The sequence below is a fragment of the Ambystoma mexicanum genome, chromosome 5p (assembly GCF_040938575.1).
Source record: "Ambystoma mexicanum isolate Mex_15411 chromosome 5p, UKY_AmexF1_1, whole genome shotgun sequence".
NCBI lineage: Eukaryota > Metazoa > Chordata > Amphibia > Caudata > Ambystomatidae > Ambystoma > Ambystoma mexicanum.
Window position 1 is genome coordinate 279,241,068 of NC_090930.1, and position 576,716 is coordinate 279,817,783.

General features: G+C 47.4%; 1 protein-coding gene across 1 annotated transcript; it reads right to left on the reverse strand.

The window, feature by feature from the left end:
• Window positions 1-34,557: 34,557 nt before the first annotated feature.
• Window positions 34,558-402,720, reverse strand: SLC25A43 (solute carrier family 25 member 43). Its single transcript, XM_069612712.1, has 5 exons — window positions 402,341-402,720; window positions 173,213-173,454; window positions 84,969-85,141; window positions 82,244-82,378; window positions 34,558-36,313 (listed from the first exon to the last, which is right to left on the reverse strand). Exons 1-5 carry the CDS (start codon window positions 402,610-402,612, stop codon window positions 36,107-36,109), a joined length of 1,029 nt encoding a protein of 342 aa, XP_069468813.1. The 5' UTR covers window positions 402,613-402,720; the 3' UTR covers window positions 34,558-36,106.
• Between the last annotated feature and the right edge of the window lie 173,996 nt (window positions 402,721-576,716).

Sequence of the window (576,716 nt, forward strand, 5' to 3'; positions counted from 1 at the left end):
TGTTTCTTTTTCTGAAGCCATGTTAATAATTTTTGTAATGTGGTAAAAATACTGAACACCCGAAAAATGTTCTTCTCCATTTCGGACTGACATTATTTGCTAAATCCAGCATAATTCACTTGGTTCTGTCCTTCCCCTTTTAACTGAATATTATTAAACTGGTTTTGTCAAAAGATGATTCTTTTCACCCAATTCTTTTATTTATTTTCTTAATATAGTTCATAATTCTCCAAATAGATTTGCTTCCATAGCCATGGATGCTATAAAAGCTTTTGATCATATAGAATGGGATTATCTTTTTGAATCTTTAGTTTGGCATGGGTTTTGCTACAATACTATTTCTCCAATAAAACCTATACTCTAATCCAAAAAACTCACATTTTATTAATGAGCAATGCACTACATATTTTCCACTTTCAAGCTTTAGTAAACCAGGCTGCGCTCAATCTCCTATTTTATTCATTTTTGTTATTGAGCCCTTTCTTGAATTAGATTAAAAGACAATATTCCCAGTGTCAAATGTTATAAAGTGCTAATAAAATGTGCTGTTTATGCAGACAACCTTCGTCTTTTTAGAAACACAGCTGCATATGACTATAATGCCCTTTTTACATCTGTTTCTAGTTATAAATGAAATAAGAATGATTCTGAATTTTTTTGCTTGAATGCAATATGTTACAAGCATGAATTGGATAGTTTGGGAATTAAATGGTATAGTAGTATTATAAATCTAGAAGTCCCCATTTCATCATCAATTCAAGGAACTGTTACCCATCTAAGTGTATATTCTTTAGACTGTGGGATTCTGCCAGCTCTTGGTCCACTTTGCATTGGATATTTCATGTTCTTTTGGAATCCATTACGATGCGGTCATCAATATTATATTTTGTACTTGGGCAATCTCATTGTATCTCTATCTTCATTTTAAAACAACAGACTCCATTTTATCCAAATTCTTTGTGGGAAGGAAAAAAGCATGAACATCTCTTAGTAAGCGGACGCTACTAAGACAATGGCAGGCTGAAATTTCCTGATTTTATATATTTATCATTCTGCATTTATTCTTTAGCAGACATTATTGGTTTGTGCCTGATGATATTCGGAGCCCTCCAACTTGGCTAATTCTTGAAAAGGCATTTGGGACCCCCTTTCATTAGCTGATGTGTTTTACATAATCAATCCCTCCAACATTCTTGGCCTTGAAACCAGCAAAGTTATGAATTAAGCATTTCCTGTATTTACACATACAGAACCCCGCTCAAGTCGATTCATACAACCTTTGGCATATCAAACATATTAAAATTAATGAAAACACTGTTATTGACAACATTGCTCAATAAGGGAATTTGATTTGTTTTCCAGTTTTTAATGATTAAGACATTTTGTGTTTTGATTAACTTAAAGGCTAAATTTGCTCTTCATGCTTTTGTACTGCCCAAACATGTTAACGTGGTTGATATTATTGATTCTGAATCACAGATTAGATTGTGTTGCATGGGCTCAGTTAAGGCATGTAGGGCTTCAAAACTGTATACTATAATAAATGGTAATTGAACCTGGGATATCAAGTGATGCTGTGAGCTCTTTTGGAATATAGATTGTAAAATAAATTGGGATGGAGACATATGCCCTCAATTAAAAACAAAATCAAAACATCTTCCTCAGCGAAGTTGACCCAATCCTTATTTCTTATTTCCTCCATAGAGCCTTTTTGACCCCTTAATTGTTTAATTCTAACCTATCGAATGATCATAAATGCGGGTCATATCTCCCAGAACAAGAGAACAAGTAACACTCATGCGCAGGTTTGCAAATCATTTTCAATGTCAATGTTCCACACACTTTAGGAAATATTTTGGGAAAGACCTTATGTTCAATCCTGATCAGGAGAACTATTCAAGACTCCTTTTTGACCTATTTGTGGGAGTTGTTCAAACTATCACTGCGAATCTTAAACATGTCCAGCAATTGCTGGCATGCATTCATCAATTTATTGTCATGTCCCAGACCTAAATGATGGATAGGTGCTTCATAGTACTAATGGATATTTGAATGCTGAGCTTCTGAACCCTCCTTTTACCTGGTTATGTTGTACACCCTTCTCATTCATAATTTTTCCCTTGTATTTTTCCACTGCAACAATTATACGGTTGCATTTTACAAGGCTATATGTGACCAACATAGTCATTGCTTTACATCATACTATCAATGCTGGATTTCTCCCCCAACCACCCCAACAGACCACTTTCATCATGCGTCTTTCCCTCCATCGTTCACAATTTATATTTATTTCATTTGTAGCAGTGCACTAAACCCGGAAGCATCAGGCGCTAAATCTTCATGTTTGTACTTTTAGATCTGCCCACTCTTTACGTTTTTACTACTCCAAATTTGTATGTATTACATGCTGAATTTCAATTCTCTTACAAACCTTTACTGACTAAATACATATCTGATACTTTACGGTTTTAATCATTTTTCTTTTGTTCTCCATTTTCTTTCTTGTGGCTTATTTAGGTAATTTATGGTTTTCTTTCTACAATTGGCTGTATGTGTCTTTAAACAAGGTAACTTTCCACGTTTGCACATTACTCAGGCCTTTTTCCCTGTGGTAATTTTTGCCGATTTCTTTTTAAAATGGGGGTTCTCACACCAACCCCCTCCATCTCACCATGTCACCCACCACCCTGTACCCTGAAACACACAACATATACATATATATAAAAATAGAACGTGGCGAAAAACGACCATGGGGAATAATGTGCAAAAGAGGAAAGTGACCACGCTCAAAACACAAAATATGTTACAATTGTCTGCCTGGGATGGTTTATTGTTGGTTGTATACATTCCTGTATCTATGAAAAATCTTAACATCCTAATTAGTTGTTAGAGGTATTGCTGATGCTAATCATATTTTAATTTAGATTTATTCTGTATCTGTATAATTTTGATCTTGTTGGTAAAAACTAAATGTATGAATGTAAAATAAAATCAATAGAAAAGGATGTGCCTGGGATCCGTTAAATAGGGAATGCCAATCCCGCAGAGTGTAAGCAATTTACCAGCCATGGCTCAGTGCAGTTCTAGTTCAGTAAGGAAAAGGTAAGGCGTCCCATTCTAGCATTGGAACACGTCGAATTGTAGGCATTTCCTTGATGGCAAGTTGTTTGGTTGAACTTGGGACGGAAGAATGAAGAGTATACTGAGAGGCAAAACCCTCCTACTATTCGTAATGGGGGATTTAAACAGCAAACTGTTCCCATTCCATCATTTAGAGCAGAGGGATTTAATTTACTTAATGCTTCTGATCAACCACGATTTAATTTGGGTATTTATTTTGAGACAGTTTGCCCTGTCCCTCTGGGGTTAAAGAGGTTCACCTGCATGTTGTAACATTAAACCCGGTTTTATAAAACGCAACCACACAGAGTTCCTGGAAATAGATTTGCATTTTATTGGGACAGATCTATAAAAAACATATTCATTAATTTATTTAATTTCCAAGTCGGTCAGGCATGTGTTGATTGTAAGACAGCGACACAGGCACAAGCGCTATTGTGCTTAATTCACACAGAACTATTTACATTGCTCTTCATAACACAACAACAAAAGTGGCATCATTCAATCAATCAAAACTTGTCTATCCACTGATAATACCACATTAAAACAGTACTCTTAATCTAACCTATCCACACCATTGACATGTATCAAGAATTGGTTTTGATATAACTAAACTTTAACACCTCATTCAAGATAGCACATTCATACTGAACATATGTCCCATCTGTTTCATTCAAAGAAACCCTCCCATGGTGTAAATGATGGCACTTGAAAATGATTTCCTTTTATGAGCTTAGCAGAACTTCACCTCTAAGTGTTTAATACTTTTAAGTATTAAGTGTATGAATGAACATTTGGATCTTAATGAGGAAGGGCTTTTGCTCATGTGCTCTTTGCTTCAAAGTTTGAAGTTCTCGTCTGGTACATCATTGTATTCAGGGCAGGGAGACTTTTTAGGTATGCAGTGGCCTTACTAGACCTTATGAATGCTGTAATAAACTTAGCACTTAGACAAGGTCTTGACTTATTATTTTTAGTTACATTATGTCTGTCTAGTTTTGAACTTGTTGGAGCCCCTGTGCGAGCATGCTGGCAAAGACCCATAATATTGAATTACTGTAGTCAGCCATGCCATGACTAGTGGTCAGGTGAGCTTTAGTTCTTAGCTAATTTGCAGGAGTAAGACAATCTTTTCAAGCATGGATTGCTTGGATTTGGAACCCTACAGCATCTGGATTATAATAGGGAAAAAGTCAGGTCAGAGTAATTGACTATGAAAGTTTACTTTCGTTTCCATCCCGGGTGGATTTGACAAGGCTGAGGGCCAGGTCAATGGCACAATGTTGCCCTCTGCCGCGCATGACCAGCCCCACTGTTTTAGACAAAATGTTGCAAATGGGCCGGCATGTTCCAGGCAGGCTGCAATTTTGGTCTTGTTCTAGGGTTATTCTTTGGTGGGGTGAAGTGAAGTTGGATGCAATCAGCAGTTTAGAATTGAAGAGTGCAGTTTCAACACGTGTACCAAAGGTGCACATATTGTGACAGACCTGGCCCTGTCATGGGGAGATGGAGATTCCTGGCGTAGGAGTCCTACCTGGGTGTTTGTCAGAGTCCGTCCTGCCCCAGAGATGGGATGATGGAGTTGGGAGGGCCCCCATATCCCGAGCCCACTCATGTGCCTAGTTGCAAGTGGTGAGTATCATTTGAATCACCCAAACCTAGTATTACACTCTGCTGGCCAGTGTTCGTTCTTTTCTTTTTCAGCATTACAGAACATTTCCATAGCCATAGACAACCAACGAGGGAGAGAGAGGGGGAGGGAGAGTGGGAGAGAGAGAAGGAGGGGGAGAGAGAGAAAGCAGAAGACCACAAGAGAGAAGACCAAAAGCCGGCCAACAGTAGAGGTAAAACTGGTTTCCAAGATGGCGACTCACAGTGGTAGGATGTGAGAGTGAGAGCGCTGTCTCCACACCCCCCCCCTAGTAACGTACAAGAATGGAGACCCAGGGCCGCCATTAGGTGCAAAACAGCCAGTAGCTATGGCGAATGTAGCACACCGGTCAGGGACAACAGAAAAGCCAGTGAGCCCTACTAGTAAAGCTCTGCAGGAGTAACTGGGGGTGGACTGCGTCACCCTCTCCAAGGCCCGGCAGGGGGCCGACAGCATCAACCGCCCCGGACCCCAGCTGCAGCAGAGTCCCTGAAGCAGAGAGGCAGCCCGCTCAGGAGGTGGAGCAAGGAACAGGAGCCCCTACGCACCCTGCACACCAGGTGCTTGATCAAGGGAGCCCGACCCAGAGTGGCATGCATGACTGTGTGCTGCCCGAGACCCCCAAGCACAACGTCCCTCAAGTACATGGCAGGGGCCTGCCGGGGGGGAGGGGAGTTCCACAGGCTGTCCAGAGGACTACCAAGGTAGAAGAACTCCAGCCGGCATTGCCGGATCCGGCAGGCAGGCCTCCCCCTCCTTCTCCCCATTCTGTGCTGAATGCGGACCCGGCAGCAAGATAAGCGGCCCAGAACGCCTACAGGGAGGCCCAACTGAGTGTCCATCATGTAAGAGACCCCGGGAGTGAATCCATGCAGAGCTCTTGCCAACAGCATAATGCTCAACTCCTTCACACAGGGGAGAAGAGAGCCATCTGTGTGCTCCTGCACACAGGAACAAAAAGTGCCAATAAGCCCAACAAGTGCATAGCTGTTGAGGAGGAGAGCAACCCCTGCAACAGCCTTCCACCAGCTCCCATGTGCTTGGCCATACCACCCGAGAACAGCAGTGGCGGGGACCGAGGGCTTGCCCCCTAACCCTTTTGCAGCAGCCCCGGCTTCTCCAGTCCCTATGGGCAGTCAGTGGATCTGGGAAGGGCACGTCCCAAGCTTGGAGAGTGTTGGCGATAGCGGGGCAACCTTTTTCCACAAGCCCGCCGGCAGGTCTGTGCCTCAGAAGCATTGCTCCCGACTCCCAAATGCCAGGGAATAAGGGGCAAAATACTCCCAACAAGCGCCAGCCGCAACCCACGTCGTGTGATGGCACGATTCGCCAGTGCTGGGCAAGGGAACCTGATGCTGCTCCCACCCCAGCGCCAGATCAGGCCACTGAAGACGAACACCCCCATAGCAGCACCAGCACCACGGTAATGTCCAAGGAGGTTCTGGAAGCTTGCTTCACTAACATCCAGAACAAACTCGCAGCCTCTTTCCAAACCCAGTTTGCCACATTCACCTCGGAAGTAAGGCAAGCGATCCAGGACTTGAAAAAATATGTTGGGGGCCTGGAGGAGAGACGGACACAACGGAGAGGGCGCTGCAGGAGATCGTGGAGGACAAATGAAAAACAGATGAAAACCTTGAAGACCTGGCCAGGATTTCCCATAACCTAGAGCTACAATGCGAAGACCTCTATAATCGGTCCCAGCGATCTAACATTCATATCCGTAATCTGCCAGAGAATGTGGGGGACAAAGACCTTGAGGGGGCGGATAAAGCAGATCTTTGCAGACCTCGTGGGGGACGGGACGGCAGTGCTTATAGACTGAATGCACAGGACCGGGCTAAGGCGCAGGGACCCAGGAGCACAGCAGAGACACGCCGGAGGCACTAACAAACTATCCCCAGAAGTAACTTCTCAGAGCAACCCGCCGGCCGAACATATTACATATAATGGAGCTGATATCCGCCTATACCAAGACTTACCCCAATTAATGTTGTAGAAGCGCAGAGAGATGGGTCTGGTTGTGAGGGCCTTACAGGCCAAACAAGTCAGCTACAAATGGACCTTACACTTTGGCCTTCTCTTCACCTTGCAAGGGCGACAGCACAGAATTGCCACCTGCAATGAGGGAGCCCATATTCTCCAGCTTAATGACGAGGATACACGGCCCAGATCCTCTGTCGGTGGGCAGGTGCCCATAAGGAGAAGGCCATGGGGGTGGATCCACGTGAGAAGACTGCGAAGAAGCAACCAGCGCCAAGCATAGGCCCCTGGGATATGCGCCCCACAAATGAACTGCAGCCTGCGTCGACAGAACGATGATCACTAGGGCAAGACAGTGGCTGCCCGTGTCACCGAGAGTCATCGCACAGGGACTGTGGAGGCAGACGTTCATCTAGACAGAACCCACTTGGAATTGCACGAAGGGTTATAATTCAATCCTGCTAGTTTATCCTGGAATCATTGACTAGCCAAATCTGAGGGTAACATGCCTGAATAATCCCTAGGAACCTTGGCCCGCTCCAGGGAGTTGGGGAGGGGGAGAGTTTGGGGGGATGAGGTCAGGTGGTGGGGAGGGTTTGGAAGGTTGGGGGGCAGGTGGGCATGGGGGGTACTACAGGCATGATGAGACAGTGGGTGGGGGGCATTAGCATACAGACACAAACCAGTCCACGTTCAAATGCCTGACATTACATGGTAGGGGTTTAAATTCCCCAACGAAAAGACAGAAAGTAGAACGGTTTCTACTGAGAGCGCAACCGGACATAGTGGCCTACCAAGAGACCCATATTAGGAAATGCGACAGGACACTACCCAAGCATCTACCAATCCAACGCCCAGGCCAATGTGGCCGGGCTTCTTATAGCTCTCTGCTCTCTGTTCGGACCCGGACACCTGGATCCTAGACTTGAGGGCAGATAGCCAGGGGAGGTTCCTGTTCCCTATTCTTCAGCAGGGTATAACAATGCATACGATAGCAACTATATGTGCCCCGAATACAGGGAAGGACGGCTTTCTTAGAACGGTCCTGACGAATCTAGAGGCCTTTGGGAAGTGGGAGATTCTGCTGATGGAGGATTTCTACTCGGCATCGGACCCGGGGAGGGATAGAAGTGCTCATACGTATCACGGCAGCCCCCTCCATCGAAAGACCTCTGTGCTAAAATGGACCACTTGGCCCAGATAAACTCTTGGACGGCCCTAAAGGGAATGGAGAAGGGGCACCTTCTACTTGCCTGTCCGTAAATCCTTTTCCCACATTGACTATATCTGGTCTTCAACTACCCTGCTGGGCTCCATGAGAGAGATCGATCTAGGGACTATCCACCTCTCAGATCACACTATGCCAACGGTCAGGTTGGATTTACAGAGGGCGAGGCGTGTCCTATTGAACTTGTCATTCCCCCAGGGTCTACTAGCGGACTAGGTGCTGAGGAGAGAAATAGAAGAACAAGTTACTTTCTTACCTGGTAACATTCTTTCGATGGGATGGTCCGACGACGTATTCCATATCTATGACATGTAATCACCACAGCTGTGCTGCTTCGGAAACTTTTTTCGGCGTCTGCGTCCTGCGTCGATGACGTTGATGCGCCGTCGTCGAGGACCTCCTCCGACGTCCGACGTCATCCGATGTGATAAGTAGGACGCACGACGCCCGTAGCCTCAGTTGTAGTTTTTCCCCCAGAATGTGTGACATTAGACAACTGCCAGTCAGACACAAAGCCCTGCGGAACGTAAGCTGCAATCGCAAAAGAAATTCTGCAGCGGGGAAGGCAGGGCGGGAGCGATATGGAATACGTCGTCGGACCATCCCATCGAAAGAACGTTACCAGGTAAGAAAGTAACTTGTTCTTCGAGGGGATTGGGTCCTCCGACGTATTCCATATCTATGACAGACTCCCAAAGCAGTACCAGAGCAAGGAGGAGGGAAAGAATTTAGAATCAAAATTTAGAATAGCCAATCAAATAGCAGAGCAAAGGACCGCCTTGCCAAAGGCCAGATCCTGTCCTCGAATGGAATCGAGGGAATAGTGACGTACCCAGGTGGCTGCATCACAGATGTTGCGAATAGGAACACCCCTCTGCAGGGCAGTAGATGCAGCCATACCCCTGGTAGAATGGGCCCGCAAGCCAGCCGGTGGGTCCTTACCCGCCAAGCGGTTACACTCCGAGATGGCCAAAATAATCCAGCGAGACAAAGTCTGTTTCGTCACAGCTTGCCCCAAACGCTTTCCAGCGTAACCAATAAAGAGTTGATCGTCCACTCTGACCCGGGACATGCGTGAAACATAAAAGCTTAAAGCTCTCCTAGGATCAAGCCTATGAAGCCTCTCCTCTTCCTTACCAGGATGCGGAGGAGGATAGAATGCCGGAAGAACAACCTTCTGGGCCAAATGAAATTCCGTCACTACCTTCGGAAGAAAAGAAGGACGAACTCCAAGGACAACCCTGTCCTTGTGAAATACAGTGAAGGGTGGCTTAACTGAAAGTGCCTGTAACTCACTCACTCTGCGAGCGGAAGTAACCGCAACTAAAAACACAGTTTTCAGAGTTAACAGCCTCAAAGGGCAAGAATGTAAAGGCTCAAACGGAGCACCCATAAGAAACTTAAGAACAAGGTTTAAATCCCAACCGGGCACCAGGAAATGTGACGGAGGGAACACATTAGTGAGCCCTTTCAGAAACTGTGAAATTAAAGGGATTTTAAAGTAAGAACACTCTTCAGTCGAGCGCTTAAAGATGGACAGCGCCGCCAGGTAACCTTTAATGGTACCCACTTGCAAGCCCCTGTGGGCCAAAGAAAGTAAAAAGGACAGAACCATGGGGATGTCACATGCAAAAGGATCCACATTCTGAACTCTGCACCAGTCGCAGAACTTACGCCAACAGCAACGGTACAGAGACTTTGTTGCTGGCCTTCGGGCCGAAAGCAACACCTCCATCACGTCTTCAGGGAGGTCCCAATCCTTATACCTCAACCTTTCAGAAGCCAAGCGTGAAGGTTAAGGGATCTGACCTCTGGATGGAGAACCTGACTCCCCTCCCGTGAGAGCAGATCGTCTCGGTAGGGAAGACGACGTGGAGGGCAGATGGACAAGTCGAGAAGGTCCGGGTACCACGTCCTCCGAGCCCACGCCGGGGCAATGAGGATCATCCGGGAACCGAACTTCCGTAACCTCCGCAGCACTTGCGGGATGACGGGGACTGGAGGAAACGCGTACAGCAGCGGGAATGACCACTCCACCACGAACGCGTCTCCTAAGGCTCCTTTTGGAGGAAATTCCCGCAAGCAAAACCTTTCGCACTTCCGGTTGACACTGGAGGCGAAGAGATCCACTTGAGGGGTCCCCCAAAGGGCGAAGATCTCCAGGAGAATCTCCTGAGCCAACTCCCACTCGTGAGAGATCGTGCTTTGCCTGCTCAGAGCGTCCGCCGTCACATTTTCGTCTCCGGCCAGATGAACTGCCGACACCGAAACTTCCTGCTGGATGGCCCAGAACTCGAGCTGCATCGCCTCCCTGCACAGAGGAAGTGACTCTTCCCCCCCACCCCCTTGTTGTTGAGGTAGTGCATGGCCACTGTGTTGTCCGTCAGGATCAGGACACTCTTCCTCGCACAGTCGGCAGAAAAGCCTTCAGGGCTAGCCTGACGGCCCTCAGCTCCAACAGATTGATATGGAGTCTGGACTCCGACGGAGACCAACGACCGCTGACTGTCAGCCCGTTGGCATGAGCTCCCCATCCCGTGATGGATGCATCCATCACGATCGTCACCTCCGGCCAGGGAAGCCAAAATGGAGCCCCCTTCATCAAGTTGCCTTCGACGGCCCACCACAGAAGTTCCCGGGCGACCGAGGGCAGCACCTGAACCGGGTCCGACATCCTGCCGGAGGACTGCGACCATTGCGTCTTGAGTGCCCACTGCAAAGATCTCATCCGCAGGCGAGCCTCTGGCACCAGAAGAATGCAGGATGCCATGAGGCCGAGCAACCTCAAGAACTCGAACGCTGGGAGCGTCTGGGCATGCTGAAACTTGTGCACCATCTGCTGAATGTGAAGAGCCCTCACCTGGGAAGGAAAACACTGCCCCAGGGAAGTGTCGAGCACTGCTCCGATGTACTGGTGCCGCTGTGTTGGCGTCAAATGGGACTTCTTTAAATTGAGGGAGAAGCCCAGCCTGTGAAGGGAGTGGCAGGTGACGGACAGATGATCCAGGACTTGCTCGGGAGAGCTCCCCCTGATCAACCAATCGTCCAGGTAGGGGTAGACGTGAATCCCCCCTTGCCCGACATGCGCTGCCACCACCACCATGAGCTTGGTGAAAACCCTCGGGCGGAGGTCAATCCGAACGGCAGGACCCGAAACTGAAAGTGCGAGTCGCCAACCGCAAACCTCAGGTACTTCTTGTGCTTGGGATGGATCGGCACATGGAAGTAAGCATCCTTGAGGTCGAGTGACACCAACCAGTCCTGAAGCTGAAGGGCCTGGAGGACTTGAGAGAGAGTAACCATCTTGAACTTGTCCTCCCTGAGGAGTTTGTTCAAACCGCGCAAGTCCATGATGGGTCTCAATCCCCCGTCTTTCTTCGAAATCAAAAAATAAGGGGAATACCATCCCTTGTTCCTCTCTGCTACAGGCACCAGTTCTATGGTGCCTTTCTCCAGCAGGGCTTGAATTTCCTGCGCAAGGAGCGGATCCGGACTCTGCAAAGAGAGGTTCCCCGGCGGATTGTCGCGAGGCCTGTGCCGAAAGGGACGACAGTAGCCGTGGCTTATGATCTCCAGAACCCACACATCTGAAGTAATGGCTTGCCACTCTATAAGATGCTGCGCCAGCCTTCCCTCAACCGGCGAACCATGGGACATGGCCTCATGACTGAGTGGGAGCGGCTGCGGCGTTACCTGAGGGCAAAGAGGCAACTACCCAGGGGGCCTTGGCCCCCTGGGTACCCTGTCGTCCACCTCTGGTACCCCTGCGTTGGACTCTTTGACTGCCAGCGCCTCTTGCTTTACTGAAGGACGAGTAATAGCGAAAGGAACCACCCCTCCACTGCTGTCCCCTAGGACGAAAAGGCGGAGGTTGGCGAACTGCAGCGCCCAACGACTTCGCTGCAGCTTTTGAGGTCTGCAACCTCTCAAGGCTCTCGTCAGCCTTGCTGCCAAAAAGGTGTTCACCGTCAAAGGGCATGTTGAGGAGCCGGGACTGCACATCAGGAGCAAACCCCGACTTCCGCAACCACGCAAACCTGCGTATCACGGTGCTCACCGCCATGGACCTACTGACGCATTCAGCTAAATCCAAACCCGACTGAACGGACTCACACATGGCATCCTTACCATCCTGGACCATAGCAAGGAAACCATCCCGTTCGTCCCCTTCGGGAATATGTTCAGCCGCTAACGCAACACAGTTCCACAGAGTGTGTGTGAAACGAGACAAGGCACAAATGGAGTTGGCCGCCTGAAGCGCCATACCACCAGAAGAAAACACTTTCTTCGCCCAGCCATCAAAACGTTTGTCGTCCCTATCAGGAGGGATGGTAGGGTACGACGCCTGCTTTGCCGGGGCCGTGGCCGCCTGCACCACCAAACTCTCCGGAGTGGGGTGCCTGGTCAAGTAGCAGGGGTCGCTACTGGCTGGACGGTATTTTCGCGACAAGGATCTGCCCACCGCCGGGAGACTCTATGTAGCAGTCCAAGCCGCCGCCACCCTTCTCTGTAAAGCCATATGGAACGGCAGTACCGGGTCAGTTGGGGGACCAACATCAAGGATGTCCGTTAGATCATCCTGCACAAACTCCTCTGGGGGAGCAGACCATCCCAAGTACTCAGAAACCCTAGCCATAAGGCGCCGGTACGAGGAATCGGCATGAGAGCCAGACTCAGGCCTACAAAACTCCACCTCCGGAGAGGTGTCCAGTCCACTGGCATCATGCAGTTACTGCCTCAAATCTTCAAACTGACTATGGCCTGAGACAATTTCATCTGGAACCTGACTAGGAACCAGGCCATCAGAATCCTCATCCGCCTCTGAAATATATTCCAGGTGGCGAAAAGAAGGCACCCGAGAGTGCTTGCTCTTAACCAGAGCCTTCCTAGGGGGTTCCCCCGTGCCACGGGGTACCTCTGACACGAAAGGCGTCGATGGCGTCGAGCGAATCGGCACCGGCGTCGAGAGAATAGGCATCGGCGCCGAGAGGATCAGCGTCGAGGAAATCGGCGTCGACGTCAGATGCAGCGCCTCCAGCATCGGCGGCGTCGACACAGCCCTCGAAGCCAGAGCCCCGAGCGTGTCCTTCGACGACCTGAGCATCGACGGCTTCGACGACCTCCTCGGAGCCGGAGCCTCGAGAAAGCCTGTGAACACCCTCGTCGCCTCAGACATCGATGTCTTCCTCGAAGACCTCACAGGTGCACACGGTCTCGAACGCATCGAGGACCGGGACCTGTAACGGGTACGTCGAGAACGAGTCTCCTTGTCAGAACGGGACCTCTCCCGTGACTCGTGCCGACCACTCTTGTGAGCGGTGTCTCTCGACCTCTCACGACCGACCCCACTCGGGGGCGCGGACGGCTTAGTACCCTGCGACTCAAGAATCGCCAGCATTTTCTTCGCGAAGGAAGCCCATTCCTCCGGCGTCGCACGGCTGGTGGGGTAAGCGACGTGCCGGGCAGAGTCCTCCGAAGAGGACCTGGAAGACGACCGGGGTCGGCGCTTCCGCGAATGCCTCGAAGCCCCGCAGACATCGACTTCCGGGGCTTGGACACCCGACCTACCACCAACTTCTTCTTACGTTCGCGTAAGGCTTTGGACGTGAGCGACTGGCAGTCGATACAGTCATCCGTGTCGTGGCCCTCCCCGAGGCACCAGAGGCAGGCGTCGTGCAAGTCCGTCACCGACATCTTGGACCCACACTCCCCGCACTTCTTGAAGCCCGGACGTGGGGTCGTAGACGAAGTAGAAGACATCTCCACACAAAGGATTTTCACAAAAACGAACAGGTTCGAAGAACCGAGAAGAACAGAACTCCAAAGAGTCGAGGCATTAACTGAGATTCACGAAGCAACACGTTTGTGGAAAAAACGGAACTGAGGCTACGGGCGTCGTGAGTCCTACTTATCACATCGGATGACGTCGGAGGAGGTCCTCGACGACGGCGCATCGACGTCATCGACGCAGAAAAAAGTTTCCGAAGCAGCACAGCTGTGGTGATTAATGTCATAGATATGGAATACGTCGGAGGACCCAATCCCCTCGAATCGAAGATTACAGAGTACTTTGACCTCAATACCTCAACGGAAATCACAGAGCGCTGCCTCGGGGACGACTTCAAGGCAACCCTGCGCGGCAACCTTCTAGCAATGCGTGCAGCAAGGGCGAAACAGGCATTTTCACTCGAATGTGAGATGAAACGGGAGCTTCAGGAAGTTATGCGTAAAATAGAGACGGATGTGGGCAAGCAACTCCGCAAAACATCTAGGGGCCTACGTGGTAAGCTTGAACTTCTCCAGACTAAACAGGCGGCAGGAATATGATGTGAAGGTGAACAAGGCCGAATTACCATAAGCGTGCCTACTGAAACAAAAGGCAGCATTGCAGACCATTCGAGAGATAAATGTTCCCGGGGGGCCTCAACCTACCAGCACACAGGACATTATTGAGCAATTTGCAACATTATAGACCTCCCTTTATGCTTCCGACTGCCCTGACCCTGCCCTGCAGGACGCTTACCTTCACTCGGTCCCCTTACGCAAGATAGCACTAGGAGAGTACCAACAACTAGAGAAATACATCTCTGTCGAGGAGGTACTCAAGGCAATTAGGGAACTCCTGCCCAACAAATCTTGTGGCCTGGATGGCTACCCTTCCATTTTTTAGATCTCTTTCCAGAAGCAACTCGCCCACAGGATGACTAGCCTCTTTAACTCATTCGGGAAACCATAAACCCGACAATGGAAGAAGCAAAGTTGGTCCGGTTTCCAAAAACTGACAAAGATCCTGCGCTGTGTGGGTCCAAGCGACCTATTGCCCTAATTAATATAGATGCCAAGCTCAATGCTAAAGTCCTGGTGAACCGAATGGCAGATCTCTTCCCCAAACTAATACATCCAGACCAGTCGGGTTTTATTAAGCAGCGGCAAACTTTTGACAATATAAGGAGGGTCTGCCACCTAATTGAGAAAGCCACAAGGAAGGCAACTCTATCAGTACTCCTCTCGCTTGACGTGGAAAACGCGTTTGATCGCGTGGAGTGGTTCTTCTTGTTCCCCACGATGGAGATGATAGGGTTTGGGGTGTCCTTTCAGCAAAAGTTGCGGGATGAGGAACAAGTTACTTACCTGTAACTGTTGTTCTCCAGCATGGGTCTGGCATGGATTCACATGCTCATGAATATTCCCCGTCGTCAGGCCGGGAATCCTCGGTATAGAAAAAAATCAGTATCAGTTTCGTTTCTGATCTGTCTTTCTTAGTAGTAACCAATCACTGGTCTCTGGGTCATACTGCCCCCAGCCAATGACTGCCCTCTCCCTAAGCCCCGCCTCCGGCAGCCATCCTCAGATTTGGTAGCACGTAAAGTGGCAGTATGACCAAGTGAAGAGCCGCAGAGGGGTAGGCGGGAGGGTTCGCATGTGAATCCATGCCAGACCCATGCTGGAGAACAACAGTTACAGGTAAGTAACTTGTTCCTTCTCCAGCATGGGGTCTGGCATGGATTCACATGCTCATGAATAAGAGAATACATAGCAGTACACACATGCACAACCACGGGAGGTGGCAACAGGCTCAACATTAAGCAATACAACAACTCAACATTAAGCAACTCTTACCTCCTCACCAGGCTCACCTTAGGCGAACAGGTTGTGCAGCACTGCTTGGCCGACCCTGGACTCCTCCCTGGAGTCCCGATCGACGCAGTAGAATCTTGTTAAGGTGTGCGTCGACCTCCACGTCGCAGCCCTGCAGATGTCCAGCAGGGGCACACCAGACAAGAACGCTGTGGTAGCATCGATCGCTCTGGTCGAATGGGCTCTCGGACGGCCGGGCAGCTGTCGGTTTGCCAACCGGTGACAGTGCATGATGCAGCCGGAGAGCCATCTGGAAATGGAAGTCTTCGAGAGGGCCTTCCATTGATTCACAGTCCCAAAGTTCACAAACAGCCGTGACGTCTTCCGAAAACTCTTCGTGCGGTCCACGTAGAACTTCAGCGCTCTAGCTACATCCAGCGAGTGCAAAGTCCTCTCGGCCGGCGATGAAGGCGACAGGAAGAAAACTGGCAACACCATGGGCTCGTTGAGGTGGAATTCCGACGGCACCTTGGGCATAAAGGATGGGTGTGTCCTCAGCACCACCCTCGTGTCATAAAAAGTCAAGTATGGAGGCCTGCAAGATAGGGCCTGGATCTCTCCCACTCGTCGTGCGGAGGTTATGGCCACGAGGAAAGCTGTCTTCCATGACAGGAACTTCAAAGGCGCCGAATGCATAGGCTCGAATGGGACCCCCATGAGCTTGGTCAGCACCACATTAAGCTCCCACGCCGGGGCGGGAGCCTTCACCGGCGGGAATGATCGGAATAGTCCCTTCATGAATTCTTTCACCAGGCGATGAGACCACAAGGACGCCCGTCCCGTCGTACTGGTATATCGGGAGATTGCAGCCAGATGTATTTTGATGGAGGCGGGAGCCAGTCCAGCTTTGGCCAGCGACAGTAGGTACGGCAGTACTTGAGGGGCCGTAATCCGCAGAGGGTTAATCTTCTGTGCACAGCACCAGACAGAGAACCTCTTCCATTTATGTCCGTAGCACTTGAGAGTTGAGGACGCCCTGGCCTTTGCAAGAACCTCTCTGCAGTCGGCTGGGATGTCGTACCCTCCAAACTCTACTGCTGCAGGAGCCAGGCCTGGTTGTGGTGAAGAATGGCACCTCCTTCTCTGGAGAGAAGGTCTGCGTCTGTCGGCAGCTTGACTTATGGGGACGTTGACAAGACCAGAAGGTCCGGGAACCAGATCTGTCTCGGCCACGCCGGTGCGACGAGGATCATCCTGCACCGGGACCTCTTGAGCTGGTTGATGAGCCGGAGCAGCAACGGCAGCGGAGGGAACGCATAAAGAAATAGGCCGTCCCAGGGGAACGAGAAAGCATCACCCATGCTCCTCGGCTGGGGGAACCTGCTGGCGAACCTCCGGCACTTGGAATTCGTTGCCATCGCGAAGAGATCGATTTGGGGTTTGCCCCATCGTCGGAAGAGTTGATCCACTTGATCCTGGCGTAGTTCCCACTCGTGGCACGAGCGCAGCTCCCTGCTGAGTGAGTCCGCGATCGTGTTTTTTATTCCTGCCAGATGAAGAGGCACCAGAAATATCCCTTGGGCTACGGCCCAATGGCACAGATCTTGGGCTTCCTTGTATAGGGCCGGGGACCTGGTTCCGCCCTGCTTCCGGATGTAGAACATCGTGGTGGTGTTGTCAGTGTAGATCCTCACCACCTTGCCCTTGAGGGACGGAAGAAAGGACCTGAGGGCCCAGAACACTGCGCGGAGCTCCAAGATGTTGATGTGGAGAGACTTCTCCTCCGGGAGCCAAAGGCCTCACGCGTGAAGATCTCCGGAGTGTGCTCCCCACCCTTCCAGGGAGGCGTCCGTTGTCACCGTCACCTGGTGAGCTGGGGTCTGAAAGTCCGTGCCCGCCGACAGATGGGAGCGGGTACCCCACCAACAGATCGCCTGACGGAACGTCTCGTTGAGAGGGATCCTGTCCTCGAAGCTGCCCGTCGACTGGATCCAGCGGGCATCGAGGAACTCCTGTAAGGGTCTCATCCGAAGCCTGCAAAGGCGCACCAGATAAATGCAGGAGGACATCATCGCGAGGAGGGACTTGATAGATCTTACCCTGGCCACGTCCGTGACCAGCAGACGCTGCACCTTGCCCAGAATGGTCCTGGTCCTTTCCTCCGACGGCGAGGCCAGCCGCGCCACTGTGTCGAGCTTGGCTCCCAGAAACAGGGCGACTTGCGACGGAACCAGGTGGGATTTTGGAAAGTTGATGGAGAATCCCAGGTCCGTGAGCAGCTGGACGGTCTTCGCAGTGTGCTCCACGGCGAGCTCCCTTGTCCTTGCCCGGATGAGCCAGTCGTCCAGGTAGGGGTAGACGTGGATCCCCTGCAGCCGCCGCGCCGCCACCGGTGCGAGGCACTTGGTGAACACCATGGGTGCCGACTTCAATCCGAATGGGAGGGCTTTGAACTGGTAGTGCCGCCCTTGGACCACGAACCTGAGGAACTTTCGGTGTCTTTTTAGAATGGGGATGTGGAAGTAGGCATCCTCCAAGTCCAACGACGACAGGAAATCACCCTCCTCCAGCTATCCCAGCACATGCTGGAGGGTGACCATGCAGAACTTCTGTGCCTTGATGTACTTGTTCAGCCGTCGTAGGTCCAGGATGGGGCGCCATCCTCCCGTCTTCTTTTTTACGAGGAAGTACCTTGAGTAAACTCCGGAGCCCCGAAGCCTCTTTGGGACAAGCTCGATGGCACCCTTCTTGATCATCGCCCTTACTTCCAACAGTAGTTGAGGGACGTGATTCTCCTTCCTGGCCACGTGTGGAACGCAAGGGCACTTCTTCTGAAACTCGAGGGCGTGCCCTTGGGCCAGGGCGTCCAGCACCCAACGGTCGGTGGAGATGGACTCCCACACGCTGACGAATATCGCTAGCCGGCCTCAAACCGGGGTGCTTTGGCGGGGGCCCGACCCCACGGTCGGTTCAATCTTGTTTGGAGGCCGCCTTGCCTCCTTGACCTCCTTGTCGACGACGACGGGCACCACCTGACTTGCCGCGTCCCCTGTAGGCTTCCTGGGACGAAGATCTTGCCGCTTGGCGGTAAGTGGAGGAGCCACTGCCGCATCCCTTGGAGGCACCTTGTCTGCCTCCGGAGCTCCGAAAGGACAGCCGTCGTTGTTGGAGCACTCCCAGTGCCCGGGCAGTCTCTGTGTCTGTCTTGATGGCCTGAAGGGACTCATTAACCGCCTTCCCAAACAGGTTGTTCCCGTCAAACGCCATGTCCAAAACCTTGGTTTGTACGTCCTGGCGGAAATCCATGGCCTTGAGCCATCCTCGTCGTCTCAAGCAAACGCTGTTGCCCAACTGACGGAAACCGGTGTCGGCGATGTCCGTTGCCACCGTGATGGCGTGGTCTGAAGCAATCTCCCCCTCCTGTAGGATTTCAAGGGCCTCAGCCCTTTTGGCATCCGGAAGGAAGTCTAACAGAGGGGCGATCTTGAACCACAACTCCCTGTCGTAGCGGGCTACGATAGCCAGGGTGTTGGCCGCCTTAATAGTCATCGCTGCGGATGATCCGTCGTCCCATCGTGTCCAACTTCCTGCCCTCGCTGTCCAGCGGGGAAGTTGATGTCGAGGCCGATGCCCCCCCAGCTTTCTTCTTTGCTGCCGCCGAGACGACCGAATCCGGGGTAGGTTGTGCCCGAAGGCACAAGGGGGCAGCGTTGGGGACTCGGTACTTCTTCTCGTACCGGTCCCTCTTTGCCGGCACCGTGGCAGGGTTCTTGAGGAGGGCGAGCCACTCATCCCAGATGTCATCAAGAAGCGGTACGGCGAGGACCGTCTTCCTTTTAGCCTCGCGCCGTTGGTAAAGGAACCCTTCTTTCTTCTATTCTTCTGGGCAGAGCTGAAAAAGCTTGGATGCCGTGGAAATCATGGCATGAAAGGATCCAATCTCGTCGGGCAGGGACGCCCGAGCAGGGGGTGACGGGGGACACGTCCCGTCGTCGCCTCCGTCGTCATCTGTACCTGACGTAGCGTGTCCGTGCCTGTATCATCCCCGTGGGTAGTAGACCGGGGGTGAGGCAGAGCGGGCAGCAGAGGTGGGAGAGGTGGCGTAGGATGCGTCCTCCTCCTCTTATGCGGTGGACTCTCCGAAGGTCCTGGCTCCGGTTCCCCCGTCGGGTCTGGCTCAGGTACCTCCGTCAGGGGAAGGGGCAACCTTGTCCTTATCTCCGCGCATAAGGACTGAATCGTTGACAAAATGGCCGCCGAGGTCTCCTGCGGCGCTGGAAACGACGGGCGCGATGGCTCTTGAGGAGCCTTGTCGGCGACACCGTCGCTCTCGTCGTCGCCCTCGTCGGGATCCCTCCCAATGGGCTGGGCCTCTTCCACGACTTCGATGAGCTCTTCTTCAGAGGTCTTGTCCGTATCCATGATGGCCATCAGCCCCTCCCCCACCTTTTCCAACAAGGACTTCGTGGGGGTCTTCTCAATGGGCCTGAAAGACGACTCCCTCTGCGGTGGCAGGGAGACTCTGGGTCCTGAGGGCGCCTCCACTGGTGTAGCCTCCACAGGCTGAGCCAGGGCCGCGGCGACATCCTCAATCGAGGTCTTAGCAGGGTGAATTAAGGCCATCGTCACCTTCTGGACGCCTGGGGCCTTCAACTTGGGGGGAGGGTCCGAGCCTCGCTCCCCCTCTGCCGGAATCTTCGAGATCGACCGGGGCCTCTCCAGAAGCTTTGCCGGGTTCTCGGACTTCCTCTTACCCGAGCCAGAGCGTTGGCTCGTGGTTAATGGCACCGGGGAGGATGCACCCTGCCTGGCAGCCAAGGAGCCCGACCGTTCGGCGCTCCCGGTGCCCGTGAACTCACGGTGCTTAGCCTTTTGTTGGGCCCCCGTCGCCGGGGCGCCCTCACAGGACTTAGAAGACCGCTCTGACTTCTTTTTCTTCTTCTCGCCTGACAGGCTCTTCCCTTCCAGCCAGTTGGCGAGACGGAGGTGGCGATCCCTCATGGTCCGCTCCGACATGTTCCCACAAAACGCACAGTCCTTCTCCTTGTGCGTCTTGTCCTCATGGAGACAGTAGAGGCATGACGAATGCTTGTCCTCCTTGAAAACATTCTGAAGCTGGCATCCAGGGCAGGTCCTGAACAGCTTCTTGGGCGTCGAGCTTCCTTTCTCCTGGGCCATGTCTGGGGTAGGCCTCGGAACTTCTGGAATCCTCCAAAAGCGTAACTCGACAAAATTTTCACCCTTGAGGGGCGTAGAAAACTCCGAAATGGATCCCCGTTGATCGGATGTAGAAACGGTGGAGCTTGAGGCTCTATTTGACCGAAAAATGAGAAAAATCTCCTGAAAAGGCGCAAAAACGCAGCAAAAGCTCGAGAGCTACAGCACGAGGACTCCCAACACTTGAACGTGCGGTAAAAATCTGAGGATGGCTGCCGGAGGCGGGGCTTAGGGAGAGGGCAGTCATTGGCTGGGGACAGTATGACCCAGAGACCAGTGATTGGTTACTACTAAGAAAGACAGATCAGAAACGAAACTGATACTGATTTTTTTCTATACCGAGGATTCCCGGCCTGACGACGGGGAATATTCATGAGCATGTGAATCCATGCCAAACCCCATGCTGGAGAACTATAACAACCCGACAGGTAGACTCTCAATCAATGGACAGTTTTCCAAGACTATCCCGCTAAGAGGAGGAACCAAGCACATGCCCTCCTTGACCTCCAGACACACATGTTAGAGGTTCTGGAAAAAAGGGGCCGATTGATGATCCTCTTGGATCTATAGTCTGCTTTTGATCTGTTGGATCACAGGTGACGCCTACAAGACACTTTAGCGACCATTGGCAACTGCTCCCAGGAAGCTATAACTTGCATTCAGTCCTTTGTAAGCAACAGGTCCTCAAGAGTATGCTGGGGAGAAGCTAGCTAGGCACCCGAGCTAATACGCTGTGGGGTTCCGCAGGGAGCTTGTCTGTCCCCGACTTTATTTAATCTGTACATCAGACCCTTGTGTGATCTCTAAACATCTACAGGAACTCTTTTTACGAACTACACAAATGACACTCAGCTAGTGGAGGTTACAGGATTGACTAGGCAAGACTCGAACACACCTATGCCACAATAAAGAACTGGATGTCTGATAGCTGGATGCATCTAAACAACAATAAGACCGAATTAATGATCTCTGGGTCCCGCCAAGCCAGAGCCAAACTAAGCCCAGAATATTAAGTGCATGAATAACAAAGGATATCGTATAGAAATCCTAAACAAGACCTTAGGTATACATCTGGAAGCATTGATGGGATCAGAAGCCCAGGTGGACGGGGTAATTGCAAACTCACATTACCATGTAAGAGTATTAAGACACAGCAAAACACTCTTGTCACCAAAAAAATTGAGAAACATTGGTAAGGGCCATTATAATGCCACGCCTTGACTATTGCAACGCCCTGCTGATTGGAGCAAATGAAGGCTGTCTGGATAGACTCCCAGTGCTGCAAAACGAGGCAGTTCGTATTGTCTGTGACCTTCCCAAAACAGAGCCTGTTTCAGCTGCAAGAAGGAAACTCCACTGTCTAACAGTGTCTGCCAGAGTAAGATTCAAGGCTCTTTCCTTGGCTCATAGATGTATGTATATATGCAAATATGCCCATCTACCTCAAAGAGCATTTGAAACCATACATAGCCTAGTGTGTACAGGATTCTGCAAGTGCCAAAGCATAAGAAAACACAAGGTTTTGGCCGCTCCTTCCCAGTTCTGACAGCCAAAGCATGGAACTCCCTCCCCACAGGATTGCGATTAGAAGAACGCTACCTCCAATTTCGGAAACTAAAAATGTTTTTATTTGAATAACACTACATTCTCTATGACATTTTCTTGACCCCCCGCCTTTTAGTTCTCTTTGTTGTCCCGTCTTTTGACGTCTCTTGTGTTGTTGTACACCCAGATGCCTGCGGGCTTTGGCGCTATATCAATATATAAATAAATAATTAAGCAGGGCTGCCCCCACTCCTCTCCACGATCCATATACAGCCATTCCTGAGTAAAATCAGATCTCTGGGGGAGATTAGAGGGATACCATTCGGGGGTGAGGACCACAAACTGATGGTATTCGCGGACGACATACGCCTTGACCTCTCCGAACAAGAAAGCTCCCTCCCGTCCATAGTACAGGAGACAGAAGCTTTCGGGGCTGTAGCAGGATTGAAAGTGAACATCGCAAAGTCGGAAATGCTGAACTTAGCGTTCAGAGGCGACTCACTCCAGTGCACAATTGACAGCACCTCTTTCTGATGGCCAACCCAGGGCATGTGGCTACTGGGGTTAACGATCACCAAGTCATTGACAGGGTTTTATGATGTAAACTCTAAGCCATTGCTGGAGGCAACCAGAATACAACTACGCCGCTGGGCTCCCTTCTCAGTCTCATCTCTTGGCTGGGGAAAATGAATACCATTAAGATGGTGATTCAGCCCAGACTGCTATACTACTTCCAGGCTCTTCCTATCCCTCTCCCCAAACACTTTTTCCGGGCATTAAATAAGTTGCTGGCAGCTTTTGTGTGGGACAGGGCGCTGCAGGTCGCCCTACACACAATGATGGCCCCGCTTCACAAGGGGGGGTTGGGTGTGCCGAACTTCTCTTTCTAGTACCAAGCAGCCCAGCTGAGGTACAATAAACATTGGATCACGGGAAACACCGATAAAATATGGCTGTGTATGGACAACGCAGTGACAGGTGCTCTAACCCCCCCCCCCCAGAGAGGAGAGACCACCAAATGTACACAAAAGTGCCATTACAGGTTTACTGGTGAACATTTGGGATCAGACGGCACACCAGTGCAGTACCACCATATTTCCATCTTCCATCACACCACTGTTTCAAAACCCTCAGTTTACCCCGGTGATAGAGCCGGGAGCGTTCGCCCAGTGGAAAGCCAAGGGGGGCACCGAGATGGGAGATATGTTTCAGGGCCATGAGGTCAAACCGTGTAAGGGGGAGTTGGACCTTAGGGAAAATTACAGGCTTCAATATATGCAGCTCAGGCATTGGTTGATATCCCCCTCTAACAAGGCAGCCATGACAAGGTCCCTTACACCATTTGAGGAAATCCTCACTACCAGCCCTGGAGAGAAGAAGCTAGTTTCTAACATATATAAACTCCTGACAGATGGAACCCCTAGACCACCTGATGCGTACATTACCAAATGGGAACAATCACTGAGGGGGCCCATAGATATAGAGGAGTGGGAGCAGCTATGGCGGGACATCCTGAAACTCACACAGGCAATCCGAAGGAGGGAGATATGGTATAAGGTTCTGACTCAATGGCACTACACGCTAGCGGTTCCATGTGATAATAGCCCTGCAAAAAGGCTGTGTGGCAAAAAAGTAGTTGCAAAAAGGTTGTGTTTTGCGGCAACATTTTCACTATGAACCTGATGGGGACACACCTGAAACCCATGTTTTAAATATTTCCCCTACGCCCCCAAGGCGAGCGGGGGACAACTAAATAGTTGCATGAAAATAATGAGCTTCTGGAAGCATCAAGCAGCACCAGTCAATATATCCAGGTTTAGGTGGGTGTTACGCTCACCTGATTCCCACGGGGGCGTCGATCTGGACTGGTCCGCTGTTGCTTCCACCAGAGTAACACGTAGAGCCGATATGACAGACTGGACAGACCCACTTAGCTTTGTTTGTTGGACTCGTACGAATATCTTTCTGCAATGGAGAAGGGGAATTAACCTCCCGTAATCTGAGCGTTAACCCGCCTTCCCACTCCCCTTGTCTGCCCACAGAACACTCCTGAAGTCCCCTCTTAATCTCACCTGATGATTTGGAAAGATGAGCTCTCCATCCTGCGTCGAGCGCAGGGGCGCGTAGGCGACCAGTTACTTCACTGGCGTGGAGGAATTGGCGAGTTCCAGTATTGACTCTAAAGTCCAATCGTTCGTAAGAGTTCAAAAGTCTGATCTTCACTGTGCCAGATTCCTTGCAGGTTGCAGATTTAAACCACTAGAAGAGTTCCAAGTGGCAATTGGTAAGATCCTGATAAGTCTATTGTGGTCCTCCCCTTTGGGGCCGGGGTACAGCGATGATGCAGAATTAACTGCGCCGACCCGAAATGAGGTGAGTACCCCCCTGTGGTAAATCAGGTAAGTCTTTGGGGTTAGGTTGTATTGTCCTTGTTTTTCCCCTTAGGGGCCGGGGTGTGGCGGTGATGCAGAATTAACTGCGCCGACCCGAGATGAGGTGAGTACCCCCCTGTGGTAATCAGGTAAGTCTTTGGGGGTAGGTTGTATTGTCCTTGTTTTCCCCTTAGGGGGCCGGGGTGCGGCGGTGATGCAGGATTGACTGCGCCGAACCGAGATGAGGTGAGTAACCCCCTGTGGTAATCAGGTAAGTCTTTGGAGGTAGGTTTCTATTGCCCTTGCTCACCTATTTGTTCTTGTCTCCCCCAGGTGTTGAAGAATGGCCTGGAGATGCTGGGTTCGCAATGGAGTAAAGGAATGCAGCCCCGGATGGTGAGTTCAGCGCGGCGCTGCGAGGTGCGCGGCAACGCACCTGTGAAGGCTTCTCTCTTCCAGATCGACGATGTGCTGGATCAAGGATTCAGGTAAGGGTTTTGTTCTGATATCTTCTCCTTCTCTTGTTCCAGGTGTTCCAGGGCTGAAGCGGGCGTGGCTGAAGACTGGAGCTGCTGAAGACACGGTGAGCGTTACGCTGCAGCACGCAGAATAACGTGAAGCACGTGTGGCTGTCCGGGTGTGGCTTAAATAGCCTTGGAAGAAGTCCCAGATAAGTATTCTTCCACAGCCCCACCCGAGAGGAAAGGAGTCCCTGAGGTAAAATAGTCCCTCTAAGCCTCATTTGGCTTGTGGCTTCGTGCAGCATGGTCTGCATCAGGTAGGTATGCAGCATGGTCTGCATCAGGTAAGTTTTCTGTAATGAGCCTGGCGCCCATGGCGCCAGGACTGACTTTATTCTTATGAGCCTGGCGCCATAGGCGCCAGGACTGTAGCCAAATAGCCCCCAACTGAGGTTTTTGGGCATGCTTCAAGTGGCATGATGCCTGCTTCCGGGGTTGCTGGGCCTGGTCTGGCTTTCCGGGGGCAGGCATCGCGACAGTGGGATTAACCATATGATTAGTGGAATGAAACCATTATGGCTTTCTCCTATAACAGTGAACTGGTGAATAATTTGTTCCCTGAAACGATTATAAAATACATCAAGACGGTATCAGTGAAGACACATTAGGGAGTCTATAAACATGAAGAAAACAAGGCCTGAGTAACAAAAGCCCATTTAAACCCCTCATTTGTATTGGGGATGCACGCTCAAAGGCGAACATTAATTCTTTAACCTGCAACTTCTCTGAGCGCTGTTGCATTTGTGGGTTGAAACATTACTTCTTTACCTATACCTATGATTGTAAAACATGCATGGGTGGCACTAATCAGTTATTGGGTAAGATAGCCTGGAACAGAGGACCAAAAAAGTTGAAGATTAGATTGTATGTCAGTTTGTTTAATATTAAACATCCTGTTTGCTTATAGAGAGTTGAAAGGTTAAAGTCACCTATATTGTTAAAAAGGTGTATTTATTAAAAACTAGAATGTTATTTCGAACAAAAATGAAATGCAGAGAATACTGTTATAGATGGCAGAGGCAGTCCTTAGGTAAGGTGCCTTTACAAGTTTAATTGGTAGAATGGATGATTTCGACCTGATGTTGAATGATTAAGACAGGAGCATAGAGACTGGACAAGAGTAAATAGCAAATAATCCAACAATTACGGCTGGTGACAGTACATACTGTAAGGGATCAAGAGTAAGACTCAGTAGCAGGTTTCAGATTGAAATAGAACTTTTATTGTCAAAATAATAAGAGGGGCTAGGGAAATCCAACCCGTCCCTAGGTCAATGAGGCGTTCCCCGGCCTCTACAAAACGAATGAACGTCTGTGTCAGGATGTTAAACCAGTAAAGCGCCCTATGTCCAAAACCCTAACTGACAGTTACATGCTAAACGCAATATCATGTGTAAACAGGGATTTCTGTAAGCTATACACTTGTAGCTTTCTTTCAAAGTTCCCAACAAAGTTCTACGGTGTAGAAAAGAAAAGGAAATAAAGTTCCACTAGAAAAAAGGTGTCTTCCAATTCCCCCGTTTTTTCTGGTTTTACACTGTCTCTCCAGTACTTCCAGAAAATTCACGAATGTTCCATCGTTTCACAGGGTGGACGACTCTACCCAGAGTTCCTCCTTTCATTTAACAGCTTCCAGGGGGACGGCTCCTCCCTCGAGTTTCTTCCAGTTTTCCACACTTAACGAAAATAACTCTTTCCCTTTGTTCCTTCAGTATTCACCATTCTATATTTTTACAACTCAACAAAAAAAGGCGGGTGGGGGGGGTTTAGCTCTCCACTGGTTTACTTTCAATTTCACTGTTTGGGATATTTAATTTCACACTCTGGATCACATTTATCCTTTCAAGGGGTATGGTTCTTCCCTTTCTACATTGATCGTTACTGTTCCATAACTTCAAGGAGTTTTTTTTTTTTTTTACCCCTGATCGTTCTCAATCCTTTTCTTACCCCTGGTTTACTCTCCTGCCAGGGTTTTGCAGTTTTTGTTGCTTCTGTTGTTCGATGAATCTCCTTTATCTGTCAAAGGGGTATGGTTCCTACCTTTCTGCACCAATTGTTACTGCTTCACAATTTTTGCAGAGCGGTTTTTAGCGGTGAGCTTTCTTAATCCTTTTCGTACCTGGTGTACTCTCCTGCCAGGGTATTGCCGCTTTATTTCTTATCCTGAAAAAGAGGTATGGTTCTTCCCTTTTTGTGTACTGGTTATCACTGTTCCACAATTTCAAGGTGGGGTTTTTATCCCCGTCTTTTCTCACTTCTCTTCTTCTCCCTGCTTTACTCTCCTGCCAAGACCTTTATTATATGGGTGCAGTTCCGCACACTGCCAGGCTTCCTTTCCTGCCAGGGCTTTTTGTCTTCTCATGGGTGTGTGTCATAGACTCTGTTTGCCTGGTTGACTATCCTGCTAGGGTTTTTTTTCGCTCTCTGTTCACTCTTTCTTGCATCCAGGAAATAATATTCTTCAAGTATTGGGCCACCAATCCTTTCTTAACAATGTTCATGTACGTATCAATTATCCCCACTTCCTTTAGTTGGGTTCCCTTGCGCTATGGACGGTATGCAGTATTCGCCCTGAAGCGCCCCGGTATACCACTCACCCTCCTTGGGTTTTCCAGTCTTCACTGGTGGCTTGGCATTCCTCGCTTCTCGCAGTCTTCTTTGCTCTGGCTCTGCTGATTGGGAATGCGTTCCGTTAGCTGCTTGGTTCCTGCTTTGCTGTCCTCCGCTTTTGGCGGCTCCAGCTACCCGTGGCAATACATTCTTTTCAGCCTCTGAATTGCGTCCTGCAGTCTGCTCGCCTCTGGTGTCCCATTCAGCGTCGGAAAAAGTGTTCTCATGTTCTTTCTCTCTCTCTGTCTCTCTACTCCATCCCACTTCCTCGTCTCAGTACTAGAAAAGGGGGGTGGGGAGGTAAATTTTGTTGGCTAGAAAAATCTGGGGACCTCAGTCTCCCTTACAATAAGCCATAAAGGAATGTTGCAAAGGCACATGGGTCTGACTAAGAGTTACAGTTGAAGGATTATTCTGACCAAGTATGTTTATGTCCCCCCTGGAGTTGGTCTTCCCTTATGTGGTCCTCCCACAGATAACCACCCCCAAAGTCCTAGTCAGGTAGCTTCTGCCTTTCCCTAGCCATGCAAGGGTCACTTCCCTCCAGAGAACCAGTGACGATATTGCTAGATTCGTCAAAATACATAATACAACATTACATTGCATATTCCTGTCAGAAGTAAGCAGGAGAGGTGCTTTGGGAGGTAATTTTAGAAAGGAGGGTACAGTGCATGGGGGTTCCCTCATTCACTAGCGGGTGGAGTTTCAGTTGATTCTGAACAGTTCCAGAGATGGAATGACTGATGCTCAAGGGTAGCACGTTCCAATGGAGTGGTGCAAGTAGAGAGGAGGAGCGGGAGTAGGCATAGGGGACAAAGGGGATGGGAAATATAGCGTCCGAGATATATAGACAGTACAGTGAGATGCAGTCAGCGAGATAGCAGGTAAAGGGTAGTGGGGTAAGTCCATGAATGGATATAAAGACAAGGAGTACGAACTTGGGGACAATTTGCAAGGAGAGCCATCCAGTGTGGTGACAATAGGTTTAAGCAGGGAATGATCTGGCCAAAACATTCACCATCTCCTGCACCGTCAGAAGCTACAACATCACCACATAGGAAAGAAAGAAGTGCAAGATGGAAAACTATGAAACAGACCTTTTACTCATCCTCTCCCTGTAACTGGTAACCAATGCAGATAACTTTGGCCCCCTCAATTCTACACTTTAGGAAGGATCTGTCTTCACAGAATATCTCACTGATCACTCAAGTTAACCCCAATTCTCCACTTGCGGAGGCTGCATAGCTTTCAGTACCCATTCTCTGCAAGCCCCACACATTACCTGTAGCCACAGGGTGTGTCCCCTAGGCACAGGGCTCTGATGCTTAGCAGCAATGTTATTTCTTTATAGATCCAATGTATGCATACATACATGAATGAAACATATATACATGAAACACTTGTGTATGGGCGCAATATAAATAAATTATATCATATCATATAGGGTGCGTGTAATAAAGTTGAAGACTATGTTGAGGAGAGCAAAGGAGTACAGAGGATGACCCAGATGTAGGCCCAAGCAGTCATTAAGTCGAATATGCATGCAGGTACAGAGGAGGTACAGGCGGATTTTCTTACCATGAGAAGATTGTGTTTTGCTGCTGTGGTTGTAATGAACTGGGAACGTTTCAGGTCACTATTAAAGAGGACCCCAAGTTTTTGAGCCATGGTTGAGAGGATGAAGAGGTCAGGAGGAGAAAATAGATGGAAGGGATAGAATTGGGGGCTTGGGGAAAGATCACTTCTGCCTAAAATGAGTTAAGCATCATGTAGCAGAGAGCCATCCAGTAGACAACGGCAGTGCAGCCATTGGTTAAAGGTTCAGCAATATGTGATTAATTGGACAATGTCATCACTCCTTTGCCGGAGGTAGCCTCTCCCCATGTGGCCAGGGGATGGCAGCCACTTCCTGATCAGGACCCTGAGGGAGGACCCACATGGGGGGAGGCGGGGTTGGGGCTGACACAGCATCATCCGATAGAAACACATATTCCCCCCTATTTCGCATTTTAGCAATATTCTCTCCATATCTCAAGCACTTTCCCCCCTACACTTGCACGATCTGAATGACAAGGCCTAATAAGAATGTTGTTTCGTCCCCCATCTGTCTCCTTACCTTGTCTTGATGCGCCTAGAAAGACTTGTGTACAGGCGCATTATAAATGATATATCATTTATGGCCGATAGGTCTGTTCCAATACCCACACACCTACTAAACATCATGCGAGTAAAACACCAAAAACGTCCTGTCCTTCCTATATGTATGGAAGCACTGGGACGAGAAGGCTGAATGGAGGCTGAATGGAGCAATGAAGATCTATGAATGTGAAAAGCACAAGACACGCTGTAGTCGTTATGAACATTTGATAAGTGCCAGGACATTTAAAAACCCCATCCATCAGGGCTGGGGGAGAGGCTGTCTGGAGGAGTCCCGTAACACTGAGAATGCTGAGAGGGAAGTAAAGCGAGAGGGAGATCCGAGGAGGAGGACCTCCTGGACACAGTGCCCGAAGCAAACCTCCGGCTAACCTCCGGCTTGTCTGTGGCCGGGGAACGGAATGCCGACTGAGAAAAGAGACAGCCGGGCCCGAGAATCCGGAGAGCCGAGCAAGAAGAAAGTGGCAGAGACAGCAGGGCCCGAGAACCCAGACGCGGGTGGAGAGACGAGCGAAAAGCTAGCGGCCCACAGCAGAAGGCACCCAAAGGCCACCAACCGGTCAGGAGGAAGCACCGAACCTCCTGAGTGAAGCACGCCAGAGAAACAGGTACGGGATGGAGAGATGGGCGCTGAAGGTCCGTGAGGTCACAGCAATCCCTGAGCGACTTCGAGTAATGGGTCGAGAGACCCCAGGGGAGAATCCGGAACGAATAAAACACACCAAGCCTTGGCAAAGAACATTGTATGAAGATGTCCTGGCAGGAGAGTATACCAGGCAAATTCAAGTTTGTGAATTAAGTGCATAAAGTTAACTATACAACAAAAGCCCTGGCAAGAGAGTACACCAGGCCAAGCCAAGTATTTGAATTAAGTGACAGTGAATGTGTAGAAGAACCTGGCAGGGGAATATGCTAGGTATATCATAAAGCTGGGACTTGCATCCAAGTCGTGTTATATTTAAAAATGTTTTGTTGACCAAAGAACCGCAAGGAAGGTTCATGTCCTTAAAAGTTTGTACGTTTCTTGAACAGACTTGGGGAAGGGAGAACATTACCCCAAACGTGAACTGCAACACCAAGAGGAGGGAGACATCCTCTAGCTCTATAAAGAACTTTTGTTTTGTTGAACTGTTGTGTTAGTCAAGAGACCTGGGGAAGGGAGCCTTCCCTGAACTGTGATCATTAACCATTAGGAACCTTTGTGTTGGAAATTACATCTTTCTTTGAACATTTGTGCACCTTTTAAGTCCAAGGACATTGCCCATTAAGACTTTAGAGTTACTTTAGAATGTGGGGGATAGAATATAATAGGATTTCGGACACAGGACGCTTATTTTTGTACATCTTGATGCTTAGTTTTGTTTGGGACAGTGAGGCATTTTCCAAACCCCCCGCCCCTTGTGTGTTAATAAAAGTTTATAACACAAAAATGACTCCTCTGTGCCTATATCTCATTCCTGGCGCCTCACATATAGCAGCGGTGAAGGAGTGAAGGAGAATGAGCTAGGTATCGGTAGCGAAGAGGTGAACATTGGAGCCAACAAAAAAAAATGAGTTTTCTCAGAGAGGAGGTGAAGAGAGCAAAGAGGGGGCGCAGGACAAATCCTTTGGCTTGCCCACAGGTAGGAGTGTGGGGAAGAGGAGTTGGCGTTTATGGAGTTGAAGGAGGGTGTGATGAAGTGGGGAAAGAAGAACAGGATCAGAGCACAAGCCAGTGCCAATTAGACAACTGTACACTCAGCCGTGAAGACTGAATGGCATTGTCATGTCATCATGATTCTAGGGGAGGTTTTATGAGGAAAAGACATGCCCCAGCTCCAATGAGAAATGAAAAAATGCCTTATGAGGTACTTCCCTCTAGTGATGGAATGCTCTCTGTTTTCTTTTCGTTTGGTTTCCTGTTGTGGTGTTGGGAGCAGCCGTTGGAGGACGAGGAAGAAGAGAGAATCTCCCAAGAAGACGAGCCCTTATACGAGTGGGCTTATTAGCAGAGGAAGTTCGCCTGCGACATGTTATGCTCCTGTTGAGCTTTGATGTTAAAAGTTAATTGACACCAGAGGCCTGAAAGACTTTAAGTTGAGGCGTATTCGGAACCAACGGATGAGGGTTCCGACCTGTGAGCGTGGCTGCCGCTGTTACGAACAATGAGGGAGCGGTACTAATGAGTAGCGAGGTGAACAGCTGATCGTGTTGTGTGGCTTCAGCAGACGAGCCGCGGAGGACTCTCTCACTGCACCGGCCCCACCGTTCTGGGGAAGGAGTCTGCCCGGTGATCGAAAGGGACCCCGTGAACAGCTGTCTAAGCGTGGCTCCCGCAGGAAAGGGAGAGACGCAGCAGACCCGACAATCGAGGTGTCAGTTGCCGGAACCAGACGCCGATTACATCTTCATCGGAGGCAGAGCGGATGTATAGGTAGACACGAAGGCGATCAAGGACTAGAAAGTGAGAGAGAGGGAGACGTTAGTTACACACTCGCATAGCCAGTAGGAATGAATAATACTGGTTAAACAAAACAACGTTTAACAGTTGAACAGCTATAGGCATGTTGGAACCCAGCTGAGGCCTATGAGCCAGGGACAATCGTTCTATTAAAAGGGACATAAAGAAAAGCAATGAGGTGAGACAATAATCCAGATGATAGGGGAAGACGGCCAGCTCCAGTCTCGCTATACATAAGTCTTGTGGACGTGTGTAACTCTGAGAAGGGTGTTCGACCAGGGAAGAGAAGAAACTCTTATCGGGAAGCTCGCCCTGCAAGTAAAGGTTACAGTGTTGCACAAGGCAAAGGACTTGAACAAAAAGAAAAGACTTGAGAGCCCACTTGGTGGATGGGGCCCTATGCACCTCCTATTTAAGCACTAATCCTCAGTTCCGGATCTATAAGTATAATAAAGTTGATTTCAGTTCCAAGTAACCTCCAGAGTAGTCATTTCCCGCCCGACTCGTTACAGAGGGGTCAAAGAGATCGTAGGCCACCCTGTCAAGTAAGTTGTCCTTAAAGCCAAAAAAAGAGGAAAGAGTTTGAGGTGGAAGGGATGTCCACAAAGTGGAAGGCTGTGGAAAGTTTGACTAGAACAAGGAGTGGTGAGAAGTGGTAAGAAAGGTGGAAACATGATTGAGTAGTCTCCGTGGAATGTCTGGATGTCTCAACCATAACACAGATTGGAGAGGGTTGCAACAGGAGTGTAGCTTAAGATAGTTGATAATGTGGTTAAGAGACTAGCATCTTCAATATTTTAGAGTGGTGGGGGTAGGAGAAAGGAAGGTCATTAAGTTGAAGGATATTAGGTGTAGGCAGTGTTTTTATTATGATATGACAGACTATTTTGTCACAGATTGGGAAGATGCCCACTGAGAGAGGTTAAAAAGGGCAGAATGGTGCAAGGAGGTGATGGGTGCAAGTTCCTAGATGGTTCTGGATGGAAATTGATCACAGGATGAAGGACAGAAGAAAGTGAGGTGGGAGGAGGAGGTAGAAGATGGCTGAGATAGGAGGGTGGCCATTGTTTCACACATATTGGTGATTTTAGAGAAGTAGAAGGCAAAGCCATCACCAGGTTAAAGGGACTATAGAGCATTTTTTAGGGGGGGGGAGAATGCAGGTTCATGGATAGTTAGCCTGGGTTCCAGCGGAGACAGATGATCTAAGATCAGTTTAATAAGAGCATTTTGTCAGAGTAAAGCTCAGTCATGGGTGCTCCACAGGAGGCACACGTCTTGCTCAGTATCTAGGAGAACACATGAAAGTTAGGATTCTAATGTTGGCAGTGCTCCCCGATTCATGCTGTTTTTCAGCTGGAGGTATACGAGACATCCCACCCGCCTCTAAACCCTTTCCTTTTTTGGCTTTAAGGCCAACTTACTGGACAGTGTGACCTCAACATATTCAAGGGCCAACCAAGTAATATTAAAAAAGGAGTTGCAGGCCAATGTATGCCAAATCAGGCAGCGTTGGGCAGTCACATGAATTAGACTTCATTTTATTTCCTGGACTCAATTTGTGGCTAGAATACATAAACTGAAAGGTTAAGGAGTTTGGAACTTCCTTGTCCCATTTATCAGGCACACAGAATATATCAACTGTATAACTCAATTGTTCAGTTTTTTCTTTGATCAGTTTCAATTTAACATCAAGTATACGAAGCTGGTATTCTTTATAGCACAATTTTGGAATAGATATGAGGCTTAACTAGTTCTCAGAACAAATGAACCTTTCCACTGTGCAGACAATGTGCTTCCAGGAACGGACACATTGTTAATATCACAGCTACTGGGTTACAGCAGGGTAGACACAACGGGTGTCCATAAAACGTGTGCAAATATCTGCCTTCTGAGAGCTGAAAAATACAAAACACTACAGACTTAAAGCAACCGTTCTTGATGCAAGATGTATGTAAAAATTAGCATCTGGATGTTGCCACATTTTGTGCAAAATTGATTTTCTACAAATGTTTCAATGGACAGTGTCTTTAAGACCAGCCATACAGCATTTTTTACAGTATAAAGATTGTAAGGCATATTACAATTTTGCATTCTTCAACCTATAATGATAAAGTAACTCTCTCTAGTTAGAACTTTGTTCACCTATTTGTTTTAATTGTATAATTCAGGAGAGATACAAAATTGACAAAAAGGCAGATAAAAACATTTTCGTCCAGTTGTAGACATTATTGTGTCTTAAGTAAAATCTCTGACTGTACATGGCTTCAAAATGTACATGTTACACCAATAAAAGGTATTTGTATAGGGCTTAATTCAAAAGTACAATATAACATGGTTTTTGTTACATCAATTTGCGAGACAGAGCTACATTAAAAACAAACCATCAAGAATTAACAGGACAATAGTTAAAACCTGTTAGTGATGAACAATTGGCATAATGGAATAAGTTTTAAAATGTTTCTCTTAATCCTGCTTTTTTGTCAACAAACTATATGAACAGGTTCTTTTTCAAGATGCTCTTTTTAAAAAAACTGATCCACGTTGGAAATTAACCTTAAATCAGACATACATATTTGGTGCATAATTATACACCCTTTCGGTTTTAACAGACAAAGTCAATAAGTTACAACCACATACGTAGAAATGATGCTGCGAAATACTGAACTTTGTTGAAAAACAGTTGGAGTGTTGAATAGATAAGCATATTCAACAACCCATATTCCGCAAACAGAGGCCATCCATGAGTTCCTTATAACAGGTGTCCCATGGCAGCTGGTGGAGCACAAAGTAAAGATCCACTGAATACTGTTAGGTTATGCCCATGGGATCACATACTAACCCTTTATCTGTTGAGGTGTTCCTGACCAAAGCATTCGCTTTTTATGGTTCTGTAGGTGCATACACTTTCCTCAAACTTATCCCACTCAGAATTGCCTGGTTTCTCACTTTCACAAAATGGCTACATACCACTAAAACTATAACATTAGCACTTCAGGTTTTGGAAGAAAGAACACACTTGGGAGCTTGTCATCCGCTAGTAATGGGCTAAATATGATATTGGAATAGAATAGCCATTCAGTCCCACGGATTCAAGACCACAAAAAAAATATTTCCAGTAGTTTAGTTTTTGAAATGTTACCTGCAAAACGGCTTTTTTGAGCATTTAACTAATAACAGTTCTTTTCATTGGAACAGCCCTGCTGGGAAGTATTGATTTCTTTTAAGAAATGAAACATTTCTTTAGGCTTACATTGCAGACCCTTCCCCCCCATTTTGTTTTACGATCCACAGATGCTTATTGAGTGCTCTCATGTCAAGGAGGCACCGAGACCTGAACCATATAAATTGTAGCTTGGCAGCAAATCCGACAATTTGGGATGTTGAACCAGATGTTGAACCATATTTAGGATGTGTCCTATATATTAAGCAGCTGAACCATAACCACAATGTTATAATTTAAGTGTCATGATGTTGCTGTTGTAAAACAATTGATCCTTTTATCTAAAAGGTTTCAGCAACGACAACTTATTTGACGAGCTAATACAAAATACTGTCACCTGCTCTGCAAAGTGCAGACATTGCTTTTTGTAGGAGTCGTCCAGGCGATTCTTTTTCCTTTAGGGCCCCTTGCCTGAAAAGGTGTCCCAGGCGTGAGCGTATGATGTGCTTACAGATCTCATCTTCAATTATTCAGAGTCGACTTCCTGGCTTCTACATTTTCTGTCCTGACAAATCTTCTTAATTCCCTTAGTTCCTGCGGTTGCAAACTCTGGTCTACACCTGGGGCCGGCTGGTAATTTAAAGGCGATACGATGTAACCATTTCTATAGAGACAGATCCGCTTACAAAATTCAAAGGTGCTGAACATTAGACCAAAGTAGGGAACAATCTGCAAAAGAGAAAAGTCAGATTATATATCAGAAAGATAAATGAGACATCTTTGCTAGCAAATAAAACATACATGCAGTTCTTGCTTTTAAAGGGTTCAATGACACATATATTTGTCACATGGAATTTAATGTTTGAGTCTTTACAGCATTGCATCATTGCTGTGTAACCAATTGTTTTTTAATTGTTATTTGGTTAACAAAGTAACCTTTAACAAAAGCATACAGATAAAAGCATAACATTATTACAGTACATTGCATTAATACCTTAATCCATTACATTACAAGAAGAACTGAAATAGATACCATAACCAAAAACTGAACTAAACAGCAATGTAAACATTTGAGTTACTCGTTCACCAAGTTCCAGAATTTCCTTTAAAAAGTGAATAGCTGCGACCATCCATTTATTATGACCATGAGAATTCATAATCAACTGCCACACTCTTTCCGTATTGAGCTAGGTATAATGATGGATAAGGTTGCCAAAATAAAACATACGCCTTTCCTCTAAGGTTCTACAATGCAGCAGCATGTGACACAGAGTTTCAACCTCTTCTGCCACTGTGCAAAAGCGACACAAGCTCGAGGATCTAGGGACTTTATTCCTGGCACCCAGAATTTCTTTTGTATAAATCAGATTTAACCGCAGCCTCATTGCCCTAGACTGACATAATCTGCTAGGTGACAATCCGATATTCTGGGCAAATTCCAAGTGGTCTGACAACCAGTAGGTCAGCATATAAACGATATGTTCTGACCTTACTGTTTGTGTCAATCCGGTCCCATTCACTGAGTCTCCTTTTTAGTCTAGTCAGATTCTGGCAAACTGTTTCTTTCGATATTCCATACCTTTCACAAATCAAGTAACACTCAATTACCCAGGCATTTAGAGCAGGCCAGAACTTCTTCTGCAGCAATTGCTTTAGCAGCCACCATACAGAGCCTTCTCTAGCACAGAGTATATTTCTCAATAGAGGCAGATTCTTCCAAACGAGATGCAATTCTATGGAAGAAAGGCCTAACTCATATCGTATGACTGCTGCAGAAACACCATTAGGGAGGCATAGTACCTTCCTCCAGAACATACCTTCCACAGCATCGCAATCCAGTAAAGTTGGAAGACCCCAATTCTCACCCCCATATGTAATGGATGGTAAAACCTTAGCTTTATAATATTTCAATACTGGGCTCTGGGAGAAATGACCAAACTTCTGGTTCATCGCACAAGCTTGAGTAGCCAGCATCAGCATTTTGGAACAATGGTATTTTCGAAACTCCATTTTGTTATGTAGCTCCTGTAATCTGCCACCCAGATAACAGAAGTTCGACACCTTTTCTAAGGGTGTACTGTTGATACTAAAGCAAAAATTGTTATATTTCTTCTTCATCCCTGGTCTGAATGTCAATATTTCAGATTTTCTTATATTGATACTTAGATGGTTCAGATCAGCACACTTAGCCAAGCTTGTTTTGCAACCCCATTGGGGTATAATCAAACAGAACTAGATCGTCTGCATAAAGTAAATAGTCCAAACTAGTATCTGCCAAGCTTGGCAAGAAGCTACGGATACCTTGAAAGATCTCATCCAGATCCGAGATAAAGTGGCTAAAGAATAGAAGGGCCAGTGCACAGCCTTGCTTCAGTCCACAATTAGTCATAATCAGTACTGACAATTTACACTGTGCGTTGAGGCGTACTTTAATAGTATTAGAGTGTAAAGCAATGAGAATCGCTAATAGATGGGTAAGACAACCCCATTTGACCATAAACAAGATCGATTTATGCTATCAAAAGCCATGGCAAAATAAACGCCATATAGTCGGGCCTCGACTTCAACCTCACTTCAGTTTTAAGCATCCCCAGGATAAAGATGTTGGCATTCCTGCCTGTCCCCTTCTGAAGCCTGTTTGAAGCGGGTCCAATCTACCTGCACCAGAGGCCCATGATAACTCGCTCAAAACTATGCTTGCATAGATTTTAGACGGGATATCTAAAAGTGCAATGGGCCTACAGTTAGCAGGGAGCCATGCTTGCCCCTTCTTAAAAATATCGGGACAATAATGGATTGAGTCCATGCTTCCGGCATGGTCGCTGCCAAGGTAATGGTTTGAAAAATTATACCCAGGTTTGTTTGACCCTTGGAGATTGAACGCCCTACTGCACTGAACTACGTGTTTGCTGCCGGCTGCCGGTTAAAGTAGTTGCTTCCACCATCCCCTGGACCATGCGCGGAGCACCTGCGTGGAGTCCGGCGTCGAATCCAGTCACTCGGCAGTCAACCATCTGTCATGAGTGGCAGTACCGACTGCCGGTCCTTTCTACGCTACTATGGCCAAAAAAACAGGAAGGAAGGATCTGCCAGAGGGCCTCACTCCAATGAATTGCGCAGCTAGTCTGCATAGTTTTCGCCTCACTGCCACCCGCTCCTCAACTGATTGCTGCACGTCTAAGGAAATGGTGGACCCACTGCAGCATAGCAGTTGATTGACGGCCATTGTAGGTAAGCATTTCTATCCCTCCGACTCCAGTGACGGCAGCCTGGAGGGATAACTGATCATACGACCCTGCTGGCAATGTTACATACCAAAATGATTTTTGTTGGAAGGGTACCTCATCACGAAGGAGGGAGCAGCTCAACAGGGAAGTATCAATCCCCCACAGGAGTTTTGTGGACCCCTGATCTAGATACATTTGCCAGAGGTTCACTGTAATGCAAATCATATGGCGGATTTATCAGGGGTTGTCCAAGCAAAATCACCTGTAAGATCGACTACCTCAGTCGTTCATCTAACAAAGGACACGGAACAGACGACCTTTAGAGAAGCCCAGGCTTCTGCCCTCAATCCTCTGCTTCCACTCACCCAGCATGAAGAGCGGATGACAGACCTGCAGGCGGGTGACCTGACGAGACCTTCCACGACTAGGAGTCTTAGTAAAAAAAAAAAATTGATTTATCCCCTTTTTAAATTGATTTATCCCCTTTTTGGAAAAAAACAAAAGCTGCAAACATTACTGATTGTGGAATCAACCCTACAGCGACCTGGGAATAACACCAGAAACTTCATTAAAAAACTGTTTTCCAATTAAAGAGGCTAAACGACAGGCCCCAAATAACAGGCACTACGTGTCTAATGCTATTCAAAGTGAGAAAGTCTTCCTAATGGGAAATGAAGAATTAACGCCATCACAACAAAGGGAGAACAATAGCCTCATGGAACTATCGACCTATTCATTTGAAGAGGCCGAAGAAGACATTCCTCCCCCAAGGGACGTGGATACATCAATGTGTATCTTAAGCGATGCCCGGCCTCATCAGCCGCCCTAGAAAAACCCTTGCAAAATCAGGAGGGTTCTAGTCAGCTAAACTCCCACAGGGCTTCCCAATTTCTAACCTTATCAGGAAAACGGAAACAGTTCATTAACACATTTCAAACGAAAAAGGGAACAATAAACAATGCCTCTCCTCCATCTAAGTGCTCTAAAAAACAGGTTAAATGTCCAACGCATTTTACCTCTGATCGAGTTCAAATTTTATGGAAAGAAGATAGAACATCTAAAACTAGGAAATCGTTTAGAATTGGAAGCCAAGAAAAGCCCAGATGGCACATTAACCCTCGGGCCAGCAAGCTATCGAGACAGCAAGATGGGTCGGAGAAGGATAATAAAAAATCTACCCTAATCAAATCGGAGGACATCCCCCGGAAAGAACATGCACAATGTGTAAGACTGGAAAGAGTGATTGACAAAGGGGATGGTCTTATTATAAACAGACAGAACGTGGTTATATTGTGTCACTGTATAACATCCCTTAAACACATCTCCACTGAAGAGATCACAATAAATGAATTCAGGAGAGAAGAAAGAGCTGATCTGATTCACATACATCTGAACTCACTGGCGGTTAAAAATCTGCTAATGTCAGCGGCTTCAAATTTTTTGGCTATGAGCTTTGACCTAACATAACTGTCAAAAAAGAAACCAATCGCACAGATTGTTAAGAGGAGAACGATCCAAGGTGTTGATCAGAAGACTAAGCAGTAGAGGGATTATGAGAAGCGCTGCGCTATCCTAAGCAGCGAAGCCTCGATGAGAAGAGACCATACTAAGGGACTAAGCAATTCATCAAGGAGAATTACTTTTGCAGATACATTATTTAAGAGGAACAAGCTCAACCTTACTTTTTTACGATTAACCGAGATACAGATTCTATTACGCGATAATTCGAGGCAAAATAAACATCTATGGTCGAGCTAAAAATGCCTGAAGATGACTGGACATGGCTACCAGGAGCCTTAGCCTGGAAGAAGAAGGATTAGCAAAGAACTACACCAAAGGCTGATGCAAAGGATCGCATTCTCGTTTCATGGAACACAAGGGGGTTTGCGCACCTAAGCCAGAAAGAAGCTTCACCGTGGAACGGGCTGGATTTCATATGTCTCCAGGAGACCTGGCTGAAAGAGGAACCAGTGCTTTATGGTTTCACAGCCGTGGTGAACCCAGCACTGAGAGGAGCCATAGGAAGACCAAGAGCAGGGCTTATCACTCTAACACACAAGCAGGTTACGACATGAGCCCCTATTTACAATACACCATACTCAGAAAGACGCATAAACGATCAACGAAAAGCCCCTTGTTTCAAAGGCACTTATCTCTCATTAATATATACTGGAGCGTAATGGAAGTGGATCCTAATATTATGAGAGACCAAATAGCAGAGGCCATCGATGTGGGCTATAGCTACGAAAATTCATCAATCTATGTGGCAATTTCAATATTCCCTATTCAGCTACCATCAAACAAAAGCAACCAACAAGAACGAAAGGCGATCTGGAGCACCTGAGGATACGCCTTTTTCACGACTTGATGCAGAGCCGTGATATGCACATGACAAATGGATACTTTGAGCATGATGTGATTTGCCATGCAACATGGAAGAGGATCGTATCTTCTTTTGTAATAGACTACATTTTCATTACCAGAGACCTGAACTCGAGCTTTAAGTGCCTGGAAGTTATTCCATTTGAGAAAAGCGGCCATAACTCGCTGAAACTAACTTGGGCTGACACCTGCTCTGACAGCCCATGGACATCTTTGGTTGCAGTAGAAGTGATTGGCACAGGAAACCGATTGAAAATGAATGCTGAGAGGATTGACCAAGTGGCCTGAACACTGATTAAAGCAAGTGAAAAACTGAATACTGATAGTGGTGCCACGGGGGCGGGTTATACAAATTTGCTGTCTATTTACTGAAGCAAGAGGAATCATAAGAATGTTAGCCAAAACCCAGAACATCTTCATTGACAACGAACTGTCACAAAAACGGAAAGAAACGAGACAAACTATAACGTTTCTGAGGAAATTCCCGACTACTTCACATGAGTTGACGTTAAACAAGCGAAATCACATTACAGATCCTGGTGTATCAATCAGAAACGCACTAGTACAAAAAGACACAGAAGTACTGCTGGCTTCCCTACAAGGGAAAAAGACGGCACATATGTGGTCCTTAATTAGATCGCTAAAGGATCGCCAACATCATCTCCAGTCATCGGGGGTGACTAAAGCATCATGGATAGCTTTCTATACCAAGCTCTTTGTAGAGCTTGAGCAGGAGCTACCGTCGGGGGAGAAGTTGGCTGAGTCGTGGCATTTAACGTATGATCAGGCAGACCGGATTCTTTTCATAAAAAGACTGAGCCCCTCAAGAGCACCAGGCCCAGGCAGGATATCGAATCAGGCACTGAAAGAAAACCCAGCTCAATGGGCTAATTTTGGATGCTATAATTCAAAACATCTTTAGTAAAAAACAGATCCCGGCACCTAGGTAGACCACTCATGTAATCCCCATATTAAAAAAACAGACATAGATCAGAGCCGGCGAACTATAGACCAATAGCCCTCCTTGATGTTATGGGTAAACTCTACGCCTCTCTGTTGCAAAAAGAATTGATCCTATGGCTGAACCTTACTGTCAAATACATAATTACACCTGGCGTTTGTCGACTTCTCGTAGGCCTTGGACAGCAATAACAGAAACCGATTATGGCAATAATTGGCAGAGAAAAAGTGCCCAGCTGATCTGCTAGATCAAATAAAAACTCTGTATTCTAATACTTCATCAGTGTGACTTAACACCGCTGGCCTATTTAGTGACAATTTATACACACAGAGGAGTGAAACAAGGTTGTGCCCTGTCCCCGGCCCTCTATAACTTCTACATCACCGATCTGGAAGAACATATGAACTCCATCCGTAGTTTTACACCTAAAGAGGGCTCAATGAAAGTAACCCATCTACTGTATGCCAATGACCTTGTTCTTTTAGACTACACTGAAATTTGTCCAGTAAAAGTTTTGAAACAATAGTTTAGAATGACAAATATTCTGAAACAAAAGTTTCGAAAAAAAAAGTTTCTAATGTATTTTTTTATATTAAAGGGTTTATTTTAAGTTTGTATGGTAAAATAAGTGTTTAAAAAAAAACAGAGGTTGGGGGGACCCCCCATGAAAAAAGAAAAGAAAAAAAGAAAACAAACTTTTTTTTTCGACACTTTTATGTTGGAACTTTTGTCATTCAAAACTATGACTGTCGAAACAGTCACTATGAACCCACTGAAATAGGTCTCCAAAGTCAACCTAAATGGTCTCCAGAGGTATGCAGAAATGAATAACCTAGAAATCAACACAAAAATAATGAAAATCCTTATCCTAAAAAAGGGCACTGAGGCGGAAAAAGAAGAAATTTAAATGGTACCTGAATGCCAACGAAATTGCAAAGATTTTGTTATTTAAATATTTGTGAATGACTATCTCCAGTAGCAGCACAGAAACCCATGCTGCCAAATCACTGGAACTCAAAGTAAAGACACTGGCGAGCCAAGCGCTGATCTTGAACAGGAAACATTGTAAATATTCATTGGTTCCCATATTAGAGTTTTACAAAGTGAAGGTAATTCTGACTCTAACCTACGGATCCGAAGTACTTCTTAACCTATTACCCAAATGGTGGGCCTTAACAGAAGGCTGTTTTTGTTAATGGCAGCTCAATGGAAGAAACTGAGCTAATACGCCAAATATCAGAGCAATTCGACAGTATCAATGTTGGAAGGGATTCAGCAGGGATTGCCGTAAGGCACGAACCCTACAATATTGACATGGGTAAAAGTGTGAAACATTACTTGTGGTTCTGGAAAGTCAACTGGGTGACTTACTCCTTGCTCCTTACTCCAGGCACAATAAAGAAAAAACATAGACAAAAGGACTGAATAAAGGTAACCACAATAGAGTAAATAGCTAAGTTTAAACACCAGGATTTTGCAGCAGAAACTAGAAAACTGGGATGGATTAAGCCATATCTAAAAAGATGCCCAAATCCAGGGCTACGTGCAACATTCATGAGAATTTGTTTCAATGTATGCAATACAGGGAAATTATCGCAGCCCGAGATCCCACTAAATCCAAAAGCTCCTCATGTAGTGCAACAAAGTGGACATGAAAGAAACACTCATGCATCTCTTCACCATTTGCCCTTTTTTCTCTGAGCAAAGGACACGTCGGTTTGGTCACTTTCTAACTGACTACAAGACAGTTACGGCAGAAGCTTGGTGGAAACATATATTAGGGGGCTCACAAACACCACTGATAATCACCACACCTGGTTTTTACAGGTCCGTTCTGGAACTAGCACTCGCTAAGAGCCCACGCGAAGATTTGGGAAAATTTAGGCTAGTCGATTATGCCATGAGGAGGTGGAAGAGTTTGTGAGTGAATTATAGGAGGAACTGTCACCTTGGCTAAAAGTTATACAGGGTAATTCATAGATTTCAGCGCAGAGGCAGCGCATGCGACCAGCGCAGAGAGGGATCGTGCGCCAGCGTGCACCAGCCGTGTGCGCTAAACAGCATTCTGGCGCACCGCATATTCATGGAATTCCAAAGGCAAAATGAGCCCTGGTGCAAAGAACATCCCACAGCGCCAGTTATGCCCCCAAGAACGCCCCTTGTGCAAGGAAAAGCCATCAAAATCCCCAATGCAGCGCAAAGGGCTGCGCTAACCCTGGACCAGCTCACTGGGCCGCTACCTTACAGGGCCGTTACACAGCAAACACCGAGCGGAGAATGTGTATTCCTGGGGTGCGCTGGAATTATCACACGCGATAGGCCTTGGCCGAGCGGGGTACGTGTATGACTGGGGTTCGCAGGGAGTTTCACACGCGGTAGGCCCTGTGCGAACAGGGTACGTGTATTTGGGGGTTACGCGGGGAGTTTCACACGCGATAGGCCTTGGCAGAGCGGGGTACGTGTATGACTGGGGTTCGCAGGGAGTTTCACATGCGATAGGCGTTGGCCGAGCGGGGTACGTGTATGACTGGGGTTAAGGGGGAGTTTCACACGCGATAGGCCCTGTGCAAGCAGGGTACGTGTATTTGGGGGATACACGGGGAGATTCACACGCGGTAGGCCCTGTGCGAGCGGGGTACGTGTATAACTGGGGTTCGCGGGGAGTTTCAAATGCAGTAGGCCCTTTGCGAGCAGGGTATGTGTATTTGGGGGGTACGCGGGGAGCTTCACACGGGATAGGCCTTGGCCAAGGGGGTACGTGTATGACTGGGGTTCGCGGGGAGTATCACATGCGATAGGGCTTGGCTGAGCAGGCTACGTGTATGACTGGGGTGCCCCAACGTGATTTGGCAGTGAGTGTCCTCCCAGGTGAGCCCTCACCACCCTCCCCAGGGCCTGCAGACAGCCCACACCACAGGGAACTACCGTGCACCCCTGGCCATGCCCCGCAGGCAGCCCATCCACCCTGGCCATGCCCCCCATCCAGGCCACAGTCACAATGCACAAGTGAGCACCGATTCATGTCCCCCTGCACCCCCCACCCAGCAGTGACCGGCACCTGCCAGCAGGCCCAGACTCATGTCCCCCTGCACCCCCCCCCCACCCAGCAGTGACAGGCACCTGCCAGCAGGCCCCGACACATGTCGCCCCCACCCACTCACTCACCCACCCACCAGTGATGGGCACCTGCCAGCAGGCCCAGACTCATGTCCCCCTGCACCCCCCCCCCACCCAGCAGTGACAGGCACCTGCCAGCAGGCCCTGACTCATGTCCCCCTGCACCCATCCACCCAGGCCCCGACTCATGTCCCCCTGCACACCCCCACCCAGCAGTGACGGGCACCTGCCAGCAGGCCCTGACACATGTCCCCCCCAAACCGTCATCATGATCCACAATCATGGCCCTTATGGCCACCCAAATTCCACGGCACCCCACCCCTGCCCAAAGAACCAAACAGTTATCACATCCACCCCACATTGAAATGGCCATTACATGATACAACCCAAATGGCAAGTATGTACATCAACACATGTCCGTCACACACACACAATGGGTGCCAGTGAATGTGAAAACCCACATCGTGACATGCCTGAAACCAATGAGAGAATGCCATACAAATGAAGTAAGAAACCAAAATGTATTACAAATAAAAGCAAGGAAATGGAAGAAACTCAAACAATCCAAAAATAAACAAAAGGCTACATGTCCAAAAAGAAAGAAAATACATGATTGCTGCATCAAAATAAATCCAAATGAACATTTCTCCAAAGGGCTCCTCCATCAAACAAGATCCAAAAGAAAAAAAAAATCCATTGCTCCATGGTAAGAAATGTAAAAAAAAATTAAATCCAAACCATTATTGAACTATATACAATTCCAAAATCCAGGGTCCATGAGCCCAACAACCCAAATGAAACCTACAAAAAAACCTACCTATTTAATAACTATATACAAACGGGTAGGGCATTGTCCAAGCACCCCAAAATAAATAAAAACAGAAATGAAACCTACCACTAACTAACTATATACAATGGCGGCGGGCAAGTCCTGTGGCTCACTCTGTGATCTTGCGGGCCAGGGCATCATCAAACTCCATGTCGATGTCCTGGAGGCGGGACTCTGTCCTGGCCCCGAGGTCTCGCAGGGATAACGCCATGTCCACCTCCAACTCCCTGCGAGTTGCCTCGAGGCATTCAGCCCGCCTCAACGCCCGACGCATTGAGAATTCCGCCCTGACCATGGTGAGCCGAGCCTCTTCCGCCTGCCGCCGCTCCGCAACTATACGCTGGCCCAACCGCCGCCACACGGAAGACACACCCATTCCAGGGCCCCCCTGCCCTCTGGCCGATGCCTGCCCCTCTGATGTTGATGGCCCCGAGCCATCATTGCTCCCACCTAGAGCCTGCTGCTGCTGTCCATGTGCCCTGTCCGATGATGCCTGCACATCCTCCATCTGCTGGTCTCCAGTTGTTGGGGTGTCCACCCCTGCTGGACCGCCGACTCACGACTGTGGCAGGGATGGGATCTCCATCAAGCTGACTGTTGGTCAGACCAGGTCCACAGGGGGCCCTGGTGGAATCCTGGCCGGAAGACGGCAGGGAGAACGACTGGCGCATAGTCTCCACAGAGGAGGAGAGGTCCGCCAGAGTGCGGGACACATGTATGAACCCACCGACCATGGCCCCTTGCTACAGTGTCACGTTGCCACGCAGCTCTTCGTGATGGCGTGTGTGCTCCCCCCAGGAAGCACGCACGTCATCACGAGTGTCACGTGTGCGCAACGCGACACCAATCAGGACGGAGTGCATACGGTCAGGGGTCCCCTCGTCCGCAGGTAGTGGAGAGCCAGATGACGTGGGCCTCCCCCCTACCTGCGGACGGGCCTGGGACGGGGCATCCCTGCTGGTGCATGGTGGTGTAGTCACAGGGTCAGGGACAGCGACATGCACAAGCCCCTCCGCGGTGACCTGTGCTGCCTCCTGACCCTGGACTGCACCACTTGCACCAGTGGTACTACCTCCACCAGGCCCCATGTGCGGCTCAGTAGCGGGCTCCTCCTCCTCTGTGGAGACCACCAACCTGGATGTCTCTGCACCGTCTTCCGCCATTGCAAGCCCCTGTGGGGGCTCACCCGGCCCTTCCGCTACAGCCGTAGTGGCAGACACAGCACCAGTCCCCTCGCTCCTGGATGATGCCAATTCCTGGGAGGGTGGCTGGGCCTTGCGTCGCCGCCCGGTGGAGGCATCCCCACCGCTTGGCTCCACAGCACCGTCTCTGCCCTCTTCTTCACTCGACGCTACATAGAGGGAGACATAGAACACAAGCATCAGGGCACTACCATGATGTCCCGGCGTACACACATCCATACATGGCCTATGTTACACATACATGCAAGTAGCTGACTACCAGCACACTGCAACATGTCCCGTTTCACACAGCAATGCATGGACACTTACTGCTCGACTCCAGATGGGTCTTCCTCCGAAGGATCTGGGCGTGGAGCGCTGGGCTTAGGCGTTCCAGGACCCTCATCTGGATGTTGCTCAGGTGGACCTGGTACCCCTTTGCATCCTCTCCCTTCACGAGGTGCCAGGCCTTGGTGAGGGTCCTGGATCTGAGGTCCTCCCAGCGCTTCTTGACGTGCTTGATGTCGCGGGTTACCACCCCCTCCCCGTTGATGGCAACCACGGCGTCCTCCCAGATCCTATCCCGTCCTTCCTTGTCGGGGCGCGGTGGTGTGAAGAGGGCATCATAATGCCCCAGGACATGCTCCACCAGGACACCAACTTCATCCTCACTGAAGCTGGTGGCCCTCTGCCTCTCTGGCTGGGGGCCGCCAGTGGTCTTGCATGGGGTTTGCCCCGACATGGCGACCCCGGAGGCAGGCGTGGGTGTGAGCAAGTGGGTCCTAGGGCTGGGCTCTGGAGCGATGGTATCCCAGTCGGGAGTCTTCTGTTCCAGCAGGGGTGGACACAGCAACTGGACCCCTGCAGATGGCTGATGTGCAGGCACCAAATAGCAGGGCACGTGGGCAGCAGGCAGGCAGCAGCAGATGGCAGGTGGGAGCGTGCTTTGGGCTCTTGAGGCAGGAAAATGGCCTTTTGGGCAGGAGCGTGGTCTTCCGTGTGTTTTCACGTGGCCAGCTTGATACGGAGTGATTTGGCACGTGAAAAAAGTGCACGTCAGCGTGTAATTCGAGGAAACGCCCTTAGCGCGTAAGCACGTCTGTGACGTTACGCGCGCGGGCGTTTCCCTCGTGACGGGTGCATAGTGATTCAGCACATGAAAAAACTGCACATCCGGGTGTGACTGCGTGTAATTGGAGGAAAGGGCCATAGCGCGTACGCGCGTAAGTGATGTCGCACGTGTGGGCTGGCTTAAAAGGTACGCGTAGGACGCAATTTTCTTGTACGTGCTTTTTGTGGAGAGCGAGTGGGTGAATTTTGTACTTCTTGTCGGTTCACATGCGATTACTTCACAACGTTTCCAGTTGGTACTCCCCGTTTCCTCAGACTGCGTTCTTTTCTTCTTTTGGCGCGTCTTTTTCAAGTTCTTTTTCAAGGCAGACGGTGAGTCGCGCATATACTTTTCAACTGTGGTTGCCCCCGTGTGTCGCGTACCCCTTCAGAGCTCATTGTAGGCTGCGTGTAACACGCGTACGCTTATTTTTGTGTTTCTGGGTGCCACAGCGTAGTGCGGGTTCATTTTTCCACGCACCTGGTCTACCGGGGGTTGCGTGCACGTGTACTTTTGTTTTAGGGGTGCCTGTGCGTTGCGTCACCCGTCATCTTCCCCCAGGGGTCACAGACAGCCTTGCTAGAGCACTAGGGTATGAATTCCATCTAGTACCCTACCCCTTTCACCCCAATTACCCCGGACAATTGTTTACTGCAACTCCCATACGCACAACAACATCAGTGCCATGGTTGGGAGGCGACCAAGCAGTAAGGGAGGCAAAGGTGGCCGATCTCAAAGAGGTGGGTGTGGTGGTCGGGGTAGGGGACGTGGCCAGGATTTGCAGGATGCCCCTAGAGCCCAGTGTGTGGAGGACCAATCAGGGCCACTTATGCGCCCCCCAAAATGGTTGTGGGAAACATAGCTGACACCATCCCAGCTCAGCCCTTGTTGGTCCGGCCAATTTTGTCAACAGAACCGGCACCGGATGACTCCCAGGCTGACTTCCAGGTCACCAAGTCTAAGCCACGTGTGGCGGTGAAAGTTGCTGTCACCAGGCCACGTGGATCTGGGGCAGCAATGTCATCTGCTGCCCCAAGTAGCCAGGGTGGGGAGGCTGCAAGGGCAGCTGCAGCTCAATCCACCCCAGCTCCGAGTCTCCCAGCCGGGACAGTGTCGGTCCAGGTCCATCACACCGATGTTGGCCCTGCCACCATCACCCTGCAGCCAATGCCTGCACCAGCACCTTTGGTCATTGTGCCTTTACAGGCTTCAAGTACCCAGTCCACCTGCTCTTCTGCCCCTACTGACCAGAGCGGCGTAAGCCACTCAGGATCCGCACCACCTTACAAGAAGAAGAAGAAGGGTGCTTTTGTACTACAGGCTGAGACCCCAGACACGGCTACACACTCTAGCTTCAATGACGCCGAACTTGATACACTTGTGGCCTATGAAATGGTGGTGACTGCAGGCTGCAAGACTACGCCTGCTCAACGTAGGGCCCACTGGCAGACCATCGCGGACCACATTAGTGCACTTGGATTTGTGTGGCGCACAGCTGATTATTGCTACAAGCGGTGGAATGACCTGCTACGCAGAGCAAAGAACAAGCAGGCTTCCAATCATGCCTCTACTCTGGTGACTGGCGGTGGGTCTCCACCAGAGGACGACCAACTCACTGAACATGAGTCTGTTGCTGGAACCTTCGTCACAGAGGAACAGATCCAAGGCGTGGGGGTTCCTACCAGATTATGAAGCATTGTCCGGTGAGTGCCCATGCATATGTGTGTAATCCATGTGTATGTTGCTTGGGTGTTATGATTGAGTGCCAGGTGAGGGTGTGTACTCATGAGTGGTATGGGTCACCCATGTGCTTCCTCCAAACCATACACCGGCCTTGCATTTGGGTATGACAGTATCCCTTCTGACCACAGTGGCCAATTAGCACAACATTACTGCAGTTGCCCTTGAAATGTCATCTTGCAACAACATTGTTCGGAATTTTCAGTGTTCATTCAGCCTGATTGTTTCAATCCTCCCATTTTTGCAACACATTTTTCTGCCCTAATGCCACATATGTGACATGCTTCTGTCCAATTTCCCACATTTATTACCATGTTATGGGAATGATTTGACCATTCAGGCTGATTGAGTAAGTGCCTGCTCAGATTCATTTTTGCGGCCTGTTTGAATGTGGAAAATGATTGTTGTTTCCTGTCATGTTGAAGTGACCAACCATTGATGTATCCATCTGCCTGCCATCACTGTATAATTGTACACTGGATGTGTTGCAGTGCGTGGCACATGCGTATTTTGTCACACTATTTTGCATTTTTCATCTCATCATGTCCATCTCATATGGGTGGGTAACAGTACTCATTCACTAACATATGGCTGTACTTGTCAAATGTACCATGGCTATGCTACATGCCATCTGTGTGCTGGCATGTGTCATGTATGTGTATTGGACATGCCACTCACAGGCTAATGTGTGATGCCAGTGCAATCCAGCATGCATCAAATGTGTTGCATTTCCATCTTGGAGTCCTCAGTGTCTGCTTTTTGCCTCCCCTTCAAACTCATTGACAGTGCATGCATGCCAGGATTATAGTCATGTGGGACATGTGTAATTCATGTACTGGATCTCTGGCTTGTCAGGCCTATGTGTGTGCTATGGTGCTCATGCCGGTTTCCATTTCTTGTCTTTCATGTCTTTGCAGGTGATGAGGCACTTGATGCTGTTGAGGTGGAGGAGATGGTGCAGACCCAGGAGGAATCTCAGCCACAACCGAGCACCAGTGGAGGACGTGGGGTGGTAGTGGGTGAAAACCCAATCCTCCTGCAGATCATACTGTCCACGGGTGTCTCTGGGTGCACCTCCCCAAACCTCTATAATTCAGGTGCTGAATCGGACAGTGAGACATATGTGGCATCGCAGGTGAGTGTTACTGGGAGGGATGCTGTTCTGTCCAACCCACCTGCACCAGGGGGAGACCCCTCTATGGGGATGTCAGTGTTGGTAACTCTGCCTTTGGCGGTTACGGATGCAGGGTCACGCCCCACAACATCTGATTCTGTCCCTGGGCCAGTAGATCAGAGGGGGAATGCAGTCCTGCAGCCTCAGGCAGTGCCAGCACAGCAAGGTGCAGATCGCCTTGCCCCAAACAGGTGTGGTGCCCGCCGACGCGGTGGCCGTACGCCACCAGGCAATACTGTATGGGAAAACTCCATTTACAGTATAGCAGCACAACAGGGAGCATCGGTTGAAATGACGGCTCAGGCAATGGATAGGGTGGCCACTTCCATTCTCCCCCCTGAAAGGCAGATGGAGCAACAACAGCAGGCAACAGACTCCATTTGCCAATCACACAGGGCAGACATGTTGGCGTCCAACAGGGACCGACGGGCGGCACACATGTTGGCGTCCAACAGGGACCGACGGGCGGCACTGGAGACTCTGCGCGAAGCCATATCTGTAGAGTCACAGGGCCACAGAGAAGGCCTGAGGTTAGAACTCCATTTCCTCAGGGAGACTCTGGGTGAACTTGAGGCTTCCCGAAATTTTAGGTCACAACAGCAGCTGGACCAGCTCACATGTTCACTCTCAGCAGAGCTCCAGGCAACCCGTGCGGAGATCCAGGCATCACGCGAGGCCATGCGGGTAGAAATGCAGGCTACCTGTGAGGTGCTGCATGGGGATCTCCGCACCATCATCCTCCATACCAGGGCGTTGCGTGGGCTGCCTCCCATAGCACAGCCACCTCCTGATGTAGCAGCAGAGGGTGAAGAGAGCGACAGCAGCTCTCCCACAATAGCGTAGCCGTGCAGGCCATGAGCCCATGGAGGCATTTTATTTTCCGCAACATCCCCGCATGTGGGTGTTGGTGTGCACCCTGTCCTCGAACCTCCTGGGTGCCCCCCCCCCGGTCCACACATGGCCATTTTTATTTTTTTAACAGTGTGTTGCCTTGTGTGGCTCCCGTGGGAATCCACTGTGTATTCCAGCTGGGCACATGCGGGTTTGTCCTGTCTTTGGCTTAGATGCTTGGGTTCCTGACACACACACCCCTCCTGCTTCCCCTTTCCATGGGCTTGCAAAGGGTGTGACCAAGTGACAGTAATTTACACAGTGACATTGGGCTCCCATGAGCTGTGTGGGCAGTCTGTAGTCAAAACTGTGTGTACATCCCTAGTGGGGATTGTTGTTGGATTGAACACTGCATGGTGTATTGATATGTGCTTGTGCATCCATGACTTTCTCCTTATTCACATGTACCTTCTTCATGTCTTCACAAGGCCGTCTCCTTTGCAGATGCAGTTCATGTTGTATGCAGGACACTGACACATTTGCCTGACAGCAACACACTGCAATTGGAAGGGGTCGATGCGCTGCCTTAGTCAGGTTGTGAGACTTGCACTACTTTGATTTTGTACTGTCGTATTTTGACACTGTTTCATCCTGTGTTGCTGTTCTGTGTTGCTGTTAAGTATTTGTTCATGTGTGCTGTTTCTTATTGATTACTGGGAGCATATTGTCTGTGGCCTGTTTACATTTGGAACAGTGCACTTTGTGACACTTGTGTCATGTGTTGTGCATTCATTTTGTTGCTTTCACATTGCATGACATGCCATGGTGTGTTGGGTAGCTGAGATGGGGAGGGGTTGGGCACTATTTTCATGTTGTATTTTTCAAGGGGGAAGTCATTCATGCAGCATGAATGTGTTTTTTGTCACACAGCATTGGTTGTCTTTAAGTAGGTAGGGATGCACACAATGTGACACTTCCAGGTGACCAATCTCAGGCTGGTATGGTTGTGACAGTTGACTGTCCCTTATGTCATCATCATTGATTGTCAGCTGGTATGTGCCAGGGCTGTGTGTAATCCACAGGGGTAGGATTTTAGGTGAAGTAATTAGCCACCAGCTGTGTACGGGCTGCCTCACCACGTGCCCTTTCACCTCCCATGCGCAGTGGCCGTGCATGTGGTTGGGGATGTGGGGGACCCCACCATGTCCACCGGCAGGCCCCGGCGGGTTGCAACGTTGTGCAGGCCACATGCTGCCACTATGATCCTGCACACTACTGGGGGCGCGTATAGCAGCTGCCCACCAGAGCGGTCAAGGGAGCGAAAGCGTGACTTCAGCACTCCGAATGTGCGCTCCACTATGCCCCGGGTTGCAATATGGGCTGTGTTGTATCTTACCTCAGGTGGTGTGGTGGGGTTCCAAATTGGCGTCATCATGTGGGTGCTCAGAGGGTAGGCACTGTCCCCTGGGGAGGTGATGATGGGTATCATTAGTGGGGTTGTGACATTACTCAGTATCTGACATGCATGCATGCATGTGCAGAGGCATTTATACTCACCAAGCAGCCATGTATCGCCATGCCGTCCAGCTTCTAGGTCCCGGTTTAGGGGTGACATTCTGAAAATGAAACTATCATGGGTGGACCCTGATAGTTGGCATATACTGAGGTGATGATTCCCTTGGCATCACATACTACCTGCACGTTGATGGAATGCCAGTGCTTGCAGTTTCTATAGATCTGCTCAGTTGCCCTGGGTGGACGTAGTGCCACATGGGTGCAATCAATGGCACCAAGCACTTTGGGGAAGTGTGCCACCCTGTAAAAGTCCTGGATGGCAGCCTGCCTTTCTGCAGGTGTTCTGGGCATGTATATGTGCCTGCGGACTGAGGAGCGTGCAGTCATGATGGCCAACACCTGGTGTAGGCAGCGTGACTGCGTGGCCTGTGACACCCCCCCAACTATGGCACTTGTCCGCTGAAATGAACTAGTGTCCAAGAAGTGCAGTACATTGAGCACCTTTTCCAAGGGGCTCAGTGCTGGGAGCAGAGGGTGGGTGATGTGAGGTCATCCTCCCACTCACTCACCAGGTCGAGTATTATGTGTGGTGGAAACCTGTACCTCCCATACACCTGGTCATCAGGCATCTCAAAAATGCTGGTCCTGGGTGTAAAAATTCAGGGCCTGGCTATCCTCCTCCTCCTGCGGTGTCCCACGACCACTGCTGCGAGGAATGGTATATTCATCATAGCGTCTGAGCTTGTTTGTTGTTTGCGCGCACTTTTATGCTGCGCGAGGCCACGTATGCCTGCTTCCTGCTGAAGTGCGTGTTTCCGGATTAGCGCGTCTTTTTTGGCGCACGCGTTTCCCCTGTTCGATTCCATGAATACGTGTTGTAGGCGCGTGTGTGGGCGTTGCAAGAATTTACCTCCTGTACTTCCCCCGTAACGCCCACATTTTCACGCGTTGTTCCCCATTCCGCGTGTTACGCCCTGTGTTCCGCCCACTTTTGTTGTGTGCGCTGCGCTATGTGCGCTTTCGCTGTGCACGCAGCGCACGCCGTTTGATGGCGTGTACTCCTGCGTGCACCACCCACGATTTCAGCGCACATCCCAGGATTTACACGCGCACGGACATGAATCGATGTGAGCGGCTTTGGCACGCTTGCGCTGCGATTTTCACGCTTGCGCTGCGATTTTCCGCGCACATTAATTCCATGAATCGGCCGGTTAATGTAAACTATGAAGCTATAATAAAAAAACTAAAAATAAAACAAATTACGCCCAGCATATGTGCCCCCAACTTGGGTTCAAGTTTCATAACTGCATTCGACAGGCCATCAGGCCCCGGTGCATGAGAATTCTTACTGCGCTTGATTAAAGCAACTAACTGATCAAGTGAACAAAACAGATGCCACAAGCCTGCTCCTGGTTCAGTGTAGCACCTTCCTCCCCCTTGTGCCCTTTATATATTTTTATGAAATGGTCAATACATCCTTTTCCCCCCAATAGGGTTAATCAGAGAGCTAGATCGTGGCGACACAAGGTTATTAATTGATCACCAAAAGCAGAACACATCTCTCGCACTAACCAGTTGCAGCATCTTTTGGGCATTGTTCAACAAAATTTCATATTTATAGAATCAGAGCCATTGCTTATAGTTCAACTTCAATATTTTTCTTTGTGCCTCTACTAGTGGCTGACAAAGTTGAAGGGCCCGTCTCAAATCCCTTTTTTCCAACAGTATGATCGGGTCAAGATCATGATTTCTTATGATTTTCCCCTCTAGTACTACGGGGAGGCATCACTTTGTAAACTTGCTCCAGGATGTCTTTATAGGGAATATCAGAGAGCGCCCGCTCCAACTTAGAAGGAGGAAAAAGACTCTATATAATGTCATGAAAATTCACCATATTGAACTTATTCCAACAGACCCTATTCTTACCCTGGGTAGCCACTAGTTCCTGATCGTAAAAGTGGCTAGGAAGTTCCTTTTTTGCCACCGTCAACCCCAGAACCAGGGGATGGTAGTCGCTAAGATCAGATTTTATTATCGTCATTGTGTCCACATTTTGCAGTATTTCAACTGAGACAAAGTAGTCCAGAATACTACTGGACGAACCTCGATGCCAAGTAGGATTACTGCCACCATGCCATTCAACATATTCAGATCCCAAGCACTAGCAAGCTCCAACCAGGAATTTCCCTGGTTCCTTGCCATAATATTACCACCTTACATACTCCGATCGCTAGACTCCAGACATATGGCATTAAGATCACCACATAACAAAATTGAGTTACTATTTTTAGCAGCTTGCCACTCATACAGTAAATCTTCAATCGTCCCAAGAAAACTTTCTTAAGTTATTGCATCGGAATTTCAATATAAATTTATTATCTGGGTTGAAGACATTTCATTATGCAGAGTATTTTCCCAAACCAGTTCCACTGCCTGAATAAAGACATTGGGGACAGCATAAGTAGTAGCAGTTATTCCAAAATAACTCAATGTCGACCAATAATACGGATGCTGGACTTCCTTTATCCCCTTTGTATGCCGGATTCAACAAGCAGTGACATCCATCCACACTCAGGGGTTCCAGGAGCCAGCACTCCTGTAGACAAAACATATCGGCTTCAAGAATCAGAGTAACACTTGCAGACAGGAAATTAACATAGCCCCTAGAGTTGCACGAGAGGCACTTGATCGTTGTAAAAGAAGCAGCCCTACTAGATTCGAGTTGCTAATGAGTATGCACATTCAAACAAGCCGCTACCCAATTCCAGTCCATACCATCCCTTGACTCCATATTGCCCATTAAATGGTTTATCGCGTGTTTACCAGCCCGACCATGCCCAGAACAATTAATAGAATTGGCTGAGGCTGGGGGGCTCTTATAACCTCCGATTGAAAATTGGGCTCAGAATTGACTGACAAAACAGGGGGATTAGAGCTTTGGACTGAACTTTGATGGGAAGTGATAGAAAAGCCCCAAGCCTCCAGTTGGGCCAAAGCAGTCAAAACAGAGTCCAAAACCAGCCGAGAAGCAAAGTGGAGAAATGACTATCGAGTCTCAGATTGTTCTAAAACTCCACCTGCTTAATATCAGCTGAACTCAGATGGGATGATGTAGGCACTTTGGTGAGCAATTTCAGTACTGCGGTCATATTCAGGATCAGTCGGACACAATCCTTCAACTCCCAAGATAAGAGAAGCTGCAAATTCGAGGAATCCTGTTTGGGGGGGGGACTGATAGCTCAATTGGATCCTTATTAACAAGTTTGGAACGACGTTCCTCCAATGTTAAAAAGGAGGGCGTTCTCCAATCACCCGCATGCTCACCAAAGGACTCCTGAGGACTCAACCTTCTTTCTTCCTGAGCAATGGGTGGATTCAAATTAACGTTCGTAGCTAGCGGGCAATGGGCAGTCACTGCATGAACTGGTGGGGCGGCCACAGACTGCAACGCCAGAGATCTAAAGACGCTTCCCACCAGGACAGGGGTGTTGGTTAAAGGGCTCCTTACGCCTCCTCCGGCCTCACTAATATTCAGTTGAAGAGCTTCAGTGGGGGACGGGGGGAAATAGCACCCCAAATTCATCACCAAACCAAATGGTAGGGTTTCTAGAAGGGTGATAAGTTGTACATCCAAAGCCACCAGAGAGGTCTGAGGTATTGCTTGACATGTTCTCGTGCCATGAGGGTCAAAGGGAAGGCAAGGCAACAACAGATTCTTGAGATATTTTCTTGAACCCCTACCAGCATTCCTATGAGCACCCTTACTGTTCTTGGATTTCTTTGTAGCCAGTAGCCTGCTTGAGGATGTCACTTGGTGTACCGACTGTTTTGCATCAAAGATTACAGGTACCTTCTTTGTCCTCCCTTTAGGGACTCCAAAGATTGCAAAAAGCATTTGAGATCCCTGGGGTGATGTGTCTATCTCCAACACCGAGGGGGCACTAACAGTCACATCCCCCCCTTCACAGAGGAGGGCCTCAGCTGTTTGCATAATGGTCGGATCAATATGTGCCGATGCCTCCACTATAACTCCCCTTGAGTCTTCAAAAAAGCTGTCCGCAGCCACATCCAAAGGCTGCAAACAGCATCCAGCTACCTCCTGGGCTTCAAGGGTACTGCTCACTTGAGGGATTAATGGCACCCCTATCAGGGCCTGCGTCCCCACTAGATCAGTGGGAAAGACTCTTCTCATAGCGTCAAACAGAGACCACTGCGGGTCTTTTAAAAAAAGATTCCACATAGGACGCTTTATCCATCAAGACAGACAGTAAATGAGTATTTGCTCGCACTGTGGTCGAGACCAGTTCCTGTTGGTCATATAATGCCTTTAAGTTCAATCATGAATTCTTATTCTGTCTCTCTCTCTCTCTCTCTCTCTCTCTCTCTCTCTCTCTCTCTCTCTCTCTCCCTCCGTGTCTCTCCCTCTCTCTCTGTCTCTCTCTCTGTCTCTCTCTCTCTCTGTCTCTCTGTCTCTCTGTGTCTCTCTCTCTCTCTCTCTCTCTCTCTCGCTCTGTGTCTCTCTCTCTCTTTCTCTCTCACATAACCCCACACTCTCCGGCAGCTGTTTCCTGTTGTTAAGACATTGACAGCTGATAGCTGGAAAGCGTTTACTGGGAGCTCAACCTCCTGGATCACTTGAGATGATGTTTCGGCGATCACCTAAGCAACGTTAGGACCGGAGTTCAAAGAGGCAGTTTTCCTTTGGTCAAGATCTGAGAGGTCGGAGAAGGAGGCGTTAACATTGTGAGCTATAAGATTTCCCGTTGCAGCAGGTCCGGGCACAGCAATCAGCGACAAAACAGCTCTGTCAAAGTAGGAATCAGGTTCTAGATCAATAATCAAGATTTCTTTATTTTTGGTAAGAAGAGCCAGAAGAAAGTCATTATCTGCCGGGATCACCTCTTAGATGGAACCCGGATCAATGAGAGGGCCAGCGGATGAGCATAACCCCCCCAATTATTTCATTCCGAAAGGAGAAAGATGGACAGTGAGATTTACCAAAGTGGAAAACCCTATCCCCTGCTGCATGCCTCGGAATCCCAGGCAGAGCTGACTTGGGGGGATTCCAAGGAGTGTATCACAGATGTTGGAGTTGAGATTGGAGGACGGGGTGGAAGCACACTTGCATCAAGGCCAGAGAGAAAAATAATGGAACTGCCTCAAATAACAAATTCCTCAATTGAGCCAGGGGTTACAACATTCCCTTATTCCTTCCACTCCTCGCCACAGTCATTCAGGCTAGGTTCCCAAAAGTTTGAGTTTTCAGGGATTCTCCAACCAAATCCAGGATGGACATGTTCATTGAAAGTCTGCCAATAACACTGGGTTTGCAGCATATGCCGACACCGGCTCAGGTAAGGGAGTGTAGAGCTCGCCCCCCATAAGGGGAGAGTTGCTTTCACTATTATATACAAAAGCCTGAGTTCTCGGCTCACAGAAGGAGCCTGGAGGAGGTAAAGTAATCAATGTCAGAGTGTCTGGGCCCGACTCGGGAAAGAGAGTGCCACTGAGCGTGTTCGTAAATCATAGGTAGCCATTTCAGGAGGAGCGGGGGGAGTTTCTCAAACAGATAGTGTTTTTCACTAAAACAACTTGCGGAGAATGGAGCTCTCACGTCCACACAGATGTACTCACGACAAGGACACAAGAAGAGCTTGGTCACATGCGACTCCCTGCTGCAAACTGCTGGTAACTGCAGACTTGCAGACTCCACGCCCTTCTCACGTTAGCATGTCAGAAATGGTAGACAGACTAACACAGGATCCTGCTTCACACTCGCACTGCACTACTCTGCCGGTAACTGCAGACTCGCAGACTCCAATTGTATTATATGCTCCACTACTGGCAAACTGCCTTAGTGAAACTGGACCCATTCTTTGTAACATTTTCTGCCCAATTGTACCCACCTTTTACTGTTCCTTGCCCTACCCACTTCCATCACTGTTTGCCTGCATATTGCTTGGGTTTCCTGTCATTTCTTTGTCCCCCGTGATCAAAAGCTGGCCCAGCTACCAAGCATTTTCCCACCAGATACCCGCCCTCACACCATCACAGTGTCCGTTACATCTTTCGCTCTCCTCCCAGCACAGAGTTCCGCTCATTCGCACGTCTGGCCTCACACTCTGATCAGACCCAGTCACAGATAGCAGAGCAACTTCCAGCATCCAGAAATGTAAGCACACTCTGCTTTCTAAATCGGATATGGTGCCAGAAGAGATGGTGCCAAAGCAAATTCACCTCAATGGACATCCGCTGTATCACCAAACAACCAGGCTATCGTGAATGCAGTTTTTAACTGCCAGTAAAATGTAAGATCCAGGAGGTATACATGATCAATTCTAGTACTTTATTATTGGATTTTCTTCAATTTTCTCAAATATCAGTTTTAGATTTCTCCCACCTCTACATGTAGCTGTGAATTTGATCCCATATAACTTTGGCAGGCACTTAATTGTATTACTACCTGCAAGAGACAGCATTAAACAAGGATTCCCACGCAGTAATGTACGCTTCTTACCACTAAACAAGGATTCCCAGGCAGTAATGTACGCTTCTTACAATGCTAAATCTCAACATATATTGCAGAGCATTAAGAAAAACAAGACCTATTGACTTTAAAAACCCCTCTACAGAGCGAGTATCGTGCAGAGTATCAGTCTGCATCAGAGTGAGAGGATGTGCTTCTGTGTTTCTCTGCTGCTTTTCCATCATGGAGTGCTCCTGTAAGAAAAACAAGACCTGCTATGCGTGAAGCACCATATCGGGAAAGCTTTCTAATATGGGGTGGTGACTTTAATTGTGTTAGAGATCTGGGTTTGGATAGGTCACTCCCACCCGTGAACAATATTGGGCCGTCACCCTTGGCACTTAATGCAGCATTGCACAATCTAGATCTTGTGGATGTATGGAGGGAACTACACCCTGGGGATAAATGGTACTCTTACTACTCTTCGCCTTATGATCTACACACCAGAATAGATGACCTCTTTGTGGGAAGGACCCAAATAGCAGACAGACTCAGCACAATATTTGGGCAGAGCAATCTCAGATCACTTCCCCGCTACTGCTGAAATGGACATTACTGGATCATAGGCCCCCCCATACCGTTGTGGCGTATGCCTATTGAGGCTTTGACGGATCAAGTTTTCAGAGAGGGGCTCAAGGTTAAGATAGAGGAGTGTCTGGAACGGAATGTGGGCAGTGTGAGTGAGTGGGGCACGGTTTGGGAGGCAATGAAAGTGGTGGTGAGGGGAGAGGCCATTGCCAGTGCGGGTGGTATCTGGAAAGCACTCAAAGTGAAACTGGAGAAGCTAGAGGAGGACATCCGACAAATGGAGACCTGAACGTCAGGTCTCCGGGCTGAGGAGCTGAAACTGGCCGAAGTCAGAAGTAGCTGCTAAAACGCCTACGGGAGACTGTCTAAATTTGACTATATGGCCAAAAGCACTAGGGCACACGCAGAGGGAGACAAGCCGAGCAAACTGTTGTCGTGGTTATGTAAGAGGGAACTTCTGAGACACTTGACCACAGAATTTAAAGATGAGGAGGGAAATATACACACGACACAGCAGGGGGTTAATGATACATTTGCCAAGTACTATTCCTAACTTAACTTTACATGCATGAAACTCTGCTTCCCTAAGATGAAATATTGGGTACTCTGAAAGAAATTTGGCTCCCTCAGATGGGTGCGGCACAACGCGAGGCTCTAGATCAAGACATATCAGCCGAGGAGATAGGTGAGGCCATCAAATCACTAGCTAATAGCAAAATGCCGGGCAGCAACAGACTCCCCCCGGAGTTCTATAAAACGTACGTGTCGGTCGTCACCCCAGTACTACACGAGGTGTTCAAGGAAGCTTATACAAATGGAAAGCTCCCAGCTAGCATGAGGGAAACCCTAGTGATTCCAGTCTCTAAACCTGGGAAAGCCATTGATAGCTGTGATTCTTATCGGCCATTGGCCATGCTAAACTACGACAAAGATATTAACAACAATATTGGCTCGGCGGTTACGCAGGGCGACTGGGGGCTTAATACATGGGGACCAAATGGGTTTATCCCAGGTCGCAGTACAACCATGAACTTGCGTCGACTGCAGCATGTAATAGCACAAACTGTTGACTCCCAAGAGCAGTATGCAATAATTTTGCTTGACGCAATAAAGGCTTTCGATTCAATGTATTGGGAGTGCTTACTTGCTGTATTACGGGAGTTTGGGTTCGGTGAGCAGTTTATTAAATGGGTACAGATTCTGTACGCTGCACCAGAGGCGAGGGTGAAATCTGGGAGGCTAGTGTCGTCGATTTGGGACATACAGAGCGGTACTAGACAGCGATGCCCGTTGTCGCCCATGCTGTATGTGCTGGAGTTGGAACCAATAGCGATCTATCTCCGTAAGCAGTTCCTGGAGGCGGGCATATGGGTGGGAGGAGTTGGGCACCTGATCTCTCTGTATGCAGATGATGTACTTCTGTACCTGAAAGATCCACAATACAACGCACCAGTGATACTGGAGGTACTGGACAACTATGCAAGGGTGTCTGGAATTTGTTTCAGTAAAGTGAAGTCCTGCATATTCCCCATGGGGGGGTCTGAGAGGGATGGCTGTAGGAGATTTACCAGAAGTGGGGCTCCCGTGGAGACTAGACTCCGTCTGGTATTTGGGGGTGAATATTAAACACACACCTAAGGAAATGCACAAGGCTAACACAGCGAATGTGGTGAAAGGTTTGACAAAGTCCATAACATTTTGGTCCAGGCTACTGTTGTCGCTGATGAGCAGGATTGCCATAACCATAATGATAATCTGGCTGAGATTTTTGTACTATTTTAACAATATCCAGTACTACATACAGGCCACCTTCATGGGCAACGGCCCGCCATAGGTGTGCACTTGCAACCATATGCCTGCCCCACAGAGAGAAGGAGGGGTGCAGTTATCAGACCTGGAAAGGTACTACCTGGCAGCACAACTCAGCCATGTGGCTAAGTGGCTCTCAGAAAAGACTACCTCTGAGTCAACATTGTTGCAGCGACTGGTTGCCCTGGCACAACTTAAAGAAATAGTGCCGTCAAAAATGTTATTGGCTCAAAAGATGGGCCAAGATAAAAAATATATATAAAAAATATTCATTAAGAAAGTTCCTATGTAAACTTTTGAGCAAATGAGGCTCAAAGTCACACATTTCAAGCACTAGGAGGCATCCATTTTGTGAAATGGATGAGCCTCCTGTGCTTGTGTTAATCTCTGCCCTTGCGGCACTAATGAAGCAAAAGCAAGCGAGCTGTAATAAACACAAGCTACCAGCAGGTGGCTTTTGCTGCATTATTGCCAGAGAGCAGAAATTTACACAAGCTGCTGCTGGTAAGTGCTTTAAATGTCATTATCTTCCATTTATGTTTGCTGTGGCTTCAGCTTTGAGTCTCCTGGGCTCCCCCAAGCCGGAGGAGGCCAGGAGACTCAAAGCGAAAGCCGCCGCAGTCAGAAGAACAAGTTACTTACCAACTGGTAATGTTCTTTCGACTGGATGTTCCTCCAATGTATTCCACATCTTTGACATATAATGTCCACAGCTGTGCTACTTCGGAAATTTTTCGGCAGAGGGCGTCCTGCGTCGATGGCGTTGGGTCAATGTCCCTCGAAGGCCTCAGTCGAGGGCGACCTCACCGGATGTTATAAATAGGACGTGCAGCGCCCGTAGCCTCAGTTTATGTTTTTTCCTCCATAACGTGTGACATGCTCGTACACAATGCCTGCTTGACTGCACATAGCCTTGAGGGAACGCAAGCTGCAATAGCATAGGAAATTCTCCAGAGGGGCAGGCTGGGAGGGCGATGTGGAATACGTTGGAGGAACATCCAGTTGAAAGTACGTTACCAGTTGGTAAGTAATTTGTTCTTCGAATGGATTGTGTCCTCCAACATATTCCACATCTTTGAGAGACTCCCAAAGCAGTACCAGAAAATGGAGGAGGGAAAAGAATTTAGAATACCCAATCAGATGACAGAATAAAGAATCACTTTACTAAAGGCCATATCTTGACCATGGAGCGTATCCAGGGAGTAATGCTTGACAAAGGTATGGATAGAAGCCCATGTCGCTGCGTCACAAATATTCCTAATAGGAACTCCCCGTTGTAGGGCTGTGGAAGTAGCCACGCCCCTAGTGGAGTGAGCTTGCAACCCCTCAGGAGGGTCCTTGCCCACCAATCTGTAACATTCAGTAATAGTGAGGATAATCCACCAGTACAAGGTCTGTTTGTTAACAGCCTGGCCCAATCGGTGTCCAGCATACCCCACAAAGAGTTGATTGTCCACTCTGACCCTGGACATCCTAGAAATATAAAAGCTTAGAGCTCTCCTAGGGTCCAACCTATGGAGTCGCTCCTCTTCCTTACCAGGATGAGGAGGAGGATAGAAAGCAGGAAGTACCACTTTGTGGCTTAAATGAAACTCAGACACTACCTTAGGTAGAAAGTAAGGCTGTACCCTCAGCACAACCCTATCCTTGTGGAACACAGTAAAGGGTGGCTTAGATGAAAGTTCTGCAATTCACTCACTCTGCGAGCAGATGTAACCGCAACCAGGAAAACCGTCTTGAAAGACAACGGTCTCAAAGGGCAAGAGTGCAAGGGTTCAAATGGAGCACCCATCAGGAATTTCAAGACCAAATTCAGATCCCATACCGGCACCTGAAACGGGGACAGCAGGAACACTATAGTGAGCCCTTTTAGAAATTGGGAAATCAAAGGATCTTAAAATAAGAACATTCTTCAGACGAGCGCTTGAAGATAGACAGTGCCACTAGGTAACCTTTAATGGTACCTACTTGAAGACCCCTGTGGGCCAAAGAAAGCAAGAAAGACAGAACCATGGAAATGGAACACTGAAAAAGGATCAACATTGTGTCCTCTGCACCAGTTGCAAAACCTACGCCAACGGTACAGGGATTTTGTTCCCGGCCGTCTGGCAGAAAGCAACACCTCCATCACGTCATCCGGGAGGTCCCAATCCTTATAGCTCAACCTTTCATATACCAAGCGAGAAGGTTGAAAGTCTTGACCTCTGGATGGAGAGCCCCCCTCGCGTGAGAAAATATCCTCTTGGTAGTGAAGAAGACGTGTAGGGCAGATGGACATTTCTAGAAGGTACCACACACTCCTGGCCCAATCTGGAGCAATGAGGGTCATGTGGGATCCAGAGGAATGACGGGACCAGAGGAAACGCGTACAGAAGTGGGAATTACCAATTCACCACTAATGCGTCTCCTAAGGCTCCTCTTGGAGGAAATTCCCTTGAGCAGAATCTCTCGCATTTCCGGTTGGCACTGGTCGCGAAGAGATCCACTTGTGGGGTTCCCCAAAGGGCTAAGATCTCCAGGACTTCATGAGCCTGCGCCCACTTGTGAGAGACCGTGCTCTGCCTGCTCAGAGCGTCCGCCGCTGCATTCTCCTCTCCAGCCAGATGTACTGCCGAGAGTGATATTCCTTGCTGTGTTACCCAGAACCAGAGCTGCAACACCTCTCTGCATAACAGGAGTGACCATACCCCCCTTTTTTGTTGAGGTAATGCATGGCCACTGTGTTGTCCGTCAGGATCAGGACACTTCTCCCGCACAGATGGCAGAAAAGCCTTCAGGGCCAGACTGACAGCCCTCAGCTCCAAAAGGTTTATGTGGAGTTTGGACTCGGACGGAGACCAACGACCGCTGGCGGTCAGATCATCGGCATGAGCTCCCCATCCTGTGAGCGAAGCGTCCGTCACTACCGTCACCTCCGGCCATGGTCGCCAAAACAGCTCCCCCTTCATCGGATTCCCTCGTTGGCCCACCACAGAAGATCCTGCGAGACCGAGAATGGAATCTGAACGAGATCCGACATCTTGCCTGAGAATTGTGACCACTGCATCCTGAGGATCCATTGCAGGGATCTCATTCTCAGTCTGGCCTCTGGCACCAGCAAAATGCACGATGCCATGAGGCCGAGCAACCAAAGGATTTGAAAGCCGGAAGACGCTGGGCATGTTGAAATTTGTCCACCATCTGCACAATGTGATGAGCCCTCACCTTGGGAGGCAAGCACTTTCCCAAGGACGTGTCCAACACAGCCCCGATGTACTGGAGCTGTTGAGAAGGTGTCAGATGCGACTTCTTCAATTGAGGGAGAAGCCCAGCTTGTGGAGGGACTGGCAGGTGGTCGATATGATCCAGAGCTTGCTCGGGAGAACGTGCTCAGATCAGCCAGTCGTCCAGGTACGGGTAGACGTGCATCCCCCCCCTCGCCTGATATACGCTGCCGCCACCACCATTAGCTTGCTGAAGACCCTTCGGGGCGGATGTCAAATCGAAGGTCAGGACCCGAAACTGAAAGTGCAAGCTGCCAACCGCAAAACTCAGGTACATTCTGTGCTTTGGATGAATCGGCACATGAAAGGAAGCCTCCTGTAGGTCCAGAGACACCAACCAATCTTGAAGTCGAAGGGCCTGAACGACCTGAGAAAGGGTGACCATCTTTAACTTGTCCTTCCTGAGGAACTTGTTCAACCAACTCAAGTCCAAGATGGGTTTCAGTCCCCCGTCTTTCTTTGGAATCAAAAAAATATGGGGAATACCATTCCTTGTTCCTCTCCGCTACAGGCACTAGTTCTATAGCACCTTTCTCCAGCAGGGTCAAGATTTCCTGCACAAGGAGCAGATCCGGAAGCTCAAAGAGAGACTCCTCGGTGGATTGTCGTAAGGCCGCTTTAGGAAAGGAAGGCAGTAGCCGTGGGCTATTGTATCCAGAAACCACGCATCCAAAGTAATAGCTCGCCATTCTTCGAGATGCTGATACAGTCTGCCCCCAAACAGGCTAACAATGGAACATGGCCTCATAGTTGTCTTGGATCGGCAGCGCCTGAAGGCAAAGAGGCAGCTGCCTGAGCGGCTTTGGCACCTCTATTTTCCCGACCACCACGGGTACTTTTACGTTGACCCCTTTGACTGGCGGCTCCTCGCATCCTACCAAAAGAGGAGTAGTAATGAAAGGAACCTCCCTTCCACTGTTGTCCCCTAGGATGAAAAGTTGGAGGTTGACGCACTGCTGCACTCAAAGATTTAGCAGCAGCTCTGGAGGTCTGCAACCTCTCAAGGTTCTCGTAGACCAGATGATACACGACTGGAGGGCTACCGACCGGGAGAAGAGGCATTGCGTCATTGAGAGTCTGCGTGATCCTGCACCGAGAGTCAATCAGGCGCTCCATGCCACGCATCCAGACCGCACAGCGATGGACATCACATACACGCTGGATGGAGTGTTTGGAGCCACTGATTCTGGTGCAGAGCTCATGGTGAAGTACTACGCCACCCGCCTCAAACAGGGTGAGCATCCCTATGAGTATCTGGTGAGGACTGAGCCGATTCTTCTGCTGGCTTTGCAAAAGAAGGGGATTGAGCCGAATAGCCTGAACCTGGTCAGGCTGCAACAGGTAATACGTGCAGCCAAATTTCTGCCGCTGTTACTTATGCAGCTACGACTCAGAACAGACCCAGAGACCACCACCCTTTGATGAACTGGTAACAGAGGTGCATACTCTGGAGGGCGAGATGGAGGACACAGTGTACAGTTTACCAAGTCGACTGGTGTCTCCATATGCTGCCCCAGAGTATGATCTGCGACATCAAGTAGAGGAGTTGTGCCAAACCACCCAGGCGATGCAGTTGCAGAGGATGCAGGCTAAGCCACCGCCTGTAATGACATCAGACCGCCATTCCGAGAGAGAATACTAGCTCTTCCGGTGCACTTAAGAGCCACGGCAGCCCCAGGTGAATCAAATGCACACTGAACCGCTCGAGCCTTGACAGTTCTGCCATAGCCACACCATCAGTATGTGCACCAATCCACCAGATTACAATGAAGTCGCGGCAAGGTTCCAGGCCTTGAATAGTCCAGCACATGCAATGGTGGGAAACGCCAGCGAGGACCAGGAAGCGGAGCACCTGAATCCTCAATACCACTACGCTCCAATCGAGTAGAGGCAAAAAGCAACAAGTCTGCTGCCACCAGACTGGCCCAAGGCTGCAGTGACACCACCCGTGAGCAAGTCCTCTGGGAACCAGCATCCTCCGAGACCGGCTAGTAAACCCGAGAGGAAGATCACTTGTAGTCAAACTACCAGCACGTGCAGCACCCGACCATCATGGGTGATAACTGATGGGCTTGTAGGACCACTAGCCACTGTGACAAAACTCTTCTGGATAGCGGCTCACAGATGACCATCGTTTGAGCCGTTCTACACAAAACACCTGGCACATATCCCATTGGATCCCTTGGCTGGGCTGAAACTTCTCGGCGTGGGAGACAACCCTTCAAATATATGGGATACATACGGGTCAGACTGAAGTTTCCACGTGATATAGCTGGATTCAGCGCTCCCATCAACACCCTGGCTCTGATCTGCAACAGTCTAAGTGAAGATCGCGAAACACCAGTGGTGATTGGAACTAATGCCTTGATGCTCGACGTACTGGCAGCATTATGTTGGAAGATGGCTGGACCACGATATGCCAGCACGTTGTCCATGGATCCCATGTGCCAACATGCGAACTTGCAGGGAGAGATTGGGTCCAAAGCTCCACCTGACAGACCCATTGGAGATGTTCGCACCACCCGGTTCGGACAGATTACAATCCCGGCACAAGCTACTGTGATGGTTCCTGGCAGAGTGTGGAGCAACAACCAAGACGTCTGATGATGGAGGCACTAGAACATGGAGAGCTATTACGCTCACCTGGTATCCACGGGGACGCCACCCAGCCCTGGTTGGATGATTTGCACTCTCGAACCCTCTCCCGGTCCCTTAGTAATGCCTCTGGTTAAAGATGGGTCTGCAATATAGGAGAGCTGGATTCAATACCAGATTGTCTTTATGTTTTTCCACCTCCCTTGGCCTCAACTCCCCCCCCCTCCTTGGGCTTTCCCCTCTCCTTAATATTGTAAAAGGTGGATTCTCCGTCCCCTGCTCCTCGTGGCAGGGGCACATAGATGTGGGAGCGAGCAGCGACCAAGTTCCTTCACTGGTGCAAACCCCCCTGTGGGAATCCAGGCCTGCTGCGAATCCGTAGGTTTGCTGCTTTACAGTCTTTATATGCAGTTCTTATGTTCCTCTTAGTTCGAATAATAATGTCTTGCTTCTTTCCTTTTAGGTATGGAAAGGTATTTTGGTGTTGTCATGCAGTTTGAAGATGAGCATGGGCCCGTAGGCGTAAGCGCGGTGTGCGCGATGCTGTCCGGGGAGTAATGCGCGATGCTATTTCGTCTTTTATATTGCTTACCTGTGTCTTTTCTCTCCTTGCAGGTTGCGATGTTCATCGCCGAGTGCCGTAATGTTCCAGCAATGATACTGACCAGGAGATGACTACCCAGGTAAGAATTGTGTGGCTTTCTTCAATTGGGAAGAAACATGAGTAAACCCTTACTAATGCTGTCTTTCTTTCTCCTCTTTCCAGGTTATGGTATTCCAGGATGCATGCAGTGCCGGATGATGGAGTTCGTACCTTCAGGTGAGTGGAACTGAAGTCGGTGATGGATCGAAGCGAGGATACTGTTCCAGGTAAGTTTCGTAGTGTTCTTTCTCTCTCTGCAGGTCCTTGGTTTCAGGTAAACTGGCATCAAAGAAGTGGACACAGTGAGCGTCACGCTGCTCACAGCAGAATAACGCAAAGCATGTTCTGCTGTTTGGGTGTGGTTTAAATAGTCTCAGGTAAAGTAGTCCAGGTAAAATAGTCCCAGGCTTGCCATACCCAAAGTAGTCCAGGTAAAGTAGCCCCAGGCTTGCCACACCCAAAAGACTAGACCGCATTGCTCAGTTCCTTGTAACTGAGCTATGTGTGTGCCTCCATGTTGGCTGGACCTCCACCCCCAAAAAGTTTAATAGTCCCAAGTGAATAGTCCCATTCTAATGTTGGTCTTCATGATGGTTATGAGCCTGGCGCCTGACTCCAAGTGAGTCTTGGATGAGGTTTTAAGGCCTTTGACCTGGCCCTAACTGGAAGGCTGACTTGCCAGTAAGGGCCAGTTGCAAGGGTCATGACAGAGCTTCCAGGTGATTTACTGGTACAGCGAACCGTGGTGACAGAGGATGGAAAGGAGCTGAAGACCATCAAGGGGCGGGTCATTAATGTGACCAATAAGACCATCCGTGTACCAGGATGCACCATCGTCGCACAGTTCCACCTGACTACATCTGTAGCCCCAGCGAGTGTTGCCACCAGCTCTAACGAGAAGGCGTTGGATCCAAAGACCTTGGACTGCGATCTCGGAGATGGACAAGGACCACCTGAAGGAGCAGCTCGCCCTGCGTGCTGAGGCATTCTCCACAAGCTCCTGGGATATTGGCAAGGCCCATGCAGAGGAACATCGCATCCTGTCTGATGATACTTGCTTTAGGGAGCGGTCCGGGCACCTGGCGCCAGGAGACTTGGAGGATGTGCGCCGCCATCTGGATGATTTTCCGTAGGCAGGGATTGTCGTTGCCCGGAAGAAAAATGGGGATGTCCTGATGTGCATCGACTACCGTTGACTCAAAACCCGCACTTATCCGGACCCGGGTGGACGAGGCACTGGACTGCCTGACTGCGAGTAAATGGTTTTCGGTCTGGACCTAGCTGAGTACTAGTCTAGGTTTATAGAAAGATTTGTGACCATGTGTGCCCCGTTGAGGGAACTTGAAGAAAAATGCCAAGTTTGTATGGCGCACAGTGTGGCAGGAGGCATTTTCCCATGTCAAGAGCAGCATTGCGAGTGCCCCCACCCTTAGCATGTTCAATCTATGTTTTAAGACCATTCTCATGACAGATGTTAGAGTGGTGGGTCTTGGGGCTGCCCGTATTCAGATTCGGGAGGGCAGGGAATGCATAATAGCATTTGCCTCCAGGGCCTTACAAGGGCCACAGATGAACTACCCTACTATAGAGAGGCAAGCGTTGGCTTGTTTTTGGGCGGCCAACTACTTTAGTTTTTTTTTGTGGGGTGTGCCATTAATTTTGAAAACTAATTACAAGTCTTTGGTCCATGCGTTGAATGGAAGGAATGTGGATGGCTCCCTGCTGATTAATTGTTGGGCTCTTGCCCTCCAAGTGTACAATTTTTCTGTAGTCCATGTTCCCGGCCACAAGAATGTTCTCGCCTTCCCCTTGAGGGGAGGGAGAGAGCAGATTGGTGAGAAGTGCTGGTCCATGATTGCAGCTATTGGTCAGAACCACGGGTTGGACCCAACAAGGTGGCACGTGGAGAGTTAGGCAGACAAAGAGATGGCTAGGGTCTGTCAATTATTAAAGGACGGTTGGCCAGAGCAGGTTGTCGAGTATGTGCACAGTTTGAGCAGGTTAAGGAAGAGCTGTGGATGGATAGTGAAGTTTTGTGCAGAGGCGAGACGTTGTTCCTCCAAAGGGCACGACGAGTCATTTTTGTGATTGCTCACAAAGGTCATCTAGGAAGAAATATGACTACAAAGAGTGAGAGAGGCTTATTGGTGGGCCAACATGGATGCTGAGGGAGTTTCTAGTTAAAATGGTATGCTATGTGCATCAAGTGATAAGTTGCATGTGGTGACGGAACCGCCATTGTGTCCCATGAAATTTCCGGCAAGGCGTTAGGAGAGAGAAGCGTATGATATAATTGGTCCTTTGCCTAAATGTTATCAAGGGAAGAGATTCATTTTTGTGCTTATAGACTACCGTTCCAAGTGGCCTTGTGTTTGGTGGTCAGACGACACCACAGCCAAGTCTGTGGTGGAGCTCGTAGATGTCATTTTCAGAGTAGAAGGGTTCCCATCAGTCTTGTTTACCTATAATGGTGTGCAGTTCAAGTCCAATGTATTGGTTGACTATTTGAAAGGGGCGACAGTTCGCCATGAAACTACAGCCTTGTACTGTCCACGCCGAAATGCACAGTGGAGCGTTTCAACAGAGTGGTGAAAGGGACGCTCCAACTGGCCTGACCAATTTGGATGTGGCGAGTTAATTTGTGATATGCTCTGGGCTTAGAAGACCACCCCCATTCCACTACAGGTGTTATATCCTTTGTGGTGTTGAGGGGCAAGAAACCGGTTGATTAGCGGTCCCCGGAATGGATGGGGACTTCTGGTCCAGTTAAGGTAAACAGAGCATAGCTTATCAGTAGGGCAGAGAAATACCAGGAGAGGTATAAGCGGTTTTACGATAGTAGGAAGAGACTGAATAGGACACCATCTGTGGTTGGTGACTTTGCCAGGGTGAGGAGCCAAAGGGTAAGAGATGCAGCATCCTGTATTTGTCTGCTCCTACGAGGATTTGTAGGGTTTTGGGTATGGTTGTTGTGTTGGAGGATAACACAACAGCTGGTTAAGTCAGTTGGTGATATGTCATGTAATGGAGGGTGATGCGCGCAAGTGTAGCTGTGGGGTGCACCCAGAGGTTCTACAAGAGTTGCCTGCTGATGATGGTGGGAGTGGTGCGAGCGGAGATGCTTCTGTGGGATCTCAGGAGGTTATGTGAGAGGACACCTGTTGCAGGCGTGAGTAGTGGTGACCCTTTGGTTGAGAATGGTGATGTTGTAGGTCAGAGTGTAAATGGCGCGTAGGGCGAAGTGAAGAGAGAATGCCTTGCAAAGGGAATTCCAGAGACGCAGGTTGAGGTCAGCCTGCAGAAGAGTGGTGAACTAAGGACCAGACAAGAAGATGGTGGTGGTGCACAGATTCGGGAGCCTCCTGTAAAGTTCAAAGACTGTGTGGAGTTTGTTTAATTAAGGGAGAAGGTGTGTACAGGGATCTCTAAGTTGGGTTTTCCAGCCGCGAGCCTGCCTCGTGAGGGGTTGTGGCTGCCTGCAGCGTTGCCCGTGTAGCGGGTCACGCAGAGGCATCCTTTCAATGCTTGTGTGCGACACGCAGCGTGAGCATCCAGCAGAGAGACAGTTTCTTCCACTGATTAGGCTGTGGCTCCCATGTCGGGAGCGGGCTTACGAATAAACCCCTTTTACATACCTTCTGGCCTCTGGCTCCTTTCTTCTCCCTCCCTTTTCCTATTCGCAACAAGTAGGTAATGGGTTGAATGGCAATAGTAATTTGCATGGCCAGTCAATGGGTAAATAAAACAAACACTGCTCACAAGCTGTGCGTGTCATGATGCCTACCCCCGGGCATCCGGATCAAGCTCATCAGCCCCGGGAGCAGGCATCCAGACATTTACAAAAACCCCTGCAGCCTCAGCTAGGGGCTGTCTGGGTTCGGTCCTGGCGCCGTAGGCACCAGGCTCATAATAAAAATCAGTCCTGGCGCAATAGGCGCCAGGCTCATAGACATTACTTACCTCATGCAGACCATGCTGCAAATAAATCCAAGCCAAAGTGAGGCCTGGATGGGACTATTTTACTACAGGGACTATTTTTTACTCGGGTGTGGTCTCCTTTCCTGGGACTACTTTGGAGGCTATTTAAACCACGCCCGAACAGCAGCACATGCTTCGTGTTATTCTGCATCCAGCAGCGTGACTCTCACCGTGCCTGCAGCCAGTATCCAGTCTTCTGCCACGCCCGCGTGCCTTCAGCCAGCATCCAGTCTTCTGCCACGCCCGCCTCGAATCCGGAGATCCTAGAATAAAGAGGAAGAAAAGGACAAGGTTAGAAAATGAGCTTATTTCAAATTACTCACCTGATTCCGGATCCATTTCATCTCCCGACCTGGAAAGTACATCAGTCCTGCACGCGTCGCTTCGCCAGCTCCAGCACAGCGCCATACTCACCAGTTCTCACAGCATCTTTCGATCCGGCACTGTCTCCATCATTTCTTCCCCGTACTCCGGCACCTAAGGGCACAAGAATAAGGTGAGCCAATGGAATCAACAAATACCTCTTACCACCATAGACTTACCTGATTTACCACCGGCAGTCTTATTCTCCATATCTTCATATGCCACATCTGTAAAGAGGGAGAAAAACAACACGTTAACGCATGCAATAGTTACCGGACAGCGTTGGGTAACACAGACTCTTACCTGAACGCCAGCAGCAGCTACGAGGCCTTCTTCTCACAAACTCAGTTGCAACTTAAGGAAGGAAGGGGACAAGAGTGAACATCGGGCACATTGAACTCTTTGAACTTGATACTTACCAATCCCGCCTGGGACTTCAGAGTCAATGCTTACCGGAACTCTCCCAAAGCCTTCAAACCAGTGAAGTAACTGGTATCTACACGCCCCTGCAAGACACGCACGATGGGGAGCTCATCTTTTACAAACATAAGGTGAGGTTACTAAGGGGATATCGGAGGTGATTAGTGGGGGAGAGCGAGAACAGTTGGGAGGCCATCACTAAAACCCACAGGTGGCTAATCCCGGTCTCCACTTGCAGGAAAATACTTCTTCGGGTCCAGCAGACAAGACTAGGCGGGCCAGTCCAGAGAGTCATCTCTGCACTACACATCACGTTGACGGAGAGCGCAGCTGTCCGGGTCCGATCGACACCCCTGTGGGGTCCAGATGATTGTAACAGTGCGCCCCTCCCTACATGTTAAGGGAAAAAGCTCAAGACTCACCTGTTCAACTAACCTCACTTTGTATACCCATTATGTATACTCCATCTGTTCAACTAACTTCTTTTTTTTGTATACTCTCTATCCCAACTGTGATCCTTGCAACCAGCACCTAGATGCCCATTGGCTTTGTGCGCTCCTACAAATGTATACATACATACATATATATATAAATACAAATCTAAATGTTTGTTTGTTCAAAATCTTATATCTCCGAAAGTTCTTCACTGATTGCTTTGAAATTTGGACACAACGTTGCATTCGAATAGGCACGTGTTTTTATATGCCTACTATACATAGATGTCACACCTGTGACAGGTAAAAACATGCTTTTTCTGAAAAACAGCGCCATCTGTTGGACGTAACAGCAACACACAATGCTCAAATACGTGCTGAGGAAGCAGCAGAGCGACGTGCAGCCAGACTTTAGGATGCATGGTTGACGAGCATGGCGATCGCGTTCTGCAGCTTCAGATCTGCTTCGTTCTCAACAGAATGAACGCAACATGCTGTTGTATAAATATATTTGTGACGTGGTTCACAGAACACCGAGACCGGGTTCGGATCTCTGAGAGACTACGTTCTCCGGGATTCTGTTGCTGTTGGTCCGACCTCCGGGGGCCTTACAATAAAGCTCCTAACTGCGGCTTCTGTGTCCTGTCTCATTTACTTCATTGGCGACGAGGCAGTGAACCCCGGCCTCCGGAGCACATCGGACTGTGCCGCCTGCCAACCAGCAGCCCGCAGCGGCGAGCAGCTTTCGCTGTGAGGCAGCATTACGTACGCTGCTGTCGCGCTTCTTCCCAACCCTGGGAGAGCAGCGCAGAGAGTTTGAAGCGGCCCCCCATCAGTGCTACCGGCCACAACACCGTGAGGTGCTACATTAAGGTACTCATTTTCTTTTTGCCGGAAAGTGCCAGAAGGCATTTTACGAATCGCCCACTAACGGCAGTTCAAGGAAAGGACCTTCGTGCGTAGGATTACGCGCATCCATCACAGTGCCTCCTTTCAGTTGCCATGACAACGTGCTACGGGACTCAATCAGCTGCTGAGTGGGGACTCTTCCTCACGCGAATAGCTCCCGTTTTCACTCCTACTCACTACGATTCCTGCAATTGAGCAAAGAAAAAAAAGCAAATGCAGTACCGACAATATAATTAAAGAAATAACAACAAAACCTGCTCAATCAAAAACTGTCTGGCCCAGTGCACGTTGCCTCCAACATTTATTCAGCACCCAATCCTCGCACCCTTCAACCACCTTCCAGGTGCATCAGAATTACCACAAACTTTCAGCAACTCATTACACCAACCTCTCAACAAAAAGAAAAAAAGAGCTCCTTGTCATCGCCACAGCACAGAGACTACTCCCACGACTCCAGATCTACCTAGACAGTCACCCCTCTCTCGCCACACGTAAAATCCCGCCATGCAGAACATTCCACACCCGGTTAGGTTCCTTGCTTGTCCTGGAACTCCAACATGCCCGTGGGAACAGTGGGTTGACGGGTTCCATGTTTACCTCAGAGCCATTGGGGGCAACAAGTTCAATGATGACCTTAAAGAAGCAACTCTCTTGAATTGTATAGGAGTGGAAGCTCTAAGGCTATTCAGAGCACTACGAGAACCAATTGATACTGGGGGTGATGGCAACCACAAGTTCGAGAGGTACATGTTCTTTTCCAGAAAACAACTGAAGGGCGAGTCGATCGATTCTTACATCGCATCCTTAAGAGTACTGATGTCAACTTGTGAATTCACTGGGGTCGTGACGAGTACTTGAGAGACCAACTTGTCCTGAACGTGGCCGATCCACGCATACAGCAGAAGTTGTGGCAGACAAGGAATCCCTCCCTAGACCAAAATACACCGAAATAGGGAGGAGCATGGAGTTTGGTGATCACTGCATGAAGGAGAGGCTGGCCCAAGGAGAGAGCACCGAAGTTAAGTCTGTTGAAACCAATCCCGAAATCGACCCCACCGGAAATTTGCTAGCGCTGGTAAGAAGAGCTCCGCCCTTGCGAGGCTCAAGATTTAACTCCAGAAGAGGGAGGATTTCCACTGGTGACAACAGAGACTCTGCTCACTGCCAAAGGTGTGGATGGTTTAAACACGATGATGCCGACAAGATATGTCCTGCAACCAATGCTGAGTGCTAGAAGTGTGGCCAGTTTGGACATTTTGCAAAAATCTGCAGAAACATGCGAGGAAGGGCTGGTAGGCTTAATAGGTTCAACAGACGACCTTTCAACAGATCAGGGTCTGTGAGACTCATAGAAAATGATCAAGGACACGATGATATGTTATTCGTTGACCAAGCTTGTCTACCAATACAGATACTCACCATCACCTCTCCACAAGAATCCAAAGGCCCTTGGGTCAACATGTACATAAATGACACGCCCTTGCAAGTAATGGTGGATACAGGCTCCCCCTCCACAATGGTGGACGTCCAAACATCTTTAGGGGCGCTATCTGGGAAGATGCAAGACCTACGACACACTCTGGTGAGTGCCACTGGCTATGGGAAGACCCCCATTGGAATAATTGGATACACATGGGTGAAACTCAAATTCCACGACAGAGAAACATATTGCAAGCTTTACTTGGCCAAGAATGGCTCTTCAGTTGTAGGGTGGGAAGAACAGGCCGCTTTGCAAATAAGAATCCACCCTGGAGAAGAAATCCATGTGTTGAGTGTGCTCAGTGACGGCACCGAGATAAAGTCCACCTTGGCCAAGACATTTCCCAAAGTCTTTAGTGGTAAGGTGGGACTCCTCCAAGGTTTTCAACACAGGATTGTCTTGAAGAAGGGTGCCATTCCTGTAGCCCATCGCATCCGAGGAATTCCTTTTGGAACTAAAGACGCACTGAGGAACGAGCTCACACGCCTGTTTGAAGAAAACATTATCCAGCCCATAGAAAGCTCTGAGTGGCTCGCCCCGATCGTCCTGGTAGGTAAACCCGACAACACCATAAGAATGTGCGTTGATTTGAGAGACTTAAATAAGAACATATGGGTCGATAGACACCCTCTTCTCTACATATCCGAGCTCCTATCAACCATGAAGCCAGCTAGGTATTTCAGTACCCTGGACCTCTCGTCAGCATACCACCAGATTGCCTTAGAGGAGACCTCAAAGAACCTCACGTTGTTTGTCACACCCTTGGGGGTGTTCATGTTCAACGGGATGCCTTTTGGCTTCGCCGCGGCGGCAGCGGTGTTCCAGAGGCTAATGTCACACCTGTTCAGAGGTCTTGATGGGGTACACTGCTTTCAAGACGACATCCTCATATCGGCCAGTACGGAAGATGAACACGACGCAAAACTCATGGATACCATTTTGAATATTGCTGAACCCAAAAACAAAGACCAGCTCAGGAGCTTCCTCGGCATGACGGAGTACTACTCCAAGTTTATAAACAACTATGACAACAAAACGAAACACATGAGGAACCTTATGAAGAAGGCTACCAAGTTTGTCTGGTCCGCAGAATGTAAGAGCGAGTTTGAGGAAGTCAAGTTCCAACATCAACCAAGCCCCTGCCCTGGCGATGTTTGACTGTAAAGCGAAAACCATCATTTCCGTGGACGCTAGCAAGATCGGACTTGGCAGCGTCCTTGAGCAACAACAGAAAGGGAACATTGTGACTATCGCCTTCGCTTCAAGGGTACTGAGGGGTGCAGAGTTAAATTACTCCACCATTGAGAGAGAAGCTTTGGGGGTGAAGTGGATCCTACAGCACTTCAGGAACTTGATATGGGGTTTACCCATCATACTCAAAATGGATCACAAACCTTTGGTAAATGTCCTTCAGTCCAAGACGCCTCACCTCATTTCACCAAGGATTAGGCGTTGGTTCCTCGACATCATGCAGTACAATCTCCAAGTGTGCTATACTCCTGGTCCTTCAAACCAAGTGGCTGATTGCCTCTCTAGGTTGTCCACCAACCAAGATGATGAGACCGAATGCTCTGATGGGGACATCGTAGCTGCTATCAATCCTGCCATTCCCAAAGCTGACTGGATAAACATCGCCAGCACCGATTTAGAGCAACAAGAAATCAGGAGAGCCATAGTCAATGACTGGACCGAACATGGTCGAGCCCTGGCAGATTTTGTACCTGTCAAAGATGAAAGAACTATGGACGAGGAGCATATCTTCAGAGGTGACAGACTCCACCTGTACCACTCAGAAAACAACTACTCGATTTGGCTCACGAATGTCATTTAGGGAGGAGTTTGACAAAAAGTGAGGAGCAAATACTGGTGGCCGAACATGTGGAAGAAAGCTGAAGAGGTAGTCAAAAACTGTTCCGCCTATGCCATGGGTGACAAATCAAAAATTCTAAGGAAGACCCCTCTGCAACCTATAGAGCCACCCAAAAATGTATGTTCTAAAATCTCTGTAGACGTTATGGGTCCCTTTGAAAACCTTGAAGCCGTGAAGATATATATCATAGTACTCGTAGACTACACCTCCAAGTGGAGCGAATGGGGAATAGCCGAAATGAGCGTTACCAACAGGAAAGTTACAGAGTTCTTGACAGAAATCTTCAACAGAGAAGGAGATCCCAAGGAAGTGGTCTCAGACAACGGGTCTCAGTTTATAGCTTCTGAATTTCAAGAATTTCTCAAAATCAGATCCATCAAACACATAACTACATCCTTGTACCACCCAATCTCCAACGGATTAGTCGAGAGAATAAATAGACTAGTAAAAAGCATAGTCCAATTAGCTATAGCTAATACTCTCCCATGGAGAGAAACCCTCAAGGAAGCCCTATGTGCGTACAGAACAACGCCACATACCACTACCAACATCGAGCCATTCACCATGATGCGAGGCAGAGTCGCAACCAACCGCCTAAGGCCAGCCTGGATTTTCATGGACACCGGAGAGGTGAAATTAGACATGGATCAAATTCAGCAAGCGGTGCACGAGAAGCAGGGAAAGTACAAAACATACTATGACTCAAAAAATGCTGTAAGAGGAATGTTAATTCGAGAAGGAGACTGGGTCTGTGTCAAGGAACCAAAAAAGACGCTTAAGGGTGAAACCAACTTCAGATCTCCACAAAGAGTTGTCCGTTGTCAAGGCAAATCTGCTACACTGGACAATGGGAAGAGGTGGTCGGGAGATGCTGTGGTGAAAATAGCAACAGATATTCACAGACCCAGTACATCTGAGCACAAGGCATACGAAAACTCCATTAGGGAAAATCCCCACTCCTGGAAGGAACACTTCATCACATTCAGCTGGAGGAAAATGAAATACATGGAGACATCGACGAAGCCTCTGTTGGAAGACTGTCGAGGAGAAATGGGAAAATCATCCGAAATTTCAACAGCGACTACATCTATTACTAACTTATCTACTGTTTGCCAATTGTTTTCTCATATAATAGTTTGCCAATGTGTTTTCCTTTCTCTTTCTGTCCCCCCTCTTTTTTTTCCTCCCCACCCCTTCCTTTCCCTTTCCCCGGTTCCCCCTCGCCTTTATTCCCTTTCCGTCTTCGCCATCCTTTTCCTCTGTTTGTTTTTCTCCCAGGAAGGGAGATGTTGCATAATTATATTTGTGACGTGGTTCACAGAACACTGAGACCGAGTTCGGATCCCTGAGAGACTACGTTCTCCGGGATTTCGTTGCTGTTGGTCCGACCTCCGGGGGCCCTACAATAAAGCTCCTAACTGCGGCTTCTGTGTCCTGCCTCATTTGCTTCACAGGCTGAGAGTGGCTGAAAGAAGTCAACGAGAAACAGCAGATCGGCGTCAAACTCGCCTTTCATTCCGGTACAACCCAGCTGATGATTATAGTTTGAGCCGGCATGTTCTCATCGGCACCATGACTGAAGTGTGTCCTTTTTGCAAGGCTCTGAAATGTAATGGAGAAACGAAAGGAATGTGTTGCACCGCCGGGAAAATTAAATTGCCTGAACTTGGAGAACTGCCAGAGCCATTAAAAACTACCCACAAGCATTGTCAAATTAAACATATTAGAAACGTGCGCTTTCTCTTTTCCATTTAACCAGACTGGGCCGCAGCAATGCGTGGCCGGGGACAGCTAGTCAATAATAAATGTCCTCGCCCTCCTACCTGGTCTTCAATGCAATCGTTTTGGCTTACAGGTGGTGCTTAAGCACCACCTAATAGACCAAACTAAAAAGTACATACCTTCGGATTGACTGCAAAGAGTTTGAATTCCTGATGAAGAGGAAGATCGAAAAAAGCATTCCAGGGGCGAATCCTAGAACAAAATGGCATGATGCAAAAGTGCGCCATAGTATGGTTGAACAACTAGAACAAACAAATGGTTTTGCCAAGCATTCAAGGCACAGATTGTGCAGGATGGCGTTGGGGAAGGGCAACTGGAATGTCAAGCACCATCTAAAGCTACTGCTTCTTGGCATAAACCGAAAAACGTGACACGCAACATAAAAAAAAGGAGTGCAGCTACTCAAGCCGTTCCCAGTCCATCCACCGCAGAGAACGAGGACTGATGGTTGATGATTCTTTGTGGGTGGTAGAGCTTGCGCACCACACCTTGCCGGTCTTTTTCCTTCTATAAATACTTCTCAGCATCCCACTCTGGTCCTGTAGGATGGACTAACCGCATACGTTTGGGGGAAAAAAGAAACAGAACGTAGGAGAAACTTATGGTTTTCAGTGCAAGCAGGCTATGATGGGCTTGTTTTTGTTTCGAACCTAAGAGGTTTGAAACTTCAGTCGTGCTTGAACCAGCAATGCGATCCAAGCCATCCAGGGCCCCGCCTGTCTCACCCACCTCCATTTCTGTTTCTGTTTCTGTCTCTCTCTCTCGCTCTCTCTCTCTCTCATGCTCTCCCACCACCTCTCTCCCACTTTCGCCTAGTTTCCGTTAGGAAACGGCATGTGGGTCCAAAGACTCAGACAACAGGATATCCCACACAGACCACCTTTAAATTACTAAAGTATTCTTCTAGTACACCTATAGATGTCAATAGTTTCATAGGTCCTGGTGAGAAAATTATAAAGTGATGGATCAAAAGGTTTTAGTTAAAGCATCTTAACCAGAGATGGATAAAGTGGATTGAACAAGATTCAAGGTTATGTAAACAATTGGAGGAAGGGGGTTCAAACGGACTCGAATGGTTCCAACAATCAAACTCAAAATGATTCTAAAGTTTTGAACACTGACTCAAGTGACTTGTACAGAACCTACTGCTTGACCGAGATCAAATGTTTGGCAACTTCGTCTGTTTTAGCACTACTTGATTTTATTACATTTTGTTTATTTTAGCTGCATTTAATTCTTCATAGTTTTGTTTGTTATTGCACCTTTATTTACAATTAAATTGTTTTAACACGATTTGAAACAATAAGTGCCTGTCGTTTGAACTGAATAACCTAGTTACAAAGCAAGTCGAGCATTTCTAATCTCTGCAAGAGAGTTCGGGGTTCATCCAATTCAAACCATTTTCTCAATGATTTCGGATTTCAGTCGTGGGTGTTGCTAATGAAAGCACCCAGTTTTGAGCATAGAAATTGCTTGGCACCATTCTATTTCATTGGCGTTCATCGTGTCTGTGCCATATTAAAAGGGGTCAACCATACACAAGTCAATCTTGGTCTAGCCCTCAAAAGGAAAAGTGCTGTTTAAATTGCTGGCCTATCCCCTTTGTCCAACCCAGATTGCCCAGAAGCACAATGCGGAGGAATATATCATTTTATGGGGTCGCCTGTTCACAACCATATTGAAAAAAGGGCTTGATGCAAAATCAGTTTGAAGGCTTGCTATTATTCAAAGATCTAATACTGCACATAGTGCCGATTTAACATTTGCAATGGTTGCCTTATTCTTTTCTGGTAGAAGGTAAAAGATAAAGCATTTCTATACATTGTTAACCTTTCATTTTTTCACACTATACAATGCAACAATTTTATTAGGTATTTAACTAGATACTACAGTGATGCAATTCACTGACATGATCACAAGTCAAGGCCACACATCATGAAAAGGGGAAGCAAAGGGGAGACAGTAACATGCTTGTTGGTTGCTGTAATCACCTTCAGAAGGTTGGCAGTTAATCCACTCCAAAGTGCCACCACACCCTTTGCCTTCACAATTTGCGTGAAACAATCAACCATCCCGGTGAAGTGTACATCTCCTCCTCCACAATGGGGCAGGATAGGGCTCTGAGCCTAAGGGAGGGAAAGCAATTAGGGTAAGCATATCACAGCAACCTACGACTCGGCATGCAGAGTTTACAGCCGGTAGACTTTAATTGATACACTTTCATGCACTTTTAAATACAGACAGGACCTACAAAAGGGTTTGTTAGCACAGGTATTGTGGTGTGAACATCAAATTGAATTGGAATGGAACTCAGCCTTGTCTAGTTAATCAAGGTAAAACACACTTGATTTACTCCACCCAAACGAGTTCTTCCTGTTTGAAGACAGCCTTCGGGATTAAACTTGTCTGAGTACTGACAAAATTACATTTGCTTCTACCATTTGTCTAAAGGACACCACGTTATTTTATAAAACGCAAAAGGGAAGACAACAAAAACCCAATAATACCTGCTATTAAACAATCAGTTTATTGTGGAGAGAATGGGAGGGGACGTTCCCAAGCGCAGTCTGTCCCTCGCAACAATGAAACACCACCAGATAGTAAGGCAGAAACAAAAACAATTGTACTTGTAGACAAAGAAAGCACTACAACTTGCCTTGGGTTTAGAAAAGGCTGAAAACAGCCTGTTTTCACCTGGTGCTAAGAAGGGGGCCACCTCAAAGGAACAAATACAATATCAATCCCCGGAATCGTCTCAAACGACTGTCCACACTGCATCAAAACCCCAGGCCTGCTTATGATTCTGGATCCATCTCTTTATATTCTCTTTGTAGGTCAAACAATAGTACCAGTTCCAGTTTGTAGGAGAGAGTGAAGATAAATTGGTCCCTGCTAACAGGAATGACTGAGAGCCCACCTGAAGCAGATTCAAAGAAGCCAATCCTCATAGTGTAGTGTACTGTGCTGTGTTAGCTCCACCTCCCGCAGTTGAAGCTTTACCATATCATTTTCTTGGGAGGCTTAACATCGCCCATAATTAAGCATTCCTTTAAACTGATCGACTCCAATGCCCTGTGGGAGAGGTGGGTTTCGGTTAACAATCTAGAGAAAGACTTTTCTGTCAAGGACTGGGGTTAAGTTGAGGGGGAGCATCAGATTCAGACAGTGAGAAAAAAAGAGAAAAGGTAAGAGAGGGCAACATTAGGAGAGACAGAGAGCGAGTTTACAATTGAGATTAGGGTGAGCGGAAGACAGGGGTCCAAAGGAAGGCAGATAGAAAAGCTGAATTAAAATATCAAGTGGGAAAGACTATGAAAGAAGAGAATGGAAAAGAAAAAGTTAATGAAAAAACAATGGGGAAAAATGAGGAAATATAATTGCCACTGTAAAGAGAGAACAGTAAATAAAAGAAAGGGAGATAAAACTATCACAACAGAAGGAGAAAGAGTAAGAAGAAAAATGCCATTAGAATGAAAGAGCAGGAGAAGGAGACCAAGAAAAATGAAACAGTAAGCAAAGTTGTAGAAAGATGGAGGAAAAAATACCTTTACAGCTTATGAAGACACTGAAAGAAGTGATCAGCCAAGAGATGGGGAAGCACTGGAAACCATAAGTGGGTGTTAAACTGGAAGTAATACAGAGATGGAGAAAGATGAGAAACTTATAGTCATACCTTTTGTTTAAGGTAGTCATATCACGCATTTAGCCTAATTGTATAAGTTAGCCCTACCTCGCTTTTAGCCCATTTGTGTTAGTTAGCCATACCTTGCCTTTAGCATAATTGTGTAAGGTTGCCTTACTTTGCTTTCAGCCGGTTTATATGTTCCCTTAACCAAGCCCTCCCTTAAAAAGGTTTTACCGTTTGCCACATAGATGACGCATATCGAGGTATAAAACCTTTGTATAATCAAATTTGGATGCGAGTGTGTAGACTACAGCTTGTTGTTTGCCAGATTGCTCTACTTTATTTAATGCTGATAATAAAGTAGTACTTTGCCATATTCTTTTAGTCTGTCTGGTTATTTGTATCCCGAGATCGTTAATGGTAATTCCATCCTGCACACAAGATGCTTCAAGGTGGTAGAGCACACCACTGATAATGCCAAGGGCCTGGGAACATTGTCGTCGATGGACAGGTTGGATACAGGCATCAATTGTCCACAATAGAGTTCCAAAGCCATTCTAACATAGTGAAGAGTTTACAAAAGAAGTGATCAATTTTTGCACCTTTGTGAAGGAGACTGCTGTATTTTCACCATCAGGAAAGCATGTGGGGATATAGCAAAACGAATGACAGAAGATGTCCTCTTTTTCATTAGCTGCTGGTTTAACACATGTATGGTGATGATGGCACCCTAAGTCTTGCTTCTTTATTCAGCATGTTGCCCAATAAAATAAAAATATTCGGTTGGGATTAAGCCATTTTCAGATCAAATTGCAAACCCCAAAATTATCATCTACTGCTCAAGTCATGGTTTATAGGATGAGCAACTGCAACTTTCGAGTTTAAACGTCGGCACCTAGATGCCAATCTACCACTGATATGATCAGTAATTCAGATTGAATTCTAGAGTGGGCATACACGGTCTTGTCTACCCATAATGCCTTAGTCCACTGTAAAAGCAGATATAATTGGGTGTGGTGTGGCACGCAACTTTTAATGGTCTGAGTTATAAAAAAGAAGCATGGTATGCCTGGACAGAATGTACACGTTACCTGCATTTTTCTCTTCACAGTTTCAAAAGGGAAGGACAGGGTCTGTGCCACACCTGCAGCCAGGCAGCCAGTGATAAAGTTCTGTAGAGGTGTAAAGCGTGCACTGGGATCCTTCCAGATTTTATCCAGATTGATGTAGATCACAAATGAGCCAGCCGAAAAAGGAACAGCTCCTGAGAAGATCAAAATGATGATATACACTAAAACAGACTGTACATGTTAAGCATGAGCATATTCTCAGGCTACAGTTGCTGATATTATAAACCAGATCCAATTATCAATTGCATAACAAGGTTAATGTTAAGGTTTGCACACATTTTTCTTAAGATCTTTAAACAACATGCATATATTGTAGAACGCAACATAGTTTATTATGGGTTTAATTCAACCAGTGTGCTCAGGTGGAAGCCTTTAGGTAAACAATTCACCCTCTATGCTGCCTCTCCAAAATAGATCCTCTCCACCATAGGGATCAGTTGTCACCATTATGCCACCCATACTCTTACATGCATTCTTATTTCCTTCTCCACTGAATTTGCTCTAAACATGAACCTTACGCCATTTTATGGTGCTGGATGGCCCACCCACTGTCTCATCCACAACACTACAAAGGCCATGCTCAAACTTTCCTTCATCGACTGACCTAAAATCAATCTCCTCTCACTCTATTTTCTCATCTCTGCAGACTTCCCATCATAGGCCCAAAACATCAGCTTCATTTTCAACAAGACTCTAGCTCTGCCGTTATCACCTCAATTGCATCATCAAAGCGTGCTACCACCCACTGAATAACCCAGATATACATTTTTTCACCTTCTTTGCTTGCAGCTAAAACACTAAAAGCTGTAGTGTTCAGTAAAATTGCCTATTGTAGCAGACTACTACTTGTTCTTCAAACATGTTGGGATTTACTCCCTTAGTAAAGGTCTCAACGTTACTCCTTTTACCCTTCTCAACGTTACTTCTTTTACCCTTCTCCACTGTGGTGAGTCAGGAGGAGAATCCGGACACTTCAAGGACATGGTTCACGATCCTTTCATTTAAAGTAAGATAAGGCCTCACTTTGTGTTATGTCTGGTCCTGGTCCGTAGATGCATGTCTAAGGTGAGTGGTGATGTCATTGTGGAATGTCAGCATGGAACCCTGTGTGTCTGAGAAGAATGTTGTGTGATTGGAGTTCTGACACAGGAGTTGATGAAGATGTAGCCTGGGTGGTGGGAGCCAGTGGGCTCTCCATTGATCTTCCTAGCTCCTTGATGTAACCTGATGAAACCGGATTACCTAATGAACAAATAAACTACATGTGAAGTACTCTACAGCGCAAGTGTATCCTTTCAAGCTGTTGCACAATACTTTCCCCTTCTCTATTGGTGGTCCCTGCCTATATTTCTAAATAAGGCGCACGTCCGCTATCCAAAACTACCCTATCTGACACTAACATAAGGAAAACGAACTTCTAGGTGGAGAGTGACTCTTCTCCTGAAGGTACATTTAGTATCAGTCTGTATAAATCTTCACCAATCAATGATTCTTAAATAGTCTTGTGATGCTTTGCATGAGTCTCTGTAACTCTCCAAGCACTGTTTGTAATCTTCCCTTCTCTTCAAAAGTCCCTTTTGGATACTTTGTGTCAGAACAGCCTCTTTCTCATTGGAAATTGTGACTTGGTTTACTTTGGTCTATTTGCCTCTAATTAACTTAGTGACCTTCTCCCAGAGTATTGTTATACACAATTAGTTTCTCTGAATATTAGTCTTTTCTCTTATATTATTCTTTCTATAATTTCTCCATAGTTTAAGTTAATTTCCTCACTGGGGAACTCTATCTCATGATTTCTACTGAGACGAGTTATATGTGTAACATACCGATCCTTTTTTCGCCGCCCGTTATACCCGTTCCTGCCGTTACCTTCTGTTGGGGGTGAGAACGCTTCCGGGAGATTTGATCCTTTGGGACTCCTTCTCAGGTCTGTGCAGTCTTAGTCTGCACTTCAGCTTTGTGTTTCTCCTTCGGTTCCCTCTCTTCACTTCGCTTGTCCGCTGACATGGCGTCAGACACCCTGTGTCCTTTGATACGCAAGGGTATCAACGACGTTGGACGGACCGACCGTCCACCACAGGGTTCCTGTGGTCTCGCCACCACCTCAGTTCGGACCTCTGACCCATGGATTTCTCGTGCTGCGCTGATGCCGTGGTTCTGGCATCCCACCGTCTCTCTCTGGGTTTCTCGTGCTGGGCTGATGCCATGGCTCCCTCTCTCTCTCGTCTCCTTCTCTAGGGGTTTCTCGGGCTGGGCTGACGCCGTAGCTCTGGTGTCCCAGCAAGTCTCTCTGGTTCCATTCTCTCAGGTGTTTCTCAAGGGCTGGGCTGATGCCGTAGATTTGGCATCCCAACATCTCTCTCCAGGTCTCTTCTCTGTGCCCCGTCTTCCGCGCTTCAAACTTGCAGGCTTGTCGGCTTATGCCGACTCTGCCTCCCTCGTTTTGATACATCGAGTGTCCATTATTTAACGTCCTCGTCCCAGTGTATGGTATAGTGGAATTTAAAAGGCACACTTGCTTTTCTCATAGGGTTTAGGCATCTCTTCAGTGTCTTCATCCCAGTTGTGAGATTTAGGAGTTTCTGTTGTTGGTAAACGTATCATGTAGCCCATTGATGTGGGCATCTTTAGAGAGTTCCTCATGGGAATGGAAGTCCTTGTCCCCAAATGGGGAGTCTTTCCCAGTGAGGTCTGTGAGAAACCAGAGGGTGTCTTGCCCGCTAGACCCCAGGGATCTCTCTCAGGTGGCCAGGGCACAGCCATCGCCTTTGGATCCAGACCCTGGGGGTGGACCAGTGCGGGAGGATCACCTGGGTGAGGGGTCTTCAGGTAGTGGGGGTGAGGCAGCCGGTTGTGAGACGCGGTATTCCCCCTTTTTTGTTCATCTAACCCATCCTATTTTTTGGATTCTCTGGGGTCCCAACTCCTCATTCACCCGCCATTTTTACACAAACACTGCTCCGAGGAAGAGGGTGACAGAGTAACAAGACTAACTCTCATACGTTGTACTGGACATGTCCCGTTAATCGGGTCAGGCAATGCACCTGATACCAATTACCTCACCTCACACGGATAAAAGGCAGAACTTAGAGACACTCTGAGCAAAGTGGAACACGAGTATCAGCAGAACCTCCGGGGCGAAGGCAAACCTACTGGAGCAGAGCGACGGACCAATGGACAAGAGCAGCCTGTCGAAAACCCCAAGAGTTCCCTACTTGAGGACGTTGCCTCCGACAGGCCGTGAAAAAACACGTGGAGAAGGCCAGATCCCACATCAGAAGGCGCATTGTGTTTCAAGGACGCCAGCGACCCTCCCGGGTGAACGGCAGAGTTGGGGAGGCGAGGCCTACCCTGTGGTACTAACCTGGACTCATGAATTGGATATTGCAAAACCAAGAAAGACGCACACAGCCGGTGAGTTGACAAGGGACCAGTGTGTGTTAAAGTTTGAAGTAGCAACATTATATCGCAAGTGAAGGCTGCACGCGTGTGGATGAGACGTGAGGAAAGATAGACCTGTGAATGAACTTTGAAGTAACCTTGCACATTTGTGTTGAACGTTGTTGTGAGAGGTCTGAACCTCACATACGGGAGCCTACATGAACTGCATGGTGAAAGGTCCGAGCCCGACAGAGCGGGACCTCTGTGAACCTTTTGGTTAAAACATTATTTTGGAAGTCAGGAAAAGAGACTGGAAGGCCAGGCAGTCCTCGATACACATTTTTTTAATGTTTTTTTATTGGAAACCGAGAGAGTATGTCATCCTGCCTACACGGACTGCTTTACTCCGTGAGGTCTAACGTGGGGAAGAGAGCTGGTTCAAACACATTTATTCATTTGAACACTGATTTTTCCTTTTGTATACATTTCTCCTTTTTATACTTTTTGTACAAGAGATAGGGCAGGCATTAGGTTTTGATTGCTTCCGCCATTTTGATTTGACTGACTCCATTAGGACTGCGTCATTTATTATTTGTTGGTCGAGCCTGCAACCAGCTTAGTTATAGGGCAAAGTAGGAGTTTCTCCAAACCCAACAAATTCAATAAAGGTTTTACAAATAGTACCCATTGGGCATCATTACAAGTTTGCTGGTCCAGAAACAAAGTTTGCTGGTGAGCTTACCAGCAGGTAAGCTCACCAGCACCCTTGTTTCCGGACTGGAAAACTACGAGTCTGCCTGCCGGAGCCGCTGTGCTTGACAGGTCTGACCCTGCCGGGCACAGTGGCCATGGTAGGCAGACCAGTCACGGAAGCTGTGCTGGTTCTCCCGTGTCACCACTACCATAGAGTCCCTTAGGACTTTATAGGAATGGGAATTAACAATTTACTGGTGCCTGACTTCCCGGCCGCCGGACTCGGTAGCAACGGCAGGGTTACCGCCGGACTCGGAATGGGTCCCATTGTGTCAGTGTCATACTTGTTATACCATGCCTCCTCTACAGGTAGTAACCTTGACCTGTGAATTGGAAATCGTAAAAACCAAGAGAAATAGAGAAACGCACACAGCCGCTGAGTTGGCAAGCAACCTTCGTTTGTTTGTTTGTTAAAGAAAGTTTGAAGTGGCAACATTGTATCTCAAGCGAAAGCTGCACGTGTGTGGATGAGACACGAAGGAAGGCAGACCTGTGAATGAACTTTGAAGTAAGGACAGCTGTGAAATCAGCAATACTAACGGAGTGGTCCCGCGAAAGAAGTAGCCCACTAGAAAGTCTCTGTGAAAGGTGCATTGTTTGTAACGATAAATCAAATGAACTGCAAAAAGCAAAGTACGCTAAATTAACTCCTAGAGAAGGGGAGAGTGTAAGTTGAACCTTGAACTTTTAGTCAAAGTGGTCCTGTGGAGGTCTGTATAGAAAGCTACGCACATTTGAAAGTGGTCCGTGCCCTACAGAAGGAGACCGAAGTATAATAAGCTTGGGGAAGGGAGCCCCCCCCCCTGCAAGTTTGTGTTGAACTTTGTTGTGAGAGGTCTGAGCCCGACGGAGCGGGACCTTTGTCAACTTTTTGGTTGAAACATTATTTTGGAAGTCAGGAAAATAGACTTTAACGTAGAAGGCCAGGCGGGTCTCGATCCATGTTTTTTTAAATGGTTTACTGTGTTGGAAACCAAGTGTCATCATGCCTACAGGGACTGCCTTACTCTGTGTCGTGGGGCGGAGAGCGGGTTTAGCCACATTTATTCTTTTGAACACTGATTTTTCTTTTACATACAGTTCCCCTTCATACACTTTTTGTGCAAGAAATAGGGCATTTGGTTTTGTTAGCATAGGCTATACTGATTGGACTGACTCCACTAGGACTGTTTTGTTTATCGTTTTATAGTCGAGACTACTCCAATCTTAGTTATAGGGCAAAGTAGGGCTTTACAAATTGTACCTATTGTGTCAGTGTCATACATGAGATACCATGCCTCCCCTACAGGTCCTACTTACCTCGACTCCTAGACAGGGTCTTGCTGAGCAGACTCACATCCTTAGCCTCACAGGGGGCGGGGGAAATCCTCCTTGGGGACAAGGTGTAAATTCCCTCTATTCATCACATCACCCTTCCACCATCTGCAGGGAACTGCCACTAGAGGCAATGGGCTACTTCGCTTACTGACTAGGAGTGATCCCTCTACACGTTATAGGCATTAGTATTAACACTCATTGAAAGCCTTGTTCTGTACCTTGAACAGTCAATCTTACGCTACACCCACTGTCGCCGCCACATGTTACAAAGCATGCACCTAATTACCATGCTTAAACCCCCCACTGCCAATTGTTTCCTGCACCTACCTGCCACATACCAATCCTTTTTTATCAGATTAACTACTGCTGAAGTGCTACCAAAGGTCACCAAAATATATTCCAAAAATGGCAGGACACAGATAGTCAATGTTTCCTATTGTGCCATTCACAGACAAGTGGTATGTCCCCATTACGTTCTGGCAAAAGGAACCAAGACTTTTATTAATCTATATTTAGTGTAAATAATTTCCCTCTCTTGCACTAGTGGCTGATATTCCCACTTACTGCATCATTCTTACATACATTGTATGTTGCAACCTATGTACAGTTATCCTATTTACAGCGTTTCTCCTCGAAGAATTTCTCAATGAAATAAAGAATACAATGTATCCTTTCATAAAAGTAAAGTAATGTACAATTATGAAATCCAATAAGTGATCTGTGGCGTCCAAAAGACAGCAAGTAGCACTCTACAAAAACTGATAAGTAAATAACCAACCTTTAGAGCAAAATGAGCAGCCAATTTACAAACTGTAACAAAATAACTTGAGAGCATCTTCGCAAGCATGTTTTCTTCCCGAATGGTGAAGGGCAATTGCAAAGATTTCCTCTACCCAGTGTGCTCTGGGTACCAACAGAATATAGAGTGCCCAGGACTTGACACCCAGCAAGCATTCCAGTAAATTAGTAATATCGTCAGAGAGGGTTTATACTCTCATCGTTCCCAACTGACTCACTCCTGACCCTCTGAGATTGGAAGCTGGATGCGCTCGGGGACATACCAATTCCAAACCTGCTATCACTACACTCAGACCCTTCAGAAGGTTGAATGGCATCCCGTTTCTAGTGCTGTTTCCAGAAACTGTCTGCAGCAATCAGTCAATGAAAGCCCCCATAACATTATAGAAGCAAAGTTTTTAAAGTGCTCTTAAATGCAGAGAATCCAGCATGTCAGTGTAAAACAAGTGCGGTACCCATTCAGGACACAGCCCAGAACAACCAAAACAGGCCACCACCACAATGATATCCACTTTGCTAAGTGGAAAGTAGGAAGCCAGGTATGGTGGCAGTTTTATACTGCACCTCCTAAACCTCAATGATTCCTCTATACAAGGTAAGTTCCATGTAAACAAAACAGACATAATATCATATCTCCAAACATTTCACCGGCTTTAATTTTAGGGCAATTCATCAAATGCATGAATTGAAGAGGGCAGACACAAACAGATATCTTGGTTCACTGTAGTTAACGTCTCTGATAGGTTATATATTCCAGTATGATTCATTATGAAGCTTCAAGGGAAGGACTCTGACTTTGGTGTAAATCGCCTACCTTAACAACAACAGTCCATATCAAGAACCCACTTCCCACCGATTTTTGTTCTTACAGGGTTATCTTGAACATTAGACAAAAAACATTTAGATTTTGTTCCTGGATGCCCTTAGCTTGTTTCAAAAACTAAATCCCTAGCTCAAACCCTGTTCAATTTATGAACTTAAATAGACACCTTTTAGATACTCCTCATTCTCACCCTCATTGGTACTATCCAATACCAAAGTGCCCTCGGGGTAACTGGAAGAAAAACTAGCAAATGCATGCTTAAATAGAGAATGGCTTACTGACTTATTCCACCAACAATGAGGTTTTTACAAATATTAATGGTATTAACAACTCTTGCATTAGGCAACCAAAACACATAATGAGGTTGCGCCTGCATATGGGACCATAAAATCAGAACATTCAGTACGGAGCCAAACTTTAATTGCAACTTTATGAAACACAGCTGGTTTATTTTGGTATCCACACATTTACTATATACTGGCTAAAGGGCCCGAAATACATACTAATAAACCCATTGCCAATCCTTACCTCTAAATACAAATGGTAGGGGAAACAATGTTACTAAAAAGAAAGAAGTGTTCACAAAATTATATGTCAGGATGGGCAGTTCAGCTGCCTTCTTCTCCTTCGTCCGCGGCCTCTCGGATTTCTCCAGCAGGTTAGCCCGGGTAGATGATGTGATCTTTGTGGAGGACCTTGATTGCCGGCTGGCAATGGAGGGTGACGTCTATCGCGTTCTCTCCACCTTGGGACCCGGTGCCGCAGCGACCCCGCTGGACTCAGACTTGCAGTTCGTAGCCTCGTCTTGGGCCCCCATGGATGAGGTGCCCTCAAAGGACTTACAAGACTGTTCCTCTGATCGGTCACTCCTGGGTGAGGCATGACCCTGCTCAAGGAATGGGGCAGAAGCCTTAGTGTTAAGCCACGCCGCCAGTCTACTGTGCCTGTCCTTCGTTATCTTCTTGGAGAACCCCAGGCATATCTCGCACCCCACCTCCTTATGGTCCAGGTCCAGGTGCAGGCAGGAGAGGCATTGTAGGTGCTTGTCTTCCACAAACACGTTCCGTAGCCTGCCCTTGGTGCAGGGTCTGAATAGGGAACTTCCCTCCTTCTCCTCAGTCATGGTCAGAGGGCGCGAAGTAGGCCCGATGGCCTTCTGGAAACTGACAATCTTCGCCCTTGAGGGGAGCTGAAATTACCCGACAACAGATCCCCGCTGTGGGAAGATGGAGAAAAGAGCACACAAACTCTTTTGGAACAAGTAGCTCGCAGAGCAAACTTGAAGACTCCCAACACTGAAGCGTGCAGTAAAAATCTGAAGACGCTGCCAGAGGCGGGGTTTACGGAGAGGCTGTCATTGGATGGGGGCAGTATGACCCAGAGGACAGTGATTGGTTTAAAGGAGAAATACAGTTTTAAAGTGAAAGTGATTCCCAGCCTGATGACGAGGAATATTTATGAGCACATGAATCCATCCCAGACCCCATGCTGGAGAAATTGCGTTTAATATTCTACCACCAAGATGGGGAACCTATTCTTTTATGACAGAGGTCGGATTATGGTCCTTTAATGGTAGACTTTTATCAGATTTTAAGGGGCAATTCACATTCAGTAACTGTGGCGATACTTCTACCATTGATTGTCTGACTCAAGCTCACAATTGCCATTACCTACTCAACCTCTGTGTGGTGCGCCAACCAGAAAGCAACCATAATCCACAAATTCTACCATTCGTAACCCTCAACGTATGTTAAGGAACAAGTTACTTACCTGTAACTGTTGTTCTCCAGCATGGGTCTGGCATAGATTCACATGCTCATGAATATTCCCCGTCGTCAGGCTGGCAATCCTCGGTACAGAAAAAAATCGGTATCAGTTTCGTTTCTGATCGGTCTTTCCTAGTATCCAATCACTGATCTCTGGGTCATACTGCCCACAACCAATGACTGCCCTCTCCCTAAGCCCCGCCTCCGGCAGCCATCCTCAGATTTGGTAGCACGTGAAGCGGCAGTATGACCAAGTGAAGAGCCGCAGAGGGGTAGGCGGGAGGGTTCGCATGTGAATCCATGCCAGACCCATGCTGGAGAACAACAGTTACAGGTAAGTAACTTGTTCCTTCTCCAGCATGGGGTCTGGCATGGATTCACATGCTCATGAATATAAGATTACATGGCAGTACACACATGCACAACCACGGGAGGTTTTAAAAGGCTCAACATTAAGCAATACATAAACTCAACATTAAGCAACTCTTACCTCCTCATCAGACCCTTCAGGCGAACAGGTTACGCAGCACTGCTTGGCCAACCATGGACTCCTCCCTGGAATCCCGATCGACACAGTAGAATTACGGTAAGGTGTGCGTCGACCTCCACGTAGCAGTCCTGCAGATGTCCAGCAGGTGCACACCAGACAAGAACGCCGTGGTAGCAGCGATCGCTCTGGTCGAATGGGCTCTCGGACGGCCGGTCAGCGGTCGGTTTGCCAACCGGTGACAGTGCATGATACAGCCAGAGAGCCATCTGGAAATGGAAGTCTTCAAGAGAGCCTTCCCTTGATTCACAGGTCCAAGTGCAAGGTCCTCTTGGCCGGCGACGAAGGCGATGGGAAGAAAACTGGTAACACCAAGGGCTTGTTGAGGTGGAAGTCCGACGGCACCTTGGGCATGAAGGAGGGATGCGTCCTAAGCACCACCCTCGTGTCGTGAAAAGTCAAGTATGGAGGCTTGCAAGATAGGGCCTGAATCTCTCCCACGCGCCGTGCGGAGGTGATGGCCACAAGAAAAGCTGTTTCCCACGATAGTAACTTCAACGGTGCCGTATGCATAGGCTCGAAAGGGGCCCCCATGAGCCTAGTCAGCACCACGTTGAGCTCCCACGCCGGGGCTGGGGCCTTCAGCGGCGGGAACGAGCGGAATAGTCCCTTCATAAATTCCTTCACCAGACAATGAGACCACAAGGCCACCCGTCCTGTTGTCCTGGTGTATCTGGAGATGGCAGCCAGATGTATCTTGATGGAGGCCTGAGCTAGTCCAGCCTTGGCCAACGACAGTAGGTACGGCAGTACTTGAGGGGCCGTAATCCGTAGAGGGTTAATCTTCTGTGCCCGGCACCAGACAGAGAACCTCTTCCCTTTGTGTCCGTAACACTTGAGAGTTGAGGACGCCCTGCCCTTTGCAAGAACCTCTCTGCAGTCGGCCGGTATATCGTATCCTCCAAACTCTAGTGCTGCAGGAGCCAGGCCTGCAAGTTCAGCGACTTCGGGTCGTGATGAAGAATGGCGCCTCCTTCTCTGGAGAGAAGATCCGCGTCCACGCGCAGTTTGACTGGTGGGGACGCCGATAAGTCCAGAAGGTCCGGGAACCAGATCTGTCTCGGCCACGACGGTGCGACGAGGATCATCCTGCACCGGGACCTCTTGAGCTGGTTGACGAGCTGGAGTAGCAGTGGCAATGGCGGGAAAGCATAGAGGAACAGGTTGTCCCAGGGGAACGAGAAAGCATCAGCCATGCTCCTTCTCGGTTGGGGGAACCTGCTGGCGAAACTCTGGCACTTGGCGTTCGTCGCCGTCGCAAAGAGATTGACCTGGGGTCTGCCCCACAGCCTGAAGAGTCGATCCACTTGATCCTGGCGTAGCTCCCACTCGTGGCACGAGCGCAGCTCCCTGCTGAGTGAGTCGGCAGTGGTGTTCTTTATCCCTGCCAGATGAAAAGGTACCAGAAACATCCCCTGGTCGACGGCCCAGTGCCACAGATCCTGGGCTTCCTTGGACAGGGCTGGGGATCTGGTTCCACCATGCTTCCTGATGTAGAACATTGTGGTGGTGTTGTCGGTGAAGATCCTCACCACCGTGCCCTTGAGGGACGGAAGAAAGGACCTGAGGGCCCAAAACACTGCGCGGAGCTCCAGAATGTTGATATGAAGCTGTTTTTCCTCCGGGAGCCAAAGGCCTCTCGCGTGGAGATCTCTGGTATGCGCTCCCCACCCTTCCAGGGAGGCATCCGTCGTCACTGTTACCTGGTGAGCTGGGGTCTGAAAGTCTGCGCCCGCCGTCAGATGAGTGCGGGTGCCCCACCACCGGATCGCTTGTCGGAAGGTCTCTTTGAGCGGTATCCTGTCCTCGAAGCTGCCCATCGCCTGGATCCAGCATGCGTCGAGGAACTCTTGCAGTGGACGCATTCGAAGTATGCACAGGCGTACCAGATAGATGCAGGAGGACATCATCCCGAGAAGGGATTTGATGGATCTTACCCTGGCTATGTCCGTGGCTAGCAGGCGTTGCACCTTGCCCAGGATGGCTTTCGTCCTTTCTTCGGATGGCGAGACCAGCCGTGCCACTGTGTCGAGCTTGGCTCCCAGAAACAGGGCGACTTGTGAAGGGACCAGGTGGGATTTGGGGAAGTTGATGGAGAACCCCAGGTCCATGAGTAGCTGGACGGTCTTCACTGTGTGTTCTACGGCGAGCTCCCTTGTCCTTGCTCGGATGAGCCAGTCGTCCAGGTAGGGATAGACGTGGATCCCTTGTAGGCGTAGCCACGCCGCCACCGGTGCTAGGCACTTGGTGAATACCCTGGATGCCGACTTTAATCCGAACGGGAGGGCCTTGAACTGGTAGTGCCGTCCTTGGACCACGAACGTGAGGAACTTCCGGTGTCCTTTTAGAATGGGGATGTGGAAGTAGGCATCCTCCAAGTCCAACAACGACAGGAAATCCTCCTCCTCCAGCTGTCCCAGCACGTGCTGGAGGGTGACCATCCGGAACTTCTGAGCCTTGATGTACTTGTTCAGTCGCCGCAGGTCCAGTATGGGACGCCAACCTCCTGTCTTCTTCTTTACGAGAAAGTAGAACCCGGAGCCCCGAAGTCTCTTTGGGACGAGCTCGATGGCACCTTTCTTGAGCATTGCCCTTACCTCCAGCAGCAGCTGGGGTACGTGGTTTTCCTTCCTGGCCACGGGTGGCACGTGAGGGCACTTCTTTAGAAACTCGAGGGCGTGCCCCTGGGCCAGGGTTTCCAGCACCCAACGGTCGGTGGAGATGGACTCCCACACGCTGATGAACTTCGCCAGCCGGCCTCCCACCGGGGTGCTTCGGTGGGGGCCCGAAGCCACTGTCGGTTCAGTCCTGTTTCGAGGCCGCCTTGCCGCCTTGACCTCCCTGGCGACGACGGCGGGAACCTCCAGACTTGCCCCGTCCTCTATAGGCCTCCTGCGACGAGGAACGTGCCACTTGACGGTAGGTAGAGGAGCCGCTGCTGGAACCTTTGGATGTCCCTTGCTTGCCTCCGGTGTTCCGAAAGGACGGCCGTCGTTGCTGGAGAACTCCCAGTGCCCAGGCTGTCTCCAGGTCCGTTTTGATGGCTTGTAGGGACTCATCGACTGTCTTCCCAAACAGGTTGTTCCCGTCGAAGGGCATGTCCAACACTTTGGCTTGTACGTCCTGGCTGAAATCCGTCGCCTTAAGCCATCCGCGCCGTCTGAGGCAAACACTGTTGCCCAACTGGCGGAAACCGGTGTCAGCGATGTCCGTCGCCACCGCTATGGCATGGTCCGACGCCACCTCGCCTTCTTGCAAGATTTCCAGGGCTTCTGCCCTCTTGTCGTCCGGCAGGAAGTCCAACAAGCGAGCGATTTTATACCAAAGTTCCCTGTCGTAACGGGCAACGATAGACAGGGCGTTGGCCGCCTTAATCGTCGTCGCCGCCGACGTGATGACTCGTCGTCCCATCGCGTCGAGCTTCTTTCCCTCGCCGTCCGACAGTGAAGTCGATGTCGATGCCCCCCGCCTTCTTCATGGGCGCCGCCGAGACGACTGAATCCGGGGTTGGCTGTGCTCTAAGGCATAGAGGGGCCGCGTCGGGGACCCGGTACTTCTTTTCGTATCAGTCCCTTTTTGCCGGCGTCGTGGATGGGTTCTTGAGGAGGGAGAGCCCCTCGTCCCAGATGTCGTCCAGTAGAGGTACCGCGAGGACCGTCTTCCTCTTGGTCTCTCGACGTTGATAGAGGAATCCCTCCTTCTTTTCTTCGGGGCAGAGCTGGAAAAGCTCGGATGCCCTAGAGATCATCGCATGGAAGGATCCAATCTCATCGGGCGGGGAAGCCCGGGGAGGGTGGGGAACGACGAGAGGTCCACCCCGTGTCATCCCCGCGGACGGGGAGGAGGGTTGAGCAGGCCTCGAGGGCTGGAAGGGTGTAGGAGGATGTGTTCTTCTCCTCTTGGGTGGTGGACTTTCCGACGGGCCTGCCCCTGGCTCCTCCGTCGGGCCTGGCTCCGGCTCCTCCGTCGGGGGTAAAAGCAATCTAGTCCTTATTTCAAAGCATAAGGATTGAATTGCCATCAAAATGGCCGCCGAGTTGTCCTGCGGCACCGGCTGCGATGGGTGTGATGGTTGGTCTGGGGTCCCGTTGGCGCCGCCGTCGCTTTCGTCGTCCCTCTCGTCGGGATGCCTCTCGACAGGCTAGTCCTCCTCCAAGCCCGCGTCGTGGCTCTCAGGGACTTCGACAAGTTCCTCCTCGGAGGCTGTGTCTGAATCCACGACGGCCACTGCCCCCCCCTTCTTTCTTCGCCGGGGGCTTCATGGGGGTTGTTTCGATGGGCTTGAAAGATGCCTCCCTCCGAGGTGGCAGGGAGACTCTGGGCCCCGAGGCCGCTACCACAGGTGTAACCTCCGCAGGCTGCGCCAGGGTTGCCGCAACCTTCTCGATAGAGGCCTTGGCTGGGTGAATCAAGGCCTTAGTCACCAACTGCGTGCTTGTGGCCTTCACCTTGGGGAGGGCTCCCCGCCTCGCTCCCCATCAGCCGAAATCTTCAAAATCGACCGGGGCCTCTCCAGAAGCTTGGCCGGGTTCTCGGATTTCCTCTTACCCAAGCCAGAGCGTTGGCTCGTGGTCGATGGCGCCGGGGAGGATGCGCCCTGCCTGGCAGCCGAGGAGCCCGACCGTTCGGCGCTCCCGGTGCCCACGGACCCGCAGTGCTTAGCCTTCTGTGGGCCCCCGTCGCAGCGGCACCCTCACAGGTCTTAGAAGACCGCTCGGATTTCTTCTTTTTCTTCTCACCTGAAGGGCTCTTTCCCTCCAGACAGTTGGCAAGACGAAGATGGCGGTCCCTCATGGTCTGCTCCGACATGTTCCTGCAAAACGCACAGTCCTCCTCCACATGCGTTTTGTCCTGGTGAAGACAGTTCAGGCATAAGGAATGCTCGCCTTCCTTGAACACGTTCTGCAGCTGGCATCCAGAGCAGGCCCTGAACATCTTCCCGGGCGCCGAGCTCCCTTTCTCCTGGGCCATGTCCAGGGTAGGCCTCAGGAACTTCTGGAATCCTCCAAAAGTGCTGTTCGATGGAATCTTCACCATTGAGGGGTGTAGAAACTTCCAAAACGGGTCCCCGTTGATCGGATGTAAAGACGGTGGAGCTTGAGGCTCAATTTAACCGAAAAATGAGAAATTATCTTTGAAAAAGCGCAAAAACGCAGCAAAAGCTCGAGAGCTATAGCACGAGGACTCCCAACACTTGAACGTGTAGTAAAAATCTGAGGATGGCTGCCGGAGGCGGGGCTTAGGGAGAGGGCAGTCATTGCCTGTGGGCAGTATGACCCAGAGATCAGTGATTGGTTACTACTAGGAAAGACAGATCAGAAACGAAACTGATACTGATTTTTTCTGTACCGAGGATTATTCATGAGCATGTGAATCCATGCCAGACCCCATGCTGGAGAAGTGAACCCGTCAATGTCGGCACAGGTAAACCTGGTGCCACACTAAGGCCAGTAAAATGAGGCAAGATGGATAAAAAGCTAAGTTTAAAACTGCCTTGCTGAATGAGACAGAAGAACAAGTTACTTACCAACTGGTAACGTTCTTTCGACTGGATGTTCCTCCAACGTATTGCACATCTTTGACATGTAATGTCCACAGCTGAGCAGTTTTGGACATTTTTCAGCAGAGGGTGTCCTGTGTCGATGGAGTCGGATCAATGTCCCTGAAAGGCCTCTGTCGAGGGTGACATCATCGGATGTTATAAGTAGGACGCACAGTGTCCGTAGCCTCAGTTCATGTTTTTTCCCTCCACAACGTGTGCACACAAATCCTCCATGACTGCAGATAGCCTTGTGGGAACGTAAGCTGCAATAGCATGGGAAATTCTTCAGAAGGCTGGGCTGGAAGGGCGATGTGGAACACGTTGCAGGAACATTCAGGGCAAATAACGTTACCACTTGGTAAGTAACTTGTTCTTCGAATGGATTGTGTCCTCCAACATATTCCACATCTTTGACAGATTCCCAAAGCAGTATCCAGTGAACTGAGGAGGGAGAAGAATTTGGATATACCCAATCAGATGGCAGAATAGAACACTGCTTTACCAAAGGCCATATCTTGACCATGGAAAGTATCCAGGGAGTAATGCTCGACAAAGGTGTGGATGGAAGACCACGTTGTAGGATCACAAATATTTTTAACAGGAACTCCCCGTTGTAGGATTGTGGAGGTAGCCACGCCCATGGTGGAGTGAGCTTGCAAACCCTATGGAGGGTCCTTGCCAACCAATCTGTAACATTCAGCAATGGTGAGGATAATCCACCTGGACAAGGTCTGTTTCGTAACAGCCTGGCCCAATCGGTGTCCAGTGTATCCCACAAAAAGTTTGTCGCCCAATCTGACCCTGGACATCCTACAAATATAAAAGCTCAAAGCTCTCCTAGGGTCCAACCTACGGAGTCTCTCCTCTTCCTTACTAGGATGAGGAGGAGGATAGAAAGTAGAAGCAGGAAGTACCACCTTCTGGCTCAAATGAAACTCAGACACTACCTTAGGCAGAAAGGAAGGACGTACCCTCAGCACAACCCGATACCTGTAGAACACAGTAAAGGGTGGCTTAAACGAAAAGTGTCTGCAACTTGCTCACTCTGCGAGCAGATGTAATTGCAATCGAGAAAACTGTCTTGAAGGTCAACAGTCTCAAATGACAAGAGTGGAAAGGATCAACCGGAGCACCCATCAAGAACCTCAAGACTAGATTCAGATCCCAAACCGGTACCTGAAAAGGGGATGGCGGGAACACATTCGAACACCCCTTTAGAAACTGGGTGATCAAAGGAATCTTATAATAAGAACATTCTTCAGACGAGCGATTGAAAATAGACAGCGCTGCCAGGTAACCTTTTATAGTACACACTTGAAGACCCTTGTGGGCCAAAGAAAGCAAGAAAGAACTATCGGAATAGAAAACTGAAAAGGATTGACATTGTGTCCTCTGCACCAGTCGCAAAACTTACGGCAACGGTACAGGGATTTGGTTGCCGGATGCCTGGCCAAAAGCAACACCTCCATCACGTCATCCGGGAGGTCCCAATCCTTATATCTCAACCTTTCAGAAACCAAGTGTGAAGGTTGAGAGTTTTGACCTCTGGAAGGAGAACCCGACACCCCCCCTCCTCGCGTGAGAGAAGATCCTCTCTGTGGGGAAGACTGCGTGGAGGACAGATGGACATTTCTAGAAGGTCCCGGTACCACACTCTCATAGTCCAATCCGGAGCAATTAGGATCATGTGGGACCTGAACCTCCGCAACCTCCTTAGAACTTGAGGTATGACGGGGACTGGAGGAAATGCGTACAGAAGTGGGAATGAACAATCCACGATGAATGCGTCCACTAAAGCTCCTCCTCGAGGAAATTCCCTTGAGCAATATGTCTCGCACTTTCGGCTGCCACCGGTCACAAACAGATCCACTTGAGGGGACCCCAAAGGGCAACGATCTCCTGAAGGACTTCCTGGGCCAACTCCCACTAGTGGGAGACCGCGCTCTGCCTGCTCAGAGTGTCTGCCACTGCATTCTCCTCTACGGCCAGATGAACTGCTGAGAGTGAGATGCCCTACTGTATTGCCCAGAACCAGAGCAGCATCGCCTCACTGCACAGCGGGAGCAACCCTACACCCCCGCCCCCTTTTTGTTGAGGTAATGCATTGCCACTGTGTTGTCCGTCATGATCAGGACACTCTTCCCACGCACAAACGGCAGAAAAGCCTTCAGGGCTAGCCTGATGGCTCTCAGCTCCAAAAGGTTTATGTGAAGTCTGGACTCCGACGTAGACCAATGACTGCTGGCAGTCGGCTCGTTGGCGTGAGCCCACCCCATCCTGTGAGGGAAGCATCTGTCACTACCGACACCTCCGGCCACGGTTGCCAAAAGGACTCTCTCTTCATCAGATTCCCTTCGCTGGCCCACCACAATAGATCTTGTGAGACCGTGAGCGGAATCTGAAGGATATCCGACATCTTGCCCGAGAACTGGGACCACTGCGTTCTGAGGGCCCATTGAACGGATCTCATCCGCAGTCTGGCCTCCAGCATCAGAAAAATGCAGGATGCCATGAGGCCGAGCAACCGTAAGAATTCGAAAGCCGGGAGACTCTGGGCATGTTGAAATTTGTTGACCATCTGGACAATGTGATGAGCCCTCACCTTGGGAGGCGAGCACTTCCCCAAGGATGTGTCCAACACAGCCTCGATGTACTGGAGCTGTTGGGAAGGTGTCATATGCGACTTCTTGAAATTGAGGGAGAAGCCCAGTTTGTGAAGGGAGTGGCAGATGAGGCGGAGATGCTCCAAGGCCTGTTCAGGAGAACGCGCTCGGATCAGCAGTTGCCCAGGCAGGGGTAGACGTGAACCCCCCCTCCCAGGATACGCTGCCACCACCACCATGAGCTTGGTGAAGACCCTCGGGGCGGAGGTCAACCCGAATGGCAGGACCAGAAACTGAAAGTGCGAGCTGCCAACAACGAACCTCAGGTATTTTCTGTGCTTCAGATGGGTCGGCACATGAAAATAAGCATTCTGTAGGTCCAATGACACCAACCAATCCTGAAGACGACGGGCCTGAAGGACCTGAGAAAGAGGGACCATCTTGAACTTGTCCCTCCTGAGGAACTTGTTCAAGCGACGCAAGTCAAAGATGGGTCTCAGTCCTCCGTCTTTCTTGGGAATCAAAATATATGGGTAATACCAGCCCTTGTTCCTCTCCGCCACAGGGCTTAGTTCTATAAGCACCTTTCTCCAGCAGGGTCAAGATTTCCTGCACAAGGAGCAGATCCAGAATCTTCAAAGAGGTTCCCCAGTGGATTGTCGTGAGGCCGATTTAGGAAGGGTAGGCAGTAGCCATGGGCTATTGTTTCCAGAACCCACAGATCTGAAGTAATGGCTCGCCACTCTTCGAGATGCTGAGACAGTCTGCCCTCAACCGGCGAACAAAGAAACCTGGCCTCATAGCTGTTTTGGAGCGGCTGTGGCAGCACATTAAGACAAAGATGCAGGTGCTTGAGCGGCTTTGGCACCTTGCCCCCATCCACCGCGAAGACCCTTACGGTGGCCCCTTTGACTGGCCGCTCCTCTCGCTCTACCAAAAGAGGAGTAGTAACGAAAGGAACTCCTCCAGTGCAGTCCCCTAGGACGAAAAGGCGGAAGTTGACACACAGCTGCGCCCAAAAATTTAGCAGCTGCTTTGGAGGTCTGCAACCTCTCAGGGCTCTCGTCAGTCTTGCTGCTAAACAAATGAGAGCCGTCAAAGGGCATGTTGAGAAGACGGGCCAGCACGTCTGGTGCAAATCCCGACTTCCGCAACCACGCAAACCTGCGTATCACAGTGCTCGCAGCCATGGACCGGCTGACACTGTCTGCCGTGTCCTACCCAGACTGAAAGGATTCACATATGGCATCCTTGCCATCCTGCACAATAGCAAGGAACCCATCCCTTTCTTCCCCTTCGGGAATATGGTCAGCCGCTACAGAGACAATTCCACAGAGTGTGCGAAACTTTGGCCAAGGCACAGGTGGAGTTGGCCGATTTAAGGGCCATACTCCCAGCCGAAAATACCTTTCATGCCCATCCATCGGAGCGCTTGTCGTCCCTTTCTGGAGGGATGGTAGGGTACGCTGCATGCCTCGAGGTGGCCATGGCCGCCTGAACCACCAAACTCTCAGGAGTGGGGTGAGTGGATAGGTAGCTGGGGTCACTACAGGATGGGTGGTATTTATTAGTCAATGACTTGTTGACCGCCAGAAGAGACTCCAGGGTGTTCCAAGCAGCAGTCACCCTTTTATGTAATGCCATGTGAAAAGGCAACACTGGGTCAGTGGACGGACCTTGATCTAAAATGTCAGTCAGGTCATCCTGATTGAATTCAACTGGAGGGCCGGACCACCCCAGGTACTCCATAACCCTCGACATCAACCTCCTATAGGAGGACTCAGCATGAGCCCCAGGCTCTGGCCTGCCAAACCCCATCCCAGGAGAGGTGTCCAGGCCACTGGCATCATGTAAAGACTGACACAGATCCTCCAATCGACTGTCCTCAGGGAAAACCATGTCAGGCACTTCAGGTGCGCCAGGAGCATCAAAAGGCTCCAACTCCACATCAGACCTCTCCTCATAAATATCTTGTAGAGAGTTAAAGAACTTCTTCCTATGAACGGGAGTAGACCTGGAGTCCACAGGTGGCCTCACAGTCTTAGCCAGAGCCTTTCTCGGAGGATCCACAGCTCTAGGGGCCTCCACCAGCAAATTTAGACCGGTAGGCCCCGATGGCGTTGAGGGCGCTGACGGCTTCGGCGTCGACAATGGCGCTGAGGGCTCAGAGGGCCTGGTTGAGGGCAAGGCCCCGACAGCCGCACTCGATGGGCACGCGCCAATGGGGTCACCACCTTCCCAGGCTTCGACGGTCTCGCCGGGGACGAGGACCTCTACCTGGATCTGGCAATTCTCTGTCAATCAACCAGGGCCTTGTCCGACAGGTTCCCGATGCTTATCGCGCCGACTGCCCGGGCCCGAAGGCGCGTGAACATCAGAGCGAGACCATTCCCCGCCGGCTTCAACCGAAGGCACGCCTTGGGCAGTGCCCCAGAGATTGAAAAATCTCCAACATTTTCTCCCCGAATGCCTCCCACGCCTCCAGAGTAGAGGATTTAGTGGGACAAGCCACTTTCCTCGTGGAGCCATCATCTGACGAGGACGGGGAAGGCGACCAGTGACAACGCTTCCAGGAGTGCCTCGACAAGGACGACGAGTGGCGAGAACCACTCTGGGACAGTAGATCTCCCTGGACTCCTTCCGACAGGCAGAGTCATCCCTCGAGTCGTAAAGGAAAGACCAGTAGACTTCTTGGATTTACGGGGTTTGGATACCCGACCTACCTGCAACTTCCCTTTACGCTCCTGCCAGGCCTTCGCAGTCAACAACTGGCACTTCGAGCAGTCGTTGGTGTCGTGGCCCTCACCCAGACACCACAAGCAGATACAGTGCGGGTCCGTTATGGACATCTTGGACTCACAGTGCCTGCACTTTTTAAAGCCTGATAGCGCGGTTGGAGGGGGTCGAAGAAGAAGACATTATCGAAGTTGATAACATGAGGCGCGCCGAGTTCTCGAAGCAAACACGTTTGCGGAAAAAACAGAACTGAGGCTACAGGCGCCGTGCGTCCTACTTTTAACATCCAATGATGTCACCCTCGACTGAGGACTTTGAGGGACATCGACCCGACGCCATTGACGCAGGACACCCTCTGCCGAAAGATTTGCAAAGCAACACATCTGTGGACATAACATGTCAAAGATGTGGAATACGTTGGAGGACACAATACATTTGAATATTATTTAAAAAGCTATTTCTCTTTTAACTGTATACGTGAACATTTTTGATGCAATTATGATTAAACCAGGAACATTTCTAGCTTATAAATGTAAAATTAGTGCTGGTATAAAACATACTCCACGTTGGTATACTAGAGATTGTATGAAAACTATATTTATTAAGACACTTAGGATTCCCTGAGAAGTAACGTGGGCATTGCAAGATCCAACTATAAACACGCCCTAAGTGAAGCAAGAAAAACCTGGATACTAGAATGAACTGTGTGTTGTAAAGACAAGTGTGCATTTTGAAACATAGCAGCACATGGACTTCGTAGTGTGCAAAAGCCTGACAACAATATGCTGTCCACTTCTGTTTGGGAAGATGATTTTAATCAGCTGTACAATCGTCAGACAACGCAAATATTCTTGACCCTCAGACTAGGAGCACTGCCAAGAGCGATTCTATAAATCAAGACCCGTGCCAGGGCCACATTTGATCTCACTGGATGGATTTAATAATACGATCTGGGCTCAAGTATTTAGAAACATTTATAACGCCTTTGCTGCTAATAGCTTTTTCCACACAGTTGGGGTAAATCCATGCTACCAACCAATTTCTCTGACCGAATCATCTGCAAAATTGTTCGGTAGGCTTAAATGTAACATAATAATTGACTTGATCAGCATGATAATAGTGAGGCGGAGAACAATATGGTCTTAGAGCTGGTGTTGGAGGTATCCAGTAATTTTACTGCAAACAAAACAGAGTGGTACATTTCCAAATTAACATTTTTCCAAATAAAGGTTAGTGGGATAAGGGGTTAAAATTGGTCGGGGTGGGGTGGCGTTAAAAGGTTTAAAAAAAAACAGGGGTTTGGTGGGGGGGCAAATAAAAAAAATGCAAAAAAGAAAATCAGTGTTTTGACCGTGATGAAATGTACCACTCTAATTGTTTGCGGTAAGATCACATATAACCGTTTGTAACAATTGAGCAGTCCCTGAATCTCAGATTAGTTTTAGATAAATATGTCCGGGGGTAGAGGACAGCACTCTGATCTATCTGGAGTTCATGGACTTGAGTTATGTCTTCGACTCTTAACCGTCAACAATTATGGTCGTTTACTGGTTAGGGTGGTCCAGGCCTTTGCTTAACATCCTGATCGCATTGCAAAATAATCTTACTGCTAAGGTACAACTTGATATGCAGCAAAAGACGTCTAAATCATTTAGCATAACTTGTGGCATCAGAGAGGGGTATGAGCGGGCCGCACTACTGTTTGATATTTACATTAATTCCCTGCCCCATGAGTTAAATAAACTGACAAAGGATACTCTTAGAATAGCAGATAGAAATATAAGTGCACCACTTTATGCAGATGGTGTGGTCTTACTGGCATACACTACCAACCCACTTCAAAAGCTTGTGTGTGGCTGTACTGATTCCATGGATGGCAACCTTCTCCACATTGCCACTCTAAACTCTCGCTCTGCCGTCAAACACGCCTCTGATATCTGCCGCCTTCTGGAAGAACTTGACCTTGATGTCCTCTATCTCACCGAGACATGGTTCAAGGCCAGCTCTGTCACTAGCTTTCACACTATCCTACCTAACGGCTACAAGATCCTCTCCGTACCTAGATCCAACCGCTCTGGTGGTGGTGTAGCCCTGATCTTCCCCGAGTGGATTCCTGCCACTGTCACTCCTACGCAGGCCTACTCCTCTTTTGTATGCCTCGTCTGCAGGCTCTCTCTCTCCCCTAGCCATTCCCTGACTGTGGCTACTATCTATCGGCCACCTGGTCAGACCTCTTTCCTCTCGAGTGGGCGGACCTCTCCTCCTCACTTCTGGCCTCTACCACTCAGCTCCTCCTTCTTGGAGACTTCAACATCCACCTGGATGCCTCCTGTACTCCCTCTGGACTCTTTCGCGACCTCTACGAGTCTCTCTCACTCACTATTCTCCCCTCTGGTCCAACTCACTCTGCAGGGCACACTCTGATGTTCTGATCTCCTCAGACCTTGCCCTCTCTGTTCCTCTCTCCACTCCTCTCTCCTGGAGTGATCACTGTCTCCTCTCCTCCCACCTCACCCTCCCTAACCCTCAGTCCAAGCCACTCCCATCACTGCCACCCACCTTCTCGGTCATCCGACCCATGAAGCGCGTGTCAGCTGAGGCTTTCACTGCCACCTTCTCACCCCCCCTTCCCCTTTGGCTGACTCTCACCCTGACACAGCCCTCTCCACGCTCCACTCTGCTATCTCTGATACTCTTAATATCCTTTCCCCTGTCATGAGAATCCGCCTGAAGCCCAAAGCCAAGTGCAACTCCTGGTACGACTCAGACCTCGTCACCCTAAAAGTAAAGTGCAGGGTGGCCGAGAGGAAACGGCGTGCTTCAGGTACATCCTCTGACAAACTGGCCTGCCGCCTGCTGCAAAGGCAATACCGGCTCTCTGTCCTAACCAAGAAGAGAGCCCATATCCAGGCCCACGTCTCTGCAGCATCTAACAACTCGGCTGAACTCTTAATCTGCAAGGAACTGGCCAATCCTGCCGCAGTCTCTACCGCCCTGTCCCTTCCCAGGCCCTCTGCACAGGACGGGCTTCTCACTATATCTCTAAAACTCAGTACATCTTGTCCACACACTCCTCCTATCCCTCCCTCCCCCTATTCCCTGCTCTTCCTCTGGCCCCTCTGCAGCCACCTCTCCTCCCCACCGTCTCTGCCTTTCCCCTGTTCTCTGCAGACAAGGTTTCTAGACAAGTCCGATCTATGAAAGGATCGTCGAAACAGGTTCACCCCTGTTACTCCAAAACTATCAAGGACCACATAGACTCCCTGGCTCCTGCCTTGTCCGATTTCTGCAATCACTCCTTCGCCACCAGAGTCTTCCCATCTGTAACGCTCACCTGATTCTCGCAGAGGCGCCGGTCTTGACTGGGCGACTACCGTATCTTCAAAAGTGATGTGTAGCACCCGGTTGGCTCTTTGGGCTGGACCTCTGTGCACTGTATGCCTGACTCGAAGAGTAAGATGTCTGCAGATAGAAAATATGGGATTAATGAACTGGGGTTATTGGGGTGTCCCTATCTCTTTCCTTTTCTCCTCTCCTGTAGAACCCCAAAGGTTAATGCTCTCACCTTAGGTAAGTGAACGCCGAGCTCTCCATCTGCCTCGGGGCAGGGTGCTGTAACCAGTTTCTTCACTGGATAGGTAGCGCAGGCCTCTTGACTTCAGAGGACTGCTGTCCGTCGTTTACTTCACGAACGGTGAGTTCCGAATATTTCAAATGTCTTTATAAGTCTTTTGTAATGCTGTCTCTTATTTTGCAGGGTTCCGGCGATGGCGGTTGACTGGCTGAAGTGAGTTGAGGATGGACCCGTATGCGGAATAGAAGCGCCTGGAAGCGCGTAAGTAAGCGCTTGTTGCTTGCTTCACGATGCGCACTAACTGTCCTTTTATTTTGCAGGTACCAGTTCGGAGCTGCTGAAGGATGCCGGAATGCCCACTGTGTTCGGCGTGGATGGAGTAATGGCACGTGAGTATTTAACGTTACCCAATGTCTTTAAACGCACCTTCTTTTGTCTTACAGATGCGGGATGCAGCGCCGAAGGCCTCCGGAGCGTGCGAAGAGTTGGTAAGCTTTTGTCTTTCAGATGCCGGAATGCAGTGCGATGACCTCCGGAGCGCGTGAAGAGTAGGTAAGCCTTTGTCTTTCAGATGCAGGAATGCTGCGCAAGGCGTTGATGACAGCCGATGGACCAGGTAAGAGATGCGCTGTCACTGAAGACCGTAGTGCTAACCTGTTCTTTCTTGTCTTTATAGATGTTGCTGAAGACTGGATTCAGGATGATAAGCCTTTTTCCTTTAGGCCCAGGATCAGATGCAGAAGACACGATGAGCGTTCTGCTGCAGAGGATGCAGAATAACGCAAAGCAAGATTCATCCATCGGGTGTGGTTTAAATAGCCTCCTGTAGTGCTTAGGTGTCTCCTTCCACAGCCACGCCTAGGTAAGAAAAGAGTTCCTGCTTTCCAGAAGAGTTCCAGTGATCTGAACCTAGGGAGTGGCTCCTGCCCCACCCAACAGGAAAAGTCGTCCCAAACAGAAGAGGATCAGGGGTTCAACTGGCAGGTAAGTAAGCAGCATGGTCTGCTGCAGGTAAGTCCACCCAAGCATTATGAGCCCGGCGCTTGCAGCGCTGGGACTGGGCATATTTATGAGCCTGGTGCCACTGGCGCCAGGACAGGGTCCAAAAGGTCCCAATTGGGACTGGCTGGCACTCGGAACCTGGGTTATGAGTCTGCTTCCAAGGGAGTTGGGTAAGTCCTGGCCTTTTGGAAGCAGAGATCATGACACCATCCCCCCTGAAGCACTCCCTTGTGCACCCCCTTCTTAAGAAACCCTCTTTGAATCCCTCTTGCCCGGCTAACTATCGCCCAATCTCCATCACTCCCTTCCTGGGGAGGCTCCTGGAGAAGCTGCCCATCTCCCAGCTTAATCTCCACTCTGAATCTGTTGGTAGTCTTCATGACCATCAGTCTGGCTTCAGAGCTGCCAGAGGCACGGAAACTGCTCTCCTGAACATCCGTGAAGACCTGCTCTCCAACCTTGACTCTAACACCCCTTGCGTCCTCATCCTGCTTGATCTCTCTTCTGCCTTTGACACTGTCAACCATGCCATCCTGCTCAACAGTCTCCGTGATAACCTGGGCATCACTGGTCAGGCTCTGGCGTGGCTGACTTCTTTCCTCTCTGACTGACCCTCCCAGGTCCAACTTGGGTCCTGCCTCTCCGCTATCTTTTTCTCTACCTGTGGTGTCCCCCAAGGGTCTAACCTCTCTCCCTGGCTTTTCAACCAATACCTGGCACTCCATTGCCGCTCTCTGCCCCAACTTTCAGCGCTATGCGGATGACACCCAGCTCATTTTCAGTCTACTCTCGGCCTCCTCCTCTCCTTCCCTCTTCTGACGGTCTGTCTGCTATCCAGGAGTGGTGTGCCGCCAACAACCTCTCCCTTAATGCCAGTAAAACAGATTCTCCTCATTGGCACACCCGTTCCCTCCTTTCCTGTAGCTCTCTGGCCGGCCTCTCTTGGTCCTCTTCCTGCTCCCACCTGCAAGGCTAAAAACATCGGGGTCATCTTTGACTCCACACTCTCCTTCTCTCCTCACATCTCCGACGTCTCTAAGAAGTCACACTACCAGCTGCACCTCCTCAGAGGTATTCTTCCTTTCCTCTCCTTCGTGCGAGACTTGTCCTTGGCCTCAAGCCCAGGGATTTTATCTCTCCAGGATTGAAATCTTTGCACTGGCTCCCAGTGGCAGCGAGGATTAAGTTCAAAACCCTCTGCATCCTCCACAAGGCCTTCTGGCCCGGGGCCTCAATACCTTCAACTCTCTCTTCCTAAATTTCTCCCTTCTCGAGCTCTTCACTCATCCGCCTTCAACTCACTCAGGGTCAGAAGCTTCTCCAAGCAACGAGTTAGTGGTAGATCTCTTTCGTCGGCTGGTGCCTCCCTCTGGAACAGCCTCCCTGCCTCCCTTAAACTGAAGGAGAACCATCTCCGGTTGCGGAAGCACCTCAAAACCTTTCTCTTTGCTTCTGCTTTCGCTCCTCAGCTGACCTCCTGGCTGTAACCGGAACTGCACTGGCTAGCTAGACACCCTCTGATCTTGGGCCCAGGTCCCTCCCCCGCCAGCGCCACTCACCCGCACTGCCCGCCTGGCAACCCCTGCACTTGGGGACTGTTTCTGTATCCATACAATCTCCCGAGCAGCTCTTGACACCTGATATTGCACTTACCCATGCACTTGCCACTTGCTGGCCGTCACTTACTTATTGTTTATCTATTCCCATGTAGTGCACTGTCCCCATGCCCTTCCCACGCACTTGCGCGATCTGAATGACACCTGTCCTAGTAGGATCGTTGTCCGTCCTCCCTTGTTCCCCTCCCTTGCCTTGTTGCGCCTTGAAACACTTGTGTATAGGCGCGTTATAAATGCCATATCATATATAATATATCATATCATATGGCTGCCACAGACCTTGTATTTAACACTACAAATATACACCTGGGTCCCTGTAACGTACAAAGATCAGGGAATACATATATAAAAGCAACAATATTCGCAATTGAGCCACGTGGCTCGCATACTGCATTTCAAATTTATGATATGTAAACTAATTCAATTATTGTGGGGGATATGACCTCCAATAATCTCTACTCATTGATTCACAAAATTCAATGCATTTTATTAACTAAACATATTAGAGCATTTTTATCTAAGCAATAAAATTAAGTTACTCACTCTGGTGACTAACGTAGTCCCATTGCCTCCATACTGCATGGGCGTCTCTTCAAAGGGACGAGAGATGGAATGTTTTTCACCAGAAAAAACCTTCCCCTTTAAATTTTGAGGCGTGCAGGGGTGCGGCCCTGGGAGCATGTGGAACCCTGACTCTGCCCACCGGCGCCACACTGCAGTCCCCATTAACACGTCGACAATATTTAACATTCTGGAATGACACCAGTATTATTAGGGAGGGAGGATGGTGGGACGTATGGAGGAAAGGGGACTAAAGACTAAGTGTATGTTAGTCACTACAGTGAGTAGTGCATACCGCCATACTGCATGGGCGATTACAACTGAATGTAGCCCTAAGGTGGAGAGGAGACCTCCTTAAGCAAATAGGTTTCTTAGAACCGCCTGGCTGAACGCTGCATCTGATCTAGAGCCGGCGTCCAAACAGTAATGCTTGCAAAAAGCCGCAGGGGTGGCCCATACGGCAGCCCTGCTTATGACCTGCCACTTGACCTGCCACTTGACCTGCCGTTGGAATGCAATGGCCGTGGCCTTAGCTCTGACCGCATGGGCATGTATGTTAGCTGGCAGTGGCTTGTGCTGCCCCTCATAGGCTTCCTTGATGGCCGAAACCATCCACCGGCTATCGATGCCTTGGATCCCTGATACCCGGGCCTTGACCCGCAGAAGGTGCCTTACAGTACGTCCGACTTGCAGAAGCCCTTGGTCCTGTCCAAGTAGAATTTCAGAGTGTGTCTGACATCCAGACAGTGTAGGGCCCTCTGAGCCTCGTCCTTAGGCTCAGCAAAGAACTTAGGTAGGACAATTTCCTCGTTTAGGTGGAATGCGGAGGGTACCTTTGGTAGGAACGCTGGGTGTGTCCATAGGATTACCTTATCCTTGAGAAAAGTAGTATATGGCTCTGACGCCACCAGAGCCTGGATCTCGCTGACTCTGCGAGCCGAAGTGAGGCCCACTAGCAGGGCTGTCTTAATGGTGACCAACCTGATGTCCGCAGATGCCATAGGCTCGAACGGCTTGTGCGCCAAGGTGCCCAACACTACATTGAGGTCCCATTGAGGTTTCTTGATGGGCGGGTAAAGTCTGGCTAGGCACGTCAAATGCCTCTTGACTATCGGGTTGGAAGAGGAAAAGACCTCCTCCACTGAGTTTCTGTAGGACCCTATGGCCGCCAGATACGTGCGGCATGTGTCCACCTGCATGCCTGAGTGCGCAAGGTGCGCCGAGAAGGAGAGTACATTGTACAACTTGCACTTAAGGGGATCGATCTCCTTAGAGTCTGCCCAGTGGAAGAATGTAGTCCACTTACTCTTGTACTGGCTCCTGGTAGCCCTTCTCCTCACACCCTGTATGATCTCTAGGTTAGTCTGTGAGAGGCTGAGGTGCCTTAGAGTGACCTGCTCAGGAACCACGCTGCAAGGGCTAATTTCTGTGGCGCAGGATTGATGGCATTGCCCCCTGCTGCGCCAGAAGATGTACTGGGCCCGTCGGAAGGTGGATTGGTGGCCTGTCCAAGAGGCCGAGCAGCTCCGAGAACCATTGTCTCGCCGGTCCCCACGGAGCTATCAGAATGATGCGGAGGTGACAAGATTCCTTTATTTTGGAGCTCACCCTGTGGACCAGTGGTGTCGGTGGGAAGGCATATGCTGTCATGCTGTTCCACTGGATCTGAAATACGTCACCCGGTGAGCCGGGGTCCTGCCCCTGCCAGGACGCAAACCCTGAAACTTTTTGTTTTCCCAGGAGGCAAAAAGATCCACCTGTGGGTGCCCCCATCTGCGGAAGATCTCCTGCAGCACCTGGTTGTTCAATTTCCACTCGTAATTGTCGGATCCCAGAGAGCTGAGCCTGTGCAACTCCAAGTTGGACTTCCCCAGAAGGTGGACAGCCGTGAGGGAGATTTTGTTCTCCAGGGCCCATTCCCACATGCTGACGGATAGTCTGCACAGTGGAGGGGACCTGGTTCCCTCCCTGCTTGTTGACATAGTACATGCTGGTGGAGTTGTCTGTCTGAATGAGGACAGCCTTGCCCCCAATGAACGGAAGAAAAGCTCTGAGCGCTAGCCAGGTGGCCTTCAGTTCCAGCCAGTTGATATGCGACTCCTGCCGTGTCCAGACTCCATGGACACCGTGGCCGCCCAGAGTGGCCCTCCAGAGAGGAGGTTGTAGTGATGGTGACCTGTGGGGTGGCTGACGAAAGGGCTTGCCCGTCCGCAGGTTGCAGTCCCTATGCGTCCTTCAGATCCACGGAGCACATCCATTCTCCCCTGCACAATGTCTCTGCTATGTGTGCTGGCATAACCATCTTGAATTTTTGAAGAGGGAGGGAGGGGTTGAGGGTAGAACGGTCCAACACAACTCTCAGGCCAGTCTGGTTCTTATTCTGTATGGCGAAAAACCTGGAATAGAATCCCAATCCTTGCTGGGAGGCTGGGACTTCTTCCACTGCTTGGCTCTCGACGAGCAACCCATTCTCGGCTAACAGAGTTGCTGTCCCAATCTGTGGAAGTGGAGGGGAGGAGAGAGGAGAGAAAGGGATCGGTAGGCAGTACCCCGTGGATACTACAGAGAGGATCCAGGGGTCTGCAAAACACCGACACCAGAACTGACGCTAGATTTGTGCATGAAGGGCAAGCATCTCCCCCACTGGAGACTCGTGGACCCGAAGGGTGACATCATGCCTTCTTTCCTTCAGAGCCTTTTGCTGAGGAGGGGACTGGAAAAAGCCCTTCCTCCACCCCCCTCCTTTTTGTTGCTTGCGCTGGTTTCGACTCAGCAAACGGTCAGGCTGCCTGGACCTCAATTTATGGAAGCCCCGGAACCTTCCAAACCTCCGCCCCTTGTCAGAGCGTTGATGTGACTGTGTGTACGGCTTGGGCGTGGCCTTCATAAGGGTAGAGTCTGCAAACTGTTTTTCTTTTTATCTAGCTCCTCATCAGTGGTGGAGCGGAAGAGGTCTCCACCCTCTAACGGAAAGGTCCAATATGCGTTCCTGGACTTCCAGACTGAATTTAGTAGCCCGGAGCCAGGCCGTCCTTTTGTCGGCGGCAATGCATATGGCCCGGCCAGAGCTGTCAATATGGGCCACAGTGGAATCCATGATGTCCTGCACCACCATTTTAGCATCTGCCAGTCCCGCCTTGGAACGTGACTGGCTCTGCACCGGATATTCTGGAAGGAAGTTGGCTATTTCCCGCCAAAGCCTCTGGTTAACCGTTGCCAGCATGGCATCCGCGTTGGCCTGTCGAAGATGCAGCGAGGCGTTGGAATAAAGCTTCTTCCTGTATGCCTCCAAGATCATCTCCTCCTTGCCTAGCAGCGCCGAGGACGAGGTGGCCGAGGACGACTGAGGCTTTGAGTAGAGTGACGCTGCAGCAATCACCAAGGAGTGAGGTTGAGGATGGGCTGACAGCAAGAGTGTATCCCCCTCCATTTGTCTGAACTTGGTGTCTAGGCGTCGATTGATCGGCTGGACTGAGTGGGGGTTGAGCCACCCCTTTTTGGGCAAGGCGACAATGTCATTTTGCAGCAGATACCCATCCTAGTCGAGGTGCGCAGAGAGAGGACCTTGGCGAGCACACCTTACACTGGATGTTCGACTTCAGGCTGAGGAAGGCCCATGTACTCAGCCAACCCTGCAAGTCGTTGGTGAAGGCCTTGGCTGATGATGGTGTGTCGGGGTGTTCTTCCTCATCTGTGTCCACCTGAGCGTCCGGCACAGGAGGAGGGCGACTGCTGGGCGCCGAGGGCTATGGTCTAGAGACCGGAGCCAGAGTCTGCAGCAGAGGCTGGTATGAAACCGCCTGAGCTGTTGGAGGCAGGAGAGTCGGAATCGAAGGAGTCGGCTGGGGCTGCGGAGGCTGCACTGCGGTCTGTGACGCTGCAGCCATAGGAGGAATGACTATGGCCGCAAGTGGCGGGGCCGGAGGGAGCATGTCCTTGATAGCAACCCTGAGGATGGCCCCCATCTGAGGTGATTTCCTGAGGGTGAAGAACTTTTCAAAGAACCTGTCCTCACAGGCCAGTGGGGTGGCAAGTGATATTGATGGGATCGCGGGCAGCTGCTGGGACCGGTGCATATACTGTCTCGGTTGCAGAGGGAACCTGCCCTGCTGACGTATAAACTGTAGGCCACGTACCTGGTTGATCCCCGTCCCACCGTGTAACTCGTTCACCCACCTGCGCCGTTCCTCTGGGAGGTATCGGAGAGCGGCCATCTTGTCTGGCACGTCGCCCATCTTGTCAAGCTGCATGCCACGTGAAGTCGTGGTGCTTGGCTCACTGTGCCCAGCCTCCTCCACGACCCTTGACAGTAGAGCTTGAGACCTGGCCGAAGCCTGGTAGGCGTATTCGCCTCAGCAAAGTCGCCGGTAGTGCTGCGTGTAGGCGCCCCCTCGGTCATGATGCCGGTAAAAGGGCGTAGCCCCTCGGGTGTACCTTCTGCGCCCTGAGCACTATCTTTGGGAGAGTCTACTGACCCCTCAGCCTGGCGGCCGGTAGCTAAACTAGCCTCGGTATTCGTGCTGGTACGAGAACCTGAAAGGTTCCTCCTGTGCGGGCGCTTCCTTGAAAAGGAGTCTCCCTTGTGGGGTGCGCTGGAGAAGAACAGACCTACCTTGGGCCTCAATCGATGTTTGACAAAGTCCTTCGGGTCCTCTGGAGGCAACCTCTCAAACAGCTATTCTTCAGGGCATGCGAGGAAAGTGCGTCACATGCAGAACAACCTTCCCATCTGTGGTTGGGGCCAATGCAGTGGAGGCAAAAGGTGTGGGGATCTGCTGTCGGCAAGAGCCCCTCGCAGGCTGGACACCTGCTGAAGCCTGCTGAAGTCGACATGCGCCGGGGAGTACCTGTTTGACAAAAGAAGACAAAAAGACAGAAGAAAGTATCCGGGGAAGAGCGTGTGGTATTATATGACCGAAGCCAAACCCAGGAGCGCTGGTGAAATCGGCCCATTCCCGTCGACGCGGAAAAGGGGTCTGAGGTGTGGCGCCAGTGGGCGGAGTCAGGGTAGCCCATGCTCCCAGGGCCGCACTTCCGCACGCCTCTAAATCTAAAGGGGCAGAAGGTTTTTTCTGGTGAAAAAGGTTCTGTCTCCCGTCCTCCATGCAGTATGGAGGAAAGGGGACGGGACGCAAGAATATGCTTGATTAACGTATTCACATGTAGAATAGACAAAGAATCATAACAATATAAACAAATTCATGCAGCATAACTGGACATATATATATAATAATACAAACATAGTAACACAAATTGTGAAGGGGTCATAATCAAGGAAGATAAGGAAGGCTCCAATAAAGACAGATTGCACCTCAGGCAGAAGATGAGAGGATAAGGGGGGGCAGGACTTTCTGGAGTCATGGTGACATAGTCTTCAATTGTAAAAGCTATGGTCAGGCACTTTCCTTTAACAAGCCTTTGTTTTTGCTGGTTGCTAGGAGACAATGAGAGAGGGAGAAGGAGAAAATGTCTGTTATGAATGGGCCTACTAACGTTGCTCGACTATATTTCAGAGAAGAAAGAAATGTTGCGCTATTGCGCCAAAGTAGAGTTTTATTAAAATAATAAAGTAAAAGGACCCGTCCGCTTTCCAGTCTGCGATCAGCTGTGAAACGGAAGCCGAGTCGCAGGCCGAGTGGAGGACTAAGAGGAGGGGCCATAAATGTTACGGACGAAAGAACGTTAAAGCAATCCGATCAGCTGTGACATTGTAGCCGACGAATCACACACATCAGCTGTGAGTTTCGAGGGAGGAGAAAAGGCGAAGCAGAGAAGATCGAGGAGGCGGGGCCTGACCACAACGCTACGGAGAACGGTACGCTGATTCAGTCATGACAGCTGTGGGGAAATCTTACGCCGGCGTATTGAGTGAAAGGAAGCTAAAATGGGAGGGGCCTGAGACTCCAATGAGAGAGAAACTGCAAGGGCTTTGTCGTGATAGAAGTGAAACAGACTAATTCCGACAGTGAAAGAGATTTGCTGGTAATAACGCTGAAATTGCCTGATCTCTTACAGTCCCTCTCTCTCGTACCCATAGACTCACATACTGTTTCCGAATTTCCTTGATTGCAAGTTTTTTTTAGAGAAGTAATAAAAACAATGCATAGGAGTCTGTTATGAACGTTCTATTTACTCCTATCAACGTGTTGTAACTGGAAAGGACTAATCTTAAAATAGTAAGGTGATGAAAGATACCAGAAAAGCGATTTCACTTCACACAAGTCTTTACTCAATAGAAACTAGATCAAAGGTCATAAGGTGATAACTACGAGCAGGAGGAGGAGGCCTGGATGAAGTGTAGATTGCAGCTGGTGGAGGGATTTTTACAACGGTTGTGACTTTAAAATTTAGAGACAGTTTTCCAATAGAAGACAGAAGAGTTCTTCCGAGTGGCTAGTCCTTCACAGTTTTGGCTGGTGGAAAAGCTATGCCGAATTTGGAAGAAACCATTGGCTGGTGTATCCTTTTCAAGAGAAACAAAATTCTAAATAAAGTTGTGTTAAGCAAGTTTTTTGTCTACGTGTGCTCTTACTCCCAACAGGACATATATATATATATAATAATACAAACATAGTAACACAAACCTATACATATGTCATATATAAAGTGCAACAGTGCATTTAAAATGTATCTAATGCTCAACAAAGTGAAATTGCGCTAAACCGCTTGCAAATACAAATAAATTCATCCATGACATGTAGAAAGTGCAATCAGGATTGAATTTTAATTGAGTACTAAACCCACACCTGGATAAATCGGATTCTGGAGGGAGATCTAGGATATTAGCCACCAAGACCCTGACAAACCTCATCTGATCTCAATCTAGTGTACCTACGGTGGGAAAAGAGGGAAAGATGAGAAGGGCTATTCTTTTTATTCTTAGCCACATAACACATATTTACGTCTTGATTATATTCGAGTGGAAAGGAAGCAATTCCTCCAATTTAAGGAGATGGAATACCTGGGAAGAACATCAGAATACCTGGGAAGAACATCAGATCACACCCTGTTGAAAGAAACAATGGTTTGGGGGAAACCACCTTGCATAATCCCCACCTGGAGGTTAAGGGCAGAATAGTTGAAGGCTGGGATAAATCGTGAGGCGCTCCGTCAGGCTATCGAGGAGTACTTCTAGTTCAATGAAGGGTCGGTGGACGAATATGGGTTGATTCGGGAGGCATTTAAGGGTACAGTTAGGGGGAAGTGTCAGGCCACTAACTCATTGGATTTGCTCAACGCTCCACATAGCCTTGAAGGGGACTGAGGAGAGCATCAGGACTTTGGAGGGTGACATGGCGAATGGATCACTATGTGAAGCCAAACTTCTTCAGGAAAGGGTTCAGCCACAACTAGCACAGGAACGCCTGGGGAAGCATAAACCCAACACACTGCAAAGATTCACAGGGAAGGGGATACGGCGGGACAACTCATGGCCTGGCTTCTGAGAACCACAGTGTCTCAACTCAGATTGAGTCTGGTGATGGTAATTTGGTTACGATGCAGAGGGGCACAAACACATTTCCTCAGAAATATTATGAGCATCTTTACAGAAGTAGAGGTCTGGCGAACGCAATAGACATGGAGGATGTGTTACAACAAGCTGCTACCTCCAAATTTCACAAATAGGCTATGATAGCACTGGGAGAACCAGTGGCAGAAAAGGAAATTAAACTGGCGGTAGAATCTCTGAGGAATGGGAAAACACTGGCAGGGGATGGTCTCCCGGTGGAATTCTACAAAACCTACTCAGACATACTGGTTCCCAAATTATGACAACTTTACGATTTCACCTTCCGCAAGGGATGCCTCCCGACATCCATGAGGGAAGCCACTATTATAGTGCTTTTAAAACTAGGATAAGATCCATGACGCTATGAATCATACCATCCCATCACATTATTAAACAGACAGCAAAATGCTAGGTAAAGTGCTAGCAAACAGGCTAGTGAAAGACATCCCAACTAGTTCACCGGGACCAGGGTGGCTTTGTATGGGTTAGGAACACAATCATGAATTTCAGGAGACCTCCAATACATCACAGAAGGGGTAAATGATGTAAAAGAAAAATTGGCTGTGGTTTCCTTAGATGCAGTCAAAGCATTTGACTCGGTACAGTGGGATTGACTCTTTCGTGTCCCAGGGAAAAATGGGCTAGGACCAAACATGATCAGTTGAATTAGAATACTGTACCAGGAAACACTGGCAAGGCTGAAAACGGGCAGTGAGATTTCACTGGGATGGCAATCTATGGCTAGGGGATGGCCCCTATCCTGTTTGCTTTGGCACCGGAACCCCTTGCGAATATATTCAGGACACAATTCCGTGATGCAAGAATAATGATAGATAACTGACCGCATGTCATCTCCATGTACGTGGATGGCGCCCTTCTCTACACGCATAATCTCAAATTACAAATTACATACATGCTGGAGGTATTGGATAATTTTGGGGAACTCACTGGTTTCCAGATTAATATGGAGGAATCGCTGGCATTTCCACTGGGTTCTCTTAGAGAAAGGGAGATCCAAGATCTGCCAGAGGTGGGAATTGTGATGAGAAACCAACTCCTTTCGCTACTTGGGCATGCAGACCCACCATTCGATGGCTAACACATTCCAGTACAATGTGGAAAGGGCAATCACCAGCATGTAAGAGGATAACATTCGCAGAAAACAACCCCCATCTCGAATGGGTAAAATAGCGATCTGTAAAATGATAATGCCCCCCAGATTATACTTGTTTACAAATATCCCACACATGATTAATGTGCCCTTTTTCAAGATACTTGACAGCAAGATAGCGGATTTATTGCGGCCCGTGGGACGGCACAGGACAGCACTTAGCGTATTGCTTGGAATACACCAGGATAGGGGTGATGGGGGGGGGGGGGGGACAAGCCGTTCCAGGCTTCGATCTATATTTCTTAGCATCACAATTACAACATGTCACTAGGTGGGATGTCAGGGACACAAGCACAGATAGAATATTAATAGGTAAACCCAGCCGGTATCACACGGGGATGTAGAGAGATTGTTAGGCCAGAGTCATCCTGTCTAAGCAAGGTGGTCAGACATGTGTGAAATAGAATGCGTACCAAATTGCAGATAGTTGAGGACTACAGCCCAGACAAACCCTTACGAGCAGATGCTAAGGTGGCAGCGATTATAAAAGATATGGGCGACGCCAGATGTGCATCGGTAAGGTGTCACACAGTTGGAGGCTTCTTTGAGAGAAGGAACCTGTTACAATTCACAGAGTGGGATGCAAAATTTCAGATGCCCAGTCACGGTTCCTGAACTTTGCAAGGCTAATAAAGGCCTTTGCGACCAAGTGTAGCACCATACATCAACATTATACTCTGAAATACTGGATAGCAAATCCCAGACCGAAGCAAAAGTAAATGAAAAATGGGAAGGAAATATGTGTGAAGGGTTAGCAATCGAGGCGGACAACTGTTTGATGATGGCTCAAAACATGCCATTTTTATTAAAGAATAAATTATATCAAATGCCTCACTATCCCTAGTCTGCTGAGGATTTCCCTGCTTAACAGAAACTAAAGAGAAACTCTCTAACACAGGATGTCTGGCCCTCGCACTAAACAACAAATACAAAGAAAATATATGGCAATTCAAATAACATCCACAGCATTCACAGTTTCTTGATAACATCACAATAACCTCTGAATAATCTGGGCGAGTTCCCTTCCCCAGGATTCAAAGTCAATTCAACTCCAAAGTTCAACAAAACAAAGAAACAAGGAAATCCCTGTAGGCAAGATAGTCTCAGATCAGTTCTTGAGGTTTCAATGTCAAGGTACAGTTTTGTTAACCAAAGTTCCAACAATAGCAAATCTTTTCTTCTTGGTGAAATATGGACTTTTCAGTTCCTCAGAATAGCACCAATGGTATTCCCAGCCACAATTCTTTGCCAGCACTTCCAGTAATTCAAGAAGGCTTGCTACAGTTAGAAGGAAATGCAAGTGCTACAACTGTTGGTGAAACACAGTTCTGGGTTAACACTTAGTATGTCATTAGTTACAAGATTAGGATTCACAGTAGGTATCTTTGTCAGGATGACTTCACACTTAATACTTCTACTAAAGTTTACCATGAGAACATTCTCCTTTGTCTCATAGTACCCCACTTCGCTTGGGCTAATGAAATGTTGAGTCTACTGACAAGCAGATATACCACCACAGCTTCATATGGTGTGATTCAAAACAGGTTTTAGTTCTGACAAGATTTAGGTTAAGGCACTTCAACACCTTCCAACATTCAACTTCCCCATGCCGTATATAACATTTCCCCAATTGCCCTCAATGGGAGGTCATCCTGAACGAGGCAATGGTGAGAAGAAGAGAATGGTCAAGGGGAGTACGATCAACATACTACAAGTCCCTCTACTTATGGTGGTGGCCAAAACCAAGTTTTTCTGAGGCTAGAACATATGCCCATTATCTGCATATCAAAGCAACCGCCCCTGCACCATTGCAAATCGACTTTCAAGGACTAAAAAAGCAGAGGCAATCCAACTGCTGAACAACCGTAAGAAAAAGAAGAGAGCCCAAGATAATAGGACCCATGAGGGGAACAGATTTGCTTCACACTTCAGTTTGCTTTGATTCTGCTCCTGTACCCCCACCCACCCCATCCAGAATTTAATGTACCCACAGCAGACCGACATTCGCACAGAAATAAAACAAATTGTCGGTTAGTCGCTTTGCTCGCTTGGGGTCTCCCAGATTGCCCAGCCTCACAACAACAGTTTTATTAACCCAATCTTAATGGCTGTAGAAGCCCAGTTACGCTGAAGTTATTTACACAGAAATAGAATTCAAACCAGCGCACGGTCACCATAGTACTTGCTGCGCATTAGCATCTTAAAGAGCTGGACATGACAACATGCACATTTCCAGCAACACGATTCATGTTACACCACAATGGGATGACGCATACGGAACTGGGAAGTAGTCGGGATTGGGCCTGACAAACCTGGACATGATGTGGGCAGAAATCGACTTCAGGGCCTTCTGCCTACATCCTGGACGACACCCCTTTAACTTGTATGCTGCATGATCATGAGGGGTGGAGGCAGTGGCACGGGTAGTGGTACAGTCATTGTAGCTTACCTGAAAGTAAAGCATGTCTCACCAAATCCCTTAAAATGATATGACATGGCATTTGTAATGCGTCTATACACAAGTGTTTGAAGGCACGACGAGACAAGGAAGGGGGAACAGAGGGAAGACAGAGGCAACAATCTTACTAGGCCAAGTGACATTGAGATCGCGCAAGTGCAGGGGAGGGGGGGGTGGTAAAAGTGGCAGGGGAAAGGGAAGGGGCATTGCTGTACATTGGATCAAAACAATAACAAGAAGTGCGGCCAGCAGGTGGCAGGTGCAAGTGCAGACAACAGGTGTCCAAAAGTGCAGGTAGGGGGACTGTAGGTTTACAGATACAGACCCAAGTGCAAGGGTTGCCGGAAGGCAGTGCAGGTGTGCAACTGGGCGGGCAGCGACCTTGGCCCGAAATTAGAGGGTAGCCAGGTGACCAGTGCAGTATCAGACAGGAAATCAGCAGGGGAGAGGAAGAGAGAAGACAGAAACAAAGAGGAAGGTCTTGAGGTGCTTCCGGAACCGGAGATGGTTCTCCTCAAGTTTCAGAGAGGCAGGGAGGCTGTTCCAGAGGGAGGCCCTAGCCGAAGAAAGATCTACCACCAACGTGTTGCTTGGACAAGCGGCTGACCCTGAGGGAGTTGGAGGAGCGAAGAGCTTGGAGAGAAGGTATTTACAAAGAGAGTCGAAGGTATTGAGTCCCCGGGCCCCAAAAGGCCTTGTGGACAATGCAGAGGGTCTTGAATTTAATGCTTGCAGTCACTGGGAGCCAATGCAGAGATTTCAGTGCTGGAGAGATATGATCCCGGGGCTTGAGGCCAAGGACAAGTATCACAGTCCTGCTCTGGATGAGTTGCAGAGGGTGGAGAGTAGAAGCAGGCAGATTTAGAAAGAGGCTGTTGCAGTAGTCCAGCCCAGAGAGAACCAGAGCTCTAGAGACAGTGAGCTTCTGGGGGAAGGAGAGGAAAGGAAGAATACCTCTGAGGAGGTGCAGTTGGTCGTTTGACTTCTTAGAGACATCAGAGATGTGAGGAAAAAAGGAGCGTGTGGAGTCGAAGATGACCCCAATGTTCTTAGCCTCACAGGTGGGAGCAGAAAGAGGGCCAAGGGAGGCTGGGCAGAGTGACAGGAAAGGAGGGAGCAGGTGTGCCAATGAGGAGAATATCTGTCTTACTGGCATTAAGGCAGAGAAAGTTGGCGGAACACTACTCCTGTATAGCAGAGATAAGAGAAGGAGAAGAGGTGGTAGAGGGGAGCCTGAAAACGAGCTGTCATCACACAGAGCACTGAACGTTGGAGCAGAGAGCAGCAATGCGGTGGGTGAGAGGTGCCAGGTATTGGTTGAACAGCCAGGGAGAGAGGTTAGACCCCAGGGGAACATGTGGCTTGTACACACGGTTTGAACACCTCATCTGTAATAGAATGAGGGTATTAGACACCGATATGATAGGAGCACAAACTCGGTCATGAGGGACACTTGTAATGGCACTTACTCTTCAGTCCGTAGAACATTCTCAATGTCACATTATTTGAGCTTGCAATAAGGTTTCTCCAAAGACCTACACATGACAAGAACACAGGTCTAGTAGACCCCGGTAGGCCGGACATTAGAGGGGAATTCCCACCATGTTTATACTACTAGGTAGGACCCTACATAACATGGAACATAACAATGAACACATTTAGATGGGTGATCGCCAAGAACTTTGACTGGCAGACATGGGCATGTTCACACTAATAATCTTACAATCTGAGGCTAATGGGCTGGGAAAGAAGCAGTTCCTCATCCCCGATTCCAACACCCTACCTGATTGGTTTGTTACAGGTTGTGCCTTCAGATAAAAGATGAACATTGGTTCTTCGACTGGAGCCATTAACATAGGTTACCTCAGGCTCCTTTATCAACATTCCATTTTGACCTTGCTTAGGACCTGGTCTGAAACCTGTTCACTCCAACTCTACGACCATACTCTTGATAATACCATTTCTACATGACACACTCCATATGAGGTGCATCAATTTCCAAAGTCTCTTCAAGGAACCACACCAGATTGATGTACAGACGCTACTCTGGTTACGATCCACCACCACAAGGCCCTCGGGAAGTCTACAGACTCAAGTTGACTATATAGAACATAAATGGCCTCAGAAACTCTGTAAAAAGCAAAAAGATGGATGAACCTGAAAAAGGGGGTAACAAAAATTGCACTCCACCAAGAAAGGCACCTCGTAGAAACTGAGGTTTGTGAACGCATCATGAAGGCATCATGAAGCAAGACACATACATCAGACTTAAAGTAAAAAACTAAATACCTTATTAACCCAAATGTCAGGATGGTAAAAGGCCTAACTTTCCCTATGCTAAGGTTGGATTTCCCTACCTGAACGAAACGAAGGAAAGTCTGTGTCCAAGAGTTCAACTTAAAAGTCTGTGTCCAAAACCTATACTTACCCTCACAGCTAAATGTAACCAATATGTAGGGATATCAAAATCAAAAGAAATTGTGTTCAACTCAAAGTTCTGAGCTTCTTTCAGCTCTCAGCTATCATTCCGCTCCTCTTCCCCAAGCATAAGAAAGTTCCCAAAAAAGTCTTAAGATGACCTTTCTCCAGTTTAAAGTGATACAGTTCAAAACAACCCTGGGGCTTCCCTTCCCCAAGTTCAAAGCAGTTTCAAAGATGGGTCTTCGGGTTCCCCTCCCAAACTACAAAGCAACTCAGTTCTACAGGAAAACAAAGCACACTCCAAGTCAAGTGAATACTCCTTTTGGGACTCTTCTTTCAGTGTCTTTGGGCCTCATTACAACTCTGGCGGCAGCCGTGCCCTTATTAAGGGCACGGCTGCCGCCGGAGTTGCATTTTTTCCGGCACCCGCGAATGGGCAAGAACTGGGTCATGCCCAGCTCGGCAGACCCATTTTTGGGTGCCGGAATGAAGGGCCTCCCGATCCCCATTTTGCCCCATAGGGCTGAATGGGGATGGGGACGTCTGATACACCGGCACATTCAGAATTGTACCGGTGCATCTGACGTGCTCTGCTCGCGGGTGCCGTTACACCTGCCAGGAAAACCCTGGAGGGTGAAACGGCACCCGCGAGCAGAGCACGTAGAATGGCGGTCCGGGAACTACGGTACCGGCATGCTTACCGGTACTGTAGTTCCCGGACCGCCATGGTTGTAATGAGGCCATTTGTCTTATCTAATTTGACAATTCCTTGGTCTAGGCTCAGTTGTCAGACCACCCAGTCCACCCATCACAGGTCACTCAACCAGGAACCATAGATGTAGATTCACCTTCTTTGCTTCCGCCAGTTTAGCCTTTCGGCTTTTTCACAGTATGTCCCTTACCCTCTGCTAGTCACATGTTTATCTCTTGGCTTTGACAATGCAGGTTTCTCAATACATTTTGGGGAGGGATGCGTTGGACAACACACATTTAAATAATATATTCACTCTTTCTTCTGTAATTTGTTTAGGAAGGTTTTCCAGCGTCTCTTTAATCTAACCAACAGCTTTCTTGGCTTCTGGTGGATTAAACACTCTTTGTTTGTGTTTTCTTTATCTATAGGTGATGTTTGATACAAAGATCTCACCTCATTGTTAAAGAACAGTTCATTCACACAAGGGTTTCCTTTAGCGGAACCTTTTAACTATTCCAAAAATAAATTGCAACTTAACCATTTGCGGATACTGTTTCTACATGCAAACACTTTCAGAAATGGGCTTTCATTCAGCTGCATATGCGTATGAGACACACCAGTGTTTCTCAGTACAGGGGAACTTACTCGTGCTTGCACTGATCTCTCCCTGCTACGTGGACCATCTGTGCACCACTCCAGCCTTCAGGGCCCTCTAGTCTGCTCTACGATACTCTTGGGTTCCTAGCACGTCCCGACAGAACAAGCATTTTTCTGAGGGTGTTTTTCAGGACGGACTTCTACGCTCCTCGCTGCACCGGCCATACAGAAAGAAGCTGCTGCTCCAATGCCAGTTACGAGACCTGATTCACACACCTGCGGTTTTTGTCTCTTGGCGCGTTCTGCTTCATAAATCAGATTCCTGCAGTTTCCAGCAGTTGTTCACTTTCCTCCCTCTTTCACAGGTGTTTTCGCAGCTACTCTCAGTCAGCACTTCCACTTCAGCCTCCGCTCCGACCTCTGACTTGCACTTCGACTCCCGAGTTAGGAGTCGAAAGCCCTGGCAGATGATGGAACTAGGATACTGTGGCGTAAGGGAAGCCCCTGGGGTAAAAGCAAAGACACCTAGCGAAAAGGAACTGCAGCACCAAGCAAGTGGTGAGAATTCCATGGGTCTGGGTCCTGGATCCTTTATTCTGAAAAGTACGCCAAGTAATCTTCATAGTCACAGTACCTGGTACAATAGTGAACCAGGTCTGCAGCACCAAAAAGGAAGAATCCCACAGGTTTGTGACCCGCATCCTCTTATGAAGATCAACCCCAGTTATCCTCATAATCACAGAACGGTTGACGGGTGTGGGACCTGCATCCATAACATTGGGAACTCATGTGAATTGAGAACGTTTGCAGTGCAAAGCAAGCCAGCGGAAGGGACGCATTAACCCCGATAATATTGAACTATAAATTATGAATGTCTGATAAGAGCTTGGGGGAAGGGAGTCATTCCGCGCAGTCCTTGCGAACTGGAAAGCAAGGAGAGCTCATAAGAAGGAAAAAATACAGTATTCAGTGATATTACACAATAGTTAATAACGATAAACATTTTTACCTAACCGAAAAATACCAAATTCTTTAGAAAAATATATGGGGTGGGGTAAAAGATTAAAATGGGTGGGGAGGGCATTGGGGTGGTGTGATAAACCTAGGGAAATGTGAGGCTTGGGGGGGGGGCTCCAAATAAAAAAAATGTATTTTTGGGGTATTTTCGGTATGTAAAAATATTTTTCGTTACCATTTTTTAATTTTTTAATTATTTTTATTGCTTTGTTACAAACCTTTAAAAAAAAAAAAAGAAAGGAAGACACATACAGTTGGTTGCAGTGCTATGAAAAAGGAGAAAAAAGAAGAAATGAAAGAAAAAGAAAAAAGACAAAGAAAATAAGAAAAACAGTTATCCTCCCATCACTTTCTCCCTTTCTATGTTTAGCGCGGAGTCAAGACACTCCTTCCCTCAGTTTCTTCACCACCTTTTCTAAGAAGAAAGTTAATTCAATCGTCAACTTTTGATCCGTCTCATTAAAAAGTTCACGGCACCAATCATCGACGTCTAAAGATGGTCTTGCGGCAAAGAAACCTCCTAGATGATGATGACGTTCTTGTCTCAGATCCAAAGTAATGTTAAGTGTTTCAATGTCGCATGAGTTTTTCCACACAAGCAGCATGTTAGTGCTGCTTGCTCGTCCTTTGTCCAGAAGTTTAAGGTTTCTCTTGTTGGTATTTGCTTTAAACAGAACTTCATGAAGATCAACCTGCAAGCTCTTCCAGGAAACATTTCCAGGTACAGCTGAACTGTATTGTACCTCTTCGCTTCACTCGGAACCATATTCATGGCTCTATGTTTGCGACCCATGTCTCCTGTCTCAATCCAATCTCGGATCCATAACGTGGTTTTAACTTTGTTTGGATTGTTTTGCAAGGTCCAGCTGTCAGAACCTATGTCGGCTAATATTTGTTCACAACGTTGTGACCACAATGTTGGTACACTCTCACTATTACCACTCACTGGATCCTTGAGGATTGCATATTGAGGAGCCACCTGCTTTAAGGTCATTTTACGTTATTCATTAAGGGTGTTCCACGTTATTCTTGCATTAATAGACAAGCCCAGCTCGTGTTTTATGCATGCGGTCGGTACACCCTTTGGTAGCCACATAACTTTTGACCAGAATGAGTGTTCAAGAGAGGACCAAAATTCTGCAGCACAACTCGGCACCATGCATTAGGGCAGGAATGGCCTTTTGCTTGTAAAAGTTCAACACTGGCGTTTATGAACATTTTCTGAATTTTTTGTTCAGAGTGCAAGCTTGAGCCGTAAGTTGCTTGCATTTGGTCTTAGTTCTTTCTACCCACGGAGCATCGTTGAGACTGTCACCGACACACATGCCTAAATAAACAGTTTGTTTTACCAGTTCAATGGTTTCATTTCCCAGTTTCCAGGTACACTTTTTGTCTTGTTTACTTCTCTGTTCTTTGCAGATTTTGTAGAACTAGGATTTCAGATTTTTTTTGTTAATACACAATCCGTTTTGATGAATGTATTGTTGTAGGATGTTTAGTTTACGCTGGAGACCTATGGGTGTTAAGTCCAAAAGGACCAGATCGTCCGCGTAGAGTATCCAATTAACTTCATTACAGTTAATCTTTGGAGGAAACGCCTTGGCTGCTACAAATGCCTTGCCGATGTCAGAAATAAACAGGTTGAATATAATCGATGCCAATGGGCATCCCTGTTTTACACCTCGACGAGTTTTTATGAGTTCCAATATGGTACCCTTTTGGTCCAATCTCACCCTTATGTCTGTGTCCGTGTGCAAGTCTTTTATTGCCATTAGAAGACTATCAGGACAATTGCATGTGATCATTTCTGACCATAGCAGCTCTCTATCAATGCTATCAAAAGCCTGCGATAGGTCAACGAACGCAAGATATATCTTCTTGTCTGTTCTGATTGCTTCCATTTTTTTGTAAATTGAGGATCATCAAGTTTAACCCACAGACTACTCTCTTCACGAAGCCAGTCTGCCGGCAGTCCAGGATGCAACTTGTTATCCACTTCATTAGTTGTTTTTGCAGCTGTATGGCGTATAGCTTGCCTAGGACCTCCAAAAGTGCGATGGGTCTATAATCTTTTGGCTCAGCACGATTGCCTTTTTTAAAGATCTGACCACTATCGCACTTTTCCAAGTTGCTGGAGTTGCTCCTTTGCTGGCTATGTTGGCGAACAGGTTTGCACTGAATTTTGCCCACTCTTTCGGATTTTGTTTTAGAGTATGATTTGTTAGTTCGTCTGGACGCGGTGCCCGTGACGAACTGCACTGTTGGATACTTTGCAAGATGTCTTCTACATAAAATTGAAGGTCCCATTTGGCTAACTCTGGGTACTTGGGTTCAGCTGAATTTCCTTTCTTTTCATACACTTTTCCAAAGTGACAGACCCAATGGGCTTCAGTAACCATATTCGTTTGTATGGCTTGATGTTGACAACTGCTTATTAATTTCCAAAAGTCCTGTGAGTTTTTATTAGCTAGGCTAGACATAATTACCTCTGAAGAATTGCCCTATGAGAGATGAGCAAGTTTTTATATTTTTGCCTACTCAGTTTTTTCGCTACTTGTTGCTCACTTTTGCTTAATATGGCATGTTGTCTAAGTTCTTTACGCAGTTGTCATTTTCTTTTGGCAACTTCTTCGTCATACAACTGCTTTGGTTTGAAGGAGCCTCTTTTCAAGCCTTGATCTTGATACGTGTACTGCTGCAACAAATGAATGTACTCCACTTTGCTTTCCAGGGGACCACTTGAGCGCTTGGAATAGGCTTCTGTAATTGATTTCACCTCATGTGGATTTATTTTCAATCGTGTTCAATTTGGTTCCACTGAGACACTCTGGTCCCACCTCTTGGTCTTGATTCTCTCCAGATACAGGACGGATAGTTTAACTTAACTGTGGACACTTAGACGGGACCTGGTTATTTGCAGTGAGGCTACACGACGATTCAAATTTTCAGATACATAGAAATAATCTATGATCGAAGTCTGCTCCTTATACCTCCAAGTTGTTTGAGCAGGAATGTCTCCTTTGGTGTTACCATTTATCATCATTAAATTTCTCTCATCCAAGGCGGAGACCATTTTGCTGCCATTTTTTGCAGACTTTTTTCGGCTCCCCCGCCGATCTTAGTCATTTTTGTGCAATCCAAGTTAAAGTCACCACAGAGTTTATGTTGGGTACATCCTGGGCACTATTGATGTCATCAATCAGTTTGCACACCATGTTCATGAATTTTATTGTTCCTGCCATTTAGTGATGCCAGTAAACGTTGATTAGATCACAACGATTTTTATTCTCAGTTAAACTGCATTTTGATTCCACCACAATGTGCTGTATAAAGGCAGTATAGTTAGATGAACTCATGATTTTCAAGCCCAAATTTTTCCTAATTAGGGTCAAGAGTCCAGCAGAAGGTCGGCCCTTTTTTCTCGTTATGGCTGGGTTCATTACCAGATCAAAATCATCCGAAATAGGGCAGGTGGCCATCCAGGTTTCTTGTAAACATATAATGGAGAGTCCATCTCAAGGATTCCTTAAACAAATGACTGAAACCTCTTGTGTTCCAGGATACGATGTTAAGATTAGGGCCTTCACACCCTTGCTGGCATTAGCTTGTTTGGACTCCTAAGACTCCAGCTAACCAATTCAAATTTGTTGGCGTGTCCGTTGCGTTAGCACTATCCCTTACATCGTTAGCTCCTCTCATGGCGTTAGGTTTGCATATGAAGGTGATTTTTATTTTTTCTCCCAGAACTGCTTCTCTTTGACTATCATCATTTTTGAACACACCAAGTCGCTCTCTGCAAACCTCACTTTTTGTCGGCTCTCCGGATTTGTGCTCTGCAGTTATCAACTTTTCGGGGTTAGTTTTAATGAAATTGACAATGTGACTTTGGTTTGTTAGATTTTCATCCTTGAGCTGTTTGTTTTCCATGCGATCATTAGGTTCTTCGTGTATATCAAATCCTAGTGATAGAATGAAAGGTACAGCATTTAGTAAAAGATGACAATATTAATCTTGAGTCTATGTGAAGGCGAGCTCTCCGTTATGAAGTTCATCAATGAATTTGACTGTTTGTATATCGCTAGACTCAATTGATCTTAATCCCGGGACATGATGTAATAATCGCAGCACATTGTTTCGGTTCAAGGTCAGACCATCTTTAGAGGTTAGAATTCGTTCAAGAACCAGTTGGTATTTTGCCATTTTGCACTGGTGTTTAAGTGTTTTATTCCCGAGAGGGGCCATACTCCATCTACTTCGATCATCACATGGGCCCTTCTTTTTAATGGGTATTCATCGACTGACTTTGTTGGATACTAGCTGTGCTGTCAGACATGTTCTTTAAACCATTTGCAAATGGTAGCTCCAAGTCTGGTCTATTGCATTCCTGTCTCATTACACTGGGACCCTTTGGAATATCAGTTAAGTTGTTTATCGCCGCCAAACGCTTCCTTTTGGCATCCATAGTTAAGAAGTTAGAGTCTTGAGCGATAATTTTTGTCATATTGGGGCCAGTTGGCACACACTGCCAGGCACTTGAGTGTCTGGGTCAGCGGCACCTATATGCATCAAAGTCTCCGGACATGTCATTCCTGATGAAAATTCATGTTTTCGTCTCCACAAGTTAATTTACTAGCATCTTACTCAACATCGTCATGCGTAGACATGTTCATTCATTTGCTTTAAGTTACAGCGATTGAGCCGACTCTACAGGTCGACTTGCCTGTGACACAACATTTTGGTTTGCTGTTTGTCCATCCTTTTTAGGCTTAGCATTGGGCCGCTCAGAGTTGACAAATACATTTATAGATTTTACATTTCTGAGAAATTTCCGTGTGCCAATATTATTTCGTTTTCTTTAACTTTTTTGATTTTTCGATTTTCTTTCCTGAGATGGATTGCCCAGTGTAATGCTGTACTTTTGAAATATCGCATGTTTTATCTTTCTCGCCTACCATTTGGCGTTCACTCATATCCGGATTACCAATGATGCCTCACCACTCGCTGATGTTGAGGGTTGTGGATGGCTCACATCTGTAATGGATGCATCATTATGATTCTCTCCACTCACAATCGGACCAGGATCATTTGGTAAAGACTGGTCGCAATGAGCAGCCTGAATTTCATTGCTCAATTCTATGTCAATTACATTGCATCTAGTAGGATGACAGAGGGTGTTGTTACAAGGTACCTGCTGTGCCGTGGTTACAGGTGGTGCTCTAACCATCTATACGGCTTTGGTGGACTGTATTGTGTCCATACAGTTAATGTCTGGATTTCCAGGTGCCTCATGGGCACTCCCATCAAACATCACAGTTACTGAATTTGCACTTAGGATGCTCTCCAATTGATGGGAGTTTGCAGAAAAATTTACCGTCTTCCTTATGCACATTTTGTTTATGTTTTAGGAGGCCCAAAGCTTCTCTGGCCACGTCTGCCAATCTCTAGTCTTCGCTGTTATTTCTTTTTTGGTCCACAAGCTCTTTAAAGGGATACATCTATTCTTCTTATGTTATCCCATATTATGGACTTCGAGGAAGCATTATCTAGCTTGCCACCTGACAGTTTGGAGTTCATTAGCGATGAGAGTGTTGACAGGCCTTTTATATTTTCGTTAATTTGCTCATACAATTTCATCATGGGTGCGATTGATATGGACAATGAAGACATTATGTATGGCCTGAGGTCATTTAATGCGTCCTTGAGCAGCTTCTCACTATTATTCTCCTTAATAGCTTGATTTTTGTTGGCTTTATAGTGTAAGCGTCTTATTTTTGGATGTTGACGGTCCATGATAGAGGACTCTAAAGAGGTTTCATCGGTTGAAGAAGAAGAACTCGAATCCCCTTTGTTAGGTTCTTGTAATTCTTAATTATTAAAGTCCCGCCTGATGGGGCGCATGGAGTTTGTGTGTTCTCTTGGGCTTGCTGTTTTTTTCCAACAGTTGCTTCTGTTCTGTGGGCAAAGAATTGATGGCAATGGACTAGAGTCTACCCGTCATCTTTTCCTGGCTCCTGCTGGCCATTTAATAACGGGGCTATTCATGGTTGCATTGGCAGTGTTTAGCACAAAAATATCCAACTGCTCTTTGTCCTTGACCTGATTGTCAACTACACAATCAATAGGTGCTGCTATTGAATTTAAAGTACCATTCGTTTTAGTTAGGTCCTGCAAGAGTTTTTACTATGGCCAAAGAATCACGCCGCTTCCTCGGACTTAAGCTCTTGTTACATGTCTCATTGAGCAGCTCGTTGTTTTTGGTTTGAGACAAAGAATTAGCGGTGTCCTGCAAAACAATGTCAAGCTCCTTATGTTCTAACACAGCTATCTCATTCTGGAACTGCATTTCTTCCACATCTGTCGCTGACATCATTGTTTGCGGAGGCGCTCGAATAATGCAAAGTGAAGCACGGCGCTCAGGCCGTGTCTGGTTGGACACTAGCAATTGCTGCGGGGCCTGTACTACTGACACTACTTTTTTTGGGTAACTAGCATTTTTAATCCATGCGCCAGTACTTTCAGAAGTCAGGCGCTGAATCCTACTAGCGCGCTTACTATCTGGCAGCATCAAGGTCGTTTTACTATTCAACAATTCTCCCCACGCTAAAGCGCGCAAAGATGGTACGAGAGCCGTACCCTTAATGCCTTTAATTCTGCAACATTTGGAAACTTAAGATTTTGCATCGTACAGCCAATTAACATATTAAGATACGTTGGCGGCAGGTCACGCAGATCACATAAGGGGGATAGTTCCTCACCACGCTCTAAACTTCGTGGTGTCGAAGCGCAGTGTACCATCGCAAGAGTATCAGCAGCAGTTGCTTCACGTACGTTACTGTCACCATCACATTCTCGACCAGTTTGACAAGCGTCATTCAAATTCTTTGGGTACATGCAGCAATTTAGTACATTCGCAGCAATTGTTACAATGTTCCGTGCACATGTAGCCGAAGCTGGGGTAAAGCCAAAGGGTCTTACTTGGATTTTGCCGCTCAAAACTTCCAACCGGCTCAGGTGCAGAGCAGCATTAGCAAGAACTCCTTCGGACCCACGCCGTAGTTGGAGGCGAGTGAGCGGCTGGCGCTGCTTCCAAGCGGCTTCTTTATCACGTTCCATGAGGTCGAGTCAGATGCAGCTCGAGCCTCGCAAGCCTCCATAGACTCACAAGACTCTGCTTCTACCCCGCACTGCTCCGCGGGCTGCAGGGTTTTTTAACAAAGCACTCCTCCCAAATGTCAATGGGACTAGAAAGAGGACTGAGAGCAGCACAGTCCAACAGCAAACAGAATAGCTAGAGACTCACGAGACTCTGCTCCGACAATTCAGGTTAAAAGCACAGGGAACCAACAATACCTCCTGGTGTCTTCCCAGAAGAATGTGTATTGTGAAACCAATCCAAAGAATGCCTGCAGAAGGGAGTCATTCCCTGGGCTCTTTGAGGACACGTGGAACCAAATACCTAGAGAAGGAAACCAATAGTGAAGTACAACTATGTTCAATAAAGAATAATGTTTGAGTTGGAACATTTTCTTTTGCATTGGAACTGAACCCTTACAACGCCACAAGCCGGAATTTGTTTCCTCAGAAAGCAACTTAAAACCTGGAGAAGGGAGTCATTCTCACAGGAGAAACTCCCCCTATGATTGGAATTGTGACTCATTGTCCAGAAGAATAACTCCCTTCTTCTGGACCAAGAAGATCCACTACCCTTTTCTTATTAGTTACAAGTGTGAATGATAGAAGTAGGTATTTTGACATGTTTTATTTACTTGGACATACTGACCTAGCTAGTTCCTTAATAGAGGCAGGAAAACCCCTCTTAGAGTTAGGGAGAGTTCGGTTTCCTCTTTATTTTTGCATGAATAACAGTCTTTGCCAATCACTATGTCGCCAGTGTGTCAGACTCGTACTTCTGCACCCTCACATATGGTGTCAGCAATGGGATCAAGCCTGGTTGACACAAACTGGGGGCCCCTTCGATTCACTAAGTTGAGTGAGCAAGAAGCCCCTCTGTCACCACTAAAGAGTCTATTGGCTTTGAAATCTTTTCCCATCTCCTCCCCTTACTTTCTTCTTGTTACGCTCACCTGGTATCCACAGGGATGCCACCCAGCCGGGTTACTTGCTGGTATGCTTCTCAGCTTTGCCCTGATGTGGTCTGCGGGGAAGGTTCTGCCTGAAAATACAGGAGGACTGTGTTCAAGACTAACCGACTGGGGTAAGTATCCTCCCTCCACCCCCGTATGATTTCAGTCCCTCTGGCGCCCTCTCCTCACCTTGTGGTAGAATTAGGCGTGCTCTCCGGCCTGCCTTCTTTGCAGAGGCGCGTTGTCTTTCATGGGCGAGTGCGATCCAGTTACTTCACTGACGCCGGCCCATTTGATATTGTTCAGGTAGGTTTTATTGCTGTTCTTTAGTTTTGTTGCTATCCTGCATGCCTTTCTTTGTTTAAAATGTCTCTTTTTTCTCCCTTAGGTATGCAGTGCTTCAGCGCGGCGAACTGGCTTGGTTGTGCCCCGCTGGTAAATGATGGGCCATTAAGAGCGCTATGATGCGGTAAGTAAGCGCTATGCGCAGCGCTGCCAAGTCTTGCCTTTGCTAACCTGTGTTTTCCTTCCTTGCAGGTCGCGGTGTTCTTCAGCGCGAGTGGAATGTCCGGAGTGGTGCCAGCCGAGAGGCGACCAGCCAGGTAAGCCTTTTGAGCAGTTCGTAATTTGTAAATGTCTACTGCTTTCTTTAATGTTGCCTTTATCTTCCTCTTTCAGGTCGTTCTGTCCGGTAGGCGTGCAGATTCGAGGAAGCTGTTCTCAGTAGCTGCGAGTGTTTAAAGATGAAGACTGCAGGTAAGATGCTGCTGCTAATGATGTTCCTTTTGTCTCCTTGCAGGTTCTGCTTCTCTGAGGTTTGAGGGAATAGCTGGACATGGTGAGCGTCACGTTGCAAGCTGCAAAGTAACGCGAAGCGTGTTGTCTTGCTCGGGTGTGGTTTAAATAGCCCCAACAAAATAGTCCAGGTAAAGTAGTCCCTAGGCTACCTCACCCAAAACACTAGACCGCATAGCTTGGTTCTTAGGAACCAAACTATGTGGATGCCTCCATGTTGGCTGACAATACAATAAAGTAGTTCCCAAGCACATTGTTTTTCATGGTGTATGAGCCTGGCGCCATAGGCGCCAGGACTGGCCCCATGAGGGCTTTTGAAGAGGATGCCAGGCTCTAGAGGCCCGAGTCCTGACTCCACCTGGCCAATGGGTTTGCCAGAGGGGGTTTTGGGCGAGGGTCGTGACACTTCTATGCACTTACTCTATCAGAATTGTCCCTGGACCTAGTATAATAGCAACCTCGTCTGTCGCTCCCCCATCCCCTTACTGCCCCCCCCCCCCAGCACTATCTGAAACATTGTCAGGCCTAGTACAATAGTCGCTTCTTTTGTTCCTCCTCTCCCTTTCTGCACCCCCCTCCCTCACCTTTTGTTTTTCTACGGCTCTACCAGAAATGTCGTCAGGCCTAGTACGGTACTCTTCTGTCTGTTTCCATTTCCTTCTCACTCTCCCCCTCCCTTCCTTATTTATGTCTTCGCTCTTGCACTATCTGAAATGTCATCAGGCCGAGTATGATGGTTAATTTCACATCCTTACTGTTCATGGCCTGTAAGAATGTCATTGTATTTTCCCTTGTTCCCTCCCTTGCCTTGAAGCGCTTTGAAACACATTGTGTATAGGCGCTATATAAATAAACTATCATATCATATCATATTGAAGACTGATACCACTGACAGAGGAACCAAGGGTTTTAGGAGAGCTGTCCAATAACCTGAAGCCGCCCAGAGACCCTAAAACCAACCTCTAGTGACGATGACCCCAAGATCATCCCTTATTTGGCCTTTGCCCAACGTAATGACGCCATGTTAGCAGTGGCATTTCTCAGAACCACTTCAGAGGAAGAGGGGAGGAAAAAGAAAGGTCCATTTTTTTTTTATAAGGCACAGGAGTTACTATTGAATACACCCCCCATGCATGCTCACACCAGATAAAATACAACCCTCTAGGGTTGCAAAATAGAAGTGTATCAGCAAAGGTGGAGAACGAGAGCACAGTACGAGCAAGGAAGACCACACGACAGCACAGCTATCCAAGCACGGCAGTTCAAGAGAAGGAGGAAGACTGAAAACCGAAAGGCTGACAAGGAGAGAAGCAACCTTGCCCTTTCCAACCCAGACCTGCGAGACCTCCGTGGAAGGAATCGTAAGTCCGCGAACAATAGCTAAAGTGTGTTGTAGCAGATGTCAACGGTACACGGAGCGTGCCTACGCTGATAAGCAGGATCAAGGGAGACGCCTGCTACAGTGTTACTGGCCTTGACTCCAGATAAATGGAAAGCCAAGCGGTTCATCACAGCCGGGGAGTCGAGGGGAGAACCGATAAGAAACTGAACTGTGTTGAATGAAAGTTGCAAAGTGGTACATTGAGGAAAGTACAAAGAACTGTAAATTGTTAAGGGAAGACCAGCTGCAGAGGGGATCGGCACCAGGTAGGTGCTCACTCGAGAGACCCTGGTTAATCCCATGTTAATTGAAACTACTGACACCAGAAGGCAGATCTGCGTGATTTTTCCGTCATGGAAAAGTCTGCGATGGAAACGTTTGCATGAGAAATATGAGAACCACAAAAGGTTCGCACATTTCCCATGCAAACACGCATTCACAACCCCTACATGCCCATACCCACACCCCCACAACATACCCACAACACTCCCCCACCCACACCCTCAACCCGCCCACACCCCGAACATAAACAAACCCTACTTACCTTTGTTACTCTCCGAGTGACTGCAGCGCCAGTTCCCTTTCACTTCCGTGATCGGGAACCGGTGCTGCAGGGTCCTTTTCCTTTTTTTCTTTTTCTCTGGAGCTGCAAGGGTGTCCCCCTCAACTCCTGCTCACTATACCACACAGTATAGTGAGCGGGGTGTTGCCGGGGACACCCCTGCAGTCTTTTTTATTTTTATACTTACCTACAATGCTACCACCAAAAGGTTCAAAAGTTTGGGTTCGAACCTTTGGTGGTAGCATTTTTCGGACTTTTTGTACGGTCGGACCTTTTTTTTCGGTCCGATCATACAATTCCCCAGAAGGCTGCCAGAGAGCCGCCAAGAAAGGTAAAAGTGGTCATACAGGGATCTAGCAAAATCCCTGTACAGTTGAATGTCTTTGACCGACAAACCATTGAGTACTCAAGGGAAGTGAATCCCACATCACGAGAAAGCAAAAGGAAATTCAAAGTGGCAAGAGTGAACTCGACAGAGGGATACCAATAGAGAGAGGCGAAGTCTACAGTCCCAAGAAACAGTGTGTTGACAAAAGTGAACCCGGAAGAGGAATGTCCAAGGTGAACTGTTTAAAAAGACATTAATATTTGTGAATGCCAGGGAGAAAATATTTGTGTGAAAAGGCGTAGTGAACCCGACGGAGGGAGGTACACAATCGAGAAGGGTCTGACCCTGGAACAGGGGAACCCAGGGGTGAAAGGCATCACCCAACGTACATTTTGAAAGGAACTTTTTTAAAATTATTTTGTAGAGGTTATCAGCTCCTCGAAGGCAAGAGACTTTTTATTTTTAAAAAAGACACTTAACCACCAAAGGTCCTGATAGCTGAAGCATCGACTTGTGTGCTGTGCTCAGGGGTCCCACCTTGTCCCATGTTCAAAACGTGGGGAAGGGATACCCCCGGGGCATCCTGACTTATCATTTATACTTCTTTCTTGTGAACCATATCCCAGACTCTTTTTGTGTTTAGTTGTAAGGACTGGTAATAGTTTTCTTTTAGTATAGGCCCTTTTATTTGTGAAGACGCCACTAGGACTGCCTTATTTTTCATTTGATGGTCGTAGTTTGCTCCCATCTGTAGATTTAGGTTAATGTGAGAAATAAATGTTATGAAAAAGAAATAAGTGTTCAAAATGATGTCAGGTTTTCAAGCCATTGGCCTCCCTTCCCCACCTTTTTAGAACGCGATGAGGCGGTTCACTCTAACATAGCACAGTCTCTGGCATCTTTACTATGAGGTTACAGTTCACTCAACAGAAATCAGGGCCTTGAAGCGCAAATCTCCTTGCTTCTCAAAAGTCTCTTCACTCAAAGGGCCTGATGCAACCAAATAGACAACATATTATTTTCCCTTCTAGATTTTCACAAGTGTTCACATTGGGTGATTCACTATCCACCCTGGATCCCCCTCAACCAGGCTCAGATCCTTTCAGCATAAAGTCCTGCACAGGCTTCCCTTTGCCAGGCTCGAGTCAGTCTTTCACCTTACACTTTATCGCACAAAGTTCGTAGGTTCTTCCTTTTCAGGTGATTCACGGTTCTCCCCAGATCCCCCTGTGCCGGGCTCAGATCCCTTCTATACAATTAGTCTCCCTCAGCTGGACTTGGACCAAATATCCATATTTACATCAAGTATCGAAGACCTTCGAGTGTGCACAGGGTTTGGCTTGACCCGTTGCAGGACCACTTCGATTTCACAATTCTGTTTCTTTAAACGTTCGCACCTTTTCGGTTGGATACCGAACAGAGACTTACAAATGAGCACCTAAGTGTTGCCAGACCACTCTCTATGGTATCGTATTTTAGCTTCAAAGTTCATTCAGTCATTTGCTGTCTTAATAACCTTCATGCAATGTTGTCGCTTGCAACCTTGGCTCCCCAACTCACCGGCTGTGCTGACTTCACTGGTACGACTTTGTTGTAGGAGCCAAGGACAGTACCACAGCGGCATGCGCTTCCCCTCGCCTTGACTCAACGCGGGAGAGCCCCGGGTACCACAGGCACACAAAGCAGGATTCTTTAGCTTTAATTCCAAGTCTTACGTTTTTCTAGTTTTGAAGGCTCATGAAAGATGCAGTTTGTCGGTGAAAAGGTCTAGGGTATTTCCCTCCTTGCAATCCTCTTCATTCTTGCCGTCTTCTGCCTTGCATTAAACTGCCATTTTGGAACTGCTGCTTACTCGTGTGCTTTGCCTTGCTCGGAGTGTGCTTTCATGCTCCGCCTTTTATCTGTGTGGAGAAGGGTGATTTAAGTCAGGTGTGTGTAATGATCAGTAATTGCCTGACCATTGTAGTGGGACATTTCAGGTATATGGCTGGTCTATTTTCCCTCACAGCGAGTGGACCGTCAGAAAGTGTTTGTGTTGAAAAAGGGGGGAGGTTGAGACCCTAGGTATCCTACCAGGTAGGATGGTGGTAAAGGATTTACAGGCAAGGGGATACCGCGTCTCGCAGTCCTGTGTCCCACTTTGACTCTCCAAAGACCCCCCCCTCCAGGTGATCCTCCCGCACTAATCCACCCACAGCAACTGGATCCAAAAGCGATGGCTGTGTCCTCAACACCTGGATGACAGACCGCCGGGGATTGGCGGGCGAGACACCTCCACGTTTCTCACATAGTAGATCTATATATGTACAGACTGGATGGAACTATTGATCACTGCAATGCATAAACATCTAGTTAGCTTTATATAGTCATTATTTAAGAGGAAAGAACGTAAGAAACTAAGCAGAGAGGATGGTGTCATGATGCCTACCCCCGGGCATAGGGACCAAGCCCATCAGCTCCGGGAGCAGGCATCCAGATACTTATTAAAACCCCAACAGCCCCGGCTGGGGGCTGTTTGGGTTCAGTCGAGGCGCCTTAGGTGCCAGGCTCATCATAGAAATCAGTCCTGGCGCCATAGGCGCCAGGCTCATAGACTTTACTTACCTGATGCAGACCATGCTGCTAGTGAGTCCAAGCCAACGTGAGGCCTGGATGGGACTATTTTATTACAGGGACTATTTTTTACTCGGGCGTGGTTCTAGGAAACTTCTTACCTGGAACTACTTTGGAGGCTATTTATACCACGCCCGAACAACAGCACACGCTTCGCGTTATTCTGCATCCAGCAGCGTAACGCTCACCGTGCCTGCAGCCAGTCTTCTGCCGCGCTCGCCTCGAATCTGGAGCTCCTAAAACAAAGAGGAAAGAAAAGGACAAGGTTATAAAACTAACTATTTTCAAATTCCTTACCAGATTCCGGATCCATCTCGCCTCCGGACCTGGAAAGAACATCATTTCTGTACGCGTCGCATCTCCAGCTGCAGCGCCACGCCATACTCCCCAGTCCTCGCAGCATCTTTTGATTCGGCGCTGCCTCCATCATTTCTTCTCCGAACTACGGCACCTGGGGGACAAAAGAAAACAACAAGGTGAGCCGAGGAAACCAACAATTATAACTTATCACCATAGACTTACCTGATTTACCACCACAGGCATTATTCTATAACTCTCCACATCTTCATGTGCCGCACCTGCAAAGAGAGAGAAAACAACACGTTAAACACGTGCAACATTTACCGGACAGTGTCGGTTAATACAGTCTCTTACCTGAGCGCCACCAGCTGCCACGAGAGCATCTTCTCACGATCTCAGCTGCAAGACAAGGAAGGAAGGGGGGACAAGAGTGAAACATCGGACATATTGAACTCTATGAACTTGATACTTACTGGACCTTGCCAGGAACCTCAGAGTCAACACTCTCTGGAACTCTCCCACGCCTTCAAACCAGTGAAGCAACTGGCATCAACGCGCCCATGCAATCCATGCAGGATGGAGAGCTCATCTTTCAAGAATATAAGGTGAGATTGCGGAGAGGGCACTTCAGAGGTGATTAGTTGGGAGGACTGTGGGGGGTGCCATCACTTGAATCCACGGGTGGCTAAATCCATCTCTCCACTTGCAGGAGAACACTTCTATGGGTCAAGCAGACAAGATTAGGAGGGCCAGTCCAGTCAGACATCTCTGCACTACGCATCACGTTGGTGGAGACCGCAGCCGTCCGGATCCGACCGACGACTCTGTGGGAGCCAGGTGAGCGTAACAGATGGTGTAGCCAGCAGAGAAGTGGGCAAGGTAGGTGGAATATTGTAGTTAGCAGATATCTCACTTTCAGGGTAGCTCGTATAAAGCAACAGGGTGATAAAACAGAATAACCAGGTTGCTCACCGTAGTGACCACCTTACTCCTAATCCATAGTCCCCTTTCCTCCATACTTATGGGACATCTCTCCGTCCTGTGGGATGGGACCGGAGCACTTTGTAAAAAGCATCCACATTTTTTTCAAAAATGTTGTCCTTCCTCTCTTTCTTTCTTTCGCAGGGCCCGGCACACGGCCATAACCCCACCCATCTCGGCTCCGCCCCGCGCATCGCCCATCAGTCCTTTTCTATCGCCAGGTCTAAGACCTCTTAGCAATAACAGAGGAACCTTATTAGAGGGGACGGCGGGCGGGCGTATGGAGAAAATGGGACTATGAACAATACGTTGAGTAACCTGGTTATACTCCTACGTCCCGTCCCCTTTCCTCCATACTTATGGGAGATTCCCAAGCACTCCTTACAGGAACTATGGGTGGATGGAAAAGACCCCTTACTGAAAAAGGTTCTTCAACACAGCCTGACCAAACTGACCATCAGCTCTTGAGCTCATGTCTAGACAATAATGCTTACAAAAAGCAGATGTGGAGGCCCAAGTAGCCGCTCTCGCGATGGTCTCCCAGGGGACATATTTCTGAAAGGCAACCACAGCTGCCTTGCCCCACACCAGGTGTGCATGAATACCTTTAGGAGGCTTCAGCCCTTGGACAGTGTAAGACTCCATAATGCAGGCGGTGATCCACCGAGAAATAGTCACCTTAGACGCCGGCTTACCTTGCGGGTTACCAAAGGTCACAAACAGTTGAGAAGAACTCCTAAGCTCCGATGTTCTGACCAGATAGAACTTAAGAGCCCTTCTGACATCAAGACAATGCAGAACCCTTTCTGCCTCCGAGGCAGGATTCGGAAAAAAAGACCAGCAGGGAGATCGACTGGTTCAGATGGAACTCAGATACCACCTTCGGCAGAAAAGCAGGATTCGTCCGTAGGACCACTTTATCCTTGTGAAAGACCAAGAAGGGATGCTCCACCGACAAAGCCTGGAGCTCACTCATACGCCTTGCTGACGTAACGGCGACCAAAAAGGACACTTTCCAGGACAGGTACTTGAGGTCCATCGTGGCCATCGGTTCGAAAGGTTTATGGCACAACGCCGTCAGGACCACATTTAGATCCCACATCAAGTGCGGATTACAAATTGGAGGATAAAGGCGTGTCAAGCCTGCAAAATGCCCCTTAACCACTGGGTTGCACAGAGAGTAAGAGCATTGGTCCGTAGAAAGGTAAGCGGAAACCGCTGAAAGATAAGTTCTGCATGACTGAACGTGAACGCTCGACTCTGCTAAGAAGGATACAAAGGACAGTACCGTGTCAATTGTAGCCCCCCTTGGGTCCAATTGCCTGTTTAAACACCAATGACAGAACCTGAGCCGTTTGCTTCTGTACTGGGACCTAGTGAGGGTTTTCTGGCTGCCTGGATAATACGCATGTTATCCGCAGACAAGTTAAGATGTTCTAAAGACTTGAACTCAGACACCATGCCGCCAAGCTGAGCAATTGTGAGGAGGGGTGGCACAGCTGCTGTTCCCCTTGGTGAAGAAGATCGTGGCTCACTGGTATCCTGATCGGCGGATATACCGACAGGTGCTGAAGTTCTGAGAACCAAAACCTGGCCGGCCACCACTGGGCTATGAGTAGAAGAGAACAGTTCACAGAGTTCTTCAATTTGCAAATTGCTTGGTGAACTCTGGAGGCATACTGAGGAAGCTTCTTGTTTACCGTCGTAGCAAAGAGGTCGACATCCGGTGTGCCCCAACGCAGGAAAATCCATGTGAGGACCTCCGCCTTCAACTCCCACTCGTAGCTGGCCATTGTCCGCCGGCTGAGGGCATCTGCTGTGACATTCAGCTGGCCCGGGATGTGTACTGCAAGCAGTCAGACACCATGAAGAATAGCCCACTCCCAAATCTGGATGGACAGGTCCACGAGGTGGGGGAGACTTGGTTCCCCCTTGCTTGTTGATGTAATACATCGACACCACATTGCTCGTGCGAATGCAGACCACCTTGTTGGCAATGATTGGTCTGAATGCCTTGAGCGCTATGAAGATCGCCAGAAGCTCCAGATGATTTATGTGGAGGAGCTTGTCCTGAGGTGACCAAAGATCCGAGACCTGAAGAACATCCAACGTCGCACCCCACCCTAGAAGGGAGGAGTCCATTGTGACCATCACCATAGGGGCTGGGTCCTGAAACACTGCACCCACCGACAGGTTGCTGAGAGACGACCACAGCTCCAGGTCTACTCTCATGGAAACCGGAATCATAATCAACTTGGAGTCAGGATCCACAGCCTGACGCCAAGAACTCCGAAGAGCCATCTGAGTCCGCCTCATCTTGAGACGAGCAAGAGGAAGAGCCAACACACACAAGGCTGTGAGGCCCAGAAGCCCCTGGAACCACCAGGCTGACATGCTCTCCGACTGCGCAAACATCTGACACGTGGCTAACAGATCTGCCATTCTGTCCCTGGTCATGTACACTGTGCAGTCGATCGTGTTCCAGCAAAAACCCAGGAAAATCAAGTCCTGCGAGACCGTCATGGAAGATTTCTGCCAGTTCACCGACAGCCCAAGATGGAACAGGAGCTTTAGGAGGGACTGAAGATTGCACGCGGCTTTCAACGGGCAAGGGCTGCGTAAGAGCCAGTCGTCCAAATACAGATACACATGGATACCCTGCAGACGAAGATAGGCCGCGATCACCGACATCATCTTCGTGAAGACAAGCGGCACCGAGCTGAGGGCAAAAGGAGGCACTCGAAACTGGAAGTGCTCCTCTCCCAAAGAGAAACAGAGCGTTCTCCTGTGTGGATTCCAAATCAGAATATGCATGTACGCATCCTGAAGATCCACCACGCTGAGCCAATCGCCCATCTGCAAGGAGGACCTATCTGGCTGGGCGTGATCATCTGGAATTTCTCTTGGCATAGGAAAAGATTGAACTGGGAAAGGTCTAGGATGGTGCGCAGGTCAGCCTGGTTGGGTTTGGGCACCGTAAACAGCCGGGAGCAGAAGCCCTCCCCTCGTTCCCCGAGGGGAACAGGTTCCACAGCTCTGGGGTCCAGAAGTTTCTGAACCTCGGCATTCAGAGAGGGCGATTCCGACAGCTGCAAAGGAGGGTTGAAGGGTGGGGTGGGGTAAGAGGAAGCCCGCCCGAGCAACTGACAAGACCCACCTGTCTTCGGTGATGGTCTGCCACGCCTCTCAATGAGACGCAATGCGTCCTCCCACACGGGTCTCGTGCAGGCGCAGAGAACCCTCATTTTGTAGGTTTTTCAATGGTATTGCCACCTGAACCTGAGGAGGAGGCTGAGGAGCGGGAGAAAAACCGAGTCCGTTGTTGCCTCCGGCGTTTATTCCCCGAAGGGGTATCCACTCTACGAGATTTCCGGTCAAAGAAGCCCTCTGAAACCAGAAGAGGGCCGACTTTGCGACAACGGCCTCTGGGTTTTAAAGGGAGGTTTAACTAGGACCGACAAGGACTTAGCAGTCTGCGTGCTTGTGATGCTGGAAATGCATCGGAGGGACAGGGCCTCCGTATCCTTGTCCTTTACTGCTTTTTATCGTGTGTTCTGTCGTGTTTTCCGCACAGGAGTTCATGTGGGACTTCTGGCGGTGCAGCTCTCTTTCATTTGGTTTGGTGAACGGACCCATGGGATACCCTTATGGCACCCATGGGTGGGGGTACAACCCTGTGCCCCTAGTGTATGTTTTTCTATTACCCATTACCTTGTTTTCCCAAAGTCCTGGGAAGCCCTGACTCTGTCCCTTCCCCCTGACTGGCTGTTGGATGGAAGTGCCATATATGGTGTTGTTGTGAAGGCCCAGTCAGACTAGCTGGAGCCTTCCCGGTGATGTATGTTGTGGGTACCTCCTGTGGGTGGGACCTGGGTGAATAGAGTGTGTGACGAATATGCATTCTGTGTTGTGGGTGTCTAGTATCTGGTGATTGACACAATGACTGTGACAACCCTGCCCGAAACCGGTATGAATGCAGCTTGGAGTGTTGAATGGATCAGTACTTGTCCCAATACACATAACTTGTTGTGAGTGTCTGGAGAGAAGTGAATGGCCTGACTACCTCGTGTGCCTGATTGGCTGCCTGCCTGCATGAATGCCCGTAGTCGTGATTGGATGCTTGAGTGTGACCCAGCGGAATGAATGGGAGATCAACAGTATATCTGGGGAGCTCTCACTGCTAGGAATCGTGTTCAGAAGCTGAAGTCCACTACGACGAGTAACTGGATTAACTGACGCTTGACCTTGAAGCCCTGCTGGACGATAAGAATTGCTGTTGCTCTCCTTCACAACCTGAAAGCTGCTGTGCCTCCAAGGACTGACCCAGAGAGGACCTGGTAAGGCGCCCTCTTCCCGAGCTACGAGGGACCATCGTGCACAGCTAATCTTTGCCAACGCTCCCTGGTAGACAGACCTTCGACAGGCTGCCGACCCGATACGGGGACTGCTGCGGAACTCCAAGGAGAAGCACCCGGACTGTTGTCCGCCACTGTCGACGACCGCCGTCGCCGACCGGAGCCGCCGTGCTCCCGTTTGCCTAAGAACTTCCATTGATCATCGGACGCTCTCGTCTGCATCGCCACCCGCTTGTCTCCCGCTGGAGAAGGCCCGACCGTCGACACGCCGAGGAGCATCCACCGGTGGGTGTCCCGCCACCTACAGACCGCAGAGACGCCGACGACGCGACGCCCTTGCTGGGCCACAGTTCTTCATCATCTCTTTGCGGCCCAGAACTATTGTCCCCGAGGTGCCCCGCACGCCTCTTCCTTGCAGGACGCCAACGCTCTGTCGTCGACGAGCACCGCTAGGAACGAAGCTGCCACTTCCCTGCCATAGTTCACCCTGTTCACCGTCAGACGTTCGACGACCCGTGACTCCTGCCTTAAAGGGAGGGCACTCAAGAAGGGCCGTCGATTCCCAGACACCGAACGCCAAGTTCCCCGACACCTCTCGACGATCCGTGGCTCCCGCCTGAAAGGGAGGCACTCAAGAAGGATCAGTCGACGCATCGTCGAAGAACTCTACTCCACCAGGTACATTGGGGAGGTAAAACCTTAATAGGAAGAAGTAAGACTATCGGACAATATATGGACTGGGCTTGTGCTATATATCTTTATTTACAGGTTGCCCAGGTGGGGGGGATCTCCACACAGAACTGTGCCTAGTGGTAGGGGTCAGCATTCTGCCTATTGTTTCCACCATCTTACGTTCCTGCCTATCTCTATTTCTGGTTTATTCGTTATTGATCTGTGTGACATTTTAACCGTACAGTTGATGCACTTTAATGAGATTTGATAACATTAGTGGTACCACTCTAGACATGTATATATTTATCATTATTGACTTCCAAGTACACAGTGCGTTATTGTGATCGTGTACATACCTTTGAATATTAATTATATAAAGACTGTGTTTTCAGTAATACAGTGTGTGGACATTGCTTTGTGGGGGTTCGGGGACTACACCGTACTTAAGAACCAGCCCGCATCACCTCCTGAGAAGCTAGGCCTTGATTGCTCGTCCATTGCTACCGTAATAGAGAATCTTGGCTGGGGTCTGCTGTGCCTCTCCTCTACCATATAGAGAGCGGAAGTACAGACACCCCCTACCCGTCTTTACACTGGTGGCAGCGGTGGGATGCTTATGATTTTAAGAATCAGTGTATAACCGTGCCACTTACAAAATATCTGCACTTTTATTCGATTAAGGTTTGGGTGTGTACAACATAACTGCATTACAAGCAATGGAGTCTATTGCAAATGGTAAATTGACTCGGATGAGCTTAGAGGCTCTCCAGAGTGCTTGTGAAGCCAGAGAGTTAGACTTTGTGGATAGGTCTAGGGCTGAGCTGATAGCTGCCCTGGTGTACTACCAGGCCGATGGTGAAACTCTTGATGAGGGGGGAATGCAACCAATGAGGACTCTGCCCCTGGGGTTTCTACTGAATCTGTTTCTGGGAATGCCGCCAGTCCTGCTGCCTCTGTTCCGAACCCCAGCAATACCTTGGAACTTGAGTTATTAAGAATGAAATTGGCCTTTAAATATCGCAAGTTGGAAATAGATACTGTGCTTAAGAAAGAGGAGCTGGCGCAACAAGTGGAACTCAAGAATAGGGATCTTGAACTCAAAGACAAGGACACTGAATGTCAGAGAATCCAGCTAGAGAAAGCTCGAGTGGAGACTTCAGCGAAACCCAGTGAGAGTGTCGGGTCCCCAGCCACTAAATTCATGAAGGATTTGGTTGGTGTGTTTTCAGAGGGTTCTGATATCCTCCAATGGATTGAAGCGTTTGAAATGGCTTGTGCAATTCATGATGCTGACAAAAGAGATTGGGCTAAGTGTTTGCTAAGCAGAGTGCCTCAAACAGGATATGACTGTATTCTGAAGCTAAGTGTGGAAGAACGGGGTTAGTATGAGTGTATGAAATCTGCTTTGATTGCCAAGTTTGGCAAGACACCTACCCAATACCTTAAAAGGTTCAGGGATTTTAAGAAAAGAGAGAATGTGTCTTGGGTCGACTGGGTGAGTGCTGCGCACATGAACATGATGGGGTGGATTGACGGTTACAAGGTGAAAACTTATGTTGAAATGTCCCACCTGTTGTTTTTTGAGCATTTTTCTGAAGCCTGTTCACCGGAGCTGCGTCAGTATGTTGCTGACCAGAACATTTTGGATTCCTTTAAGCTGGCTAGGTTGGCTGACAAGTGGGTCTCCCACCGGGTGTCCCCTAAGGACTCCAGTGGGAAGGACAAGGACAAGGACAAAGAAAAGGGGGCCTCTCAGAAAGCTGAGGCGTCCCAAAAGCAGTCACAGTCGAATAAACCTAAACCCTCCTCTCCTAAGACCCAAAAATCTAGTGGGGATAAGTCATCTGTGGGTGCGAATAAGAGTAGTGGTCCACCTGCTGCAAAGCAGGCTCCCGGTGGTTCCAGTACCGTACCCCGCACTCCCGCCACTTGTTGGGACTGAGGGGCTCTGGATCACAAAAGGGGTGACTCCAAGTGTAAAGGTAAGGCACTCGGAGTACAGGCCGTCAGCCTGACCTACCCTTACCCCATGTCTGAGGTGGAGGCCACGGCCCTCCCCTCCTCTACCGGGATCACTTTTGGTGCGCCCGTAGAGATTTCCTTAGTGTCCCTTGGGGCCTGGGACCAGTACGCGGAAATACTGGCGTCTATCCCACAGAACACCCGTAGATTTTTTAGAAGTGTCCTCCTGAATGGCCAGCCTTCTACTGGTTTGAGAGACACAAGGGCAAGCATGACAGTGGTGGACAGGCCCCTGCTCAAGCCAGAGGACTATGTAGATGCTCCTCTGAGAACCACCAGGTTAGCTGGTGGGCCTCCCAAATTATCGCCTGTAGCCCGAGTCACACTCGTAATTGGAGACAAGACAGCAAAGCTTCCTGTCCTGGTTCAGGACAATGTCCCTGCTAACATTCTGTTAGGTAACGATCTAGTAGAGTTGGGGTTGATCACGGATGGTCTTCCCATGACTGCTGCTGCGGTCACTAGGTCACAGGTGACACCGGGTCTGGCTGTGAGTCAGGTACCCGAGCCGAAGGCGCGGCCTAAGGCACGACGAAGGAAGAGCAAGAAGGCCACCTCTGTGGAGGGAGCCCCTTCTCTTCCTGCTGTTCCTACAGCACCCATTGGGATCCATGCTCCGGACGGGCTGGGTCCAGTGGTAAACCCCGTCTCAACTCCTGTGGGAGAAGAGCCAGAAGACTCTCCTGTGGGAGAGGTTCTCAACCCGGAGGATCATCCCGATCTTCAATGCTTGTTAGCTGAAGGGGGACCCTTCCGGGCAGACTTCTGTAAAGGACAGAGAGAGTGTCCCTCTCTCGAGGGTCTGAGGAAACAGGCCTTGTCCCAGGCACAAGGCAAAGTGCCTAGGACTTTCCGGATTTATTGGGAGGGTGAGCTCCTTGTTAGTGAGCCCACTAAGCCTGAACCTGGTGCCCTCAGGAGGTTGGTGGTACCCCAGGTTTACAGGCCCTTCCTACTGCAGTTGGCGCATGAGGTGCCCTTGGCTGGTCATCTTGGTACCAAGAAGACTAAGCAGAGACTCTCTGCCCATTTCTACTGGCCTCGGATGGGAGGTCCCTGGTCCAGTCCAGTGGTTCTTGTCCCCAAGGCAAGTTCCCAGGCGGTACCAAGGATTGGAGGTTCTGTGTGGACTACCGACGAGTCAATGCCGTCACCAAAACTGACGCGCACCCACTGCCCCGGGCTGATGAGCTCGTGGACACCATAGGTGCTGCCAAATTTGTGAGCACCTTTGACCTCACCTCAGGCTATTGGCAAATAGCTCTGACGGACCATGCCAAGGAAAAGACGGCGTTCTCCACCCCAGAGGGACTCTACCAGTTTAGGGTCATGTCTTTTGGGTTAAAGAATGCCCCTGCCACCTTCCAGAGATTGGTCAATCATGCTCTCAGTGGGCTGGAAGCCTTTTGTGTGGCTTAGACGACATTGCTGTCTACAGTTCCACTTGGGAAGAGCACTTGACACATCTGGGTAGGGTGTTGCAGGCCTTAAAAAGGGCTAACCTCACTATCGAGGCCACCAAGTGCCAGATAGCTCAGGGGAAAGTCACGTATCTTGGTCATGAGGTAGGAGGGGGTCAAATCCAACCACTCCCCAGTAAGGTACAAGATGTACAGGACTGGGAGACTCCCACTACTCAAACCCAGGCGAGAGCCTTTTTGGGTCTCACTGGTACTATCGCAATTTCATGGCGGACTATGGAACCATAGCTGCACCACTGACAGCTCTGACTTCACCCAAGCAGCCTAGGAAGGTCAATTGGACTGAAGACTGTCAGAGGGCCTTTAAAGGCTTGAAAGAAAGTCTGTGTCGGGCACCCGTGTTGTGTGCGCCCGACTACAGCCGACCCTTTATCGTCCAGACGGATGCCTGCGACACCGGAATTGGAGCTGTCTTGTCCCAGTTAGATTACAAAGGGAGATAACATCCTATCATATTCATCAGTAGACAACTCAAGGGTAGAGAACTTAGGTGGGCTACTGTTGAAAAGGAGTGTTTTAGTATAGTTTGGAGCCTTAGGCGTTTTAGGCCCTACCTTACGGGGTCTACCTTCAAGGTCCACACAGATCATAAGCCCCTAAAGAGGCTTATGCAGATAAAGGGTGAGAACCCGAAACTGCTCAGGTGGTCCATTAGCCTGCAAGGGCTAGACTTCACCATAGAGCACAGACCAGGGAAGAGTCATGATAATGCAGATAGCCTTTCCAGAAGGTATGTTGACCGTCTGGATGAGGGTGTCTATCCCGTGGGAGATTAGGAACCCTCCACCTCAGTCTGGGGGGGGCGACTGTGATGCTGGAAATGCATCGGAGGGACAGGGCCTCTGCATCCTTGTCCTTTACTGCTTTTCATCGTGTGTTCTGTCGTGTTTTCCGTGCAGGAGTTCATGTGGGACTCCTGCCGGTGCAGCTCTCTTTCTTTTGGTTTGGTGAACGGACTCGTGGGATACCCTTATGGCACCCATGGATGGGTTACAACCCTGTGCCCCTAGCGTATGTTTTTGGGCACCTGTGGGTGGCCCACAGAGCAGGGTATGGGCTGGTGGCAGCTCCATGCTGAATTTGACAGGTGCGCGGAGTATCCTCCATTTTGGGATACCCCGGCCCTGCCATTGGGATCAGTTGATCCCTGATGGAAAACAAGATGGCCCCGGTGGCCTCTTGCTTTCTATTACCCATTACCTTGTTTTCCCAAAGTCCTGGGAAGCCCTGACTCTGTCCCTTCCCCCTGACTGGCTGTTGGATGGAAGTGCCATATATGGTGTTGTTGTGAAGGCCCAGTCAGTCTAGCTGGAGCCTTCCCGGTGATGTATGTTGTGGGTACCTCCTGTGGGTGGAACCTGGGTGAATAGAGTGTGTGACGAATATGCATTCTGTGTTGTGGGTGTCTAGTATCTGGTGGTTGACACAATGACTGAGACAACCCTGCCCGAAACCGGTATGAATGCAGCTTGGAGTGTTGAATGGCTCGGTACTTGTCCCAATACAAATAACTTGTTGTGAGTGTCTGGAGAGAAGTGAATGGCCTGAATACCTCGTGTGCCTGATTGGCTGCCTGCCTGCATGAATGCCCGTAGTCGTGATTGGGAGTGTGACCCAGCGGAATGAATGGGAGATCAACAGTATATCTGGGGACCTCTCACTGCTAGGAATCGTGTTCAGAAGCTGAAGTCCACTATGACGAGTAGCTGGATTAACTGACGCTTGACCTTGAAGCCCTGCTGGACGAGAAGAATTGCTGTTGCTCTCCTTCACAATCTGAAAGCTGCTGTGCCTCCAAGGACTGACCCAGAGAGGACCTGGTAAGGCGCCCTCTTCCCGAGCTACGGGGGACCATCGTGCACAGCTAATCTTTGCCAACGCTCCCTGGTAGACAGACCTTCGACAGGCTGCCGACCCGATACGGGGACTGTTGTCCGCCACTGTCGACGACCGCCGTCGCCGACCGGAGCCGCCGTTTGCCTAAGAACTTCCATTGATCATCGGACGGTCTCGTCTGCATCGCCACCCGCTTGCCTCCCGCTGGAGAAGGCCCGACCGTCGACGCGCCGAGGAGCATCCACCGGTGGGTTTCCCGCCACCTACAGACCGCAGAGACCCCGACGACTCGACGCCCTTGCTGGGCCACAGTTCTTCATCATCTCTTTGCGGTCCAGAACTATTGTCCCCGAGGTGCCCCGCACGCCTCTTCCTTGCAGGACGCCAACGCTCTGTCGTCGACGAGCACCGCTAGGAACGAAGCTGCCACTTCCCTGCCATAGTTCACCCTGTTCACCGTCGGACGTTCGACGACCCGTGACTCCTGCCTTAAAGGGAGGGCACTCAAGAAGGGCCGTCGATTCCCCGACACCAAACGCCAAGTTCCCCGACACCTCTCGACGATCCGTGGCTCCCGCCTGAAAGGGAGGCACTCAAGAAGGATCGGTTGACGCATCGTCGGAGAACTCTACTCCACCAGGTACATTTGGGGGGGTAAAAGCCTTAATAGGAAGAAGTAAGACTATCGGACATTATATGGACTGGGCTTGTGCTATATATCTTTATTTACAGGTTGCCCAGGTGGGGGGGATCTCCACACAGAACTGTGCCTAGTGGTAGGGGTCAGCATTCTGCCTATTGTTTCCACCATCCTATGTTCCTGCCTATCTCTATTGCTGGTTTACTCGTTATTGATCTGTGTGACATTTCAACCGTACAGTTGATGCACTTTAATGAGATTTGATAACATTAGTGGTACCACTCTAGACATGTATATATTTATCATTATTGCCTTCCAAGTACAAAGTGCGTTATTGTGATCGTGTATATACTTTTGAATATTAATTATATAAAGACTGTGTTTTCAGTCATACAGTGTGTGGACATTCCTTTTGGGGGTTCGGGGACTACACTGTACTTAAGATCCAGCCCGCATCACCTCCTGAGAAGCTAGGCCTTGATTGCTCGTCCATTGCTCCCGTAATAGAGAATCTTGGCTGGGGTCTGCTGTGCCTCTCCTCTACCATATAGAGAGCGGAAGTACAGACATCCCCTACTGGTCTTTACAGTGCTATCCTTCGTCTTGGTCAGCTTCACATCCGTTGTAGAGTGAAACAGCTCCTTACTGTGAAACGGAAGGTCCAACACTTTGTCCTGTACTTCCTTTGAAAACTTTGTAGCATGCAGCCACGCCTGTCGGGAGGTATCGACCCCCAGAATAAGGCCCCGAGCCAAGGTGTCTATGTGGTGAGCCGCAGCCTCCAGGAGATCCTGGGCCAAGACTTTGGCGTCGGATAATCCTGCCTTAAAATCTTCCAGCTTCTCGACCGGAATGAACTCCTCAAACTCCGACGGACCTTTCCACATTCACATATTAGCCCCCGCTAACACCAGTTCGGCATTGGCCTGCCAGAGCTGCAAGGCAGAGTTAGCGAAAATCTTCCTCCCAGGGGAGTCAAGGAGCTTGTCCTCCTTCCCCAGAACCTGAGTAGCCGTCGTAGAAGAGGATGCTGCAGGCCTGGACTGTAAAGTAGCCGCAGCCACCACTGTGGAGGAGGGGGGCGGACAAGACGACAGGGCCACCTCTTCCAAAGAATGCAGCCTGTATCGCACGTCAATTTTCTTATTGCCGAAAAGTCCAGAGTGTGGCTTTCACCAGACCCTGCGGACCTCGGCCAGAACATCCTTCTGCAAGAACAGGCCGGTACGCTCCAAAGGAGACAGGGTGCCTCGGGCACCGGAACATCCAAAAAGCACATCATGTCCAGTACCGGTCATGAAAAGCTCTAATCGAGCGGGGCAGGTCCTCGTTGTCCTGATCGCCCTGCGCGTCATCCGACAGGTCAGGATCCTGCTGAGGCATGTCGGGCACTGCCTTGTCCACTGGAGACAATGGAAGCAAAGGCGGAAGAGTCGGGGAAGGCACCGTAGGCAAGGGGTGGAGCCGGAGACGCGGGTGGACATATCTCCCTAAAAAGCCCTTTGAAATATTCCCTCTCAAATTTGCTGAAAAAGGCGTCCTCCGGGGGCTGTTTTGGTACCGGAGGAGGCCTGTCATGAGGAGGATAATTCCAGGGACGTAACAGGGAAGGTTGCCACACTGGCCCATCTCCCGATGTATCCACAAAAATCAAAGGTGCCGACCCCACAGGCAACAAAACATTGTGCTGAAGGGGCATCCAAGCGTTCCAGTCATAGACTGGCTGAAAGGGATGCGCACAAGGAACTCTATGTTCACCCACAGAACCAAGCCCTACACCTGAGGCCGATGGCCTAGTTGTAGGGGTAGCGCCCAAAACGGCCGCCGTGGCGGGAACGACCACCATTTTGTCATCACCTGAGGGGAACTGCGGCACGTGAGGAAGTGAGACAGGGGTCCCTGTCGATGGATAAGGGGTCTTAACTTTTTTTTTTTTAAATTTCTTTATTGGTTTTACAACATCAGAACAATCAATCATTAATCAGTGCAATATTCGTAGGCCTGAACAGCAGGTCTTAACTATCCCAACTATCCCGTCCCTCCCCCCCCCCACCGAGACCCCATTGGAACTCTCAAGAGGAAAGCGTCTCGGGCTCATATCTCGTCAGGGCCACTTGGACTGTTCGGGGTGCTATCCAGTGACACTGGGTGGAGTAATGGCATCGTTAAAGCCACCCATCGGTTCAAATCTGCGCTAGAGTCCAGTCTCTGTGTTTGGATTGCCGTTTCCCAAGCCGCCGTCTCAGCAGCTATCCATTTTTTGAGGTCATTCCACCAGAGGGCCCTGTTCGGTCCCCTTGCACTCTTCCAGCTCATGGCGATACGTCTTTTCGCTGTTATATATGCCAAGTCCTTGAGTTTATTTAGGGGCTTGTTCTTGCTGGTCCGTCGGTAGCTTCCCAATATGCAGGCTGCCGGCTCATCGGTCACCAGCTCGATCTCAGCGGTCCCCATTTTTTCCCTTACGCCGCTCCAGAACTGCTGAACTATCGGGCAGCTCCAGAACATGTGGGTCATTCCCGCCCTAGGCTCATGGCATTTGGGGCATGTTTGAATTGTGGCTCCCTTGAAGTTCGATATAACTTCGGGCGTGAGGTAGGCTCTGTTGGTGACATATAGTTGTATGAGTTGGAGGCGGGCATTCCTAGAGATTGCCTTGTGGTAGTGTGTTATTTTCCCCCATGATTTGTCCTCAAATTCGATCCCCAATTCGCTCTCCCATCTACTCTTGCTTTTCAATACGTCATTTGTCGTGCTCTGCAGGAGAGTTTCGTATATTCTGGAGGTTTCATGGCCTCCTTCAGCAGCGTTTAGCAACAGTTCGATAGCCTCGTTTTCCTGAAACCGATTGGCGGCCTCCGGCCATCTTTCCTTCAGGGCTGTCATTACTGCTCCATATAGCAGGAACTGGCCCGGTGGCAGGCCAGTGGATTCGCAGAGGTCGCCGAAAGCCACAAATTCTTGCTCTTGGATGAGGTCCCCAAGCACTGCTACACCATATGGTTCCCACAGCGTGCGTGTGTCCACGTGACCCCATGAGGATTTCGCCATGACAGCTGCGATGGGGATCTGTGGGGAATACGGGTCCGCTGCCCCTATTGCCTTGCAGGCCCTTCTCCAAAGCTGAGTCCCAAGTTTGATCAGGTAAGGGAGGCGTTGCGTGTTTCCCCATCTAACCCAGAGTAGGTCCCTAAGTAGCAGTCTCGGCAGGGCTGGCTGGAGGAGTCTAGTGTCAGCAGTGGTCTCATCTGCCATCCAGTGCATTACGTGCCTTAGTTGGCTAGCCAGGAAGTACAGCTCAAAGTTGGGGATTTTTAGTCCCCCCTTCTCGTAAGGCCTCTGGAGAATGTCTAGTGCCACCCTGTGCCTGCCGCCCTGCCACAGAAATCCCCTGCAGAGCTTGGACAGATCTCTAAAGAAGGTAGAGGGGATGTTAAAGGGTACATTGGTAAAGCAGTGCAGTAGGCGTGGGAGCGCCACCATCTTGAGGAGGCCCGCTCGCCCGGCCATTGAAAGTGGGAGCTTCCCCCAGAACCCCATGGATTTCTCTAGCGCGTCCTTTGCCCTAACCGTATTAAGAATGTGTTCAGTGTTTGGGTGGCGATGGATGGTGATCCCCAGGTATCTAAAGGACGTGGCTTGCCATTGGAGGGCTAGCGGAGGCAGGGAGCCGTACCCCTCACTGTGGAGAGCAGCTAGGGGGTAGAGACAGGACTTGTCTTTATTTATCTGTATGCCCGTAAGTGTGTGGAAGCAGTCTAGTGTCTCTAGGATGTAGGGCAGGCGGAGCTCGGGATCATGCAGGTAGAGCAGCATATCATCTGCGTACATAGAAATAAGGTGTGATACCCCATCTAGCTTGATGCCTCCGTCCCCGTACTCCTGGCGGAGGTACGCGGCCACCGGTTCTGCGGCTATGATGTAGAGCATGGGGGACAGGGGGCATCCTTGCCGTGTACCTCTGTGAAGGGGCCATTTACCGGAGTAGGTCCTGTTAGTACGGACCCTGGCAGTGGGGCGAGTGTAGAGCAATTGGGTCCATTTAAGGAAGGCAGGTCCAACCCCCATCTTGACCATGGTGGCGTACAACCAATCCCATCTGATCGAATCAAAGGCCTTAGTGGCGTCGAGTGATGCCACAGCGTACTTCTGGGGCTTCCCTTCGGTGCCATGTATGATGTGGTGCAATCTACGTAAATTTTCGGTGATGGAGCGTCCTGGCACGTATCCCGTCTGGTCCTGGTGGATCAGGAGGGGGAGTGCTCTGCGCAATCTGCTTGCTAATAGTGCCGCGAGTATTTTGCTATCGACATTTAGCATAGAGAGCGGTCTATACGCTCCACACTCCGTCCCATCTTTGCCAGGCTTTAGTATAGGAATTATTATTGCCTCGCTCATAGAATCCGGGAGGGAGCCCCGCTCAAAGGCCTCGTTGTATACCTGTGCGAGCAAGGGGGCGATGGTCTCCTCGTATGTCTTATAAAATTCCCCGGGAAGGCCGTCCATACCCGGCGTTTTACCCGAGGGTAGTGTTCTGATTATAGCCTTCACCTCGTCAGGTGTAATGGGGTCGTCTAGGGCTTCCGTCATCTGTGGATCTAATCTGGGCAATTGTATGCAGTCTAGGGCGTCTTCGATTCCGGTGGCCGACGAAAGGGGGGTCTGGGAGTAGAGGTCACGATAAAACTCGGAGAAAACCTCATTGATCTCTACCTGTGTGTGCGCAGTGCCGCCATCAGGTTTCCGCACGTGACAGATAGGGGCGCTGGGGGTCTCTCTTTTATATAGCCAGGCAAGGAGTTTGCCAGGTTTGTCTCCTAGGGCGTGTGACCTTTCAACGTGCTTAGTGTAGCTCAGTTTCCCGAGTGTCTCCCAGTGGGTCAGACAGGCCTGTCGCAGTTGAATCATTTCTCGCAGGCTCTCGGGGGTTACGTCCGCTTTGCTTTCTAGCTCGCCCAGTTTCCCCTCTGCCTCCGCCAGGGAGTTCGCGACAGTTCTCTGGGCTCCCCCCACTGCCATCAGCATGTCCCCTCTCATGACCACCTTATATGCCTCCCACGCGGTACCAATGCTGTCTACGCTACCCAGGTTAACCCGCCAGTATTCATCTGTGCTGTTCTGTATATGGTCCCGGAAGGCTACATCTAGCAGGGCCTCAGCTCGTAGTCTCCACGTGGGAACCGGGGGTCTAGGCGGGTGCATCTCCCATGTGACCATTAAGGGGGAGTGGTCCGACAGGACCCTAGGCAGGTACTGTGCATCGCTGAAAGTGGCCTGCCACTCGCAACTTACCATCATGTAGTCCAGCCTAGTGTAGACTTTGTGTGGTGGGGAGTAGAAAGAGTACTCACGCTTCTCCGGGCCCAGCTCCCTCCACAGGTCGCAGAGCGAGAGTTGAGTCATTAGCTTAAGCAACACTTTGGCTGGGGGGGACGGGCGGGAGTGTTTGGCATCAGATCTGTCCCTGAGCGGGTCGAGGGTGCAGTTGTGGTCCCCACCCCAGATCACCGTGGAGTTTGCATGAGGGCCTAGTCTGGTGTATAGGGAGTGGAAGAAGGGGGTGGCATCATGGTTTGGGGCATAGGTGCTAACCAGGCACAGCTCCCTCCCCTCCACCGTACCCCGCACCAGGGCCATCCTACCTTCATCATCCGTCTTGGTGTCCGTTATCCTGAAGGGGACGGTCGGGTCTATCCATATCAAAACCCCCCTTGCGTATGAAGAGTAGGAGGATCCAATCAGGGTCCCTCGCCATGTCTTGGCCAGGGCTTTTAGTTTCTCCTCTGTTAAATGTGTTTCCTGGATCATGGCAATCCTGACTTTACAGCGCCTTAAGTATGTGTGTATTCTGCGTTGTTTCACGTAACTGTTCATGCCTCTGACGTTCCACGTCATTATTTTAATCGTTCCGGCCATGAGCATGGTTGGGTCCAATGTTCCCCCACTGTCTCGGGCGGGGGGTTTAGTTGGCAATGTATCTGTGATAAGGATGTCCTGGGGTCTCGGCGTTTCCCTTTCAAAGTCCCAACGTGGGTGCAACTCCTCCGCAATTCCCTCCCCCCCAATAAACTTCCCAAACAAAAAACTGGTCTAACGGAGGGAACCCCGTCATGACTGTCCCGTTTCCGCTCCTTAGGACCAAACATGGTCGTCGGGTGCCCTACGGGCGGGTAAACGTACCCTAAAAGAGGAATAGAACTCCAGGGGGTTGAGGGAGCTGGTGCTTCGGTGTTCCGCGTGGTATGATCCGTTCAGTTGCTTGTAGGGCGCGATTCCGTGTCGTTGTGCATCTGTGGAAGAGCTCTTTTCGTTATAGTTACGATGGGTGGTTCAGTTCTGCTTACGTCTCTTATCTTCGATGTCTGGCAGTTGTTGCTCGTCCATCCAGTCACGAGCGAGTGCCGGGGTGTCGAACAGGAGGGCCCTGTTGTTGTGTAGTACCTTTAGCCTGGAGGGGTACAGGAGCATGTATTTCACCCCGGCCGCTTTCAATCTAGCCTTAGTGTATATGAACTGGGCCCTGTTCATCTGTACTTGGAACGTGTAATCCGGGTAGATCGCAATCTTGGCCGAGTTCCTCTGGATCTGTCCTCCCGAGCGCGAGAAGGCCAGGATGACCTCGCGGTCTCTGTAATTTAGCACCTTCGCTATCATGGGCCTGGGTGGGGCGCCCGGTGGCGGTTTCTTAGCGAGTGATCTGTGGGCCCTCTCTATGGTGAATCCCTGTGAAAGTTTCCCCGCTCCGATCTCTTGTAGCAGGAGATTTTCTACGTAGTCGGTGGGGTCTGAGCCCTCTATGCCTTCAGGTAGGCCTAGCAGCCGGATGTTATTTCGGCGGGCCCTCCCTTCGGCCTCCTCCGCTCTGTCTTCCAGATTCTTAACTCTCTGCCGTAGGCCGTCTACATCGTGTAGGAGTTGGGCCTTTGCTTCAGTATTTTCTCGTACCTGGGTCTCCAACGTCTCGGTCCTGTCCGCTAGCGCACGGACGTCTTGGCGCAGGAGCCCCAGGTCGATGGCCACGGCATCTATCTTGTTCACTATCGTTGCTTGGAATGAAGCGATGGCCTCCATGAGTTGGGTATTGCTGGGTTCGGTCGGCGCCGCGGCGGGGCCCGGGTCCTTATTAGCCGTTGTTGCTTCGGGGCACCCAGGGGCTGGGTGGTCGTTAGCCGCATACACATCCAGGGTGGTCTGTCGCTGTTTAGATTTGGCTCCCCTGCCCGTAGATCTGTCCAGGCTGGCCATGTTTACAGGTCCCCGGCGGGAGGGCCGCGCGCCTGTGTTTTTCCCTCGTCTCAGCGGGCGGGCCCGGTTCACTCTCCAGTCCCCGTCGGACCCCACCGCGGGGCCACTATATATGCCCTCGCAGGGACCGTCTCGAACCCGGTGAGGCCTCCTTCGATCTTCCTCCGGAGCCTCTTCTCTCTCACTTGCGATGGGGGCGCGGATCTCCAGGCCAGCGCGGGGCTCCACGGGCTTAGTAGGATGCGGCCGCCATCTTGGTCTCAGATTACGCCGTTGTTCGCAAGCCGCGTTTAGGTCTTTTAGGGCCGCGATTTCCTTGTATGAGAAGTCCAAGGGCCTCCTGCAGGCTTCCACCACTCCTTCGATGTTTCTGCGGGCTCAAGTGTTGCTTAAGTGTCCCGTAAAGCAGCTTATCGATGTCCTTCGAGCGGAGCTCACCAGAGACGCGTCCACTCTACATGGCGGTTAGCCACGCCCCCCAAGGGGTCTTAACTTTAGCCTCAACATAAGGAACCTCGGCTGAGCCGGTACTATGAGGCATGGAATGTTTCTGCGACATACCAATCGCCAAATTAGCCTTCCCAGGAAGGACCTCGGCACTGCCGATAAAAGAAGCACTTTCCTTCTTTGCCCTCTCAACAGATCTGGCATCGCCGCAAGAGCGGGAACGGTGAGAAACAGCCTTCACCGATAAGGCCTTTAACTTTCGCCTCTTTACGAGGGACCTCGGACCCAGGTCCGGTAACAGCCTTACTAGAGCGGACCTCGAACATCCGTTCGGTAACACCAAGCCCCACCGAGGCCTCGGAGCGAACCCCAGTCTTATTTTTGAGGGAAGCCGATAGAGAGGCCTCAGAGCATGCTCCGGTACCCCACGACTCAGTAGAACTGGGTCTACAAGCAGCCCCCACAGGAGGGGCCTCGGAGTGTACTCCGGTATCCACTGGCCCCTTACGGAGACCCTCAGAGAAAACTCTACAATTATTAGGCCCAACGGGCACCTCAGGGCAATCCCCGGTGACAGAACGATCAACGCCCCTCCCGACTCGGGAAGAACCCGGAAAGGTGTCTCCCGGCCGGGGTGCTCTGAAAAGTAAAAAATTTACCGGGCGTTTCTTTTTTTCGTCGATAAACGCTTGAAAATGCGAAGGATGAGTTCGTCGGAACACCTCCTCCCACCGCTCCAACCGACCTTGAAGTGCCCGGACTGAAAGGGAATCACAGTAAAAACTGGAGTCCCAACGATGATCCGGACCCAAACACTCTAGACAAAGAGGATGGGGATCCGCCCTCGCGAAGCGTCAGTGACACGAACAATCTGGGAAGTCTAGTTTGAACAACATAGGCAGACTAGTACACGATCGCTAGCGAGAGCCAGGGAGGAAAAAAGGGAAGAAAATCTTCTACGGACAAGTGCGTCCAGTCCCGAACAAGCGGAGAAAAGGACTGATGAGCAAGAAAGAGAGGAAGGACAACATTTTTTAAAACATTTTTTGATGCTTTTTACAAAGTGCTCTGGTCCCGTCCCACAGGACGGAGAGATGTCCCATAAGTATGGAGGAAAGGGGACGGGGCGTAGGAGTATGTCAAGGAGTACGGGATCAGCCAAAGACCAGCAGAGGTGCTTAAGGATGCTGTATACCACTAAGAACTGCACACCGAGATAGTCAACTTTTTTGCAGTGAATGACGACTCTGTAGAATCGCCTAGAACATTATGGGAGTAATTTAAATGTAATAGTCGAATGGTTTGAATACTCGGGTCTGAAGATCAAAGTAAATCAGTGGTCTTTTCACTAACTGCGAATACAACAGCCTTTTTAGAGGACTTTGGGTTCCATTGGGAATGGGAAAATACCAAGTACCTGGGAATAGATATTCCGGAAATCATTTTCCGGGAAGTTTATCGCAGAGCGGTGGATAAACTTCAAGATCAGGTTCAAAGATGACACGATTTTCCACTCTCATTACTAGGTCGTATTGCAGCAATTGAGAAGGGCTAAACACAAACATTCCTCTACCTGTTTCTAAATATTCCATTGTATCTCCCGGCCAATCTTTTTCTCTAGGAATTGCAGGGTAATTCTGGGGTTTCTCTGGGCAGTGTGATGAATCCTGCAGAATCCTCACAGAATCCCAGCCTAAAGCCTACTCCCCTGTGGCCACGGGAAGGCAGCCACTACCGGATCCAGACCCCGGAGATGGTAGTAGCAGGGTGGATCATATGGGTGGAAAAGGCCATCAAGGGAATGTGAGGACTGTCAAGAGAAGAACAGTATTGACCGTCTTCTGAGGGTAAAGGTTCCCCAATACATGAATATCTGATGGCTTGTAAACAAAGTAAGGCTTCCTCTCCCAGATTTCCCCAAGACAAAGTATGAAAACCCCTATGGTAACCACGGAAATAACACATGTAAAAGTCAGAGAATTAAGACTACTTCCGATTGTTATAATATTACAGTATGTCTAAATTGTGAAAACAAGAAACAGCCATTCATTCCTTTGAGAACTTCCCCTAAAGGTCTAGCCTATACATCATTAAACCAAAGTAAATTGAATAACTCCTGAATCTACCTTCCTCTACTCTGCGACCTCTCAAGTTAATCCAGAATAGGGCAGCGAGACTGATCCTTGGCCTTAAGCCCAGGGACCGCATCTCTCCTTCCCTAAAAAAGTCTGCCCCATGGATTACATTCAAATCCCTCTGCATCATCCACAAGGCTGTATGGGCCAAGGTCCACACTATTTTCAACTTTATCTTACTAAATACTCTCTAGACCACTACGTTCCTCTGGCACCAACTCTTTGTGTGCAAAGCGTTTTGCTAAACAGAGGATAGGTGGTTGATCGCTTTCCTCAGCGGGCTCCCTCCTATGGAACAGCCTCCTCCCCCCCTCCCTCTCCGCCTTGTGCAGGACTTAATTCCAGAAGCTCCTCAAGACTTTCCTCTTTATCTCCTCCTTCCCTTCTCTCCTCTGCTAATCTCCCAGTTGATGTGATTGGTGCGCTGTACTGGGCCCTTATGACTCCTCGGGACCCCTGACCTCCCACATCCAATCACCCCAGATTCTGTCTACCCTCAGCGCTTGCCTTGGTACACCCTCCGCCGGGAAGGCATACCACGCACTTCATCTGTGGCTCACTCATGAGCCCAGACACCCCAACACTTACCCCCTCCACCCTCTTACTGGTTGCACTTGCACGTTCTGAATACTCACAAGACATAGTAGGTTCGTCCTTTTTTCCTTTTTCCCTCCAATGCTTTTAAATATTGTGTTGTTTAATGTGTTTTACTCCCTTGTGCCCTCCCTTTGCCCCGTGGCACTTTGAAACAATATTTTACTTGCTATATAAGCGCCTAAACAAGCCAACAATTAACAAAAGGGAACAAGAACATTAGGGACTGTAAGCTGGATACTGAGACGAGGAAGAGGGGCTCAGAGGTGCAGAACTAAAGTGTGCAGTCTAGTGGTTCTAATTACCCACACCTGAGTGGGACGTTTAAATATTTAAGGCCCCTCGAGGTGCAGGCCATTAGTGTGAAGCAGGAGAAGCAGGAGGGAGAAGAAAACGCTAGAACAGCCACTGCATTAAGAGCAGGATGCCGAGTTGTTGAAGTAGCAGATGTCGGGGAACCTATAAGCAGAGGACGTGCAGCGGGAAGCAACATTAAGAGGATCTGTCCCATGGGAGAGAGAAGCTCTCCTGGTTCTACATGCTGCTCCGGTGCGTGGCGTTGGGCGGAGCAGAAAAGGCTCCAATTACAGGAGACAAGCACCGGGAAGCTTAATGGAGCGGTCAGATGCCTGCGCAAACCTAACGAAAGAAGAACAAGAAACAGCAGGTCCAGCGGATACATGCAGAAAGACTGGTGAGTCTGCCCGTGTTAGGAAACCCTGGGTGCTCCGAAGACAACTGCGGGCTCAATACAAACCTTTTGAATACCGAACTATTGAACTGAAGCCATTTGAGCACAACTCATATCTTAAGAGAGATCGAGTTAAAGAACATTATTACTACCATTGTCAAAGCCAAAAGGAGACAATATTTAAAGGCAGTATAAAAGCATATTGTAATCAGCATTGCCTCAGCCAAAGAAAGGCAATTAAATTTACACAAAGTGAAGATGATTTACAAAGATCACTTGTAGAAGCAGAAAATAAATAGCATCGCCTAAGCAAAAGAAGGCAATTAAAGAAAACCAAAGAGAGCAGAATAGAAGTCTTCCTTATGACAATCTTCAAGGGGGTGAGACATGTGACCCAGCCAAAGAAAGTGATCACTTGTAGAAGTGGAACATAACCAGTATTGCCTATGCCAATGAAAGGCAGTTAAAGGAAACCAAAGATGGCAGAATAGAAGACCTCCTTGTGACAATTATCAAGAGGAAGAGAAATATAATCTGCATTGCCAGGGGACAAATGAATCAGTGTCAAAGACACGGTTAGTGTTTACTGCATCCTTGTAGAAGAAGTTACAAATAGAATGTGGTTGTTGAAAATCCAAAGTCTCATCAACGAAACCAGTGTTGTATTAATTTTCCCCATGGCAGACGAGTGGACCAGGAAGAAGAAAAGTTGAAGTACTGCAATTTGGTAGGAGGTTGTGGTGGAAAGAAAGTGGTACATTCACTGGTATGCTTTGCTGAATTGTTGTGAAACCATTCTGACGGAACTGTGTAGCTCATAAAGGAGAAAGATGATATAATAAGGTAATTATATTACGTACTAATTTGATGGATGAAGATAACGACTTTTTCTGTTGGTTTGTCAAACGACAGATTGAGAACAATTCAAACAAGATTGAGAACAATTCAAACATTGTCTTGATGAGTGAGAGATCCTACTTTCAAAAGAAGACATTTCAATTGCCAAGCTAAAACACTTATGGAATAGCAGGAATTTTGTGTTGTACTTGAAGTAGAACTTTGTTATTGAAAAGTACTTTTAAAGTTTTGGATATTGATTGGAAAAATCTGAAATTGATCTAGGGGAAGGGGATTCAACCCTGGTTATAAGAATATGTTTTTTTCTTTGTCTGAATATAAATGCTATTGTCCTGAGGAAGACGGATATCAGTTTTCTATAACTAGATATAAACAGTCTAAACTACGATTAACAAGATATTTTGGCATATGATTGATATTTATTCATTGAAGATACCTGTAGTTGACATACAGCACTTTCTTTGTTAGCATTTATGCATTTGCCTAGCACTTTACTAGTTACCAGAGAGGACTACAGCTATGACCCATATGAAAAATAGGTTAAATATGGGAAGCTTGTTAGCTTTGACTATAGAAAAACAGCTTCCACTATGAAGGTCTGTCGCATAGGAAACTCTACTATAACAAACTAAAAACAAAATATATTCTTCACTGTGATCATACCTTTTATTGGTGTAATATTAAATTGGAATGTTTTTAGAATGATCAGATGTTTGTATAAACTGTAGGATGAATATTTGGTCAATGTCTATGGAATTGTGTGTAATATACTAATAAAATATGAATATATAATGATTACTCTTGACCGATAAGAGTCTATCGTCTATACATCAAATTTCCTTTGCTGTTCCATGAGACAATACCCCACCCCTTGTTAATTGATTTTATGAAGTTTGAACAGCCTGCATGATTTTGTTGTATGTATAAGCGTGAGGGAGCAAAATCCTTGGGCTTTAGGTAATTTTCCTTTAGCTTTAGTTTGATAGGTATGGATACCCATAGTTAAGAAAATGGCTATTACTTGTCTGTCTCACATTTCTGATCCCTCACAGCAGTTAAACAACCCAGGGTTAAATGGGAGGCACTTTAACATCCTCCTGCACAAGGATGCTTGGCGCTTTTGGATTTCTAGAAGTATTACCTGGTGCATTTGTTGTCTTTCTTTTTGCAGAGCAGAGTGTGAGGCTGCACGTGCAGGAAGAGGCCGGTGGTCACTCTGGCATTATTGCAAACAGAGAGATTGGTTGAGATTAAGCATAATCCAAGAGAGCTGAATGTGGTCTCCTGCACGCCTGGTATAAAATAGCTGTACATATGAGCTCTATCAGATGATATCCACCATTATTAGCAGCCAGGTTTGTGCAGAGACTAAAAATTACGCATGAGCGGATCTATATTAAATTAGCTAAACTTGCTATTCTGACGCTTGGGGACTATAATGTAGATGGCATATTCTTGTTGCTAGAAGGGTTTAAAGAAAGGGGAGGAGATGCACCATTAGACATATTTATGTACTTACGAAACAGGAACAAATTTAAGGCGAGCTTTCCCACCTTTCCTCTGCAGCCAGAGGTCTTTCAATGTTTTCAGTAAATAATAAATGTTCATGGAGAAGGACGTCTGATCTCGTATATTTATAATAGGCTGATCCGAGACCCTGTTTCATGGAAATGCACCTATAAGAATAGGGGAGCAGTAATTTAATGTGGAAATACTAGAGGATGAGTGGAGAATATTATGGAACACAATAAAAAATTGTCACTCAAAGCTAGATATAAATTAATTCATTTCAACTTCATACATCAGACATATCAAACTAGCAAAACTGCAAATATTGCCCAGAGGTGTCACAAAATTGTATGCGCTGTAAATCTGAGGGAGCCGACTTCGTGCACTTAGCCTGGATTTGCCCTCAGCTGGCAGAATATTGTGGAGAGGCTTTTGATAAGATCTCACTGATAATGAAAGAGCGAATTGAGGCCGACCCATTACTGGCCTTATTGGGGCTCACAAAAGGTCTCCCAAATCATATGCACAAGTTGATGGGGCTTCTACCAACGCTGGTTCGGAGTTGGGTGGCCGTCTCCTGGTGGAAGGGCCCTGACCCTAGGTCGTCTGCTTGGTTAGAAGATTTGGCATAGTGTTATGATCTGAAAACAGGTAGGACAGCCCCTAATACCTCATTCATAGGGCTAGTTATGAAAACCGAACAAAGGTTTAATGAGGATACAATATAAACACAACAATTATTTTATTCAAACATTCATCTTTATAAAGCCACCATAGCTGGATTATAGTTAATCAGCAACTTCTTATAATTACAATAAAATACAATTAAAACATCACAAAGTACAAACAAAAAACCCTCAAAGTGCAATGTGCAAAAAGGTGCTAGAATAGTTAATATCCACCGGAAAGATCCTCAAGGTAAGGATGTGCAAAAAAAGGGGGGGTGCGGGGGGAGTACACGTGGTCACCTGGCAGTCACAGTCTGCAATTAATATGCATACATATATGCGGCGCGGGAACACTATAACATTAAGGAAGACGGCTCCCTTAAACGTCGCAGTGCTCACACGCTGCATTGATTTATGCATATTAATTACAGGATCGTTGTATTGATAATTAAGTGATCATGAGTGCCATTAGTAATTGTATACTGGGAGGAGCAGAAGAAGTTACAAACACTTGTCCATGATTTGCTGGAGACGCTGTTCGGTTGAAACAAACTTGATTCATGCACATTTCGAAAAGAAATCCATAAACATGGATTGCCTGTCCTGATAAAAACATTTCCTTATGCAGGAGAGATGTTGAAACTAGGAGGAAGGAGCTCTTCCAAGCAGTCGTCTCTCTTTGGCCCAAAAAGGTTTGACCCATCGAAGGGCATATCCCAGAGCCTCGATTGTACTTCGGGGCGAGCACCGATTTGCGTAATCAGGCATATCTCCCAATTACCGCACTCAAGCCAATACACCTGCCTATGCAGTCTGACACATCCAGGCCTGACTGAAGGGACTGGCAGGAAGCCTCCTTCCCATTATTGATGAGATTGTTAAAGCCATCTCTCATCTCCCCTTTCGGAATGTTTTGTGAATGACATTCCATAGTGTGCATGTGTATTTTGCCAGAGCACAAGATGCATTGTAGGCTTTTAATGCCATGCTTCCAGCAGAGAATACCCTCATAGCCAGTGTGTCTTATTTTTTACCGTCCCTATCTGGTCCCTATCTGGTCGGATAAGCTGTGGTCTTTGAGGAGGAAGGAGCTGCCTGCACCACCAAACTTTCTGGTGAAGGGTGCCTGAAAAGGAAGTCGGGGTCAACAGAGGGGGTCAACAGAGGAAGGTCTGTACTTCTTCATCAACCTCTTGTTTACAGCGGTGTTGGGATTTTTCCAATTATTGAAAGTAGGATTGTTTAGTGCTGTTTGGAAGGGCAGAACAGGCTCCTTAGGAGGACATATATCCAAAATGCCAGTAAGGTAATCCTGGGCAATGTCCTTAGCAGGACGTCCCCCAACGCAAATACTCAATCACCCTATTCATGAACTTTCTGTAGGCCGCAATAGGTTGAGTATGTCTGGTGTGTCAAATTACACCTCAGGTGAGAGATCCACTGGCTTCCTTCAGACATGGTCTTCAAGCCGGGATTGGCCAGAGACCACATCCTCTGGAACATTGAGAGTCCCAAAGCATTCCTACCCGAAGGGTACAACATCATCTTCCTCCTGATCTTCCTCAAAGATGGACCCATAAAACCAGAAAAAAAAATCAGATTTTGATTTGGGTTTAATACTTAATGTTGTCTCTGAGGTCGCTGTTGAACGGCCCTTCGACTTACCGCTCCTTTGAGGAGGAAGCCTCAGGAGCTTTTTCCTTTGATGAAGTCTCTGTGGTTGAAGCTATCTATTCGAGGCGCCATCCCTGAGGTCTTCAGACTCGGGCTCACGGGTTCATGGGTCAAAGACTTGCTGGATTCCAGGCCGGTCTTGGTTCAACAGCCTTTTTCAGCTCTTTGAGGGACCAGGAGGAGCCGCCCTACGAATAGACAACCATCCTTTCTCTGAACTTTTCCCATTTGGCTGCAGAAGCAGCCTTATCGGGAAAACTTACTTGATGCTTGTCGGGCGAGTTGTCAGAGGATGAGGAATGATGGCATTGTTTCTTCAACTTCTTCCGTGATGACAAAGAAGAAGAGTGAGGGGAATTTCTCCTCGATCTTGACCGTTTGAAATGTGAAGACTGTTTAAGTCTTTCTAGAGATTGCTCTCCAGTGGAGCTTTTACCTTCAGAAGACTTCCACTTCGAAGGTGTGGAAGATGGAGACTTGGAGACCTAGGGCGAATTTCGATCATCTCTTATTGAAGGCCTTGCTGGTCATTGATTGGCAGGAGTGGCACTCAAGGACTTCATGCTCCTCGCCGAGGCACCCGAGACAAATCGTGTGCTGATCAGTGATCAACATCTTGGAATCACAGTCCACACATCTCTTTTTCTTCCGATCCACCCTGACAATAGATTATCTGTGAAATTGTTGCAAACATAACAATAATGTCTGTTATTATGGGAACTAGTCATGATTTTCTTTTCCTCATAGGTTTTTAGCATGATTCCTTTGTCTTTAGCTTCTTGGATGTATGTCACAGTATGATAAGTTGTGTTTGAATGAGTGCACTATGAATGGCAAGTATGTGTGACAATGTTTTAGCCAATTTTAGGGACACGATTGCTGCTGCTTTGTTGTATTAAAGTGATCAGCGTTTAATTATTTGTGATTGATTCACCATTGTTCAAATTGTTGGTATCACTTTAAATACATTTTGACACATTTTTTCAAATATACATTCTCTGGACATATCCTTTCTGCTTTTCTATGTCATTATAATACTCTGGTCCAGAGGCTAGTGTTTCCAGGCACTCTTCAATTTTTTGCACACATCTCTTGAAGCCAGTCTTCAGAGCAGACGGCATGATGAATTTACACAAATTGTAAATACGTTAGTCGAGATTCGGTGAGGCGAGTCGAATCGTTCCGAGAGTGTGCTGTGCATGTGGAAAAATGAAACTGAGGCAACAGGCATAGTGGGTGTTATTCATACCATCATCAACATAACATCCAGAGAAGGGAATGACAACCATCGAGGGACATCGACTCGATGCAACACAGCGCCCACTGCTGTTGAAAAATGTCACACTGCAAAGCAGGATATGAATATATCTAAGATGAGGGATCCATGGGAGGACAAAATCCATTTGAATGAGAGAGCCATCCATAACATCTACTGCAGTCAGGCAAACCTGCTATGTAGCACATCTGGCAACAAGGGCCATGCAAATTTAATTAACATTAACAACAGTGAATCAAATTGTTCTCGATGTCGCTGGACCTGCAGTAGACTGTTTTAATAGGGTCTTCCTTGATTTTGACATAGTTTCGTGTCTACTACTGGGTGCTACTGGGCTGAAGGATTGTTCAAGGATGTCTTTTAGGGCAGCATTAAGTATTGATGGTTAGAGTGTACCTTCATAGGTGAAGGAGTCGTCGGTCTCAAGCATGGGTACACTGTGATACCCTTGAGCATCCATTGGTCATTCAGAGGGGATTTAACTTATTTTAAATTCATTTAAAATGTCTGATTTAATTGACCTTAAACACTGTCAATACAAATAACATTACAGTCAACAAATATTCAAAATTGAACCTAACAATATCATATCCGATCTAAAAACAATATACAATTCTGTATAACATTTCTTTCACAAAATATCTATGTAGAAAGTAGGTGCAAGAGCCTTTTCTGAAATTAGAAAAGATTCTGAATGAAACTTTTTTGCCCTGAAGTAATCAGTGCCAAAAACTTTCAGAAATCAAATACTTCAAGTCATTTACAAATAGGGCTGACTCTCAAGGTCTCTACGTTAGGGTGAGGGGGGATAGTTCAGGGGCAATGCCTTTGTCTTGGAAGCAAGACAACGCAGCGCAACACATTTTCGAATCCCGATCTCACACTTAGTAAACCAATCTCTGGTATTAAGCGTGTTATAAGAGAACAATTCTAAATTACACGTGTTTTATTACCTCAGTCTACAATAGCCAAGATCTCGACTTTGTTCTCTTGAGCCATTCAACTCTCTTGGAATCAATCTATTGAAGTGGAACAGTATTCTGTTTGTTGGAATTTGTCAGGTAATTGAGTTATGTAGGTCTGTAAATTCGAAAACAAAGGATAGGGTTTGACACATTCCTGACAACATTTTTGGGTCCAAATGCTGGATATTGCTATACCGGTTACGTTTTATGGCCTTCCTCTTAAAATCATGCATGATCATGTTAGGCTCTTAATGTATTTGGTAGGGTTTGTTGGAAAAAAGTGACCAGTCTAGCTACAATCACTTTGGCTTGGCGGTTGGGGGACGCAATGGCTGTGTTATGTTCTCACACCCATTTTAGGGTCAAACGGGAGTTAATCAGCATACACTGTGACCCGTGGTTTCCACTCAAGGTGGTCTCGAAGGTCCACAGGATATAGTATTGCCTGCATTGTATTAGGAACCTTCCTCCCCTGAAGAGGGGGCCTGGCACTGTCTAGAAGTGAGGATTATAGAGCTGAAATTTCTTAAGAGGAAGGAATCATTTAGGAAAAATGTCAATCTCCTGGTCACCTTTGGGCCCTTGAGATGTGTGAGGAGTCTCGGTAGCAACTATCATCAGCTGGATCAAGTTTGTCATTACGTGGAGGCTGGCGGGACTCTTCTGGGGAAAAGCCAGGTGTGCTCATCCAGAGACATGACAGCATCATGGGCAAATGCAGGACATATGCAGTACAACCACATGGGTGGACCCAAATACCTTCTTAAAGCATTAGACTATGTGGACTGTGACTGAAGGGATTTCTTTGGTGCAAGTGCCTTGTACTCTAGGGTAAATGGAGCAAATGAATTTGCAAGGTCCGATCAATAAATGGTGTCAGGGTTGCAGCAGCATTCACAGTAATCTGTGTGGTTTGTTGTCATTGGTCCTCCTTGGATGCATTGGTCCACCTCATAAGACTGGCCGGAGACTCATAGGGAAGTTCTGTGATGGGGACAAGCAGGACTAGTGAAGATTACTGAAGGCAATCTGATTATTATTTTGCAAACTGTAACGCTTCAACTCTATTTCTCAGGCATTTGGTGGCAGCCATCATATAGGGCTGGACGGGGGAGAATGGAAATGCAACGGAAGCAATGGTTTTATTTTAAATTCAAACAAATTACAGCTCATTTTTATCAAACAACTCACAAGAATCTTGCTCACCAAGTACGGTTAGTGAAACTCCTCGATAAAGTGCAAGAAATCCTTCTTGATAATAGATTGAACAAAAGGCATGCAGAATGCCTCTGTATGAAGGGTGGCGTCGGTTCTGTACGATGAGCCTCGTTTTGATGACATCAGTGGGATAGGTCACAATGGTAGCCACAATGCCTGCCAGCCCTCCTGCTGCAATCGCTTTCCACTGTGAAATTTGACCCACATCGTTCATTAATAGTAAAATACACCTGTGAATAAAATAGAAAAAAAGCTTCCCTTAAATTTCTGTTGTTTCACTGGATATAAAGTGCACTCGTCGTTTCAAGAGGATAATCCACAAACCTAAATCCAAGCACACAAAGCCCTTCCAGGGAATCGGCCTGATCAAATTGTGCGCCGGTTCCTGTGTGTTGAAGGCACCATGACCTGTCAGCACAAGATGGGGACAGTAGTGGGGAGAAGGGCTTCTCAGAGGAGAAATACACGGTTGAGATTCGGAAAAACAAACCAAGACAATAAAACAGGAACCTATCGAGAGGGAATTTCATTATTTCACCACAAATTCTTTAAAAAATATTTTTGCCACCAATATTCCACTAACAGGTGAAATCAAAAGCTACAATGTCAAAGGCATGTGGGACAATGCTTGTGTCCTATATGGAGTTTATTAGGAATGTTAAGTATGTGTATCTTTTCTCTTCGGTAAAAAGTAATTGTCTGTGCTACTGCAGACTGTTATAGGCCCTTGGTGAGGTATGTGATGTCGGCTTGCCGGGAGGGGGCTGGGCCCGGCAAGGCCGACGGAGTGCAGGAGCTGCAGGCATGCAAGAACGACACTGACACGCTCTGTGTAGTCTAGGAGCGGGAACTGCCCTTCGCTGGCTTTCTCTCACCTCTTTATTCACTTGCCCACGTGACTTGCATCACGTGGACATTAAAACCATTTCCAACTTACAAAACAGAACAAACAACAGGGTAATACACCCAATAAGTATGGCTCTCTTTCCGGTGGTTCTCTTCGTCACCGGGTGCTCATCAGTTCGGGACGGTCACTCTTGTGCTCGGGTGTAAATGCCATTCAAGACGTACCCCTGAAGTCAGGTGGAGGGTATCAATCGCTTCCGGAGTGAATAGAGTTCTCCTCGTTCTCGTTGCGGGGTGAGGGGTTGGGGTGGACTGTGGTCTTTGTCACTTGGTGGCAGGTGTAGGGGTGGTCTGTCTTCTCGCCTCCCTTCATCCGCATGGTGACTTTTCCGCTGCCGGCCTCAGCAGGGTCCTGGTTATCTCTGGACTCTTCCCACAGTGTTGGTGGGGTCTGACGGAAGTTTAACACATTACGAGTCACTGTCTCTAGCCCTCTTGTGAAGGTGGCTAGTCCGTGTTCGCGGTGTGTGATGGTCCAGGGCCGAGACTCGTACTGGAGGGACATGTTTCCTTTTTGTGCTCAGTTTCACACAAGGGCTGCATCTCCTACTTGGAGGCCACCTGGAGTGGCCCGCCTGGTTATGTCTTCTCGGGTGTTGTGTTCCTGGCTTCGGCATTCAACTTGTTCCAGGTCTATTGCCGGGGGCCTCCATGAGTGATGTAGGGGCAGTCCTGTTTGAATGGAGACACCAAACATTAGGGCCGCCGGGCCGACTTGGGTAGCTGAGTGAGGGGTCTGCCGGAATGACCGGTGAAACCTGTAAAGTTCGGGCAGCCATGGTCGTCCCTTGTCTTTTGCGATTCTTACCGATTTGTTGATGGCCGTCATAAATCTTTTGGCGTCGCCATTGGCATGGGGCCAGTATGATATGATGTGGCATTTATAACGCGCCTATACACAAGTGTTTCAAGGCGCAACGAGGCAAGGGAGGGGAAACAGAGGGAAGACGGAGACTACGATCCTACTAGGCCAGGAGACATTGAGATTGTGCAAGTGAAGGGGAGGGGGGAGGGGAAAAGTGCGGGAGGAAAGTGGAGGGGGAAGTGCATTACATAGGATAACAGTAAATAAATAAAGACAAATAAAAGTGCGGCCAGCTGGTGGCAAGTGCAATGGTAAGAGCAGACAGTATGGGGTGATGTGGTACTTGGTTCTTGTGAGTTCTCTCAGGGGGGCTTGGGGGGTGGCGATGGTGGCCAGGTCGGGGATGAATCGTAGTATGTCATCATATCGAGGAAACTCCTGACTTCCGTGGCTGTAGACGGGGCTTGTGCGTTTTTAATGTCCTCTACTTTGCCTGGGTCTGGTGACACTCCTATTAGTTGAAGACGTAGCCGAAAAAGCTCAGTGTGGACTCCCGAATTTACACTTTTCCTCATGTAATGTTTTTTTTTGGAAACATCGTTATTTATTTTTTAACAACCAAACAACATACTAACAACAACTTAGCGGTGCATGTCATACATTATTTGATTATTACGCTATTCTTTAAGCCATGGCCGCTACCTACCCTTTTTACCCTCCCTCCCTGAACTCGAGCCTACGCCATTCCGTCCTCCGCCAGTATATCTTCTTGGGATGTTCCCTCTTCCGTCCCCTGGGAGGTATCGTCCTCGCTTAAACATGCCTGGGTGGACCAGACCAATGTAGCCACTAAGTGCTTCAAAGCCATCAATGTGTGCTTCCCCCCCCCCTCTACTGGCTGCTTCGGTCCATACCACCGTTTCCGTTTCAGCCCACTTCTTGAGGTCATTTCACCACACCTCTAACTTTGGCCTACCACACGCTTTCCAGCCCAGGGCAATCCTGCGCTTGGCCAGTATATAAGCCAGGTCTTTGAACTTGCTCACATACTTTAGCTTGCGTGGTCTGGGGAAACCCCCCCAATATGCATGCCCACACCGAATCCACATCCAGTGTGATCCCCTTTTCTGCTACTTCTTTCCAGAATTTACCAATTTCCGGGCATGCCCAGAACATATGGGTCATTTCCGCATTCACTTCTCCGCATTTGGGGCATGATTTTATTCCTGCATTTTTAAAATCGGGCTATCCTCTGGGGGGTCATGTATGATCTATGAGTTACGTATAGCTGAATTTGTTGCAACCTTGCATTTCTGGACACCTTCTTATGATCTCCCACAGCCCATCATTAGTTTAGTTTAGTTTAGTTTTTTATTTGATAATGCGCTCCAAACCCAGGGGTAGCCAGGCGCAGCAGTCACAAGAATACTTGAGCTTAGTTTACATACAGAGGATACATACAAGAGATACATTACATGAGTTATTAAAATATGTACAATACATATCTACAAGAGGTACAAGATGTGGGAACCTCACATCACAAGGGGCAATAAGATAGTCTGTAGTCCGGATTCGGAAGTATCAGGTAATTATATGCAAAGATCCGGGACTAGAGCAGAGGATCAGTTTGTTAGTTGTCATTGGTCCAGAGCCAACTTTTCACATTACATCTAAATCTAGAGTAGGGTAGATGAGCTCTCAATGCAGTAGGGAGTGCATTCCAGGCACGGGCAGCTGTAACAGGGAAGCTTGCTCCGCCTGCTTTTGTTAGTCTGAATCTTGGAATTTCAAGTAGGAAGTGGTTAGAGGCTCTAGTGTGGTGACTAGAGGATTTTCTAGTCAGTCTAGCCGAGATGTATGGGGGCGCAGTATTGTTCAGTCCTTTATGGGTGAGAGATAGCGTCTTGAGGAGGAGTGTCACTAATTTTTAACCAATGATGGTCTTCCCTGATGTTGGATATGTGCGCTCTGCGTGGTATGTCCAAAGCTGCTCTAAGAGCATTATTCTGCAGTATTTGCATTTTGTTTATGACAGTTTTACTGGCACCCGCATATAGGGCATTGCAATAGTCAAATTTAGACATTACTAGAGCATTGGCTAGTGTGATACAATTCGTTTTGGAAAGGTAGGGTCTGCAGGCCCTGATTAATTTGCAGGTTCAGGCTGTAGATGAAGCCAAGGAGTTGACTTGTTTTTTGAGCGATAATGTGGAATCAAGGTAGAAACCTAGTGTTTTTACCTCAATTACCACTTTAATTATATTGCCATCTATGTTGAAGGCGAGATAATTAGGGCTGAGTTTTTTGAGGTTAGAGTCGGAACCCAGGATCAGTATCTCTGTTTTGTTGTCATTAAGGCATAGGCCGTGGGAGGCCGTCCATGCCTGAATGAGGAGGTAAATCTTGTTTACTAGAGCTGTGTCTTTGACAAAATTTCCAGATAGTGGTATGAGGATCTGCGTATCGTCCGCATAATTAGTGTAAGTTACCCCCAGTCTGTCAAGTTTGTCGAAGAGTGGCTTAGTGAAGATGTTGTACATTGTGGGAGAGGCACATGAACCTTGTGGGACGCCACAGGTGATTTGTATTGGGTCCACTGAGGCTAGGGGGGAGAACACTCTCATCGTACGGTTGGCTAGGAAGGATTGTACCTAGGCTATAGCTTCGCTTGAGAAATAGGCGGCAGACGCTAGGTGGTTGCCTAACACTGCGTGGTCCACCAGGTCAAAAGGCTGCCGATAGGTCAAGGAGGAGGAGCATAGCTGTTTTACCTTTATCCTTCAACTTGTCGATTTGTGTCTTAAGGTCGATTAAGGCAGTTTCAGTACCATGTAATGGTCTGAATCCAGATTGGCCTGATCCTAAAAGTTGTCTCTTCTCCAGATAGTTTTGGATCTGGAGGTATGCTACTCTGTCAATAATTTTAAGGAGAAATGGGACCGTGGTAATGGGCCTATAATTGGTAGGGATAGCTGGGTCGAGGGTGGGTCTGTTTTTTAAGGAGAGGCAGTACCCAGGATTCTTTGAGGTTAGTAGGTACCGTACTGGATCTAAAGGAGGCGTTAATTAATTTAGAGATGAAGGGTGCTAAGTCTCTAGCTGCGTCCTTAATAACTTGTGCTGGGCAGCTGTCACCATGGCAGTTAGATGGTTTCAAGGATGATATCACCTTTTCAGTTTCCAGAATGGATATGTTGGAAAATCTCAAAGGTTTGCAGTTATTTTGTGTAGCTGTTGTAGGTGTATCTGTCAAATGGATAGTAAGGGTTCCAGGGGAGCTCAAGGATGCTTTCTTCTTTGCAATTTTGGATTGTAGGGTTGTGATTTTGTTAGCTAGGGCATTTTGGATACTGGTACACCATTGTTTGTCCTTGGGGACATAGTCTGTGGGAGCAATCGGGTTTTCCATTTCCCGGAGGATGGAAAAGAGTTCTTTAGAGTCAGAGTTAGCTTTACTAATTCTCTCATTGAATGTGTCTTTTTTAGTTTGGATTATTTCCTTCTTATATTTTTTAGCAAGGTTGTCAAGTAAAATTTTATTCTCATCTGATGGTGTATGCCTCCAGATAGCTTGGAGTTTACATTTTTGGATTTGCAGTTCTTTGAGGTGAGGGGTGAACCACGAGTTGAGATGAGATTCTCGTTTATTTAATTTATGTAATTTGATAGTGGCAATTATGTCCAAAGCTTTGGACATGGTGTTATTGAATGATTCAACTAGCGTATTAGGGTCAGAGTTGATATCGCTGGCAGTGAGAGCTGGTAGTAGGAATGGGAAAAGTTTTTCAGCCGTGATTTCTTTTTTACTTCTAGTTGGCATGGGTGGTGCTGTTTGCAGGTTGTCTAATTTAGGACGCTCTATAGTGGATGAGAAGCAGATGAGGTGGTTGTCAGTCCAGGTTTGTGGTAAAATATTAGAGATGGTAGTAGCACAGTTTCGGTTGGCTATCCAATCTAATGTGCGTCCTTTTATATGTGTGGGGGCTAAAACATTTTCGGTGAGGCCATGATCGACTAAGATTGATTGGATGGAGTGGGCCTGTTTGTCCTCATCATCATTGAATCCCAAGTTAAAGTCACCTAGTAATAGGAGCTGGGTGGAATCTTTGATGTTATTAGTGAGGAGGCTGGATAGGTCATCCTCAAAGTTGCATAGTAGCCTAGTGGTCTGTACACCAGAAGGACAGTTAGTGTGCTGTTATTAGAGATGGGTATTTTAGCAGACAGAAGTTCGCAAGAAGTAATTACTTGGTGTGGGGTAAGTCTTACAGCTAATTTAGTTCTGGCAATGATGGCCAAGCCACCTCCCCTAGAGTTGGGGCGATCAACTCTTAGTATGTTGTAGTTGTCTGGTATGGCAATCATGAATGCGGGACCTGTGGCATCGTGGAGCCAGGTCTCAGTGATCGCGAGTAGATCTAGGTTGTCCATGGCAAGTATATCGGCAATTTCCGTATTGTGTGCTATGAGGGACCTCGCATTGATAAGGGCTCCTGATAAGGTGGGGGTTGTGATTTTATCTTGGGTGAGTCTCGGATTGGGAATGTTAGGTCTCTTCTGGTTGTGGAGAGAGTCCGTTTGTATTTTAGGGCGCCTTTCTGCAACTAAGGCAAAAGGGTTAGGATGGGAAGCAGTTCGGGTAGATATAGAACCTGATTGTCTGGTTCTTTTGTTGTTGAGGTCATAAAGACGAGGCAGCCTCGCTCTAAGTCGCGTGTTTCTCTCTAGCAGGTTGCAAGGAGTGGAGTCCGTGTGGGCCATTGTTGTGGTGATAGTTAGAATAGTCCAGAGTAGGGCACAGAGAGTGTATATAAGGCAAGTCTTGGTGGTGCACATATTGGGAGGTAGATAGCAGGGGGCATCTAAATTTGACAGTCCCAGCAGCGACTAAAAATGCATACAGCAGCCTGCATTACCATCAGTAACTAAAATGCATACAGCGGAGTGCATTACCATCAGTAATTAAAATGCATACAGCAGGGTGCACCTAAATTTGGCAAGCAGAGTCTTGGGTACTTGAGTGCAAATTGCTATTTTAGTTGCTAGTGTGGGCAAAATGTCAAACAGGTGATGGCAATCTGAATGCAGTTACTGGGAAGGCACACTAGGTGCAGTAGTAAAAGCAGTCGAGCAAAGTCAAGGGTACTTTAAATGCAAAACACTCATGAGACCATTAACCAGGACAGTTTCGAGCATACTAGATGCAATTTGCTAGGCAGGCAATCTATGTGCAATTTTAAAACAGTCCAGTAATGAGCAAAAGTTTATGCAAAGTTTATTTTGCTCTGTATGCCGTTTTCTGCTCTACCGCAGGCACACTTGGTGATAGAAGGCAGTAAGGGCATGTAACTACGCGTAGCGCCGCAATGTTAGTGCAGTGAGAGTTCACAAGTTACCTTGCATGAGACAGACAGGGGGGATGGCAGACGGCAGACACAGGCACAAACAGGCATCTAACAGGTGCTGGCCTTGTTACTGTGGGCCTTGAGAAGTGTGGGCCGGCTTCGCCTGCCGGCGGCCAGTGGGGGATCAGGTAGGCACGGCAGCCTATCAGAGGTGAGCGCTGGAGCCTCAACAGGCTCTGTGGTAAGTAATGAGGAGGTGGTCGGCCATTTTGGAGCTGCAAGTACCTCGTGTACTTGAATGGAGATTTCGGTGCAGCACTAGTATTTCAAGTTAGTTTCGGGTAAAGTAGGCTGTGTAAGAGTGGTGCAGATCAATATCAATTGCGGATGCAATTATTTAAAAAGGCAATTTTGATGAGCTGAGCTGTGGACTTAGCGCTTACCTTATTAATAGTAAAGGTGGCGTGAACATGGTGCAGGGTGCCTGCCGGGTGCCCGTTGCTCCTGCAAGGGTGGGGGCTGGTCCTGGGAGCTCCTGCTTTTAGCGCTGGAAATACGAGCGAATTCACCCACTTCCTTTTCTCACTCCCGTCTTAACTGTTACCTCTTTCCCCACCCTGCTCATCAGTAGTTCATAAATTCGGGAGACCTCGTGCCCTCCTTCTGTAATGTCATAGATTGTTTCAATGGTTGCATCTGGCTGGTCTTTCAACACTATTTCAGACCACATTTCTGTGACTCGTCGCACCAGTCTAGTATATGTGATGTATTGCCCTCGATGTAGGTCTGTTTCCTCTACCAGTGCGTCAAACTCCAGTATTTTCCCATCTTGCCATATGTCTCCCGTTGTTGCAATGCCCACCGATTCCCAGTGCATACGTATTATTTTCCTCAGTTGCACGTCCCCTTTAGTCAGTGCTACTAGTGGTATTTGCAGGGAGCACAGCGTAGGGTTCTCCATGGCTCGTCAGGCTTTCCGCCACATTTGCCATCCCAGTTCCAGCATCCTCAAACCCCCCTTTATCTCCATTTTGGGCAACCATATCCATTCTTTCAAAAAGAATGGGGAACACTCGGTCCTCAGTAGTCTGGACTCCGCTGTTGGGTCTTCCGATAGCCATTTGGCCACATATAGTAGCTGGCTGGACCAGTAATAAACCTCAAAATTGGGGAGTTTTATGCCTCCTTTGTCATATGTGTTTTGTAGTTTCCACAGGGCTATCCTGTTATGCCAGATAAAGCCCCTGCATATGCTCTGGAGTTTGACGAAAAATCGTTTTGGTATCATATAAGGTATGTTCCCAAAAAAGTGCATCAGCCTTGGTAGTACAAACATTTTCAGAGCTTAGACCAGAATCTTATGCTGTTTTCGATATTTGTTATAGCCTTTTCTGTGTTTATGTTCATCCTCCACTGTGTGGTAGTTATCTATCCCAGGTATCGGAAGATTATGGTCGCCCAGGGTATTTGCAGAATGGGTAATTGCTCCAGCGGGATCCCTTTATATCTTCCCAGGGGGAAAAAGCACAATTCTTTTGGGTTAACTTTAATGCACGAGAGCAACGCAAATCGCTCCATCACTTCTAGGATGTATTGCACGTTTTCCTACGGGTATTTTAAATACAACAGTATATCATCCGCATATAACGATATTAGATGTGGGCCTCCTTTCTCGTGGATTCCCACCTCTTCGTACTGTTGTCTGAGGTATATCACAAGGGCACCCCTGTCTGGTACCTCTGCTAAGTTGCCATCTCTCCGAGATAACCGCTCCAGTCTTTACCCTGGCTAAAGGTGAGCTATATAGTAGTTTGACCCATTTTAGATACTCAGGCCCTATACCATATTCCTGCAAGGCTGTGATCAGCCATGGCCATTTCACAGAGTCGAAGGCCTTCACCGCATCCAGTGAGACTATAGCGACCTCTTATGCTTCCCCCTCTGTTTGTTCTATGACCCAGTGGAGCCTCCCAAGATTGTCAGATATATTCCTATGTTGGACATATCTAGTTTGATTAGGATGTATAAATTTGCTTATAACCCGTCTCAGTCTCCCGGCCAGCACTGCTGTGAGTATTTTGCTATCTTGGTTCAGCATGGACAGCGGTCTGTACGATCCACGCTCGGCTTGCCAGATTTAAGGATCGGAATGATTATCGCTTCCCTTAGGGATTCTGGCAGCGTTCCAACTTTGAGGACTTCATTTAACATGGCCAGTAGTGGCAGAAGCACTTCTGTCTTATATGTTTTATAGAACTCGCTAGGAAGTCCATCCGAGCCCGGGGCTTTGCAAGTGGGCAATTCCTTGACCACTGCTTCTAATTCCTCTAATGTGACAGGGGCATCTAAGTTCTCTTTTTCTTCAGCACTCAATTTTGATAAGCCAATGTCTTCGAGTATTTCCATTATCTCGCTATCATTCTCTTTGTATCTCCATACAATAATCTATAGAACTCAAAAAACCCTTCATTCACTCCTTCCTGGGCATCAAGAACCCGTCCTCCCTCTCCTTGTATCGCTCTAATCGTCGGTCTCGGTGTTTCTCTTTTGTACAGCCATGCTAGCAGCCACCCCAGCTTGTCTCCGCCGGCATGTTGCCTCTCTATATATTTCTTATAATTTAAATTGCATAGCCTTTCTTCCTCATGTAATGTTAGGCCTAACTCTTCAAGTCGCAGTAGGGTGGCTGCTAGCTGGTCATTGTGTTCTTTTTCGGTCTTGCCGTAGACTAGGATGTCATCACTGACATTCGTGACACCTGGCAGGTCTTGGAGCACTTTTCGTATCTCGTGCTGGAAAACCTCAGCGGCTGACGATATGCCGAAGTTAAGGCAGCGGTATCTCCTCAGCCTATGGTGCAATGAAAATGTTGTCATTTAGCGTGACTCCTTCACCAGGGGAATTTCATGGTAGCCTGATCGTAGGTCTAACTTGCTGAAGATGGTGGTGTCTGTCAGGTCCACAATCAATTCGTCAATTGTGGGCGTTATGTGCCTTTCTCTCCCTATTGATGCATTCTGTATGTCGATACATATGCGCACTGCTTGTAGCTGCTTGGGCTTTGCTGTTCCCACCATGGGTAATACACAGGGGGTGGGGCCAGTGGTCTATGATCCGGAGGTCTTCCAACTTGCTCAGTTCCGCTTCAACCGCTGCCTTCATGTGGAAGGAGACTCTCCCGAGGTGTGTGAGAGCAGTCTTGAAGTAGCCCACAACCGGGAGGGGCTTTTCGCAGCCGTATGTGTATAGTAGCACAGGTCTTTGCCGTGGGGGGGGGGGAGGTTTGGATCGAGCATGTCAAACCTAGTGGTGGGCATGACGTTTACTGTGGCCCCTGTGTCGATCATCATCCTCACAGAGATGTCTCCCACTGCTACTGTTACATCCACGGTTTCGTGGCTGGCACTGTTCCCGTGCCTTAGACGTCCATGTCTCTATATGGCCAGGAGACTCGCTGCTCCATACTTACAGCGTTGGCGGTTGCCCTGGAGATGAAGCGTCCCCGTGTCCGCAGGTCAGATTTTACGTCCCAGTCATGTGACAAACTTGCGACGTGCTGAACGTTCACGCAAGCTCCGCCTCCCACTGAGCCCATTAATACGCTCCTCCCTCTCCTGAAAGACGCTTCTAATTGAGTGTTACTTTATTGATGAATTCCTTGTATCCAGATCTTCCTGCTACGAATTCGGACTTCTCTACGAACTGCTTCCGCCTGTTCCTCTTGCTACCTGTCTGCCCCTACTCGACTCAGACTGCTTACGCATGCCCTCCTCCACCAACGGTGGTTGCTTGGCTGTGCGTTTCCTGGGATCGGATCGCACTCCATACACGCCACTTTCAGAGTTACCTGGCAGCGAACACTCCATCTTTTCTGACTTTCCACCTGGCATCTACGCTCTAAGACCATAGGGAAGACAGTAGGTAAGCCTCCTCTCTTTTACTGTCTTGCCCAATCCATTCTTGTTTTGCCAAGAGTGGATCAACTGAACCCCAGGAGCCATCCCTTTGTCCATTCTACAACCAAACTTGTTGTACATGCTCTACGGTGACTTATCAGTAACCTGTGTCTTGGAACCAATCTGTGCAATTCTGGACGCTCTCCCGTTCCTTTGCACCAACCCGGCTCTAGTGGCACTCCGCGTGCTTCCCAGGGAGCATTCCTCTTCTAACCTTCCCATTTATTATTTTACACTGTCGTTGTTTCCCTAACTTTAATCTACACAGCATCCTTCATTCCTTTCAGGGTAAGCCTTCCCGCTATTCAGCTCAGTAAGGGTTTCTGTATTACTTGGGTATTACTTGTGTTAGTAATTAGTCGTCGTCCTTTTCCCCCAGGGCTTGGTTCCTCCAGTGCCTTCCATTGAAAGCTCCAGCACAAGGCTTTAAAAAGGTATACACATCAATATTAGGAATTCTGTACCAACATTGTCTCCTTGCTACGCTAACCAGGTTGTTCTTTCTTTTACAGTCTTGGCGCAGCTGTGTGATATCCCACTCTTTTGGGTAATCAACACCTCTGTCTGTTATAACTTAAATAGCAGAAGGGGTTTATTGCATTAAAGAGAACCTCAAGTTGAGCAGGTCCGGTTCTGGTTACCTTCCTGTATTGGAAGGTTTCAGCAGCTTGGGCTGAACAATATTTCGGAGCAGCTCCCCTTACCTGTGAACCAGGGGTCGAGCAACGCCCTGACCAGTTCAGCCTACTGGTGAGTAACAGCTACGGTGCAGATGCAGCGTGATCTGTTGTAGTTGGTGTTTTTCCTGTGTGTTGGTTTGACAGCTGATATGTACTTTCTCCCTCTGTGGGTTGCGGTGCCTGTTGGTGCAGCTTGGGAATTGTTCCCTGCCTGATTGGTCGTCATCGCTGCTGTCACTGTCGGTGTCTTCTCCCTCAATTGCCTGGGTCCGTCCTTTTCTGGTATCTCTGGCATTTCTTGATTGTCTCTGCTGTTGGCAGTCATGCTGTATTGACTGGCCTGGTGGCGTGTTGCAGGGTCTTGCGTCATTCTTCCAGTCCGTGGTGTTCTTCCGCGGTGGGTGTTCTTTGGCTTTTTGAGAGCTCAGGCACACCGATGTGTAATGTTTACTTTCCCACATTTGTAGCAGGTTGTGCCGTATGCCGGGCAGGGTTCCTCTCTGTGTTGTTGTCCGCCACACCATAAGCAATTTTTCATCCCGCTGGCTGAGGGCTCTTGCCGTGGTCTGTGTTGTTGCAGGGCTTTGACCGTGGTCATGCTGTTGCGTGGCGTTTCAGTGTCTGGTGGCAGGCGGCTGATTATTTGTTCCATTTCCAACACGTGATTGTCTGTTCTTTCTAGCAGTTGCCCCATGGACAGGATGGTGTCAAGTGGGAGATTGGTCTCCGATAGAATGGATCTCCTGAGCTTGTCTGAGGATAGACTGTGTATCACCTACTGCCGCACTGCAAATTCTTCGTCCGGGAATTCACAGCAGATGGCCATCTCCTGCAGTCGGCTGTGGAAGTCGTCGATGCCTTCTTGTGGTCGCTGTCTGGCTTGGCTCATTTTGAACCTTTCGAAGTCAGGGCTGACTTTGGGTTTGAATTTTCTGGTTAGGACGTCATTTGTTATCTCGTAGTCATCTTCTGTGCCGTTGAACAGTCGCAAGGCCATGGTGCCCAGGTTGAGCATGAGAAAAGTTATCTTCTTCTCCTCGCTGGTGATGTCGCGTGACTTGATGCTTAGCTCGAACTGTTGGATCCATAGCTCCCAGTGGAGTCCTGTTCGGGGTCCAAAGGATTGGAATGGCTGCATAAAGGTCCCCTGCGTGGTGTCTAGCCATTGAGCCGTTGCTGGCCAGGCACCTCTGCGTGTGGGCGTGACGCAAGTGTGCGGGCCCTGGAGCACCTAAGGGAGTGAGGTGGATTGAGATTGAACCACTACTGTGCTGACGTGGAGCTGTGGCGGACAGGTGTTCGTCCCCCACCTCGTCACCAGTGAGATGGCTTGCCGGGAGTGGGCTGGGCCCGGCAAGGCCGATGGAGCACGGGAGCTGCAGGTTTGCAATAACGACACTGACACGCTCTGTGTGGTCTAGGAGCGGGAAATGCCATTCCTTTTGGAAAAAAGGAGCGGTCGTGTGGGACACACTTCAGTACATGGAAAAGTGAAAAAGACGATTTATGGCTTTCCCAAGTGAGAGTTGCCTGCATCTTTGTCAAAGGAAATTGAAGGGATGCTAGTTTCAAACTGATGTAGCTCAACTTTCTGAGCAGGTATTGCATCAGTATGGTGGCATTACATAAAAAGCATGCAGTGTAGAAAGAGTAAGTAACAGAACAGATATCTGGTGAGGGAGGGCGAGATAGTCGAAGCCGGTTTTGATTTTTAGGAATATAAAATGTTGAGTATTCTGTTGCTCAAAGAGGTCTGCTCATTAGGCCCCCTTTCATAAATGCTCCATGCCAAAATAATGATAGTGCCAACATGTGCCTTTGCAGAGATAACGCCAGCTCTGCAATGGCACAGTGCAAGTTCAAAAGTCACATATGCCTCTCCGACAGCTACTGAAACCGAAAGCTCTTGCAGGCAGGAAGTAGTTGTATGCACCTCTGATCAAAATTATAATAATTGAATACCTTAGTCTTGTGCCACGTAATTCTTTCTGTAGAAGCCAGGCCTGGTTGTGGCATAGAGAATACCAAAATCACATAAATATGCAGCCACAGCCATTTGATAGAAGACTAGTGCCAACTGTGTAATCAGTGCCCAGCTATAACAAGACTGATGCCGATTAGTCTCTAGTCGGCCTGTCTCTGCATTTGCCATGTGGGAGAATAGCCATGGTGCTGCCTTTTGTTTCTCCTGCAGGAAAGAGAACATCTCTCCCGGCACAGAACTATCCTCCATATGGTCTCATGAGAATCAGCCTTTGAAAGGCAGCACTGGCAAAGCAATTTTTACAGCAGGGTGTTGGCCACTAAAGTCCCATTGAAATCAACAGGCATGGTAAGGGGATGGAGCTAGTGTAACCAGGGGAAAGGTGGACCGAGAGGTTTCACTATCTAGCTTTCTGTTACGGCTCTATGTCTTCCTGCCTGCCCCCACTATTTCCTGCAGGCAAGGCACTCTGGGTCATAAGGCAAAAGGTACTTGTTACAACAGCCTATAACCAACCCCTTATGGCAGGCTTGCTTTGAACCAATCCCCGGTGACATTTTGCCACTTCTTGGATTCATCTCTGGACTTTCAAGAAGAATGTACTGGACCTCTGTTGAGGATACAGTATATCCCAAAGGGCAGGTAGATGAAGACAGCAGGCAATTGCGAATGGGGAGGGCTCTGTCCCCTTACAATCACCAGTGAACAGTTTGCGGGTGGAAGGGGAATCCTAGGACCAAGGCATCTCTACTGGCTGCACTGAACCATGCTACTGGTCTAAAAGATTAAAGATCCCCTGTAGGTGCCAGTAAAGCTCCCTGAATTTAGAGCACAGAACAGAAGACATTACATGGGTCCTCAAGTCACAGAATTGGAACTCCCACTTTTGCAGTGGTCCAGAAGCAGTTTGAATCATGTTCCGACTTCTCAAGAGATCTTCAAGCCAGATCAACATTTCTCACGCAACAGGATCGGGAGTGCAACTTTTGGCACTTTAACAAAACATCAAACCACTTGCTGCATTTCATGCCATCCAGGCGTCGATTGACCCTGCTGTCTAGAGAAAACCGATCATAGGCTCGACAGTGTAGGAGCAACAGCTCAGTACACCGACTCCACTGCTGGCAGCCATTGAATTCCCCAGTCACGAACACTGACTCAACCCAGCAGAGCCATTGCTTCCCCTACTGCCTCGAACAAATTGGAAGCCATTGTCTTGCCGTCTTGACCCATAGGGTGTCCTGCACCTTCGAACTTTACACCAACCCCCAACAAGATCTCATTGACTCAGACCTCTCGATACAAGCTCAACCACAGTTAAAAAGCCCAAAAAGCCCAGACTGACAAAGTCAAGTTCCCAAAGAGAAGAATAAATGTAAAAAAGTTCTCTCCCTCTGGGTCCACTCTCTTGGATCATGGAGACTTTTAAACCCCTCTACACTACCACTTTCAACAAAGACATACCTGCGAACAGTGACATTGTTGCCAATTTATTGCCTGAACACCCCTGTTCATTTGCATAGAGAGCCCTTTCACAAGGTATGTATTCTCTGCGTTTCCTTTAGAGGGGTGGGTTTTTCTAGTGCGTTCAGATTAGTTGTTTGCATTTTATTGTTTGATTAAACACCTCTATTTATACAGGCCCTTAAACATTCCTTTGTTTTGGATCCTTTGAACTTAAGTTGTTTCGGTTCCTACTTTTTCAGGCCACACCTCTACAGAAGATATAACCTGACCTAAGCCTAAAGGGGGGCACTGTTGCGTGGCGCATGGATGAAATCATAATCCACGCGACCACGTCGCTCCGCTGAGGCTGCTTGCTATCCTGGAGAAAATATCCTGGTATTGGCAGGAAATACTAAGAAAACAACCTTGGAAGGTTTTCTGAATGAAACTATCACTTTGATGGCACTATCACTTTGATGGCACGAAATACTGCCACTTTTGCCCACTACGCCGACCCGACACAAAACAATCAGGGGCGGTCGCCATCTTGACAGCGTCACCGAGCGATGAGAGACCTTGCATCCTGATACACGAGAAGCAACGAGGCCCTTGTGAACACTGGAGAAGTAACAAGGACGCGGTGGATGCCGACCACCCATTCCTGAGCTTGGAGACCTACCAGCACAATCGGCAATGCTGCTCCGAATATCGCAGAGGAAGAGGCGATTAGGAGACTGTGAGAAGCAGGCCCCCAGCATGCCGAGAGGACGCCCGCATCTGGACCCGACCCGACAGGAAATTGAAGGTGAGAATTGCAGTGACTCTGCAGCGTGTATCACCATTCTCACTGGGGGTCGGGGGGAGCTATCTCCACACTTGCGTACTCTCACCAACATAATACTGCAACACTTTGAGAATACCAGACCAGAGGGGGAGCTGCTGCCGCATTATTAATAAATGCAAATATAAACTCACCCGGCAGCCGGACTAGAGTGAAAACCACTTGCTAGACAGTACGGATGTTGCTGGACAGAACAGACAACCAACACTGTGTGGACTACTGCAACACCGCTGATAATAGACCCTGCTGCACGGAAGACAGGACGGGGATTGAGGACATTCGCAGAGCAGGCTACCAGTCTCACACCGCAGACTCTCATACACTACGAGGCTCAAAGGGACATATTTTTCTATTGAATCAGCTGAATTAATCAACTTTACAATAATCAATTTTACAAAATACTTACAAACTGTTCTTTTTAAATTGCAATTGTATTAAAATATTTCTTTTAAAAAAGGGAGAAAAGAAAACATTGAACACAAACAGAAAAAAATACAATAAAAGCAAAGGGGGAACACAATACAATAGGACCCATTATATTCATACAAATATGACCAAATGAAAAGTCTCATTGCTAGCTCATTCCTAATCATTTCATATAAAGTCCCATTATATCAAGTTTAACGAGTATAGAAGATTGAGAGCAGCAATTCTAATCACTGCCAATTAACCCGGAAAAACAATTTTCCCACAGTAAATCAGGAATAATTGTCCGATACTCTTGTAGATGTTTTCTAAAATAGAAGATACGCTTATTTTGTAACATGATGCAGTCAATTATTAGATGTTGCAGGGTTTCTTTATTCCCGGCAATCATGACAAAAGCGACAAACGTTATCACATTAAGAAATTTCACCAGGTCTACTTTGGATGTCTCTCGTAGGCCAGACATTGAATCTCATGCGCAGGAAATCAAGCATATGCGACAATGAAGGTGATATATATATATAATTCAAGAACATTATATTTCTTGTCTTGAAAAGGACTATTTCTAAAGTCTTGTAATCAGTGCCTCATAGGATACAGCGTCACTGTAGCTCACAGATCCTGCTGCACGGACTCTGAGGAAGAGATTGGAAACAGCCACAAACAGGCCACCACTTATTCACCTTATAGTCTAGCACAAACAGCACACCATACAGAGCAGCAATACAGGTAGCGCATGTTTCAATGACCTAAGATTCAAGGTGACAAACAACCACCCTAACCTGGGGAGCTATCCGAGAGGCAGGCCATAGCCGGAAAGAACCACCTGCACCACACCCAACGTTACCTCAAGTAGGGCAGACAACTGGCACCACAGATAGAAGGCAGCACACATTAGCGAGGTAGTTAACGCGATAACCAGGCACAAACTCAATAACCCACGGTGTACCTGCAAAGTGAGTAAGCAAGGAGCACCTATAGGGATCCAAAAAGGCCCTGCACGAAGAGAGACGCATAAAGTGGAAACCAACAACGATACCAACTGGAAGACAGAGATAAAATAGTGAAAGGCCAACAAAACAATTGAGACATATGTTGGTGCTAAACCCAAAACTGTTAAACAGGTCCCCGACCAGCCAGAGGGAGACCCAGGCGCACCAACAGAATCAGGGGGAGTGACCCTAGAGAAACTTATGACGGCAATCCATGACACATGGAAGGTACTGGAAACCAGGATCCAGGAAGTGGGAGTAGATGTTTCATTAATACGCGCAGACTTGTGAAAAGTGAACGAGAGAGTGGCATCAGCCGAACAAAGGTTAAGCGATCTGGAAGACGTTGTGGACACTCTGCACAACAAAATCCAAGGCCTTGTGAGGGCCACTAAGACCCTGGAGGTCAGAGCAGAAGACGCAGAGGGATGTTCTAGGAGATGTAACATTGGGTTGGTGGAGGTCCCAGAACGGATGGAGGGAGACTGCACAGAGCTTTTTGTGGAGAAGATGATTCTTGACACGTTACGGCCCTGTGGCCTCTCCAAACTATTCACTGTGGAGAGAGTGCACAGGGTACGAGGTCGCCGTCCTCCCCCACGTCCAGGGGAGCCTCCATGTGCCATATTAGCCAAGCTCCTCAATTTCAGGGACCGAGATGTGAACCTCCAAGACGCTCGGAAACAAGGAAATATACAGCTGGAAGAGGCATAGATCCTAATATTTCTGGACTTCACACAAGAGGTACAGAAACAATGATGATCCTTTGATTCAGTAAAAAGGAAACTCTGGGAACACGGCTTGAGGTACATGATCTTTTTTCTGGCAAAACTAAAGGTACTAGCAGACAACCAGTCGCACTTCTTCCTCTCACCAAATGATGCCTGGACGCATTAGATGAACATCAGATGGAACCGAGGAAGAAGAAAGAAGATGGCCTCAGCGTTGACAGCCAACACTGAAGCCGAACTCCCCGCCCCCCCTGCGACCACGCCGACACAAGCGAGAGCGAAGGACTAAGCAGTCCCACCTGTATTATTTTTTTTTTCACAATGTTTGATGACGGAGCCCTGTCACGGTTCAAGGCAGGAGCTAGCTCCTGCGCCCAAAATGTTTGGGGAACATGGCTAACAAAGGGGGGCGGGGGGAGAACCGGGAGGAAAGTAGGGGGAAAGAGGGAAAAGGGTAGTAGATACAGTACGAGCACACTACAACAGGCAGACTATACCCAGAATAACAGCATACACCATGGTCGGCATGGGCAGAGGGAGACAAAAGACCCAAAGGAAGGGATGATCACACTCTACGACAAAGGCACGACTGGGGAAACACCTGGGAACTCAAGCAATTTTGATAGGGGGAACACTCTGGGAGACCGATATACGATTGAAGGCGGAATGTCACTTAAGATAGGAACCTGGAATGTACAGGGCCTGCGCAGAAGATCCAAACGCACTGAAATCAAACAATTTCTGTGTATACATGGTATCCAAGTCACATTATTACAGGAGACACATAGGACTGAAGACTATCTGAAGAGTTACGGCAGAATTGGGGAGGCACATTGGTAGGCAGCTCATATTCGTCATATTCCAGCGGAGTTCTCACCTGGGTCGCACCCTCAACACCATTACAAGTACAGACGAAGATGGGCGATGATGACGGGGCACACTAGAGGGACACACTAAGGGCCTCATTACACAGATGGCGGAGAACCATGGCGCTATTAGCGCCACGGTTCATGCCGGTAAATTACCGGCACCGCCTTGGCGGAAAGGGGAAATACCGCCCCATTCCAAGGTTGGCGGGGCGGTAATTCCCCCTTCCACCATTGCCCTTCCCCATTCCCATTTTTGCCCCATAGGGCTCAATGGGAATGGGGAAGGCGCTAATTACGGTACCGCAAATTGCGGTACCGTAAATAGCTCCCTGGGTCCCTTTGCGGGTTGGTTTTTAACGCCTGCAAAAAGCAGGCGTTAAATCCCCCAACCCGCAAAGGGACCTCGTAGTAAGGCGGTAAGGATTTACCGGTACCAGTATTTTACCGGTACCGGTAAATCCTTACCGCCATCCCTGTAATGAGGCCCTAAGTATGCACGCACCCAACTCAGAAAATGAATATCTATCACAGCACCATGTCATGTCACAGGGGCACCGTATCATGTAGATCACATTTGATGTGTTGCAATTCGTAAAGGCAAGTTGTTTCCATGGTGTCTTTAGACCAAGATCTAGTGTTTTGGTGCGTTTTGTGAGACTACATACATTGCACTGGCCACATGGTGTATGTCCTTGTGGGGAGGTGTTGTTCCACAGGGTAGTTTGCCCTGTCGTCTCCTGGGCTGGTGTATATAGTCTTTAGAACAAAAGGGAGTGAACATCAAGGGTGAGTTGAGATTCCTCTGTTGTTAATACGATTTCAGGAGTTGTTTAAGAGCATTCCATACCATCGTTAGAATTATCACATATGTTGTGGTTACTTTTCTAAAATAACATTGTGGCTAATACATTTAGGCGGCACTCTTTGACACCAAAGAGATGAGACCTTGATATTGAGATTGGGAATTGAGGTGGTGTTATGCGATAGCCATGGTGCTGTGTTTGTTTTGGTTAGCAAACCAGTGTTGTGCCATCCTAAATCCAATAGGTGGAATTTAGCAGCTTCCTAGTAACTGTGGTTAATTTTGTTGATCCCACAGGTTCCTTCCCAGACTGTTCCAGTTCCATGACACCTACTGCAGGGTGGTAATGTACCATGCCATCTACTGTTTTTAACCATTTTCCTCATTAAACTAGTTGTTGTACAATAAAATGCACCAGCTTGTGAGGAGCTTAGACTGTCCTGATGAATGTGGCGTCACTAAACCCAAGCCACTGAAACCGGTCGACGGTGTTTGTATCATCTAAAAGGGCTCCAACTTGCCCCCATTTTAGTTTTGAGCAAACTTTTTTACATTGTCCCACTTTCCATGAGCAAAAAGTTGATTCCACATGGGAAGCAGTGATTGTATTGTCTTTGTGTGTGTTTGTGGGATTGGGAATTTATCCTATTTCCCCAAGTTGTGTCATTTTTACATTTGAGTACTCCAGGAGCGGTGTGACAATCAATGGGCTATTAAAAATTGTCAATCCCATTAGATGCCACATGATTTAGTTTGAAGAGAAAAATTGACTCTTCACTTTCCTGGGTTGACTCTCCTTTCCTTTCCCTGGTTTTATTGGTAGTCTCTTCCGATTTAAGTCAATCGAGAAGAGAGTGGGTTGGGACTCTCAAGGTTGAATGTATTACATACTATAGAAGTGGCAATTTTACTCTTATTCTGTCACTAATAGACAGGCGTTGTAACACCGCAACCTAGTCAAGAGCGCACTTTAGGCAGGGATAGCACTCTTGTTTCGCTCTATCCTCCTGTCTTCAGCCACAACCTTGTTTTATTCTTCTTTGAATAGATTCGAGTCCACCCCACAGTAAAATAAATAAAACCTTCTCTTTGGGTTTGGTTTTACGATCTGGACCTATTCTTGGATTTTTAGGTGGTTGCTAGTAGCTTTTACACAGTTGTGTGTTGCCTAATTTGTTGCGTTAATAGTATCTATCTAAGGGCAATACCCTGTCAACTTATAGAAATTGCCCCATTGTTTGCTAATAATCTCAACCACTCAACTCCTCCTTCTTGGAGATTTCAACATCCACCTGGATGCCTCCTGTCCTCCCTCAGTACTTTGTCACCTCTGCAACTCTGTCTCACTCACCATTCTCCCCTCTGGCCCAACTCACTCTGCAGGGCACACTCTGGATGTTCTGGTTTCATCAGACCTTCCCCTCTCTGTCTCTCTCTCCACTCCTCCCTCCTGGAGTTATCACTTTCTCCTCTCCTCCCACCTCACCCTCCCTACCCCTCAGGCCAAGCCACTTCCATCACTGCCACCCACCTTCTCAGTCATCCGACCCATGAAGCGCGTGTCAGTTGAGGCTTTCGACATCACTTTCTCTTCCCCTCCTCCACCTTTGGCTGGCTCTCACCCTGACACAGCCCTCTGTACGTTCCACTCTGCCATATCTGATACCCTTGATATCCTTGCCCCCATCATGAGAATCCGCCTGAAGCCCAAGGCCAAGTGCAACTCCTGGTACGACTCAGACCTTGCCACCCCAAAATGCAAGTGCAGGGTGGCCGAGAGGAAATGGCTCGCTTCATGTACACCCTCTGACAAACTGGCCTGCCGCCTGCTCCAAAGGTAATACCGGCTCTCTGTCCTAACCAAGAAGAGAACCCATATCCAAGCCCGCATTTCTGCAGCATCCAACAACTCGGCTGAACTCTTTAAAATCTGCAAGGAACTTGCCAATCCGGCCACAGTGTCTACCTCTCTGTCCCTTCCCAGGCCCTCTGCACGGCACTGGCTTCTCACTTCATTTCTAAAACTCAGGACATCCTATCCTCACTCCCCTCCTATTGCCCCCCTCCTTCTATTTCCTGCTCTCCCTCTGGCCCTTCTGCATCTACCCCCCCCTCCCTGCTTCTCAGCCTTTCCCCATTTCTCTGCAGATGAGGTTTCTAGACAAGTCCGATCTATGAAAGTTTCGTCGAAACAGGTTCACCCCTGTTCCTCCAAAACTATCAAGGACCACATCGACTCCCTGGCTCCTGCCCTGGCTGATTTCTGCAATCACTCCTTCGCCACTGGAGTATTCCGATCCCCCCTGAAGCACTCCCTTGTGCACCCTCTTCTTAAGAAACCCTATGCCGACCCCTCCTGCCTGGCTAACTTTCGCCCAATCTCCATCACTCCCTTCCTTGGTAAACTCCTGGAGAAACTTGCCATCTCCCAGCTTAATCTCCAGGCTGTCTTCGTGACCATCAGTCTGGATTGCCAGAAGCACGGAAACTGCTCTCCTGAACATCCATGAAGACCTGCTCTCCAACCTTGATTCCAACACCCCTTGCGTTCTCATCTTGCTTGATCTCTCCTCTGCCTTTGACACGGTCAACCATGCCATCCTGCTCAACCGTCTCCGTGATAACCTGGGTATCACTGGTCAGGTTCTGGCATGGCTGACGTCTTTCCTCTCCGACCGACCCTCCCAGGTCCAACTTGGGTCCTTCCTCTCCGATATCTTTTTCTCTACCTGTGGTGTCCCCAAGGGGTCTAACCTCTCTCCCTGGCTGTTCAACCATTACCTGGCACTCCTTGCCCACCGCATCGCCTCTCTCTGCCCCAACTTTCAGTGCTATGCGGATGATACCCAGCTCATTTTAAGGCTGCCCTCGGCCTCCTCCTCTCCTTCCCTCATCTTTGTCCGTCTTCCATCCAGGAGTGGTGTGCCACCAATGATCTCTGCCTTAATGCCAGTAAGACTGTGATTCTACTCATCGGCACACCTACCCCCTCCTTCCCTGCATCTCTCTGGCCGGCCTCTCTTGGCCCTCTTCCTACTCCCACCTGCAAGGCCAAAAACCTTGGGGTCATCTTCGACTCCACACTCTCCTTCTCTCCTCACATCTCTGACATCTCTAAGAAGTCACACTACCAGCTGCACCACCTCAAAGGTATTCTTCCTTTCCTCTCTTTCCCCCAGAAGCTCACTGTCTCCAGAGCCCTGGTTCTCTCTAGGCTGGACTATTGTAACAGCCTCTATCTAAATCTGCCTGCCTCTACTCTCCGCCCTCTGCAACTTATCCAGAACAGAACTGCGAGACCTGTCCTTGGCCTCAAGCCCAGGGATCGTATCTCTCCAGGACTGAAATCTCTGCACTGGCTCCCAGTGGCTGCGAGGATTAAGTTCAAAATCCTCTGCATTGTCCACAAGGCCTTCTGGGGCCTGGAGCCGCAATACCTTCAACTCTCTCTTCCTAAATATCTTCCCACTCGAGCGCTTCGCTCATCCGCCTCAAACTCCCTCATGGTCAGTCGCTTCTCCAAGCAACGAGTTGGTGGTAGATCTCTCTCCTCGGCAGGGGCCTCCCTCGGGAACAGCCTTCCTGCCTCCCTGAAACTTGAGAAGAACCATCTCTGGTTCCGGAAGCACCTCAAGATCTTCCTCTTTGCTTCTGCTTTCTCTCCCCCGCTCCCCTGCTGAATTCTTGACAGTAACTGCACTGGTTACCTGGTCACCCTTTCCATCCCCGGGCCCTGACCCGCCAGTTGCCCTCCTGTACTGCCTCCCTGGCAAAACCCACACTTGTGGACTGTTTTCTGTATCCCTGCAGTCCTCCTACCAGCACCTATCCCTGCACTTACCTTGCAGTTGCCACCTGCTGGTCGTTTTTTTAATTTTGATTTTTTATTTATTCTACAATCCCATGTACTGCACTTTCCCTTCTCCTTTACCCCCGCACTTTTCCCTTTCCTCCTTCCCATGCACTTGCGCGATCTGAATGACACCTCGCCTAGTAGGATCGTTGTCTGTTTTCCCTTGTTCCCCTTCCCTTGCCTCGTCGCGCCTTGAAACACTTGTGTATAGGCGCATTATAAATGCCATGTCAGATCATATCACAGCTGTGCTGCTTTGGAATTTTTTTCAGCAGAGGGAGCCCTTGCATCGATGGCATCGGGTCGATGTCCCTCGAGGGCCTCCATCGAGGGTGACTTCATTGGATGTTACAAGTAGGACGCACAGCACCGTAGCCTCAGTTCATGTTTTTCCCCTCTCACAACGTGTGGCATACATGCCAAGAGTACAAAGCCGACTGCACTTAGCTGTGCGCGACGTAAGCTGTAACGGCATGGGAAATTCTAAAGAGGGGTAGACTAGAAGGGCGATGAGGAATACGTTGGAGGAACATCCAGTCGAAAGAACGTTACCAGTTTGGTAAGTAACTTGTTCTTCAAATGGATTGTGTCCTCCAACGTATTCCTCATCTATGACAGACTCCCAAAGCAGTAAAGATGAGTGGAAGAGGGAAAAGAATTTAGACATACCCAATTCAAATGGCAGGAGTACAGAACTGCCTTACCAAAGGCAACATCTTGAGCATGTGACGTATCCAGGGAGTAATGCTTAACAAACGTGTGTATAGAAGACCACGTTGCAGCATCACAGATATTCTTAACCGGCACACCCCTCTGGAGTACTGTCGAAGTGACGATGCCCCTGGTGGAGTTGGCACGCAAACGCTCAGGAGGGTCCTTACCAGCCAACTGGTAGCATTCTGAAGTAGTGAGGATAATCCACCTAAACAGGGTCTGCTTAGAAACAGGCTGTCCCAAACGGTGTCCAGTATATCCCACAAAGAGCTGGTCGTCCACTCTGAGCTTGGCCATTCTGGGGAGATAAAAACTTAAAGCTCTCCTAGGAACCAACCTATGGAGCCGTTCCTCATCCTTACTAGGATGAGGAGGAGGATAGAAAGCGGGGAGTATCACCTTCTCACTCAAATGAAATTATGACACAACCTTAGGCAAAAAGGACAGAAACTCTCAGTATGACCCTGTCCTTGTGGAACAAATTAAAGGGTGGCTTAGAAGAAAGTGCTTGCAACTCGCTCACTCTTCTAGCAGACGTAACTGCAACCAAGAAAACTGTTTCAAATGTCAAAAGCCTCAACGGGCAAGAGTGCAAAGGCTCAAATGGAGCACCCATCAGAAATTTCAAAACCAAATTAAGGTCCCAGACGGGCACCTGAAATGGCGACGGCAGGAGCACTTTCGTGAGCCCTTTCAAAAACGGAGTGATCAGTGGAATTTTAAAATAAGAGCATTCCTCTGAAGAGCGCTAAAATATAGACAGCCCTGCCAAGTAACTTTAAATGGTGCCCAGCTGAAGACCCCTATGGGCCAAGGAAAGCAGGAAAGAATCTCCAGAATCGAGCACTGAAAAGGATCCACATTCCTTCCTCTGCACCAGTCGCAAAACTTACGCCAACGACAACGGTACAGTTACTTCGTTGCCGGCCATCTAGCCGAAAGCAACACCTCCATTACGTCATCCGGAAGGTCCCAATCTCTATGTCTCAACCTCTCAGAAACCATGCGTGAAGGTTGAGAGTCTTGACTTCTGGATGGAGAACCAGACCTTCCTCCCACGAGAGAAGATCCTCTCTGAAGGGCAGATGTATTGGAGGACAGATGGACATGTCCAGAAGGTCTTGGTACCACGCTCTCCGGGCCCAATCTGGGGCAATGAGGATCATGCAGGTCCCGAATCTTCTCAACCTCCTGAGAACTTGAGGGATGACTGGTATTGGAAGAAACACATACAGTATCGGAAAGAGCCACTCCCCTACAAACGCATCTCCTAGAGCTCCTCTCTGAGGAAATTCCCTCAAGCAGAACCTTTCACACTTCTGGTTGGCACCAGTTGCGAACAGGTCCAACTGTGGGTCTCCCCAAAGGGCGAAGATCTCCTGAACGACTTCCTGAGCTAGCTCCCACTCGTGGGAGACTGCTCTCTGCCTGCTCAGGGCGTCCGCCGCCATGTTCTCCATGCCAGCTAGATGAACCACTGATAGGGACATTCCCTTGTTCTTCGCCCAGAGCCAGAGCTGCATTGCCTCCCTGCACAGAGACATTGACGCTACACCCCCTCTTTTGTTGAGGTAATGCATTGCCACCGTGTTGACTGTCATTATCAAGAAATTCCTCCCCCGTACAGACGGCAAGAAAGCCTTTAGTGCCAGTCTGATGGCTCTCAGCTCCAAAAGATTGATATGAAGTCTGGAATCCGACCGATGGAGACCAGCGACTGCTGATGGACAGATCGCCGGCATGAGCTCCCCACCCTGGCCCGGACGCATCAGTCACCACTGTGACCTCAGGCCATGGCTGCCAAAAAGGCTCCCCTCTCATGAGATTCACCTCATCAGCCCACCACAGAAGATCCTGCGAGACCGAGGGCGGAACATGGAGAGCCGACATCCTGCCCGAGAACTGGGACCACAGAGTCCTTTTAGCCCACTGAAGGGATCTCATCCTCAAGCGGGCCTCTGGCACCAGAAAAATGCAGGATGCCATGAGGCCGAGCAACCTTATGAATTCGAAAGATGGAAGACTCTGGGCTTGTTGAAACTTTGTGACCATCTGAAGAATGTGATGAGCCCTCACCTTGGGTGGCGAGCACAACCCCAAGGACGTGTCTAAAACTGTCCCCATGTACTGGAGCCGTTGGGATGGTGTCATATGCGACTTCTTGAAGTTGAGGGAGAAGCCCAGCTTGTGAAGTGAGTGGCAGGTGACGCTTAGATGATCCAAGGCTTGTTCGGGAGAATGTGCCCTAATCAACCAATCGTCCAGGTAAGGGTAGACGTGAATCTCCCCTCTCCCAAGATGCGCTGCCACCACTACGAGCTTGGTGAAAACCCTCGAGGCGAAGGTGAGCCCGAACAGCAGGACCCAAAACTGATAGTGGGATCCACAGACTGCAAACCTGAGGCATTTCCTGTGCTTGAGATGGATCGGCACATGAAAATAAGCATCCTGCAGGTCCAATGACAACAACCAATCCTGAAGTTGAAGGGCCTGAAGGATCTGAGAAAGAGTGATCATCTTGAACTGGTCCTTCCTGAGGAACTTCTTCAAGTAACTTAAGTCCAAGATGGGTCTCGGTCCTCCGTCCTTCTTGGGTATCAAAACATAAGGGGAATACCAACCCTTGTTCCACTCCGCCACAGGCATCGGTTCTATAGCGCCTTTCACCAGCAGGGCCAAAATCTCCTGCACAAGGGGCGGATCCAGAACCTTTAAAGAGCGTTTAACCGGTGGATTGCCGTGAGACCGTTGGAGAAAAGGGAGGCAGTAACCGTGGGCTATTGTATCCAGAGCCCACGCATCTGAAGTAATGGCTCGCCATTCTTCGAGATGCTGCGACAGCTTACTCCCCACCGTAGAAGGATGAGTCATGGCCTCATAGCTGTATAGAAGCAGCAGTGGCAGCGCCGGAAGGCTAAGAGGCAGCTGCCTGAGCGGCTTTGCCACCCCTACCTAGTCCACCATGAGTGCCTCGACGGAGGACCCTTTGACTGGGCATCCCCTTTGCATTTCTGAAAGAGGAGTAATAGCGAAAGGAACCACCCCTCCATTGTTGTCCCCTACCACGAAAAGGCAGAGGTTGACGGGCAGTCATGCCCAAAGATTTGTCGGCCGCCTTGGAGGTCTTCTACTTTTCAAGGCTCTCGTCGGCCTTGCTGCCAAAAAGATGCGACCCGTCAAAGGGCATGTTCAGAAGACGGGCCTGCACATAGGGTGCAAAACCAGACTTTTGCAACCACGCAAATCTGCGCCTAACAGTGCTCGTAGCAATGGACCGTGTGACACAATCCGCAGTGACCAACCCAGACTGAAGGGATTCACACATGGCATCCTTGCCATCCTCCACAATAGCTAGAAAGCCATCCCTTTCCTCCCCTTCTGGGATATGCTCAGCAGCAAGTGAAATACAATTCCACAGAGCGTGCGAAAACTTCACCAAGGAACAGGTAGAGTTGGCTGATTTCAGGGCCATACTCCCAGCAGCAAATACCTTGCGCGCCCGAACCACAAAACTCTTGGGAGTGGGGTGGGTGGATAAGTAGCCGGGGTCGCCACTTAATGGGCGGCATTTCATCGACAAAGACTTGTTAACCTCTGGAATAGATTCCGGGGAAGTCCAAGTAGCAGCCACCCTTTTCTGTATGGTCACATGAAATGGCAACACCGGGTCAGTGGACGGACCCTGAGCCAAGATGTCCCTAATATCATCTTGAACATACACAACCTGAGGCCTGGACCAACCCAGGTACTCAGCCACTCTCAACATCAGTCTCCTATAGGAGGATCCTGCATGCTCACCCGGATCGGGTTTCCCAAATTCCATCTCGGGAGGTGTCGAGGCCACTGGCATCATGTAAGGATTGACGCAAATGCTAAATCCTACTATCCTCATCAATGAGACATTCTGGAGCATTAGGGGTCCCATAAGGCAGACCAAAAGGCACCTTGTCACCATCGGACCACTCCCCATCATCGTCCTCCTCATAAATGTTCTGGAGAAACTGGAAAAACTCCTTCCTAGGGAGAGGAGTGCACCTTTTATCTGAAACAGGCTTCACAGTTTTAGTAAGAGCCTTTCTAGGAAATCCAGGAGGCACAGGGGCGTCCGACGGCAACTCCAGCCCAGCAGGCGCTGACGGCGTCAACGGCTCCAACTGTATCAGCGTCGACAAAGGCGCCAAAGATTTTGAAGGCCTCGAAGGTCCGACCCCAAGGAGAGACCCGACAGACTCCTCTGATGGGCACGGCGCCAAAGCCGTCGACACCTTCTTCGATAGCTTCTCAGGCTTCGACAGTTTCATGGGTGATGACCACGACCTGGACTGGGCACCTCTCTGGCGATCTCTAGATGCTTTGTCCAAATGGGTTCCCGATGGGTTCCCGATGTTTATCGCGCCGCTTACCCGAGCCCGAGGGCGTACGAGTATCGGACAGAGATCGACCCTGGCCTGCTTCATCTGAAGGCGAGGACGGGGCTGTGCTGTGAGACTAAAAAATCTGTAACATCTGCTCCCGAAAAGCCTCCCATTCCTCAGGGGTAGAGGACTTATTGGGCACGACACCCTTTTTGGGTATCTGTCATCCAACAAGGACGGGGAAGGCGAGCAGTGACATCGCTTCCGAGACCGCCTCGACAAAGAGGACGAGAGGCGCAAACCACTCCGGGACCTAGACCTGCCGGATGGCTTCCGTCGGACGAACTCCCAGCTGATTGGATTTGCAGGGTTTGGCAATACAGCCTACCTTTAACTTCTGCTCCCGCAGGGCCTTGGTAGTAGTGAACGACTCGCACTTCGAGCAGTAGTCCGTGGCGTGGTCCTCGCCCAGGCACCACAAGCAGACACAGTGCGGGTCTGTGATGGACATCTTGGACCCACAGTCCCGACATTTCTTGAAGCCAGACCGCTGGGTCGTTGGGGTGGAAGAAGAAGACATAGTCGTACAATACGAAGTTGAAGACACGAGGCGCGTGAGTTCTCGAAGCAAACATGTTTGCGTGAAAAACTGAACTGAGGCTATGGGCGCTGTGCGTCCTACTTTTAACATCCGATGACGTCACTCTCAACTGAGGCCCTCACGGGACATCGACCCAACGCCATCGACGCAAGGGCGCCCTCTGCCAAAAACATTTCTGAAGCAGCACAGCTGTGGACATTACATGTCATAGATGAGGAATACTGTAATGATCACTACAAACCGTTTCCGGCAATACATCAGTCTTCAGGCATTGCAACACAGAAAGCGTAGAGTCTCCTACCTGGAAATAGATGAATGACCAAATCGTAGCTCCAATGGTGTTCCAGGTTTCACAAGAAAGGATGGAAAGATATATCCCAGTAGAACATAGGAATCCCCCTGGCATCCCCTTCTGAGCCCGGTTAAGTACTTGGCGACCGTGGGAAAACCAGGGAAACCCTCATGGGGGAGAAAACCCTATGAAGAGCTGCTGGGGAGCGTTGGTATAGGTGAGGCAGACAGGAGGAAACTGAAGGACCTCGGGTTCCGATTATAACGTTATGTGTTGGTTAAATGCTGGAGAGGTATAAGGGTGAAAACACAAGGTTCAATTGAAAGATGAGAAAACTACACAATAAGGAATGATGGTGAGATTGGGAAAACAGAATTACCATTCAAACATCTAGACAGGGAGTTTAGTAGTTGAGGAACCCGGGGAACCGAGTCCGTTCAAGAACTATTCCTTTGTATGAAACGGGAAGTTCTGGCAAGCAACATATAAAGAATTTAAGAATCAAAGAAGGTCGGATGGCAAAGGTTGGAGTGTATGAGAAAGAAATCTACCTTCAAGGGGAACACGAAATAAAGTCGATATTAGCCGCGTACTGTGGGGGCGTGGCTTAATGGTTACCAATACGATACCCTCGATCCGATCGTATTCTGGATTCTAAGAATGAACAGATGCATCAATAGGAAGAAAACACGGTACGGATAGAAGGAAGGAGGAAACAATGAGATGTAAAGACTGAACTAGCTATACTCACTGAGCGTCCGTATACTCCTAAGAGAGTAGCAACGCGCCGGTATCCAGGACTTCCCGGCTGATATGCCGAAGAGAGATCGACTTCCGCATCCTGCGTGGCTCGAGGCAGGGAAACAACTAGACCGTTGCTAGGGCTGCCGCGGTCATAACCCGGTGCGGCCATCTTGGAATAGGTAGAAGAGGAATGATTCGTCCTCACGAACATTACAAATACGTTGGAGGACACCATCCATTCGAAGGTATTTTTTAAAGATGCTAGACTCCTACATCGGGGAACTACTGTGGGTATCGAATAGGCGACGGGTAGCATTAACTACTTTGCAGAGAACTCATTCGGATGGGGGGGCTCACACTGCCAGACTACGAGGGATATTACGTGGCAGCCCAGTTACAGACGATCTCCAACTGGGTGAACATACCAGAAGGGGACTTGAGACGCGTAATAGGAGATCTCCCTAGAAAACAGGAAGATAGAAATATTGTGGGACCCGACACTAATTAAGAAAGGAGCGCAATCTATACAGTACCAAGGGAGGTCTGGACTCAGATAATGAGGAACCCACGAGACACACACCCGTATAGCCCGGACCTGCCGTTGAGTTTTGACCCCGAGATCAGAGACATACCGACTAACCTCGACTGGGCTAGACTAAGGAGCGAAGGGTGCACGAAAATGGGAGATCTCCAAGAAGGAGAGAATTTATTACCATTCCAGGAATGGCGCCAGCAATACGGCATGCCCGAAGGCGCCTTTTTAATTTATGCCCGAATAGCCACCCTCTGGGCAGATACCCCAGCGCAACCCGAAAAGAAGCCCCTAATGCACCAGTTGCTAGGCATCACCAGTACCTGAGATCTGATCTCATATCTTTACCAGAAAATAAGAGAAAGGAGGAAACTCCCGGAACTAGCCGTGAAAGTACAATGGGAGCGAGATATGGGGAGAGAGATACCAGACGAGCAGTGGTTTGGGATTTGGGAGCAGACCCGTAAGGTGTCAAGAAATGCCAGGTTTAGACTCATCCAATACAACTTCATCCACAGGGTATACATAACCCCATCCAGGCTGCACACGATTAACCCACAACAACCACACACCTGCCCGAGATGTAAGGGAACCATGGCGGGTTTCTGGCATATGGTCTGGGAGTGTCAGACAAAGTATTTTGGGAGGAAGTTGTGAATAACACATATGCCTGGACTGGCAGTACATATCTGTATACACCTGAAACATGTTTATTGATCATACTACCAGGGGGTAAATGCTCAAAACCCAGAAGGAAAAAAGTGGCCTTTCTACTCATACTAGCTAAACATAGAATAGCTAGTTCTGGAAGCAACCGAAGGGCCCTTCGATCTAACTGTGGCTAGAAGATGTATAACGTTGGGGGAGGCAGAGATGGAATTGCTCAGAGACCAAACCTCGGCAGATGTAGAAGTGAAGAATAGTATGGACTGGGGGAAAACGTTAAATTATATGATGACCACCACAGAGTTGTGCCCTCTGTGAAGAGTAAGACACAAGATCGACACATAACATGATATAAACTGTCCCCCAGTGAACCCTACACTCAAAGCAGAGACACTGATCTGTACTATTGTGGCTGAACAGGAGCTCCACACCTGTGAACTACATAGGAGACAGGTCCACCAATCCCGAACACTAGACCTTTACAATTAGAATGGCCGCACTATGCTTGGGGTGCCGTTTGCCTATAGCTGGGAAGCAAACGATTGTAAAACTGTGCTTGTTTTGTAATCTAAACAGAATAATTGTTGGTATGTCGATTTGACGTTAATCCAACGTATGTATTGAGGTATAAATGCTACCTTACAAAGAACCCAAAAAGTTATGACACTGTACAAACAGTCAAGTAATGTATAACGTATGCGACTGTATCTACTCAACAATAAAGAAATTCAAATAAAAAAAGAAAACCTGACCTAAGGCTGCGCTGCCACACAAACAAGGCATACATTTCGGTCAGTGCCCGTTTCACCTTTACGATTGAATCACTGCAGGTTTAGTAGTAGAGTGGGGCCGGGTAGGCGGTTTAGCCATTAATTCATGTATTTCTGGAATAATGCTGAGCCGTAGTTTGTTTTCCCCACAGTGTAGCCTACATGATCTGGCAAATGTGCGCACACGACACAACCCTTTTTAGTTTCGGCTGTTAATGTCAGCTAGTTATAAGCTAATTTATTGCATCAGAGTACAGACAGGATGACTGAAGACTGGTTGTGAGCACAGAGGTTTTTGGAGATTTATTTACTCAGACTGCCCATGGCCATGCTAAACCCTGTGGCCATTTCACCCACTACCTCCCTCTCCCTACCTGTAACGCTTATCTGGACTCCTGGGGAGCAGGGGAGCATAATACCTTCCCAGCCTGTGTACCTGATACCTTTAAGATTCTTGTTCTGTTTGAACAAACAAATGACAACAATAGAAATGCTATAACATCTATTAACTGAGATAATACTACATGAGATGTACATTCCTTTAAATCACTCCCTTCTAACTCTAGGGCTGAATTCCCTTTTAACCTGTTCTATTATTGTGGAGCTCTCATCCTGCTTTTCTACAGGGGCGCGTTGAGGTGGAGAAACAATGGTAACTTGGGTTGCTGATGAATCTATAGCTTCTTGCCTTGAAATGTCTATTCTTTTTAGAATAAGTCTTTGGGTAAGTAAGCGGGTGGAGATTCTGTAATCTTTAAGGGCTTGAATTGATTCCTACGTTGGAACGATCTCTATTTCGAATTACTTTGTTCTTTTTCTCCTTTTCGCAGGTTCTAGGAATTTGGGGAAAGATTTAGGGCTGTGGATGGCTGCGGAGTTACCCAGGATGAGAAAACTTTTTAAAACGTACGTTCGCCAATACGGAGTAACTGCAGCCTACAAGGTGAACAACTGTGAGGTGAAAACTTGAAGAACCTTAAGGTATGTAAACGCTTATAAAAACGTCTTCTCTGGTAAACTGTTAAGTTCGTTTTTTAATTAAATACCTCTTGTGTTGTCTGCAGGTTTTCGGAAAAAGCGGAGGAAAAAACCTTCGGAAGATGCAGTGGCTGAGGAAGAAACATCTGACTGAAGATGCTGCGGCTGCGAGCAAAAAACTGCTGGCTGCTGCGACTGCAAGCGAGTAAAAGGTCTTAACTGAAGATAACAGCGTCGGAGAGGACTTCTGTCGAGTAAGTCTCTTCTGTGAACTATGGTACGCTGTAGCTTTTGATAAAACTAATGGCTCTATTATCTCCTTTTCTTCACAGGTTCTGTGAGGAGAAACGCTGGTAGCGTTACCCGCTGTCAGCGGAGCAGACGCGAAGTGCGCATTCCAGTGGAGGCAGGGCTTAAGTAGCTCCTCTGTAAATATGAATAGAACCGTGCTGCTACTTGTAAATGGGTTGTGGGGCGGCCATGTTAAGTGTATGAAATTACTTTTGAACATCACAGGAGTCTATGGCAGTGTATGCTGTGGATGGTGTAAATGCCATATGTGCCAGCTTATACCCACCTTTGACCTGCTGATTGATATAATGTTCCCTGCCTAGCCTGACTGCCTGAATGAGGACTATGCTCATTGACTGGGATCATGACATTGCCTAAAACACATCCTCCTGGGAAAAGAGTGTGAGTGTGTGTGTGAGTGTGTGTGTGTCTCTTGCAATGTCGCATGCTGCTATCATTACCAGTTGCTCACACCATTTTCCAGCTATTGGCCAGGCAGTACTATTAAGGCAGTGCCTTGCAAATGTTGATCACATACCTACATAAAACGCCAAAATTGCTCGCTTTACCAATGCTCGTTTCACCTTTTCTGTGTGCATTCTTTTAATTAGAGATACAGTGGCTAAATCCTCACAGTAAGGGAGAATTTGTAGGTTTGTGGCGGTTTTATTGAGGAAAAGATGGGTCATTGGGAAACACAAATATAAGAATTCCCATGGTGCCGCTCTGGCGCATGGAATGAAGGACTGATGTTATCAAGCTTTATGCCACCTAAGTTCATAAAATCTTCAATATCTCTATTGTTTAGAGATAGAAATTCAATTCAATGGTCTCATTTGAAAGATATTGTCTGGTCTAAACAATATATATATCTACATATCTATATATATCTATATATCTATATATATATCTATATATATATCTATATATCTATATATATATATCTATATATATATATATATATATATATATATATATATGTATATATATATATATATATATATATATATATATATTATATTATATATATATACTGTGACCGTGTAGTTATGGCTAAATTGCTGTTTCCATAGGATTTTTGGGCGGCTTATAACTCCGCTCTCCCTGGACGAATCCTCACCAAACTTTGCAAAAAAAAGTATATGGGCCACTCTGAAATGTTTTGGAAAGTTTGGTGAGGTTTGGTCCGGGGGGGCGGGGGGCTGAGGGGAGTTGGGGGAGTTATAGGGGGAGATCACAAACAGTCTTTGTTTCCCATAGACTGAATGGGGGAAAAATATTGCGCACGGCTACAGGCCAAACCGCTGGATGGATTTTCACCAAATTTGCGGCAGGGGTATGAGCTTGGTCCCGAAAGCGTGCTTTTGTAAATTTGGTGACAATCCGTCCAGTAGTTTCCTTTAAAAAGACCAAAAAGTATGTCGGAAAAAATGTGCGATATCTATGAACGCTCTGCGGTCACACTTCCCTATTCACTCCGAATTGGATTGGCTAATCTGTAGTGTCATGTCCGCGGACATGTGACGCGTTCACTCATTGGTTGTGGAACAGCGTGAAGTGCGTCAGATTATTTCGCTGCGTCCGCCATTTTTTGTTCGTGTTTTGTTGTACGCCGATATCAGCGGTAACATATAAAACAAGAGACTATTGCACTTCTTTCACTTATACAATACTGTTACTGAGCATTAAATACATTAAGTGAGCGTTAATGAGGGTGGGATGGGATGCGGAAGCAGGAAGTCAAACAGTGGTGTTTTAGTGTCACCAAAGCCATACGGTAAATTGGAAGTTCATGCTCAATATATGGCCAAGAATTACTGCGTCTGTGTTAAAATGTATTTAGAATACTATTGCAGTCATACTGGCGTCCTACAGTTTGAAATCTGAGTCAGCCACCTGCACTGTTTGATGGAAACAGGGGTGCTGCACGCGTATCAGAGTCACGGTTTTCATGAATGGATTCTCATATGTTGTTGCAAAGTGAGAATGTATTTGCATTCTGAGTGAAGGTCACTTGATGTGCTTTTTTTGTTGCGAGCTCGGTAGGTCCACGCATTCCACTAAACCCATAAGGGTCAATTGTTTTTTGACCTTAAGCAAAAGGGAAAAATAAGCAACATTGCAGGGAGTGAGAGTTTGCAAAAAAATACTATTTGATAAGGTTATGTTTTAAAAACGTTTGTAAGGCACATGAAATATCAGTTCACGCAGAATCTTTGGTGGAAATACATTGCTGTTTGGCTTTATCTAAAACCAATGGAGGCGATAAATATCATGTAAGTTTAATTTTGACGACTCTACACCGGACCGACTTTAAATGTGTTATTAGCAGAAGAATAATTTGACAATGTAACTGAAGTATTATCTCACTGTGCAGTTCTCATTTTTTTTTCACTTACGAATGGTGCAGATTGACCGCGTTTGCATGCTATGACTAGACTTGCACTTGTTCAACGCTACTATTTCTGCTTTAAAATGTCATGTTTGACCACATCGCTTTGTGTAGCACTTTGTACATTCTTTTGGTCTTTTTTGTAATGGCGAGATGTAATTTTTTGTTACTTGGACATTACTTTTGGTTTTGTAACTGAAGTAACATCTTTCTGTGTAGGTGACTTTTTTAAAACGTATGGAGAGTGCAGACTTTCGGCATTTGTAGCCTGTCACTAGATTTAGCCATGTTCAATGCTAATATTTCCTTAAAATGTGCTGTATGACCACTTCGATTTGTGTATTAGTTTCCACGTTATTTTTTTCTGTTTTGAAATTGTTTGTTGAAAGCTGGGTATTGATACGTCCTTTCTCTTATGTTTTCCAACCAGCTATATCCTGCCTCACTGTGCGTGTCATGGATTCCAGATGCCGAGTGGTGGTTTCTTTAGACGCGAGATGCAACTGATCATCAGCGGCTGCCTGTCGGTCACAATTTTGTGGGATGATAGCCCCGGACCCTTTTGTCCGTACGCTAAAGTGGCCATAAGGAGTAACATTACATGTTTTATGGTGGTGTAGGCGAAAGGTCTTGGAAATCACTGTGCGAACAAAGCAGTTGCTTTATTGAAAATGCATACTTTCTGTATGGGAAAAGAACAACATGTGACTCACCATTAACATTTTTCGCTGACGCACATAGAAATAATGTTATAATTTAATTGAAAATGGGCATAGTCCAATGATCTCGGACAGTTTCTTGTCAAATAAAACTACTTTACAAATTCTAAAATGTTAATGTTTTATTTTAAAAACCAGTGTATTATTTCAAAATGCAACGTACTACGTTGTACGTTGCTGTATGCTCATTTTCAGGTTCTGCGTCACGGCACGTAGTTTTGCTTTTTGCAGGCAGGCGAACAGGGCCCATGTTTGGAACAACCGCCTTCCCTTTCTATGGTGGCCATCTTGAAAAAGGATTTTGTTTTGTAATCCTATTTTTTAGTATCACACGTTAGTGCTTTGCAAATCTATATTGTTAATGGCAAATGTTATTACATCTATGTCCTTTACTGAGAAATATAAAGTAGATGGAGTGTATATCATTTTAAAAATATATATATGTTTACACTGTGAAAGGTGGTTCTTAAAACATTTACTTTGTTTACGGACGGCGTTTATTTTGATAGGACAGCCAATAAGGAAATTTGCGAACAGCAATGTGGAAAGAGGCATCAAACAGTAATATGCGGGGGTAGGTGGATTGCTAAAAATGTTGTGCGTTTGGTATTTGAAAGATAGGGGCAGTGTTTCTCATGCTTCTTCATTACGGCAGTGGTGCTGTTTCGTTGGGAAGGAGGGATGGCTTTAGCTGATGTCATTTTCAGATAAGTAGACCTTTTCATAAAAGTATGTAATGTGTACTACAATGCTAATGGCTGACTACTAATACGTGTTGGATCTGTGCAAGGGAAATGTTGAAGGTGGACGTTCCTACATCAATATAAAATGTATTTCCACACTGTCCACGAGGCATCCATCTTATTGTGAAGTGTGTACGGATTCTCAGACACGTCACCGTGCTGTACGCCAGCATATGGTCATGTGGCATTCTGCGCAAGGTATGTAATTAAGTCAGAAGTTACTTTACATTATGGTTACGTGCCACTACTAAAAATCGATGACCTTTAGGAAAAAAACGGTATGGTTAAGTTGCTCTACTAAAAACCTGTGAAATTCAATAAAAACAACTTTGTTACAAGGGCCGTTATGGTTAAGTTGCACTAATAAAAACCTATGACATTCAGTCGAAAAACGTTGTTGAAAGGACGTTATGGTTACAAGTAAAATCTAAAAACCCTTGAAATTCGCCAGTTATGGTAAGCTAAGCAACCATAAATCGCGCCACCACCGTGCCCCGCTAAGACTACCACCCAGGACATCAATGATGACATGACAAATATCATTGATGACATCAACGTTTTTCGACTGAATGTTATAGGTTTTTATTATTGCAACTTAACCATAACGGCCCTTTTAACAAAGTTTCTTTTATTGAATATATATATAGCCAACATTTACTCTGAAGTCAATGGTGTCTTAAATATTTCAAAAATCATATCATGAAACCTCATGTGTTCAGTTAAGTGGGCGTTCCATAGGAAATAAAACCTAATCAATTTGAAATCTGAACAATTGCTACTTTGTTTTAACTTGTGTAATAGGATTATACACAGGACTGAACTAAATGACTAACAGAGATAAAATGATATAGTGTTGTCTAGTAAGTGGATAATTGTGATAAGCAATCTTTTCTGAAATTAGCTTCAATGTCAGCCTGCCAAGTTCAGAACATTGTGAGAATATTATCACATGAGCCGACAGACCACCAGCCGGATCGGCAGTCTCCCGCCTACCTCTGGGGTACTTCTGGCATCCATGGCATGTTGCCCTTGGTGAGTTTTGTTTCCCTCGGCCCGCTGGCTTGCGAACGCTTCTGCATCCTTTTTATCACCTCCCCTTAGCCCTCCCTTGCTTCCCCCCTCGTACCGCCCTCCTCTCCCCACGATTGGTTCACAGATATAGGGTCAGATGACCCTCCCATTCTGACCCGAACCACTCAGCCGGGGAACCCTCTTGCTGTTGCAGCAGGCAACACACAACTAGCTAGAACGCAGTATCCCGCCCACCTCTGGGGTACTCCGGCATCCAAGGCCCACCGGCCTCTGTGAGTTTTGGTTCCCTGGGCTCGCTGGCCTAAAACCCATCCTTTTTTTCACCTCCCCTCGTCCCACCTTCCTCTGCTCGTGATTGTTCGCTAATCTAGGGTCAGCTGACCCTTCCACTGCTCTTCACTGAACCTCCCAGTGCAGCCGGATAAGGGCTCAGTCAAAGGGCACTTCCATCACCTGTTTGCACTGCCAGGCTCGACCCCCATCTGCTGTAACCTTCAGGTAAGGAACAACTTTTTTGTATTTTTTAATACTGTTGTAGACCTGTAATCTAGCTAGTGTTTTGTGCCACCACCCTGTATTTTTTCCAACAGGGATGGCGCTGTAGGTCTGTAATTTTAAGTTTAACTGTACTTTAAACCTACCTATCATTTTACACCATCTTCCTGTATCTTTTCCCACAGGGATGGTGCTTGTGACTACAGGCAGCCTGGGGGTGGCTATCTGCGGTAGAACTACGTAGGGGTAGACAGACCAAAAATAACCTTGCAGCCACAATTCCTAGTGGCACCCAAGTGTCTCTGCTACATGCTTGTATAGCTTATCGTGATGTAGATGAAATATTTTGACAAAGTTACTCACTGTAGTGACTACCTTACTCCTAGTCCCCTTTCATCCATACTTGTGGGACATTCCGTCCATCGAGATGGGACCGGAGCACTTTAAAGCATCAAAATATTTACTTTTTGGCCTTTTTTTGCGCGGGACCGCTGCACATGACCGTATCCCCGCCTTCCTGCGCTCCGCCCGGCGCATCGCCCTTCATTCCTTTTCTATCGCCAGAATAGAGGATCATTATTAGAGGGGATGGCGGGCGGGCATATGGAGGAAAGGGGCCTATGGACTAGGAGTAAGGTAGTCACTACGGTGAGTAACTTTGTCATACTCCTACGCCCCGTCCCCTTTCCTCCATACTTGTGGGAAATTTCCAAGCACTGACCGTAGGTATTACGGGTGGATGGAAATTCCCTTATTAGAACAAATTCTTAAGAACTGCCTGGCCAAATTGGGCATCCGCACGGGAGCTCAGGTCAAGACAATGTCTGCAAAAAGCCAAAGGGTGAGTGCGAAGCACAACCTTATCTTCGTGTAAAGTTTCGGAACAGATGTTCGACAGAGAGCTTGAAGCTCACTTATTAGTCTAGCAGATGTTACCGCAACCAGAAAAGCCACCTTCCAAGAAAGGGACTGGAGTTCGGTAGTGGCCATAGGTTCAAAAGGCTTATGACAAAGCGATGAGGACCACATTCAGATCCCATTTGGGATGAGGGGCCCGAACCGGCGGAAAAAGATGGAGAAGACCTGCAAAGTGTCGCTTGATGACTGGATTTGACAGTGAAAAAGAGCAACTGTCTTTAGACGGATAAGCCGCAATGGCGGATAAGTATGTCCTGCATGATAAGACATGGATGCCAGAGGCTGCAAGGTCAGATACAAAAGACAAGACACCGTTATTAGAAGCCTTTGGCTAGACACCAATGGCAAAAAAGCAGAGCCACTTGCTACTGTATTGAGCTCCCGTAGAGGGCTTATGTGCCGCTTGAATTATATGCAAGTTATCTTCGGAGAGGTTGAACTGTGCTAATGATCGGACTCAGGCACCACGCCGCCAAGCTGAAGGATTGTGGGGAGGGATGCCACAACTGGTGATTGATCTGGTGAAGAAGGTAGGGAATCTGCAGCAACCTGATCAGGGAGCACACCGACAGGTGCTGCAGTTCCGAGAACCAGAACCTGGCTGGTCACCAAGGAGCTATGAAGAGGAGAGTGCAGTTGGAGGCACTCATGAGTTTCCAGAGCGACCGATGAATCAGCGGCAAGGGAGGAAAAGCGTAAGCTTTCATGTTGTCCCACAGGATCTTGAGAGCGTCCCCCAAGGAAGACACTCCAAGCCCGTCCCTGGAAGCATAAAGAGGAAGTTTCCGGTTCGATTAGGTCGCAAAGAGGTCCACCGGTGGAGAACCCCACTGCCGGAAGATCTAGCTGATAACATCTGTGTTCATCTCCCACTCGTAACTTGGCGAAGATTGGCAGTTTAGGGTGTCTGCAGCCACATTGATGTGACCTGCAATGTGCACAGCTTGGAGCCAGACATTGTTGGATAGCCCAATTCCAAATTTGAATAGCAAGGTCCACCAGAGGAGACATGGTGCCCCCCTGTTTGTTGATGTAGAACACTGCTACGGAATTGTCAGTGTAAATTCGAACCACACTGTTTGTGATAGAGGGTTGAAAAGCCTTGAGCGCCAGAAAAATCGTCAGGCGCTCTAGGTAATTGATATAGAAGCGCCTGTCCTGGGGCGTCACAAATCGTACACCTCGAGGTGACCCAGTGTCGCTCACCACCCCAGAAGGGAGGAGTCTGTAGTAACCGTTACTTGTGGGCAGGGCCCTGGAAGGAGGACCCCACTGAAAGGTTGCTTGCGGACGACCACCATTGAAGATCCGCCGTCATGCAAGATGGGACTGCAATCATCTTGGAATCCGTTTCTGTAGCCTGTGACCAGCAGCCCTGAAGAGCCAGCTGAGTGCGCCTCATTTTCAGGCCTGCAAGAGTTAGAGCTAACACACAAGAGGCAATGAGGCCCAGAAGTCTCTGCAACCACCAGGCCGACATGAGGGAGTACTGCAGGAAGAGCTAGCAGGTGGTCGAAAGGTCTGCAATCCTGCCCTCTGTCAGAAACACTGGTACAGACGGTTTCTCAACGGAAACCTAGAAAGATCAGGTCTTGAGCAACCGTCAGACGATTCCTGCCAGTTCACCGACAGCCCAAGATGGAACAGGAGCTGAAAGAGTGACTGAAGATTGGGCGTAGCGGCCTGTGGGCAAGGACTGCGCAGGAGCGAATCGTCCAAGTATGGATATACATGAACTCCCTGCAGTCTGAGGAATGCTGCGATGACTGCCATCATCTTCGTAAAGACACTCAGTGCTGTGCTAAGACCAAACGGAAGCACACGATACTGGAAGTGTTCCATTCCCATGGAGAACTGCCGATATATTTGATGTGGCCTCCAGATCAGAACATGCATGTAAGCATCATGAAGGTCTTCAACGCTGAGCCAATCCCCCTTCCGGAGAGAGGACTTTATCTGGCAGGGCGTAATCATCTTGAATTTCTCTTAGGGTAGAAAGAGATTGACCTTGGAGAGGTCGAGGATAGTGTGCAGGCCAGACTGGTTGGGTTTTGGCACTCTAAGCAAACAGGAGTAATAGCCCTGCCCTTGCTCACGCAAGGGAACAGGTTCCACTGATCTGAGGTCTAGAAGTTTCTGTACCTCAGCTCTGAGGGAGGGCAACCCAGTCTGCTGGAGAGGAGTGTGAGAGTGGTGGGATATGGGGGAGGGGCAAGTGGCAGCCCGCCTGGACGACAGACTAAACCATCGGTTTTCTATGATGGTCTGCCACGCCTCCAGATGAGACGAAATTCGTCCTCCCACCGGAGTCTCGTGCGACTGATGAAAAACATCATTTCGATGGTTTATCGGCAGGGAGATCATCTGTTGCTGAAGAGGAGGCAGTTGACCAAGAGAAAAACCAGTCACCTTGCCATTGCTGTTTAAGACGAAGGCCACCAGCAGGAGCCTCTGCCAGGGGTGCACTGCGGTCCTGAAAGCCTCTGAAACCAGAGAAGGACCTCGTTTGAGACCCCAACCTCAGAGTATAAGGTGCCTTTGCTGGGGTTTTGGCAAGTATCGACAATGACTTGGCAGTTTGGGTGCTTGCCTTGGTTTTTGTAAGTTCCTCATCAGTAGAGGAGTTGAACAGTTATTTACACTCAAAGCATCTTGTCCTGAACGTCCTTTCGAAAAAGTCATAGCATGCAGCCACGCTTGGTGGGAGAGGTCTACTCCAACATAAGGGGCCCCGAGCGTAGTGCCTACATGATGGACTGCAGCCTCCAGTAGGTTCTGCGCCAGAACTCTGGAATCAGATAAGCCGCCTATAATGTCTTCGAGCCTATCGGGAGGTATACATTACTGAAACTCAGCGAGCTCCTTCCACAGCTTGACATTAGCAGCCTCCAGGATAAGCTCGGTATTAGCCTGGCGCAGCTGAAGACCCGAATTGGAAAATACTTTTTTCCCAGTGGCGTTGCTTGTCCTCCTTGGAAAGGATACGAGATGCTGCAGTGGAGGATGTAGAGGCCAGCTTCGAATGGAGAGTAGCTGCTGCCACCACCGTTGAGGAGGGGAGTGGGCATGCAGACAAGATATATCTTCAGACGTGTGTAGCTTGTAGCGAGCGTCAATTTTCTTGTTTAGGTGTTGCCCGGAATGAGGTTTTTCCCAGACCTTACGGGCTTTTGCCAGGACATCCTTTTGAAGGAACAGGCCAGTGCGCTCCTGTGTTGCCAGAGTAAAGGCTCCAGAAAGTACTCCTTCTTGTGGAGCCAGGGGCTCAGGTATTGGGATGTCTAGCAACGCCATCATATCCACAACCCGGTTGTGAAAAGGCTCTAATAGAGGGGGGCGTGTCATCGCTGTCCTGGTCCGCCTGATCCTCATCCAGTGAGGTGGGCGCAGAACTCTGATCCACCACACGTGGCACCTCAAGCCCTGAGGGCAGGTTTGACTGCGCAACAGGAGTCTTTTCCATAGGGGAAAGTGGAGGCAGAGGAGGAGGAGGCCCCACAGGAAGTGGTGGAGGAGGTGGCACTACCGGGACCTACATAGGGATTACTGAACAGGGAGCGGTTCAGGCGGCTTAGGATACATTTCCTTAAATAAATCCTTAAAGTACGCCTTCATAGGATCAGAATGCATAAGCGTCTGAAACTTGCCAAAAAATGCATCCTCAGAAGAAGTTCTAGGCGCTGGAGTTGGTAGAGGCCGCTCGGAAGGGGCATACTCCAAGGATCGCAAAGAGGATGGATGCCAGGATGGTCCTCCACCAACTGGATCCACGTAAACCAAACTAGCGGACGTAGGAGGGAGCGAGACTGTGTGCAGCAGCGTAGTCCGAGCACACCAATCCATTGGAGGGCAGAACGGGTTCTTGTTATCCACAAAATGTGGAAAATGCTTCTTTGACCCAAAAACAGGCCCCTCAGTACCAGCCGTAGTGGACGTTGGTGTGAGAGAGGTAGACAAAATGGTCGCCGTGGACCGCAGGGTTTGGACCTCCATTTTGTTAACGCCTGAGGTGAACTGCGTCACAGGTGTCAGTGAGGCTGTGGTCACCACAGGGGACTTATGTTCCATTTTAGCCTTGTGACAAGGAACCTCGGCAAAGGCAGTGCTAGCAGATCTAGAGTGTTTCTGCAACACCTTAGAGACTGCTGATGAATTAGCCCCTGAGGGAACTCGAAGACTTAAGGTGTTTAACCGGCTTCTTTTCACCCTCAGCAGGATCGGTTCGACCACAGGTCTGAGTGTGGGAAGGCTTATAGTCACCCCCTTAAGCCAGAGCTCTCAAAGGGGGCACCTCAATCTTGCTATTCTTAGATATAGCCCCGAAAAGGAGAACCTCAGAGGTAACTCCGGTACGTTTAGTCACCTTGACAGGAACCTCAAGCTGAGACTCGGTACACTTAGTTCCAGATGTGGAGACCTCGGGGCTGACCCTGGTGACAACAGCCCCAGAAGTACAAGGCCCAACTTTAGCTCCCAAAACGGGAACCTCAGATGAAGATCCGGTCTTGGCAGCCCCTTTGCAGGGGACCTCAGAGGAAACTCTGTAGCGGTGGTTAGATCACTTTCAGGACACCTCAGGGAGATCCCTAGTAACAGAGCCACTTGAGCCCCTCCCGGACCCAGAAGACCCCCAGGAGTCCCCTGGCTGCGCTGCCCTAAAAAGGAATGAACTTACGAGCCGTTTCCTTTTTTCTTCAATGAACTGCTGTAAATGTGGTGAGGAATCCACTGGAATACCTCCTCCCACCTGACAAGCCAACAATGGAGTGCCCGGACGCAGAGTGAGTCGCAGTAGAAGCACAAGTCCCACCGGTGTTCCGTGCCTAAGCACTCCAGGCAAAGAGAGTGGGGATCCGCCCCCTCGTGAAACGACATTCGCACAATGAACAGGACATGAATTCCAGACGCTCCAGCATGGACGTAAGAAAGATGACCATGGAACCGGAGCAGGAAAATGAAGGACAAGGGAACAAAAAATGAAAAATATTCCCTGAGATGCAAATGCGTCTGACCTCGACCGCGCAGAGAAAAGGACTGAAGGCCGATGCATGGGGCGGATCTCAGGAAGGCGGTGCTACGGTCACATGCAGTGGTCCCGTGTTAAAAACAAAAGAAGAACAAACAAGTTCATTTTTTGATGCTTTAAATTGCTCCGGTCCTGTCCCCATGGACGGATTGTCCCACAAGTATGGAGGAAAGGGAATGGGGCATAGGAGTATCAGGACTTCCCAACCAACCACCCTATTTATCCCCCCCTTGTTTGTATGGAAATGAGGAAGAGGGATGGAGAAATGGAAATTAACCAGAAGTGGTAAACCAACACTGCGTTCTAGTTTTTTGAAATTATGAAGCAGTGCCGGGAAGTTTAAAGTGGACAGAGCTGATCAGTGGCAGCGAGCAAGGCCAAGACATTTTGTAGCTTGTTCAGACGAAAGATAGAACACCAAAAATAAGCAGACTGTGGAAAGCAACGCAGAGGTTGTCACAGAGGATGTGCAGAGGGATCGAGCCGATGGAAGCGCATTGTTGAATGCCCGCAGGCAGCTGGATCAACTGAAAGCAGAGGAAGGCGAAGCGAAAGCCAACCGGCTAACGGGAAGCACACCCAACCAGTGGACGGCAAGGAATGACGCGAGGAACACCTGAGCCGCCTGGTAAGCCCAGAGAAAGCAAATGGGGTAACTGAGCGCCTGAGAGTGAATGCTGTGTCAAGTTTACAGCACGAGAGCCCAATTGAATAATGTTAAGAATGGGTCAGTGACCCAAGACTACAAAAGCAGAGTTGATATAAATGTGAGCAGTGTTGATCAAGCCTCAAGGACCCAATATTGAAAAGTGAAGAGTAAACAAATACGAACTTTGTCAAGAAATGGCCATTGGGCCAATTTTGGAGAAACCATTTTGAGGATGAAAGAGTGTGAGCAAGGAAAGGAAAAGCCATGGCAGGCTAGCGAACCAGGCACACAGTGAAACTTGCACACAGGAAAGGAGTGAGACGTGAAGTGATATCCCGGCAGGAGAGTAAACCAGCAGTGAGAAGAGAAGTGAACTAACAGTGAAACGAATGCAGAAGGGATGACCCATACCCCTTTTTAAGGAATTGCAAAGTTGTGAAAACCCTGGCAGGAGAGTATACCAGGGGTAGAAAGAAGAACAGTGAATGCAGAAGGGACAAACCATAACCCTTGTTAAGTTATTTAAGATACAGAGGATAAGAAATTAAATATACAAAAGAACTGTAAACTGAATGAAAACTCAAGGGAAGGCTCAACCTCATTGAGTAAAGGTTCAAAGGATCAATAAGAGAATCACCAGGGTAAGAACAAAAGAAGGAATTAAGGGACAGAGGCATTTTCATTAATATTGTTAAATAGATGTCTTCCATAAAATAGCAAGAACATAAAAAGTGGAGAAACCCAATGACTAGAAGAAACATAGGGGGGGGGATCCATTTCTCTAGCAGAACTTTAATCCTTTTCTGTTTTTGCACCTCAGAACTTTTATGTTGAACACTTTGGAGAAAAACTACAAGTGTGTAGTTTACCAGAACCCCCTTGTGCACCTTATATTAAGTTTAGAGTGTAAGGGTCAGTTTAGGACTTTCAGACACAGGACGGAGAACGTGCTTTTGTTTGACATCCCGATACAGACATTCCATAGTTTTGTTAAGGTAGGGAAACCCTCAGACTTAGGGAAAACCCATTTATTTTTATTTAGAGAATAAACGGCTATATTCATACCAGATCTGAAGGCTGTGTCCGAGTCTTTTGATCCCTTAGAGTCTAATTTTGAATCAAATTACTGCTCATTGACGCAACCTTGCACCTCTTTCCACAGGGTTAGTGCCATAAACTTGATTTTCTGCACAGGCAATAGGCGCTTTTCCTCTCAATCCTCATTCCTGCCCTCAACCTCCTCCAGCCCTCACAAGCCTGCACAGTACAACACATAATAGATCCCACCTCACTCTCACACAGCAAGCACAGACGTCGCACACTACTAAGGCTGGTCGTGCGCCCCTTGCACCCCACCGCCGCACACTCGGGGCTGAGGCCACTGATCATCCACCAAATCAAGCAGCTCCAGTTAGGGGGCACTCTGGGGCAGCAGAAACCTGCCCACCCGTCAGCCAGACACACACCCCTACTCACCACTGTTCAGTCGTCATCCTAGTCCCGAAGGGAGAACATATCCACACCCTGAGCCTTCTCAGAGCAACCCTGACGCCTTTCCTACAAAGGTCTGCCACCGGACCCTCTCAGTCCACCTGCACCCCACTTGACCCAATCCCCTCGACATCCAGTCCCCTTTTGCCCCTCGTATTCCTCCCCCCCCCCCCATTTCTCTCTCAGCCATGTCCCACTATAAAAGACTGGAGGGGGTACCTGTACTTCTGCCCTCTATATGGTTGGGACAGTGGCACAGAGCACCCCAGCCAAGGCTCTCAATTGGCATTGTGGACGAGCAACCAAGGCTTAAGCTCTCAAGAGGTGATGCAGGCTGGTTCTTAAGTACAGTGACTCTCCAGGCCCCCACAAAGGAATGTCCACACACTATGTTATGGGATAACACAGTATTTTACTACCATCAAGACTTTGAATAAGGTTCAAGTAAATATACACATATAAATAATAACACTTTGTACTTTGGTAATACTATTCTAATAATGGCAGCAATATATATACTCTATGTGGTAACACACAATACTTAGATTCATAATATGCACCAACTGCTGACCGTCTTTAAAAAGCATTATAAGCAAGGTGTAACTTCATAGATTAAGGAAGAGAGACAGATTAGTTTCAAAACATAGGCAGTATACTCTGTTTAGACTCAAATAGTAACACGTTACGAGGATCCCCCACACCTTGGCAACCGGTAAGCGAAAAGTTAGGGTGTACTTTATCTTTACTATTACAGCCCAGTCAATAAATGTTCAATGTTCTGCTTTGCTTCGATAGGTCCCATCACCCCAAATTACCCGAGATGCCACAGTACAACAGGACCCAAGACGAATCTGGGACCCCTTGATGATTCTGAATGCTGAAAGAGGTGGAGGTTTTTGGCATCACTCTACGAGACCGCTTGAGGATGGACCCCCCCTTTGCAAGAAGGAGTCACTGGGACGTCAAGCCAAGAGAAAAAGAGGAACCAGAAATTGTCAGGAACTTAGCACTTTCGGTCTTCGGGGTGGTCTCTGTTGGCAGGTCATTACTCCGGCTGTGGATGTTCCACAAAAGGTGAAACTTGCTGTGGACTCCGAAAAGGCCTAGCTGAGGAGGATAGGACCCTTGGGGACCTTGAATGCCTTTCGGTGGCGACGGGTGCAGTGGCAGAAGTAGGTGTTGGGTTTCAGGATTCTGCGGTTCACTGACTTTTGGTTCTTCGGTGCTGCAGACGCAACACAGAACTCTGGATGGTTTCTGGCGACACTGACTCGACCACTGGACTGCGACATTGACTCGACCACTGGACTGGACAAGCCATCACCAAGGTTGGCCCCTTGGCACGTCTTCAGTTTTTGGTGGAGGGAAACCCACTGGCGGACCTTCCTCTGCACACAGCAAACTAGGATCTTCTTCGGCAGATGAAGAGGTCAAATGTCGTGTCAGGGATGTCCATTGAAACATTCTTTGATCAGGTAGAACGTTCCCAGCTCAGAATGTCAAGCAGCACTATGCCAGGGTACCCCCTCTTCTGGTCGATCTGGCTTCCAGCGGTCACAAACACTCTTTCGGACCCTGGGCGACACAACTGGACTTCTTCGATCAAGATGTCCAAGCACTCTTCTTCTGGACTCACAAAGACCCCTTCTCTGGACGGAAAGCACACAGGACTGGCTTCCAGGGTACTTCTGATGAAGAGTAGCAGGTGCACAATAGTCCCTTGTAGCTCAGGAAGAGGTCACTTATCCAGGTGCTCTCTTGATTCCGTCCTTGGGTCAGCTCAGCAGTCTTCGGATTCCTTGAAGAAATGCAGCTGCAGACTGCTTCCTCCGACTGGATCCAGAATTCAAGCTTTAGGTTTCAGCTTCAGAACAAATTGGTGAATGAGGGGTCCTTACATTTGCTTCACATTCACTCAGGTCGAGCCAGGCACAGTCAAACAATCATAAACAAGCGCATCCATGCAGGTAGGCAGCCAATCAGGCCATTCACCAAAATAATATATGTGCCTTTCTTTTGCACAGCATTTTTTGTATTCTATCACACACATTTTTCACTATATGATCACATCTTTCACTTATTTTTCTCACGAGGTGACTTAGTTTTTGGGCACGCTCTTTACACTTTAAGGGCGCCTTTCTGGTAACCTTCAAGTTTTCTGTCTGGGGGTACTGCCAACTTGTTTCTGGGGCACTGAGGCCTGATGCCTTCACCATATATTGGTATATTCTCTAGTTCTCTTCCCATTTAAAGTTAAACCTTTTGAGTTCACAAAATGTCCCCTGTTACTACCTTTTCAGGAGGACCCCCTACATTAAGGCTGTCTGTATTAAGGCTGAATGTGAAGACCCCAGTACCTGAGGAAGGTGGTTGCTACCCATCAATATACCACTGAAACGCCAACTAGTCCTATGTAATGGTCGCAGGAACTACATTCTCCTGCGGTTTGGCATCATGGACATACACGCTTTATAGCGGTAGGCGTAGTACACCCCCTTTCAGCCTGTGACAACACAGCAGATAAATGACTGTTTGGGTGACATTGTGTATGTCGAAAAAAAATTTCAGCCAAAATCTGGCTTAACACACAGCACTGTGCGACATTGTTTACATGGTTAGCCAAAATTAGGTTTAGCAAACAATATTCTGTGTGATATATATTTTTTTTGTTGTAGCCATAATCAGGCTCTGGTTGGCGCATGTACTGTGCCATTTTCACGAAATTGTTTAATCTGAGCCTTTAGACAAGTAAGGGTCAGCTAGGGATAGTTTAAGTTTTATTAGCTATCTCGGAAAACTCTTATGATTTAAAATGTATTCACTGTTTTGCTAACACCAAATCATTTTTTGTCAGTTCCCATATATTGGGTTCCCATGTGTATTTCCTAGTGGGGTTGTACCCCTACTTCTGTGAACCTTTTCATAAATTCTGCTCGCATTGATTGTATGGACTAAATAGTCCTGTTTTTTTCTCTTTGTAAATTGCATTGTTTTTGTATGTTTTTCATGTTGTATGTACTTATTAAATTGACACATTGTCTAGTTACAAACTAACAATTAAAGCAAGTTTATAATTTTTTTATGCCAATGTACTTTTTCCCCTTTTTTTCTCATAAAGGTTACTTTGACTGGTGAGAGACCAGTAAATTAAAATATTGAATTTGATTTAATCTATTGTTTAGGCTACCAGGAGAATAATACTGTTAGCTCCACAAATGATATTTTTTGACTTTGTATGTTCAGGCACACCCTTGTGTTTATACATTCACCAAAATAAGACACCCATAACAGAGAATGTGGATTGGAGTAAGTACCCATCCTTTCGGAATACTATACTGCATTCACTCCAGTTTCACTCAGGGCTGGCCCATGCACGGTGCGTCACAACTAAAACCAGACACACACAACACAGAATGTGAGTTGACTTCATACCCCACTCATACAGGTCCACCCCAAGGGTTTAACCACAACACACTGTCCCTGGTAAGGCTCCAGTGAGTCTGACAGGAGGCAGCCCCAGAACCATATATGGTCTTTCGACCCAAAATCAGAAAGGGAGAAAGGGACAGAGTCAGGGCTTTCCAGGACTTTGGGAAACAAGGTGCAAAGGCAATAGAAACCAAAAGGCTACAGTGACCATCTTGCCTAGGAGGCCCTGTACACGTACACATGTACACACATACACGCACATACACAAAGATTGTAGCTATGATGGGTTACTAGAACTACCATGAAAGTGGCCAGGATGTTCCACTCAGGGGAGTGATGGGGGTAGCCAATGTCTTGCTAGGGGAGGAACTTCGGGGGTAAGCAGGGTCTGCAACTGGCTGAATTCCTGAAGGTGGCAATGTGTTGCGCTAATATGGATTTGAGGACGAGCAATGTGTTACGCTTTAAAGGATTTTGAGGGTGGGCAATGTATTGCACTTCATTAGGATAGCCTGTTTGTGACACTAGAAGATTTATAGGGATATCCCCTATATTACACTTAGAAGATATATGATGGTAGCCAAGCTACTGCACTTTGAAGATTTATGAGTTAGCCAATGTATAGGACGTAGAAGATATATGCGGGTAACCTTGTTATTGCATTTGCCGGTCTACAACACTTAGAAGATTTATAGGAACCTCCTGTCTATTGCGTCTTGAAGGTATACGAGGACAGACTGTATATATCACTTGACGTTTAATGAGAGTAGCCAGTCTATTGCATAAGAAGAACAAGTTACTCTCTTACCTGGTAACGTTCTTTTGATGGGATGGTCCAACGACGTATTCCATATCTATGACAGGTAATCACCACAGCTGTGCTGCTTCGGAAAGTTTTCGGCGTCTGCGTCCTGCGTCGATAACGTCGATACGCTGTCCTCAAGGGCCTCCGTCGAGCTGACGTCACCGGATGTTAAAAGTAGGACGCACAACGCCCGTAGCCTGAGTTGTAGTTTTTTCACCAGAACGTGTGGCACCAATCTTCTGCCAGTATGACCACAGAAAGGCTTGCGGAAACGTAAGCTGCAATCGCATAACAAATTCTGTAGCGGGGCAGGTAGGGAGGGAGCGATATGGAATAAGTTGTCAGACCATCCCATTGAAAGAACATTACCAGGTAAGAGAGTAACTTGTTCTTCAAGGGGATTGGGTCCTCCGATGTATTCCATATCTATGACAGACTCCCAAAGCAGTACCAACGTATGGAGGAGGGAAAAGAATTTAGAATATAGAAATTTAGACTGCCCAATCAAATTGCAGAGTAAAGGGCTGCCTTGCCAAAGGCCAGATCCTGCCCATGGATAGAATCTAGGGAGTAGTGTCTTACAAAAGTATGGACCGAAGCCCATATGGCTGCTTCACAGATGTTACGAATAGGAACACCCCTCTGCAGGACAGCAGAGGCAGCCATACCCCTAGTAGAATGGGCCCGTAAGCCTACCAGAGGGTCCTTACCCGCCAAACGGTAACTTTAAAAAATTGCCAAGATAATCCATCTAGACAAAGTCTGCTTATTAACAGCTTGTCCGAAACGCCAAGAATGACCTTCTGGCTTAAATGAAATTCCGACACCACTTCGGAAGAAAGGAAGGCCGAACCCTAAGGACAACCCTGTCCTTATGAAACACCGTGAAGGGTGGCTTAACAGAAAGTGCCTGCAACTCACTCACTCTGCGAGCGGAAGTAACCGCAACTAAAAATACTGTTTTAAGGATTAACAGTCTCAAAGGACAAGAATGTAAAGGCTCAAATGGAGCACCCATTAGGAATTTTAGAACAAGGTTCAAATCCCAACCGGGAGGTCGAGAGACACCAACCAGTCCTGAAGTTGGAGGGCCTGGAGGACTTGAGAGAGAGTAACCATCTTGAACTTGTACTTCCTGAAGGAGCTTGTTCAAACCACGCCATTCCATGATGAGTTTCACTCCTCTATCTTTCTTCGAAATCAAAAAATAATGGGAATACCATCCCTTGTCCCTCTCCGCTACAGGCACCAGTTCTATGGCGCCTTTCTCCAGCAGGGATTTTATTTCCTGCGCAAGGAGCGGATCCGGACTCTTCAAAGAGAGATTCCCTGGTGGATTGTTGTGAGGCCTCTGCCGAAAAGGAAGACAGTAGCCATGGGTTATGATCTCCAGAACCTACACATCTGAAGTAATGGCACGCCATTCTGCAAGATGCTGCGCCAGCCTTCCCCCAACCGGCGATCCATGAGACATGGCCTCATGACTGAGCTGAAGCGGCTGCGGCGTTGCCGGAGGGTAAAGAGGCAATAGGCCGAGCGGCCTTGGCACCTCGAATACCTTGTTTTCCACCTCTGGTACTCCTACGGTGGCCCCTTTGACTTTCAGCACCTCTCGATCTACCAAAGGATGAGTAATATTGAAAGGAACCTCCCCTGCATTGCTGTCCCCTAGGATGAAAAGGCGGAGGTTGGCGAACTGTAGCGCACAACGACTTTGCTGCAGCTTTGGAGGTCGGCAACCTCTCAAGGCTCTCGTCAGCCTTGCTGCCAAAAAGATGTTCACCATCAAAGGGCATGTTGAGAAGCCGGGCTTGTACATCAAGAGCAAACCCCGACTTCCGCAACCAGGCAAATCTGCGCATTACGGTGCTCGCTGCCATGGACCGGCTCACGCAATCTGTCATGCCCAGACCCGACTGAACAGATTCACACATGGCAACAAGAGCAAGAAAGCCATCCCGTTCCTCCCCTTCGGGCATATGTTCAGCCGCCAAAGAGACAATTCCACAGAGTATGAGTGAAACGGGCTAAGGCACACACAGAGTTGGCTGCCTGTAAAGCCATACCCCCTGAAGAAAACACTTTCTTTGCCCAGCCATCAAAATGCTTGTCGTCCCTATCAGGAAGGATAGTAGGGTACGACCCCTTTTTTCGCCGGGGCCGTAGCCGCCTGCACCACCAAACTCTCCGGAGTGGGGTGCGTAGTCAAGTAGCTGGGGTTGCAACTGGCTGGACGGTATTTCTTCGGCAAAGACTTGCTCACTGCTGGGAGACTCTCCGGAGCAGTTCAAGCCGCTGCCACCCTTCTTTGCAAGGCCATATGGAATGGCAGTACCGGGTCAGTTGGTGGACCTTGGTCAAGGATATCCATCAGGTCATCCTGCAGAAAATTCACTTGTGGCGCAGACCACCCCAAGTATTCCGTCACCCTCGAAATAAGGCACCAGTTCGAGGACTCGGCGTGCATGCCAGGCTCAGGCCTACCGAACTCAACCTCCGGAGAGGTGTCCAGACCACTGGCGTCGTGCAAGGACTGACGCAGCTCCTTCTAGCTGGCTATGCCCAGGCATGATTTCGTCAGGAACCTCTTCAGGAACCATACCTTCATCAGACCCTTCATCCACCTCAGAGATGTAATCCAGAGGCTGGAATTAATCCCTGGATGAGGGCACAGAAAAAGGCTCAAATACAGGCCTCACTGACTTCTGCAGGGCCTTTCTCTGAGTTTCCACCGGTCTCCGGGGCACCTCCGATAAAGCCTCCTGGAAAGGCGTCGACAGAATCGGCGTCGACGTCGAGCGTGGCGCCGACGGCATCGACACAGGCCTCGAGGGTGGAGCCCCGAGCATGCCCTTCGACAGCCTGAGCGCCGATGGCGTCGACGGCTTCCTCGGAGGCAGAGCCTCAAGAGAGTCCTTCGACGGCCTCGGCGCCAAAGGCGTCGATGTCTTCTTCGAAGACCTCACAGGCTCCGACGGTCTCGAGGGCGTCGAGGACCGGGACCTGGAGCGGGCATGGCTAGAGCGATCCACCTTGTCCGACCGGGACCTCGAAGGTGCCCGGTGATCGCGATGACCGCTCGAGCCCGAAGGCGTGCGAACGGTATCTCTAGCACGTTCCCTGCCGGCGTCTTTCGACGGCGCAGACGAAACAGAGTCCTGCGACTGAAAAATCGCCATCATCTCCTTACGAAATGAATCCCATTCTGCAGGAGTGGAATGCTTGTTGGGACAAGCAACCCGCCGATGGGCGGACTCCTCGGAGGAGGACTGGGAAGGCGACTGGTGATGGCGCTTCCGTGAGTGCCTCGAAGAGGCAGAGGAATGGCGGGACCCACTCCAGGACCGAGACCCCCTGGACTTATGCCGACTATGCGGAGAGTCGCCCCTCGAATCGTCAGTCGAAAGCCCAGTGGATTTCGACTTCTGGGGCTTGGACACCTTACCGACAGAAAGCTTCTTCTTACGCTCCCGCAAGGCCTTCAATGTTAACGACTGGCACTCGTCACAATCGTCCGTGGTGTGGTCCTCACCGAGGCACCAGAGGCAGGCGTCATGCGGGTCTGTCGGAGACATCTTGGAACCGCAGTCCCGACAACCCGGACGTGGGGTAGAAGACGACGAAGATATCATGGAAATCTTTACTAACCAACAGGTTCGAAGAACCGAAAGAATAAAACTCAGAAGAACCGAGGCGCGCAGAGATCTCCGAAGCAAACACTTATAACATCCGGTGACGTTGGCTCGACAGAGGCCCTCGAGGACAGCTTATCGATGTCATTGACACAGGAGGCAGAAAATTTTCCGAAGCAGCACAGCTGTGGTGATTACCTGTCATAGATATGGAATATGTCGGGGGACCCAATCCCCTCGAAGAGGTATTAGGATAGCCCATCTATCACGCTTAGCTTGGTATTGCACCTTTAAGATCCATGATGTTAGCCTGTCTATTGCGCTTGGAATATTAATGAGACTAGCCAACAAATTGCACATAGAAGACACCGATATTGAATGTAGAATATATATGATGGAAACCGGTCTAAAGATTTATGAGGATAGCCAATTGAATTTGTGAGAAACCTGAAGGTGTCTCACTTACTAGTCCCAGGGGATCTGTTCTCCAGGTGGCCAGGACATGGCCATTGCTATTGGATCCAGTTCCTGTGGATGAACCAGTAAAAGGGGCTCCTCCGGGAGTTGAAGTGGGACACCGACGTCCCAATGAACAATGTGTTGACAAGAGTGAACCTGACCAAGGGATATCCACAGTGAACAGTTTAAAAAGACATTAAGACTTGTGAATGTGAAAGGTGAAATTGTTTTGGACACCAAGCGATAGTGAGCCCGACAGAGGGAGGCTAACATTCAAGAAGGGTCTGATCCTGGAAGAGGGGGAATCCAAGGGTGAAAAGCCATCAACCAAAGATTTGTGAATGCAAAAGGAGAAAGCGTGTGAATGAGCCGTAGTGAACCAGATAGAGGGAGGCCACTATTTGAAAGGGTTCTGACACTGGAAGATGGGGAAGCAGGGTTGAAAAGTCATCACCCAACGTGGATACGGAAAGGAACTTTTTGTTTATTAATTTGAACACATCGGGTCCTCAGATACAAGAGACTTTTTGTAAAAAAGAGACTCAAACACTGAATGTACCGTTACCTGAGAACGGAACTGTAGTCTCGTGCTGGGAAAGCTCGAGCGGGTGCTGTGTTCTGGAGTCCCGCCTTGTCCCGTGCTCAAAATGTGGGGCAGGGAGACCCCAGCTACCACATCCTGAATTCTCATTTATGAACACTTCTTTCTTTCTTGTGAACCCTATCCCACACTCTTTGTATTTAGTTTTAAGGATTGTCAATAGTTTTTTAATTTTTTTTAATAATATAGGCCCTTTTATTTGACAAGATGCCACAAGGTCTGCTTTATTTTTATTTGATGGCGCAGCTTGCTCCCATCTTAGATTTAGGTTTAGATCAGGCGTTTTTCCAATCTGAACATACAGTAATAATAAACACCCTTGAACTGTGATCACTTGTGTCTGTCTTTAATGTTGCCATCATGAGCTCCTTACAAATTCCACTGAGAAGATACTCTTATTGGACGTAGGTGATATAGGACGGTAGCAGGTCGGTAGCAGGTCTATGTGCTTACAATATGTATTAGGATAGCCTGTCTATTGCGCTGGTATGAGGGTTGCTGGTTTATTGCACTTCGAGGATTTTATGAGGGTAGCCAGTCTATTATACAGACAATCTAATCGCACAGCTACATTAAAGACCAAGCGCCATCTGAGCCTCAAAGTACGTATTCACACACCACTTCAGTGGACATCTTCCGTAGGCACGGCTACCCACCCGCATGCTTCATATTGCAGCTACGACCCATGACAAAAACGTGGTCTAGCCGGACACAATGTTTCGCCACCATACACCAGACTAAAACACAAAGCACAACACCTCTGCCATCAGAATGCAGCAACGAGATACGACAAAAATTCAGGCTAGCTCGACATGAGGTTATTGCACTTGCGCACTCTCCTGACCACCTCGACATGCCTGGACTTCATGGGTAGCTTACTGGAGCTTGGCTTGGCCAGCCCACCTAACTCCCTTTTTTGTCAAATGCACACACACACATATGAATCCTTCTGATAATTTCCCCATACCCGGTCCCCGGAGGGCATTCCCACTACAAGCGCGTTGAGGCCATATAAATGGGATAAAGGCGCTATATAAATGAGAAGGAGAAATTACCATAATAATCTTTCTATGGCTTCTTCTCCAGCAGATTCCTCATCTGGATGATGGATTTTATCAAGATGAATAATCTGTGGGAGAAAAGCAATCCATTTAAACAACTACAACATAAATGACTTAATATCCTTTGAAGGTCCAGACATACTGTTTCATCACAGAAACCTGGTTCTCACAGGAAGTTCACCCATTGTGCACAAGCCCTTTCCTCTGGGTCACACCCTTATTGTGCATAACAGAACCAGCAGAGCAGTCAAAATAGCCATCCTATACAAATCCTGACTCACCATTTCCCATTCTGAGGAAAAAGCCTGCAAACCTCTCATCACCCCCTCTCTTACTCACAGCTTCTTATTCTGTCCTGCATAACCCCATACCACAACCTATCCTGGACGGTGAAGATCTCTACCCGACTCAAGTGTTATCATGCTCCACCCTAGATGCAATCTCCAGTTCTTCCCAGAATGATCTCTAGGCACACCCCACCTCCCACTCCGACCACTCATCTGGACGGACCGCGTTGCCATATTCTTCATGCTCTCCTCCAAACCCCTAGGCTGTCCACACGCTTCCCACTATGGAATAAATGGAAAGCAAGTCCAGACGGCTGACTCCCTGCATGCCTCCCTACGCTCCATACACCCCCTGGCAGGTCAGCTCTCCATCAGCCATTTTGACCAATGGCTTTCCAAAGCTCTTAGACCTCTCAACCATATCAGATCCTCCTCCTACAGACAAGGCACCTCCCTGAGATGGATGCCCCCTACACTCAAATCCCAAAACCACACCCTGGAACGTACATGGCGGGCTGACCCTTCACCTCAGAAAAGAACTGCGTACGCCCAACTGATCAAGGCTACAGGGCAGAGATTCAGAAGGCCAAACAATCCTACTAGAACAGAATCTCCAATGCCCCAAAACCAGCAGAGAACTCCACAAGATCATCTCAGAATTCAAGGCCCCCCTTGCACATCCACTTTGCATCCCCACACCCAAACACTCTGTGATGCCCTCTCTGACCACTTACACAGCGTAGCCGTGGAAAGAAATAGCACCATCGGTTTCAAGTTAACAGCGCTCCGTCCCCACTCTCTTGCACCTTCATCCGGGCTCACAGACCCACTTTCCACCTTCCATCCGCCCGCTCTTCCACTCCTTCTCGCTCATCTCCTACCCTGAATTCCTTAAGCTTCTAGCCAGCAGTTATCCCTCAGGATCTCTCAACCAACAGTTTCATAGCCAAACTAACTGACCGAACAGCATACTCCCAGCGATGCCTTTTCACCGAATAAAGCCTCCTCCTCGACTCCACCCAATCCTGCTTCAGACCTCTACAAGGAACTGAATCATCCCTAGTCTTCATCTGGGATGATCTCAAAAGAACCGCAGACTCAGAAAGTTGTGCCGCACTTATCCTTCAACGGCCTTTGACACCATTGACCACTGCACCCTAATGGACAGACTCCACTCACTCGGCATCAGGGATGCAGCATTGAAGTATCCTGCTTTCTCACCAACAGATCACAAATTGCATACATGCCTCCCTTCTCTTCAACTCTGTGCACGGTCACCTGCGTAGTACCACAGGGTACCTCTCCATCACCCCTTGTGACAAATCGTGGGTTCAGGTCACTTCTCCCCATGGGAACCCGTCCCTGTGAGGCTAGCGAGGAGGGCCTTTTGAGAAGGGGGCGACCCCTTCCGCCCCCTTTTGCGCTTTAGAGGCGAGCGGCAGTCGAAACACTATGATGGGCCAGGCGGGGAAGGAGGCACAGGGGTGTGACCCCAGCCCAATATAATCAACCAACATGGTGTAGCCCAAGGCGCAAGCATGACTGCCATTTTGTATAGATGTTAGTGCATTCTGTGTAGATGTTTGTAACCATAGTGTGAAGACAAGGCCTGCACGGCGAATGCAGCATTTCATACATTCGGCCCTAATTACGAGACAAGGGAGATCTTCAGCCATGCCCAAGCTCCCATGAGGACAACACACACCCGACCTCCAGAATGTTCATTAAGTGGTCTAACAGTGTTGCAAAGATGTTTTCCTATCTGCAAGGAATGTTCCCTACAAGGCCGCGATCACAGGCCGGCGCCTGGTGTGATTGTTAACTCACACTGGCCAAAGTATGACCCGGCCTATCCCCAGGTGACCACGAGTTATAGCCCATATAACTGACTAACCCTAGACCAAGCAGGCTGCTAGCCTACAAGATAAGGAAGGCAACATGCACCAAACCCAGCAAAGCATAAAGACAACTTTAAACATTATTATGCACATTTGTACTCCCACAAGGACAGAGTCCCCCAAGATCAAATAATAGACACCCTAGAAGAGATAGGACTGCCCAGGCTGTCCCCCACACAATCTGAAACCCTAGACGCAGACATCACAACAGATGATCTAGGGGGCGTGGCCTAGATCCATGGAGTGAGGACGCACTTCTCTCGAGCTCCTGCCCCGATCCCGAGACCGATCCTTGAAAGAGTTTCCAATCTGTTCCGAGGGCGTAAATATTTATATGCCCAGCTGCCTCATCCGATCCCGCACCACTTGAAGGTGAAATTTGTCAAAAACGGAGCCGGCAATACTTAAAACGCGACCTCTGCGCTTCAGCCCCCGGGAACCCAAGATGGCGGCCGCGTCCACCCGCGCAACTGTCGGTGCTCGGACATCTGCGCCCCCATCCCGGCGCCAAGACTACCGCAAGGCGCCTGCCGCCAGGGGCGCCCCGCCGCCGAGAGGCGAGGAGGAGAAGGCTACTGCTGGGGGCCCGGACCATTGCAGGCCCCCAAGTGAACAGTGAGTGCCGCGAGGTGTGACGCACAAACCCCAAGCCCCTTCTTGGAGGATTCCACCGCCGGGATACACTCATCCTCGGCGGACAATTCGGTCCGCGGCGCTTTGACGCCTTGATCCCGCTCACGAGGAGTGCCAGACAACTAGGGGAGGCACAGGGTTGCTGACCACCGGTGCCGCCGTCGGCGCTCAGACGCCGGCGCCCCCCCATCCCTGCGCCGAGTTCATCTTGGGGCATCTGCCGCCCAGCGCGCACCACCACTGTGAGGTGAGGATGGGAGAGCGGAGGCGGAGGCTGTAGGCCCGGGCTGCTGCAAGCCCCTGGGCGAACTGGGAGCGCCGCACAAAGAGGCGCACTAAACCCTCCGGGGACACCAAGCCCCTTCTTGGGACCCGGCGGCTGGTGAAAAATCATCCTCGGCGGACGGTTCGGCCCGCGGTGCTCTGACCCGGCCAATCCAGACCACCACTGAACTTTAGCAGATGCCGGACACCTGGTTCTGGCCAAAAACACAACGCAGCCCTACTACCCCCGTGGCAGGGCCCATCACACGGTCTACCCACGCAGTGCAGCCAGAGGACAGATACTCGCATAGAACAGGAAGGCCTGGCCCCAGCACAAAAAAAGCACCCCGCACCAAGGGGCTTTACTCCTGCGAACACTCCCCCACCTCCTGCATGAATGATGCACACCTAATGGGGGAAAACCGCACAGCACCGAGAGGGTGGACTACCCTTGGTAATAACCCATAAGCCCTGGTGAACGGGCGACTCACGTGGTTCCGCGGTTACTTCACGCCGACCAAGAGCCTTCAGCGGACATCACACAGCATCCCACCAGAAACCCTCCTTAAAAGAATGTCGCCTCCAAGACAAAAACCCAAACTCGTCACAATGGATTCCTTCACCTCAGTCAGACCAAGACAACAGATGCCACAGCTCTGCCGAAAAACTTCCGACTCAGGCAATAGATCCTCGGAACTCCCAAATCCTACAGGCGATAGCAGCTCTGAGAACATCCATGGAAGACAAGATTGGCGAAATAAAATCGGACATTCAATTGATGAGACAAGATGCGCGAAACCTAACCGACAGGATGGTCACCGCGGAAGCCTCCCTGCAGGACACCGTGGAGACCACACAGGAACTCAAAGCGAAAGTCAAGGAGCTGGAATCTACAGTGGCTCGACTGGAAACACGCTCAGAAGATGCGGAAGGCCGAGCCTGCCGCAACAATGTCCGGATACTAGGGATACCGGAAGATTCAGAGGGCCCTGACCCCACCGAATACATTGAATCGTTGTTCCTGCAAGAAATCGGGGCAGGCAAACTCACCCAAGGTTTTTCCGTGGAGAGAGCTCACCGATCCCTTCAAAAGCGCCCACCCCCCGGATCACATCCGAGACCAATAATAGCAAAAATCCTAAACTTTAGGGATCGGGAGGCCATATTGAGGTTCTCGAGGGAAGGCGGCGAGATAAGAAGAGGCGGGGCGTCAATAGTCATGTACCCCGATTACACCCCTGTGGTGCAACGAGCAAGAAACTCTTTCATACCAGTAAAGGCCACTCTAAGGAAACTCAACCTTAAATACATGCTGCTATATCCAGCGAGACTCAAGGTGCTTCACAATGGGAAGGCAATCTTTCTGGAAACCCCGGAGGCGGCAAATCTATGGCTCGAACACAACAGCCTGGCAGAGGATGCGGAAGGAATGGCGAAAAGCAATAAACACCTGGGCAAGGCCAAAGACCACACGACAAGCTAAACGACACATCAACCATGATTACAACCTCGGAATGAACCACATCGCCACACCAGGAAGGCGATGCAATCGGGCAGGAGCTCGAAGGGCCATATGCAAAACTGGCGAAGACCCACCCCAACCGAAGCGGTGCAGGTAAAATGCCTGCAAACCACCCGAGCCGGAAGACCTGGAGAGGACTGGAAGGCCCGGGGGCCCCCGAGCGTCGAGTGTTTGTATCGACTGCTGGGGGCAGTTTACTGTTGTTCTTTTCTGTTGATCCATTCCATGGGATGGAAGTTGTTCGAGTTGGTAAATCTCCGAAGGCAATAACACAACTGGCAGGATGAGGGGCTGGCTTGAGGGCCGAGATGGGCTGGACCTTGCAAAACAGTGCCGAATCGACGGCACCAGATGTCGCCATCTGCACTTCTGTTAGAAAAGGGGGTTCCCTAAGCGTTTTGCGAAACCGAGATGGCTACGCACATTAGACTACTGACTTGGAATGTAAGAGGCCTGGGCACCTACCTCCGTAGGAACAGGATTAAATCCTACCTATACAGAAAGAGAGTGGACATCGCCCTCCTACAAGAGACTCACTGCACCGCTGAAGCCGACGAGAAGCTCAGAGAACACTGGGGGGGGGGGACAAGGCTACGGAGCCCCTTACTCAAAATTCGCCAGAGGAGTGTTCATCTGGTTCAGCCCCCAGGTACCATTTCTCCTACACAGGATGGTGAAGGACCCTGAAGGTAGATATCTGATCATTTGGGGAACTGTAGAACAAAGAGAAATATGTATAGTAAACTCATACTTCCCCAACAACAATATCCCAGCCCATCTAAGGGTACTTAGCACCCAGATGTCACAATACCGGGTTAGCTTCTTCTTGTGGGGAGGCGATTTCAACTGCGTCGACAATCCTGAATTAGATAGGTCTTATCCACCGGCAAATGACTTCCCCGTCGCCACCTCATCCCTGAATGTCATGATCAAGGAACTTGATCTGATTGATGCTTGGCGGGACCTTCACCCAGGTGAAAGGGCATACTCATACTACTCATCCCCACACAAACTTCACACGAGGTTGGATTATTTTTTCATAAGCAGAGAACATATGCCTCAGATAGGCAGTACGCAGTACCTGGGGAGGACCATCTCTGACCACTCCCCGCTCCTGTTAGACTGGCAATACAATAGCCCCAGACCGCCCATTCCGATGTGGAAAATGTCCGCCGAGGCCCTGAAGGATCTGACCTTCAGAGAGGAGCTCCAGGAGTCCATAGAGAATTATGTAATGGAAAATTCAGGCAGTGTAGACCAGATAAGTACGCTATGGGACGCCCTAAAGGTGGTGATACGGGGAGAAGCAATTGCAAAGGCAGGGGGCATCAGGAGAGCACTTCGGGAGGAATTGAATAAGAAAGAGTTGGACGTGCAGCGGCTAGAGTCCACCCCCATCGACACACCCGGGAGGGAGGAGGAACTAAGTTCTCTCAGAGAGGACTGCTCTAAAGCATGGGACAGACTGGCTAAGTTTGATTTTAACATCAGAACTAGCAGGACACATGCAGAGGCTGATAGGCCGGGTCGGCATCTAGCATGGCTCTGTAAAAGAGAACACCCTAGGCATACAACTACAGCACTACAGGATGAACAAGGCACAGAACACAGAACCCAACAGAGCATAAACGACACCTTCCAGAGCTTTTACGCACAACTATACTCCCACACACACAAAGTCCCACAAGATCAGATACTAGATACCCTGGAAGAAATCGGCCTACCTAAATTGTCGCCAACACAGTCCGAAGCCCTAGACTCCGACATCACACCTGAAGACATAACAGAGGCCATTAGGTCTCTCGCCACTTGTAAGGCCCCAGGGTGCGACGGGCTCCCCCCAGAATTCTACAAGGCATATGAACCCACCCTGATGCCCGTATTGCACCAGGTCTTCTCTGAGACATTCGAAACCGGTATCCTACCGGACAGCATGAGGGAAACCTTATTGGTCCCGATGCTCAAACCTAATAAACCCTCCGATAAATGTGACTCCTATCGTCCGCTTGCCATGCTTAACTATGATGTTAAAATATTAACGAAGATACTGGCTAAGCGACTATCTAGAGTGATAGGTGACATAGTACACGAAGACCAGAATGGTTTTGTACCTGGGCGTAACACGTCCCAAAACTTACGCAGGCTTCAACACATCATAGCTGAGACCAATACAAGCGAAAAACAACTCGCATTACTGTCCCTAGATGCAACTAAAGCATTTGATTCCATTTATTGGGAGTGGCTGGGGGCGGTTTTGGAGGGTTTTGGAATTGGCCAACGATTTATCAGATGGGTATTGATCCTGTATAATGAACCAAGGGCCAGGCTAAAATCTGGGAAATATGTATCAGACGCGTGGGATATTCGCAGGGGCACCAGGCAGGACTGCCCACTTTCCCCCATGTCTACATCCTGGGCCTAGAACCCATCGCAATCTTCCTCAGGCAGCAATTTTTCGATGCAGGAATCAGGCTGGGCGGGATAGATCACATTGTCTCACTGTATGCAGACAATGTACTGATATATGTCAACAACCCCCACCTCAATGTTCCAACCATACTAGAGGTCCTTGACAACTACGCCAAAGTCTCGGGGATACAATTAAGCAAGACGAAATCCTGCATGTTTCCACTAGCAGCCCTGAGAAATAAAACCGCAGAAGAGCTTCCCTCAGTGGGCATAAAATGGGAGACTGAATCCTTCCGTTACCTTGGGATCCAGATAATGCACACCCCAGAACAAATGCACACACAAAACACCAAAGCTGCGATACCCAAACTGCGCAAGTCCATAAGTTTCTGGTCTAAGCTCCCACTGTCCATGCTGGGTAGGGCCTCTATAACCAAGATGATCATCCTACCAAGATTCCTGTACGGGTTCCAGAATGTGCAATTCTATATCACCAAACCCTTCTTCCAGCTTCTGGGCACAATAATTAAGGAGTTTCTATGGGGGAGGGGCAGACATAGGGTGGCACTGCCTACCTTAGTATTACCACACAGGCAAGGAGGGATCCAATTACCGAGCCTCGAGAGGTACTACCTTGCAGCCCAGTTAAGCCATGTAACCAAAATGGTTAGCAGACGGGACTACTTCAGAGACCCCCCTGCTGCAGGCCATGATCTCCCCAATCCATCTGAAGGAACTGATCTGGGCCCCACAGACTTTGCTACACAATCTGCCTTTTCTGGCAACTCTGGGCAGGAAAATATGGCGTAGAACCGAGATGATACTGCACTGGAAGCAACCATACTTCCAAGAAGTACCAATACTCTCGGGACTCGATAAATCTGTCACCACCCTTCACACTATCAGGCTCTGGGAAGACAAAGGTGTATATACTTGGGGCGATCTATACTCCGAAGGCATATTCAGGGACTTCACTGAGTTGCAGGAGGGAGAGGGCATTCACTCTGGCCAATTCCTGTGGTACCGAAAGATCCGCAAGATAGCACGCACGAAATGGGACACCTGGCCTGAGGAGCCGGAGGCAACCCCCTTTCTGACACTACTATACAGCCTGAGCGAGGGGGGAAGGGCAATATCCCAAATCTACAGTCTTCTCATTGACAACCCCAATCCCCGCAGTGATGCACTAAAGATCCGCTGGGAATCAGATATGGGACAAGAGCTGTCCGAGGTAGAATGGAGTAGAGCGTTGTCCTTTCCGAAAGAGGTCTCTAGAAACCAGAGATTTCGACTAATCCAATTAAATTTACCGCACATACTTAACCCCAAGCAGGATTGCGAAGTTCAATAAAACCGCCCAGACACAGTGCACCTAGTTTGGGACAGAGGGAGCAGATCTAATCCACATGTTATGGAACTGCACCAAAACACGCAGCCTCTGGTCAATGGTGAAAAAAACCTGCGAAGAAGCGAAAGTCACTAGGTATAAATGGACCCCAGCTGAATGCCTCCTAGGCTGCTACCCCAGATTGGCCAAACTCAAATATGCGGTTAAGCTGATGGACTTGCTATGCATAACAGCCAAGAGGACCATCGCTATGGCATGGAAACGGCCGACAGGGCCGAATCATAGAGCATGGCGCAAAGAATTCGAAAGATGGGCGACTGCCGAAACAAGAGCTTGGGAGGACAGTGTGGCTAGATGCACGGACAAGTCGAGCATGGCCCTTGCTGCATGGAAAGACACCATGTCCAAACTGTTCCATTCCTCCAATGATAAGCCCCCCTGAACATCTCCCCGGCCCCATCATATGACTTAAAGGTTGACCAGAACACTCGAAACCTGACACCCCCCATCATTATCATTCTTGGAAAGCCCAAACCCACGCCCGTGGCGCCCGGCCACTCCCCCCGCTTGCGACCCAATCAACCATCACTTGCCCTCGGACCGGAGATAGTTAATGTTTGATGTTTTTGTTATGTAAATGTTGTTGTTCATTTGCAAAGACAGAATTTCGTGGATCACGTTGGTTAATCTGAATAGTAATTGTAACTATAAATGCCAATAAACAAATTTTAAAATAAAATCACAACAGATGATCTAGCCGAAGCAATCAAATCCCAGGCCACGTGCAAGGCTCCTGGCAGTGACGGGCTACCCTCTGAGTTTTACAAAACATACGGTCCCTCCCTGACACCCCTGCTACATGAGGTCTTCCAAGAAGCATATGAACGAGGAGTCCTACCCGAAAGCATGAGGGAAACCCTTGTGATCCCAGTCCTCAAGCCAAATAAACCGGCTGACAAGTGCGACTCTTACCGCCCACTCACCATGCTTAACTATGACGTAAAAATACTAACCACAATCCTGGCAAAGAGGCTGTCCAGACTAATAGGAGATATCGTACACACAGACCAGTGCGGGTTTGTGCCAGGCCGTAACACAACCATGAATTTACGCAGACTTCAACACATCATAACGCAAACTGACACAATCACTGAACCGTACGCCTTACTGGCGCTGGATGCCATTAAGGCATTTGATTCCATATATTGGGACTGGCTGGTGGCTGTCCTAAAGGTATTCGGATTCGGCCCGGGGTTCATTAGATGGATCAACATACTCTACACCAAGCCAAGAGCGTGGGTGAAAACCGGGAGATGTGTCAGAGGCATGGGACTTATGCCGGGGCACTAGGCAAGGATGCCCATTATCCCCCATGCTTTACATACTCAGCCTAGAACCCATCGCCATTTATTTTAGGAAGCAATTTTTCGATACCGGGATAAGGCTGGGAGGGATAGATCACAATATCTCACTCTATGCAGATGATGTTCTACTGTATGTCAAAGACCCACACCTTAATATACCAACCATGCTAGAAGTTCTCTAGGACTACTTTAAGGTCTTGGGTATATAGTTTAGCAAGGTCAAATCCTGTTTATTTCCACTGGCGGGACTAAAAGACAAACGCATAGAGGAACTCCCATCAGTAGGGGTACAGTGGCAGACCACCTCATTCCGATACCTCGGAATCCAAATAATGCATACCCCCGAATTAATGCATGAGCACAACACGAAAGCAGCGCTCCCTGCATTGCGCAGATCACCCTTTGTCAATGATGGGCAGAGCCTCAATCAAAATGATTGTCCTCCCCAGGTTTCTATATGGGTTCCAAAACGTACAGTACTACATCAACAACCCATTCTTTTGCCTGCTTGAGACAATAATTCGCGAATTCCTCTGGGGGCAGGGCAGACACAAAATAGCACATTCCACACTAGTCCTAACATACATGCAGGGTGGAATTCAACTCCCTAACCACAAAAAATATTACCTAGCTGCCCAACTCAGCTTTGTGTCCAAATGGCTAGCAGATGACACCACATCTGAGACCCCCGTACTGCAATCCATGATTTCTCCGATACAACTAAAGGAACTTATTTGGGCGCCACAACACTTACTAAGAAATGTACCCTTTATAGCCATCCTGGGAAGGAAAATATGGCACAGAGCGAAGTCGATAATTCACCTAAAGCACCCATACTCCCCAGAAATGCCAATGATCTGGGACCTGTGCAAAACTGGCACCGATCTGAAGCACCTTAGGCTCTGGGTGAAAAAGGGGTCTACACATGGGGAGACTTGTACGATGAGGGTACCTTCAGGGAGTTTGAATCATTGCAGATGGAGGATGACATACACACTGGCCAATTCCTATGGTACCGAAGGATACGCAAAATAGCATGAAATAAATGGGCTACTTGGCCTGAAGAACCCGAGACGGACCCCCTCAAGACACTGCTATAGAACTTAGGCAATGGACGGAAAACGGTGTCCCAGATATAGAGCCACCTCAGCGACATCCCTAACCCTAGAAGCGGGGAAATGAAAATAAAGTGGGAGACAGACATAAGACGAGAGATGACAGATGGGGAATGGGCAGAGCGCTAACATTTCCCAAAGCAGTGCCTAGAAATCACAGGTTCCGATTGATACAACTGAACATGCTACACCGCACATATCTAACCCCATGCAAGATGGCGAAATTCAACAAACAAACACGACCCAATTGCCCCTGGTGCGGGGCGGATATGGCAGACCTACTTCACATGTTCTGGGAATGCACAAGGACACAGTCTTTGTGGGGGAAAATAAAGCAGACATATGAAAAAGTGGGCACTTCCAGATACAGTTGGTCCCCAGAAGAGTGCCTCCTGGGAACATATCCCAGACCAGCCAAACTCAATTAACTTGGTAAAATTAATGGACTGAATGTGCATACTGGCCAAAAGAAATATCGCAATGTCTTGGAAAAAACCTGCCAGGCCGTGGTATAACGCATGGTACAATGCACTGGAGAGATGGGTCAACGCATAAACATAGGCATGGGAAGACAGTGTTACCAGATCCACCTACGACTCAAGCACGACACTGAAAGCATGGAAGGAAATCACGAGAAACATATTTCACCCCTCAGACGATAAGCCCCCATGAACAAACATAGCCTAGACTACACGGAACTACAAGAATACAACAATCTTACAAGAGGGACCCGCAAACCCAAACAGACCTCCGGTTGCCCGGATCCCCCCAATGCCGTCCCACCACCCCACTCTGCTGAGAAACATGGGACAAATTAACATAGTCAAAATCAGTACAGTTAATGTTAAGTTCATGAAAAGAAAAAAAAAAAGTTACTGTTTTATTATGAAATGCTAATCATTTTGAAAAGTTGTATAATAACAAATGCCAATAAACACATTTAAAAATAAAATAACTGACTAACCCTTAAGATCCCTGAAATCCATGGCACCAGGTGCTCTTTGACCATCAACCTCAAAGTAGCAAGTCCTGAAATTTTCAAAGAGGACGGACAGTGTACGTCTTTGAGCGACAATCATATTATTTGTATTGCGAGGTGCTCAGAGGGATATATTACAGTTCAAAACGAGGGGGACCCCTTCGAGCCGGATGGCGCGGAAGGGAGTGAGTGAAATGTGTATTTGAAGGTTAGAGTGATCTAGAACCTCCTTTGTGCCAGTACTAAGGCCTGCCAGGTGCACAGTACAATGATAAAGTAGCATTGTGTTAGGAGTGTAGTTAATTTGTTCTTTGACCTTCGTCGGTGAAAAGATGATGATCTCTGCGGCACCCACGTGATGGAAGACGGACAGACTGGGCTGGAACCAATGACCTGGCATCCCTTATGGGGCAGGCGAATCCTGTATAGGCGCACACCAACTAGCCGCACAGTTTTTTACTGTATATGTTTACGTCATTGATAGCAATGTGTTTATTTATAACATTCTGCTTGTACCCTCTCTCAGCACTTAGCAGCAGAGTTCTTTGCTGTTGCTCCCATCTGTGGCTGAGATTAAAACGTGTTATCCTTACAAGATCGACATGGATCTTTCTTCCCTAGCGGGTTGTATTCCCTCTGGTGTGAGCGTTCAGGGAGTTGCCTTCAGGCCACTATCAGATATTCCCCCTTTGGGTGATAAAAAGAAGGAGGACCTCACAGTGAGGGACCTCCCTCATGGGAAAGGTGACTCCGATTCCAAGGTGGAATTCCCTAACCCTCTTACCTTTGAGTCTCCAAAATCCCCAGATTTGTAAGAAATGCCTTTGGCAGTGCCACTGTGTTATTGTGACACTCCTCCCTTACTTCCTTTAAAACGGAGTTCATTTTCTTATGGAAATACTGTTAAGAAGATTACACGAGGTATATAAAGTACTCTTTCATGTGACTTTCAAAGAACTGAGCAGAGGTGGCACTCAGGAGGCCTAAAGAGTACAGCATTGACAAAGACAAGGGACTTTGACATTTTGCGGCGTAGGGCACAGCTACCAACCATGAAAATAGACAAAGGACTGCCTGAAAGGGAACCAGAGAAGCCAGCATGAAGACACACCTGCTCGGGAAGTTCAAACCTGGTAATTAAGACGCAAGACAAGGAAACCAGCCCTCGGTCGATAGGGCATGGCTGCAAGGTCGGAGGAAGCCTTAGGATCTAAAAGGAGGCCCGACCAATGCTGAAGTGCTAATCCCGTGAACGGTGGCGTGACCATAGCGAGGTGGACCAGTAGGTCCGTTAACAAACCACAACCGGAGGCCCTGCATAATCGAAGCGGCGTAGTGAGAAACAAGGAACGAGCGGCCAAGAAACGACAAACACTGAAGTGCAGCCCCAATGTTCCAGGAAGAATGAGGTAAGGGGAACCATGATAGACCCAGTAGGAGGTTGGGGGAGGATAACGAAAGCATCAAGAGAGATCTGCCCCGTCTCAGTAATTGTTGTAAAGCTGATCAAAGCATCAGGGGGGGGAGCTCCCTCATCACAGTGGGTGGTAGTGAAGTGCCAAGAGTGAAATTGTCAGTGAGAAGTGCATTGGCAGAGCTCTCCCTCGTCTCAGTAACTGTTTTGAATATAACCAAAGGTCTTGGGAGTAATCTCCCTTGTTTCATGGAATGTGGCAAAGTCCATCAAAGTGAAGGAAACCTCAGAGTGTTCTCCCTTGTCCCAGTACCTGTTACCAAGTTTGTCAAAGTGTCCTTGAACCACAGAAATCAGGAGGATGTGGACCATTTAAACTAAATGTGAGAGAATCTCATGGCTTAATAAGAACTGTTACCAGACATCCACATGAACCAGGAGAGGGGAGCCATTCTCCTAGTTATATTCCACAGTTAAGGAGGCGTAGATCCTTCCCCTCTGACATTTTCACCAGTCTATCACCATTCAGGGCATGTGTCCCACCTTTCGGTCTAACATTATAAAAGTCAGAAGCATTGTTCATTGAGGCAACCAGGTTGCCCTTAGTATAGGCAGGTACGTTAGAAAATAGGTGACACTGCACACATTTATTTAGGACATCATAAACAAAGGAATGCTTACACTGGGCACACCATACAAAATATACAACACAGCTCCCTGAGGTAAGAAATATCACCCATACTCAATAGACATTAGAAAAAGATTTCAGAATAAGGCCCATAGCCATGGCAAAAGGATTCCTTATTTTCAAAATGAATGCCACATTAAGTATTACAAATAAACTGCAGGCCTTAAATCACCTGGAAATGTAGAAGTGTTGAGCAAATAGAAAATATAGTGCTGTGTACAAACTCAGAAAGGGAGTGCTTGGGCAGAAGCCAATATGCAGTGGTTCAGCAGTTTAAATAGCAGAATACATTATTTTTCAACAGTGTTGGTTATAAATGAAGCGGGCATAAAATCAGAGAAAAGATAAGCTCTGCAAGATGACGAATAAAAACACTGCATCTTGTCTATGTCTTGGACACAGTGTGCCAAGAAGTCTGAAGCATATATGTCACACTCAGAACTGCCATTTTCTAGTTTTAAAGTTGTAACACATGTCTTGTGATCTAGCAGATGTGGAAAAACATCCAGTCATGTTAACCTCTTAAATGCCAAGTGTAAATGCTAAAATTCACAAGGCGGAGGTCTCCATCAATAAGGATGTCATCCACATATTGGATGAGCATTACGCCAGGGGGTAACAGAATTTCATCCAATTGTTGTTTTAGCGCTTGGCTAAAGATAGCCGGGCTTTCTGTGTAACCTTGGGGTGCTCGACAAAATCTGTACTGTCGTTGTGCTAACACAAAGGAGAAGAGGTATCTGGATTCTTCAGCTATGGGTATGGAGAAAAATGCATTCTTTAAATCCACAACACTAAAGTAAGTGGCCGTGGGAGGGACCATGGTGAGAATACTCGTTACACTGGGGACAACGGGATACCTGGGCTCTACTACCTTGTTTATTCTTCTAAGGTCAATAATAAAACGATACGGAGTCACTTCATCTCCTTTCTTATGCACGGGAAGCAACGGAGAGTTGCATGGGCTATCATCACACTCTTCGACAACCCTAAGTTGCATTAGGTCGTGCACAATCTTAATCAATGCTGCCTCGCCTTCTGGAGATATTCTGTATTGAGGGGTCCGGGGTAGAGGGACTCCATGTTTTACCTTGATCACAACAGGGGGAATGTCCAAAACACCTACATCATTACTACCAGCAGCCCAAAGCTCTGCGGGCAGTTCCTGTAACTCTGGTGGTAATGGTTCAATCAAATAACACCCACCAATTTTGGATTTACATATGGTCATATGAACGCCTGTTGGGGAACAATAGATAGTCGCATTTAAAGCTTTCAAAAGATCCAACCCAAGGAGATTCTCGGGGCACCTGTTAGTGAGTAACCATTTGTTAGTCAATTTCACTCCGCATATAGATGTTTCAATTCTCTGGGACACTGGAGTACATATGGGTTCCCCACCGAACCCTACCGAAACCTTATTTTCACCCGATAGTGGAACCGAGGGGATGGCCTTGGCGTCAACCGAGCTGTTACCTGCTCCGGTGTCGACCAAGCATTTAATGGTGGGGTGCTGTCCTATCTGTAAGTTAACATATGGTCCCTTTTGGTCTATAGGAACAGACACCGTCTCCTCGCATTCACTAGGGGCGTTTCAACTCATTGCTGCTGTGTTATCAAAAAACATCATTCCACTCAGTTCGTCCTCCACAAACCCATTGCCATCCACTCTAACCATTTGTCGCTGCGCTGCACCGTTTGAGAATACATTATTTTCGGGGTTTACAAACCTTCCTTGGCCTTGAGGTGGTCCCGCGGGGGGTCCACCTCGGCCCCTTCCTCTCCCACCCGCCGGTTGACCATTCCGTGCCATTAATATGGGACATTCATTTTTCCAATGTCCCGTCTGCTTGCAAAATGAGCATTGGTCTATTCGCGGGGGTGTCCATTGCGCAGTGTTACCAGTGGGGTTCCTTACCTGGGGTTTCTGGCCCTTTGGTTTATTGTAAGGTGGTTGCACCAATTGTTGCATTAGTACCTTATTCTTTAAGTTCCTGTCTGCCTGTTTCTTCCCTTCCAATTCTTCCTCCTCCTGTCGTTCGTAATATTTAGCCATTTCTAGGATCTGGGACGGGGGTGCTTGCCTGCCAGGTACTTTCGCCTAATTTAAGTGGTTTCTTAATTCCTTTACGCAAACCTTTTACGAAGCCCATGGCAAAATATCTCTGGCCCGTTGGGTCGCTAACAGACTGACCACTGTGTGCCTTAAATGCACTTTCAAATTTCAAGAAATAGTCCCCAACCGTGTCTGTGGAACTTTGTATAACAGCATCCATCTTCTCAACATTCACATCCACTTCTGGCAATACGTCATTCAATGCTCTTAGTATCCTTGTCCCTAGTGTTTTTAGGTCCTCTGGGATGGGGTCAGTTGGATTCCGGTCTGTATCATGTTTTTCTAATTCCTTCCAATTGATGACATGTCCAGGGGGGTTTCGAGATCTAAAAGGTTCCCATACATCAGCCGGGGTCACGGCAGACATCACATGATCGATGTCCTGGAGAGTCAGGGTACACATTTTAAATAATGCTCTTAATTCTTTGTAGAATCCTGCAGCATCAGTTCTGGGGTCTGGGGTGCTTCTTTTTATACTAAACAATTCTGCCCTAGTGAGGGGTACGTAAACATATGTTTTTGTAACAACAGGATCTTTACTTGGGTCCGCGTTTGCTGTAACAATGGGCGCACATTCTCTTAGGGGCCCCACAAAGGAGGCCCCCGGGAGAAATACCTTTAGTAAGTCCCTGAACAACCTAAGTGTCCTACGGTGGTCCTCTTTTTCCCAATTAGAGTCATAAGATTTTAACTCGACCATACACTCTCTCACTTTCTTACAGACCTCATCTCGCCCGTTATTTCCACATTCTGCTCCTATCTTATTCAGGAGTCCTTCTAGGCACACTAGTTGGGTTGCGGGGTTATGGGTTTGTAATACGCCCATCCAATATTCTAGTTTCCCTTCCTCTTCTTCATTAACTATCCCTTTAATCAAAACGTCGGCAGTTGGTTTAGCCTCCTGTAAGGCCTGTTTTCTCCTCTCCTCTTCCCGTTCCTCCCCCATTACTTGGTCATTGTAGTTCTTCATAACCTTTGTCACCCAACCAATTATTTCAGTATATTTATCCCATAGGGCCATCCGATCCCTCTCAGTGCTAAGGGCCAGATAGATTTCATACAGTCCCTTAGGCCATTGTAGCGTAGCCACATTTTTAAACCAGCCATCAACAAGGTTGCTATGCATTTTCATTACTTGCCGAAATTCTTTCTTTTGGCAGGTGTACAACTTTTGTTTAATCCCAGCTTCTGGATCGTCAAACAGTTCTTGTGCCATGTTTTCTAAATGGGTGTATTCAGCTAGGGTATATATGGGATGTCTGATTAAGTTCCCTATTTCTATCTCCTCAGTACTGCCTGGATCCATAGTGCCGGTCTGAGGATGATATGGGGGTGGATATGCAGAGGGGGGTGCAGTAGGGGCTTGAGGCGGAACGTTGGACGGGGATAGGGTGGGTACTGTTAGTCGCAAAATGTTCTCTGTTAATCTGTCCGCATCCTGGTCAGTTTTGATGTCAAGACTGACTATTTCTTTTTCTGTTTTAGGGAGCAGTGGGTACATGCCTTTACCATACCTTATCAATGCAGCCCGATCCTCTACATCCAACTGGTGTTCGAACTCTTTGTTGTCTAATTCACAAGCCTTTTCCTGCAAGGTTCGCTTTTGTTTCTTTCTATCCTTTTTGTCTTGGGACATTTTTTGTTTTATAGCTTCTGTTCGCCATTGGCGAATAGCATCATGCTGGGCAGGGCGGACCTTTTTCTGTAGTAATACTAATTCCAAATGTTCGATCGTTTTAATATCAAAAGTTCCCGCTTTAGGAGGCCATCTAAACTGGACTGACTTCTTTGTGTATTCCTCCCAATTTTTACAAAATTGCACAGCTCCCAACCCATAGTTAGTTAGCATAGTATAGCACGGGGTGCCTTCAGCAGGCGCATGCATGGGTCCCTCATTCTTATCACGGTCACATAAGTTTCCCATTATTAATAATATCCTTTACCAAAGATCAAATGATACGTACCATAAAACTGATACCAATTGTGGCTTACCATCCACCAATACAATTCTCTGCAGATACAATTCACTCACCGCACCAGGGAGACCTCCCCTCTGTCTGGTTCGTCTGGGCCTTGGCAGAGCAGTCACCTCTCCTTCTTCCCGATCTCTTGTCTCAAGATGAGGACCGCGCTGTTTTGCATCAATCGTGCTATGAAATATGGGCCCAGTTAGTCGTCGCCGGAGACAGGAGCTCGATGGAAGGCACGCATCAAAGCGATGGACTGCGTCTGCAAGAAGCCGCCAGCACAGGGACGCCAATTTGTAAATGCTAAAATTCACAAGGCGGAGGTCTCCATCAATAAACACACTATTAAGTGAGTTTAACAATCATTTATTGCAATCAAGACAAAAGCTTCCGCGGAAGGGCCGACACATAACACATCATAGAGATGCTGCCAGTGTGTGCTCCTGAACATCACAAAGAGCATGTCTTTTATAGGAACACAGATACATTAAGTCTTATGCCTGGCTTCAAGCCCAACCCCTTTCCATACATACATTTTCCTGCCAAAGCACTTTTGGCTGCTTTTTAGACATTGCGGTGAGATTTACAAAGGCCGGACATTGTAAGTGATCATTATTCATGTATCTTATCTAAGCAAGTCAAAAACATCCTTCAGGATGCACGTTCAACCTTTAACATACGCGATTGCAAAAACAAACCAATTCATCATATTTGACAAAGTGGGGAATTCGCAAGCTACACATATCCTGCCGCGGCAGTGATAGCAATTTCCATATATGGCTGTTTAAATATTGGCAGAGCATATCTTTTACAGAGTGCCGCACAAGCGCTTGATAAGGTTTCCCTTTCACACACATTCTCAGAAAATAGCAAGTCCAAATATAGATAGGTTTATGCTTATGTTTTGAAAAGAGTGCAAATGCTAACAGTCATTATTCATAGATATACCCAAGGGTCAGTGAACACATGCTGACTTGCAAGGCCACTTCCCGTGCGAGCGATGCATGAGGCTTAACAGATGCTGGCTATGTGTGTGGTTTTTTTAGAAAGGCAGGCTGAGAGTATAATTTTCTGATTCTGTGAGCGCTGTAGGCCCCAAGGCGAAACCTTGAGTCTTTAGGCCTTGTACACAGACATGAAGGCAGTTGCTTTAACAGGGAAATGATGCTATAAGCAATGGGGTAGTCTTGCTGAAGCAAACCATTATGGCAATTTCCAGGGGAAAAGGGTTTTCATATTAACACAAGGACGAGGTATCTCGTCCTTGACATTACATTTGTAGTGCCAAGGACGAGATAGATCGTCCTTTTGGCATTCTGTTTTGAGTGATCCCTGCAAAGCAGGGATTGCGCAAAACTGTAATCCAACCCCTAGGCTATGGGAGGAGGAGGTTCCTTCTCACGGCCTGGGGTTGGATTTCTGTCAGTTTCACGAGGGAGGTGTCGTTGGAAAGGGGAGACTCTCCCCTTTCCAACAACACCTTTTTTTGAAGCATTGCTGGGCCCGGATCAGGCACAGAGCGCTAGGTCTGCGCCCAGCAATGCCACTAGACCACCAGGGATCTGTTTATGACGTGGGGCGGAGGGCGCTGCTTACAGTAAGCAGCCATCTCCCCCCACAGCCCCCAAGCATTGGGGCCACAAGTATTGGGCCCCCTGGGGGCTGATGGGTGTCCATCTGCACCTAGGGGAAAATAAAATAAAAATGTTTTGGGGGTTCCCGGGGAGGCCCACTAGACCACTGGGATTTTCATGCCTTTAAAGGGGGTGGTGGCCCTCTTCGCCCAGACCTAAGTGGATGGGGGGAACCTCATGTAGCCCTCCCTGGGGGCAGATTTCTGCCCCTAGGAAGGGGTACATGAGATGCCCCCCATCCGTTTGGGATGGGGGAGAAGCCACTGGAAATATTGGCACAGGTCCCCCCACCCCAAGCCTGGGGCAGTACGTCCCTCCCACCCCCCAGGGGCAAAACAAAAAAAGAATAACTTGTTTTGGGTGGGTGTGGCGTGGGGGGCACTAAAGCAACATGGATGTTTTTAGTGGAAAGGGAGGTGACCATCTCCCACCCACCCTAAATGGATGGTGGGCATCTCATGTAGCCCTCCCTGGGGGCAGCCCCTAGGAAGGAGTACATGAGATGCCCCCCATCCATTTGGGGCGGGGGAGAGGGCCACCAGAAAACATTGGAATGGCCCCCCCAATGCATGGGGCAGTGCGTTTTGCCCATCTTCCCCTAGGAAAGGGACAAAACTTAAAATTATAACTTGTTTTGGGTTGGTGGGGCACTAAACCACCATGAATGTTTTTAGTGGAAAGGGGGGTGACCACGAGTGTCTTCTTTTCAGAGGTGCACGGTGTTCCCCGTTTTCCTTGGTGGCTTCGACGCCCTAGGCCCAAATCTGTAGGTTGTCCACATGGGCAAAATCTACTGTGCCGAAAGGCTTGAGGTTACCAGTGGGTTAGCCTTTTCCCTTTGAGCCCAGGTAGGTGCATCCACACATGTGAGGTACCGTTTTCGCCGGGACACCTGTGCGAACGTGGGAAGGTAGGACATGTGGCGTTGGCGGCATGTTTCGGTAGGTGAGCAGAGTGAAATGTCCGAAAATTGTGATTTTTTTCACATTTCGGACTTTGCCGGGTGTTGTGGGTAATAATATCTGGGGCGATTCGCATAAGTCACACCTTTGTGGATTCCCACGGGTGTCCTCTTTTCGGAAATGCATGGGGTTTCCCGTTTTCCTTGGTGGCTGCAACACCTCAGGCCCCAATCTGTACGTTGTACACAAGAGCAAAATCCCACAAAATCTGCTCTGCCGAAAGACTTGGGGTTACCAGTGGTTTAGCCTTTTCCCTTTGCTCCCAGGTATGTGCACCCACACATGAGGTACCATTTTTGTCGGTACACCTGTAGGAACGCGGGAAGGTAGAACATTTGTTGTGTTTGCATGGTTTTCATAACGTTGCGACACATTTGCTGCTGCCCTTTGTCATACAACCCTTTCATTTCCCAAACGTGACCTAAATTTAGTTGCTGCTTTAGGCACTATACACTTTTGTAACCTGCACAAGCCACCTACCCTTCAAAAGGTCTGCCTGTGCTCTTTCAAAAAATGTATGCTAGCCCTTCCTCACCACATTTGTTTTCCTTATTTACACATGCTAAGTACGTTTGTTTAGGCCGTACACATAAAACTCCTGTGTACCATGGCTCTGTTTTTGGCTTGTGGTATTGATTGTTTTGTGAAACATTACAAAAAATCTAGCAGAGCATTGTTTTTCTCAAAATTCACAGAAGCAATTGCCTTACCAGGCCAACCATGTCCACCACAACTTTTTTTCTGTCATTTTCCCAATTTTTCCCCAAACTATGGAATTTTTCCCTACGTAGTTGTTGCCTGACCTTCGCAAATCGACCCTTCCTAAACTTGGAATTGTGTCTAATTTTCAGAAATGTATTCCTTTCTGTCTTCCCATTCAGCTTTCCTACCCTTCTCTTCCATTCCGTCCACGCATGTCCTAGTGGAAAAAAAAGCCAAAATCGCCTACCTCTCACAAAACGGCTGGTAATCTTACCAAAATGTGTTTTTGTTTTGTTTCCATTCAACCTGTTCTTGAAAGCCTGGAAAATGGGGAATTCAGCATAGCAAACCATTTGTTCCTAGCACTTACAAGGAAAAAACCACAGGCTTCTTTGTACATCATTTTATTGGCATTTTCTGAAAAGCAAAGTTCTCTCCCTTTTTGGTTATTTTTCCTCACCCTCCTACAGCAAACTAGGATTCCTTGGTGCCGTTACGACCGCCTACATGTGGTAAAAAAGGGGGACAGATTTGGCCGAGATATCTCATGTAACAAAAGAGTTACAAGGGATTGAATGGCGACATACCGAATTCGCCAAAAAAGGCCTTGGCACTGGGTGGAAACCCATGGCAGTTAAGGGGTTAGATAAGCATAATATGAGGTAACTGAATTATTTTGCAAAGCTTTATTTGCTATAAAAGTGTGTTCTACATTCCAAGCTCCGAGTCTTTGACGTGCCAACTGACCTCTGTGGCATGGGTAACTGCGCCCAATTGGCTGAAAAATAAATGTTTTTGCTGTCTGCACAATTCCGTCTCTGAATGGGCTTTTATTGAGTTATAACTGATAAGACACCTACCTCCTCAGCATAGTTTGTTAACTCAGAAGCCAGAACAGAAGCCCGTTAAATAAGTACAAGGCCTAATAAAAAGAAGTTGATTCAGAAACTAGGGCAACCATTACCAAATATATTGTCAAGATAGTTAACTATTGGACCAGGAGGAGGCAGGCATCCTCCTGGCATTATATATCCTTGTGGAACATGAACTCTTAGTTAAAAATCTTTGAACACAATCACCAAAGCTAGATACCAGCTAACCAGTAGAAGGGAGTCATTCTCCTTGTGCTCCATATGTTGTTTTTGTACACAGCGGTAGGCTAGGGTTAGGTAATTTTGGACAGAGGACAGGACATTTTCATTTGTACAACCACCATGACGACGAGCACCTGAGTTTTCCCTAGTTTGGTAGGGAATACCTTTTCGAATAGGGAGAGTTAGGCCTTTTTGCTAAATGTTAAATAAAGAAGAGTTTATACCATGCCACCACTTTGTCGGACTCCTTCCTCCAAGCACGCCACACCCTGTTCTTTAATCTCTAATTAAGCCCCCTCCCCACTCTAATACCTTTGCATGGCCTGACCAACTACAAATAGGACACCTCCCGTCCCACAACCGACCTCACTTCATGCCTCACAGAAATCAACCACTGGATGACGGCTCACCACCTCCTTCTCACCCGGGGAAAACTGAAATCATGATCTGCGGGAAGACTGTCCTCTTCCCCAACCCACCCCTAGGCCATCCTCCCTATGCCCCTCCACCCAACCTCCAACACAGTAAAGAAACTTAGATGTACCATGGACACATATCTGACACTATCACATCACATCAACTCTGTATCAAAATCATGCTATCTGTACCTTTCCATTCTCTGACGCATCTTCCCCTAACCTCACTTACTGTGGGGGGCCAGAAGGATACAGACGTTAATAAGCCATTTCACTGCTATCTTTTTCACTGCTATCTTTATGAAAGAAAGAGATGCTGCCTAGCTTTACCTATGTTATAAGGCATCCCTACCTAGAAAATCTAGCTAAGGTGCTTGTCAGTCATCAGTGAATGTCTTAACAGAATCCGTCCACTGTCCAAACTAACTCTAACTGACTCTACCGCTAATATAACGAAAGACAGGAGAATTACTCCCTTCTTTGCAACTTCTTTTTAATAGCTGATTATTATTATTTTTTATTTGTATTATTTGTTTTTGGTCATTACAAACCTTTACAAAAATTAATTTCCATTTCCAATAAATAAGCTGAGTATTTATAGCTGATTTTCAAAGTGTCTGGTGGCTGTTTTAATCAGTTAATACAATTCGCTCAACACTTTACTGGGTTTTTGTTTCTTTTCTCTTGGGTTAGTGTTCTCTGTTGGCTTATTGCACTCTTCTTGGTTTTCTCTATAGAAATGTCTTCTTCCCATGGTAAAGTTATTCAATATTTACAATCTCTCTGTTAGTATTCTTTTTTCTTTTATACTGCAATCTTAGATGCCTTTCTGATATCGGCCTTCAGACATATATTCTGGCTTTTCTATTAATACTTCATTCTTTCTTGGATTATACCATCTTTGCCTTGACTGTATGAACATTCCAATAACAATTCTCATTTACTCCTCTGGGTTTCGATGTTAAATCTCTTCATCTTGACTGGAACAAGTATGACTGGTCCCATAACAATTCTCCATCCCCCACCCGGGTCTCCCGTTTTCCCTGTTGCTCTTAGAGAGAACGTCACCGGGGCCTACTCGCTCTGGGTTGGTTCTCTCTCCCACAAGCCTGGCCTCTCTCGTTCCTTCAATGTTTCTTCCTTTGTGCCGTCGTCTAGGATGGTCGTTCGGTGTTGATACCGTTAGGCTCCACGTCTTCAGTCACAGAGTGGTTTCAGCCTTGTTTCTCCGACTCCCGGCCCACTGCGAGCTTGTCGTGTTCACGACACCATTTTCCCTCTTTCTCTCTCTCTCTCTATGTCCCAGGATGCCACGCGTCCGACTTTGCTTCTCTCCTTTTCTCGATTACAAGAGGCAGCATGTCTAATTCTGCTTCATGTTCCTTCTCAGTTTGCGTATACACCTGCCTGCGAGCTGTTTTTTAACTCATGGCTTTCTCCAATCACCTTCCCTCTCATACAAAACGTAGTCATGGGACTTCCCCGTCGTACGTCAGAGTCCTTCTCTCTCTGTCTCCGACGGCTTCTCTTCACTCCAGATCCTCCTCCACATCCCAGTGAAATGGTATTTTTCATTTAAAGAAACATTTAGTTCCCAGAGTGGATCCCAGGATAGAAAGAATTATCAGGGATATGGGCACACACAAATGCACGCAAATGGGGTTTACACTATAGGGGACTTGTACGGAGGGGGACATTGCAAATGCCATGGGGATAGTTTCTAAACTTTGCAGGACTGGTCAGACCCTAGAAAGCAAATGGGACTCTTTTCCGGACAAACCCCTAGACATCCCAATCCTCCAAACCCTATTAGTGATAGGAACAGAACAGCATGCAATAACAAGGCTGTACGTGGCACTGCAAGATAGCAAAACTCTAACCCACCTGAAAGTTAAGGAAAAATGGGAGCGGGACATGGGACAGGTCATAGAATAGAAAGCATGGTCCAAAATGTGTTCAAGAATTTGTAAAGTCTCAAGGACTCTATTGTTCAAACTGATCCAATTTAATTTAGTACACCGCGTTTTCCTGACTCTCCAGAAGCTACACATGATGAATAAGGCTATTTCAGACAAGTGCTGAAGATGCAAGAGAGATTCTGCTGACTTCTGGTAAATGGACTGGGAGTGTCCAACGATGGAGCACTATTGGCAAGCAGTAATCAGTAGAGTCAACAATTTACTGGGGAGGCATTTGGAATGTATACCTCAGATTTTCTTATTAGGAGTGCTTCCGGTGGGAAAAAGAAAGCCTACAAATAAAATAGCTGCCTTCTTGTTAGTATTAGCAAGGCGGCATATGGCCCTCTCTTGAAAATGTCTGAGTGGACCACGTCAATGGTCTCAGGATACATTAAAGTAGGCAACAGCGGAAAAGGCAGTAACGCATGAAAAGGGAACAAGTGAAGACTTGAGTGCCTTCGAACTGCATTGGGGTACCCTCAGTAATGACTTGCAGACACCTCAGGATGACCTACCTCCATGAAGGAGTAAACGGCAGAAAAACCAACACTAACTGTAGATCCTGCTGAGTCTAATACTAGAGTCCCCAAGGACTTGGTGCTTAATACGGTAACATCCTCAGAGAGGTGGAATTCAATGCATCTATTTGAGCATCCAAGTTGAAACAGTGGGGAGGGCAAATGGAGGACGAGGGAGGTACTGAAAAGGGCACATATTACCTTGATGTTTATCTTGTTTTAAAAACCCAATAAACAAATGTTAAAAAAGAACCATTTAGTTTCCGGTTGACAATAATATATTGTGACGAATCCTATGATGGCTTCCCTTCTCCCCGAGGGTTTGAGGAGGAGGACCATTTCCATTAGGCCAGGAAGGTGAGGACACTACCAGATAGTCCCCATGGGGGTGGTACTCAGCGGGTGGATCTCATGGAGAGGGATCCCCCTCTGGGATACAGGGAAGACATCATGGGATAACGCTGTATAATCCACCCTCTCCCACCTTTCTTCCCTCACCTTCTTTACCTTCCTCTTATCATACAAGTCCCCCATGCATTTATGTTACAGCAATATTAGGGCGGACTCCACTGAAATATCCCATCAATGTACTGAGACGAGGAAGAAATTCAGAACTAGAAAGAACCCACAAGACCATCTCATTGAGTAGTCAAGATTTTGTGCTCTGTGGAACTTAAAAAGGGAAGGGCTAAGGATTGTTAGTCCCTCCCCGGAACCACCACTAGCAAAGCTACCATACCGCAGATGGAAGAGCTAACCCTGCAGCTCCTGACCAGGACATGGCGGAAGGAGAGGCAGTGTCCCTACCAGCTGTCAAGAGGACCGAAGACCCGCGAAGAGGCTCCCGATGCAGAAAAGCACCGCTGAAGACAGTCCAGCAAGTACGCGCAGGCAGCCTCCCAGGAAGTGCTGGAAAGCCGCGTATGGCAGCGCACAAACAGGAAACAAGGCAGAAGAACCATGGGAAAAGTGCATAGAGGCACGATATCAAGATGAGAGACAGGGAGCCCATACAGAAGGTACGGGCGACCTGGGGTCCTAGAGGGCAGTCAAGAAGCAAATGTAAAGGGGTCTGGGACCCAAGAAAGAAACCAATGTGAAGGTCTTGGACTCGAGAAGCCAATGTAAAGGGGTCTGGGTCCCAAGAAAGAGAAACCAGTGTAGAGGGGTCTGGGACCCAAGAAAGAGAAACCAGTGTATAGGGGTCTGTGACCAGAGAGTAAGAAGTCGGGACAACAGGGTCGAGGACCCTCTAGAGGAGAGTCTGTATACCTGGTAAGGAAGTAGGTAGAATTAACTGGTTCTTTACAGTATTCGTAGTAGACGGTTAAGGACACCACCATGCAGGAGGACAAGGTATATATAGCATATAGCAAAGCTAACAAAACGAAAGTGGATGTTCAGCCACTATATCACACAGGCTATTCTTCCGCGTCTGAGCGTTACTCTATATCTATAGTAGCCACTGTTACCCACCCATCAGCCACTTCTGCCGGCCACCTCTGAAATGCTATGCTGCCCTATTTGAATTTCCTACTGTCTACCCGAAATTGCCACCCATTTTTGATTTTGTATGCTGCCCATTGCCTACCCTGCAATTGCCGCCCATTTCAAATTGTTTGCTGCCCCCTTTGAATTACCCACTGCTCACCTTTGAAATTGTATGCTGCCCAACTTTCATTGCCTACTATCTATCTTGAAATTGCTGCCCTCCTGAATTGTATACGGCCCAACTTAAATTGCCTACTGTCTATCCCGAAATTGCTGCCCATTTTTTGATTTTGTATGCTGCCCATTGCCTACCCTGCAATTGCCGCCCATTTCAAATTGTGTGCTGCCCTCTTGAATTGCCCACTGCCTACATTTGAAAGTGCTGCCCATTTTTGCATTGTATGCTGCCCACCTTGAACGGCCTACTGCCCACCTCTGAGTGGTTAACCCACCTAATTACAGCGTGCGGTTATTTATTGAAGTCCGCCAGACTACCCAGGAGCACCCACTCTCTAACATGTCACCCACACTCCCACAACGTACTGCCTACACCTTTCTTACCAGCACGGTCTACAGGCACACCCACCACTAGATGTATGCTTGCCCTCACCCCACCCCAAACTAAATCTCACTAGCACACTACTAATTCCACAAAACACGACTCAAGCTAACTCTCACCCTATGCCGCTCCACATGAGAAATCAAAGGCTAGGCTCCCGATCGGCTCGCCTCTCAGCCACCCCCAAAACGCACCCTGTTAAACAACCACATCAGCCACGATCACCAAAGCCAACCCCTATGCCAAAAACCAACACCAAAATTGTCAACACTATCAGCATCCACACTAAAACCAAATTAGGGAACAACCAGGAAACATAATTCCAATGCACACTTATCAATGCACGGTCCCTCTCAGCGCACACCACAGAGATTCACAACCTCATCACCGATCTGAACTTAGAGGTCTTAGCCATCACCAAGACCTGGGTACATGAAGCCGCCGGTACAGCCATCTGCCAAACCCTACCACCAGGCTACATCATCCTTCGCCAAAACAGAACTTCTAGTAAAGGCAGAGGGGTTGCCCCAATTCTTAGGTAAACTATTAGTACCAGGCAAATAAAAACCACTGAGGCTGACAACTTTGACATGCTATCAGTAAAAATGTCCCCTTCACCTAATGACACCATAAAACTGCACGTCGTCTACCGACCTCAACCCAACTCTCGACTTCCAGTCTAAAAATCACCCATATCCTAGGGGACAACCTCAAAACAAACAAAAGCCATTCTCCTAGGTGACCTCAACTTGGGCTTCAAAGACAAGAAAGGCAAAGCCCTCACCAAAGCCCTCCAAGATTTAGGCTTCACCCAACTAGTCAACGACCCGACCCACATCAAACGTCATATACTAGACTGAATGGCAGATCACAACTGTGCTGCCGACATCAGCTCTAACGCCCCTGGACCGACCACCACTTACTGTACTCCTTCATACCCTCAAAAATAATAGGGAACCCAAACCCACCTGCGCCAGCCACTATGGCTAGATCCAAGAAGTTACTCACCGTGTAAAGAATCCTCCCTCTTCTTGAAACCTCAGCCCTAGCCCACCCCACATCCAGAGATCCCACAGAACTAGTTGAGATCTACAATACCACGCTTGAAGAGGTACTAGACACTATAGCCCCACTGGAAATGAAAAAAGCAAAGCAGATACTTCACACAAACTCATGGTTCACACAAGAACTCCTGGACGCCCGAACCACTAAAAGAGCAGCACTAACCTCATGGCAAACAAACCCTTCCACCACCAGAAGAGACACCTACCTCACAGTAGCTAAACAATAAAAGAAAGCCATCTCTAAAGCTAAAGCTGCCACATACAATACCAGAATTGAGAAAGCAAACTCACAATCTAAAGAGCTATTCGCCATCTAATGAGATGACCGTCCCCCATACCTCCACACAATCTACAGAGAAAAACGAAACATGGTGCAACAACATCCAACACGCCATGTAACACTTCAAAACAAAATTAGAACTCAATTTGATAAACTCCATAAAGCCACTCCTCCTACATCTCTGCCCGTGGCCACCCCGCCAGTCACAGACTCTACACAGGCCACAAACAAACCCAAACCCTTTGCATTCAGGGAAGTAACAATCCCTGAAGTCCTTCGAACCATGAAGCGAACCAAACCATCGCTATGTAAAGGGGACACTTGCTCATCCAACCTAGTCAAAGACTGTGCGACAGCTCTAGCACCATTTGTCACCACGTTTATCTACGCCTCCTTCGCGAACAGTACTGTCCCGCTCGCCCTCAAGGAAGCCTGGAGTCGGCCACTATTAAAGAACCTGACCCTTGACCCTGATTCCCCTAACAACTACCGCCCAATCACAACCATGCCATTCCTGCTAAAAATTCTGGACAAGGCTGCTTATTTACAGATTCAGTCCTACCTGGAAACTCACAACATCCTAGGTAAAAGACAATTTGGCTTCCGCACACGCCACGGCACAGATTCAGCTCTACTGGACCTTAAGAACGAATTACTCAGAGCCATGGACAAAGGCAAATCCTCACTCCTCCTACTCCTGGATCTCTCGGCAGCCTTTGACTTAGTTGACCACAAGATCTTGTGCAAACATCTCACTGACACTGCTCTCTTCTCCCAAGAAGCTACAGCATGGATCACCTCCTTTCTGGAAGGCCAAGCCATGAGGGTCTTCTCTCACCAGGCCTCAGCCTCCCCATCCCCTATTGGATGGGGAATGCCACAAGGATCCTGTACCTCCCTGACCCTATACAATCTATTCACCCTCCCACTCTTCAGTGACCTAGAAGACTTCGGCATAGCCTTTACCAACTATGCCGGCGACACGCAAATCCTTCTCCCCCTAACAGGAAACCATGAGAAAGACCTTGACACACTCCAGAAGACATATGCACACATCCAGGCCTGGATGGCAGCTAATGGTCTCTGTCTAAACGGGGAAAAACAGAAATCCTACTGGTAGGACCCAAAGAATCCCTAAATAAACTAAATGACAGATACAGCTCCTTCAGTATTGAGAACACGGTCATCACAGCCTCCACGGCAGTGAAAACCCTTGGAGTATACCTGGACTCCACCCTATCAATGGACAGGCAAGTCAGCGCCATCACATCATCAGCTGCACTAACAACAAAAATCATAAACGCAGTAAAGCCCCACCTGTCACCAATGAACTGCCTTAACATTGCCAGAGCCACGATTGGCGCAAAACTCGATTATTGCAACATTCTACTCCCAAGCACCTCCAATAACAACATTAACAGATTACAGATTGCACAGAACAGTGCCCTAAGAGCCGCCCTCAGCATCCCTAGGAGAGAGCACATCTCCCAGGCGAGAAAAGCTGCCCACTGGCTCCCAATCAAGAAACACATAACATTCAAGGCCCTCAAGATCACACACAAATACCTCACCCTTACCGCCCCAGCCTACCTATCAGAAAGAATACACCAGGCTCCAACTAACAGACCAAAACATGAACAATACTCCCACCTACTTTCAGTCTCAGCATTCAACAGAGCTAAAGCGGGAGGCACAAGTTTTGAAGTATTAGCTCCAAAAGCTTGGAATGCACTCCCAATCAGCCTAAGAAACGAAGAATCCCTCATAGTATTCAGATAAGTGCTAAAAACAAAACCTTTCAACTAGACTACCCCTCAACACAGTACAGTCCCTAACTCTGTTCCTCTGTAACCTCGGAACACCCTTCCAACCCTGTCATCTAATGCGGTCTGTGAACTTGTATCAATTCCTAAGAAAGCTATCTGTAGTAATCTGTATTCTCTTCCTCTGAAATATCTCCTATAACCTGTATAATCCGTAAGAAGCAAACACTGTGACAGTGCCACGATGCCTCCGGGCCGCTGGGCGCTTTATAAATCTAAATAAATAAATAAATAAATAAATAAATAAAGGTCCTCGGGCAGCCCTCTTCTTCGTTGCAGTACCGGGTAAGAACAAATACCATGTCAACCCAATTGTATCACTGGAGGGACTCGTCAAGTGTGTGAGAAAGGTCAGGGGAAGTGAGGAATTCCCCTACTTTGTGGAACTGTGAAAACCAGCCTGAGAAAAGCCAGGGGAAGAGACATTCCTCTGACTATGTTGAACTGCCAATTATATGTAACTGTACTTGCCTAGAAGATGGGAGAAAACCACTTTAGCTTGTTTTCAAGTGCAAGGGATAGAAGTAAGATTTTGACACTGGGCGATGGACTCTTATTTTGGGACATTCAGTTGAGGCAGGGAAACCCCTCTTAGAGTTAGGGAAAGACAGGGTTTTCTCTTCATTTCTTTAAAGAATAAAAGTCTTTGCCCAAAACCATGCCACATGTGTCAGTCTCCTCCTTTCACACCCTTGCAATATGCTTCTGGTTTCTTCAAACAAGTTTTCGCCTGGTATGTCCAAAGAGGTATTGTTGGGATGTTTTCTAGGAAGTTCCTCACAGGAACGGGAGTCCTTGTCCCCACAGAGGAGAGTCTCACATGGTGAGGTGCCACTTGCCTCGACCCATAGAGAGGGTGTTGCAGAGCGGGTTCACCTCCCTAGCCTAGCCTCACAGGAGGGGCTCCCCTTGTGCAGAAGGGACGAATTCCTGTCATTCACAGAGTTGCCACAATCACGACCATTGTCGGCTCTCGCCTTGATTATGGCAACTCCCTATAGCTGTGTGCCCATGCATCTCAACGCAAAAAACTCCAAATGACCGAAGCCACGGTCCTCCTGGCCCTAAGATCTACAGAGCACATCACACACACCCTGTGTGTCCTTCACAGGCTCCCTGTCTGGCGACGGTCCACCTTCAAGGCTATGTGCATCACCCACTGTGCTCTGCACAACTCAGGCCTAGAATATCTACAAGAAACAAATATTCAGTATCCTAAAAGTTAGGGTATCAATAGCAAAGTGGCTTGTGGATCTCATCTCAAGATAATCATGCGTAATTGATCTCGCTTCCTGTTCAGTACGATCTTCCGTATCCGTCTAAAAAGATTAGAGGAGACAATGCCTTGTTAATACATGCGCATGGATTACGTTTATTGTTATGAAAAACCGAGACCCATATAGGTTTTACATTTACATTACTGACTGGAATTATGAGGCTTTAACTGAGGCTGTGTGTTTAAATGTATGATAATGCTATTCAAGTATGTTACAACTAGCACAAATTGTTGCATATGCAAAAGGTCATGGCCCACATGTTGGCATAGTTCAAAGTTGACATGAGAGAATTTCAGTTGAATTATTCATCTCTGTGTAATTCATTACCCGCATTTCCTAGTTAGCTCATAGGTGATTTACCTTTTGATTCGAGTTTCCCTAAACGTCATTATGACAGCATCACGTTTACAACGTCAATATATAAAAAGGCAGCCATTTTCTGCCACATTTAGAGTGGCGTCCTCGACTGCTAATTAGACTCCTTTTCAGGAACACTATTCTTGTACCAACAGGTGAACACATTGTTTTCAAACCTCCTTTCAATTCCCCTGTATCCATTTTGTGTTGATACATTTCCTGTTGAATGGGAGGAACGTTATTGCAAGTATAGATCTTTATTTGGTTATTTTAGATACATCTTTACTTGACCATTTTTGCAACTTGTCCCCATAGAGATTGTTTTATACCTGGAATCGGAAATGTAGGATTCCTTCTAGATAATACATTATTGGACTTATCTTTAGAACTCTATTTTTACAACCTATTGAATAGGCCTCATTTTATTTTAGATTGAACATTTTCAGTGGACATCAGGATCGTGGGCTCTGTGAAGGCATCTTGGATAAGACATAGACAACAGATTCTGAATTAACAATACAACTTTATTAACTTAAAAGTCAGGATGGAAAAACGCCTATCTTGCCCTAAACTATATGATATGATATTTTATTTGTATCGCGCTCGTACACAAGTATTTCAGAGCGCGGCAAGGGTGGGGAAACAGGGGAGAACAAAACAACCATCTTACTAGGCCCAGTGACATTGAGAACGTGCAAGTGCATGGGAAAGGGGAAAAGTGCATGGAAGGGGGACAATGGAAAGTGCAGAGGAGAACAGATAAATAATAATAAATACAAATAAATAGATAATGAAGCAATAACGGGGGTAGTGCGGTGAGCAAGTGGCAAGAGCTGTGTTTACAGCAGCAGAACTGGGTAAGTCTGATAAGTGCATAAAAGAAGAAAAATGGGGCATGGGGAATGTGGGGGTTACAGGTACAGTCCCCAGTGCGAGGGGTGGCTGGGAGGCAGTGCAGCAGGGTGGCAGGGTGAGCCGGTACCTGGGCCCAGGAGACAGAGGGTAGCCAGGTGCACAGTGCCAAGAGAGCGGATCAGCAGGGCAGAGGGGAAGCAAAGGCAGATGAAAAGAGAAAGGTCTTGAGGTGCTTCCGGAACCAGAGATGGTTCTCCTCAAGTTTTAGAGTGGCAGGGAGGCTATTCCAGAGGGAGGCCCCAGCCAAAGACAGATCTCCCCACAGCTCGTTTCTTTGAAAAACGGCTGACCCTGAGGGGGTTACAGGTAGAGGAGCGAAGGGCTCGAGAGGGGAGGTATTTGCGCAGGGATAGCTGAAGGTATTTTGGGCCCAGGCCCCAGAAAGCCTTGTGGACAATGCAGAGGGTTTTAAATTAAATCCTTGCATCCACTGGGAGCCAATGGGGAGATTTCAGAGCTGGAGAGATACGATCCGAGGGCTTGAGGCCAAGGACCAGTCTCGCAGTCCTGTTCTGGATTTGTTGAAGAGGGCAAAGAGTAGAGGCAGGTAACTTTAGAAAGAGACTGTTACAATAGTCCAACATAGAAAGAACCAGAGCTTGGGAGACAGTGAGCTTTTGGGGGAAGGAGAGGAAAGGAAGGGTACCTTTGAGGAGGTGCAGTAGGAAGTTTGACTTTTTAAGAGACCTCCGAGATGTGGGAGAAGGAAAGTGTGTAGTCAAAGATGACCACGAGGTTCTTAGCCTCGCGGGTGGGGATGAGAGGAGGGCCAAACGAGTCCAGCCAGAGAGAGAGAGGGGAAAGGATGGAGAAGGTGTGCCAATGAGGAGGATCTCAGTCTTGCTGGCATTCAGGCAAAGATCATTGGCGGCACACCAATCTTGAATGGCAGTTAGGCCATCTGAGATGAGGGAGGGAGAGGAGGTGGCCGAGGGCAGCCTGAAAATGAGTTCAGTGTCATCAGCGTAGCACTGGAAATGTGAGCATAGAGTGGCAATGTAGTGGGCGAGAGTTGCCAGGTATTGGTTGAAAAGCCAGGGCGAGAGGTTAGACCCCTGGGGAACACCACAGGTAGAGAGGAAGATAGGTGATAGGAAGGACCCCAGTTGGACCTGGGAAGGTCGATCAGAAAGGAAATAGGTCCACCAGGCCAGAGCCTGATCGGTGATACCCAGGTTCTCACAGAGACGGTTGAGCAGGATGGTATGGTTGACCGTGTCAAAGGCAGAAGAGAGATAGAGTAGGATGAGGACAGAGGGAATGTTAGAGTCAGGGTTGGAGAGTAGATATTTGCAGATCTTCAGGAGAGCCGTTTCCGTACTTCTGGCCGCTCTGAAACCAGACTGGTGGTCATGGAGACAGCCAACAGAATCAGAATGAAGGTTAAGCTGAGAGATGGCCAGCTTTTCCAGGAATTTTCCCAGAAGGAGAGCAATGGAGATTGGGCGATAGTTAGTAGGACAGGAAGGATCCGCTGAGGGTTTCTTGAGCAGAGGATGCAGGGAGTGTTTCAGAGGGGAGGAGAAGGATCCTGAGGCAAAGAAATGGTTGCAGAAATCAGCAAGGGCTGGAGCAAGGGTGTCAATGTCGTCCTTGATGGTTTTAGAGGAACAGATATGAACCTGTTTTGATGAGGCTTTCATAGTTCGGACTTGTCTAGCGACCTCATCAGGGGAGAATAGAGGAAAGGAAGAGAAGGAGGGAGGGGGGGGGGTTAAAAGGGGTTAGCAAGTGCAGACTGAGGGGGAATATGGGAATATGAAGAGGAGGGGAGGAGAGGGTGGACAAGATGTCCTGGGTTTTTGAGATAAATTGAGAGGCAAGGTCATTGCAGAGAGCCTGGGAGGCAAGAGGAGGGGTAGAGACTCCAGCAGGGTTGGCAAGCTCCTTGCAGATTTTAAAGAGTTCGGCCGAGTTATTAGATGCCGCAGAGACACGGGCTTGAATGTGGACTCTCTTCTTGGTGCAGACAGAGAGTCTGTATTGCCTTTGGAGCAGGCGACAGGCTAGATTGTCACAGGATGAACAAGAAGCCCTTCCATTTCCTCCCTATAGTGGGAGTTCCCTACCAAACCAAAACTAAGGAAAGTCAAAGTGCAAAAGTTCAACTTAAGAATCTGTGTCCAAAACATATACTTGCCCTCACAACTAATCTTATATGTGTAGGGATGTCAGCAACCAACAAAACAGTGTTCAAAACAAAGTGCGGAGCTCTGTCCAGCTCACAGCTTTCTTTCAGCTCCCTTCCCCAAGTATAAAGCAGTTCCAATAAAAGTCTCAGGATTGCCTTATATTCACAATAATATAGAGTTAAAGAGCACTCGGGGTTACCTTCCCCAAGCATCAAAACATAGTTCAAAACACAAAATATCTTGAGATTCCGTCCTCAAGTCAATGAGCAGGTTAAACCTCAGGTTTCCCTTCCCCAAGATTAATTTTCAATGTATAAGGATATTTTCCAGCTTTCGCCACACTTGTGCCCTCTGGATATGGTAGGTAATTGTACAAGAATGTCTTTGCAATTTGCTGACTTGTTAAAGTTAATCCCCAAAGTTCCATTCACTCTGGAGTCCCCTGTACATTTGGCTCACTTGTATTGCTGAAGTTCTGTTCTCTTTAGAGTTCAATATGTATTGCTTTCTTTGGTTCAAAGCTTTGCTTACTTGTAGATTCAACATGTATACATTTGACTTGTAATTAAATTTGCATTCCCTTTTGAGCTCGACATATGCTGAATGTATAAGCTTCTTTCATTTATGATCTTCATAGGTAACCGTTTTCTATCAGTTTGGTATTTAATAAGTATGAGGATAGGTTTAATATGCATTTCATTTGGTTCAGAATTCAATAAGTGATATAGATCTTCACTCAATTTACCTCAGTTATATATTGTTGTAGATTACCTCCGTTATATATTGTTGTAGAATGTCTTTAATAGTATGCCCAGCACTCAAACGCTCGTACCAGTTGTAAAAGTTTTCATTTATTTTATTCTGTTGTTATAAGTCTTTATCGAATGCCTTTGTACCATGACCCGCATTCAGAGACTTTCGTAACAATTGGTAAAATGTTTCATTAATTTCATTTCGTTGTTATAAGTCTTTGAAAATTGTCTTTGTACTGTGCCCAGCACTCAGACTCGAAAACATATCTTCTCTTACATGTGACCACTGCGCTACAAAGTATTTTCACTTGTTCAAAATTCAATGAGGATTCCAATCAGAGACATTCGAAACCGTGGATTACCATGCACACGGCCACTTAGATACAAAATAATACTCTGCGTAATGTTTAAATACTGGCATACCGGGTTTCCTTTCACATAGAAACTCAGCGGTTGGGTCATTCGGCGATGCTGCAGCGCAGAACTCTCAGCCTTTGATTGCCTGCCTACAGCTCCACCTTCTGCCCCTAAGGGACTCCTGGGTCAGCTTCTGATCCCAGGAGAACAAGCACTGCGAACTCGAAGAAAAGGGGCAGCTTCCAGACACGGCTCTCCTTTCAGAATTCGCTCAGTTCCACGAAGCCCCAGCTCCTGGGCTGCACTCCTTTGAACCACCGGAGTGCCGCGCACCTACAGCTCTTTGCTTCCCTTGGCCTGTCGTTGATTCTTTTGGGTTGGGCCTTTTATACACCTGCAGCCCTTTAACAGACTGCAGGTGTGAATGTACAATTAGCTCTGCCTGACCATCATTAAGGGGACATGCCTGACCTCTACTACTCTCAGGAGGCCTCTTCCTCCTCCCATTACCAGAGGGATAAAAGTACGTAGTCTTCAATACTCCGGGTTGCCTCTTCCTTGTCCTAGTAGTAGTAGTTAGATGAGGAAGTTAGGGGAGTTAACTCCCAATACCCCAATACGGGGAAAGCGTTGGGTTGGTCATTATTAGGAAAAGGGCATACCATATCTCTCCCAAGGTCATCCCGTTACCAGTCCCCACAGACACTCCAACTAGGTGATCCTCCCCCCGCTTGTCCACCCCCAGGGTCAGGATATGATAGGATATGATTGGGTATTAAGCGTGTTATAAATAACCTGAGGTTTCTAAGCACAAACCCGGGGATCGAACATTTGGTGCTCTGTGTCATCTTGCTCCCAAGGCGAGCACTTTGCTCCCGAGCTATCCTCCCAGGGATCCAAAAGCAATGGTCTTTCCCTGGCCATCTGCGCAGAGGACACATGGGGAATAGAGTGAGAATACCCTCAGGTTTCTCACAAAACCCACTATTGTAACACATGAATAAGGAATACTATTGGTTGGAGCTCCATCGGTTTCTTGTAAATCAGCCACGCATACCTTAGATATTCTTTTAGAGTACCGTATTAGCATTGGCACATTACTGATATTTCTTTTTTCTTAATTTTACACATTCAGACAGTTTGCTCCTGAAGAACAGACATGTAAGTCCAGAAATATGATGAGCTGGATTTTATTACTTACAAGACAATGAGGATCAGATTTTTTTTTAAACACCCTGCTATTTACATTTTTTCCTAGGAAATACACTAAACATCACAATTAAATCCTGCTTACATTTGATGTTCATTTTAACATAAATCATCCGGATGGAGTACGTTTCTTACCTGGAACTCCTGTTCTCCAGCATTTGTCCTCCTTCGCCTGTAGCAGTACACAGACATAGTAGGTGCATAAAGGGAACCTTCCCAACCTGCACCCGCACACCTTTCCACCAATCAATAGGATCACACCTTACTGGAACAGGCGTTGCCAGACTGCTCTACTTGTCCACACTTCCCCGGCATGCTGCTTCTCTAAGCAGTTGTGCCTTGTGAACGTATACGGCACTGACCAGGTGGCCGCTTGGCATGTGTTTGTGATTGGGACTCCCAACCACCAATCCACTGTAGCTCTTGTAGAATGTGCATGTGGAGGAGCCTGGAGGGGCTTCCCCGCTGACTTGTGGCAGAAGACAAATCGCTGACGAGATCCACCTTCCTATGCTTTGTTTGGATAGAGCATTACCTTAATTCATTGGGCCATACAATACGAAAAGCTGTGTTGAGGGTTCCATGTAATAATGTCGCCACAAAAATATCGCCATGCAAAAATATCGCCGAAAAATGGTCGTTTTTTGTGGCGACATTATTGCATGTACATGCGAGGGACACCCCCGCATTTATTTTTTTTTTACCTTTTTTTTCTTTGTTGCCCCTGTCGCCATATATATGGTCACCCAAATAATATCGCCACGTCATTTTCCCGGCGATATTATTTACGGCGACCATATATGTGGCGATATTATTACCTGATACCGTGTTGAGCTCCTGAAGGACTGTGTCCTGTCAATGTAGTATTTCAGCGCTCGCTTGAGGTTGACTGAATATAAAGCAACATCTGCCGGTGTTGAGGGTTTGCTAAAGAAAACTGGCAAAGATATTGTGGAATTTTTTGGGAATTCCGTGGGTACTTGGGAACGAATCGTGGATTGGTCATGAGAAGTACCCTGTCTTTTTTTAACCGTGAGTATGGCTGGCTGATGGCGAGGGCCTGCAGCTCAGACACCCTGCTAGCGGACGTAATAGCCACCAGGAAGGCGACTTTCCAGGACAAGTAGCCCATACAGGTGCAGAGGCCATAGGTTCAAACGGTTTCTTCATAATCCTTGAAAGCACAGTGTTGAGGCTCCATTCTGGTGATATTCGCCTTATTGGTAAAACATTGAGGAAATGTTTTACGAGTCTGCGTCCGTGGAGGGAGATGCCCTTCTCCCGCCTGGTGTAACGCAAGATGGCCGCCAATGAAGTTATGGGCAAGGCCCCGTCTGGCCAGGCCTAGCAGGTATGGCAATACTTGCTCTGGTGTTAACTGGAACGGGTTGAACCTTTCTTGGTGTTGTTGACCTTGTGTTTCGCCCCACCTGCAAAACCGCTTCCACTTTAGGCAATATGATTTGTTAGTGGTTGGAGCCTTAGCCACCTCCAGAACCGGTCTACAGTCTTGAGATATATTTAGGCTTCCGAACACCGCAAAGTCAGGAGCCACGCCGTCAGGCGCAGTGATTGAAGGTTGTGGTGCAGAATATTCCCCTTTCCCTGTGTTATGATGTCTGGTCGATTGCTGGGTTTGTCTCTGGAGAGTTGGACTACCTCGGAGTACCAGGTCTGGTGGGGCCAGTCTGTACAATGAGAATCACTTTGCAGGAGTGCTGCTTGAATGTTTGTATCATCTTGCGCAGGATTGGGAACAGTGGGAACGTGTATGCAAAGAGGCTGTTCCACGCGAAAGCAAACATTGTTCGCATCCTGCTGGCATATATGGCACACTTCTTGCTGTGGATCATGGCGAATAGGGCTACTGTCGACCGACCCCACTGTTGGAACAGTGATTAGAGTGTCGCTGAGTCAAGTTCCCACTCATGGTTTTGGGACAGTTGCTTGCTGCGGCTTTCAACCATCTGATTGTGGATCCCCAGTAGGTTGAATGCTTGAATGCCGATTCCATGGGCTAAGGACCAGTGGCATGCTATTGAGCTTCCCTGGACAATGTTTCGGATCTTGTCCCTCCCTGCTTCCGCAGGTATTGTGGTGGTGTTGTCCATGAGGACTTTGACCGTTTGGTTTCATATTATTGGGAGGAAAGACTTTAGTGCCCATCGAACCGCTCTGAGTTGGAGTACGTTTATGTGTATAAATGACTCCTGGGGCATCCATAGCCCTTTTATGTGCAGTTGGTTCACGTGATCGCCCCACCCCTGAAGAGATGCGTCTGTAACTAGCGTTTTGTTGGTTCTTGAGTCCTGAAACGCTTTCCTGTTGCAGACATTGTCTTTGGCTATCCACCATTGAAGCTGCAAGTGTAGTTTGAGAGGGACTCGAACCTTGGCCGCCCCATGACCCGGTTGTTTGTGACCAGTTTGCTGCCGGTAACTCTTGTAGCGTTCTCAGAAGAAGCCTGTAGTGAGGGTCCAGTGGTATGCATGACGCCATTGACGCACCGCTGCACCATTTTTACCTTGCTTGGCATGAATGTTTTTAGCAGGGCCGTGAGGGGGTTTACTCTGTCGCTGGAGGGACACACCCTTGGTTATTGAGTGGAGAATTCCGCTCCCAGGAATATTAATCTCCTGGACGGCCGCAAGAAGGATTCCCTGTAGTTGATGGTGAAGCCCAATACTTGCAATAGGTCCACTGTTGCTGCTATTGACGCATGCTCTCCCTGCCTGGATGGGGATCGTACCAGCCAGTAGTCTAAATAAGGGTAGATGTGGTGTCCCCGTCTGCGCAGACAGGCTGCCACTGGCGCAAAGCATTTTGTGAAGGTGCGCAGAGCCGATTTTAGGCCAAATGATAGGACTCTGAACTGGTAGTGTGATTTTTCGCCCACAAACCAGAGGTATTTCTGGTGCCCTGGATGGATGGGTACGTGAAAATGTGTGTCCTGGAGATCAAGGGACTCGAGGTAGTCAAGGTGCTGCATTGCTTCCATGACCTATTGTAAAGTGATCATAGTGAACTTCTGGCGCTTTAAAAACTTGTTTAAACATTCTGAGGCCTAGAATGGGCCTCCATTTTCCGTCCGGTTTGTGGACAACGAAGCACCTTGGGTAAACTCCCTTTTCCCCCTTGGTTTTTGGGGACTTTTTCTATAGCCCTTTTATGCAGCATGAACTGCACCTCTTGAAGGAGCACGGTCTTGTGTGCCTGTGGTTGGTGGTTTGGAGGTATGAGAGGGGGTTTCGCTTGAACTCTAGCAGGTGCCCGTATAAGACCACATCCAGCATCCATTTGTCGTTTGTTATCTTTATCCACTCCCAGGCGAACCTGGAGATCTTCCCTCCCAGGGCGCCTTGTGGTGGGTTGTCTTGTCATTGATGGGTCTAGCCCAGTCGCCCCCTTTGGGATCCAGAGGACTGCTTGCAGCGCTGATTCAGACAAAAATCCTTTGATTTGTGGTACACCTGGTATGCCCTCCTGGACCCCTGGGAGTATATTGAGCCGCTTGAGTACTGACATCCTTTGTTGGATGAGGACGTGAATGTTCTGCTGGCTGCTCCCCTGAAGTGACGAAAAGGTTGACGGTTCTGTAGGGATGTTAACGACCTGACTGTCTGGGTCAGTTTTAATTGTTTTTAGCGCTTCATCGATCTTGGGGCCGAACAGCTCATCCCATTTGAAGGGCATGTCTACCACCTTATGGTGGACATCCCGTCAGAAGTCTGTACACCAGAGCCAGGCCGGCCTTCTTAGGACTACGCTGTTGGCCACTTGCTTAAAACTGGTTTCTGCCAGGTGCACTGCCATGTTGATACCTAGGTTGGACACTACTCTCCTTTCTTTAGGATTGCCTTCGCCTCTTTATGATTATCCACTGGGAGATGTTCAAGGATTGGTGCGAGCTTATGCCACATTTCTCTATCATACCTAGCTATGATGGCTAGGGAATTAGCTGCTTTGATTGTTGTGGCTCCAATTGCTAAGACTTTTTAACCAAAAGCGTCCTGTTTTCGCACTTCCTTGTCCAGTGGTACAGCGCATTTATTTTCTGACTTCGCTTTCTAGCTAGCAGCAGCCGAGACACTGACTCGGGGGATGGTTGGGAAGCGAGGCATTTTGGAGCATTTTCCAGTGGGTTGTACTTTTTGTCTAGGCGGCCTTTCACAGCTGGCATTGTGAATGGTTGTTTCATTGTTTTTAGCCCCTCTTGCCAGACATGGTTGAGGATGGGAATTGAGACCATGGTCTTCCTCCTCTTACCCATATGGTCAAATAAAAAACATTCCTTGTCCTCCAAAGCGAAGCGCCCAAACTCCTTGATTCTTTCGTCAATGTAGAATGGAACCCTGTGATGTCGTCAGGGGGAGATGGGATTGCCGATTCTTCGTCCTAGGGAAATTCCTGGGGGGAATCTTGTCCCAATCGTCATCCCTTCTTGGAGTGGTTGACGAGGACGTGCTGTTGTGGGGATGGTATGCATCAGTATCTGTTAGTTCCCCTTCTTTCGGTACTGATTGAGTCGGTGTACAGCTCCTTTTGTGTGATGGAGAGGGTAGTGGTGGAGAACCAGTCCTGCACCAGCGTATTGGTCGCAGAGCTGGAGATGCTGGTGGGAACGGAGAAGTTGACCTGGGTTGTGAGAGTCCTCTGGAGGATCTTGCTGACCTCGCCCACGATGAGGACCTGGCCTGGTAAGGGAGGAAGGGAGGACCTTGAAGAGCTCTCCCACGAAACAGACCAGGGCCATATTGGGGTGTGCTGTGGGACCCGTGGAACTGCTGGTTGAGGCGGTGGTAGGGCCGGCGCTCCTGGTCTCATTAAAGTTGCATCAAGCTCAGTGAGGACTCTCTGCAGGGATGAAAGCACTTGTATAGACAGTAGGGCCTGTGGGTTGGTTAATAGTGCTCTTACTTCCCTTTGTTGGATTTGTTGGTGGGAGTGTACCCCGAGTGGAGCCGGGCCCAGCTCCTCCTGTGGTGTCGCGGTGTGCGTCCTGCCATCTCATGGAGGTCTCCTTCCTGAATATGTCTACCTGGTGTAGATGGTCTAGCCAGAGCCTCCTCCCGCCATATTACGGACTACTCTGAGTCTGACTGCTGATGCTGTGTTTCGAAGTCGGTATCTACCTTGTGCTGCAGTATCTCTGCCGGCATTTTATCGCAGTACTGGATAGCAGAAACCTGGTTGACGTGTGGATGGGAGGTATCCTCCAATTGGAGGGCTGTGACGCGCCTCACGGAAAGGGAGACTAAAGGAAGGTGCACCCCCGTACAGAGGCCGTCAGGAGCCAAATTGGAAAATATCCTGCCCGCAGTCCATGAGGAGCTCAGCCGACCAGAAGAGTGACGCAGCAGCTTTGGGGGAGCAAGTAGCCGAGCAGTGTCAGTTGATCACGGAGTGTAAGTATTGACTCAGTCACACGGCAACTGAGGGGGGTGGTAAAGTAATGTTGGGTGTGGGGTGGTGACGAGTATTGTTCAGTATAATTGAAGTATTGTTTAGTGATGACGAGAAGTGTGAAGTATAGTAGGGAAAGGAGCAGAGGTAGATGTCATTTTTGTGGATAGGGAGCAATCGGTCTAAAGGTAAAAGGTTCTGGCGAATAACCTAGACTATTGACTTAAGGGTACGGATGATAAAAGTTGCCTAAATATTGAATTCCCTGTGGATTGGGCATTTTAGCTCGGGTCATGGATGATGGTATCCCTGTGTAAGGGCTTAGCAAAGGGAGCTAGCAAATTGCGGAAGGTGTTCTTCTGGTTAAATCTCACTGAGGCGTTTTATCTAAAAGGCAACGCTGTAGGTACAGAAAGAGCACGAAAAATATTGGTATCCCCTGTTAGGAGGCAGGAAGACAGCTGTGGGTATATGTCAGGTTTGTAAAAATTGTCTGTGTGATTGAACAATAGTGGTATGAGCTCTGTTAGTGATTTCTATCTTTTCCCCTATGTAGTGAAGCAGTGACGTCACCCATAGGGCCTGTGCATAGGACTAGGATAGAACAGCACAAGGAGGTACAGAATTTGGTGTTCACGATTTGCAATATACAGAGTAAGCGGTTTAGTGGCACAAGGTGCATGCGCAAGATTGGTGGGTGGGCCTGAGGAGGCAGAGAGTGTAGAAGGGCGGTGCGCGGAGCACGCCTGGCAGGTTGGTTGGGAGCCAGAGAGGCTCGGGGGAGAATTGACAAGAACTGGTATTTGAAAATTACAAAAACAGAATTAAAAGTATTTTTGTGTTCATACAATAACAAAAGTATTGAAAGCCTCGGCTTGAGGTCAAGTAGGTATAAAGCAATATATCAGGGGAAGTGCGGGGGGGGGGAATACACCCCTACAGCACCTATGTAAGGCCCTTTCCACGATATAAAGACAACATTTTTAATTATAGCGCAGAATGGACAAAATAAAACACAGACGGCAAATTGACTAAGCAATGGCCACAATGTAGAAGTTTCTCCAAATATGTACAGCAATCATTACACACGCACACAAGAGGCTTACAAGGGGAAAAAGCTGAACAGTCATATGGCGATATTCAAGCTCCTGGAGATGTTTCAGGATGACGAGGGGGAAGTAGCGAGGTGCCAGTGGATGCTGATCCAGCAGGAGACTATGGGCGCAGCGCCCTCTGCCCCTGCTCCCCTACCTCCTTCTAACCATGAGAACTAAGGGGCCACAACAGAAGCACAGGGATAATACCCTATACAGAAGTTAAAAGCAGTGGGGGGGGGTACACAAATCCAACATTCAAACCTCCACCATATACCAAGGAGGAGGGGCAGAAAGGGGCACGCAGTGAGACCCATACAAGCGCCAAGGAGCGGCTGGAAGGAATAGCATTGAACGAGTGTGTATATTGAAGACAGCAGGAGAAAAAGGAGGGGCAAGTAAGGAAGTAGCTGGATGTAAGGGAAGCAGTGAAGCACAAGAGTGGGCAGAGATAATGGGAGAAGTAGAAAGGAAAGAGAAGGAAGAGAAGGAGGAACGCAAGAGGGTGTGAAGAGACAACCAAAGAAAAGAGAATGAGCGAGAGCAGCGAGGGATGAGGGGAAGAGGGAGCATGAGGAGATAGACAAAGAGGAAGACGAGAAAGACGAGCAAGTTTTGGTAAGAAGGGAAAAGAGGAAGTGGGAACTAGAGCGGCTCAAGAGTGCAAACGCAAGGAGGAGCAGTGCGCAGTGAGAGAAATAAGACTGAAATGGGGATTTACCACGTCTGACGATAACGCAGGAAGAAATGGGCAAGCGGAGCAGGATCGCAGTAAGACATACGAAAGGGCAGCCGTGCTGCCAGGCAGAACTGACGCAGGGTCCTCCCTAAGCGGGGACAGCAGGAATCTGATGGACCTAGAAAGGGAATATCAGGGATGCAAGTTACTGAAGAGACTAAACTTCCAGGACAATTTTGACAGTGACCTGGGAGACACAGAGTCAGAAGACGACTTGGCTGAGAGTGAGGATGAGGGGATGGGACAACCTGCTCGTCGGTCGACAGGGAATAAGACCGATCAAGGCTCGACATGGGGAGCAGACAGACACAGGAGAATTGCAGGGTGACAAAGACGAGAGACCACAACGGTCCAGAGATGCATCGCGCAGCCTGGATAGTGTAACTCCTTATGCAAAGAGGCTCAGGGACCTCCCAGCACGAAGGAGGGGGGAAATGGAAAGGGCGTTCCCGCCACCAAAGACACCAAGAGACCAGAGGGGAAAATAAAGTTGACAAGAGGACAGGACGAGGAGATTGGGTTCACGTAGATGCCCTTACTGGAAAAGAGACGGGGGGGGTGACCTCAGTACATACCATGGAAACATATAGACAAGGAAAACATGAGGTGTAGGCTACCCTCATTGACCGCGGGTGCAGGGATATATGAGATGGAAAGAATGACGGCAGGACAGAAATTAGCAGCAGGGGATGTACAAGGTCTATTGGTGGTGTGAGAATCCTGAAGTTGTCTCCCTGACTAGTCCCCGGGGATCTGTCATGTATGTGAACAGGACACAGCCATAGCTATTGGATCCAGTTTCTAGGGGTGGACCAGTGCGGGAGGATCACTGGATGAGAGGTCCTCTGAGAGTGAAAGTGGGACGCCGATGGGTCCCCTCTTTCTTATAACACCTTTTCCCCATTCTACCTCGTAGAATACTCGAAAGTTCTACACCCGACTCCCTTTTCCAACACAAACACCTTCCTACAACGAGACCACGGACCAACACCAGGGCCATTTACCCGACATGTCCCAACGTAAGAGTCAGGCAATTAACCATAACTATGCACACTAGACGGCCCTTTCCCTTCCCCACAGGGATAAAAGGCAGTGCACAAAAACAAACTTTGCTCAAAGCCTGCAGGAGGAATCAGCTATTCCGGACCAGCAGTTCAAGAGGAGGAGAAAGGCAGAGAGATCTAAAAGGGCGACCAGGAAGGAATTGCCATTGCCCTTTTCAACCCATACCCGCGAAGCCTCTATGAAAGCAAATTTAAGACCGGGAGTCGCAGCTGGCGAATGGCGTATCGGATGTCTGCTGTATGTGTAACCCTCCCGCACCGATTGCCAGGGTGGGGAGAAACGGTTCTCATCGTGGTACCGTCCTCCACTCCAGCGGCAAAAGGAAATGCCAATGAGTTCAAACCAGCCGGTGAGTCAGAAGCCAGTGACAGCGAACCGGACTGTGTTGAGCCCAAGGTTGCAGTAGCAACATTGTATATACAGAAAGAAGATAATAGAGGTTTTTTGTGAGTGAAGTTGGAACCACACAGAGTGGTCCAGTGCCACGTGGGTGCTCATTCAAAGGACTCTATATTGTATTCCTTGCTAAGGAAACTACAAAGACCAAGGGGCCTTAAGGGAGACTGTGTGTAGTTTGAAAGTGGTCATACGAGGGTCAAGTAAAATCCCTCCTACAGTCAAAAGTCTTTGACACATGGTGAACATCAAGTGAGCTGTGAAAATTGGCAAACATGAACCCGACTGAGGGATGCCTGCAAAAAAGGGTGACCAATAACACCCAGAGAACATGGTGTGATGTGAATTCTGACTAGGGGCTGAGACCCGGACTTAGGAAAGAAGAGAATGTGAGGGGTCTATTGAAACTGTGGCAAGTGTGAACCCGGCTGAGGGATGTCCACAATGGATAGTTGGTGAAAAGGGCAGTAAGACTGTTAAGTGATGTTTTTGAGTAAAAGGCCGTGGTGAACCCGATTGAGGTAAGCTAGCATTGCAAGAAGGATCAGAGCACGGCTGAGGGAGATCCAAGAGGCGAAGAGCAGTCATCCTATGTGAAATGATTGACAAAGGAACCTTTGGTTTGTTTATTGTTGTGGTACAGCTGGCCTTCTAAGGCAAGATACTTTTGCAGGAAAGCGACTTGGCCTCGGAAGGTCCTAGCATTGTTGAAAGGAACTGTAACCTCGTGCTGGCGAGGCCCAGGAGTGTGCTGTGCTGAAAGGTCCTGCATTGTCCTGTGCTAAAAATGTGGGGAAGGGAGACCCAGCCATACCATCCTGATTTATCATTTGGTGAACACTTCTTTCTTTTCTTGAGAACATTATCCCACACTATTTTGTAACTTAGTTTTAAGGATTGGCAATAGTTTTTTTTTAGTATAGGCCTTTTTATTTGACAAGACGCCACTAGGACTGCTTTATTATTATTTGATGGTCGTAGCTTGCTCCCATCTAACATTTAGGTTAAGATTAGGGGCTTTCCTCACCCATTATACAGTTTAATAAACAACATTGAACCGTGATCACTTGTGTCTGTCTTGACTGTTGCCACCATGGAGGTTCTTACAGTGGCGACCCTCAAAGAGGCCGCTGATGACGTATGGCAGAGGGAAGGGTACCCAGGAGTAACAACCAAGAACTTGCGCACAATGGTTCGCCATTCGCTAACTGCCGAGCAGCTGTATGGTAAGCTTTGCGGACGCAGTACCCAGACACGTCAGACATTAGTGCGATTATGTCACTCAGAATGCGGGAAGATGAGGACCTGCTACAATATATTCAGGCTATTCAAGAGCTTTGGCTCCTTGGAACGTTAGAGCCGTAGGATAAAACAGTGGCATTATTCTATCATACTATGCTAAGGGTGGCCAGAACAGGTGCAAAGGCAACTGAAGAAGCTGGTGGGGATGGAAGCAAAACCATGGTCAGAAATACAACTTACAATAGTACATTACTGTAGGTTAGAGAGCACAAGGAAAAAGCGCAAGGAAATAAAGCAGGAGGAGGCAAAGTTAATACAGAAGAAGCTATCTAAATACGCAATAGAAGGGGCAGTATTAATCAGCAAGGGAGGACAAGGGGCGCCACAGACACAGTAAGCACCACCGCCCGTGGGAGGAGGGTTCATTGGGTTGGCGGATGCGCAGCATGGGCTTTGAGGAAGAGGGGGGCCACCAAGGGGTCGCGGGTATGGGCAACAAATACAACAGAACCAAGGGGGATACTCGGGAGGGTATCGGGCATAAAGACAACAAACGCAGCACGGTCAAGAAGGTTTCCCTGGAGGGTAACAGAGGCAAGTGGTAGAACCGCCCAAGTGCTGGGCATGTGGACAGATAGGACATATCTCAAGAGTGTGCAGGAGCAGAGGAGGGATGCAAAAGAATGCGGGAATGCAATACCAGCCTGCATATCCAGGGGAATAGAATTAGTTCTATGCCCAGGACCAGACACAACAACGACAGGCACTGAACGCATAGCCGCAGACACACCAGCCCATAACACACCATAAATGCAGGTACCCGTGCAGCAGTATTTGCAAGCACTGCAGATGCATGGCAACACACAGCAGTTATAATACATGGCACAGCAAATACTGCAGAACAGCGCGCAACCAAACGACGGGACTATGGCACGCACATAGTCCATGATGACTCCCATAAGGAAATTAGGGGGGTGTCACTGTAGTGGGGGGGGCAACCCATTCTTGGGAAACGGAAAGTCAGTATACCCTCAATAGGACAGCCCACAGACGGACTTGATGTGTTCCATCCTATCGATTACACCCAACCCGGCAGAGGAACCACATATAGGAGTGACGATAGGTGACAAGACTTTCTCCTTTCGTGTCGACACAGGGGCAATTAGATTCTGCATCTGGGAGGGGAAATATAATATGTCAGGCGATGCCATGAATGCTCAAGGGTTCTCTGGGGCAATGCAATCGGTTTGTTTCACTGAATATATTGCACTTTCCATAGGGGGGGAATGATTTAGCTTTGCCCCTACTTTATTCTTGACAGATGCCCGTAAACCTACTGGGGAGACAATGAGCAGACTTAGTATGACCATTTCATTAACCGACAAAAGGGATATTGTGTCCACACCAGGGATACACCTAAACATCAGGGAGATTATTCAAGCCCATTGTGGACAGAAGGTACAGAAAGGGGTGCTAGTAGACGAGTAACTGTTTCAGTATGGGACTGAAATAATAATAGGATGGCTCCCAGGGATTCAGGGCAAAACGTGGCGTATTCCAAATGAGTAATTATTCAGGCCATAAATACCATTAGATGAGAAGGAAGGGAAAAATAGTGCCACTAGAATTAGAGGCAGTAATAGTGGAGACAACTGGATAGCAGTGCATGGGACAGACGACACAGGGCGACCATGGTGACCAGAGATCGCCGTGGCAGAAGGATACAAGTTGACCAGAGTTACAGATGAAGAACTATTCAAAGACAGCAGGTCAGATCACGAAATGGTGTTCGAAACGAGCATCAATTATTGGGTGAGAATACATTACAGAGAGGTACCACAGAGAATGGCGATGGCGCTGAAAGCACCGCCAACCTTTCTCGAGGAAGATTTGGCAAAGGTCCCCAGCATTTTATGGACCACAAGTCCCTATGATGTGGGCCTTCTGAAAGGGATAGGAGCAGTAAAAATCAAGCTGAAGCCAGGAGCCATCTTACCGAGAGTAAGCAGTTCCCACTGTTCAGGGAGTCAGACGAAGGGATCTATGAGACCATTGCAGCACTAGTGAAGCAGGCAATCTAAGTGCCATCAGAATCACCATGCAACATGACCGTGTACCCTGACAAAAAGGCGACTGAGGGGGTGGGGGGGGAGGATCATGGTGTTTTAGGTAGGACTTGTGCCCACTGAACCACATTGTAGAAGCAGAAGTTCCTTGAGTTCCAAATCCAGCAACAATTTTGTATAGCATCACCACAGAAGCGGCCTACTTCATGGTCATAGATTTGAAGAATGCATTATTTTCTATATCATTACAACGAGACTCACAGGACTTAACTTCATAGAGGACATATTGATCTGCAGCAAGACAGAGCAACAGTGTAGAAATGACTCTGTACACATGTTGACAGTACTAGCAGAAAAAGGGTACAAGGTAGAAAAAGCCAAGTTACAATATTGCCAGACAGAAGTGTTGTACATTGGAGAGACGACATCCCAAAAGGGCAGAAGAGTACCACCAGAAAGAGCAGAAGCAAAAACGCAGGACAAACCCCAAAACTGTGAGACAGATGCAGCAGTTCCTAGGACTATGTAACTATTGAAGATCATGGATATTCAACTACAGCACTCACACTAGGCTCTTATTGAGCGCACTGAAGGAAGAACAAAGAGGGGAGAATATATTACAATGGAAAACAGAAATGACCAAGGCCTTTGACAAGATGAAATAAGCAATATGCAAAGCTCCAGTGTTAGGGATCCCAGATTATCAAAGAGGTTTTCCTATTCTCACACTCCTATAGAGTGGTTATGACTGCAGTACTGGCACAAATGAAGAGCATGGGGCACAAGCCTCTAGCATACTACAGTGGGAAATTAGAGTCAGGAGAGGACACCATCAATGCGAACAGGCATTGGCTGCCGCCGCATTCGTAGTGGACAAATCAGCCAGTATTACCATAGGGTACAGCACCACTTTATGTGGAGCATGCTCTCTTTGCAATACTGGAAAGACCGAAAAGCACATTGACAACACAGACAGCTTTGGGGTATGAGTTGTTACTGTCAAACCCAGCTCTCCAGATAGTGAGATGCAGACTTGTCAACCCGGCGACTTTCATCACTGACGTCTTACAGAAGGGCGACTATGCACACGACTGCACAGCATAAATTCAGCGACACTTGCAAAGTACAAGATGACGCACTTGAGGGGGGGGGGGTGTAGAGGTACTTTACATTGACGGGTCGTCAACAATTGACCAAACGGGGGAAAGACATACTGGACAGTAGTTGCAAGATTGAGAGAGGATGGGACAAGCGAGGTGGTGACAAGCGCACATCTGCCGTCACACTATTCAGCACAAGCAGCAGAATTAGTGGCCTTAATATTGGCACTAGAACACAGCAGAGAAAAGGAAATGACAGTGTATTCGGATTCAGCCTACGTGACATCTACAGTGCATTCTGGGGCATCACGTTGGCTAAGGTGGGGCTTCAGGCGTGCTGGTGGGTCACTGGTACAGCACAAACTCCTATTGGGCAGATTGATAGAAGCAATAGACCTCCCCGAGCGAACAGCAGTAGTGAAGTGCCAAGCACACACAAGGGGGGGGAGGATCCCATCTCCAGGGGCAACGAAGCCACAGATGTGGAAGCAAAACATGCTGCCTACTTTGGTGAAATTTTTGAAATTGAGGCATTGTCCCATGCGCGCGACTATGTGTGAACAATGATACTAAAGGAAGGGTACAATACATTGCCAGTGAAACAGATTATGGAGCTGCACCCAGGGAAGAAAAAAAAGAGTTGTGGATAAAGAGGGGATGTACAGTGTCTCTGACAGATGCCTTATGGCGGAAAAACACTGGGAAAGTGAAATGCCATTTTCATTATTGCACACTGCACTGTCATAATTACACTATCCGACCCATACAGGAAAGGAGGCGCTTGCTGCTCATATTGGAGAGACATGGTTCTGTCCTAACTTGGCTGAACACGTGGCTGAATTCATGACTAATTGTCTATTGCGTAAACAATTTACTGCAGGTCACACATTGAGGGTAGTGAGAGGGGCCATAACAGGACGCTGCATGTGACTTCCCCTGGCCCCTCCCACTAAGGCAATCAAAGATGCAGAGAGCGTGTCTGATGTATTGGGTCTGGAAATGTACAGGTAGCTGCTTCTGTCACACCCCTGGAGTATCTCTCAACTTCTTCCTGACCACGGAAGCCAAATGTAGTTGACCCCTCCCACCTTGGTTGGTACGGGCTCCTGATGTGTACCAAAAGGTAACCTCGAGACAGCCAACGGGGGAGGGGGTGGGGTGGGGTGGGTGCAGGGTTAGGGAGAGGTCGTGGATAGGGAAGGGGATGTTTAGGGTAACCGGAAAGCGGGTTAGGACTTGTGAATTGGATGGGTACAGGGGTAAAAAGGGGAAAAAAAAAAACACACACACACAACATGAAACATAGGCAATGCTCATAACGTTCTTCGGCTTGGGTTTGTATGGCTCTATAAAGATAGCCTCTTAAACCTGTACCTCAAACCATTCATTCCCTAGTATGAGCAACTAACATAAGCACATGGTGTCCAGGAAACTTCTGAACAAGCAATAAACATTCGGCATGGAACACAACAAATCATGACAGAAGTCATTACATAGACTGACAGCACACCCCCCACCTTCCTTGGACTCCTGAATGCTGTCCACCAGTGATTACTGCCTAAGTTTGTGTACATTGTCTAATACGAGGTCTGCATGCTCTTTCCATGAGCAGACATGAGCAAGCAGAAACAGACAAAACATTGAGTGCTCTGACAAGTTCACACCCAGAACGCTCTTGGGAACGTCCTCTGCTTCTCACACAGCTTTTACTGATTAGAGTTCATGGTAACGGTAGCATTTTTCACACATGTGGCGCTCCAGCACTGTGCCACTGTTTCCCGTTCCCCACCTTTGACAACCAAACCCTGTGTGCACTTAACTGAGGTCTATAGGCCGGATGGCACCTCCCCAGGCAAAGCAGCTCCTGCGTTGAGCGGGCGAGTCTGCGGTCTCCGAACTCTGTGTGTAAGGAACTCATGGTGGCAACAGTAAAGCAGACACAAGTGATCCCGGGTGTTCATTAAAACAGAGTTTGCAGGTTGGAAAACCACCTGATCTAAACCTAAAGCTAAGATGGGAGAAAGCTCTGAACATCAAATGAAAATTGAGGCAGTCCTTGTGGCGTTGTGTCAAATAAAAGGACCTATACTAAGAAAAACCTATTGCCAATCCTTACGCTAATTACAAAAAAGGAGTGTGGGATAGGGTTTTCCATAAAGAAAGAAGTGTTCACAAATAAGTCACAATGCAATTGCCAGGGGTATCCCTTCCCCACGTTTTGAGCACGGGACAAGATGGATCTCCTGCGCACAGTACACACTCTAGCTTTCCCAGCACGAGCCGACAGTTCTGTACCAGCTATCAGGTTCTTCGATGGTTAAGTCTCTTTCAACAAAAGGCTCTTGCTTCGAGGGCCTTGTCTATTCAAACAAACAAACATTTCTGTTCTTCATATACGTTGGGTGATGGCTTCACACCTGGGTCGTCCTCTTCCGGGTACAGACCCCTCACAAATCGTATTCTACAAAACGAAAACACAGTTCCTTTCTCACTGGACTTTGGGTGATGATTTTCCACCTCTGGATCTCCCTCTTTCAGTTGAGGACCCCTTTCAGACGTCAACCTGCCTCCTTCGAGTTTACTATGGCTTGTCTTGCATTCACGAATCTTAATGTCTTCTTAAACAATTCTTCAGGCGTTGCCCCTTTCTGTCGGCATCCCTCCTTCAGTTCACTCTTGCCAATCTTGTCAATTTCTCATTCATCCTACGATGCGGGACTCACTCCCCTTAGCTTAATAATTCAAGTTCACTGTGGACCACCCTTGGTCGAGTTCACTTCTGTCAACTGCCCCGTTTGTCAGTATCTCGCCGGATTCACTGTTGTTAATCAATTGTACCTTTCTCAATCATCTGTCGGTCAAAGACTTTCGAATGTACAGAGGATTTTACAAGACCCCTGTATGACCACTTTGACCCTCTTTTCGCATGACCCCAAGGCCTTCTGGTTATCGCAGTTTCATTAATCGGGCAATCACCAGAGTTTGAGTGAGCACACACGTGGTGCCGGACACCTCTGTTGCTGGTTTTCCCCCCCTCTATCATCAATAGCCCTTTATGCTTTCATAGTTCAATTAGGCGCTTGCTACTTTTCGTTCAGCACAGTTCGGTTTCTTATCGACTCTTCCCTCGGCACACCTGCTGTGATGAACCGCTTGGCTTTCCTTCTCTTTGGAGTCAAGGTTGATACCACGGAGACAAGCGTCTCTCCCTGGCTTGGCTTTCATCGGAGGAGGTTCTTGTGTACCATTGAAATCTGCGGCAACACACGCTGGCTATTGCTCGCGGTCTTACAATTACTTCTGCAGAGGGCTCACGGGCCTTAGAAAGGGCAAGGTTGCTTCTCTCCTTGTCACCCTCTCGGTATGCGCCGTCTTTCTACGCCTCTTGAACTGCCGTGCTGAACTGGCGGTCACGTCTTGCGGTCTGCCTTGCTCGTAATGTGCTCTTGTGCTCCACCTTTTATCCATGTGGGGAAAGGAAAGGGCCGTCAGGCGTGTGATTCTGGTGAAATGCCTGACTTTGCCTGATACTTGCATTGGGACATGTCAGATGAATGGCTCGGGTGTTAGTCCGTTGTCTGTGGTGTGCAAAAGTGTTTGTGTCGGGAAAGGGGGGGGGGTAGCTTTTGTCGTAGGGGGGTAGGTGATTTCGGAAGGGCAAGTTTGATAGGATTTGTCAAACAAACGGGAATGACCAGAATTATTATCATAAGATGAACAGGGGGGAATTGTGGTAACAGTAGCGTTTTATTTGAGCAGATTGGGAGGGCGAGAAATAACTATCAGAGGGACGAGGAAGAGAATGACTGCGAGTATTAGGGTGGTTTCTGAATGTACAGAGGTTTGGGATCCTAGGAAATGTATATATGGAGGGTGTATTGAATGCGGGCAAGAGGGATGCAGCGAGAGAAAGGGGTCAGAGATGGTACAGCCTACAAAAGCCTTATGGACTCTGTCCTCCTCACTTTCCTCTTCTGTATAATACTGCGTCTCACTGGGTTATTTCCCTCAGCACAACCCTGGGCTGCCCCATGCAGGGGATCCTCTCTCGCTTGTCCGCCGCTAGAGTTGGGGTCTGAGAGCATCAGCCCTTTCCAGGCCACCTAAATAAGGGATTCTTGAGGCCTGCTCGAGAGAATAACCTCAGGTTTCTTATACCGTGCCTCCGAGAGGGAGAGGAAAGGAGCAGCAGCGATTCCTCGCTCTGTCTGCTCTGCCCGTCACCCTTCTTCACCGCCTGAGCCCAGGTTCACCAGTTCGCCGTCCTGCTCTCCTCTGGCCCGTGCCTGCAAACGCCAAAATCACCAACAAGCAGCATGGGCCTGATAGGAGTTCATATAGCACAAGACTGCGTGCGCATGTGTGTAATCAAAACCCCATGTCAACATGGGAACTGTAGTTTTCTGGGCCCTGCAGCCTGAAAATAGCCCTGCTGAGCTCTGCCAAGCCCGCTTTTCCTCACAGCTTCCTGGATTGCTAGTGCCTCTTATTTCTCATCAGAGACAACGCGAGAGGCCTGAAGCAGCAGAAGAGAGCAACAACACTGTTAGGATATCAATGTTACATGTAAGCAATACATTTCGTCAGTGTTTTGGTTTGTATGTGCTTGGAATGTGGATCCTCGAACCCAGGGGTTCCAGGTTCCAAGCACGAGAAGAAAGGAGAAAGGGAAAGCTGTGGACGGTGGTTGAAGCTCTCCCGGGGGTCATTGTCTATTTGACTTATTTAATAAAGAACATATTATTTATACAAGCCGGTGTTCCTGGTGTCAGTGAAACATAACAACTGGCGACGAGGATAAAGGATTTTTCAAAGACGACCCCCGGCACAACGTAAACTAAGAATACTACGACTACGAATCGGGAAAAGAGGAAGTAACCGGTCACGCAATGATACATGATCCAGAGCCACTAGATAAGAAAAGAATTGGCTGAACACAGGTACCGACGATATTCTCTTTAAGTACACAGAGTGACATTGAGCAAAGTGGTTTACTTTTAAAATACCTGCATGCGCATTCCAACGCCACCCCGCCACACGCATCGATAGCGTTCGGAATACAAGATCAAGTGACGCAACGAAGGCAACTGAAAAAAGGACCCTACGGCGTAACGGACGCCGTAATCGACGTCTCCACGCAACAAAAGAAAACACATAGGCGGACCAGCGATTGATGGTAAACAAACGAAGACAGAGCGACTCAGCGGAAGCTCGTCGACTTGGTGAGACGATCAATGCAGAGTAGCGTCCCGCAGGACGCCGGACGAGTGTGCGATTCAACAGACTTGAGGAACAAACGGATAGCACCACATCATACAAGTTGGCGGGTGAGTTACATATAACGCAAATATTTACATGGTTGAATTGAGGGAAATTTGACAAAATACCAGTCGTGCCACAGCATAGCATCTACAAGTACTGGTACAACGGTACACAATGGCAAATGTTCCAGCCCCAGTATTTTTCTTGTCTTCACCTGGAGAACCCAGAGTACGATGGATAGATTGGAAGGAAGGTTTCCATAAATATGCGTTAGCAGTATTTGGCCCCAATTATTCCAATGAAAGGAAAGAAGCCTTATTGTTTCATTGTCTAGGGACAGCAGGCCAAGAAGTTTTAAGGAAATTACCAGAGCCTACAGACACACCAGACACAGGCCCATATGAGAAGGCACTGGCCAAGCTAGACAAACATTACAAAGTAGAGGAGAACATCATTTTAGAGAGATACAAATTCGCCACCAGGGAACAAAAGAATGGAGAGAACATAGAAGACTTTATTACAGCTCTGAGGGGTTTAGCAGTGAAGTGTAGATTCACTCACTGTCAAGAAGAACATATACGGGATCAATTAATGATCAAATGCAACAATGACAATATAAGGAAAGAGCTTTGGAAGGAGAAAGATCCCACATTGGATAGAGCAATAGAGATTGCAAAGATGGTGGAACACACTGATAAATGTATAAAGTTACTCCAAGCAGACAATCAGTTGAACATAGAGAAACCCAAGTTGGAAGAAACAGAGGGTGCAGTTCAGAAAGTATCAAAAGTTAAGGCGAGGATGAGCTCAAGCTTTTCGAAAAGACAGTTGCAGTATGGGAAAAAAGGCGAGGATCGACAGGAGAGTAGGCCGCCAGTGGGAAAAAGTTGGAATCGCCAAGGGTTGGTCAAAGACAATAGGAATTTCTCCAGAGAATCTAACTTTTCCAGGAGTCCTAAAGAGGCAGTGACAAATAGAGATGTCCCAACAAGAAGGTGTTTCCGGTGTGGGAGTTTCTCACATGTAGCATCGGACAAGGAGTGTTTTGCAATGCACGTCATATGCAACAATTGTGGTATATGTGGACACATCGCCAGATGTTGTAGAAATGTTAATTCCAATTCAGGTCAAGTTTTCGATGTCAGTGTAAATAATGAGGAGGATGATTATGTTGAGAATGGTAGAGAAGTGGTGTTCATGGTGAATGCCATTGATGGGCAAGTGAAGAAGAAAAAGCCATATGCCATGGTGTTGGTTAATGGGATACAAATATTGATGCTTATGGATAGTGGGGCGGATTATACATTAATAGGAGTACAGGTATGGAAGGAGAGATTTAATTGCTGTACATTGAGAGAAAACAAAATTAAGGTGAATGCATATGGTGACAAACCAATAGAGATTATAGGATACTTTGATGCCAAACTGCAGTTTAAAGATAGAGAAGCCACCACCACTATTTATGTTGCCAACAAGGGGGGAGAGTTATTATCGTGGAGTGATCAAGCTGAACTAAAAATCAGACTTGAAGCAGGTCATCCTGAACAAGTCTTAACAGTGAATGGTGAGAGTTTGATTGAAAAAGAAAATAAGCTTGGATGTATGAAAGGATTTGTTCACAAAATACGGTTAAAAAAAGGGGCAGTTCCCAAGATCGCGAAATTGCGCACCATTCCCTGGCACTTCAGGAGGGTGTAGAAAATGAATTAAAAAAAATGGAGAATGAAGGGGTTATTGAAAGAATTGAATCCTCAGAATGGGTGAGTCCCATAGTGGTAGTCCGGAAAGCCTCTGGGTCCTTGAGAATATGCATTGACTTAAGACATCTTAACAGTATGGTGGTGGCAGATAGGTTTCCGCTCCCTAGGATAGATGATCTACTGGTGGGTGTCTCTGGATCAAAAATATTTTCAATTTTAGATCTCAAGTCAGCTTATCACCAAATTGAGCTGCATCCAGATTCCAGAGATTTAACAGCATTTATTACTCCTAATGGTTTATTTAGGTGTGTACGAATGCCGTTTGGTTTGGTGTCGGCTGCGAGTGTATTTCAGAGTATTATGTACAAACTACTAGGTGGAGAGAAAGGAGTGATGTACTACCAAGATGATGTTCTAGTTTGTGGCAGTGACGAAGTGGAACATGACAGACGGTTAAAAAGGGTGTTAGACATATTAGGAGAAGCTGGTTTAACAATAGCGTCAGAAAAGTGTACATTCAAAGCAAATAGAGTGGTTTATTTAGGTCACGAAATCACTGCTGAGGGAGTCAAACCTAAAGAGGAGGCTATTGAAGCAATAAGAAAAATGGAAGATCCCAAATCCAAAGCAGAAGTGTTGTCGTTTTTGGGGTTAGTCGAATTCTATGGCAAATTTATTAAGAATTTGTCAGACATGTCAAGACACATGAGAAGGCTCACGCGCAAAGGTGTGATATTTAAATGGAGTGAAGACTGTAAGTTGGAGTTTGAAATGATAAAAAAGGCCATAATTAATGCTCCCATTCTAAAGACATTTGAAGAAGGGAAACGCACACTACTTTTCGTAGATGCCAGTGACTATGGCATAGGTGCAGTTCTTATGCAAGAAGATTCAGAGGGGCTGCATACTATAGCGTTTGCCTCAAGGTCACTGAAAGATCCTGAAGTCAGATATTCAGTGATGGAGAAAGAGGCTCTTGCTTGCATTTGGGGTGTTGAGAAGTTCAAAAGGTTTCTTTGGGGAAGGAAATTTGAGATTTGTACTGATCATAAACCATTGGTTGGTATTTTTACCAAGGGTGGGCTGGAAGGTGTATCAAGACGCATAATGAAGTGGGTAACAGCTCTTCAAGGTTTGCAATTTACTATGATTCACATTAGCGGTGAAGTTAATGTAGTGGCAGATGCCTTGTCAAGATCTGTTCATAGAGATGGCCACATCAAGTTAGAACAATCAGATCAGGAAGAAACATTTGAGATTTTCCAGGTGCATGAGTCCTTAAAAAAAGATGAGTGGGATAAAGCGTGTAGTGAAGATTCAATATATCAGAAAATATTAACATTAGTGAGAGAAAATGGAGTAATGAATTACAAAGGTGATATGGGTGGATTTGCCAGAGTTAAAGGAGACTTGTGGATCAATGACAAGTATCTATATAGAGGGCATCAGATGATAGTTCCTCAGGGAATGAGGAGACAAGTAGTGGAACTAGCTCATGAAGGACATTTAGGTATAGCTAGGACTAAAGGTATAATAAGAGCTGAGTTCTGGTGGCCTGGAATCGATAAAGAGATTGAAGAGCAGGTCAAGGAGTGCACAGAGTGTCTGGAGGGAAACAAAGGTTTGAGAGTACAAAAAGTACCCATGGTTATTAGGGAAACACCGAGGGTACCATGGGATGAGATTGCAATAGATTTATTAGGACCATTTAATATAGGAGGGACCCGAGACAGTTATTTGCTGGTGGTCATAGATCTATTGTCCAAATGGCCAGAGATTTGTTTACTTAGAGATATTTCTAGCAGCAGTGTTACTAAATTCTTAGAACAACTATTTTGGAGAGAAGGCTTTCCTAGGAAATGTTTGTCGGATAATGGATCTCAATTAACATCCAAGGAATTTAGAGAATTTTTGGATAAGAATGGTATTGAACAGGTAAACACTTCTCTCTATCATCCCCAAAGTAATGGATGTGTTGAACGCTTCAATAGGACGTTGATGGAAGCCATAAGAATTGCAGTAGTAACTGGTGGGGATTGGTTCAGGACGGCAATGGAAAGGACATTCCAGTATAGAATAACGCCTCATAGTGTTACAGGATTAACGCCATTTGAGATGTTGAGAGGTAGGAAACCCAATTCTCATCTATGTCCAGGATGGATGGGAAAATCCAGGATGGTTGAAGTGGATGTGGGAAGAGCGAGGAGTAGAATGGTTGAGGCAGGAGTTAAATCCAAGGTAAGGTATGATCTAAGAAATTGTTGTAAAGAATTTAAGATTAATGAAGGTGATTGGATCAAAATTAAGCTACCCATCAAAGTACGCAAGGGAGCATCTTTGTATTCTGAGCCCAAACAAGTGGTAAAAGATTTAGGTTCATCGGTATTAGTCAGAGGTGGAGGTATTTGGAAAAAGGAAGAGAGTGACAGGTCTGCATATAAGGTTTCTGGCATTAGCATCACTGTCCACATATAATTCTAACAGCACAAAGTTTAAGACATTTTGTGAAAGAAATATAAAAAATTTTTTTAAGTTTCTGGCACCTGCCCAGCACAATTCAAGATAGGTTATATTTCAAGATTTTACGTTAGTTAAATTAATAGCATTGGTTCATACATGAGAGGTTTAGTCATTTTTCAAATGTTAGAAAGGAAGGAGGTGTTAGGATATCAATGTTACATGTAAGCAATACATTTCGTCAGTGTTTTGGTTTGTATGTGCTTGGAATGTGGATCCTCGAACCCAGGGGTTCCAGGTTCCAAGCACGAGAAGAAAGGAGAAAGGGAAAGCTGTGGACGGTGGTTGAAGCTCTCCCGGGGGTCATTGTCTATTTGACTTATTTAATAAAGAACATATTATTTATACAAGCCGGTGTTCCTGGTGTCAGTGAAACATAACAAACACCTAAGCCAACAAGGACTTAAGCAGCCACCGCTGTATCTGGGGGACCAAGTCCTCTCATGCAATTTCTCCAGAAGGTGGGACGCACTGCTGTACACATGACCGCATGTTGTTGAACTAATAACTGAGCAAGCAGTCAGACTTGTTGTGAAGAACTCTTGGAACCATCTCAGGGACATCAAACCCTACAAAGTGGTGGCCTCTCCAAGCACCAATATCGACAGGGCCAACGATCCACAAACAAAATATCAAAAAACGATTTGGAATCAGCACAACCCAGCAGAGGACATCCAATGGTTACCTGCTCACGTGCAGGAGAGATAGGGCAAGAACGTCCTACACATCCAGAGTGAAGGCACACTGTCTGTTATGTTTCTCTCTGCACGCATTCATCGTGAAGGTGCGACTCTTTTTATTGCATTTGTTCCATGATTCCCGGTGATCCCCATCCTGAAACTTTCCAAGGCGAATTTGTCCAATTTGTTAGGAGGTCCAACAGTACCAGAAGACGTCACTCTAACGTGTATTTGTGCGTCTTACTAGTCTATTATTGCCAAGTATATCCACACCTGGAATATCCATCCTTTCTCTCAGTATTACGTGACCTCAGAATAAAAGCTGTATGGGAACAGCTATTTCTTCTTACTATGATATGATATATGATATGATATGGCATTTATAACACGCCTATACACAAATGTTTCAAGGCGCGACGAGGCGAGGGAGGGAGCACAGAGGGAGAACAGAGAAAACAATCTTACTAGGCCAGGTGACATTGATATCGCGCAAGTGCAGGGGAATGGGAAAGTGCAGGGGTAGGAGGAGGGGGTAGTGCAGTACATAGGATCAACAGTCAAAAATAGTTCATTACAAACTTTTAAAATATAGTTTAAAGGTCAAAGAAAGAGCAATCATCACACGTAGATTGCTGCGATGAGGTTTCCTGGTCAGCCAAACTGCTCGAGCTTTTGCCATCTTATAAATCCATCTGGTGTCGAATGACATTTTCAACACTACTTAGTATTTTCCATTGCTTCCAGAAAGAATGTTAGGTCAAACGTCACTTGCTTATTTTAGCCTTCATGTAAGCGGCTCCAAGCGTCTTCCATATTTTGGCAAGTTTTTAGGACGTTTACTCTCTTAAGGATGGATTGTCTGATGTCTTCAAACTTAGGACAGAGCAAAACCAGGTGTTTTAATGATTAATTTGCTTTTTCACAGAAGCGGCAATCAGTCAGTTAAGCCCTTATTGAAGATATTATTTTTTTCCTTAGTTCGATACAAGTTTAGTCTGAACATCATGAATGATCTTCTTTTAAACTTGGAAGGAAATTCTTTGAGGTAATTTGGCAGTTTGTGGCATTCCCGAGCTTCAGAAGGAGCGTTCTTCATACAACGGTGTGCTCTTCGTTGTTCTGATGTTTCAAACCAATCTTGGTCCCATAGCCTCCTTTTGATGTTATTAGGATTTTGGATTAGAGTGTCAATGTCCGATGCCAGGGTGACTAGTATTTTTTCGCAGGCTTCTTTCCACATATCAAATATGGAGTTCCTCTGCTTAGATCTTCTACAATATAAGATTTGGAACTGAGACAGATTGTCTGCCCCCATGATTTTCCGGAATAAAATTAAGGTGTTCCATTGGATTCGGGCATTTATCGAGATCATGCCAAGTTCATACCGGAGACACGCAATCGGGGCTCCCCTCGGCAGTAGCAAAATCCTGGTCCAAAAGGTATTTTTACACCATGGCCAAATGTTATGGGTGCAGCCCAGCATAGTTTCGGCTCCAAATATTAGTGATGGTATTACTTTGGCTCGATAAAATTCCATGACTGGTTTTAGACTGAATTTGCCATATTTCCTGTGCCCCTTTGGCCGTTAGCATTCTGCACTCGCCTTATCCTTTGAATCATTGGGTCATCATTTATGTTCGAATTGATTGTTACGCCCAAGTACTGAACCTGGTTTACTTGGGCTACTAAAGCGTCTCCAATATACCACTTTGGGTCTTTCGTGTTTTTCTTCACCTTCTTGGTCCTCAAGTTTTGTAGAATCAAAATCTCTGCTTTGCTCGGGTTGATTATTAGACCATTTTTTTCCGTATATGTTTTCAGCGCTGTTAATTTTCACTGCCGTCCGATAGGGGTTTGGTCTAATATAACCATATCGTCTGCATAGACCATGTGGCCCAACTCTCTTTCATTGATCTTGGGGGCAAAAGGATCTCACTTCGGAGAAGGCTCCACCTACATCAGAAATTAGGAGATTAAACAGCATAGCTCCGAGCGGACATCCCTGTTTTACACCCCTAGATGTCGGGATTGGGCTGGAGAGAAGCCCGGCCTGATTTAATCTTATCCGGATTGATGTCTGGGAATGTAGCTCGTAGATTGCTGCGATGAGGTTTCCTGGTCAGCCAAACTGCTCGAGCTTTTGCCATAGTATCTGCCGGTCCACACTGTCAAATGCATATACTAAATCTACGAAAGCTACTTATACCTTGCTGTTGGTCTGGATTGCTTCCATCTTTAGAATGTTTAGCATCATCAGGTTTAGGGAGCATCCTACTCCCCTCAAAAACCCCATTTGTCCTAGGTCTTTGTTTCTTTTATCCATTTGACTAGTTGGTTAAGAATTTGGGTGGAGAAAATGTTCCCCACTACATCAAGCAATGCTATCCGTCTGAAATTTCTTGGTTGGGCTCTGTCTCCTTTTTTAAATATGGGCACAATGATGCTCCTCTTCTATGAAGTAGGAACTCTTTTTCATTTGTATGTTCAGGAATAGATTAAAGCAAAATTTAGACCAAGCTGCAGGATATTCTTTGAGGAGATAATTTGTGAGCCCGTCAGGACCTGGGCTCTTGAAGAACTAAGGTTTTTAATGTTCTTTAAGATATCTTCTTAAGAGATTCTAAAGTTCCAGTCTTTTTTTGATTCAAGTAGTTCGTAAACACTTTGTGTTTGTTTAGAAAACAGTTCTTTGTAGTGTGTTATCCACTCTTCGTCTGACACCATATTTGATAAGAGCGCTCTTTGCGGAGCCTCAACTTTGTTTATGACCGCCCAGTATTTGCCCAGATTTCCATTTGACATTACTTTTAGCATTGCTTCGGCATCTTCTTGCAGCATGTTCTGCTTATGCAATTTTAACCAATTTGTATATAGCTTTTTACTCTTGTTGAATTCAATCCATCATTCTGGTTTTCCTTCTCTCTTTAGTTGCCTTTTAATTTCTCGCAACTCTCGTTTTCTTAGAACTATTTTTTGATCATACTTGTGTTTGTGGTTAAAATTGGACTTTATTGGGCCATGGTCCTACTCTGGATATTGGTCACAGAGTGTGGTATACTCCTCGGCAGCGTCTATGCCATCCTTATGAATATTTCCCAGTATTTCCGACATTTTTGAGATTTTCCTTTTGTCCAGTTGAATTCTGTTCCTGCCGGGTTCAACGTTAATGGGAGTTAGCCAATGCTCTCTGTCATTTCGGTGAAAGTCATGGTCACTTTGTTTCATTTCCAAGACGTGGAGGGTTGTAATTCGGCCAAAGATTGAGTCTGATACATAGAAATAATCTAGAATCGATCGGTGTTTTCCGTCACTCCATGTATTTTGCGGCGGAATGTGCCCGCGTATGTTTCCAGTCAGGAACAACATTCTTCTTGCATCCATTTCTTCAACCCAGGCTGATTTTATCAGATATTCATTCATCCTTTCGGTTGTCAAAACGCAGGTTTATTTTTTTGGAGTCTGCCAAGTGAAGTGAAGTCATGTTTAAATCGCCACATAATATTATCTCGACTTTCCCATCTTCACTTTGTATGGAGTCAATCAGATTGCATATTTGGTCTAAAAAGTCTGATTCATCTGACGCACTGTGTTGCCAATATAAGTTAATAATGGCAATCTTTTGGCCTTGGCAGATTTCGTCACTCCCTATTTCGATTACCGAAACTTGGCAATATGAAGATATGTTTTTTGAAGATCTTGTCACGACCCTCAGCCCTGATCCCCACTGGCAAGCCCATTGGCCAGGTGGAATCAGGGCTCGGATCACTAATAAGGCCTGGCATCCACTTCTCAGGCCCTCTTGGGGCCAGTCCTGGCGCCTCTGGCGCCAGGCTCATCAGTAAGGAAAGACATCTGCTTGAGGAACTACTTTATTTAGGCTTTCAGCCAACATGGAGGCATCCACATACTTTGGTTCCTGGAACCAAGCTATTCGGTCTAGTGTTTTGGGTGTGGTGGCCTAGGGACTACTTTACCTGGACTACTTTACAGTGGCTATTGAAGCCACACCCGAACAAGACAACACGCTTCGCGTTACTTTGCTTCTAGCAATGTGACGCTCACCGTGTCCAGCTTTCTCACGAGCCTGGTGAATTTCGGACCTGCAGAAAAACCAAGAACATCGTTAGCAGCAGAATCTTACCTGCATTCATCATCCTTCACTGCTCACAGCTCTGTTGGTGGAGTTCACCGCCCGGATCGAAGGACCTGAGAAAAGGAGAAAGACATAATTAAAGGAGGTAGTTGAGACATTACAACCACAAGGTGCTTAAAGACTTACCTGGTTGGTTGCTTTTCAGCCGGCATAGCTCCGGAACTCCATCTGCGCTGGGAACTCACCGCGTCCTACGAAAAGAGAAAGGCACAGGTCAGTGAGGACAAGACATCGCTGCCCTACGCAAAGCGCCTCCTTACCGCATCATAGCGCTATAGCGCGCCATCATCTCCCTGTGAGAACCAGCATATCCAGTTCTCCAAGCGGACACTCCGTGCTCCTAGGGAGATAAAAAAAGAGACATTTAGAACAGAGAAAAGGCATGCAAGAATTACGACGCCATCAATCGCAATAAGACCTACCTGAAAGACACTACAAGGACAGCAGTCAGTGAAGTAACTGGACCGCCCGCGCCCACAAAAGACCACGCACCCCTGCCCAGAGAGCAGGATGGAGAGCCCACCGATTCCGACAACCAGGTGAGAAGAGAACCTGGAGGGGCCGGAAACACAAGGGAGGTGGGAGAAAACTTACCTTGGTCGCCCCGTCCGAATATAGTCTTAATTTCCAGGCGGAATCCCATTGACACCGAGACCACACGAGGGAATCATTGGGAAGGGCACCAACGACCAACTGGCTGGGTGGCGTCCCCGTGGATACCAGGTGAGCGTAAAAGAACGAAAGCCTCACATAAATAATCCACCTGGGTGCCATGGAAACATCCGAAATCGACCAATTGGCCCAATTGTTGGGGGACCTTCATGCTGAGGTTCATTCAGCCCGACAAGAGACTAATGCACTCCGGAGAGACCTAATAGTGACCAAGGAGCACACCGACAAAATCAGCAGACAATTCTTGCAATCGCAGGCAGGGCAGACTCCTCTGCCTGGAGGAAATCCACTGATGCAAAATCCTATCTCACCATCTTATACTCCCACACCAGTACAGATCAAGCTGCCTGGAACAGTTCCACTGGCACCACCAGAAAGGTTTTCGGGTGACCCACGGAAGTATGCAGCATTCATAAATCAGTGTCGCCTTCACTTCCTTTGTCGCCCTGGGGCATTTCCAAATGACCAAGCTTGGGTAGCTTTCATCCTATCATACTTGAGTGGAAGTGCAGCGGATTGGTCGGTGCCGTTGGTGACCCATAATGATCCGTTGTTACAGGACTATGGGGGGGTTCCAGAGAGAAATGGAAAAACTGTTTGCTCGCCATACCCAGGAACAAGCAGTGGATAACAAACTTTTATCCCTCCGGCAGGGGAACCAAGACTTGTTAACATACATTGCGACTTTCAATAGACTGGTTGATGAAGCCAGGTGACCAGAAAACAAAACCACGTTATTCCATCGAGGCCTACAAGGCGAATTAAAGGACGTCTTGGCCCAGGTAGTTGATCCCCCCGAGAGGCTGTACCGAATGCATAAATCTAGTCGTGCAGCTAGACCATCGGTTGCAGGACCGAAAAGCAGACCGGTCCAAAGCAGACTCTCGAGTAGTTTATGTTCGGCCTAAAGACAATGTGCCACAGGGGCCAGACAACACCGTAGAACCCATGCAGATCGGAGGGATACGACCTCCATTAACAAAACAAGAGCAGGATAAAAGAAGACAACAGCAACTTTGTTTGTATTGTGGAAAACCAGGACATTTTCTGAAAGACTACCCAATAAAACCCCCAAGGAGGACAGTCGGGGCCACAGAAAAGGATGAAGTTAAGGAATCGGAAAACTACCAAGCTCGGCAACCGTAGAGGTCAGTTTGTCGAGTGATGAGAAAGAGCCACTGACCTCACACTTTGCGATACCCGTGACCTTAATAAATGACCAACAATCGTCAAAGATACATGCCGTAGAAGCGTACATCGACAGCGGAGCAGTAGGAAACTACACAGATCAAGAGTTAGCAGCAGAGATGGGGCTCACTTTGTGTTCGAAGTCTACCAGGGACAAGGTGACTACCGTGGATGGGACAGAAATCGCGCCTCTGGACCAGTAACCCAGTGCACAGCAGTAGTAACCTTGCTGTGCCAGGATGGACATTGGGAGTGTACTTCGTTCGATCTTATAAAAGGCACCTCAGTTCCGGTTGATACTAGGGATGCCATGGTTGGTTGCTCACAACCCTTTGATAGACTGGCGGGCACGGAAATTAACCTTCTCCAGCAACTGCTCCTGACTTGCTACTCTCCTGACCCGGAACCCGACTCCTCTGTCTCCAAGACTTCCAATACTAGAGCCTCTACTCTGGGAGTTACTAATACTTTGCCAGATGAATATCATGACTTTCAGGACGTATTCCAAAACAACCAGGCTAACACATTGCCGCCGCATATGCCTTATGATTGTCAAATTGACTTTATTCCTGGGGCACAAATCCCTTGCGGCAGGATCTGCACTCTCTAATCGAACCAGAAAACCTTCACCTGAAATCCTATTTGGACCAGTACCTTGCAAACGGATTTATACGCCCATCTAAGTCCCCAGCAGCCAATCCTTTGTTCTTCGTACCGAAAAAGGAATGGGACTTGAGGACCTGTATTGATTACCGCGCAATAAACCAGATAACCGTGAAGAACCACTACCCCTTGCCTCTTATCCCGGAAATGCTAGACCAAGTCAAAGATGCCCAGATCTATACCAAATTAGACCTTCGGGGAGCATACCACCTAGTCCGGGTCAGAAGCGGAGATGAGCGGAAAATCGCTTTCCATACCAAATATGGCTTGTTTGAATATCAGGTCATGCCTTTTGGGTTATGTAACGCTCCCGCAGCGTTTCAATATTTCATGAATGATGTCTTGAAAGAACTGATGGACGTTTGCGCCTTAGTGTACATTGATGACATCTTGGTCTACTCAGCCTCAAAACAAGATCATATCAGGCTTGTTCGTTCAGTCCTCACCAAGCTCCGCCAACATCGTTTGTATGCAAAGCTGGAGAAATGTTTTTTTCACGTCACCGAAGTAGAAATCCTTGGTTTCATCCTTTCGCTGAAAGGCATCAGAATGGACGTACATAAGGTTGACGCTATTCTAAAATGGCCATCACCAACATCTCTGAAGGGGATACAGAGCATGCTAGGCTTTGCGAACTTTTACCGCCGGTTTATGCCAGACTTCTCTCAGGTTGTGCACCCGATCACAGTACTGCTACGAAAAGAAAAAGTTTGCTTGGACTGAGGAAGCAGAAAGAGCCTTTCAGGAACTGAAACAAAGGTTCACCTCCGCTCCAATCCTGCGGCACCCACGTCCAGACCTCCCTTATGTCGTAAAAACTGATGTTTCCAGTATGGCAATGGGGGCGGTCCTTTCACAGAGGGACCCAGAAACTGGCCAGCTGCATCCTGTGGCCTTCTGGTCAAAAAGATTCTCACCCCCGGAAATTAATTACGCCATCACGGACAAAGAACTCCTAGCCATCAATTCCGCTTTCAAGGCGTGGCAACACTATCTTCTGGGAGCTAGACACACCATAACAGTAATCACAGACCACCGGAACCTGCAATATCTCAAAACAGCCAAAGCCCAGTCTTCACGCCAGTTACGGTGGGCCCTCTTCTTCGCCGAATAGGACTACGTGATCACCTTTCGACCAGGGGTCAAGAATGGGAAAGCTGACGCCTCATCTCGAATAGGCATCGATGAAACGGTGTATACCACTCCAGACCCGGTGCCCATCATACCTGAAGACAATCTCTTAGGTATCACAACAGCGTTATCACAAGCCGAATTACGAAACAAAATTCAACAGTCAATGAACCCAGATGCTTTCCTCGCATGGCAAACTCAAGGAGAACAATATTGCATCAAGGATCAGTTACCTTATTTTAGGGACCGGCTATATGTCCCCGAGAAGGAGTTACAACAGCATATCATTTCAGGTTATCATGACTCTCTGATCGAAGGACACCCTGGAATCACTAAAACTTTAGCCAAGGTAAAAAAGAACTTTTGGTGGCCTACCTGGCGTAAGGACATTGTGCAGTATGTTCAGGCTTGTGGCGTCTGTGCACAAAATAAATCACAGAAACAGAAACCATCGGGTCTCCTACAACCATTGGACATCCCTCCCGCTCCATGGCACACTCTTTCCCTCGACTTTATCACTGATCTGCCACAGAGCCAAGGCTTTAACACCATCCTTGTAATCGTGGATTTGTTCTCAAAGATGGCACATTTTATTCCTCTCAAGGGCCTCCCGGACGCATCCACCCTAGCAGAAGTATTTCTGGAAAACATTGTCAAGCTGCATGGCTTTCCATCAGTTCTGGTCTCCGATAGAGGCAGCCAATTTGTATCCAATTTTTGGAGAAAATGTTGCGCAATGGCACAGATTGACGTCCGGCTATCCACCAGTCACCACCCCCAGACAGACAGCCAAACCGAGAGGAACAACAAGACCCTCGAGCAGTATTTACGGTGCATGCTGCACCATGAATTGAGAAATTGGAAGGACTTACTGTGGATAACCGAGTACGCATATAACAACTCCGTACATTCTAGTACGGGCCAAACACCTTTTTACACCTTGTATGGCAGACATCCACGTACATCGAACTTGACCTTCCTGCAAGCTTGGAAATGCCTAAATACAACCATCACTCAGGCGTTCAGAAAGGCAGAGGAACATCTTATTCATGCTAAAGAAAAGCAAAAGCACTTCGCCGACCAGCATCGTAAAAATGCCCCAGACTATCAAGTAGGAGACCAGGTTTGGTTACCGCCAAATACGTACCCATCAAAGGGACCCGGAATGTCCATCCTCGATATTTGGGACCCTATACCATCAAGGCAATTATCAACCCAGCAGCCGTCAAATTGGACTTACCACCTAATCTACAAATCCATCCGGTATTCCATGTGTCCCTCTTAAAACCAATGCAACCCGGTACACGAATCAAGACACCACCTCAACCTATACTACTAGATGGAGAACCAGAATTCGAAGTCAAGGGCATCCTTGACTCTAAGTACTCTAGAGCCAAGTTGTACTATCTCGTCAACTGGAAGGGGTTTGGGCCTCAAGATAGATCCTGGGAACCCAGCGAGAAAATCCATGCACCACGTCTGATCAAGAAGTTTCATCAGAACTTCCCAACTAAACCTGGATCAGGCAGGAGACACACCTTGGGAGGGGCCTTGGTGGGGGGGGCTGGCGCAGTGTTGTCACGACCCTCAGCCCTGATCCCCACTGGCAAGCCCATTGGCCAGGTGGAATCAGGGCTCGGATCACAATAAGGCCTGGCATCCGCTTCTCAGGCCCTCTTGGGGCCAGTCCTGGCGCCTTTGGCGCCAGGCTCATCAGTAAGGAAAGACATCTGCTTGAGGAACTACTTTATTTAGGCTTTCAGCCAACATGGCGGCATCCACATAGCTTGGTTCCTAGAACCAAGCTATGCGGTCTAGTGTTTTGGGTGTGGTGGCCTAGGGACTACTTTACCTGGACTACTTTACAGTGGCTATTTAAACCACACCCGAACAAGACAACACGCTTCACGTTAATTTGCTTCTAGCAACGTGACGCTCACCGTGTCCAGCTTTCTCACAAGCCTGGTGAATTCCAGACCTGCAGAAAAACCAAGAATATTGTTAGCAGCAGAATCTTACCTGCATTCATCATCCTTCACTGCTCGCAGCTCCTGGGCAGCTCTGTTGGTAGAGTTCACCGCCCAGATCGAAGGACCTGAGAAAAGGAGAAAGACATAATTAAAGGAGGTAGTGGAGACATTACAACCACAAAGCACTGGTTGGTTGCTTTTCGGCCAGCATAGCTCTGGAACTCCATCTGCGCTGGGAACACACCGCGACCTACGAAAAGAGAAAAGCACAGGTCAGTGAGGACAAGACATCGCTGCACTACGCTAAGCGCCTCCTTACCGCATCAAAGCGCTATAGCGCCCCATCATCTCCCAGTGAGAACCAGCATATCCAGTTCTCCAAGCAGACACTCCGCGCTCCTATGGAGATAAAAAAAAGAGACATTTAGAACAGAGAAAAGACATGCAAGAATTATGACGCCATCAATCGCAATAAGACCTACCTGAAAGATACTACAAGGGCAGCAGTCAGTGAAGTAACTAGACCGCCCACGCCCACAAAAGACAACGCGCCTCTGCCCAGAGAGCAGGACGGAGAGCCCACCGATTCCGACAACCAGGTGAGAAGAGAACCTGGAGGGGCTGGAAACACAAGGGAGGTGGGGGAAAACTTACCTTGGTCGCCCAGTCCTAATATAGTCTTCATTTCCAGACGGAATCCCATCGACACCGAGACCACACCAGGGAATCATTGGGAAGGGCACCAACGACCAACTGGCTGGGTGGCGTCCCCGTGGATACCAGGTGAGCGTAACAGATCTCAAAAACATCTGCATTCCACTTTTGGCCAAAGTAATCAGACCAGCTTTCGGACGTCCTTTCTTTTGTTTTATTGCTGGGTTGAAGGCAATTTCATAATTTGAAGCAACTGGGCATTCTGAGACACAGGTTTCTTGTAAACAAATTATGTCCAATTCTTCGAGTTAATTTGGCGCCGTCTTAAAGAGGTGAACAAACCCTCGAGTATTCCATGATCCGATCCTTAAATTCTGGTCTATGAACTGCTTCTGGCGTTATACTTCTGAGTTATAGTTTAAGGCTCCCGCAAGCCAGAACCAAGAGTCTTTTTCCTTGGAAGCATCTGAACTGGCTATTTTTGTGGCGTTACTCGGAGTAGTCACGTTAGGCATCCCTTATGGGGCTGGGGGATCCTATATAGGTACACACCAACCAGCCACGTGGGATTTTACTGTATAGGTTTACATCATTGATGACAATGTTTTTCTTTATAACATTCTGCTTGTACCCTCTCTCGGCAGAACCTTCTTAGCAGCAGAGTTCTTTGCTGTTGCTCTCATGTGTGTGAGATTAAAACTAGTTATCCTTACAAGATCAACTTGCGCCTTTCTTCACTAGCGGGTTGCATTCTCTCTGGTGTGAGCGTTCAGGAACTTGCCTTCATAGCACAGGATGGTTCCCTGGGACTTTTGAGGACTGTAGAGGATTCCTCGCTTCCCCCCCCCCTTGGGCAACGAAGGCACCTGGAGAGAGTGGAATAACAAGGACCTGCGAAGAGAGGTCGCAGGAGCCCCCGTTGACGCAAAGTCATGCCCTGTCCTGCAGGCTGCCCTGCTGGGCACAGAGGGTGGGGCAGGCAGATAGAGGAGGCTCGACACCGAAGACCCTGAGGGGATCCTTGGATGCGAGTATAAACTGTGCACAGCAAAATTGAGAATTTAGTGTTTTATGCAGAACTGATTTGTGAGATATATTGAGATATTGAGAGCTTCCAACAAAAGCCGGGAAAGACAGCGTGGTAAGCCTCTTTTAGGCACACAGATATAAAAGAGAAGGATCCCCCACATATAATGGGAAGACAGCTGTATTTTTGATTTGTGTTAATGATTGTTGGCACCATTATTATTTTGTTGTAGTATAGCAAAGGGCAACAGAGGTGTTTTGTTGCGTTACTAAAAGGGTTAATTTGTGTTGTTGATCTGGAAAAGTGGTTTGGAGTGTGAGCATCATTTTTGTGGGGCTGCTCAGGAGAGGGATTTTGGAGCACGTGGTCTCAGAGAGATGCAAGTGTGTTCATGTTACAGAAGAAACATTGTAGGGAAGAGGTACGAAAATCGAGAGACAAAAGGTGAGAGAGTGTTGAAGCAGTGTTTATGGACTACTGGTAAGTTGTATTTTATATGTTATGTCGGAAACTCCCATTGTTCATTTATGTACGTCACTTCCCAGGAATAAAAACAATACCACGTTCCGTAGATTAAAGATACGGGCGGCAACATGTTTATGCCGTGCCCTCAAGACGGTACTCATTCGAAAGCTACCCATGTGCACATATTTAAATGTAAAACACAGAAGTGAAAACAATTACGGAAAAGATTAAGTATACTCGAACTATGGAAAATGTTCAAAGAGGACATGTTGGTACCGAGCAAGAAAGAATGGATGCTTAACCAGCATGACGAATGGGTGCACGCCACCCACGACTCCTCCTCTAACAAGCGTCCCACCCTCAACTGTGCAGGGACTATTTTCACTAAAGGATGCCGTGGGGTATGCAAACCCCAAATATTTGCCCCCTGCGTATTGTGGTGACAACATAAGGGGAGAAAAGGTGAACCAAAAAGACCATTGTTGCAACAAGTAGAATATGACACGCAGCGTAGTTTGCAAGCAAAGCCAACAGAAGCAGAGGAAGATGGTCAAAGAGCGAGAGACATGCAGGAAGAAGGGTAAGTGACGCCAAATGTGTCAGATAAATGGATAGCAGGGCAAATAATACTCAAACTCGATGGAAAAGGCATAGACGATTCTAAAGAGAAGACAGAGGATGGATACCGACAGGAAGCAGAGAAGGAGAAGTGGTTGGAGGAAGAGGCAGTAAGAAAGGAAATGCGAGGAAGACAAAGAAAAGGAAATGAGAGAGAGAACGAGAGAGAGAGTGAGAGAGCGAGAGAGAGAGGCCGAAACGATGTTGATGACATAATTAGCAGGCATACACTGACTGACACAGAGAGGTGCGAGGGGTCAGAAGTGTGAAGCAGACCACGTTGTGAAGTTTACTCAACAAATGCCATTTTATTATATTATAAGGTTCAATGAACGCCTCACTATCCCCATCCTGACGAGGATTTCCCTGCCTAAAATAAACTGAAGGAAACACTAACAAAGGCTATCCGTCCCTCACATAACAAACCAGGAAACGCACGGCAGTTTAAAACAATGATTGAATTCACAATGTAACCATAGTCTCTCTTCATAACCTGGACGGACTCCCCTTCCCCAGGTTAGGTTTAAACGGGATTCTGTTTCACAGTTCAAGAAAAAAACACAAGGAAATCCTGATTTGTAACTAGGTTCCAATACAACTCGGTGCAACTTCAACTCGTCAATGTAAAGCTCCAGCACAAAGGCTATAAGTCTCTTCTTCTTTGAACAGGTTTTCAGTTCCTCAATAGCAACAATGTTTGTCTTGGTCAGGATTATTTGCCAGTCTGATAACGCAAAGAAATACAACTTCTCTACAAGAGCCTTACACCGCTCTTCCTCTGGTACCACTAACATAAAATGTCTCTGTCAGGACCACCTGGTAGCACTCCTTCAACCTCTACGTGACCCGCTTCGATGCCAGGCCTACAATCTCCAAAGGCCTGCCATCCGGGTATAATCCCCTGCCCGATCAGCGTTTCACAATAAGTGCTTGTTCACAGCATTCAACAAATTGAAGCTTCAAAACATTCAACCACTTTGCAGGGAAAACAAGATTCACATTGGTGCTCTTTAATACTCTGCAAACAATGCTCCTCTACTTCTAGATATCTTTTCCCAGAAGGGTAGACTTTTTTCCATTCCTTTTCCCCCATTACACAAGCAACAAATGACAGACAGAGGTAGGTTATTTTCCTGCCTCTCGCCTGGGTTTTGGCAACATGCGTTTATACCAGATTACACTACAGGTTATATACAATATGGGCAACAAGGGCCAGAGCTCTTCTGCCGTTGGCAATATTGGCTAGATTGGGTGTGTCTTGGCTTGGCTAATGCTTATTTACATTAACTCAAGTTGCCCGCTAGGGTTGCTGGGTTTTCCACAGACACCCACTTTTAAGGTTACAGTCATTTGGCTTTGACATAATAGGATTTTGCTGCTTTTCCCTAGTTCGGTATTCAGAATTAACTTTGGAATTACTTTGACTCACACACGAGTGCTTCTTTGCAAATTGATATTCAAAACCATTTGCTGCACTATTTTTGCTTCTACACGAGCGTTGCTCTCTCGCGGAATGCTTGCTTTCAACATGCAAGCGGGGTCAGAGCGCTTTGGGGTCACTGACAGCTTGTGAACTCACTGGGTAAGACGTGTGCCTCTGACAGGACTTCTGCTGCTGTGGCTCCTTGTGACCCGGCAAACTGCTTTGCTTAGTCCGCCTTCACCCACGCCACTTTCAATTGGAGCTCATTTTGCTCCTCAGGCCCTCGGGTGCCACCTAAAACAGCCTCCTGCACGATTTCCACTGCACACCCTCTGCAGAACAAGTCACAAGGGGAAAGATTTCTTCTGCACGCTTCCTGCTGCACGACCTCTGCACTTCAGATTTCTGGGGGCACGGACCCGCTAAGGATCGGCAGCTGATATCCGACCGGCAGCTGAAATCTGCCAGGCAGTGGTCCTGGCATCCTCCCTCTCCTCCAGCGTCTGCCTCAGCTACCAGCAAGAACCACGCTGCTTCTGGCATTCTATACTCTTCACCAACAATGCCAAATCTATGGTCTGTACCTGAGGAGGCCTTTTAAGCCTGTCTCCCTCAGGTGTGGGTTATCTGCATTAATGAACTGACCACTCCTAAAACATTGTACCTCTTCAGCCCTCTTCTTTGTCCCAGTACTTAGGGAATCAACCCTAATGGAAAAATTAGGTTTTCTTATGTTCGTTTTAATTTTAAACCCCCGTTTGTTCCTTATAACATTCTTTAAAGGAACACCATAAGGATATGTCATTAGCCTTGATTGAGAAGGGAAAGGCAATTCTTTTACGCCAGCGTTCTTCACAAAATTTCATTTCACTGCACCTTTGGGCGTTAGGGGGATTTTGAGCTTTCAAGTTCTCCTGAATTTTAGAAGGGTTTTGATTTCTCCCAAGGCCTATGAGTGTACGATTGGTTTCACCCCTATTTATATGTGTATCTTGTGGAACAGCAACATGGTTTTTACAACAAGCCATTACATACTTTGGCATTGCAGAGCCATCCTCCCTAGAGGGAGACAAGTACTTTTCTCGTCCCAGGTGATCCTCCTGCAGAACACCACCCCCAAGGTCAGGATCAGAAAGCGTCTGCCTTTCCCTGACCACCTGGGAGGAGACTTTAGGCAGGGAATTAGCGAGGAGTCCGTAGGATTCATCACAGAGGGAAGAACGCTACAAGAAGGAACAATGACAGCTCAAGTAGGAGCAGATGAGATAGCATGAGCAGAAGAGAGAGTTGGGGGAAGTCTCTGCAATGTATGGGTAGGAATGTATTGGAGGAGATAGTGAGTGAGACGTATGTGAGAGCCCCTTAGAAGGCTAGAGGTTGAGGAGGTAGATGAGGATGAGGATGAAGAGGGGGATAAATAAGAGATTCAGAATGGGAAGATGACTATGAGAGCAGAGAGGAAGAAGCTGCACAAGCACCTTCCACAGGCGCTCCTGCAGGAACTGAACTAGATTTGATAGACTTATAGGGAAGAGCGATAGACCCCATTAGTTGTCCACTGCTCCCAGAGAGACGTCCAATGAGTCCAGAAAGGCGCACACCTTATGTAAACAGATTAAGAGATCTGCCAGGCCGTAAAAAGGTTTGTATGGCAGCAAAGCCAACAAGTATAAAGAGTGCGGCTACACCCATGCGCAGAAATGGACGGACACAAATCCGCTTATTCCAAGAAGGCAGGGGATTAACGCAATATATACCTGTAGTGTGAAGGACGTTGCATTTTCCTTGGGTGCATTAGCTTGCTGAGCTAACCATATTACATGTTAGGTCTTTAGATGGCTGCATTAACAGCTACGACTAACAGCTTAAAGACTAACAGCTTATTCGAAGTGTGTACTAAATGCTGAAACAGACCTTTATAGATGGATTAGTAATGCTTAGTAGCTCCTACATACTTAGCATGGTGAACTACATTGAACGTGCAGGCATCAAAGGGGTGGAAGGATACATTCATAGCTTGCAAAGGCAGGGCAGAGGCCCAAGCTTAGTAGCAGATAGAGGCCTGTATTTGAATGCTTAAAGCATTATAGTGCCTTAGTTGGCCAGTCTTGTAGCATTATAGACACTAGCTAGCAGAGTGCAGGCCCGGTAAAGTTTGCTCACTAGGGGTTAATTGTAAAGCATACTGTTTCAAGCTTCCCCTATAATATTCTTTCTTTGCAACCGTGGCACTGCCAGCTTACCTAACCAGGTCCTCTTTCACATGAGAAATTGCTGCCTCAACCCGGCCATTACTGATAAGAGACATTCCTGAATTTGCAGATGGGCTCTGAGGAGGAAGGAGCACCTTGGAGAGTTAGCGAGCTGGGATTTTTCCATCAGTAAACATGTTTTGCACTGAGAAAATTCTAGAATATTGTGTCAGGCTGACTGACAGCACGAAGGTACAAGAATGCATGCACACATGACCCGGGAGGGATTCTTCCGTGGACTGGCATCGAGCAAGTGCCCGGAGCTTGATGTGCCCCTGTGGCTCCTTGTGGCGCTGTCATCTAAAGGGCTGGCTGAAGAACAACACCTGGTGATGGGCAGCAGTTTGTTTAAGATGACCAGGGTCCCCCAGCGCTAATATACAAGCAACGCGAGGCTGTGTTCTAATTATTTGTGATTATTCTTAACTTGCATTTTTATTCCCAATTGCTGCTTGCCAACATTATTGTCTTTTTATTTTGCCTTTCTGTCAAATAAATGCTTAGTTTATGCTGAAAGTATCATCTCTCCAGTTGTATGTTCATGGCTGTCGCGCAGAGTCGAACCGGTTAGTGGGAGGTGGGAGGTGTGCTATAGTGTGTGGGCTGGTCCCAAAATGGTACTTGCACCCCTTTTCACTACAATACCCTGGAAACAGACAAACAAAAATAACTTGATATATAAATTGCCGTCACTTACAGCAGGGCATAGGGAAGTGGATTTATGAGTTAGAAAGGGAAACAGCAGGAATTTATTTATTTAAAATGTATAAAGTGCAAACTAAGGCCCAAAGGCGTTTAGGCACTAGCATTAACAAAAGAAAAATGCCCTTTGCTATTTCGCACACTAACCAGTTAAAACAGATGGGGTTTAAGGGTTCTACATCATATTCCCACATGTTGAAGGTCGATCATCAAAAAGATCAAATTATTTTGGTTGTTTTGGGGTCGCCTCCAAAATGCTGAAATATCACGCATTTGGCCCAATCCTCACTGTGCCCTCCTTTTTTTTTGTTTATCAGGGGTTTTCATACCCTGAGCTCCACTTTCATGCTGCTTCCCCCTCCTGCACCGCACCACACTTTCCCGTCATACAATTTCAACATGCATTCAATTTTAGCTAGAACCCCCTCCCGGTCCCATTCCCACTATAAACATTCACACACACACACACACCTCTCCCTGACATACATGTACACACACATGCACACACTAAAACAAACACCTCAGTTCCACAGCGTCCCTCGGCCGACCGCGCCCTTCAGCCCCTGCGTGCACTCCTGTGCGTCGCAGGGAGCATCTGTCATGCCGAGATGGCCGCCCAACGAGAGGAGGACAGCGTTGTATGGACCAAGGTAAATGCGGGTGGTGCATTTGAGGTGGCTGAATGTGGTTGTAGGATTGAATTAGAAAGACTGATTCCAATCGGTCTTTCTAAATCGATCTTTTTATGTGTCACTGAAATGAAAACTACATTTTCACCTAGTACTGTTTTAAGTGCCCTCCGGAAGGGCAGATACTCCTCAATGGCTCTGCGGTAGTGGGAGCATATTCCATAACATGGAACACGGGTGCCATTACTGAAACGGAGTGTCCTCCCAACCGAGAGCGCTCATATCTCTGTACTTTGAGGAGTACCCGAAAAGAAGGGTGCAAATGCCTAGTTGGCGGTAGAGGACATGAAAAGCTTGTTTGCTGATATACTGGCCGAACTATCAGAAGATATCAGGAAGAGGGCAGAATATCCTGGGGTGACAGCCCAAAATACGAGTCATGAGGAGGCACCTTTCAATAATTGTCGAGCAGATGTTGAGGGTACTCAGAATACAATTTCCAGACATATCAGACATGAGTTCGGTAATGACATGGAAAATGGGGCCGGGTGAGAACCCCGCTGCCTACAAGTGAAATGGCGGTTAGAAACGAGGGAAGCCTGGTTGAAAAATGTAACCTTTTTTTAAAAATCACATTTTATATAAGGGACTCCCTGAGGAAGTACAAAGACAATTAAAGAAAATTGTGGGGATTGAGGCAAAACCATGGCCCGAGATACAATTGTTCATCATTGTCGATTAAAACGAGAAAGAAGGTTGATGAAAGAAAGATGGGATGAAGGGATAATCTGTTCAACACCAGGTATTCATTATGTGAACGTGCAAGAATTTGTGAGGGCATTTTATGGCCAGAAAGCGCAAAGAGCGGTACCACTAAACTCAGAATTGTTTCTTTATTGGGCACAAGTGGCGTTAGTATGGCTTCCACGAATACAGGACAAATTTGTGAGATCGCTCACAGAATTTATATTTAGACCAGAGGCACCCACAGACCTGGTAGAAGGGAAAATTATTAAATTTGAATTAGAAGCAGCAATAGTGAGAGAGAACAGAGTGATATTACATGACATGGAGTTGACGACGGATTAACTTGGCGCCCAGTAATAACGCTTGACAGCATACAGCCTTACTGCCTTAGCTGATGACTTGAAGTTTGAAGATGATTATTCAGACGTTTAACATCTGTATCCCCAAACAATATTACTGGTGGGAAAAGTACCATCATTTTTGCAGAAGATTTGGCAAAGGTGCCTACTAGCAGGCCATATGATGTTGACTTATTAAAAGGAGTTGTAAACTGAGTGGGCTGTGATCCAGTTGAGATATCTCCCAAACCTTTCCATGCAATCTGAGATAATTTCAAAACTTAAGTTGGTCGGAGGGTGCTAGCATGGATTGAAACAACTGGCCAAAGCTCAAAGCCACACAAAAATGAAGTGAACTTGTTGAGCTATGTCCATGGCTCCTTATCTCTCTAGAATAACAGATGCAATTTCAAGCAAAGGTAGCAACACAGTGCACATGAAGATTTTGAGGATTGTAAAATCCTTTGGGGCAAGACAAGGCAACTGCAGAGCTCATGAGGACAAATGTGTCAATGATTGCAAGCTCGACTGAGTATATTATCGATGGAATGCCATCTTTGGACTATGTATTAAGCTCTGATGAGGACCTTGTGTAGGTCGAAACACGCGTCCCCTTTGTGTGTAAAATGAAAATTAAATCTTCTGATTCGTTTAATATGGTGCTTCTCTTAGTAATCTAATTCTTGTGATTTTGAGTTCCATTAGTTTAAATAGGTAACTTTATGTTTCAGACATTGTTTCTGACTGTTGTTTCTGGGAGATAAAGAGCCTGTGGACATAGTTCAACAAGTTTACTTTATTAAAAGGAGTTGGAGCGGTTAAGATAAAACTGAAAAAAGGTGCCATTTTACCACAAGTAAAACAGTTTCCATTATCAAAAGATGCTAACGAGGGTGTCTATGAAACGATTGCCGCTCTGATGCGACAAGGGATATTAGTGCCTTCCGAATCATCATGCAATATGGCGATGTATCCAGTAAAAAAGGCAACAGGGGAGTGGGGGGTTCTTGGAGATGTATACAGGATTTACACCCCTTGAACAACATTGCTGAGCCAGAATTTAGATTGGTGCCAAATCCAGCAACAATATTATATAACATACCAACTAAAGTCCAATGATTTACAGTGATTGATTTTGAAAAAAAAAAATATTCTCTATTCCCCTCATTGGAGATTCACAATATTTGATTGTGTTTGCTTATTGCGGAATCAGATTACAGCACAGTCATCTTCCACAGGGGTACTGTGGACCACCCAGTGTTTTCTGTTAAATATGTTTCTTAATGATTAGGAGAACATTACAACAAATTGTTGATGAATAATTTGTAACATGTAAGTGTGATAAATATTAAGTAATAAATGTAAAAGTAACGGAAATGTAAGTAGGATTTTGCAAATTTTATACTAATAACTATACAAATTAGGACTCACATGGGGGACAGACGAGACATACAAATGAAACAAAAAGGGGAGAAGGAAGGGGTTTATTAGCTGAAATAAAACGAAATGTAAGCGGTTGCGACAAATATGCTATAAAAACACTCAACTTACTTTTAAATTTAGCCGCATTCTTGCAAGAAAAGGCATACATTCTCTCAAGTCTATGAAAAGAACAAATCGAGTTTCACCAGAGATTGTAGGACCATTTACGAGCTGTTTTCCAGTTGGATGCAACAAGGTGAAAAGGAACAGAAATGTCAAAATAGAACAAATCAGGGGATTGGACGGTGGTCATCTATGAGTTCACAAGGACACCTACAATCAAATTACCCAGTGTCAGAAGTTCATAAAAAAAAAAAGAATATGCTGCATACGATCCAACTTTTGGTCCCAAAAAGCATAGACAGGTTTACACTTGAATATGGAATGGGTAAACTCAGCCAGTGGGTATTGACAGGACCAGCATAGATTAGAAACACCACAAGACATTTTTGCCAATCTAGCTGGCGTTAAATAAACTCTCTATAAAATAATGTAGTGGGACTGCGTAAGATTAACAGCAACCGATAAGGTAAAGGATGGATTCCAAATGCTAACCCATACTTCTGAAGAAGGTTGTAAATTGCAATCTAATTCCCATTGTTTGCAATGATTTACAGTGAGATTGACCTGAAAAATGCTTTCTCCTCCATCCCAATGCGTGAAATATATATATCCTTTACCAACCCCAGAATCAGGTTACAGCACAGTCGTCCCCCAGTGTTTTCAATAGGGTGCTGCAATTGGACTTGGGAAATGTACAGAAGGACAGAACATTCATACAGTAATATGTGGATGATTTACTAGTTTGCAGTGCCACAGAAGAAGAGTGCAGGAAGGACTCAGTAAAACTACAGACAGTACTGGCTGACAAAGGGTAAAAAGTGGACAAGGAAAAACTTCAATATTGTCAGGAATAAGTATTATAACTAGGGCAAATATTAGCCAAAGAGGAGAGAAAGGTGCCACCTGAAAGGGCGGAAGCTATTATCAGAACATTGCAGCTAAACACAACAAAAGAGTTAGTCATTATTGGGACTCTGCAATGGGTTTTTGTCTACAACACATATGTTCGGCCTCTCTTAGAGGCAATCAAAGAAGCGCGGAAAGACAAAAGTGATCTTGTATGGACAGGAGAGATGACAGATGTCTTTGATGAATTGAAAAAAAGCAATAAACACACCTCCAGTGTTAGGGATTCCAGACTACAATGAAGAATGTGTCTTGTTCCTTTATACGAATGGGGTTGTGATGATGGCTTTTCTCACACAGCAAACTAAACTTCAGTGGGGCACAAGCAACTGGCATTTTACAGCAGGATCTTAGATCCAGTAATGAGGTCATTACCCATGTGAGCAAGCATTGGATGCAGCAGTTTTCATGATTAAGAAATCATCCAATATAACCATGGGCTGTTCTGTCACATTATATGTTGAACATGCCTTTTTTTACATTCTTGAAAATCCCAAAAGCATGTGGACCATACAGAGACCGTCTGGCTATGAAGTGATAATATCTAATCCATCAATCAAAATTGGCAGGTTTTGCGTAGTGAATCCTGCAAAATTCATAGAGGAAACAGTGGAAGAGTGAGATCATGTACATGATTGCACTACATACACTGACTATCATGATTGCGTACCCCATGTCAAGGAAAACACAATAGGAGGGGGCATAATTCTCTCCGTTAATGGGTCATCGATGATTGATCAAAGTTCTGGACAAAGACAAAGTGGAACAGCAGTAACAAAGGCGGACGAGAATAGAGAGTTTGAGGTGGTAGAAAATGCAAGAGTGCCAGCACATTTTTCAGGGCAAGCAGTGGAATTGGTCGCTATGATTTTAGCGCTTGAATTGAATCAAGATGAGACGGTGACACTGTATTCTGACTCCACCGAAGTGACGACCACACTGCAAACGGCATGCCAGTATAGCTTGCATCATTGTTAGAGAGATTGATAGAGGCGCTGTTCCTCAGCAGTCGTCATAGTGAAGTGCGCATCGCATACGAGAGGTGTAGGCTTGACTTCCTGCAACAATGAAGCCGCAGATGGAGACGCCAAAAGGGCAGCATATTTCCCTGATGTATTAGACATTGCAACGGCCCCAAACAAACAAACACATGCATGCAACATGGTGATTAAAGAAGGTTTTAATACACTGCCAGTAACATATTGTAGAGTTGCCGGGACACACGCCACAAGAAGACCAGGAATTGAGGAACAAAAGGGTGCGCTCATTATCGCCCAGAGTTAATTTGGCGACAGGATAGCATAGGGAAACCTGTCAGGGCTGTTGTTACTTACAGCCCGCTGGAAGAATTACACTACCCAGCACATACCACAAGGGAGTGTCTTGAAGCATCTTTTTTCGGACAACTGGCTTGTCCCGAATCTGAACGAGCATGTGGGAAATTTCGTCATTAACTGTATAGTACGTCAAGAATTCACTGCCGATCATACATTAAGAACATTGAGAGGAAAACATACCCTGTCCCACTGGACAATTTCAGCATTTGCATATCTATTTTGTGGATATGCTACAAAATTGTAATGTCTACCAATACAAGACTGTGTAGCATGCCCCTTTTCTCGGATAGAAGCAGGCCCCTGCATACCAGATGCCATTGCGGCTGCAAAATTCCTCGTATGAGAGGCATTTCCTAGATGAGGAGTGTGCGAAGTGCTCTGTTCTGACAACTGAACCCCATTTTGTAAATTAGATGTATGAACACATTAAATCCCTGTTCTATTAGCAATAAGACACAAATCATCATCTTAATATCATCCCCAAGCTAATGGAATTTATGAGCGCCTAAACAGCCTTTTGCAGGAACGCATTGCCAAACTGAACTGGTTGCAATGCATTCCCTGGTCTCTGTATGCCTTATGCAATCAGCCAGGCTCGGACCAACACCTCATGAGCTGGTGACAAGACGCAGCACGAACGTCGCAATTCCTCCTCCCACACGTGCCCGAAGCGATGCTGTGAATTCAGCAACAGTGCTTGGTAAAGAGATACATGATTATTTGATGGCTACGAGTAAATCTCTGAAATGCATCTTCAAACAGGTGCAGGCGAGACAGAGGGGCTCAGCAAGACTCACCGAACATTTAAATGAACATTTTGACCCAGTTAGTTTATTACAGCCTCTTCCATTGTACCCTGGGGACCTGGTCATTTGTAAATATTTTACTATGAAATGGTACAAGCCGAGGTCTAAAGCACCGTACACAGTCGAGATAGCAACACCCTCAGCAGTAAAAGTTAGGGGTCGGAGAGCTTGGTTGCATTTGGGCGATATTAAGAGGTATTGTGGTGAAGCCCCCATATCATAAGATACAGAGCCACCGAAAGATGACGTACGAAGACCTCAGACGAGAGTGATGACCAGGTTAGACCAGCAGCAAGAAGAACGAGACCAATAGAGACAGTATAGGTTTTTTTTTCCCGTCCCAAGGAATATATCAAATATTCCCCACATACATTTTGTTTTTTCTGATATTTTCTTTTTTTAACGCTTATCCTTTTCTAGGAGCTTTAAACATTTGTATGACAGTTTTGTTATTTATCCCAAAAACATATTCTAGATACAGAAATCTCCTTATTTTTGACTAGGTTTTCTCTGTGAATTTTTATTCTTTTTGAAAAAAAGGTGACATGCATTTTTAAATATCACCAAATATTTTCTTTTGTTTCCCCAAACAGACTTATAGACCTAAACATCTGCAGATTTTTTGGCTATAATGATTTTGCCATTCTTTTCTGCATTCTATTTTTATTTCATTTATTGTGTGGCAATGAAGCAGTTTAACAATAATTCTATTGCAAGGCTAGTATTCAGTGACGATAACACAAGGCATACATTAGTTTTCAAAAATTGTTGAGCAGAGTTTGCCAATTAACATTTCTTTGATTAGCAAACAGACCCATTTAATTATCAATTTTGTACTAATATCGTTAATGTCACCAGAAGGTATGTGTACCTAAGACATGAAATACGCAACAATACAGCAGTTTTGCATACCGCTGAAATAAGACGTTAGTTAGAGGAGTCAGACCTTGCAACGTCTTGAAAATTGAGCAAGACCTGCAGGTCAGGTAACATTTTCCCGGTTGAACCTAAGAGAAAGTCAATCGACGCACAGCAATGAAGGACAACAAATTTTAAATGCAATTTGTGTACAAACGTGCATGTCACTACAAACCTGCTTTTTTTGGCACACTGCTACCACCCAGAGGCCAGGCATTCACAGTGAAACGTTTGACATTTACTGCAAACAAAGTAAATGGTACATAGAAGTTTCAAACATCTCTTGCAAATGCTACTCGCCCTTCATAAAATGTACTCGACTATGCAAGTGGGCAAAAAGACTTTGCTAACAACAGCTGAGTGTCTGTGTAAAAGGTTAGCTGCATGAATGGGCACAAATAAATAGGTATCATAAAAAAGCTCTGAAACCAGTTTGGCCAGCTGTCTCCTGCAGGTGGTAATATATAATGCAATCATAATCATAAAGCAAAACGAGCTCTGGAGGCTAACTACATTGTTTGATATAGCGAGCAGATTGGATGAACTATTGATCACTACTTTGCGTAAGCATCTAGTTCTCTTTGTGTATTCATTATGTAGGAGGAAAGAAAGAGACTAAGCAGAGTGGATTGCGTAGCAGGCAGAGAACAGGGCGAACATGATGAATATTGTACTTTGTGGTCATCTCAATTTTAGGATACCTGGTATAAAGCAACTGGGTGATAATAAAGAATGTCAAGGAGTATGGGATTGTCATAGGTTGAGCACCAATTGCAAGATGTATGCAACCTGCAGGTTACAGAACTAGGTTTGCCATCAAAAAGTATTTGATCATGTGATGATGTACATTTTCAAAAGTGTTCACTCGTCAATATGATACATCTTCCCCAACAAAATTAAATGTAGTTGACACAATGACATTTAGATACACTAACCTAAACTTTACTGTAAAGCATGTAGATTATGCAGTGTTTTACAGTATCAATACTATAATTATGCATTACGTAACAACCTGCATTTTAGGAATGGAATTGCACGACTGTCTTTTTTTAAAAATATAAAAGTTGACACATACTGGTCTTTGTCAAATAGGATATAGAAAGCATAATAAAAGTAGCACCCTGATGATTTCTGGTTTGCAATTATTTGAAAAAGAAAAAGAAATTCTTGCCTAGCACTCCCCCACATGCCTTTGGCACTTCAGTGGAGGAGATTATTACTGCTGCACTTTCTCTCCATTAGGACTTGAAGTGAACAGAGAAAAGAGGGGGAAGAGAGCACAGAGGGCAAGAGAGGAATGCAGGGCCACTTCTGCTTTCATTGAAGAGGGCAACATAAATAGCTATCTTTGCTACACACGTGCCGCTTTGATTAGCAAACGGACAGAATTGAATAACAAATTGCTATGCAACACTGCTTATTTTATGCCTTGCACAAGTATAGGTCTTGAAATAACAACAGTTGGGATGATGCCTCAAACGTCACTTGAAGGAAGCACACAAATTAAAAGGTGTGCAAAGTGACATGAACCACATGATGCAGCATTCCCTCCATGTTTCAAACAACGTGTGGTATAAGCACATGCAGAGGGTGTGAAGGGAGAAGTTTGATAAGAGCTGTTTTGTTTTTTCCCCTCATACCGTACACAAGCGATTCCCCCGAGTGTTCATAACAACAGAAGTAAACACACAGAGAGCACACAGCTCAACACATCTTGTACTATGCACCACAAGACGGCAATTCCAGGGAACGCAGGCTAATGTACAATGGGTAACAAAGGCAGATTCCTTTCTCGAGGATAGCTTCATAAAACTAATGCCACTGATAATTTACACAAAAACGCAACAAAAGGTAATGAAAAACACATTTTCCGGCCCACAGGGAAGAGAAATTAGAACAGAGGACCATAAATTGTTGCAGTGTGCTGACACACAAGGGAAAGAAATACCTGGTTGCTGAAATACACCTCAGTTACACATAAAGGGAGAGTATTGACCACAGAAGGATGGGTTGATGTAATGATGGGCTGTAAATCACTAGCAATCATAATAGCACCAAAAGAGGCTGCAGAGAATGAAAACGGGCTGTGCATCAAAGTGGATTGAAAATTCCAAATTGCTCAGCTGGGTAGACCATGAAGCAGGACCAGTACCCACAATACAAATAGGAAATGCAACCTTGCGTTTCAGAAACAATGGCTGTATTAATGGACGACTATTCGGTATGTGGTTCGAAGGCCTATATGCAGCTATCTCCAAACCCAGGAGGCATATGCTCCTTAGTAATAATAAGTGCATCGGCTCTGGTGGTACTTCGAAGTGAGGTGCAGATAGGCGATTTTCCCCTGATGAGGAAAAACACCAGAAAGAAATAGGACTAGTGCCATAAAACGTACCTGAAGAGACAATTATTTTTTCAGAAAAATAAATCGAGGACTATGATGATATACCAGAAGAACATAAAGTGTTCCTCAGAATGTCAGTGTTCTTTACCTCCCATCTTGGCCCTAGCATGCAAGCAGCAACAAAAGCCAAACGGTTACAAATAACCAGATGGGAGCTGTTGCAAACAATAAATGCCACATTGATGGGGTTCAATCTGATTAAAGAGAAGTTGAGAACTGTAAGATTAATGACTCTCCAAAGTAGGTATGTTCTTGATCTCATAACGGCCATGGAGGGGGACATTTGCGCCAAGATAGGTTTGTCTTGCTGTACGTACACACCAGCAAACGATGAGCGGAATGGGTACCTTACAGAGGCCATAAAGACCTTACAGAAGCCGCACACAAAGATGGTGTCAGAGTTGAAGGACTGGTTTAATTACCTGTTCTCATGGGTACCCACCTGGTTGGCAAACACATTCAAAATATTACTGCAATACTGGTACTGAACTGTCATGATATATTATGATAATGAGCCTAAGGTAAAACAGCTTTGTCTACACACCAGGCGGCTTGTAGACACAATGGCAAATGTTAATCATTTCTAATGACATTTGCTAAAAATGTTAATTGAAAAATAATGGTTGGCTACACCACATGCTTTAGACAGAGCAGGTGCACACACTTGCTTGGCTTGATGAAAGGCCAGTAAGTTGGGTCTTCCTGCTCTAGCAGAGCAAAAAACCACAAACTGTAGCTTCCTGAGTCAACTGCGCAAAGAGGCAAGGACAGGAAATACACTGACACAGATAACACGTCTGCGCTCTGCAAGGCTTTAGAAGCACACTTTAGAAGCAAGTGACATATCTATCCCTTCGCTGAGTCAAAGCCCATTAAATATAATGAAGGCAGTCACTGAACAAATACAAACCCGTCTTTTATAGTTTGCACACAGAAGACCATATTTTCAACAATCAAAGTGACACTATAAGCGTTAAGCCTTAACCTCCTAAATAGCGGATAGGACGCGCACATGAGTAGAAAGACCAGGTCCATTCTTAGATATAAAATGCAAGCAGAAAGAGGGGGGAGGGAGTTCGCCCATCGAGCAGCAGACTCACAGGCTATAAATCTGTAATGACTGATTTTCAGGTGATTAGGCCAGTGTAGACCAACAAAGGTATAAAAGTGCTGCCAATCTTGAACATCAGCGTTACATTTTAACAGGACATTATTCTAGGCACTAATGTAGATGGAAAAGAGCAGAGGGGCCAGAACGCATCCCAGTCGCACCGCAGATTTAATTGGAAACCAAGTTGTTTTTATGCAGTAAGATTACAATTTCCAGTGCACTTTGGGAACATTTCATGGACACTAACACTGCCCAAAGCTTCTCTATTGACTTCCTCAAAGGCTGTGCTCATGTCCATGAATGCCAAATAGACCGGTTCTTTTTTTGAGAAAAGTGAATAGGTCAGGAGGAGGTAAGGATTAAGACCCTGCTCCTGGGTCCCTAGAGCAGAAGGGCAATAAGATGTCATTATCAGTTACCCACGTCGCTAAATTATTTAGTAAGCATCGGACAAAAATCTTGAGAGAGGTTATCAATAGAAATCTATATGCTTTCTGATAGCTCCCGTCACCTTTCCTAAAAATAGGTATTATGACCGATTTTCTCCAGCTTTCCGGACTATATGCGTATATGTTATTTCATTAAACACTGCGCCCATACTCAATTAGATCTTGAAAGAGGTCTGCAGGGATGCCGTCTGGACCTGGTGCTCGATTATGAGCTTGTAGTCTAAATCGCATTTGACACTTCTTTTATGGTAAAGGTAAGTGAGAAGGAGGCACACTGGTTATTGGTATTTCGATGGAATAATGAGTTTATAGGAGGTAGGCTTTTGAATTTCCTATGGCGTGACTGGGGTTTGATATACCTATTTAAAGTAATCAATCCACATGTGATAAGGATCATTGGCTCCAGGCCTGTCAGAGTGGTTACAGCCAAGGCCCGTTGTGACAATGTCCCAACATTTTTTGGCATCGCTCTCAAGCGATACCGCTTTCAGATTGAGTTCTGCTATTTGGTCTACTTCTATTTTCCTATTTTCTAGGGCCTTCTTATAGGCTGCTCTTGCAATCTGGATTGGAGTCTTCTTTGGGTGATGATTTATTCTTAGAGACTGAAAAAGATATTTCCTAGCGAGTTAGCATACATCTTTGAACCAGCCTTGAATTATGGGTTTAATTATCCTTTGGCTACGAGAACATGACGAAAGCCTCTGACTTTTGGAATAACATTGGCGAAAGTGGTTATAATTTGATGTGGGTCCTTAGCGAGTAACTTTTCAACAAACAGCAGACATTCTTGAATCCCTTTCTAGTGAAACAGCGGTTTTCACTATAACTACAGTTCTTGCACGGTCCAGGCAGTGCCCGTCTGCAAAATGTTGCTACTTCTCCCTGCAGCGTCTAGTCTAACGAGGAGGTGATCTAAAACAAATATAACAAGGAGGACACAGACTCTAATAAACCGGTCCACCGTTATCTTTATTGAAGAAAAAGATAATGCCCATCTTCCCTATGCTAGAAGGCGTCCCTTCCTACCAAAACTAGCTAAGGTGCTTGGTCGTCAGTGAATGTCTCAATGAATCTGTCCACCGTCCAAACTAACTCTAGCTGACACTACCGCTAAGATAACTACAGACAGGGAAACGCTCCACTGCCGCAGGGTTTTCGCTTCTTCGCAACTTCTGTTCAATATCAGATTTTTAGATGACTCTTTAATCAGTTCATACAATTCGCTCAACACTTTATTGGGCTTTTCTTTCTTTTCTCTTGGATTAGGGTCCTCTGTGGGTTTGTTGCTCTGCTCTTGTTTCTCTCTATCAAAGGTTTTTTCCTCTCTTCCCAGGGTAAAGTTATCCAATATTTAGAACTCTCATCTTTCGTATTCTTTTCTCTTTTTACTGTTCACAATCTTTGATCCCTTTCTGATATCTGTCTTTAGATGTGTGACAAATCCCAAGGTATCTTCATATCTTCCATGGGGGAGGCCTCTTTCCATGAGGCCCAGGGAGGTGAGACTGCTACCCGGTAGTCCCCCTGGGGGTGGCACTCAGCGGGTGCATCTCATGAGAGGGGAAATCCTTCATGGGATTGGTGACAATGGCCCAGGGAGAACGTAGTATTCCTCCAACCCTTTGGTGTCCCCACCTTCCTTAACCCCCACTCAATTCCCTCTGGTTCCCCACACCAGTATTTGTTATGGTTTGGCAGAAGACATCATTAAACGGACTGAGACGAGGAAGAGGGAGACTCACCCAAACCGGATTCAAAACATCACTGGGACGAGGAGATGAAGCAAGGAGGCGAAGACCCACTGCGGAACCAATAAATAAACAAACACACACACCCGGTACAGCTGCCTAAAGGAAAAACGGATGATAAAAAGGGAAGAAGGTCTAATTCCTGGAGGAGCAGGAAAGGAGCGGCTGGTCCTGTACCAAAGAGCCTGGGGACTGGGACATGGACTGCTACAGGTGCCCGAGAGGTCTTTGAGAGATGGACCTGAGGGGCGTGGCCTATGCACATGGAATGAGGACGTGTTTCCCTCAAGCTCCCGTCAAGATCCTCCTGATGATCCTTTAACGCACGGCCGGATCTATCCAATCTCAACAAAAGTAAGCTTCTGCAAAATCTAAGCGATTCCGCTCTTCTTGGGGACATTTTCGCAAAAAAACAGAGCCGGCATCCTGAAGAACATAGCCCCGAATCTCCAGCCCCCGGGGACCCAAGATGGCAGCCGCGAAGGTGTCCTGACTCCAAGGAGGAGGAGGGGCCGAACACGGTATCGAGGAACCACTCAGATCCCGGGAGCGCAGAATAGCTGAGAGGGTTTGGAACCCCTGCACACCTTATTACCAAGGCAGCCTCCCGCCCTTCATATCCCACGTCTCGTCACCCGCTGTGGCTGCCCGTACGGGCTACGTGGTGCAGATCCTGAGAACTGCATGATCGCCGGAGGTAACTGAATATACCGAGGCCCCTGCTGGGCGGGACACGGCCCGCTCGAGGCCCCCGGACCTCTGCCACCCCGCCCGCTCCATGTCCGCGTGCAAGGGGCAGTTTGGGGACAGGCGCAACATCATTTAAGCACCCCTGGCGGCAAACCCAGACTCTCACGAATAATATCAGCCCAAGCAGCACTTCGCCAAGGCACGGGGCTCAACGGGACCAATCGGGCCTCCACACGCCCTGCGCACACACCATCCGACTAACGCCTGAAGCTGAGGACCGACGCTCGAGTAGGGGAGAGAATCCCACTCCGCACCGAACAAGTAAGGAGTAACACTCCCGGAAAGTTGGGGGCACACCCCTCTAACATCAGTGATTGGCAATACCTACGGAGGATTACATAAAGGAGTTAATCTCCAATCTCAGGCTAGCAGGGCCATCCCTGCCACCCACCTTGAACTGCCACCCATGAACCACCTGTCACTTCAAACTGCCTGAGCCTGAGGCTGCTACCTAGAGCCCGCACATAGATACGCAGATCCCGTAGCCAACCCAAGAGGGACACAGGGTGGGATGGCGGCATCTTTAAGCAGCCAAGTTGCCCGACTCCCACAACACCTCCAAGGGTGCATCAGGGCCTCCAACACATGAGCCCATGAACAGGAAGGGTCTGAAAAGTTCACATAGCACTGTCCAGAAAACTACTACGGAATAGTGCAACACACAGTGGCCGTAGGACATAGAGCTGGGGCAGCGCCCATCCCCTAGACACCTCTCACTTTAGACTCCGTGGGCACCCAACGCCACCTTCCTAACACAGATAATTGCTGCCCCCGGGGACGGCTAGTAAAGTAGTGCACCTGCAGCTTGGAACCCCATCCGGACCCCGACCTACCAGTTGACATCCACACCACAAGCAACCATGGCGAATTCCAAAGGGAAAACTAAGACCATTATAATGGAGTCATTCAGTGCAGGTAAACCCAAAGAACCATGCCAGAAGCCCAAAGGGACCTGTGCCGAACCACCAATACCAGAATATAACGACAAGGACAACCAAATACTTGAGGCCATCAATGGACTCCGCTCCTTTATAGACACGAAAATAGTAGAAGTGAAATTGGATGTGATGCTGATGCGCCAAGATATACGCAACCTCTCGGGCCGAGTGTCCACCGCAGAGACTGCGCAACAGGAGACAACTGTGACCCTTAAGGACATACAAGGCAGAGTGCAGGAACTCGAAAGACGCAATAAGTTCCTAGAAGAAAGGGCCGAGGACGCCAAAGGGCGCTAGAGACGCAATAATGTGCGCCTACTTGGAAGGACTGGAGGGCTCCAACCCCACCGGCTTTATTGAAACCCTCATACAACAAGAAATAGGCACCAATCACCTCTTGCAGGATTTCGCTGTTGAAAGAGCTCACAGGTCTCTGCAGAAAAAAAACCCACCAGGATCCCACCCACGCCCGCTGATAGCCCGCATCCTGAACTTTCAAGACAGGGAAATCATTCTACGCTACTCACGAGAGGGAGGCGAAATCGTGAGAGACAATGCCAAAATTGCTATATATCCGGATTATACCCCAACAGTACAAAGGGCGAGGAACTCTTGTCCCAATTAAGGCCAGGCTGCAACAACTGAACATTAAATACATGTTGATGTATCCCTTGAGACTTAAAATAATGCACAAAGGCAGAGCAATCTTCATGGAATCACCGGCAGCGGCCACCATGTGGCTGGAACACAACAACATGGCAGCCGCGGAAGAAGACGCACAGCAATACACACACTAACCCCACAAGCGGGATCACACGAAGACGAATAAATGAAATAGGCCAAGCCATGGATAGTAAAAACGGGCAGGAGACGACCACCCTGCCAACCAGATCTAAGGCACCCCCCGTGAACGGACTTGCGCCAGCATACTCCTGACGGTTCTCACCCGCTCAAGATGACCTGGAAGGGCCCTGACAGAGCAGGGGCAACCGAGCAACGCAGAATCTGCTCAACTGCTAGGTGCAGTTAGTCCACTTGGACAAGTTTGGTCTGTTTCACTTTTTTTTGGTTCTTGGTTGCAAGGTCCCACAGTCCTCAACACGTCCAAGGTGCGGAGTCGGAAGGCACACCACAAAAGGCCAAGGGGCCAACCCTATAAGTATGGCAGCTGAAATTAAGGTGTTGACATGGAATGTCGGAGGGATGGGCACTTATATGCGAAGGAACAGGATAAAATCCTTCCTGAGAAGAAAACATATTTCCATCACAATGCTTCAGGAGATGCACCTTGTCGCTGAGATAGACTCTCGGATCCCAAACTGGTGGGGGAGGGACAGGGCTTCAGAGGAACGCCCGAGGAGTGCACACATGGATAAATGGGAATGTACCCTTCAAACTCTTGTCTAAAGAGGTGGGCCCCGAGGGCAGATAACTCATACTCCGAGGAAGCATTGAACAAAGTGAAGTGTGCCTAATCAACACTTACCCCCCCAATTGCGGTACTGCGGCGTACTTGGCCAGACTACAACTGAAGCTAGCCCCTTACAGAGACTGCTTTTTCATATGGGGAGGCAACTTCAACTGCCTTCATGATCCTACCCGCAACAGATCTGCCCCCCACCGCAACCGATCAGCCAATCTTCCTCTGTCTTACGTAAAGTCATGCAAGATCTGGACCTGTCAGAGGTGTGGAGGGACATGCATACCGAAGGTAGGGAATTCTCGTACTACTCTGCCCCACAGGAGGTGTACACTCGTATAGACTACCTATTGATTGATAAAGTACACCTCCCCCAAACAGACTCTGCCTCTTACCTAGGCAGAACCATATCTGACCACTCCCCGCTCATTATGGTGTGGAAGCCAAAGGGTCCTAGACCACCCATACCGATGTGGCAGATGCCGGCGGACGCCCTGTCCGACGCGGCATTCACGGAGGGGCTCCGTGACAAACTAACGGAATACATGGACAACAACGTGGGAAGTGTGGACAGATGGAGCACCATTCGGGAAGCACTGAAAGTAGTTGTAAGAGGGGAGGTCATAGCCAGGGCCGGCAGGATCCGGATAAACCCTCAAGAAAGAACTGGAAGACGGAGAGGAGAAGATCAAACAACTGGAGGCCACGATGACCAAGTTCAAAGAACTCAAAACGGAATTGTCCACGACAAGGAAGGATTGCCGAGAAGCCTGGGCCAGATTGGCTAAATTTGACTACATCACTAAAACCACCAGGGCCCACACAGAGGGGGATAAACCAGGCAGGCTACTTTTGTGGCTGTGTAAAAAAAAAGAGAACCCAAAACTCCCGATCCTTGAAATCAAGGACCAGACGGGCACCGTACACACGACGCAGACAGAGATTAATGACTCATTTAGAAGTTTTTATTCCCATCTATACCACCATGACACCATCATACCCCAAGACGATATCTATGATACGCTGGAGGAAATAGGCCTCCCCACAATAGAAGAAGCCCAGCGTGACACATTAAACTAAGAGCTAACAATTGAGGACATCCAGGAGGCGATCAAAGCCATGTCCTCCTGTAAAACCCCCAGGAGCGACAGGCTATCCCCAGCGTTCTACAAATCATTCACAGCCGAGCTAACCCAAACTCGGCATGAGGTCCACAAGGAAGCCTTCGAGACTGGGAAACTACCAAGCAGCATGAATGAGACTCTAGTGATCCCCATACCCAAACCTGGGAAATCATCCTCCGAGTGTGATTCCTACAGGCCAATAGCCATCCTTAGTTACGATATAAGAATTCTTACGACTATACTTGCTAACAGGTTATCAAGAGTTATTGGGACCTTAATACACAGCGATCAGAATGGATTTGGCCTGGGCCGCAGCACAACAGCAAACTTACAAAGACTGCAGCATATCATAGCACAAACTACAGGCTCGCCGGAACCCTACGCAGTAGTCTCCCTGGACGCCATCAAGGCGTTCGACTCCATTTACTGGGAATGGCTCCTGGCCGCCCTGAAACAATTTGGCCTAGGCGAATACTTAATCCGCTGGGTTGAGATCCTCTACAAGGCACCGGTGGCCAGGTTTAAAACCGGGAGGACGGTGTCAGACCATGGGACATTCAGAGGGGCACCAGGCAAGGGTGTCCCCTTTCTCTGATGTTATACATCCTGGGGCTCGAACCACTGGCCATATACATAAGGAAGCAATTTTTCAACGCAGGTATAAAAATTGGAGGCCTGTACCACGTGATCTCGCGGGCGACGTCCTACTCTACCTTACAGACCTGCAACTCAATATACCTACAATTCTGGAGTTACTAAGAAACTTTGCAAGAGTATCAGGGATATCATTCAACCCGGAGAAGTCTTGCATATTCCCGCTGGCGGGACTGGTCGGGCCCACAAAATCAGCACTCCCAGAGGTCAGGATAAGTTGGGAACCACACACATTCCGATACGTGGGCAACAACATCTGGCATACTCCCGAACAGACACACGGGGGCAACACCTGTAACGCTCACCTGATTCCCACGGAGGCGCAGGTCTGGCTTCGAGTGCTGATGCTTCTTCAATGGTGAAGCGCAGGACTCTGAAGATGGACAGGAAGGGCCCTCTACTCTGCCTTCTCCGGCTCGCAGGAATATTCCCCTGTGCGTGAAAAGGGAGTATTACCTACTGACTGAGTTATGCTCAAGCCTCCCACTCTCTTCCAACCCTCCACGATACCCTTCCACGATTCCCCGTGAAGTCTCACCTTAGGGTCTGAAAGGACGAGCTCTCCATCCTGCTTCTGACGCAGGGGCACGTTGAACCCAGTTACTTCACTGGTTTGAGGTTGGATGGGAGTTCAGGTAAGCTTGATTATACTGGTAAGGCGCTGTAAAAGTTCTGTTGCAAGTTCAAAAGTTCAAGCTTTAAATAATAATGTTCATTGTCTTTTTTCAGGTGATGAATGAAGATTCCTTTGGAGACTTCTTGCAACAAAGCGCTGATGTTGATGTCTTTTCCCCATAGGGGCCGGGGTTCGGAATGCCGGAGATATGGCGCCGACCCGAAGTGAAACGTGCAGTTCCAGGAAAGATCTGGTAAGTCCTAGATGAGCGCTCAGGTAATGTTTTTGCATCCGCTCATCTAATGTCTTTGTCTTTTTTCCCCATAGGGGCCGGGGTCCTGCTTGGAAGCAGCAAGACCCGAAATGAAATGGGAATGACCCAACAGGTAAGTCTTAGAAGGAAACTGAGCTTTTCCTATTCCCTTCCTTCTCTCACCTCTTGTTCTTGTCTTTTTCTCTAGGCTCTGGGAAGTGGCTGTGTATCCGGATGATCGCTGCTGAAGATGGAGGAACCCAGGAAAGGTGAGTGAAATGCAGCGCTGCAGCGATCGTAACGAAATGCTTTTAAAAATGATGTCTTCCCTTTCAGGATCGTCGGTGATGTCTCTGTGGTGCAGATTAGCTGGTAGGTCTCTTGTCTCCCTTTGCAGGTGACCCAGGATGCTGACAGGCGTGGCTGAAGTCCAGATGCAGGAGCTGACACGGTGAGCGTCCAGCTGCGAGGAGCAGAACAACGCGAAGCGTGAGTTGCTGATCGGGTGTGGTTTAAATAGCTTTGGAAGAAGTTCCAAGTGTGTATCCTTCCTCCAATCAGGTATGTATACTTCCCCGACCACACCCGGGTGGAAAGTAGTCCCACAGGTAAAGTAGTTCCTATTCAGGCCTCAAGAGGGCCTGGATGTGGCAGCATGGTCTGCATCAGGTAAGTGCACATTAAAACACTTGAACACATGTCTAGCTTTATGAGCCTGGCGCCTAAGGCGCCAGGACAGAGGTCCAACATGAGCCTGGCGCCTAAGGTGCCAGGACTGAGTCCAAAGGGCCCCAGCTTGGGCCCGCTGGCACTCCCCTGGGGGAAATGATGCCTGCCTCTGGGGTTGCTGGGTCGGACCTGGCTCCTTGGAGGTAGGCATCATGACAGTACCCGCCCCCTTCAAGGCCCCTCCCAAGGTTCTTCCCTCCGGGGGTTTGGGCTTGTTCGGAAATCTCTGGTGAAACCTTTGTACTAATCGAGGTGCGTGGACATGGTTACTAGGCTCCCACGATCTCTCCTGAGGTCCATATCCCTTCCAGTCAACAAGATAGAAGAGTTTCGACTTTACCACCTTGTAGTCTAAAATGTCTTTAACTTCGAATTCCAATTCCCCTTCAATTTGAACTGGATCTGGAGGCTTGGACAATCGGGTTCCTGGTTGTACTGGCTTCAAAAGTGATGCATGAAAAACTGGATGAATACGCATGTTGGACGGTAGATCCAGTTTAAAGGCCACTGGGTTGATTATAGCTTTGATGGGATAAGGTCCTATGAATCTGGGATTGAAGGTTTGCGAGGGCCCTTGAGGGGTAAATGTTTAGTTGCTAGCCATACCTGGTCTCCTACTTGGTAAGGAGGAGTTTTACTTCGGTGCAAATCAGCGTTTTCTTTATACTTTTTCTTGGCTTGCTGTAAATGAGTTGCAGCTTCTTTGAAGGCTCGGGTTATTGTGGAATGCAGATGATTTACTGCGGGCATTTCCAGGGTCAGAGGTGGATCTAGATCAGAGGTCCGAGGATGGTGACCATACAAAGTATAAAAGGGGGTTTGTCCGGTTCCAGAATGCACTGAATTGTTGTATGCATATTCTGCGATTCAAAGGATGTCTTTCCAATTTAACTCGGATTGGTGTAACATGCACCGAAGATATTGCTCGAGAGTCTGATTGGTTCTCTCAGTTTGTCCGTCGGTCTGGGGGTGGTGGCTGGTGGATAACCGCACATCTATTTGTGCTAGTTGGCAACACTTCTTCCAAAAATGTGAGATAAATTGACTTCCACGATCCGAGACTAAAATGGACGGGAAACCATGTATGCGAACTATATTCTCCAGGAATTCCTTGGCCAAGGTGGAAGCTGAAGGCAAACCCTTTAAAGGGATAAAGTGGGCCATTTTGGAGAATAGGTCCACAATAACAAGGATTGTGTTGTAACCAGCACAAGGAGGCAGATCTGTTATAAAGTCCATTGACAGGGTGTGCCATGGTGCCGGTGGAATATCCAAGGGTTGAAGTAGGCCGGCTGGCCTTTTCTTTTGAGCCTTGTTTTGGGCGCAAATTCCACAAGACAGTACAAAAGACTTTATGTCTTTTCTCCAAGAAGGCCACCAGAAGTGGCGTTTGATTTTTTCCTCCGTTTAAGCGATACCAGGGTGTCCTTCCATTAAAGATTCATGATGATGGGCAATAACAAGTTATTGCAATTCTTTACTTGGCAGAAACAACCGCTCCTGGAAGTAGGGTAAGTAATCCTTAACGGTGTAATGAGGACCCTTTTGACTCCATTCCAGTAAGGTTGAAGAGTCTAGAAGTTGTTTTACTTGCGTTTGGATATCCTCAATAGATTGCAATGAAGTTAAGCCTAAGATTCTTTGCTCAGGTATGATGGGCACAGGTTCTAAGCTCAAATTAGGTTCTTCCATGCCAATCCGGGATAAGGCGTCTGCTTTTCCATTCTTGCAGCCAGGGCGATAGGTAATTACAAAATCAAATTCTGCAAAGAATAGAGCCCATCGGAGTTGTCGTGAAGATTGAGCTTTGGCCGTCTTTAAATACTGTAAGTTTCTGTGGTCCGTAATTACGGTGATGGTGTGTCTTGCCCCGAGAAGGTAGTGACGCCAAGCCTTGAAAGCAGATTTGATGGCCAGTAACTCTTTATCGGTAATTGCGTAGTTGATTTCAGGAGGAGAAAATTTTCTGGACCAAAAGGCCACTGGGTGTAGTTGGTTAGTTTTTGGGTCTCTTTGCGACAGGACAGCTCCCATGGCCGAACTGGAAGCATCGGTTTCCACTATGTACGGGAGATCTGGGTGCGGGTGCTTCAATACAGGTGCAGAGGTGAATTTGGTTTTCAGGTCCTGGAAGGCTTGTTCGGCCTCAAGAGTCCATTCAAAGCGTTTGTTTTTCTTTAGGAGAGCGGTGATGGGTTGGACTGTTCGGGAAAATTCCGGGATGAATCTTCGATAGAAATTAGCAAAGCCGAGCATGCTCTGAACTCCCTTCACCAAGCTTGGAGGTGGCCATTTGAGGATGGCGTCCACCTTTCGCGAGTCCATTCGGACTCCTTGAGGTGTCAGGATGAATCCGAGAAACTCAACTTCTGTGGTATGAAAAACGCATTTTTCGAGTTTTGCAAATAGTCTGTGCTGGCGCAGTTTCTCAAGAACTGCCCTAACATGTTTTCTGTGATCAGATTCTGAAGAAGAGTACACCAGGATGTCGTCAATGTAAACAATGACGCAGACATCGATAAGTTCCCGAAGAACATCATTCATAAAGTACTGAAAGGCGGCAGGTGCATTGCACAAACCGAAGGGCATCACCTGATATTCGAAGAGCCCAAATTTGGTGCGGAATGCAGTCTTCCATTCGTCGCCTTCTTTTATGCGCACCAGGTGATAAGCTCCTCGGAGATCTAACTTGGTGTACACACAAGCGTCTTTCACCTGGTCGATAAGCTCAGGGATCAAGAGCAGAGGATAACGATTCTTAATCGTTATTTGATTTAGGGCGCGATAGTCTATACATGTTCTAAGGTCGCCTTCTTTTTTTGGCACGAAGAACAAAGCTGAAGAGACAGGAGACTTGGACGGGCGAATAAAACCATTGGCTAGGTACTGATCTAAATACTGACGCACATGCAGGTTCTCAGGTTCCGTAAGAGCATAAATCCTACTACAAGGTAGTTGAGCATTGGGTACCAGATCGATCTGGCAATCATAAGACCGATGGGGAGGTAACGTGTTAGCCTGTTCTTTCTGAAAAACGTCTTGGAATTCTTGGTATTCTGACGGTAGCTGTACAGGGGTGGAAGTTGCTGTGGCTAGACCCATAGCTGGATTTCTTGGATAACAAGTTGGTTCACAATCAGGAAAACTTATCTTCTTTGCTCGCCAGTCAATTCTGGGATTATGTGTTTCTAACCAAGGAATTCCAAGAATTACTTGAAATTGTGGGGCCTTGATCACATCAAACACGATTGCTTCCCGATGTCCATCCTGACCCACCAGCGTCACTTCAACAGTGGAATGCGTTACAGGCCCTGAGGCTATTTCGGTTCCATCTACTGTAGTAATGACATCTTGGGTTACTTTCGGGCGGAGAGGAAGCTTAATCCTGGAAGCCAATTCACGGTCTATGTAATTTCCAATAGCTCCACTGTCGATGTATGCTTTTATAGCATGCAACTGCTGAGGCTGTTTTGGGTCCACGAGCACCATTGGCATGACGAAATGCGAGGTCAAAGAGTTAGTTTTCAAGCTCGGCAAGCGCACCCCTACGCTTGCCGGGCTAGGTCGTTTCCAGAATCAGGTGTCTCTAATTCATTATCAGTAGCTCCAACCACCTTCTTAAGTGGTTTAACTGGACAATTTCGAAGAAAGTGACCGGAAGTCCCGCAATACAGACAAAGTTGCATTTGCCGCCTTCTCTCTCGTTCTTTCTGCGTTAATGGTCCTTTAACACCACCGATTTGCATAGGTTCAGATACGTCGGTACTCTTGGAGGTAGCGTGGGTTCTGATCGGTGCTCGGTTTTCATACTTGAACCAATCTGCTTTTTTGTTTTGAAGTCTGTGATCAAGTTGAACCACCAAGTCACTGTAGTCTGCGCAGACCGGGGGTGGGTTTACTATCTGAGCTAGAACATCCTTAAGCTCTCCGCGCAGGCCTCGATGAAACAATGTGATCCTTTTGCTTTCTGTCCATCCAGTTTCCACAACCAGTCTGTTAAAGGTGGCTATGTAGGACAGAAGATCCGGATTACCTTGTCGTAAGGATAGCAGTTCGTTATCAAGGGCCTGTCCTTGAGAGTGTCGAGCGAACAATCTTTCCATGCTGGCCTGGAAGCCCTGAAAATTCTGGAGAATGGGATCATCCTGATTTACCAATGGAATAGACCAATCGGCAGCACTGCCACTGAGGTAAGATAGTATAAAGGCTACCTTGGTCTGGTCGTTAGGGAAGGCTCCGGGTCTGCATAGAAAGTGTAAACGACATTGGTTCATAAAGACGGCATATTTCTTGGGATCCCCCGCAAAACGCTCAGGCGGGGCCAAAGGCATGTGTCCAGGTAGATTAATTTGTACCGGGTTACTCAAACCCATTGATGTGGAAATGTCTCCGGAATTAGGTAAAGGAGTGTGCCCTGCCTGGGCCTGTAATAACCTTTTGGCTAGGTCATCAGTTCTTTCCTTAGATAAGATCAGTTCTCTTTTGAGAGCGTTAGTCTCCTGGCGGGCTGAGTGCACCTCTGCCCGTAATTCCCCCAAAAGCTGGGCCAGCTGGTCAGTCTCGGAAGTCTCCATAGCGCCCGGGTGGGAAATTGTGGGTAGGCTTCGCGTTCTGTAACGCTCACCTGATTCCCACGGAGGCGCAGGTCTGGCTTCGAGTGCTGATGCTTCTTCAATGGTGAAGCGCAGGACTCTGAAGATGGACAGGAAGGGCCCTCTACTCTGCCTTCTCCGGCTCGCAGGAATATTCCCCTGTGCGTGAAAAGAGAGTATTACCTACTGACTGAGTTATGCTCAAGCCTCCCACTCTCTTCCAACCCTCCACGATACCCTTCCACGATTCCCCGTGAAGTCTCACCTTAGGGTCTGAAAGGACAAGCTCTCCATCCTGCTTCTGACGCAGGGGCGCGTTGAACCCAGTTACTTCACTGGATTGAGGTTGGATGGGAGTTCAGGTAAGCTTGATTATACTGGTAAGGCGCTGTAAATGTTCTGTTGCAAGTTCAAAAGTTCAAGCTTTAAATAATAATGTTCATTGTCTTTTTTCAGGTGATGAATGAAGATTCCTTTGGAGACTTCTTGCAACAAAGCGCTGATGTTGATGTCTTTTCCCCATAGGGGCCGGGGTTCGGAATGCCGGAGATATGGCGCCGACCCGAAGTGAAACGTGCAGTTCCAGTAAAGATCTGGTAAGTCCTAGATGAGCGCTCAGGTAATGTTTTTGCATTCGCTCATCTAATGTCTTTGTCTTTTTTCCCCATAGGGGCCGGGGTCCTGCTTGGAAGCAGCAAGACCCGAAATGAAATGGGAATGACCCAACAGGGAAGTCTTAGAAGGAAACTGAGCTTTTCCTATTCCCTTCCTTCTCTCACCTCTTGTTCTTGTCTTTTTCTCTAGGCTCTGGGAAGTGGCTGTGTATCAGGATGATCGCTGCTGAAGATGGAGGAACCCAGGAAAGGTGAGTGAAATGCAGCGCTGCAGCGATCGTAACGAAATGCTTTTAAAAATGATGTCTTCCCTTTCAGGATCGTCGGTGATGTCTCTGTGGTGCAGATTAGCTGGTAGGTCTCTTGTCTCCCTTTGCAGGTGACCCAGGATGCGGACAGGCGTGGCTGAAGTCCAGATGCAGGAGCTGACACGGTGAGCGTCCAGCTGCGAGGAGCAGAACAACGCGAAGCGTGAGTTGCTGATCGGGTGTGGTTTAAATAGCTTTGGAAGAAGTTCCAAGTGTGTATCCTTCCTCCAATCAGGTATGTATCCTTCCCCGACCACACCCGGGTGGAAAGTACTCCCACAGGTAAAGTAGTTCCTATTCAGGCCTCAAGAGGGCCTGGATGTGGCAGCATGGTCTGCATCAGGTAAGTGGACATTAAAACACTTGAACACATGTCTAGCTTTATGAGCCTGGCGTCTAAGGCGCCAGGACAGAGGTCCAACATGAGCCTGGCGCCTAAGGTGCCAGGACTGAGTCCAAAGGGCCCCAGCTTGGGCCCGCTGGCACTCCCCTGGGGGAAATGATGCCTGCCTCTAGGGTTTCTGGGTCGGACTTGGCTCCTTGGAGGTAGGCATCATGACAACACCCTGGTGGCAGTGCAAAGGCTCAGAAAATCCACAAAGTTCTGGACCAAGCTCGCACTGTCAATGATGGGCCGAGTGGCCATCTCTAAAATGATAGTGCTACCACGCTTCCTGTACTTCTTCCAAAACATTCACTACTACATCCCGGCTGCCTTTTTCCGGCTGCTGGGCTCACTACTGAAAGACCTGGTGTGGGGAAGCTCCAGACACAAGCTCGCCCTGGACACTTAAACATTACCGTACAGAGCAGGTGGGGTTCAGCTCCCGGACCTGGAAAGATACTTCTTGGCTGCCCAACTCACCTTCGTGGCCAAACGGCTAGCAGATGATTTCACCTCGGAGTCCGACCCCCTGACCTAGCTAATAGCTCCGGTCCGACTGAAAGAGATCCTTTGGGTCTGATGGAAGCATTCACCGCAAGCTCCCCTGCTGGTTCAGCTGGGCTGTAAAATATGGGACAGAGCACTGAAACTGCAGAGGACTGAGAAGCCATATCCCCCAGAAACACCAATGACCGTTGACGTCTGCTCCAACAAAAATGAACTAGTGCTCACAAGGTTATGGGAAGGACACAGCATCTATACTTGGGGAGATATGTACAATGGAAACTCCTTTCGAGAGTTTGCACCATAGAAACCAATGATGGTCTCCCCAAAGGCCAATACCGTAGTTACCGGAAAATCAGAGCAGTCTCAAAGCAAAAATGGAGCGAATGGCCAGAGGAACCGGAAGCGGACCCGACACTGACCCTACTGCACAACCTTGGAGACAGCTGGAAGCCCACCTCCAGGATATACGCCCAGCTCACAGATGGACCTAACCGCAAGGGCGACACCCTAAAGAACTCATGGGAAACAGACTTGGGGAGAAGCCTTACAGAACAGGAATGGGGGGAGAATCCTGCAGTTTCCCAGAGAAGTATCAAGAAACGCGAGATTCAGACTAATCCAACTGAACGTTCTCCATAGAACATACATGAACCCCAGCAGAATTGCAAATTCAGCAGATCCCTGCTCCCGCTTTGCCCCCGATGCAACTCGGAAGATGCAGGAATGGCACATATGTTTTGGAGCTGCCCGAAGATACAGCACTTTTGGACAAGGATCGAACAAGCGTGCAGACGAGCAGGCTTGACCCGCTACGAATGGGAACCGAAGGAATGTTTGCTGGGATCCTACCCGAGGATAAGCAAGCTCAGGCACATCGTCAAATTTATGGACATGGCCTGTATACTGGCCAAAAGAGCAATCGCTGTGACTTGGAAATCTCCGACCGGCCCCCGCTATACCAAATGGCTTAAGGATCTAGAACATTGGTCGGAAGCAGAAACCATACTATGGGGGGGGGGGAATCATTAAGACTGGAGAAGGCCAATTATGACCTACAAAGCCTGGAAATCTTGGATATGGGACATGTTTCATCCGTCTGACGACAAACCCCCTTGAACGAAAGCCAATTTACCTACAAACCCAAGACACAAGTTTGATTCCAAAACCTCATGTTAATCCAATTTGCTCTGCCCGGGAAACCCAACACCCCCTTGCAGTGGACTGTGTACCCGCACCGCTCCCCGCCAGACCAGCTCTGGCAGCAGACATGAGACTGTGACGACCTTTGTTGTTGTTGGTTTAAGTTATGTTATTTGTTATATGTTCCCCCCCTCTCTTCCCCTCATCTCTCCTCCCTTTCCTTTGATAAAAGCTATTTACATTATGACTATCCATTATGTAACGTTTGTTCAAAATCTGATCGGTGGCAGGGACATGGGAAGCCAGACCAGCAAAACCCGGCTGTTAGGGAGAATTCTCCTATAAGGCTAATTTCCCAAACCTAGTGAGTCCCCCAGCAGCTTTGCTGGATTTTTGGGGTTTGTTTTTTTCTCCTGCTAAGAGTGAGACTCTTTTTCTCCCACTCTTAGGCATGATTTGAGGTATGTCTTTGACTTTTTGTGTGCTTATGGGCTATGGGGTCTTCTACTCCATAGGGTATCATCTGTTTTTAGTGTATGTGTTACACAGCACCCTCAGTGCAGTAACACAGGGGTGTCATAGTGACCCCCAAACATAGACTCCATACCCTGGGACTGACTACTGTCACCACTGACTTTACTAGTCCAAAATTGTGCACAGAACCAGTACAAACCATCATATTGTGGAAGTACTGGAAGGGGTTAATTCGATTGCCCCTGGGTCTGTTTCCAAGGGGGCACTGTTCAGTCCCCCCCTTGTCAAGTTTCTGGCTGGTGGCAGTGGTTACCACGCAAAATATTCCACTGGAATATTTCCTATGGGATTTTCCCATTGATTTTAAACGCCCCACTTTTTGGTGCAATGTTAAAGATACCGCTGGTTTATTTATTTAATATAAAATCACCGGTTGGGTCTTTTCACCAGAACTCTTTTCCAAAATGGCGTTTGTGTCCGTCTCTGTAACTCCAACCAAGGTCGGGCCCTTTGTTCCACTTTTTGGCGGGCTTCTCCACAGAAGCCCTCCAACTGGTGCCACTCTGTCTGGGTTCCACGGGATGGGTGGGTGGGGGAATGAGCACCCTAGACTGCGTTGCCTTAGCAACTCAAGTCGCACTCTGGATTGGCCCAGTGGTGAGCTGCCCGGCTCACCACTTAGCATGTATGAGTGACAGCTAGGCTGTTGAATGGGGGCTTTTTTTCTGCATAAAAGCAGGGCTTTTGGGACTGGAACTTCAGAAGTCGCCACAGGACCTAAGAAATCTGAAGAGGGGAGAAGCTGAGCCATCTGCAACGACGACACCACCGGTGGAGGCCTGCTGCAACAACCTCACCACTTTCCCGACGACAAGAGAAGATCTTCTGCTGAACGAGTCTTCTTCCTCTGAGCTGGTGGGATCAACCAGGTCACCATTTCGCCTTCCTGGACGTCTCTTGGACGAATCGCCTGTGCCAAGCACCCCGGCGGCCGGATAGCCAAGCTTCACCACTGTGACGGCGAATAAAAGGAACGCACCTTTTAACCGACGAACTCTGCGGCTGGTCTCTTCCCTTGGCAGTGCAACGACTCCAAGTTTCCTCCTCGACGAGATCTTCTCCTCGACGAGATCTTCTCTTCCCCTGGTCGAAACCCCGAACTGCACCTGCTGCCAGGAACAACTGCCACCGCTGGAGCTTCCTCAACTTTAAAGGTACTGTGTTCCACCTGGCCTCCCTTTCTACGGTTTGCTAAAGGTGACCCTCAAATCCTTGGCTTTCCACCTGGGTTGGCCCCCAGACCTTCTAACTTTACCTTCTGAATCAACCCAACCTCTTTTGAACATTTTTACAAAGACTTGAATGCATTTCTAAACTGTGTGATCTTGGGCACATTTCACCTTGCTCCATTTAAAGTGGACCTGGCCTATGAACTTTGACTCTACAGTAGACTCTGGCTTCACTAACTTGTTTTGGTCTTAGAAAAGTGTTGGGAACTGTTTTATTTTCATGACCTGCCTTTTTCTCTCCCTTTAACCTAGTTATTGGAGTGCCATCTAAGTTACGCGCTCGCATCTGTTTTTACAAATAGTAGTGTTTTGACTTAGACTTGTCTAATAATTCTTATGGGAGGTGTGTATACTTTTCTGATTGTGTTTGAACTTGCTTTGATTTATAGTGCTAGTGTATTTCCTTAAGTGTGTGTTAAATAAATAATTATATACTTTTGATACCAAGCTCTGGTCAGTGTTTGCTTGCTCTACTGTGTTTTTAGCCCTATTGTGTATCCTCTGTATACTGCCCTACTCTTCTTGAGAGAAGTCTGACTGCTCAGCCTGAGCTACCAGGTAAATCTAGCTGGTACAGACTGCTACCAATTGGGTTTACTGCTTACTCCTGTAGTCTTAATCTTCTTGCAGTGGTCCCCAAGGGAACTGCACAGGATTCTGCCTAACACCGACTAGGAGAAGAGATGCAGACAGGTGAAGGCGAGAGAAAGACGCTGCAGCTGCGGAGCCGCGAGAAGGACACCAAGCATGGTAGGAGCAGAGAAACTTTGCTCCAACTCCTGAGGAGGCTAGAGGCCGCTGGAGAGTTCACAAAGGTAGGGAAAGGGCTGGACCAGTCCGGAGGGGGATTAAAGGAGCTAAGGAAGCTAATGAAAACAGCCTGAAAGACCCAAGGTGGCGAAGGGGATATCGTACAATATGATATGAACTTTACAAACTTTATAAAAACACCCCAAATATTACAAGGTGATGAAACAGACACAAACATTTTAAACCCACATTTTAAACCCAATACGAACATCCCGAAGAGCACAAGAGGGTGAAAAGGATCTTGTGCAATATAATACCGACTTAGCAAACTTTGTGACAACATCCCGAAGATTACAAGGGGATGAAAAAGGAAGCATCCAAATAGTAACAAACTTTACAAACCCAGTAAGAACATCCCGAAGAGCAGAAGGGGGTGAGAAAGAGAACCTACAAAACATTGCGAACTTTGTGAGGTGGATAAACATGTCCCAAGGGACACAAGAAAATAGACAACAAAGCAGTCAGTCACATAAGAATGTTGGATGTACACCTGAGCGGGAAAGCACTTGGCAGGGGAGTATACCAAGTCTGTCCAAATGGACACTAGGTAACCAGGGGACAGGGATCCAGTCAAGCCAAAGCTACAGGGTCTCGGACCCAGATGATAGAGGGCAAAGCGCAACAGTAGAATGCATAAGACCTGAGGACCCACCATAACAGCAGAAGAATTAGAACCAGTGGGCTGGAACCCATTACATTAATATCAAGTAAAGTGAAGCTTATGGAAATCAAGCCTGGCTGGCGACAACGCCAGACTTGATACCCTATTGGAAAAGTCTACGGTGAGGTCTAACAGGTTAGTGAACCAGGCGGACAAGAAACCGGGAAGGATCATTTTTGTGTTCTACACACTGGGGAAGAGGAATTCCCCAGAGGATTGTAAGGAACATTGTTTTTGCGAACAGGCGGAAACAAGTACCCAGCAAGAGAACGGGAGCAACCTCTTTCTGGAATTAAGAAGACACCAATTTTCCTTTATTTAGAAAGCAAGTGTAATTGGGGCGAAGGGTGGCTGCTGTACCGCATCAAGATGGTGGCTTCAGCTCGTAGCTCCGGCCCTGGCAGAATCGCAGCCTGCCGAGAGGATCAGGCGGCAGGGGCTGTGGCTGATATGCCCGCACGGCGGCTCCCACTTAACCAGCGTCGCTCCGGCAGAAATGGACCTGCAGAGGTTGGGCGCAGTAGCGCCGTTGTCTTGGTCAGAGGCTGCTCCACTGCTGATCATTGCCCCCCGGCTGAGGCATGCATGGCCTGCTGCAGTGCCATGCATCCGGACCAAAGGGCTTGAAGTGAGGAAGCGGCTGGGCTTGGGGCCGCAGAACGTACCGGCAGGCACATTATAATCATAGTCCCATTCGGCTAATGTGAGTTGGTTGATCACAGTAACCCACTTCTTCATGAGGTGGGGGGAACACCCGTTGGACACTGCAGCAGCAAAGCTATGAAGAGGCATACCGTAGAGGAGTGGTGAGCAATGAGGCACCCCTTATTAGAGTGCTGGAAAGGGGCAAGTGAGTTTGTGTGGTGCTGCTGGCGAACATCCTGCATATTGACTCACTGTGCCACAGTGCCATGGGGATAGGGAGCCCTGGGCTGCTGGCTCATCTGAAGCTGGTTGGATATTGCTGATCACATTGCCTCTGGATTGTGGGGTGTCGTGCCATTGATACTTGGTCCCTTGCAGATTGAAGGGACAGTGACGGGTTGGTGCTGACTGTCCAGGTGGTTCGCCGGATTGTAATCTGGCAGAGTGACTTCTGGGCCTTGCTGGTGGGAAAGCCCTGCGCCGACTGCCCTGCTGGGCCCTCCTCTACTCTCCTTGCTGTATGGATGAAATACTGTGTTCGTGGTGCAGGCTGCCCCTGTGTTCTCGCCTGCTGGTCTCTGAGGCTGGACTGTGTCTGGGAAGTCGGCACATCTTCCTGTTTTGTCGAACAAGGAATCCAAAATCCTATATTTGGTAGGGTGGCCTGGCCACGGGAATCAGCCTGGGTGCCGCGCTACGACCGGAGGGTGAGGGTGGCTTGTGCAGTGAGGGAAGTACACAGATGAAAGGGGAGTACAGGAATTGGAGTGCTCTGACCGTAGGGTGTGGGAACCCATAATTACACGATGACGAAGGGGGCAGGAAGGAAGAATGGACCCAAGGACTTTTATACCAACACCCAGACGAGGGCCCCCAGGATGGAAGAATCTGAAGGTAACAGCAGCCAGTGTGCGCCGGAGGGGGGGATCCTGGAAAGACCAGTTACTGGCAGCAATGCAAACCAGGTTTATGTCAGTCAATGTCAAATTGGATGACATTGTGGCAAACATTAGATCCCTGAAATCCAAGCTGGATAAAGAGAGTGGTTGCATCACTGAAGCAGAGTCAAGAATAGGTGATAATATCCTGGCCAGTGGTACGATGTGAAGCGCAATTTGACATATGGTACGTGACTGCTTCTTCGTGCCCTGACCGAAGGCACACAACTCCAATCTCACCCCCGCTGCAGTTACTTGCCAAAATAAATCCTACGTGCCCGCAAGGCACGATGGCCGCCGCGGCGAGACGGAGGTGGGGGTGATCTGGCTGAGAATGACCCACTGCGGGACGTGGGGGAGTGGAAGCACCTACAGTGAGACCCAGACCGGTGCAGCTGTGGCAACGGCGATCCGGCCCTGATCCGTGTTGCTGGGGGAAGAGAGACGGTCTCTTCGAACAGAGTCTCCTGAGGCGCACCTGGGCCGAGCGAAGCGGAGACCCCGCCTCTCCGTCGAGCCGTGGGACCGGACGCGGCAAATCTGGCGCATGAAGCGCGAAGCCTGGAATCCGGATCGTTGATCGGGAGTGACTGCAGGTGAGCCACCCAAAGGCAAGTCCACCCTGCATGCTGGGAAGACCCCCCTGGGACACGAGGCCCGCCTGCTTTGCCGGGTCCCCCTGGATATGAAGCCTGCATTGCCCACGAGCTGCTGAGTCACGCCGGGACCCGGGGAAGAGATGAGGAAGATCCCCGTATGTGCTCCTGCTCTGCCGACTCCACGCAGACTGTGCCAGTGACTCCCATTGCCATCCAGCATTCGTCAGTCAGCCGGCGGTGTGGGACGGTGCTCCCTACCGGCAAGACCAACTGGACACCGGAGCGCAGATACGCGCCATGAGAGGATAAGCCCTGGATGGGCTCGTGACTGGCGGGGAGGCGCACAGAGAGGGCCCTGGAGGTGTGGGTCCCGAACAGTGACTGAGGCCCTATCCTGAGGGGACTCGAAACACATCCCCCCCTTTTAACAACGCAGACTCTGTCCCAGTAAGGGATCATTGGACATTTAAAATACACAGGCCGTCACTGAGTTATCACTGCCACGCTCAGGGACAGACCAAACCCTTTCCACAGCACTGGAGGGCAGGGACTGGGGGGGATCCCACGGAGAGTGTCCCCATCCTCATGGACTCTGTGGCAGAGGCAAGCACGTGAATTAACCTTGCCGCATCCAGTGTCCTTGCCGGGCACCAGACACCCCTGGGGACGCCATCGGCAACCGCAGGTCTGGCGAGAACCCGAGAACAAACCAGCAAAAGTGAGACGCAGACCTCCTGAGGTGCCAATCCGGGCCCCAGCAGGTCCGTGGGAGAGCACTGCCTCGGCCAACTCCGGGAGGCCCCCAGATTGCATAAAGGTGCTTCTATGCCCTACCTCAACGCGGAATCGTCGGTGGTGCCCCCTGACCAATAACCACATCGCCTGAGGGGCGCATAGCTCAGCAGCTGCAACTATCCTTTACCACAGTGTTGGGCCCGCCGGAGAGTACACCAGCCTCCCTTCCAACACACCCAAAAGGCACTCAAGGGGGAGAGTAACACTGCAACCACCCACTGACACCAGAAAGGAGATAAGGATACCCAGGATTGGAAGACGACACCCCAGGACTGCCGGAAGCAGAGGACAACCTCGTCCGGACTCGCCTAGCGGGGAAACCCAGAACACTCCCGAGTCTCCCAGAGGCAAGGGGCACTGCCCTTGTCCCATCAGGGGACAACATCTTGCGGGACCTTGTGACTGGACGGGGCCCACCATCACTTGGCGCCCTACGATAAAGGAAGCACCAGTCCGTTGGATTCCCTCCTCCCTTCCACCACGGAAAGAAGAGGTTCCCTAACCCTGCCACAGGGCCAACATTGACATACCGAACTCGGCAATAAGCCGGGGCAGACAACCCCTCGAATAGCCGGACAAGGCTCTGAACACATAAGCACGCCCGCAGGGCCTAGCGGCAAGCATGGGGAAGGACAAAACGAGGAGGCCCACTGGGCAAAACAAGATGGACCAGTACACGATCCCCCCCCCCATCACAATCCCCCCAACCTCAACCGTCACCTTCTCAGGAGGGGGACCTTGCGCCTGTGCTCTCCCTAAAAGACGTCAAGGCAGCTATAGCAGACTCCCGCTCGTCGATGGAACAGAAGATGGACGGAATCAGCTTGGATGTATCCCTCCTCCGACACGACTTGCAGAAGCTATCAGCACGAACAGGAGAGGCGGAACAGCAAATCTCCAACACGGAAGAAAGGCTGCAAGCTGTGCAACAACAACTTCAAGGAGTGTCCGCCAAACTCAACATCCTGGGGGCTAGAGTCGAAGAGGGAGAGGGCAGATCCAGGCGCGATAACATTCGAATCCTTGGCATTCCCGAGAAAGCTGAAGGCCCTTGCATGGAGCTCTTCCTGGAGCAGTGGCTTACGGACCTGTTCGACCAGCAATCCTTTTCTAAATTCTTTTCTGTAGAAAGGGCACACCGAATGCCCACTGGCAGACCCGTGCCTGGGTCTCCCCCACGAACGGTGATAGCAAAGCTGTTAAATTATCGGGTCTGTGACGCGCTGTTGCATCTTGCACGAACCAAAGGGACGATCACCTTCAACGGCTCCAAGATAGCCTTCTTTCCAGACTACACGAGGGAGGTGCAGAAGGCGAGGCAATCCTTTGAAAAGCTAAAAAGACAACTTCAAGCGCTAGGAGTCAAATATGGCCTGCTTTTCCCTGCTTAATTGAAAATTTATCATAAAGGTACAACGGTCCATTTTAACGATCCTAAGGAAGCCTGGCGATGGGCACAGCAGCATATTGAAGGGGATTGGGTGTCACCTCGAACCAACAGGGGCAGAGCCCCCAGAGCACCAGCAGATCACCGTCCGGACCCGGACCAACCACCCCCACCGAATCAGCGGGCGGAGGACAAGGACGGACCCCGGTTGGTTCCCCACCGAAGAACCAGATCCCACGGACAGGTGCGGAACTGAACTGAAAACGTAGACTGGGCAGAGCTGTGCCACGGAAACTTACGTAAGGAGTTTATACCTTTTACAATGCGGCTAGCGGTGGCGTACCACCATCGCACTTGGGGAAAAGCTACGAACCCCCCCACACCCCCAAGTTCTTAGTTCTAACTTATCAACGGTCTGTTAAACTGACACCCTACCTCTTTTGAGCATCAGCGATGTTGGGGCTACAGGTACTTCGTGTTGGGGTGGAGTATGGGGAGGGGGAGGGAAGGGAAAGTTAGGTTGAGTTTTTTGTTACCCTGGGAGCAGCGCACCCTTGCAAACTCCAGGGGATGTTATGGTCCATGGCAGGACGAGGCAGTAGTTTGACCAGGCAGCAAACCAAATCACCAATTCAGGCACGTATCGCAATATATTACCAGAAACGGGGACACCTTCCCTGCAAGACACTCGCCCAACCCTCTAACTAGTTTATTAGATGGCACCCATACAACCCCAGTCGACTCCGACTGATCGCCTCAAACCCCTCAAGGTGCTCACCTGGAATGTAAATGGGATGGGCTCTGCGATTAAAAGGCGCCTGATCAAGCAAGTACTCAGTAGACACTCCCCCGACGTGGCCTTGCTATCCGAAACACATTTAGCGGGATCAAATTGTTCCCTCTTCCAACGCACTAATTATAGGGCTGCCTTCCATGCGGGATGCACAATGGGATCTAGGGGTGCTCTCATTCTCATACATAAACGCATCCCCTTTCCCTCCAATGCTTGGAACAGGACCCCCGGGGCCGCTACGTGCTAATCCTGGGAACACTTTGGAATGAGACGGTCGCTTTCGTTTCAATATACTCCCCGCCCGGATTGGGGCAGGAACTATTGGATGAATTAACTGCCCTCATAGGCAAACACCAACTTGATAAGTGGTTTCTGGGGGTGGGGAGGGTTCGATGATGTCATGTGCAACACCACTGACAGCACCCATCTCAGACAGCGCAATCCGGATACTCCCACGAAGCTGTTTAACTTTGCGTCTGCCTTGGGTCTTGGTGATGTGTGGCGAGAGCTGCACCCGGATACTAGAGGGTACTCCTTTCATTCCGGAGCCCATGGCTCCCTTTCCAGGATTGACTATCTCTTTCTCCCATGCATAGATCTTTCCAGGGTGCGGTCGGCTGACCTACTCCCCCGGGGCGTCTCAGACCACTCACCCTTACTTGTGGAAATCCGCATACAGGGCGCGGCTCCCCCTAGAACGTGGAGACTAAACAATTACTACCTGGGTTTCCCGAACTCGTTGACCACCTTGCTGAAGTCTCCACCGAGTACTTCAAGCTTAATGACAATGGAGAACAGGACCCGGTAGTGGTCTGGGAAGCCTATAAGGCCGGCTTGCGAGGCGCACTAATCTCCTGGGTAGCGAACAAACGAAAGGAGAGACTCCAAGACATAGCGAAAGCGGAGGGGGAAATGACCCAAAGGGAGAACAAACACATCCTTGATCCATCCCCTCAGACCCAGCTGTCCCTCAAACGGGCCACCGAGCGCCTCCGAAACCTGCTACTAGATAATGCTAAGCAAGCCCATTGGGACTCCAGAGCTAGAATTTACAAACATGGGGACAAAGCCGGCAGAATGCTAGCTTGGTTGGAAAGTAGGGATGAGGGACAACGATGTGTCCGTGAGATTATCACCCCACGGGGTGAAAGATGCCAGTCGGACGCTGCGATAGCAGAGGCCTTCGCCCAATTCTATGAGGCATTATAACAGGCCCCAACCTTGATGCTGGACCCAATCCTCTTAAATGACATACCACTCCCAACTCTGTGAGCACAGCAGAGGGCGAGTCTGGACTCTGATATTTCGGAGGCCGAAGTAGCAGATGCACTCGCACAATTGCAGACCGGGAAAACGCCGGGCCCTAACGGGTTCCCAGTCGAAACCTGGCAGAAGCTGGGAAAGGACAATAGAACGCCTTCCCTCCATAGAATGCTATTGGGCGCCCGGGAACAAGGCACTCTCCCGCCGGACTTGTGCAAGGCTACCATTGTGGTCATCCCTAAACCTGACAAGCCCCAGGAGAGGTGTGCCTCCTACAGGCCAATCTCACTAATCAATGGTGAAGCCAAAGTCCTCGCTAAGCTCCTGGCCAACAGGTTACAACCGGTTGCTGATACTCTGATACATCCGGACCAGTGCGGCTTCATGCCACACAAATGGACCCGAATGAATCTGCGCCGGCTCCATGTGGCATTAGGAAGGGCTCCCACCATTGACAGCCAGCTTGCCGTTCTGGCAATCGATTTTGAGAAGGCCTTCGATTCGGTCCGATGGGATAGCCTTTGGGAGATCATGGAACGTATGGGTTTTGGGGAGGGATTCCTGGGATGGGTGAAGCTGCTGTATACAAACGTCCGGGCAGAGGTCAAGGTGAATGGGTGGACCTCTCGTTCCTTCCACTTGGGCAGGGGCACACGACAGGGGTGCCCCCTCTCCCCCTTCTCTTCGCTCTCGCGATTGAGCCACTGGCCTTATGGCTCCGCCAGAGCACATCCTGGACGGGATTTAGATGGCCAGAGGGACACGAAGATCGGATCTCCCTATATGCGGATGACCTCCTGATATATTTGGGAGAGCCCCCCCCCCGGACGTGCCCCATAGTGACTCAAATGCTCGTCCAATACGGGGAATTTAGTGGCCTAAGGATCAATTGGAAGAAATCTGTTTTCTTCCCAGTGAGGGGAGGAGGACAGACTAACCCACGTGAATGCCCATACCGGGTGGAGCAGCTCGGCTTCCGATACCTTGGAATCTGGATAACAACAGATCTTACTAGCTACACCACACGCACAATCTCCAACCAGTCATGGACTGGTTCTCCAATTACGTCCACCACTGGAAGCTTCTCCCCCTGACCCTCATGGGTAGAGCCGCACTCTTTAAAATGATGGCCCTTCCGAGATTCCTCTACGTCCTACAGAACGCCCCATTGTAGATCCCAAAATCTGAATTTGACCAGGTGGAAACCCTCCTCAGAGAGCTTCTATGGGGTAGAGGTCAGTCGCGTATTGCCCTGACCACACTTCAGAGGTCGGCCTGGGAGGGTGGGATTGGTGTGCCCCACCTTCAGACCTATTACTGGACCTCACAACTGGTGGTGGCCAATGGCCAGTAGGGGACCGGGAACTACCCCATATCAGAGCCGACATGGGAGCCATGCACGACACTGATCCACTACACTTATTGTACCAATCCCTACCCCCCCCCCCCCCGAGACCCTCCCTGCCAACAACGAGGGCACACATTACCACCATTTGGAGAAATGTACACATGTTTGTGGGGTGGGGAATAAAATAACGGCGGCGCAACCCCTATGGCAAAACGCCAACCTGAAGGAAATTGTGAAACTCGAGCCATGGCCATGCTGGGTGAGGGCCGGGATCCTGAAAGTGGGGGATGTTTTAAAAGATGGGAATCTAGCCCCGTTTGCGAACCTGCAGTGCGAATTTCAACTCCCAGACACCGAGAGTTGCCACCACATGCAATTGTCCCATGCCCTGAGAGTCCACATACCGACTGATGACAATATCCCGGATTACACACCTATAGAACGCAATATATTGCCTGAATATATCCCCACCAAATGCACATCCATCCTTTATAATGCCATCACATCCTTCACTACTCCTGAACTGACCAGTTTGAAGGCCAAATGGGAAAGAGATGTAGGGGAGATCGACCCCGAGGACTGGATCCGGGTACTAATACACCCACGGGAGGCTGCCATCTCCTCTAGACTCTGACTGGTGCAACTCAAAATATTACAGAGAGTGTATTACCCTAGGACCGCATTGTTTGGTTGGAACAGAGCATCGAGCCCGAACTGTCTCAGATGTGGGGAAGAGAAGGGGACCTTCTTTCACATACTATGGTCATGCCCCCGCATCCGAATTTTTTGGGATGCCTGATGCCGGGAACTGGCCAGGGTACTCTCTAATACGATAGAAATGGATCCGAAGGTCCTAATCCTGGGGGTACCGGGAGATAGGGATCTCAACAAATGGGAAGAACTGCTACTGCACATGGCGGCCGCCCTAATGAAGTGCAACATCGCACAAAAATGGGGTGTCCCGGAGCCTCCGACGATGGAGCAATGGGCACTGGACATGGACACATGTGCTATGATCGAACGACGGATCTACAATGCAAGAGGCTGTCCTAACAAAGCTTCTAAGATATGGGGGGCGTGGGAGGAGGGGGGGCCCTGACGTGTACAGACATAGGTGATGTAAATCTGAACATTTACATGGTGGGTTACAGTCGAGATCCACGTGAATGGTGATATAAGAACTACTACTATTGTAATGACTGGTCGAGCCGGCCTCAATTGACGTAGCTGCCTTTTTGTTTTTTGGTTGTTTTGTCTATGTTATAACTATATAATAAATAATGTTTTATCCAAAAAAAAAGAATAGGCGAGGTGGAAGATAAAGTGGGAAAGCATGACCGTGCCATATCCGAACTGAGAGCCAAGCTGGCAGCAGTTTGGCCAAAGTGTGATGATCTTGAGTCACACTCACGCCGTAATAACGTATGGATAGTCGGGGTGCCAGAGAGAGCTGTTAAAGGGCCCATGGAACCATTAATTGAGGAGCTATTGAAGCAGTCATTTGGATCGGATAAGTTTTCAGCAAGGTTCTTGGTGGAACATGCTCATCATGCCCTTGCACCTCCTCTCCTGAGGCCAGGGCCCCCCGCACCATCATAGCTAAACTGCTCAATTATAGAGACATATCTGGTATTGAAAATGTCCAGCGAGCAGGGGACCTCTCCGATATGAGGCCAGCAACATTCATATTTATATTGATTTTGCAGCTGGAGTTCAAGTATTACAGGGATTTTATGACCCAGTGAAGCACCAGCTGCAGGCCTGTCAAATTCTGTATGCCCTCATGTTCCCTGCTAAACTGAGAATACAGCATGGTGGGCTTGCACACTTCTTTAAGACTGGTGGAAGCTAGGGCATGCATCCCTTTGCCACCGAGGGAACATCGTGATAACAGAAGCTGTAGCCCAGCGGAAGCTGCGGGGAAAGGAGGAGAGGGACTGTAATATTACTGTACTGCACACCCAAGCCATGCCATAACTGGACAACAGTGCACAGAAATGACGAAGAGTATGGTCGGGTCAGGTAGTCGACCCTTGAATGGCACTGCAGCTCACAACACACCCCAGGAGATTTCCACAGTTGCTATTGGGAAACATCAAGTTGGGGGTGATGAGGGAAGGGGATGCTGGGATACGGGTGGAATTATTACTAGTTGGGTTCACAGGGAGGACAGTGGTGGGGAGGGTAATGTTTGGTTTCAAACGTTAGCAGACATGTTGCTAGACCGGTTCGAAGGTGGACTGGCCCACATGGATTGGAGGGAAATGGTATGTGGAATTTATAAGTCCGATGAGGACCAATGGGTGCGGATTTGACATTGATAATGTGGAATGTCCGCAACCTCAATAACCCTGCTAAGGTGAGAAAGGTCCTTGCATACTTAGACCGCCACCGACCCAAAGTAGTAATGCTCCAGGAAACGCATGTGCAAGGGTCATTGAATAGGGGTTTTGCATCCAGGTGGGGCCAGCAGCGATATTACACAGAGTATTCGTCACAAGTTAGTGGAGTGCTCACTTTAATACATCGCTCACTGTGCTTCCAAGAAGATAAAAGCTGCATAGATCCTCAGGGGCGGTCTGTGATAGTCTGAGGGAAGCTCTCTGGTACCAGGTGGGTACTGGTCAATACTTATGGCCAGAATATCGATGATCCTCATCAGAGAGGTGAGGTTGTCCTTTTAAAAGGACCAACATTTTAAAGCCCCTCTGTTGGTATTAGAAGACTATTTTACTGTTGCTTGCATTTAAGGTGTGCTTTTAAGATTATTTTGCGTGTTTTTTTAAGATCAATTATTGCAGTTAACTGACCGTTGCTGCATTCATACATTGTATTGTGATACTTTATTCTCATCCTGCAGGACACCGCGGTTATGGTTAGTCCTCTTTTTACTTCTTGAGTGGGCGTTTCCTTGCCTCACTCGTAGCTGGGCTTATATGTTCCGGGTCACTCGCCTGCGCATCAGACGGGTGCACCGTAAGGTAGGCCCGCCTGTGCAACGGATGTGCAGGATGAGGGGATATTATATTCTAGAGGAGCACTTCTGACCCTTGCTCCCTTGAATACTGTGTTTCCTGCCAGCTGGAGGGGTGTCTCTAGTGTTTACAACAGCAAGCTTCACAGGTACAGAGGCCTACTGACCTAGTGTTGATGTTGCTTAACACTAGATCTTTGCCGGCACACGCTGCCGACATTCACCATCTTCTGTCTGACCGCTGCCCCGCCTTGCTCTGCCTCATTAAGACATGGCTTCTGGAGCGCTGAGCTCCGGTGCAGGCAATTCCAGAGAACTGCAGAATTAGCATCTGGACGGCCCCTCACCCCAAGTTGGTGGTGGTGTCACAGTGATTTTTAAAGCTGATTTTTTGGTCACACAACTTAGTTGTCCTCACTCCTTGACTATAGAGGCTTTGCTGTTCAGATGGGTTATCTCCACGCTCCTAACTTCTCTGCTTACCTATCGCCTCCCAGGCTCCCATGTTGGCTTTCTGGAACACTTAGTTCCAGAAAGCAAATGGCGCATTGCATAGGACTCCAACCTCAGAGCCCAGTATAAAGTCTGCTCTCTAGCATATTTCCGACCATTACAGCAGCTAAGAAATCTTATTTAGCCCAGAAAATTGAGGCTGCCTTATGCCAGCCTAAAGCTCTCTCCATGAATGATCAAGTATATGCAGTGTGCAAAGCAGGTCATTTTCCCCTTAGCACACTAAAAAAGGTTCTTCCCATGCTACCGGTCACCATCCGTCCTCCGGTGGTTGCGGCCCTGGTGCTGAGCAGATTGGATTACTGTAATTCTTTATACCTTGCTCAGCCCAAGGGTATAATCCAACGGCTTCAGCGCCTTCAAAATCTGACCGCCTGGGTGGCAACGGGGTATCCCTATGGGGCCCATATCTCTCCAGTGCTGAGTAGCCTTCATTGGCTATGCTGGCACAGGGGATCAAGTTTAAGGCACTTTGCATTGTCCATCGGGTGCTCCATGGATTGGGGGGGGAATGCCTCCAGACCAAATTTACCCGGTACCTTCCTACCCGCTTTCTGCGTTCAGCCTCGGCCGGTCTGCTGTGTGTGCCTACTTTTCACCAATCACCTATTGGTGGGCAGGCTTTTTCAGTGGTTGCTGCGAAAATCTGGAATGATTTGCCACTGACAGTAAAACATTTGTTCTATCACTTGGCGTTTAGGAAGGCTCTAAAAACATTTTTTTTTAGCTGACTGTTTCTGGATGATGGTTCTTTGTACCTCCCTCTCTATTGCCAAGATACCTCCGGGTGACTGTGCGCTGTACAAATTTCAATAACATAACCCTAGACTTTATGGGGATTTGTCAAAGACACACATGAAGGAAGTCACCACCGGGGTGGGGGAGGGGATTTAACACTGTTCTAGACTGCGTGCTGGACCGATCGAAAACCACCCAGCAACTTCTGTATGGTTCGGCACAAATGATCACCCAGCTTATGTCTCAGATGGGGCGAGCGGACGTCTGGAGGAGGAACTGGAATCCAGGTATGGCAGAGTCAACTTATTACTCGTCGGTTCATGATGCGCAGTCCAGGATTGATAACTGGTTGCCGTCGGCTGAGTGGAAGCCATGAGTGTGGGATTGTATGATCCACCCGAGAACCCTTTCTGGCCATTCACCTGTGGCGAGGTCAGTGTCGTAGCACTGCCCCACTGCACCTCAACCATTATCGAGGATGTCTCCCACAATATTGTTGAATGCTGGTCTACTGCTACCACTACAGGAAAAAGTAGAATTTTTTTTTTTTTTAAAGGAATGAGGGATCTGTGTCCCGATATGCCACAGTGTGGGAGGCATTTAAGATATGACTGTTTGGGGAAATTATGTATATGACCACGGGGGTGTTGAGGGAGGTTTGGCGAGAGTTGCAGGAGGATGAAATACGACTGAGATAGCTTGAGACTGATTATGGTACATTTAATGATAGAGCGCTGTTGGGGTTGATCATAGGGAACTTGCTGAAGTTGCGGGAGCTGGCCGATAAGGAGGCTGGGTGTATGGCAATACCTGCCCAGGCACGTTGATATGGTGAAGCGGACAGGCCAGGATGCTTCTCAGCTGGTATGGTTAGGGGCGAGAAGGGGGCACATCATATTACTGGAATCAGGGGGCGGAAAGGGGTGTTAACCACGAATTAGGGAATCAATGAGGAATTCCGTGATTAATATGCAGCCCTGTATGTCAACGCCGATATGAGTACAGATGAAGAGTTGGATCGGTACATTGGGGACATTGCTCTCCCAAGTTTGTCTGAGGATGCGTGCGCAGCCCTTGATCAGCCGGTTATGGTGGAGGAAGTAACTGACGCGATTGCGTTGGTAAGGCCCCGAGATCCGATGGGTTCGGTATTGAATTGTATAAAGAGCTCAGGCCGATACTGGCGCTGAGACTTCTGAGGCTGTGGGTGGAATCGTTGGAGCTAGGCCGGCTACCGCCGCTGCTCTCCTAGGCTACAATTTCAGTGTTGCTGAAGCCGGATAGGCTGTTGCATGAAATTGGTTCGTATAGGCCACTGTCACTGATCAATGCTGATGCAAAGATATTTGCAAGAGTCTTGGCCACTCGGTTGTTGCCATATGTCACTGCTGGTGCATCCAAATCAGTCAGGATTCATTCCGGACCGATCCACTGCACTTAACGTGCAAGGGCTTTTCTGTGTCATATCACAGATCAACTCGAAGGCCAGGGCAATTGCAGCTTCCTTGGACGCAGAGAAAGAAGCCTTCAATTCAGCATCTTGGAAATTCTTGTTCAGAGTTGTATGGTATTTGCGGTTTATGGGTTACTTTATAGGTTGTTTGCAGCTATTGTATGCCAACCTGGTCGCCAGGATTCGCACCAATGGCATACTGTTGCAGGCTTTTCAGGTTGGGACGAGGGACGAGACACGGATGCCCCGTGTGCCCATTGCGGTTTGCTCCAACGATAGAGCCCCTGCCGCGGCTGATGAGGGACAGGCATGGGCATAGAAGGATCTGAATAGCGGGTCCACCTCAAGTTATTTCTCTGTATGCGGACGACACCCTATTGCATATTCAAGACCCGGAGCGGATAAGGGGCCGATGATGGAGGAGGTCCGTACATTTACACACTACTCTGGCTGCAAAATTAATGCAGAAAAGTCATTATTTTTCCGCTTACAGAAAACACATTAGAGCTGGTACACTTATTGGGGTTCAGGTGGGTCCCAACTAGATTCAAATACTTTGGTGTATTGCGGTCTTGTTTGCATTGCTCGTTATATATTGACAATCATGAGGTGTATCTTGACTCCCTTGCCGTTAAGCTGCAATTGTGGGCCAGATTGCCTATATCATTGTACGGGAGATTGACTTTACTCAAGATGGTGGTGGTCTCTAAACTATTATATTACTTTAGCACTATCCCCGATATGACCCGGGCGGTCATTCTTTACCAAACTTCAGCCTTTGGCTATTGAGTACGTTTGGGGAGCTGGGGTGGCCAGAATGTGCTGGGAAGGGTTAGTAGAACCCTATGGTCAGGGGGGTCTGGCTGCGCGTATTTTCAAATGTATTATATTGTTGAGCAAGCACAATATGCCTGGCACTGGTATTTTTCGGCCCCGGTACACCAAGCATTGGAGTGCTACAGCGCAGTATCAAAGGACTACAGGTCAGTCATTTTTAGTGACCGGCTCGCGGACTCCTGCACTTCCGGTCTGCACAACTGTGAATGCGTGGTCCAACACTCTTCAAGAGGCTTGGCATAGCGGCCCCATATTGTGGAGTAGTTCTCTTGTGGGGCTCCCACCCTGCATATGACTTTGACGTTCAGAGGTTGTGGGATGCTGAACAGCAAATAGTTTTACCCTATTTGTTCCCTGAAAGGCGGTTTGTGACATTGGAGGAGTTTGATGCAAAGTTGGGTGGCAAACACATTAAGACAATGCAGTATTTTAGGATAAGGGCGGCAGCTCGACGTCAGTGGCCGTCGTTCCCGCAGGAGCCAGACACTCATGAGTGCACTGAAGCGGTGGTGTCTAGTGGTGATGCCAGGAGGTTGGTCTCTAGGTTATATAGGCTCAGTCAGGCAGACAAGCTTTCAGTGAATAAGGCACAGCAGATGTGGAGACAGAATTTGGCTATTGAGCTACGGGATGACCAATGGCAGAGATGGCGTCTATTAACGAGGGAAGTCTCGCTCAATGTGAGCTTTCGACTGATACAATTTAAGGTGCTGAATCAGTTATATTACACACCAGTGTGCATTTCCAAATGAACACTGAATGTCAGTGATTAATGTGTGGGAGGGCAGGTGCGGACTCCCTTCACATGTTCTAGGGCTGCCTGCTGATCGCACAGTTTTGGCAGGGAGTGGCGTGTGTCATGTACTACATGGTGCAGATAACTCCTGTGCTCTATTCCCCCCCCCCCCCCCCAAGTATCTCCTGTGTGACATTGGTAAGGCATTTGTGCTTGTGTGAAGACTCTTTAATTTGAGCTGTATAATTGCAAAAAAATGTATATTGAAAATCCAAAGTGGCTCCTGCGGGTGCAGAATGGCTAAGTGAATTAACGTACGCTAATGAGAGAGAGGGAGGAGGGATATGCTGCAATGGTCATGCCGAAGTGTAGACCAAAAGACATTTGGAGGCCTTTCCAAGACTACCTTTCACGGACAACAGCAGGGTGATGGGCTAACTCGATGCAGGTCTCTAGTGGACCACTGTATTTATGTTTTTGTCCAATGTGAATAGACCTATGCTGCTGTGCATGAACAGTTGATACTAACTGCTGTGTTCAATCGGAATTGTATTATAGCCTGTCTGCTCTGTAATTCAACATGTCTGCCTAATTCTTAAATAAAGTTTAAAAAAAATAAAAACAAGTTTTATGGACGGCAATTGGTTTTGACACAGGGTGGTGGACATTTGTGTTTGGCGCTCATCTTGACCGGGTCCATGGTATTGCTTTTGATGAGGCAGAGCAACCCATCTTAGTAGTTAGGCCTTTCCCCGACCCCTTATTCGTTTTCATATGAATAAAAGTCTTTAACCCAAAGCGAAAATGCTATCCTTGCCTCGTCCCTCTCCTTTCACATTCTTACAACATATATTCTGGTCCAGTCTTATCATCTGGCTTTTTTTCTAATACTTCATTCTCTTCTTGGAGTATAATTTCTTTAACTTGACTGTTACAAGTATGAACACTCCAATAAATCATTGAGAATTGTCTCATTCACTCTTCTGCGCTATAATCTCTTTAGAATGACTGGGGCAAGTCTGACTGGTCCCATAACGATTCTCTGTCCCCCTCCCAAGTCTCCCGTTTTACCTGTTACTAGGGATAACGTCACTGGGGCATCTACTGGCTCAGGGTTGGTTCTCTCTTCCACCAGCCGGACCCCTCTTGTTCCTTCAATGCTTCTTCCTTCGTGCCGTCATCTATGATGGTCATAGAGTATTTCCGATACCATTAGGTTCTGCATCTTCATTCGCATAATGGTTTTAGTGTTGTTCCTGGAAAACTCAGTCCACCACAAGCTTGTCGTGATCACGCCTCTGCTTTCCGTCTCTTTTTCTCCGTCTTCCATGATGCCACGCTTTCGACTTTGCTTCTCTGGATTACTAGATGCAGAATGTCTAATTCTGCTTCTCGTTCCACCTCGGTTACAGGACACTGCATGTCCAGCTTCACCATTGCACCAGCCTGCGGGCCGTTTTGTAACTCGTAGGTTTGCTCTCTTCTCCAGTCTCCTTCCCTCTCATATGACGTAGTCATGGTTCTTCCATGGCGTACGTCCGAGTGTCTCTCTATCCATTTCCTGCGGCTTCTCTTCTCCTCTCTATATCATCTTCCTTGTTCCAGTGAAATGGGATTTTTGAATTAACAGTTTCCTGTTGACAATAACATATGCTTGTTGCTTCTTCATACAGGTTTTTGCCGGGTATGTCCAAAGAGGTATTGTTCAGATGTTTCCTAGGGAGTTCCTCGCAGTAACGGGAGTCCTTATCCCTCAAGGGAGACCCCTCCCAGCGAGGTCCCACTAGCCTCGACCCCTATGGAGGATGTTGCGGAGCTGGCTCTCCTCCCTAGCCTCTTGGGGCGCCCCCTCCCCCTGTTGGTGATGGAGCAAATTCCCATGATTCGTCCGAGAACTACAATAAAAGTGGCCAGCAGGCAATGTGGAAGTGAGCTGCAGCTTATCTGGAGTACATTTTATTTAGGACACACGCACAACAACATAGGAAGAGACAGCATGCACAGATTAACATGGAAGCCGTGGGTGGCTGAGCAGCGGCACGCAAATGGCAGTGTAGTACATCCATGGAGGACATAATTTAATTTCTTCTACAACAACCCCCTCCTATGAGACGTTCACCCTAGTCTGATCTACTTACAACTTCTGAGGAGCAAACAGCACATAATGGCACATCATGGCAGTGTACTTCTTCAGTGGTGTTAAAATACAGTATTTGTGTCACTCTGGAACACCTCTTACATCAAGTATCAATAGAGCAGCATACCCATCTGCATAACATGAGACAATACAGCTCAAGAGCAGAACAAGTACCACGAGGACAGTCAGGACGATGGAAGTTTCTAATGAACCCAGGATAGCTGTGACCGAGGACCAAATTGTCCAGCCACAGCTAGTGTTTTCGTGAAGGGCAGATATTGTGTAGTGGATGTGAGTGGCATATCAGTGATGTTACCATCAGAATTTGGAATACAAGTGCAAGATTCACTTGTTACGAGTGCGCACATGCCTCCTTTGAATGCTTGGTGGGTGCCCATGTACGCAGCATTTCACAGATTCAGGTTCATCCTGAATGAAGCCCTGTAGTATGTTGGGGCGTATGAGAATATGGGGACTATGAGAATATGGGGGATTACAATAGCATTGGAGAGTACATCCACGATCCTCAACGTGCAAGAAAATACAAGCTGCGAAGTCCCTGTAAAATGAGCACACAATAGGAAGGCCAGTAGCTGCATAGACACACTCCCGAAAGAGATTCCCTCATGCAGGCCCAACAAGGCACAAGCAGCTATGCTTTAGTTAACGATAGCATAAGCACCATATAGATGAACGTAACCCTGTACCATAGTGAAAACAGCTGTATTTTACATTAAGTAGGGAAGTATAACACTTAGTAATAATAATAATGACAGTAGCCCTTTACACTAAACAGAGCACAAAGCACATGTAGGCCTCAAAATCTTGTTAGCCACCTCACACGGATGAAAATCCCCACCTCCCACAGCAGACAAGATCAACCAGACCTTTGCAAAGAAGCGCACACACACCCATCTTAACTGTAACTTTCCAGAGCACAGCGTGAAATGCTGCACAGTGATTGGTTAAGACAAGGGGGGGGACAAACTGTTCCCAAGTTCGAGATGCAGCAGTGAGGACAGGAGAGCAACAAAGAAATAGCAGACCAGAGTGCTAGAAGGACAGAACACTGCATACTGATCGGTCAAAATCTAGTGGTCCAATTGGAGTTCCCAGGCAAGCATTCTAAAAACATAACAAATTGGGTTCCTGAACCGCGTGTCAAAATGTAATACAATGAAGGTCATTAGCCTGCGAGAGCAGAGCAATAACTGGTAGAAGACATGGCTGTTAAGAGAGAGAATAAGGCACAACACTGCCCTCTGCAGGATAGTGCACACCAATAAGGCTCCATTTGTTAAGGGAGAAGTTGTGTAGAATGCCATTACCTCCATGGCCTTCTTCCTCGTCCCAGTACTCACCTATGAGGCCCTGCCTCCCCTACAGGAACTTTTATAAACCTCCTACTTACCCACAATACACCAGTTCTTGTTATCCTGTCTCCGACAGGAACTGGATTCTCCTGGTGCAGGGCTCCGGGAGGCATCATTGCTGTTTTCTTCCGTGTTGGCGTCTCCTGCAGAGAGGCGGTGGTCTCAAGGTAGGTTGTAGGCTCCTGGTCTCCCTGTGGGGTTTGGGGCCCGGTTGAGCTGCTCTGCCTGGCTGAGACCTCCTGCGGGGTTTAGGGTCCTTTTGCAGTAAAAAACTTGTTAACTTTTAACTTTGTTAAAAGGGACGTTATGGTTCCAAGTATGTTTCATATGCTGTGAGTGGACCCTAAGTGAATTATTGTAAGAACATATTTGAAGTAGAAGTCTACAAATATAGTACTTTTTGAATTTTTTGTTCCTAACTATTACTGGCCAAGATATATCAGTAAAGGAAAAAAGAGCGAGTCAGACATGTGATGTCATCAATTACATTTGTGATGTCATCTTTGATGTCCTGGGTGTTAGTCTTAGCAGTGCACGGTGGTGGCACGGGTTATGGTTGCTTAGCTCACCATAACTGGCGAATTTCAGGGGTTTTTCAGTTTTACTCGGAACCATAAAGTCCCTTTAACAAAGTTTTTTTACTGAATTTCATAGGTTTTTAATAGCGCAACTTAACCATAACCTCCCTTTACCATTTTTTTTTTACTGAATATAGATATACATAGTGTGAATTTGATAGATGTTCACTAGGATTCCCTTACTTTATATAAATGTAACATAGAATATACTGAACCCCCTGCTAGTGATTTTGATGTCCGGGGACTGTGCGTATGTCCACGGACAACATCAACACTACCCAAAAACTCAGGGGGTATCTTAGATTGTTCTATCATGCCATATAAACACTGAACAAGTTCAGAAAGCAGCACATGAACACATTATATGTAATAATAAATAAGAAGTGGAACCTATATATGTAACACATCAACCGCCCATTTAAATAGCATATGTACTAAAATGGAATATACCAAAACAAAAAAGATATGCCTCCAACATAATTACCTCACAGAAACTGCACAGCAAGAAGCAACAGTAGACCTACACAACAGTAACAACAAAACTTACCAGAAACTAGTAAGTAAACTTCATTTGTCTTATATATATTTCTAAACTTTCTGTATTAGTTACACTAAGAGTAATATTTTCATTTTTTTTTTTTTTTAACACAGAAATGTCCAGTACTTTGGAATGGCTTGAAGAAAGTTTCCCACATGATGAAATGGGTGAAGACAGTGATACTAATGGTAGACACTTCTCTATATAAGACAATTAATAACCATTACTTTAAGTGTACTTAACACATTTTTATTTTTTTAACAGACCATACAAACAGTGAAAATAATATAGCAAAAGAGACATTAGAAAATGCTCTGCAGCGAATGGCACAAAACATGGATATGCTAATGAAAAATTTCAATCTTTTAAAACATTTTGTGGAGGACCACATAAAAGAAAAAAATAAATATCATTGTCCCACATGTACCAGTTCCCCCTCTCCATGTCCCAGTCAACTATCCCTAAACCCTCGCCACCAAGAAAAACATTATGATGAGACTTCCATCCCTTCATCCCCTCCATCCATCCTCTCCAGACCCCTAATTCCCCTGTATTTGTGTCAGTTTCTGCTTCCCCCTGTCTTTCATAAATTTTATATTTGTATATAATAAAAAAAATTATGTGTTTTAACGCTGTCCTGTGTGTCTTATATTTTTTTTTAAAGGCAGTTAAGGTGTCCGCGGACAGAGTGGGTGTTTAGATTGTTCGTAATCGACCGAAATGGAGGTGTCCTAAGAACACTATGCCTGTCCGTACTGTCCGCAATCAAAATGGAACTGCTCTTAGAACACACTCGATGTCCGGGATGTCGCGCAATTAACCAAAATGGGGGTGTCCTAAGGACACAATATCTGTTCGTACGATTCGTAATTAAAATGGGAGTGTCCACACTGTTCGTAGAACATCTACGCACATGCGCACCACACCCATAGGTCCTACGAACATCGCACCTGTCCGTAACTCTCTGTTGCGCATGTGTCGCACTTTTAATTAGTTTGAGGACCCGAACACTGTCCGTAGAACACCCGCGCGCATGCGCACATCCGTCCCTGCACATTTGGTGTACTGCGGTCCCATTCGCGAACATGTCCACGATGTCATCATGTGACCGCACCCACGCTGAGCATGTGTCCTTATTTGCGGACACTGTCCGGGTCCCCTAACATTTTAAAAGTACTTTTTTGGACAATCCAAAGTATTTTACAGTAACATTTCACCATTGCACATGTCCCAGACAATGTCCCTGGCAATCTACATACTTTTTGGAACTTTGAGCCTTTTTTTTGGTGTTAGAAGTGTCCGCAGATATTCAGGCTGTCCGGCTGTCCACGAAGCGCGCACCAGCACCCCTATAAAAGGCCACACCCTAGAATTGCTCCTCATTGTGCTTCAGGCTACCTGACAGAGCATTGCTTCAGTCCTGCATTGACTGCATTGCTGGTGACGTTTGCCTGCTGTCCTCCAGATGGCGACCATGGCTGCTTCAGCTGCATCAGCACCCTCACCACCTCCATCACCACCACTTCCCCAAGGGCCTGCAGAGGGGAACAGGCGTGAAGATGCAGAAGAGACGGATGAAGAGGATGAGGTAATGGCAGTTGTTTACCACTCTTGATGGGAGTGCCAAAAGCTTGTGCAAATAAGGTCACCTGCATAAGGTCGTTCCACGGTGGGGCTATTCGCAATGTTGTACCTTGTGATAAACGTGGTAGGTTGAGTTCCTCTACAACATCCTCCGTTTCCACTCCTGTCACCACAAGAGACACTCCTGTGGGACAGCGCATCCCTCCAGCTGCCTCACAGGCCATTCATGATGGTGTTGACCCTTACTTTTCGAATGTCACAATATTGTGTATGTACTGCGACGCAGTACTCTGCAGGGGGGAGAATCTTCAGAGTGCTTTCGAGACTGCGGTCAAGGAGCACGAGAAGGTCTGCTACCTACCTGAATAAGGCCGACCCTACATCTTCCTCTCTCCACCTGCCCTTTCTTATCCCCGTGGTTGGTATCTGTTCCTTACCCTCCTTTCCTTGTGTGTCGTGTTTAAAAAACCCAAAAAAAATATAACAAAAACCCCCAAACAAAATAAATGAAAAGGCTCTTTTCAGAGCCACCTTTCACAGTTTAAAAATAGAAGTGACAAATAGTGCAGGGCCCTGTCCATTTTTTAGAAGTTCAGACATTTCTTTTTTTGGGGTGCTGCCCTATCAGAACCATTGCATTTTTCTATGGGAAGAAGTGGTGGCTCTGAAAAGAGCCTTTTGGTGGGGTTTTTTTGTGTTTCAAAAACTTCAAATGATTAAGACCTAGTGCAAAATATATTAATGTAATTACAAAAAAGGTTGCAATGCATTTTGTATATTTCACAGAACAATCAGATTGCCAGCATAAGTAAGATGTACTCCATCTCTACGAGAAATGTATGTTCTACAAAACATAATATTTTCATTGTGAAAAGAGGACATGCCAACATCTCTTAAAAAGGCACAAACGGCCTTATTGACATTGCGTCTCGCTTTCTCCATTTGTGGACTAAATGAAGAACAACGCAGCCACATTTGTCTCTGCGCAATAAGAGAAAAATGTATTTGGGAATTTGGAAACATGTCCATGACCTTCCCAAGTCCTTCTTTCATTGCAAATTGCAAAGAAATTCCAGACACATGTCCTAAACTGCTCCCTCCACAAAGAATAATAATTATGTCTGGATGACGCTGTGTCACCAAAGTAGCACAGAGAGGTACCAAATCCAGCCATTTCATTCCACGCACTCCATGCCAGTGCACTTTCACATGAGGGAATCCAAGATGTGCAGCCACTCCACAGCGTTCTGCATGCACCTCCAACCAATGTATCCATGAGTCTCCCAAAATCCAGACAATCTGTTTTCTGAAATACACAGCCATAGCTATCTGTTCTTCACTCAGGAAAAAGACTTTCTGACAAACTTTCTCCTTACACAACATACCCAGAAACTTTTTTTGACCAATCTCTTGCTCTGCTCATTCTCATTTGCATGCCTCTCAACCCCAAAATCCCTGTATGTAATACGCGCTGTCCGCAGACAACCGACATGTCCGCGGACAAATCGAAAAATCTGAGAGTGGGGAATGAAAATGTAAATATGTACCCCATTTCCCCTTTGAGGTTGGCTCTGAAAAGAGCCATATTTTTAGTTTTCTTTACAGATGCTTGAGAGACACCTGTTACTTTGTATTTTTTTTTAGGGGGGGTTAGTCTTATTTTACTCCTAAAATCTTCACATAAGCTTCTCCAAAGCAACCCTTATGTTCCAAAACAGCATAGCATTTCCCATAAAAGATAAAGAAATGCCATCTTCTTTAAAATAAACAGCATTACCAGAATCAATGTTTTCATTATTACAAAGAACATACCAGCTCTAAGTATGAAAGCAAACATGCCTCGGTTGATTGCACACCTAGCAATGTTTTGCTGAGGACAAAAAAAAAGAACTATTGTCCCATATTGCCCTAGGTACTAAACCAGAAAAAATAACTTTTGCATTTGGAAGGACTTTCATTACTGCTTGAACCAAGTGTTCCAAATCTGCCAACAAAGTAGGGGCACTGACATAGCCCAAATGCAAAGCACCACAGTGCAAAACTATCACATGGGGACTGTTCATCCTGCCCATATCTTCACAAACTTGTACAAATTCCCTGTACATTGCAATCAGGCACCGTGCTCCACACCACCTCCACTCCTTTAACATCAAAATTGTTTGCCACATTCCTGCATTTAGCATACTGCTCCAACCCATGCACAAACATATCTCCAACCACCAACACCCTGACTTCTCCACCTCTGCCATCTTCACTACACACAGCCTCTTTCAACACAAATCCACAACCTCAACACCTGATTGGTTAATCCCTACAGTCCCCTTTCCATACTAGATTGGCTGGAAAACTCCGGATGTGGCACACCCTGTCCGCGGTAGCCGCATGTAACTCTTGGGCAGCCCTTCTACCCTTTCCACTTCACTCTCTGTGCCATTCCATCATTGGATACAGCTAAGCAGTCACCCAACCGTCCACCAATCACATCCAAGACCTCTACATCTTACTCCATCATCATAGTGCATCACTTCAAATGTACTGTTGATCACTCTGAGTACAAGTCTCATGTCATTGGAAAGCACCTACTACAAAACCTAATGTAAAAGTCTCCAAGATTTCTACTTGCAACTGCCACTTAACCTGTACAACCTATAATTGAATGTACTGTTATTTTTACCATCTGCTATAATCAACTGTCACTTCCAAACCTGTCTGCTATTTTTTTTTTCCACACACAGCCCTCTAAAAAAGTGTAATTCAATATTAAAAGATGGGAGAAATAACAGTATAATTGTAGAAAAACACTTAGTAGTGTATTATAAAATTACACACAGCCAGGATGAGTTCATTCATCTTTATACACTCGCACAGATAGACACCATCATTAGAAAAGCTCCCAGCTGAAATAACACCACTGCCTCTACATCACATTCTTCTGCTTTATTACCCACACCTTCACAAATGCATACATTCCATGCTTTTCTATACAGTTTCTGCCATTTACCCTATCAAAAATAGCAAAATAAGTGTATGATTATTTCTTCTATATCGTAACATCCAATAACACAGCCTTAAGAAACCAAGTGAGTTTCATATGCTTAGTTGAACATGCTTTGCAAATGAGTATAATACTAACAGATTGTAAGTAAAATGTAAAGGCTGCACATAGTCAAAGGAAACTGCATGCACACACTATGTTCAGTTATTAAACAAAAATACTACTACAAAAACATAAAAATCAACGTCTAAATTAACAACAGTGCTATAAACACACAAATTTACTAACTTCTTTCTTTTACAATTGCAGTGAAGACCACTCTCCTGAAAAGCAGCAGCATCTGAAGTACAAACAACAACTCAGAAGTAACCTGCTCATTACATACAAAAAAAGTAAGTACAATACTACCATAATGTTCTAACTGTTACTCATACACACTTTGGGGTTGATTCGTGTAATTTGTGTGCCGCAAAAACAGGGATTTGTGCGCCATTCTGCCCACAAATCCCCATTTGTTAAACAGGGATTTGCGGGCAGAATAGCACACAAATCCCCGTTTGTCGGCGCACAAATTCCATGAATCAGCCCCTAGAATGTTAATATTGCAGAATAAAGAACTGTTTTAATTCTATACCATTAGATTTAGTATTAGTGTTTCTCCTCACCACTAGCTTACTTTGTATTGTCATCTGAGCCCCAGTATAGTAAGTAACACACAAATACAAATATAGCCTTCCCAAATAGTTGTAGCTGCCCATTGCACAATCACACACCTCCACATACATCCTTACCATCATACTCGGACACTCATGCACACCGCACACATACATTGCAGAACAGCCCAACCCATACCTTTTTTCTCCAACAGACCCCAAAGAATGCCTACCAAAAAGCAAGTCCGTAGAAAGCAACGCAGAAGTAGAGCAAATCAAAATAAGTGTCCAAAATAAGCATCCATCTCTAGCAGAATTTGTACAAAAAGTCCAAACAAAACATCTAATACAGTCATTAAGCGAAACAAAACAAGCTTCCAGTACAGAAACTTTGCCTCCTCTTTCAAAATGTAAAATGAAACAGAAAGTGGTTAACAATAATTCAGCTACCACTACTGCTAACACTGCTCCTGAAAGGGGCCCCTAAGGGTCCCTCGTGCTATGGAACAAGGCAATAACCATACACGAAAAGATGCGCCAGACACGAGGTTCAAATTCCCAATGCTAGGGTTTATTGCAAGCAAAAGATAGTATCAATTGGCCAATTCTGATCTCACGCCCCGCGACGTGAGTTTCCTAGACCTCGAGGGACGCAAGAGAGCGAATTACATACATCAGTTACATATATACAAAATGCATATCATACAATCAGCAAAGTCATGTTCGACACCCCTCTTTATTAAATTCCTTTGAACTCGGGATGACGATGGACATATCCGACGAGTATGACGATTATGACATTTTCGATGTCTATTCTAGTAACAATGTGCAATTAGAAAGTGCGGAGGCATATTTTAGTTGTTGAACAGAACACGGTAGTTCTGTTCTTGGAAGCAAGCTGCACACGGGGGAAGAGCCACATTCCAAGCTTTGCTATCTATGAGGTACTATTCCTGTCCTGGGAGCCGACACGTTCTAAAGGGTTGTGCAAAGGGGGGCCGTAAGAAAAGCATAATTCAAGCCTTTAGCTGTATTATTCTAACATATTCTACCATCGTACGAGACTGGCTGGCAGCTGTGAAGTGATTAAATGTCCTGCAGCTCTCTCCCAAGGCTACAGAGGGGGAGCGTGGGCATTCCTCTCTGGGCTACTCATGAGGAGTTTCAACAAACTCTTCAGTCCCGCGACCTTGTCCTTTCATATTCAGACAACAATGTTAACAGTTGAGCAGAGTAAGCAGAATCTGCACGAATTCTAAGCTGCAAAGCAGTTTTTAGACAGAAAGCAATGAGCAATGGTTAACAAGCAAAATGGCGATTCTTGCTACATTTAAAATGGCCGCTCGTTGGTCAAGCATAGCAGTTTATATTTCTATAATTCGGTGCATAAAACGGTTGGCCCAAGGCCATCAAGTTACGTCTATCATTCAAATGAAGGGTATTCATTTTTCCAGATTGACAAACCCTCCTTTTGGCCGTATGCCAAACGTCTTATTTATTCATTGTATCCTCCTCTAATGAGGATAAGTCTGGGGTATCTACGTCTGAATCATCTTCATCACTAATGTCTATCGCCATGAATTGTTTTACTGTTTTTGTTTCCTCAGTGTCTCTGTTATTTAGGCCATGCGTTTGTTTTCCTCTCGACACCATGTGCATACATCCCTTAGTACATCCATCAGTTATTTCAGTGCACACTATTGGTAAGCATTGTATGCAACAGCAGCATGTTATGAATATCCCGAGTACCATCATTAGTATCGAAACTAACTTCCATCCCCAAGACCGCAATAATCCCCAAAACCAGGATCCTATCCCCGACCCCCTTCTTCAGTAGAGAGAGTGGAACTTATGACATGTAATTTCCGGATTGCTTTAAATATCATAGGGGAGTAGTCATCTATATACACACAGCATGTAGTTTTTACAAGCTTGTAAACTTCCCCTCGATCAACTAATATTATATCGAGAGCCATCCTGTTTTGAAGTGCCATTAGTCTTATTCCTTTTTCTTCTAACGTCATATTCAATAAAATATACGTTGTGGAATCTATTGTTTTTTGTGATAATCCAGACAGTTTTCTTATATTGTAAGAATTTTCTATTTGGGACAAGAACGGTATAAATGATTTGGCTATATCCATTGCTATCATTCCATCCTCGCTACTCCTTTGAGTTCTACCTTTTGTTCGTTTGGCTACTTCTGCTGTCTCCAAGAGGAACACTCCTAGAAACAGTAGACCTAGGTAGCATGTACCTCCCCAGTTTCTAGGTAACCATGGATATGCTTTTTCTCCACATATAAAGTAAACAGGGTCTCCTACGTACCAGGGTTCTATTTCGTGTTTTAAAACCACTGTGTTCAGGCAGTTGCTAAACGTTCCTACTTTATAGGAACCCTTTTTCTGTAGACATAGGGGAGCAGTTTTGGGGCTGTGATCCACTGTATAGGCAGGGGGCACAGCATCTTTGTTCCATTCATCCCTCATTCGAAATGTCATTACTGATGTTCTTTCTGCTGGCTGGGTTGGTCTATTCTGCCTATGTAATCTGTCTAGTCTTGTTATTTTTCGTGTATTCTTTCTCATGGGTTCTAGTGCAAACACGCAAGCTTTTTGGAATATGGAACAACCCACAGGTCTCATGATCACTTCCTCAAATTCATTCATATTGGTCTCATCTAGCTGACCCGTATTACTCTTGTTCCATTTCCCAAAGAACATTGCACTTAATGTTACCTCACACGAATAAATCAATGGCAACGGTTGTACATACCAGCCTATCCCTTTCCCACTGTGCTGTGGTAAATGGGCGAAAACCCAGAAATCTTTTTTCTTTAAAACCGCATGGTTCATGTTCATGATGAGCAACAATGTATTGTTGCCGTATCCTTCTCTATGTCTCTCTTCCATTGGGGGCAAAGTACCAGTGATTACATGAACCGGGCTTTCAGTAGCTGCTTTTGGCAAAAGTGTTTCTAATGGGTGTACGTACTCCAGGAACCATAGTGTAATAGCTGTTATTGTTGGTACTATCATACTTAAGATACATAGGACCAATGTCCAAATCAGTACCTTATTCCTTTTACCATGCTTTTTCCCTAAATGTACAGTCTCTAAATCTATTATCTTTTCAGCAGGGGTGCAGGAGGAAGCTGAAACCGGTCTTGACTTGTTCTTCATCGTCCTTCTTCTTGCTGGCAAAGTTCGTCGCGAATGGCTCTCGTTCTTGATGCCAGAAAAGTTCAACGAGAAATGTCACAGTTCAATTCTGCCAGCCTTTTCACAGCCTGGATCATTTATCCACTTCGAGCAAGATTAGTTGTTCTTTCTCCCACTGCTCAGACGATTTCCGGACAGTTCTTTATTTATAGAGTACCATGTGCATCCAGCTTGTCCCGCTCTGGCTTAGGACACATGTACTCTATCAGCCTTAGTACTTATGTGCGTTCAGCTTGTCCTGCTCTGGCTCCTGACACATGTACTTTTATAACCTCCCAGAGGAGCCGTGAGTCTTGAATTGTCCGACTTGCACAATTCTCACACTACTCTCCTCTACGCCCCTGGTTCCTACTCCGTCCGTGTGTGGAACCAAAGGAAAAAAGAAAAGCACCAAAGATCTGTGGATCACTTTGCCTGTCGAGGTCGTAAATTATACCTATTCACTCCTGGTATTGTATGATCTGTGAATAGTGCCATTGCATTTCCAGTATCAGGCTCAGTGTCAGCCTGTGGCACAATGATGGGTAGCGATGAGCGCCGTGGCAATGATGTAGTTTCTTTCTTTGGCTTTGGTGCATTCGCAGGAACTGGTGGGCGCCAAAGGGGTACACGCGTTGTTTCTGCTCGTGTTTGTAATGCAGGGTTTGTGTCGCTCGGCAGTGATGTTGTTTCTGCTGAGCAACGTTGGGGCACTTTTCGCCCTTTCCCCTTACTGACAGCCTCCTCAGGCTCTGTTTCGAGTTTCACTTCTCGTTTGCGCTTTGTTTCAACTTTCACTTCTCGCTCAGGCTGATGCTGTGGCACTGGACTGGCAACAGTTTCTTTCGTTTCCGAGACCGTTTCCTTTCTCTGGTCGTCGGAAGTTGTCAGCAGTCCTGGGAATCTTTTGGCATGTGTCGCGTGGATCCATGCCTTTCTTCCGTCTACTCGGATGGCCGTCTGCGTTGCCAAAAGTACTTGATAGGGGCCACGCCACTTGGGTGCTAATGCTGTCTTCCGTTCAAAGTTTTTAATTAACACCCAGCTTCCAGGCTCCAGCGAGTGCCCCGGTCCGGTATATCGCACTGGTAACGCCTCCGGCACCTGCTGATGAATCAAACGCAACTTCTGTATTAAAAGCCCACAATAAGTGCTTAACATAGGATGCTCGACCTCACATAATCTTTTGGTCTGCGGTGCGCACCATACATTTGCTGGTCTCCCCATTATAATCTCATAGGCAGAGAGCCCAGTCTTAGCCTGCACAGACGTGCGAATACACAACAGCGCTAGGGGTAATGCATCCACCCAACTCAACTTGCTCCCAGCGCAAATTTTTGCTATCTTTGACTTCAAGATTCCGTTATGTCTCTCCACAATCCCGGCAGAACTGGGATGCCTGGAACTGTGAAACTTCATCATCGGCTTCACAATCGAACGCAAAATTACTGATCCACTGCCGACAATAAGAGGCCATGCCTATTACAGCTCTCACTCCTTTTTGAGTTTTTGGAATAGGCATACTAGAAATACTTCCTATGCGTTCTGGTGTTAATCTTCTCCCTTCTTTCGAAAGTAGGTAACCCAAATAAGACACCTCCTTCTGATTATACTGGAATTTCTTCAAACTTGTCTTGTGACCATGGGTCGCTAAGTGTGTCAATAGTAATATAGTGCTTTCTTTGCAGATCTCTTTTGTGTCAGCATTTAGTAACAAGTCATCTATGTACTGCAGGAGTACGCAACCTTCGGGTAATTCTAGCATGTCTAGCTGCTCTTTTAGCGCTCTGCTGTAAATGCTCTGGCTTTCTGTGTATCCTTGTGGAATGCGTGTGAATGTGAATGATCGACCTCCTAAAGTGAACGCGAACAGATATCTACTGCTTTTATCCACTGGAATGCTAAAGAATGCGTTCTTCAAATCTACTACACTAAAGTATTCTGCAGTGGCTGGTATCATTGTCAGTATTGTTGTGAAATCTGGGACCAAAGGGAATTGTGGGTCTACCACTTTCTTTAATGCACGCAGATCAATTATGAAACGATAGGGTACCTCATTGCCTCCTTTCTTGTAAACTGGAAGAATCGGGCTGTTGCACGTGCTACCTGCAATTTCCTCAACCACCCCCAATCTCACCAGGTCAGTAACAATGCTTTTCAATCCCTTCTCACCTTCAACAGAAATTTTATACTGGGGAATTCGTGGTAGTGTGACACCTTCTTTCAAAGTTATTTTTGCTGGCTCTATTTTCAAGCATCCTACATCGTTATCATGCATTGCCCACAGACAGGTTGGTACTCTACTTAGCTCTTCTGGCAACTCTTTTCACATGAATTCCGTCACCGGTGCATCGTGAGGCCACATCTTGAGGAACACCCTGTCTGCCGTACAATGTATGACGGCCCCCAATTTTCTCAACAAATTTAATCCTAGCAACAATTTTCTGTCAAAAGAAATGGACACTGTTCCTTAAATGGTCCTATTGCAATTGGGACAGCTTCAGACATGGGGTTAATTACTGGTGTACCAGTGAACCCTACAGCAACATTCTTCTGCCCGACAGTGGTATCTCCGGAACCAAGTGGTGGTCTATCGAGCACTTCGGTGCCCCTGTATCTACAAGGAAACGGTGCTCCTTATTCCCGACTCTCATTTCTACGTAGGGTCCTCTCTGATTCACGGGAATAGACACTGGTTACGACCCCTGTCGTGGGCTGTCCCATCACGAAAATAACACATCGTCCGATGTGTAGTCACCGCTACTGCTATAATACGTGTTTGGTTGTGTATTAAAAATATTCCCATTTCCCCCTCGATGTCCTCCACTCTGATCATTTCTCTGTTGGCCCTGCCCGCCCTGATTTTGGTTCGAAACACTTTGGTTCAATGTCTGGTTCTGTTGTGCTTGGTTTTGACCATATGATTGGGTTAGAGTACCTCCATTTGTATATCCCTGCTGCTGCTGCATGTTATTTCTGCTTGGGCCGTTTGACCCCTGATGTCCTCTATGAGGCCTTCTCTGACCAAACCCACCTCTATTCTGTAGGTGCGGGCATTGCGCTCGCCAGTATCCTTCCTCCTTACAGTACGCACATTGATTTAATCCCAATGACACCCCATGCATATTATTCAAATTTCCCCTGCCTTGTGCATTTCCTCTACCTCTATTGTATCCAATGACCTGCTGCAGTAACACTCTTGTTTTTAAATTTACTCTATCCTTCACCTCTATTTCTTTCGCCACATTTACCCTGTTCTCGGAATATTGGGCTATGTGTAATATCTCACTCACCGGTTTTGCTGCCCAGGAACTTTCCGACGTCATTAACATATCTTGAATTGGTGATATTAGTCCCCTCACATATTTATCAACAAATAGCCTTTTCCCCGACTCTGTGCTCACATCCTGCCCACTGAAGTCTGTGAATACTCCTTCAAATCTATTGAAATAATCCGTTATTGGCTCATCCTTGCCCTGTACACATGTAGTTAATTTGTCCTACAATCCTTTTTTCTGGAATGATTTCCCTCAATCTCTGCATTATCCGTTCTGGTAGATCTGCCATGCGGGTTCCCGGATTTTCCCCTACTTTTCTATTTTTGTCCTCCAGTAGTAAATCCGCCCATGTGGCGCCAAAAGCCCCAGCGTCATCTACCGTCCTCATCTGTTTCCATATATCTGCTGGCAAAATGGCTGGGAAAACCAAATCTATATCGCTCATAGTAAGCACTGCTGATCTCAGGGTTGACTCCACTTCCTTGTAGAAACCTGCTGGATTCTTTCTTATATCGGGAATCGTCTGTTTTATAGTATTCACCTCTTGCCTGGAAAAGGGGACATGCACATACTGGGCTGTGAAATGGGCTGGTGTTACCTGCGCTCCTACTGTTCCTGTCGCAGGGATCTCTACTTTTGGTACAAACATGGGCGGGACCTCTCTCATTGGAAGTGCCCCACTCACGATCCCTCCCCCTTCTCTTAGGTTCAACAGTATTCCTAAGTCCAGTGATAGGCCCGTTTCTCCTGTATACCGCTAGTATCTCAGGTGGGCTGGCCTTATTATTTTTTATATCCTTCTCCATCAAATGTTCAGCCATCGATTGCAGTGCTTTTCATTTAATTGGTATGGAATATTCGTCAAATATGTCATGTATAACCATTGTTGGAATACTAGGATTTGATACCCATTTTACTGCTTCTCGTATACATACTTTCAATTTCTCGCCCTTCTGTACAGATGATGTTGAATGTCTCCGCTCTATGTATGATTCTACCGTCCCTCTCCCCTCTCTTCTAATATCCCAACCTCTGTACCCAGGTGCAGCAAACATTTCGGCATATTCATTATCCAACTCATTTTTAGGATCAAAAAAAGTCTATCCACATGTTCCTTCACTTCTTCATCTTTTATTCTACAACATGCTAATTGGTTCAAATCTAACAATCGTTGTGGTGGTAATTTGTCAGGTAACTTTTTCCATTCTCCCACCCAAAATTTCCCCATGCATTCCAACACTACCTGTCTCTCGTTGCTTCTTCGGTACCCATACAATGAGGCCAACGCTGCTGTCTCATCATTTCCTTCTATGAACATTTCTGCCTCTTGCCGTAATTCAATCTTTCTTTCTTTGCTGATCGCGCTTCGATTTACCCGTCCAAATCCTGTTCCTTCAGCCCCGCCTCTCGCCTCCCCGGTCTCAATTTAGACTTCGGGAGGGGCGGATGGTGCTGAATCTGTCTCTAGAGCAGGAGGAGCGGATGGGACAAGTGACACAGGTGGCATCTGCAAAGGGCCTTGCTGGGTGCTGGGAAATTGTGTGTCCACGGTCTGCACTTGTGGGAGTGCTCGCGCTGTGGGCGGGGCTTGGGTTAACGCTTGCGTGAGGGGAAGTGCTTGGGCTGCGGGAGGGGGTATGAGAGCTACTGGTTGGGCCTGCGCAGTCACTGCTGGCGTGTTTGGTTTCGATTCTGGTTTTGGGCCGCGACCCGTGTTAGTTAACAAATGTTCCATTAATTTGTCTGCTATGTGTAGTTCCCGCTGCGGGTATATTCTGTCTATGTTCATCTGGTCACGTCTCCCTTCCCGTCTTAGACTTGCAGTCCACTCCTCCTCTTCCTTCTCTTCTGCTACCTCAAGCTTCGTTTTGTGCCTACGCGCATGCTTCTCTCTACTCCTAAGTCGGAGCATTGCTTCCCTCCTCCAATCTATGACAGTCCAAAAGCTGCAGGTCGCGCTTTCTTTCTAATTAGCACCCTTTCTAGGTTATCTATCCTCCCAATCTCAAAACTACCATTAATCGGCCACTGATGGTCGGGTTGCTTTCTAGTTTGCCTATGCCAAATTTCACAAAATATTATCGCACCCACACCATATTTTGCATACATATCATAAGCCGGCGTTCCCCCAGGCGGTGCACTTTGGCCATATTCCAAGGACTGTCTACCGCAGCTGAAAAGCCCTGCTAAAGTGGACAGTACTCCAGGCATGTTTCTTTAACCTTCCCCTTTGGTTAGCCACTTTTACCTGGACGTTTGAGTTTGCAAAATCAACACTCTACCAAAAATCAGGTTTCTCTTTGAATCGGGGAATGACTCACCTGATAAAACAAGTCGTCTGTTCTAACGCAACCTCTCCCAATGTCGTGTCTGCACTTCTCTGGCTTCTGCCTCGTCTCGGGACCCTCGCCCTCCTTTGCCCTCTGGCCCGGTACGTCGATCAGGGACCAGATGGGAGCAGATCTGCGGAAGGAATCTCTCCTCACTTCTACAGGGCGCCCCGCACACTTCTTGATCCCGGCTCGACCGTCCCGTCCTCGCCGTTCTTCCGCCTTTACTCCGTTACAACGTATACGATGGGGCAAGTGGGGGAGGGTCCCTATTCAGGCGCCATCTTGAAAGGGGCCCCTAGGGGTCCCTCGTGCTATGGAACAAGGCAATAACCATACACGAAAAGATGCGCCAGACACGAGGTTCAAATTCCCAATGCTAGGGTTTATTGCAAGCAAAAGATAGTATCAATTGGCCAATTCTGATCTCACGCCCCGCGACGTGAGTTTCCTAGACCTCGAGGGACGCAAGAGAGCGAATTACGTACATCAGTTACATATATACAAAATGCATATCATACAATCAGCAAAGTCATGTTCAACACCCCTCTTTATTAAGTTCCTTTGAACTCGGGATGACGATGGACATATCCGACGAGTATGACGATTATGAAATTTTCGATGTCTATTCTAGTAACAATGTGCAATTAGAAAGTGCGGAGGCACCTAGTTGTTGAACAGAACACAGTGGTTCTGTTCTTGGAAGCAAGCTGCACACGGGGGAAGAGCCACATTCCAAGGTTTGCTATCTATGAGGTACTATTCGTGTCCTGGGAGCCGACACGTTCTAAAGGGTTTTGCGAAGGGGGGCCGTAAGAAAAGCATAATTCAAGCCTTTAGCTGTATTATTCTAACATATTCTACCATCGTACGAGACTGGCGGCAGCTGTGAAGTGATTAAATGCCCTGCAGCTCTCTCCCAAGGCTACAGAGAGGGAGCGTGGGCATTCCTCTCTGGGCTACTCATGAGGAGATTCAACAAACTCTTCAGTCCCGCGACCTTGTCCTTTCATATTCAGACAACAATGTTAACAGTTGAGCAGAGTAAGCAGAATCCGCACAAATTCTAAGCTGCAAAGCAGTTTTTAGACAGAAAGCAATGAGCAATGGTTAACAAGCAAAATGGCGATTCTTGCTACATTTAAAATGGCCGCTCGTTGGTCAAGCATAGCAGTTTATATTTCTATAATTCGGTGCATAAGACGGTTGGCCCACGGCCATCAAGTTACGTCTATCATTCAAATAAAGGGTATTCATTTTTCCAGATTGACACTCCTATAAATCTTGTTGTAGTGGCAAGTAACCATACCAAAAAAAGTATTTAAAAAAAAAAGATTTCCGCCACAGAGTCCTTCAGAATCTTATAAAAACAGGAGAAATCATGCACAACCCTTAAAACCTACCGTAGAAAATTAATTTTAGAAGCTCTCATAGACAGTGCAATCCTTCTCAAAAGGAAGTTCTTTATTTTAGTGTTAAACAGAATGAAACCACTAACAAAACTAACTATTAAACTACAAAAAAGACTTCTCAATAAACAGAATTTCAACAAAAATAACTTCTTAAACATCTGTGTAGGTGAATGGAGTCACACCACGAGCACAGAACCATATTTTAATGAGGAGGCATACAAACAAAAGCAAGCAAACACTATTGCCATACATAGCAGTGGACGAGGGTATGAAAAACGTAATACTACCATAATGGACCATGAACTGCCGCTTACAAAAATATCCCCAGAAAACTCAGTATCACCTCTCCATCCGACTGAACCAAAACTCCCAGTGTACAAATGGCTGTCCACGTCAATGTGTAACATTGACAAAAGGTCTTTCAAATCTTCTATGCCAGTTCCTCAATCAGTATGTGAAAGGCAAAGACAAATTCAAAATGAAACTGCTACAAAATATGGATACCTGTCCAGTGCGCAAATACAAAGGACTACAAGGACATTCATTAGCATGCATTTCAGGACCTATTTGCAAAAGCACCTTCCATCATATCAAAATGATATCAATCATCATTCAACTATAAGAAATCTAGTCCATAAACTGTACTATGCTAAAAGTCCTGCTTTAGCATTAGGCAATTTAAATAACAATCTTCTACATGGTACAGCCAAAGACCTACTCAAAGAAATAGAGCATATCCAGAGAAAATATTTTGGAAGTGAAAGCTACTTAAAAAACACAATAGCTTTACAACAGACTAGGAACAATTGTACAAATGGCAACCTTCTACTACACACATACAAAAAAGAAATACTAAAATTTAAAAGTACATCCGCTGAAGTACCAAACCATGTGTGTGTGTGTTGCCGCATAACTTTTTATAAAAGTAGCACAAAAACTAGACATAATATACAAAATAGAAGACAATGAAGATTCCAAATGGTTTGAATTAGCTCTCTACCTTATAGCACAAAACAAATACGAAATAACTGACCCCTGAATACTTTGCAGTTACTGCACTGCAAAACTTGTCAACAACCAAACCCCTTCACGTGCTATCACAAATAACTTTGAATTATTCCCACTACCAAAACCCCTACAAGAACTAATTTATATAAGAGCATCATAATTCAAGCAGTGCACCCATTTCAAGCAATAATACGCCTCCAACCAAAAACAGCAAAATTACCTCCCTCTGAATTAGTGAAAGGCATTTGTGGCAAAGTAGTTCATTTACCATTAAATCTGAAAGAAAATGTACACACTCTGGGAGTGCAACGTCCAATAGATCAATCTTTAATTGTCTTAGTAAATGGTGTACCTACAAAAGACAAAACACTTTGCCAACAACTCGTGGACTTACATAAAGTTAGACAAGCCTTGCAATATCTAAAAGACAATAATTAATACTACAAAGAAATTAATATTGAAGAAAACCTGAGGGAAACCACTGAAATAATTCAAGAGTCACCAGAAACTGGTTAATTTCAACTTCTAGATCCTGCTACAGTATCCAATATTTTAGACCATTATACAATTCATCCATTGCACTCTAGGGACACCATAGATGATGCACTAGAAACGTACCAAATGTGACAAAACAAAGGATCGCCAATCAGCATATGGGAAAAAAGTATAGAAGCACGTGCCTTTCCTCTACTCTTTCCTACTGGGAAAGGAGGGAGGTACGATGATAGACCCATTCAGATAACAGCATCAGAATACAGTTTGTTACAAATGTATTGTGAAGGCAGCTTAGTGAAACTTACCAAACGAAGCTTAATTAATCATATCAAATTGTCATTAAAAACTCCTCAACAGAAAGAACTATATTACATGTCCCTGCTAAAACTTTTTAAACCATGGAGAAAAGAAGAAGAGTTACTAGATATCTATGACTCCTATGAAGCCGCTTTCAAAGCAAATAAAAGCACTACAACAGATGTAAACTTTACACAGTACAAAACAATGTTGCACAATGAACAGCAACACGAAGAAGAACTCCAAGCCCAACTAGATGAGGATACTCCCGACAGTAGTCAACCTTCTGTAACAGGAAGCCAAGAACCACTGGGACAGCCACTAATAGCAAATGAGGCAGAACTAGCTATGACAGAAGTAGAAAAGACCATGTGTCACTATGAAGAAGATACAGAAGACTTCACTGTACAAAATCAAAACTGAACAATGAGCAGCGTAGCATTTTCCAAGAAGTAAAAGAAATTGAACATGGTGTACAACATGAAAATAAAAAGTGTACCTGCCAAAACTACAAACCTATACTGCTATATGTCAGTGGTCAAGCTGGTTCAGGAAAAACATTCTTAATCAAAATCATCAGCAAGTTCCTTCAACAATTGACAAACAACAAACTGTCAGCTGTTGTAACTGCCCCCACAGGTTTAGCTGCTTACAACATAGGCGGTGTCACTTTACACCGATTACTACTCCTTCCAGAAGAACACCAAAACAAATTGATCACTACAAACTTTCTACAGAAGCTGCAATGGAACTACGCAGAGTTTTGAAACAAATGAAAATGCTACTAATGGATGAAGTGAGCATGGTCTCCAACCTGATGTTGGCTTTGATTCACCTCAGATTACAAGAAGTACTCCAAACAGACTAAGAAGAGCTCTTTGGAGGAAAACACATTATTGTTTTCGGAGATCTTCTTCAATTGACACCAGTGAAAGGTGAACCTATTTTTAAAACCTTAGGGCACAAGCTCTGTCGTACAACTGTTGGCAGCATAGGAAATATCAACCTTTGGCAACATTTCCATTACAGAGAATTAACAGAAAACATGCGCCTGTCTGCAGACGTCACATACGCCAACATTTTAAAAGGTTTTAGAGTTGGTGTACTATCTCAATAAGCACAATAAATATTAAAAACCTGGCACATCCATGCACTCTATGGCCATAACTCATGTGCTACTGATGTCATGGAAAAATTAGCACGCAAAAATGTCAATTGTATGTCCTTGATGCCAACTCTTGCAAGCTGTTGAAAATTAAATGAAACAATGTTGAAAAAAGAAATGCAACCAATAATTGAAATTTGCTCCACAGACAAACTGGACGTACATGGTATGACACTACCCATGTGTCAACAAGCCACAACAAGACTAATTACCTTAGAAAACTCTATCTCCAACACAGCTGGTTTGGAAAAAATATTAAAACTATCTTTAAACTGTAGAGTAATACTTAAACGTAACCTTGACGTGAAGCAGTTAATGGAGCACTTGGTACAGTTGTTGGCTTTCAAACATACCCACGTGACAACAACATTCAATTTGTCAATATTCTCTTTGCCAAACTATCAGAAGTTAAAGGACAGGATGCTCAACAGCCCGATTCCTTTTTTTCAAAGACATGTATGTTCGCAGAGAACAATTTTCTCAATCTCTAGCATACGCAGTCACCATTCACAAATAACAAGGTCTTACCCTAGATAAAGCATTGATAGATATTGGGAACACAGTCTTTAAAGAAGGCATGAGCTATGTAGTACTATCACGCTTATGTACACTTGACTGTCTATTTCTAATCAACTTTGATGCAAGTCAAGTAAATGCTGATATTCCTTGAATTCTAGAATACAATAGACTACGTTCACTGTACACCCCCATCTAAAAACCTATCATGTTCCACAAAAAGCAAAACGTTGTAAAAGAAAACTACTTCAAACAGAAACTAAACAGGATCTCACTGCAAATCCTCCAAAGAGAGTAAAAGAAGCTAATACTTCATCAATTACTACAACCAAAGAAGAATCTACTGCTCAAAGTAACTCAGGTACTTCTTCAAAGAAGCAACACACACTCCGAAAAAATGACTTGGACACAGAACTAACAGGTCCATTAAAATGTTCAAATTTAACTGGTGTAAATTGCTATGCAAATGTACCAATAAATATTCTATTCCAATTGCCACCAATTACTTACACAATACAGACCAATTGTGTTTACAAATGTTAGTCCTTCATAAAAATGCAACCAACAATCCTGACAACACCTACAGTGTTCATGAAATAAGACAAGAATCGGACTACTGTGCTGGAATGGTCAAATTCACTATAAACTCACAGGAATATCCACAAGAATTTCTAATGTACTTACTACAAGTACTGGAAAACAAAAACATACCTATAAATGTAATACATGTGGAAACATACAGGCATTCTCTGCAACCATGTGGCACAGGAACAAGTCCCTAATGAACGCTTTGTGTATGTATCAATACTTAACTGTGAATCCATTCCATTTCAGCAACTTGTACAAAATGCAAACCATGGCAGATTATGTACTACCTGCAATTCAGATAAATGGCTCCACCTTACAAATACAGACACATAGTAAATACGTAATACTAATGCTTTTACGTTACAATGCATATGGTACCAAAAACAACTGCAAGCGGACTGGATTCACACATGGTCAAGTATCACTTGGTAAGAAAACCTTCACAACAATAGGTATAATCTACCACGCAGGAGCCACAACCAATGCAGGTCACTATGCATATTTAAAAAAGAATTGTGGGTGGTTCGAATGTAATGATAGTACCATTACTCTAAAGCAGAGATTACCAGCAAATCTTATAAACGCTCATTTAATATTCTTAAAACAAACATTTAATAACTAATCTGTGCATAAACATTAACAAAACCTCAATTAGAAAACGATAAACAGTTACAATACGCCAACAGGTATCTAACTGCCCCAAACATCTGCAACAACCCAACAGATAGATTAATAACTTGAAAGTATAAATAAAACTATAACCAATTAGAATACACCAACAAGTATCAAACTGCCCCAAAAATCTGCAACAAGCCAACAGATAGAACATTAGCCAGAAACAACAAATAAGCACTGAAAACAAAGAAATATATTGTACCAGAACAAAAAAAGGTTTTTTTTTTTAAATCCAGCATAGATTTTCTTCCCACAGACCCAATTATTTAATAAGCAAACACAGAAACTGAGCAAATTGCACAGTACACTGGTTTCAAATATAGTACTTCTAAAGTACTAAATATGAGGGTCGAAATAATGCAGAAATGTCTATTATGCAATGCAATAACTCATTATGAACTACCTACACTAACATGTGATCTTTCCTTTGATCACAGAGATTGCAAAAGAACATCTGCTCCAGTTACGCAAGTCATGAAAAAAAGATATCCAATCACAAAAAGTCAAAACAGTAAGTATATAATAATTCAACTCACAAATACTGCTCCATAACACAACCATTCAAGCAAACATCTAACCATACACCACAATCCAAAATCTTTACTTCCATGGATATGTTATACTGCAGTGCTTGTTACCAAACTCTAAAATCTTAATTGCATGACTTAGCCAAAACTTCACATACAAACTCTACAAATCAAACAGTACACAAACTGTAGATTTGTGGATATTTGATGGATGTTTGATTCTATGGGTGTGTTATGCTGCGGTGGTTGTGGCCAGGGCCTAGAGTCTTGGGTGCATGTCATCATGCACCCAAGACTCTAGGCCCTGGCCACAACCACCGCAGCATAACACACCCATAGAATTAAACATTTTAACTGTGGTATATGGGCTACTTATACAGGATATTAATTACAATCAACGCTGTGTCTAACAACCCAAAACCAATATCATACTAAAGTAAAATCTGCAGTGTGTGGTTCCCGGGGCAAACCTGGGGCGGCCTCCTCCTGCTTCACCATCGGATCCAGCCTTCGCGGGATCCTTCCCGCCTCACGGGCGTCCAGTTCAGCGGACCTCCAGTCCTCCAGTCCTGCCGTGGCTCATCCGTCGTCGGCTGCGCCTCCTGGGAACCCCCCCTTCGGCTTCGACCCACCCTGGGTCCTGACGGGGACGGGACTGCTCTGTTTGCCTCCATGCTGCCTCCGGAGCCCCTTCTGCGACGCCCAGTGTCCTGGTGAGTTTGCAGCTGTCCGTGGATCCAGCATCTGGACCTATCTGCTGCAGCTCCTGGGTCTCTCACCCTTCTTGTGTCCCGGCAGCGTCTAGGCAAGTCTGGGCGAATCAGCGTGCCCCCGTGGCTGCTCCTGAGCACTCCGCCTTGCGTCGGCTCTCGGAGCCCTGGCGGGATCGCGGCGGCTTGGGGCACCGCCATCTTGACTTCGACCTGCTTCATCCCTCCGCGCTCGTCTAGGGGACCGGCCTTCCTCATCTCTGGGCCCAGTCCTGCTGGTGGCGCTCCCCCCGGAGTTCGGCTTTCTGTGTCCTGGGGTGCCAGCTGCTGTGTGCAGGGACATCTTTGCCACCTGGAGCAGCCTTTGGAGCCTCCACTTGACTTTCACCCTCCTGGGTGCTGAGGACGACAAGACGGTCATGCGTGCTCTGGCTCTGGCATCTGGGCGCTCTGCCTCTGCACCGGCTCCCTGACTCCTGGTGTGATCGCGGCGGCCCGGAGCCCTACCATCCTCGTTTTACCTGCCTCCTCCACTCCTCTTTGCACAAGAGAGGACATCTCTCTTCACTGGACCCGCGACCATCTTGCACCACTCCAAAACTTGCCACCCACTTCCCTGCTTCAGGCACCTGGACTCCTCCAAACACAGCATTGAGTGCCTGCTCCCTCTGACTTTATTGGTTCCTACTGGCTATCTCTCATCACTGGTCCCGAGTCCACCTTTAGCGTCATCCTGCACCTGGGCTCCTCCAACTACTGTGTCAAGTGCCTGCTCTCTCTGACTATTGTTCCTTCCACCCATCTCTCATCATTGGACCCGAGTCCACCCTTGACACTATCTGGTTCCCACTCTTGTCACTTTCCTCTCCCCACTCCACACCTCATCCTACATTGCCCATTGCCCCCTTTCTGTAACTATCACACTGGTCTGTACCCCCTGCATTTCTAACTCCTACAACCGCGTACCTTCTCTACTTATCCTTCTCTATGTCCTTTGGTATGCGATCTTCCATAACTCCTTTCCACCTCACTCTCCCCCCTCTCTCCACCCTTCCCCCTTCTCCTTCCCTTCCTACTCTCCTTTCCTCCTAATGCCTAGTCCTCTTCACTATCCTCACCCCCACTCCTCCAGTTACCCTCCTTCCTTCTCTCACCGCCCTAACCTTCTCTACCCCCCTTCTGCCAACCACTCTGCCCTCATAAACACTGCTCTCTGGAACGCCAGATCCATCTGTAATAAAACTGCAGCTACTCTTCACTTATTCTTTCGCCTTAACCTTCATTTCCTCTGCCTAACTGAAACCTGGATTCCCCCTTATAACACCTCTGTCCCTGCCTCCTTAACAACCTCCTCTTCCTCCTTCATCCATACCCCCGCCCCTCTGGCCGTAGTGGAGGTGTTGGTCTCCTTTACCACCCCAAATACATCTCATCTTCCTCTCCAACTGTCCCTTCTTTTGAATTCCTCTACAAGTCCTTCTCCTCCCGCCACCCTATTTCCTTCCTGGTCATCTATCGTCCCCCTGGCCCTCTCTCTTCCTTCTATGAAGACCTTGATCACCTCCTCTCGCTCATCTCTCCCTCCCCCTCTCCGCTATCTGTACTTGGTGACTTTAATATTCACCTTCCTTCTCCCCTCATTTTTCTCCCCTCTACTCCATCCTTAACTCCTACCTCCTCTCCCCCTCCCTTCATCCCCTACTCACTCCTCTGGCTCCACCCTTGACCTCCTCTTCAATTCCTCCTATTCATCTTCCCCTGTCTCTTCTCTTCCGGTTTATCTCTCTGACCATGCCTTACTCTCATTCTTCCTCTCTCCTCTCTCACACTCCACTACTACTAATCCCTCCCCTCCAATCTTCTCACGTCGTGACCTTCGTGACTTCAATGCTACCCTCTTCTCTGACACCTGCTCTTCTTCTATTCCATCTCTCCAAGACTTTGCTTTACTCTCTGCAGATGATGCCCTATCTTCCCTTTCCTCTTCTATCTCCACTGCCCTTGATCAACTCTACCCCCTTTCTCTCTTCCGTCCTACCCGGAAACCTTCTCAACCCTGGCTTACTTCCCATCTCCGCTCTATGCGGCGCCTTCTCAGGAGATTAGACACTCTGGCTCAAAACTCCCTCGCTTTCTAATCAAACCTCTTACTTCTCTTACCACGCACTTTACAACTCTTGTCTTGCAGCGTCCAAATCCTCCTACTATTCCAACCTTCTCCAGTCTCAAGCCTCCCACCCTCGTCGGATTTTTCAAACTCTCTCGTCTTCTCTCTCTTCCTACTCCCGATCCCTCTTCCAATTCCACACTTTCTCCTTCGGACTTTTCCAACTTCTTCTCCTCTAAAATCCTCACCCTCCGGCAAAAAATGAACTTCCTTTCCGACTCCCCCTCTCCTCCCGCTTCCGTTAGGTCCATCTTCTCACTTGTTTCCTCTTCTGAAGTCTCATCCCTTCTATCCAAAGCCCACCCCACATCTGCCCCCTCTGACCCTCTCCCCTCCGTTCTTATCCCCAAGATCTACCCTCTTCTTATCCCTTACCTAACCACTTTCTTCAACTCCTGCCTATCCTCATCAATCTTTCCCTCTGCCTTCAAACATGCAACGATTATTCCTATTCTAAAGAAACCCTCTGCCAATCCACTTCTCACTGCTAACTACAGACCTATCTCTCTTCTACCTTTCCTTTCTAAGCTTCTTGAGCGCCTTGCCTACTCTCAACTCTCATCCTTTGTCACTACTTCCTCCCTCCTTCCTCCCTTCCAATCTGGCTTCCGTCCCAAACATTCCACTGCAACTGCTCTCACCTCTATCCTTAACTCCCTCCTCTGTGCTCGACATGGCAAGCAATCCTCTATCCTTATCAACCTTGATCTCTCTGCAGCTTTTGACACTGTCGATCATCCACTCACCCTCCACACTCTTCCCTCCTTCGGGTTTAAAGGCCAGGTTCTAAAATGGCTATCCTCTTACCTCTCCTCCAGTTCCTTCGCAGTTTCATGGGGTGGCCAGACCGCTCCTTCATTCCCTCTTATTTACGTGTTCCTCAAGGCTCTGTACTTGGTCCTTTCCTCTTCTCTCTCTACACCTCCCTCATTGCCCCCGTTATCGCCTCGTTTGGCATCTCCCACCATTTCTATGCGGATGATACTCAACTCTTTCTCTCTTTTACCTCCTTCTCAACTGACCTTCACCTTAAGCTCTCCTCTTGCCTCACTGCCATCAAGAACTGGATGTGCTCCCGCTTTCTCTCTCTTAACACCGATAAAACTGAAGTCCTTTTCTTCCCCTTCAATTCTCTTCCCCCTCTCCCTCTTCCCGCTTTTATTCACTTTCCTCCCTCCAATCTCCCGATCTCTCCCCACGCTCGTAACTTAGGCGTTCTCTTTGACTCCTCTCTCACCTTCTCGCAACACATTTCACTTTCCTCTCGCACCTGCAGATACCACCTCTATAATATTCACAAAATCCGTCACTCCCTCACTTTCCACGCTTCCAAACTCCTAATCTCCTCTCTCGTCTTTTATCACCTCTTCTACTGCTCTTCTTTACTCTTTGATCTTCCCGCATCTCAGCTTGCCCCTCTTAAATCCATTTACCACTCTGCTGTTCGTACCCTTTGTCTACTCACTGCCCATGACTCCATCTCTTCCTCACTCTCTTACCTTGGCTGGCTACCTTTGCACTCACAGCCAAAATTCTACTTTCTCTGCCTTGTCTTCAAATCCCTCCATGGTCTTGCTCCTCCTTATCTCTCCTCCCTTCTCTCCTTCTACTCCTGATGCCGCTCCCTTCGTTCTGCTGACCATTTCCTTCTCGCTGTCCCTCCATCCCCCTGCGCTTCCTCCCATTTCCGCTCCTTCCAACTCCTTGCTCCTCTGCACTGGAACACTCTCCCTCTCACAATCTGTTCTACCACAACCTTCTCCTCATTTCGCACTTCCCTTAAATCCCTCCATTCCCTTCCAGTTTCCCTCCAATCCATCACCAAACCCCCCCCCCCACGCCTAGGCCCACCTCCCTCCCCCTTCAGTTAATTGCTCTTTCCACTGTTTTACTGAATGATTCATGATGTACATTTTTGCTCCCACTGTTATTGGTTATCGTTATCTTGTATTTTGTTGTTCCATTGTACAGCGCCTTGGTGTAAAGCGCTCTATAAATAAATAAATCAAAATAGCCAGTAGTGCATTTTTTTATGTCCGCGGACAGCCGCGGTGACCGCGGACATGGCAAACACATCAGGGGCACCTGTCACCTAAACAAATACAGCATTTAATCCATCTCTTACTCCCCCACCCTCCCCAAGCACTCCTATAGACCAACACACTCCCCACAATTGTATTTCTCCCCAGTTCGTTGCCACTCTGTCCGCGGATCCAAGATGGCGGACACATCAAAACAATCCAACGCACCTCACGCTTCAACCCAGCCAATCAGCGAACACGTCGTATGTCGCCAACATGACACAAGCCGATTAGCCAATCGATGTACTGTCCGCAGAGCGAACAGGGAAATGTGTCCGCGGAGCGGACATAGATATCACTAATTTTTTTAGACCTACTTCTTGGTCGTTTTAAAAAAAAACTACTGGACGGATTTACATCAAATTTTCAAAAGCACGCTTTTGGGACCAAGCCGCTGCTCCTGCCGCAAATTTGGTGCAAATCCGTCCGGCGGTTTGAGATGTAGGCGTGAGCAAAGTTTTTTCCCCCATTCACTCTATGGGAAAAAAGAAATTTTGGGACCGCCTTGTAACTTTGCCCCCCCCTGCACTGCCGGTCGCCGTGCATAGTGGTCCCCAGCGCCCTGCCTCTTCCAGTGGGCGACTGGTTGCGGGCTGGGTTTATCTCTGCGTTTCTGCTGGCATGGGAGGCCAGGATAGCCTGAATGGGGCCGGGGCTGCTCTGCTGATCCGTGCAGATTACCGCATCTCGTTGTTTATTTATTTTATTTATATATTTATAACGCGCCGCAGCTCGCAAGCATCAGGGCGCGACAGAAACACAAAGGAGAAGAGATCACAGGACTACATAAAACAGAGAAGAGATGGACTCAATATGAGTCCAGAGCTGAGTATGTAACAATTTACCGAAAAAGTGTTTCCTGCCTGTTGCTTAGTAACGTTTTCTGCAACGTCAGGTTGCATTCTTTGTTGGCATTTGCTGTTCTGTAGGGGCCAGAATGGGCAAGCATTTTGAAAAAAGGTGGCATGTGGACTCTGCTGCAGATTCTATGAGTCCTGAATGTCGACTAACCAAAAAGAAACACAAGAAGCCCATGGCTTTAAAGTTTTCCTTATCACAGAAGGAGATCAAAGGCCTTATGAAGCAGGCCATTCAAGAGCATGAGGATTCTAGGGTCAGGCACAAGCATAGAGCCAGATGCTCCTCTTCGGTGTCGTCTTCCTCTTCCTTTCCCTCCACTGCCTATACATTTTTCAATGGGTTCCAATTCTGATGAGGAGGCTGAAGGATAATCTCTCCCGAGATGAGGTAGACACTGATCTCCCAGGTTTCGGACTCCATGCGATTTTCTGGGAGAGGGTGTTCCTCTGACCCCAAGATAAGACAATATAAACACACTCCAAAACTGGGGCTTGCCCTGATATAAAAAAAAAGGTGCTCTGTGAATGGAAGGACCCAGAACATATCTCTATGCCGCGCTTCATGGCACGTCTCCATCCTTTGAAAGGTGCCAAGGATTTTCTCCCAGACACTGTGGCTGTCGATTATATTCTGTCCAGTTTGGTGGCCCGTTCCTCTATAGCTGCAGAGGAAGCTGCCCTCCGGCATCCGGTGGTCCATAAAACAAATTCCACTCTGAAGAAGGCTCATGTGGGCTCTCATCTTGCACTAAGTGCCAATGTTTACAGGTCATACATTGCTGACATGGTTCTGGGGGGCTTCTCTGTAATGCTGGGAAGATGGATTGGACTCCTGTGCCGGATGATATGCAGCAACAAGTCCAACTCCTTTCTTATCTTTCTTATAATGACTCAAGAGCACGGCCATGGCCATGGGTGCATGCATTTCTGCTCGTCGTCAGCACCATCTGAGGGACTGGAAATCCAGAAAAACTCCCAGAAGGTTGCCGCTCTTAGGCTTCCATTTATGGGCGACCCTCTGGAAGACAAGGTTCATCAGGTGTCACGGGCTGGCAAGCACCATGACAGGTTGTGGCTTATGCCTGCTCCTCAGGTTTGGCGGTCTTCGGGAGCTGCACCTCGGAGCCGGGGAAAGGCATGGCCAGTTTCATTGCTCCAGGGGCTTCCATCCCAGGCATGGGGGTCCAATGCCGGCAAAAGGCCATTAGAAGCCCTGACAATTACTGTGGGCATGTGGGGGGGGGGGCGTCTCCAGCATTATTTTCCCATGATGAACAAGTGGTCCTCTGATGCTTGGGTCCTGCAGATTGTCCAGGAAGTACCAGATATACTTTCTGTTCCTCCTCTTCTTCTGCAGTCCTGGATCATGACTATGCTGCCCGGGGATCCTGCAAAGAAAGCGGGCAGGTCTTCAGCAGTTGCAGAGCTTCTGTTCAAGGGTGCCATGGGGAGTGTGTTCTGGGTCCAGTGGGGTAAGGGGTTCTACTATCGGGTACTCTTTGTCCCGAAACCTCAGGGGAGTTTTGTCTGACTTGGACTCGAAACAACTGAATGCCTTCTTCAGGGGTGTTCATTTTCGGATGGAGTCTTTGCAAAAGAATATTCCTCTGGTCAAGCAGGGGGGACTGGATGGTCTCCTTGGATCTGCAGAATGTCTATTATGTACCCATTCACCCGTCGCACCTGCAGTTCCTCAGGTTCTCTGGGGGGGGCAATATGAGTTACAGGTCCTTCCCTTTGGGTTGAAATCAGCTCCACAAGTCTTTACGAAGGTGATGGCTCATTTGCATCTGAAGAGGGTTCAAACTGCGGGTTTCTCTGGGTTGGTTGTTGAGAAATTCCTCCCTACTGAGGGGGGTGGAGTTGGATCATACCCTGCCAGCGGATTAGGGCGGGGGGCCTCCCTGGGATCTCTTTCTGCTAAGGAGCGTTGGGATAGGGAGGGTCTCCTTCATTCCTCGAAGTGGAGAGAGTTGGCGGGCCAGTCATTGGGTTCTTCTGTGGTTTGCTCCCCTCGGCAGGGTCGGACTGTGTTGATTCAGACCAACAATTCCTCTGCCATGCCCTAGGTCAACAATCAAGTGGGTTCGGAGTCCAGGGCCCTGGCAGGTTTCATCAGGGTTTGGGCCGAACAGCATTTGCTTTCCCTGGAGGCGGTACACATTCGGGGGGTGGAGAATGTGGTTGTGGATCGTCTGTCAGGTTTTCCCCATCTGCCCATAGTTGATAGTGTCCGATCAGGTGTTGGACCCGTTTGCTTCTCTCTCCTCGGACAAGGTTCCCAGGTTTTGCTCATGGTTCCAGTCTGTGGGGGGTGGGAAGTGGATTTATCGTATGGACTCAGGGTCTCCTGTATGCCTTCCCTTCTCTTGCTCTCATTTTTCGGGTGGTCCAGAAAATCAGCAGAAATTCTTCTGTGGTGATCTTGGTGGTTCCCTTTTGGCCTTGCAGGGGGTGGTTCCCGTTGCTCATGGATCTCCAGGTACGGAGGTCTGGAGGATTTCCTGCTGCCCTTGCCCTCTTCGGGAGGTTCCGGTGGCGGGTTTGCCTGTGATCCACTGGTCAGTTTGGCTCCTTAGAGGATAAGGTTGTTGAATTTAGGGTTCCCGGCTCCGCTGGCGGAAACCATTCTCCATTCCAGGTGTCCTAGTACCTTAAAGGCCTATTATAGGCATTGGGCCCATTTTCTCAGCTGGTATGATGGTGCTGGTATTTCCCCCCAGGGTTGTGGTGTCCCAGGGGTGTTGCAGTTTTTGCAGGATGGTTTTGATAAGGGGTTGGCAGTGGCCACTTTGCGGGCTCAGTGGCCTGCTTTGAAAACCCTGTTGGAAGCTTATGGTGTTCCTCTGTTGGATTTGGGTCTGGTGAGTCGGTTCCTTGAAAGCCTGCCATCTTCTAGGCCTCCTGTGTGTTCGGGTTCCCCCCCTCGGGATCTGCCCCTGGTTTTGCATTTCCTTCTGTCGGCTCCCTTTAAACCAATAGGCCTTGTGGATATTAAACAGCTTACACTCAAGACGGCTTTTCTGGTTGCCATCGCATCTGCACAGCATCTGGGGGAGATTGGGGCTTTCCTTTGCCGTCCTCCTTTTCTTCGTGTCTTACCCGACTCCTTGGTGTTGAGGTGTGATCCCCGGTTCTTGCTCAAAGTTACCTCTAAGTTTCGTCTGACTCAAAAGAGGTCCTCCTGGCCTTTTTTCCTGACCCACTGTCCCCTGAGGAGGTGTCTCGGCATTCCCTTGATGGGCGTTGTATGGTCCTGGAGTACCTGGCCAGGACGGAAACTATTCGGCTTTCTGTCAGTCTTCTGGTGACTTTTGATGTGGTTGAGGCTGGGAGGAAGGCTTTGGTTGTTTCCATTAGTCGCTGGATCAAGTCAGTGATTTCTATGGCTTATTTGATCTCAGGTCTTTCTGTCACTGTGTGTGCAGGGTCGTTCTACCAGGGCTATGGCATCTTCCTGGGCGGATGCTTAAGGTGTTCCGTTACATGAGATTTGCAGGGCCGCTACCTGGGCAGACCCCAATACCTTTATTACGCATTACAGTCTTAATGTGGGCAATTCTAGGGAGTGTTCCTTTGGTGTGGGGGTGCTGTTTGTGGCCCAGCTGTGATGTTCTGTTGTTCAATTGCTAAATAAATGTGGTGTTTTTGCTTCGATTCCTGGGTGTCTTCTTGCTTCATGCTTTGCTTTGGGCCCTTCCACTTCATTTGGCTTGGGTATTCCTCATAGGTGAGTACTAGATCAAGGAACAGGGACGTGGAGGTAATGCTCAGGTTACTTACCAGTACCAGTAATCTTCAGTACTCCTAGTCATACTCTTCCCTGTCACAGTACTGCCAAACCTCCGCACCATCCTGTGGTGTGGAAGGGCACGGTGTCTGTAAAGGCTTGCTATGTACTGGTGTGTTGTGGGTAAGGAGGAGGTTTATACCTCTCAGAAAAAGAAAGACAATGTTATTGTAGGGGAGGCAGGGACTCATAGGTGAGTACTGCGACGAGGAAGAGTAGGACTGGGAGTAATGATGATTACTGGTAAGAGGCATGGACACAGCTATGTGCTGTTGGGGGAGTATTTTCTCTATTCTCTGGGATAACGAGCAATTGGATTTGTTTTCTCTTTTTCTCCACTGCTTTTTAGAAATGAGGCAATGCCGCCAGCTCCATTGGGTCTCATGAGAGTGTTCATGTTGCAGTTTAGAGATTGGCTCCGTAGTGAAGATTAAAGGTAATAAGTGTTCATTGTTAGTACCCTGTAAAAAGGTGATGGCACAGTTATTGGGTGTGACCACGGTGCACACTGTCTGTGTATGTGTCAATGTGCTATTATGGGAGCACGCGTGATATACTCTGATTTGTTAGGATGTAACAACTGTGAGTAGGTGGTGCTTTGATAGTCATTAGGTGTTATGTTTGTATTTTGGTGTGCAGGTTTCGGAACCAGGAGGGTGATTTGGAGTACCCATTTAGGAAAAAACTTGATTCTAGGAGTTTTTCTGCTATTGGATGGGACAGTGTCCCTAGCGCTACTTACTATCACTCATTGAGGAATAGTAGTTTGTTGCTTCTTTGAGGGGAGGGTCCAATTTGGGCCTTTCCCCAACCTTTTTTGGACATTATCTGTAATGTCCATAGGGTGACTATGGATAATTATAATCCTTTGGCTCACTGTCTGATGTGTTGGTGTTGGTTATCTTCCTATATAGGTGACTACTTTGTTGGATTACCTTACCCTTTGACTCAAAATCACATGGTGGTGAAAACTTATGCAAAAAGGTTCTCTCCCCTGAAGAAAGTTCTAGCATTTGGAAGCCTGAAGAACTGAAACATGTCGGGATATGTTGTTAATCGACACGTTGTTTAATGTTTAGTGGATGTTAATTGTCATGTGTCTGTAAAATTTGGAATGTTGTAAACATTGTGGTATATTTCATCCCATTAGACTGGCGTTATACCCACCGTGTGGGTTATTATCTTGGGTTTCATAGTGTGTTTTAAAACAAGTTGTTTTAACAATGTTTGATCAAATTTTGAATATAAAAATTAAAATGATTTAATGTATACATTTGTGTGACACACCAAGTCCATTCTTTCAGGACTAATAGGTAGGGGTGATTACTGATCATCTTCATTTAGACAGATGAGTAATGGAATAGACTAAAGGACGTGTACCTTTTCTCCTTTGTGTATATATAAGTAATCTGAGCATTACACATGAAGTAGGATTGATTAGGAGTACCATTTTTTTCAGAAGCTCAAACATAACCCTCTCCACATACACGTAATAGAAATAAAGATATCTGCATGACATCTCAAATTATATAGATACACACACGAGCATGTAAATATAAACACATATCCTTGCCATTGTAAGAGAATGAAGTTCGCAAGCAGTTAATGTACAGCATGAAAAGTCAAAGGCAGGATAGATGAAACCATGAGAAAAGGAAGCCAGGCAAGTAATGTTTCCAGCAACAAGTTGCAAAGTGTATCAGTGACAAATGGTTCACAATGATGAGAACGGTAAGATGGTGCCAAACAGCTCACGTCAACAGGAGAGGATGTTGTGTTACTATCTCCATGCCACACCGTCATATCTCATATAAGGAATTTTTGAAACGTATGTAATCATTCACTCCACGTATACTTCTTGTGAAGCAACCAATGGCAAGTTGTGTTTAGCAGATACATGTTTAAAAGTGAGCCATCCAATTAAATATTGTGCAAAAGGAAATTAGCTCAAAGCAAATGAGTTAAAGGAATGGTTCGGTCAAAAATGTTTATTGCCCCTACGGGTCGGCCATGTGTGTTTATGCCTAAATCGCTCTATTTTAGGAAAATTTCCTATGGACCTTACCCGAGTTTTCGTCCATTAAACGCACGCGAAAACAGGCATCAGTGCGCTGCCATTTTGTGATAATCCTATCATTTCCCCCATCGCCCTGGCTGACCTGCTTTTGCGGCACTAAATCATATCCCCGGCCCCTGAGCCTGTCATCAGCAGACGCGTACCGCCCATTTCACAACGCCAAAGCACGTCTCGTGTCAACATTCGCTGCGCTTCAGCTAATGACGTGTCGCCATGGACATGGCAGGACGCCTCTTTCCTCAATAAGTATAAACAGATCGTTTCACAACACACAGCAGCAGATTTTCGATTCCATTCCTCTCTCTGTGTTACTTTGAGTATTCTGTGACTTGTTTCTGTGCTCTGGTCAGCTAACTTCGTTGCTTGTAGCCCGTGTGAACAGATACCAGTACCACCGCTATCAATTATTTTAGTTTGTTTAACACACAATGGCTACAATAATGCCCTACATGTACGAGCCCAAGTATACCGAGGAGGAACTACTGGAAAGGGAAACACGCGAAAACGATGGGTCTTCGGACGGCAGTTGGGAGGACGATTCAACAGCTGAAGAGCCTGGACCTAGTCGCATGGACGGTGTTTCCACCTGGTGCACATGCAATCGGGGCGAGCTAATGCCAACTGAGGACGAGAACTGCTGCTTCTGTGAAAACTCGGGTTGCGTGGCCTACATTTCGGAAGGCGAGCCATGACCGCAATGCATCACCGAGCTGCCAGACTTCAGGGCAGCCTGCCTCACACGGTCCGTGTTGATGATAATGATGGTGCTTATGCACGAACTTCGCGCAACTGTTCGCCCTCGTAATCCGAGTAACGAGTAAGTATACTCTGCTTGTCATGCCACTCCTATTTCATGGTCTTCTACTATATCCAAAATTACATATACATATCATTGTAACGCACGAAAGTCGTTCAATAGTGTGCAGTGTCTAGATAGCATTTGTCCGAGCAGAATGCCATTAGTTACATGAATTGTCATTGACAACAAACGTTTATTAAACTTATCTTGGTCATTTAAAAACAGTTTGTTTCATTCCTTTTCACAGGTGGTACAGGCTGGTGGCCTATCGTTCCTTTACATGGTGGCTTCACGGGAAGGCTTGGACACCGCGTTCGAAGAGTGATACCCACCTGTGCCGTTCGTGCCATAAGAGAAACGTTCCCGAGTGACAGCGGTCAGTACAGGGGATTTTCTCTCGCTGTGCTGCAACCTGAACTGTACAATGTGTAAAGTTTTGTATTTTTGTGTCATCAAAATAAGATACAAAATAAAGCACCACATATTTTAACAACGGTTGTTTTGATTTTTTTAAATGAATCAAGTGTGTCTCCATTCAAGGAGGGACGTCAGACATCTGTGCTCGGAATGGGTGAAGTTAAGGTTGCTGTGAAGCGGGGTGGTCACTATCTAAGCTAACATAATATATTATCAATAATGCATGCACTAAATAACACTTGTTCAAAGTCTTTCAGTCGGTTATGTCTCTATAAAAGTCACACATATATCTATACTATCATTTAACATTGGATTATACAGGCCTTAGGTCAAGGGTCTTGACCACTATAATACACTGTTTGAAGTGTGGGTCTGTGCTCACAAGAATCTCCGGTATGTGGCATTTGTTATTGATAGGCAACGATATACTGCAGTAGGGGTCTAATGTTAGTTGGGGATCTGCTAGGTGGGCATCATGGCGTGGTCAGTGGTCTGGCACATGAAGAGAATACCTTGCAGGGACACAGGGTCAGAATGGCAGTAAGTTTCCACTGGCGAGGGTGCGTGGGCAAGGACACGTTTGTGGAGATGAACGAGCTATGTGCTTGGTTCAGGCTGGTTCACATGCAGGACCGTGATCTCAGAGGAAGAGTGATGTGTTACATTTATTAGCTGTTGCAAAAACCTCTGGAGGTTTCCAGTCACAGTGGGAACAAGGGTGTGGGCCATGTGCTCTGTGTGCTGTACTATCGCAGTGAGGCCTGGTCACCAAGATGGAGTGGAAAGGGGGTACAAAAATGGATGCCCCGTGTCCTGCTCAGTGTTCCCATCTATGCGAATGTCATCCAAAGTTAACATCACATAAGGGCAAGGGTCGAACCCACTACTGGAGGCACTTGGTATGAGTTTCTACTGAGAAGTAAAGGATGAGAGGGACCTGATGGCCCCTCGCTCCCACACACTTGCCTGCACGCCCCAGGCCCATCCATCCCACCCCCCTCTATCAAAGGCGGTACGCACGGAAGATCAAGTTCAAAGAGTTCAATGTGCCCGATGTTCACTCTTGTCCCCTTGTCATGATCTCTGCTTCCAAAAGATCAGGACTTGCCCGACTCCCTTGGAAGCAGACCCATAACCCCGGTTCAGAGTGCCAGCCAGTCCCAATTGGGACCTTTTGGACCCTGTCCTGGCGCCATGGCACCAGGCTCATAAAGATGCCCAGTCCCAGCGCTGGAAGCGCCGGGCTCATAATGCTTGGGTGGACTTACCTGCAGCAGACCATGCTGCTTACTTACCTGCCAGTTGAACCCCTGATCCTCTTCTGTTTGGGACTACTTTTCCTGTTGGGTGGGGCAGGAGCCACTCCCTAGGTTCAGAACACTGGAACTCTTCTGGAAAGCAGGAACTCTTTTCTTACCTAGGCGTGGCTGTGGAAGGAGACACTTAAGCACTACAGGAGGCTATTTAAACCACACCCGATGGATGAATCTTGCTTTGCGTTATTCTGCATTCTCTGCAGCAGAACGCTCATCGTGTCTTCTGCTTCTGATCCTGGGCCTAAGGGAACAAAGGCTTACCATCCTGGAGTCCAGTCTTCAGCAGCACCTGTAAAGACAAAGAAAGAACAGGTTAGCACTACGGTCTTCAGTGGCAGCACATCTCTTACCTGGTCCATCGGCTGTCACCAACGCCTCGCGCTGCATTCCGGCATCTGAAAGACAAAGGCTTACCTACTCTTCGCATGCTCCGGAGGTCTTCACACTGCATTCCGGCATCTGAAAGACAAAAGCTTACCAGCTCTTCGCACGCTCCGGAGGCCTTCGGCGCTGCATCCCGCATCTGAAAGACAAAAGAAGGTGCGTTTAAAGACATTGGGCAACTTTATTACTCACGTGCCATTACTCCTTCCCACGCCGAATCCAGTGAGTATTCCAGCACCCTTCAGCTTCTCTAAAGCTCCGAACTTGTACCTGCAAGATAAAAGGGACAGTTAGTGCGCATCGTGAAGCAGGCTACAAGCGCTTACTTACGTGCTTCCAGGCGCTTCTATTCCTCACGCGGGTTCGATCCTCAACTCTCATCAGCCCGCCATCCGCCATCGCCGGAACCCTGCAAAACAAGAGATAGCATTACAAAAGACTTTTAAGACATTTGAAGTGCCCAGAACTTACCGTTCGTGCAGTTAACGACGGACAGCAGTCCTCTGAGGTCAAGAGGCCTGCACCCTTATCCAGTGAAGAAACTGGTTACGGCACCCTGCCCCGAGGCAGATGGAGAGCTCGGCGTTCACTTACCTAAGGTGAGGGCGTTAACCTTTGGGGTTCTACAGGAGAAGAGAAAGGGAAGAGGAGAGAGGCACCCAATAACCCCAGTTCATTAATCCCATATTTTCTATCTGCAGACATCTTACTCTTCGAGTCAGACATACAGTGCACAGAGGTCCAGCCCAAAGAGCCAACCGTGTGTTACACATCACCTTTGAAGATACGGCATTCACCCAGTCAAGACCGGCGCCTCTGCGGGAATCAGGTGAGCGTTACACCCTTCCTTCCTTAAGTTGCAACTGAGTTTGTGAGAAGAAGGTCTCGTAGCTGCTGCTGGCGTTCAGGTAAGAGTCTGTGTTACCCAACGCTGTCCGGTAACTATTGTATGTGTTAACGTGTTGTTTTTCTCCCTCTTTATAGATGCGGCATATGAAAATGTGGAGAGTAATGGAATAATACCACCAGTGGTAAGTCTATGGTGGTAAGAGGTTGTATTTGTTGATTCCCTTGGCTCACCTTGTTATTTCTTGTGTCCACTAGGTGCCGTATTACGGCGAAGAAATGATGGAGACAGTGCCAGATCGAAAGATGCTGTGAGAACTGGTGAGCATGGCGCCGTGCTGGAGCTGGCGAAGCGACGCATGCAGGACTGATGTACTTTCCAGGTCTGGAGATGAGCGCTGGCATGGGGGCTATCACAGGCACAAACGGCCAAGGTGCCAAACAGCATTTACACTTCAAAAGGTATCCCACGACCAGGGGCCATCGCTCACATGGCCTACTCAGACCCCGTGTCTCCAGGCAGGCTTCCCCCGAGGCAGGCCACCCCCCTGCAATAAACATAATACCACGACATACACACGTCATTCATTCACAAACACACCCCTGTTTCTAATACTTTATAAACCACTTGATATGCTCATGAGAACATCTTTGTGCTTTGCAAGTCAACTCCTGAACCTTCTACCTGAGAAGCACTGAGATCTATGCTAATCTGCTCGTCGCTGTGCTATCTGTGACCGCTTCGAGCAAACTCGTCAGTGTGCTACCTGTGGCCATCTACCTGTTCTCCTGCAACATACTGCTCGGCCGGCTGAATCCAACTGTTTGTTGGTCAAGGTAAGGCCATGTATCCTAGTCATATTTCGGTCATTTTTACATTTCAATCTATTTGCTATTACAGTACCCAATAGAGCTATGGTCATTGGTCTCATTGCTATTGACTTGAGTTTCAATTGTTATGCTATCAATAGATCTATTTATTTTCATCTGTGTCAATTGTCATCGAATTGCATCCTTCGGGGGTCCAGTCTATAATGTAAGCATGGTTCCTTTTCGTGCAAGACAGAACATCCAAGGGACGAGTCACATGTTCAGAGTTTAGTCACATAATTTAAAAAATGTCTGTAACTTATGCAAATACTAAGCCGCACATAATGAACTGGTATAGTTCCGGTGACCAAAACAAACCTTGCATTGAGCATGGTATGTTTCATTTACTTTTTTATGACATTTTTATTCATCAAGGTTTTATAATAATCTTGATATTTACTTTTCAGAATTTTCAACAATGCCTGCCTGTTCGATTAGCGGTTGCCCTTCGAAGACCCATGCTAAATCTGAAGGCACTACAATGCATGTATTGCCGAAAACTGTTGATCGAATAAGAGAATGGGTCAGACTTTGCGGATATCCACTGGATGAGCTGGAAAGTAGAGTCCACAAGTCATTGAGGAAAAGAGGTGTGATCGATACCGCATCTGCAGCCGGCACTTTCCCTGGAACATGTACACCACATCTTGGGTAACAAAGAAGAATAAACAGCGATCGACACGAAAATTGTTAGCAAACGCTATTGCCACTCTATTCGTCCACAATCCGCCACTGGTGAGTCAAGTGTCCGTTTTTAGCTTTAGGCCTTGCGGTAGTGTGTAGGTAGCCGAATGGATTCATTGATATTTTAGGTGTTGTTTCCGATTTGTAATACTTTCGACATTGATATGAGTGTATAGCTTTTTGAATAATGACATTTATCAATATATTATTTTTAGATTTCATAACCCACAAACAGAAATCTATATATGGGCACAGGGAACTGTGCAATATTGCGCATTACTCAAGTATTCTGTCTCCTTACATGGCAATTTTAAAAGTTGGCTTTTCATTATCAAACAATTTACCTTTACAACTTCTTGACTATCCCTTGAATCTGAAGCAAGAACATTCTACTTCCGTCACGTGCTCGCAGTTATCAACGACTTCTAGCGCGTATCAGGTAATCATACTTGGCTATTCCGCTACAGACTTGTTTTATGCATGTCAAGTAAAAGTTTGTATGTATCGTGTGATTATTTTACCAATTGTTTGGTTAGTGCTTTCCAATTGATATACACCTTAGTTGTCGTCCCCTGGTGTTTGTTTTCAGTTATAATTAGTGTTATCCATACTAATGCAAGTACTGTCTTTCAGGAAGATGCTGAAGCATCCACCACATTGACAACAGCCCTAGATGTTCTTCAGCAGCACGAGGTATGGATACTGACAGCTCAATCGACCGTGAACATCAGGACTGGAACACTTGTCGTTTGATTGTTCTACACCATGTTTCATTCGTGGTTAGCCGTTCATATGTACCTGTGCGGTCGACCGCAAGCGTGTGTTGTGTTTTCAATATTGTAATCCTTACTAATGCAAATACTATGTTTCAGGCAGTTATTGAATCGTCAACCCACGCACTTGATGCGGAGCCTGACATTCAAGTAATTCCGGTGGAAGCGAGACCATGCGGATACGAATCGGCGCAACAGCTTACGGAAGTGCGCACCACATTGACAACAGCCCTAGATATTCTTCAGCAGCACGAGGTATGGATACTGACAGCTCCATCGAGCATAATCATATAACGTGATTCCATTTGCTATACTTTCTTCCCTATTAACGCAAGTACTGTGTTTCAGGGAGACGATGGAGCTTCCACTACAATCACAAGATCCCATTTAGATGATGCAGATGTAAAGAAATCGGAGAAATAAGTCGATTAAATCTGATCATATTTAAATATTCCTTGATTCTTTTAGACAATGCAACATTTGTGGTTATCTCTTTATATGTACCTTTGCCGTCGACCCCAAGTGTGTGTTTTTACAATATTGAAAACCATACTAACGCAAGTACTATGTTTGAGGGAGTTGCTGATGCCTCCTCTTCAATACAATCACTCGTGGCACTCCATGCAGAGCCAGAGGTATGGATACTGACAGCTTCATCGAACTAGGTCATCAGAGCTCGAATACTTGTCGTTTGATTGTTCCACACAATGTTTAAATCGTGTTTGGCTATTGAGATGTACATGTGTGTTCGTCCTCACGTGTGTTTTATGCTAACAATATTTTGATATACAGTAATGAAAATACTATGTTTCAGGGAGTAGATGGAGCCTCATTCCGTGCTGTCTATGCGGATACAGAAAATATAGTCGTTGCAGCGCAAGAGGAAGGGGAGACATGCAGATACATATCGAAGCAACAGCGTGCAGATGTTGAAGGTCGAGTCAAAAAAGTTGCAAAGAAAAGAAACCAAAATAAGGTTAGTTATAAACAGTTCATAACTTTAGAAAATGTTTTGTGCTGGGGACTACTTTATGTTTTTTTCAAGTCAATTGTACTATACTTTATCTTGTGTTTAAACTGAACATCCCTTTTCCAATCTGTCCTCTAGTTACCCGTGGGTCTACGAACTATACGTACACAGACAGTGAAGCGAATGAGAGATGTTGCTTGCCAGACCATTTACACTATGGAGGAACTATTAATTCAGACACGGCGTGTTGAGACTCGGGATGCTCATGTCCAATGTACAGAAAATGAAATGAATGTGTCCGGAGAATCCAGTAAAGTTGTAAAGGACCATTGCTACAGTACGACCGCACCACCGCAACAACATGATACTGGATATATTGAAGATAGCTCTGAAGTAGTCGCAGATCAATTTACACAATCTACACCCGCCAAAAAATTGCCACCAAAAAAGCTGTCGACATTGTTGTGTTCTCCCATCAATGTTGAAGTAACAGATGTTGAAATGACAGAGAATGAACCAGCAGCAGCATTCACCGACGCATCAGAACTTGATAGCAGCGATATTTCTTTCAAATGTGGTGAAATGTCCTCAACGTCACAGGCCGAAACAACTTTGCCGCAGGATGACAGTCTAATGAAAGAGGGCAAATCCATAGTATTCGACAGTTGTTTGATGGATATTATAAGTATGCTGAAATGTGGGCATTCCGTCAGAGGGAAAGTATGTGGGAAGCCACTGGTTCATGTGACTCGTCAAAAACAAGGCAGGAACGTCACAATACATGCCGCTTGTAGATTACATCATACGTTCTCATGGTCTGCACAACCGATGCTGGGGAGACTGCCAACAGGCAATCTACTGTGTGCAGCTGCATCACTTTAGTGGCTCCAGTTTTAGAAAGTTAAAGTCTTTCTTTCAGTTTGTGGGACTCCATTTCATTTAAAAAACGCAGTACTACAAATACCAACATGATTATCTGTTTCCGGCCATTAGTGATGCTTGGAAAATTGAACAATTGTCTCTAGCAAGTACATTCGAAGACAAACGATTCAGACTAGCTGGCGATGGACAGTGCGACAGCCCTGGATTTTCTGCCAAGTACTGCACCTACCACTTTCAGGACATGGATAGTAAGAAAATTGTGAGTTCGGTGGTCGTGCAGGTAACACAATGTACATCCTCAGTGGCCATGGAGAAACTAGGATTTATAAAATCAGTGGAATATCTGCAATCGAGGGGAATGCACATCGACCTCATAGCCACGGACAGACACGTTTCAATTGCCAAGACATTGAGAGAGCAGTTCCCACATATTAAACATCAATTTGACATATGGCATCTTGCTAAATCAATCAATAAGAAAATCACGGCTGCAGGGAAAAAAAAAGGTTTGGAAAGTATTTCAGAGTGGTCCCAGTCTATCAGCAACCATCTTTGGTGGAGCTCCAAAACTTGTGAAGGGTCAGTGGAAATACTACTTGAAAAATGGCGGTCACTGATGCACCACTGTACCAACGTGCACCGCTGGTCAGAAAACCTACATTTCCACCAATGTGAACATGGCCCTTTGTCCCCAGTGGAGGCACGGAAGAAGAAGTGGTTGAATCCATCTTCACCAACACAAAAAGCCATTGAGAAGATTGTTTTCGATAAAACTCTATCAAGAGATTTGAGGGGACTGACAGAATTCTGTCAAGCAGGAGGTTTGGAGGTGTTCCACAATGTGCCTCAAGTACAGGACAAAGCGCTTGCATTTCAGCATACAGGGCATGAGACATAGGACTCTACTAGCGGTCTTGGCCCATAACGAGAATCTCGGCCGTGAACAATTTAGGACTAAGGGTAATGTAAGGATGCCTCGCTACACTTAGGCCTTTTCAAAAAGAAGTAAGCAATGGGTGATCAAACCAGTCTATGAGGAAATGGAGTTCGACTTTGTCAAAAGCCTTATTGTTGCTGTATTAGAGAAGCAGAGATATGGAATTTTGAATGTTTCTGTGCAGAGCACTGATCCATTGCCACCCAACATTGCCATTGTGCCATGTCCACCCAAAGGAGAGCTGGTTGTGAAGTACAAATCCCGGTTTAAATAATTGTAATACGATTGTCTTTTTGCAAATAAATGTTATTGTACAGTGTGCATACAAAGTACGCTAACTCTAACCCCTACCTTTGCCATCCTGGGTGCCGAACAACCTGGGTGTCATCTTTGAATTCTCTCTCTATTCACCTCATATTGCTGACCTTGTCTATATGTGTATGTATATATTTTTGTTGATGTAACTAATTTTCGCAGTCTCTTCTAAATGCTGGGCACTGTTAACCGAGGGGAGGCTTGCGTATTGCAAATAATAAAACAAACAATAAATCTCACTTTCAACTCAACTCCTCGGGTACTTTATACTTTCCCTGACCTTCCCCAAAAAAGTCTCAATAGTTATGGTTCTTTACGGCTTCAAAGCTCGCAGACAACAAGGACAAAATTGGGGGCCTTAGAACGCGCCAAGCGAGCCGTTGCAGATGGGAGAGAAGCCAGTTTGCATTTGCACATTCAGGCGCAGTACATAGTTTGATTCGAAACTTCAAGTTCCCACAGATGGCTTTACTACGGGATGTTGCAAAGAAAGAATGTATGCTCATTTCTAGTGAAGGTCAGCGGCTTTGATTTTCAGCTCGCGCCCTGAAGAGGCCTACAACTCGCACTGGCAGTATAAGGTTCTATTGTTTTTGACCTTGAGAGACAGGGACCATGCCGAAAGAACTTCATTTGAAAGGGGGGTGGGGGGTGCAATAACGTAAGAGACGATAAGGCACAAAATTCTGAAACTAGACCGAGTTTCATGTTAGTGCAGTATACGAAAAATCGTTGTCAAGAGCACAGTGGGATTTACAGACTGCATTACGCAGAGACACAATGGAAATTGCAAATATAATGTAAGTAACTCTTTAGACGCTTTTATACCGGAATGAAGAATTAATGAATGGATGCATGAATAAATGAATGAATGAAGAGTTTTGAAAACGTTTGTGGGATCGTCCTTGTAGCGGGCACATGGGCATGCAGGTCCACATTCCACACGCATGTAGACAAAAAGTCGTTTCTCATTGTGTACTGACCAATTTATTTCGTTAGTTTTCGCATTGATTTTAGAGCCGAACATACTCCATTGCACTATCCTTGAAAGCAAATAGTTTCAGCTTGGCCGTAATAAATAAAATGAATAATATTAATAAAGATCGGCTGGCGAGACTAATTATACATTTTATGTTTTCAAAACAGGTATATCCTTCCCTTTTGCCACTGCCACCAGTTTCAGACACCGGCAGATGGTTTTTTTTAACCGCCAGCTGCAGCTTAATGTAAACAACTGCACCATCCTGATGATCTTATGGGACGATCGCCAAGGGCCCATATGCCCTTACGCGGTACTAGCGGCTAGAAGCAACATATCAACCTTTGCGCTGGCCTAGTGCCTACTTGATGGAACAGCCTTGCGGTTCAACGTGTGACAAAAGTGCTTCTTTGAACGAAAACCAACACCCTGTGTACCATAAAGGAACAGCGCGTGACTCACAATAAACTTTTACGGATTTGCGGATAGAGATAAAAGAAAATAAATGACTTTCGGAGTTCATATGGCAATTGCTGAATATTCTATAAACATTTAATGTCAAATAAATGTACTTTACCAAATGTACCGTGTTGCTGTTTGATTTTAAAGTACGGTTTCATATTCCGAATTGTGGGGTGCTGTGTTGTGAGTTGATCTGTGTTGGTTTCCGGGTTCTGTGTGAAGTCGCGTAGAAGACGACTGGGCGCGTTTGCCTACGCAGCACAGAAACGTCACAGAGAGAGGTGGGGAATATGTATGTTTTGATAATGTCAGGCTCAGGGGCGGGGGATATGATTTAGTGCCGCAAAAGCAGGTCAGCCAGGGCAATGGGAGAAATGATAGGATTATCACAAAATGGTGGCTCCCTGATGCCTGTTTTCGCGTGCGTTTATTGGACGAAAACTCGGGTAAGGTCCATAGGAAATTTTTCTAAAATCGAGCGACTTAAAACAAATGGCCGTCTAGTAGGGGCAATAAAAAATGTTGACCGAACCATTCCTTTAACCTTTTTAATAATCATGTAAGTCACATGGTTAGATTAAACCAACAGAGTAATGTACGGTAATACCTATCGGGCAACTGATGCCAATGACTCCCAAACCTAGAAAACGTAAGTAACATTTGGTGTCTTTTCCTTTCTGTAATACACTATACAACTGGCCATGTTTCTGAACATGTTTGAATGTCTGTTTAGATGTTTCCCTGCGTAGGCAGATATAATACATGTGTTTTTCTCAAATCTTGTGCATTCGTTTTTGGCTCTTGTGGATACTTGGATCGGGATGTGCCTTACAAGTGCCAGTAGAAAGGGACTGTTACGAAATTCTTGATCCTTCTCCACCAAAGCCTCATACTCAGTTTTGACCGCAGGGAGAGGCTCCAACCTTCCAAACAACTCACACTACATGTTGCTACTCAAAATTCAGCAGTGAAAGGATTCTATTTGAAGTAGAGCAGCTACCACCCTAGTCCAGGTCTGTGGGCAGGAAAATGTAATGGGGATACTTGGGGGGGGCGTTATAGCTCCTGACGGAAGGTGTGTGATCAAAAATAAGTTCCAGTCAGAAAAGTTGGTACTTCCTAAATAGTGTGACGAGGAAGATGGGCATAATCTTTTTAACGACATTTTCTTGAGAAAGACTGAAACCGTGACTGGCAGACAGCACGGCTAGTGGTTGCACTTACCAGCGACAGGCAAGGGCAGTCTCCTGCACTTTCCTTGGGGCTCAATGCATTGGTGGTGGGCATGAATTTGCAAGTTTGGTGGGCGTTTCTGCTCTTAACCTTAACAAATAGTTAGTACTAAATCATAATCGCCTTTACCCATTACACGAACAGTAACTGTATCGAGGGAAAGCGTTGTGCATACTCGTGTCAGGTATAGTCTGCATGTTCAATTGCATTTACTTTTGAAAGGCTGGAGCTATAATAACGTTTTTATGGATTTAAAGAGAGCTGGACTTACTTGTGATAAGCAGCAAGCTGAACAGAACTATACGGTAACATGCGGACACATGCCGTGAGGTTGCCCTTCCAGAACCCTTTCAAGCCCTCTGCTTGGTAAAGCAGGGAGAACGTCCTCAGGAAACCCTCCTTGCTGTGGAAAGTGCCCACTTGTGTCAGCACTTTGACTACATCCAAAGGGGCAGTAGCAGTCCTGCTGAGCACCCCTGCCAGTCCCGCACACAGTGAGGTCTGCAAGGAGGTCACCCTGCTGTCCCTCTTTAGAGTTGCCATACTTCCTGGGAAAATGATGTGTGTGCGCGCTGTCACCTGACAACAACAAAAGCTTGAGGATCCCTGCAAGGGGCGCCAAATCCAAGTCTGACAGCTGTCAAGAATAATGAGCACTGCGCATGCGCTGCTCCTAGGGGCACTATACAGTTTACAACGTTCGTCTCTTCGGAGCAATAGAAAGGGGCACGAAAATCACGAACAGCTTTAAATAGGTGTAAATATAATTATTTAAAGCAATCATTTAAAGCGTGCCTTGGGAAGCAAACACCGCGAAAAAAAAGCATGAGACTGTATTTATCATTAGTGTTTGAAGAAAACGAAAATCCCTTGACATAGAATCCATGCATTCTTGATAAAAAATAGAAGACTTATTTTTAAAATAATCAATATGTAGCTACTTATTGGTATACTCTAGCCCAATAACAGAAGATACATGTGTTTTGTTAAATATTTAAAAAAATATATTTTTCATTTCGTCTAAATCTGGATTACATTTTCAATCATCACCATTTTAAAATGGATGTCCAATGTAAGCACTGTGTACGCCTTCGTTGTGTACCGCCCCTTTACTCCAGCATCCCACACTTCCGCCATTCAGTTCAGCTGGCGGACGAAATCATAAACACCTACAGCAGCCATTTTGGAAAGATTTTCTAGGCAGATTTTCAACGATTTAAAATTAACATATAGTACGTTTCAAGCATTTCAAGGAGAGTATAGGAAATGTACTGTACTCTTCCCTAATAACATCATAATTTGTCGATACTGCTCGGATTATTTACGGTAAATCCCCATTGCCTTCACGTCCCTCTTCCTCGTCCCAGTACTTCTCTATGAGGCACCAGCCCATACATGAAAACACGCCCCATTCCATTAGAGAATTCGTTGCAACTTTACATTCTGGGGCTTGTAGTCTTGGGGTTTATGTTGCGTCGCAGCCTGGTATGGAGTCTGCGTGTACACGCGGGGCCCCGGCACGCCTGCTAGAATGAGATGACTACATGTATTGCAGATCGTGAAGATGCAACTACATTATTGGCGCGCTCGGCCTGTTTTCAAATGGAGTTGCATGGTCTCTGTAACGGGCGCGCGGGCACCATGTCAGCGGACCCCGCAAACACCTGTTAATAAAAGGGGGAGCACTTCCCGCCCAGCGGTAGTCACTCCCCATCACACACCAAAGACGGTCTTTCTTCAGCCGCCCGTAGCGTCCCGACCCGGGCCTATAACAACTGTCGAGGAGGATGGGGACCCAAAGCGCACTGTCCAGAGCAGGAGTTCCGGCACTCCTCGTCTCCCCGGGCACGGCACCAGGCATCCCCTGCTTTCCTCACACCCAACTGCGTTGTCGGCAACAGCATGAGGACTGGTGCTGGGTGGCGCTTTTGGCGGCAAGACCTATTACTCCTCGCGTGCCCAGCATGCTTGGGTAAATCCATATCCTAAGTGCGGCGCCCCCTGCTGCTAGGCATCCACAGCTGGCCTAGGCCCAAACAAAAATAATAAAAGGAGAAGGAAAAGCGCTGCTCACCATCCAGGCCACGGGGGATGCATTAAAAGGTTACCAGTCATTTGGTAGAAAAAAAAAGGTCGACAGGACAAATGGGCGACACCATTTGGTTGAAAGCCAAATGGTCGAATTATTATTTTTTTGTATTGTCACTTTTTTTTGGGGGGGATCCCCCCTCAACCCCCTTTTTTTCCCTAAACGAAAACCTAAAAAATATATATATAAATAAATAAAAAATGACCATTTGGCTTTCGACCAAATGGTGTCGACCATTTGTCCTGTCGACCTTTTTCTTTCGACCAAATGACTGGACAGCGCATTAAACACCTACTACATTCCACCACCACCAGGTAGACGAGGTGGTTGAAGAATACCCAATAAAAAGGGTGCGCCAGCAACGCTGCAACGGCTTCACCGCAAGCGGCCCTGCGAGGGTGGTCGTGCTGCGTGGTAAGGGGAGGGGAGAGAAGACTAGCCCAACAGGACTACCTCCTACAGGTGCCACCAGGTGTCCCCACAGCCCCGCTATCGGCCCCCTGATGACCACAGGGGTGCTTGTGCCGCCGAGAGGATTCCACAAGGAAAAGACAGCTGCGCAGGCGGAGGGAAGGCCCCGCCATGATGGAGGAGGAGGACCTCGACAGAGGGGGCAAGCACCCCGGCCATGGCTAACTATCGCTATCCGCGTCACAACGTTGTAGAAGAGGAGCCAAATGCCTCTACCGGAAGTCCTGACCCCATATTCCTATATGTTGGAAGCCGGAAATTGTGACATGCACAACACCAAAAATTGCACCTATCCCATGAAGAATTCTCGAAACAAGGTATCCAATGAGAAAGCACTATATGATGTACCTGCAGAGAAATGGGAGTCTTTTAAAGGAGGTTCCGTAAGAAGTGTGAAGATGAATGAAAGGGAAGACTGGTGACGTCACATGAAGTACAAATGAAGCACCAGGCAGAGATGCCACTGAAGAAGGTGAATATACCTTATAGAATCTGATGGCGAAGTGAAGAATTGAGCAATATTTCATGTGCAGAATGAAGATTGCATGTGTGGAGAACACTGAAGAAAAATGCAAGCCATTTTATAATTGTTCAGATGCTGAAACGCAAGTAGACTAAGTAATCATGAAGGCTGGCTATACGTAGTGAATAGACTGCAGGCGGTGCCACCAATATATAAATATATGTATAGAATCTGAATGTTCCACATCGATTTTAAGCAAACTAGGACCCCATGAACAGAAGGGCTGAAAACGTGGCGCAGTAGAAGAAAGCTGACGATGTAACGCTCACCTGGTTCCCTCGGAGGCGCAGGCCTTGATCTTGTGGGGATACCGTCTTCAGTGTTAGGCGCAGGGTTTGTTTTGCTCCCGGACAGGGCCCCCTTCTCACCGAAAGTTTAAGCTGAAGAGTGAGGTGTCTGCAAGGGTAAACCAAGGTATTAGTGATTGGAAGGTTGGGAAAGTTCCTAGCCCCTCTCGCCCTTTCTTTCCCCGTGGAACTGGTTGATAATTGCGCTTACCTTAGATAGGTAAATGCCGGGCTCTCCATCCTGCGTCTTGTGCAGGGGCGCTGGGTCCAGTTGCTTCACTGGATGCGAGCTCTGCCTCTTGATAGCAGAGGGTTAGCTGAGAGCGAAGACGCCGTTATTGCACCAGCGCGCCTTGTAAGTATTTAAGTTCCTTTTAGATTGTTCTCTTCTCTTTCAAAAGTCTTAAGTCTTTAAAGTCTATGTCTTTTCCTTTTCAGATGCTGTGAAGATTATTCTTCTAATGGCACGTAAGTAGAAAGACTGCACTTGCGCTGTAGAATGCACCGTAATGTCTCTTTTGTCTTTGCAGGTGCCGAGGTGCAGCGCGAACAGATTGGAAGCGAACGTAACACAGGTAAGCAGTCTTGTAACTAAGCGTTACTAACCGATGTATCTTGTCTTGCAGGTGCCGGAATGCAGCGCGAGCTGAGTTGGAACGGGCGTAACACAGGTAAGCAGACTTTATAGTTAAATATTACTGACCGATGTTCTTTCTCTTTGCAGATGTCGGATGCCGGAAGAGAAAGGCTGAAAAAAGGCGCCTTGGATGCTGCCGTTGGATTAGGTAAGTAGATGCGCTGCCTTTGCTTTAGCCTAACCTGTGGCTTTGTTTTGCAGGAGCTGCTGAAGACTGAAGGTTGGATCCCAGCAGGTGATTTCGTGTTCACAGGATCTGGAGCTGGAGGTTTCCTGGAGCTGACACGGTGAGCGTCCTGCTGCAGATGCAGAATAACGCGAAGCACGTGAAACCAATCGGGTGTGGTTTAAATAGCCTTCTGTAGTGCTTAGGCGTCTTCTTCCACGGCCTCACCCAGGTAAGAAAAAGAGTTCCAGATTTCTAGAAGAGTTCCTGTGTTCTGCTTCCAGGGAGTGGCTCCTGCTCCACCCAGACAGAAAAAGTAGTCCCAGGCAGAGAAGGATCAGGAGACCAGCTAGCTGGTAAGTAAGCAGCATGGTCTGCTACAGGTAGGTCCACCAAGCACTCTTATCTAATATGAGCCCAGCGCTTCCTGTGCCGGGACCAGTCACCTTCATGAGCCTGGCGCCACTGGCGCCAGGACAAGGTCCAAAAGGTCCCAATAGGGACTGGCTGGTTCCTGGGATCAGAGTTATGGGCCTGCTTCCAAGGTCGTGGGGCAAGTCCTGACCCCTTGGAAGCAGGGATCATGACAGCACCCCCCCTTAAGGCCCCTCCCAAGGTTGACTTCTCCGGAGGTCTTGGTTTGTTAGGAAATGTCCGATGAAATTTCTTGATTAGTCGAGGTGCATATACATGTTCTGCAGGTTCCCAAGATCTTCCTTGGGGGCCGTAGCCTTTCCAGTCAATCAAGTAGTGTAGTTTTGATTTGGAGATCTTGGAATCCAGGATATTTTTGATTTCAAACTCGAGTTCTCCGTCAACTAGGATAGGTTCAGGAGATTTAGTCAATCGGGTTTCTGGTTGAACAGGTTTTAGTAGTGAAACATGAAAGACTGGGTGCATTTTCACACGAGGGGGTAAATCCAACTTGACCGCTACTGGATTTATTATGGCAGTGATAGAGTAGGGTCCCAGGTATCTTGGGTTAAAGGTGCGTGGTCCCTTTAGGGGTAAATGTTTGGTGGATAACCAGACTTGATCTCCTATCTGGTATTGAGGGGCTTCCTTCCGATGTTGATCTGCTCCTTTCTTGTATTGTTCCTTGGCCCTTTGAAGGTGGGTAGTAGCTTCCTTGAAGGCTTGGGTGATGGTTGAATGTAGGTGGTCAACTGCTGGTGTTCCAAGATCCTGAGGTGGATCCAGGTTAGAGGTTCAAGGATGGTTACCATACAAAAGAAAAAACGGGGTCTTTCCGGTTCCAGAGTGGACTGAGTTATTGTAAGCGTACTCGGCTATCCAAAGGATGTCCTTCCAAGTTCCTTCTGTCTGTTGCAGCATGCAGCGTAGGTACTGTTCCAAAGTCTGATTGGTCCTTTCGGTCTGACCGTCAGTTTGTGGGTGGTGACTGGTTGAAAGTCTCACATCAATTTGAGCCAACCGACAGCAACTCCGCCAGAAGTGGGAGATGAATTGACTTCCTCTGTCCGAGATTAAAATTGAAGGAAAGCCGTGCAACCGAACAATGTTTTCAAGAAATTCTCGAGCCAGGATTGCTGCTGACGGTAAACCCTTTAGTGGGATGAAATGTGCCATTTTTGAGAATAAGTCTACGATTACCAGGATTGTATTGTATCCGGAACAGGGAGGTAAGTCAGTGATAAAGTCCATGGAGAGGGTATGCCAGGGACGAGGTGGGATGTCAATTGGTTGTAAGATGCCTGCTGGTTTCTCCTTAGGACTCTTGTTTTGGGCGCACACTCCAGAGGACATGACAAAGTTTCTGATGTCCTTTCTCCAAGATGGCCACCAGAAGTGACGCTTGACCTTTTCCGAGGTCTTGGCCATACCCGGGTGTCCTTCCATTAAGGAGTCGTGATAACAAGAGATGACTTGATTTTGTAAGCTAGTACAGGGTAGATAAAGTCGTTCCTTGAAGTACAATAAGTCGTTCTTTACGGTGAAGTCTTCCCCCTGAAGATGCCATTTTTGTATGTCTGCTGGAGTTACAAGTTGTTTAACCTGGGCTTCAATTTCTTCAATGGATTGCATGCCGATCAGACCCAGGATTCTGTGTTCAGGAATAATAGGTACGGGCTCAGGGTTAACCATGTGTTCATCTACTCCAATTCGAGAGAGGGCATCCGCTTTACCATTCTTATTGCCTGGTCGGTAGGTGATTATAAAATCAAATTCGGCAAAAAATAATGCCCAGCGAAGTTGTCTGGAGGATTGGGCTTTGGCTGATTTAAGATACTGTAGGTTACGATGGTCAGTAATGACGGTGACAGTGTGTCGGGTTCCTAGGAGATAATGCCGCCAGGCCTTAAAGGCGGACTTAATAGCCAAAAGTTCCTTATCAGTAATGGTGTAGTTGATTTCTGGGGCCGAGAATTTGCGAGACCAAAACGCCACGGGGTGTAACTGGTTGGTTTCTGGATCTCTTTGTGAAAGCAATGCTCCCATAGCGAGGCTGGAGGCATCGGTCTCGACGATGTAAGGTAGTTCCGGGCGGGAATGTTTTAAAATCGGGGCTGAGGTAAACTTAGTCTTTAGCTCCTGAAAGGCTTGTTCTGCCTCGGTAGACCATTCAAAACGTTTGTTTTTTCTGAGGAGAGCTGTAATGGGTTGGACTACCCGAGAGAAGTCTGGAATAAACCTACGATAGAAGTTGGCGAAGCCCAACATACTTTGAACCCCTTTTACAGATGTTGGTGAGGGCCACTTGATGATTGCGTCTACTTTCCTCGAGTCCATGTGAACTCCGTCAGGCGACAAAATAAATCCCAAAAATTCGACCTCAGTGACATGAAAGACGCACTTCTCTAATTTTGCAAAAAGTTTGTGTTTTCGGAGCCTCTCCAGTACCGCGGTGACGTGTTTTCGGTGTTCTGCCTCAGAGGACGAATAAACCAGAATATCGTCAATGTAAACAACTACACACACATCAATGAGTTCACGGAGCACGTCATTCATAAAGAACTGGAACGCGGACGGTGCGTTACACAACCCGAAGGGCATCACTTGATACTCGAACAGTCCATACTTGGTACGAAAGGCCGTCTTCCATTCATCGCCCTCCTTTATTCGCACCAAATGGTAGGCTCCTCTGAGGTCCAACTTAGTGTATATACAGGCATTTTTGACTTGGTCAAGTAGTTCTGGGATCAATGGCAATGGATACCTGTTCTTAATTGTAATCTGGTTCAGGGCACGGTAGTCTATACACGTTCTTAAGTCTCCCTCCTTTTTTGGCACGAAGAACAGAGCTGAGGAGGCCGGGGACTTCGAAGGACCGATGAATCCATTAGCCAGGTACTGGTCCAAATATTGCGTTAGGTGGAGATTTTCAGGTTCAGTGAGGGCATAAATCCGACTGCACGGAGGAGTGGATCTGGGAATCAGGTCTATCTGACAGTCGTATGATCTGTGGGGAGGCAAAGAATTAGCTTGGTCTTTCCGAAAGACATCTTGGAATTCCTGGTATTCAGGAGGCAGTTGTGGACTCTCAGAAACAGTTGCAGCTAGTTTGGTGGAGGGCTGAGGGTAACAGGTAGAAGCGCATTCTGGAAACCGGATTGTCTTTGCTCGCCAATGAATTTGAGGATTGTGTTTCTCCAACCAAGGGACTCCCAAGATGACTTGAAACTGCGGGGCCTTGATCACATCAAACACGATCTTCTCTTGATGCCCATCTTGGCTTACTAACGTTACTTCCATGGTGGTGTGAGTTACGGGTCCGGAAGCTATTTCCGTCCCATCCACGGTGGTGATGACGTCTTTCACCGTCTTTGGACAAAGAGATAGATTCATCCTGGCTGCCAGTTCACAGTCCAAGTAATTCCCGATTGCGCCACTATCAATGTATGCTTTAATGGCATGCATACAATTAGGTTGCTCTGGACTCACGAGGACCATGGGCATGATGAAATGCGAGGTCAAAGAACTGGTTTTAACGCTCGGCAAGCAGACCTCTACACTTGCCGGGCGAGGTCGTTTCCCGGCTCAGAATTCTCGGTACCTTTATCAGACGCCCCTACTATCTTCTTCTTGGGCTTCACTGGACAATCTCGAAGAAAGTGCCCTGAGTTTCCGCAATAGAGGCATGATTGCAGTTGTCTCCTCCTTTCCCTCTCCTTTTGGGTTAAAGGTCCTTTAACAACCCCTATTTGCATGGGTTCCACAGAATCAGTTCCTTTCGTGGAACTTTGTGGCCTTGGAAAAAGTCGGGTTTCAAATCTGGATCGATCGGCTTTCCGATCCTGTAGTCGATGATCCAATTGCACTACCAGATCGATATATTCGGAACAGTCTTGTGGAGGATTTACCACTTGAGCCAGAACGTCTTTTAATTCCCCACGCAGACCTCTGTAAAACAGTGTGATCCTCTTATCCTCCGGCCATCCGGTTTCCACCACTAGTCTGTTAAATGATGCAATATAAGTCAGAAGATCTTGATTGCCCTGTCGTAGTGAAAGAAGTTCATTGTCCAAGGCCTGTCCCTGATAGTGCCTTGCGAACAGTTTCTCCATACTGACTTGGATGTCCTGGAAGTTATGGAGAATGGGGTCATCTTGAGACACTAAAGGAACAGACCAATCTGCGGCACTGCCACTGAGATAAGAGAGCACGAAGGCCACTTTAGCCTGGTCCGTTGGAAAAGCGGCGGGTCTGCACAAAAAGTGCAAGCGACATTGATTGATGAACACAGCAAACCTTTTCGGATCACCTGAAAAGCGTTCGGGCGGAGCCAAGGGTATATTTCCTGGTAGATTGATTTGCACCGGATTTGAGAAAGCTGTAGGAGCGTGGCCCCCACTAGGGGTGGGTAGAGGAGTTTGTCCGGCTTGGGCTTGCAGCAATTGCCTAGCCAAATCGTCTGTTCGCTCCTTGGAGACCACTAACTCCCTCCTTAGGGCATTTGTTTCCTGACGTGCGGCGTGTACTTCCGCCCTCAACTCCCCAAGTAAATGGGCCAATTGGTCTGTGTCTGAGGTTTCCATTGCGCCTGGGCGGGAATTATGTGGTAAGGCTTTGCGTTCTGTAACGCTCACCTGGTTCCCTCGGAGGCGCAGGCCTTGATCTGGTGGGGATACCGTCTTCAGTGTTAGGCGCAGGGTTTGTTTTGCTCCCGGACAGGGCCCCCTTCTCACCGAAAGTTTAAGCTGAAGAGTGAGGTGTCTGCAAGGGTAAACCAAGGTATTAGTGATTGGAAGGTTGGGAAAGTTCCTAGCCCCTCTCGCCCTTTCTTTCCCCGTGGAACTGGTTGATAATTGCGCTTACCTTAGATAGGTAAATGCCGGGCTCTCCATCCTGCGTCTTGTGCAGGGGCGCTGGGTCCAGTTGCTTCACTGGATGCGAGCTCTGCCTCTTGATAGCAGAGGGTTAGCTGAGAGCGAAGACGCCGTTATTGCACCAGCGTGCCTTGTAAGTATTTAAGTTCCTTTTAGATTGTTCTCTTCTCTTTCAAAAGTCTTAAGTCTTTAAAGTCTATGTCTTTTCCTTTTCAGATGCTGTGGCGGTAAAGATTATTCTTCTAATGGCACGTAAGTAGAAAGACTGCACTAGCGCTGTAGAATGCACCGTAATGTCTCTTTTGTCTTTGCAGGTGCCGAGGTGCAGCGCGAACAGATTGGAAGCGAACGTAACACAGGTAAGTAGTCTTGTAACTAAGCGTTACTAACCGATGTATCTTGTCTTGCAGGTGCCGGAATGCAGCGCGAGCTGAGTTGGAACGGGCGTAACACAGGTAAGCAGACTTTGTAGTTAAATATTACTGACCGATGTTCTTTCTCTTTGCAGATGTCGGATGCCGGAAGAGAAAGGCTGAAAAAAGGCGCCTTGGATGCTGCCGTTGGATTAGGTAAGTAGATGCGCTGCCTTTGCTTTAGCCTAACCTGTGCCTTTGTTTTGCAGGAGCTGCTGAAGACTGAAGGTTGGATCCCAGCAGGTGATTTCGTGTTCACAGGATCTGGAGCTGGAGGTTTCCTGGAGCTGACACGGTGAGCGTCCTGCTGCAGATGCAGAATAACGCGAAGCACGTGAAACCAATCGGGTGTGGTTTAAATAGCCTTCTGTAGTGCTTAGGCGTCTTCTTCCACGGCCTCACCCAGGTAAGAAAAAGAGTTCCAGATTTCTAGAAGAGTTCCTGTGTTCTGCTTCCAGGGAGTGGCTCCTGCTCCACCCAGACAGAAAAAGTAGTCCCAGGCAGAGAAGGATCAGGAGACCAGCTAGCTGGTAAGTAAGCAGCATGGTCTGCTACAGGTAGGTCCACCAAGCACTCTTATCTAATATGAGCCCGGCGCTTCCTGTGCCGGGACCAGTCACCTTCATGAGCCTGGCGCCACTGGCGCCAGGACAAGGTCCAAAAGGTCCCAATAGGGACTGGCTGGTTCCTGGGATCAGAGTTATGGGCCTGCTTCCAAGGTCGTGGGGCAAGTCCTGACCCCTTGGAAGCAGGGATCATGACAGACGATGAGGAAAGATTTGAGAAAGCTTGTCTGGCTGTCAATGGTTGGGGCAGCCAAGAAACTGGTTATCTATTAAAGAAGATACAATGAACATGAGAAGCTAGGCAAGCTCCTGTTGAGGTGTAATAGAAAAACACTAGACTTGCCAGGTTTTATTCATTTAATAGTGTTAAATACAAAAGAACGTGCTGAAACACGGTCTCCTGTCACATGGTCGAGATGAAAATAGTCTTTGGGCAAGCTACACCGAGACTTGAATATAAGACCATGCTCACACTCCCTTCTATTCTCATGCGCAGTGATACTTTGCAAGGCCGAGTTCAAAGACAATTTGAATGGCAGACAGCAAGAGTGATGATGGATGATGGGCTAATTGGGTGGGGAGGCATGGTCAAGTCCAAACCATCAGCACCTGGGGTACAAGTTTGCCTGCTGATAGCAAGTGGAATATTCCAGAAGGTTACAAGCATGCCAACCAATCATAGAGGGCCACATAGCAAAGAGGCCTATAGTTTGAGACCCAATGAAACATGTATTTTATGACACTGAAGATTACTTGCACTAGGGGTGGGCATAGCTGTACACTTGACCTTAGAGACCCAATCACTATCCTAACCCCCATAGAAAGTATACCTTGATGTTCCCCGTATACCAACCACAATCTAACTTTGGTTTTCTTATTTTGCCACGTAGTATGATGTCACCGATGACAAGTTTTTACTATATAACTGTGTTTTTTTCATGTAAATCGTTGAGAAACTTGAGCGAAAGTCCGTTGAGGTCCGTTGTACTCCCTGTTTTAGATAATAGTTAATAAAAGAGCTAAAGATTTGCCAACTTCCTGAGTCAGTCTTATTAGTGTAAGAGTACAATCTGCAGCCCCATCCATCCCATATAGCGCTACCTCGCTTAAAGGGCCTACGGGTTCATGTGGTAGCAGAGGGAGGATGGATAGAGTACCCATCAACCAGTAGGTTTCCAGTGCTTCAGAAGATCGATTACCCTCTGCTATCCAGATGGAAGATTGCAGGGTTTCCTGTGGAGAGCGTCTGATTTATAAAACTTGCGAGAAGATTGATACAGGTGGGATGGGTGTTACGCTCACCTGGCTCCCACAGGGGTGTCGGTCAGACCGGGACTGCTGTGGCCTCTTCCCACGTGATGCGTAGTGCAGCGATGACTGACTGGATCTGCCCTCCTAATCTTGTCTGCTTGGCCCGTAGAAATATTCTCCTACAAGTGGAGAGATGGGTTTAGCCACTTGTGGATTCACGTGATAGCACCCCCACTGTTTTCCCCACTAATCACCTCTGAAGCGCCCTCTCAGCAATCTCACATTATATTCTTGAAGGATGAGCCCTCCATCCTGCAAAGCACGCAGGGGCGCGTTGATGACCAGTTACTTCATTGGCTTGAAGATATTGGAAGAGTTGTAGACGAATCCTGACTCCAAAAGATCCTGGCGAAGAGCCGTAAGTATATAGTTCGTAAGAGTTCAAAATGTCTGGAATTCACTCCTGTCCAATTCCTCTTTTATCTTGCAGGTTTGACCCAATAAGAAGATTGACAGCTGAAAGCACTCAGGTAAAAGTCTGTGTTACCCAACACTGTCCGGTGAATAATGCCAAAGGTTAAACTTGCTGCTTTCTCCTTATCTTACAGGTGCGGCATAAGAAGATGTGGCGTGCTGATGAATTATACCTCTATATGGCGGCTAAAGAGATTGTCTCTGACTGTTCTCTCTGCTCACCTTGTTGTTTCTTGTTCCCCTTAGGTGCCGGGATTCGGCGATGTAAAGATAGAGACAGCGCCGGATCGAAGAGATGCTGCGTGGAACGGTGAGTTTGGCGCGGCGCTGCTGCTGGCGATGCGATGCGTTTAAAACAAAGTCTTTCCTCTGGTTTGAAGATGCGATGAATCCGGAATCAGGTAAGAAATCAGGTAATACTCTTGTTCTAACCTTTGCTTCTTTCCTTCTTTCTAGGTGCTCCAGGTTTGAGGCGGGCGTGGCAGAAGGCTGGATGCTGCTGCTGGCACGGTGAGCGTTACGCTGCTGGATGCAGAATAACGCGAAGCGTGTGCTGCTCTTCGGGCGTGGTTTAAATAGCCTCCAAAGTAGTCCCAGGTAGGTATTCCTCCCCGACCACACCCCAGTAACAAAATAGTCCCTAAGGTAAAGTAGTCCCTTCCAGGCTTCACACGGGCTTGGATCTTCTTGCAGCATGGTCTGCATCAGGTAAGTGTGCACCTATGAGCCTGGCACCTATGAGCCTGGCGCCTGTGGCGCCAGGACTGATGTCCCATATGAGCCTGGCGCCATAGGCGCCAGGACTGAACCCAGACAGCCCCTAGCAGGGGTTGCTGGGTTTTCTCAAGGCGACATGATGCCTGCTCCCTGGGCTGATGGACGTGGTCTGGATGCCCGGGGGTATGCATCATGACAGCGGGTCCCTCTTTGACAAAATACCTCCTGGTTTCCACAGGTGCTGAACAGACTGAAGGTGACAGTGGTCGATTGGAGGAGGGCAGACGATACCGAAAGCCTTGAGCTGAAGAGCGAATGATGAGTAGATTGAGGGGACTGGCAAAATAAGGGGATAGGATTGTGGTAACATAGGAAAGTAACGTGGGGTTGTTTAAAATATAACGAGGAGCGTTATAGTGAAAACGAGGAGCATTATAGTGAAAACGCGGAGCGTTTGTAGAGCCCGGTTTGCTACCTCAAGGCAGGTCTAGAAGGAGTCATTTCAAAACCCCAATCGTGGATAACTAGGCAGCACATAAACATGTTTATGATAGGGAATGACTTAAACTCCAATCGAGGTATTTTAGGGCCTAGGAGAAAAGGAGTACCGTGGTGTATATGTGAAAAGTCAACCATTCTGTCTGTTTGTGTATTTTATAATTGAAAAGAGGTGCAGAGGAGTGACAAGAAAAAAACGGTGAGATTAAAGAATAGATACAAAGTTCTTGTCTACTTTAGGGCATTGTCGGCGCTGACTGAAAAGAAAGATTGAGATAATTGAGAAGTAGAGGCTTTGAGCGTGCTCATATTTATTGTTTTACTCAAACGTTGCTGTGTAACTAATGGTAAGTATTGACAGTCAATTGAGACTTGTCACAATGGGGGATGTTACTCCACTGATGCAGCTGTGTAAAACGTTGCCAAAACACGCACCTAAGTGCGAACAGTATAGTGCGGCGTCAGTAAAGGGCACAGCAGACAAAATGATCAAGCCATGGCCACAAAGGGATCGCTGTCAAAAGCGGTTTTGCAATACATGACCACATACTTGCACACTGCGTACACAGGGAAGACATTGGAGAAGAAGTTAGCTATTTTAGAGCTCTGGAAGATGTACCAGGAGTAGCGGGAGGATCCACTGCCTGAGGATTGGATGCTTAATCAGTGTAGGGAGGAAGGTGTTGAGACTTCTGCTCACCTTAACTCACCAGAAGAAAACTGCCATAGTACAGAAGATGTAGGATTCTATCTGTTAAAGGAACTCTAAGCGGCGACAGGATATAGTAATCTGGTATATGAACCACCTGCCTATAGGAGTGATGATAGACCAGAAAAAAGGAGGAGATCTTTAAGATCTTACAAGACAAGGAGGAGAAAAGTGAATGATCAAATGTGACCACAGACATAGAACGAGAAATTAAGAGATGGAAAATGGAAAAGAATAAAGCTGACGAGGTAACGCTCGTACAGAACAAATGGATGGGTGGACAGATATTGCTCCAGCTCGACAGTCAAGACAGCGGTGCTTACACAGAAGACTACATTGGGGTACAAACCCCTGGCATATTATAGTGGGATATTAGATCCAGTTATGAGAGGGCAGTTTCCTTGCGAACAGCCGCTGGCAGCAGCTGCGTTCGCAATAGAGAAGTCTACTAGTAGTGTGATGGGGTGTTCTATAATATTGTTTGTTGAGCATGCATTGTTTTCCATTTTGCAGAAACCTAAGGGTACATTGACATCTCAGAGGGCTTCTGCATATGAAGTGGTTATATCGAATCCAGCAATCAAAATAGTAAAGTGTAAAATAGTGAACCCTGCCACGTTTGTAGCTGAGCCTGTGGCAGAGGGTGAGCATGTGCATGATTGTGCCAACTACGAGGAATTATATGACAACATCCCACGCGTAAAGAAAAATGCGTTAGCAGGAGGGGGCGATTCTCTTTATTGATGGTTCTTCGAAAATCGATCAAATGAGCAGGGAAAGGCATTCAGGTTCAGCTGTAGTACGACACAGAGCCAATGGTGAATTTGAAGTGGTAGCAAGTACCAGACTACTGTCTCACTTTTCAGCACAAGCAGCAGAATGGGTGGTGCTTATTGTCACGCATGTGAACATGCAGGGCAGGAAGTAACGGTGTACAGTGACTCCGCCTATGTGACGTCGACCGTGCACGCAGGGCTAGCACATTGGAAATGCAGGGGCTAACTCCGAGCGGATGGCACCACCAATGCATCACGCAGCATTATTGGACATGCTTATTAAGTCACTACAACTCTCAGTAGCCATTGCAATAGTTAAATGCAGAGCTCATACTAAGCAAACTGACTGTCTCTCGCAGGAACAAAGCCACAGACGAAGAGACCAAAAGGGTTGCATATTCACCAGACATTTCAAGTTTTGATACTCCAGATCTAAAGAAAAAAGTAGTCACGATTATGATAGTAAATGAAGGATTTAATCATTTGTCAAGAACACAGTTGATTGAGGTTCAAGGCGTGCACGACTGTAAGAGCAAGAATTGTGGAATCAAAGGGGTGTTCTTTATCCCCCTCTGAAGCATTATGGTGACAGGACAGTACTTGAAAGCTGGTGATGCCTCTAGCCTTGTTAAGGGTAGCGCTTGAAAAGCTTCACTACCCTGCACATGTAACTAGGGAAAGCCTTGCAGCAGCTATTGCAGAGGACTGGTTCATACCAAACTTGTTACAACATGTTACATTTTATGTAGTAAATTGCATCGTATGTCAAATGTTTACTGCTGGGCATACACTGCGAACAATCAGAGGAGTTATTCCTCGACCGAACGGTCCTTTTCAGCATTTACATATCGATTATGCTGATATCCTGCAAGTATGTAGTGGATACAGGTGGTGTGTCCCTTTTCCAGGTGGATCGAAGCAGGTCCTTCTACACACCCGGATGCCACTTGCGCAGCAAAGTTTTTTGTCTGAGAAGTCTTTCCCAGATGGGGAGTATGTGAGGTGCTGAGATCCGACAATGGGCCCCATTTTGTTAATGAAGTATTTGAACAGATTAGCCTATTGCTTAGTATAAAACACAAGTGTTCTTCTGCTTATCGCCTGCAAGCGAATTGCATATGCGAGAGATTCAACGGTCTCCTTAAAAAGAGAATTGCAAAATTGAAATTGACATTAAAGAAGGGATGGCTGTATTGCCTACCCCTTACATTATATGCATTGAGGAATCAGCCTGGGTCAGACCACGACCTCACACCCCACAAGTTAGTGACAGGGAGACGCATGGGAACGTCTTTGTCTCCTCCATCGATGAGCAGATATGATGCCCAGAAGACTGCAGAAATGTTATGAAATTAGTTACGTGCTTATTTGACATGTATGACCACTAGTATCTCTGTCATTTCAGATCAACTCGAGCATAAGGGGGATCGGTCTCAGGACACAGATGAAAACCATTCAGCAACCAGACTTCAAGAACTACTTTCTGTACCTAGACTATTTGTTGGAGATTCAGTCCTAATGCGCAACTTCACCCAGAAGTGGCACGAGCCACGCTTTAGTGGTTCCTTTATTGCAGAGAATATTACTCTGTCAGCAGTAAAATGCCAAGAGAGACGTGCCTGGATCCATCTAAGCAACATAAAGCCATACGCTGGTGAGACCGACGCACCCCCAACGATCGATTCGGAAGCAAGACAAGAAGAAGAAATTAAGCATGTGCAGATCTGATCGATGATGAGGAAGAAGGACGCTAAGGTTGCTGACTAAATAAATGCAAGTGTGCATTTGGACTGTGGCTCACCCTAAACACTCTTTATAGATATTATAGCAGGAGTGCATACCAAGTCCTTGAGTCACAGTAATCTTTGAATTGGAGTTTAGAAAGTGTTGACATACTAAATATGCCAAATCTGGAGTTCGAATTTGACGACTGGAAACGTGAGCAGTTTCCAGACTCATTTCTCACTGAGTTTCTGTTTGGTTAATTCAATGGTTCTAACAGATGCCGATGCCCATAGGATACTTCTCGCTGCTTTTGTTTACATACGTCAAGCTTATCCTGCTCTTGTTGGGCATAGTACTAATATACGCGTTTTTCTGCAAGATCCTGCAAATGGCCCTGCAATTAGGAGGCTGCTTATGGCCATAGTGGAACAGATCCTACAGTTACCTGATCATTTTACAGAGTTGCTTGATTAAAAAGATGTTTTCCTTCCTTAAGGCAGTACACAGGCATAATGAGGACTGTCGAGAATGGCACAGTTTCGGAGAGTGAGCAAGCTCAACTACGTGTGTAGAATCGTAAATGGTGGGGATTAATGAATTGGTTCATATTATATGAGTGCTTAGTATTTATCACTATTTTCCTGATTTTGTTGATCCATACTGTTTACTTCATTGGTCCAAGCAAGGGTCCCCTTGATTCCTTCAACTCCAGTGACTCTCACAGAATTGTCTATTATTGAAAGGCCAAGGCCATTTGTGATTATCCCTACACCAGTGGCGCATGTGAGGCCACCCATTTCTATGACAAGTTTTCCTCTGATTCCCCCTGTCGGAAGAACCCTTATTGATGTACTTCATGAGCATTATGCACGCACCCTCCTTGAAAGAGGGAGACACAGGAGATGTACAAGGGAAGATGATTATGAATTAAATCATTATCTAGACAGTACAGCACATTTAGGGAATAACATGTGGTATCAGCACATGGAAAAGGTGGGAGAGAACCTCTAAGGAGAGTTGCTATGTTTGTGCTCTCATACCTTATGCCATGGGGAATTCTAAGATATTAAAAGCTATAGAAGTAGCAGTCCAGAAAGCTCACTGCCTGACGCATCTTGCACTCTGCCATAATAGAGGTCAGTTCCAGGGGCGAACAGCATCCTTGGTATGGGTGACTGAGAAGACAGCTCCAGAAGAAGATGATTATGTGGAAGATTTGAAGACAAGCGAGAGACCCCACACCAGAAATCACATGATAAGAAATGAACAGCATGGAATGAAGGGAGCAGGAATCAGATGGGAAATAAACAAAAAGCTCAATTGTCAAGGAAAGGACCCTGAAGAAATATGGAGATGCAAGGAGAGAGGTCAGCTGCAAATCAAGGGAGCAGTGCTTTCACCAGATGGCTAGGAGGAAAGCCAGATTGTGTGTAAAGCGCCAGCACTAACCGGACGACCTGAAGCAATTGTGTGGCATACAGAAAATGAATGCAAGCATCACTGGCCGAACATTGCAAAGTTGCTGTCATGGGTTGATGATAAAGGAGGACCTTTGAAATAGTACCTCTAGCAAAAGCAACCTTGTGTTTCAGAAACAATGGCACAAGAAAGGTTGGAATAAATCAGCAGTACAGTTCAATTTTCGATGTACCAGGCATGAAGAATGGAACAGTAGTGATATTCGACCACTACCGGGCCTGTGGATCCAGAGCTTATATGAAGTTGCCCAAAGACTGGGGAGGGCTGTGTTCCATAGTGATCGTCCATGTTCCAACATTGGTGATTCCGAAGAGTTACTTGAACATTGGAGAGTTTCCAAAAACAGATGCTCATCTAAGGAAGAGGAGATCACTTGAATTTCTCAATCGAACAAAGAAGGTTAACTACTTTTCAGCTAAATTGAAAGAAGCTTTTGGTTCTATTCTGTATGAACACAGGTTGTTCAGTCAAACTGTTGCAGTATTCACAACTATCTTCATGTCAGGAATCCAGATGATGGCTAATGCCAAAAGGTTACAGATTACAAGATGGGAACTTCTACATTCGATCAACACTACCATAAAGGGATTCAACGCTATCAAAGAAGAGTTGAGAGCTATAAGACTGATGACCCTTCAGAGACAGAGGCCATAACGTTGCTACCGAACTTGCACATCAAGATGGAAGACGAAGTAGAAGATTTTGCAGATGACAGCTGGTTTGCATCAATCTTCTCATGGGTTCCACAATGGATGGCAAATATCTTCAAATACCTTGGAGCACTATTGGTGATGATCATGTTTGGATTCTGTGTGATCAGAATAATAATCACACAGTGCAAGAGGACGGCGAAGAAATCAGTAGGAATGAAGATCATGATCAATGTCGACTCTGCGTGTGGACTCAAATAGCTGCCCGATGAAGACATCAGAAAATATATAGAAACAAGTATTCTAGCACCTGAGGGAATGACGTTCCTGTATCCAAGAAACCACAAGAAGTATGTTGGAAGATTGATCTACTGCAGCCCGAATGGACAATGTAGTCACATGACCTGGAGTGTTGATGAACATGTAAAATCATCAGGATCTTTGAAAGGAGTAATTAAGATATGGAGTCCGAAGAAGCACTTTTTCAGAAGAGGATGTCTAGATGTGGAAACTGGTTGCAGAGTAGCCGATGAATCAACCAGAGGGGGGGGGTATAGAGGAGTAGCAAAATGCCTCTACCGGAAGTCCCGCCCCCATTCTTCCTATATGTCAGAAGCCGGAAATTGTGACATACACAACGCCAAAAATGGGACCAATGCCACAAAGAGTCCTCGAAACAAGGTATCAATTGAGAAAGCCCTATATGATGTACCCGCAGAGAAATGAGAGTCTTTTAAAGGAGGTACCCAGAAGAAGTGTGAAGATGAATGAAAGGGAAGACATGAAGTAGAAATGACGCTCCCAGAAGAGATGCCAATGAAGAAGGTGAATTGACCTTGTAGAATCTGATGCCGAAGTGAAGAATTAAGCAACATTTCATGTGTGGAATGAAGGTTGCACATGCAGAGAGCACTGAAGAAAATGCAAGCCATTTTATAATGGTACAGATGCGGAAATGCAAGTAGACTAAGTAATCATGAAGGCTGGCTATACGTAGTGAATAGACTGACTGCAGGCAGTGCCGCCAATATATATAAATATATAGAATCTGAATGTTCCACATCATGTTTTAAGCAAACTAGGACCCCATGAACAGAAGGGCAGAAAATGTGGTGCAGTAGAAGAAAATAGCTGGCAATGAGGGAAGATTCAAGAAAGATTGTCTGGCCAGGTATCAAGGGTTGGGGCAGCCAAGAAACTGGTTATCTATTCAAGAAGATACAATGAACGTGAGAAGCGAGGCAAGCTCCTGTTGAGGTGTGATGGAAAAACACTAGAAGCTCCAGGTTTTATTAATTTAATAGTGTTAAATACGAAAGACAGAGCTCAAACACGGTCTCCTGCCACATGGTCGAGATGAAAATAGACTTTGGCCAAGCTACACGAGACTTGAAGATAAGACCATGCTCACACTCTCTTCTATTCTCAGGCGCAGTGATACTTTGCAAGGCCGAATTCAAAGACAATTCGAATGGCAGACAGCAAAAGTGATGATGGATGATGGGCTAATTGGGTGGGGAGGCATGGTCATGTCCAACTTACCAGCACCTGGGGTACTAGCTTGCCTGCTTCTAGCGAGTGGAATATTCCAGAAGGGTACAAACATGCCAACCAATCATAGAGGGCAACATAGCGAAGAGCCCTATAGTTTGAGACCAAATGAAACGTTGTGTATTTTATGACACTGAAGATGACTTGCACTAGGGGTGGGCATAGCTGTCCACCTGACCGTAGAGACCCAATCACAATCCTATCCCCCATAGAAGGTATACCTAGATGTTCCCCGTAGACCAACCACAATCTAACTTAGGTGTTCTTATTTTGCCACGTAGTATGACATCACTGATGATTAGTTTTTACTACATAACTGTGTTTTTTTCATGTAAATCGTTGAGAGACTTGAGCGAACGTCCATTGATGTCCATTGTACTTCCTGTTTTAGATAATTGTTACTAAAACAGCTAAAGATTTGCCAACTTCCTGAGTCGGTCTTATTATTGTTGTAAGAGTAACATCTGCATCCCCATCCATCCCATATAGCGCTACTTCACTTAAAGGGCCAATGGGTTCAAAGTTATGGGCGTACAAGCTACATCACGGCTTGTGATACCCCACGTGGCTTTACTGGGTGCTATAAGGAAGGCATGGTATCACAAATAGACAGATACAAGTGATCACAGTTCAAGGGTGTTTATTAAACTGAATATGCAGGTTGGAAAAACGCCTAATCTAAACCTAATGCTAAAATGGGAGCAAGCTACGACCATCAAATGAAAGACTAGGCAGCCCTAGTGGTGTTTCTGTCCAATTAAAAGGGCCTATACTAAAAAAAAACTATTGCCAGTTCCTTACGCTAAATACCAAAAGAGTGTGGGATAAGGTGCACAAGAATGAAAAGTGTTCACAAATGATAGATCAGGACGTGTAGCCGAGGTCTCCATTCCCCATGTTTTGTGCATGAGACAAGCACACTCTCGAGCTTTCCCAGCACGAGCCGACAGTTCTGTTCTCAGCTATCAGGGCCGTCGATGGTCAAGTCTCCTTTCTCCTAAAAGTCTCTTGCCTTCAAGGACCTGATGTATTCAAAATAATAAAACAAATAGAAAGTTCCTCTTCATTTGGACGCTGGGTGATGACTTTTCACCCCTATATCCTCCTTTTCCGGGCTCAGATGTGCAATCAGTTCTCGGCGATATCAGGACCTTCAGTGATTAAGTCTCTTGCTTCCGATGGCCTGTTCGGTTCGAGCTAGCAAACAAATTACACTTGAGGTGATGATTCTTCACCCCTGGGTTCCCCTCTTCTGGGCTCAGAGCCCTCTCGGATATCAGCCTCCCTCCTGTAGGGTTCACTCTGGTTTGTATTCAAAAAGATTTCTCGGTTGCCTTCATGTGTAGTTGGGATGATGCCTTTCACTGCTGTGTTGCCCTCTTCCGGGGTCAGACCCTTTTCAATTGTTTGCTTCCCTCTGTCGGGTTCACTACGGCTTTTTACACAAATTTTCTCTCCTTGGCATTCACAAATCTTAATGTCTTTTTAAAAAGTTTACCATGGACATCCCTCTGCTGGGTTCACTTTTGTCAACACAACGTTTCTTGGGACTTTAGACTTCACCCCTCTTTATTGGCATCCCTCCATCGGGTTCACTCTTGCTACTTCACATTTCCTTTTGCTTTCTCTTTATAGGGGTTTCATTTCCCTTGCGTTCTTAATGGTTTGTCGGTCAAAGACTTTCGACTGTACAAGGATTTTGCTAGACCCCTGTATGACCACTTTGACCTTGCTTGGCGGCTCTCCTGTGGTCTTCTGGTATCAGTAGTTTCAATTAACAGGGGATTAACCAGAGTCTCTTGAGTGAGCACCCACGTGGTGCTGATCCCCTCTGCAGCTGGTCTTCCCTTAACAATGTACAGTTCTTTGAACTTTCCTTAATGTGCCACTTTGCGACTTTCATTCAACACAGTTCGGTTTCTTATGGGTTCTCACTGGCTGTGATGTACCACTTGGCTTTCTTTGTATCTGGAGTCGAGGCCGTACGACGGTAGCAGGCGTCTCCCTCGGTCCTGCTTATCGGCGTAGGCACGCTCAGCGTACCGTTGACATCTGCTGCAACACACTTGAGCTCATTTTCACGGTCTTACGATTCCTTCCACAGAGGTCTTGCAGTTCTGCGTCGGAAAGTGTAAGGTTGCTTGTCTCCTTCTCAGCCTTTCGGTTCTCACTGTCTTCCTCCTCCTCTTGAACTGCCATGCTTGGATAGCTGTGCTATCGTGCAGTTTGCCTTGCTTGTACTGTGCTCTCGTGCTACACCTTTTATCCCTGTGGGGAAGGGTGTAAAGAAACGCACTGGTGGGGGGTGTCTGTACTCCTGTTCTCTATATGGTAGAAGAGAGGCACAGAGGATCCCAGCCAAGATTCTCTATTGTTGGTAGCAATGGCTGCGCAATCAAGGCCTAGCTTCTCAGGAGGTGATGCAGGCTGGTTCTTAAGTACAGTGTAGTCCCCAAGCACCCACAAAGGAATGTCCACACACTTTATTAGTTAAAACACAGTCTTTATATAAATAAGGTTCAATGTTATATACACTATCACGATAATACACGTTGTGCTTCGACAATTATAAAGTGGTAAATATATACAGTTCTAGGTGGTACCACGATTACTCTGATTCCATTAAAATGCATCAACTATACTCAGTTCAAATAGCATACGAATCAACACAGTAAACGATATCAACCATAGACTTAGGAGGAAGAGAAGTTGGTTAGACAATTGGCAGAATACTGAGCCCCTACCACTAGGCGCAGTTCCATGTGAGGATCTCCCCACCTGGGTAACCTGTAAACAAATAAGTACTACAATCCCAGTCCATATATTGTCTATTAGAGTCTTATCTTCTTCTATAATTCTGCAACCCAATGTACCTGGTGTTGTAGAGTTCTTCGTCAGGGAATTGACTAGCCCTTCTTGAGTGCACTCTCTTTCAAGTGGGAGCCACGGGTCGTCGAACTTCCGAGATGAAGAAAGGCTGAACGTTGGCGTTGAGGCAGCAGCATCGGTCCTTGCGGTGCTCGTAGATGAGTGATCGGAAATGTCCTGCAACAGGGGAGGCATGCAGTGCACCTCGACGACGATAGTTCATTGCCGCAAAGAGTTAGTGAAGAACTTTGGCCCAGCAAGGGCGTCGGGTCTTCGGCATCTGGCGTTGGCGAATGGGACGTGACCACAACTGGCTTCAGTAGCTTTGTCTGCGTCTCTGAGGCAGTCTCCTTCTCCGGTCGGCAGCCTTTCATAGGTCTGCCTAGCAGGGAGCTATGGCAAAGATCAGCTGGTGTACAATGGTCCCTCGTAGCTCGGGAAGAGGTCTCCTTACCAGGTCCTCTCTTGGATTAGTTCTTGAAGACACAGCAGCTTTCAGATTACACGGAAGGGACAAGCGGTTCACCTTCCTCTTCCGGCTCAGCTTTGAGAGTAAGCGGCAAGTATCAACTTCAGCTTCTGAACTATTTCTTGCAGTGAAAGGCCCCCAGATATACTAGTTGATCTCCCATTCACTCTGCTGGGTCACACTCAGGCAACCAATCACTCAGAAGGGCATTCAGGCAGTCAGTCAGCCAATCATGCGTACAGTGTATTCAGGCCATTCTTCTCCATCCCGGCACTCACAACACAGAATGTGGATTCGGACAAGTACTCTGCCATTCAGCACTACACACTGCATTCATACCAGTTTTGGACAGGGCTCTCTCAGTCATTGTTTTCAAACACCAGATACTAGACACCCATAACATAGAATGCATATTCGTCACACACTCCATTCACCCAGGTCCCACCCCACGGGAATACCCACAACATACGCCCGTTGGGAAGGCTCCAGCAGTCTGGTCGGCGCTTCCTCACACTACCATATATGGAATTTACACCCAACAGCCAGTCAGGGGGAAGGGACAGACTCAGGGCTTCCCGGGACTTCAGGAAAATAAGGTGACAGGTGATAGAAAGCAAGAGGCCACAGGGACCATCTTGTTTCGTATCAGGAATCCACTGATTCCAATGACAGGGCCTGGCCATCCCAAAATGGAGGACGCTCAGGGCACCTGTCAATTCAGCAGAGAGATGCCACCAGCCGTACCCTGCTCTGTGGGCCACACATAGGTGCCCAAAAACATACACTAGAAGTACAGGGTCATACTCCCACCCATGGGTGCCATAAGGGTATCCCAAGGGTCTGTTCACCAAACCAAAAACGGGAAGAGCCACACCGCCCGGAGTCCCACATGAACTCCTCCGCAGAAAACAAGTCAGAACACATGATAAAAAGCAATAAAGGACAGGGATTCAGAGGCCCTGTTCCTCCGATGCATTTCCAGAATCACAAAGGAAAAGGGCCGTCAGGTGTGTGTGATCCTGGTCAATTGCCTGACCCTTGTTTTGGGACATGTCAGGTAAATTACTTTGGTGTTTGTCCGTCGTCTTTCGTGGTGTACGAAAGTGTTCCTGTTGGAAAAGAAGGGGGATAATGGTTCTGAATATCCGACGTTTTAGAATGGGAAAAAGGTGTTGGAAGAAGGGGGTTACTGCGTCTCACTTACACTCCCCGAGGACCCATATCCAGGAGATCCTCTCCCACTGGTCCACCCCCAGGAACTGGATCCAATAGCGATGGCCGTGTCTTGGCCACCTGGATGACAGATCCCCGGAGACTAGTTAGGGAGACGCCTTCAGGTTTCTCACAGAGCCCAGTGGCCGAATTTTATGTCATGGGAGCCCTCGGGCCACGGTGGGACATGTGGGTCAAAAGGCTAGAGATGTACTTTGCCATGACCAAGGAGGATGATGAAGCAGACAAAATGGTGAAGCTCTGGTTGTAAGGATCCCATGGTGGCAACAGTAAAGACAGACACAAGTGATCACAGTTCAAGGGTTTTAATAAACTGTAAATTGTTCTGACTTGAGTGTCGTGTAGACCGATGAGACCTCCGTCCCCAAGTGACGCACAGGGGAACAAAAATAGAAACCCGCTGTGCGACCTTTGAGGCCACAGGTGAGAGATGACTTCCCAGATCCACGGAACCTCTGGAACACCGATGCTGCTGTCAAAAGGAATGAGGTTAAGTATCAGGCAATCACAGTACAGTCAGTTATACCAAAGAATCTAAAAGGTCTTACCTATCTGGTGTCAGAATAACCCAGGAAACCTAGGAGAGGTTCGAGACTCAGATGATGCGACGGTCCCCGGAATAGTAGAACCGTGAGTTAGCGTGGACGTGGGATCTGCCACCTGTAGGCGTGGAGGCGTGATTCGAATCCCCGGGAGGGGAATGGCGTAGAAGTACAGCAAGGTACCAAAAGGGCAGTTCCAAAGAGAAGTCAGGTTACAGTCCAAAATCCGGCAACAGGTAAACAGTTCCAAGCAAAGGTACAAAGGGGTATCCAAAGGAGTCCGAGGCAGAGTTCCGTGATCACAGGCAACAGTGGAGCAAGGTGTAACGCCAAACAGGGTCTGAAGACAGCTGAGAAGCAATGAGTGGTTCTGTCCCTCAGGCCTTTATACTGTGTGTCTCTGGATCATGTGACGTCTCTGGGTCATGTGACGTCCAACAAGGTCACGTGAGAAACGCCAAGCTGGATCACGTGATCGACGTGGAGACGTAACAGCGCCCCTTCTGCTATACGCTCTCCAAGGCAATTGCCAATGCAGAAAGGGTTGCAGTCGAGCCCGTACACCAAAGCTGGTACGGAGTAGTCGGTTCTCTGGGTTCACCGCATCACTTGAGCCTCGAAGCGTGGGTGGGGACGTTGGGGGTATGTGAGCAGTGTTGTGTTGTTTGTCGGACTGGTGTGCAGGGGATCGCCTAACATAGCCCCCCCCCAATGGCCCACGACCCCGTGGGCAGGACGGATGATCCCTATGGAAGCGGGCCACCAACCGAGGGGCGTTCAGGTCCAAAGCGGAAACCCATGAACGCTCCTCCGGACCGTAACCCTTCCAATCCACCAGATATTGGAGCCTACCCCTAAACCATCTGGACCCCAAAACGGCCGACACCTCAAAGACATCGGGAGAGGACAGAGACACCGGCGCCACAGGGGTCCGAAGACGGACGGAATCGGAACAAGGTTTGAGGAGGGAGACGTGGAACACAGGATGGATGCGCCAAGAACCAGGAAGCACCAGACGAAAAGCCACCGGGTTGACAACCTGAGATACCACATACGGCCCGACAAAACGAGGCAGCAATTTCCTGCAACCCACTAGGCGAAGATGACGGGAAGACAACCAGACCCGAGAACCCACCACCAGAGGAGGAGCAGCCAGACGTTTGCCATCCACACGGGCCTTCATAGAAGCCTTTGCTTCCGTGAGATGAACCACTGTACTAGCATGCACAGCAGACAGATCCCTAAGACATGCCGTGGCCGCAGGATTCGAAGAACTGGAAACATCAGGGATCGGCAGGACCTTGGGATGTTGGCCGTAGAGGGCGTAGAAAGGAGAATACCCAGTAGCTGAATGCGCCGCATTATTGTACGCGAACTCCGCAAGTCGTAAAACGGCCAACCAAGATGTCTGATGTTGCATTATAAGGCAACGAAGATACTGCTCCATGGTTTGATTCGTCCTTTCGGTCTGCCCATCGGTCTCAGGATGATAGGCCGAAGAATACCTGGTATCAACGCCCAACAATTTAGTCAACGATTTCCAAAACCGAGAGGTGAACTGTGATCCTCGATCGGATATAATGACCGAGGGGAGGCCAAAAAACATGAACACATGTTCAAAAAACAAATCCGCCAAGACGGGGGCCGAAGGAATCCCCTTACAAGGAACAAAACGAGCCATTTTAGTGAACGTATCCACCACTACCCAGATGGAATCATAACCTTTCGTTTTGGGGAGGTCGGTAACGAAGTCCATGGTCAGCGTGTGCCAAGGCCTAGGAGGTACCGGAAGCGGAAGTAGCAACCCAACCGGTCGGCCTCTCCGATGTTTGGCCTGAGCACATACTGCGCACGAGTTGACATAACATTCTACATCGCGCTTCATAGAGGGCCACCAACACCAGCGTTTGAGAAGATCTAGGGTGCGTTCTTGACCGGGATGGGCATTAAAAGGAGCATCATGAGACCACTCGAGGGCCAGGTTACGAGTGTCAGGTGTGGGGAGGAACAGACGTTCATGCACGAAAGGCAAACCATCAGAATACACGGGATCCCATTCTCGCAACAGGTCGGAATGACTGCTAGTCCAGGATCGGACCGAATCTAATAATGACAATGAGGGTGTACAGAGACAAATCACATGAGTCTTTCCGAGGACAGTGTCGGGGAAGGTTGGCAACTCGACCCCCCCTGGGGAACGTGACAAGGCGTCTGCTTTACCATGTGCAGTACCAGGGCGATGCATAATACGAAAATCAAAAGAGGAAAAGAAAAGATGCCATCGGACTTGTCTGCTATTAATGCACTTCAATGAAGCCAGATCCTGTAAATTCCGATGGTCTGAGTATACAGTGATGGGATGTTTAGCCCCCAGAAGATGATGACGCCAAACCCGAAAGGCATCCATGACAGCCAAGAGTTCCTTCTCCGTAACTGTGTAATGAGTCTCAGTACTGGAAAACTTACGGGAATGGAATGCCACTGGGTGTAATTTGCCTGTTATAGGACAAGTTTGAGACAATACCGCGCCGAGGGCAAAGGAAGAGGCGTCTGCTTCAACTATGAACGGGAGATCAGGATTGGGGTGCTGGAGCACCGGTGCGGTAGTGAAAGCAGTTTTCAAAGCCTCAAAAGCCTCTTGGTGTTCTCTCTGCCAATGATAGGGTACCTGAGGACTGGTCAGGGCCGTGAGCGGAGCAACTATTGTGGAAAAGGAAGAAATGAAACGTCTATAAAAGTTGGCGAAGCCCAAAAAGGCTTGCAAGGATTTGAGTGTTTGAGGTACTGGCCAATCTAAGACTGCTTTGACCTTGGATTCATTCATGGATAATGCCCCAGGGGTAATGTGGAATCCCAGGAACTCAACAGACGTTTTATGGAACTGACATTTCTCAGGTTTGGCGAATAAGGAATGTTTTCTCAGTCGGGATAGTACTTCACGGACATGCCGTACATGGTCCTCAAGATTACGAGAAAAGATTAAGATGTCGTCCAAGTATACAACCATATATACATCCAGAATATCCCTGAATATGTCATTCATAAATCGTTGGAAAGTGGCTGGGGCATTACATAGGCCGAAGGGCATGACTAGATATTCATACAAGCCGTACCGAGTACAGAAAGCTGTTTTCCACTCATCACCATCGCGAACGCGCACCAAATTGTATGCGCCGCGCAGATCAAGCTTGGTGAATATAGAAGCATGTGATAAGTGGTCCATAAGGGGTGTGATTAACGGGATTGGGTATCTATCTTTTTTTGTGATTGCGTTAAGACGCCGATAATCCACACAGGGACGTATATCTCCCTCTTTCTTAGGTACAAAGAAGATAGGGCTTGCCGCTGGTGACTTAGAGGGACGAATATGCCCCAAACGAAGGGCGTTCTGTACATACTCTTTCAATGCTTGTTCCTCCGAGGGAGACAAGGAATATATCCTACCCGAAGGAATAGTGGAATCAGGGAGTAATTCGATTGGACAGTCATATGGCCTATGTGGAGGGAGTGCTTCAGAAGAGCCACGATCGAAGACCAATGCGAAAGCATTGTACTCAGATGGAATCCCAGACACCAAGGCCCCAATAGTATGAGAATGCACAACCTCTGATTCATCAACAGTCAGCGTGAGTTGAGCTAAGGCTCCCAAGACCCGAGAAGGGGTGTCAGTTGGTTGATGGATCGGGAGACAATAGTTCTGACAGATCTCGGACTCGAAGAGCACAGTGCCTAATTGCCAATTGATCAGCGGATTGTGTTCGCGTAACCATGGTATCCCCAATATGATGCCGAATTGGGGCGTGGTAATCAAATCAAAACTTAAGGTCTCGGTGTGGATTTCTTGTATGGTCAACAAGAGAGGTGCAGTTTGGTGTCTAACAGGACCAGAAACTAACGCAGAGCCGTCTACGGCTTGAACAGGTTCAGGTCGGGGTTTTACCACTAAAGGTAGATTGAGGGAATGGGCTAAATCAATGTCTATGTAATTTCCAGTAACCCCTGAATCAATGATGATTGTGACTGTATGCAGAAGGCCTGTAGAGGGACATAGAGTAGCCTTAACCGAGATGGGTCGAACACGAGCAAAGGCAAGAGGGGTACCCGGAGATGATGACGGAACACTCGACCTGCTCTCCGGATCTAAGGTCGAGCTGTCCGAAAAACCTGGTTCTTCTTGGGACGTCGAGGACACTCCTTCACAAAATGTCCCGTGGTGCCACAATAGAAGCATGCATTATCCACCCTTCTACGTTCCCTCTCAGTTGTTGTTACAGGACTACGTAAACCTCCCACTTGCATAGGTTCTTCTGTACTGGAAGCAGGAGTACTGGCAAGAGAAAGATGGGAAGAAACCCCCAACTCGGCTCTACGCTCCGATCGCCGTGCATCAACCTGCAGGGCCAGATCAACCAGTTCCAGAAACTGAGTGGGCATGGAAGGGATCGCTGCTAAAGCATCTTTCATGGTGTTACTCAACCCCCTATAAAAAACAACCGCCCGCTTGCTTTCTGGCCATGATGTCTCTGCAACTAACTGATTGAACTGGGTGATGTAGTCTATCAAAGACCTTCTACCCTGGGTTAATTCTAACAACTCCAAATCTCTAGACTGTGCCCTGTATCGGGTGTCAAACACTCGAGACAGTTCTAGAACCAACAAATCAAAGTCATAAAGGACTGGGCTGTTATTCTCCAACAGGGGATTTGCCCAAGCGGCAGCTGTCCCGGCTAGATGGGAAAGGGCGAAGGCGGCCTTAGCAGTGGAAGTAGGAAAGGCCAGAGGTCTGCACAAGAAATGTAACTTGCACTGGTTAACAAAGGTTCTGAATTTCTTGGGGTCACCTTGGTAACGTTCGGGTGCAGCCAGGGGGGAAGGGGTTGGGAGGACCACCGGAGTTGGGACCGTAATATTAGCCAAGGGAGGAGGTGTAGTAGGGGGACTAGTATCTCCGAACTCAGGGTCTGCCGGAAGGGAATGCTGAACACTCTGTATGGAGTCTAACCTTTGGTGGATCACTACGTTCGCGGCGGCCATATCCGCCCTTAGTACTGTAATCGCCTGAACTAGAGCAGCTATGGGTTCTTCCGTGGATCCCTGCATCGTCAAACACGATTATACGGCTTCTCAGTCTGTTCTGACTTGAGTGTCGTGTAGACCGATGAGACCTCCGTCCCCAAGTGACGCACAGGGGAACAAAAATAGAAACCCGCTGTGCGACCTTTGAGGCCACAGGTGAGAGATGACTTCCCAGATCCACGGAACCTCTGGAACACCGATGCTGCTGTCAAAAGGAATGAGGTTAAGTATCAGGCAATCACAGTACAGTCAGTTATACCAAAGAATCTAAAAGGTCTTACCTATCTGGTGTCAGAATAACCCAGGAAACCTAGGAGAGGTTCGAGACTCAGATGATGCGACGGTCCCCGGAATAGTAGAACCGTGAGTTAGCGTGGACGTGGGATCTGCCACCTGTAGGCGTGGAGGCGTGATTCGAATCCCCGGGAGGGGAATGGCGTAGAAGTACAGCAAGGTACCAAAAGGGCAGTTCCAAAGAGAAGTCAGGTTACAGTCCAAAATCCGGCAACAGGTAAACAGTTCCAAGCAAAGGTACAAAGGGGTATCCAAAGGAGTCCGAGGCAGAGTTCCGTGATCACAGGCAACAGTGGAGCAAGGTGTAACGCCAAACAGGGTCTGAAGACAGCTGAGAAGCAATGAGTGGTTCTGTCCCTCAGGCCTTTATACTGTGTGTCTCTGGATCATGTGACGTCTCTGGGTCATGTGACGTCCAACAAGGTCACGTGAGAAACGCCAAGCTGGATCACGTGATCGACGTGGAGACGTAACAGCGCCCCTTCTGCTATACGCTCTCCAAGGCAATTGCCAATGCAGAAAGGGTTGCAGTCGAGCCCGTACACCAAAGCTGGTACGGAGTAGTCGGTTCTCTGGGTTCACCGCATCACTTGAGCCTCGAAGCGTGGGTGGGGACGTTGGGGGTATGTGAGCAGTGTTGTGTTGTTTGTCGGACTGGTGTGCAGGGGATCGCCTAACATAAATGCAGGGTGGAAAAATGCCTAAACCTAAATCTAATAAGGGAGCAAGCTTCGACCAACAAATAATGCAGTCCTTGTGCCATCTTGTCAAATTAAAAGGCCTATGCTAAAGGAAAACTATTGCCAAGTCCTTACAACTAAATACAGAAAGAGTGCAGGATATGGTTTTCAATAAACAAAGAATGTTCACAAATAATAAGTCAGGATGTGATTGCCAGGGGTCTTCCTTCCCCAGGTTTTGAGCACGATACAAAGTGGATCTCCTGAGCACAGCACACGCTCGAGCTTTCCCAGCATGAGCTAACAGTTCTGTATCAGCTATCAGATTCTTCGATGGCCAAGTCTCATTCCAATAAATAGTCTCTTGCCTTTGAGTCCTGATCCATCCAACAAACAAACACAAAGTTCTACTTCACATATACTTAGGGGGATGGCATTAGCCCTGGGTTCCCCTGTTCCAGGCGTAGATCCCTCACAAATCGTATTCAATAACTCAACTAAACAGTTTCCTTTTCAATGAACTTTGGGTGATAACTTTCCACCCATAGATCTCCCACTGCAGGGCTCGGACGCAAATGACAAGGGGGACAGTTCATTTCCCCTGGTCTTCCAATGCTTCTTGTAATGTCTTTTTAAGCAATTCTTCAGGCTTTGCCCCTTTTTGTCGGCTTCACACTCTGGCCAACCTTTACAAAAACAATTCACTGTGGACAACCCTCTGCCGGGTTCACTCCTGTCAACACACTGTTCATAGGGACTTCAGGCTTTGCCCCTTCTCGTTAGAATCCCTCTGCCGGGTTCACTTTGCCAACTTTTACCAAACAGTTCACTATGGGACTTTGTCATGAATCAATACCTATACACCGTAGAGTACTCCGACTAACTACGGATCTGGAACACATTCGCTGACGAATTCTTCCCACAACTGTAACCCTCTGTTGTGAAAATGGACAAGCAGAGGGATCAAGTAGTTGGAAGACAGGACACAACCCCACGACACGCCGGCTGTGGAAAACAAGAACAAGGTTAAGGCTCTCAAAAGTAGGGTGATTTAGCCAAACAGAAACCCTAGAATCAGACCCACCTCTCAGGATGAGGCATGCACTTGGAAGATGGTTGATACAGTGGTCGTATAGATGTTAAAGTGTCCTGGAGTATGTCCAAGATGGAGTATGCCCACAATGGTATCTGGATGGAAGACAAACCTGCTATGATCTATGGAATGTTTAGATAAACATTAATAGCATAACCCAGAACCCAATACCAGTCTTACCGGGATGGCATCCAGTTGCGAGCAAGTTAGGTGTGGCAACAGAGTTCAGACAACGAGGCTGTACCTTTCCAGGAAGATCCACCTATCCCTACAGCAGGAGGATGCCTGGGGAAGCAGCAATAACACAGGAGAGCATCACTAGTCCAGGATGCTGCATGTAAGAGTCCACAATCCCAAAAGTACTTGTAATGCAAGAGCGAGAAGGAAAGGTATCCGTGCGTGAGATGAGACGTTACAAACAGAGCAAGGTAAACAAGCAGTCCATGTAGCAAAGGAGTCGAGCAGCTGGCGGATGAGAACAATGATTAGACTCCTGCAATTCAGATGCAATTTTACACATTCTAATAAGGTGAGGGACCAATGCGCCATTTTTCCATTTGATCTATATAACATTCAGGGTGCAACCCAATGCTCAGTGGGGTTTTCATGTCTCTTCCAGATGTGTGGGACATAAGGTGCATCCTTATCAATCAGGATACCCCAACTAAATTTAGTCCGTGACAACCATTCGAGTGACGGCAGCTAATTACGGTATGACTAATAATTATTGGGATTCCTCCCAACTGTTTAATTAGAGAACTTTTCAGTATGTTTAATGCATTAATCACTACAAATGCTATCCCATTTTATTAGGTGGATATACCAAATCTATAGAAGGGGTAAGCTTGCACATTTGGCCACAAGTGCACAATACCTAGTGGCAGTAACCATAGGAGATTTCGTTATCACAATATAGATTGCACTTAGTCAATACTTTTTTCAACTCTTTTACCATTGATCATCTGTCACTCCGATTCATCATTCATTACTTTAGGATTTACTAGTTTATGCAGCATGATAATATTACTAATGAGATTCCTCACTATAATGGTACAGGTGCAAGTGAGGTGGTGCATTTAACCCGATACCAAGTTATTAATAACAACCCAACACTGTTATGATCCAAGTATTCATCCTTTTTCTGATTTTACTGTTTTGTCCGTTTTCTGCAATACCCTCAATGTTCAAACTGGTGTATGGTATGTTATTTTCTTTAGTCATATCTTTTACAAATTTTTTTTTTTCTTTTTAATTTTGGTCATAACTGTGAAATGTTAATCAATCGCTCTAATGAAAATAATATTTTATATTTGTACTTTCTTTTTGTGAAAACATTTTAACCGTGATAATGTTTTGTTCGTCTGGCTTTATAATCATAAGATACAAATATGAAAGTCATGTTTTTCCTTTACTGTGGTTATATCATATCTTTATTTGTCCATACTACAACTCATATGTAATCTACAATGCACCCTTGCGAACAACTTTTGGGTTGAAACACCTGTCGGCTGACCGTATCAGAAATAAATTGAAAATTTGAGATCATATATCTGGAGCTCCTTAATTCAATTCAATCATGAGTCTAATTGTGAATCCATAGGGAGGCATTATCCAACCCAATTTTTCACTATCACCTTTTCAAGGCCTTGATTTGGGTGGGCTTTGTGGAAGGGTGAACGCTGCATGCCAATCATTCAATTACTAAAGGGTGGTCAATAAGCACACAGGTATAATTTCGAACCCATTCCCGATATACCTGGTACAGTAGCTTGCCAAACCGAGAAACAATCTTACTTGCTCAATATTCACAGGGCAAGGGCTTCTGTCAAAGCTTGGATCTTATCTGGGTCAGGCTGGATTCCGTTTTCCAAGAAATTGTGGCCAAACAATTTTAATGTGGTCTTGTTGAAGGCACACTTGTCTTTGTTAAGCACAAAGTTTGCATCATTGAGTGCTGCGCATAATTTTGTCAAGGTGGCATCATGGGCTTCCTGGGAGTGTCCAAATATCAAGATATCATTACTGTAATTAAAACACTGCGGAATGTGGCAGATGATTTTGCGTATCTCTTCCTGCAATATTTACGCTGCTGAAGAGATTCCCAAACTCCGGCGTTTATATCGGAACAGTCCTAGATGGGTGGTGAAGGATGTGATTTAACGCAACTCTTCACTGAGTTCAATTTGGTGGTATCCTTTGTTGAGGTCTAAATGAGAGAAAACGTTGGCCCTATTTAGCAGATGCATCATGTCAGTGATGTGTGGTGACTGGTGGTGCTCTCTGAGGATAGCTTGATTGGGCGCGCACATGTTCACACATAGTCTTATTTGGCCTTCCAGACTCTTTTCTGGTACTGGTACTACCGGTGAGAGCCATGGAGTTGGTCCTGACGCTGGTCCAATTATTTCCCCCTCCACCAGGGCGAGCAGCTCCTTTTCTACCTGGTGTTGAATATTGAATGGGATTTCCCTAAAATGATGGGCTATAGGTTTCACTCCCTGGTCAATGTGCAACTGAATCAGTCTTCCTTTTCATTTACTGATCCCTTTGAAGAGTTTGGGAAAACTTGCTGCTATCTTGACCGCGGGCGAGATGCACTTATTTGCCATGATCTGATACAGTATGTGTATAAGTCCCATTTGAACGGCCGACTTGAAACTCAGCACACATCCACTTGATGCTTTTGTTGCCAGGACGTGAACGACTATGCAATCTTGTTAATCGTTGTGTCGGTGGGGGTTTTGAAGACGCCCATGCATGGGAGGGGTTCCTTGGCCCCGTAAGCGTAGATTGCAACACACGCTTTGTTCAATATGGGCTTGTGTGCAAGTCTGAGATATTCAGATTCTGGCATTGCGTTGATGGTGGGTCCTGAGTCTACGAGGAACTCAAATTTGTGTCCTTGGATGGACAGTGGCAGTGTGGGGCTGCATTCAGATGCTATGGAATTGGCCAGGGCATATATGTACCCTCTCCTCTTCCATTCTGTGCTGGACTGTGATTCCGACCCACTTGTGGATGGGTGACGGGAAGTTCCTCACTCACGCGTAGACTCTCCCCTTATAGTGTCGTCTTTCCTGGATCCTATTCCTTTCCTCTCAGCGATGCAGAGTCAGAGACTTATGTCCGTGTGATTTCTGTTCAGAAGAGCTGGTTCTGGCAGATTTTGGATTCTGGCACAATATATAGCATGAAGACACATAGGTGTCAAGAAAGTGGTCTTCACCTCCACATACAGACCATAGCTGGCCGATGGCCGGGTATGACCAGTAATGGGGGAGGTCATACCCGCATCAAAAACACTGCAGTTTCTCCTGTCATGCCTCTGCCGCTAAGTATTGTTGTGTCATGAGCTTTTTTACAGGGTCTCCCTTGATTGACGGTGGTACAGAGATGGGTGTTTTACTCAACGTGGATATTTGTAGATCCAGTGCCGATTATATTCTTGCTAGGACAAGGATTGCCGCTAGCGAATGTGGTGCCTGTAGCAATTTCTTTTTTAGTATGATTGACTCACACCCCGCGATCACTTGCGATTTGATGGATTCCTCATTGTGACAACCTGACTGATGAGCGGATCACGGAAGACCTGAAAGAGGCTTGGTGGGGCCGGGGCGAAGGCAATACAATGCCTTTGAAACAGACGATGGGAATGTATACATTCAGTGATACCTCTCGGATCTGCAATGTGAACACGAACACCCGGGGAACACACGCTCATAGAAGTAGTCTTACCACGGTAACGGGAGGGGAGAACATTTGTATTTGTATTTATTTGTTTATATAGCGCTTTACGCCAAAGCGCTGCACAGTTCAACAACTTGGTACAAAAAACATAAACAATATAACGGTAGAAGCAAATTACAGTATGAATCAATCAATCAACAAACCAGTAAGAAGAGCAATTAAACGAGATGGAATAGGGAGAGAAAAGCAGTGGGAATGTGAGGGAGAGGAGAGGAGGGGAGGAGAAGGAGGAGAGAGGGGAAAGGGTGAGAGTGGGGTAGTAGGGATTGGAGGGAGGGAATCAAGGGAAGGAGAAATAAAGGAGGGGGAGCAAGAGGGGGAGGGAGTTTCAAGGCGGGGGGTGAAGAAGGAGAGATTTAAGGGAGGTAAGAAATGAGGAGAAAGTAGGAATAGAACGAATTGAGAGAGGTAGGGAGTTCCAGTGGAGGGGTGCTAGGAGCTGGAAGGAGCGGAATCGGGAGGGGGCACAAGGGGGCGGAGGCACAGTCAGAAGGAAGTGATCAGCTGAGCGAAAGGAGCGGGAGGGAGTGTAGAAAGAGAGGAGGGAGGAGAGATAGGGGGAGCAAGTCCATGGAGAGATTTGAAGACAAGGCAGAGAAAGTGAAATTTAAGTTGAGAGTGAAATGGAAGCCATCCAAGGGAGGAGAGGGAAGTTGAGATTAGAAGTTTAGTAGCATGAAAGGTGAGAGAAGGGCAGATTTTGCGAATATTGAAGAGGTGGTAGCGACAGGCACGAGAAGTGAGAGGGATATGGTGGGAGAAAGAGAGAGAGGAGTCAAAGTGAACACCTAAGTTACGAGCGTGGAGAGAGATAGGGAGATTAGTGGGAGGGAAGTGAATGAAAGGGGGAGGGTAGGGAGGGGGAAGAGAGTTGCAGGGGAAAAAGACGACTTCAGTCCTGTCAGTGTTGAGGGAGAGAAAGCGGGAAGCCATCCAGTTCTTTATGGCAGTAAGGCAGGAAGAGAGTTTCAGGTGGAGGTTGGATGAGAAGGAAGAGAAAGAAAGGAAGAGTTGAGTGTCGTCGGCATACAAATGGTGGGAAATGCCAAACGAAGAGATAACAGGGGCAAGGAGGGAGGTGTAGAGTGAGAAAAGAAAAGGACCAAGCACTGAACCCTGAGGTATGCCGTACGCAAGAAGTTGGGATGGAAAGGACCGGCCACCCCAGGAAACAGTGAAAGAGCGGGAGGAGAGGTACGAGGATAGCCAGTTAAGAACAGAGCCTGTGAATCCAAAGAAGGAGCGGGTGATCGACAGTGTCGAAAGCAGCAGAGAGGTCTAGAAGAATGAGGACTGAGGATTGCTTAGAGTGTCGAGCAGAGAGGAGGGAGTTAAGGATATAGGTAAGAGCAGTTTCAGGAGAGTGTTTTGGACGAAAGCTAGATTGGGAGGGGGGTAGGAGGAAGAGATTGGTGACAAAGGTTGAGAGCTTGGAGTAGGCGATGCGCTCTAGCAGCTTAGAGAGGAATTGAAGAAGAGAAATAGGGCAGAAGTAAGAGGTGAGAAGGGGATCGGCCAAAGGTTTCTTCAAAATAGAGATGATAGTGGTGTGTTTGAAAGCAGAGGGGAAGGTGGCCAATGAAAGACTGGTATTGAAGAAGGAAGTAAGGTAGGGAATGAGAAGAGGGTAGATCTTGGGGATAAGAAGGGATGAGAGAGGGTCAGTAGGGGCGGATGTAGGGTGGGCTTTGGAAAGGAGGGTGGAGACTTCAGAGGGGGAAACAGGTGAGAAGACGGACATACAGGTAGATGGGGGAGGACAAAAGGGGGGAAACGGGGAACAGCTGATTTTTTGCCGAAGGGCAAGAATCTCAGAGAAGAAGAAGTTAGCAAAGTCAGAAGGAGAAAGGGAAGAGGAGCTAGAGGGATCAGGGGTAGGAGGGGAGAGAAGTCATGAGAGAGTTTGGAAGGTGCGGCGAGGGTGGGGGGCTTGGGAGTGAAGAAGGTTAGAGTAGTAGGACCGTTTAGCCGAGGCAAGACAAGAGTCATAAAGAGAGTGGTACGAGAAATAAGAGGATTGGTTGGAAAGTGAAGGAGATTTGAGCCAGAGTCTCTCAAGACGTCTGAGGAGACGCTGCATAGAGAGAAGTTGAGGGGTAAGCCATGGTAGAGAGGGTTTCCGGGTTTGACGGAAGAAAGAAAGGGGGTAGAGTAGATCAAGGGAAGAAGAAATAGAAGAGGAGAGAGAGGATAAAGCATTGTTGGCTGATAGTAAAGAGAAATCTTGGAGAGAGGGAAGAGAAGACGAGCAGGTGTCAAAGAAGAGGGAGGGATCAAATTTGCAAAGGTCACGCCGTGAGAAGATGGGAGGAGAGGGCCTAGCGGCGAATGGGTGTGGAAGGGGAGTAAGGGAGAAGGAGAGTTAGGCATGATCGGTGAGGTAGATAGGAAGAGTAGAGATGGGGAAGAAGGGTAGGAAGAATTGAAGATGAGGTCTAGAGTGGAGCCAGAGTAATGAGTAGGAGAAGAAGGAAGAGGGGAAAGGAGGTACGAGTCAAGGATGGAGAAGAGGGATGAGGAATGAGGGGAAGACGATAAGTGAAGGTTAAAGTCACTGAGTACAGTTAGAGGAGAGGGGGAGGGAGAGATAAGCGAAAGAAGGTGGTCAAGGTCTTCATAGAAGGAAGAAAGAGGACCAGGAGGTTGATAGATGATTAGAAAGGAAATGGGGTGAGGAGAGGAGAAAGATTTGGAGAGAAATTCGAAGGAAGGGAAAGAAGGAAGAGATGGTTAAGAGGTCGAAGAAAGGTATTTAGGGTGGTAGAGGAGGCCAATACCTCCACCACGGCCAGTAGCACGAGAGATATGAGAGGAGGATGAGGAGGTGGTTAGAGAAGCGGGTACAGAGGTGTTGTGGGCCGGATCCAGGTTTCAGTTAGACATAGGAAATTAAGGTTGAGATGAAAGAACATGTCTAGGACTGTTGCGATCTTGTTGCAGATGGATCTGGCGTTCCAGAGAGCAATGTTCATGAGGCTGGAGTGATGAGCAGTAGGGGGGTAGAGAATATTAGGGCGGGAAGAGAGGGTAGGTGTAAGATAGGAAGAGTGAGGGAGGGGATTGGAGAAGGGACATGGCATGAGCGGAAGGGAAATGGAGAGTAGGAGGGAAAGGGAGAGGAGAGGTGAGTGAAAAGAGAGGGGAGGGAATAGGGGACTGAAAGGAAGAGATTTGGCTGAACGCATAACAGAGCGAGCAAGTGAGACGAGGGGCTATGATGATCCGTTGCTGAAAAGTCTTGTAATGGTGAGACAGGGATCAATGTAGCAGATGTAGTTGAGTCCGTGTTGGCATAGAAGAATGAGAAGGGACTGATTGGTGTGCCGGTTGCTACTCAGGATGCTGCTTGGTTTGGAGGGTAGAAAGAAGAGAGTCAGGACACACAAGATCAAGGGTAGGTAGCGAGAAGTAATAGGGACCAAGTAGGGAGGACGATGGAAGAGGCTCAGCTGTAGAGGCTATATAGAGGTGGCTGAGAGTCAGGGCGAATTGGAACAGGAGCAGCTAATGAGGAGTGATAGGGCCAAGTGGCCAAGAGGTAGGGACCAGGTTGGGAGGAGGTTGGGGGAGGCTCAGCTGTAAAGACTGTAAGGAAGGTGGCTGAGAGTCAGGGTGGGTTAGAGCAGGTAATGAGGAGTGGTTGGGCCCGAGCTTGGAAGGAGGGATGAAGGTCCAACTGGTGGAATGTGTGGTAGGTAGAAGGCAAGGATGAGTAGTATTGGTTGGGCCCAGGCTGGAAAGGAGGCGGGATGAGGCTCAGGTGTGGAGAGTGAAAGGTGTGTGTCAGGCAAGGAGAGGGCAGGGTGAGAGCTGGGGCACTCAGTGTTTGCAAGTTGGACCCAAGGTGGGAGGGGGTTTGGCAGTAGAGACTGTGTGGAGGGGTAGGGAAGCTACCCCGCGGTGGAGGTAGAGCTGGAGCTGCTGGCAGGGGGGTGTGCAGCGGTGCGGATGGAATCCGTAGGACAGTAGGCCGCTGTAGCAGATGGTAGTGTCGGGTTGCACAGCAGTGCGGAAGCAATCCAATATACCTTTCATCTTCCCCCACGGCATAACAAGCACAAGACTCCAGCGGTCAAAACGCTATTATGACACCGGCAAAAGGACACCTTACGAGCGGCCTCACAAACAACGTGGTTCACTACGGAACAAAACAGAAGGATTCAGCAATGCCCAACGCGCTTACAACACCGTACAACACTTACCGATACCTTTGGTAACAGAAAGAATAAAAACAGCGTTCCCCGCAAGGCACGAGTGCGGGATCCATTATGGCGGCCAGAGTCCTCGGAAGAGGGGGTCGGGGCTTGGAGAGGTTTATCAAACCTATGGTCGGGGAAGCTACCTGATTGGTTACATAGGCTCCAGCCCCTATTTAAGGGAGGAAATGGGGAAGAACTGACAGATTTGTTTCCTTTGTGTTTCAGAGGTCAGCAGCCCACGAGGAAGAAGCAGCTACATTCATTTGGGCATACGAAGACTAAACTACGCTTCCTGCTATATCCTCTAAGGAAACTTGCTACCAAACGAATTTTGGCCCGAAGAATGAGAATTAACCTTGTTTCTAATTTCTTTTCTTTGGTACCTTAAGTCAATAAAGACTACCCTTTGTTAAACAGAACGCCGGCTCATAGTGATCCATCACACTCATTATTATACAGGTGGAATTCACAGTGCCTTACCCTGTATTTCAGGCGTGTCACAAATGTATCCAGGCTTTCACTGGGTAGTTGTATCATGGTGTGAAACAAGTGTCTCTCATAGTCGATCTTTCTATACGTCGCAAAACGTCTTTTCGTGAGGTCTTCATACTTGTATTTTTCATCTTCTAGCAATTCAAAGATGATGTCCCATGTATGGGCCTGCCGTGACAGTGAGCAGTCCAATGATGCGGTCTTCTTGCAGACCAAGTGGCTCTAATACGCGTCAAATTCCTTCATCCACCGGGTCCACCACGCACCTAGAGTGGTAGTGTCTACGGTGTCTAATGGCATCACCGCTGGTAACGGGACTGCATCTCTTCCTTTTGGAGCTGGGCCTCGAGCTGGGACAGCCTGGTCCTGGCCCTGCGCTGCATCAGACATGTTTATGGGTCGTATTAGGGTTCTCTACCCTCAGTTCTGTTGAACTGACTTGGGCCCACATTGCCCCTTTCCAGGGTAATGCATTTAGGTTTGTGATGGACTGGGGTGAGCTGTAAGTATGCCCTGGAGTCTCCCAGCCACACCCTGTGCCCCAATGTCTTTGAAAGCTGTGTCCCTTCCTTATTCGTCTGGCTCACCTTGTGGCTGCTGGGCCTGTTCCTCCTGTTCACACTCACTGTGTGAAGTTATCACCGTGTGTGTGTCCCGCAGGCCATGGGTAGGCTTCCCTCTCCTTGATGCATGCCTCACTCTGGGCTGCCGGAGAAACTGCCAGGCCGGCTACCCTCTGCGTTGCACCACTCTTATGAGCGTGCAGGGAGAGAAGAGCTTCTACACACGCAGCAGTACGCTGCTGGGAAGCAGTGTTGTGGGCTGTCTTTGTCTTTGTGTTGCGTCGTAGCCTGGTATGGAGTCTGCATGTGCGCACAGGGCCTTGGCGCGCCTGCTGGAATGAGACACAACTACACGTCTTGCCGGTCAAGATACACCTACTTTATTGGCACGCTCGGCACCCTTGCAAGAAAAAAAATGGTCAGGTGACAAAACAGCGCGTGCCGCTATGTCCCTAAATCAGGTGAAATGGGCGACGCTACAGTTTATACTGGGAAATCCCACAAGTCCCAGAATGCACAGTTAAAACCAGGACTGGATTGCATCTCCCCAATGGAATTCATACATGCCAACATTTCCCAGCACCTGGGAGGGAGATTTTGTCACTGAAAGCAGGAGAATTGAATTGTACCCTTTAATTGCATAGGGAGAGAATTATTCTAGCAGGGAGAAAGTAAAAGACAGCAACGTTTTTCTAGGTGAAAAAGTCCCTCAAAGAGGGAGAAGAGACATATATGGCAAGATACATAAGGCCACCATTGCTGCCTGCAGCGATCCCTCGTAGAGAAAAGGGGGCAGGATTCAGCTTTGTATTTGAAACCTGCAGTATCTACAACTCCTCCCGGGTGGGCAAAGCAGGGTCTAATTGGAGAGGGTCAGATCACCAACCAAGAGACAGGGAAGGGGATAAAAGAGGAAACAGAAAGCAAGAGGGTGTGGGTTTCTCAAGTAAGGTCAGAGGACATGGAGATGGTGGGCCAAGAGACCAGCAGGAGGAAGGAAGAGCAGCGGATTATGGAGGTGATTTCTGGAGAAGGTGAGGTACTGATTAGTAAGTGCAAGTGGTACTGCAGTGTGAGTGACATTGAAGTGAATGTACCTGGGTGAAAGGAGAGTGACTGAGGAGCAGGGGGGCAGAGTGGTAGATGTAGTAGTAGTTTAGAAGCAGACATGCCAACATTCGGAAGCCCCTGAGAGGGATATTTCCCCACAGAAATCGGGAGAATGTATTTTCCCCACAGGGTTGCATTGGGGTTATTTCTTTTAGGCGGAGACAGTAAAAAATTGCATGATTTTCAATAGAAAAATCGGGAGCCTCCCACCTAAATTGGAAGGGTTTGCATGTATATAGAAGAGGGAGTTGTAGTGTGGAGGAGAGAGTTGTAGTGTCGAGGTGGGAATTGTGGTGTAGAGGAGGGCGTAGTTGTGAGGAGGAGGGAGGAATAAACATCATTGGGTGAAGGGGAGCTTAAAGGACATAACAGACATTAGAGGAACAGAGGCGAGAGAGAGAGATGAGACTAGAGGTGGGCTGCGTAGAACAGTATGAGTTGCAGAGGTAGAGGGAGAGGAGAGCAGGAGCGTGGAAGATGTAAGATTGAATAGAGCAGGGTACCTGCAAGGCATATCTCTTAACCATGTAGAACACTAACCACTGGAAAGAATAGGGGCAGTTAAGATGAGGCGGTCCTTCTTTTGGATATCATTAAAGGAAAACTATCTCTTAGCGTACTGAGGGAGAAACAATCTGTAGCTACTAACCAGGTTCTAAGGACGCCTGATTTACGGAGGAGGTGCTTGCAGACAAGTGAGAGACAAACCGCCTCTTGGGCCATTGAAAGTTCAGTTAAAGCCCTTGAACTGTCCTTGACCATTTGAGTGTTCATTGAGGCATCTGTGACACGTGGTTTAAGAAGTAGGATTTCTCATGCCCTGGTATTATGACTGCCCATGTAAAATAAATGGAAGAAGAATTAGAGATCACAGATTTGTGGCTGACGGTCAGCAATTTATTTGTGGACTGGAGATCTGAAAATTGGGAATGGAATTTGAGTTCCAGACAAATCTTGAGGATGATTCTATTCCCTGAGACCCCAGTCATGCCATAGTGGAGGACCTGTTAGGAGCCCTTTTGGATGGACAACTAATGATCAGCTGGCAACAAGGTGAGGAAGGATAGCTCATGGGCAAAGCGTTTGTCTTGGAAGCAAGACAACACAGCACAACACAGGTTAGAATCCTGATCCTGTGCTTAGAAACCACTCGCTGGTATTAAGCGTGATATAAAAGAACAATTATAATTATAATAATTATATAACACCAAGAAATATTATCAGCATTACAGAGGTTGGTAAGGGAGAGATAAGAACAACCAGCTATTTCCTCAGCCACCTTACAATCACTGAATACCAGTGAAGAGCCTTCTGCCTTCATTACACATTTTGAGAGGGTTGCAGAAAATCTGGTGGAACCAAGATTGTTGGGCCACTACATTGCCTGTACTAACGAAGAAGCACCCCAAGTTTTACAAACCCTAAGCCCAGGTGGGAGAACCTCCTATGATGAGCGGAAGAGAGGTGTCCTTGAGCGACTAGGATAACAAGACAAGGAGCATTATCAATTAAATATACATCAAGGCAAAACTCATAGACAAAAGTCATACTGGGAGAGAGGGACCTCCTTAACAAGTGGCTAGCTGATGAAACCTCCCAAGAGGTGAAGGACATGTTGGTATTGGAGCAGTGCATAGATTTCCTACACCCATATTTACAAAAGGAGATCTGGCAGTTACATGAGCCTACCCTCTAAGAGCTAGTATAAAAGGCTAATTCCCATCAAAGAGCCATGCATGCCTTGTCATGAATCACCAAATTCGACCCTTTTGGACTTCGGGGTCCATGATGCATCGTGGCGTAAGCTCAGTGTTTCCTCCAAGATGGCCGACGGACCAGAAATGCTGCGCTCTGGCCTTAACGCACAACTCCCAGACTTCTACACAACAGACACGCCCCTGCACCCCGCACGTCTCAACGCTTCTGCTTGGAGTTGCTAGACGTGTGCTCGAATCCGTTACTCTGTGCTATCTATAGTTCTACCTTTCTTTCCTGGAACCTCCTTTCAGTTCCCTACTTCCCATAAGTCCTTTCCTTCTTCCGAATTCCGTCTTACCTTCGGTGCCGTGTTCTACACCTCCGAGCGTTTAGCTCGTTCTCCTCCTTCCTGGATCCGTGACACCTTCCTGGATATTGAACACCGCCCGGCGTAGGCAGCCGGATACCCAATCTGGAATCCGAAGAGCCGGGCTCCAACCTGTACAAGTCTCGGTCAGCGAGAAAGAAGGAACTTGCGCCCAAGAAGTCGTCCTGGTGGGAGGAGTAGTGGACAAATATGATGGATCCTCAAAGTCCCTGTGTTCCTTTCTTGACTCCTGTCTAGTGCACTTCACCTTCAAGACCTACTACTTTTCTACACCACGAGCAAAGGTCAGATTCATGATATCTCATCTCATGGGCAATGCCTTAACTTGGGCGATTCCCTCAGTTAATTCGGGAGACCCGCTCCTGGATAATTACGATGGGTTTGTGGATGCCCTTAAAGCCATGTTTGATCGACCAGACCTTGTCTACAGTGCACAAGAAAAACTTCTTTTTTTAACACTTTTTTTTAATTAGTGGTCCAGAAGATACATAACACAATTACAGCTTTACCTTAAAGCTAGAAATAAACATGACAAAATAGAAAATCGGTACAGATATCATACATCTCATCAAGGTGGTACATTTACATAGCTTCATCTTCATCGGAGATCATATCACACAAAAACATTCTGAAGGGCCCCCAAATATCTTTAGGTCTACTAGCCGATGGGCGGGTGAGGACAAATTGTTCTTCAGCCTCGTTCACATATGTCAATTCCCGGAGGAACTGCTTTACAGTGGGTGGCGCAGCATTTTTCCATTGTTGTAGTATACATTTTTTGGCAACTGCGCACGAGACATTAAATAGTCTTCTGGTTTTTTCATAGCACTTGCCTATATCTCCGAATAAATATTTCTGTGGGGTCAATGCCGGGGGGATTTGTGTAACCTCCTCAAGGAACTCCGCCACCTCCCTCCAGAAGCCAGCCACCATCGGACAGCCCCAGTACATGTGAAATGAACCAGCCTGATCCGCCTTGCATTTGGGACATTTGCCTGGACTATCTGGAACAAACTTTGCTATCTTGGCCGGTGTGTAGTGTAATCTGTTTATGATTTTAAATTGTATAAGGCGTACCCCAGCGTTCAGGGAGAACCTCTCGGTAAGGGAACAGTACCTTTCCCAGGTCTTATCGTCTATAGGGATTTGGAGATCACTCTCCCATTTACCTTTGATCAGGTTGGCCGAGGGTGTGTGTGCCTGTATTACAGTGTACAGACTGGACACCCCCAGACGGTCGCCCGCTGTTATCATCTGCACGCATGGATGCGTAGGGGGTTCATCAGGGAAAGATGCTCAGCACTTCTGGAAGGCCGATCTCATACGATAGTACTGCTGCCCCCGCCAAGAGCCCCCATGATCAGCTGAAGGGTTGCACACTTCCCATCTATAAACATATCTCCCAGTCTCATCTCTCCACTGGGATCCCAGGCCTCTCGTAGGCTGGCGTCGTGTGTTGGTATCATGTTAGGGTAGTTTCAGAGGGAAACCTTGGGGTTATACGGGGCCAGTACTCCCAGTCTTTTAAATATAGCTTTCCATGCGCCAATTGTACAGCTCATCGGGTTGAAGTCGCATGAGTCCCTGTAGTGTGCATTAAAGATTATGGACTGTATGTTCGTGGGGGAAGTGGTGAGCTCTTCTACCTCCACATGTGGGGGACCCTCGTCCTTGGAATACTCGAGAACTGGGTCTAGGAAACATAATAGTAAAGTTCAAAGTTAGGTGCTGCTAAGCCGCCTGCGGAGTACGGTTCAGTTAGTTTTTCCCACCCTATTCTTGGAGTCTTCCCATTCCAAAGAAAGGTCGTCGCCATGGATCTGAGTTTATTAAAGAAGGGTCTTCCCGGCCATATCGGGATGTTCACGAATAGGTATAATAATTTGGGCAGGACTATCATTTTTAGGACTGCTACCCTACCATGCAAGGACATCGGCAGGCGGTCCCATAACAGCAATTTAGTCTTCAAGGCCTGTAGTGTGGCATCGTAGTTGTCTGTTTACAGCATGTGCTTCCCGCGTGAGACAAGTATCCCCAGATATCGGATGGACTCCCCAGACCACTTCAAACCACACATGGAGCCGGGACGGCCAGCTGACGGTGTGAGGGAGAAAACCTCCGACTTGTCTCTGTTTATGGAGTACCCCGAGTGTGCGGTGAACTCTTGAATCTCAGTCATAATAGGTGCTAAGTTGTTTTCCGGTTCACGAATATATAAAAGCGTGTCGTCCGTGTATAGCGAGATAAGCTGAGTAGCCCCCTTAAGGTTGATGCCCCTGTTAGAGTGTCGCAGTCGTACCGCTATAGCCATTGGCTCTATTGTCAAGGCAAATAGTATGGGCGAGAATGGGCAGCCTTGCCTGGTGCCCCTTCCCAATAAAAACAAATCCGAAATTGACTGGTTGGTCAATACCTGCGCCCCAGGTTCAGTGTAGAGTAATTCCACGTATCTAATGAAGTTAGGGCCAACACCAAATGCCTCCAGCATTGCCAGCAAGTAGGCCCACGACACAGAATCAAAGGCCTTTTCCGCGTCTAATGATACGGCTACAGCGTTCCTGCCCGGGTCTATTTGGGCCATAATACCAAAGAGCCTACGAAGATTAAGAGCCGTAGATCTAGTAGGGATAAACCCATTCTCGTCAGGGTGTACAAGTGTAGGAACTGCCGGCAGAAGCCTACTGGCCAGTACTTTGGCAAATATCTTAGCATCCGTGTTGATAAGAGATAGTGGCCTATATGACGACATGTCCTGCGGCGGGCGGCGCAGTTTGGGGAGAACAGTTATCAGGGCCTCTCTCATGAATGGGGGCAGTATTTTACATTGGAGGGATTCCTCCCAAACCCGCAATAACAATGGAACGAGTTCCGCACTAAACTCCTTGTAAAACTCAGCTCCCAGGCCGTCTAGCCCTGGGGCTTTATTGGATGCCAAGTCCTTAATCGCCTCAGCAAGCTCGTCAGTAGTGAGAGGTTGGTCCATTGCCCGGCGGGTCTCTTCAGGGAGTTTCAGTATTGTCAGCGTCTCCAAGTATACCCTGATTTCCGTGATCGTATTAGTGTCTCTATTGCTATACAGCTGTTGATAAAATTTAGCAAACTCAGCATTGATCCCACTCTCATTCAGCACAACTTCTCCGCCAGACGTTTGTATACTAGTAATTCGATTAGGGTGCCTGTCCTGTTTCAGTAATTTAGACAGTGTCCTTCCCGCTTTGTTGCCTTCACCATATTTACGGGCTTGGACCGGGGCCGCCATGTATTGTACTTCCCTAGCAGCTAGCCTGCCAAATTCCCGGAGATGTTGTTGTATTCCAGCTAGTATGGTCTTATCATGTGTATGAGCGTATTCGTCCTCAAGTTTCCCCAGTTCGCCCTCAGTTTGGGTCAGGTCAGCCCTAACCCCTTTCAGGAGATCCACGGATTTGGATAGAAGCGTCCCCCTAGCCCAGACCTTAAAGGATTCCCATACCGTGGAACACCTATCAACCGAGCCTATATTGATTTCGAGGAACTCTGCGATTTCGGTGTGTAGCCCCTCCACCACCCCAGGGTCACTCAGCAACCCCCCGGGCATCCTCCATCTTCTGGGAGATCTAGAGAAGTTTTGAATTGCAACCTCAAGTGTTATCGGGGAGTGGTCAGACAGTGTACGGGGAAGTATCTCACACAACTTTGTTACAGCAAGCATAGTGGGGGAAACAAACCAATAATCAATTCTGGACTCGGAATGGTGAACCGTAGAGTAGTATGTGTAGGGCTTTCCTTTCGGATGCATCACTCGCCAGGCGTCATCGAGGGAGAGCTGGGAAAGGACATGTCGTAAAGTTAGAACAGCCCTACTTGGTGCTCTTACAACCGTGCTGGATCCGTCCAGTTTAGGGTCCATAGCGATGTTGAAGTCCCCACCCCAGACTATAACAGAAATATCAATGGAAGATAGCAATTGGTATATATTAGTATAAAAGGCGGGGTCATCAATGTCCGGGCCATATGTGTTTAGCAGTAGCATCCGCTGTCCTGCAATCGAGCCCCACACCAAAGCGTATCTACCAAGGGGATCTAACTTATGGCCATCGGGGCAAAATCCCAGATTTGGATGTATGAGCGTGGCGACACCCCTGGACTGAGATGAGTAGTTTGTACAAAACCTGGATTTGCCCCAGCCGGGAAGTATGCACTCATTGCCAACATCAACAGTATGCGTTTCTTGCAACATAACAATTTGAGCGCCATGCCTGACAATATAATTTCCAACCTTCTTAGTCTTCAACCGATTATTCAGTCCCCTTACATTCCATGACAACAGTTTAACCCTTAATGCGTGGTCCAAGTCTTACGTAGAAATGTTTGAATAGCATCTCCAACCTCTTGGATGCATCTTTCAAATAACATGAATTGTGTCAGAATCTCACAGACAGTGCCATACTGTGGGGGCCTTTCCCCAATTCAAACTATGGGATATTGCATTGACAACAACCCAATCCAAACTCCCCATCCCACCCACCACGCTCATCATCTCCTCCAACTTGACAATGTCTGTCCCTCAACTTGTGGAATATTCCCGGGGTAGTCATGTTGCCTCACATGACCGCCATCCCTGGTTCACATCCATCACCAAACACAGAAGATGGCCATCTTTTGTATCAATTTACCAGGGACCCTGAAGTAGGGCCCATACCAGTTGCAACCAGATCAGTAGAGTGCTCAAATCTTAGTCTGCCAGCCGGGGTCTATTGTTCGGCGCAGGTCGTTCCCCCCTTGGAGGAAGGGGAATAGAGGACTCAATGTAAGACTGGGCTTCAGATGGGTTTTCAAAAAAGTGTGCTCTTCCTGCATGTTGAATTCTCATTTTGACTGGGAACATCAAGGCGTACGGGATCTGTCGTGCTCTAAGGAGTTTCTTAACCGGTTCATAAGAGCGTCTATTTGCCTGGACAGAGGCGGAGAAATCTGAGTAGATATGTATACGGTTCCCCTCATATTGCAATGTACCAGCCTCCCGTGCCAACCGAAGGATTGTATCCCTGTCTCTGTAATTCAGAAGGCGTCCAATTATTGTATGTGGCAGGGCTGCTGGTTTGGGTATCGGTGCTAGAGTACGATGCGCCCTCTCCACCAGGAAATGTTCAGAGAGCGATTCGGGCCCGAATAGGGTTTTGAAAAGTTCCTCCACATGTTTCTCCATTTGGCCCCTGACGAAGGATTCCGCCACTCCGACCACGCGGACATTGTTCCTCCTCGACCTGGTTTCGAGGTCTTCACATTTGCTCTGTAGTTTGTTCATCGTGTCTTTGATGTAGGATATATCTCGACTGTGGTGGGCAATAGTATCTTCATTCACATTTATCCTGCTCTCAGTCTCCGTGACACGCGCACTTTCCTTGTCTATTCTGGCTCTCAAGGAGCCGATGGTGACAACTATTTCGTCCAGCTTAGTGTTCACTGCAAGGAATCCGTTCTGTACTAGTGCGGTCAATTTATCTTCTCTGTCCACCACGTCTTGCTCGTCCTGAGCACCCTCGTCTGGATGTGTGTCCACAATCACAGCGTGACTAGCCGTGTTGGTAAACGTGTCATAGGGCCCTTCTTCCTGCCGGCGGGGGTTTTGGATGCCCTGTTTGACTTACTTGGTTCCCCCATGCCCACGGCGAGTCGCGTATGTTTACTGAGTATGTCAAAAGAGCTCAGGAGGGTCCAAACCTCAGACCGTGGGCGAGGGCCAGCGCACCTCCAAGCGTCACAGTCCGTACAGGAGAACCACGAGGTTCGGCCAAGCCTACAGGGCGTATCAAGAAGGGCCACGTAGCTGCAGTATGGCGGCGGCGAGGCACCACTTCAATCAAAAGAGAGCTGAGCACGCCGAGCTGCCCGGTGTGTTCCAATCGACCTCACAGAGTGTTTACAGGCCTAAAGAGGTGGGCAGGGATCAGGAGGACCGCAGCTCAAGATTAGCGGATCTCGATGAAATGTTTGCCGGGGGCATCCAGCGTAGAAAAGCGCTTAACGTGTTGAAACACGGCAGGACCGGCACACCGCGTCTCCCTCCCACCGCTCGCCGGCCGCTTACTTGTTTGTCCAGCTCCGCCGCCTGCGGGTCTATGCGTGGGCGGGAGCCACGATACGCCGGGATCAAGGGGAGGCAAGTGTCAAGCAGGTCGGCGCAGAGGGCAGATTAGAGCTGGGTCTTCCACAGGATCGACAGGTGCCTCCAACCGCCACCTCGTGAAGAGAGCGAGCCGGACAGCAGGGCCGGGCGCGGGCCTACGGCATAGACTCCGCCCACTTGCGGCCCGCAGCGCTCAGCAACCACGGACTCCGGGTAGGTTCCCCTGGTGCCGCGCATCGGCACGACACCGATGCTCGCGTCGGCGGATTTGTTGACAGCCAGATCTCAGGAGTCCGGTGCCGCAGCGGGCCCGGATTTTCACAAGTTGTGGATAAGTTCACCGGCAACCGCTACAGCAGGTTTCAGCCCTCTAGACGGCCTATGAACGGATCTTCCACTGCAGGATCATGAGGTGATGGAGGAGCGACGGGTTTAGGTGGCCATTTTCTACGTGCGCAACAGCGCCCCCAAGAAAAACTTCTTGAATTCCAACAAGGCAGTCAAGATATGCTCACCTATGTGATCCGTTTCAAGCAATTAGCTAAGGAAGCCGATTGGTCTCAAGAAGCCAGCTTCACTCTTTTCCGAAGGGGTTTGAATGATGAAATAAATGACGAGTTAGCCAGAGTAGCCCGTCCAAGTTCATTCCAGGCCCTTATGGACCTTTCCTTATAGATAGATTTCAAGATACAGGAAAGAAAGGCAGAGAAAAGGAAGACGAAGACAACATCCCCAAGGGCAACAGCTGAATATTCCTGCCCTAAAGAAACCTCTGCTACACGTGTCCCAGAAACAGAACCCATGCAATTGGGTGCCTTTCGTGGCCCAATCTCTCTGCAAGAAAGGCTCCGTAGGATCAATACCGGCCTTTGCATGTACTGTGCCTCTGATAAACATCTTGTGTCATGATGCATACTCCCGGAGAGCCAGTCCAAGACCGGCAGCCCCGGAAGCACACATCAGGTACCAAAGGGAAGGTCCAGCAACCCCAAATAGGGGCCCTTTGGACACAGTCCTGGCGCCATAGGCGCCAGGCTCATTTTGGACATCAGTCCTGGCGCCATAGGCGCCAGGCTCATAAAGGGAGTGCTTTTGGTGGACTTACCTGATGCAGACCATGCTGCCAGATCCAGACCTCTTTGAGGCCTGAAAGGAACTACTTTACCTGTGGGACTATTTTGCCACTCAGGCGTGGTCAGGGAAGGATACATACCTGATTGGGGAAGGATACATACTGGGACTTCTTTGGAGGCTATTTAAGCCACGCCCAGACAGCAGCTCACGCTTCTCGTTGCTCTGCTCCTAGCAGCTGGACGCTCACCGTGTCTGCTCCTGCATCCTGACTCCAGCCACACCTGCTTCAGTCCTGGAACACCTAAAAGGAAGAAGAGAAGAATAGAAGGTGAATAAAGGACATTGGGGGTCATTCTGAGTCTGGAGGTAAGGTACAAACCATGCCGGTATTGATTTACCGGCATGGTTTTCCGCTCCATGCCATTCCGACCCCTCAGACCGTAAATTACGGCACCGTAAACTACAATGCCGTAATTTACGGTCTTGGGTCGCACGCGCGCACCACCATGGCGAAATTAACGCCATGGCGTAAACCGGGGCTGATTCCAAGTAAGGACCACACGTAAATTACGTCCTCCTCAAGGCCGTAAAGTACCTTACCGGCATGGAGTACATACAGGCATCTCAGAGAAGGAGTAGAGAACCCTGAGCAGTGGGACCCAGAGCCACAGGTGCACACATGCAACACAGACGGAGGCCAGGAGTCTGGCATAGTAGAAAAGGAACACACCCACACACCACCACCCTCCCACACCAAGATGACACCAATTGAACAATCAAGTCCACAACCACACAAACCCCTGCCACAACACCAGACACCCCCACTGAGGAGACACAGGGGTAGAAGGAGGGGGGAGACAGGCCCTGCATGCAGCACCAGTGCATCCTCCGTTACCACCCCTGCAGCCCCCATGCACACGTAGCATGACTTGACGCTCTAGGAGAAGGCCTACCAGACAGACACCCCTGACCACCTAGACTGTGACACCGTCACCACCATATTGCGGCACAGACACAAGACAAGCGAGCACCATACAAATGTACAGTGCCAACCCGGCACAAGTGATGGTGTTGCCTGTGCCCCACACCCATGCCAAAGGCACCCACCAGCACACAGTGGCATGTCACAACCGTCCATTATGCGGCCACATATCCAAGTGCCCTTACACCCCCCCAAACACATCCCCAAACACACAAGGGTCCACTGATCCCCAACATGGATCACCCATGAGACACACAACAGTAAAGCTGGACCAAAAGCAAATGGAGGCATGGCAAATGACAATGTTGCCCCTGACAGCACCCACCGGTCGTATGTGGACCAGCTTGGCATGCACGTTGCGGACATCAACTGCAAACAATACCACTCCCCCTACGTGCAGATGGAATGCAACACTACCAAGAACCGCACACATGGGGGGGCCCAACACCAAACAACTACACATGACTCAAAGGGCCTGCTGAAATGACATGATATGATATGAAATGCCATTTGGAACACGCCCATACACAAGTGTCTCAAGGCGCCACGAGGCAGGGAGGGTGGAACAAGGGGAAGACAGACAACGATCCCACCAGGCCAGGTATCACACAGACCGCGCAAGTGCAGGGGTAGTGAGAATGGAAAAAGTGCAAGTGCAAGGGGACGGGGGAAGTGCAGTACAAAGTAAGTCGAATATCCAATAATAAATTAATAGGGCCAGCTGGTGGCAAGTGCAAGGTAAGTGCAGACAAGTGCTGGGAAGGGGGGGCTGCAGGGATAGAGAGACAGACCCACAGTGCAGGGGTTGCCAGGGAGGCAGTGCAAGTGGAGAGTGGCTGGGCCCAGGACCGAGGTCGGCGAGAGTGGCCCAGATCCAGATCCTGTGCAGTTTCAGTGAAGAATTCAGCAGGGGAGAGGGAGAGAGAAAGCAGAAGCAAAGAGGAAGGTCATGAGGTGCTTCCGGAACCAGAGATGGTACTCCTCAAATATCAGGGATGCAGGAAGGCTGTTCCAGAGGGAGGCCCCTGCCGCGGAGAGAGATCTACCCCCAGCTCGTTGCTCTGAGAAGCGGCTGACCCTGAGTGAGTCGGAGACGGATGAGCAAAGGTCTTGGGAAGGAAGACATTCAGGAAGAGAGAGTAGAAGGTATTCATGCCCCAGGCCCCAGAAGGCCTTGTGGACAATGCATAGTGTTTTGATCTTAAGGGAAGGAGGGAGTGGGTGTGCCGATGAGGAGAATCTCAGTCTTACTAGCATTAAGGCAGTGTTCATTGGCTGCACACCATTCCTGGATATCAGACAGACAGTCAGAGATGAGGGAAGGAGAGGAGGACGCCGAGGTTAGGCCAAAATTTTGCCGGGTATCGTCCGCATAGCGCAGAAAGATTGGCCAGAGGGTGGCGATGCGGTGGGCCAAATACTGGTTGAACAGCCAGGGAGGGAGATTAGATCCCAGGGGAACACCACAGGTGGAGGAAAAGATGTCAGAGAGGAGGGCCCCAAGTTGGACCTGGGAGGGTCTATTGAAAAGGAAAGAGGTCAGCACGCTACCGCGCCACATGGCCCAACATGCAGGATGACCTGTCTGGCTGGCTGTTGAGTCGTCTGACTGTGTCATGCAAGTGCACTGGTGCCACAGGGTGGGTGCCTGCATGAACCAACTGCGTAGAAAAGATGGAGCCATTGTACGTTGTTCACCCTGACAACAAACCTGCCAAAGAACCAGGACAACGGCACATATGAACATATTTCCACTTTGCCAGAATAAGGCACCCACATCACACTACATCCACACCAACTGACAAGGGATAGGCACACTACACCAGCACCACTCATTGGCGGACACCACAACCGCAAGTGCATATCCGAGGGCACACTGCACATTCACATTGCGGCATCCCGCAGCCTGGCACCACATTGGAGACCCACCCCTGGAAGTGGAATTCACGGAGGACAGCAGGGGTACGATATCACATCACCGGCATGGCACCCCCATAGGAGTGTTGGGAATCACCATAGAATGGATCAGAGCTGGATGATGGACATGATCCACAGCCAAATGAGAATGTACACAGTACACAGCACCAGAATGATCCGACATCAGAACAGCAGCATGTGACAAAGAAACATGTACCCCAAGATGTCCACACCACTGTTCACGGACCATCATGTAGACACGACACCCCACAGCATTATATTGCATCGGACACATATTTGTGTCCCTGATCGTGCGGAATATATCTATGTACATGTACATATGGCCATCATCGAAAGCCTGCCATGACAGCCAAGTGCTGTTCACCACCATGACAGTCCACACACCCACCTCATTTTGCGACACATGCAGCTGTTGGTGGATGTACCCTAACAGCAAGCCACATGACCCCTGTCATGAACCCCCTGAACAGACCCATGGGGCAACCAGACCATGGCCATACCCGTGCATGCGTGTAGATGCAGCAGTCACCAGGTTTGCGTGATGCACATATGTGCCCGCGAACCAGGACTAGTGGCTGACCCCTCCACTGATATCTGGTGTCGAATGGGGCCATGCCATATGTGCAGATGCACAAAAAGTGCAATGAAGAATGTCCACAATGGTTCAACTTTGCAACAACAATTGTGTATTGAGATAACAAGAAATGAAAAAAAAATGCTTACTTCAGCAAATGCCCATGCCCCCTCCACCCTCCCCCCAACTCCAGAACACAACGCCACTCCCCTCCCCCCAACCCCAGAACACAACATCAACCCCCTCCCCACAACCCCAGAACACAACATCACCCCCCTCCCCCCAACTCCCGAGCAGTCGTCCCATGTAGGATCTTGGGACCACATGTGGCAGGAATGGCTAATGTCCCTTGGAGCCCTTGTCTGGGGGAGGCAAATCCCGTTTGCGCAAGGACCGCCGGAGGCGTCTCTCCGGGCTGCCTTGCGTGGCCTCACTTGTCTCGGACGTGCCCTCCTGCTGCGGCTCCGTATTTTGACTCCCTACCTCAAGGGCATTAGCAATGCGGTTCAGGACATAGCATAGCCGGGTTGTATTGTCCGTCAGGGAGTCGCACAATCTGGTGGTGCAGTCGTTGAGGGACTGGCGCATTTGATCGAGTTCCTCATGCAGTCCAGCCCTGGTCTGGCGATTATCCTCAATATAGTTCCCTATGAGATCGCTCAATTGCTGGACTCTGAACTGGTCAGGTGAAGGGGGGCCATCGGATGATCTACTTGCACCAGCATGCTGTGCAGGGGGTTGTATGGGTGGACTGGGGGGAACGACGTCACACCCCAGCGGGTCAAGTTCAAGGCTGTGCACTGGTGATGGTGCATCCCCGGAGTCGCTGCATGACGCCAGTGTCACAGGGCATGGTTCCAGCATTTGCATGCTCTCCTGGTCGTCCTCCGACATGGGCCCCTGGATGGGTGGCGGGCTGGGCTCCCACTCATCTGGTGCGGTAGCGGCAGCCTCCCCTGAAATGCTCAATTGTGCTGAGGTAGGGGTCTGCTCGGCTGCTGCCACGGATGTTGTGTGGCTTGCTGGTCTGCCAGCTTCAAGTGGCCTTTCCGTAGGCTGAGGGGTGGTTTTCTTGGCTGCTGGCTTCGGCCTGGCCCTGCCAGTACCCGCGGAGGTGCTTGGCCGGCTTCCTTGGGGCTCTGTGCTGTCATGGTCTGTGCCTGTGGGGGTAGGAGAGAGGGACAACATTAGTGTATGTGCTATGTCCTATTTGCATGGACATTTCAGTCATTCACGGGTTGTTCAGTTTGGGGGGTAGCTATGGCAGTGGTACATGTGCATGGTGAAGACATATACACATGTTTGGGAGTGATTCGTTGTGCCCTGTTCGTGTACATTTCGGCAGGTACTATGCCTACCACGCTGGACGGGGCTGTGCAAGTCAGTCCAGTATGGTTGATGTGCGTTATGTACTCGCACTTGGGCCAGCATTAGGCGGCACTTGCCTCAGCATTTGTTGGATGGGGGGATGCGTTAGATGGGGGGAGGGCAACACGAGAGGGTGCCTTCGATGGCCCCTGGGTCAGTTTACATGATGCAATGGACATTGCCAGTGTGCACTGTCAACACTCACCTCCTTCTGCAGAAGTCGTTCCGCCGCACTCTATGGTCCCCACGCCCTCTATGGATTCCGTGCCAATAAGCTGCGCGCAGGTCTCCTCCCACGGCTCTAGTTGGACCTGTGTACTTGGCCCACCCCCCGTCTGCAGGGCCTGGCTGCGGTTGGTGGAGAGGAGGCCCCGCACCCGCACCCGCAGGTCGTCCCACCGCTTGCGGCAGTCCCTTGGGGTGCGGGGGGTGTTTCCAACAGTGCTCACCCTCTGTGCCAGTTCCGCCCAGATGGTCTTCTTGCGGAGGGTTGATTCCCTGCGCATGTCGCTGCTGAAAACTACATCAGCATGCTCTGCAAGGTGGTCTACCATGACCTGCAGTTCATCGGTGGAGAATTTCACCTTGCGGACGCGATCCGCCGCCCTTTTTGGTGCTTTCAGCATGTCCTGCGGTGCCTGGTCCTGTTCACGACTTTACTTTCCTCACAGGGCTGCTGGCAGCTGCGGATGGCAATGGATTGTGTTATTAAAGATGGCCGCCGCTCTCCTTCCCGTTCCTGTGCGATGTCGTAATTTCCGGATCCGTTTTTCGGCGGAGACCGTAATTTACGGTTTCTGTAAATTACGGTCACCGTAATTTACGGTCACCGTTATGCACTGTCGCTAATGCTTACAGGGCGGTGTAGTACTTTACGTGTCGGTTGCATGCCGGTAGGGGTTTTTCGGGGGATTTTGCGGCAGGCCGCGCGGTCCTTTTCCGGCATGGCGGAAAGCGCGTGTCCGTGAGCTCGGAATGGGCCGTAATTTTCGGACTTCAACCAGCACGGTGTCGTACTTTACGCATGCCGGAAAATACAGTTACTTACCGGCATGACTCGGAATGAGGCCCATTACCTGATATTGCATGGGATCCAGAGCCAACACGCCGACGATCCTAAAGGAAAAGACATTATTTTTGCATTCCTCGCGTTGCTCGTTGCAGCGCTGCGCTCAACTCACCTGTCCACAAGGAATTCCGTACTCCTACGACCATCCGCACGTTCCGCTGCATTCCAGCACCTAGGAAGGAAAAGAGAAGAACAAAAGGTGAGCCAGAGAATACATTGGGAAAAAACTGATTTGCCAGAAGGCTTAACTGGCGATTGGTGGGGGAGAATCCTTCCTCATCTTGGGTCGGTACGCCTTTTGGCAGTACCGCGCCCCGGCCCCTATGGGGAAAAAAGAACACGCGCATTAGTGGGTGAACATACAGACATTAGAAAAACCACCCCAACATAAGCTCACCTGAATTATCCACAGCGAATTGTCTTCTCTACGTGGAATCTTCGCTCTGCACCTGCGCTAAAAGACTAAAAGCAGTCCATTGAAAATAAAGGCCAAAAAGGAAGGGAGAACAACCCTTGAACTTAATAAGTCATATACTTACGAAAGCGCCTTATTCATCCAAAAAACTAGTGAAGCAACTGGACCTGGATGCCCGTCCAATAACCAGTGAAGTAACTGGATTCTACCGCACCCCTGCACCAGAAGCAGGATGGAGAGCTCATCATTTCAAATCTTAAGGTGAGACTTAACGGGAAGGTTCAGAGGTGGTTTGAAGAGAGGGTAAAAGGGGAAAGGAGGGGTTCGACTCGTCACTCCGCAGGTGATTAAAATCCTTTTCCCCATCTACAGAAAGATCTTCCTACGCATCAGACAGGCGAGGTTTGGGGGTCCGGCCCAGTCGGTGTTCCGAGTCCTGCGCATCACCTTAGAAGAGGCCGCAGCAGCCCAGACCTGGTCAGCGTCTCCGTGGGAGTCAGGTGAGCGCAACATCGTGTGAGAGAGTGCCCAATAGCGCCACCCCGGCGTTCGGGAAACAACGGCTCCCGATCCTAAATGGAGCACAGTTTCAGGAGAAAGATGCGTGCTCCGCCTCCATTCCTTCCTTGAACACTCCAGGACAGAATACCTTAGTGATTCTCCAGACGTTCTTAACATCTAATGAGAAAGAATCCTTTCCCATCCTGGCTCTAGCGGTGCCATGGGTATTTTCATAGTTAATGACTGAGCTGTTACCCACAACATCCCTCGAGAACTCAAGGCAATAGTTCAACCCGTAGAAAGAATAGATGGCAGACCACTATCTTCTGGACCCATTACTCGCCAAACCAAGGAACTACAACTCTCTATAAACAACCATCAAGGAAGGCTCCGATTTGACATTATAAAGGCCGCTCATTATCACATGGTTCTGGGCATGCCACGGCTTCAGAAGCACAATCCTTACATCAACTGGGCCGCTGGATCCCTATTTCTGGGTTCTGAATATTGTATGTCCCACTGTTGTCTCAAGGCACCATGCAAACCCTTCCAGTGTGCTCCCGGAACCACAATCAATCATCCTTAAGTGTGTCCAACATTGTCCAGGTACCTGAGATCTATCAAACATATTCAGATGTGTTTTCAACAGCCATTGTTCAAGCTCTTCTGCCCCATAGACCTGAGGATTGCTCCATTGAATCGGATGCCTTAGCCGTGATTCAATTTGGAAGAATGTTCATATTATCCGATCCTGAGAAGAAGGCGCTACAAGAATACCTGGATACCAATCTGGAAAATGGGACCATCCGACCTTCAAAATCTCCAGCCGGTGCGTCTCTGTTCTTTGTTCCAAAGAAAGACACTAAAGAACTTCAACCTTGTTGAGACTACCATGGTCTTAGCCAATGTACCCTCAAGGACCGCTATCCCCTACCCCTCATTTCTGACATCCTGGAGGCAGTTCGTGGTGCTGTCATCTTCACTAAACTCGACCTACGGGTGCTTACCATCTCATGCCCGCCATAGTGTTTCCCTTCACAGCCATTCACCGCACCGTTCTAGTCGTTGCACGCGAACGTGACCGGAAGTATAAATTACTCCGCTTCCGGGTCACGTACGCGTTGCAACGTTTCCGGGTTCCCTCCTGTGTTGCTGCCGCTCCCGCTACTGGTGTTTACTCCGCCGTCTAATTTCGCCTACTGTTCTCGTGCTTTTCTGTTAATTTTCCTCCTTCTCTTCTGGCCCTCGCTCTGGGTCTTTTAGCCTTGTGCCTTCCTTCCTCTTCCTTTCCCTGCTCGTCTGCCTTTTCCCTTTCTCTCCTCTGCCTGTGTCTGCCCTTGTACCTGATTGATCTGCTGCCTACCATACCCTTGCCTTCTTACGGGACTGCCTTGTCTATCCCTGGTACTTTTTGACCTGCTGTCTACCAGACCCGTGCCTACCCACCGGATTGCCTTCCCATTACCTACCATCCTCCAGCGCACTCTATCATCTTCGCCTTTCCTACAAGAATGACACCTTCTAGGGGTTTTTTTGTGCCTCCTGGCTTTTTTCCCTTGTGTGGCGCTCCCGGTGGGATAACCTCCGTGCCCCTATTTTAGAGGCACGGTGGCATCCTATCGAGGGCGTCCTTACCTGCACAAAAAAAGAGAAGCCTCCCAGAAGCAAGGAAGGGAAACTCAAAAAGAAAGTGGAAGGTGAGGAGTTGGGGGAAGGGGGAGAGTCTGCCTTTTCGTCCGACGAAGAGGACATCACCGACATTTGTGACAGTTTGCAACGCCACAGGAAACTGAGATGGCAACACCCCAGCAAGTACAGGAACTTGTAGCTGCCGTCCAAAATCTTAACCTGGAGGTCCAGAACCTCAAGGCAGCCAACGCAGCCTTGCCGCTAAGAGTGACTGAACGAGAGCGGCCCTCTGCGGACCTACCCTCGCTCCCTTTGGTGTCAGGTAAATTTGATGGATCTCCTAAGCGAGTGAATGAGTTCTTAGACGCATGCAATCTCCACTTTTCCTTCCGCCCACAGACATTCACCTCAGATCATGCCAAGGTAGGATTTATGATTACCCACATGACGGGTAACGCTCTGGCGTGGGCCACCCCCTTGGTTAACCAACCTGATCCTGTGCTGCAAAACTATGAGGATTTCAAGACGCTGTTACAACAGACATTTCTACGCACAGAAAGTACCTTTTTGGCATCTGAGGACCTCTTGGATATCCGCCAAGGAAGCACAGACTTACTCACCTACATCACAACCTTCAAACAGACAGCCGCAGAAGCGGGCTGGTAGGAACAGGCTCAATATGCCATTTTTCGACGAGGATTGAGAGAGGATCTCAAGGATGAGTTGGCACGTATTGCCCGTCCAACTTCCCTTTCGGATCTCATAACGGCCACTCTTCGGATTGATTTTCGACTCTCGGAACGGCGGTCAGAACGAAAAAAGACCAAATTCTACAGTCTCCCTCCCCCAGAGGCTCAGTCACCTTCCTCTCAACCACTATCTCGTTAAGGCAAAGAAGAACCGATGCAAATCGGAACAGCTTGCGCGCCGCTCACCCCGGAGGAACGTAAAAGACGACCGGATGGTAATATGTGCATGTACTGCGGAGCCTCTAACCACCTGCTTCGGGACTGTCCCGATGTCCCTCCAAGGCGTTCGGGAAACGAGCGCCCTCGGTGAGTGTCAGGACGCACTCCCGAGGGGCCGTTCCAAGTCCTTACACAACTCTATCGGTGTCATCTTCAGGTATACCGGAGGACTCCAGGTTGATGGTTCTCACAGTTACTCTTACTTTTGGCAAGATCGATATCTTAACCCAGGCCTTGCTCCACTGCGGCGCAGCCAGCAACTTCATCGATACCTTGTGGGCAGAACAGAAGGGTATCCGTCGTCTGGCTAAACAGGAGGATCAGAAGGTCGAAGGAGTAGATGGAGAGACTTTGAATTCCGGTATGATTACCCACACCACCGAAGAACTGAAACTAAGCATTCAGCAGCATTCAGAAAGAATTTCATTTGATATCATTCGAGCAGCCCACTTCCCTATCATACTCGGGATAGGCTGGCTCAGAAAACACAACCCTCACATTGATTGGGCAAAGAACGTGCTCAGTTTTCAGTCCGCCTTTTGTAAGGCAGAATGTTTGCCAGGACCAAGTTTCGAGACAGTTCAGACTACCAGTGTCTTTGATTCTAGACTCATCCATTGTCTCCCTCATCATCTTCAGGAATACGCCAAAGTGGTAACCGAAAAGACACCTAGCGACCTTCCTCCTCTCCGACCAGAAGACTGCTGCCTGGACCTCGTTCCGGGTGCACTTGTACCATTTTGTAGGATGTTCCCTTTATCTCTCAGGGAGAAACACGTCCTCCGGGAATACCTGGATAACAATCTGGCAAATGGACTCATAAAACCTTCGAAATCACCGGCTGGTGCTTCCCTGTTTTTCATCCCTAAGAAGGACTCACAAGAGCTGAGACCCTGTATTGATTACAGGGGTCTGAATAAGGTGACCATTAAGGACAGATACCCAATGCCACTTATCACTGAAATCATTCAAGCCGTTCATGGCGCCAAGATTTTTACTAAATTGGATCTTCGGAACGCCTACCACCTTCTCCGGATTCAAAAGGGGGATGAATGGAAGACAGCTTTCAGGACCCCCTATGGGTTATACGAATACCAGGTGATGCCCTTTGGGCTTGTGAATGCCCCGTCAGTATTTCAGCAATTTATGGACCGTTTTTTTTCAGATCTGCTATGTCAGATCACAATAGTCTATCTTGACGACACATTGGTGTACTCAAGGACTCCGGAGGAACACGAAGTCCATGTAAATGAAGTTTTCCAGAGACTTAGAGACAACCACCTCTCAGTCGAATTGGACAAATGTGTGTTTTCCGCTACGTCTATCCCATACCTGGGATTAATACTATCCAGTCAGGGTATAGCCATGGATCCCCGCAAGGTGTCCGCCATCCTAGAATGGCCCTCTCCTAAATCCATCAAAGATGCACAAAGATTTCTGGGACTAGCAAACTTTTATCGGAAATTCATTTCCAATTTCTCCCACCGGATAACACCGATTACCTCCTTACTCAAGAAGTCTTCCAATCCTTTTTTCTGGTCCAACGAAGCTGAAGACAGTTTTCGCAATCTTAAGGAAGCTTTCTGTACTGCTCCCATCCTTCAGCAACCAGATCAAGAACGACCCTTCATTGTCCAAACGGATGCTTCTTCATCAGCCATTGGGGCAGTACTTTTACAAGAACGTCAAGGAGTGGAACATCCTGTCTCATATTTTTCCAAAACCCTCAATACCAGCCAAAAGAACTACTCAGTCATAGAGCGTGAGCTGTTGGCCATGAAGTCAGCCTGTTTGGAGTGGCGCCATCCTCTACAGGGAGGCAAACACCCATTCTCCATAAGAACCGATCACAAGAACCTACAGGTCCTACGACAATTCGAGTGTTACAACACGCGTCAAGCACGTTGGGCCCATTTTTTTGCCCAGTTTGACTTTGATGTTATTTACATCCCAGGGCAACAAAATCTTGTTGCGGACTCTCTATCTCGTAGAGGAGACTACATGTCCGGACCAGACGAATCACACGATCTGATTTTTCCATTACCTAGACGGATAGGTGTTCTGTCCACATTTCTAAAGCAGGTGAAAGAGGCTTCTGAAGGCAGTTTCGAATCCGAGAACCATCCTCAAGACATCATCTACGACATCAAGGAAGGACTATTTTGTGGAAGGCAAGTTGTATCTACCTACCCCTGAGTTCCGGAAATTGGCATTAAACTGGTGTCACGACTCCAAGTTGGCAGGTCATAGAGGCACCAAGGGCACTTTGGACTATCTGCAGAGACACTTTTATTGGCCAGAAATGAAACGAGATGTGGACTGTTATGTACAATCCTGCACTACGTGCCTTCATAGCAAGGGTTCCCGTCTCAGACCGTTGGGAATTTTGGAACCAAATTCTGTTCCCGATGGTCCTTGGGAGGTCGTTTCCACGGATTTCATCGTAGATTTACCTCTTTCCCAAGGGTTCACGTGCATAATGGTGGTAATCGATTTCTTCACAAAGATGGCTCACTTCTCTCTGTTCCAACAGCGGCAGGTATGGCTGAGACCTTCATCAAGGACATTTTCCGCATCCACGGAGTTCCTAAGAAGATCATCTCTGATCGAGGTAGCCAATATACCTCTCCATTTTGGAGGAATCTGTGCAACAGTCTAGGCATTGAGAGAGCCTTAACGTCCGGGTTTCATCCCCAGTCCAACGGGCAGACGGAACGCCTAAATGCTACCTTAGAGCAATACCTACGATGCTATGTGAATCTCCAACAGGACAATTGGGTCTCTCTACTTCCCTTGGCTGAGTTCTCTTATAATAATTCCTTTCACTCTACTCTCGGTCTCACCCCTTTTTTCTGTAAATATGGTTACCATCCACGGTCCATACTGCCGTCTCTGGCATCACCACCGGCTTACCAACTGTTGATTCCGCTCTCGCCATATTGCGAGACGTTCACCTTCAGGCTAAACAAAACCTTAGCGAAGCACAAATGAGATATAAGGTTCAGGGTGACAAACATCGCAAGCCAGTCCCTGATTGGGGGTAAGGTTCTAAGGTCATGTTGTCCACAAGATACTTACCTCGATGGGAACACCCTTCCAAACTTTCTCCTAGATTTCTGGGGCCTTACAAGATCACACAAGCTATCAACCCGGTGGCTTTTCGTTTAAAACTACCCAAAAGCCATCATAGAGTTCACCCTGTGTTTCATGCTTCACAACTAAAACCTTTCCAGGAAGACATCTGGTCCCGCAAAAAGATAAAGGCCCCCTTGCCCGCTACTTCGGACCAGGAGGAATTTGAAGTGGCTCAAATTTGTGATTCCCGGTACCGCCGGGGAAGGCTGGAATACCTGGTACGATGGAAGAGTTATCACTGGTCGGAAAACTCTTGGGAACCAGCCTCTTATGGCCATGCCCCGCTTTTAGTTTGCAGGTTTTATCACTTTCACCCTGGCAAACCGGGGGGGGGCCCCCTAGGAGGGGGCATACTGTCATGCCGCGGCAGGGTTGGCGGGCGTGGAATCGCTGGCGTTTTTATCCGTCATAGTGTTTCCCTTCACAGCCATTCACCGCACCGTTCTAGTAGTTGCACACGAACGTGACCGGAAATATAAATTACTCCGCTTCCGGGTCACGTACGCATTGCAACGTTTCCGGGTTCCCTCCTGTGTTGCTGCCGCTCCCGCTACTGGTGTTTACTCCGCTGTCTAATTTTGCCTACTGTTCCCGTGCTTTTCTGTTAATTTTCCTCCTTCTCTTCTGGCCCTCGCTCTGTGTCTTTTAGCCTTGTGCCTTCCTTCCTCTTCCTTTCCCTGCTCGTCTGCCTTTTCCCTTTCTCTCCTCTGCCTGTGTCTGCCCTTGTACCTGATTGATCTGCTGCCTACCATACCCTTGCCTGCTTACCGGACTGCCTTGTCTATCCCTGGTACTTTTTGACCTGCTGTCTACCAGACCCGTGTCTACCCATTACCTACCATCCTCCAGCGCACTCTATCATCTTCGCCTTTCCTACAAGAAGGACACCTTCTAGGGTTTTTTTTGTGCCTCCTGGCTTTTTTCCCCTTCTGTGGCGCTCCCGGTGGGATAACCCCTGTGCCCCTATTTTAGAGGCACGGTGGCATCCTATCGAGGGCATCCTTACCTGCACAAAAAAAAGAGAAGCCTCCCAGAAGCAAGGAAGGGAAACTCAAGAAGAAAGTGGAAGGTGAGGAGTTGAGGGAAGGGGGAGAGTCTGCCTTTTCGTCCGACGAAGAGGACATCACCGACATTTGTGACACTCTGGCATGCTATTCCTCTTTGTCATCATGTACCTGGACAATATCCTGATTTTCTCCAAGGACCCCCAGATCCATCAAGAACATGTAAAAGCAGTCTTACAACTCTTATGTGAAAACAAACTCCTGGCCAAACCAGAGAAATGTCTCTTTCATGCTCAAACTGTTCGTTATCTCGGATTTGTGCTAAGTCCCAAAGGAATTGAAATGGATCCGGCCAAGGTCGACTCCATACTCTCCTGGCCGGTGCCCACCACTGTACAACAGATTCAAACCTTCTTGAGACTTGCAAACTTCTACAGAAAATTCATTCCCACATTTTCTGACATAGTGCATCCCATAGTGACACTCCTAAAGAAGGATACACTATTCAAATGGTCCACAGCTCAGGAAAAAACTTTCAGCAATTGAAATTAAAAATGACTCAAGGTCCTATTCTGGCTCAACCCGACATTGATCGACCCTTCTTGGTGGAAACAGACGCTTCTGACTATTCCATTGGAGTGGTCTTAAAACAAGAATTCGAAGACCGGATGGAACATCCTATAGCCTACCTGTCCCACACCCTGACTGCCAGTGAGAGCCATTATTCTGTCCTGGAGAAGGAGTTATTGGCAATCCGACAAGCCTTCACTGACTGGCGTCATCTACCTTTGGGTGCTAAACATCCAGTACAAGTACGAACGGATCATCATAATTTGCAAATCCTACAATCCCTGGAATGCAGGAATAGTTGACAAGCCCATTGGGCCTTTTTTTTGCACAATACGAATTCCAAATACATCACTTTCCTGGAACTAGTAACATCGTAGCTGATGCCTTATCTAGACGTCCTGATTACGAGCATGTAGAAGCCCAGGCCTTTCCGAAGATGTTTCCTAAAACAGTGTTTGTGGCCCAAGCAAATTCTCTGCTGGAAGACATCCGTACCAGAACTCCTTCTTCTGATCTCTGGAAGGAATATTCCACGAACAACAAATGGAACTTAGTAACAACGGATGGATATCTTTTCAAAGACAAACGACTGGCCATACCCACACAAATGCTGAGAGACAAGATCCTGAGCCTCTGTCATGACACCTTCCATTCAGGACATCGAGCCATCACTACTACCCTCCGCCTCATACAGAGGCAATTCTGGTGGCCAAAAATGAGTACGGACATAAAAACCTACACCGAAACTTTTTCTGTGTGTAATCAATACAAACATGACAACAGGAAACCTGCAGGTCTCCTAAATCAACCCGCGTTACCAACACGCCCCTGGGAAATCATCGCCACTGACTTCATCATGGAATTACCCCCATCCAGAGGATATCCAACCATAATGGTTACCATTGATTTGATTACTCATATGGCTCACTTCACACCATTGTTCAAACTGACATCCTCGCTTGAACTGGCTGGAATATTCATAAAACATATATGTAGACTTCATGGATTACCTTCCAAGATCATCTCCGACAGAGGACCCCAGCATATATCCCAATTCTGGAAACAACTATGCCAAATATTAGGCACCCAGCGTGCATTGTCTTCGGGATATCATCCTCAGACCTATGGGATGACAGAATGAGTAAATCAGACCCTAGAACACTACCTCTGCTGTTTTGCAACCAAGGTCCAGGATGACTGGTCACTTTTGATACCTGTAGCTGAATTTGCTTACAACAATTCTAATCATTCGGCTATCAAAACAAGTTCATTCTTTTGCAGTCAAGGATTTCACTCTTTCGGTTCTACCATCTTCCGCATCCTAGCCTGGTCCCTGCGGTTTATTCCTGGATAGAAACACTGGTAAACGTACATAGAGAGGCTAAGAAAAACCTAGAAAAGGCCAAGGTAGACGTCAAACGCTATGCGGATACCAAGCGAAGATTTAGCCCTTAATATGCACTCAGAGATAAGGTTTGGCTATCCTCAAAACGTCTGCCTCCACATCTGCGGCCAAATAAACTGGCTCCCAAGTATTATGGACCTTTCTCTATCAAGGAAATCATTAACCCAGTGGCCTTCCGACTCCAACTTCCTGAAACTTGGAAGAGGATTCATCCGGTCTTCTGCACTTCCTTGTTGAAACCGTATGTACAATCCACCAGAACTGCTCCGAGACCTAATCCAGTGCTCGTTAATGATCAGATTGAGTTTGAAGTCTCCAGGATATTGTCACGGATGGCACTCTGTTAAGAGAGGCACAGGACACCCAGGAAGGGTTTTGGGTGGTTGTGCCAAAGTAAGGTGGACAGATAAGTACACACACAGCTGAAAGTAATGAGAACGAAGAGTAGGCAAGTGTAGCAAGGAATAAGGTACAATAGAATGGATTCCCTCTAGGAGTGTATGCATATATAGGAAGAGTATTCCACGGACCTTAGGAAAAACTCTAGCCTTCTGCACAGTTTGCTATAACAGAGGCCCACGCTGTTTGCTCATGGCTTGGAACAACAGCTATGGGTGTCTGTAACGTAGAAACGAGACAAGGGAAGGGGCAGAGGTTGCCTGATGGAAACCAACAGACACGCTCTGTACAAATGGGTCTACAAACAGTACAAGAGAAGATACTTACAGACAAATCCAGGAAAAGGAAGTTGATAGCAAACTAGCAGAAGGAAATTAAGGGAAAGTTGTATAACAGGATTGGATAGCAGAGGACGGTATGGAACAAGGTTGAGATCTCAGAGGAGCAGGAAAGCAATGAGCAAGCCCACAGGAGCAGGGCTGTAAGGTAGGGAGCCCAGAGGGAAAGGGCTTAGGGCAGCGGAGTAAAGCAGGCTGCACGGCACGGAGCCCAGAAGGGCCGGGCAGCAAGGAGTGAGCACTGGGGGGCAGGGCCGCTGACCGTAGAAGACTGCAAAGGACTGTAGAGGGCTGCTAGGCTGAGAACCCAGCGGACAAAGGCTGTAGATAGCAAGCAGCGGAGCGTGATCGGCTGCAAGGTAGAAAGGCCCGAGTACAAGAGCTGTTGGCAGCGGAGAGAAGCGGGCTGAGCGGCAAGGAGCCAGAAGGAGTAAGCCCAGAGGAGCAGGGCTGCTGACTGTAGAAGGCTGTAAGCTGCAAGGTAGGGAGCCCAGAGGACAAGGGCTGTAGGCAGCCGGAGTGAGGCAGGCTGCAGAGCAGGGAGCTCAGAGGACAAAGGCTGTAGGCAGTCGGAGTGAGGCAGGCTGCAGAGCAAGGAGCCCAGAGGACAAGGACTGTAGGCAGCCGGAGTGAGGCAGGCTGCAGGGCAGGAGCCTGGAAGACCAGGGCGGAAGGTAGCAGCTGAGCGTGATCGGCTGCAAGGCAGAAACCCAGAAGGGAAAAGGCGGAGGCTGGAAAGCAGCAGAGCGTGATCGGCTGCAAAGCAAAAACCCAGAAGGGCAAAGGCGGAGGCTGGAAAGCAGCAGAGCGTGATCGGCTGCAAAGCAGAGAGCCCGGCAGGGCAAGGGCGGAGGCTGGAAAGCAGCAGAGCGTGATCAGCTGCAATGTAGAGAGCCCGGCAGGGCACTGGATCCAAAGCCGGAGTAAGGAGGAACCGCATACAAGATCCGTAGCTCGAAGCAAAAAGGTGCTGGAAGCACTCTTAATGCAAGAGACTTAGCCCCTGTAGGCAGCAGCTTTTATACTGCCCTGCCCAGCACAGAGGCAGGCTAATTGGTCACACCTGGATCAGCACACCTGCAGACAATCGGCCACCTCTCTCTCTGTTCCTGAGCTGGTGGAAGCAGAGCAGATCCCTAGGGCTTCTGGGGATTGTAGTTCCGAAGATGATGAATAGGAATGGCCAGGAATAGATGGTTATAGCCAAGTGCATTGTGGTAAGTGTAGTTTGTTGGGAAAAATAGAAAAGCACCAAAGTCTCGCAAATGGGAAATAAGGTCCATATTGATCGCAAATGTATGCGCCCATGACGCAGGCATGACAGATATGTGATTCCAGATACAGACGGGGTCAGCTCCAATATTTGGTTGAATGGAAAGGATATCCCCCCAGCGAGCGTACCTGGGAATCAGTATCTAACATGAATACCCCCGGTCCAATGCAAAGATTCCATCGAGTCCACCCGGGCAAACCCGGTGGTTCAGGGTTGAGGAGGAGGCATTCTGTCATGAACCACCGAATTCAACCCTTTTGGACTTCGTGGTCCATGATGCATCGTGGCGTAAACTCAGTGTTTCCTCCAAGATGGCCAATGGACCAGAAACGCTGCGCTCTAGCCTTAACGCGCAACACCCAGACTACAAAACAGCCACGACCCGCGGCCTTGCGCATCTCAACGCTTCTACTTGGAGTTGCTAGACGTGTGCTCAAGTCTGTTACTCCGTGCTATCTATACTTCTACCTTTCGTTCCTGGAACCCCCTTTCAGTTCTCTACTTCCCGTACGTCCGTTCCTTCTTCCGAACTCCGTCTTACCTTCGGTGCCGTGTTCTACACCTCCAAGCTCGTTCTCCTCCTTCCTGGATCCGTGACACCTTCCTGGATATTGAACGCCGCCCGGCGTAGGCATCCGGTTACCCATGCTGGAATCCGAAGAGCCGCGCTTCAACCTGTACAAGTCTCGGTCAGCAAGAAAGAAGGAACTTGCGCCCAAGAAGTCCACAAGCAAGGAAAAACAGGTGAGAAAAAGAGAAACTTGTGACATGCCTGGGAGGACAGTGGAGGAACCCAAGCCTTTGGAACGTGTGAGAGAACAAAAATCCAGGCTTGAGGAGACCCAGCCCTAGCCTTCCAAGTCCCGGAAACAAGTTGAATGTCCATTGTCCATAGAGCAGGGAGCAGAAGAGCACTTCTGCTTCTGATCCTACTGGTCACATCAGAAAATACTGATTTTCGATACTAGTGTTATAGAAAGTCAAGATTCTATTTAATACACAAAGGTAAAGGATTATGCTCTTCTTTCTTTACTTCACTCTCAAGCAGCGTTTAAAAAAACAATAAACATAAATTAACACATAAAAGAAATTACATTTCTCAATAAAATAGTCTTCTGTTTGTAGTACATCTATGATAGGGTATGTACTGGAACATGTGATAATTTCAACCAAGCTCCTCTCTCCTAGTCCATAATCTCAGCTTCATTCTTCCTCTTTCTTTGTCTGTCTCAAACATTTTAAATCGTTCGCCCGACCGGCAGATTCCAAAACCTAAGTATTTCTTCCTCCTGCCTTTCTCAGGATCCCGCTGCCTTAGTCTTCGTTCCTGTCAAACAATCAAATAACAAGGCTTAGGCTAGACATGATAGGGTGGGCAATCGTTTGAACACAATTCCTTGTAACAACATTATTGCATAAACATTACATCAATATATCAATTACAATGATTGATTGGTGGGATAATCCTTCGCCTCTTTGTCTTTAATAGAATCTTGACTTTCTATAACGCTAGTATGGAAAATCAGTATTCTATGTAAAGACCGGAGGCTTGAATTATGCTTATTCAAAGCTCACTCACCACCAACGTACACACTTGATCTATCGGTTGAAAGTAAAAGTCCTTGAACTTGGACTCATTCGACCAGTCCGCTGACTTTAAAATGTTCTCTAACCGTGCTCCTGCGTTTAATGCCTTAGACGTCATTACTTCTCTAATTGAATGAGCCCCATAGACCTTGATGTCAATACCCACCTGTAGCATACTCCATTTAACCAACCTAGCCAGTGTTGCCAAAGGCACTGCAGCGAATGGTCTCCTTAAAGCGATCCATAATTGAGTCACCCCTGCTGGTCTAAGGCTGTCTGTAATAGTTTCATAAGTCTTCAGACAACTTACCAGACATAGCTTGGGGTGATCTGGGAAAGCTGTGTATGAAATGTTTTTGATACCTGTCTTAGTTCTCTTGTTAGCATAAAACGTGACCCCTGATGGGCTGAAGGATTTTCAGTCACTTCTAGAGCTCTAACGTCTGACACCCTTTTACATGACATGAGGCAAAGCAGCATGGTGATTTTCGCTGATAACGCCTTCCTCAAAAGCTGATCATTGTCTGGCCAGTTAATAATTTCAGGATGACATTAATGTCCCATGTTTGAGAGTACTTGGGCAGTGGAGGCTTCAAAAGCCTTACCCCTCTAAGGAGTTTGCATATTAGGGGGAGTTCCCCTACTGGCATGCCCTCTATCTTAGGGTGTCCAGCTGATATGGCTGATCTACATATGGCTGATCACAGTCCTGTATGCTTTACCATGAGCCGCCAAAGCCGCAAGACCATTCACTACCTGAATTATACTTGCTCTAGAAGGATATATATATGCCGTGCCACACACCAGCTATTCCATCGTGACCAAGCCAACCTGTAGGCCTTCCTGGTACCTGGTGCCCATGTCTCCTCGATGAATTTCTCAGCGTCTCTCGAAAGTTCTGGCTTTTGGCAGGTTCCCCAGAAATCACCCAAGCTATCAGTCTCAGGTTGCCCTCTTCTATCAGGGGATGAATCTTGCCCACGGGACCCTGAATCATCGCTTTGAATTGCGACAGTAGCAATGGCTTTTCTGTTGATAATTTCAGAAGGTCCGGGAACCATACCCAACTCTTCCAGTCTGGGGCCATCAGTATTAAAGTTGCCTACTGTCTATTGACCTGAGCTACCATTCTCGGAATCATTGCGTACAGTGGGAATGCGTACTCTGTCTCTGGACCCCACTTCTGTAGAAACACGTCCGTCGCTTCTGCCACTGGGTCTGGTCATCAGCTGAAAACATTTATTAGCTGAGTATTCAGGCTAGATGCAAACAGATTCGTCCTGCATGGACCACTCAGATTCATTAGGGTCTGAAATATTGTCCTGTCTAGTTGCTAGTCACTGGCATCTCTCAAGTGTTTTTCGAGTTCTAGTGTTGCACCTCAATCTGCAGACCTGGGAGATATTCTGCTTTAACAATGATCCTGTTCTTTAGGCACATGTGCCAAACATCATTTGCTAGCTCTGCTAGCATCCTGGACTTTGTCCCACCCAACCTGTTTATGTATCATACTGGGGAGACGTCGTCCATTTTCAATAACACACAACAGGTTGCCCTGTCTTGGGTCCAACACCTCACTGCGAAGCATCGCACCATTAACTTCAGGCAGTTGATGGGGAGCTCTGGCTCCTTCTCTGACCACCTGCCTCCCGTTGACATCTTCCCATCGACTGGCGTCCAATTCTATGATAAGGTCCAGGGATGAGCCAAATATTCCTCTCCCGTTCCAGGCCTCCATGTGCTTGAACCACCACCATAGCTCTGTCCTCGCCTTCCGTGGAGATTGGTAATCTTTGTTTGTACGATAAACCTCTCCAGAGGTATTGAATTTTTAAGAGTTGCAGTGCCCTGTAATTTAACGGCCTGGGAAAAATCGCCATAATGGATGGGGCTACTCTGCCTACTAGCCTGGCCAGTTCTCTCAATGAGGCATCTTCCCTCGCTAATAATTTTCTGTTCTCTTTCTTGATCAAATTTACTTTTGTCATTGGCAAACTGAGTGTGGCTGCCTACGTGTCTATCACCAAACCTAGAAACTCGAGAGACTGAATCAGCTCCAATTTGGATTTTTCCCAGTTTATTAGGAATCCCAAGCTTTGCAGCAACTCGAGTACTACCTTCGCCTGCTCTTCTAAGATTACTTTGTCCTGCCCCATCAGACAGAAATCATCTAAGTACACTATCAGCCTGCTCTCTCAGGTGACTCACTACATTTCTCATCAGTTTTCTAAAACATCAGGGTGCTGATGTCGGACCGAATAGGAGACACGTGAACTCCCACTTCTGTCCTCTCCACCAGAATTGGAGGAACCTCTGATGCTTTTTCACTATTGGGATCGTTAGATAGACATCTTTGAGGTCTATCCTCACTAGCCAGTTTCCAGTTTGTAGCATGTCCCTTAGGAGATGGAGTCCTTCCATCTTGAAACGTCTGTAAATAATGAATACATTTAGGTTTCTCAACTTTATCACCAGCCTGGTTTTCTGTTTGCTGTTTACTAAGAACATATTGCTTATAAAGCCGCTGATGAGTTTGTCACCCTTGTGATAGCCTTCTTTCGTTCTAAGTCTAAGATTTGTTTGTCTAACATGGCTTTGTCTTCTATGCTCAATACTATAGGTCTTGGGTAATCTGTTTGAACTGGGTCCTGACAGAATTCTAGTTAGAAACCCTGTACTGACTGTTTGACCCATGCATCTCCTGATAACTCCTTCCACTTTTCTATGAATCTTCCTATCCTACCCCCTACCTCCGGTGTTCCTGGTCCTGCTCGCCGTATTGGCGCTGTGGGGCCCAGTCTCACCTGCATTTGTTTGCTGGCCTCTGTTGCTTCCTCTCCAGCCTCTTTCTCTACCCTTTCCGCTCGATTGAAAGAAGGGGTTGGGTCTGTGCTCCTCCTGGTCTCTCAGTTGCTCCGGCTATTGTAACTGGGCCTGCCTGATGAGTAGCGCAGGTCCAGAAGCCCCTGCCTTTGCCAGCCTTTCCAAAAACCTTTTGCCCACACACTCTTCTCAATGAGGCCTGAGCTTTGTCAATATCGGCGTAAGTATTAGCGAATTTCTCCATCTGTTTTATGACGGCATCCCCAAAGAGCTTGCCTTTTGTATCCGACATTGACTCTGAGGCGGCCAGCTCTGCCATCTTGGGGTCTAACTTAACTAATATAGTCCTCCTCCTCTCCATTGTCTGTGGGATCTGCGTGATTTTTTCATCGCGGAAATGTCTACAATGGAAAAGTTTGCATGAGAAATGCATGAACCACAAAAGGTTTGTACATTTCCCATGCGAACATACATTAAAAACGCCTACAAACCCACACCCCGACCCACAACATACCCACACCCCAACCCTACTGACCTTTGAGGATGTGCTGTGTCCCTGCAGCACCATTTCCCTTTCACTTCCGTGATCGGGAACCGGCGCTGCAGGGTCCTTTTCCTTTTTTTTTTTTGGGCAGCTGCAGGGTTTTGTATAGTATGGTGAGCGGGGAGTTGCAGGTTTTTTACTAATCTAAAATGCATGCTACCAAAGGATTAAACGTTTGGTGTTCGAACCTTTGATGGTATGCATTTTTCTGTCAGTGCACTTTTGGCATTGCCGAGTAAGCATATTGCCCTCTGCGCCCATCCAGCCAAAATGTCAGGGTCCACTTTTTGGTTCTGACTGTTTCGCCTCCTCTGCCATCTGCCCTATCTTGGTTAGAGGGCCCAGAATATCCAAGACTTTGGGCCTCATTACACGGTAGGCGCTAAGGGATTACCGGTGCCGGTAATCCCTTAGCGCCATACGAGGTCCCTCAGCGGGTCCCGTCCTTAACGCCTGGTCTGTTAAGGACGGGACCTGCTAAGGGACTTCAGAGCTAACAACAGTACCGCAAATTGCGGTACCGTTATTAGCTCCTTCCCCATTCCCATTGAGCCCTATGGGGGCTCGAATGGGAATGGGGAATGGTATTTGGCATGAGGACTTACAGGGTCCTCCAGGGTCGGAATGACCTGGTAAGTCCCCATACTGCCTACCTGGACCCGGTATGCGGTAAGGGAGTAGCCATGCCACTAATAGCGGCATGGTTACCTCCTACCGTGTAATGAGGCCCTTTGTCCTGACATGATCGCCAGAATCTATTAATACCCTTCTTGATATCTCTACCATACCTTCCCATGAAGGAAACATGTTTTTGTCTATGTCTGGTGTTTCTGCGACATCACCTCGCACATGTGGCCTTGGGCACTCCACCCAGAGTTGACTCCTAGCCTTCTTCGACAGAGTAATTGCCAATCTTGACAGGGCGCTCCCACTCTGGCAACCTGGGATGTATTAGAGAGTCTGGGTCGAATACCTCGCCCAACTCTTCTTCCTCCCTTTGCCTTTTCATTTTCTTGACAGTCTTACGCTTTCTTGTAGGGCTCAGGGATGATAACTCTCGCTCCTCAGAGCTTTCCTCTGACATTATATCCCACTCCCCATTATTCATTTCCTCTGAAATGGAATCTTCGTCTGTATAATATCTGCCCTTCTTCCCCATGACCTCACTCTTCTCTTACCACTTTTCTTTCTCTATGGTGTGCTCGTTTAATGCTTTTTAACCAAACACATGGCGTTTGTGTGTAGTGCATTTTGGATGCTCCCAGAGCCATAATGGACATTTTTCTTCAGGCCTCAGTGAAATCTGCACATTTCTTTTCAGGCCTCAGTGAAATCTGCATTTTAATGTGAACTCTGAACATTGTGCGCAGAATTCGACTAGCAAACATGTTTTTCTCGCTTGTGTATTGCTTCAAGGACTGTTTTGAATAAAGGTGCCACCTGGTGTCTGATAACGTTGTAGAGCCGAAGAAAAGTTATGCTTTTTTGCGCTTCCATGAGAAAGAGAAATGCTTGTCTCTTGATGTTGTCATGGGTCACTACGGCCGGAGACTCATGGGAACTGGCAATAGGTAGACTTTGAAAGACAGAAAGTTCTTTAAAATGCCATCACGTATTTGTGGTTGGCTTAAAACGAGGAGCACAACAGCAGTTAGGCCGAAAGCCTCTGTGGAATGTGGACGTACTGCTTCCATTATCCTGTTATGATATGATATGGCATTTATAACGCGCCTATACACAAGTGTTTCTGATGTGGGAATCTCTATGCCTATCTGTTTTTGGGGCTTTTCAGTGCAGTTCTGGCGAGGTGAAGACTTCTTTGGCTGTGACTTCAACAGTGAAGTATTTCTAAACTCTTCACATTTCTTATATGTGTAGTATTCATTCATTATTTTCATTGCATTTATTCATTCATGTATGCTTTTTGGTGAATAAAGGGTCGTAAAGAGCATTTTTTTGCAGTTTGGCTGAGTGTTTGTGTGCATAATTATTCTTTAGTGTTTATAATTTTTGCATGGTGTGTGCTAGGGCTGTGAAATACTTTCTGTGCACTTCTGAGAGCTGAACATATGGCACTGTGAGCACTGCGTTGTCTTGTGATGTAGAATTCCAGGCATTTAGGGATCTATGCTAAACCGCTGGTGGCAAAGGTTTTATGTAGGATGTTTTATTTTTCTCTTTCTTTGAAGTGAAAGCCAGGCTGTGTTATGATATATTTATATCACGCTCGTAGACAGGTGTTTCAGAGCGCGTTGATAAGTGTTGTGTTTTGTGTGTGTGTGCTTTGCGTGACTGCATTCAGGTTGCAGTGAATAGGTTATTGTGCATAGATCATTGTAAGTATGCATTCTTTGTTCAAGAAAAAGGATAATGTGTATTGCCTTAGTGTTGTTATTCCTGGCTGGGTCGAAGAGCGCATATGCTAAATTGGCAATAAAATGGGCTTGCAGTGCTGGGCTAAACGAGCCGTGGGATGAAACCTTAAGCAGTGCTGGGCCCATAGAAGCTGTGTTTTGTTTACAACAGGTCCATGTTGAAAAAGGAAAGGAATTTGCTGCGCTAGGAAGACAGGATGGATTCTCTTGCATGCATATAGAAAAATGCACAGAGGAATGTTGAATTAAGGGAGGATATCACTGATTCAGCAATTACAATTAAAAATCTGGCATGCTAAATCAAATAATTACCAGGAAGTTGCTGAAAGGGCAGAGTTGCTTGACTTAAATATATATAACGTGGCAATGATAACTAGAGGAGAGTTGCTGCTGGGATTGCTACTGCAGCGGCAGATTGGGATCCTGATAAATGGGATGGTGATATTTGTAATTCAACTGATTCAGAGTGTAGTCCAGAGGGGAAAGCAGAATCTGAATTAAAACAGGATGAAAAGGCTGGAGATGCTTAATCAGTAATGAGGCACAGGGCTGGTCCGCACTCCCATAATCTGGGGGCGGGGAGGGTGTTGTAGATTGGACCACACTGGAAGATTACACACAAAAGGAGGTTGGTGAGATTATTACTCGCCTGAGGCAGGGGGAGCCTTTACTGACCTGGATGGTGTAAATGTATGATGGGGGTACTGGGGCCTGTTGGTAGATTCCACAGATTCCCCACACATTTATTGCCTCCATCCAGTGACACTAATTTACAAGAAGCATTGCGTGCTGGGGCTCCTCCCGATCCGAAAGGCCAAGCTTCACAGGTATCTCTGCTGCACCTAGCGCCCAAAGGGTGCAACCGCAAATATCCTATCACCATGGATTGGCCCACTGAGGAAAAGAAGTTGTATAAATTGAAGGAGGCTGTTCAAAAAAATCAGAGAACATGCTATGAATGAAGCAGTTCATGTAGATGAACCAGTACATATGGGGGTGTGCCATTGTCACTGTCAACTAGAAATATGGTCATAAGAACTATCCCACCCACATATAAGAGTGTCATTATGACTTTGTTAGTGGGCATGACTGGGACGCCAACTAATGAAATAGGGGATGCTATTCAGCAATTGTCAGATCTGGGTGAATGGGACAAAGGTGAGGACAAACCGCGAGAGAGAGGCGCAGTGAGAGGAGAACAGAAGGCAGGAGACAAGATAGTAGAGACTTCTGAGTGTCAAGAAAGGACATAATTTTGGCACTGTTGAAAGATGGTGTGCCACGGGAGGAGATTGATGGTATTGAAACCAGGGACATGTATAGGTTGTACAAAAAGAGAGGGTTTGCTGGGAAAGAGCGCTATGAACAAGTGAAGAGACAGGTGGTGTCCAAACATAAAAGGGACACTTCACCTTCAGTGCCACCTGAGGAGGAGCCGGGAGTAGGGTCTATGGGGATCCTTTCCCAGTAACAGCCAACATATGCTGAGTTAAGAAAAACAGTGGGTGCAATGTAAGAGGCTGAGTCTGGATACACTCATTCGAAATTTGACTAGGATTATGGCCAAGTACCAGCAATTTCAGCTTGTATAAAAGTTGACAGACAACCTCATGTTAATGTTAAAATATTGTGGAAGCTTAGAAACACTCAAGAGGTCCAAGCTTTGATAGATAACGGGCAGATTCATGGAAATCCTTTAAGATTTAAAGGTCGACTCTTTACCATTTCTGGGCTGGGGGCAAAGGAAACGCCAGCAGTACAGACAGGAGTGGAAATGAAAATAGGCAATTTGAAAAAACAGAAATATCAAGTGTTGATTGTTCCGATAACCGAATATATAATTGGTTTTTACATTTTGGAAGAGTTGACTTTAGGAGTGAGAGGTAACACTTATCAGTTTGGAGTGAATGCATTAACCTGTACACCTGTTATTGTAGGCAAATTGAAAATCCCTCTGGTGCACGTGCCTTTGGCTACAAAGTGTGTGTATATGAAGCAATACCGCATTTCCGGGGGTCATAAGGACATTTCAGACACCATTAAAGAATATGTGGAGGCAGGACTATTTCGCCCAGCCTCTACTGCTTGGAATAATCCAGTCTGGCCTGTGAAAAAGGGGGATGGGAGCTGGAGAATGACTGTGGGTTATAAAGAAGTGAACAAATACACCCCCCTTTTAATTCCTGCAGTCCCAGATACTGTCACCTTGATTGAGAACATACAGAAGTTTCAGGGAACCTGGCATGCGATTTGGCAAATGTCTTTTTCTCTGTGCCAATTGCCGAAGAGTGCCAGAAGCATTTTTCATTTTTCTGGGGTGGGCGCCAGTACACCTTCACGAGATTGCCTGCAGGGTACTTACATAGCCCAACCTCTGTCATCGGCTGGCGGCAGAACATTTAGATAAGATTCCATGTAAGCCTGACATACAAATCTCACATTACATTTATGATATTCATATCCAGGGCAAGAATGAGTGGAGTGTGCAAAATCAGTTGGAAGCAATCATTGACGGGTTGAAGAAGGAAGGCTGGGAGATTAACCCTAACAAAATTCAAGGTCCAGCTGAGACTGTAGTATTTTTGGGAATCCAATGGCATAACGGGCATCGAGAGAGGCTGCCGAAAGCCAGACAAAAGATAATTGAATTTACCACTCCAGTGAACAAGAAACAAGCACAGCAGTTTATAGGGCTGTTTGGATTTTGGAGACAGCATATACCCCATTTAGGGCAAATCTTGGCACCACTTTACAAAGTGACGTGAAAGAAGTATGAGTTTGAGTGGGGCGAGGAGCAGCAGAGAGAATTTGATTTGGCAAAAGACACAGTGCAGCACATGCATGATTTGTGGCCACTGAAGTCAGGAGAAGTAGAGTTAAATGTATCTGTACAAGAAAAAAGCAAATTCCTTTGGGATTTTGGAGTCGCGAATTAGCCGAAGTTGGTGTTAAGTACCCCCCTTTTGAGAAACAATTGCTAGCGTGTTATTGGGCTCTTATTGATACGGAACAACTGACAGTGGGTCATGATGTACTGATCAGGCCCGAAATGCCGATTACGCAGTGGGTGTTGACTTCTCCTAAGACACGCTGGATAGGTCACGAACAGGAAGCCAGTATAATCAAATGTAAATGGTATATCCAAGACAGAGCAAAATTAGGAAAGGGTGTGGTTGTGAAACTACATGAGCAAGTGACTAATATAACACCCATAGGTTACATACTGCAGGAAGTGACAGAAATACACGAGTCTCCAGTGAAATGGGGAATACTTTATGGGGATCTGACAGTGGAGCAGACAGAACATGCCTGGTTCACTGATGGCTCTGCTCGCTATATAGGTACTGAGTGCTATTGGAAAGAGGTGTCATATAATCCCAAGACAAAAAAGATCCTAACAACGTGAGGTAAAGGGAATAGCAATCAATTTGCAGAACTCTATGCATTGTATCAAGTTTTGAAACAAGAAATACCTGGTCAATGTCACTTGTACACAGATTCATGGCCAGTGGCCAATGGGCTAGCTGTGTAGCTGCCGACATGGCAAAAGAATGAGTGGAAAATGTATTCCAAAGAATTCTGGGGAAAGGAACTGTGGCAAGATAGCTGGGAAATGTTATCACAACGCGAAGTAAAAGTGTATCATGTGGATGCGCACTGTACTACTGACTCATTGGAAAGTTGGTTCACGTCTGTTGCAGACAAACACAAGATTTCCTCTGTGGACGCAGAGGCTCAGGAGGGTGATTTTGAGGGTTTAGCCAAGTGGGCTCACCAAGAAATGTGGACACATAGCAGAGAAAGCTACTTACAGGTGGGCACAAGCTCGAGGGATTAGTATCCCTTTAGAAGTAGTGAAAACAATTATTTTGCAGTGTCCTGTGTGCCAACATCAGCAGCATAGACCCATCCCTCATATTGTCCAGGGCACTTTGCAAAGAGGTAACTTGCTGGGTCAAATCTGACACATCGATTATATTGGCCTTATGCCAATCAGTAAAAGTTGGCAATATGTATGTACCATTGTAGATGCCTTTTCAGGATATTTGATGGTGCTGCCATGCAAGAGTGCCACACAATTGAACACTATTAAGCTGTTAGATCAAATCACATTGCATTACGGTGTGCCCTTGCAAATTCAGAGTGACAATGGCACACATTTCAAAGGCAAGTTGATTCAGGAGTATTGTTAGGGAAAGAATATATATATATATATATTTTTTAACTTTCATTTTCTGTTGGCAGAGGCATAAAGCATATACATACATCAGAGCAGTCAAGACATTAGGTACATGCATAAGAGAATACAGGGGTATACAGATACAATAGGACGACAGCAGAAGGGGGATGACATATCGCGGGGCAACAGGTTCCTGAGCATGTCAAGGAGGAGGCTGGGGGGAATCGTCCACTGTGGAAATACCTTCTAAGCTATTCAGGTAGCTGTTGAAGGCGGACCATATATTTTTAGGGCGGGAGCGAGCTTGGATCATTTCGAGAAACTCTTCTTCACAGTTTCGGGACCACATAAGCAGATTTAACCATTTCTGGAATGAAGGGGGGGTGTAGAGCTCTTCCAATTCTGTAAAACACATTTTTTAGCCACTATACAGACAATATTCAGGAACATAGCCATGCTCTTAGCCCCCTCAGCCTGCCATATCCCAAATAGAACTCCCAGCGGGTCGGGGTCAAACATGGAGTCAGTGATTTCAGATGGCGTTTCTAAGATCTTGCCCCAGAATGCGGTTAGGCCCGGGCAGTTCCAGAACATGTGCAAATGGTCAGCTCCCTCCGCGCCGGAGCGAGGGCAAAGTCGTGAGCCAGCGTGCGCAAAGCCAGAGATCCTGCGCGGGGTGTAGTACAGCCTGTTTAATAATTTATACTGTATGGTTCGATAGCAGAAGTTTAAGGAAACCCTATTGGTATGAGAACACATCTTCTCCCACAGGTGGTCAATGAGCTCCAACTCCCGCTCGGACGCCCAGTCGTCTCGGGCCTTGGAGGGCCGGGGGGGGCCAGTGGTCAGTAAGAGCTTGTACAGTGAAGAAACCACCCCACAGGCGCAGCCCGAATTGGCGATGTAGGCAATCCCAAGGGAGTCTGCGGGTTCAATGGGGAAGTCAGGCCATGCCTCTCTGAAGGCGGCGCAGAGTCTATAGAACTGCAAAGTTTCCAGTGCGTAGCCCGAGTGACCCGACCTCCACGTTTGTGGCGTTATAAACTGCCCCTCAGGGTAGAAATCAGTTAGGGCGTGATAACCCAGGTCCTCCCAGTGTCGTGCCAGTGCGGTGTCGAATGTGGGTTCCAGCCCGGGAAATCGCCAGGCGGGGAGCCACTTGTAGTATGGGCGTTGTTCAGTACAGGTCTCGAATACACAGCCCCAGGCTTGCACCGTGGTATGGACCGGGTCAATGGGTGAATCAGGTTCATACTGCTGGTGTAGAATTAAGGACATTATGTTGGTGCCTGGTCAGGGAAAGAATATTGAGTGGCTTTACCATATCATCCACAAGTGGTGACTTTGATTGAACGTGTGAATGGTCTGTTGAAAGAACAATTGCGCAAATCAGGCAATGGCAGTTTGGTAGGTCCGTGTGATTGTGTGTTTGATGCTGTGCACATTTGGAATAATAGACCATTGGCTGAGAATGAGACACCTTTGACACGCCTGTTGACACCTGCATTACAGATGCAAGCTAATTCAGCTGAAGAGACGTTGATATTGGGAGGTTACAACAGGTGCTTTAGCTATATACTGTGCAACTCCAGAATCTGCAGGGGTAGACTTGCATGCTCACCAAGAAATCATAATAGTCATTGAAACTGGGAATGGAGTACAGATTCCACCAGAGCACATGGTATTGACTGTCCCTAGATCTGGATTAGCATTGAAGGGGATCCAAGTACTGGGAGGTACAAGTAATTTCAATAAATTGTGGAGACCAAATACTGCTTATCCATGTAGGAGACAGGATAGCCCAGCTGATTTTCATACCTGTAAAATTGTCCATAATCAGAACGGGCGAGTCCCCTACAGTGTTAACTACTTGTGGGGACCGTGGTTTTGGCTCATCAGACTGCATGGTACCGGATGCAAAGGTGTGGGTAGAGAAACCAAGTGGCCCACCCGTACTGCAGATTTGATAGCGTCCGGCAGGAACCAAGTAGTTTTAGTAATGGGGCCAGGAAAAGAAAAACTGGACTATGTACCTGCAAATAAATGGTACTTAAGAGAGTGATTGTCAGCACTTATATGTTCTTTTTCCTGATTTGCTTTGTAGGCACTGTGCCTGGCTGGTGTAATTGTGATACTAAATGGACTCCATTTGGAAGGGTCAAACGGCACACTGCAACAAACACTTGGGCCTTATCACGAGTTGGACGGTATCCCGGCAGTATTACCGCCGGGATACTGCCTGGGCTAATAGCGTTACCGCAAATCAGTCCGGCGCCAAGGGTTGGGCAGTAATGGGTATTCCCATTGGTCCCAATGGCCCATTTTCGGCGCAATTAGCATGCGCTAAAAGTGCTGCACTAATTGCTCCCGAAAATGGGCGTTAAATTGGTGAATTTACCCCAGCTTACAGCTGGGGTAAATGCTGCCAGACTCGTGATTGGGCGGACCCTTAAATGCAGCGGTAATATCGTTACCGCCGCATTTAAGGGCTACCGCCCAACTCATGATGAGGCCCAATATCTTGTATTTGCGCAGCCAACCAATGTGAGCCTGACAATGCCGAAGAATGATATTGGGGTTCGCCTGATGCCAAAACACCAACCACAACAGGCACGAAGAACAGAATTTGCAAAAGCATTGAGGACACGGCAAGTACAAACTCAAGAAGCAATGACGCCGGCTGTAGGAGAAATGGCTCTGGCACGGCAAAGATATTCATTGATGAAGACCCAAACGGAGAACATAGAGGCATATCTTGCACAGAAGGTTTTGAACATTTCATATTTCTGTTTGACGGATGTGCACAATGCGATGGATCTGCTAACTACGTCTGGTAACGGTGCCAACACCTGCTTTAACTTTGAGACACATTCTTTGAGTTATACACAATGACTCTTTGGTGGAGGATTCTGATGTGCAACAATTGCTTTCCATGTACGAATGCTGGAAGTTCTGCCAAGAAACAAGAGTGGAGGAATCTTACCCAGATAGTGACTTAAAATATCACCCATGGTGATGTCTGCTATACAATGACCTGTGAACCAGAAGAGGTTGGCAAATGTCAACAACTGAACATTACCAAAGATAAAAAACGAACTGTTTTAGAGGAGCAGTTGTGTTCACGCACTCCAAGCACACGCACCGTTAATAACACTATAATTTGTAATCATACAGTTTCATCTGCTAGTCATTTGAACCATATACAACTTCCGGTAGGATGGCTTTTCTTGTGTGGTAACATTACCTATACTTATATTCAAGCTAACATTTCCGGAGGACCATGTGCTTTAACACAACTTACTTAAATGATATTTCCTTTCCAGCCAGTATTACAGCGGATAAAAAGATAAACTTTTGAATCTTAATCCGAAGTCCTAGCTCTTGCATATTCATTGGTGGGAGTTTGGGGGATTAGCTGCTGGGGGCTAAAAATCTTTAAGTTGGCATGATTAGTACTGAAAGGGTTGAATCATACATCTCAAACCTTAGAGGAACTGCTTCTAAATAGCAAAGCTATGAGAAAAGAAGCCTTGCAGAATAGAGCTATTGATGATTTAATATTGAAACATAGTTTGGGATGTAACGCATTTGAAAGGATGTGTTGTTTTAACTTGAGTGATCATTCCCAGTCTGTGGAAAAACACATGCAAAGTTTAAAGGACTTGACTAAACAGTAACACTTTACCACACTGGGAATTGGTGGGATTGGCTGTTTTCTTGGATTCCAGATGTTGGAGGAATGTTGCGTTATGCCTTTGCTTGTATTTGTACAATTGTTATGATTTACATTTTTTGCTGCTGCTGTATTCAATGTATTTTTTGTTTAGTTATGTTTCGTCGGCTTCAGTTTAACTAAGGGTGCTCCCAGAGTCATAATGGACATTTTTCTTCAGGCCTCAGTGAAATCTGCATTTTCTTCAAGCTGCAGTCAAAATCTGCCTTTTGCAGAGTATTCCACTAGCAACATGTTTTTCTCGCTTCTGTATGGCTAAAAGGACTGTTTTGAATAAAGGTGTCAGCCGGTCCCAGAAAACGTTGTACAGCCGAAGAAAAGTTATGCTGTTTTTACACGCTTCCATGAGAAAGGGAAAGGTTTGTCTCTTGATATTGTTATGAGCTACTCTGGCCGGAGGCCCATGGAAACTGGCACGAGATAGACTTTGAAAGCCAGAAAGTTCCGGCAAATGGCATCAAGTATTTGTGGGAGGCTTAAAACGAGGAGCACAACAGCAATTAGGCAGAACACCTATGTGGAAGAGTGGACACACTGCTTCCATTATCCTGTTGATGTGGGAATCTCTCTGCCTACCTGTTATTGGGGCTTTTCAGTGCAGTTCTGGTGAGATGAGGACTTCTTTAGCTGTGACTTCAATGGTGAAGTATGTTTAAACTCTTTACATTTCGTATATGTGTAGTAATCATTTATTCATTCATTATTTTCATTGCATGTATTCATTCATGCATGCTTTCTGGTAAATAAAGGACCATAAAGAGTAATTTTATGCAGTTTGGCTGAGTGTTTGCGTGCATAATTCTTCTTTAGTATTTATAATTTCTGGATGGTGTGTGCTGGGGCTGTGAAATACTTTCTGTGCACTTCTGAGAACAGCCCGGGAAGGGGATTTGGTGGGGATTTGGCTGCTGCAGGCCTTACAAGCTTTCTTTGTTCCCCCTGGCCCTGCATGACTTCTGTCTGGGGCCTTTTCCCTCAGGGATTGCATCTCCTGGGAGAAAGTGATCAGCTCCTTCATCAAGCCCCTTACCTGGGACAATGATCCCAAGCCTGAGACTTTTTGTACTGCCTGCCCCCTGCTTCGTTCTGCCCACTTTCTGCTGGTATGGGGCTCTTCATAATCTTCACTGGAGCTGTGAATTCTGACAACCTGGTGGGTCTGCACAGGATTCCTGGGCCTGTCCCCATCAAAGTAACTTATGTGTGTCTGGGGTGGCTTACTGTGCTGCAGTTTCACCTGGGTCTTTGCACGTCTATAGTTCTTAGCACTCACAATAGAAATCAAGCATTGCCTTCTCTGCAGGTGAACTACTGTAAACCGACAGTATCAGTGTCTACCATATTGCAGCCACTAGGTGGCGCTGTCTCACCTCACCGAGCTTTAGTTGCTTCACGTGACATCGTTTCCCTCCGTCTCACACTGTATCCCGCTGCCAAGCGTGGGCACAGTGTTTAATGCCATGATTCCGGAGACCTTTCTAAAGCTGACGCTGACTTTCCCCAAACCTTATCAGCTCCTGCTCACGCTAACCGTTACTTGAGACGGGTGGTTCTCGCGGAAGTGACACGAAGTCGGTGCCGGATGACATCCGTCGCGCCCCTGTGTATTCTGTAACGGAGAGCCCCTCAAACGATGCTACCTGCGGCGCCGGACCCCTGCAGAGGCCCGTCGCGCCTGCGATCTCTGGGCACATGGAGAGGCTCCGTCTAATGGCCTGCGCTGCGCCCTGTACAAGCTGACTGATCGCTCCTGCGCGCGCGCTGGCTAATGTAACACATTAAAGTCAAAATAACATATAGCTAAGAAAGAGGAAGGACAAGGATGTGAAATGAGGTTAAGAATTAGGAGAGAGGGGATTGGTTAAAATGATCACATGTTCCAAAACATACCCTATCATAAATGGACTACAAAAAGAAAACTATTTTATTGGGAAATGTAGTTCTTTTTGTGTTCATTTATGTTTATTGTTGGTGTTTTCTAATGCTGCTCTAGACAGAATAATCCAAGCCTCTGGTTTTGACATAGAATCTACAATTTGGATTTGTGAGCAACAGACCAGTGCTAGAGATGTGGTCAAGGAGGGAGTTCTCAGACCCATATGGTAGTAAGATTCCCCAAATACATACCTTGTAGATGGATATACAGGATTGTGACCTCCAGGTGTTAGGTTGTGAGGTACGCCTGTATGTTCTAGCAATCATGTTCATATTGCTGCCTCTACTCTGGGGTATTAGTGAAGGAGGAACATGTGTTTGTGAAATTATTTGGAGGGACTGTGGAAGGATAACAACGATTGGAAAATTGAAGATTGGCTTGAAGAAATGTTTCACTGGCCACCGTATATTGGGTAACCCTGAAACTTAGAGAAGTGGAGGAACAATTTGACAGCAAGTGGAGAAAATACTTACAAATGTATAACTGGTTGAGCACCACAGATTTTGCTCTAAGTGAAAAAGTATATCTGGTTGCTTGTTAAAGGCATTTCCAAGAGAAAATATTTTCTTGCAAAAATGTACAATTTCAAGTAGTAAATTACAGTAATTTGAAGTAATGGCTTAATATGATGGGAGAACATTTTTGACAAAATGTGGTCTGAACATTCTTACATGTTGCTTTTGAACACTGATACCCTGATGATTGCAACTTTATATGCTGAACATCAGACCAACTGACTACGAGAGGATAAATGAAGAGGAAACATCACGTTTGGTGTGCAAAGGCTTTTCTACCACAGACTAAGTAGAAAGGAGTAGTCGGGAGGCAGCCTCGTTTGATGCTTTGCTGTACAATGCCTCAGCCTGCCTATTGTGTTTTCTAGTTGGAGACTATTAGTGAGAGCAAGGAGCTTGAGAAGGTGGGAGGAGCCGTCTGACGGCCATCAAGCACTACAGAGGAAAAGGACAATAGAACAGGGAGATGCATAGGGACGTCATTTCACCAAAATGCAAGAGGTAGCAGAAGTGACATCACATGACCCTTGACCTCTGACATCACAGGAAATGTTGTCATTTGACCCCACGCCGAAGTGACTTAACGGAAAGTGATGGAACACAACCTTTCACCCCTTGACCAACCAGGAATTGGCATCACTTAGCATTGTTGCTAGTACACTATGAAAAATATGGTTACGATATCACTGTAATGTGATAGACATTTCATACAAGAATGCATCACCATATGTATCCTTCATATCACTGTGTATAGGCCCATATTACCAAATTACTGTGAATGCAGGCAGATGTCCAAGGCCAAATGATAATGATGTCTTATTATATAGCACTTATGCTTAAGCGCTTTATATAGAACAAATATACATACAATATCACCCAACCTGTGTTGGTACTCATTTATCAACCTCAGAAGGATGAAAGGCTGAGTTGGCCTTGCCGGGATTCTAACCTGCAACCTGCAGATCACACACACACTTTGCAGCAGCAAGCGCTCAACCCACTGAGCTATCTTACCGGCTATAGTGATCTTACCGGCTATAGTAAAATGAGCAATTACATCTCTGAATGTTTTCAAAGTCAGAAAGCAAATTACACTCTTTAGTGGATACCATTAAACTGGTAGCAGAGCTTTAACAGCAGGGCATTTCATCTGCAGGTCTGGTGCAAAGTTGGCCACATGCAAGGCTACTTGGATCTACTTTTCAGGCTTCAGAGGTTGGCAAAATACATACCATTGGGTGGGTTTATAATTGTGCATTAAAGAATGTAGAGTAGCACAGGCAAAGAAGCCCACTCACGTGGCATTCCATACTCTGGGCACTCGTTACCTCATACATGCAAACATCCTGAACAGCATACCATGGACATAGGAAAGATAGACACATTACAACAAAACATTGATTGTGGCACAATGAAATCAAGGGCCACTATATGTGCAATGTTCAAACATTTCTACAATGTACACAACCTTTTAGGCAAAAGGATTTCGTCAAGTGACCGAGGACACCGAGATGGAATGTCTTGTGATAATTGTAAAAGAGACAACAGCAGAAAGAAAATGCTATAACTGCAACTTGCGAAAAGCAAAATACATAGCCCAAAATGGATGCGTATTCTACTCTAAATGCTTTTTGAGAAAATGAGAAGGGGGATTTAGCATGGAAGTGAAGCTGTCTTGGCAAACTCTAAAGAGACTGATCATGTAGATCACCTGCTGAGCAATTTCAACAAAACATTCACTGAAACACTTGATAAAATTGCCCCAATACAGACAAAAACAATTAGCGAGAACCAAAGACATAAAAGTTGGTTCTCGCAAGAATTAGACAAGATGAAAAAAGGGCACTAGAACTCACCTGGATCAAACATCCCTCTGACACCACTAGACAAGAATGGAAGATGCGGGACAGAGCATGCAAAGCTGTAGTTGTAGAAACCAAGAAATTCTTTTATAACACACAGATTGAACAATCCTCTAACTCCACTAGACAACTCTTTAGTATACTAAAGTCGCTGGAAAAGCCTAAAACCTCAGAACTCCCCATCTCAAGCACTGATCAAGACTGCACCCGCATAGTGCAAGCCTTTGAAAGTAAAATCTCAAAGGCTAGGGACACAATTCTGGAAACTTTGAGTTCAGACATGGCACCAGGAGACATCAACCAGCAGATAGAAGTTAAAACACCCCACTCAGATTTTGCTTTCTCCCCTATATCCTTGGACGAGACCACCTCTTTTATTGTCTTCCATGAACCCCACCTCCTGCCCTCTAAATCTTCTACCTCCCAAACTTTTACTGAAAAATGCTAAACTATTCACACCATTCCTCACACAGTTTGTAAGTGCCTCCTTCAGAGACCAGCAGGTGGTTCCGGCAGATATCAAGACAGTTTCCATCACGCTTATCCCTAAGTAATTGAACTTGGATCATACTGATCCCAGCAACCTCAGGCCGATAACAAATAGCCAATTCCTATTAAAAACAACTACAAGCCTTTATAGAGAACAATAACAACCTACACATCAGACAATCGGGTTTCTGTCCTAATTATAGCACAGAGATGGCCTTAGTTGACCTTCAAACCCATATGCTTGATATTGTTGACAGTGGAAAAGCAGGGAAGCCGATCCTGTTGGATCTGTCGGCGGCATTCGATCTTGTTGATCACAAACGCCTCCTGGAACAGTTACAATAGCAGGGAAACTGCTCGGAAAAGGTGGTCAATTAGGTTAAGTCCTTTCTATCTTACCGTGAATCTCATATACAATGGGACTCAGCCACATCACCGGTCTCTTCTATCAAATTCGGTGTCCCTTGAGGAGCTTCTATATCCCCACTCCTTTTCAATTTGTATATATGCTCTCTTTGCACCCTACTGGAAAAACGAGGGGTCTACTTTACCAACTACGCCGATGACACACAGCTTGTCATCGAGCTTACTGGAGACTACCAACAAGACTCTTTAACATTAAAGAATATATGCAATGCCATTGAAGGCTGGATATCCTCAAATTGGCTCTGCTTAAATGGTAATAAAACTGAGCTTATGATATTTGGCTCACCTCAAGCCCGCTCTAAATTGGACCCTGAATATGCCAATTTCATGTTGCAAGGCAACATGATTCCGATTCAACTGAAAATAAAGACCTTAGGGGATAGGACGCTGAGGACAACCGTATCCTGGGAAGCCCTTCTTCTACTAAGGGAACCAACTAACTGTAAAGAAGAATTTAATTGATTAGAATCACAACACTAAATTAACCCTAAGAATAATTTAACAAGACAAGCAAGCAGGCTTCTCTCCTGAGGAACCATGGATATAAACCCATGGAGAAACACGTGTTGAGAGAAGGGCACTAAGATGAGAGAAAACTAAGTAAACTAAACAATCTTTTGACAATATAATTGTTGGGTGGCACCAAGGATGTTTATAAAAAACCTATCAATGCATATATAATTGATGGGTGGTGCCAGTACCTAAGGCAATAAAGGAAAGTACTTAAAAGAATTAAACTACCAATGCAATTACAACCGATGGGTGTAAACTAAGATATTAAAAGGAAACATAAACCAACATTAATCAATGAAAACCAAATTGATGAAGATAATGATGAACTAACAAGTAGGATGAAAGACAATTATAGATGTATGGTACTTTGTGAACTAACCAATACTTCATGAACATTTGGAAATCAATTAACATGAGGTATGGTGACGAGTCAATGAAGATACAATTGATGACTCAATAAAAAGCAAATTGAAATAGATATGTGAAAAAAGATAGCAGGCGCTCCTCTCCAGAAAGAACATGGCATGATAACCTGTTCTGAGAGGAGAGTTTGCAGCACACTCTTTTTGCACACTGTACCTTTCACAGATGGGAAATACCCATTTGCATATCATTCTTTGTCCCGCCCACATGGGCAGTCCAGCAGCGAAATGCTATGGCAATTCCTCTCTGAGCAAGAGTACCAACAGCAACCCCATACACGTGTTTCAGCCTTGTTGGTCCTCATCAGTAAGGTGAAGCAGTGCCTCTCTGAGCACAGTGAGCAGGGAGTCCATGTCTGGTTGCCCCCAGGTAACTCATGGTGACCAACCCCAAGTTCCTTGCAAATATTTCAAAAAAGGTAGCAGGCGATCCTCTCCAGAAAGAACATGGCATGATAACCTGTTCTGAGATGTGTGTTTGCAGCACACACTTTTTGCTCACTGTACCTTTCACAGATGGGAAATATCCATTTCCATACCAATTTGCATATCAGTCTTTGTCCCGCCCACATGGGCAGCCAACACGGAAATGTGCGTGTGCTGCAAACTCTCATCTCAGAACAGGTTATCATGCCATGTTCTTTCTGGAGAGGAGCGCCTGCTACCTTTTTTGATGAAATTGATATGTGGTACGGTTTTCTACAAATAAAGAAAGAGAGTTGAAATCATTATAGCTAGTATAGCTAGCGCACTGCTCATTGGGCTCAGATAAAAAGCAAAAAAGCCGTACTAGAGGCCTCCCTGAATTCTAGTGCACAGGTACAAAACTTCTACAAGACTTGAAATTATCATCTGAAGCTTTTGCAGACCATACAACCTTTTATCAATAAAAATAGTTCTGTGACAATCGCCAGAGCGACGATTATGTCGAGGTTAGACTACTGCAATATACTGTTGTGCGGAGCATCAACGTCCAATCTCAGGACATGCCAGACCATACAAAACGACACTGCCTGTATCGCCATGTCCATCCACAGGAGTGCTAATATCACCAATGCAAGGAGAGAGCTACACTGGTTACCAGTGAAGCAACGCATTGAGTTCAAAATGGGTATAACAATTCACCGCTCCATCAATGGAAAATCACCTGACTACCTTAAAGAAATGATCATGCGCTATAAGCCAGCCAGAGAACTCCAATTATCCAATCTATCATTACTACAGGGAATAAGAATTAACAGAACAAGAGGCTTAGGAAGATGTTTCCAGGCATTAGCCCCATCCTTTTGTAATTCCCTGCCAATGGCCATCAGAGAGACTTCCAGTCTGAGTCTCTTCAGGAAAGCATTGAAGACACACCATTTCAGTTAAATGATCAGGTCGTTCTAGGATGCACCTATTCTCAGCAAGGGTATATTATTATTCCCCTTCTTTGTCTTTTTATTATGTTTGTTTTTCCCCTGTGTTTGTGTAAGCGCCCCGAAGCCTGCGGGCTGTAGGCACTATAGAAATAAATAAATAAAAATAAATAAATACTGGCTCTATTCCTGCAGAAAGATGGGTTGCACATTTTGATGGAGTACGTAATGATCCACAGGTAGTTAAAACCGGTGGAATCTATGTAAGGCACAATTCAGCTGAAAAACTAACATTCGGTCAAGACGAAATCCGGGTCTATACTACATAGCTAAAAAGAAATAAAGCGGCCTGCCCGATGGGCTAACAACAGAAGATTTTCTGTGGGAAGCGCAATGGTGGGTGCAAGCCCTAAGAAAAGTCTTTAATGCAATAGTGGTCGCACAGAAATGCCCAAGTTCATGGAACAGAAGTCGCCTGCTACCAATTTACATAAAGGGTAAAGTAACGGACCCCCACTGCTACCGGCCGATCTCCCTTCTTGATATCGTGAGCAAAATCTTTACATGATGCCTGGCGGCCCATGTATTAGAGTGGGCTTTAGAGCAGGGGAAAATGCCAGATAACCAAGTGGGATTCAGGAAGGGATATTCACATTGGACCAATGCATTGTGCTGCAGACCTTTATAGAAAAATATACAAGGATAAGAGGGGGAAAGGTATATGTAGCTTTCCTTGATTAAGCTAAAGCTTTTGACTTAGTCGATAGGAGTATGCTATGGGAAAAACTAGCCAAAATTGGGTTCAGGGGGGACTGCTACAGATGATCCAGTTGGTGTATGGTAATACCTCGGCAGCTTGCCGATGTGCGGTGGGAACAAATACTCAAAGGACATTGTTACAAACAGAGGAGTCCGACAGGGTTGCCCGCTGGCCCCACTCATATTTGCCTTGTTTCTTTAACTGGCTTTAGCCCTCATGAGTCATCCGCTAAGGTCATTCCAGCGAAGCTAAATGGAGTGTCCTATAGCGCGTTTCTCTATGTTGATGACACAGCATTGATTAATCTCACAGAGGGGGGCCTGCAGCAAAGCCTTCATTATGATGGTCAGTTTTTTTAAAACCGTAAACTGTCGCTGAACCTGTCGAAAACAGAAATTGTTACCTTTCGTGGAGGCAAACGACAGGGGAAGTGGAGCATCAATAAAGAAAGAATAGAGGAGGTGACCACCTACAGATGCCTTGGAATAATCTTTGCAAAGAATGGTAGATGGACTGCCCATATAAATCAAGCAGTTGGAAGTAAGTCTGAAGGGGCTCCAAAGGCTTTATTAAGTGTACGGGGAGAAAAGACCCAACAAATGTCTAGAATTACTGAACCTTAAGACCAAAACGGCTGCACTATATGGAAGTGAGCTATGGGGATATACGACTTTCACAAAATTGGAGATGGCGCAGAATCTTTTCCTGAGGAAAGTGGCTGGGCGTTCACCAGTGACACCTGGGGCAGCACTGCGACCAGAGTTGGGGGTTCCCAGTATGGCATGTCAGGCTCATAGTCGTTTCCTTCAGTACTTCCTGAAAATTCATATAGACGCTACTACCAATCCCAATGTATATAATGCCCTAGTGGAAATGATAAGTTCCCCTCTAAGAGGCAAATATACATGGCTCACAGAGGGGATAGCTGTGCAAGAAAGATGGGATATAGGTGATTTAAACTATTTACGCACTGTATCTGAAGGGCAAAGGAGGTGCATGGGTGTGAGCAGCGCAGAGAAAGATGACTGGGAGCGCACGCAGGGACATTTTTCAAAACTGTCAACAATTAAATTGTACAGGGAGAACTGTGACAGAAGGACAGTAAAATCCTATCACAAAGGTGAAATCGCATGAGTGCAGAAGAATAACCCTTATGATAAGGTTAAATGTTCTGCCAGTGTGCTCCAGGACCCCGTGGCTGCGGACAGACAGGAATTGTCCATGAGGGCTGGGGTTGACTGGGAATCTTCTGCATTTTTTAATGATAAAATGGCTAAAATCACACTTTTTAAAGAATAAAGTGGGTAATTGTGCGGAATTCAATAGATGAGGTTGGTATGTATGATCTTGGGTCTTTTGTGAAAGAGTCTATCGGGGGCAGATAGGTATTGTGTGGTAGGACTCTATATTATGAAATTCATTTTTACATTTTATTTTATTTTTTATAACATGTATTCTCTTTTTTGTGGTACTTTTTCCTTTTCTAATATGTATTCAATTGTTTCTTAATGTTGGATGTTAATGGTTTATACCGAATAAACATTGATTGACTGACTAAATGCTTTTTGGATATTTTTGTCTGCACTGTGAATTTGAGGTGTTTAAGAACAGACTAAATCAGCGACTCACCTCCTGAAGTGTGCCGGAAATAAACCTTTGAGTCTAGCAATTATTGTATAGAATTCCAGAAAGACTAATTATTTGTTATTCCTATTCTTTCTTATTTAGGGTCACTGCTCAAAGTATTACACTTGTGGAACTCCCTGTTTTTTTTAATAGGCTTGCACAAGAAAGCCAGCCACTCCAGAAACAAAGAGCCACAATAAAAAAAGGTTTTTTTTAAAGAAATGTTATTTCTTTTTTTATGTGTAGCAAGGTAGACCACATGGGTAACAAGGGAGGACTCTGGGGTCCCACTTGCAGCCCTTGGCAACCCCCAAATGACATCCCTGGAGATGCCTTCAGCCTCTTTGGATGAATTATCCAGTACGTAATGAGGTGAATAAAAGAAGAATGAAAGGAGCTGTGTCTAAATATCTTTCTGAATAAAACTCCCCCTGCTCTCCCCGTGTTCTCCCCGCACCCCCGCCACCACCCGGCACTGCAGAGTTTAACCAAAGCAGCCAGACAGACTGTCGTGCATAGCTGAGGAGACCACTTAATTGTGGAGCAATGCTGCAAAACATTGACTGATTTCAGTCATGGATGTTAGCGGGAAGTATTTGTTTTTTGTGTACATGCAGTGCTTTTTTGCCAGGCATTGTTTGGGCAGGCTGTAGTGTAGTTGCATGTTACTGTATTTGATTGTCCCACCTTGTGTACTAGGTGTTTCCCTCATGGCCCACCCTGACCAATTTTCCTTCTTATACTCATCATGGTAATCAGTTGTGACTGTGATGGCACATACATGATATAGTCAGACACTTGAAATGCTTGTTTTATACTTTTATTCTCAATTCAGGGATCAGTAATTTCCAGGATCTATCACATAGACCCTACATACATGTGAGTATAAATTAAGAGATAGGGTCTTTATTCATATTTTACAGTAACTCGAAAGGGGAATAAAATGGAAATGAACTTAACACACAGGCAGATTGATAAAGTAAACCAACTGAAGGCATGTGTCCCCTGTCAATTCACTCCTTCCCCAATAGGCATCTTGCTGACTTGCTGATGCCCCTTTAATAAGTAAGTCAGTCTCTGAGTAGGTTGGCATGTCATTAAGAAGTCTCTCCCAGGATGACCTCCTTGACAATGTATATACTAGTCGTCAAGTTCTTTTTTTTCATGTACATTTATATTGGCATTTTCATAATACATTAACTTTTTTGGTAACCTTCCTCCCTGGGCCCCCTGACTACTCCTTCCTTTTTCCCCAACCTGTGTCCAATGTTCATTTCCCATCCCCCCAGAAAATGCCTTGTCACTCCCTCGCAATAAGCATCATCCAAGTCCCTTCATAGAATATCTCTCCCCCTCATCATAAAGTTTCTTGATACCTATAGATGATTCATAGAGCTTTATATCAATCCCAAAAGTCTCATCTTCCCCAGGCACCAAGCCATTCTGGATTCCTTCTGCAAGAACTTCATTACTAAGTCCCAGTCCACCAAATATCCCAGATGATCCCCTTGTATTGAGTAAGAAACCCATTCTAACGCAGCAAAATGCCACACCTTTGCTACCCATTCATGTTCCGTAGGTAGTTCCCTTGTTTTCCACTTCTATACTACTGAAAGTGCTCCTGGTTTTAACTGCCCCTCCTCCTTTTAATATACCCACAACCTATGGACTTGTGGTCCATAAAATATTTGGCACTTTCTCTAAATCTTCCTGAAAGAATGACAGTTTCTTTTTTACCAACGCCAGTCTCTACAGTATTTCTCTACTCTCTACTTTTTGTGACACATCAAAAATACTAATTCAATCGTCTGAGTACTGTAAGGAACTCATGGTGGCAACAGTAAAGACAAACACAAGTGATCAGAGTTCAAGGGTTTTTATTGAACCTTATATTGGGTGAGATGAATGCCTAATCCAAACCTAAATCTAAGATGGGACCAAGCTACGACCATCAAATGATAATAAGGCAGTACTAGTGGTGTCTTGTCAAGTAAAAAGGGCCTATACTAAAAAACTATTGCCAATCCTTACTACAAGTTACAAACAGAGTGTGGGATAATGTCCACCAGAAAAGAAAGAAGTGTTCACAAAATGATAGGTCAGGATGGTATGGATGGTATGGACGTTTGAGGCACGGGATAAGGCAGGACTCTTGAGCAGAGCACACTTCAGGGCCTCGACAGCACAAGCTCCACAGTTCAGTTCCACAATATCAAGAACCCCTTCAGAAGCTAAGTCTCTTTCCTTAGAAGGTTTACTGATTCGAAGTAATAAACAAACAAAAGTTCTCTCAATGATCTTGCACCTGGGGCAATTGTTCTTCGCTCTGATTTTCACAATGACAAACAAACAATAGTTCTTTGCGTGATTGCTCTCCGCCCCTGGGATCTCCGTCTGCCGGGTCGGATCCTCCTTACAAAAAAAGGCATCCCTCCATCGGGTTCACTACAATCTTTCTTCAACACAGTTTATTTATTCCAAATACAGTTCATGTATTGCTCAGTTTAATCAGGAAGTTGGGTTTCTTTCTCTTTAGCTTTTTTTCGGCATCCCTCTGTCGGGTTCACACTTGCCAATTATCACAGTTCACAATCGTAGTGGAAAGCAGGGTGCCCTTCCCCTAGCTTTCCTCTGGCAATGGGTCAGAGACTTTCGATTGTATAAGGGATTTGGCGTGACCCTTATAGGACCACCCTGTTGCCTCACGCCATCCTTTCTCTGGCCTTTCTGGTTGTTGTAGTTTAAAAAACAGGTCCCGGTCAGAGCCATTCGAATGAGCGCCCATGCAGCGCAGGACCCCTCTGCATCTGGACACCACTGGGCTTTCCTTAAAGTTCAAACATACACACAAGTCCTTTCTTCTTGCTTTTAAAATGTTGCTACTCACAACCTTGGGCTTAACACAGTTCGGTTTGATATCAGCTTCCTCCGACTCACAGGCTGTGCTGAACTCATTGGCTTCTTTGTTCTCTGGAGTCAAGGATATTACCACAGTAGCCAGCTTGCTTCTCCTCCTGTGTTATAAAAGCGGGAGGCCCCGTGTACCATTGACCTCTGTTGCTCCGCATGCCAATTATAACTCCCGGTCCTACAATTTCCCCTCTGGAGGATTCAGGGGTCTGAGTTGAAAAGGGCAAGGGCAATTCCTGCTTCATCGTCCTTCCAAGTCTCACCGTTTTTCTTCTTTTTTTGTACTGCCAGTTTGGTGTAGCTGCCTCCTTGTGTGTTCAGCCTTGTTTGAAGTGTGCTTTTGTGCTCCTTCTTTTATCCCTGTGTGGAAGGTAAAGGGCCATCAGGTGTGCATGGTTATTGTCAATTGCCAGACTCTGCCAGACCCGAGTTTTGAGACATGTCAGATAAACGGCTCTGGTGTTAGTCTGTTGTCTGTTACCAGGTAAGAAAGTGTTCTTGTGGGAAAAGAGGGTTGAGCTTCTAAATATCTTACAGGGTAGGATGGGAGAAGGTGTTACAGGGAAGGGGATACCGCGCCTCAACCCTCAGTGTCCCACTTCCCCTCCCCAAAGCCTCACCCAGGTGATCCCCCCCCACTGGTCCACCCCCAGAAACTGGATCCAAAAGCGATGCCATGTTGTGGCCACCTGAATGACAGATCTTCGGGGAACAGCGGGTGAGACACCTTCAGGTTTCTCACAATACTCACCCCATAACAGCTCCTCTTCTGTCAAATCTGTCAACCTGTATCCTTCACTGAGGGCTATAACAGTTCTCCATCCTCTTCCCTCATCATCTGGCCCATGAAGAACCATCCTTTCCTCTCTGACCACTGCAACTTCTAACTCCAAAGGGATAGTCTGCCCTTCTTCATTATTCATTTATTTATTTATTGTTCACTTTGTTAGGCGCTTATACAGCAAGTACATAACGTTTCAAAGCGCCAACAGGGTAAGGGAGGGAACAAAGGAGTGAAACAAATTACACAAAAATATTATAAAACAATGAAGAGAAGGGAAAAAAGGACAAACCTACTGTGCCTTGTGAGTGTTCAGAATGTGCAAGTGCAGCAAGGAAGAGGGAAGAGGGGGTACGTGCTAGAGTGTGTGTGCCTGTGGGTGAATAACAGAAGAAGTGCATTGTGTGATGAGTGCTACACAGCCAGAGCCGTGTCGGGTGTAAGTGTGAGGTTCCAGTGTTGTGGGTGTGCCAAGGTAAGTGCTGGGGAAGACAGAAGCTGGGCGATTTTGTGTGGGAAGTGGGGCCCCGATGGATGCATAAGGGCCCAGGACACCAATCACAGCAACTGTGAGATTAGCAGAGGAGAGAGGATGTGAAAGAGGAGGTAAAGAGGAAAGTATTGAGGAGCTTCCATAATTTAAGAAAGTCCTACTCCACGCACAGAGGGAGGGGGAGGATGTTACATAGGAGGGAGCCAGCTGATGAAAGCGACCAACCTCCTGCCCTCTGTTTAGTAAAACGCTTTACATACAAAGAGTTGGTGCCAGAGGAACGTAGAGGTCTAGAAGAAGAGTATTTAATAAGATAAAGTTGAAGATACTGTGGTCCCCGGGCCCAGACACCTCTGTGGATGATGCAGAGGGATTTGAATTTAATCCGTGTAGCAACCGGAAGCCAGTGAAGACCTTTTAGGGCAGGAGAGATGCGGTCCCTAGCCTTAAGGCCAAGCATAAGTCTCGCTGCCCTATTCTGTATTAGCTGGATGGGTCGTAGAGTGGAAGAAGGTAGATTCAGGAGGAGGCTATTGCAATAGTCAAGCCTAGAGAGAACCAGTGCTCGTGTAACAATGAGCCTCTGGGGGAAAGTGAGAAAAGGGAGAATTCCTATGAGAAGGAGGAGTTGAAATTGGGACTTCTGGCAATGTCCTGAGTGGGAGGGAGGAAGGAGAGAGAGCAGTCGAATATGACTCCAAGGTTTCTGGCTTCAGAAGAAGGAGCAGGGGGAGAGCATATGGAGGAAGGCAAGAGTGAAGGGAAGAAAGAGGGAGCAGGGGTCCCGATGGGAAGGATCTCAGTTTTACAGGCGTTGAAGCAGAGATTGTTGGAAGTGCACCAGGACTGGATGACAGATAGGCAGTCCGGGATGATGGAAGGTGCAAGGTAGTCATCAGGATGTTTGAAAAAGATTTGTGTGTCTTCTGTATAACACTGGAAGTTGGGGTAAAAGGAAGATGTGAGGCATGCTAGCAGAGCAAGGTAGATGTTAAAATGCCAAGGGGAGAGGATAGAGCCCTGGGGGACACCACAGGAGGAAAAGGAAGGAGAGGAGAAGGTGCCCTGGATGACTTGGTACAAGCGGTCAGTTAGGAAGGATGTCAGCCAGTCCAGTGCCCATTCCAAGATACCAAGGGTATCGTGGAGCCTTTGTATGAGGATGGAATGTTTGACAGTGTCAAAGGCAGAGGAGAGATCGAGTAGGATGAGGACAGGTGGGTAGTTGGAGTCAAGAGATGCAAACAATTCTTCACAGGTGTTCAGAAGAGCAGTTTCCGTGCTTCTGGATGCTTGGAATCCAGATTGATGGTCGTGGAGACCACCAACACGTTCAGTGTGCAAGTTGAGTTGGGGCAAGGCAAGCTTCTCCAGCAGTTTCCCTAGGAAGGAGGTGATGGAAATATGGCAGTAGTTGGACTGGTAGGGTCAGCTGAAGGTTTTTTCAGAAGGGGGCGCACAAGGGAGTGCTTGAGGGAGGAGGGAAAGAACCAGTGGCAAAAGAGTGGTTGCAGAAATCAGCGAGTGCAGGGGCAAGAGAGCCAATGTTGTCCTTGATGGTTCTGGAAGAGCAAGGGGAAACCTGTTTAGAAGAGATCTTCATGGAGTGGACAACTCTGGTAAATTCTTCAGGTGTGACAGGGGTGAAGGAGGAGAGGGAGGAAGGAGGAAGGTGAGGGGCCAAGGGAGGCAAGGAGGTGTGGGATGAGTTGTGAGGATGAGTAACAAGGGTGTTCAGGATGTCCTGGTTTTTTGGCGAAGTGAGTGACCAGTGCGTTGCCTGGGAAGGAGAAGGGGAGGAGGAGACTGTGGAAGGGTTGGCTAGTCCCTTGCAGATCTTGAAAAGTTCAGCCGTGTTGTTGGATACACCGGAAACCCGTGCCTTTATGTGGACTCCTTTCTTGGCACGGATGGAGAGTCTGTATTGCCTTTGGAGAAGGCGGCAGTCCGGTTTGTCAGAGGATGAGCCAGAGGTTTGCCACTTTTGTTCCCCCACTCTGCCCTTTCGTTTCAGGGTTGCAAGTTCAGAGTTGTACCAGGTGTTATGCTAGGAGGCAGGTTTCAGACGGATCCTCATGACTGGGGCAAGAAGGTCAAGAGTATTGGTGATGGCCAAGTGGAGGTTGCTGATAGCAGAGTCAATTGTAGAGTCTGATGTAGGGGGGCAAGGAGGGATGAAGGTGGAGGCGAAAGCAGCAACTGACACTCGTTTCATCTGAGGGATGTTTGTGAACGAGGTTGGCAGAGCTTTTGAGGGGGGGCGCCAGAGGGCCAAGGGGACCCAGGTGGAGGAGAGGATAGAGTGATCTAACCAGGAGAGAGGGGTGGCCAGTGGGGCTGAGATAGAGGGGTCAGAATGGATGAGGGCATCCAGAGTGTGTCCTGCCGAGTGGGTTGGGCCAGAAGGGAGAATGGTGAGGGATAGCAAGGTACAAAGGTGAATGAAAAGAGTGGATTCTGTGGCAGGGGAGTACAACTGGATATTGAAATCACCCAGGAGGAGGAGATTGGAGGTGGACAAAAGTAAAAAGGAACAGAAATGAGCCCATTCATAGAGGAACAGGGAACAAGGTCGGTAAATGGTAGAAATGGTCAGGGTGGAGGAGGGAGAGATGACCAACTTGCACACCAGGCTCTCGAAGGAAGAGTAGAGCTGGGTGGGTAAGATGGAAGAAGGAACACATTCAGGGAAGATCAAGGCAACCCCACTGCCAGCATGGTGGGGTTGAGACTTGGAAATTATCTTGAAGCCTTCAGGGAGGAGGGAATCAAAAGCAATGACTGAGCTGGCATTGAACCATGTCTCGGTAAGAGCGAGAATGTCGAGGTCAGTGTCTTCAAGAAGGAGGCAGATGTCAGCAGAGTGTTTGATGGCTGAGCGGGCATTAAGAGTCGCCGGATGAAGGAGGTCTCTGCCTTTAAAGGTTTTCTGCAGTGAGGTACAAGAGCGTGGTACACCAGTCGGAGGGGGAGGGGCAGAGAGAGGAGTGGGGGGAAAGGCAGGGGAAGGAAGGAAGTTAATGAGAGACGACAGGATCTGGTCAAAGAGAAGCAGGTTGGGTTGAGGAACCTGGACCAGGATTGTGCATGTATGGTAGACATTACCGAAGCAACGTGTAGATGAGAAGCCAGCCAAGAGTACTTCCCACTTAGAGCCACAGTTAATGGGAGAGGAGAGAGAGTAAACATGAGATGAGAGGTCCATAGATCTGGAGAGGGGACAGAGAAGAGGATATCAGTGAAGACCTCTCTAGAAGAAGCGCTGGGGATTCCATGGGGATTTCTGGTCTCAAACAAAAAATCATCAAGTATTCTTAACAGTTTAGCTATTAACCTGGGCAACCATTATAATAAAACAGACACTCCATACAAGAATACTTCTGTATCTAAGGGAACTCCTCGTAATGCCTTCTGGCCTGTGAAGGCTAATATAGGCTCTCTCACATTAATATAATGTATCCCTGGAGTAGAGCACACTATTCCTTCATCAGTAAAAGATATTGGACCTCATTACGACCCGGGCGCTAAGTACCTGCCATTACCGGCATGGCGCAATTACCGTGTCCGTGCTGGCAATGGACCGCTAAAAGCGGCCCATTACGAGTACGCGGGCACGAGCTTTGCGCCATGCCGGTAAAGACCTCACCGCCACGCCGCAAAACAGCTGAAAATCCCCCTTTCCGGCACCGTCAGTAGTGGAAATAGCACCTCCGGCATCCAATCATGCGGCATTAGCGACCACCGCCATTAGCTCCCGCCTCCATGCAGCCTGCCCGACACCAGCATGCACGGCCTGTCTCCGGATCACTCATGGCCTGCAACTCCCAGCCCCACCCCAACTGTGCCCGAGGAGCATAGTATTTCGGAACCCCTCAAAGATCCACCGCAGCCCCAAACACCCAAGAGGGGATCCAGGACATTCAAAGGCGCCAGCAGGAGCTCACTGGCCTCCTGACGTAGCACATAACTGAATGTGGGAGTGTAAGGGACAACATCCGGGAATGTGCTGCATCCTTGAAGTCAGCTATAGAGACATCCTCAAAGGACATATGTGCCGAATTGGCCGCAGTGCGGAACATACTATCTGAGTTGGTGGCAGCAATGTGGGACATGCGTCCACCACAGCTATCCGAGCAACCAAGTCCATCTTTAGCGGCTAGTTCAACCAGGACCAGCCCCGTGCGCAGGTCTTGCAGAAACCTGTGCCGATCGGACAGGGGGGCACCTGGTGCTGGAAGAGGGGGAGGCCAGTAGGCACAGCCTTGCATACTGGTGCCATGTGGACCACTGGTGTGGGGGAGTTGAGGGTGGAGGGGGGAGAAGGTGTGTGGGAGAGTTGAGGGGGCAGGGGGGAGAGGGTGTGTGGGGGAGTTGAGGGGGGAGGGGGGACAGGGTGTGTGGGGTGGAGTGCGTGTCCACTTAGTTATGCTTCTTCAATACACATTGTGGTTACTCAGAATTCACATGCCTCCCTGAGGTGCTGCCCCATCCCCACCCTCCTCATCCTCTTCGTCAGGTGGTTGCAGTTCAGCATCAGGGGGCAGGGGCACATTCAGTCTGGTGCACATATTGTGTAGCATGACACACGCCATGAAGATCTTTGCCACCTTCTCATGGCGCTAAAGGAGTGCCCCACCAGACCTGCTGAGGCAGCGAAACCGTGCCTTCAAGAGGCCAAATGTCTGCTCAATCACCACACGGGTTCGTGTATGGGCCCGATTATAGTCATCCTCGTGCCTGTTCTGTGGGTTCCGGACTGGGGTAAGGAGCCACCTCTTCAAGGGATAGCCTGCATCACCTGCATGTGGGCAACACTGTATGTGTAAGTCATCACATCATGTGGGACCTCATTAAGTGACACCATGGCATGCATTTATTTCTTCAATTCAACCCCATTTCCATGCATGAATGGAGACACACGATGTGACTGCTATGTGTGTATTCCTCTTATGGACTGGTGTGCATGCCATCAACTAGTGGGCGCAGGGGTGTCCAGTTCCTTATGAGTGCTCATGCACTGTGTTAGTCCACGGCGGTTGTTTCTGTGATCTGGCAGATGTCCAGTAATTTGTATGCTTTCATCCTGGCACCGTTGATGTCAGCCTCATGATGATCTCACTACGCACAACAAATGGTGTCATGCAATTCAGTTGGGCCTCCGTGTCAGTGTAGTGGTGTATTGATGTATTTGGACCTCATGTGACTCCTTTCTACGCATTAATGGGGGACTGTCCTTTCAGTTGATGGTGTTTGGTGCTATGTATTGGCTATATTCATTGCTTGTAGCTGCATTGTGTTGAGGGGGATTTGGTCTGATTTGGTACAGTGCACATGCAGATGGCTGTGGAATGGTTGTGACACTGCTTCATTTACACGGTAGGGCTGCTTACATCTTGCATTATTTGGTCAGGCGTCAGGTCCAGTCTGGGCTGCTTTGGGGTATGAGCATGCTCCATTCCCTCTGACACTCGCAGCCTGGTGAAGTATGCATCTCTCCCCCCCCATCTCAGCCAGGTGAAGTATGCATCCCCCCCCCATCTTAGCCAGGTGAAGTATGCATCTCTCCCCCCCCCATCTCAGCCAGGTGAAGTATGCATCTATACCTCAATCACCTACCCACATCACATTTCCATGGGCATAACATGCGACTCACCGAGAAGCCAGGATCTCTGCCCTGCATGTCGCTCCATGTAGCAGGACCATTGAATCATGGGTTGATCTGGGGAATCGGGCACAACAATGTGTGATGATCCTGTTCGAGTCACATACCATTTGCACGTTGATTGAGTGGTATAGCTTACGGTTGAGGTACGCTTGCTCCATGGCATGTGGGTCCACCAATTCCACATGGATGCAGTCGATGGTGCCAATGCAACCAGGGATGCCGGCCAGTGAATAGAAACCTACTTTGGTGTTTGAGATCTCCTGGGCAGACCGTGGTAAGGAAATGTGGTCGTCTGTGTGCTTGAGGAGGGCGTCAAGCACTTGGTTCAGCGTACGTGAGAATAATGGTTGTGAAATGCCATGCATGTGCCCCACTGTGTGCTGGTAGGTGCCCGTGGCCAGGAAGTGGAGCACAGACACTACCTTCAGTAGGGGCGGGATGGCGGTGCGTGTTTCAATCAGGCTGACAATGTTGTCATGTATCATGTCATGTATCATGTGGTGATGGTGTCCCGGTCCAGACGGTACAGGGTGTGGATCTGCTCAGCGGTTAGGTTGAATGGACTGGCTGTGATGTGTGGGATTGGGGGCTGCCTGCCTGGTGCCACTGGCTGCACTGGTGGGGCATGCTGGCCCTGCCTTGCCCTCCTTCTCCTCCTGCGTCTCCTCTGTGCTGCCTGTTGTTGTTGTTGTAGTAGCACTTCCAATGCAATCAGGTCCTCCAGCCCCAGCATTGCTAGTAGTATTGGAATCATTGTGGAGTGTGACTGGGTGTGGGAAGGGGTGGGTGTGCTCCTTTTGTGCTTGCCCAGTCTGTATTGCCTCCACCTGTGCTGATTGTGTGCATCTGTGGCAGTTGGGAACACTGCACATGGCTGTTTACGGGTGGTCTGTGATGCCGGTATTTGCACCATGGCGGTAAGGTACTTTACGGCCTTCACTAGGGCGTTAATTGCATGTCCGCATGGGTCATGATGTTCCCCTGTTTGCGCCATGGCGCTATTTCCGGCATGAGGGGTTGCGTGCTCGCGCTCATGTCGCTATTTGCTGCACCGTAATGTACGGTGCTGCTAATAGCGGGTTGTCCTTTCCTAATCGTGCGGAGCGGTAAGCGATGCCGGTAATCCTTTACCAGAATCGTTATTCACTTACCGCCCGGGTCGTAATTAGGGCCATTGTCATGTTAAGTTTCGTCATCAAGTCATACCCCAATATGTTAACTGGTGTCTGCCTAGAACATAGTAATGTATCGACAGTTCATGTTCTCCTATGGAGATTGGTAATTCTTCTGTGAAAGGAACTAAACTCATTGCCCAAGAGAATTCCTGCGCATTCATGCCAATACCTGACAGTGGATATTTTCCCTCATGGACGCAAGAACAAGTTGCTCCAGTGTCTGCAAGAAATGAAAATGTGTTGCCTCATATCGTCACCTTGACCCTTGGTTTCTCTTGGGGGTCTGGTGTCACAGATAGTACTGAACACATCAGGTCGCTCTGTGGGCTGTCCTATTGTGGATATAAATTCTTCCCTGTGCCTGTGAAAGGATTTCCTCCTACCACGGTCACACTGCCTAATTCGGGTGCAAGTGCTTGCTGGACTCCTGTATTCATATTCCATTGTGGTACCATGGCCTGTTGTGTTGTAACGCTCACCTGATTCCCGTAGAGGCGCCGGTCTTGACTCGGCGTATACCATATCTTCAAAGGTGATGTGTAACACACGGCTGGCTCTTTGGGCTGGACCTCTGTGCACTGTATGTCTGACTCGAAGGGTAAGATGTCTGCAGATAGAAAATATGGGATTAAGGAACTGGGTTATTGAATGTCTCTCTCTTCTTCCCTTTCTCTTCTCCTGTAGAACCCCAAAGGTTAACGCTCTCACCTTAGGTAAGTGAACGCTGTGCTCTCCATCTGCCTCGGGGCAGGGTGCTGTAACCAGTTTCTTCACTGGATAAGGGGAGCAGGCCTCTTGACTTCAGAGGACTGCTGTCCGTCGTTTACTGCACGAACGGTAAGTTTCGAGTAATTCTAATGTCTTTAAAGTCTTTAGGAATGATGTCTCTTGTTTTGCAGGGTTCCGGCGATGGCGGATGACGGGCTGAAGTGAGTTGAAGATGGAGCCCGTGTGATGAATAGAAGCGCCTGGAAGCACGTAAGTAAGCGCTTGTTGCCTGCTTCACGATGCGCTCTAACTGTCTTTTTATTTTGCAGGTACAAGTTCGGAGCGGCTGCAGGGTGCCGGAATACCCACTGGGTTAGATGTGGAAAGGAGTAATGGCACGTGAGTATTAAAGTTCCCCAATGTCTTTAAAGGCACCTTGTTTTGTCTTTCAGATGCGGGATGCAGCACCGAAGGCCTCCGGAGCGTGCAAAGAGTTGGTAAGCTTTTGTCTTTCAGATGCCGGAATGCAGTGTGAAGACCTCCGGAGCGCACGAAGAGTATGTAAGCCTTTGTCTTTCAGATGCCGGAATGCAGCGCGAGGCGTTGGTGACAGCCGATGGACCAGGTAAGTGAAGAGCTGTCACTGAAGACCGTAATGCTAACCTGTTCTTTCTTGTCTTTATAGGTGTTGCTGAAGACTGGATTCAGGATGGCAAGCCTTTTTCCTTAGGCCCAGGATCAGATGCAGAAGACACAATGAGCGTTCTGCTGCAGAGGATGCAGAATAACGCAAAGCAAGATTCATCCATCGGGTGTGGTTTAAATAGCCTCCTGTAGTGCTTAGGTGTCTCCTTCCACAGCCACGCCTAGGTAAGAAAAGAGTTCCTGCTTTCCAGAAGAGTTCCAGTGTTCTGAATCTAGGGAGTGGCTCCTGCCCCACCCAACAGGAAAAGTAGTTCCAAACAGAAGAGGATCAGAGGCTCAACTGGCAGGCAAGTAAGCAGCATGGTCTGCTGCAGGTAAGTCCACCCAAGCATTATGAGCCCGGCGCTTCCAGCGCTGGGACTGGGCATATTTATGAGCCTGGTGCCACTGGCGCCAGGACTGGGTCCAAAAGGTCCCAATTGGGACTGGTTGGCACTCGGAACCTGGGTTATGGATCTGCTTCCAAGGGAGTTGGGAAAACCCTGACCTTTTGGAAGCAGAGATCATGACAGTACCCCCCCTCAAGGCCCCTCCCAAACCGGGCTTCTCCGGGGGTTTTGGCTTGTCAGGAAATGTTCGGTGAAATCTTTTGATTAGGCGAGGAGCGTGGACATATTCAGCAGGTTCCCAGGATCTCTCTTGGGGGCCGTAGCCTTTCCAGTCAATTAGGTAAAATAGTTTAGATTTGGAGATCTTGGAGTCCAGAATGCTTTTGACTTCAAACTCGAGTTCTCCATCAACTAGGATAGGTTTTGGAGATTTAGTTAGTCGGGTTTGAGGTTGCACGGGTTTTAATAGAGAGACGTGGAAGACCGGATGTATCTTCATGTGCGGGGGCAAGTCCAACTTGACCGCTACTGGGTTTACTATGGTAGTGATGGAATAGGGACCAAGGTATCTTGGGTTGAATGTGCGTGGCCCTTTTAGAGGTAGATATTTGGTGGATAACCAGACTTGATCCCCTACTTGATATTGAGGGGCTTCCTTCCGATGTTGATCTGCTCCTTTCTTGTATTGTTCTTTAGCCCTTTGAAGGTGAGAAACAGCTTCCTTAAAGGCTTGGGTGATTGTAGAATGCAGGTAGTCTACTGCTGGTGTTTCAAGATCTTGGAGGGGATCCAACTCCAAGGTTCGAGGGTGACTGCCGTACAAAAGAAAAAACGGGGTTTTCCCAGTTCCCGAATGGACAGAGTTATTGTAGGCATATTCGGCTATCCAAAGGATGTCTTTCCAAGTTTTTTCAGTTTGTTGCAGCATGCAGCGTAAATACTGTTCCAGAGTTTGATTGGTCCTCTCGGTTTGTCCGTCGGTCTGAGGGTGGTGACTGGTCGATAGTCTCACATCAATTTGAGCCGACCGACAGCAACTTCGCCAAAAATGAGAAATAAATTGACTACCTCGATCCGAAATTAGAACCGAAGGAAAACCGTGCAGTCGGACGATGTTTTCGAGAAATTCTCGGGCCAGAGTTGCTGCTGTTGGCAAGCCTTTGAGCGGAATGAAATGCGCCATCTTGGAGAATAAGTCCACGATTACTAGAATCGTATTGTATCCGGAGCATGGAGGTAGATCGGTGATGAAGTCCATAGAAAGCGTATGCCAAGGGCGAGGTGGGATGTCAATAGGGCGTAAGAGGCCTGCTGGTCTTTCCTTTTGACTCTTGTTTTGGGCGCATACTCCACAGGACATTATAAAGTCTCTGATATCTTTTTTCCAAGACGGCCACCAGAAGTAGCGCTTGATCTTTTCTGAGGTCTTGGCCATACCCGGATGTCCTTCCATTAAAGAATCGTGATAACAAGAGATTACTTTTTTCTGTAAATCTGTGCTGGGTAGGTATAATCGTTCTTGGAAATACAATAAGTTGTCCTTTACTGCAAAGTCCTTTCCCTGCAGATGCCAATTCTGTATGTCTGCTGGAGTTACAAGTTGCCTGGCTTTATCCTTAACTTCCTCTATGGATTCTGTGGCGATTACACCCAGAATTTTTTGTTCGGGAATGATTGGTACAGGTTTAGGGTTGATCAAGTGTTCTTCCACTCCCATCCGAGAAAGGGCATCAGCTTTACCGTTCTTTGTACCAGGTCGATAGGTAATTATGAAGTCAAACTCGGCAAAGAATAATGCCCAACGGAGTTGTCTAGAGGATTGGGCTTTTGCGGTTTTCAAATATTGCAGGTTTCGGTGATCCGTAATCACAGTAACGGTGTGTCGGGCCCCCAGCAGATAATGCCGCTAAGCCTTAAAGGCAGACTTGATAGCCAGAAGTTCCTTGTCAGTAATCATGTAATTGATTTCAGGAGGCGAGAATTTGCGGGACCAAAATGCCACGGGATGCAACTGATTGGTTACCGGGTCCTTTTGTGATAGAACTGCCCCCATGGCAAGGCTTGAAGCATCAGTTTCCACGATGTAGGGGAGTTCGGGGCGAGGGTGTTTTAAGATTGGTGCAGAGATAAATTTAGTCTTCAAATCCTGGAAAGCTTGTGCCGCCTCGGTAGACCATTCAAAACGTTTGTTTTTCTTTAACAAGGCAGTGATGGGCTGGACTATTCGAGAGAATTCGGGGATAAACCTGCGGTAAAAGTTAGCGAAGCCTAACATGCTTTGCACACCTTTTACGGAGGATGGTGATGGCCATTTGAGAACTGCATCGACCTTCTTTGAATCCATACGCACTCCGCCAGGTGATAATATGAATCCCAAGAATTCAACTTCAGTCACGTTGAAAACACATTTTTCCAACTTAGCGAAAAGTTTGTGTTGACGCAATCTTTCGAGGACCATTTTCACGTGTTTCCGATGTTCAGATTCCGATGAAGAATAAACGAGGATGTCGTCAATGTAAACAACAACACACACATCTATGAGCTCTCTGAGGACATCGTTCATAAAATATTGAAAGGCGGCCGGGGCATTGCAAAGTCCGAAGGGCATGACCTGATATTCAAATAGCCCATACTTGGTGCGGAAGGCCGTCTTCCATTCATCGCCCTCTTTTACTCGTACCAAGTGGTAAGCTCCTCTAAGATCCAGCTTTGTATATATGCATGCTTTTCTGACTTGGTCCAGGAGTTCAGGGATCAAAGGTAACGGATATCTATTCTTAACGGTGATCTGGTTCAGGGAGCGATAATCTATACAAGTTCTAAGGTCTCCTTCCTTTTTTGGAACGAAGAACAAAGCTGAAGAAGCAGGGGACTTGGAAGGACGAATAAACCCATTTGCCAGGTATTGATCCAGGTATTGTCGAAGGTGAAGGTTCTCAGGCTCGGTGAGGGCATAAATTCTACTACAAGGAGGAGTAGATCCAGGTATCAGGTCTATCTGGCAGTCATAAAACCTATGAGGAGGTAGAGAGTTAGCCTGATCCTTCCGGAAAACATCTTGGTATTCTAGGTATTCGGGAGGTAACTGGGGAGTCTCTGAAGAAATTGCTGCCAGTGCAACACCAGGTGGAGGGTGACAAGTAGAGACACATTCTGGAAACTGGACCGTTCTTGCTCGCCAATCGATCAGAGGATTGTGTTTCTCTAACCAAGGTATTCCTAGAATAATCTGAAACTGAGGGGCCTTGATCACATCGAACACGATCTTCTCATGTTGTCCATCTTGACTTACTAGCGTCACCTCTTGAGTGGTATGCGTTACTGGCCCGGAGGCTATCTCCGTACCATCCACCGTAGTAATGACGTCCTTTACAGCCTTGGGACAAAGAGTTAGATTCATCCTCAAAACCATTTCATGATCCACATAATTGCCGATGGCACCGCTGTCGACGTAAGCTTCAATTGCATGTAATCGATCCGGATTATGAGGGCTAATGAGGACCATAGGTATCACGAAATGCGAGGTCACGGAACTGGTTTTCACGCTCGGCAAGAGGACCTCTATTCTTGTCGGGCGAGGTCGTTTCCCTGCTCAGAGTTTGTAACTTTGGTAACTGCAGCTCCTGCTGCCTTTGTCAGGATTGAGGCTGGTGGGGGCTCTAGCAGTGTGGCAGGTACCCTAATGGGGCATAGGATTCATCCTACATTATTCCCCAGGCGTGTCCTTCATCCCTATTTCAGGAAGCAGTCTCTGGGATGAAGGACAGCCCGGGAACTACGTTTCCCAGCAGGCCGAGCGTGGCACAGGCCTGCTGGGATGAAGTCAGCCACGCCCGCGCGAATGCGCATGCGCGAGCTACGCCCGAAGTCCCACGCTTGCGATTCCGGCCAGCAGATAGGAAGGACGTGCAGAGCCTGAGCTCCTGACGGCACGCCTACGCGGGGCTCCCCGCCGCCTGTTAGCCACCCCAGGCCCCGCGTGACTAATCAGATAAGTGCCAAGCAAAGCGTGCACGTTCCGGCAGCATTCTAGAGAGACAGTTCATTAGCGGGAGTCACGCTTGAATTTCCGAACTGGAACCGCGCCCGAGGCGGTTAGGGAATGCATGGCGCTCCGTCCAATAACCCAGCATGAGACACCATTAACACGCGATTGTGTTCCTAGATGAAGCATGCTTCCTATATGTGTTTAGACTGAAAAGACACCCGAGCAGAAGTGCAATTCTGAACTATTAATCCCTAACAGCGACTCCGCTCATATGTACGCTTTCGTTCTGACTTATGTCTTGCCTCTTGCAGTGCTTGTGAGGTACAGAACGTCATAGGGGTCTAGCAGCCCGAAAATACCAGAAGACTACACGGCAGTGCCGAAGCTAAGTGCAATTCCATTGTTACTGTAGGGCATGTTTAGAAACTGGGCATTGTATAATTCTGTATGATGTAATGCAGAGCTTCCCTCCATGAAGTAATGGGTGGATAGCGGTAGAACTTAAGGTCCAGAAACTGGTAGAGGGCTCCAGTACAAAAGCCCAACATCATCTGGCATCTGAGTGTATTGTTGAATGTGAATTGAACATAGTAACTGGTCTGGGGCTCCAGTACAAAGGCCCATTTCGTCTGGTATGAGCAAGAGAGTGCCAGTGAATGCAAAAGCACCAGGGCGGAGAACTCCAGATACTGGAGCCGGAGCTGAGGAGCATGTTACCCTGATCTTCCCCATCCCCATCCATAGCTCTTTCCTCTCCCTCTTTCCGGTGTTCCCAAACAACCTCTACCTATCCAACCATCGGACCCTAATCCTCTTTCCCCCAAGGGTCAAGGCGGCCTGCGTTACTTGCTCCCAGGTACCAAGACCCGACGGGGAGGGAGGTGTTCTAGCCGCGTTTGTGCTGCCTCTGCGGAGAAGTAAGAAGTCTGACAGAATCGCAAGCCCAAGTATTCATCAGACGCCTGGGCAGCACAACCATGGCAGACGTGGTAGCTTTACTCCAGGAACTCAAGACTGAGTTAATAGCGACTAGGCAGGATTACCAGAATCTGGCGGGTCAGGTGCACACCCTTACTATCCAACAACAAGCCCAAGCCACGCCCCTGCCTAGGGCCCCTCCGCCGACCCCGGTTCAGGTGCAGGTTGCTACTGAACCCCAACTGCCTCTAGCTGCGCCCGAGAGGTATCATGGGGACCCTCAAACCTTCAACCAATTCATCATGCAATGTCAACTGCATTTCCTGACCAAGCCGGCAGTGTTTCGTACAGCACAGTCCCGCACAGCCTTTGTGATTTCATATTTGAGTGGAGATGCAGCTTCTTGGGCCACACCCTTAGTTCGAAAGGACGACGCTCTGCTTTATAGTTGGGATATCTTCATAGAGGAGTTCGGCAAAATCTTTAACAGACGAGCTGCTACCCTAATTAAGGATAGGGAACTATTGACTCTAAGACAAGGGGGCAGAGATTTGGTTTCATATGTAACAGCATTTAACCGGTTGGCAATGGAAACCGACTGGCCGCAGGAAAAAAGAATGGCTCTGTTCTACCAGGGACTACGGGAGGACTTAAAGGATCTTGTGGCTCAAGTAGATCCTCAGCCAGATGAATGTTCCGCGATGATTGACCTAGCACTCAGGTTGGATCAAAGACAGAGTGAGCGATGGCAGGACAGGCGGAAATGGGACAATAAGCCGATAGCGAGGTTGGACCAGCAAAAACTAACCAGAGCAGTGGAGAAGGGAACTGAGGAACCTATGCAAATTGGCTCGGTGCGGGGACCTCTGAGCAAGGAGGAGAAGGAAAAGAGGCGCAGAGACAAGTTATGTCTGTATTGTGGAAAAGCAGGGCACTTCGTGCGGGAATGTCCCACCAAGCCCATTAAAGGAGGGCCTTCGGGAAACGAGAAAGCTCGCCCATGAGGGTGGTAGGAGCGAGCGAAGCAGAAAACACCCCATTGAATTTGGCTAATGTGCACACGACTCAGGAAGCCCACATCACAGTGATCGGGGATTTGCACTGGCAAGAGGAATGGGTGCCCGTTACTCTAATGGTGGATTCGGGCGCCACAGGTAACTTCGTGGACGTTCAATTAGCTCGGAAAATGGGTCTTCCGTTACGTGCTAAGACTCTACCAGAAGAAGTGAAGTCCGTAGACGGGTCCCCGTTAATCTCAGGGCCAGTGACTCAGCAAACAGAACCGTTGCACCTGAAAATGGGTACCACACACCAGGAAACCATTGTCTTCGATGTCATAGCGGCCCCTCAATTCAGGTTTATCCTGGGACTGACTTGGCTGCGACTTCACAATCCACAGGTAAACTGGAAGGCTGGCTCAGTTTCTTTTAATTCTGTCTTCTGTCAAGAATATTGTTCAGTATCTGTTTCACAGTTCGTCGCAGGAAGTGCACTCCCAGAACTACCTCAGGCATATCAAGATTTTCGGGATGTTTTCAGCAAAGCCGCCGCCGAAACCCTACCGCCACATCGGCCATTTGACTGCCGGATTGATTTGGAAGCAGGGGCAGTACTTCCTTGTAGTAGGATATATGCTCTAACAGAAGCAGAAAATCAGTATCTGAAAGATTACATTGAAACAAATCTGGCAAACGGGTTTATCCGACACTCTACGTCACCCGTTTCCTCCCCCTTGTTCTTCGTACCCAAAAAGACTGGAGACCTCAGAACATGTATCGACTACAGGGCAGTCAACAAAATTACCATCAAGAACCGCTACCCTTTGCCTTTGATACCGGTGTTGTTGGATCAGGTACGCGGGTCGACAATCTACACCAAATTGGACCTGCGCGGGGCCTATCATCTGGTAAGGGTACGCAACGGTGATAAGTGGAAAACGGCATTTCGGACGAGATTTGGCCTGTACGAGTATCAGGTTATGCCGTTCGGCCTATGCAATGCCCCAGCAGCTTTCCAGCATTTCCTGGATGAAGTGCTCCGCGGGTACCTGGACGTGTTTGCGGTGGTCTACATTGATGACATCTTGATTTATTCCCAGAACTTGGAGGATCACCAAAAACACGTCCGGGCAGTCCTACAGAGACTTCGGGAACACCACCTATATGCAAAACTCGAGAAGTGTGAGTTCCATCAATCCACTGTGGAGTTTCTAGGGTTCATTCTGTCACCTCAAGGAGTCACCATGGACAAGAAAAAAGTACAATCTATCCTGGATTGGCCCTCACCGAAATCAGTAAAAGACATTCAAACAGTTCTTGGCTTCGCCAATTTTTATCGTCGCTTCATAGAAGGATTCGCCAAAAAGGTCCAGCCCATGACTAGACTGTTACGGAAGGGGGTAACCTTTTCCTGGGAAGAAGCGGCTGAGGCAGGCTTTCAGGCTCTAAAAAAGGCTTTTGTTACTGCCCCGGTGCTAATACATCCTGATCCAACCAAACCATACATTGTAGAGACGGACGCCTCCAGTTATGCGGTGGGGGCCATTCTTTCGCAACGAACTGAACATGGACAATTACACCCAGTTGCCTACTACTCTCGAATGTTGTTACCCGCAGAACAAAACTACGCCATAGCTGACAAGGAACTGTTGGCGATTAAAACAGCATTCGACGAATGGCGACATTATCTAATGGGGGCGCGACATACGGTAACCATTTATACCGACCACCGAAACTTGCAGTTCTTGAAATCAGCAAAGGCTCTCAGTCCCAGGCAGCTCAGATGGGCCATGCAGTTCTCCGAATAGGATTTTGTAGTCACTTATCGCCCCGGAACTGAGAATCGAAAAGCAGACATTCTATCAAGGTATCCGGAACCAGATCCCGATCAATCCACCACAAGAGTAGAAGAGCCTAAGCCAATGGTTGATCCCAGTCGTGTAATCGGGAGTGTAGCTGCGGATGCGGTTTTCGATACTATTAGAAAGGCGATGTCAGCACAGCAATTAGTCCAATGGTCTAGTCAAAACAAGAACCAAACTATTAAGGAAGGTTTACCTTTTTTTAAATCAGCCTTGTATTTACCCACGACACCCCTGCAACAACAAGCCATTAAATGGTGTCATGACTCAAAATTCGTAGGTCACCCCGGAAAAGCTAAAACAATTGAGTTAATAAAACGCCATTTTTGGTGGCCGTCCATACCTAAGGATGTTCATACATATGTGACCCAGTGCGAAACTTGCCTCAGAAACAAATCAGATCATCAACGACCATCAGGAACTCTACAACCCTTTGCCGACGCCTCCTGCTCCTTGGCATTCCGTGTCTATGGATCTAATTGTGGATCTACCATTAAGTCGAGGGTTTAACACAATTTATGTAATAGTGGATTACCTCACCAAGATGGCTCACTTCATACCATGCACTGGTACCCCGTCAGCCAATACTCTGGCAGACTTGTTTTTGCAGCATGTCGTCCGCCAGCATGGCTTACCGCACATTGTCATCTCTGATCGTGGACCACAATTTACGTCAAGGTTTTGGCAGGCTTTCTGTAGATCTGTGGGTATGGACATACGACTCTCCACCGCTTATCACCCAGAAACTGACGGACAGACGGAGAGGCTAAATCAAACTCTCGAACAATACCTCCGGTGCCTTACTCTTGGTAAGGAGGATAATTGGGCGGATGTTATTTGGTTAGCTGAAATAGCATATAATAATGCAATACATACTTCAACCAAGACGACTCCTTTCTACAGTAACTATGGGTTTCATCCCCGCTTTCAACCAGCCCTTGTAGGACACGTACCCGAAGTACCAGCAGCAGCCGCGAAGAAGAAACATCTTGAAGAAATATGGTGCTCAGTGCAGGATAACTTGAGAGCAGCGAAAAAGGCTTATAAATACCAAGCAGATAAAGGGAGACGACCAGGTCCACAATACCAGGTAGGGGATCGGGTGTGGCTATCCACTCGTCATCTCCGGTTACAGGGATCACGAAAGTTCATGCCCCGGTTTATCGGCCCGTTTCCGGTGCAAGCTTTGGTGGGACCAGTAGCTGTACGGTTGATCTTACCGGCACACATGAAAATACATCCAGTATTCCACATAGCTCTACTCAAACCAGCCCCGGCCACTTCCAAAACCAAGAATCCTCCTCCTATTCTAATCAATGATCAGCCCGAGTTTGAGGTCCGCAAAATCCTTAATTCCCGTTGTACCCGACGTAAACTCTTTTACTTAGTGGATTGGAAGGGGTATGGCCCGGAGGATAGGTCCTGGGAACCCGCTGAAAACATTCATGCTCCTCGGCTCCTTCGCCTCTTTCATTTGTCCAATCCATCTAAACCTGGGCCTGCCGGAGGGAGGGGGAGTACTGTCAGGATTGAGGCTGGTGGGGGCTCTAGCAGTGTGGCAGGTACCCTAATGGGGCGTAGGATTCATCCTACATTATTCCCCAGGCGTGTCCTTCATCCCTATTTCAGGAAGCAGTCTCTGGGACGAAGGAACAGCCCGGGAACTACGTTTCCCAGCAGGCCGAGCGTGGCACAGGCCTGCTGGGATGAAGTCAGCCACGCCCGCGCGAATGCGCATGCGCGAGCCACGCCCGAAGTCCCACGCTTGCGATTCCGGCCAGCAGAGAGGAAGGACGTGCAGAGCCTGAGCTCCTGACGGCACGCCTACGCGGGGCTCCCCGCCGCCTGTTAGCCACCCCAGGCCCCGCGTGACTAATCAGATAAGTGCCAAGCAAAGCGCGCACGTTCCGGCAGCATTCTAGAGAGACAGTTCATTAGCGGGAGTCACGCTTGAATTTCCGAACTGGAACCGCGCCCGAGGCGGTTAGGGAATGCATGGCGCTCCGTCCAATAACCCAGAATGAGACACCATTAACACGCGATTGTGTTCCTAGATGAAGCATGCTTCCTATATGTGTTTAGACTGAAAAGACACCCGAGCAGAAGTGCAATTCTGAACTATTAATCCCTAACAGCGACTCCGCTCATATGTACGCTTTCGTTCTGACTTATGTCTTGCCTCTTGCAGTGCTTGTGAGGTACAGAACGTCATAGGGGTCTAGCAGCCCGAAAAGACCAGAAGACTACACGGCAGTGCCGAAGCTAAGTGCAATTCCATTGTTACTGTAGGGCATGTTTAGAAACTGGGCATTGTATAATTCTGTATGATGTAATGCAGAGCTTCCCTCCATGAAGTAATGGGTGGATAGCGGTAGAACTTAAGGTCCAGAAACTGGTAGAGGGCTCCAGTACAAAAGCCCAACATCATCTGGCATCTGAGTGTATTGTTGAATGTGAATTGAACATAGTAACTGGTCTGGGGCTCCAGTACAAAGGCCCATTTCGTCTGGTATGAGCAAGAGAGTGCCAGTGAATGCAAAAGCACCAGGGCGGAGAACTCCAGATACTGGAGCCGGAGCTGAGGAGCATGTTACCCTGATCTTCCCCATCCCCATCCATAACTCTTTCCTCTCCCTCTTTCCGGTGTTCCCAAACAACCTCTACCTATCCAACCATCGGACCCTAACCCTCTTTCCCCCAAGGGTCAAGGCGGCCTGCGTTACTTGCTCCCAGGTACCAAGACCCGACGGGGAGGGAGGTGTTCTAGCCGCGTTTGTGCTGCCTCTGCGGAGAAGTAAGAAGTCTGACAGCCTTCTTGGCAGGTTTCACCGGACAGTCTCGAAGAAAGTGCCCTGAGTTTCCGCAATAGAGGCATAATTGCAACTGTTTTCTCCTTTCCCGCTCCTTTTGTGTTGGAGGACCTTTCAGACCCCCTATTTGCATGGGTTCCCCGGAGTCTACTCCTTTGGAAGGAGTTGGCGGTTTGGAAAATACTCGAGCATCAAACTTGGAACGATCGGCCTTCCTGTTCTGCAGTCTGTGATCTATTTGAACGACTAAGTCTATATAGTCCGAACAATCTTGTGGGGGATTCACTACTTGGGCTAACACATCTTTGAGCTCTCCACGTAGACCTCTATAAAACAGCGTAATCCTTTTGTCCTCAGGCCATTGAGTTTCCACTATCAGTCTGTTGAAAGACGCAATATAAGCCAAAAGGTCTTGATTACCTTGTCGCAACGAAAGAAGCTCATTGTCCAAGGCCTGCCCCTGTGAATGTCTTGCGAACAGTTTTTCCATACTGAGCTGAAAAGCTTGAAAATCATGGAGGACCGGATCATCTTGATTTACTAGAGGGATCGACCAGTCTGCCGCATTGCCACTAAGGTACGAAAGCACGAAAGCTACTTTAGCTTGATCAGTTGGAAAGGCTGCGGGCCGGCATAAGAAATGCAACTGGCACTGATTGATAAATACTGCAAACCTCTTTGGGTCACCAGAAAATCGTTCGGGCGGAGCCAGAGGTACATTCCCAGGTAGGTTGATCTGCACTGGATTCATAGAGGATGTAGAAGGAAGATTTCCCCCAGATGCGGGTAACAGGGTCTGTCCGGCTTGTGACTGTAGCAATTGTCTAGCGAGATCATCTGTTCGCTCCTTGGAAATAATCAGTTCCCTTCTTAGAGCGTTTGTTTCCTGACGGGCTGCATGCACTTCTGCCCTTAGTTCCCCAAGTAACTGGGCTAGCTGGTCGGTATCCGAGGTTTCCATAGCGCCTGGACGGGAGTTTTGTGGTAGTCTTTGCGTTCTGTAACGCTCACCTGATTCCCGTAGAATCTTGACTGGGCGTATACCGTATCTTCAAAGGTGATGTGTAACACACGGCTGGCTCTTTGGGCTGGACCTCTGTGCACTGTATGTCTGACTCGAAGGGTAAGATGTCTGCAGATAGAAAATATGGGATTAAGGAACTGGGTTATTGAATGTCTCTCTCTTCTTCCCTTTCTCTTCTCCTGTAGAACCCCAAAGGTTAACGCTCTCACCTTAGGTAAGTGAACGCTGTGCTCTCCATCTGCCTCGGGGCAGGGTGCTGTAACCAGTTTCTTCACTGGATAAGGGGAGCAGGCCTCTTGACTTCAGAGGACTGCTGTCCGCCGTTTACTGCACGAACGGTAAGTTTCGAGTAATTCTAATGTCTTTAAAGTCTTTAGTAATGATGTCTCTTGTTTTGCAGGGTTCCGGCGATGGCGGATGACGGGCTGAAGTGAGTTGAAGATGGAGCCCGTGTGATGAATAGAAGCGCCTGGAAGCACGTAAGTAAGTGCTTGTTGCCTGCTTCACGATGCGCTCTAACTGTCTTTTTGTTTTGCAGGTACAAGTTCGGAGCGGCTGCAGGGTGCCGGAATACCCACTGGGTTAGATGTGGAAAGGAGTAATGGCACGTGAGTATTAAAGTTCCCCAATGTCTTTAAACGCACCTTGTTTTGTCTTTCAGATGCGGGATGCAGCACCGAAAGCCTCCGGAGCGTGCAAAGAGTTGGTAAGCTTTTGTCTTTCAGATGCCGGAATGCAGTGTGAAGACCTCCGGAGCGCACGAAGAGTAGGTAAGCCTTTGTCTTTCAGATGCCGGAATGCAGCGCGAGGCGTTGGTGACAGCCGATGGACCAGGTAAGTGAAGAGCTGTCACTGAAGACCGTAATGCTAACCTGTTCTTTCTTGTCTTTATAGGTGTTGCCGAAGACTGGATTCAGGATGGTAAGCCTTTTTCCTTAGGCCCAGGATCAGATGCAGAAGACACGATGAGCGTTCTGCTGCAGAGGATGCAGAATAACGCAAAGCAAGATTCATCCATCGGGTGTGGTTTAAATAGCCTCCTGTAGTGCTTAGGTGTCTCCTTCCACAGCCACGCCTAGGTAAGAAAAGAGTTCCTGCTTTCCAGAAGAGTTCCAGTGTTCTGAATCTAGGGCGTGGCTCCTGCCCCACCCAACAGGAAAAGTAGTTCCAAACAGAAGAGGATCAGAGGCTCAACTGGCAGGCAAGTAAGCAGCATGGTCTGCTGCAGGTAAGTCCACCCAAGCATTATGAGCCCGGCGCTTCCAGCGCTGGGACTGGGCATATTTATGAGCCTGGTGCCACTGGCGCCAGGACTGGGTCCAAAAGGTCCCAATTGGGACTGGTTGGCACTCGGAACCTGGGTTATGGATCTGCTTCCAAGGGAGTTGGGAAAACCCTGACCTTTTGGAAGCAGAGATCATGACAGTGTCTGCGCTTGCTGCATTTGTACCTGTTGTGTTTGCATGGGTGCTTGCTGAGGTTGCCCTTGTGGCGATTGCATCTGCAATTGCGCTTTCTGTATCCGCTGTGATTGCGGCGCACATGTCTGAGTCTGTGTTGTGATCTTGGGCATAATACTCTTGTGGTTCTATATTGTATTTATTTATTTATTTATAGTTATTTATTTATTTTAATTCTTACTAACGTGCCAAAATCGCTCCAAGATCTCACGGCGTACACCAAACAAACAAGACAAGGACACTCAGAGAAAACAAGGAAGATTGGAGTTCAGAGAGAAGGAGACAAAATGGTCAAGGACTAAGGTGTGTTGAAAAGATGGCTAAGCCCTCGGCGAAAGGGCGAGTTAATGCTGTTTAGCTGTGGTAAGTGGAGTCTGGAGTCTGGAGAGAAGCCCTGAGATCACAACCTGTACTACCTGTACTGTTACTTGCATTGAGACGTGTGTGCCTTTAAGGACTTCGAGTCAGCTGAGTCAGCTGACTACAAAAAGGTCGCCTCAACGCCCTTGCAGCGTAAGCTCTCAGCGAAAGGGAGAGGTATTGCTGTTTAGCTGTGGCAAGTGGAGTCTGGAGTATGGAGATAAGCCCTGAGATCACTACCTGTACTACCTGTACTATTACTTGCATTGAGGTGCGTGTGCCTTTAAGGACTTCGAGTCAGCTGACTACAAAAAGACCGCCTCAACGACCTCGCAGCATAAGCCCTTGGCGAAAGAGCGTGTTATTGCTGTTTAGATGTTTGGCGAGTTGGTGGAGTGGGTGGAGTCAGGTGAGCCCCGGTCTTCCTTTCGTTTCTGCTTCCGTTCATAGCCAGCGATAATGAGTCACCGCTCTGAAGTGCCTGTTGTTCCGACCCCAGCTCAGACTTTATCTAAAACGCGAGCGCAAACCAAAAAGAGGAAGCCTTTTGAAGTTTTGCAAGATGTCACAAACCCACCTGCTGCCCAGCGACCCCGAACTTCTCTGGACCAAGTAAGTCTCTTGCACTCCTGCGACCGAGATGCTGCAGCTCTTGAGATGGCTGCGTTAACTGTGTGTCCTGTGTGCCCCCGGCTTCTAACAATGAAAGTGAAAATGGAAAAATGTTTCGGACAAATGTTAAGTCCCCTCTGCTCATTACCTCCAACACACTTCCTGTCTGCTCCTTTCCAGATCACCCGACTTTGGCAGTAACTACGGCTACTATTAAGGACTCAGCGGGTGCGGGGCAATTAGAAAATATAAGTGTGGATCTGGCTTGCTCCGGGGTCGAAAGATCTTACATCGATTCCGAAGCTGGATTAGCCAACACTGCCTCTCTGGGTTCCTGTCCCTCTACTTCTCACCAAACTTCCAACCTAACTGGTTTGGTGGAAAAACCACGTCTTGGTAACTTAATACTGCCAGGGCGTGGTGAGGTGCGTGTTCGATCTCCAATGGCAGACTTTGCTCGGGACATGGTTTCTCCTAAATCCAGCCGCTCAATATACCTTAGTGCATCGGCCACCTTTCATGAAAGAGCTGTTGGTATCTTCAGTGACAAGGTTTTTTATGATGTCAATCTGCCTACTGATGCTCAGGCTAATCTAACTGCCCTGCCCTCTGTAACTCTCCCTTCTTCTCAATATCTCAAACCCACGAGCGCACTATTATCTGCATATATCACAGAGAATCGCCACAACTCTATAGATATTGCAGACAGGTTGATATCTGACTTAGTTCAGATTAGCAAAGCTTGGCAAAATCACCAAGCCGAGATGCAGCCCAAGCAAATCCCTTATGTGCACCTCAGAAGAAAATACCTGACGCCCAAGTTGCCGTCCCTGATGTTATGACCAATCCCATAACTAGAGATACTGCCTGCGTTAAACGCAGGCGGAATCAAGTCAGCAGCTCACCCACCATGCAATGTTCTCAGTGGAAAAAGCCAAAACTCGGCTTGAGAGCAGCGTTGTGCAAATCAAAAAATGGACCAGTGCCTTCTGCATCTGAACTTGAAGCTCATTCTATGAAGACCACTGACCAACGGTCCCCAGGCCCCTCTGCATCAGATATTTCATCGTCCGACTCCTCAATAATGGAGCACCCCTACCCAAAAATCAGGTCAAGTAGACGACATTATCGGCACAAACAGGTAAGCGACAACTGGAAATCTAAGGCTCCCCGAGAATTACCCTTGGCCAAAGACCTTCAGGCAATCATTATGGCATCAATGGGTATATCTATTGCTCCCTTCATTAAGCTCTATGAACATATTAATGAAAACATTAAAGACCTCACAACACTGACCGCACTTCTTAACACAAAACTAACTGATGTTGAGAGGAAAGGTATTGTCTGTAAAGAAGACCTAACTACCATAAGCAGCAACAAATTCAAAATAACAATGAGGACAAAAAACTTCTTGTTGAAGTAGCTAAAGAAGCCCTGAAACTTTTTAGGACAAATTCTGACCATCACACGAAAATCATTGACAGGGAGGCAGCTATTTTAGGCATCGCCTCAAAAGACAAAGAACTGGTGTATGTTTCAACCACAGTCAACACTCAGCCAATTCCAGTTGACCGTGGTCTACCGGTAATGCCTCCTGTAACCCGTGCTTTAACAACAACAAACAGACTTTTTATGTGCCATCAACTAGAACTAACGAAGACCATGGCTCCCACGACGGATGCTCTTGATATCTCGTGTTGCTTAATGACCAAGACTGCACCGACTTCAAGTACCAACTCGTCACTTACAAGTGCTGACCTCGCTGCGCCAATTGATCCTGCCAAGGACTTGGTACTGCAGGATCTGACCTCCTTTGACGAGGTGCTGGAAAACAGTTGTCAACCCAGCAATCCTGCCTTATTAAATCCTCAAATGTCCTCATCATCGAGACCTGCCTCTTTGATCCTCAGAAAAAGCGTAAAAGACAGCAAAGTCATACCAGACGCAGCTGATTTGAGTTTTTCTGAGACCTCGGGCGTATTTGATAAGAATGATCGCGGGCCATGAAACAAAATTGACCCTAAACATTTTAAGGGTTTTGCAATTGACAGGTTTTATATCGTCAGAATACTGTTAATTGATTGTTGAAGTAAGGGGGAAAACTGTTTTATAGGAAAATTAGATATTGATGTGATGAATTCAATTTTAATATGTTAAATTCATAAGATTGTGATGAATTAGTTTTAAATGTTATCTAGATATAACTTATAATGTGATGTTTGTATGTATATACCTTTTTTTTTTATTTTCTTTATGAATTTGAATGTGTAAAAAAAAACAAATGTGGTTATATCACAATAAAAAAAATAAATAAAAAAAAAAGTTATCTTTAAGGGAGCCCAACGTTCAGTGACTCCAACTACCACCTTTGATTTTGGAAAAACTGAAGCCTCTAAAAAAATCCAAAAATCAACCAGCGACTAAGATGCGGCATGGAAATGGTTCTAGAAAATTTCTGTGCAACATAAAAACTGTAAATCTAACAGTCCACAATAACACTGGGTGTAAAGAATCTATTCCTCTGAAATCAAAACTGGTGTGTGAAGTCTTAAGCTCAAACGTCGATCCTAATCCTCCTGACAGGATTCAGAATGATGAATCTGATCTGATCAATCTACCCACATATGAGGATGAAGAAGAAGTCCTCCAAATAGAGCAGACTTGCCCTTCAATCAAGAGTTTGGACCCTGTCACCACTAAAATTGCGCAACCTAACCCATGCAGCATCATTTCAGACAAGCCCCTACTTGTTGAGTCACAAAGAGCTCCCAAACTACTGAATCCACAAAGAACCTGCACGCTTGTGAAATTAGCCATCTTGGGCACAAATAAGAACGCAGAATCAGGTTCCCCCTTTCTGACAATGGAGGAAAAGCTAGCGAAAATAATGGCCACAAGGGTTCCTGTAATTGACTGCGAAACCCGTCCATCCAAGGCAAATCATGCCTTCCAAAATATTGGTGAGACGTTAAACTTGCAATCACGGCAAACGACTCAAGATTCACCCACCCTTCGTGTCCACACTCTAGATGTAACACAGTTCACCACTAAACGTAACATGACAAATTCTAAAATCATGAAAATGGTCTCATCATATGAAAAACGGATTCTGGAAAGACTAGACTCTTTTGATAATCTGATTTTGAATCGTCAGTATATAACTAGGCTTTTCTATCTTGTGCCTAGTCTGGGAACGATTCTCCCAGACGATCTGAAAATTGTGGAGTTCTACTGTGAAAGAAGAAATGACACGGTGACTCTGCATCTTGCTTCAAGAATAATACGAGGCATATTACTAGAAGCAGTACCAGCACTGGTGTCCTTGGGATTTGACTTATACTCTCAGTTCCACGATGCTTCACTACCGGAGCTCTCACTTAATGGTATGTGTACTAAAGTTTCCGAAACTTCAGTGAAAACAACAATAATGAACACAAAATAAAAAGCCCATATAGGTCGAGAGTTTCCGGTATCCCCAGAAACTGAGTCCTCAATCAAAACCAAGGAAACAGCTTATCCTACAGCTGATGAGCAAATTAAAATAACCATTGAAGGCTTAAGTATAAAATCTGACATAACTCCCCATGAGGTTTTGACTGGAGTACTTCTGACAGTGGAAATTGCACATGGGTGGCCCCTACCCTTACAATAAATAGAGCAATTAATGAAAGCCGGCATATGACCTTTGGATCGTGGAACAAGTGAGGTTTCTTCCACCTGTTTCACACACCCTGGATGTGCAGCCTGGATCTGATATGTCTTCAGGAGACATGGTTAACTGAATGTCCTATTTCACCCCTGTTTGAGATAGCTGTAAACCCTGTGCTGAAGCCACTTAAAGGTAGACCAATGGCTGGGCTCCTAATAGCTGTGAAAAAAGACCTTGGTCTCAGAATTGTTGAGACAAGGAATGTCACCCCTTATATCCAAACCGCCAAAGTGATGATACCCGGTCTTTGCGAAACCGAGTTCCTGTATATCATTAACCTCTACTGGAACCAGATTGCAACCGGAATTGCACCATTCATTGATCAAGTGACTACGATCATAGACACAATACTAGAAAAATCATGTGTCGCTCAAATAATAATCTGTGGTAATCTAAACATGTAACATGTATTGTGGATTTCAAATACTACAATCAGATTGGTAGTATGTACACCATCTGCACCATAATTACAGGGAGAAGAGAGAGTCATAAGCTACCCCTATTACACCGTTGAGGCTGCGGTAGGTTTTCAAAAGGCAGGAAGCTAGTTTGTAAATGCTAGCTATCAAAAGTCACAAGAAATGGGAGAGGATAGACATTTTTGTTTATTCAGACATACATATAGAATATAGAATTCATAGTAAAGAATACATAGTTTGAAAATCTACCGCAGCCTTAACGGTGTAATAGGGGTAGCTTATGACTCTCTCTTCTCCCTGTTATCAAACTTGCCTAGTGTCACGCTGTCCTCTCATTCTGTCCCTTTTTCGCAAACATCTAGGTCAGACAATAGGACAGGGTCAGACAATAGGACAGGCAACACTCACAATACACCAGTTACCCCAGTCAGGTTTCCACTCCATGTCCATCACAGTGGAAGGTTGTCACGTGAGCGGGTTTTACCCCAAGGGCCACACATGCAGACTCAGGGGTTCTCCGTTCCTTCAATGGCGTCTGCCATGGCGTCTGCAAGAGGGAGCTTCCAGACGCCGGCTACGGGACTCTGCTCGCACAAAGTCAAGTCCGCGATCATGGAGACCACGCTCACGTGTCGCGTCTGCGGGTCACGTGACCCGTCGCGGTTCAGGTGACGCTGAAGCTTCCGCTATTTAAGCGCTGAACTTCCGCACGTCCGCGCTTCACAGCTGTTCTTTGGAGGACTCTGTACAGCGTTTGGATACCTCGTGTTTTCACGGCTTCTTGACTCTTGGATTGTTTTTTTGATTTGCTTTTGCTCACGTCTTTGGCTCTGTTTGCTGGATCATCTCAAACTCGGAACGCTTTTTGGACTGTCTTGGATTACCCTGAATTGGACTTGGCATTTGTCTCTTCACTGCATTACGTTATCAAGTTCTTTGGATTTTGGTCCTTTTGTTTCATCAAGTTACAGGAGGGCAAGTTGGGTTTTAACCCAGCCTACAGTTCTTCTCCCTACTGTCATCGGGGAAAGCAGCTCACGTGCCCATCCACGGAATTACCAACTATCTTAGGTTCTGGGCTTCCTCACCCATCAGTTTAGGTAAGCCCTGTTCTTTATTCTGCCTGTTTGCTTGTACTGTGCTCAGTTGATTGCTAATAAAGATTTTCTTTACAGCTGCCTTGGGTTTCAACATTTCCCGTGGATCCGAGCTGCAAGAACTACCCACCTGTGGCCTCAATGATCGCATAGGGAGTAATCTTGTATTCTCTCTCTGTGGTACTTGGGGACGGAGGTTTCAATACTCTTCACGACAATCAAGCAACCTGACACCTAGACGGAGCAAGCTCTCGTTTTATGAAGGACGCCCCTTTGGAAGCAAGAGAGTACGACAAACTACAGTCTTACTTGACACAATCACCAGATCAAAACTCCAGAATGCTATTATTAAAAATCCGACTTAATCTTTATTTGACTAAAGATCGTACAAGAACTTGGAATTTGAATGGAAATCCTAACCTAACTTGGTGTTTCTGTGAACATTCTACAGAGACTCTTAAACATCTGACTCTCTTCTATTCAAAGTTTCGATCACTACAAAGTAAATTGTTTGGACCACTCTTTGAGGGGCATCGAACTTATTTCGCCAATGACTGGTGGAAATACATGTTTGATGGCTCAGAACGAAAAATCATGTTTGTATTAGAAACGTTCTTGAAAGACTTGAAATTTGTCTAGTTGAACCGAATCCCACACCTGTATTGCCTCTAACAGACCACTTAGTCTAATCACGAGAAACTATGAAATAGCCGTGAACTCTTTGAGGGACGTGTGGGTTCCTATGATGTGTTGTAACTGCGAGTGAAGGTGTTTCGAAACCAAAAAAAAATAAAAAAGAAAAGATGGGTCTTGAGATTCTTTTTAAAGTTGACCAATGAGGTGGAACTATTTAGATGAAGAGGGAGTGAGTTCCACAAAGAGGGTGCAGTGACACTGAAGTTGGTTTTTCCAAGTGGGGGATAAAGAAGATCCCTGGCTAACACCATGTGTAAGCAAGGAAGGTATGGAAGATGAATTTTGAATCACCACGTGGGTATTCCATGGGCCAAGAAAAGAGGCTAACCATTGTGTGGTCAGATTTGAGCAACCGACAAGGGATTGCAACCTTGGTGCCAGAACCGCATGGCTGACTAAGTCGAATGCAGCAGAGAGATCTAACAACATCAAAAGGGCAGGATGGCCACGATTGATGATCAATCCTAGATTAGATTTTAAATCCAGCATGGCGGTTTCTGTGCCGTGACAGGCTCGATAGCTGGACTGACGGGGGCCGAGGATGGCATTTTCATCAATGAATTTCTGTAGCTGAAGATAAGCCACTAGGTCCATGACTTTCAGAAGGAAGGGCACATTAGATATTTGCCGATAGTGTTTGGCAAGAAGGGGGTCCAGACTGGCTTTCTTGAGCAAAGGTGTGATCCATGTTTCCTTGAGGTTCATTGGTACTTGGCCCTCCATGAAGGATTGGTTGATCAGTCTAGTAATCCAGGGACTAATAATCTCAAGGCATTGTACTAGCAACCTGGACAGGCCTGCATCTCCTTTACATGAAGCAGGCTTCAAATTAAGAATGATTGTGGTTACCTCAGATACAGTGCAAGGGGAGAAAGAGAAGGAAGGCTTCTTTGTGGGAGAGTTGTGGGCAATCTCTGGCAACGGATGGGGGAAAGACTCTGTGGGTACAGTAGAGAAGGACTGGTTGTCATGATGCCTACCCCCGGAGCACCAGGACAGGCCCAGCACCCCCGGGAGCAGGCATCATGCCCTCGGGTAAAAGCCCAGCGGCCCCTAATAGGGGCTCTTTGGACTTTGTCCTGGCGCCTTTGGCGCCAGGCTCATGTTGGACATCAGTCCTGGCGCCATAGGCGCCAGGCTCATAAAAGAGGGTGCTTGGTGCACTTACCTGACGCAGACCATGCTGCATGAAGCCTCAAGCCAAATGAGGCTTAGGAGGGACTATTTTATCAAAGAAACTATTTTACTTGGGTGGGGACCGTGGAAGAATACTTACCTGGAACTTCTTCCAAGGCTATTTAAACCACGCCCGGACTGCCACACGTGCTTCGTGTTGCTCTGCATCTAGCAGCTGAACGCTCACCGTGCCTGCTCCTGCATCTTGCCTCCAGCCACGCCCGCCTCGATCTTGGGATACCTGAAAGGAAGGAAGGGAAGAGAAAAGGTGAAAACCAAGAACTTAATCTAACTTCCTACCTGTGTCCGGAACCATCACGCCAGCGATCCTGAAGATAGACATTCTTTAAAAGCATTGCGCTACTTGTTGCAGCGCCGCACATCACTCACATGCCTCGTGGGCTCTTCACTATCCACCGCGACCTTCTGGGCATTCCGCCACATCTCTGCACCTGCAGGGGAGAAGAAGAGACAAAAGGTGAGCAGGAGAACAAATGAGGAAAGCCTGATTTTCCGTCACAAGACTTACCTGGCCATATTTGACGGAACCACTCCTCATTTCTGGTCAGCACCACTTCTTGGCCTGGTACCGCACCCCGGCCCCTAAGGGGAAAAAAGAAAGACATTACTAGAGGGATTCAAAGACATTTAAAGGGATCATTTTATCACAAACTCACCTGAGTGTATCTCCGGCAATATCCCTTCGAAGCATCACTTCCGCTCTGCACCTGAAAATAAGGACAGATCGCAGGTTAAGAAAAGCAAACAAAGAGAAGACTCTACTCTGGAACTTTTTAAACTGCATACTTACGGCATTTCGCCTTTCGAAACCAGTGAAGTAACTGGTCAAATACGCGCCCCTGCACCAGAAGCAGGATGGAGAGCTCATCCATTCAAACATTAAGGTGAGCCTTGATTGTGGATTTCGGAGGTGGTCAGAGAAGAGCAAAGGGGAGGTGGGAAGCAATCACAATACTCTGCAGTCAGTTAATCCCCTTTTTCCACCTACAGAAAGATTTTTCTACGGGCCAGACAAGCCAGATTTGGGGGTCCAGTTCAGTCGGTGTTTCGAATCCTGCGCATCACGCTTGAAGAGGTCACAGCAATCCAGACCAGGTCAGCGCCTCCGTGGGAGCCAGGTGAGCGTTACACTGGTCATGGGTATCGCTGGAAGGAGCCATCGATGACGAGAGTTGTTCAAGTGAGTGGACGGATGTAAGGACAGGAACTGATAGTGAGGCGGTGACTGTAACATAAGTGGAATATGAAGCACTAGCTTTTAAGTGTGAGGCAATTTTAGCTGAGAAGGCGTCATGAATAGTTTGACACCAGGAGGCGTCCTGAGGAGCCTGTACAGTTGTCTGCCTGTTGGAGTTAAGTTCATGAAGAATGGAGAAAAGTTCCTTGGATCTCGATTTAGCTTGATGGATACGATTTCTGTAATGAGCAGCTTTTGCCTTGATCACAGCAGCTTTGAATTGTTTTTACAAAACTTTTATAGGCAGCTAGCATGTATGGAACATAACCTAACCCCCCCCCCCTTTTGGAGTTTGCAATTTGTGCTGTATGCCTCCTCTGCTTCTACATATTCTGGCCATTAAACCCTCCTCTCTGATGGTTCTGAAATCCACCTCACATCCTCCTCTCAGCCCATTCCCTCTCCCTCTTGGCCAAGAATTGTACCCACTCTGATCCGTGGAATACACTATGTTGTTTTGTTGCTCCGGTCGCATCTCCTGTGTCACCACACCCTCATTACTCGTCAATACCACTCCCTCTATTGCTAATTTTGAGAACTCTTTGTGAACTAACTTCACCTCTTCCTGATTTCTGCTCTCGGCTTTCTGCTTATTCTTCTCTTGTAAGAATCGGCAGTGATGCATGATCGTCAACTGTATTTCTGGTCATGGTTTCGTTCCATTCCCACCTGTTTCTTCATTTGCCGTTGCAGTGGCTTGTGCTGTCCCTGACACAAAATATGGTAAAATAATGCTACAGTTTTATCCCATGGTTCTCTCATTTCAAGGCGCCATCTCTCTTGAATATCTTGAATAAAGGCAACATTTTCCTAGTCATAATCGTGCCCATATCTGATGTATCGGGATATTGCACTTTGAGCGCCTGCCGTACATCTGTTCTGCAATTATTAAATGGTGCTCCATCATGTGTCATGTTTTGTTCGGTCACACCTGCATACCCTGCTTGTTTCCAAAGTTCATCAGCCCTCTCCCTTATAATGGCTGCTAGCAGGCCTTTTATGTCACCTATGGCTAGGGTCATGATGTCATTCTCTCTAGCTCATAAATCCATTTTTTCTCACCGGAAGTTAAACTCAGTAAGTTATATTTTGAATTGTCTTTATCCATTTGTGGCCATGGAATATACTGTGGTCGACCTCATTTTCTCTAATATGGAAATTGTGAAAATCCTGGTCCGTAATCATACCTGCCTACACTTCTTGTTTTAGAGGCGGGCTAGTCTCACCCATTTGTCTCCATCCTGGTAGTGCCCTTAATCTGTTTACATAAGGTGGGATACATCCCCTGTACTGCACGATCATGCTTGTGATCGCTCAGTGTATGGTGTTGATTCTGGTGTTCTCTCTTTGGGGTCCTCTAGAGCTGACCATTTTACCCCTTTCTCTACACTCGATTCTTTTGAAAATCTGCATGCGCTCTCCCTTCACGCTCTTTTGTTTTCTTCCCATTGTTCATCTGACTGCATGATGACTGTTATCTTTTCAGCATCATCAAGATCTAGTCTACTTAATGACAGCGTTCTGTACTCATCTATTATGGCGTCATCTGACCTACCTCCCGTTTCCCTCGAAAGAGATCCTTCTATATCTTCTTGGGTTTTATAGGCTTCTTTATCCCTCATTTGCCTGTATAAATCCCCAATTCTTTTCCCTACGTTTTCTATGCCCATGTTGGTATTCATGGTATCCCTTGTAGCTCAATGCAGGGCTGTTGTGATCCTCTCTCTTCCTCAAGCCGTTCTTGTGCCTCAATCAGCACTATGCTTCTATGACATAGATAATCTATCTCGTCATCTTTTAATTCCCTACCCCAATTAATTTCTTCTTCCTTCCATTGATCTTCCTCTCGCCTTCTTTGCAACCTAGGTACTTTAATTCTTTGAGCTTCTATCTCCTCTTGTCTCTTCTCTTCTAATCTCTCCTTTTCTTTCCTCACCTCGTACCTTCTTTGTTCTTCCCTTTGCTTGCTTTCTCTTTCTTTCTCTTCTTTATATGCTCTCTCTTCTTCCTTTTCTTTCTTTTACCGCTCTTCTTTCTCTTCTCTGTCTCGAACTCCATCAATGCCCTTATCATCGAGCTTAGGCAATATTTGTCCTCCCATCCATTCATTCTGTACTATTGTTATTCCCTTAGCGTTATCCTTTATTTCCTTCTGTTTCCTTGCCACTTCCTAATCTCCATCTGTCTATCCTGTCTGTCCTTTCTCTCATCACGCTCTTTGCTTTCATCGCTTGTTGACATATATTTGCGTTCTCTACTTTTGCTCTCTTCCGCATTGTCCTCACTGTCATAAGCGGGGTCTTGTATATCAGATAAACATACCTGCCTCTGCTTTCAATTCTTTAAAGGATAAAATCCCTTCTCCGCTGTATCTACACTCTTATTTTCAGAAAGAGAAATGGGAGCCAAAGGCATTACAATTTCCCCTTTATGTTAACTGAGCATCTACTTCTTCTCAGGCGGATCTTCTTTCTCACTCTGGTACATTTTCCATAACTCTAAAATAGCCAACCTTTTCTGTAACTTTTTTCCCTTATATGCACCATTGAAATATGCCGCCATATGCTGCAATACTGTTTTTGACAACAAACCCTCTTAAGGCCATTGCATGATTGTCTTATTGGTCGTGCCTCGAACCCACTCCGAATGATGCTTCCTTATTTTGGATTAATATTTTGGCAATGTTCTGCAAAGGTGTAGAAGAGGAGTGTCCCCCATGATGACAAGTCGGTCTCGACTGTCTATACTTACCCAACTCTTTATTCTTCTCTTTATCTTATTAAATATAACGCACTGATCAATTTGAGCCGGCACCATCAATCAGCGCTTATTATCTGAAAATTCTAATATTTTAACCATTTTTTAAATTTATGCACCAATGTTCTATTTGCTCCTTCATTTATACTTTCTATCAATGTTTAGTATCTTATTGTTTTGTACACATGTGCACTTCAATAAATGTTCCCTATGTACACCATCCTTTACTACCATTAGTAAATGTATATCATATCATATGCACCCTTCTTGTTGGCCTTGCCTCAGGAATCCTTAACACCCCTATTTGGAGACTTTTTAGTGTGTGTGCTTCCGTCCCCTCAGAACCGGGAATCGAGGTATCTATACCTCTTCTTTATAATTCCCCAAAATCCTTGTACTTTAAAACCTTTTTTTGCAACACAACCCCCCCCTATGTTTGCCACCTTCAATGTTCTACGTATATCCGTAGCTCAGCTCGAGTCCTGCGGCATCGACTCTTCCTAAACCGACCAGTTTGCCTTCCGTCCGCGGGGCACCTGCAGGGATCGGACAGGAATTTCATCAAAGTGCGGCCTGCCAACCGTATCTTCTTATGTGTGTTTTGTTACGCGCTGTTCTCCACAGGACAGTCTGCCGCCTTCTGGCTAATCGTGGAAGCAGCCGAAAGTCTGAAGACCTATATCTGGGCCTAGGTCGACTAGACCTGAACCATCCGTACTGCTACCAAAATGTGTTCTAGCACCTTGAAGCATCTTTTGTGCTAGATGGAAGTACCAATAAAGAGCTCAGATCAAGTAACCGGACAGACTCCGAAAATATGGCGAAATACTACTTTATTCTCAATTCAATAAAACAGGGCGAACTGACAGACTGATGCTCACACACTCACACACACAAACTTGATTATACAGTGGTTATATACCCCAATATGTGTCATCTATGACATCCTTCTACGTGGCAAAACTATAAAACATATTGATGGGAGGGATTGGTTGTGGGAACATATGTACCTATGAAATATATATGGGTTAGTACATCATTGGCTGCCCCTTGTCTGTAGGGCATGCTTCGAACTACCTCTAAATATGCATAATACTGATTATAGCAAAGAAAATGGCTGCAGGTTGGTCTATGCAACATTGTATAGCACGTAGCCCCAAAGACCCTCTGATTGGTTGGCATGCTTAACCGAACTTGGACTTTCAGCTCGCTAGCAGCACATAAGCAAAACGAAACCCAGGTGCTCGAGTCACGTCAGATTACTCCCCATTTTCCCAATTAGTCCATCATCTTAAATCAGACCAACCATAAGCCAATGTTTCTCGTCGGTAGTTCACCTTATAGCCTGCTCTCTGTTCTAGGACATTCGAGGGAGTGCAAGCACATTACTATCTTCATCCGAATCTTAATGCATAGCCCTTGTTTTCATCATGTGTCAGGAGACGGCAAATGTTTCCATTTCGATCCCCTTTTTACTGTTATTTGATTTAATTATACTGGGTGTTCTTGCTCCTCTTGGTCTCTAGAGACTTGCTCACTCCATCTTGTATAGACCTGTTAATTCACTGTTAATTGTCCAATACTTGGCTCTTGCAGATGATTTCTTCTTCTTTAATCTAAGAGAGAAATAAATATGTCTTATGTACATGGCTTTATACGTCTGCATCTCTTTGTGACTTGCAATTATTCATTACAATAGCACCATTGATGCCAGGCCAACATAAACTCCTCTTTATTTTGCACATAAACCTTTTTCTCCAACGTCTCCTGACTCTACAGCCCTGTTCTGTTTCTGAGGTAGGTGGATTGAGTCTTAACACGAGCCGACGTCCATCTTCCTATCATGGCCAGCTTAGCCATGTTATATTTTCCTCTGTAGCAAGCTTGTATATGTCTCATTTACCTTGTGTTACTGTGTATTTACACTTATTGGTCAGCGAGTTACTTTATCTTCTTTGTGTATATATGATTACTTTATAATTTTGTTCACGTTTCTCTTGTCACTACAGTTACATCGTCACTATTAAGCATTTTTATATCGTTTCTGTATGTCCTCTTATATTTTCTTCATGACATCACTGTGCCCTCGTCAGATGTCCAATGGTGCGTGCTCAAATCCTTCCAGTCTTTCAGTGCAATGGTACATTCGGTATGATTTCCTGAGTGCATATCGTCTCTCATACACTCAATGCGGTACATCCACCTGCTCCTCTACATTCCAATTAACTTTAAGTTGTTTAATATCAATGTTTCTTTTCAGGAGGCCGGGCTATTTTTTCTCAGCACCACAGCATCAGGAGCGCAGGAATACATGAATTATGCATTGTATTTTATTATTACTTTCGGCTTTCTCTCTCTTCCTTTCCTTTTGTTTAAAGTAGAATGGGGCTCGTTAGTAGGAAATACTAATGCTTTACATGATGCACACAACGTTAGTATGACAGTGATCAGAAGTAAAAGAGAGGTTCTGGCATCCAAACTACTTGTGGGCAGTAGGAGGGGGGAGCATCACATTCATATTGATATTGATATTTTATTTCTATCGCGCTCATACACAAGTGTTTCAGAGCGCGACAAAGCAAGGGAAGGGGAACAGAGGAGAAACAAAAACAACAATCTTACTAAGCCCAGTGACATTGAGAACGCGCAAGTGCATGGTAGAGGGGGAGAGGGAGAAGTGCATGGAAGGGGAAACAAAAGGAGAGTGCGGAGCAGGGAGGGAAAAAACATAAATAATAATAAATAAATTAATAAATAAAAAGGCAACAGAGGGAGTGCAGCCAGCAAGTGGCAGTGCTGGGTTTAAGGCAGCAGGCTGGGTAGGTCTGATAAGTGCAGGAAGAACAAAACAAAGGGGTGGGGGCTGTATGGGTACAGATACCGACCCCAGTACAAGGGGTGGCCCGGAGGCAGTGCGTGCGGGTGGCAAGTGGAGCAGGTACCTGGGCCCGGAGGAAAGAGGGTGGCCAAGTGCATGGTGTCGAGGGAGAGTAGAATCAGCAGGGGAGGGAGGGCAAAGGCAGAAGCAAAGAGGAAGGTCTTGAGGTGCTTCCGGAACCAGAGATGGTTCTTCTCAAGTTTTAGAGTGGCAGGGAGGCTGTTCCAGAGGGAGGCCCCAGCCGAAGACAGAGATCTACCCCCAGCTTGTTTCTTTGAGAAACGACTGACCCAGAGGGAGTTAAAGGTAGAGGAGCGGAGTGCTCGAGATGGGAGGTATTTGCGGAGGGATAGCTGAAGGTATGTTGGACCCAGGCCCCAGAAAGCCTTGTGGGCAATGCAGAGGGTTTTAAATTTAACCCTTGCATCCACTGGGAGCCAATGGAGAGATTTCAGAGCTGGAGAGATACAATCCCAGGGCTTGAGGCCAAGGACAAACTCACAGTCCTGTTCTGGATAAGTTGCAAAGGGCGGAGAGTAGAGGTAGGTAGATTAAGAAAGAGGCTGTTGCAATAGTCCAACTTAGAGAGAACCAGAGCTTGGGAGACAGTGCGCTTCTAGCGGAATGAGAGGAAAGGCTTGACTTTTTTGATACATCAGCGATGTGGGCAGAGAAGGAGAGTGTGGAATCAAAGGTTCTTGGCCTCGCAGGTGGAGATAGGAGGAGGGCCAAGGGAGGCTGGCCAGAGAGTGTGGGGAATGGAAGGTGATGGTGTGCCGATGAGGAGGATCTCATTCTTGCTGGCATTCAGACAGAGATCGTTGGCGGCACACCAATCTTGAATGGCAGTTAGGCAATCAGTGATGAGAGAGGTGGAGGAGGTGGCCGAGGGCAGCCAGAAAATGGGCTGAGTGTCATCTGCGTAGCACTGGAAGTTTGAGCAGAAAAAGGCAATACAGCGGGCGAGAGTTGCTAGGTATTGGTTGAAAAGCCACGCCGAGAGGTTAGACCCCTGGGGAACACCAAAAGTGGAGACGAAGGTAGATGATAGGAAGGACCCAAGTTGGACCTGGGATGGTCGATCAGATAGGAAAGAGGTCAGCCAGGCCAGAGCCTGATCGGTGATGCCCAGGTTATCACGGAAACGGTTGAGCAGGATGGTATGGTTGACTGTGTCGAAGGCAGAGGAGAGATCGAGTAGGATGAGGACAAAGGGAATGCTAGAGTCAAGATTGGAAAGCAGATCGTCACGGATGTTCAGGATAGCAGTTTCCGTGCTTCTGCCGGATCTAAAGCCAGACTGATGGTCATGGAGACAGCCAACAGAGTCAGAATGAAGGATTAGCTGAGAGATGGCAAGCTTTTCAAGGAGTTTGGCCAAGAAGGGGGTAATGGAAATTGGCCGATAGTTGGCCGGACAAGAGGGATCAGCTGTGGGTTTCTTGAGGAGAGAATGCACAAGGGAGTGCTTAAGAGGGGAGGGGAAGGATCCTGAGGCAAAGGAGTGGTTGCAGAAATCGTCAAGGGCTGGAGCGAGGGTATCAATATGGTCTTGATAGTTTTAGAGGAACAGGGATGAACCTGTTTTGACGAGGCTTTCATAGATCGGACTTGTCTAGCGACCTCATCAGGGGAGAAAAGAGGAAAGGAAGAGAAGGAGGGAGGGGGGTGGCTGCAGGAGGGTCAGTGAGTACAGACAGAGAGGGGAGAGGGGAGGGAGTGGAGGAGAGGGTGGACAAGATGTCCTGGGTTTTTGAGATAAGGGCATTGCAAAGAGTCTGAGAGGCAAGGGGAGGGGTAGAGACTGCAGCAGGGTTGGCCAGCTCCTTGCAGATTTTAAAGAGTTCGGCCGAGCTGTTAGATGCCGCAGAGACACGGGCTTGAATGTGGACTCTCTTCTTGGTACGGACAGAGAGACGGTATTGCCTTTGGAGTAGGCGACAGACCAGTTTGTCAGAGGATGAACAGGAATCCCTCCATTTTCTCTCATCCGCCCTACACTTATGTTTAAGTGTAGCTAGGTCGAAGTCATACCAGGAATTGCACTTGGCTTTGGACTTCAGGTGGATCCTCATGACAGGGGAAGCACATCAAGAGTAGCAGAAATAGAAGAATAAAGAAAAGACAGGGCTGTGTCAGGGTGTGAGTCAGCCAGAGGATGTGGTGGGGAGAGTAGGTGGCAGCAAAAGCCTCGACTGACATATGCTTCATGTGCCGGATAGCCAGGAAGGTAGGTGTCAGTGTTGGGATAGGCCCCTATGGGGGCTGAAATGGGAATGGGGAATGGCTTTTTCAATGGGGCCTTACCGGTCCCACAAAGGTCGGAATAGACCGGTAAGTCCCCATTGAACGAGGGCGGACTCGGTACCGCTAATAGCACCATAACTACCTCCAACCTCGTAATGAGGCCCACTGTCTTGTGTGAATGAGGCAGGGAAGACACTGCCATGGTGCAGAACTAGGGCATGAATGCATATCAAGGGTTTAGTCTTCTATAATGACACATTGGTGGAAGGGTTGATAGGATATAGGGCAGAAGCATTGGTAGGGTTTTCTGAGGAAGTAGCAGTGCACTTGTTGCAGTATCTGGGATAGTTATGTTAAGGCATTGAACTGGATCGATGAAAAAAAGCAACCAGTAGAAATAAAGTCACTCACAAGCTCTTCTTTATGTTTCAGATCAAAAGGGACCACCATCCTGGACAGTAATAAAGCATGCCAGAGAGTAATGGAGTGGAGACGGCGGCCCTGATGGACTTCTTTTAGGCCTGCAGAACCCAAGCTTACAACCAGCTCCCACTACGTTGGGGCAGATTTTGCTCCCTGGTCACTCTGCATTCCCCCTGCACTCTTCGTGTCCCAGTCGGACATATTACTAGTTTCTGAACATCCTGCTTTTTTTGAGGAATGCCTCCAACACGCATTTAGAGATCCTTGAACTTGGATATGAATGTGAAGTTGCATAGGCGCAGCAGAGAGAACAATTATTAGTCACAAAAGTCTGTTGCTAGGTTAGCAGCAATTCCTATGGAGTTTTGACTTTTTTCCAAAGAGCCTGTCTTTTTTACGTCACTTCTGGTGCCTAGCATTCAGAATGCCGTGAACACCAAGTAGCTGCAGATAACCCATTATGAGTTACTCCACGTGAACACCAAGTAGCTGCAGATAACCCATTATGAGTTTCTGCAACTGGCGAATGGCACAGATGGGGACTAAATGCAATCCGGGAGGAATTAAGAGTAGTTAGATTGATCACTCTTCAAAACAGGTATGTGCTAGATTTAATTACAGCAATGGAATGTGGTATCTGTGCGTCTGTGAGAAAATAGGAAGCAGTTGCTGCACATTCGTGCCTGCAAATGACGCCACCACGGAACATTATCTGAGGTAATAAATGCCTTGGACACCCTTCACTTTGCAATGGAAAAGGACACTAGCAGAGTAGTCAAAGAGGACTGGTTTGACATAAAATGTTCTTAGGTGCCCGCATGGCTATCAAATATCATAAAAGTACTTGTCCCGATTCTCGTAGTCATTCTCGTTACTCACTGCACATGTCAGATGGGGTTCAGGTGTTGTAAGGGTAGTGGGCATAGGGGCAAATATATGATGTTGCTCACAGCAAAAGGGTCACATGGGGCTATGCCCCTAGCTAGAAGTATTAATTCACTAACTGACCCGTGGAAGGGGGAACAAGAGGACTGCATGATTCTGATAGGTGATCCAATTGGTCCACCAGGGATACTCTCTAGTCCTCCAACAGAACAAAATAACTACAAGGAATATTGGGTGGACTGTTATGGTGATGGTGGGTGCTGTTTTCTTTCGTGTCCACCGGACGAGAATGCAGCAAGTAGGGAAATCTTACGTGGGATTTGTAAGGTCTGGATCTCAAACAGTGACGGAGATAAGGATATATAAGGATAAGGCAGGATTAACTGAAGGGGGAGTTTGAAGTTACAAATCCAGCGGTCAACAGGGGGGTGCAAGAACAAGCTACAAAAAGTATTTTAGCAAGGTCTTAAACTCTGATAGAGATGCAGTGGTCACAAGGGTTGGTGATGTCACCTGGTAATTAGCGTATACGTATAGCTGTGCCACACATCAGGGAGCTAGTAAGGAGGGGATGATGCAGACAACACATGATCAGAGGTGTAGGTCAGAGGGAGCTGGGGTTAGTAAACATATATTAGTAGGTAGAAGGGCTGGTAGGTATGTGAGATTTGTTTTTATTATGTAGCTTGGATTGTATTAAGCAGCATTGTTAGTTGTTGCAGGGAGTACCATGATTTAGCTAAAGGCTGCAGTATCTGTTTAATTGAGTTTTATTTTCACTGCTGGGCAGAGGAGCTCATGAGGCGGAGGTCGAAATGGAAAGTCACGCAAAACAACCTAGGCGGTATAGAACACATAGGTGGATGAGCATAATGATAAATTAGAGACAGCAACATTTTTCCTTAATGAAGAGTCAACCATTTTTATCTGTAGCTTCGCAAACAGTCCCTTCTCTGGGGGCATGGAGGGATGACCAGTGAGGCTGGATAATAAGGAATCAATCTCAAGAGAGGAAGGCAATGACAATTTCTCTCCCACTAGAGGATATCATTTCATAAACCTGGGAATAGAGATTTGCTATGGCTCCTTCCATTGAGATAATACATTGTCTCTAATGTCCTCAATCAGAGGGAACCCTTTTTTTACTATCTTTTTGAACTGTCTACCTCTGGGTCAGAGACTGAGGGAGGTGGAATGAACATCTGTGAACTGTATTCTTGAGGCCGCGTGTTCCAACGTCTTTCCTACAGCCTCGTGTTCCAAGTATTTTCCCTTTGTGTTGTTATTCTCTGTATAATGATGAACTAGAGGAGGAACAGGAAGGACCCTCCTGCACCGAGGCTTAGATTTACTCTTCTGAGCTGCATTATGTTCTTCATGCAGCACTTCCCTGATAAAGACTTTGTGCTTGAACCTCGAACACTCCCTTCTTCCATGCCTCGAGTGAGAAGAGGAGGTGGAATCACTGGACCCACTTGAGGTCTCCTTGAGTCTCCTTTCGGCCCCTCCTGTGTGATCCCATGCTTTTTGCAATGCTGCAGCGGACAGCACACAGATTTCCCTCATTAAAAGCAACCAAGAAGCAGCATACTAAGTACACATACCTAGCCGCCTTTATGCTGAGACACTAGTTGAGTGATGTGAGAACCATGAGGGTATTCTAACTCCTAGATCCCCTGGAGCCTATTCTCAGGTGGCCAGGGAAGGTCATTGCTCTTGGATCCCGACCCTGGGTTTGGAGAAGGGAGGCAGGATCACCTGGGTGGAGGGTCCTTGGGATCTGGGAATGAGGTACCTTTAGGAGAGACCTGGTATCCCCCTTATCATGTTGCAAATCAACAAAACCCTTTGTGACCTTTATAGGTTATTGTAAATCTGTTGCCCTCATTTCCCCATATAGGACACTTGACAGTACTGGGACGAAGAAGAAGCAACTGAGTAATGGACACTTTAGTGCCGGGACGAGCAAGAGGTCAACTAGGAGCTATGAGGGTAAGGCATGTCCCTTTAACTATGGTCAGGCAAGTCTCATTAGAGATCCACACCTGCAGCCTGTCAAGGAACTGCAGGCGTATAAAGAGAGATCAGTGGAGCAGAACGAGGAGCAAGAGGGAGGCATGTGTGGGAGAAACCAGCAGGGGACCGTGCTTCAGAGGAGGCAGCAGTGGTGGCACCGGACGAGGAGCCAGGACGCCGGTAAACAGCCCAGAAGACTTGCACAGCTCTTAGCCAGTGGGCCATGCAAGTATTACAGATCTGGGAGCCTCTGTTAATAGAGGATTGGCAGCATGAGTTGCGAGAGAGCACCAAGAGACAAGGACACTACCCGCATCCAGAACAAAGCATTCTGCTTGCTAGCGTGCAGAGAAAGACAGGCGGCAGACGAGCAGAGTTCCAGTGGGTGAGTTTTCCTGGCTTCAAAGATGACGGAGAAGCAGAGGGAACCACTGGTAGGAGACGCTCCAAGCCGATGAGTGTCAGGGAGGACATTTGCATACCAGGCATTCCTGCAAATGTGTATTGAGTACAGAACTGAATGTAACTTCACATTTAAGCAACAGCAATGCTTATTATAAGGAGGGCATGGTATCAAATAGTAAGACAGACACAAGTGATCACAGTTCAAGGGTGTTTATTGGACTTCAATTGGGTATGAAAATGCCTATCTAATCCTAAGTGTAAAGATGGGAGCAAGCTACAACCATCAAATAAAAATAACGCAGTCCCAGTCGAGTCTTGTCAAAATAAAAGGGCCTATACTAAAAAACCTATTGCCAATCCTTACTTCTAAATACAAATAGTGTGGTAAACAATGTTATGCAAAATAAAAGTGTTCAAGAAATGATATGTCACGATATTTGAGCTGTTGGCTTCCCTTCCGCACGTTTTCAGCACGGTACAAGACAGCACACTCGAGTTTAGCACACGCTCTGGCTTCTCTAGCATGAGGATGCAGTTCAAAACCTCAGCATCAGGGCCTTCTATGCCAAAGTCTCTCTGCCATTCAAAGTCTCTTATTTCAGAGGGCTTGATGCGACACAACAAACATTAAAGTTTGTTTCTTCTCAGGATTTTACATGTACAACTTCTCAGGTGATTTACTGGTTCAACCCCGGGTCCCCCTCTGCCGGGCTCAGACCCACTTTAAAAGAAAACCTTCAATTGGTCTCCCTCCGCCGAGCTTGGACCAAATTTATCTCATTTTAACACAGAACCTTCAATTGGTCTCCCTCCTCTGAGCTCGGACCAAATTTATCTAATTTTCCAAACTTTCTTTACTTTATCAAAATCGAAGACTTTCGACTGTGCGCAGGATTTTGCTCGACCCGTCGCGGGACCACTTCGATTCACAATTCTTTGTTCTCTTCTTAGTACAACCCTTTTAACTTTCACTTCTGCCACTTCTCAGCTGGATATCTTACAGAGACCTTCAAATGAGCACCCACGCGGTGCCAGTCCACTCTGTCAAATGTATTGTATCTTGCTTTTAAAGTTCAATCACTCATCAGCAGTTCAACTTTACTTGCGTCTTTTGTCACACGCGTTTTGACAATGTTTGTTCCAGCGCTCACCATACAATGTTGCTGCTTGCAAACTTGGCTTCGTAACAGACCGGTCTTGTATCGGTCTCCCCAAATCACCAACTGTGTTGATTTCACTGATGCTGCTTTGTTCTTGGAGCTAGGGATGGTACCACAGCAGCAGCTGCTTCTCCCTACCTTGAATATTGACGTGGGAGGGCCCTGGGTATCTCCGACACACATTGCAAGATTCTTCAACTTTGTTTCCTGGTATTACGCTTTCTAATCTTGAGGGCTCTTGAAAGTAACCGTTCCTTGTCGGAAAGGTCAAGGGAATTTCCCTCCTTGCGATCCCCTCCTGTTTTACCATCTTTCTTCTCTCGTTCAGCTGCCATCTCGAAACTGCGGTTTTCTTGTATGCCTTGCCTCGCCCAGAGTGTGCTCTCATGCTCCGCCTTTAATCCGGGTGGGGAAGCTTAATGGAAGTCAGGTGTGAGTGATGGGCAGTAATTGCTTGACCTCGCCTGACCATTGTATTGGGACACGTCAGGTATACTGCTCCGGTGTTAGTCTGTTTTCTCCCATAGCGGGCCGTCCGTGTGAGAGTATTCATGTTGTAAAAGGGGTGGGGTTCGAGTTCCTAAGCATCCTACTTGGTAGGATGGGGTAAAGGGGTTACAGGGAAGGGGATACCGCAACTCGCCATCCAGTGTCCCACTCCCATTCCCCAAAGACCCCTCACCCAGGTGATCCTCCTGCACTGGTTCACCCTCAGGAACTGTATCCAAAAACGATGGCTGTGTCCTGGCCACCTGGATGATAGATCCCCGGGGCTAGTGGGTGATGCACCTTCTGGGTTCTCACATTATTGAATACTGAATAAGATGGAACTTTACACATTTAGCAAAAATAATGTTTATTGAATATCTAATGAGATGACACTTAAAACTCAGTGAAACCAATGCATATTGAATACCGCAGTGAATGGAAATGTACAATTAAGTGGTATGAATGCCCATCGAATACTGAATCAAACAAAACCCTGAAATTAAGCCTTCTAAGTGTTGAATGGAATGAAAACCTTCATGGTTCAATCAAATAAAGTGAATCACACAAATGCCTAATGAAAATGAACTAAAGAACTGGGCACAAGTGTGACATAGAGTCATATGAAAGTAGGTGTGAGCAAAACACCCTTAAACCGAACTTTTACAAATGAATGCAGTGTGAAAAGGCCAACGACTGTAAATGATGTGTGCCAAGAGGCTGATGAGGAAAAGCCAGAAGACTGTGAATCAACACATCTAAGCCAAGAGGCCGAGAATCAGGAATCCTGGTTGCGCGACCTGTGATGGGTGGACCACTTGGTCTGACAACTGCGCCTAGACCAGCGAGCCCTAAATGTTGAAAACCCAAAGACATTGTAATGATCAAGTTAAGTCTTGGGGAAGGGAACCCTCAAACTGGAGGAGCTACAAGTGTGGTCTTGAGAACGAAGCCTCAAGACATTTTTGTTTTCTGTAAACTATGGTGCTTGGAACTTGGGGAAGGAAACGCAGAGAACTGGTTTTGAACTGTAGGACCTTGAACTTGAAAAAGGTAATCTTGAGACGTTTTTTGTAGAACTTGTTAGTACTTGGGGAAGAGGAGCTGAGAGAAAGCTGCAAGCTGTAAGAAGCTCAGATCTTTGAGTTGAACACTATTTCTTTTGGTTTTGACATCCCTACACATTGGTTAGTTTTACTTGTGAGGGAAACTATAGGTGTTGGAAGCAACTGACTTTTAAGTTGAACTCTTTGACTCAGACTTTCTTTATTTCATTCAGGTAGGCACATGCCACCTTAGCATAGGGCAAGTTAGGCCTTCTATCATCCTGACATTTGATTTAATAAAGTATTTTATTTTGAACTTTAAGTATGTTGACTATGTCTTTCTTCATGATGCCTTCACAAACGGTGTCATAGTGGGATGCAGCTCTACAAGTTGGGGCAACCTACAATTTGAAAAGCTTAGGGGCAGAGCATCAGACCCTTCAGTCGCCGCCAAGGGCATCATGGGGTTTGATAAATGTAGTAGTAAGGATGAGACAATTCCTCCAGGTGAAAGATGATTAATATCCACTGATCTAATACTGATTCCACCCCCAAATACCTACATTAGACTGGCACCCAAGTACGGGCTGGCATGGAGATTTGAAATTGATGTATTGGTGGGAGTAATAGACCCAGAATTTAGAGGTGATGTTAAAATAGTGCTACAAACCATTGAAAAGATCCATTTCAAATTCACCAAGGGAATAAGATTGCTCAAAGAGTGCTTGAAAAATCAATGCTCCCTAGGCTTAAGCACAAACCTGAGAAGGAAAACGTAGACAGTGGGACTCAAGGTTTTGGGAAGGTCGATGAGACATCTGATGACTCTCCCAACCTTGAACCCAGAAAAACTATAGAAAAGACCCCTTTTTGGCAGAAGAATTTTTTTTGCAAGTGGTATTGGAACTTGAGGGTCGAGAGAAATGGAGACCCTTTTTCGTTTTGAAACATGGGCTTTAGCATAGGAGAGACACTATCGCAGAAGGCCTGGTAAAAATCGAAGTGGTAGTTCCCAAAAATCGCAAACAGGTGATCCTGGAGATAGCACACTTACATCTGGGCCAGTTCAAAACTCATAATCGAAAGAAAATATTTTGGGCCTGGAATGAACACTGATATGAAGCCTTCAGGCAGACAGACATGTATAATCTGCCAGAAAACTAGCACTCAAACATTATCTACTTTTTCCACCAATAGGCTAAAATCCCAAGAGGTAAAAGCCAACACAAATCCCTTCAACAGGTCAGATATACAAAGTGAGAGTCAACAGGGAAACACCAACTTCCCCAACCATGGAAACCATCATTTAGGAATCACCTTTCAGATTTTTAACTCGCAAGCTATTCTTCCCATTAGAAAGACCGTAGAGGGGAATGATTTCTATCTTTTATGTCGACATACTTGGCAAGTGCTGGGAAGAGACAAGATAATAATTTCTTTAGGTTTACAATGTAGTTTCCCCAATGGCGTGGGCATCTATGTGCTACCCCCTAGAGAAAGAGGATTAAAGATACTACCTATACTCTCCTGGGGAGATGAATTGAAGTTAGTTCTTTTGAATGTTTCTGAAAACCCTACTGAGATTGAATGGAGCCAGGCCCGGCTCCAGGAATTTTCATTTGGGTGGGCCAGGGTTGTGATCAGGAGGGCCCACATTCCATTGGGTATGGGTCTAGGGGTACTCTCAACAAAGTGCTGACGTTGATCCAGATTTCCCAGATCCTGGATCCAGCAAAAAACGTCTTCCCAGATCTACAAAAATACATGTGCACCCCTCTATAAACCACTTTCCATAGCAAAAGAGAACCAAGGAAAATAGTGTTGCAACATCAATCTACCTATCTTCCCTTCCCATCTGCTCTCCCCTTTCTGTTATATCTGATCCTCCTTCACCTTTCACTGTCCGGTCACCTTCCTTTAGCTGCCCTAACCATCGTTCCCATTTACCTCCCCTCCCACCTATTCACACCAGCACCCAGCAGGCCTTTCCTGGACTGGTTTTGGACAATTGAGGATGATGCCTCCTCCTCCTCTGAGAGGGCTGAGCAGTGAGGCCCCCAGTCTTTGTACCATGTCAGATTGTGTCCGCCTAACAATACCTTCTGAGCACTGTGGCTACTCCCAGCAGGTCCCGGAGATGATTGCGGTCCCTCCATCTTGTTGTGAAAGATAGAGCCCCCACCCAGAATACTGAAGCAAGGAATAGGAGATTTTGTTTCCTACAAAATTACATTTATTTCAAACTTCTTTAAATTTCAAGAACAGAACATACCATGTCCAATCAATACAGGTAGTCTTGCTGATCTTAACAATATTTTGATTAACACAACATATCCTTCAATAACATACACATGTATACAACCCGACCTTAACCCACCCCTTCCAAAACCTCCTCCCCCTCCTTTCCAACTGAACCCCTGCAGTAGTCCCATTCTGAATGTCTCCCAATAATGGTTCATGTCCAAAATTATATTTTAAACACAACATCTTATTTTTTGGCGCATGTGTGCAGCAAATATTAATTGATTTGAGAGTGCAAGGGAGTCCTAGGGCTGTAAGGGCTGCATCAGGAGGCAGACAGTGCTGGTTGAGGGGCTTGTGGCCTCCTGGTATCGCTCTTGGTGGGGCGTGCCCCTGTACATCATTGTTTGGTAAATACTGTTTACATACTGGTTATAATATGCAATTGTCTATGATGACTCTTTGATGTGTTTACTTTGATTTGCTATTGAATGACACAATCATGTTTAATAAACGTGGCCCGGATATTTACAAAGTTAGATGTATGTGTGTCCTAATTTCTGTGCTGCTCATCTATGAAACCATGAGTGAGGCTTTTTTTTTTAAACACTCTTTATTGGTATTTTAATATAACAATCCCACAACTTCCCCCTTACCCTCCCTGACACCCCAAATATCAGTCCCTCCACACACATTAGCATAATATAACCAAGCAATCCAACCGATTCCCACTCCCACCTACCCCCGCTCCATCCCCCCTCCCCCACATACCAGTGTCCCATCTGATTCCTTCTGTCTCCATTGGTCACAGCACTCCAACCTTTAGTGTCCATTGTTCGTTGAGAATTGGGCCGATCCACCTTCCGCTCACACCTCCGGACTCTCCCCTCCCCCGTAACCCTTTCATATTCCCCTCCTGCGCATGCTTCTTCACGGTGGACGCAAGTCATTGTCCTTATGAGTGAGGCTTTTTGGAATAGCTTATAATGCGGACTGAATCGCTTCTAGGAGCACCTAATTTTAACAGGTAAGGCATAGTGATATTAAAAAAATATGCCCAGTATCACACACTTTGGTCAAGTGGTAAAGCCATGTTTTGAGCCTAGCCTGAAATTTATATACTTGACCACACATATTCCGAGCTCAAGTTGGTACAAATGTGTTGAAGATTGGCTTTGAATAACTAAAATAATACTAAATTGTATACAGATTACTTTAAAAATGCACAAGCCACATGATAAACCAACCTGACAATGAATTCATCATTGTAGAAACATGTTGATGAAAAGATTAAGGGGGGCATTTTGTTTTTAAATCCTAAATTGCACAGATTGGAATTCCCCTGTTTGCACTTTTTTTTGCAAAAGGGGCCATTCATTTATTTCAATTGTTTGCACCAGGTACTGGAAAAGTAAAGAGTAAAACACATGCAAAAATTGCCTTTGCTCTTTACTTAACCACTACGTGTCTGGAAAAGTGTAAATCACTCCCACAATTAACGATTGTGGGAGCTATCCACAATGGATTCCTTTGGACTCTGCCTGCTTTTTCCAGGTGTAAAAGTCAGGCAGGTCCAATAGGAATCTATTGGTTTTCCGCCAACGTAAAAATACATGCTGGTGGAATACCAATCGGATTTGGCAGGGGTACCTTGATAAGTCTGATCTGCTCTCCAACTTCACCTTTCAAATCATACAAAATCCTGAAGCTCATAAAAGGTGGAGCTACATGTATTTAGCGCCACTTCCGCCACTCTGCTTGACGTGGAACATTATCCTCTGTGACTGTAGCTTCATGTTCCCCATGCTGAATTGAAGTCTACAAGCTCCAGCATAGCAATTAATGAGAACTTACAAAACATCTCATACAGACACAAAGTGAAATGAAATGCATAACAAGGTTATTGTTTCACACAGCTGTATCCCCTTAATTACTAATCACCCAACAATCACACTTAAATCGCTTCTTAAAACCCTATATAATATTATTTTGACAGTGCCTCAGCAATGGTCACTGCCTTTTTACCTTTTCTCATCGCTAATCACTTCCTGTGGTAAATAATCTGCCTCTGAGACATGTTAAAATGGTAAAATCTCACTGCTAGGGCCTGATCAGCCCTAGTGTTCATATTTGATGAGAGAGAGTAGAGTGGGGGAGGAGGAAGGCAGGGAGGTGGGAGGGTATTGGCATTTGTCCCTTGCCCAAATGTTAAATCCGTCTCTGACTGCACTCTTTAGAACATATTTAAATACTGCTTTTTATTTATAAAAGAGGTACACCTTTTATACTTTGACCACAACATTATAGGAAACGCTGTTTTTTGTTATTTTAAAGGTGTTCATTTTTCATTTCCGGCACTGCCTAAACACCCTGCACCCAGGATTCACATCACACTGTCCAAACAAATCCCACAACACACATGACATATTCTGTTTGCATGCAAACTCTGTAAAGTTACTAAAACAGAATGAAGTTATCAAGTCAGTACTTATCAGTTTAAATCATGAAACGTTCTGTCAGAGTAGACTAGGCTTCCAAACAAAGATACATTCTATTTAGGTTGGAGCCCCACTGGTAAGTATGCATGAGAAGATCTGAAACTGGTCAATACTTGCCAACCTAGCCTTATCATTTTCCGTTAGGGCCTTGTTGGGCCAGATCAGTGAGGTGCAGCTTGATTCCCTAGGCATAGCAAGCAAGACAGACACATCTGGGCATATACACATTCACTTAGGGAGAGAAACGGAAACCAACATGCATTGGCAAAGCCCAAAGCTTGGGCTTTGGTTAGGCATGGATAGGTATTTGCCAGGCACTGCCATAAGGGTACCACCTAGCCATAAGATGGGAACAGTTCGAAAATGGTGCCAGTAACTGGGCATATGATGGCATTGCCTGGCAAATGTCTGCTAATACCTATACGCAAGCCAAAACTACTGGCTTTGTGATTGCTTGTTTAAGACAGGACTTCAGTGCAAGTCACAGAGGTATTGACAAATATATTGCTTATAAAATCAACCGGCTGAAGACATACATTAAGAGAAATGTACTACATTAGGAGCTCATTTACAGAGGCAATTAAGTAATTAAACACTCAAAAGAATGCTTAGATATAACACTGGCAGGCCCTATATAAAGCAAGACATTTGGTGTTACTTTGTGATAGAGCTTGCTCAAAGAGTTCTAGCAAGGTTTGTTTTTGCTGGTGAGGCATTGACATAGCCACAGCTAGTCGTTAGGTGGGTAAATGATCAGACACACCCATAGGCTGTGTGTTTCTCCTCACATTTTATTGCCATCCAATCTGTGTTCCGCAGCATGCATTCTGGTTGTACCTAATAGGTAAAAAGTCTCTGAATGAATTAGAACCACCGTCATTGCTCTGGCCAGCCTTCCATACCATTGTTTGCATATCAGCATTTGCCCTGTCACTAATATCAGTAGCCCTTCCCAAATTGCTAGACCACAGGGCCTAAAAATTCAAATGGTTGCTTGTGTTCCAGTGCAGATGGAACACGGCCTAGCAATTGAGATTGAGCTGCACCTTTTGGTGGCAGCACCAAAAGTCATTTTCTAATGGCTTGTCCCATTCTCTAATCGCACAGACATACTACAGAATTATAGCATGGAATGTGGCGCAGAGCAACGGTAGTGGTAATCTTTAATTCAAAGCCTTGCATTTATCACTTTTTGATTTTACTACACTCTCCCCTCCAGAATTACATTTGTGTTACTACCAACCTTATCTTTTCACTTATACTCAAGTAGTTAATGCAGCAGAATATATACTTTGAATGTGAATTTGTAGGGGCCCCCAGCCAGCTGACACACCTTCTGCAGAAATCTGTGTTCAAGCAACTTTGCCTGTCATTTATTGTTTGATATAGTTAATCATGTTATTAAGCATGATGTGAAAAACCACTATATTACCACAAAGAATAAACATACTTTAAATGACAGAAACCAAAATTGTGATTTTAGATTTGATAAAATAGTTGAAGGCAGCCTGCTTGAATAAGTGTTCTACCTCACTTAGAGGTGTGAATGGTCCTCCATCTCCCTGGTCATTTGTACTTTTATGGCTGTGGGGCATAATCATTGTCTAGGGCAAGGAAACAAATCCTGGCCAGGCCTCCTGCAATTCAGCCTCTCAGAATGAAGTCTCTGAAGTTGCTGCTGAATGTTTAGAGTGACGTGACATCCACCCCCCGCCCCTCCACTACCTCAGTTACCAGTGGTGTATAACACCACTGACATGGCATGCATACTTTCTAGGGTGGGCCAGAGACTGGCTCTGGGGGGGCCTGGCCACCCCTGCCCCCCCTGCTGGAGCCGGGCCTGAATGGGGCCAATTGATGGGAAGTTTAAGGTATGAAAGCTTATGGGAACCTCTTGCCTATCCACCCCTGAAAGAAAGTTATTATAAGAAAACATCCGGCAAAGAGGGGAGTCAAAAATAGATATCAATCCTTCAGAAAAGGAAGGACGAGTCTCCCTTAAGAAATATACTCTACTAGAAATATCCTCTAACGCAGAAAATCTGGAAACTCATGATATCAAGGTAAACAGTAGGCAGAGGGGGAATGAGAATCTTTCTTCTGTTCCAGCATCATTAGATGTTGGAAATCCCTGTTTTCATGTGGAGAAGTTGGTCACCCATATAAACCTTGTCCTCTTGTATAGGTATACCAGAGGACCAGAGTTTGTGCGACACAACAACTGTTCGGCAGAGTACCAAGGGCCCAACGAACCCTCCCGCGGTAAACATATGGAGGACTCAGCCAAGACCAAGTTAGAACTGCCCTATATTTTCCATAACAGGTAGGGATCATACAGGAAATAATTCTCCAGCAATCACAGCTCCTGAGCCCATGCAAGGGACTTGTGTTGATGTGTGTCATAACAATTTGGGGCTCTTCCTCAAAAACCTAAGAGCTTACACTATTGGGTGGCTGGGGTGGTAGTGCCTATAGAGAGCACCTATAGAGGTCAGCTGACTGATCCTCACATGTCAGGTGGCTTGGCCTAAGCCTTCCCCAAAAACAATCTATTAGATTGTTGCAGGGTCGCAGGATTACCAAAGGCCCTTGCCATTTGCCATCCACCCCTGATTTGTGTTCCCTCATTGGCTGGAGTGGGTCTCCCCAGGCCTGGGACCCAGCTCCATTCTCAGCACTCCATGTCCCTTCTCAAGATGATGAGAAAGACTATGGGCCTCATTCCAAGTGTGGCAATCCGGAAACAAGTGTGCTGGAAAACTTACCGGCACCCTTGTTTCCGGACCGCCACACTACGAGTATGCCTGAAGAGGCCGTTGCTCCCGGCAAGGTCAGACCTCCCGGGTGCAAAGGCCCCCGCAGGCAGACTTTTCACGGAAGCACTGGCACTGTTAGCAACAGTGCCTGTGCTTCCATCTCCCCACTCCCATTGAGTCCTATGGGTCTCCATGGGAATGGGGAGTTACCAAACCCCCCGCCTGACTTCCCGTGCTGCCGGGATGTGTAATCTCTCGGTGGCACTGTGAGGTCAGATGGCGGATTCAGTGTTTCCGGGTCGGTGGCAAAACCCGCCGGTGGCACTGGTGGGTTACTGCTGACCTTGGAATGAGTGTGCCTGCAGATTGCAATGTTGTAAAACAACACATGTATCAGTTCTTGTCTGCTTCGCTGGGAACTGCTCCTCTTCTCACTGTGTGTACATGACTATTGTTCGGCTTGGCCGCACCTCGTGGGTTGGCACCACAAAACTGAGCTTTTCTGTCTGCAATTAGTGAGGATTTATTCTGCTATTTTGCAGGTGGCTCCCTGTCCTTGGAGCCAGGAATGTTCTGCTCACCTCTGACCTTGGCTGTGAGCACCAGTCCGGGACAGTGTACTGCAAAATCTGTTTTCCTTTGTCCCATATTCTGAGGCCTGTGGCTTCATGTAATTCTACTATAGTTATGCTATGAGTTCTATATGTCTATATTGTATTATTCTCCTTATGGTTTAGTGGTGCTTGGTTCTCCGAGGTTCCTTATACAACCCTATAGTTCCATATGGTTAGTTGCAATAAGCACCTGCAAGCTTGCTATGCATCTTTTGCTTTCTTGCGTTTCGGTATTTCTGCGTTTTGCTAATGAAAAGGAAAGGTTTATGACAGTATGTATATGTATCGGTTCTCTATCTACAGAACTGTGTGAGCATGTTCTTCTTGTGTGCACGTGTTTGTCCATGTAACTTTGTGCAGGGATGCAAGTTTGCTTCGTGGCTAACGTTACCATGTCGTGGTGTCTCTAATGACATCAACACAGCTGGGTATTTATCATTAGTCAATCAGGTCCAGTGCTGATGCACCTGTATCCATGAAGATGTCAGCTGGATAAGGTCTAAATGGTTGTCTAAGAGAATTTCTGTTTGCATACGTGGATGTCACTGGCCCTCCTGGGGGCTGGCCAAACAGTGACTGCCATCTTGCATTTCTGGCTCTTTTGACTGTATTGCTTATACGGGTCAAGAGGGGCATTCCAGGGACTCTCTCTTCAGTCCCCCACTGGTTGACTTGTCGACTAAACCACCAAACCACCAAACCACCAAACCTAGTCACTGTTGCTTTTGGGAGCCAGATCTTCATTACTCCTCATCCCTATTTGTATACACTAGCACTTTCAGTCCTATTGTCTTCTCTGTCGTCTTGCTGCATTGCGTGATGCATATATTAACAAAAGTGCTACTAGTACCAATATTAGTGCTCCTAATAATACTTTGAGTCCATCTTTCATCCATGAAAATACATACGACAGCCAGTTTTGATCTTTTCCTGTACCTTTTGCCTCCTCCTTCACGTTGGCGTGCATTTTTCGACAATCTAGTTACTGCTTCTGTTAGTGTGCCATTTGCTTCATCGTTTGCTGGCATGAATGTACAGCATGATGACCCTATCTTGGCACAAACTCCTCCTTCCATAGCTGTCAGAAGGTCCAGAACATATCTGTTCTGGAGGGCCATCAACCATACTGCTCGGAGCTCTTCTTTTATCGCGTTTACAGTTGAGTTAATTGTCTGCATCAGCTCCCATCTCATAATCTGGAGCCATTTTGCATTTGTGTATGTCTGTACAGCTGGAACTACTGATGAGAAGAACATTTCTGTCCTACTGAACAATCGACGTTCAGGTGGTGCGTCGTCCAGAGATGCTTCCGATGTTGACGAGAAGTAGTTCGCTCTTTTCACTCTACTCACTTCTACTTACCTCTTCTTCTTGCATTGTACATTTTAGGGAAGTCTTCTGTTTTGATGTCTTTTTGGGGAATTACTAGTGCTGCCGTATTGATGTGCACCAACAAACATACTTCTCCACAGTTGGGTGGCAACTTCTTATACGCCTTAGATGCGCACACCCAATAATGATCAATTAATACTGCCATTCCAACCTTCATGCTTGGATGCTTTTTTGTGTGCTTGCACTCTTTGTGTAAGAAGTAAGGCGCAACATTGATCTGCAGTGGTATGAAAAGTCTGTCAGGTCTTGGAAATTCATGGAGTGGAACAAAGCCTCAGAAAGCATCTGACTCTCCTAATATGGACAAGAGAGTCGTGTGCTCAATGGGAAGAGCCCAAGGGAAATATCCCAACATGGGAAACACCCAGTCCAGATGGTGAGTACTGTGATGTCTTGAAGTGGAGAAGAGGAAATGATGAAGTGCAGTGCTGGAGAATCCGCAGAGCAGGGGAGTCCACCGAATGACTTCCATTGAAGGGCTCACGGCAACTCAAGAAAGGGTAGCTGATTGAGAGCACAAGATAACAGTAAGGTACTTGAATGACAGAGTCACTCATAGCGCGGGATGCGCAGAGGTGTATGGAGTAGCAAGTCGGGAGTCTTCTGAATAGTAGCGCGTGGCAGTGCCAGGGAATAGGGAGAAAGGAAGAGACAGGGCTACGAGAGGTAAACAGGGGGAAGAGAGTTTGCAGGGCAACAGACAAGAACAGGAGCCAGGATAGGGGGGGAGCCAAGAAAATCCAGGAGAGGGAGAAGAACGGCAAACGAAGGCTGGAAACACATGGAAAACTAGCATATAGCTTAGCATAGCGAAGCGACATGGAGAGTTACCTTCGGGCTGTCATTAATACAGTCTGCAAAGGGGGACTCATCTTGAGAAGCAACACAGCTCTGCCGGCCATCGCGGGATAACTAGAACGCTGCAATATTTCAGAGGAAGTGCACAAACTGAGCGCCATCTTGAAGGCAAAAAAGCCCAGAAGGATGTCTTCTTCTCCATCGTTGCCAAAGGGGCCAGGAATTGGCAGGAGCCCTCACACTTTGTTTTCTCCAACCTTTACTGCACCATCATTCTGGAAACATAATGCTGCTTTTCACAGTAGTATTATGGGCATTTGTCTAGCTTCATTTTCCACCCAAGTCAGCAACTTTGCACTCGCATCTCATTCCTTCAGGCATTTGTCGTTCTCTGCCTGTACTGTGTTTACTGGAACTGTCAGGATCGTGTGTGCCTTGCTCCCAACTACACCTTCTTTCCATCCTTCAGCTGTGTATACCTGGCAGTACACGAGCATCTGTGGTATTTCCCAAAATCCTGGTTCTCCTCCTAATTCCTTGGGTCCCTTCTTAGGACATGGTAATTCTTTCAGTTTTATTGTTTTTGTTTCTCCTTTCTGTGGGCTGTCAGTTATGTATTGTATAGCCTGGTCTTGTTTCCAATAATTGTCCATCATGTCAAGTGTTTTTACATAGCTGTCTTCATAGGGGAATGTTGACTTGGACATCCATAGCAATGTTGCCGCTCTCCCTTGGAATCTTGCTGCGGTTGTAAACATCGAGAGGTAGATAAGGCATTGTACTCTTGTTGCTGGTATTTCAGTTGCTACAAACGTTCTGGAGACACTCATGGCATAGGGAATCAGTGAGCAGACATAGCAGCTCTCCCCAGTGGTTGGTTTGCCTACTTTAGTAATGTGCTTATACCACAGGTTATTAGATACTCAAGCAGTATCTGTGAGATAGAGATCCACACCTCCCATGTCTGCATCAGCACTGTGTCTACCTCTTTACTGTACTTACAGTCATTACCTTTCCACCTGACATGGTCGTTCCACCTGCTGGAGTTGGTGTTGTGTTAGTAGAGGTTATAGCGGTATCACTTGCAACATATGACATTCGCCAAAAAATGAGGCTGAAAAAACCATATAGAAATAAGACACAGGACAAAATAAGCATTCTTTTAATATTACCTTGCATAACTTACTCTTCTTGCGCTCTTGTCTAGTCCTGAATATGTTTGTTGCCTGCCTGCAATGCGCTAAAAAAGGCGTTATTGGATTAGTATTTTATTAATTTGAGCATTGCAAACTTAGTGTTGGGTCATTGCAAGAAGGAATAATTGTTCCCAAACTGTGTCTATTCTAGGATCACGAAGTACAGCAAACACAGAAGGGTTTCCTATCTCTAAGTGTGAGTATACTTGGGCCAGATAAACTATAAAACACAGAAAACACATTAGGAATGCACCTTCTTGCGCTGTTGGATGCCCTAAAAACTGGACAAAAGGGCCTTGGAAGGTTTCGGGATGAGGATCAAGGGGAAGCATGGGAGAATGCAATAATAACAGTTGCACTTTCACAATGAATTCTGTCAGTGTGCAGAAAGAAAAATAATAAACAGACAGTGTGCCCACACTCTGGATGTGTAGGAAGTCCTTTCCCTTTTGCTCTGGAGTGAGTGCTTTCTACTGGGTTGTGATGCTTCTAGGCAATTGTTTTGTTCTTCTGCTCGTGGATCATTGGCCCTTTCATTGTTGGTGCTAGGAGAGGCCACCGCTTTGCAGGGCATGATGTCCCCCAGGTAATTCCAGGCCGTCTTCCCTTGTAGCTTTACTGCTCGATCAGTTACTTTTTCTACTGTATATGGTGCGGTAAAACACGGTTTATACTACCGCCTGATGAAGTCTCTTAATAAAACCTGATCATCATGATAAAGCTGTGTTTGCTTCAAAAGTTCCTTGTTTTCTTCCGGGTCGTTGTTCTCTTCTCTTGCTTCAGGCCTCTCCTGTTGTCCCTGCAGTTGACGAGAAATAAAAGAGGCACTAGCCATCAAGGAAGCGGTGTACTCGTAGATTTCCTGACCCAATACATCAGAAATTTGTTCTGCATCTTTCAGAGCCCTAGTGGGAGGAGCCAGGGGAACTCTCATGCGCCATCCTGTCACCACCTCATGTGGGGTTAAATGGTGGTCGGACCCTGGTTTATTGCGCAATGTGAATAATGCTAATGGAAGACAGACAGTGCAGCCAGGTCTTATTAAGGTTCTTTTTAATTTTGGCGATGCCTTCTTTGAGCAGCCCATTGAGGCACTCACACACCCCATTTGCTTTCCAGTGATAGGCACAGGAAAATTTGTGTTGCATTCCCAGCAAGGTTGTATGGGAACCCTGAAGTGTCTCACCCTCTAGTCCCCGGGGATCTGTCCTCCAGGTGGCCAGGACACGGCCATTGCTTTTGGATCCAGTTTCTGAGGGTGGACCAGTGCAGGAGGATCACCTGGATGAGGGGTCCTCAGGGAGTGGAAATGGGACACTGGATGGTGAGATGCAGTATCCCCTTTCCTGTAACATCTATTCCCCATCCTACCAAGTAGGACATTTAGGAACCAAACCCCCTCTTTCCCGACACAGACACTTTCTCACAGACAACTCACCATGAGCAACAATGGACTAACACCAGAGCCGTATACCTGACATGTCCCAACACCATGGACAGGCAAGGTCAGGCCATTACGGATTATTACACACAGCTGACGTCCATCACACTTCCCCACACGGATAAAAGGCAGAGCATGAAAGCACACTCTGAGCAAGGCAAACCACACGAGGAAACATCAGTTCCAAGATGGCAGTTTAGTACAAGGAGAAAGACGGCGAGACCAGAGAGAGTCGCAAGTAGGGAAGTACCTGTGACCTCTAAAGACTTTAATGAGTCTTGGAAAGTAAGAAACCGAAGACCAGAAACTAAGGCTTTTAAAAACCTGCACAGTGTGTCAGAGGGAGGAGCCAGGGGAACTCTTAATAAAAGGTTATTAGATCTGTGTTATTGATTTTGATCAACTTTATCCCTTAGACAAGCAAGGGTCAGCCAGGGATAGTTTTATTTCTATCAGCTATCTTGACATGTTTTTGCCAATACCAAATCATTTTTTGGCAGCATGCATATGTTGGTTCCATCTGTACAATCCAATGTGGGGTTGTACCCCTACTTTTGCTAATTTTCGTATGATTCTGTTTTCATTGACGTAATTGGTCAAACAGTGTGTTTCTTCTTTATAAACTGTGCTGTTTATGTATGTTCTCTGTTGTATTATGTACTTATCAAATTGGTATACTTTTTGTTATAAACAATAAAATAAAAGAAAGTTTACTTTTCTATATTAGTGTACCTTATTCATTTTCATAAGGTTACCTTGATTGGTGAGATACCAGAAAACCAAATATTGACAATTTGATATAATCTGCTGCTCAGGCTACCAGCTGAATAGTTACTGTTAGCTATGTAAATGATATCTTCAACTTAGTTCGTTCAGGAACACCCTTGTGTCTTTAGATAGTTTTTGGCTCCATTAAGTTCCTGAACGTGTGGGAGCTCCTCTTGTATATATTGTATCTGCAGCCAGGGCTGCATTTAGAGGTTCATAATGTGTTTTCTATTTTCATTGACCCCGAGTATCTAAGGGGTCACCACTGGAATTGGCATCTGAGCATTCTACTCCCCGCTCCAAGCACGTTGTTCCCCCTTTACCACTTTCTATCATTTTCTAAAAACTCTTTTCCTATATAGCCCTTTGTTATTTACAGAGCAGGCCAGCCTAGTATGGCTGCTAACTTTACCCTGAGCTATGATGACGATCAGATCAGCGACATACTTCGAGGCCCTTCACTCTTTGATCCTGCGGGCCTAGGCGAGACGGGAACTAACCCTAACACTGCTAATGACCTACTTAAACTAAAAAAGAAAAACTTTCGTACCACTCTTCATGGCCATTTCCTTAAGGAGTACCTCAAAAAGAATATTATCCCTGCCGGACTAATTGTCCGGAATGAACCATGTGTTTTTTTAGACGACCAAGAATTTAAGACCAACTTCAGCTATATTGCGACAAAATGTAGCCGCAATCTAATGGTGCTCACTATTTCTACAGCCCAAAGACTAGGTGACACTGTCCAACAGGAATTAGATACAGCGGAACAATTGTTTGTTAATGATTCTTCAATCACAAACGCTAAAGATAAACTAGCAGAAATTAATAAAACTTTTCAGGAGTTCAAAGATACTACTTTGGCAAAAAAAACAAAGAAATTGGCCAAAGACATTTCAGAATTCAAGACTGAGGTGATATACCCATATCTTGACCCTAACTTCACGTCTATTACTGCAAGCCAAAGGAACCAAACAGGTGCTGCACAGCAAAGACGCCGAGTAACATTCTCAGGCAGTAGCAGCTCATCAGGGTCAGATAGTGATTTTTACTATCGCCATTTCTACAACCCTTTTCAAGGACCCCCCAACCTTTTTTAGGGGCAGGTCCGTCGCGAGGACCCGGTCCAGGCTGGTTCCCTCCCCAATTTCAACCATGGGGTCGAACCCAGAGACGGCCACAATACCGCAGGAGGAGCAACCGACCAGCACAGAGTCAGTAACCTTACCTGTATTTAACTTATCCCAAATTTCACTTACGAAGATGGAACTACAAGTCCTCTCTAAAGGTCTTTCATTCATTCCTACACATCCAACTGATTGGTTCAGTGTGCACTCTGAGATTAGAAGATTCTTTAGGTCAGTTAGACTCAAGATCTTCTTCTCAGATAAACCCGATGCATTGGATGAAATTGAAACGGGTTTGCACCCACCATCCACATTCATTCCGGAAGATAACACTGTGCCGGCTGAACTTCTCACATTCGAGAAATGTATCCTAAGAGAACTTAACAATCTACAAAAACAACATAGGTCTCACCACTACAATCTGTCACAGACAGAGAAACAAGCTTTAAAATCCCTCAGCAACAACCCTCAAATTGTCATTTAACCTGCGGACAAGGGTGGAGGCATAGTAATACTGAATCAGACCCAATACCACACTATGGTTCTAGACCTTCTTAATGTACCAGGCAGTTACCATCTTCTTCGTAAAGACCCTATAAAAGACATCCAGAAGACTATTTCAGAAATCACAGATTACGCCCTACAACACTCCTGGATCACCCCAAAAGAAGCGCAATCCCTTAATAAACCTGATTGTTCCACTCCTAAATTTTACGCAATTTCAAAAATCCACAAAGACTTGGTAAAACCACCTGGAAGACCAATATTGGCAGGCTGTGGTACCATTCTGGAACCAGTCTGTCAATTTATTGATAAGTATCTACAGCCCATCAGCCAACAAACAGAGACATATCTCAGAGACAGTACTGCAGTGATCTCTCTGTTTGAAGGTAAGGCCTTTGATCCGTCCACTAGCCTACTGGTCACACTTGACATTACGGCACTTTACACCAATATTCCACATGATGAGGCCATGGACTGTGTAAGAAACAATTTGACCCATTCTACACAGAGATTTAAAGCCCCTATTGAATTTATCATGGAACTGCTTTCCTTGGCTCTGACCAAGAACTATTTCACATACCAAAACCAATTCTATGAGCAAACCCAAGGCACTGCAATGGGTGCGGCCTTTGCCCCCAGTCTTGCTATTATCTTTATGGCTGATTTTGAGTCTAAATTCATCTTTTCGGACATTAATCCATATCGCCAACACATTGAGAGTTGGAGACGCTATATAGACGACATCATTTTCATCTGGCATGACTCCTTTTTACTTTGGTTGAATTCTTGCCATCACACGATCAAATTCACTCACGCCATGAGCAACACCGAAATTTCTTTTCTTGACTTACTTATCCAACATAAGGCTAATCAACTAGTCTGCTCTCTCTTTACTAAGCCCACAGATCGCAATACTTTTTTGCACTATGACAGTTATCACCCACGTACTCTTAAAGAAAATCTACCCTACTCCCAGTTTTTGCGCATAAGACGAAATTGCACATCTATAGCAGACTATGACCAACATGCCACTAATCTGACCGCTAAGTTTCGGCAGCGAGGCTATCCCAAAAAATTGATTACCAACTCATATAAACAAGCAAGATTCACTCCCAGGGACACTTTACTATTACCTAAAGATACTGAGCCACATGACAAACTAGTATGTGCCCTCACGTATAGCCCTCATACTTTTCTCATCAAAAAGGTTATCAAGAAACATTGGTCAGTGGCCCAATTAGCTTTACCAGCAGAACCACTGCCGATTTTCGCAATGAAGAGACAAAAGAATCTCAAAGACCAACTTGTCCATGCATCTTCCTCACAAAAAACTTCCAGATCTACCACAACAAGTTAGGATCTTCGGCCGCTGACGGGTCATTTTCCCTGTGGGTCCTGTTCTATCTGCAAATTTGCAGTCAGGACTAAAACATTCTCTGTGCACGGCAAACCCTGGGAGCTACGACACTATTCAAATTGTAAGACTGCCTGGGCGATTTACTGCATTGAGTGCCCCTGTGGGCTCAAATACGTAGGCAAAACCACACGGCCAGTCCATACTAGAATCACGGAACATCGTTCCAGGATTCGTTGCAAGTCAATCAACTCACCGTTAGTGAGCCACTTTATGGAATATGGCCATACCACAGAGGAATTGCGATGGAGGGTGATTGACACTGTTAAAATTTCTCCCAATCCTTCTCAAGCCCTATCCAACAAGGAGGCTCGATGGATTTTTCAATTGGACACAATCGCCAATGGTTTAAATGAGGCATCTCCATTTTGGCGACAAAGCGCTTTAAATCAAATTTTTTCTTATTCAATTATTCTGTATAATCGATGTTGATGCATTACACATATTTTGGGTTTATCTCTGTTCAATATGTGTTTTATTTCCCCTTGCACGACGTGATTCCTTCTGTACAAAGTAAGATATGCCTGACAATGCATATCTCTTGGCACAGCAGCGCTAGCTTTAGTCCTCCCTCTATGTCCGTTAATCTCTGAATACGGACCACAGTTCCTGCCATAGCACTGTGAAGTTTCAGTCCTCCCTCTATGTCCGCTTTTTTCTCAATGCGGACCACGCCCCCGGAAGAGCGTTACGTCTCCATACCGGCGTCGTCCTCCTACACTGCCGGCAAACAGCTGACACCTATAGGAGGCTCCAGAAGCAACCCCCATGCTGTATTTACTTGGATGTACGCCCTTGGAGGAGGCTCCAGCAGTACGTTTAGTGCTGCACATGTCCTTATACATGACATGCTTGACTAGTGTGTCTGCTTTTCTCAAAACATTTTTCTTAAACAGTTTGTGTTTGTTGTTGCAGTCACGACGCGGTCCTTCGTACTTTCTGAACGATGGCTTGATACAAGCAGATACAGGCCCTGACTCTCCGTGTCCCTTGCACCTAATGTGTGCAACGCGCTTCCCGTTAACAAATACGGTGAGTCACTTTACCCTTTGCCTGATTTGCGCGCGGTCCACAAATTGTGCGGCTTCTATACACAAATAGCTGCAACGTTTCTGTTCTTTTTTCAGTTTAGCCTCATATTGAGATTCATTTCTACCTGGTATGTCATCGCAATGCACTGACTGCATGACATTCTTCTCTTGGCAAGCACGTTAGGTTCCATCTGAGGTACGACTCTGTATGATTTGTCCTATGTGTTTACCCTCCGCTTTGCACATCCCTGTGTATCACTATATATTTTTCTTCACAATATCACATATATTGAATTCCTTCACCTGGGTGACTCTATCTCAAGACTACTTGGGCTATTCTATATATTTTTATATTTTTATTTTTATACTTACCTAAGGGGACACTGCATGCCGGGTGTTGGGGTACTGAGGCCTGATGTTTCCACCATGCACTGGTATTTTCCTTGGTTTATCTCCCATCTTTAGCAAAACCTTTGAGCTCTAAATGTCCCCTGTAATTATTATTTCAGGTGGACTTCCTATTCTATTGCTCATATAAAGGCTGATTGTGAAGATCCTAGTACGTGATGAAGGTGGTCTCTATTCATGAATACACCACCTAAACGCCAACTAGTTCCACGTGATAACCGCAGGTGCCGTGTGCCCCTGCTCTTTGTCACTGTGTCCTTACACGCTTAATAGCGGTAGGCGTAGTACACCCCTTTCAGCCTGTGACATAATCTATGCCAGTCTGTGCAAATTACCATGTAACTTCTTGTCAAACCAAAAAGTAATTGTACATTTTCAATTTCACAAATGAACATTTGTGCGACACTGTTAATGCTGTTGTTTTATTCAGCCAAAAATGAGGCCCAATACACAGCATTCTGTGTGATACTGTTTATGTTGTTGTTCTTTTTAGCCGAAATTAGGCCTCATACACAGCATCTATTGTTCATTCTGTGTGATACTGTTTATGTTGTTGTTCTTTTTAGCCGGAATTAGGCCCTATACACAGCATCTATTGTTTGGTGCATGATCTGTGTTATTGATTTTGATCAACTTTATCCCTTAGACAAGTAAGGGTCAGCCAGGGATAGTTTTATTTCTATCAGCTATCTTGACATTTTTTTGCCAATACCAAATCATTTTTTGGCAGCATGCATATGTTGGTTCCATATGTACAATCCAATGTGGGGTTGTACCCCTACTTTTGCTAATTTTCGTATGATTCTGTTTTCATTGACGTAATTGGTCAAACAGTGTGTTTCTTCTTTATAAACTGTGCTGTTTATGTATGTTCTCTGTTGTATTATGTACTTATCAAATTGGTATACTTTTTGTTATAAACAATAAAATAAAAGAAAGTTTACTTTTCTATATTAGTGTACCTATTTCATTTTCATAAGGTTACCTTGATTGGTGAGATACCAGAAAACCAAATATTGACAATTTGATATAATCTGCTGCTCAGGCTACCAGCTTAATAGTTATTGATAGCTCTGTAAATGATATCTTCAACTTAGTTTGTTCAGGAACACTGTTGTGTCTTCAGTGTGTCAGAGGTACCCGGGGGCTCTCCCGCATTGATAACAAAGGCCGGGAGGAGCGATTGCCACTGTGGTACTGTCCTTGGCTCCCACAACAAAGCGGCATCAGAAAGAGCAGCACAGACGGTGAGTCCGAGAGACTGATACCAAACCGGCTTATTTTTTGAACCAATGTTGTAAGCAGCAACTTTGTATAAAGAGAACAATGTGTGAAGCGTTGCCGATGAGCGACGAGAGTGCAATTTGAACCAAAGAAGAATTGAACTTTGTGAGCGAACCTTGGGAGAAGAGATACCATCCACAGAGTGTTCCGGTGCCACGTAGGCACTCATTCGCAGTCTCTGTTAGGTATCCAATTGAAGCTGAGTGTGGGAAAAAGGAATACTAAAATTGAAGTGGTCATGCAACGGGTCTTGATAAATCCTGTGCACATTCAAAGGTCTTCGATAGTTTAAAGTACACTGAAATTGGTCCGAGCCTGGCTGAGGGAGACTAGTTGACCAAAAGAAAGGGATCTGAGCCCGGCTGAGGGGGATCCAGGGTGAACTGTGAGTCAGCCACGAAAGAACTCTTGGACATTAGTGACCAAAGGTATCTGAGCCCGGAAGAGGGGGATCCAACTTGGAACTTTTGAGTTAGAAAGGATCTGAGCCCAGCTGGGAGGGATTCGGGGTGAACTGTAAGTCACCCAAGAAAGAATGTTTTTTTTTTTTAATTAAGTATTTTATTATTATCATAGTATTACAACAATCACAAAAACAAATCAACATAAGGACTATCATGGTCAGTCTCAAACAACAAAGGCAGTACACATATCAGCTGTGGTCAAGAGTCTTCCTTAGTACATATATCGGCGTGTAGTACATAATACCCATTGCACGCTCCCCATCATGCAGGAGGGAGTCTTAGATCGCTTCTTCCCACCTATCCCAAATTTTCGAGGCTTTGTTGGGACAACCCCTTGCCAAATAGATCCTATGCTCCATCATGGCGCACACGTCCATATCCAGTTTCCATTGATCCATTGTCGGGGGGTCAGGGGCTCCCCATTTCTGCGCTATATTACGCTTGACCAGCCCTGCTGCCGTGTGTAAGAGCAATCTCTCCCACTTGTTAGCTTCGATTTCATTAGGTATTCCCAGGAGTAGGGCTTTTGGGTCCAGTGGTATGGTCCGGCCCAGGACCCTGGAGAGCTCCCCACAGCATGCATTCCAAAAGGCTTGTATCCGGGGACATGCCCACAAGATGTGAAAGAAGGTTCCCTCCTCCTCCCCGCAGCGGAGACAGTTTGGATTTGGGGCCCTTTTCCAGCCGTATAGTCGCGTCCTAGGGTAGTATACCCGGTGCAGTATCTTCAACTGCACCAGTCGGAGCCTAGAGGAGATAGCAATTTCTCGAGGGTGCATGAGGACTTGTATCCAGTCCTCCGGATCTATTTCTCCCACATCCGCTTCCAATTTCGCCTTGAGCTCATTCAGTTCGGGGGTAGCAAAGGAGGATATGGCGTTATATAAGATGGAAGTGCATTTGGTGGGGATATACGCTGGTAGGATGTTGCGCTCTATGGGGGTGTAGTCCGGTAGCCTTGTGTCAGCTGTTAAGTGGGTTCTTAAAGCGTGGGCTAGTTGTATGTAGTGATACCGTTCCGTATTTGGGATCTGGAAGTGTGACTGTAGATCTTCAAATGAGGCCAGTTTCCCATTTGTGAGCATATCCCCCACTCGCGTGACCCCTGCTTTCATCCAGTTGGGCCATGGCTTTAGTTCACGGGACGCAGCTAGATTATTATTTTGCCAGAGAAGTTGTGCGATGGTAACTTTATTATCTCACCCAACGAACCGGTGTGCCTGTCTCCAGACCATAGTGAGGTGCGTTGTAGTTGTGGGTGGGGGGGTTCTCGGGAGGGGTTGATAAAGAATGGTCAGCGGGTCTGCATTCTGTATAGTGGCCATCTCAGCGCGTATGTGAGGTAGGTCCCGATTCCCGTGAAGCAGATCGTTAACCACAGCCAGTTGTGATGCCCAATAGTAGGTTTGGAGATGGGGGACTCCCACTCCCCCCTCCCAGATCGATCTCTGACGGGTGGTTAACGCTATTCGTGGTTGACCTCCCCCCCATGTAAGGTCCCTAAGAAGTGTCTTTGCTAGGTGAAACTCTGAGTCTGGAATTCTGTGTGGGGCATTTTGAAGGACATAGAGGTATCTGGGAAGGGTCATCATTTTAAAGAGTGCCGCTCTACCTATAAGGGTTAGGGGGAAAAGTTTCCAGTGTTGGACATCGATAATGAACCGGTCTGTGATCGGTCGGAGATTATGTTCTACATAGCTTGTCAGGTCCCCGGATATCCAGATTCCAAAGTATCGAAAGCCTTGTCGTTCAACTCGAAACGGGCACTCCTGGGGATGGCCTGCTCTCCACCCTTCACAGGGAAGAAAACTGATTTATCCCAATTGATTCTGAGTCCGCAAAATTTACCAAAGCGGATGAGCAGCTGTGTTACGATGGGACAGGATCGAGGCGGGTCTCCCAGGTATATAAGGAGGTTGTCTGCGTAAAGAGATGTACGGTCCTCATAGCCCTCTGGCCAACTAAACCCCATCCAGGCTGTGTTTTGGTGAAGCCAAATAGCGAATGGTTCGATTGCAAGGGCAAACAAAAGGGGGGAGAGCGGGCATCCTTGCCGCGTACCTCGGCCCAAGGGGAAGGATTGAGAGGACCATCCATTTACCCTTACCGCCGCTTGGATGTTAGTATAGAGTAATTGTACCCATCCTATAAAGACTTCCCCGAATCCCATACGGCGCATAATCTCCCAAAGGCTATCCCATCGAATTGAATCAAATGCTTTTTCAAAATCGATTGCCAGCTGTCATGCACAACAAACCAGTCTCGTCACAAGGCACCTCTTTGATTGACACCCCAGCACACACTGTTACTTTCCCCGGGTTGCCACCCACCTCCCGAGACCTATCCTCACTTAGGGTGCGAGGGAGTCGCCGTCACCAGCGAGTGCGGGTCGTGCGTAGAGGCTGGCCCGGTTTGTTGCCTCGTTTCCATTGGCAACTCCCATGGAGACTGCGCTCGAGATGGAGCACCCGATCGCGGTTACTTCCTGGTTCCGCGAAGACTTCCCGATCACGTGTCCAGAGTACCGCTCACGTGATAGGGAGTCGACGTACATAAAAACCGGGAAGTTCGAGTTTCTCACCGCTTCACAGCTGTTCCACGTCTCTGTTTGGCGCTTGCGGATATCCTGTTTCTTGGTTACCTCGGATTTGGACTTTGGCTTATGAACTACGGACGGACCTGCTTACTCCTCAACCTTGTCGCTTGGAACTGCACGGATCTCGGTATTCTGGACACTTTGCTTTGCTTAACGGATTGTTTACGGATCACCCTTTTTTGACTCTACGATCTTCGGACATTGGCTCTACGTGGTTTCAAGTACCTTTCAAGTCACGACAGCGCCACAGGTACAGCCGGTACCTACCCTTTGGGACACGGCTGTCCGGATCTGCGGCACTCCCTCGCACCAGACCCAAGTTACCCCAGAATCATCCCTGCTGGGTTTAGGTAAGAGATTATTGCACACTTCTTCATACCAAAGTACTGTGTTTGCCTGTGCTAATCTTACTTCCTTTCAACAGCCTCTGGGGTCCTTGGCGTCATCAGATCCGGCGAACCATCAAACCACCTGTGGCCTCAAAGCTCGCACAGGGAGTTCATTTTACTCTTCCCTGTGGGTGATTTGTGGACGGAGGTCCATTACTCTTCACTACGCGGCAAGTCACGACAGACTGTGAAGCCGTTGCGTCGTGGAGAGTATGGAGCCTACGGCTGAGGACCCCGTGGCTGCCTTGGTACAGGCACTCACACTGCTAAGAGCGGATATGGTTGCCGCTAATGCTACGATACACCAGAGGCTAGACTTAATCCAAAGCACACGATTTCCTTTGCCCGTTGATGCCGAGTTTGGAGAGGCCGCTGCTGCAGCACGGCCCCCAGCTACTCACCCGATTATTCCCCAGCCTCCTATCGCTCCTGCAGCACCTCAGTTACCAGTACTCATGCCCACGCCTTTTCCCTTGGCCGCCCCTGAGAGGTTCCACGGTGAACCCCGAAAGTTTCGTACCTTTATAAATCAGTGTAAGTTACATTTCCTCTGTAGACCTCAGGCGTTTCCTGACGCCACCACTAAAGCGGCATTCACCTTGTCCCATCTGGCCGGTACCGCGGCAGAATGGGCCAACCCCTTGTTGGAAAACGACAACCCTGCCCTGTACGAATTTGAGCTACTAGTCACAGAATTGTCCCGTGTGTTCGACACACGTCACAAAGCCCAATCTAGGGACCTCGAGCTGTTAGACCTGACTCAAGGGAAGGGGACTCTCCTAGAATACATTGCCCGTTTCAACCAGCTAGCCGCTGAAACATCCTGGCCTGAACCGAAAAGGGCAGTCATTTTTTATAGGGGGCTCAATAACACCATGAAAGATGCCATGGCCGTTGTCCCATCCTTGCCCACGACCCACACTGAGTTAGTGGACCTCGCATTGCAAATCGACGCCAGACGTTCCGAGCGTCGGTTTGAAACAGGTATCCCCATTGCCACTTCACCTTCCTCCTCCTCTGGTACAGGCATTGAACCCATGCAAATAGGTGGCATTCGCAGTCCCATCACGCAACAAGAAAGGGATCGCAGGAGAACCGACCATGCTTGTTTCTACTGCGGCCTGAATGGCCATTTTGTAAAGACATGTCCCAGACGCCCTAAGCTCAAGAATCCGGTTTTTCCGAGTGCTCGACCCTAGATCCGGGGACCGGCTTGAGCAGTACTCCCGTTTCCCCGGACAGGAACCCCGCCTTTGGTAGGATCAGGCCAGTGTTGGTACAGGCTACACTTAACCCTACACCCGATACCGCCCACGTCGTCTCGATTTACATCGACTCCGGCGCCACGGGAAACTACATCGACATAACCTTGGCCGGATCGTTAAACCTACCTCTGATCACCAAACAACATCCAGAGCCAGTACAAGCGGTGGATGGTACAGCATTGATATCAGGCCCTATCAAGCAACAAACCGCCCCGATCACTCTCATTATACAAAACACGCATCAGGAAGTCATCACCTTCGATCTGATTACAATGCCACAGTTCGGAATCATCCTAGGTCTTCCTTGGTTACATCTACACAATCCCTTGATTGACTGGAAGTCGGGGCAGGTCCATTTTGAATCTGAGACGTGCCAGAATTTCTGTCTCACCGCTCCTGACGACACAGAATCACCTCCACGTGCCCTAGGGGCCATAGCGCAGCTCACACTGCACGGGGATGTCCCTGCAACTCCGGAGCCTCATGTGGTGGGGGCAGTTGCCGTTGGTTTCCCTACAGAATACGGTGAATTCCAGGAGGTCTTTGATAAGGGTTCCTCGGAGGTGCTCCCACCACACCGATCCTACGACTGCCCCATTGACCTAGTCCCTGATTCCGCAATTCCCTCAGGACGCATCTACTCCTTATCCCCTTCGGAGGAACAGGCACTAAAGGAGTACATCCATGAAGCCTTGAAGGTCGGTCATATACGTCCCTCCACATCTCCAGCTGCCAGCCCTATATTCTTTGTCCCTAAAAAGGAGGGCGATCTGCGTCCTTGTGTGGACTACCGCCGACTAAATTCAATCACCATAAAAAATCGATACCCCATACCGTTGATTACCCCATTACTAGACAGGTTAAGCCACGCTACCATTTTCACAAAACTCGATCTCCGCGGGGCCTATAACCTGGTCAGAATCCGCTCCGGAGACGAGTGGAAAACAGCCTTCTGTACTCGCTACGGATTGTTTGAATACGTAGTCATGCCCTTCGGTCTTTGTAACGCCCCTGCTACCTTCCAGCGTTTCATGAACGAAGTGTTTCACGATTTGTTGGACGTATGCGTGGCAGTATACCTTGACGATATCCTGATATACTCGCAGGACATAAAAGAACACATAGGGCACGTCCGTGAGGTACTGTCCCGCCTCCGCCAACACTCGCTCTACGCCAAACCCGAGAAGTGCCAGTTCCACACTGACAGCGTTGAATTCCTGGGATTCCATATTACCCCTGGGGGTTTAGCCATGAACCAGTCCAAAGTCCGCGCGGTTTTGGACTGGCCGGAACCCAGCAACATCAAGTCCCTGCAGTCTTTCCTTGGGTTCTCGAATTTCTACAGACGCTTCATCCAGGACTTCTCGTCGCTGGTAGCTCCCCTCACTGCCCTAACCAGCCCCAAATCACCCTTTGTCTGGCTGGAAGTACACCAAGCGGCTTTTAACGCCCTGAAGTCTGCTTTTACAACTGCTCCTGTCTTGAAACATCCCGACCCAGAACTCCCGTTCATTGTGGAGGCTGATGCGTCCTCTTTCGCTCTTGGGGCGGTCTTGTCCCAACGATGCCCTCAGTCGGGTCAATTGCATCCGGTGGCGTTTCATTCCCGAAAATTCTCTGCTACGGAACTGCATTACACCGTCACGGAGAAGGAACTGTTGGCCATCAAAGATGCCTTCTTAGTTTGGCGGCATCACTTGTTGGGGGCAAGGCACGTAGTCACGGTGTTCACAGACCACCGCAACCTCCAGGATCTGGCCTCGCTGAGGTGTATTAACAGTCGGCAGGTGCGGTGGCATTTATTCTTCGCGGCCTTTGACTTCCAGATCAAACATCGTTCCGGGCTGTCTCATGGGAAGGCGGACGCCTTGTCTCGCTCTCCGGGTGGGGTGTCCTTACCTGTTTACCCAGAAAACCTCCTAAACCAACATGTCATTTGTCTCTGCACCCCTCCTTTGTCTCTGTTAGACTCGATCCGCACATGGGTTACGTTACATCCCGATCAAGTCACCGAGTGGGATCCGGTGTTTCATGAAGGGTTGCCGTATATCCAAAACAGATTATGGTTACCTACGACCGACGCTCGCAATCTCGCCCTGGAATGGTCCCACGATAGCGCCATCAATGGCCATCCCGGACAAAAGCGCACGTTGGACATTCTCAGACGTTGGTGTTGGTGGCCCTCCATGAAACACGACGTAGAAGGGTATGTTAACACCTGTGCTATATGCGCCCAGTGTAAGCACCGCAGAGGGCGTCCGGTGGGGCTCCTGCTTCCGTTACCTGTACCCCCCAGACCCTGGCACACGGTTTCCATGGATTTTGTAACCGACCTACCCCGGACCAAGGGATTCGACACCATATGGGTGGTGGTCGACTCGTTTTCCAAAATGGCTCGCTTCATACCTTGTTCTGGTATCCCTTCTGCCCCAGCTTTGGCCGATCTCTTCTTTAAATCGATCTTTTGTCTCTTTGGGTTACCCACCATTATAGTCTCGGATAGAGGGCCCCAATTCACCTCTCGGTTCTGGCGTGCTCTCACGGCTCTCCTGGGTATCGATTCCCGCTTTTCCTCTGCTTACCATCCGGAGACGGACGGCCAAACTGAGAGAGTGAACCAGGCCATGGAACAGTATTTGCGTTGTCTGATTCTGCAACACCAACAATCCTGGCTGGGCTTGCTACATCTCGCTGAGTTCTCATACAACAACTCCACACATTCCTCCACTGGCTCTTCTCCCTTTTATGTTTTGTATGGTCAACACCCCCGCACCTTACCTATCCCGGACCTGGCACCCTCTGACAACCCGGCTGCTGTCGCCTGTGCCCGCGACTTGGCGGCCGTTCAGGCCCAAACTCTTTCACATCTTCAGGAGGCCCGGGAAACAATGAAGGCTGCAGCGGACCGTAAGAGGGCAGTGGCGCCTTCCTATGTAGTGGGGGACAGGGTTTGGCTCTCTTCTCGTCACCTTAGGCTTCCTGGTTGTCGCAAGCTGCTTCCCCGTTTTGTGGGCCCTTATAGGATTTCTGCTGTGATCAACCCTGTAGCCTATCGCCTCTCAGTCCCTGCCTTCTGGCGCATTCACCCCGTTTTCCACACCTCTTTGTTGAAACCTTGTCCGGCCCCTACTCGTCTCCGGTCTACGCCTGGCCCTATCACGGTGGGTGACTCAGTGGAGTATGAGGTTTCTGCTATATTGGGTTCTCGTGTGCTTAGGGGTGGTCTTCAGTATCTAGTGGACTGGGTGGGTTTTGGCCCCGAGGAGCGTTGTTGGGTCCCTGCTGGGGATGTCCATGCCCCGAAACTCGTTTCCCGTTTCCACCGGGATCTCCCTTCCTGCCCACGTGGTCGTGGGCCATTGAGGGGGGGCTCTGTCATGCACAACAAACCAGTCTCGTCACAAGGCACCTCTTTGATTGACACCCCAGCACACACTGTTACTTTCCCCGGGTTGCCGCCCACCTCCCGAGACCTATCCTCACTTAGGGTGCGAGGGAGTCGCCGTCACCAGCGAGTGCGGGTCGTGCGTAGAGGCTGGCCCGGTTTGTTGCCTCGTTTCCATTGGCAACTCCCATGGAGACTGCGCTCGAGATGGAGCACCCGATCGCGGTTACTTCCTGGTTCCGCGAAGACTTCCCGATCACGTGTCCAGAGTACCGCTCACGTGATAGGGAGTCGACGTACATAAAAACCGGGAAGTTCGAGTTTCTCACCGCTTCACAGCTGTTCCACGTCTCTGTTTGGCGCTTGCGGATATCCTGTTTCTTGGTTACCTCGGATTTGGACTTTGGCTTATGAACTACGGACGGACCTGCTTACTCCTCAACCTTGTCGCTTGGAACTGCACGGATCTCGGTATTCTGGACACTTTGCTTTGCTTAACGGATTGTTTACGGATCACCCTTTTTTGACTCTACGATCTTCGGACATTGGCTCTACGTGGTTTCAAGTACCTTTCAAGTCACGACAGCGCCACAGGTACAGCCGGTACCTACCCTTTGGGACACGGCTGTCCGGATCTGCGGCACTCCCTCGCACCAGACCCAAGTTACCCCAGAATCATCCCTGCTGGGTTTAGGTAAGAGATTATTGCACACTTCTTCATACCAAAGTACTGTGTTTGCCTGTGCTAATCTTACTTCCTTTCAACAGCCTCTGGGGTCCTTGGCGTCATCAGATCCGGCGAACCATCAAACCACCTGTGGCCTCAAAGCTCGCACAGGGAGTTTATTTTACTCTTCCCTGTGGGTGATTTGTGGACGGAGGTCCATTACTCTTCACTACGCGGCAAGTCACGACACCAGCAGGGCCAAAGGTCCGATTATAATCAGAGATCTCTCCATTGCCAAATGGAGACGGCGTAGATTCATCCGGGTCGCTTTGTGGGGCAGAAATCCGCATTGGTCCGGGTGAATCAGGGTGGATGTAACCAGTTGTAACCGGTTCGCCAGGAGTTTTGCGAGGACCTTGGCCTCCCCATTAATCAATGATATAGGTCTGTAGGAAGCACATTTGTGTGGAGGTTTGTCAGGTTTGGGTATGACCACGATGGTCGCTTTACATAGGTCTGGTGGGAGAGTCCCTTGTTCCCGGGCGGCAAGAAACATTCTGTGCAGGGGGGTCGCCATTTTGTCTGCTCCTAGCTTTTGCCAGGTTTCAACGGGGAATCCGTTCGGGCCCGGTGTTTTCCCCGACTGGAGCTGAGATAGTGCCTCTGGAATCTCGGCCTCTGATACGGCGGAATCCAGGTGCTCCCTCTGCTGCACGGAGAGCGTCGGCAACGATAGCTCGGCTAAGAGGGATGGGTCTAGTGGAGAGGCTGGGGCTCGGTACAAGTCTGCGTAGAACATCGAGAAGGCCTCAGCAATCTCAGCGTCAGAGTGATAGCTGTCGCCCTGTGGTGTGACTATTTCCCGGACATGGCGTTGTCCTTCGTCTCTCTTCTGCAGCCAGGCGAGCATTTTGCCCGCTTTGTCCCCTAGTTCGTATATTCTCGCTTTAGCCTGCCAGTGGGCCTGCTTAGCGTCTTCCATCGCTCTGTTCCGAAGACGCTCTTGGGCGCGTTGGAGGGAACGATGGGTGTCAGGCGTGGGGTCGGAAATATGTTTAGCCTCCCTGTCGCTCACTTCCTTCTCGGCCTCTAGTATCTTTTGGAGCCGGGTGTTCCTTTTATGTGTCGTCCAGGAGAGGATTTCACCCCTAAGCACTGCTTAAGAAAGAATGTATTGATCTATTGTTTCGAAAGAGATCTGAGCCCGGCTTTTGGGATCCAGGGGATCTGAGCCCGAAAGAGGGGGATCCAGAGAAAATAATATTTACGTGATGTTTTTTGTATACCAAGCCCTCTGAGTCAAGAGACTTGCAAGAAGCTAAGAGACTTGGGCACAGGAGGTCCAGAACTGTGAAAATAGAACTGTACACTTGTGCCATAGTAGCCAGAGTGTGTGCTTGACTTGAATGAGCCACCTTGCCCCGTGCTGAAAATGTGGGGAATCATTATGACTTATCATTTTTTGAACACTTCTTTCTTTGTTATGAGCTTCACCCCACATTATTTGTAAATTAGTAGTAAGGATTGGCAATAGATTTTTCAGTATAGGCCCTTTTTAATTTGACAAGACTCCACTAGGACTGCATTATTATTATTTGATGGTCACAGCTTGCTCCAATCTGTAGATTTAGGTTTAGATAGGCGTTTATCTCACCCTTGTGAAAGTTCAATAAACACCCTTGAACTGTGGTCACTTGTGTCTGTCTTACTGTTGATACCATGTCTTCCACACAGTTGTGATATGGTAGAACATCTCATTGGCGAATTGGGGACCATTGTCAGACCACAGATTCTCACATAAGCCCCATTTTTTGAAGGTTTCTCAAACCAGGAGTTTTCTCCCGCTCTAATGGCATCAGGATGGGAACAAGGACCAACTTCAATTGGGAAAATGGGCACACAACCACTATCATTTAGTGGTAGCCCTGGCATACTTGGAGCATGTCAACATAGTCAATGTGCAGGTGTTGAAATGGACCCATTGGGCAAGGTATGGCTCTTCTCACTACCCTTAGTGTATGACCTGCTGTAAATTGTTTACAAACTAGACAATTAGTTATGAACTCTGCCACGTGTTCCGCCAATTTAGGACAGAACCAATCTTCTCCAAGATGAGAAGCAAGCACCTCCTTCCCCATATGGGTAGGATGGTGTAACTGTGTCAGTGCAGTGTGCAATAATGAGAATGGCATTACCACTTTTCCTGTATTGTTCTGTCGCCATGAGACATCTGTCGGAGACACCGTGCACCCCCTCCTTATCCACAATTCCTTTTCCTCCTTTGGTGCAGCTCCCTGCAATTCCATAATATGTGTCACTGGTAATGCGTTA

Bases quoted from the DNA above. Each gene is read 5' to 3' on its own strand.
- SLC25A43 (XM_069612712.1), bottom strand. From the start codon at position 402,612: ATGGCAACTCTAAAGAGGGACAGCAGGGTGACCTCCTTGCAGACCTCA. The intron at 173,455-402,340 runs GTAAGTCCAGCT...TTTTATTCACAG, and splicing joins CAGCTTGCTGCTTATCACAA to GTGTATTTTACTATTAATGA. The intron at 36,314-82,243 runs GTGATTACAGCA...TCTCTTTTGCAG, and splicing joins TAACTGCCAACCTTCTGAAG to ATTGTTCCCTACTTTGGTCT.